The sequence below is a fragment of the Bos mutus genome, chromosome 4, assembly GCF_027580195.1.
Source record: "Bos mutus isolate GX-2022 chromosome 4, NWIPB_WYAK_1.1, whole genome shotgun sequence".
Lineage (NCBI taxonomy): Eukaryota > Metazoa > Chordata > Mammalia > Artiodactyla > Bovidae > Bos > Bos mutus.
This window is the reverse complement of record NC_091620.1, coordinates 30,858,810-31,425,372: the sequence shown is the minus strand read 5'-3', so window position 1 is coordinate 31,425,372 and position 566,563 is coordinate 30,858,810. Positions and strand designations below refer to the sequence as shown.

Below are 566,563 nucleotides of genomic sequence, written 5' to 3'. Positions count from 1 at the left end.
GAATTTAATATAAATACGAGGCAACATATTGACCTGAAAAGATGAAATCAAGAATGTTACTGTAGAAGTAAAAAGTGAAGAAAGCGCTTTACCAAGCTTTGGAAAAATCTACAAATAATGATTTTTAAAATGAATTCTCCTTAGATTTCTCTGACCACAATGCTCAAATAATTTAAGACATCTGTTCAATATATGACATCAATCGAAATGATAAAAGATAGTTTAGAACACCAGATGCAAGAATACCACAAAAAGCAATAATATGCAACATGCAGAGATTAGATTATGAAAAAAAAAATAACCTACCATACCACTTTACTTCACTCCTCATTCTACAACCAAGAATCAAGCTCTGTATAATCAGAAAATCTCAGAAGTAACAGCAATGAAATCTTTCTGCCCTATTGTAATGCTGCAAATTGTAACCTTGAAGAGTGTTCTCAGATGTGTACCAGTGGATCTTAATTGCAAAACAGCATAAGGAATGAGATTTGTAAATACAGTCTAAGGACCTAAAATAAGATTTTAAATCAGGCTACATTAATTTGGAATTCATCCATGTGTTGATGTTTGCCTTCATGTTATTTGAAAGAAAAATCAGAATGTATCCAGGATTTTTCTTTTATTAAAAAAAAAAAATAGCACCCTTTGATAGCTCAGCTGGTAGGGCAGAGGGCTGCAGAGGTGATTTAAAAAATAAAAACAACAGATGCCTTTTCAAGCTTTAAACAACAAACTTCACTGAGCCTACATGCCCTACATGCACAGTCAGGGTAGGGATGGAAGGAAGGTGAGAAACAGTCAAACAGTGGGACAGACATGGCGACTTGAAAATTAATGGTAGATAGAGAAGAAATCCAGCTCCTTGAGGCCCAGGTAATTACTCTCTGATCCCATTTTACAGATCAGAAACTGAAGCTGAGCAGTTACTTCTGCAAAATCCCACAGCTGAGAATCAGTTCTGAGGGATTTTTCTTTCACCCCTAATGCCCCCATTTTTCCTGTTAGACTGTCTTCAGAAAGACAATGCAAGAGCATAATTTCAAACAGCAGCTGATTAACAAAACCCTTCTATAATTATCCTTCCTCCAACTAGAAAGTAGAATGCTGACCAGGCTGGCTCGAGTGTCCACACCTCCTACTCTTTTCAATGCTCCAAAACAGAGACTGGGGCTTTGGGCTCAGACAGTAAAGAATCTGCCTGCAATGCTGGAGACACGAGTTCTATCCCTGGGTCAGGAATATCCCCTGGAGAAGGAAATGGAAACCCCCTCAAGTATTTTTGCCTGGAGAATTCCATGGACAGAGGAGCCTGGTGGCCTATCATCCATGGGGTTGCAAAGAGTCAGACACGACTGAGTGACTAACACTACTGAGACTGGACTGTTTCCTTGATGCCCCTGGGATATACCAATATGAATAGAGTTCTCAACAGCTAGAAACCAAGATGCCCCCTCCCTCACAGGTCAAAGTCAGCTGTAAGCATCACTGTTAGGCATTGTGTACGGGTTCAGAGACCCACTCAAATATTCTTGTCTGGAGAATCCCAGGGATGGGGGAGCCTGGTGGGCTGCCGTCTATGGGGTCGCACAGAGTCGGACACGACTGAAGCGACTTAGCAGCAGCAGCAGCAGCAGGGGTTCAGAGAAATAGAATACTATTGTTGTTGATAAGATGTTTCCAGGCTGATTAGAAGACATCCCTCAATTAGGATCATCCCCCAAACATAAATATAATGAGAATCCCAAGCAACTATGGAGGAAAGTTGAAAGAGCTATTTTTGCTTCAGGACTTTGAGAGAGCCTACATATTAAACTGGGCTTCCCAGATGTCTCAGCAGTGAAGACCCTGCCTTCAGTGCTGGAGACATGGGTTTGATCCCTGGGTTGGGAAGATCCCCTGAAGAAGGGCATGACAACTCACTCCAGTAATCGCATGGACAGAGGAGCCTGGTGGGCTACAGTCTATAGGGTCGTAAAGAGTCAGACACTACTGAAGTGACTGAGCATACACACACATGTTAAACCACATGAGTGATGGTCTAACTCCCCAAATGCATAAGGACATGTGGATCCATCTAGGTGTGAAATAGATGGATGTTTTTACTCCATTCCTTTTCTTCACCCCCTTTCCTGTTTTCAGTGCTTTTAGACCCCTTGTCCTATTGCTCACCCAGGGTCTCCAGATGCCTAAACCCTGCCTCGACTGTGCAGGATAGTTTTATGCTCAACATCTTTTCCGTTCATTCCTTTCCTTTCCAAACATACTAGTTCTATTTTTCCATTCTCAGTACTCAGCTATCTTCTCAGAAAATTCAAACTTAACTGTCGGATATCCCAAATAAATATTGTGCCTTTACAGTTACTGGGAATTACTTTTGCTGGCAATCAATTTAGGCTGTGTAGATATTTCAAAGAAGATCACAAAAATAAATTCCAAACAAGTGCTTATAATATATTCTTGCTCAGATTCAGACTATATCTAAGGACAATGGTTACCATACAAACAATCTTAGGAAGTTTCTTGATTAATTTTACTTAAAAATAGAAAGCAATTAATATTCTTAATGCAGCATCTAATTTGACCTCTGTTCAGTTCTTTTTTTTAAGTTCAACAAAAAATAAAAGACCCAAGTTACCTTGCTTAAATTAGTTAAAAATAATTCATTTTAGACACTTCAAATGTTTTAAAATTTTGTGTATGACTAAGTAAAAAGAAACTTATTTTGGCTGTATCTTCAAATTTTCCTTGTAATTTACAATTACTGATCCTTAGTAAGTATTGAAAACAGAAATTTCAATGTATTTGAGGTCCCAGAATACTTACATACATATAAAACAAACAAATAGAGGCTTGAAGAAAAATCCTATCTTGGAGAAACTGTGAAAAAAATGGAAGACTAACAAATAATAAATGCTGGAGAGGGTGTGGAGAAAAGGGAACCCTCTTACACTGTTGGGGGGAATGCAAACTAGTACAGCCACTATAGAGAACAGTGTGGAGATTCCTAAAAACTGGAAATAGAACTGCCTTATGATCCAGCAATCCCACTGCTGGGCATACACACTGAGGAAACCAGAAGGGAAAGAGACACGTGTACCCCAATGTTCATCGCAGCACTGTTTATAATAGCCAGGACATGGAAACAACCTAGATGTCCATCAGCAGATGAATGGATAAGAAAGCTGTGGTACATATACACAATGGAGTATTACTCAGCCATTAAAAAAAGAAAACATTTGAATCAGTTCTAATGAGGTGGATGAAACTGGAGCCTATTATACAAGTGAAGTAAGCCAGAAGGAAAAACACCAATACAGTATACTAACATATATATGGAATTTAGAAAGATGGTAACAATAACCCGGTGTACGAGACAGCAAAAGAGACAATGATGTATAGAACAGTCTTATAGACTCTGTGGGAGAGGGAGAGGGTGGGAAGATTTGGGAGAATGACATTGAAACATGTAAAATATCATGTAGGAAACGAGTTGCCAGTCCAGGTTCGATGCACGATACGGGATGCTTGGGGCTAGGGCACTGGGACGACCCAGAGGGAGGGTATGGGGAGGGAGGAGGGAGGAGGGTTCAGGATGGGGAACACATGTATACCTGTGGCAGATTCATTTTGATATTTGGCAAAACTAATACAATTATGTAAAGTTTAAAAATAAAATAAAATTATAAAAAAAATGGAAGACCTAAGTTGTCATTTAAATTGCATACATCAGAATATAACCAATTTCATGTCACTTTTATAAACGTACATAACAGTTTCATATCCAGTGTGTATGTGCTCAGTCTTTTAATCAAGTATGATTCTTGGCTGCCCCATGGACTATAGCCTGCCAGGCTCCTCTATCCATGGGATTTTCCATGCAAATTTACTGGAATGAATTGCAATTTCCTCCTCCAGGGGATCAGATACAAATATGAACATTCAGTTCAGTTCAGTCACTCAGTCATATCCAACTCTTTGCGAACCAATGGACTGCAGCTCGCCAGGCCTCCCTGTCCATCACCAACTCTCACAGTTTACTCAAACTCGTGTCCATTGAGTGGGTAATGCCAACCAACCATCTCATCCTCTGTCGTCCCCTTCTCCTCCTGCCCTCAATCTTTCCCAGCATCAGGGTCTTTTCAGATGAGTCAACTTTTCGCATCAGGTGGCCAAAGTATTGGACTTTCAGCTTCAACATCATTCCTTCCAAAGAACACCCAGGACTGATCTCCTTTAGAATGGACTGGTTGGATCTCCTTGCAGTCCAAGGGACTCTCAAAAGTCTTCTCCAACGCCACAGTTCAAAAGCATCAATTCTTTGGCACTCAGCTTTCTTCACAGTCCAACTCTCACATCCATACATGACCACTGGAAAAACCACAGCCTTGACTAGATGGACCTTTGTTGGCAAAGTAATGTCTCTGCTTTTGAATATGCTATCTAGGTGGTCATAACTTTCCTTCCAAGGAGTAAGCGTCTTTTAATTTCATGGCTGCAAGCACCATCTTCAGTGATTTTAGAGCCCCAAAAAATAAAGTCTGACACTGTTTCCACTATTTCCCCATCTATTTGCCATGAAGTGATGGGACCGGATGCCATGATCTTCGTTTTCTGAATGCTGAGCTTTAAGCCAACTTTTTCACTCTCCTCTTTCACTTTCATCAAGAGGCTCTTTAGTTCCTCTTCACTTTCTGCCATAAGGGTGGTGTCATCTGCATATCTGAGGTTATTGATATTTCTCCCAGCAATCTTGATTCCAGTTTGTGCTTCTTCCAGTCCAGCATTTCTCATAAGTACTCTGCATATAAGTTAAATAAGTAGGGTGACAATATACAGCCTTGACGTACTCCTTTTCCTATTTGGAACCAGTCTGTTGTTCCATGTACAATTCTACCTGTTGCCTCCTGACCTGCATATAGGTTTCTCAAGAGGCAGGTCAGGTGGTCTGGTATTCCCAGCTCTTCAAGAATTTTCCACTGTTGTTGTGATCCACACAGTCAAAGGCTTTGGCATAGTCAATAAAGCAGAAATAGATGTTTTTCTGGAACTCTCTTGCTTTTTCCATGATACAGCAGATGTTGGTAATTTGATCTCTGGTTCCTCTGCCTTTTCTAAAACCAGCTTGAACATCTGGAAGTATTCTCCAAGTTAAAGATGTGTAAATAGGCTACTCAGAGAACTATATTTCCCAAATCTTAACCAGCAATATCTGATACCTCATGAAAGTAAAGCATTTTGAAATATAATTAACTTAAGAGACTATGAATTTGGAAAATATTACAACTTTTTAAAGAAAGTACCTTACTATAAGGGCTAAAAATGTCAGTGACCTAGTCATTCTAAATATAAAAATTAAATAGCAAAAATTTATTAGTGTTTCCATCACTCTCTAAGGGACTGGATAATTTTCCTCTAAAAATACAGTCCTATAATGGAGAAGTTATGGTTCTTCCCTATTTTTTTTTTTGCATAATTTATATTTTTGGGGTTTTTTTTGGCTACTCCTCACTGCACATGGGATCTTAATTCCCTGACCAAGGATCAAATTCATGCCACCTAAATTGCAAGCATGGAGCCTTAATCATGGACTGCCAGAGAGTCCCTAGTACTTCTCAATTTTAATGATTCTTTTCATTGTCCCAAGAGTTTGTGTGACTCCCAATTCTGGAATAGTATAGTTACCAAGAGGCCTTCTAGTATTGATCTTTCTTTGTAACAGAACTTTCTTATAGGAAACACAACTTACTGTCCAGTTCTGTGAGATTCTAGTCAACTTCTCATTGTTTTCATCATAAATTAATAAACTGAAATTTTCATATATAAATAAAATCTTTCAGCATCTTTCAGATCTTACTTAGCCTTAACTAAAATGTGAAAATTGAGTTCCAGTACCTGAAAATTGCTGGATATGTGATCAACTTATCAATAAGTAGACACGCTTTGAGTCTCAAACTCAGGACAGCTTCTCTGTCTTTCACTTGGCATTTGCCTCATGAACATGGTCCAATTCATTCAGTTCCGTTGCTCAGTCATATATGACTCTTTATGACCCCATGAACTGCAGCACACCAGGCCTCCCTGTGCATCACCAACTTCTGGAGTTTACTCAAACTCATCTCCATTGAGTCAGTGATGCCATCCAACCATCTCATCCTCTGTTGTCCCCTCTAGCCTTCAATCTTTCCCAGCATCGGGGTCTTTTCGAACGAGTGAGTTCTTCACATCAGGTGGCCAAAGGATTGGAGTTTCAGCTTCAACATCAGTCCTTCCAATGAATATTCAGTACTAATTTTCTTTAGGATTGACTGGTTGGATCTCCTTGCAGTCCAAGGAATTCTCAAGAATCTTTTCCAACACCTCAGTTCAAAAGCATCGATTCTTTGCTGCTCAGCTTTATTTATAGTCCAACTCTCACATCCATACATGACTACTGGAAAAACCATGGCCTTAACTAGGTGGGCCTTTGTTTACAAAGTAATGTGTCTGCTTTTTAATATGTTATCTAGGTTGGTCATAACTTTCCTTCCAAGGAGTAAGCGTCTTTTTATTTCATGGCTGCAGTCACCATCTGCAGTGATTTTGGAACCCAAAAATATACAGTCTGCCACTGTTTCCACTGTTTCCCCATCTATTTGCCATGAACATGGTAAATGTTAATTTTTAAGATTAAGTATCATTCAGTTCAGTTCAGTTGCTCAGTCATGTCCGACTCTTTGTGACCCCATGAATCACAGCACGCCAGGCCTCCCTGTCCATCACCAACTCCCGGAGTTCACTCAGACTCACGTCCATCGAGTCAGTGATGCCATCCAGCCATCTCATCCTCTGTCGTCCCCTTCTCCTCCTGCCCCCAATCCCTCACAGCATCAGAGTCTTTTCCAATGAGTCAGCTCTTCGCATGAGGTGGCCAAAGTACTGGAGTTTCAGCTTTAGCATCATTCCTTCCAAAGAAATCCCAAGGCGATCTCCTTCAGGATGGACTGGTTGGATCTCCTTGCAGTCCAAGGGACCCTCAAGAGTCTTCTCCAACACCACAGTTCAAAAGCATCAATTCTTCAGCACTCAGCCTTCTTCACAGTCCAACTCTCACATCCATACATGACCACAGGAAAAACCATAGCCTTGACTAGATGGACCTTTGTTGGCAAAGTAATGTCTCTGCTTTTGAATATGCTATCTAGGTTGGTCATAACTTTCCTTCCAAGGAGTAAGCGTCTTTTAATTTCATGGCTGCAGTCACCATCTGCAGTGATTTTGGAGCCCAGAAAAATAAAGTCTGACACTGTTTCCACTGTTTACTAATCTATTTGCCATGAAGTGATGGGATCAGATGCCATGATCTTCGTTTTCTGAATGTTGAATTTTAAGCCAACTTTTTCACTCTCCTCTTTCACTTTCATCAAGAGACTTTTGAGTTCCTCTTCACTTTCTGCCATAAGGGTGGTGTCATCTGCATATCTGAGGTTATTGACATTTCTCCCAGCAATCTTGATTCCAGCTTGTGCTTCTTCCAGCCCAGCGTTTCTCATGATGTACTCTGCATATAAGTTAAATAAGTAGGGTGACAATATACAGCCTTGACGTACTCCTTTTCCTATTTGGAACCAGTCTGTTGTTCTATGTCCAGTTCTAACTGTTTCTTTCTGACCTGCATATAGGTTTCTCAAGAGGCAGATCAGATGGTCTAGTATTCCCATCTCTTTCAGAATTTTCCACGGTTTATTGTGATCCACACAGTCAAAGGCTTTGGCATAGTCAATAAAGTGGAAATAGATGCTTTTCTAGAACTCTCTTGCTTTTTCCATGTTCCAGCGGATGTTGGCAATTTGATCTCTGGTTCCTCTACCTTTTCTGAAACCAGCTTGAACATCAGAAAGTTCAGGGTTCACATATTGCTGAAGCCTGGCTTGGAGAATTTTGAGCATTACTTTACTAGTGTGTGAGATGAGCGCAATTGTGCAGTAGTTTGAGCAGTCTTTGGCATTGCCTTTCTTTGGGATTGGAATGAAAATGGACCTTTTCCAGTCCTGTGGCCACTGCTGAGTCTTCCAAATTTGCTGGCATATTGAATGTAGCACTTTTACAGCATCATCTTTCAGGATTTGAAATAGCTCAACTGGACTTTTTACATACATGTTTAGGACTAATTTCAGTTGTTTTATTCTCACTTTTGGAAAAATAAATCATTCACAGTATTTACACTGATGTCTTAAGAAAAAAACTGTAATCCAGTAAATTTTAATAGTGTGTGTCAGACATCATTTAAGAAGGGAATTGGGCTCTGAAATCAGTCAGTAAATGAAAGAAAGTAACTCCCAAAACATTATGGGGCTCCCTTTCTGGACCTATAAGTTCTGTATATAGGATAAACCTATATATAGGATAAAGCTGTTGATAAGAGCTGTTTGCTCTTGCACAAACAGAACATGCTTAATTTATAACCCACTTACTCACGGCTACCAAAACCTGTGACCTGTTGCCTTTTAAAAAACTGTAGAGGGATTTGCCTGGCAGTCCACTGGTTAGGACTCCACGCTTCCAATGCAAGGGTCTTGGGTTCTGTTCCAAGTTGGGATCTAAGATCTGGCAAGCTGCATGGCAAGGCCTCACGCACCTCAAGACAAAACAAAAAACAAAATAAACAAACAAAAAATGGTAAAAATTTGGAGCCAGGTGATAATTTAGTGATAATTAAGCTGGATTTTCCTTGGTGGCTCAGACAGTAAAGCATCTGCCTACAATGCAGGAGACCTGGGTTCAATCCCTGGGTCAGGAAGATCTCTTGGAAAAGAAAATGGCAACCCACTCCAGTATTCTTGCCTGGAAAATCCCATAGACAGAGGAACCTGGGTAGGCTACAGTCCATGGGGTCTCAAAGAGTCAGACACGACTGAGCTTCACTCACTTTAAGCTTCAGGAGACCTGGGTTGGGAAGATCCCCTGGAGAAGGAAATGGCAACCCATTCCAGTATTCTATTCCTGCTTAGAGAATTCCATGGACAGAGGAGCCTGGTGGGCTACAGTAGAATTGCAGAGTTGGACACAGCTGAGTGACTAACACTAAGCCCTATGCTAAATCTTTCTGAAAAAGGGGGTTGTGAGAAGTTCCAGGGCTTGCCTGCAATCACACTATCTCCCAGGAATAAACCGGACCCTTCACTGTAGAATTAGAGCTACCTACAGCCCTAGCCTTCTTTCCATTTTAACTTGCACTGATGTACACAACTCATGTACTTTAATCCTCTGTGACTTCATCACTTAGAAGCATTATATTGAGCAGTGGTAAATAATTATTTTATGTGGATCTAATTAAGTTCAAACTAACTTGCATTTGCCCCAGACCTTCTTTGTTCCTTGGAGTTAGCCTAATAGGAGCAATTGAATCTCTTCAGTTCTACGTGTATTTGGGAGGCATAGGCGTCTGTCTACCTGGGGTAGGAGAGAAAGGACCACCACTTGGCTGAGCAGAAAGTTTCAGTTGCTAGAAAAAAGTGGACCAGAACTAAGACATTCCAGCTCACACGATAAAGGAATCACCCATAGCAAAGCTAGTTGGAAACCAGGTTTACATTCACTGTCTTTACTTTTAGGTTAAAAAGAAAAAACAAAACTCTCTGAAGAATTGCCATCCTGTGGTAAGTAGAATATGTATTGCTTCATTTTAAATAGTCCTAAATTGTAGCTAAAGAATCTTTTTTCACAAGGATCAACATTACATGAAGAATGACTCCTATCTAGAATGTATCCTACCATATATGAAAATAACTTATGAAGTATAGTAGTTTTCCAGTTTTTTGATTTTTGTTTTTAATTTTTTGGCGCAGCATGGGGCATCTTAGTTTCCTGGCCAGGGGTGGAAGCTGGCACTTCTCACACTGGAAGTATAGTCGTAATCGTTGTACCTCCAGGGAAGTCCTCCAAACATTTCTTTTAATATCTTTTAAATAATTAACTATAGGTTAGACTTTAAGTGGAGTCACAGATATTTATCTTTATTTGGTAAATAGGTTTGCCTACTATTTCTTCTTCACAAATTCAATGTAACTCACCTGTTCTGTTCCTCAAAAATACAGCAGGGCTATGAGAGAGAGCAGATGGCTCTGGGCAATTTGCCTGTGGGGACAGTTCAGTCCGAGAAGTGTGTCATTAGGATCTTATAGTGTGAAGGACAACTCCTTCACCTCAAGCTAAACTAATGTCTGATGCTAGGCAGACAATCTTGAAGTCACTGCTGAACTTTCAGGACTCTCTTTGGAATTAATGCATAACTCTTCTTAATATCCATTTACTCATAGAAACATTTATCTGTCAACTATAAGCCAAATATTGTGCTAGGTGTTAAGAATACCAAATCAAATACAACAGGACTCTTTCCTAAAGAGATCATAGTCTGGTTCCAGGTTCTTATTTAGTCCAACACACCAGTGTCACTTAAAGCTGGTTTCCATTCTGATTGATTGACACCCATGTCCTACTGATGCTTACATGTTTTAAATATCTTCTAGCACCTTGCAGTCTATAATTGCAAATTGTAGGAGCATGGAAGAACTTAAAAACATGCCACTGAGATTCAATAGACACGCATACAAGGTCCAGTGGAACACTTGAATAAGGAGTGGTGAAATTCACATGATGACAAGCGAGGAGGCTTCACAGAGAAGATGATATTAGAACCTTAAAAAATGAAGTTTTGGAGTGATGGTGGGAATGGAGGAAGGAACTTGGAGGAGTAGGAGAAGTCTGGGCATCACCAGAATTACCAGGACAGACTCCTTCTTGGTTTCCCTGGTGGCTCAGTGCTAAAGAATCTGTCTGCAATGCAGGAGACATGACCTAGACATTTCCTGGATTGGGAATATCCCCTAGAGAAGGAAATGGCAACTAAATCCAGTATTCTTGCCTGGAAAATTCCATGGACAGAGGAGCCTAGTGGGCTGCAGTCCAAGGGATCACAGGGAGTCAGATATGACTGAGTGACTGAAAAACAACAACTCCTTCTTACTGAATAATATTTGGAAGCACTCCAGTACTATTAGCACAAGGTATATAATATAGTTTTAATAATTAAATACAGCAATTTCATTTTGGAAAGATAAGACTACTTTTCACGATTTTCCAAAACATTCAAGGATATTTGAGAGCATTGGTTTAAAATAAATAAATAGGGTAAGAAAGCAGTAAATAACTTGAGAATAGGAAAGACTGTCGTTCAAAAATTTTTAAAGAGCTTCTTAGAAGGACCGTCCTCTAACTGCCCCGTTCCTGGTTGCTGGTCTCCACTAGTCATTTAATTCTGACTAAGGATGCTCAGGAGAAATTGTGGGGAACATGTCTTTTGGCTGCCTACCAGCCTCCGAACTGAAGATGATAAAAACACTAAAGTACAATAATAATGGTAAATTATTCTGTCTTGTTCCAAATGATTTTAATTTTTTTTGGAGAGCTTTCAAATGCTTTTGGATTAAGAAAATGATTGCAATCCTAAATTTTAGGAACATGACAAAACTTAAAATGATCCTATTAATTTGAAGTTGCCATATCTTCATTCTTAACACATGTTATTTTACAAGTGCTTGCATATTTCAAGGCCTAAATAGATTTTTTTCCAAATGTTCTTAGGGCCCTAACTTCTTTATTGTAACAGAAATAATAGAGACTCTTACTTAAATGTAGAAATTGAATATATATGCAAATACCCAATAGCAGAAAATGTTGTATATTAGCTTGTTAGTTCAATTACATTTTGTGAGTAAACAAATTTAGAGCTTATGAATGATACCAGATGGGGAACTCAAAGTATCAGTGTTTGCTGTATTTTGTCTGCAAAGATAGTTACTGAGGAAGCTTACCTAACACCATGCCTCAACTCTGACCTCCAGAGGCCTTTCTAAGAATGACAGAGGGTTTCTAACATTTAACCATTGACTGAATCTAGACAGTTAGCGAGGGGGAAGATGCTGTATAGCTTGGTGCTCTGTGTTGACTTAGCTGAGTGGGCGGGGGAGGGTGGAATGGAGGCTTAAGAAGGAGGGGATATATATATTCACACAACATATCTAATTCACACAGCTGTATAGCAAAAACTAACACAACATTGAAAAGAAATTATACTTGAATAATAAAACTTTTAAGATTATTTAAAAGCTATCGAATTTGTCCAGGCTTCCCAGGTGGTTCAGTGGTAAAGAATCCACCTGCCATTGCAGGAGACGCAAGAGGTGCCGGTTTGATTCCTGAGTCCGGGAGATCACCTGGAGAAGGAAATGGCAATCCATTCCAGTATTCTTGCCTGTAAAATTCCATGGACAAAAGAGCCTGGTGGGCCACAGCCCATGGGGTCACAAAAGAGTCAGACATACCTTAGCACTAAACAACAACAAACATTCCCAAGATATATAGAATATGAGTCCCACAAATATGAATATGATCAGATTTGAGGACTTGTTATTATGGCCAAATACCTTGCTGAGTATGACATTGTGATTTACAAGAAATATATGTAGAAACAAAACTAAAGCAGAGACACTTATGTTGGAGGAAAAAAGGAGCGGGCGACACAGGTGCATTAAAGAAAAGCAAAACTTAACCTTATCTGACATAAACCACAGGAAACTGACAGCTGTTCTCAGAAATCAGCAGAGGACAGCCAGACAATCTACAAACGCCAAATCTGCTCACACCACCTCTGAGCTTCCTTGTTCCCCTTCTTTGTTCCCCTTAGTAGGCTGGACTGATTCAAAAAGAAAGAAGACCATCAGGTGAACAGTCAGGTGAAAAAGACAAATAATTCCCTCATTTAACCCATAAAAACCCTTCAGTCTGTAAACAGCCAGGAACTCAATGCTCCCATAGCTTTGAGTTTCCCTGTTTGTAGGTCGAAACCCTTGCCATAAACTCATCTTTCAGCTTTGTTTCACTTAGTATGCAGAGTTTGGTTTTTCACATTCAGATGACCAAAATATATTTCTCATATATACTTGAGCTTCACCCATGGTCTCTAGTTCACAGCTCCCCAAACCTTTGGAATTTCCTGAATGAGGGGCAAGAGCAAAGGAAGCATCTTTTGTTATAACATTTGGTCTCTTGTTCTCAGTTTCTGGAAACACTTTAGAGCCACAGAGGTAAAGTAGGTGTCTTGTTATTTGTAACAAGCCCTCTGTCATCACTGTATTTATGTTAAGGATGTGACTTTGGGATAGCACATAAGGATAGGGGCTGGTTGCCAGAGGAATAATTGAAAACCAACTAATTTTTCCAAAGTTAGTTCCACTTTCTTACATCTTCCCTACCAATTCCTCTAGTAGTGAAATAAAATCAAACAAATTTACTTAAATATAGTCAAACCAAAGATGGCAAAGAATATTTTCTAAGCAGGGCAAGAAACTGGAAGGAATGATTGGCCAAATCATCAAAAATTTACTTTTTTCAAAGATGTTGCTAAAATCAAGCAGTCCCTATAGTGTGTGAAGTCGTTGTTCAGTTGCTAGGTCACGTCCGACTCTTTGCAACACAATGGACTGTAGCATGACAGGCTCCTTTGTCCTCCACTATCTCCTGGAATTTGCTCAGTTCATGTCCATTGAGTCAGTGATGCTATCTAACCATCTCATCCTCTGCCGGCCCCTTCTCCTTTGGCCTTCCATCTTTCCCAGCATCAGGATCTTCTCCAATAAGTAAGCTCTTCATATCAGGTGGCCAAAGTATTCGAGCTTCAGTATTGGTGCTGGGGGCACCTCTAAAGTGATGGGACTGCTCAGAATTCATTAAGAAGTCACTTCTGAATGGGGATGAATAAGAACAGAATGAGACAATCTTGCTCAAGAAGTCAAATGTACACTCAAACTCTATGTGTTTCCTGGTCAGTGTGTTTTCTTGCAATTCATTGTGTTCACACCAGAATGAGAGGATGGTACCGAGAACCCCACGAATCAGCTTCCACAGCCCCCAGCAACAAGCGCAGATAAGAAGTTGGAGAAGAGTTGTTCTTGGAATATCAAGCCCTCTCTTTCTTTGGGAGAAAATAGTATACACTGGCCATAATAGGAAAGATTAACAAATCTATTTTAAAGGATGTTTAGTGAGGTGTATCTCTGGTGTTAAAGCTATGCCTGTTAGTATAATTAAAAGAGTAAAATTTTAATCTCTTTATAAACACTTTCTCACAAATAACTAAAGAGACAAGAGGATGTGTTACCCTCTTCTGCTCCAGTAGAGAAGACTCCCTTCCCACGAGAGACATGAGGGTAGTGAGGGTATGATTCGCCATGAGATTAATTTCCCATCTCTTTCATTACAATTTGCTTCTCTCAGTTGGGAGGATCATTTCGATTTTTGGTAAACATTTTTAAAAAATCAGCTAATGTTTTGCCAAGTCTGTAGGGATTAGTCAATTAACACACAATATGATCATTAGCTGGAAGCAGCTTTTGGAATAATCTTGAATTAAATAAATTAGTTATTTTATTTTAATGGAGAGAGAAAAATATTTTCCCATGGAATAAATTTTTTTAATTGATTTCTTCTCAAAGCTGTAAGATGTTACCATTCACATCTCGCCTCTGCTTTACAGCTAAACATCACTTTTTTCATTAGGAGAAGGAAATTATGACTAGTACTCAACAGTAGGAATATTGCCTGGAAAAATGATTGTTTATCTCATTAAGGCTTTCAAAATGACTTCTGAGATGATGATATGTTATTTTACATTCCAGGAAAAGAAGAGACAACTGTAACTATAGTTACCAAGGGTATCAGGGCCCTCTGATTTCCAGAATAGCCTCCAGACTAAGTATTTCTTCAAGGGAGTTATCATGTAAACACACTGAGGGGCACGAGGTTAGAGAAGACTTTAAATGCACCTGTCACATTTTAATATGCAACAGTTCTTCATTTTTTTCATAAAACACTATGTACTTTGAAACCCCCCTTAAGAGATATGCTCCCTCGAGATGTCTAGACAAAAACTGTTAGATGGTCTTAGTTCTAGTACAACGGGTATTTATTTTCTAGAGTTTGCATGTCCAGGATGGAATGCTCATAGATGGCCTTAATTTTTAACTGGAAAGAGGGAGTTTCCTATTGTTTCAGAAGACAGAAAGGATAATGTCCGACTCCCCTTGCCTCTAGAAAACACTCCCACTACTTACTTTATGGATATAAAATTCCAGTGTGCTAGGTAACTTCTGGAATTAGCGTGACTTTCCCTGGGGCTGTGCTATAGGCTGTGTTTTATTTATTCTACATATTGATGAACTCAACCTATTTGACTTATTCAGAGTGTATAAGAACACAGGATTTAAAATCAGGTACCTGGACTTGAACACTGGATACTTCATTTACTAGATATGTGAATATGTCCAAGTTACTTGTCAAACTCTATTTTCCCATCTGTAAAAAGGAGAAAATAGTAGTGTCTTCCTCAAAGGTCAGTTTTGAGGATTAAATGAGATAACTCTCCAAGGCTTAGTATCTTCCAAGATTTCTCTACCAGTGTTTAGAAAGGAGAAGATAATCTTTCTCATTTTCCAAGATAATCAATAAGAAATAATTCTTTAAACATACACACATACATCTCCAAAGGAGAGAGGTGAAATCTAGAGTCAGTATAATATTGAAGAAACTATTTTCCTTAAAAAAGCAAAGTACAAAGTTCATAACCCATAGAGGTAATAGCCTGATATTATTAGGCACAGCAGCATGAGTTTCCTTTTGTTCATATATTTGATACATATATTACAGCCCTAACCTTGGGCTCTCCATCCTGGTAGGGTTTTGATTCTCTTTGAAAATGAAGGTGAAAGTCTTTGGAGAACTTCAGTTATTGCAAATGCCTTACCCAAAGCTGAGGGGAACCAAGGACTGTACCCAGGGCCACTGTTGCTTCTTTGTCAGGAGCCAGTAGAAGTCTTAGAAGTTTTAGTGCACAGACCGATTCTTGTTTTTCAGGCCAAATTATTGAGTTAATATTATTAGATGTAATAAGTTTCAGTTCATTCCTTTTAAATTTTCTAGGCATAAATGTAACACTAAATTATGATAATGCCAATGCTTCTTATCTAATATGTATTCATGAACACATTCTTTGATGGAGCAATTTTATATATACATTTTCATTATTGACATCATTTTTAAAAAATGCACATTCAAATATTGGCCAAAAATATTTGTTTTTTTAAAATGACCATTAGTTTAAATAGAAAGAAATTTCAAATCACACAAAAAAGAATAATAAAATAATTTTATTCACTCAAGTAAAAGTCAAAAAATATAAAAAGAAGAATATAAAGAAGACAGCAGAGTAAAAATTAAATAGGGTTTCTGCTTCTGGACTTGACAGAACAAACTGGTTCAAGTATTGCCTCTGATGCTATAAACAACTATTATACTGTAGAAAATATGTAAAATAACCATTATCAGGAATTAAACAACAGACAGCACAACATTGGGATTCTCCAAAAAGAAAAACATACAAGCTGAGCGTCATGATAGCCCTAGCTCTCTGTTTAGAGGTTACTTTTCTATTTGGGACTCAAGGAGGAGTAACAGGCATTAAGGAAGCAGAGATTGAAGTTCCAAGTTGCTGAAGGGACTGGCTTTTAAATGGAAGTTACCAGCCGGCAGTTGGCAGAGAAATTGAAGGTGGGTTATTGGCTTGAATATGCTCAAGATGAGACTTTCGGAACCTTAGCGGAGATTGTCTGCTATAGGGCTGCCTTTTGGTTCAACGAATTCTGTAAAGGCATTTTCCAAGTAATTTACATTCATTTGAAGCTGAACACGGGGAAGATATTATTAAAAATTATCTTCACCCAACCTAATCAGAAAATTTAAATAAACATAGAAGCTTATTAGATGGAGAAACTAAATGAGAAAATCATTCATTTTGCAAAATAACTCAGAATGCACAACAATCAGGCCCATTTGTAATATTACACATAAAGACACTTGATGAAATGTCTTTAAGCTTGTTTCAAGAACCATCTCCTAGTAAGTCATATTCAAATTATATCTCAAGTTTAGAGATTCTTAGCTAATAAATATGGCATGTGACTCATTTCTCATTTGTGTGCATCAGTTCTGTTCTTATTTTGCTGGACTATCAAAGCAAGAAAAACCAGAGACTAGTACTTATGACTCTTGGTTTCTTTACATGTAAACTAGAGGCAAATAACGGTGGCACTCAAATACAAAAGCTACTGAATAAATATGTTTTGATTATTTGAGCTTATACTGCCAAAAAGGGCTATAAACTGCATACAAATTATAGTTTTATTATATTTTCCTGATTAACTCATTCAACAAACTATTTTTTAATGTTAACATATGGCAATATTGTTTTGGGAAGACGAATTAAGCAGTGAACAAAACTAACAAAAATCTTAGCCCTTATGGTGTTTGAAGATAATCGTAGTAAGAAAAGTTAACAGTACTTACAGGGTTGAGTTTGCTTATTTTATTTTTTCCTGGCTAATATTTTTAGGAATAAGTTACCCTTGTGATTTTTTTTCATTCTTTGGTTTTATTCCTTATCTTAACAATTTAGGCTGCTTGTTATAGCATTTGATTCATTCATGATAGTCATGTATCTGCACTTCCCTGATAGCTCAGTTGGTAAATAATCCACCTGCAGTGCAGGAGACCTGGGTTCAATCCTTGTGATTCAGCTGGTAAAGAATCTGCCTGCAATGCAGGAGACCTGGGTTCAATCCCTGGGTAGGGAAGATCCGCTGGAGAAGGGAAAGGCCACCCACTTCAGTATTCTAGCTTGAAGAATTCTGCCTGGGTTGCAAAGAGTCAGACATGACTGGGCAACTTTCACTTTTAGTCAAGTATCAATAAATAGTTTTAAACATGTATAATATACTTGAGACTTTATACATACCAAGAATTTACTCTGAAAAATAATTCAAAATGGATAAAAGTATTTCACCAAAAGGACATTCATCACAGGTTTATTAAAGCAGATTTTATTTTCTTTATTTTGTTTATACATATATTTAAATTTTTCTACAATGGTGACTTTTGTTAGAAAAAGAATATTATTTTTAATTCATTAAATGTAATTCCTTATACCATCAATAGAAAATTAGGTCATGAATAAATAAACATAAAACTTTTAAAGCTTTTAAAGTAACATTTTTTTGAACTTAGAAGTCTATAGGTATGCCTATACCCTAAGCAAATTATGAAATTTGTGGAGGCATCTTTGGCTGAAAAATCAGGACATTTCATAAAGCAATGGACTGGAGAAAAACCTTTTTTGTGAAATATTCCTTGGGTAATCAAGTTTTAACTTAATACTTTTTGATGTGCACTGCTATATGTTTTTACATGAATGAGAGAGTTAATTCTTAGGCAGGTTGATAAGAAGTCTGGGGTCCCCACGGAGGAGAAAGGGGTCTGAGGCACTTGAGAAGGAGAAAAGAACAAACTTTTTTTCTACATTCCTTCATCTTAGTCACATAAAACTTTTTTTTTTTTCTTTAAGCCCAGAGCTAATGATTACACAACAAAACAACTCATCTTGCTCAAGGATATGTTTTTCCTTAAACTCTGTACCAGTGATTATGTAACAACAGTATATCCTGCTCAGTTCAGTTCAGTTCACTCAGTTATGTCCAACTCTTTGCGACCCCATGGACCACAGCACAACAGGCCTCCCTGTCCATCACCAACTCCCGGAGTTTACTCAAATGAACACATTGAGTCGGTGATGCCATCCAACCATCTCATCCTGTCATCCCCTTCTCCTCCTCAATACCCTGCTCAAAGGCATGTTTCTCCTTTTTAAGAACCTTCTGACTAATTCTATCATCTTAAAATGTATATTGTGGGAGTGGTCTGGTAAGATCTTTCTATTGTTAGTTCTAATCCCATTATCTTAAAATGCATATCATGGGAGTGGATCTGGTAAGACTTTTACAGCCTTGAGACATTTTTTGATTTACTGTAATAACAATTGAAAAAGTATATAGTTCCCTTGCTAGACTAGCGAGGGAGGCACTCTCTGTCCCCCTTCTGATGTCTATATCAGAATCTTTCTCTGTCCCTCTTTATTCTTTAATAAAACTCTGCTACACTAAAGCTCTTGAGTGTCTGTTAAGATTTTCTATTTCTCCCTGGTCGAGTTTTGAAAAGTTGTACTTTTCTAAGAATTTGTCCATTTCTTCCACGTTGTCCATTTTATTGGCATATAATTGTTGATAGTAGTCTCTTATGATCCTTTGTATTTCTGTGTTGTCTGTTGTGATCTCTCCATTTTCATTTCTAATTTTATTGATTTGATTTTTCTCCCTTTGTTTCTTGATGAGTCTGGCTAATGGTTTGTCAATTTTATTTATCCTTTCAAAGAACCAGCTTTTGGTTTTGTTGATTTTTGCTATGGTCTCTTTTGTTTCTTTTGCATTTATTTCTGCTCTAATTTTTAAGATTTCTTTCCTTCTACTAACCCTGGGGTTCTTCATTTCTTTCTTTTCTAGTTGCTTTAGGTGTAAAGTTAGGTTATTTATTTGACTTTTTTCTTGTTTCTTGAGGTGTGCCTGTATTGCTATGAACTTTCCCCTTAGGACTGCTTTTACTGTGTCCCACGGGTTTTGGGTTGTTGTGTTTTCATTTTCATTCATTTCTATGCAAATTTTGATTTCTTTTTTGATTTCTTCTGTGATTTGTTGGTTATTCAGCAGTGTGTTGTTCAGCCTCCATATGTTGGAATTTTTAATCGTTTTTCTCCTGTAATTGAGATCTAATCTTACTGCATTGTGGTCAGAAAAGATGCTTGGAATGATTTCTATTTTTTTGAATTTACCAAGGCTAGCTTTATGGCCCAGGATGTGATCTATCCTGGAGAAGGTTCCATGTGGGCTTGAGAAAAAGGTGAAATTCATTGTTTTGGGATGAAATGTCCTATATATATCAATTAGGTCTAACTGGTCTATTATATCATTTAAAGTTTGTGTTTCCTTGTTAATTTTCTGTTTAGTTGATCTATCCATAGGTGTGAGTGGGGTATTAAAGTCTCCCACTATTATTATGTTATTGTTAATTTCTCCTTTCATACTTGTTAGCATTTGTCTTACATACTGCGGTGCTCCCGTGTTGGGTGCATATATGTTTATAATTGTTATATCTTCTTCTTGGATTGATCCTTTGATCATTATGTAGTGACCTTCTTTGTCTCTTTTCACAGCCTTTGTTTTAAAGTTTATTTTATCTGATATGAGTATTACTACTCCTGCTTTCTTTTGGTCCCTATTTGCATGGAAAATCTTTTTCCAGCCCTTCACTTTCAGTCTGTATGTGTCCCCTGTTTTGAGGTGGGTCTCTTGTAGACAACATATGTAGGGGTCTTGTTTTTGTATCCACTCAGCCAGTCTTCGTCTTTTGGTTGGGGCATTCAACCCATTTACATTTAAGGTAATTACTGATAAGTATGATCCCGTTGCCATTTACTTTATTGTTTTGGGTTTGAACTTATACACCGTTTTTGTGTTTCCTGTCTAGAGAATATCCTAAAGAATACCCTAGAGAATACCCTAAAGCTCTTGAGTGATCAAGCCTGGTCCCTGGTCCCGAAGTTAAAGCTTCTTCTTTGGAGATCATGAATCCGACATAGTTCACCGTAAGCTGTCAATGAAGGAATACTAATTGATAGGAAACAAGCTTTCTATTGCTTAAATACAAATGCCATTACATCAGTGACAATTGTCCTGAGTTTAAGAATTACCCTGGATGAATAGTGAAATCCTTCACTGTTAACACTCTGCTAAAAGTGATGGCTAAGGACTTTTTTTTTAATGAAGTAAGGTGACTTCCCTGGTGGCTCAGAGAGTAAAGCGTCTGCCTGCAATGCTGGAGACCTCAGTTCGATTCCTGGGTCGGGAAGATCCCCTGGAGAAGGAAATGGCAATCCACTCCACCACTCTTGCCTGGAAAATCCCATGGACGGAGGAGCCTGATAGTCTACAGTCCATGGGGTCGCAAAGAGTCGGACAAGACTGAGCGACTTCACTTCACTTCAAGGTGAGTACAAAGATATAGATTCACATATCCTGACTATCTCTGTGAGGAAATTTTAAAGTAAACTGGAACTACTATTGAAAGTTGAGTTAATATTTGTAGGTATAGGTCTCTCTTTACAAAAAAAGAAAAATAAAGGCTTAGCCATTGAAAGCTGTCACTGAACTGGGCTAAAGTCAATCCATGGTGAGCCCCTTTATATGAGTACAATGCTCTGTGAGTTGGCATGCATTAGGTTTGAAATGATTGGTACATAAAGGAGTAATCTTCGTGCCCAGAAATATCACTGGTAACAAGAAATATTTGTTTTTACCATATTAGTTAGATTAAATCAAAGAAAAATTTCCCTAATATTCATTTCAGATTAGAGTTTACTTTACTGGTTGCTAACACCTGGATTTTTTTTTTATGGAATTTTAAGAAACCACATTTCTTTTGCAGCAATAATTTAAGCTCTAATTATGGATACATTTACTTATTTCATCAGCACAGTTGCTAACATAGCAGAAAAAACTACTATCTGGAAATGTCTTTTAGGATCATAAATCTGTAAATCGAGTGCTTTTATGTTCTTACTTCATGTTAGAGTGTGTTCTCCATTCATATATCCCAACTCATTTTCTCTATGGCTACAAACTAGACCACCAAAAATACCAATTTTTAAATTATATCACTGCAAATATCAATAAGACAAGCCATCATATGATGCATGAGATTTTCATACACTGATCTGCAGCTGAATCTTTTCAAGTCAATATTCCAGAGAAATAAAATATTCTGACCAGTCATTTAAGATTTGCAAAAATGGAAGTAATACACAAATGGTATTTCATCGACTGTCCACTCAAGCCTGGACTTTGCCCTAGTGCAACACTTCCAATGTGTCATAGTGGTGCCAGTGTAGGGTGAGCTGTGCAATTGTGCCCCCCTCAAAATGGTATGTTATGTCCCAATCCCAGTATCTGTGAATGTGACTTTATTTGAAGATGGCATCTTTGCAGATACGATCATGTTAAAAGGAGGAAATATGGAATTAGAATGAGTTTTAATTGGATTTCCTCCTTATAAGAGGAAAATTTGGACAAAAATACAGACAGAGAAGAAAGTTATATGAAAATGGAGGCAGAGATGGGAACTATGTGTCTACAACGCATGAAACACCAAGGATAGTGGCTCAGATGGTAAAGAATCTTCCTGCAAGCAGGAGATCTGGGTTAATCCCTGTGTTGGGAAGATCCCCTGGAGAAGGGCATGGCAACCCACTCCAGTATTCTTGCCTGGAGAATCCCATGGACAGAGAAGCCTGGCAAGCTACAGTCCATTGGGTCACACATGGTCAGACATGACTGAAGGAACTTAGTACCCATTCACGCACCAGAAGCAAAGAGAGGAGTTTGAAAGAGACACTTTCTCAGAGCCTCTAGAAAAAACCAGCCAGATGGACACTGACTGTGGAATTCTAGATTCCTCAACTGTGACAGAGTACATTTTTGTTGTTTGAAGCCACTCTGCAGGTAAATACTTTATTATGGCAGGACCAGGAAACCAAAGCAGGTGCCAATGGCTTTATGCAAGGGGACAACCACACAGAAAATGTTCTCAAATGTAATATGCAGATTATCATTTTTAAAAGACAGAATGAAAAAATCTAAAAGGGGAGATTGATTTATATTGGGAAGACAAAAAATAGCTAGTAGACCCTTCAATTCTTAAAATTCTCTGGCTCTTAAACAAGAAAAATTGTGTAATCAAGCAGTTATCCACACTTTGTTAGTCCTCATGAGATTAACTTACTAATGAAGGAATCCTCTGAAATGGGGCCTGCTAGTCTGGCAGTCTGAGCTGAGACGCCTTCACTTGTGCTCCTTGGTCATATGTTATGTCAATGTTTCTTTATTCCAAAGAAGAACTTTGGCCTAAATGATCCATCTCACCTATCAAAATCAGGCTTCCCATGTGACTCAAAGGTAAAGAATCCGCCTGCCAATGCAGGTAACTCAGAAGATGCCGATTCGATGCCTGAGACGGGAAGATCCCCTGGAGGAGGAAATGGCAACCCACTCCAGTATTCTTGCCTGGAAAATCTCATGGACAGAGGAGACTGGTGAGTTACAGTCAGTGGAGTCACAAAGAGTCAGACACAACTGAACAACGGAGCAGGCACCTCGTGCACCTCTCAAAATCAACAAAGTCACATGTGTTGCATAAACATGATTTTAGTGTTCATATAATTGTTTTTCAGAATCTAAATACTTAACATTCTTTAAACCAGGGAAACTTTTTTTTTTTTTTCTGGGATACATATATTTCCAGTGTAAATTTTTTAAACAAAGAAAAATAGCATAAATCTTTTCAACAACTATAATTTAAACTTGAACCAAATAAAAGCAATGTAGTATTTTCTTGGAGAGACATGCTCCTGCAAAGCAAAAAAAGAAAAATAGAAATAGTTTTAAACAAAAGAGCTTGATTTAAGACCAACATAAACAAAGAAAAACAGAAAAGGTCTTGCTCCCAACCAAACACTGCAGAAAATGTCAGCATAACAGAAAATGTCAAAAGAGAAAAAATTTAACCTTTTTTTCAAATCCCATTCATTTCCTACACACTGTAAGAATCTTTCCTTTTTAAATAAAAATTTGCTTCCTTTTTCATATTGCAGGAAAGAATATAAATCCATCTGGCACTGCCCTATAAAACTCAGACTTGCACTAAACAGAATCAACAAAAGTGTGAAATGATCTTCCCTTCCCCAGTGCTGCCTTTCCTTCAATGGCCTTACAGCATCAATAACAGAGACCGTTTACAGTCCAAGGTCATGTAGCAGAGAACAAAATGAACCTTAAGTTTAAGCTTACCCTTTCCTTTGCCCAGGGCAATAGAGCAGAGTGGAAGGGCTGCCATTTACACAGCACCAGGAGTGCCCGTCCCATCACATGATCTATGTTTCCAGCATCTCAGCAGAACAGTTCAGAGTTAACCTCTCCAGTGAGTGGGTGAGAGCCAGTGTGGTTTCATCACTTATTAGCCGTGTCACCATCGCAAGTTACTTAAACCTCCTAAGCCTCAAATTCGTTATCTACTAACAAGATAATAACATTCTGTGATCATAGGATAAATACAATAGGAGCATAAAATAATGCAAGTACCAGGCATTACTTGAAGGAACTCAACATATCACGTAAGTATTGTTAATATATATAAGCTTACTACTACTACTAAGTCACTTCAGTCGTGTCTGAGTCTGTGCGACCCTGTAGACGGCAGCCCACCAGGCTCCTCTGTCCCTGGGATTCTCCAGGCAAGAGCACTGGAGTGGGTTGCCATTTCCTTCTCCAATGCATGAAAGTGAAAAGTGAAAGTGAAGTCGCTCAGTCATGTCCGACCCTCAGCGACCCCATGGACTGCAGCCTTCCAGGCTTCTCCATCCATGGGATTTTCCAGGCAAGAGTACTGGAATGGGGTGCCATTGCCTTCTCCAATATATAAGCTTAGGGGAATGGAAAGTTAGAAAAGTTTAAATCTCCCTTCTGGGTCTCTCCTCTACAAGTGCCTTCATATATATGTTCCCCACCCTACTTCCTGACACTCATTTATTTTGTTCTCACAACACTTTTATTAAACAGCTAAAGCTCCAGTTATGAGGTGATAGATGCCCTTGATAGAAAAGAGCCGTTACCTCAGCTAGGTATAGTAATAGAGATTCAGCTGCCAATTTCCTACAAACTGTGAAAGGCATTTAGGCCTTGGCTCTGTTGCTCTGTCAGTGGCCTAGAGAAGTGACCAGCATGAGTGAGGAGAGACTGAGTTAAATACACACGTAAGCTGGAACTTTTGTGGATGCTCACCCATAGACAAGCATTTGGGGAGTTAGTAATGAGATGAGTGTCCTCTCTGCCAAAACACTGGTGACTTTTGACCCAAGAGCCAAAAGTCTCAGGTGGGCTGCTGGTCCCTCAACTAGTAAGCCTAAACATGTACACTGAATTTCAGCTACATCAAAATGAAGGATTTTACCCAAGAACCAAGACAGAAGAAGCAAGCTGACTCTAGGTATCTCCCTTAAATGCCAACTGGTGTGTCAAAAATCTTGAAATTAAGCTGTTGGACCAAGTAGACATTTTTCTCAGTGCAAATAGTCCTTCAAATATGTGACACATTAGATCTATGTGAAGGCATCAACTATAAAAGAGTTTCTTATATTAAGTCACAGTAAAAATTTCAACTTTCAGAATTAATCTTTTTGCCATCATTCACCCAGAAGTAAGACTGGTGTTATTTTGGCAAACCTTAAAATTAAGTCCTAGATTTGATAGAAATAAAACAAGTAAAAATTTTAGTGAACTTATGTTTGGAATTGGGGGCCTTAGAGTGGGTCGTATTTATAGTTTGTTATGTATCCTAAGAAAAATGCTAGAAGATGGGTTTGAATAAAAATTGCAAAGAAAAATTATTTCAAAATGAAATTCAAATCTTTTTATTCTCCATCAATCAAAGTGTGTACTGAGATTTCCTTTGACAGTCGACTATAGTTTTTAAAATTCAACCAAAAATTATTATTTTTAAAACTCACTGGAATATAAGCATACTAAAGAGAATTAACATGTTAAATATCTTATGAAATTTCTTGCCTTTGCTGCATGAGCTGTTAATATCTTTTTAAAAAGACAAAACCATTATCCATATATGTTGTTTATATACTATATTTGTTTTTCTCTTTCTGACTTACTTCACTCTATATAACAGGTTCTAAGTTCATCTCAACATATATACACCACCATGTGTAAAATAGATAGCTGGTGAGAAGTTGCTGTATAAAACAGGGATCCCAGCCGGTGCTCTGTGATGATGTAAAGGAGGGGTTGGGGGTGGAAAGGGAGGCTCAAGAGGGAGGTAACAGATGTGTAATTATGCCTGATTTGCACTGTTGTATGGCAGAGACCAAAACAACATTGTAAAGTAATCTTCCTTCAATTAAAAAAAGTCTAGGAGAATATGTAATAAAATGATAACTTCAGGAAAAAAAAAAAAAACTGTCATCCAGTTTAGAAGGACAGCTCTGATTGTTAAAGAGATTGGTCTGCCCAACCTATAAAACTGTAAAAACAAAACAAACAAAACTAACCTACTGTGCATTAACAAAATAAGAATATATTGCTGGAAGCCTGTGTGAAAGTCGGTTATAGAGACAAGTCCCACTCACGTTTTGCAGTGTGTCCTTTGTGAAATGAAGGCTCGTGTTTCCTTAACGAACTGCAATAAACTAGCAATTAATGCTTGTTTAGTCATTCTCAAAGATGAAGATTTACTGTGAAGATAATAAAACACATATAGTTAACTCCAGTACTATTGCCTGGAAAATCCCATGGACACAGGAGCCTGGTAGGCTACAGTCCATGGGGTCGCAAAGAGTCGGACACAACTGAGCGAAGGCAATCAAGGCAATGGTTCTCAGAAAAGAATTTATCTATAGAGACATAATAGTCAAACCACTTTTTTGAAAATGTCTAGTTTAAAAAAATGACTAATTGAAGTGTTCGTTATATAACAATATATTTCAACTTACGTCTAATGTGTCCTTTTTCTACAATACCCTATGAACTTTTAGAGAGAAATTTTATACAAAACATTTCCTTTAATATTTTTGTAGAAATGTACTCATGGACAGAATGATTTTTAAATGTCATTAAATGAACTGAAATTCACACTGTATTGGCCATTATTCTTTAAATGATAGAAACCAGATTCAAAACTTACTTAACTCCATGAACATTCTATTTAAGAAGGGGAAAGAATTAAATGTTTATTCTGAATGTTATGTTTCCCTATAGTAGGAATAACATTAAGAATTACATTTAATGCTTACAAAGAACCAGATATAATGCCTAGTTTCATGCAGCATTCTATATCTTCATTTTGAAGTTGCAAAAAATTCCATGCATAAACTGAATAGCTTTCCCTGGCACCCAGGTAGATAAGTAACAAAACTGGGATTTGAAAGCAGAGTTCTGACTAGGAACCAGTGACCATAGCCACTGCACTACAGACTCTAAACCTGAGCACTTTGATATGCAGGTTCTACACGTAGATGTGAAAACAGTAGAGGTCAAGAACAAAATTTCTATTTTTTGTAGCATGGTATGAAAAATTCATATTTTTCCAGTTTCTAATGAAAATGCAAAAGCTGTTATCAGGAAGACAGGAATACTTGATATTTGTGCCCTTATTCAAAAAGAGATCAAAACAGAGATGATTTCCTCTTTATTCCCAATTCTATCCTGCCTTCAAGCCTCCACTACATTTCTCAGGAATCTGTCCTTAGCTCTCTTTCTTACTTGCAGTCCCTGTTTCCTTATTTCCATGTATTTCTGATGATTCCTAAATTATAACTCAGGCTGCACCCACCAGTCTCCTGAGTTCCACTCCCCAATCCCCAATGCTTCCTGTATATCTCCTTTGCATGTTTCATAGGTATCATATCTTAAGCATATCTTTATCCCAACAAAGTTTACCATCTCTCTTCAAGCCTGCTTCCCTATTCCATCATCAATCCTTCTTGATAGGTGCCATCTTTACCCTTCAGCTCTCTCAAATTTAAAACATCAGGGTCATCTTCTTCCACCCAACTATATTCAATTCCCTGGTGGCTAAGATGGTAAAGAATCCACCTTCAGTGCAGGAGACCCAGTTTGATTCCTGGGTTGGGAAGATCCCCTGGAGAAGGAAACGGTAACCCACTGCAGTATTTTTGCAGAAGAACCTGGTCGGCTACAGTCCATGGAGTTACACAGGGTCAGACATGACTGAGCAACTAACAGTTTCACTTTCACTTTCATTTTCAATTCAGTAATTGATCACTTAAATCTAACATTCTGCTTCTAAGGTGTTTCTTGTATTCACTATGTCTTCATATCTATTCTGCTTCAAGCCCTTAACATTTCTTTTCAGGACTCTTGCAACAGAATCTTTAATGGTTTCTAATCTCTACCTCTCCAATTAATTCCCTAAATATAATAGTAGGCTGTGATATTGTGATTTACAGTGTAGAACTAAACTAAAATGGAGTCACTTATGTTGAGGACAAAACGGAGTTGGCCAATGCAAGTGCATTAAAGAAGAAGAAACTTAACATTACCCAACATCAGTTGAGGGAATTGAAAGCTCACTTTAGAAACCAGAAGAGGACATCACCAATTCTCAAACATCAAGTCTGTTCCCAGCAGGTTTGGACTTCCTTGTTTCTCTAACTCAGTTACCTGATCCAAATAAGGAAGAAGACCACAGGCAATCAACCAGTTGAAAAGATAAACAACTTCCAGTTTACCACATAAAAAATGCTTGGTCTGTGAGCAACTCAAAACTCAGCCTTGAGTTTCTAGATTGAAACCCTTGTAATAAACTCATCTTTCAGCTTTGTTTTTTTGGTGTGCAGAGTTTGGTTTCTGACAATATGAAAACACGTATATCTGACTTTCATCCCTGTTTCTGGCATGGAGCTCCTAGGATGGAATTTCTAAGTGATGAGAACATAAAAGTGTATTTTTCTCATGTTAAGGAAGTGACTCTTGGAAAATGTTTAGGATGGGGGTTGGTTGCCAGTAGAACCAAGCATCTGATTAAAGGGTTAAAACTTTCAGCCCCTACCTGAGCCATTTCCCACTGCACCTCCAGACAGAGGAGAGGAGATTGTCAGCAGCATAGCAAACAAAAGGCAGAATTAGTGTTGATGACAACTGAACTAGAATTATAAAAAGGTAGTGAAGACTGTCTGGAGAAGGAAATGGCAACCCACTCCAGTATTCTTGCCTGGAGAATCCCAGGGACAGAGGAGCCTAGTGGCTGCCTTCTATGGGGTCGCACAGAGTTGGACACGACTGAAGCAATTTAGCAGCAGCAGCAGCAGTGAAGACTGTCAGGTGCGTGTGGGAGGCTTCCCAGGTGGCTTAGTGATAAAGAATCTGCCTGCCAATGCTGGAGACATAGGAGACCTGGGTTTGAACCTCAAGTAGGGAAGATCCCCTGGAGTAGGAAATGGCAATCCTCTTCAGTATTCTTGCCTGACATATACCATGGACAGTGGAGCCTGGCAGGCTGCAGTCCATGGGGTCACAAAGAGTCGGACACAACTGAACAATTGAGCATGCGCACACACAGTGACGACTAGTTTAGACTGACACAAGAAAGTGGCTCAAAGTCTTTAAGGTTTACAGATACATTTGGAATGGCAACCACAAAGTGGTCTGATGGGAGACGTTTTGAATATAGAAATTGCAATTCTTCTCAACAATCTCCCTATAGAACCATTAAGGTTTCACAGCTCTTTGGTATTCTTTCCACCATGCCTCAATGCCTGAAAGTCAAAGGTGAGTGAATACTTGGCTTCAGACTTTTTAGGCTCTGAGGTACACCACAGTTATGATCTTAGACTTGGTTAACACGTCCTCAGGGTTAAAATCATTCTTGACTGTGTGCTTTCCTCTCTAACCTCAGGTTTAGCAGATTCATTTTTAGTGAATAGTAAAACTTAAGCTAGAGCTCTATCTGAGAAGTCCCAAGTCATTTAAAATGCTAATGTATTTATCCTGTCACATCAGTTTGTGAAAAGGGTAAGATAAAGACTAAAATGTCTAACAGAATTATAGAAAAGAGATAGACCCATTAAACTTTTTAATACTACTTTCTCAATCCCCAAATGGATGCAGTACACTTTTAGCAAGAGGAAGGATTCATGTTTCATTTATTAATAAATTCATCTATTCAGGTCAGTTCAGTCACTCAGTCATGTCTGACTCTTTGTGACCCCATGAACTGTAACATGCCAGTTTTCCCTGTCCATCACCAACTCCCAGAGCTTGCTCAAACTCATGTCCATTGAGTCAGTGATGCCATCCAACCATCTCATCCTCTATCGTCCCCTTCTCCTCCTGCCTTCAATCTTTCCCAGCATCAGGGTCTTTTCCAAGTAGTCAATTTTTCGTATGAGGTGGCCAAAGTATTGGAGTTTCAGCTTCATCATCAGTCCTTCCAATGAATACTCAGGACTGATTTCCTTTAGGATGGGCTGGTTGGATCTCCTTGCAGTCCAAGGGACTCTCAAGAGTCTTCTCCAACACCACAGTTCAAAAGCATCAATTCTTCTGCACTCAGCTTTCTTTATAGTCCAACTCTCACATCCATACATGACTACTGGAAAAACCATAGCCTTGACTAGACAGACCTTTGTTGGCAAAGTAATGTCTCTGCTTCTTAATATGCTGTCTAGGTTGGTCACAGCTCTTCTTCCAAGGAGCAAGTGTCTTTTAATTTCATGGCTGCAGTCACCATCTGCAGTGATTTTGGAGCCCCCCCAAAATTAAGTCTGTCACTTTTTCCATTGTTTCCCAATCTATTTGCCATGAAGCAATTGGACCAGATGCCATGATCTTAGTTTTCTGAATGTTGAGCTTTAGGCCAACTTTTTCACTCTCCTCTTTCACTTTCAACAAGAGGCGCTTTAGTTCTTCACTTTCTGCCATAAGGTTGGTGTCATCTGCCTATCTGAGGTTATTGATATTTCTCTTAGCAATCTTGATTGATTCCAACTTGTGCTTCATCCAGTCCAGCATTTCGCATGATGTACTCTGCATATGAGTTAAATAAGCAGGATGACAATATACAGCCTTGATGTACTCCTTTCCTGATTTGGAGCCAGTCTGTTGTTCTATGTCCAGTTCTAACTGTTGCTTCTTGACCTGCATACAGATTTCTCAGGAGGCAGGTAAAGTGGTCTGGTATTCCCATCTCTAAGAATTTTCCAGTTTGTTGTGATCCACACAGTCAAAGGCTTCATGTTTTCATTTATTAATAAATTCATCTATTCAAAGGACATTAATTAAACATACTCTAGACACCAAGCATTTTATTTTGACACATAAGACATTAAATTTTTTTTTTAAATAAGCTGCAGTCTCAGTCATTAAAAAGGTTGAGGAGACGATCAGTTAAGGAGCAATTACAATATAATGCAATATAGTAAGGAAATCACTGATAGAAGTAACATGGATGCTATGAGAATCCTCCTATGAAGTCAAGTTATCAAAGGGAGTGAGCTAGGAGGAGAGCAGGTGGTGGCCTCAGAAGCAAAGCTTGAATGTGAGATTAGAGATGGTTGCCCTGTAGCTCTTAAGTCAGCTCCCTTATTGTAAGAAAGTTTTTTCTCTCCTCAGGAGAAGAGGAAACTCAATTAGAGTAACAATTGTCTCTCTTTGTGCCTTAACTCACTGTACCCTTATGCAGATTCAATGGTTGGTATGAATGTAAATTTGGAGGAACAACCCATGCTGGACTCGACTCCACCCTTTTTCCTTTGGGAAGCCCTAGCACCATTCTCCTCATGCCCTCAGGCAGGGCTCCCTCTGTCGTGGGAAGAAGGGGAGGGAGAAAGGCAAGCTCCTACCCAGTATTGCTAGAAACTACGTGCTTCCTGATTCTTGGGTTCAAAATTATAAGTTTACGTGGCATATGAACCTAATATTCCCATAGAAGATGGAACTGCTCCTGAGGATTTGAAACCCCAAGTTGATTCTATTCCAGAATATATGCCTCTTTGAGATGGCTGAATCATCAGCTTTACTTTTTTTTTTTTTATTAAAGAGAACAAGTTTAAGAGTCAAGTGTGAGTGAACTTAGCTTAAGAGTCAAGTGTGAGTGAACTTAGCACCCACATAAGAACGAATCTTCTTCTCATAGTGCTTATTCTAAGGGACAAGAAGGATGGTTTGAAAGCCAAGAGTGGAAAAGGGTGTGCTATCAAGACAGTCATCAACTCTTCATTTAGGATGTAGCATGCTTGCAGGGAATACTGGAAACAACATGGTTTTGGAGTAAAACAAGGATCCCAGTTCTACAGTTGCCATTTGCTTGTAAGCTTCTTTAAGCCTCATTTTCTCATCTATAATATAGGACCTGCTCATGCTTGATTGCTTCAGTCGTGCCCGACTCTTTTCAACTCCATGGACAGTATAGCCTGCCAGGTTCCTTTGTCGATGAGATTTTTCCAGCAAGAATACTGAAGTGGGTCACCATTTCCTCCACCAGAGCATCTTCCGAACCCAGGGATTGAACCCACATCTCTTACATTGGTAGGCAGATTCTTTATCACTGAGCCACCTGGGAATCCCACCAAAAAAGCACACTAATACCAATCTTGCCAGGATATTATGAAGATTAGAAATGTGTTTGTAAATGTATAGCAGCATCATGTGTTTACAATGTAATCATATACTAGATGCAAGCTGAAGGAAGATGTCTCCTTGTAAAATGAGAAAAATGATAGACAAGGATTGAAAATAATTGTACCATGATTTAAACCTACGCCAAGAAAAGGAAGTACAAGAAACTTGCCTCAATTTGATACAGTTTGCCTTCGCCAGTTATTCACAACATAGGGAGGTTTAGTTCTATCACAGAGACAGGAGCCAGCCTGGTATGTGCAACATGGAGAAGGAGAGCCTCCTGCAAGAGGTGGAAGCCAGTGTCTGTGGATCTTGACAGACGTGCCAGGGAGTTAACCTGAGTCCTCAGGTTACAGCAAATCTGAGAACACATCTAGCATCAGTTTAAAAATCTAAATATGACAAAATGCCAGCTCTCTCTAAACATTTCATTTTTGTTTTCTGAATTCTTATTAACAGATACCCCTAACTTAGATGTCACTGAAAAACTATTCATGAGCCTATAAACATCTTTTCAAATGTGCTCAGCTAAATCAAAGTATGTTTAAGCAAATCTCTTCCAATCTTTAGTAACCCCCATATGCTAAAAGTTCTCTATTTTAAATAATTTAAAGTAGAAATTTCAATAACACAGTGAGATAAACTGTTAATACAGTAAACGTGTATAAAAATAAATATTGTCATAAAAGTAAAAATATATATTCATTCAACAAATATTGCTTGCATGCTAAATACACGTACTGATCTTGGTCAACAAATAAACAGCATGAAGGTCCTTCTTTTAGTTTCTCCTTGAGGCTAAAAAGATTCAATTCCAAGCCAATTTGTTCAACAGTAATTTAAAACTGGTAAATCGATCAAAGACTGATTGGAGAACGTAGCAAATTTTGTAGTTCCATCAAGGAGACATTCAGGTGCAACAAAGGATGGACTCTCCTTTAGAGCCTTCTTGTTCAGCCACTCATTCGTGCCCGATTCTCTTGCTTCCTGACCCAGGAGTCAAACTCATGTCTCGTGTACTGCAGGTGGATTCTTTACCACTAAGCCACCAGGGAAACCTTGGGACCTAATTACCAGTTGCACTTTTCAGATTTTTTTGGTAAGTTACCTACTGACTCTGTACCTCAGTCTTGGGCTGAATGAAAGGTGGCTAGATTAAGCATCAGAGGACATATGTACAAAGAATAATTTTAACTAGATTGCAAAAACAACCAATTAATGAAAAAATGAACTAGTGAAAGTATTCATGTCTTAAAGAAGACTTACCCTATGAAGAGAATTGATATAATTCATATCATCCTTGTCTGCCTCTTAACAGTTCAGAAGCCTTCTTCCCATGTTTGATGTTTTCTTGCCAAAGCATTGTTTTGTTTGTTTGTTTGTTTTCAACCCTACTGCTATTAGCTGGATGGCAGACATTTTTTTCCTACCAAACTGGAGAGGAAAATTCACTAGATTTATTTTTCTCTCAGTATCTCTAAAGTTTACTTAAGTAAACTTCATCTCCACATTTACTCTAATGAATCCCTATTCAAGGATTTTCTCTGAGAACACAACCATATCTTTTCCCAATGACACCATCATTGATTGACTGTCTATCAGTTACAAAGCAAACTCGAAAGAGTTTGCTCAGGTTGTACATTTACATAACCATTTCATTCCAAGAATTGCTGAGACCTTTGCTGGCAAACATACCACTAAGCAAACGCGACATATGGAGATTCAGTTTCACCTAAAAGATAAATTGAGAATATTTTTCTTTACAAAAAGAATTGTTGTAGGCTTTGTTCTGCCAACTCTGATGCATACCATCAAACACATTTTTAAAACATTATTAAAACTGGGATTTCCCTAGTGGTCCAGTGGTTAAGATTCTGTGCTTCCTTCATGGGGCACGGGTTCGATCCCAGGTGGGGAACTAAGATCCCACATACCACATGGTTTAGCCAAAAAACTTTTTATTTTAAATTATTAAATACTGTCTAGAAGTTCACCCTGTGAGGTACACTGGAGAATGACTGCCCCCAAGGGATTTACAATTCAGGTGGAATAGAGCTACATAAACAACTAACTATAGCTCAAAACCTTTAAATCAACTAGAAGTAGGGGTTTAAACAACATGTTGGAAACATAGAAAGCAGAGAATAATACACTCTGATTAAAATATTAGTGAAGATTTTCCAATTACCATATCATACTACTACTACTACTAAGTCACTTCAGTCGTGTCCGACTCTGTGCGACCCCATAGATGGCAGCCCGACAGGCTCCCCCATCCCTGGGATTCTCCAGGTAAGAATAAGCATTAACATATCAGAAACATTTTGATAAATGCTGCAACAGACTGTCTTGGTGTCCTGCTCAGAACTCCTGCCATCCTTGATGTACCCAAACCCTAGTTGCTGTAGAGTGCTTCAGCTAACAATTCACACCTCCAATCTCCTCTGGAGGCATGCCTGGGATGACTGAAGCTTATCTTGACACCATTTGTCCCACTGCAATGGCCAATGATTGACTGGACAGGAATCTAACAGCCCCACTCCCCGTCTCAAGATGGGACAGTGTTTGTGGTACAATTTACATTTCAGAATTCCCAACCATATCATGATGACACTAGACTCTTCCTGAAACTACCAGGGATCAGATTCTTCCACAGCTCCTTCTTGTTCTCTATATTGTTTCCATTCCTCAGATTTTACTCTGAAGGAGTTACAGGCCCCAGATTCTACTAGCTGGAACCAGGAAAATATGCCTGGGAGGGTTGCAAAGGGTGCTGGACCAAGGGGTGGCATAATATAAGGCTGGATAAAGCAGAGTTTATCAATATGAGGGCACACTTCCTGTAAGACAGACTCTAATATCCTGTCAAGAGCCTCAGTCCTGAAGCACGGCTGGGGAGGTTTTTAGATGCTTGGGAAAGTGTTAGCTCCCATGAGATGGGTAGCGATACTGGAATTGTCTGGCAGTGTGTGAAAAGAGAGCAAAAGCTCGGGAGATGGCCTTGCTAGAGTAGACCAAAACTCCCAGTGGACTGTGTTTTTGGAATTCCCAAAGGACTCTCCTTACTTGGTAGATTAGCTCCTTGGCGGTCTTGACCTCAAAGAGCAGACCCTAAGGTAACAAGCCATGTCCCTCAAGGCAGATCTTTCCAGTTGTTGTTGTTCAATTGATCAATTGTCTCTGACTCTTTGACCCCATGGACTGCAGCATGCCAGGCTCCCCTTCCCGCACTATCTCCTGGAGTTTGCTCAAACTCATATCCATCAAGTGAGTGATATCATTCAACCATCTCATCCTCTGTGGTCCCTTTCTCCTCCTGCCTTCTGTCTTTCCTAGCATCAGGGTCTTTTCTAATGAGTCAGTTCTTTGCATGAGGTGGCCAAAGTGTTGAAGCTTCAGCTTCAGCATCAGTCCTTCCAGTAAATATTCAAGTCTGATTCCCTTTAGGATTGACTGGTTTGAACTCCTTGCTGTTCAAGGGAGTCTCAACTCTTCTTCAGCACCAGAGTTCCAGAGCATCAGTTCTTCGGAGCTGAGCCTTCGTTTTGGTCCAACTCTCACATCCGTGCATGACTACTGGAAAAACCATAACTTTGACTATCAGACCTTTGTTGGCAAAGTGATATCTTTGCTTTTTAATACAGTGTCTAGGCTTGTCATTCCTCCAAGGAGCAAGCGTCTTTTAATTTCATGGCTGCAGTCACCATCTACAGTGATTTTGGAGCCCAAGAAAATAAAGTCTGTCACTGTTTCCATTGTTTCCCCATCTAGTTGATCTCTCCAGCGTACATGATAAAGGAACCCCTGGTCAGTATGGCCAAATGGAAGGAGTCTGAATTGCAGTATATATAGATCAGCTGTCCTTTAAAAAATAAAAATACATGGGGCATAAGCAAAAAAAAAAAAAAATAGAAGGGAATTAAAATATTTTCAAGAAAGTCAGTGAGACTAGAAAAATGATTCTGAATTAATCAGAAATGCCCCTCCATCTTAGAGAAAAGCAGCAGCAATGGATGTGAATTCAATTCAGAGGGTTTATGTCAGGGCCAGATCAGACCCACATCACCCAGTCCCTTCTCTGTTCAACCCTATATCTCAGAGTGGATCAGGGACCTGATACATGAACATGAGACTCTGCAGGCAGCACAGAGCAGAACCTCTCCGTGCCTGCAAAAGCTCTTTCCCACCAGTAGGAAAAACCCTGTTGATGGGACTGAGTGCGCCATAACAAGAGCAATGACAGCATGAGCAATTACAGCCTCAAAGATTGGCACTTCTGTTATTCCATCACAGAAGGTGCATTTGGAGGCATTGACACATGGTTTGTTGGGAGGAACATAATGTTGGCCCCAAGAAAAGTGCTCCGTAGCCATGAAAAGTATGGCCCTCTTCCTAGCAACATCTGTCACCTTTGCCGTACCCAAAGTGTTGTCACTGTGGCTTTTATCAGAATGCATTTTAGGCTTTCCTTTTAGGCAAGCTATCACACTCACATCACCATCGACCCTATTACAGCATTTGCAGAGACATATGGAAAGAAGAGCGAGGAACAGGATAGCTTTCGGAAAAGTGAGAAAAGGGCAGAGCCAAAACTGGTTCTCATCGTTAACCCAGAGTTTACCCAGCATGGAATTCTAGAAGCAAGTATGTTTGCAAAACAGAAGAAATGTTCATTCCTTTTATATCATAAATGTCTTGAAATAATCTCTGTTCAACAGCTGTCATACCTGTGCTTAAAGATCATGTAAATCAGTACAATATATACAAAATAAGGTGCTCCGAGTTTGCACACACTGGCAGCTCCACTCTAAACACCACACATGATCTGTATGTCTTTGGTTATTATCAAATCTTTCCTGTTACATATGGAGCTCAGGCCAGTGCTCTGTAACCACTTAGAGGAGTGGGATGGGGGGTGGGGGGGCGGTGGGATGCGGGGGGTGGGAGGGAGGCTCACAAGGGAGAGGATATATGTATATTTATGGCTGACTCACATTGTTGTAAGGCAGAAGCCAACATTTTAATTGGAGCAATCATTTTCCAATTAAAAATAAATTTTAAAACAATAAAAATCTTTCATGTTAATAATTTTTTATATTTGAAATCAGTGGAGCCTATTGTCTCTTTAAAAATGCATTGAAAACAGCAAATCTGGTTTGATTTAACTTGACTTGTTCCTAGATTTGCTTATCACAGCAAAGCAGCCACAAGATAGTACCACAATCCTTCGTGACTTTATGCCAACCATCTAGTCCCTCTGAGCTGTAAACGTGTCATCTGTAAGTCTCCTCTTGGAATTTATAACTATAAAATTGCTGACTTGTGGACCTGATATTCACGTGTAAGTTATTTGCAAGGTCATGAAAAACCCATGTCAATAAAATTGAATTAAAGTGGTCTATTGGACAGCGCAGGAGCAGCCGAGAGGAGCTACCCAATGTCCGAGGTCACGGGCAGCGGCCAGGAGGGGCTACCCCTGCCCAAGGCCAGGGGCAGTGGCCGGATGGAGCAACCCCACGTCCAAGGAGCAGTGGCCGCACGGGCGCAGGAGGCCCTAGAGGAGCTATTCCACGTTCAAGGTCAGGAGGGGCGGCAGTGAGGAGATACCCCTTGTCCAAGGTAAGGAGCAGCAGCTGCGCTTTGCTGGAGCAGCCGTGAAGAGATACCCCACATCCAAGATAAGAGAAACCCAAGTAAGATGGTAGGTGTTGCAAGAGGGCATCAGAGGGCAGACACACTGAAACCATAATCACAGAAAACTAGTCAAAAAACTAGTCAATCTAATCACACTAGGACCACAGCCTTGTCTAACTCAATGAAACTAAGCCATGCCCATGGGGTCACCCAAGATGGGCGGGTCATGGTGGGGAGGTCCGACAGAATGTGGTCCACTGGAGAAGGGAATGGCAAACCACTTCAGTATTCTTGCCTTGAGAACCCCATGAACAGTATGAAAAGGCAGAATGATAGGATACTGAAAGAGAAACTCCCCAGGTCAGTAGGTGCCCAATATGCTACTAGAGATCAGTGGAGAAATAACTCCAGAAAGAATGAAGGGATGGAACCAAAGCAAAAACAATACCTACTTGTGGATATGGCTGCTGATAGAAGCAAGGTCCGATGCTGTAAAGAGCAATATTGCATAGGAACCTGGAATGTCAGGTCCATGAATCAAGGCAAATTGGAAGTGATCAAACAGGAGATAGCATTAGTGAATGTCGACATTCTAGGAATCAGCAAACTAAAATGGACTGGAATGGGTGAATTTAATTCAGATGACCATTATATCTACTACTGTGGGCAGGAATCCCTTAGAAGAAATGGAGTAGCCATCATGGTCAACAAAAGAGTCCAAAATGCAGTACTTGGATCCAATCTCAAAAACGACAGAATGATCTCTGTTCGTTTCCAAGGCAAACCATTCAATATCACGGTAATCCAAGTCTATGCCCCAACCGGTAATGCTGAAGAAGCTGAAGTTGAACGGTTCTATGAAGACCTACAAGACCTTTTAGAACTAACACCCCAAAAAAATGTCCTTTTCATTATAGGGGACTGGAATGCAAAAGTAGGAAGTCAAGAAACACCTGGAGTAACAGGCAAATTTGGCCTTGGAATACGGAATGAAGCAGGGCAAAGACGAATAGAGTTTTGCCAAGGAAATGCACTGGTCATAGCAAACACTCTCTTCCAACAACACAAGAGAAGACTCACCAGATGGTCAACACCAAAATCAGATTGATTATATTGTTTGCAGCCAAAGATGGAGAAGCTCTATACAGTCAACAAAAACAAGACCAGGAGCTGACTATGGCTCAGATCAAGAACTTCTTATTGCCAAATTCAGGCTGAAATTGAAGAAAGTAGGGAAAACCACTAGACCATTCAGATATGACCTAAATCAAATCCCTTATGATTATACAGTGGAAGTGAGAAATAGATTTAAGGGACTAGATCTGATAGACAGAGTGCCTGATGAACTATGGACGGAGGTTCGTGACATTGTACAGCAGACAGGGATCAAGACCATCCCCATGGAAAAGAAATGCAAAAAGGCAAAATGGCTGTCTGAGGAGGCCTTACAAATAGCTGTGAAAATAAGAGAAGTGAAAAGCAAAGGAGAAAAGGAAAGATATAAGCATCTGAATGCAGAGTTTCAGAGAACAGCAAGAAGAGATAAGAAAGCCTTCCCCAGTGATCAATGCAAAGAAATAGAGGAAAACAGCAGAATGGGAAAGACTAGAGATCTCTTCAAGAAAATTAGAGATACCAAGAGAACATTTCATGCAAAGATGGGCTCGATAAAGGACAGAAATGGTATAGACCTAACAGAAGCAGAAGATATTAAGAAGAGGTGGCAGGAATACTCAGAAGAACTGTACAAAAAAGATCTTCACGACCCAGATAATCACAATGGTGTGATCACTGACCTAGAGCCAGACATCCTGGAATGTGAAGTCAAGTGGGCCTTAGAAAGCATCACTACGAACAAAGCTAGTGGAGGTGATGGAATTCCAGTTGAGTTATTTCAAATCCTGAAAGACGATGCTGTGAAAGTGCTGCACTCAATATGCCAGCACATTTGGAAAACTCAGCAGTGGCCACAGGACTGGAAAAGGTCCGTTTTCATTCCAATCCCAAAGAAAGGCAATGCCAAAGAATGCTCAAACTACTGCACAATTGCACTCATCTCACATGCTAGTAAAGTAATGCTCAAAATTCTCCAAGCCAGGCTTCAGCAATACATGAACCGTGAACTTCCAGATGTTCAAGCTGGTTTTAGAAAAGGCAGAGGAACCAGAGATCAAATTGCCAACATCTGCTGGATCATCCAGAAAGCAAGACAGTTCCAGAAAAACATCTATTTCTGCTCTATTGACTATGCTAACACCTTTGACTGTGTGGATCACAATAAACTGTGGAAAACACTGAAAGAGATGGGAATACCAGACCACCTGACCTGCCCCTTGAGAAACCTATATGCAGGTCAGGAAGCAACAGTTTGAACTGGACATGGAACAACAGACTGGTTTCAAATAGGAAAAGGAGTGTGTCAAGGCTGTATATTGTCACCCTACTTATTTAACTTCTATGCAGAGTACATCATGAGAAACGCTGGGCTGGAAGAAGCACAAGCTGGAATCAAGATTGCCAGGAGAAATATCAATAAGCTCAGATATGCAAATGACACCACTCTTATGGCAGAAAGTGACGAGGAACTCAGAAGTCTCTTGATGAAAGTGAAAGTGGAGAGTGAAAAAGTTGGCTTAAAGCTCAACATTCAGAAAACGAAGATCATGGCATCTGATCCCATCACTTCATGGCAAATAGATGGGGAAACAGTGGAAACAATGTCAGACTTTATTGTTTGGGGCTCCAAAATCACTTCAGATGGTGACTGCAGCCATGAAATTAAAAGACGCTTACTCCTTGGAAGGAAAGTTATGACCAACCTAGATAGCATATTCAAAAGCAGAGACATTACTTTGCCAACAAAGGTTCGTCTAGTCAAGGCTATGGTTTTTCCTGTGGTCATGTATGGATGTGAGAGTTGGACTGTGAAGAAGGCTGAGCGCTGAAGAATTGATGCTTTTGAACTGTGGTGTTGGAGAAGACTCTTGAGAGTCCCCTAGGACTGCAAGGAGATCCAACCAGTCCATCCTGAAGGAGATCAGCCCTGGGATTTCTTTGGAAGGAATGATGCTAAAGCTGAAACTCCAGTACTTTGGCCACCTCATGCGAAGAGTTGACTCATTGGAAAAGACTCTGATGCTGGGAGGAATTGGGGGGCAGGAGGAGAAGGGGACGACAGAGGATGAGATGGCTGGATGGCATCATGGACTCGATGGACATGAGTCTGAGTGAACTCCAGGAGTTGGTGATGGACAGGGAGGCCTGGCGTGCTGCGATTCATGGGGTCACAAAGAGTTGGACTCGACTGAGCGACTGAACTGAACTGATTCCAGGTTTGGTTCTTCAGAAGCAGAGCTGAGGTAAGAGACTGAGGGAGTTGTTTATTAGGGATGAATACCTGGGAAGGGAATAAAGAAGGAGTAGGATGGGGTGGAGGAAGAAAAGGAACAGCGATGCAGGACAAAGCCTTGGCCAACCCAGTGGGGTGATCTGGAGTGAGTATTCCAAATGGGGTAGGTATAGCCAGGCCATTACACTTGCTTCATGATCTGTTGAAGATCATATAAATCAGTATAATATATACAAAATAAGGCGCTCAGCATTTGCACATACTAGAAGCTCCACTCGAAGCCCCACAAGTGATCTGTATGCCTTTGATTATTGTTAAATCTTTCATGTTACACAGGGAGCTCAGCCCGATGCTCTGTGATGACCTAGGGGTGGGATGGGGGTTGGTGGTGGAAAGGAGGCTCAGGAGGGAGGAGATCCATGGATACCAGTGGCTTCCTACAGCTGAAAGAAGCTGAATGCAGTGGCTTCCTACAACTGAGAAGAACCCAGGTGGATAAAAACTGGAGGTTGTCTATTTAGCACACTCTCTGCAGTGGAGCAGCAAGTTCTCTCTTGAAACTGGCTCTAGATGCTATATCTCTGTGTCAACCACACAGTTTCAGAGTAATGTTACCCTCTGGGTCCCAGCAGCAGAAAATATTTTCTGGGGGTAGTTCTTTCTGATTCATGCCTCTTAGATTAAGTTCAGCCAAGTATGAGTTCAAAATAATAAAAGTAGCAAACACGTAAGCAAATAAGCCAGTGTGAGAGAGAATTGGAAAAAAATAATAAAATATATTGACACCACACAAGACTTGAATACTGACTAGAAAATTTTAGCTTAAATTGAATTTTAAAAGTAAAGATATATTGAAAGTATAATTGAGAAATAAAAAGCTGTCATATTGACTGGGTAACTTCATACAATTCTCTGGAACTAGATTTGAAATTCTAGTACAAATTGTTAGTCTATTAGGAAAATTAATTTAGCAGAATTGGCTCAATTGAGATAAAAAAAGTCCAAAGAGACCTTAACCATAAAAAGATTAAGAAAATTGTAAAAATAACTTTCATGTTAAAATGTATGAAGCTCAACTAGTTTCACAAGGGAATTTTATTGGATTTTTCAAGATCAAGTAATCCTAAAGCTATTTAAATTATTTAAACCCTAGGAATAAAACTGAAAAATTATTTTTATGAGGCAGATTCACATTTAATGTCAAAATATGTTAAAAATTGCACAAAAAGTATAGAAAGATATCTTTTGAAAGACATCTCCTTTCAGAAAATTAGTACAAAAATTTCAAGTGATTAGCAAGGACACTTGAAAAATAAATTAAAAAACAATGTATCATGACTAACTAGCATTTACTTCAGGACTCTAAGGTTATTCATTGTTGGAGATCCAGTAATATATTCATCACATTTAAAAAGTAAGGAGAAAAATCATGGATTTTTAATGAAAATTTGACAAAATTCAAACTCCATTTAAAAACCCCACTTAAAAACGGTAACCTACTGAATATACAAAATATTTGCAAGTCATACATCTGATAAGACGTTAATATTCAAAATACATAAACAACTCATACAGCTCAACAGCAAAAAGAAACCCCAAACAATTTGATTAAAAAATAGAGAATCTGAACAGACATTTTTCCAAAGACATACAGATGGCCAACAGTTACATGAACAGATGCTTGACATCACTCATCAGGGAAATGCAAATTAAAACCACAAGATATCACCTCACACATGTTAGAATGGTTATTATCAAAAAGACAAGAAATAACTAGTGTTAGGAGAGGGTAATGGCACCCCACTCCAGTATTCTTGCCTGGAAAATCCCATGGACGGAGGAGCCTGGTAGGCTGCAGTCCATGGGGTCGCTAAGAGTCGGACATGACTGAGTGACTTCACTTTGACTTTTCACTTTCATGCATTGGAGAAGGAAATGGCAACCCACTCCAGTGTTCTTGCCTGGAGAATCCCAGGGATAGGGGAGCATGGTGGGCTGCGGTCAATGGGGTCACACAGAGTCGGACACGGCTAAAGCAACTTAGCAGCAACAGCAGCAGCAGTGAGAATGTGGAGAAAAAGGAATATTTGTGCACTGTCAGTGAGACTGTAAATCGGTACAATCACTACAGGAAACATTACAGAGGTTCCTCAAAAAATTAAAAATAGAACTATCATATGACCCAGCAATTCCACTTCCCGGTATTTATCTGAAAGGAACAAAGACACTATTTCAAAAAGATATATACACGCCCATGTTCACTGTAGTGTAATTTTATAATAGCCAAGACATAAAAACAACCTCAGTGTCCCTTGATAGATGATTGGACGAAGACCAAAATCAGATTGATTATATTCTTTGCTGCCAAAGATGGAGAAGTTCTATACAGTCAGCAAAAACAAGACTGGGAGCTGACTGTGGCTCAGATCATGAACTCCTTATTACCAAATTCAGACTGAAATTGAAGAAAGTAGGGAAAACCACTAGACCATTCAGGTAGGCCCTAAATCAAATCTCTTATGATTATACAGTGGAAGTGAGAAATAGATTTAAGGGACTACATCTGACAGATAGAGTGCCTGATGAACTATGGACTGAGGTTCGTGACATTGTACAGGAGACAGGGATCAAGACTATCCCCATGAAAAAGAAATGCAAAAAAGCAAAATGGCTGTCTGGGGAGGCCTTACAAATAGCTGTGAAAAGAAGAGAAGTAAAAAGCAAAGGAGAAAAGGAAAGATATAAGCTTCTGAATGCAGAGTTCCAAAGAATAGCAAGGAGAGATAAGAAAGCCTTCCTTGGCAATCAGTGCAAAGAAATAGAGGAAAACAACAGAATGCGAAAGACTAGAGATCTTGTCAAGAAAATTAGAGATATCAAGGGAACATTTTATGCAAAGCTGGGCTTGATAAAGGACAGAAATAGTATATATCTATACAATGGATCATTGCTCATTTGAGAAAAAGAAGAAAATCTTGTCATTTGTGACAACATGATAGACCTTAGGGCACTATGCTAAGTGAAGAGAAAAATCAGAGAAAATAAGTCAGAGAAAAATCAAATGCCATATGATTTCACTTATATGTTGAATCTTAAAAAACAAACAAACCCTAAGCTCATAGAGAGAACAGATTGCTGGCTACGAGAGGCACAAGGTAAAAGGTGGGAGAGATGGGTGATGGTGGTCAAAAGGTACAAACTTCCAGTTATAAGAAAAAAATGAATCTCATAATGTAATGTTCAGCATATCACAATAGTTAACACTGTTGGATAACACACAGAAAAAGTTGATGTTAGTAAATCTGAGTCCTCATCACAAGGAGAATATTTTTCCTTTATTTTTTTCTCCTTTCTCTTCTACGTATTGTGTCTGTAAGAGAAGATGGATGTTAGTTGAACCTATTGTGGTAATCATTTTACAATATATGTAAATCAAGCCATTATGCTGAACTCCTTGAACGTACTTACACATTTTCCAACCTAGTACAAATCTGTTCTTGTCTTCCTGCTTAGAACTGAAATTTGATAACATTAAAATTGCTTAACCGTGACTTAAGGGGGTATAAATGATTCAGACTCTAGGAGGAAATCTCTCAGCATTTCAGCAGACTTTTCTACTCTTTTTAAGTAAATCTTCCTCATTGCCTCTTTCTGATGTAAAATCTATTGCCTTTGCTTTGAGCATTGGCAGGTGAGAAATCCCCCTGAAACTGTGTGCAGTTGACTCCTGACAGGAAGTGAACGGAGCCTGAATAAAGCATGGAAAATCATGACTAACCAATTCAATGGCAGATTGCTCTATGACTAGAGAGAGAATTGTAACTTGGAAAATAGCAAGGCATTTAAGGCACTTACAGCCAGTCCTCCTTTCTGCATCCTTAGAACTCCATAAATTCCACTCCATGAACAAAACCAGATTCTTAGGTTTGAACCTTTAAGCTCTTCTTGGACTCCTCCCTTTGCTCTCGCCACAACAGGTAGATCAGCTGGTCTCAGTGAGTCTTTTCTCATGTGGTCTCCCAAATCCATCCCTCCATTTCTGTTTACAACTGTTCTAATTCCATTTTGAGTCACTACTTTCCTTTGCTTCTCCCAAACATCCCATAAATTGTAGCTGGTTGAAGATAAGAAGAATGATGATCACTTTTTCCATCAAATCAAATGTTGACTCATCTGTAAAGTTCACAATACCTACTCTCCAGAGAATGACGTAAAGGAAACTGGTCAGGCCAACTTTTTCTTTCAGTCTGAAAATCTTAGTTGACTTTGGCAATCCTGGCTCCTCACCTTTTTTTTGATAGTGTCCCTGTTTAGGGCACTAAATTCAACTTTTTCATTTTTACATCAAATTCAAATTACTCACTGGCTATGTCCTCCAAGTGGACATATATCATCTATTCGGATTATTTATTTAAAAAAAAAAATAAGAGAGAGAGAGAGAAGATGAAACAAATGAAAAGGAAAAAAACGCTAGTGAGTAGAACCCAGAGTCAGTGGGTCACATTTAAAACCCACTCAATTCAGCCATACATCAAATACTCTTTTCACTATATTCAAGTCCAAACTCTCATTATACTCAGGCTTTTGCCACTTCTCTCTCTCTTAACCCTGTATCCCATTATATATACAATCACTTGGCCTGAAAGTAGGCTTGCTTCACTAAGTCCTGCTTTACTATTTCCACAACTACAAGGCAATTAGCTTTTGCACACTACCAAGCAACTGAGTTTTTCCCAAAGAACTCAAATAATCCTTGAGTTCTATGCTGACCTATTCACTCCCAGACAGTGGTTTTATCTGCAGAATTTCACTCATTAAAGAGATGGTGGGTTACTTCAGAGTCCATGAACATGGAGTTGGCTGAGGTGCCACTCACCTACTGAAATGGAACATTTATATGAATAAGCTAGGGAAAGTCTGCACAACATTTTGCATCCTTCCATAGACAACAGACAACACTAAAGCAAGAAAAGTCAAACTTACCATTACTCTGTCTTGGGCCCTGACTTTCTGTATTGGCCATGAAAATGCACTTCAGAGAATTCATCCATATTTTACTAGTTTTGCAGTTCCTTTGTACTTTAATTTAGCTGTAATCCAAAAAGCATATTTTTGGACATGTGATGCTTAGAACCATGCTAGGCTTTGTGGGAAACATTATTTCCTTTATAAGTTTAAAAAAAAAAAAAAAAACCTGAAGAAAGCAGGAATGTTATTTAGCTTGAAAATGCATCATTTTTAATAATACCAGTTAGAAGTACGTACTTAGAAACTAGGAGAAGAATGTGACTTCCAGGATGTTTTGGTCACTATCTGAGAATGTAAAAATGTGTTCTACTCCTTATCGGTCAGTTTCCAGTGAAGAAAACAGAAATTGTTCTAGGTACTTCCAACAAAGAAGGATTTTGTTCAGGGAATCGGTAATGAACGTGTTAGCAGGTCTGGCTGAGCAACACAGAGACAGGGTGTCACTCAAAGACCAGGAAGCTGCTGCCACTGAGGCTCCAGAGCCAGGAGGTTAGACTCACCACTGACCCTACTGGAGACTCAACCACTGCAACGGGGAAGGACTGGTCCCAGCTGCTTGTCCTGGGTTTCCTGTGCTAACTCTAGAGAGCAGCTGTCGCCAAGGCTGCTGGATCCACCGCCACCACTGAAGAATCCTGCCACCACCAGGGCCAGGAACAGAGGAACACTACCTTCCTCCTGCCTTTTGTTTCACTTCCATTACTCCGACTGGAATGGCTATCTGAAATCCAGCCCTCAAAAGATTCTAAGAAAATGGTTCCAATCTTCCTGAAAACAGAAGAATGCATGGAAGAGAGGGGTTGTGGTTGAGTATTAGCAAACAGGGGACTTCCCGGGTGGTGCTAGTGGTAAAGAAACCACCTGTCAAGGCAGGAGACATAAGAGATACAGGTTCCATTCCTGGGTTGGGAAGATCCCCTGGAGGAGGGTATGGCAACCCACTCCAGTATCCTTGCCTGGAGAACCCCACGGACAGAGGAGCTTGGCGGGCCACAGTCCATGGAGTCACACTGAGTAGCACAGAACTGAAGCGACTTAGCACGCACACACTAGCAGACAGTCCCTGGCACACTTAGACATTTTAAAAAGAATATAAAGAAGGAATTATACCATTAAACTGGCTTGTATCTTAACAGTTCCAGGTTAATTCACGTCTTTAAAAATGCCCGTTAAAAGAACTGTACATAGTTTCAAGAGAAACTTCCTTCTTAGAGAATCAGTTCAGTTCAACTGAGTCGCTCAGTCATATCTGACTCTTTGCAACCCCATGGACTGCAGCACACCAGGCCTTCCTGTCCATCACTAACTCCCAGAGTTCACTCAAACTCATGTCCCTTGAGTCAGTGCTACCATCCAACCATCTCCTCCTCTGTTGTCCCCTTCTCCTCCTGCCTTCAATCGTTCCCAGCATCAGGGTCTTTTCAAATGAGTCAGCTCTTCGCATCAGGTAGCCAAAGTATTGGAGTTTCAGCTTCAGCATCAGTCCTTCCAATGAATATTCAGGACTGATTTCCTTTAGGATGGACTGGTTGGATCTCCTTTCAGTCCAAGGGACTCTCAAGAGTCTTCTCCAATACCACAGTTCGAAAGCATCAGTTCTTCAGTGCTCAGCTTTCTTTATAGTCCAACTCTCACATCCATACATGACTACTGGAAAAACCATAGCCTTGACTAGATGGACCTTTGTTGGCAAAGTAACGTCTCTGCTTTTTAATATGCTGTCTAGGTTGGTCATAACTTAGAGAATACTACATAGTAAAACAGGCTATTGACTTTAGTTGGCTTTTAAACTCTACTTACAAGAAAAAATAAGTAAAAGCCACGTTTATGTGGTATATCATTAAGCCAATTTTCAGTTAAAGAGATTTCTAATGTGAAACTTTACTTTGCAGTGAAACAAGAAGCTAAAACACAACATCATTCATTAATCCACTCAACAGTTTGATAAGGGATGGCTCTATTATTCTGTGGATAGATCATGAGAATACCCATGGCTTTATCTGGACCCACACAATTGAGATAATCTCCCAATGAATAATCACAGCATACTGTAATGTGGTATAACAGACATTTGCACAAAATACAATAGAGGCATAGAGATGGAGTGAGAGAGAGCATTAGAAGGCAGGAGTAATAGTATATGTAAAGCTACAGATGCATGAAAAAAAAATGTGGTGGGTTTGGGAAGTGCTATTGAACTGTCTCCCAATATCAATTTCATCTTGTTACTTTTCTGTTTCTCCAGCCTTCCATCAGCCTCCCTTAACAGTAAAAGTCTTTACAAGGCCCTGTGCACTCTGCCCCCTGCCTGCTACTTGGACTTCATCTCCTCTCCCATTGGCTTTCTTGCTGCTCAAGCCTCAAGGTCTTGGATCTTTCTGTTCCTCTGCACAGATCTCTCCACCTCAAGGTATTTTCCTGGTTTACTCCTTTGCTTCAATTAGGTTGTTGTTCAAATACACCCCATCAAAGAGCCTTTCCTGACCACTGTTACTAGTAGAACTTCTCTCTTCTAACCTTAACTATTCTTAATGGCATTTATCTCCAGCTGACACTATATATTTATACTTATATGTTTCAATATAGTCAGCCCTCCGTATCCATGAGTTCCACATCCACAGGCATGGAGGGCCGACTATACTAGCTATTTTATATTCAATATAAGAGATTTAAGCATTCCCTGGTGGCTCAGGCAGTAAAGAATCCACATGCAATGCTGGAGACCTGGGTTTAATCTCTGGGTTGGGAAGATCCCCTGGAGGAGGGTATGGCAACCCACTCCAGTATTCTTCCCTGGAGAAACCCATAGACAGAGGAGCCTGGAGGGCTATGGTCTATGGGGTTGCAAAGAGTTGGACATGACTGAGCAACTAAGCACATCACAGCACAAGCATCTGCAGATTTTGGTATCTGCAGGGGTTTGGAATCATTCCCTGATGTTATACTAAAGGACAACTGTACTTATACATACTTAGGTATTTGTACATTACATACATATTCACTCGCATTATGTGTTACTTATCCATTATTTGTCTCCTCCCCTAGACACACATATGGGTTCAAGGACATTGCTTCCTTCATATACTGTTGTGCTGTACCTCTGTACCTAGAACAGCCAAGTACTCAGCAGATACTTAACAATCACTTGCAAAATGAATTAATACATAACCAAATAAGCAAAAGAACTGACAAGTAGCAGAAAGAGTGAGGACCTGTATAGAGTACTCTGGTAGGAAAACAGAATGTAATATGAGGGAATCAGAACCTTATATTTGAGGTCAAAGAAGTGCCACCGGAATGAGTGACTACATGGGAGGGTAAGAGGGAGCCCCCATCCATTATCCAGGTTCCAAATTTTGCTTAGCATTGGCCCTTGGGCAAATCATTGTGGCTTTTCGATTCAAGAGGAAATGCTTTTGCTATACTTAGGAGACTTGCAAGGGAGAAACTCTACCTAGTGTTACTTCAAACTTCAGCCTAAAAAAAAAAGGAGATATTTGCTTCTAAACATTGTAGCCAGAATAAATTATGTGAAGGATAAAAATATCACAGAACTCTGGTTGTAAATCCCCTGCCCATCCTCCCTCCCCAATCATTGTCTCCCACAATAATTGCAGGGAAATCTCTTGGAGATACATGTAGTGAAAGCAATCAGTTCTAAAGAAAAAAGAGAAAGGAGCGGTGGGATTAAAATTAGAATGATGACACGGTAAGTGAAATTAACACCAGAAAGGGAAAAGGGCTTGAAATCCAAGTCAGCCTGACAAGCAACAAGCAACAGTACCACTCACACATCTATTCTCCAGCTGTACTGGTAAGATTGGAGAAAGTTATGCCTTTCCCTTTCCCAAAGAACCTCTCCCCATTAACCACCCTGGGTATTCCCGCTCCCAAACCCTCACCAGACACTCTCATTCCTTGCCTCTGTCTCCCTGACTTTGAATCCAGGCTTGTTTTCCTTGGTGCCTTGCCAAGAAAAAGATGTAAATTCCACATAAATGTGAAATAGGACCGTGAAGCCCCTTCTTGGTCTAATAAATTGGCTTTCCTGGCTGAATATTCATTGGAAAGACTGATGCTGAAGCTGAAGCTCCAATACTTTGGCCACCTGATGTGAAGACATGACTCATGAGAAAAGACCTTGATGTTGGGAAAGACTGAAGGCATGAGAAGGGGACCACAGAGGATGAGATGGTTGGATGGCATCACTGACTCAATGGACATAAGTTTGAGCAAATTCTGGAATGTGGTGAAGGACAGGGAAGCCTGGCATGCTGCAATCCATGGGGTTGCAAAGAATCAGACGTGACTGAGTGACTGAACAACAACCTGGCTGCTTACTTAACTGGAGCACTAGCACATAGATTTTTCTCAATTTGTTCAAAATGTAAGACACTTAACAGAGGACATCAGGGAATCTAGATTGGGAATCAGGATACCTTCTGAGCCCCAGTAGGGCTTGGTAAGATGGTTAAAACACAATACAAGCAGCTTACCTTGTTATAATCAGTATAATGATGTAAATTACTTATATAGATAGGCACAGGTAAAAGTGAAATTAAAATGCCATTAATGAATATCACCATGCTCTGTTCTGTTCTGTCCTGTTGCACTTTAAAGCTTTTGAGAATGAAAAGGCATGTTGATGAAGATGAAGAAAGTGTACTAGAATAGATGCCTAATTAATCACTTTTCTGGTTTAATGAAAGTTCTCTTCAATTCTCTGCCTTTTTTCAAATGAATTGGGATACATAAATGCAGAGAATTACCACTACAGTAGACTTTCTAGATTTAACAAACAAAAATACAGCAAATAGACATTCAGATTTAACTGGATGTTTTGTGTGTTATCTGGCAACTCCGCCCCATGAGGAGCTTGTCTTATTCAGTGTCATGATCAAAAGCATGGCTTAGAGACATACAGCTCTGTTACCTTAGTAGATAGTTTAACCTCATCAAATTTTTGCTCCTTCATATTCAGAATAATTACTTAAAATATACCTCATAGAATTATTTTGAGAATTAAATAATTCAGAATGGTGTTTCACACAGAGAAAATATTCAATTAATTTTTTATCATCAGCACCATCATTATTATCAAGGGATGATAAATTTTTAACCAGTTAATGAAATTAATTTACAGAGGATTATACACAAGTAAAAATTCAAGCAAGTTTCCATATTTTGATTTTGTTTTGTTGTGTTTTTACTTTAGGAATTGCTCTTGAAACTAAGAACAAAGGGTATATAAAATTATATAAATATTAAAAATATTGACTTTTAATTTCTATATTGGCTACCTGGGAGGAATGGGGAAGGAAACAGAACAGGAGGTGATGAAACAAAGAAAGTCAAAAACAAGCAGATGTGCTTGGTTTGGACTGCATGGTATCTTAAAAGTTATTTTACAACCCAAAAGTTTCAAGTTGTTTTCCAACACTTAGAGACTGTGTATACACAGTTCTGGTTCCTCTGGACAAGTCAGATCCCCAGTCCTTGAGCTGCCTTTATTAAGTGAAGCATGTGCATTCCAGTTCGCTCCTATAATCCACCAGACTCTGAGGCTTCGTGTCTTAGTTGCCATCATTCATTGTACTTGGTACTGTTTTCATTCTTAGACCCCGTCAGTTTTACTCATTTATGTTTCCTGCTTGGCACAACAGGGGGGTCCAGGTGTGGTTTCTGATTGCATTAAACCTCCAAAATAATCTCTAACCCAACTCCAAGCCACCCAAATAAATGAAACATGCAAGCAAAGAACTGGTGGGCTTGATGAGATAAATTAACTTCAGACAAATCACCAAGACCAACAGACTTTGAATATCTTTGCTCAATTACCTCCTAGAGGAATTTTGAAACCTTTGTACCTCTTGTACATTTTTATGTTGAAATTTTTAAAATGCTGTCATATGGCTTAACAGTTGAAATGATATAATTTCTGGCATAATGTAAGTACTGTTTTAAATAGAATTCATATCATTCCTTTAAAAGCATCTGAGGGACTCTAAATAGGATTGCATATTTTCAGCATTTTATATTGAAATTTTAGATTTTAAGACTCAAAGATAGTACAGAATGCTCTCTGAACCCTTCCCCCAACTTTTCCTAATGTTCATATCTTACATAATTTTAGTATAATTATCAAAATTAAAAAATTAACATTGCTTAAAAAAAGTATTAACCAACACTAATGATGAAAGACTAGATTAGACTGCCCTAGCTTTCCCACCAATATCCCTTTTCCAGTCTAGGGTTCAATCCAAGGTGTGTATGTATGCTCAGTCGTTCAGTCATGTCTGACTCTGCAACTCCATGGACTACAGCCCACCAGGCTCCTCTGTCCATGGAATTTTCCAGGCCAGACTATTGGAGCAGTTTTCCATTTCCTATTCCAGGGTATCTTCCTGACCCAGGGATCAAACCTGTGTCTCTTGTATCTCCTGCATTGGCAGGTGGATTCTTTACCACTTGAGCCACCTGGGAAGCCCATCCAGGCTACCACATTGGGTTTAATTGTCATGTACCCTTAGCTCCTCCAATCTGTGACAGGTCTTTGGTCTTTCTTTATTAGCTTTCAGAATCTTGACACTTTTGGGGAGTACTCATCAGTTCAGTTCAGGTCAGTCGCTCAGTTGTGTCCGACTCTTTGCGACCCCCTGAATCGCAGCATGCCAGGCCTCCCTGTCCATCACTAACTCCCGGAGTTCACTCAGATTCAAGTCCATCGAGTCAGTGATGCCATCAAGCCATCTCATCCTCTGTCGTCCCCTTCTCCTCCTGCCCTCAATCCCTCCAAGCATCAGAATCTTTTCCAATGAGTCAACTCTTCACATGAGGTGGCCAAAGTACTGGAGTTTCAGCTTCAGCATCATTCCCTCCAAAGAAATCCCAGGGCTGATCTCCTTCAGGATGGACTGGTTGGATCTCCTTGCAGTCCAAGGGACTCTCAAGAGTCTTCTCCAACACCACAGTTCAAAAGCATCAATTCTTCGGCGCTCAGCCTTCTTCACAGTCCAACTCTCACATCCATACATGACCACAGGAAAAACCATAGCCTTGACTAGATGGACCTTTGTTGGCAAAGTAATGTCTCTGCTTTTGAATATGCTATCTAGGTTGGTCATAAGTATTCTATAAAATGTCCCTCAATTTAGGTTGGTCTCATATTTTCTCATGGTAAGACAAGGTCATGGATTTGTTGGAGAATTCCACAGAGATGATATTCTCTTCTCATTGCATCACATCAGAAACTACATGATATATCAATATGCCTTATTACTGGTGATGTTTTCCTTCATCACTTGGTTAAAGTGGTATCTGTTGGCTGTCAGCTTAAAGTTACTACACTTTCATTGTAATTAATATATACTTTGAGGTAGACACTTTGAGACTACTTAAATATCCTATTTCATCCATTGGGTATCCATGGATGGGTCTTGCCCATGAAAATCACTCTGGTGTTCTATAGTGATTTTCTGTTTCCCTTTTCCCTTCTTCATGTATTAAGTGGAATTCTTCTGTAATGAACAGTTTCCCCAGTTATTTATTTACTTATTTATATTAGCATGGACTCATGGATAGTTATCTTATTCTTTGGGTTATCAAGGGTTCTCCAGAGAGACAGAATGAACAGAATATGTGTGTGTATATAAATATACACATATATACACATATCTGGGGTATGGGTGTGTGTGTGTGCATGAAGAGAAACTGAGAAAAGAGTTTCAAGGAATTAACTCACACTAATGCGGAGGAACAGGTCTAAAACCTACAGTTCAGTTCAGTCACTCAGTCGTGTCCGACTCTTTGCAACCCCGTGGACTGCAGCACGCCAGGCTTCCCTGTCCATCACCAACTCCTGGAGCTTGCTCAAACTCATGTCCTTCAAGACGGTGATACCATCCAGCTGTCTCATCCTCTGTCATCCCCTTCTCCTCCTGCCTTCAATCTTTCCTGATCTTTTCCAATGAGTTAGTTCTTCATATCAGTTGGCCAAAGTATTGGAGTTTCAGCTTCAGCATCAGTCCTTCCAATGAATATTCAGGACTTATTTCCTTTAGGATTGACCGGTTGGATCTCCTTGCAGTACAAGGGACTCTCAAGAGTCTTCTCCAACACCAAAGTCAAAAGTATCAATTCTTCGGTGCTCAGCCTTCTTTATAGTCCAACTCTCACATCCATACATGGAAAAACATACCAGAAAAACCATAGCTTTGACTAGGTGGACCTTTGTTGACAAAGTAATGTCTCTGCTTTTTAATATGCTGTCTGGGTTGGTCATAATTTTCCTTCCAAGGAGTAAGTGCCTTTTAATTTCATGGCTGCAATCACCATCTGAAGTGATTTTGGAGCCCCCCAAAATGAAATCTCTCACTGTTTCCATTGTTTCCCATCTATTTGCCATGAAGTGATGGGACTGGATGCCATGATCCTAATTTTCTGAATGTTGAGTTTTAAGCCAATTTTTTCACTCTCCTCTTTCATTGTCATCAAGAGACACTGGTTCTTCTTCACTATCTGCCATAAGGGTGGTGTCCTCTACATATCTGAGCTTATTGATATTTCTCCCGGCAATCTTGATTCAAGCTTGTGCTTCCTCCAGCCCAGCTTTTTTCATGATGTACTCTGCATATAAGTTAAATAAGCAGGGTGACAACATACTGCCTTGATGTACTCCTTTCCCGATTTGGAACCAGTCTGTTGTTCCATGTCCAGTTCTAATTGTTGCTTCTTGACCTGCGTACAGATTTCTCAGGAGGCAGGTCAAGTGGTCTGGTATTTCTATCTCTTTCAGAATTTTCCACAGTTTGTTGTGATCCACACAGTCAAAGACTTTGGCTTAGTCAATAAAGTAGTAGTAGATATTTTTCTGGAACTCTCTTGCTTTTTTGATGATCCATCTGATGTTGGCAATTTGATTTCTGGTTCCTCTGCCTTTTCAAAATTCAGCTTGAAGATCTGGAAGTTCATGATTCACATACTGTTGAAACCTAGCTTGGAGAATTTTGAGTATTATTTTGCTAGTGTGAGAGATGAGTGCAGTTATGCAGTAGTTTGAGCATTCTTTGGCATTGCCTTTCTTTGGGATTGGAATGAAAACTGACCTTTTCCAGTCCTGTGGCCACTGCTGAGTTTTCCAAATTTTGCTGGCATATAGAGTGTAGCACTTTCACAGCATCATCTTTTAGGATTTGAAATAGCTCAGCTGGAATTGCATCACCTCCACTAGCTTTGTTCATAGTGATGCTTCCTAAGGCCTACTTGACTTCACATTCCAGGATGTCTACAGAGGAGGTCAATAGGCTGGAGTTCCAGGAAAGAGTTGTAGTATGAATTCCAAAGCAGTCAGCTTGCATAATTTCTTTTTGCTCAAGGGAAATCAGTTTTTGTTCTATATTCAGGACAACTGATTGGATGAAGTCCATCCAATTTATGGAAAAGATTTATGGAAAGTAATCTGCTTAATCTCATCTTTAAAAAAAATACCTTCACATAAACATATAGAATAATGTTTGACCAAATATCTGGGCACCATGGTGGAGCCAAGTTGACACATAAAATTAATCATCACAGGTTATAATCTTGTGACTATTATTTATTTGGTTTCTCAAAAATTTCCCTTTATCTATTAGGAGTTCCTTCAGATTGGCTCTTATGGTCTCTTGACAAGCTTCTTTCCTTGTGTACTTTTCTAGTTCCTGAATTTATGAAATATCCCAGGCTCATTTTGTATTAATATTGTACTTGATCCAGCCCTAGAACCAACCACTTCTCCAAGGAAACGTGTTCTTTGTATGGAGAAAGCTATTTAGAAATAAAGACTGAGACACTAGGTGCGCTTACTGCTACTGGGGTATCAAAGCTTGTAGGACCTCTTTGTGGGCAGAGTTAAGAAATATGTTTATGTACACTTAGCTACGTATATGCTCAAATACATGATTATTTCTGTATCTATCTCTTGGAATATTTCAAAACATGAGTTTACATTGATATCTCTGACTCCAGTTTAGTGCCACAGTTCTAGCCTTCCCTCTTTCCTTATTTGTCTTTCTTCAATAGTTAAAAACCTTTGCTAACATTATGCACAACATTTTTTTTTTTACTCTTAGCTTACATATAAAGTAGTTTCAGTATTGCTAATCCATACCCCTGTAGGAAACAAATTTACCAACCAGTGTTCAATGATCATGTTTAGTAATTTGGTCTTATATTATCCAGTCAAAACTCTGCTTTTCAAAGCTACTTAAGTCATTTCCATTCATTCCCACTTCCTTCCGTGTGGTTATGACATTCCTTTGAACTAGTGAAAATCATTTGTCACAGTCTATTGGATGAAGTACAAGCTGGAATCAAGATTGCTGGGAGAAATATCAATAACTTAGATATGCAGATGACATCACCCTTATGGCAGAAAGGGAAGAAGAACTAAAGAGCTTCTTGATGAAAGTGAAAGAGGAGAGTGAGAAAGTTGGCTTAAAGCTCAACATTCAGAAAACTAAGATCATGGCATCTGGTCCCACCACTTCATGGGAAATAGATGGAGAAACAGTGGAAACAGTGGCAGACTTTACTTCTGGGGTCTCCAAAATCACTGCAGATGGTGATTGCATCCATGAAATAAAAAGACACTTACTCCTTGGAAGAAAAGTTATGACCAACAGTTATGACCAACCAGCATATTAAAAAGCAAAGATACTACTTTGCCAACAAAGGTCCATCTAGTCAAAGCTATGGTTTTTCCAGTGGTCATGTATGGATGTGAGAGTTGGACTATAAAGAAAGCTGAGCACCGAAGAATTGATGCTTTTGAACTGTGGTGTTGGAGAAGATTCTTGAGAGTCCCTTGGACTGCAAGGAGATGCAACCACTCCATCCTAAAGGAAATCAGTCCTGAATATTCATTGGAAGGACTGATGCTGAAGCTGAAACTCCAATACTTCGGCCACCTGATACGAAGAACTGACTCACTGGAAAAGACCTTGATGCTGGGAAAGATTGAAGGCAGGAGGAGAAGGGGACGACAGAGGATGAGACAGCTGGATGGCATTACCGACTCAATGGACATGAGTTTGAATAAGCTCCAGGAGTTGGTGATGGACAGGGAAGCCTGGCGTGCTACAGTCCATGGGATCGCAAAGAGTCAGACACAAGTGAGAGACTGAACTGAACTGAAATGATCTTCCACCTTTAGTTCCTTCCACATCATAGTCAATTTTTTCTTTTTATTTACATGCAACAGAATTCTCTCTTGGCTGTGGACTGTTCTGTGAGATTTTACACAGTCCTATATCTAATACCATGATCTTAACATTTTGCTGTTTATTAATTTTTTTCTATTTGAGTCAAAATTAACTTTATAGCATTACTTCCATCTTATCTGGGCTGGAGTATACCACTAGAATAAAAAACCTAGTTTTACAGATCATGGTCACTATTTAGACTTCATCTACTTCACATTGTTTTTCTGAAGGCCAAATGAGATCATCATGTAACATTGTGTGGTAGGAGATAACTGGCTTCAGGCTTTTGGACTATCATATATTTCTTTCTCCTACAGAAATATAGTTTTGGCTCTTGTGGATATTAAAATGCATAAATTCATCTTTAAAAATAAAATGAAATAAAAATAAGTGATCTTTCATTATCCAAGCTTATTATAGGATCTCAGGGATCCATATGTTGATTCTAAAGATACTTTTCAAAAGCCAAATCCATACATAAATTTACACTGGCAAGAGTCCTTTCTTCCTGCTGTAGTGCTTTAAAATTCAAATGCAAAGAGACCATCCTGAAATTATCTTGCCTTGTGAGTGACATCCTCCATTAAGGCCTAAATTTACCTCCAGCCCACATAGATCCAGTGTTCACAGAGTTTGCTGCCATGAATTTTAATAGCTGGAGTGAAGAATAGTGAAATAAAGGTTTGAGAGATTACTTGTGCTGAAAAACCTTAGCCTCACATCAGTTTAGATATCCTTTCTGAACATTTAGTTTCAAAGAGGGAGATTTACAGAGAAACCAACTACAGACTTGGACTCCAGAAAAAATAGGAGGCATGAGTCAATACACCTACAGAGGGTAGTCTGTCTTTTGTCACCTGAAATCAAGAATGGCCTTGAGGAAAAATGCCTTATGGCACCTCTCAGACAGTAAAGCTGGAGTTTAAGAGAACGAGGTGAAATAAGATTTCTATAGTGTATCCCTATATAAAGAATGTCAAAATTTATGACAATATCTATGAAAATAAAGGGTTTCCCAGGTGGCTCAGTGGTAAAGAATCTGCCTGCTAAGCAGGAGACCCGGGTTCAGTCCCTGGCTAGGGAAGATGCTGTGGAGAAGGAAATGGCAACCCACTCCAGTATTCTGGCCTGGAAAATTCCATGGACAGAGGAGCCTGGCAAGCAGCAGTCCATGGGGTTGAAAAGAGTCAGACATGACTGAGTGACTGAGCACACATTCATGGAAATAAAGAATAAATATTGGGTACAAAGTTAACTGTAATATTTCAGGTATCAAATGAGAGACTGTCATTTTAAAAATGCTTCTCAATCTTCACTTGCAATGGAACAGAAAGCATAGGCGTAGTCTGTGACATGAAAATGATGAGTTAAGTAATAGGAATTTCCCAGCTGGGAGGACTTGTAGACTGTGGAATGGTTAACAAGTGAAGGTGTTTTCATTAGTGAAAGCATTTTTTGAATCCATATTCACTTTATATTTATTGCTTCCTTTTTGGGGAGGGGAGGGTGGTGGGAAAATGCACTTGATCACTAGAAGAGTTCACCTCCCACTGATTATGAAAAGAACAAGACTCACGTCTGCCTGCAATGTGGGAGACCAGGGTTCCATCCCTGGGTCAGGAAGATCCTCCTGAGAAGGAAATGGCAGCCCACTCCAGTACCTTTGCCTGGAAAATCCCATGGACAAAAGAGCCTGGTATGCTACTGTCCATGGGGTCGCAAAGAGTCGGACACGGCTGAGCAACTTCACTCACTCACTCACCATAGAAATAGAAAGCTAAGAAGACATCAGATCAGATCAGATCAGTCGCTCAGTCATGTCCGACTCTTTGCGACCCCATGAATCGCAGCACGCCAGGCCTCCCTGTCCATCACCAACTCCTGGAGTTCACCCAGACTCAAGTCCATTGAGTCAGTGATGGCATCCAGCCATCTCATCCTCTGGCGTCCCCTTCTCCTCTTGCCCCCAATCCCTCCCAGCATCAGAGTCTTTTCCAATGAGTCAACTCTTTGCATGAGGTGGCCAAAGTACTGGAGTTTCAGCTTTAGCATCATTCCTTCCAAAGAAATCCCAGCGCTGATCTCCTTCAGAATGGACTAGTTGGATCTCCTTGCAGTCCAAGGGACTACCAAGAGTCTTCTCCAACACCACAGTTCAAAAGCATCGATTCTTCGGCGCTCAGCCTTCTTCACAGTCCAACTCTCACATCCATACATGACCACAGGAAAAACCATAGCCTTGACTAGACGAACCTTTGTTGGCAAAGTAATGTCTCTGCTTTTGAATATGCTATCTAGGTTGGTCATAACTTTAAGAAGACATAGGTGGTGAGTATTATTGGAAAAAACTCTGAGGTGAAAATGGACTTGTTTATAAAGTAGACAAAGTCTGATGCTAGCACAGTTCGCCTCCCAGTTTCCTCTCATTCTTATGTTGCCAGACCTTGCACCCTGCCTCCTGGTCAGCCAGTTCCTCTAGCATCCTAACACATGGGGTTAATCCTTTCTCTTCTCTAGCCTTGAGCCTCCAAAACTCAGAAATCGAGGGAGGTTTGCATGCATGTGGACCTCTTCTTGTTCTCTTCCTTATATATGCCCACAAATGCAAGCTGCATCATTGTTTTCTTATTTTGTAACTCCTGAGGATTTTTTTCTTCCCTTCTCTGTCATCCTTCCTAAATATCCACATATTGTGTTTTATGTTTCCAAGATCTTGACTGTGTCTTGTGAAGATGCAATAATACATGTAAACGATAGGTTGTGCATGTGTCTCCAGATACTCCAGGATTCTACCCCAGAAATTCTGACTCACTAAGTTCAGCTTTTTTTAAAGATCCCTTGGTGACTTCAGTGGACTCTCTACTTGGGAACAAGTGATCAATAGATATTTCAAAGGGAAGTTATAACTCACCCTGACATTTACACCAAAATGAGAAACAGTTATCTTGATCAAGTACTTTTAAAAATACTAAGTACTATATCTGTTTTCAAGTTGAAGCAGGCTCTTCATCCCTATATCTGTAGGTGTTTGTGTGTATGTGCATGTGTATAATCTCATTCTCTCTATAGATAGATTGATATTTGCTTCTTTCCTTTTTCTACTTTCCCTCTACTTTAATCCCTTTCCCTACTTTCTTTCCCCTCTATCCTCCTTTGACCATACTATAGATTTATATGCTCAAATGTCTACAGAAGTTAGGCCAGTGATGGCCCCAGACATTCTGCACCAGGGAAGCTGAAAGCCAGCAATAATGTGAGAAAGGAAGGCAAATTCAGCAATTTTCAACCTATAATACATGGCCCCAGGACAAGGAGGGCACATGAACAACTTCTGAGGGCACGTGGACAACTTTTAAAACTTCCTATAGTTGTGAAGGAATTAACTTCACATACCTCCATCATTCATTCGCATTCTTTACTAAAATCAAGAAGACTCTATTTTCCATCTCCCTTTTCACAATATCTCATCTCTTACCCATGTGAAAGAAAATATAAAGGCTGAAAATGGATTTTTTTTTAACTTAAGTGTGAGCATTTCCATTTTTCTCAGTATTCACCCACAGAATGAGTGATTAGGTGGAATAAAAAGTTACTGTAAATAACTGAAGAAGTACCACCTCATTCTAATTACAATAAGACCTGCAGATGCAAATTTAAAGTTATATCATCTAAACTCAGAAAAAATAAAGCATATAATGAAGTAATAAAATTAAAAACCTAGTACAGTAAAATGTATATAGATATACACACATGTTTCATAATATATATATACACATTATATATAGTATATATAATAAAGTCTTCACTCCAACCTTCTAATTCACTTCTTAAAATGTTTAATATTTACCATAGTCTATAGTACATAAAAATACACAGTAACTACTGGGTCAATTAGTTTTTAGTAGTGTATACTTCTTTCTTTTTTTAGTATCAATACATCAGAAAAGTTTAATCTTAAAATCTAAAGAAATTAATGGACCTACTTCTGACATTTCATACAGAATTCTTTTTAAATTATTCCCTAAAGCTGAACATTACAGTCTAATTTATGAATGTACACCCATTTGTTCAAGCAATACTATGCCTTTTAGTATCTTCTTTGCTTCATAAATAATATTAGCTAGTCACCCAATGCATTAGTAAAATTAAATAGTGAATAATAGCTTATGATTTATTATTGTCTTTAAAACTCTCCAAGAACTTAATTACAGTAGTTATATTAGCTACAGTAGTATTCATTACATTAGTTCTTATATAATTTTAATCTTGAATTGACTGCTTTTCATAATCTTTAATGAGATTTATTCCATAATTTATCTCAGTTTTATAATATCCTGTAAGTTCATATATAGGTAATCGTTTATGTAAACTGAAAAAGAGAGGCAGAATTTCTGACAGAAGTGAAATCTAATTTGACTGACTGTGCTGTCTTTGAAGATATATATGTAAGTTCACTTGCTCAGTCATGTTTAACTCTGTGACCCTAGTCCACCAGACTCCTCTGTCCATGGGATTCTCCAGGCAAGAATACTGGAGTGGGTTGCTATTTCTTCTTCCAGGGGATCTTCCTGACCCAAGGATTGAACCTGTGTCTCTTATATCTCCTGCACTGGCAGGCAGGTTGTTTACCACTAGAACCACCTGGAAAGACGTGCATTCCAGCACACGATTCATGAATTTAAGTGATTTAATGACATCGCCAAAAAATTGGAATTCCAGTTTATATGACTTTTTGTTGCAGAGAAGTAGGACTGTGATCAATAAAAGACTTTCAAGCACTAATATATACTGATTTCATCAAGATAAAGTTCTGTAAGGGAAGTAGAATTGTGAAAATATAATGTACATATCATCCTTGAAAAGGTGGTTACATGGACTATGAGGAATATCCAATTGCTATAGTATTAGTTTCACCTTGGAAAACAGAAAAAGCATTATTCCCACTTTTGCAACAAAGAAAAACCTGAAAAAATGTCAAATTAACAAATTTCCTTTAACCAATTAGATCACTAGGGCTACAAGACAAACAAATGACAGAAATCTGATGACACATGCCTACAGGAAGAAGTAGTTGCTTAACTGCAGTGGATGCTGTCAGATACCACAGACACCAGTAGAGAGCCAGCTGAAAAAATTTAATAAGTTACAAAGGGACGAGCGTAGGCTAGTGTGACAAGGTGAAGCTCTTGAAGGCCAGGTACCCACAGATAAAAGGTCTTGAAATCTCTTGCATGCTTTCCTCCATAAATCCCACAAGGCACACACTGAACTGACAGGGAAGAATCTAGGGAAAGTTCCCTTGTGGTTCAGTTTGGGAGAGGATCAGCAACTGCCACAGAACTCTGAAGAACCATTTCAGATGTTACCCTTCTCCTGAGTCTATCCAAATTCGGATCTGGTTTGTGTTTCTTATAGACTTAAAATTCTGGAAATGTAAGCACCACAGACATTGTCTGGGTCAAATGGTTCATTGCAAAGACAGAGAAATTAAGTTACATATCCAAAGTTAAACACATACCACAATGCAGCATCAGAACTAAAGCCCAAGTCTCTTCAAGTGTCCCATGGATACTTTCAATAACACCTCATTCTCTAGCTTCTTTATGAATATACATTCCAGCCTAAACAACATATATGGGGACACTATAAAATTGTAAGTGAGATATGCTATTCAACCTTCAGAATCAGTCACATTATTTTAGCTAATGTGTGTGTTTTAGAGCCACACATAATGCTAACTGGCATTTCTACTTTGGACAGGTGATTTCTCTAGGCATTTTTCTCAGGCATTTCTCTACCTGAGCATTGCTGACAAACAAAAATACAGACCGTTGCACAACATTCATTATTTGGTTTCCTGAATGGCACCCCTTCCCAGAGATATGGTCAATCTCTTTCAATAAATATGAACTTTTCAGAGGCATATTTACTTTCACTCATAATATCTCATCAGAACAATTCAGAGAACAGGAAAAGAAAGTGAGAGAGAAAAGAAAGAAAACTTGGAATGATTTGACATTAACAGTTGAAAACATTCAACATGTAGATTTCATAGATGAATAAACTACTAAAATAAATTTTGTTTGAGTGAACACTTCTTCCTTAGATTACTCAAACTACTCAGCTTTAAAATTCTAATATACTCATGCATTATTTCAGAGGATGTAATTTTTATGCCCAAAGTCAAATCATGCATTGCATATATAATTGCATATGAATAAGAACCTGCCTCAAACTTTTCTTCTTATAAATGTGCCTTTAGGTTATATGAATCTGAGTAATATTATATGCACAGCATCAAACATATAAAAGATATAAGACTGAACCTTCATCTTGGAAAATATAGATTTTATTCAAAGAGCAGCACTTGACTGTTTTGCATTTTTATAAAATAAAATTATATTGCAGTTACAACATAATACATTTGTTGAATACAGCTAAAGCACTGCCTAGAGGGAAATTTATAAGATGAAACTAATCTATGAGAAAAGGAGATTTTACATCAATTTACTAAATTTCACATGAAGATTAGGAAAAAATAAGTAAATTAACCCCTCAAAAGTAGAAACAATGAATTAATAAAAGAGCAGGTGCTAATGAAATATACAGCAAACAATAGAGAAATTCAATTAAGGTACCAATAAAAGAAGGGAGAAACATCTTTTCAATAAATGGTATAAGAACAACTAGATATCTTCCATAATAATAAAAACCAGAAAACTTTAGAACTAGAGTAATTTCCAGTTACTAGTTACATTTGAGTTATATCATTCAAACTTTGATATTATTCACAGGATCACTGATTTTTATATATGATTTACAAGCATTTTAAATAGAGTTTAAAAAGAAGATATGCATAAAACACAACAATTCATTAAGAGTTTTACCATGTGTTATGCAAGAGTGTTAACATTCTAGGGAAGGGGTGCAGGATGACGGGCAGAGAAAGTGAAGGAAGAGATAAAAGTATTGTATGTATAGACTTAGTATCCAATAGAAATTATTATAAATATTTAAACTGTATTATTATTTGAATATTTTTCATCACATGCATGAGTTAACTTTATATAAAATAAATTTCCTTTGTAATTTCAAAAGAAGAAATCGAAAAGCAAAAACATAAAAAATTTAAAAAAGAAATTTTGATCAACCCCTATCTCACATAATGTACAGAAATTAGTTCAAGATGGATCAAGGACCTAACTATAAAGCTTAAACTAGAATGTAGAAGGAAATAATATCTGCTCAACTTTGGGGAAGGAAAACTTTTCTTAGAGGGGAAACAAAAAGTATAAACTGCCAGAGAAACAGTTGATCAGTTGGATTTTAACAAGTTGCAAACTGTTACTTGTAAAAAGACACCATTAATAAAATTAAACAGAGAGCCATGAACTAGAAGAAAATATCCAAAATACATGTATCTAACAAAGGACCTGTATCCAGAATTTATAAAAAACATTTACACCTAACTAATAAGAAAAACAATTCAATTAAAGAGTGGGCAAAACACTTGAAAATACATATTCCAATAGAATGCATAAGAATGATCAATATGAACCTGAGAGCTGTTCAACATCATTAGCCATCAGGGAAATGCAAATTAAAATTACCAGATGTCACCTACCTCCAGCAACATGACAAAAAGGCCAACAACCACCAACTGCTGGTGAAGATGCCAAGCAAAGAAAATTCTTGTATATTGTTAGTGGGGGTATAAAATAATACAACCAATTTAGAAAATCAATTAGCATTTTCTGCTAAAGTCAAAAGGAGAAGGCAATGGCAACCCACTCCAGTACTCTTGCCTGGAAAACCCCATGGACATGGATGGAAGAGCCTGGTAGGCTGCAGTCCATGGGGTCCCGAAAAGTCAGACACACTGACGTGACTTCACTTTCACTTTTCACTTTCATGCATTGGAGAAGGAAATGACAACCCACTCCAGTGTTCTTGCCTAGAGACTCCCAGGGACGGGGGAGCCTGGTGGGCTGCTGTCTATGGGGTCGCACAGAGTCTGACACGACTGACGCAACTTAGCAGCAGCAGCAGCAGCTAAAGTCAGATACACGTAGCCGACAACCTAACAATTTCAATTATTTATATTTAGTCAATAGAAATGAGAGCATATGTCTCTTAAAAGGTTTGTTAAAAGAAAGGAGATCAGTCCTGGGTGTTCATTGGTAGGACTGATGTTGAAGCTGAAACTCCAATACCTTGGCCACCTGATGCGGAGAGCTGACTCATCTGAAAAGACCCTGATGCTTGGAAGGATTGAGGTCAGGAGGAGAAGGGGATGACAGAAGATGAGACGGTTGAATGGCATCACCAACTGGATGGACATGGGTTTGGGTGGACTCCGGGAGTTGGTGATGGACAGGGAGGCCTGGCGTGCTGCAGTTCATGGGGTCTCAAAGAGTAGGACACGATTGAGCGACTGAACTGAACTGAAAAGAAAGTTCACAGAAGCTTATTTATAACAGCCAAAAAAAAAAAAAAAAACACTGGAAATAATCCAAATAAAATATCACTCAACAATAAATATGAACAGGCTGCTGAGACATCCATTAGTGAATCTTGGAAATGTTACATTGAGCAACAATAAACTAAGCACAAGAGTCTTTCATAAAACCTAAGAACTGGCAGTGCTATTATTGGATGATTGAAATCAGACAAGTGATAGTCTATGGTGGGTAGGAACTGACTATAAAGTCACAAAAATACTTTCTGAGGTAACATAAATGTTTTATAACTTGATGGTCTTATTGTATACACAGGTGTACATATTTTTGGAATCTATTGAATAATACATTTGGGATCCACACATTTCACTGCTTACAAATTTTACCTCAACAATAAAATGAAGCAGTAAAATTAATTTCTTACGTACACTTAAGTCATTGAAAATAAAATTTGTTACTATAGGTATTGTTGGGGGATTTGGGATCCTTTTCATGAGTCAGAGGTTGCCAGATTTATGTCTTTTAAAATACAGTTTTTACTTTTAAATAAACAGTTTTTTGCTAGCTTTTATCATAGCATTTTTATTAGCATGTTGATGTTTTTAAAACAAAGTACTTCTATGATGTGTCAAATACCCCAGGTCACTTTCCTTTTCTGCACTTCTGTAACTCATGGAGGAAGACCGAAGAGTATGTGGCATTTTGGCCTACATAAGAAAGTTTATCCTTAAGAGTTATTCACAAGGAAAAGATTGTTTAAATGGCAGATCAAAATGAATTAAGTCAAATAATAATGTCATTAAAAAGCTGGAAAAAATAGCAGACATTAAACTGTGCTAAAAGTAGTATCTTTGGAATTTTGCCCAAAGAAAACAATTACAAAAATATATTGTTAACATAAAAAGGGTGAGGATTTTGTAACCAAATCAGCATTTTTTTTATTCTTTATTAGAAAGCAACTTAAATTTTTTTTCAACTCAAAGGTCTTTTTCTGGCTACTTGCTGTGCATCAGTTCAGTTCAGTTCAGTCACTCAGTCATGTCCAGCTCTTTGTGACCCCATGAACCACAGCATGCCAGGCCTTCCTGTCCATCACCAACTCCCAGAGTCCACTCAAACCCATGTCCATCCAGTTGGTGATGCCATCCAACCATCTCATCCTCTGTTGTCCCCTTCTCCTTTTGCCCTCAATCTTTTCCTGCATCAGGGTCTTTTCAAAAGAGTCAGCTCTCCGCATCAGGTGGCCAAGGTATTGGAGTTTCAGCTTCAACATCAGTTCTTCCAATGAACACCCAGGACTGATCTCCTTTAGGATGGACTTGGTGGATCTCCTTGCGGTCCAAGGGACTCTCAAGAGTCTTCTCCAACACCACAGTTCAAAAGCATAAATTCTTCTACACAGCCTTATAGTCCAACTCTCACATCCACACATGACTACGGGAAAAACCATAGCCTTGAGTAGACGGACCTTTGTTGACAGAAATTAAATGGTTTCTTACACTGGGAAACCAACTCCAGTCGGTTTTATTCATATCAATTTAAAACCAAGTAAGAAGAACAGAGCTATCACCATATATAACATTTTATTCTAATAATCAATATTTTTAAAACTTTTACATTGTCAGAGAATATTTGTAAACTAATAAAGCCTAAAAAGTTTAAGACCACATGCAGTGCTTTGTTTCAGAGCCTCCTGAAGTTTGAGAGAATTACTGGCTTTACAAATTAGAAAAGAGAGAATTAGCGAGTTGTTGTCTTCCTAAAATTGCCCAGCTGCCTCTAATTTGGGAAAGATAAATGCAGGTTAGGAAGACCATTGGGAGCTGCCAAACAGAAGCATTAGCAGGAAGCCAAGCTGAGTGGGAGGAGAGACAGAGCAATCCATCTGCAGATAAAGCCCCTGTGAAGTTGGGGAAGTTTTTTCTGAGTAAGTGCCACTGAGAGTTCATAATAACTTCTTGAACACTTGTACAGTTCATAGCTGCAAGATCTCAGCAGTAGCTATTCACATTTTCTACAGCTGAAAACTTCACCTCCAGAAGGTAGAGTTCAATTCTCTTTTGAATCACTTTCATATACATTAAAAGGAAACAGTGAGGACAAGGGATGACACTCGGACAGAACTAGGATACAATGGCTTTGGACAAATGCCCACTGCACCATGTCATTATTGTACATTAATAACCAGGTAGGGTGCTAAGAAAATGACCGGTCATTGAAGGGCAAACCTAATATCGTGTGTCTCCTATCAGCATATTGTTTTACTTGACATATGGCCCCAAGGCATAATAACTAGCCCATATTAAACTCAAGAAATGTATGTTGAATAAATGAGTAAATAAATGAATGAAGTACAGTTGGGCTAACCTTGAAAGATAACATAGGATTGGAATAAGCAGAAACAAGGAAGTGAAGGTAGAAAAGAAAACTGGGGAATATCTAGCACGTGAAAAGGCATTCTATCAAAGAGAGACAGTCTTATAAGTAGAGACAAGAACAATTTGAAGAGCTCTTAGGAAAAAATAACCCAATTTCCTTCTTTCAATTACTTGTTCTTATACCTAATTCAATTCACAAATCCAATGCTGGTTTGAAATGCCAAACTCCAGTATATCATTTTGTTGGAGAGTCAGAAAAAACACAGACTTCTGAGCTGTACAAAACTTATATTCTGTTCAGATTGATTTGTGTCTGCATCCCCTATATTCATCTTCACATCAAGTCACTTGAATCAGCAGTGATTAAACATTGCTGAATTCAGTTTTGATACACTCTCACTTCAGCTTTGACATGATGTAAAAACGTCAACTCCCTAGAATCTGAGAATAATCACTCTTTGCATGTATTTGTTAAGATTATAATTTAATTCTGAATTGTATGTGGGAGAGAAGAAATTCAAATTCAGTTTACATTTTACAAACATCTTGCAACAGCTGTCTACAAGATCCTATCAAAAGCAGATTTTGAGGCTTTGTAATTATCACAAACTATTCATGTTTAAGAGGTTCATAATTCATATATTTTCCTTTCCTGATTATATAAATACATATTTATGAATGAAAATATTTAAAAATATGAAAATATTTCCTTTGAACCATTAAGATTGAAAGTTGAGTACAAGTATATATTTTTTAAGTTAACATTCATTGATAATATTTTAATCTATTTTTATGTGCATCAGATGTTGTATAAGAAATGTTTTGAAATATTGACTGCATTAAATTTAAGTTGGTAAAAGGATTATCAGAATTCTCTCCAAGTCAAGAGCATCCAGGGGACTTCTAATATCCAGTGCAGCATGTAAAAGCCTAGAAGTCAGCATTCTGCCCTAACAAGTAATAAGCTAAACAAACTGAAAAATCAAGAGATCCTCTTAGATCTGTAAGAAAAGTAAAGTCACAGGATGAACCCCTACCCCTAATATTGGACAGAATGACAGACAAATACAGAGAATTACAACCTATTGGAGCAGAAGCCTCTATGGGAACCAGTGCCTGGAGAGGCAACCTGAATTATAACTGATGAATTGCTAGAGGCTCAGTGTGGACCCCGTCTGAGAGACAGAAAATCCAGGGGGTGGTCCTAAGATGGTGGAGGAATAGGACGGGGAGACCACTTTCTCCCACAAATTCATCAAAAGAACATTTGAACGCTGAGTAAATTCCACAAAACAACTTCTGAATGCCGGCAGAGGACATCAGGCACCCAGAAAAGCAGCCCATTGTCTTCTAAAGGAGGTAGGAAAAAATATAAAAGATAAAAAGAGAGACAAAAGAGGTAGGGACGGAGATCCGTCCCAGGGAAGGGAGTCTTAAAAAAAAGAGAATTTTCCAAACACCAGGAAACACTCTCACTGGCAAGTCTGTGGCAAGCCTTGGAACCTCAGAGGGCAACATGACTGGGAGGAAAAATAAAGAAATAATTAAAACCCACAGATTACGTGCCCAAGGGTAACTCCCAGTGGAGAAGCAGCGCAGATGCCCACATCTGCCACTAGCAAGCAGGGGCTGGGCAGGGAGGCGCAGGCTGCATTGCTAAGAGTAAGGACTGGGCCTGAATGCCCCAAGGGCAATCTGAGGGAACTAACTTGAGATAGCAAACCAGACTGTGGGATAGCTACCCTGCAAAAAACCCTAACCTAAGACACTGCCAGGCCCGCTCACAGAACAAAGGACTGACTAGAGCTATGCGAAAAGCCCTAACCTAAGACACTGTCAGGACCACTCATAGAACAGAGGACTGAGCAGAGCTAGCCGGCTGAGGACTGGCCCATCCCCCGCTGGAGACAGGCAGGCGAGGGCAGCCAGAGATGCCAGAGAGGCATCATTTACCAAACTGCAAGCAGGCTTCGTTGTTAACCAAGACTTCCTGGGATTCTGGACGGTCGACATCCACCTGAGAAGGTGCACCAGTTGTACACCCAGAAAATCGAATGGCAGGGACAGGGGAGGTGATAGGTCCCAGCGACCATGCTCACCAAACACCTGGCCACCTAAGCTGCTCGAACCTGGGAAGGGCACAAAACGCAGGCCCAACCGAGTTTGCACCTTTGAGGACTACCCGAGTACCTGAACCTGAGCCGCTTAGACCTGGGAAGTGCATACAACCCAGGGCCAGCCTCAGACAGTTCCCGACAGAGCAACCTAGAGCCTGACCAGTGTAGACAGGGAAAGCACAAACACCGTGAGCGGGGACAAACCCAGTGTGGCCAAGACACTGCGAGCACTCCCCACACATGCCAGTGTTATTTGTTTGCAGTGTTTCTCCCTCCCCACTGCACAATTGAACAAGTGAGCCTAAAAAACTGTCCACCACCGCCTCCTTGTGTTAGGGTGGAAATTAGACACTGAAGAGACCAGCAAACAGAAGAAGCTAAAACAGAGGGAACCGCCTTGGAAGTGACAGATGGAGAAGTCTTGAGGCTACTGTAAGAATAAGACTAAAAACTAGAGGCAGGAGGCTTAAGTCCAAATCCTGAGAACACCAGAGAACTCCTGACTCCAGGGAACATTAATTGATAGGAGCGCATCCAATGCCTCCATACATACACTGAAACCAAGCACCACCCAAGGGCCAACAAGTTCCAGAGCAAGACACACCATGCAAATGTTCAGGCAACACATGAACATAGCCCTGAGCTTCAATATACAGGCTGCCCAAAGTCACTCCAAACCCATTGACATCTCATAACTCAGTATTGGACACTTCATTGCACTCCAGAGAGAAGAAATCCAGCTCCACCCACCAGAACACCAACACAAGCTTCCCTAACCAGGAAACCTTGACAAGCCACTCGTCCAACCCCACCCACAGCAAGGAAACTCCACAATAAAGAGAACTCCACAAACTGCCAGAATACGGAAAGGCCACCCCAAACACAGCAATATAAACAAGATGAAGAGGCAGAGAAATACCAAGCAGGTAAAGGAACAGGATAAATGCCCATCAAGCCAAACAAAAGAGGAAGAGATAGGAAGTCTACCTGATAAAGAATTCTGAATAATGATAGTGAAAATGATCCAAAATATTGAAAACAAAATGGAGTTACAGATAAATAGCCTGGAGACAAGGATTGAAAAGATGCAAGAAAGGTTTAACAAGGACCTAGAAGGAATAAAAAAGAGTCAATATATAATGAATAGTGCAATAAATGAGATCTACTCTGCAGGGAACCAACAGTAGATTAACGGAGGCAAAAGACAGGATGAGTGAGGTAGAAGATAGAATGGTAGAAATAAATGAAACAGAGAGGAAAAAAAGAAAAATGAATTAAAAGAAATGAGGACAATCTCAGAGACCTCTGAGACAATGTTAAACCCCCCAACATTCGAATCATAGGAGTCCCAGAAGAAGAAGACAAAAAGAAAGACCATGAAAAAATACTTGAGGAGATAATAGTTGAAAACTTCCCTAAAATGGGGAAGGAAATATTCACCCAAGTCCAGGAAACCAGAGAGTCCCAACAGGATCAACCCAAGGCGAAATACCCCAAGACATATATTAATCAAATTAACAAAGATCAAACACAAAGAACAAATATTAAAAGCAGCAAGGGAAAAACAACAAATAACACACAAGGGGATTCCCATAAGGAGAACAGCTGATCTTTCAATAGAAACTCTTCAGGCCAGGAGGGAATGGCTGCTGCTGCTGCTGCTAAGTCGCTTCAGTCGTGTCTGACTCTGTGCAACCCCATAGACGGCAGCCCACCAGGTTCCCCCGTCCCTGGGATTCTCCAGGCAAGAACACTGGAGTGGGTTGCCATTTCCTTCTCCAATGCATGAAAGTGAAGAGTGAAAGGGAAGTCACTCAGTCGTGTCCAACTCTTAGCGACCGCATGGACTGCAGCCCACCAGGCTCCTCCATCCATGGGATTTTCCAGGCAAGAGTGCTGGAGTGGGCTGCCATTGCCATCTCCAGGAGGGAATGGCAGGACATACTTAAAGTTATGAAAGAAAATAACCTACAGCCCAAATTACTGTACCCAGCAAGGATCTCATTCAAATATGAAGGCGAAATCAAAAGCTTTACAGATAAGCAAAAGCTGAGAGAATTCAGCACCACCAAACCAGCTCTCCAACAAATACTAAAGGATCTTCTCTAGAAGGGAAACACAGAAAGGGTGTATAAACTTGAACCCAAAATAATAAAGTAAAGTAAATGACAACAGGATCATACTTATCAATAATTACCTTAAATGTAAATGGGTTGAATGCCCCAACCAAAAGACAAAGACTGGCTGAATGGATACAAAAACAAGACCCCTATATATGTTGTCTACAAGAGACCCACCTCAAAACAGGGGACACATACAGTCTGAAAGTGAAGGGCTGGAAAAAGATATTCCATGCAAATAGAGAGCAAAAGAAAGCAGGAGTAGCAATACTCATATCAGATAAAATAGACTTTAAAACAAAGGCTGTGAAAAGAGACAAAGAAGGACACTACATAATGATCAAAGGATCAATCCAAGAAGAAGATATAACAATTATAAATATATATGCACCCAACATAGGAGCACCACAATATATAAGACAAATGCTAACAAGTATGAAAGGGGAAATTAACAGTAACACAATAATAATGGGAGAAACTCACACCTATGGATAGATCAACTAAACAGAAAATTAACAAGGAAACACAAACTTTAAATGATACAATAGACCAGTTAGACCTGATTGATATCTATAGGACATTTCACCCCCCAAATAATGAATTTCACCTTTTTCTCAAGCACGCATGGAACCTTCTCCAGTATAGGTCACATCCGGGGCCATAAATCTAGCCTTGATAAATTCAAAAAAATTGAAATCATCCCAAGCATCTTTTGTGACCACAATGCAGTAAGATTAGTGCTCAGGAGAAAAATAGGAGAAAAACTATTAAAAATTCCAACATAGGAGGCTGAACAACATGCTGCTGAATAACCAACAAAGCACAGAAGAAATCAAAAAAGAAATCAAAATATGCATAGAAATGAATGAAAATGAAAACACAACAACCCAAAACCTGTGGGATACTGTAAAAGCAGTGCTAAGGTAAAGGTTCATAGCAATATAAGCATACCTCAAGAAACAAGAAAAAAGTCAAATAAATAACCTAACTCTACACCTAAAGCAACTAGAAAAGGAAGAAATGAAGAACCCCAGGGTTAGTAGAAGGAAAGAAATCTTAAAATTCGGGCAGAAACAAATGCAAAAGAAACAAAAAAGACCATAGCAAAAATCAACAAAGCCAAAAGCTGGTTCTTTGAGAGGATAAATAAAATTGAGAAACCATTAGCCAGACTCATCAAGAAACAAAGGGAGAAAAATCAAATCAATAAAATTAGAAATGAAAATGGAAAGATCACAACAGACAACACAGAAGTACAAAGGATCATAAGAGACTACTCAGCAATTATATGCCAATAAAATGGACAACTTGGAAGAAATGGACAAATTCTTAGAAAAGTACAACTGTCCAAAACTGAACCAGGAAGAAATAGAAAATCTTAACATCCATCACAAGCACATAAATTGAAACTGTAATCAGAAATCTTCCAGCAAACAAAAACCCAGGTCCAGACGCTTCACAGCTGAATTCTACCAAAAATTTAGAGAAGAGCTAACACCTATTCTACTCAAACTCTTCCAGAAAATTGCAGAAGAAGGTAAACTTCCAAATTCATTCTATGAGGCCACCATCACCCTGATACCCAAACTTGACAAAGATGCCACAAAAAAAAAACTACAGGCCGATATCACTGATGAACATAGATGCAAAAATCCTTAACAAAATTCTAGCAAACAGAATCCAACAAGACATTAAAAAGATCATATATCATGACCAAATGGGCTTTATCCCAGGGATGCAAGGATTCTCCAATATCCGCAAATCAATCAATGTAATACACCACATTAACAAACTGAAAATTAAAAACCATATGATTATCTTAATAGATGCAGAGAAAGCCTTTGACAATATTCAACATCCATTTATGATTTAAAAAAAAAAAAACACAACCCTCCAGAAAACAGGAATAGAAGGAACATACCTCAACATAATAAAAGCTATATATGACAAACCCACAGCAAACATTATCCTCAATGGTGAAAAACTGAAAGCATTTCCCCTAAAGTCAGGAACAAGGCAAGGGTGCCCACTCTCACCACTACTATTCAACATAGTTTGGAAGTTTTGGCCACAGCAATCAGAGCAGAAAAAGAAATAAAAGGAATCCAAATTGGAAAAGAAGAAGTAAAACTCTCACTGTTTGCAGATGACATGATCCTCTACATAGAAAACCCTAAAGACTCCACCAGAAAATTACTAGAGCTAATCAATGAATATAGTAAAGTTGCAGGATATAAAATCAACACACAGAAATCCCTTGCATTCCTATACACTGATAATGAGAAAATAGAAAGAGAAATTAAGGAAACAATTCCATTCACCATTGCAATGAAAAAGAATAAACTACTGAGGAATATATCTACCTAAAGAAACTAAAGACCTATATATAGAAAACTATAAAACACTGGTGAAAGAAATAAAAGAAGACACTAATAGATGGAGAAATATACCATGTTCATGGATCGGAAGAATCAATATAGTGAAAATGAGTATACTACCCAAAGTAATCTATAGATTCAATGCAATCCCTATCAAGCTACCAATGGTATTTTTTACAGAGCTAGAACACATAATTTCACAATTTGTATGGAAATACAAAAAACCTCAAATAGCCAAAGCAATCTTGAGAAAGAAGAATGGAACTGGAGGAATCAACCTGCCAGACTTCAGGCTCTACTACAAAGCCACAGTCATCAAGACAGTATGGTACTGGCACAAAGACAGAAATATAGATCAATGGAACAAAATAGAAAGCCCAGAGATAAATCCACGCACCTATGGACACCTTATCTTCGACAAAGGAGGCAAGAATATACAATGGAGAAAAGACAATCTTTTTAACAAGTGGTGCTGGGAAAACTGGTCAACCACTTGTAAAAGAATGAAACTAGAACACTTTCTAACATCATTCACAAAAGTAAACTCAAAATGTATTAAAGATCTAAACATAAGACCAGAAACTATAAAACTCCTAGAGGAGAACATAGGCAAAACACTCTCTGACATAAATCACAGCAGGATCCTCTATGATCCACCTCCCAGAATATTGGAAATAAAATCAAAAATAAACAAATGGGACCTAATTAAAATTAAAAGCTTCTGCACAACAAAGGGAACTATAAGCAAGGTAAAAAGACAGCCTTCAGAATGGGAGAAAATAATAGCAAATGAAGCAACTGACAAAGAATTAATCTCAAAACTATACAAGCAACTCCTGCAGATCAATTCCAGAAAAATAAATGACCCAATCAAAAAGTGGGCCAAAGAACTAAACAGACATTTCTCCAAAGAAGACATACAGATAGCTAACAAACACATGAAAAGATGCTCAACATCACTCATTATCAGAGAAATGCAAATCAAAACCACAATAAGGTATCATTTCATGCCAGTCAGAATGGCTGCTATCCAAAAGTCTACAAGCAATAAATGCTGGAGAGGGTGTAGAGAAAAGGGAACCCTCTGACACTGTTGGTGGGAATGCAAACTAGTACAGCCACTATGGAGAACAGTGTGGAGATTCCTTAAAAAAACTGGAAATAGAACTGCCATACGACCCAGCAATCCCACTTCTGGGCATACACACCAAGGAAACCAGAATTGAAAGAGACACGTGTACCCCAATGTTCATCGCAGCACTGTTTATAATAGCCAGGATATGGAAGCAACCTAGATGTCCATCAGCAGATGAATGGATAAGAAGGCTGTGGTACATATACACAATGGAGTATTACTCAGCCATTAAAAAGAATACATTTGAATCAGTTCTAATGAGGTGGATGAAACTGGAGCCTATTAAACAGAGTGAAGTAAGCCAGAAAGAAAAACACCAATACAGTATACTAATGCATATATATGGAATTTAGAAAGATGGTAATGATAACCCTGTATGCAAGACAGCAAAAGAGACACAGATGTATAGAACAGTCTTTTGGACTCTGGGAGAGGGCAAGGGTGGGATGATTTGGGAGAATGGTATTGAAACATGTATATTATCATATGTGAAATGAATTGCCAGCCCAGGTTTGATGCATGATACAGGATGCTCGGGGCTGGTGCACTGGAATGACCCAGAAGGATGGTATGGGGATGGGGGTGGGAAGAGGGTTCAGGATGGGGAACACATGTACACCTGTGGCGGATTCATGTCAATGTATGGTAAAATCAATACAATATTTTAAAGTAAAGAAAAAATATATATAAAATTCATGGGACCAAATCATCAGAGATATCCGCATTTTTGTTAAGTTTTATTTCCTGGAGCTTTACAAGATTCTCACAATGAACACCAGAGAAAACTCCCCTCATGCTTCTAGAAAGCTGCATGGGGAAATGAATCATTTCACAATATGCCAGATTATTCTGTTCTTCTGAACATAGTCTGCCCTGTGGAGAAACTAACTGAGACAGACCTACTAGGACTTTATCAGAGCCTAACTGACCAGGGAGAAGGGAAATGCCCAATTTCGTCTCACTCTAGTCCATCCTGTCCCACTAAGTGAAAAAGAAAAACAGAAACCAATGAGTACCTGTGAAGTCACAAACCAGACTCACTAAAAGATTGACACTCAATCGTGGAACTAGAGAACACTTCCCCTCCCCCCACACCTTATCACCACATTACTGAAGTCTTACATTACAGCAGTTCTTTTTACCCAATTAGTGCCCCATTACTTAAAAAAAAAAAAAAAATTACAACACACACTAAAAGACAAAAAAACACAGTTTGAAGAGATACAGCAAGCATCAAGACCAGACCCAGATATGGCAGGGATATTGAAATTATGAGACCAGGAACCTAACACAGCTCTAAATAATATGCTAAGGGCTCTAGTGGATAAAGTAGACAATACGCACAATAGATGGGCAATGTAAGGAGAGAGATGGAAATCCTAAGAGAACCAAAACAAAATGCTAGAGGTCAGAACACTATAATAAGTGCAGATAAAATCAAAACTTTTGTTTTTCTTGTTCTTAATCTAACAGATAAATTTGTTAGATTAGTTAAGATTAATTAATTACGGAGAAGGCAATGGCACCCCACTCCAGTACTCTTGCCTGGAAAATCCCATGGACGGAGGAGCCTGGTGGGCTGCAGTCCATGGGGTCGTGAAGAGTCAGACACGACTGAGTGACTTAGCAGCAGCAGAGCCATGGCCTCAGGTGCAGGAAGGACTTTGAGCCGGCCCTTCTCGACCCCCGCGCCCCCACCACTAGCCGCCTGGGGGCCAGCTTCCTTCTGCTCTAGGTCTTCGCCCCTCAGATACTGTTGACTCTTGATTCCAGGAGAAAAAAAAATCCTGATGATGTGCTTCTGTTGTAAATTTTTGACAGTTTTACACAGAAAAAAAAAAAAAAGATTAATTAATTAGCAAAATGTATTAACTATACACACATATATATGCTTATGTGTACTTATATACATAATACCTACTACTTATATACATAATACCTAGATACATTATATCTACTACTGTGGGCAGGAATCCCTTGAAGAAATGGAGTAGCCATCATGGTCAACAAAAGAGTCTGAAATGCAGTACTTGGATGCAGTCTCAAAAACAACAGAATAATCTTTGCTCATTTCCAAGGCAAACCATTCAATATCACAGTAATCCAAGCCTATGCCCCAACCAGTAATGCTGAAGAAGCAGAAGTTGAACGGTTCTATGAAGACCTATAAGACCTTTTAGAACTAACACCCAAAAAAGGATGTCCTTTTCATTATAGGGGACTGGAATGCAAAAGCAGGAAGTCAAGAAACACCTGGAGTAACAGGCAAATTTGGCCTTGGAGTACGGAATGAAGCAGGGCAAAGACTAACAGAGTTTTGCCAAGGAAATGCACTGGTCATAGCAAATACCCTCTTCCAACAACACAAGAGAAGACTCTACACATGGATATCACCAGACGGTCAACAATGAAATCAGATTGATTATATTCTTTGCAGCCAAACATGGAGAATCTCTATACAGTCAGCAAAACAAGACCGGGAGCTGGCTGTGGCTCAGATCATGAACTCCTTATTACAAAATTTAGACTTAAATTGAAGAAAGTAGGGGAAACCACTAGACCATTCAGGTATGACCTAAATCAAATCCCTTATGATTATACAGTGGAAGTGAGAAATAGATTTAAGGGACTAGATATGATAGACAGTGCCTGATGAACTATGGACGGAAGTTTGTGACATTGTACAGGAGACAGGGATCAAGAGCATCCCAATGGAAAAGAAATGCAAAAAAGCAAAATGGCTGTCTGGGAAGGCCTTACAAATAGCTGTGAAAAGAAGAGAAGTTAAAAGCGAAAGAGATAAGGAAAGATACAAGCATCTGAATGCAGAGTTCCAAAGAACTGCAAGGAGAGATAAGAAAGCCTTCCTCAGCAATCAATGCAAAGAAATAGAGGAAAACAACAGAATGGGAAAGACTAGAGATCTCTTCAAGAAAATTAGAGATACCAAGGGAACATTTCATGCAAAGATGGGCTCAATAAAGGACAGAAATGGTATGGACCTAACAGAAACAGAAGATATTAAGAAGATGTGGCAAGAATACACAGAAGAACTGTACAAAAAAGAGCTTCACGACCCAGATAATCATGATGGTGTGATCACTCACCTAGAGCCAGACATCTTGGAATGTGAAGTCAAGTGGGCCTTAGAAAGCATCACTACGAACAAAGCTAGTGCAGGTGATGGAATTCCAGTTGAGCTATTTCAAAACCTGAAAGATGATGCTGTGAAAGTGCTGCACTCAATATGCCAGCACATTTGGAAAACTCAGCAGTGGCCACAGGACTGGAAAAGGTCAGTTTTCATTCCAATCCCAAAGGAAGGCAATGCCAAAGAATGCTCAAACTACTGCACAATTGGACTCATCACACATGATAGTAAAGTCATGCTCAAAATTCTCTAAGCCAGGCTTCAGCAATGCATGAACCGTGGACTTCCAGATGTTGAAGCTGGTTTTAGAAAAGGGAGAGGAACTAGAGATCAAATTGCCAACATCCACTGGATCATCAAAAAAGCAAGAGAGTTCCAGAAAAACATCTATTTCTGCTTTATTGACTATTGCAAAGCCTTTGACTGTCTGGAAAATTCTGAAAGAGATGGGAATACCAGACCACCCGACCTGCCTCTTGAGAAACCTATATGCAGGTCAGAAAGCAACAGTTAGAACTGGACATGGAACAACAGACTGGTTCCAAATAGGAAAAGAGTGCATCAAGGCTGTATATTGTCACTCTGCTTATTTAACTTATATGCAGAGTACTTCATGAGAAACGCTGGGCTGGAAGAAGCACAAGCTGGAATCAAGATTGCCGGGAGAAATATCAATAATCTCAGATATGCAGATGACACCACCCTTATGGCAGAAAGTGAAGAGGAACTAGAGAGCCTCTTGATGAAAGTGAAAGAGGAGAGTGAAAAAGTTGGCTTAAAGCTCAACATTCAGAAAACGAAGATCATGGCATCCAGTCCCATCACTTCATGGGAAATAGATGGGGAAACAATGGACACAGTGGCTGACTTAATTTTTTGGGCTCCAAAATCACTGCAGATGGTGATTTCAGCCATGAAATTGAAAGACGTGTACTTCTTGGTAGGAAAGTTATGACCAACCTAGATAGCATATTCAAAAGTAGAGACATTACTTTGCCCACAAAGGTCCATCTAATCAAGGCTATGGTATTTGCAGTGGTCATGTATGGTTGTGAGAGTTGGACTGTGAAGAAAGCTGAGTGCCGAAGAATTGATGCTTTTGAACTGTGGTGTTGGAGAAGACTCTTGAGAGTCCCTTGGACTGCAAGGAGATCCAACCGGTCCATTCTAAAGGAGATCAGTCCTGGGTGTTGATTGGAAGGACTGATGCTAAGACTGAAACTCCAATACTTTAGCCACCTCATGCGAAGAGTTGACTCATTGGAAAAGACCCTGACTCTGGGAGGGATTCGGGGCAGGAGGAGAAGGGGACGACAGAGGATGAGATGGCTGGATGGTATCACCAGCTTGATGGACATGGGTTTCGGTAGACTCCGGGAGTTGGTGATGGACAGGGAGGCCTGGCATGCTGGGATTCATGGGGTTGCAAAGAGTCGGACACAACTGAGTGACTGAACTGAACTGAACTGATACTTATATAAGGGAAACAAATGACAGCTGCAATACACGGGATGGAAGGGAGGAAATAGGATTATTTTGTTGTTATAAGTCACTACGACTACCTGTGAAGTGGTACAGTGGTATTTGAAAGTGGCCTCAAATTAGTTGTAAAGGTATATTGCCAACTCTAGGGTAATCACTAAAGTGTGAAAAGGTTAGTTACTCAGTCATGTCTGACTCTTTGCAGTCCCATGGAATGTAGCCCATCCAGCTCCTCTTGTACATGAAATTTTCCAGGCAGGAATACTGGAGTGGGTAGCCTTTCCCTTCTCCAGGGGATCTTCCCAACCCAGGGATCAAACCTGGGTTCCCTGCATGAAGGCAGAATCTTTGCTGCTAAATAGGGAAGTCAACAACTAAATAATATGGGAACTATGAGAAAATTTAAAAAACAAGTATATCTGATGAGACCATAAGAATATTAGAGTAAATATAACTAAGAAAGGAGAGACAATAGATTCATATAAAATACTAAATTAAAACCAAAAATAGCAGAAAAAGAACAGAAAACAGAGTAAGAACAAAGAACTTATGTAACAGAAAGAAGGTAGTAACAAACATGAAAGATATTAAAATTATTCCAGCTATATTAACCATCACTTTGAAAGTCACTGTTTTAAATGCACCAATTAAAAAACAGAGATTGTCAATGTGTATCGTCAAACAATACCTACCTATATGTTGCCTCCATAAAGTGAAAGTGAAAGCCGCTCAGTTATGTCCAACTCTTTGCGACCCCATGGTCTGGCTCCTCTGTCCCTGGAATTCTCTAGTCCAGAATACTGGAGTTGGTAGCCATTCCCTTCTCCAGAGGATCTTCCCAACACAGGGATTGCAGGTCTCCTGCATTGCAGGTAGATTCATAAAACTCACCTCCATAAAACTCACTTTAAATACAAAGACAATTTTAATACAGATGAAAAGTAAATGAGTGGAAAGAGATACTCTATGCTAATACTAATCAAAAGAAAGCATGAGTAGCTACATTAATTTCAGATCAAGCAGACATCAGAACAAGGAAAGCTCAGGGATAAAGAGCGGAATTGTGTGTGTGTGCATGCATAATATATGCTCAGTTGTGTCTGACTCTTTGCGACCGTATGGACTGCAGCCTTCCAGGCTCTTCTGTCCATGGGTTTCAGGCAAGAATACTGGAGTGGGTTGCCGTTCCCTACTTCAAGGGATCTTCCTGGCCCAAGGATAGGACCCTTGTCTGCCTGCGTCTCCTGCGTTGCAGGCAGATTCTTTAGCACTGCACCACCTGGGAAGCCCCATAACGAGTGGCGTTACATAATGATAAAGGGGTCAATTATCCAGGAGGACATAACAGTCCTTAATGTGTATGCACCTAACAACAGAGCCTCAAATTGCATGAGTCAAAAACTGATAGAACTGCAAGAAATAGATGAATCCACTTTCACAGTTGGAGACTTCAATACCCCTCTATTATAAATAGATCCAGTAGGCAGCAATTCAGTAAAGGACGTAATTGAATTCAACAACACCCTCAATCACCTGAATATAATGGGTATCTACAGACTATATTCTCCAACAGGATATACATTTTTCTCAAGCCAAGAGCATCCACTACATTATTTTCTTTTCTTTTCTTTTTTTTTTTGCTAAACTCTTAAAAATTTTAATATGCTACTTTAACTGTGAAATAGTTTAAGTCTGAGAACTCTGTAAGAGTCCATGATGCCTCAGTACTGTACCTTAAATAAATTTTTTTCTGCCCTTCAGAACTAGAATTTTTCTGCTTGTATATGTCAAATGGAACCATAGTAGGCTGCTATAGTGGATTGAATGGTGGTTCCTAAAACCAAGTAAATGTGACTTTGTTTGAGCAAAGAATATTTCCAGATGTGATCATGTGCTGATGTGAAGGATCTTGAGATGAGATCATCCCAGATTAGCCAGGTAGGATCTTAATCCAATGACAGGTGTCCTGATAAGAGACAGAAGAGAAGACACAGACACACAAAGAGAAGACAAGGTGACAACAGAGGTATAAATTGGAGTAATGTGGTCAAAACAGCCGAAGAATGCCTGGAGCCAGCAGAAGCCAGAGGAATTCTCCCATAGGACATAGAGAGAGAAAGACGCTCAGCTTACACCTTGATTTCAGGCCTCTGGCCTCCAGAACTATGAAAGAAGAAATCCCTGTTGCTTTAAACCACCTAATTCATGATAATTTGTTACAGACTCCCTAAGAAACTATTCAATAATACAGCTGTCCATTTCATGCCTGTAGATCTGACTGATTACCAATTAACCATTGTTATAAATCCTTGCAGGGACTCTGCCCCTAGGGTTCTTATTATAACTCTGCCCACTGTTTTCCTGATGGTTAAGTTTCAACCTGGCTTCTAGCACTGGGGATTGCATTATTCCCTTTAAATCAGGCTGTCAGATATCACTGCAGCCACCACTGTCATCTCCAGTTTTCATGGAACAGCCACCACAAATTTTTCAAGGATGCTAGTAATCCACTTATGCTCGTATTTGTTAAAGCCTTGGTGAAGATCCTTTTTTTGTGCAGTGTAGACACCATTAAGACATGTCTGAGAAAGCTGCACATAACACTGCAACAAATCTTCCTGAGTAATGTTTTCCAGTGAAGTTCAGGCATTTCAAACTCACTGATACAGGCTGAGTTTTGAGTTTGCTGCTACTGCTGCTAAGTCGCTTCAGTCGTGTCCAACTCTGTGCGACCGCATAGACGACAGCCCACCAGGCTCTGCCATCCCTGGGATTCTGCAGGCAAGAATGCTGGAGTGGGTTGCCATTGAGTTTAGGCTCCAGGTAACATATCCAGCAATTCTCACAGCTTCAAGCCGACACATTAAATCCTGAATTCTAGGCAAGAACTTCAATTTGGCTTGATACAATCTTGTGTTTTACCCCTTTTAGTCTCATACCCTTACAAAAATTCTTGCATGGACACCCCTGGCTCTAAGTAAGAATAAACACAATCCTGCAACTCTTTCAGTATACAGTACAGGCTAACTCATACCAGACTGTACCTTTTTCTTCCTCACCAGTATACTTACCTTAGCAGGAAATCTAACCTAGGTGCACATCTAAGTGACAACTCTACACACCTTACAGTTAGGTTCCAGGCTTAATCCTTACCATCTCTTCTCTCTATAAACAGGAGATAATTTCTTTAAAGTTTTCTTAAGGGCTTTCCAAATTTCTCTCTGGATCTGTGTTGGGCATTCAAGATTTTCAATATATCCTTTTCTTTATGGATTCTCTCTAGTGTAAGAAAGACCATCTTATGACACAATCTTTGTTATCAAACTAATTGCCTCAGCCCTTTGACCTCCCTAAGCTTATCTTCCATCTTCACCCCATTCCATGCCTCCACTGGTGATGCACTGAGAAATCATGATGTTATTGCACTCTCCATATTCAGTTCAGTTCAGTCGCTCAGCTGTGTTCAACTATTTGCGACCCCATGGACTGCAGCATGCCAGGCCTCCCTGTCCATCACCAACTCTTGGAGTTTACTCAAACTCCATGTCCATTGAGTCGGTGATGCCATCCAACCATCTCATCTTCTGTCATCCCCTTATTCTCCCACCTTCAATCTTTCCCAGCATCAGGGTCTTTTCAAATGAGTTAGTTCTTCGCATCAGGTGGCCAAAATAATGGAGTTTCAGCTTCAGCCTCAGTCCTTCCAATGAATATTCAGGACTGATTTCCTTTAGGATTGACTGGTTGGATCTCCTTGCAGTCCAAGGAACTCTCAAGAGTCTTCTCCAACACCACAGTTCAAAAGCATCAATTCTTTGGTGCTCAGCTTTATAGTCTGCATATTCTATATGTTCTATATACTCTGCATATATTCTATATATTCCGCATATTACTAGTGTACCATTTCCTGGATGAAGGGTACCTTCATGCTCCTTAAACCTGTGAGCAGCTCAAGCCTAGGATTACATTTTAAAATCCATTTGCTGGGACTACAACTGGTACCAATTACTGTTTTGTTCAGGGTTCAGAAGGAACCTGTTAGCAGACTCAAACTGGCTAATTTGAGAAGTACTTAGTAAAAGGACTATTTACAAAGATGACATGGTTTAAGGAAATAAAAAGGTGAAGCACCTTAACCTAACTACAAAAGAACATCATTATGACCCGTAAGCTGAAGAAGTAAAAAGAAGGAATGATCCTCAGAACTCAAAGAGAGTTGTAGAACGGGAGGGTTGGCCATCCAACTAGAGCTGGCATCTGGGGGCGATAAAAGAAGTCACTTGCCAACAACTGACCAAAAGCCAGGGGAATAAATATCCCTACCTCTTTCTCTCAGACCTCAAACTTCCTTCTGATGCTTCCTATTGATCAAATCCTACTAAGTGATATTATTTACTCATTGGGGCAGTGCTTAAAGATAAGCCTCCGAGGGCACAAAGCTGAGAAGGGAAGGAAAAAGGGAAGAGATGAAAAGGCACATGAAGACTATCCAGGGAAACCAAATACTATTACATTTTTTTGGATTTGGTTTGTTAATGTTTTATTTAGGATTTTTGCATCTATATTCAGAGAGAAATTGGCCTATCGTTTTCTTTCTCGTGTTATCCTTGTCCAATTTTGATATCAGGGATACGCTGGTCTCATGAGGTGGGGAGTATTCATTCTTTTTATATATATTAGAAGAATATCTCTTAGAATCAGAATCTTTCATTCCTTCGTTGCTCAAAAGTGACACGAGATGATCTACCTAAATTACATAGAGCAAAAGCATTGTTACATAATCCTGCCTCACTTCAAATGGTTGGAGAATTGCCATCACCCACCCAGTGTTCCTGGAAGGACAAGAGAAACAGTATTTTCTACTTCTTGACTCATTTCCCTCTTTTTTCATTTTGAAGGTTTTCTGAGTCAAGAACTGTGAAGTATCTGAAATGTTACCCTAACCACAAGCTAACAAGTTTGGTGCCGCATGTTCATAAACGACAGGAGAAGACATGAAACTCCTGGGTCAGAGATAAAGCACAATTTATTGTTCACAGAAACAACAGCAGCCAGAATATCAGCATTTTGCCCTAATTCCCTCAGGGTGAGACAGGCACACAGTGAGCTGCTTTACAGGTTGAGAATGCGGGCTGAGAGATGCTGAGTCTTTTATAGGGAACAGTAAACAGTATCTCTGTCTTCTAAGACTGCTTGTTTTACAAGTATCCTTGGAAAAAAAGAACTAAGTACTTCTACTCAAAAGACATGCAGAAACGTTAAAAACCTGTGGAGAACTGTTTCCCAATTGACTTTTTGTTTTAAACCTACTTTCATACCTAATGTAGAGATTATTAATTTATATTGTGAAAAGCAATTTACCAAAATAACTTCTTTTGCTCTGTTATTTTTCTTCTCAATTTTATCCTTGATATGAATATTGCCAATTATTTTGGAGTTATCAGTTCAGTTCAGTCACTCAGTCATGTCCGACTCTTTGCGACCACATGAATCGTAGCACGCCAAGCCTCCCTGTCCATCACCAACTCCTGGAGTTCACTCAAACTCATGTCCATCGAGTCGGTGATGCCATCCAGCCATCTCATCCTCTGTTGTCCCCTTCTCCTGCAGCCAATCCCTCCCAGCATCAGAGTCTTTTCCAATGAGTCAACTCTTCGCATGAGGGGGCCAGAGTATTGGAGTTGCAGCTTTAGCATCAGTCCTTCCAGTGAACACCTAGGACTGGAGTTATAGGAGGTGTCTATTTGCATATGACTGATATAGTGTTGCTAAATATCCTTAAATGTCATTTTATTGGGGATACATATCTGGCACACAGCTTGTAATTCACTCCTTTGATACCACATGAGAATAACTGTCCTTTACTAGAATTTTAACCCATTCAAATTTATGCACTGTGATATTTTTAATCTTGTTTTTCTCTCATGTACACCTCCTTCCTCTTAACCTAAAAGACAAACATACACACAAAACCTCTTTATTTCACAATAGTTCTCCTCTTTGCTGCTATTCCCTTGTCTCTCTAGAAATGTGGGGTTTATAATTCCATTTTCATTCTGCTAGGAGTTGCCTTTAAATATTTTAACTACATATTTGAGTATCTTCTTTCCTACCTACTTATCCATTTGCTCATCTCCCCTTGAAAAGATCTGGAACACTTTATCCCCCTGGATCTTCCTACAACAGAATTTAGTTAGAACACTCAGGGTATTTCTGTTGTTTTTGATTCAGATTTTTGTTTTTTGCAGTAGAGACATTTTTTGAAAAATTATTTGTGTCCATTACATTGTTCCATAACCATTTAAGTGATGATCCTTTAGAAAGAATCTTGAAATTTTAATGCTCACCGCCATTTCTCAAACAGACTATCATGCCCAGGTCATTCCTCCACAGTGTCGAGGTCAGCTGGAGTACAGAATGAGTCCATACAGACGGATGACATGCCTCTTGCCTAACAATGTCTTTCTGTTGTTTTCATCCCCCGCCCCCAAAAAAAAATTGCCTGAAAGTAAAACTCTCAATTCATTTTTTCACACTCAAAATTCAAAATTCTTCAATAGAAATGTTCCTCCTTTACCTTCTGGTATTTAGCACTGGGGAAGATAAATCTAATGCTATTGTTACTGACTTTGTGTGTGTGTCTGTGGTTTTTCCTCTCCAACTTGAATGTTTATAGAATTTGTCCAAAATTTTTGAAATCCAGAAATGTCATGAAGTTGTGTCTATGTATGTCTCTATATTAATTTTCCCAGTTCTTGGTAGACACTTTATACAGTTAAGGATATATGTCTTTTTAGTTATGGAAATCAGTTTTAAATCTTCATTAATTGTTTCTCCTTCTATACTCCATTTTAGGCTTATGCTATTTCTGGGGTGGACAAAAAAAATCTGTTAAACTTACTGTTTTGCTCATTTACGTCATTTCTCGAAAATTTCCTCTGAATTCCAGGGGACTCTCTTATGCTAAATCACCCAATCTCCATGTTAGTTTTAGCTTTCAAGTACCAGATCTGTTCTTCATTGCCATCAGTGTGTTTTTGTGATTCAGCAACTATTTATTTATTATTTAAATAAACAATAAATATTTATCTATTTATTTATTGTAATTATTTAAGTAATAGTAATTTTTCCTAGTATTTTTCCCAAAGGATGAAAAATGCTATTAAATGTCCTTAACATAGTTAAGAGATTTGTTAAATAAATATGTATTTTCACTCCTCAAAAGGATCTCTTTGATTTTTGAATCTTTGCGTATATGGTGACTCTCCTTTCTTTATCAGCTTGTTTTTGTGATACTGGGATATATCTTTGCTCTGTTCTGTTGTTTAGGCCTTTATCCATATAATACAGTCCTCATAAAGGAGAAGGAAGGAAACCCCTTCTGTGGTTTTTCATTTGTTAGTGGGCTAGGGGAGGCATGCTCATCAGGTAATAAACTAGAAGAATGCAGATACTTTACTTCAAAGGCAGGGGAATTAACTTCTTAGCTAGTTGCTTTCAGGTATCCTGAGACCAGGGTTCTGTAATAGCAGGCCACAAGTGAACTTCTTCCCTGCTGATTGCCCTCCAGCCTGACACCATCTCCCACCCCTTCTGCTGTGGATATTTGGAGATTTGTATAAAAAGACAGCTGTAGTTTTAGCGAGATGAAAAAGAATTTACCAGAAGACCTGACTTTATCAAGGAAAGTCTCTCTGCTGTTGAGCCTATCTTTTTCACTCTTTGTGGTTATTTTCCTAGCCCTAAATTGAGGTGCTGCCCTTTTTCATGTATGATCCAACAGCTCTGGTTGCTCCCCCACCTCAGTTGTACTCCACCATTCTCCCATCACTGTGAGCAAGAGCTATATAGTCAGATGCCTTACTCCAGGGCAACAGAGGAATGCTCACAGTCTTCTACTTGCCCTTCTCTGATTGTTTGTACATTGATTTTACCTTTAATATGATGTACATGAAATTTTAAATAAATTAATGTAGAAAAAGTAAAAATAAAATGTTCTCTTTGAAATAATTTCAGTAACAAAATTATATTTAAATTTCACACTAACAATAAAGCAATGGGGATGTTTTCTCCATAAAACTTATGACAGTATAACAATTAAAATCAATAAAAGGATAAAATTCTACTTCTGTATTGTGTGACCTCTGTATTACTCTATTAGCAGTGGACAAAAATTCTGATCATCAAACAAAGAGTCCTGGATCTTCTAAGGACCAGGCCTGTGGACTTCTAAAATCTTAGTTGTTGGTTCTGACTGATGCTTCTTTCTGATTTCCTCTACTTCACCATCATCAAGTAAAAATGAAGCCAGTAGCGGAATTTGAGAAAAATAGTTCTTAGCCAGGAAGTGTTTGTGTTTGATCTTGTGAATAAACAAGGGTTCATATCCCTGAAAAGAAAAAAAGTCAGATTGTATTAAATGTCATTGATAAATCTTGCCAAACAAAAACACGTTTATGCCTCAGTGCCTTTGCTTGTCAGTTCTTTCAGCTCAGGAAACTTTTTTTTCCCTCACTTTGTCCATCATTTTACAGGGCTCAGCTTTTGATACTTAAACCTGGAAGTCTTTCTAGATTTTCTCTCTGACCTGAGTCCAAACTAACGCCTCCTTCTTCCATACCTGCAAGCACTTTCATATATTTTTAAATGTGTATTTAATTCATTCTGCCTTGGACTTCACTATCTACTTGCAAGTCTCTTCCATGATAATAAAGAAGACTCCTTAAAGATTCAAACTGGGTCTTATTCATACATGTGTCTCTGGTCACCTTAGGTAAACAATCAATATTTTTGTGTGAATGTTCTTGTCACCTTGGTTCTCTTTAAATCTATTTCAATACTGATACAATTACCAACTTGAATTTTTTTCTAAAATTAGTCCTTCCCCTTATATCTCCAGAGTTCAAAATAAAGATCACAATGTACAGCAGAAACTAATACAACATTGTAAAGCAATTATTCTCCAATAATAAAATAAAAATTAAATAAATAAACAATGGTGCTGTGACCATGTAAACTTCTTTTCTGTCACCCTTTTTACTACCACAGATGTGAGTGTCTGCACTATTTCTCTTCTGTCTTCTAAACAGAAAATAATCTTCCTGCCTTTTAGCAAATTTTTGTGCGTTTCCATTTTTCTTTGTTACTAACATTTAACACTCCCTGTCTCTCCACAGCTGTAACAGCACTTTGAACGTTCTCTGTTAGGTAGCTTTGCCACATTACAGACAAAGAAAACATCTGTTTTCTAATAAAAGGGGCACACTGCAAGTTGCCAATCCGATATTCATTCTCTCTTCCATTCATATTTAGAGGCCTGATTTTACAGAGGGGCCCGATTGTGTATTCTGTGACATGCTCAGCTTTCTTAGCCTTTATTATAGCTAGGGTTGATCATATGACAAGTTTCTGGCATTCCTTGAGAGCTCAGTTGGTAAAGAATCTGCCTGCAATGCAGGAGACCCAGGTTGGATTCCTGGGTTGGGAAGATCCCCTGGACAAGGGAAAGGCTACCCATTCCAGTATTCTAGCCTAGAGAATGGTGCAAAGAGTCGGACATGGCTGAGCGACTTTCACTTTCATGTATGTGTGTATGTGTGTATATATATATATACACATATATATGCATATATACACACACACATATATGCACACACATATATATACATGGCAGAAATATATATATGTGAATATATATACACACACATATGTATATGTGTATATTTTTTAAAAAGAAGTCACTGGATAAAGCTTACAGGGAAGCTCTTCGGGAGTGGGAAGCCTCACCTGTTAAGTACCTTTAGGCTTTTGCTGTATCTAGGAGGTGGGTATAATGCAGGAGGTAAAGTAGCTATCTAACTCTAAGAGTGCACAATCATTAGGATTAAAGCCAAAGTTTAAATATGGCTGTGGAAGAAGTCAGAGGGCCTGGATTTTTGAGAACATTGTAGAGCTACCATACAACCACCCTGTCGTTGCCAAACTCTGGATTCCTGTTATATAAGAAAAGCAGCCCCATATTTGGTTAATTTGTTAAGTTAACTTGCTTGCAAATTGCTTAATTTGTTATTTACAGCTAAGCTCAAATGCAACTGAGATGATTAAGAATTGTATCCATTAGATTTCTCTGTTTTTCCTCAAGCACTCATCATAGTAACCCTCAGATTCAAAAGCAAATTATGGTTGAATTAACAAACACCACTTATTTTCTTTATTAATTTTACCTGACTCTTCTTTTCAACCAAATCACAAAGACTACCTGTACCTCCTCCTAAAATTTGTTTTCTGAAAGGTCAGATTATCTCCTTCCTAAAGATGCTTCCACAGTGTTAGGGTAAAGAAAGCCCTGGAGAAAAGGAGCCAGAGGACATGGCATTCTTACAGAAAACATTACATAGAAGTATCCTGGGCTTATTTTAAGGTTTCCTCTCTGGGATATATATACATATACACAATGGAATAATACTCAATTAAAAAAGAAAGAAAAGCTGCCATTAGCAACACAGATGGACGTAGAAAGTATCATGCTTAGAGAAATAAGTCAAAAAGAGAAAGACAAATGCTTTATATTATCACTTACATGTGCAATCCAAAAAATAAAGCAAATATATATAACAAAACAAAACAGAAACAAGTCATAGATACAGAGAACAAACTAGTAACTACTAGTGGGAAAAAGGAAGGTGTGGGGGCAAGATAGGATTAAGCAACACAAACTACTTTGTATAAATAGATAAGCAACAAGAATATATCGTACAGCATAGGTAAATATAGCCATTGTTTTATAATGACTTTAAATAGAATATAATCTATAAAACTATTGAAACATGTTTTACACTTGAAACTAACTATAATGTTATAAATCAACTATACTTTAATAAAAAAAAAAATTCTTCTCTACAGACAAATTCACCTAGGGAGTTCACTGGCATTCCAAGGAGGCACAGGTTCAATTCCTGGTCAGGAAACTAAGATCTCACATGATGCACAGTGCGACCAAAAAAAGAAAACAACAAAACCCTGATCTAACCTCCTCCCAACACTTCTTAGTCCATATTTCATTCAAGGAATACTGACACATTTATGTTATATTAATATTAATACAACATTAAACAATACACATAGATAACCTTATAGATTTTCAAAGTGCATAAACAAAGCCAAATCAATCATTAAAGATGAGAATATCACATTATGTTACATACAATAAAAGGAACAATAAGTAACTCTTAAAGAATAATATAATATGGAAAAATATCCAATATTCATTATCCCCATGTTATATATGAGAAAACTGGGGTATTGAGACAGTAACAAACTTGCCCAACTTCTTGCAACTCATAAGTGATAGAGTCAGAATTCAAGCTAAGGCTACTCTTACCCTCTGTGACTTGCCTGGTGGCTTAGACAGTAAAGAGTCCACCTGCAATGAGGGAGACCTGGGTTCGATCCCTGGGTTAGGTAAATCCCCTGGAGGAGGAAATGGCAATCCACTCCAGCATTCTTGCCTGGAGAATCCCATGGATAGAGGAACCTGACAGGCTACAGTCCATGGGGTCACAAAGAGTCAGACCCGACTGAGCGATTAAGCATAGCACTCTAATCCTCTATACCAGATTCATGTTTTTAGCTAATGTTTATAAAATTTTACAAAGCAAAGAAGGCAGGTCCTAATGTCCTGTGGATCCTCAGTGACAGATGGGGAAATACTGGGTCAGGTCTCCTGACTTTAAATCCACCATTTTCCTACTTTGGCCAGTGTACACACTGTGAGAAACTGATCTGCCTCATATACAGTTCAGAGAACAGAAGCCTTTCTCCATGCTTTCCCTACAATTTGTGTCATGACTGACTGTAGGAGTCAAGATTATTTTAATGGTTAAGTATTTTTTTTCTCAATGAGATAGCAAATGCGTGTTAAGCCACTTCAGTAGTGTCCAACTCTTTGCGACCCTATGGACTGTAGCTCACCAGGCTCTGTCCGTGGGATCCTCCAGGCAGGAATACTGGAGTGGGTTGCCATTTTCTCCTGCAGAGGACTTTCCCAACCCAGGGATCAAACCTGCCTTTCCTATGTCTCCTGGACTGGCAGGCGGGTTCTTTACCACTAGTGCCACCTGGGAAGCCCTTTGATAGCAAATAGCTCTGTGTATCTAGGAAATTCTGGAAATGCTTTACTTTGCCACAAGACATAATCTGTTCTTTAACTAGGATGAATATTAATACTTAAAAATTACACCAGTCCCAAACCATAAAACATCAATTTATTTTAGTTTGTCTGAAATAACAATTATGTTTGAAGTCACTTCTTTATTTACAATAGGCTTACTTAGTGTAAATGGAGCTCTATTTACAGAAATTCAATAAGATCCTGAAATTAGAAACGCATGTGAATAAAACATTTAATTTGATACTGCAGTAACTTGATTAAATACACAAAGGGAGCTTGCGCATTAATTGTAGAAGCAGTGGAATATCACCTTTGGGAATGAACTTCAATTCCACTATGGTTCCTATATGAAATGATTCTGCTAGCATTGGCTAGGCTTCCAGTAATTGAATATTTATGGGGCAGCTTAGTTCACTAAATATAATATTTAACACGGCTTCAGTTTGTTACCCTTTCCTCCAGTCCCTAGAGTGAAATTTTTCTTATCCTGGCATCTACTGGAAAATTATTCAAAAAAGTGAACAATTTAATTACTTCCTCCTCTTTATACCTTCCCCCTCCCCAGTAAAAACACCTACAGGGAAGAGCACGATTCAAAATGACTATTATGTTTGAAGTCATTTCTTTATTTTCCCTTAGCTGACATCTTGCATCAAATAAGTACAGCAATTTAATCAGTGGGAAGCAGAGATTCAGTATCAGCTGTTGGGATCGAAGGTTTACTTAGTGCAAATGGAGCTTTCTGAGAACTCATCAGGGACCCCTCAATTCTGTTCATCAAAATGTTTTACAGATTGCATCTTGTAAGTTACTGAAATTAAATGGTGTTTAATTTTTATAGCACTTTCCCCACTCCTAGCTAGTTGGAAGCAAATGAAAAATTAAGCCTCAGAACTACACCCCATCGGTAGGATTGCCATTTAGGACACAAAATTATGAACAGAATTTATCTGAGAAGTTAGTGTGCTTTTAGGCAGACCTGTAAAGAATAATCAAAGGACAGATTCTAGGTTCCATAATACCTATCTGGTGATAGTATTCATCTATTCACTCAACAAATACATATTAATTATCTACTCTGTGACACTGTTGTAAGTATTAGAGATATAGACACAAAAAAACTAAATAATATCCCTGGCTCTTGTGAAATTTACTGTGGTACTAATGTGCTTGAACTTGCTATTATTAGGAGGGAGTGGTTTCATGTTAGGTACTTGTAAGACTTCCAAATGTCTTATCTTTATCTCTTATGTGCCTTGCTGCCAAGCTGCTGCCAAGTCACTTCAGTCATGTCCGACTCTGTGTGACCCCATAGACGGCAGCCCACCAGGCTCCCCCGTCCCTGGGATTCTCCAGGCAAGAATACTGGAGTGGGTTGCCATTTCCTTCTCCAATGAATGAAAGTGAAAAGTGAAAGTGAAGTCGCTCAGTCATGTCTGACTCCCAGCAACCCCATGGACTGCAGCCCACCAGGTTCCCCCATCCATGGGATTCTCCAGGCAAGAGCACTGGAGTGGGGTGCCATTGCCTTCTCCCTTTTGTGCCTTAACCTCCTTTAAATTTCAATCTCTGCCATACATACCATCCAGGTATTTGTTACTGTTATCCATGGGTTCTCTGTTGCTTAATCCAATGAAACTATTCAAATTATGCATGGAATGTAGTAAAAGGCAGTCAAGTGAAAGTGAAAGTTGCTCAGTCATGTCCAACCCTTTGCGACCCCGTGGACTATACAGTCTATGAAATTCTCCAGGCCAGAATAGTGGAGTGGGTAACCTTTCCCTTCTCCAGGGGATCTTCCCAACCGAGGGATCAAACCCAGATCTCCTGCATTGTGGGTAGATTCTTTACCAGCTAAGCTATCAGGGAAACCCTAAAAGGCAGTCAAGTTACTTCTAATAATTCCAGTGATCAAACTAAGGTCACAGATTGATTTTCTTACCTCTTCAATACTCTTTAGCTTGAGATGAGTAGCGCCTTCATCTTTGGTAAGAAGAATGCAGTTCCAGGGAGACCATTCCACAGACTTATCCCATCTAACCATGACCAGATCATTGAGATCCTTCCAAGCACTGAGCACAGACTGGGATGCCCAGATATTCTCTGTCAGGTACTGTATATCTTGTAGCTGCATGTCAAAACATATTTTTAAGATAAAAATATTCTAAACATAAAATTTTATTCTAACCATAAAATTTCTTTAAGATTATTATATTCCTTGAAAAAACAAATTGAGTGTATTTTTTAAAGGGAAACAGTATTCATGAGGTTTTCAGCACACATGGTGGTGGTTGTGGTTTAGTCACTAAGTTGTGTCTAACTCTTGGGACTCCATGGACTTAGCCCACCAGGCTCCTCTGTCCATGGAAATTTTCAGGCAACAGTACTGGAGTGGGTCACCATTTTCTTCTCCAGGGGATCTTCCTGATCCAGGGATCAAACCTGGGTCTGCTACATTGCAGGAGATCTTCTGCATTGTAGGCAGATTCTGTACCAACTGAGCCACCAGGGAAGCCTTTCAGTCCCCATGTGTGTGTGCTGTGCTTAGTTGCTCGGTTGTGTCTGGCTCTTTGTGACCTCATGGACTGTAGCCCACCAGGATCCTCTGTCCATGGGGATTCTCTAGGCAAGAATACTGGAGTAGGTTGCCATGCCCTCCTCCAGGGGATCTTCCCAACCCAGGGATCGAACCCAGGCCTCCCGCATTGCAGGCGGATTCCTTACCAGCTGAGCCACCAAGGAAGCCCAAGAATACTAGAGTGGGTAGCCTATCCTTTCTCCAGGGGATCTTCCCAACCAGAGAATTGAACCGGGGTATCCAACAATGCAGATGGATTCTTTACCAACTGAGCTACCTGGGAAGCCCAATCTCTGCTCACTCTGCAGATTGGAAACTATGTTACCAATCTCACAGTCATGACTGCATCCAGAGAAAGCAGTGTGTATTTCTTCCAACATGCTAGTTGTACCTTACATTTATATGGTATTAAGTACTTTCTAAAATTCATTAGTAACTTTCAGCTTATCCTCAGGGTTATTTGCAGATCATTTTATTCCCATTTTAGAAATTAGGAAATTAAGATGTGAAAAAGAATAAGCAATTCAGTTAGTGTTATTAAAAACATCATTGTTTTAGTGAAAAAAAAAAAAGAGGGAAAGGGGGGAAATGAAATAACTGCTTATAAACTTTTTAAAAATTTAAAGCATATTAGCTACAGCTCTTGAAATGACTTTTTATCAAGAGGACTGCATATATAAACTTAGGACTGCCAGACGGGCAAGCTTCAGAAAGCATAAACACAGGAAGAAGAACCATTGTTTTAAAGGCTTGGATGGGAAAGAAGAAATCTTTTCTGTAAAATCAATGAACAGGTTTCATCCATGACTGGCAACATTTACTCATCATACCTGTATCAGGAAAGCAATTTCAGAACCATCTTCATAATCAGCTTCTGAACAGTAGAGCCGTTGAAGTAAACATTTGTACTTCAAATATGATTCTCGTTTTCGACTCTCATTGTCAAGGTTAATGCACTGACGACAGTGGTAAATGCGGTGTGAGGTGGATGATACAGGAAACTCTGTAGAAGGCAAATAGAGCTGGCAACTGTGGCAAAAGTAAATTTTCTTATAGAACTTCAATGGGTCCTGAGGGACCTAAACAATAAAAAAAGAGAAAGAAAGAGAAGTTTAATAGCCAGGCAAAATGTTAAGAGCTAACTTATCTTCAGTTCAGTTCAGTTGCTAAGTCGTGTCCGACTCTTTGTAACCCCAAGAATCGCAGCACGCCAGGGCTCCCTGTCCATCACCAACTCCCGGAGTTCACTCAGACTCATGACCATCAAGTCAGTGATGCCATCCAGCCATCTCATCCTCTGTCGTCCCCTTCTCCTCCTGCCCCCAATCCCTCCCAGCATCAGAGTCTTTTCCAATGAGTCAACTCTTCAAATGAGGTGGCCAAAGAACTGGACTTTCAGCTTTAGCATCATTCCTTCCAAAGAAATCCCAGGGCTGATCTCCTTCAGAATGGACTGGTTGGATCTCCTTGCAGTCCAAGGGACTCTCAAGAGTCTTCTCCAACACCACAGTTCAAAAGCATCAATTCTTCAGCGCTCAGCCTTCTTCACAGTACAACTCTCACATCCATACATGACCACAGGAAAAACCATAGCCTTGACTAGACGAACCTTTGTTGGCAAAGTAATGTCTCTGCTTTTGAATATGCTATCTAGGTTGGTCATAACTTTCCTTCCAAGGAGTAAGCGTCTTTTAATTTCATGGCTGCAGTCACCATCTGCAGTGATTTTGGAGCCCCCAAAAATAAAGTCTGACACTGTTTCCACTGTTTCCCCATCTGTTTCCCATGAAGTGATGGCACCGGACGCCATGATCTTCATTTTCTGAATGTTGAGCTTTAAGCCAACTTTTTCACTCTCCTCTTTCACTTTCATCAAGAGGCTTTTTAGTTCCTCTTCACTTTCTGCCATAAGGGTGGTGTCATCTGCATATCTGAGGTTATTGATATTTTCCCAGCAATCTTGATTCCAGCTTGTGCTTCTTCCAGCCCAGAGTTTCTCATGATGTACTCTGCATATAAATTAAATTAAAAAGGGTGACAATATACAGCCTTGATGTACTCCTTTTCCTATTTGGAACCAGTCTGTTGTTCCATGTCCAGTTCTAACTGTTGCTTCCTGATCTGCATACAAATTTCTCAAGAGGCAGGTCAGGTGGTGTGGTATTCCCATCTCTTTCAGAATTTTCCACAGTTGATTGTGATCCACACAGTCAAAGGCTTTGGCATAGTCAATAAAGCAGAAATAGATGTTTTTCTGGAACTCTCTTGCTTTTTCCATGATCCAGCAGATGTTGGCAATTTGATCTCTGGTTCCTCTGCCTTTTCTAAAACCAGCTTGAACATCAGGAAGTTCACAGTTCACATATTACTGAAGCCTGGCTTGGAGAATTTTGAGCATTACTTTACTAGCGTGTGAGATGAGTGCCTCATGTGTGAGACCACCCAACCTGCCTCTTGAGAAATCTGTATGCAGGTCGGGAAGCAACAGTTAGAACTGGACATGGAACAACAGACTGGTTACAAATAGGAAAAGGAGTACATCAAGGCTGTATATTTTCACCCTGCTTTTTTAACTTATATGCGGAGTACATCATGAGAAACGCTGGACTGGAAGAAACACAAGCTGGAATCAAGATTGCTGGGAGAAATATCAATAACCTCAGATATGCAGATGACACCACCCTTATGGCAGAAAGTGAAGAGGAACTAAAAAGCCTCTTGATGAAAGTGAAAGAGGAGAGTGAAAAAGTTGGCTTAAAGCTCAACATTCAGAAAATGAAGATCATGGCGTCCGGTGCCATCACTTCATGGGAAACAGATGGGGAAACAGTGGAAACAGTGTCAGACTTTATTTTTGGGGGCTCCAAAATCACTGCAGATGGTGACTGCAGCCATGAAATTAAAAGACGCTTACTCCTTGGAAGGAAAGTTATGACCAACCTAGATAGCATATTCAAAAGCAGAGACATTACTTTGCCAACAAAGGTTCGTCTAGTCAAGGCTATGGTTTTTCCTGTGGTCATGTATGGATGTGAGAGTTGTACTGTGAAGAAGGCTGAGCGCTGAAGAATTGATGCTTTTGAACTGTGGTGTTGGAGAAGACTCTTGAGAGTCCCTTGGACTGCAAGGAGATTCAACCAGTCCATTCTGAAGGAGATCAGCCCTGGGATTTCTTTGGAAGGAATGATGCTAAAGCTGAAACTCCAGTACTTTGGCCACCTCATTTGAAGAGTTGACTCATTGGAAAAGACTCTGATGCTGGGAGGGATTGGGGGCAGGAGGAGAAGGGGACGACAGAGGATGAGATGGCTGGATGGCATCACTGACTTGATGGTCGTGACTCTGAGTGAACTCCGGGAGTTGGTGATGGACAGGGAGCCCTGGCGTGCTGCGATTCTTGGGGTCGCAAAGAGTCGGACATGACTGAGCGACTGAGCTGATCTGAGATGAGTGCAATTGTGCGGTAGTTTGAGCATTCTTTGGCATTGCCTTTCTTTGGGATTGGATTGAAAACTGACCTTTTCCAGCCCTGTGGCCACTGCTGAGTTTTCCAAATTTGCTGGCATATTGAGTGCAGCACTTTCACAGCATCATCTTTCAGGATTTGAAATAGCTCAACTGGAATTCCATCACCTCCACTAGCTTTGTTCGTAGTGATGCTTTCTAAGGCCCACTTGACCTGACCGGCACACTAAGCGCAGGCAAAGCGCGGCCGAGTGGAGGTACCCCACATCCGAGGTCAGGGGCAGAAGCCGGGAGGACCCCATGCCCGAAAGGCGGTGGCCAAGAGGAGTTACCCCATGTCCAAGGTCAGGGGCAGTGGCTGAGAGTGCCAGGCTGCGACAGTGCAGAAATGGTGGAGGTGAGCTACCCCATGTCTGAGGTTGGGGGGTGGCTGAGAGGAGCTACCCCACGTCCGAGGTCAGGGGCAGCGGCCGAGAGGAGCTTCCCCACGCCGGAGGCCAGGGGTGGCGGCCGGGAGGACCAGCCCCACTTCTAAGGAGCCGTGGCTGCACGGGCGCAGGAGGGCCTAGAGGAGCTATCCCACGTTGAAGATCAGGAAGGGCGGCGGTGAAGAGATACCCCTTGTCCAAGGTAAGGTGCAGCGGCTGTGCTTTGCTGGAGCAGCCGTGAAGAGATAGCCCACGCCCAAGGTAAGAGAAACCCAAGTAAGACTGTAGGTGTTGCAAGAGGGCATCAGAGGGCAGACACACTGAAACCATACTCACAGAAAACTAGTCAATCTAATCACACTAGGACCACAGCCTTGTCTAACTTATCTTAGAATGAGATAAATAGTTGGTTAATCTTAAAGTTATATTTTTCCCTAACTTTCTATTCTATGAAAAATTTAAATTTCAAGTCATATTCATTCGCTCTGTCAAAATGTTAAAACTCTATTGTTCATCAACTTTTAGATACATGTGGTAAAATCACCTAGAAAATTAACTGGCTGAAAAAAATGAGTAGGTAGAGGCTTTGAGTTGCAATAGCAAGAAAACTTTCCAAAAAGAAGGGGGAAAAAAGTCCTTTGACACTTATTTTTAAGAAGAATTTAGATTTTTGGTGCTATTCTGTATTAATTTTTCTTACAGGCAATAGATAAATTCATATATAAATAAAAGCCCACTAAAACAAGTGTTCTCATTTCATTCCAACTTCACACTAAATTTGGGTTGGCTCATTCATCAGTGTTCAAACTCTGAAATTCTGCATTTTTATATAGTAGTTCTATTTCTAATTTTTTGAGGAACCTCCATAATGGCAGTATGAATTTCCATTTCCACTAACAGTACACAAGGATTCCCTTTTTTTCACATCCTTGCCAATACTTGTTATCTTCTGTTATTTTAATAACAGACATTTTAACATTGAGGGGGTGATATTTCATTGTGGTTTTGATTTGCATTTCTCTGATGATTAGTGATAATGAGTGACAATTTTTCATATACATGTTAACTATTTGTATGCCTTCTTCAGGAAAGTGTTTGTTCAGGTCCTTTGCCCATTTTTAAATTGGATTAAAATTATTTTGCTATTGAGTTGTATAAGTTGTTTTGGATATTACCTCATCTGATACATTAATTAAAAGTACTCTTACTCAAAGATGCTATCATCTGAGTCTTCTTTTTTCTGGTGGGAGGACTTGTATTTATTATATTTTTTAAGTATTGAAATATATTACTTGATGTACAATATTATGTTAGTTTCAGATGTTCTACACAATGATTTGACAAAATGATTTGGTGAGAACTGCCAATACCATGTTGAATAAAAGTGGCAAGAGTGGGCATCCTTTTTTTGTTCCTGATCATAGAGAAAATGCTTTCAGCTGTATACTATTGAGTATTATGTTGGCTGTAGGTTTGTCATATATGGCCTTTATTATGTTGAAGTGTGTTCCCTCTATATCCACTTTGTTGAGAAATTTTAACCACAAATAAACATTGAAGACTGTCAAAACTTTACCTGCATCTATTGAAATGATCATATAATTTTCATTCTTCAATTTGTTAATGTGGTATATGATACTGAATTGCAGTGTTGAAACATTCTTGCATCCCAGAGATGTCTCTCTTGATCATGGTGCATGATCCTTTTAGTGTGTTGTTGAATTCAGTTTGCTAACCTTTTGTTGAGTACTTAAGCATGTATGTTCATCAGTGATATTTGTATGTAATTTTCTGTGTTGTCTTTGGTTTCAGTATCATGGTGATGCTGTCCTCAAAGAGTGAGTTTGAAAATATTCTTTCCCCTTCAGCTTTTTGGAGTAGTTTGGGAAGGATAAATGCTAATTCTTCTTTAAATGTTTAATACCATTTCCTGTGAAGCAGTCTGGTCATGAGCTTTTGTTTGTTGGGAATTTTTGATTACTGATTCAATTTCATTACTGGTAATTGGTCTGTTCACTATTTCTATTTCTTCCAGATTCATTCTGGGAGACTGTATATTTGTAAGATTTTATCTATCTCTTGTAGTTTGTCTACTTTATTGGTATATAAACTGTTCATAGTAAAATCTCTTATAATCCTCTGTATTTCTGTAGTGTTGGTTGTAACTTTATTTCCTTTTTTATTTCTGATTTTATTGACTTGGTACCTCTATTTTTCTTGATGAGTCTGTCTAATTTTGTTTATCTTTTCAAAGAACCAGCTCTTAGATTTATTATTAATCTCTATTTTATTTATTTCTGCTCTGATTTGTATTATTTCTTTCCTTCTACTAATTTTGTGTTTTGTTTGTTCTTCTTTTTCTAATTTGCATAGGTGTAATGTTAGGTGGCTTATTCTTTTCTTATTTCCTGAAGTAGGTTTGTATCACTATCAACTGTCCTCTTAGAACTGCTTTTACTGCATCTCATTAGTTTTGGATCATTGTCTTTTCATTTTTATTTGTCACCAGGTATTTTTTTAATTTTCTGTTTGATTTATTCAGTGAACCATTGGTCATTTAGTGCACATTGCTTAACCTCCCAATGTTTGTGTTTTTTGCAGTTTTTTTTTTTTCTTGTAGCTGATTTCTATTCTTATACGGTTTGAAAAGATGATTGATAGATTTCAGTCTTCTTAAATTTATTGAGACTTGTTTTGTGGCCTAGCATGAGATCTATACTGGAGAATGTTCCATGAGCACTTGAAAGGATTGTGTATTTCACTGCTTTTGGAGGGGATGTTTCATATACAATATCTATTAAGTCATTTGGTCTACAATGTCATTTAAGGCCACTGTTTCCTTATTGATTTTCTGTTTCAATGATCTGTCCATTGATGAAAGTGGGGTGTTAAAATTCCCTACTATTATTGTGTTACTGTCAATTTTTTCCTTTATGTTTGTTGCATTTCCTTTATATATTTAGCTAATCCTGGTTTGATACATATATATTCACAGTTGCTATCTTCTTGTTGGATTGATCACTTTATAATTATGTAATGTCCTTCTTTGTCTTAGCACAGTCTTTGTTTTAAAGTCTATCTTTTCCCTGGTGGTTCAGACATTAAAGAATCCACCTGCAATGGAGGAGACCTGGGTTTGATCCCTGGGTTGGGAAGGTCCCTTGGAGGAGGGCATGGCAACACACTCCAGTATTCTTGCCTGGAGAATCCCCATGGTCAGAGGAGCCTGGCGGGCTACAGTCCATGGAGTCACAAAGAGTCAGACATGACTGAGCAAATAAGCACAACTAAGCATGCACTCCAGTTTTCTTTTTGCTTTCATTTGCATGGAATACCCTTTTCCATCCCTTCACTCTCAGTCTGTCTGTTTCTTTAGATCTGAAGAAAGTCTCCTGTAGGCAACATATACATGGCTCTTGTATATTTTTCATCCATTCAGCCATTCTATATCTTTTATTTGGAGCATTTAGTCCATTTACATTTAAAGAAATTATTGATAGGGATGTACTTATAACCATTTTGTTTATTGTTTTCTGGTTGGTTTATGGTTTTTTATTATTGTTTTTGTTGCTCCTTTCTTCTTTTGTTCTCTTCCTCTTATGATTTGATGACTTTCTTTAGTGTCATGTTTGGATTTTCTCTTTTGTGTGTTTATCTATTACAGGTTTTGGCTTGTGGTTACCATGAGGTTAATATACAACAACATATATTATTTTTAAGTTGATGTTCCCTTAAGTTCAAATGTGTTCTAATATCCCTGTATCTTTATTCCACCAGCCACCAATGCCATTTTTAATATTTCTGACATTATATTTTACATCTTTTGTTTTTTGTATCCTTTAATTACTTATTGTGGATAGATGATTTTACTACTTTTGTCTTTTAACCTTCCTACTAGTTGTCTAAGTGGTTGATCTACTATCTTTACTGTATGTTTGCCTTTACTAATAAGATCTTTGCTTTCATAACTTTCTTATTTCTAGCTGTAGTCTTTTCTGCTTAGAGTAGTCCTTTAAAATTTCTTGTACAGGTGGTTTAGTGATGCTGAATTATTTAAGCTTTGGTTGTTAGTAAAACTCTATCTCCCTTTCAAATCTGAATGATAGCCTTGCCAGGTAGAATATTCTTGATGGTAGTTTTTTTTTTCCCCCCTTTTCTCACTTTGAATATATTATGCCAATCCTTTTCAGCCTGCAAAGTTTCTGTTGAAAAGTCAGCTGATAGTCTTAAGAGTTTCCTTGTATGCTACTAGTTGCTTTTCTCTTTTTGTTTTGAATGGAATCTTTTTTTTTTTTTTTGAGCAGTAAGTCTCAACAGTGTGCTTAAAATATTAACATTAACTAAACCATGGTTGGAAAAAGATGTGCTGTTATATAAACTTTTGTTTTTCCATTTACAGAGCACAAGCAGAACAGCTTGGTAATAAATCTTAAGGGACCCTAGTATTTTCAGAATAGTAAATGAGCACTGGCTTAAACTTAAAGTCACCAGCTGCATTAGCTGAGAGAGTCAGTCTGTCCTTTAAGGCTTTGAAGTTAGGAATTTGACTTCTTTCTAGCTATGAAAGTCCTAGATATCATCTTCTTCCAGTATAAGGCCATTTCATCTATACTAAAAATCTGTTGTGTAGTGTAGCCATCTTCATTAATTATCTTGGCAAGATCTTCTGGATAACTTGTTGCTTCTACGTTTATGTTATGGAGGGCTCTTTTCCCTAAATCTCATGAACCAACTGCTGTGAGCTTCAAACTTTTCTACTGCAGCTTTCTTACCTCTCTCAGCCTTCAAGAAAATGAAGAGCATTAGGGCCTTGCTCTGGACCAGGCTTTGGCTTATGGAAATGTTATGGTAGGTCTGATCTTCTATCCAGACGACTCAAACTCTCTCCACACCAGCAACAGGGCTGTTTCAATTTCTTATCACTCATGTGTTCACTGGAGTAGCACTTTTAATTTCCTTCAAGAACTTGTCGTTTGCATTCACAAGTTGGCTAACTGGTGCAAGAGGCTTAGCTTTTGGCCTATTCTCATTAAGTTTAACCATTTCCAGCTTTTGATTTAAAGGTAGAGGTGTGCAACTCTTCTTTTCACTTAAACCATTAGAGGCTTTTCTAAGGTTATTAACTTGCCTAATTTCAATAATGTGTCTCAAGGAATAGGGGTTGTCTGAGGAGGAGGCCTGGTGTGCTGCAATTCATGGGGTCGCAAAGAATTGGACACGACTGAGCAACTGAACTGAACTGAGAAGAGGAAGAGAGAAGGAAGCACCACCAGTTGGTAGAGCAATCAGAATACACACATCAGTTAAATTTGCTGTCTTATATGGGCAAAGTTTATGATGTCCCAAAACAGTTATAATAGCAACATCAAAGATCAACAACCACAAATCACTGTAACAAACTTAACATGAGAAAGTGTGAAACATTCTAAGAATTACCAAAATGTGACACAGAGACACAAAGTGAGCAAAAGCTGTTGGAAAAATTGTGCCAATAGATTTGCTCAATGAAGGGTTGCCACAATCTTCAACTTATTTAAAAAAAGGAAGAAAGAAAAACAGCAACTGCAAAGTTCAATAAAGTGAAGTGCAATAAAACATGGTATGCTTGTACATATCATATGATTCCATTTATAGGACAGGGTTAGGTATAACTACAGAAATAAAATGCTGAACAGTGTTTACCAAGGGTTAGGCATCCTGGGGGACTGATTATAAAGTAGCATAATGAGGGAATTTCAGGGAGGTGAAAAGACTATTTTATCTTGATTGTGCTATTGGCTGTTGATTACACAACACTGTATTTGTCAAAACTTATCAAAAACATTGGATTTTACCAAAGATAAATTTAAAAAGTGAATAAAATGGTATAATGTTATGTGAATGTATAGAACACTGAATTCTATTATACTGCCACAAGCATATGAAAATTGTGTAAGTCCATAGAAGACTAAAAAGTAGTTTGGAAAAATAGAACAATGATAAATAATTTGATGGTCAACTTTTCTCTTGGGCTTTTGTTATATTTTAAAGTTCTCCTGCAATATAATTAAGTTTCAAAAATTCATTAAAAGAAACAACATAAAAATCAAACAATTTTACTTTTTCTAAAAGATTCTACTGAGATTTTTGCTTATGTTAAGAAAAATAGATGTTTGGTCAGCTTCTCAAATTATTAGAGATTATTACTCTAAAAATAATCATTGGAACAACATTATTAATATTTCAAACTCTTTAACAAGCCCCTCAAAAAATTTACTAAAGGTGTTTTAAATAGTCTTGCAAAGTAAGATGGCAAAGCTTTTAGAAAGAAAAATCTCCAAAGATGGCTAAGCATATTGGAGTTGGAAAAAGTAATTTAATTCAAATATTACATTTGAAGTTCTTGCAGGATATCTATGTGAATCACTTCAGTAATAATTATAACTATGTGGTAAGTATTATAAAGGAACACAAAGGTGCATGTAGAATCTCAGAAATGAAGAGTTTAACTTTCTCTGAGGCCTAATGAAGAAGAGTGCATGTGAACTGAGTCCTAAAAAATAAAGAGGAGCTGGCTGGGTAAAGTCAGGGACAACATTCCAGGTGGAAGCAACAGAATGTGCAAAAGCTGGAAGGTGTGAGAGATTGTGAGGTATTCAATACAGTACAGTATTCAACTGGACACTTGATCCAGAGAGTAGGAGAGAATTCAAGGTTGGAAATACAAACAGAAAACGTTAAATGGTTCATTTATCAACATAAAAAATATCATTCAAAGAAAATTTCATCAATAAGATGATCTTCCACATGGACCCCTAGTAAAGTACTAAAGAAAATTTGAATATACCTCATTTTACTATAGCATGAAAAGTGAAGTCGCTCAGTCATATCCGACTCTTTGCTACCCCATGGACAGTAGCCTGCACCAGGCTCCTCCAAGCATAGAATTCTAATAAAGGAATACAGGGGGGAAAAAAGGTAGAGTACCTTAAGGTGTCTCGCAACTTCTGGATTAAACAGAGGTGTTTTGATGTAATGAAAAAAGAGTGTTGCGATCCTTTTTCTGAGTCCTTCAAGATTCTGATGTTTAACTCCTCTCATCATAAGGTCAACCTCCCTGTCAATCAATTCCAGGATTTCCTGAGTCAGTTTACATTCATGTTCCTGTGTAAAATACACACACATATTTTGTATAGAACATTAAATATCATCAAGTTAGCTTTTAAAGTTATCACCCAAACAAGCTAAATCTAGATTCCAAAAGTAATGAACCATTGCTAATGTGAGTATAGATGAAAGTGAAAGTGAAAGTCACTCAATCATGTCCAACTCTTTGCAACCCCATGGATACTCCATGGAATTCTCCAGGCCAGAATACTGGAATGGGTAGCTGTTCCCTTCTCCACGGGGTCTTTCCAACCCAGGGATTGAACCCAGGTCTCTCACATTGCAGGTGGATTCTTTATCAGCTGAACCACCAGGAAATCCCATAAGTATAGATGGATACCACTAATTTGGAAAAGAAATTGACATTATCTACTGGAATTTAAGATATCCATAATCTACAACCCAGCAATTCTACTAAAGTGCTTTAAAGAAATGTGCACGGAGTCATTGTTCAAACCAGTTCAAAATCAGAAATAACCAAATATCCATAAATAAATTGATCACATAAATAAGTGAAAAAGTAGGTGGCTCAGATGGTAAAGAATCCACTACAACACAGGAGACGGAGGTTCAATCCCTAGGTCAGGAAGATCGCACGGAGAAGGGAATGGCTACCCATTCCAGTTTTTCTGCATGGAGAATTCCATGAACAGAGAAGCCTGATGGACTACAGTCCATGGGTTCACAAAGAGTCAGACACAACTGAGTGACTGTGAGTGATTAACACTTTTGTTCATACAATAAAGTATTATCTAATATATAGAAATGAATTAACTAGAGTTATATACAATAATAAATTTAAATCTTACCAATTAATGTTTATCAAATGAAGCAAGGCACAAAATAATACTTATTGTCTCATTGCATTTAAATAAAATTCAAAAATAAGCAACACTACAGTATATTACTTAGAGATGTATCAGTTCAGTTTAGTTGCTAGTCGTGTCTGACTCTTTGCAATCCCACGAATCACAGCACACCAGGCCTCCCTGTCCATTACGAACTCCCGGACTTTACTCAAACTCATGTCCATTGAGTTGGTGATGGCATCCAACCATCTCATCCTCTGTCATCCCCTTCTCCTCCTGCCCTCAATCTTTCCCAGCATCAGGGTCTTTTCAAATGAGTCAGCTCTTCGCATTAGGTGGCCAAAGTATTGGAGTTTCAGTTTCAACATCAGTTCTTCCAATGAACACCCAGGATTGATCTCCTTTAGGATGGACTGGTTGGATCTCCTTGCAGTCCAAGGGACTCTCAAGAGTCTTCTCCAACACCACAGCTCAAAAGCATCAATTATTTGGCGCTCAGCTTTCTTTATAGTCCAACTCGCACATCCATACATGACTACTGGAAAAACCACAGCTTTGACTAGATGGACCTTTATTGACAAAGTAATGTCTCTGCTTCTTAATATGCTGTCTAAGTTGGTCATAGCTTTTCTTCCAAGGAGCAAGCATCTTTTAATTTCATGGCTGCAATCACCATCTGCAGTGATTTTGGAGCCCCAAAAAATAAAGTCTGACACTGTTTCCCCTTCTATTTGCCGTGCAGTGATGGGACTGGATGCCATGGTCTTAGTTTTCTGAATGTTGAGCTTTAAGCCAACTTTTTCACTCTCCTCTTTCACTTTCATCAAGAGGCTCTTTAATTCTTCTTCACTTTCTGCCATAAGGGTGGTGTCATCTGCATATCTGAGGTTATTGATGTTTCTCCTGGCAATCTTGATTCCAGCTTGTGCTTCTTCCAGCCCAGCGTTTCTCTTGATGTACTCTGCATATCAGTTAAATAAGCAGGGTGACAATATACAGCCTTGATGTACTCCTTTTCCTATTTGGAACCAGTCTGTTGTTCCATGTCCAGTTCTAACTGTTGCTTCCTGACCTGCATACAGGTTTCTCAAGAGGCAGGTCAGGTGGTGTGGTATTCCCATCTCTTTCAGAATTTTCCACAGTTGATTGTGATCCACACAGTCAAAGGCTTTGGCATAGTCAATAAAGCAGAAATAGATGTTTTTCTAGAACTCTCTTGCTTTTTCAATGATCCAGCAGATGTTGGCAATTTGATCTCTGGTTCTGCCTTTTCTAAAACCAGCTTGAATATCTGGAAGTTCACAGTTCATGTATTGCTGAAGCCTGGCTTGGAGAATTTTGAGCATTACTTTACTAGTGTGTGAGATGAGTGCAATTGTGTGGTAGTTTGAACATTCTTTGCATTGCCTTTCTTTGGGATTGGAATGACAACGGACCTTTTCCAGTCCTGTGGCCACTGCTGAGTTTTCCAAATTTGCTGGCATATTGTGTGCAGCACTTTCACAGAATCATCTTTCAGGATTTGAAATAGCTCAACTGGAATTCCATCACCTCCACTAGCTTTGTTCGTAGTGATGCTTTCTAAGGCCCACTTGACTTCACATTCCAGGATGTCTGGCTCTAGGTGAGTGATCACACCATTGTGATTATCTGGGTCATAAAGACCTTTTTTGTACAGTTCTTCTGTGTATTCTTGCCACCTCTTCTTAATATCTTCTGCTTCTGTTAAGTCCATACTATTTCTGTCTTTTACTGTATCCATCTTTGCATGAAATATTCCCTTGGTATCTCTAATTTTCTTGAAAAGATCTCTAGTCTTTCCCATTCTACTGTTTGGTAACTATGAAGAAAAATCAAGGAAATGACTACCATGAAAAGTAAGTATGGGATTTCTCTGGTTGTCCAGTAGTTGAGAATCTGCCTGCCAATGCAGGGGACACTGGCTTGATCCTTGGTCCAGACGGATTCCACAAATTGCAGGGCAAGTACGCCCACACACTTAGAGCCTATGTTCCTCAACAAAAGAAGTCACCGTAATGAGAAGCCTGCATACCTCAACTAGAGAGTATCCCCCGCTTGCCGCAACTAAAGAAAGCCTACATGTAGCAACAAAGATCCAGAACAACTATAAATAAATAAATAAACAACATTTTTTAAAAAAATGAAAAAGAAAGCATGGTAATTATTTTTAGAGGATGAGAAGGTAAATTGAAAATATGAAGAGAAAGGAAGATGATGACAAAGTCCTGTTTTGGGCCCAGGGGGATGGCAACAGGGTTGGTAGTTTTACATTTGCAGATATATACTTGACATGTTTATTTCTGTATATTTATATAATTCACAATCATTTTAAATAAAATACTTGAAATGATTGAATAAGAAAGGCCAAATAAGAGTTAAGTGATTAAAGTAGAAGTATTTAGAAGTAATCAAATAGAATTAAGTTGCTCCAACTTCCCAAGAGGGACTACAAGAAACATAGTTTGAAGACAAGAATCAGAAGGTAAAGTCAGTAATTATAAAATAATGTTCTTCTTTTTTAATGCATACTTGGTATGGCTAATAAAAGAATCTGCATTGGTGGTCTTTGAGAGCACATTATAATGACCTGGAATGATTTTAAAAAATCTTAACATTGCTATCACACTTGAGGATCTGATTGACCTTTTCTGAAATGGGGTCTAGATATCATTCCTATTAATTTATTCTCATATTCTCTCTCCCCATTTCTCTATATAACTCTTTATCTCTTTCAAGCTGTCCAGATGATTCTAATGTATATTCAAGTTCAAGATTCACTGGTCTGTATGAGCCATTGTCATCAAAATAATACCTCTTATTTATTGAGGGCTCCCTATTTGTAAATATTGAGACATACAAATTATATATTTTATATTGTATATACAGATGTATGTAGAAGTATATACACAGGTATATATTTATATCCTCAAAGCAACTAATTTTACAGATAACAATAGTTTCAGAAATATTCAATAACTTATCTAAGGTTGTACAGCCACAATAAACAGAATCAGAATTCAAGTTATGCTTAAAGGCCTTGATCCCTCATCAAATATCATTCAGTAAATGTGTGTGTGGTTATGTTAGGTTAAATGTATTAAGATATGCACAACTTATCTTTTATGAGTCTATCCTTTGACTCTTTTAATTAACCAGCTAATGGTCCTAATTACATCAGGTAAGAGGATTTCTACTGTACTCCCTACCAGAACTCTCTTTTTTCCAGTCTGGTCATTTTATTGCCCTCTAGAGATATCATGTTTATTTCCTACCTCTGAACCTACTGCTTCTCCCTCTCTTCCTAACCATCTCTAACTTCAAAGATATAGTTACGAGACACACATCTCTGAAAAGGCAGCCAATACCTACTTGAGTTCATGCCTTTGCTTTCAAGATGGGCAGTAATGTGAAAGAACTATGGAGACTGACCTTCCAATCAGAACCATTTACTCAACTACTTAATGTGCCTTAAGTCAATAACTGATAAGGAAAAAGAAATAAAAATACTTATACAAATGCTGCTTTAAAATGGATAAAAATAAAATTTTCATCACGTGTCAAAATATATAGACAATAATTTCTGTTTTATTGAGTATTAATCTCATGTTATATATATCTGCATTCATTAGAGAGACATTTATATTTAGACTATTCACTGTGTGATATTTACATTAGTATGTACCATAATACATAGTTTGAGAACTTTTAGATAAATACTAATGCATAAACTATATCCTCCCCAAATTGTACCCAAATGATATATTGTTGACAAAATAAAATTAATAATTTATTATCTTTATAATTACTTAATAAAAAACATCTTATTTATTTTAGTATTCAATATTTTTACTGATGATGTGACACCCAAAACCTAAGAGAAAGTTAATGTACCTTTACTGTATGTTTAAGCGTTAAGAGTACATCCAGCCTTTCATCTTGAGAGACATTCTTCAGCATGATGCAGTTATAGATGTTTTGCAGCTCTCTGGCTCTGATGGTAAATTGTGTATCCATGTCAATTATTTTGCCATCAAATCTTCTCCATGTCTTTGGAGCTGAACACTTAAAAAATAATATTATGTTTATAACTATCAGTTAATTAAAGTTTCAAAAATAATTTTATTATGTCTACTGTAAGTTAACCTTATTATTGGGTGATTTATGATTAAAAATATCACTAAAACTTTGTTGTTCAGTCACTAAGTCGGCTCTAATTAGAAAATTAATTAAAGAATTTGTAGACCACGGGAAAGTAAAACAATTTAGGGGAAAAAATATGAGAGAGCTTCAGTCTACAGAAGTGCAAATATTTTCTCAAGATTCAGAATTTGCTACTAATTTGTACTAACTAGTATGATCGCTGGGTTTCCTTGGTAGCTCAGTGCTAAAGAATCCGCCTGCTAACGTAGGAGACACAGGAGGCTCAGGTTTGATCCCTGGGTCTGGAAGATGCCCTGGAGGAGGCAATGGCAACCCACACTAGTACTCATGCCTAGGAAATGCCATAGATGGAGCAGCCTGGTGGGCTACAGTCCATAGAGTTGCAAAAGGGTTGGACGCAACTGAGTGACTAAACAACAACAAAGTATGATGGTTAGTTTGATGGATTTGTGAAATAACTCATTAGCCCCTTGGGAAAAACATGCTATTTAGAATGCTAAAAAGATAATCTACTTGGTTCAATTATATTGAATTGGATGAATGTGCCTCGACAATTGAGAAAAACCTTTGTGGAACAATTGTTACAATCCTCAATGTGTCAGACCTACAACTATAGTGAAATGGAACTCAGTTATAGTTCTGTTTCCCATAAAAATAAATCCATAACAAGTTCACAGCTCTTTACAAAGCAGATGTCCACAGTAAAACATCTGTATTTAGCTATCTTAGCAGTGCTTTGGCCCCTGCCTTCCTGATGATCAGTAAGAGTCTCACTTTCTATTTCCAGATCTGGCTTGGTGCATCTCAACCTAGCCCACCTCCTGAACTGAGGGTCAAAGATGGAGTTAATTTGTCCTGAAGCCAGTATAGGGAGTCCCACTCTAAGAATTCAGAGACAGGAAATAGTGAGTCCTAGCTGACTCAGGACACCAACAGAATATTTAAAGACTATGTTTGCCAGTGCTATTGTTCCCTCCTGCCAAGACTACCAGAACTTTAAGAGAAGATTTGTTGACCTAGAAAGAGCACAGTGAAAACTCAGTGACTCTTCTACTTTAAGGTATAAAGCTGCTGAGTTTCTTTCCCTGATTATAATTTATCAAAAAAGGTGACTACGTTGATCAGGTCTTCTAACCATTCAATGCTGTATTTTTTGTAGACTGATAATTTGAGGCTTGGGAGACCTGTAGTTCAATTTATGCCATACTTGCAAGCATTTCAATCTCAAATTTGATACAGTTTAAAGCTTAAAGAGAAGCCCACATATTGGAACAAATCATCAGGAATGTAGAATAGCCAGATAGAGAAACTATACAACCCTATATTTATTTAGTATGACAACAGTACGAGGAATTCTTAGTTACAGCCTCAATTTACCTTTTTTTTTACATTTCATATTATCTCAGTTATACTGAAAACTACCAAACTACTATTTAACAACAAATGTATTTCATATGTTTTCAAAGTAATGGCATCATTTTCTTTTTTTTTTTAATTTTTTATTTATTTTTTAATTTTATTTTATTTTTAAACTTTACATAATTGTATTAGTCTTGCCAAATATCAAAATGAATCCATCACAGGTATACATGTGCTCCCCATCCTGAACCCTCCTCCCTCCCCATACCATCCCTCTGGGTCGTCCCAGTGCACTAGCCCCAAGCATCCAGTATCGTGCATTGAACCTGGACTGGCATCTCGTTTCATACATGATATTTTACATGTTTCAATGAATGGCATCATTTTCTGATCAAAGATAAAGTGGATGTTGCACAGAGCTAGGAATCTTCATTAGAAACTTTAGATCCTCAGTTCTAGTTTTAATCTAGCAAATGAAAAGCTGCAGCTCTCTGATTAATTTCTATTTTTACAGCATAAATATAATATTAAATAGTGTAAAGTTAATTATCAGACTGATAGAATTAATAAGATTTATTAAGATTATAAGAGGGAAATAGCTCAATAAAAATATTTTATGATTTAATTATTATCACTTGGAAATTTTAAAATATATTGTTTTCATGGATATACTCTTGTTTGGGGTAGATCTCAGAGTGTTATTGAAATGTAATATTTATTGCAAAGCTCTTTTTGAAACTTCTAAGGAATAAGCAATCTTAGGCTACATTTCATATAGCAATCTTCTAAAGTCTAAAGCCTTAATCTGCAGTTTTCCTCAGGGAAATGCTATTAAATGTAATTTCTTTTCTTTTCTTCCAGAAATGTGAACAATACCTTCAGCTCTGCAGGCTGATAAGTTATTTCATTTGTAATAATCCAAGTACAATAACCTTTTAATGAAATGCTTAGTTCATCTACTCTATTGTGGTTCTTCTCAGCTGTGGTGTTGATTTAATTCTACCTTTCCTCCAAGTTTTTGGTCCCATTTAAGATACTACAATATAGTAATACCTTGTATTTTTTCCAAATATATTCAACATCAAATCCTTTCTACCCTTCAATTTTTAAACCACTGAAATCACTACTACCCAAAGTTCTATTGTATTTGTTAAAAACAAACACACAAACACACACACAGAATATGCAGTATCTATATTTCAATAACTCTGGGAAATGCAATTTGGGTCCAAATAGTTCTATAATTATTTTGCTTGCTAATTCTATTTCTCCTTACAGAGTATAAGAAATCAATTTCTTATGTAGTTGTATGTATTTCACAGGGCCTACAATATTCATTCATTCAAGAAATATTTACTGTGTTTACTGTATATTGTTCCATGTACTAGGTAGCAAGTAGATAAATCCCAATTTCATGAACTCCAGTCTAAGGGCATAGAAAAATTTAAAAATAATTGAAATAAAAGTTGATTATACTTCTGATGCAGGTAAACAGGTAACTTCAAGTTGACATGAAGCACTTAACTGGTGAAAAGAAAAGAATATCTAAGATAAAACTGAAGAATAACTAAGAATTAGCCAGATTAAAAGTAAACTGAGTGATACAATCAAAGAGTCCTAGATTCAAAGTTTGAGTTCCCTAGTGTCAACACTGAAAAGATATTTAAAAAAAAAAAAATCTGTTTGGCAAAGTTGTTTTGCTACTTGGATATATTACTGTCAACACGGATAATATGGTCTTCAAGTCTAAGCTTTTTTGATTTCAGTCTTTAAGGTATTTTTTTTATTACTCTGATGCAGGAAAATGTCAACTTTGCTTACTTCTCTTTTCTATTTTTTTCTTCCTTTGAATGCTGTGGCTGTAATAACAGATGTACAATAGTCATGTTCTTAAATTGCTTCAGAAAACAAGAACATAATAAATTCCATTTAGGTGCCAACAGATGAGACAGCATAGATTCTGGAGGAGAGAAACGGAAGAACAGCAGGAAGACACACTTTGAGGATGGGCAGGCGGTGAGATAACAAAAACCCTGAGAGCAGCAAGCTTCCACCAAAGAGAAGAAATGGCTACGCTATGAGAGGAGGCCTTTACTTTTCCCTAAATTAATACTCTAGTCCCTCAGGGCACACATTAAGAATAACACTAACCCCCAGAGCTACTGGGTAGTGATCAACTTTGCTTTTACACAGCCAAGGGATTTTGTTCATCCACAGAGGACACCCCTGTGTACTGTGGTGCTGAGAGAGAGGCAAGAGTGGGTTGCATTTTTCCATCCCATTAGCTGCTGGCCACCTGAGTAAGGAGAAAAACAAAACTAAATGACACAGCTAACACAGACCTCAGCTTTTTAGCTTGTGATTGTGAGACACGGTATGTGAATCAAAGAGATTCAAAGAAATAAATGGCCTTGACCCCAGGGAAAACCTCTTGCAGAAATTCAAATTCAAATTGTCTCTTTACACAGTTTGGATAAGCAGCACCCAAGATATATCAGAAACTGGTTGATGATTTTTCTTTAAAATTTCTGACCTGAATTTCTTCACCTCTGTCAATTTGTGAGTTTTTAACATTTGACAACCTGTGGCTGTCAATGTTTGATAGGATAAAAGTAGACTGTTCAAATAATGTTTCAAAAATCTTAAAGGGCTAAATAGATTAACCCTTTTATGGAGAATATAGGCTTAGTATAGAACCCCTAATAACTGATTAGTTCAGTGCTTTTATTGGACTAATTCCAAACAACAGTCATTCATTACTCAAGAGAAATTCTGTGTCCTTGACAAAATATAACTATTAATTCAATATACTATATAACACTTAGACACATTGAAATTAAACTACAACCAAACCATGAAATTTTATTTTCCAAAGTTATTTCCAAATTATAGGAAAGTAAATATTCTCTTTATATATCCATATGTCATGGCACTAAGTGTGGATCTTAAAATCCACATCATGGCCCTGGTTGTGAGTATTCACATTTCAAAATGGTCTAGCCTTAAGGATGAATTCAAACTACTTTTTTCTTAGCAATCAAAAAAACCTATAGAATAAGTTACTTCAAATTTTATGAAATCAGTGCTGACACCTCCTGAATACTTATTAGAGACATTGCCAGGCATGGGTAGGGTTGGGTGGGAAGAGACAGACAGGCATGAAAAGGAAGAGAACTGGTATTAGAATTTATAACAAAGGACTAACTATAAAATCTACCTTAACTGTTTTCTACGATGTTCATTACGGCACCATATACAAAAAGGTAATTTAAATTAATTTTGTGTTAAATTTAACATTTAACACAAAAACATTCCAGAAATAACAAAGATTTCACAGTTTACTATAGGAGGTTAAAAGCGGGCCAAAAGCTACCATTAGTCAGTATTTTTAGAGAATGGATGAATTATGTTATCTCATCGAATGAGGACTGACTTCAAGTGTAGTTGCTCCAGTCCATGGTTGTGTTCCTCTTGCCCTGTGTAACATTTTGGTCAAAACGAGGCAAAATTCTCTTGTATCAGCTAAAACGTCCATTTCTTCTGAGTCTTAGCCTGGAGATTGGTGAGATTAAGTGGTTTATCAGCTGGGGTAACCATAGGTTCAGGACCCCAATTCTAAAACCTCCAACCCACAAAAAACCTTTTTTGTGATTTCTACAAGTTCTTGTGGCCAACTTTTTAATCCTTTTTGCAATCTTCTGATCTTGCACCTTTGTGTGTTGCCCTGAATCAGTCTGGATGTTAAGGCCTAGTCATTTCTCTTGTTCCTTTTCCTCTTACATTAAAAAAAAAAAGAATCCTCTTGCACTAAATACTTCTGTTAGTGATATAATTAATGAAATTACAGTAGGCACACTGTGCCCCACTGACTTCTAACTGTGTTCTCCCCTTCCTATCTCTCCAGCAACACTCAAAGACCTGCATGTTTCTGGCACAATTATCTGGCAATTCTTCCTATACTCAGGATCATTGAGGGTCTCAGATGTTACGCCTAAACTAATCAACATATTTACCAAACCAAAACAAAACAAAACAAACGACAACAAAATAACTTCTTCTTCACAGGAATTCTCATGAACAAAATGTCCCCATCTCATTTTTTTTGGAGAAATTTAAAGAATTTCTTAGCTATACTTGACAACAGGAGTAACCATCATCAACTGGCTCCAGAAGCTCAGATCATGAACTCCTTGTTGCCAAATTCAGACTTAAATTGAAGAAAGTAGGGAAAACCACTAGACCATTCAGGTATGACCTAAATCAAATCCCTCATGATAATACAGTGGAAGTGAGAAATAGATTTAAGGGACTAGATCTGATAGACAGACTGCCTGATGAACTATGGATGGAAGTTTGTGACATTGTACAGGAGACAGAGATCAAGACCATCCCCATGGAAAAGAAATGCAAAAAAGAAAAATGGCTGCCTGGGGAGGCCTTACAAATAGCTGTGAAAAGAAGAGAAGCGAAAAGCAAAGGAGAAAAGGAAAGATATTCCCATTTGAATGCAGAGTTCCAAAGAATAGCAAGGAGAGATAAGAAAGCCTTCCTCAGCAATCAATGCAAAGAAATAGAGGAAAACAACAAAATGGGAAAGACTACAGATCTCTTCAAGAAAATTAGAGATGCCAAGGGAACATTTCATGCAAAGATGGGCTCGATAAAGGACAGAAATGCTATGGACCTAACAGAAGCAGACGATACTAAGAAGAGGTGGCAAGAATACACAGAAGAATTGTACAAATAAGATCTTCATGACCCAGATAATCATGATGGTGTGATCACTCACCAAGAGCCAGACATCCTGGAATGTGAAGTCAAGTGGGCCTTAGAAAGCATCACTACGAACAAAGCTAGTGGAGGTGATGGAATTCCACTTGAGCTATTCCAAATCCTGAAAGATGATGCTGTGAAAGTGCTGCACTCAATATACCAGCACATTTGGAAAACTCAGCAGTGGCCACAGGACTGGAAAAGGTCAGTTTTCATTACAGTCACAAAGAAAGGCAATGCCAAAGAATGCTCAAACTACCGTACAATTGCACTCATCTCATATGCCAGTAAAGTAATGCTCAAAATTCTCCAAGCCAGGCTTCAGCAATATGTGAACCGTGAACTTCCAGATGTTGAAGCTGGCTTTAGAAAAGGCAGAGGAACCAGAGATCAAAGTGCCAACATCTGCTGGATCATTGAAAAAGCAAGAGAGTTCCAGAAAAACATCTATTTCCGCTTTATTGACTATGCCAAAGCCTTTGACTGTGTGGATCACAATCAACTGTGGAAAATTCTGAAAGAGATGGGAATACCACACCACCTGACCTGCCTCTTGAGAAACCTATATGCAGGTCAGGAAGCAACAGGTAGAACTGGACATGGAACAACAGACTGGTTCCAAATAGGAAAAGGAGTATGTCAAGGCTGTATATTGTCACTCTGCTTATTTAACTTCTATGCAGAGTACTTCATGAGAAATGCTGGGTTGGAGGAAGCACAAGCTGGAATCAAGATTGCCGGGAGAAACATCAATAACCTCAGATATGCAGATGACACCACCCTTATGGCAGAAAGTGAAGAGAAACTCAAAAGCCTCTTGATGAAAGTGAAAAAGGAGAGTGAAAAAGTTGGCTTAAAGCTCAACATTCAGAAAACGAAGATCATGGCATCTGGTCCCATCACTTCATGGGAAATAGATGGGGAAACAGTGGAAACAGTGTCAGACTTTATTTTGGGGGGCTCCAAAATCACTGCAGATGGTGAGTGCAGCCATGAAATTAAAAGACGCTTACTGCTTGGAAGGAAAGTTATGACCAACCTAGATAGCATATTCAAAAGCAGAGACATTACTTTGCCAACAAAGTTTCGTCTAGTCAAGGTTATGGTTTTTCCAGTGGTCATGTATGGATGTGAGAGTTGAACTGTGAAGAAGGCTGAGCGCCGAAGAATTGATGCTTTTGAACTGTGGTGTTGGAGAAGACTCTTGAGAGTCCCTTGGACTGCAAGGAGATCCAACCAGTCCATCCTAAAGGAGATAAGTCCTGGGTGTTCATTGGAAGGACTGATGCTAAAGCTGAAACTCCAATACTCTGGCCACCTCATGTGAAGAGTTGACTCATTGGAAGACCCTGATGCTGGGAAGGATTAGGGGCAGGAGGAGAAGGGGACGACAGAGGATGAGATGGCTGGATGGCATCACCGACTCGATGGACATGAGTTTGAGTAAACTCCAGGAGTTGGTGATGGACAGGGAGGCCTGGTGTGCTGTGATTCATGGGGTCGCAAAGAGTCAGACACGACTGAGTGACTGAACTGAACTGAACTGAAAGGAAACAAAGCAGCAGATAAAGCACAAGCAGGAAATCCTGCACAAGGGTCAGTCTTAAACAAGGCAGGTAAGTGTCACCCTCTTCCCAGTCCACTGGCACTTCAGAGGCCTCCAGCTCCTTCTTGAGCCCTGGTTTCATGCTGTCTTCTTACAGTTAACAATCAGATACATAAGGAACACAGTGCCCAGTGATGAAGTTGGTTTCAACAAAAGCAACGTGCCAAAAGGAATTATGTTTAGTTCAAAATATGACTCAGCAGAAGTGTGAATATTATGGCTTCCATACAGTAGGATTCATCGTTTCTAGAATGAAGATATTTAAGCATTTGAAACGATAGCATCTACATTGTGTATTTTCTTATAGTACCTGAAATATAAAATTACAAAAGGATTATTTCTGTTCCTTATTTTTCCTCCCTACCTTCCTCCACAAGCACTTATTGATACTCTGTGATGAGCACTGAGCAAGGATATGAGGATATGGAGATAAAGATAGCTCTTGCCTTAAGAAGCTCAGATCCAGGAGGATTCAGACATAATCCTGACGATAAAACTGACCACTATGCACTAAGACAGAAGTGAAACCAAGTCTTATGAAGGTATATGCATGCAAGTGTGCTAAGTCGCTTCAGTCATACCTGACTCTTTGCAACTCTATGGTTGTAGCCTGCCGGGCTCCTCTGTCCATGGGATTCTCCAGGCAAGAATACTGGAGTGGGTTGTCATTTCCTTCTCCAGGGCATCTTCCCAACCCCCAGGACAGAACATGTGTCTCTTATGTCTGCTGCATTGGCAGATGGATTTGTCACCACTAGCGCCACTGGGGAAGCCCATGAAGGTATACAGTACAGGCTAAAGGAGGAGGGTCAGTAGTCCTTTTTGGAAGAAGGGGTATCTGAGCTTGTTTTGAAGGGTGAGTAGCTGGTTACTGAGGAAGGAAGGAAAGGATGCTACATGCAGAGCCCATAGAAGAAGCAAAAGCACTGAGAGCACGCAGTTTTTTCGTGAATGTGCAACTGAGTGTAACTGGAACAGTCTGGCTGTGGTGCGTGAGCAGGGATGATGGGATGGGTCAAGTGTGCCAAGAATGGATTATAAAAGTCCTTGTTCCCGGAGGGCAGGGGAGAGCTGTGTGGGATGAGGTCCCTATGGCGGCAATATGGAGGATCGGGGAGGGAATTAAGAAGTGAACCTGGATGTTGAAAGCCTCATTTGGGGACATAAAGGAATCCAGATGGGAAGGAAACCCAGATCCAATTAAATCAGTGTCCAGCTCTCACAGCCAAGGTGAGACCTTCTCATGACAGCCTCCTAGGGAGACAGAGGGAAGCAGGAAAGCCGAGGTGCTCCATAACATCTCAGAAGCTTCCCACCCTCTAGAGTTCCAGAGGAGCACAAGGCATTCCACTAAGACTCACGTTAGCTGCGGTTCAAGTCTCTGCCTATATGGCCTATTTGAAGACATGCAAGGTCCTCAATGTGTCATGGCAGAGCCACCTCCCTGTAGGCAGTGGTATGCAGTTTGTAAGGAAGAAGTAAAGAATTGAGGCAGCGATTAAACTAATAGAACAGAGAGGATGGTGGCTAAGTAGGACATCAAGAATAATGCCCAGGTTTCTGCCTGAAGCAACTTAAGTGCATGGTGAAACATTCATGGAGATAAACTATGTGAGTGCTACAGAATAGGAGCCTCAGTTTGGAGGTGAGGGGACAAGGAACGGTAAGACGAGATGAAGTAGGGGTTGACATGTCAGCTTGAGTTGTACTGTGGGACATCCAAGGAGCAAGAGAGTAGGCAATTTAGTACATGATTTGCAAGCTCCTAAAAAGGACGCTTACTCCTTGGAAGGAAAGTTATGACCAACTTAGATACATATTCAAAAGCAGAGACATTACTTTGCCAACAAAGGTCCATCTAGTCAAGGCTATGGTTTTTCCAGTGGTCATGTATGGATGTTAGAGTTGGACTATGAAGAAAGCTGAGCGCCAAAGAATTGATGCTTTGGAACTGTGGTGTTGGAGAAGACTCTTGAGAGTTCAATGGACTGCAAGGAGATCCAACCAGTCCATCCTAAAAGAGATCAGTCCTGGGTGTTCACTGGAAGAACTGATGCTAAAGCTGAAACTCCAATACTTTGGCTACCTCATGTGAAGAGTTGACTCATTGGAAAAGACCCTGATGCTGGGAGGGATTGGGGGCAGGAGGAGAAGGGGACGACAGAGGATGAGATGGCTGGATGGCATCACTGACTCGATGGACTTGAGTCTGAGTGAACTCCGGGAGTTGGTGATGGACAGGGAGGCCTGGTGTGCTGTGATTCATAGGGTCACAAAGAGTCAGACAAAACTGAGCAACTGAACTGAACTTAACTGAAGAGAGTTCTGGCCTGAAACTGTAGGGAGCTCCGGGATGCAGGTAGGAGTTAAAGCCACAAGAAAAACTGAGATCAAACAGGAGAGCATACAAGATGAGTAGGAGGCATTTATAATATCAAAAATTATGGTTTTAAAAAATAAATGTTCTCAAATAACAAGAATCGCATAACTATTAGAATCATTACCAGCAAATATTTTAAAGAACTCCATCCCTTTTCTTCTTGTGGCTGGATAGGCTTTTAATTGTTTGGAGAGATCAAGTTTATAAAAGGAAATTGGTCACTATGGTAAAACTGTGGCAGTTTTACCACAAAAGGGTAATTACTTTAGTTTTTCCTTTAATTGTATGTTTTCATGGTTTTCAATAATCACATATCCTTTTGGTTAGAAAATTTCAGTCAGTTAATGACCTGATAAGCAAAAGCAGAAACACTAATCCATAGCTCTTTGCCCAGGTTGCTTACTATGGGCACTGCGGATCCATACAGTCCTAGATGACTGCTATGGTCTAGATTTCAGTGGGGTGTGCAATTCACCTAATTTCTGTAGGCAGCCTAAGTCTAAATGAACAGAGTCACACAGATGGTGTTTCCATGTTCTCCTTCACGGCCAAAGCTCTTTTGTTAAGAACATGTTAATTTCATGTTACTTATCAATCATTATTCTAGGCTGCAGTGAAAATCTAAAGCTGTATAAGAAAAGAAGAAAAATTATACAAAATTTCAATAATTTCAAAACTATACAAAATTTCAAAAATTATGTCACCAAAAATACTAAACAAAACTCATGAGAATTCTTACAATGTAATTGTCTTCTTTAGTTCATTTGTCTATATTTTTAAACTCAGGACACATTCATATTTAAATAATGTTACTTCACTAACCTTATCCAAAAAACTTTGTATCTCTGCTTCCTGGTTCTCTGTGTAAGTGATATATCTATGTCTCCCAATGGAAGCAATTATCTGCGTCTCTTTTTCCAGAAGTTCACACAAAGCAGCTTTCCTTTCAGCTCCAGTGAAAAACTGGTTAATGCGTGTGAGTTCTTCTTGCCGCCAGACTAGAGGAATAACATGAAAGACTCTGAGTTTTTAAACACCCACATCTTTACAGAGCATTTTTTACTATCACATCCTCACAAGCAGTATTTTATTTTTATATCAATTTAAATAAAATTATACATGAATAGCATCACTCATACTGTACACTTGATACATAAAAAAATAGGATGAAATGGAAGCTGAGACACAGAAATAAAAACAGAGTCAAGCAAACACAAGTCATAAGACATCAGTACAGATGATGTCAAATTATGCCTCCAGGTAAGCATACACACACCCCCAGTACTGGGAAAAATACGGCCTGGATTTAAAGCAGCCATGAATGTGTCCTGCTCAGCTTCCCTCTAAGAGAGTGACTGTAGCTAAGAGGCCAGGTGGCTGACAGTACCAGCTACAGCATTTCAGATCTGCAACCATGTTGGAGCAGAGACCACACTCTTCTCACTAAGCTGTCAGTCAAAAAAGGAAGAAGCACGGGAGAAGGGCCTGGCCATGGCTGCCCAAGAGTGGCATCTTCCGCGGCCAGTTATTACATCAGAGCTGACCACCTGGCTGGCTCAGATTGCCTCAGAGTTCTGTCTGTCTGAGGATCTCCATCCTGCATCCTTTTTCGTCCCCTCTCTCAACTTTCACAGGTGTCAACTCCTATCTCAATCTGAAGACTCTCTGTCTTTCCCTGCTCTCTCTTCCCTTTATCTTTACTTCAAATTCCATCCTGGTGTCTGCTTCTGCCAGTACCCAAATTGACAGTTTCATGTAGAATTGTTGACTTCAATTGTTTTCTTCATTACTAGCACTTTTAGTACCATTTTCCATCTCTTTACAAAATCCTAATTGTATCAGCAAATGTTATAAAATAATTACATTTACACTTAAACCAATGAATTAAGTTAAAATAATATTTACAACATTTTAAAGTGCGGGTTTGAGGACTTCTCTGGTGGCTCACTCAGTAAAAAGCAAACCTGCAAAGCAGGGTTTGATTCCTGGGTTAGAAAGATCCCTGGAGAAGGAAATGGCAACACACCGCAGTGTTCTTGCCTGGGAAATCCCATGGACAGATGCCTTGGTGGGCCACAGTTCATGGGGACACAAGAGTTGGACACGACTTAGTGTTGGACACCACCAAGTGTTGTTGTTGTTATCCAGTCCCTCATTTGTGTACAATTTTTTGCAACCACATGGATTGCAGCATGCCAGGATTCCCTGTCCTTCACCATCTCCCAGAGTTTGCTCAAACTCATGTTCATGGAGTTGGTGGTAATACCATCCAATCATCTCATCCTCTGTCGTCCCCTTCTCCTTCCACCTGCAATCTTTCCCAGCATCAGGATCTTTTCAAATGAGTCAGCTCTTCACATCAGGTGACTGAAGTATTGGAGCTTCAGCTTCAGCATGTCCTTCCAATGAATATTCAGAGTTGATTTCCCTTAGGATTGACTGGTTTGATCTCCTTGCAGTCCAAGGGACTCCAAGAGTATTCTCCAATACCACAGTTCAAAGGCATCAATTCTTCAGCATTCTGCTTCTTTATGGTCCACCTCTCATATCCATACATGACTAATGGAAAAACTATAGCTTTGACTATACTTGGTTGGCAAAATGATGTCTCTACATTTTAATACACTGTCTAGGTTTGTCATAGCTTTTCTTCCAAGGAGCAAGTGTCTTTTAATTTCATGGCTGCAGTCACCATCTGCAGTGATTTTGGAGCCCCCCAAAATAAAGTCTCTCACTGTTTCCATCGTTTCCCCATCTATTTGCCATGAAGTGATGGGACCAAATGCCATGATCTTAGTTTTCTGAATGTTGAGTTTTAAGCGAACTTCTTCACTCTCCTCTTTCATCTTCATCAAGAGGCTCTTTAGTTCCTTTTTGCTTTCTGCCAAAGGATGGTGTCATCTGCATATCTGAGGTTATTAATATTTCTCCCCACAATCTTAATTCCAGCTTGTGCTTCATCCAGCCCAGCATTTCACGTGATGTACTCTTCACAGAAGTTAAATTAGTAGGGTGACAATATACAGCCTTGACATACTCCGTTCCCAGTTTGGAACCAGTCTGTTGTTCCACGTCTGGTTCTAACTGTTGTTTCTTGACCTGCATACAGGTTTCTCAGGAGGCAGGTAAGGTGGTCTGGTATTCCCATCTCTTTAAGTATTTTCCACAGCTTGTTATGATCCACACATTTAAAGTCTTTAGCTTAGGCAGTGAAGCAGAAGTAGATGTTTTTCTGGAATTCTCTTGCTTTCTTTATGATCCAGTGGACGTTGGCAATTTGATCTCTGGTTCCTCTGCCTTGTCTAAATCCAGCTTATACATCGGGAAGTTCTTGGTGCACATGCTGTTGAAGCCTAGCTTGAAGGATTTTGAGCATTACCTTGCTAGCATGTGAAAAGAGTGCAATTGTAAAGTAGTTTGAACATTGCTTGGCATTGCCCTTCTTTGGGATTGGAATGAAAACTGACCTTTTCTAGTCCTGTGGCCACTGCTCAGTTTTCCAAATTTGCTGGCATATTGAGTGCAGCACTTTAACAGCATCATCTTTTCAAATTTAAAATGACTCAACTAGAATTCCATAACCTCCACCAGCTTTGTGCATAATGATGGTTACTATCAATAAAAAATATGTCGCACACTACAAAGTGTTGATTATTATCAACAAAGAATGTGTTGCACACTACAATATATAAAATAGATAATCAACAAGGACCTACTGCATAGCAGAGGTAATTGAACTCAGTACTCTATAATAACCTATAGGGGAAAAGAATCTGTAAAAAGAATATATATATATATATATATGTGTGTGTGTGTGTGTGTATAAATCACTTTGCTGTATATCTGAAACTCACACAGCATTGCTTCCCTGATAGCTCAGTGGGTAAAGAATCCGCCTGCAATGCAGGAGACCCTGGTTCAATTCCTGGGTTGGGAAGGTCCCCTGGAGAAGGGAGAGGCTACCCACGCCAGTATTCTTGGGCCTCCCTTATGGCTCAGCTGGTAAAGAATCTGCCTGCAATGTGAGAGACCTGGGTTTGATCCCTGAGTTGGGAAGATCCCCTGGAGAAGGGAAAGGCTACCCACTCAGACACGACTGAGTGATGTTTACACAACATTGTGAATCAATTATACTCCAATATAAAAAAAATTTTTTTAAAAGAATGTGTTACATGAAATACACTCTAAAAGCAAATCATAAAATGCCAAAGAATAGCATTTTTATAAACTTAATTTACCTAAAGATTATGCTATATTCTTAAAATTAACCTGAGAAAATGCAGAGTACTAGAGCCTACCCCAAACTTAAACAAATCAAAATTTCTGGGCTCAGATATACTTATTTTAACAAGCACTACATTCATTTCTTATATATGCTAAATTTGGGGAAGAAAACTGTTTTATATCCAACATTGCAAAAAATGTCAAACTTACATTAAAGGAAAAGCAGTGTTGGAAAGAACCTTAGAAGTTACACAGTTCAACACTCGTCCCCATTTAAGATGGATTCTCCTCCTAGCAGTGCGGAGGAGACCTAGCTCACCCTGGTCCTAGTCCTAGCCTGTGATGCAAAACATAGTCAGTCTACTCTGCACGACATGGCACCAAAGATAACTGTCACAGTCCACTTAGATTTTCTCTTGTCCAGACAAAAACACTTCCCTTTATTAAACTGTATATAATTTGACATAATTTCATGTCCCATCCAGGTCTAGTTACTTTTTAATATATGACATGCCAAGTTTCTGACAAGATGAAGGTTTGTATACAGGCTGCTAGCTGCCCTCTCCTACATTCTTCTAGAAATGATACAAGAAATATGAAATAGGGGGAGGAGAAGCAGAGACTGGAAGCAATACTACAAATCAGAGAGAGGTGTGATCCATGTGGTAGAAACTTTCAGGCAAGTTCTTTAAGACATAGTTGCAGCTACCACTGGAAGACACTCAAGGAGGCACAAGTGTCGTCCCTCAACCAGCTGCTGTCTCATCTCAGAAAGCGAACGCTCTAGCAGAAGGTAGTAAACCTTAATTCAAGGACTCAGAACTAGAGAAAAGGGTGGGCTATAAATCCATCTGATAGTTTACCTCTTTTAAGAACATCTTTGACAAACTTTAATAAGGAATAAAAAAAGAATGCTTACTTTCAAATCATTGCAGAAAATATTAACAATCATAAATGTTTGTGCAGAAAAAGACCAAAAAATTAGAAACAAAATGCATAAAGCAAGATAAGAGAAGCAAAATCAGGCATAATGATTACATTTAAAAATATGAAATGGCTCAATTTTTGCTGACAATAAAATGTTATATTTTTTTAAAAATCCAATGACATAATATTTTCCAAAGGTACACTTAAAGTGATGCCAAAGACTAAGCTTAAGCACAAAAGGATGATAAATATGAACAACAACAAAAAAAATAGATGCAGCTATATTAATATTTTGAAAATAGGAGGGAAAAGACTAAATATTCAAACCTTGGAGTAGAAGATAATTGTATGATGAAAGGTATGACTTTCATCAATTTTATGATGACTGTCATGAATATTTATACTGAAAATCACAGCCCATCAAGCCATATAAAGCAAAACTTCTAACAGTTATAAACACTACTGTGGTGAGTATATTTTATTTTATATAAACAGAATACAAATGAGTTACTCTATGAGAGTCAAACAAAGAGTTAAAAATCAAATTGCCACAGTATGATTAACAAGTTGAAATTAATATACATCAAGCTCTAAATATCAAAGATGAAAGTATATCTTATTTTCAAAGCTCTATGAAGCATTTATACAAATTTAAATAAATTCTATAAATTTAACTAAATTTAAAGAAAATCAACCTTGAATATTCATTGGAAGGACTGATGGCTGAAGCTCCAATACTTTGGCCACCTGATGTGAAGAGCCAACTCACTGGAAAAGACCCTGATGCTGGAAAAGACTGATGTCAGGAGAAGAAGGGGCAACAGAGGATGAGATGGTTGGATGACATCATCAACACAATGGATATGAGTCTGAGCAAACTCCAGGAGATAGTGAAGTACAGGTAAGCTTGGTGTGCTGCAGTCCAAAGAGTCACAAAGAGTCAGACATGACTCTGAACAAGAAGAAATAAATTCTAGGAGTAGGAGTGGAAGAAAACATAAACCCCCCCAAATCAGAAATGAAAAAGACTGCATTTTTTTGGACACAGTGCAATTCAACTACAATTAATAACAAAGTTTCAAAAAGAAATATATTCCTATCTGCTTAGAAATGTAATAAATTCTATCAAAAATAATACTTAATCAAAAAAGGTATGATTATCAACCATTTTGGAAATAAAGGGGCTTCTCTGGTGGCTTAGATGGTAAAGAATCTGCCTACAAAACAGGAGACCCAGGTTGGATCCTTGGGTCAGGAATATTCCCTGGAGAAGGGATGGCTACCCATTTCAGTATTCTTGCCTGGAGAATTCTAAGGTGATAATTAAAAAAAAAAAAAAAACACTACATATCACAATGCATGGGATGAAACAAAAATTGCAGTAAGGCCAGTTTGGGGGGATTTTATATAATTAAGCCTCAAATTTAAATCGGGCTTCCCCAGTGGTTCAGATGATAAAGAATCCACCTGCAATGTGGAAGATCCCCTGGAGGAGGGCATGGCAACCCACTCCAGCATACTTGCCTGGAGAATCCCATGGACAGAAGTACCTGGTGGGCTATAGTCCATGGGGTTTCAAAGAGTTGGACATGACTGAGCAACTAAGCACAGCACAGAACAAATTTAAATCAGGCACCTGAACATTGTGTATTAGGATAGGGAGGATGGTGAGAGACTCAATTCCTAGCCAGGCTGATAAGAAGTCTGGGGGTCCCCAAGGAGAGAGGGGTCTGGGGTTCTCAAGGAGAAGATAGGGGTCTGGAATTCACAAGCAGGAGGAAAGGACAAACTTTTTTTTTAATCTCTACATTCCTTAGTCTTAGTCACATAAAACTTTTTTCTTTAAACTCTGAACTGATGATTACACAACAAACAACTCAGTTTAAACTCTGTACTAAGGATTATATGTTAGGTCCATGTTAGGCCCATGAATATTAGGTCCATGAATCAAGGCAAATTGGAAGTGGTCAAACAGGAGATGGCAAGAGTGAACGCTGACATTCTATGAATCCGCAAACTAAAATGGACTGGAATGGTTGAATTTAACTCAGATGACCATTATATCTACTACTGTGACCAGGAATCCCTTAGAAGAAATGGAGTAGCCATCATGGTCAACAAAAGAGTCCAAAATGCAGTACTTGGATGCGATCTCAAAAACAACAGAATGATCTCTGTTCGTTTCCAAGGTACACTATTCAATATCACGGTAATCCAAGCCTATGGGCCTCCCTGGTGGCTGAGCTGGTAAAGATTCCGCCTGCAATGTGGGAGACCTGGGTTCGATCCCTGGGTTGGGAAGATCCCATGGAGAAGGGAAAGGCTACCCACCCCAGTGGCTCAGAGGTTAAAGCGTCTGGCTGTGATGCGGGAGACGTGGGTTTGATCCCTGGGTCGGGAAGATCCCCTGGAGAAGGAAATGGCAACCCACTCCAGTATTCTTGCCTGGAGAATCCCATGGACGGACAAGCCTGGTAGGCTACAGTCCACGGGTTGCAGAGTCAGACAAAGCTACTTCACTTTTACTTTCCAAGTCTATGCCCCAACAAGTAACACTGAAGAAGCTGAAGTTGAATGGTTCTATGAAGACCTATAAGACCTTTTAGAACTAATGCCCAAAAAGATGTCCTTTTTATTATAGGGGACTGGAATGCAAAAGTAGGAAGTCAAGAAACACCTGGAGTAACAGGCAGATTTGGCCTTGGAGTACAGAATGAAGCAGGGCAAAGGCTAACAGAGTTTTGCCAAGAGAATGCACTGGTCATAGCAAACACTCTCTTCCAACAACACAAGAGAAGACTCTACACATGGACATCACCAGATGGTTAACACAGATATCAGATTGATTATATTCTTTGCAGCCAAAGATGGAGAAGCACTATACAGTCAGCAAAAACAAGACCAGGAGCTGACTGTGACTCAGATCATGAACTTCTTATTGCCAAATTCAGACTTAAAATGAACAAAGTAGGTTCAGATATGACTAAATCAAATCCCTTATGATTATACAGTGGAAGTGAGAAATAGATTTAAGGGACTAGATCTGATAGATAGAGTGCCTGATGAACTACAGACGGAGGTTCGTGACATTGTACAGGAGACAGGGATCAAGACCATCCCCATGGAAAAGAAATGCAAAAAAGAAAAATGGCTGTCTGAGGAGGGCTTACAAATAGCTGTGAAAAGAAGAGAAGCGAAAAGCAAAGGAGAAAAGGAAAGATATAAGCATCTGAATGCAGAGTTCCAAAGAACTGCAAGGAGAGATAAGAAAGCCTTCCTCAGCAATCAATGCAAAGAAATAGAGGAAAACAACAGAATGGGAAAGACTAGCGATCTCTTCAAGAAAATTAGAGATTCCAAGGGAACATTTCATGCAAAGATAGGCTCAATAAAGGACAGAAATGATATGGACCTAACAGAAGCAGAATATATTAAGAAGAGGTGGCAAGAATACACAAAATTGTACAAAAAAATCTTCATGACCAAGATAATTATGATGCTGTGATCACTCACCTAGAGCCAGACATCCTGGAATGTGAAGTCAAGTGGGCCTTAGAAAGCATCAATATGAACAAAGCTGGTGGAGGTGATGGAATTCCAGTTGAGCTATTTCAAAACCTGAAAGATGATGCTGTGAAAGTGCTGCAGTCAATATGCTAGCAAATTTGGAAAACTCAGCAGTGGCCACAGCACTGGAAAAGGTCAGTTTTCATTCCAATCCCAAAGAAAGGCAATGTCATAGAATGCTCAAACTACCGCACAATTGCACTCATCTCACACGCTAGTAAAGTAATGCTCAAAATTCTTAAGCAGGCTTCAGGAATACATGAACCGTGAACTTCCAGATGTTCAAGCCGGTTTTAGAAAAGGCAGAGGAACCAGAGATCAAATTGCCACCATCCACCGGATCATCAAAAAAGCAAGAGAGTTCCAGAAAAATATCTATTTCTGCTTTATTGACTATGCTAAAGCCTTTGACCATGTGTATAACAACAAACTGTGGAAAATTCTTCAAGAGATGGGAATACCACACCACCTGACCTGCCTTTGAGAAACCTATATGCAGGTCAGGAAGCAACACTTAGAACTGGACATGGAACAACAGACTTGTTCCAAATAGGAAAAGGAGTATGTCAAGGCTGTATATTGTCACCCTGCTAATTTAACCGATATGCAGAGTACATCATGAGAAACGCTGGGCTGGAAGAAGCACAAGCTGGAATCAAGATTGCTGGGAGACATATCAATAAGCTCAGATATGCAGATGACACCACCCTTATGGCAGAAAGTGAAGAAGAACTAAAAAGCCTCTTGATGAAAGTGAAAGAGGAGAGTGAAAAAGTTGGCATAAAGCTCAACATTAGGAAAACTAAGATCATGGCATCTGGTTCCATCACTTCATGGGAAATAGATGGGGAAACAGTGTCAGATTTTATTTTTGGGGCTCCAAAATCACTGCATATGGTGATTGCAGCCATGAAATTAAAAGACACTTACTCCTTGGAAGGAAAGTTATGACCAACCTAGATAGCATATTAAAAAGCAGAGACACTACTTTGCCAACAAAGGTCCATCTAGTCAAGGCTATGGTTTTTCCAGTAGTCATGTATGGATGTGAGAGTTGGACTGTGAAGAAAGCTGAGTGCTGAAGAATTGATGATTTTGAACTGTGGTGTTGGAGAAGACTCTTGAGAGACCCTTGGACTGCAAGGATATCCAACCAGTCCATTCTAAAGGAGATCAGTCCTGGGTGTTCTTTGGAAGGACTGATGCTGAAGCTGAAACTCCAATACTTTGGCCACCTGAAGCGAAGAGTTGACTCATTGGAAAAGACTCTGATGCTGGGAGGGATTGGGGGCAGGAGGAGAAGGGGACAACAGCGGATGAGATGGCTGGATGGTATTACCGACTCAATGGATATGAGTTTTGGTAAACTCCGGGAGTTGGTGATGGACAGGGAGGCCCGGCACGCTGCGATTCATGGGGTCGCAAAGAGTCGGACCTGACTAAGAGACTGTACTGAACTGAAGGATTATATACCAACAATGTATCCTGCTTGAGGACAGTTTCTTCTTCCTGAAAACCTTCTGGCTAATCCTGTTATCTTAAAATGTAAATTATGGGAGTGGTTCTAGTAAGATCTTTAGGACCTCCAGACATTCTTTTGATTTATTGTAATAACTAATTTTAAAAGTATATAATCTCCCTGCTAACATGCAATTCTTTTCATTTACATAGAGATGATTTATTACTTTATTGTCAGAATGATGAAGCTTCAGAATCTCATGAACTGCACTCTGGCCATAGAGTCAAACTTATTTTTCCTCTGAACTTCAAAAACCTAGTTCCCTGATCTGGTATTATACTTGCCAAAATGCTATCATTTCCTTGCCAATTCAAAATACTCAACAGTAATTTTTGAACAATTATTATCTGAAAGGAACCATATAAGGTTTGATGGTACATACAAAAGTGAGAAAGGCATAATGCCTTCTCAAAAGAAGTGAACATTTCTCTTTGCCTGTCCCTCGTTGGACAGACCATAAAATCCTTCCACTGGAACAGAATTTTTGCTTTTCATTTCAGTTACCTTTACCCAAAAGCCTATCATTTTTCATCCTTAGGTTTAAAGACTTCCTTTGGGTAAATATCCTTTGACATAAGGTTACTTCCTCTTACATTCTATTACATATAATTCAATCAAGTAAAATGTACTCTCAGTTGTTATATTACAAGCATGATTATTACTCACTTGTTACATTGCAGGGTTATTTCAGAATACATTACATTTATATATAACTTACATAATTAGAATTTACACTTTCCTTTCATTAAAATTTTAGGTTTACTTTTAACACTAGTCTCTGCATCGAAAGGTTAAGTATCTGAAGCCATAAGTGTTGTTTGTGGCCTTCTTCTGTTATAACCACTAACTTTCATGATATCCAATTTACAGTTTTGTCAGATTATTTCTTCCTCCTCTCAAATTTCGATTTGAAATCATCCTGCTAAGGTCAAAGATTTGTCAGTCATGCTCTTTATAAGAATCCATTCTGTCCTTTACCAGGAATACATTATTCAGATACTGTACAGCTTGGTCTATTTGTGAATTTAAAAGCTAAATTGTATTCAGCAAAAGGGTTGTAAATTTAAGAACTAAATTATGTTATGAAAGTCCAGAAAATCCATGATTGATGAGTATACCATTTAAGAGTAGTTTTACTAACCAAAAAATTTTTTAAATTTGACAATATCTATATACTAAAAGGCAGTATATGAATAAAGATGAAAATTGCTTGCTTGTGGAAATAATAACTGAGAATATTTACCTCATGGGATTATATGGATGTTCCCGGAAAGCAAATAAAAACTGAATGATATTAGTAAGCATATTTTACTTCCTAGTTTTACATTAGAAATTTTTGGTACTGGTAATAAATTTAAGCCACTAGAATATTAAACTATTTTGCAAACCTCAAAAAGCAATATACTGGTCAGTTAGATTAACTAGGTGAATCTATACCTATATATAGTGTTTTCAAATACTTTTATATCCATATATATTCAGGTTTTACGTTTTGTTTAAATTATTAGTATGACTTTAAAAAAAAGAAACAACCCAATGAGGCTAATTAGAACCATGAAAATAATGGACCTTATTTCCAATAAAATTCTCTATTAGATGAAGAACCTCCATGTAAAGGTTACAACATGGCATAAGGAAAATACTATCACTCAACTACCAATAAGGAACAGAAAAACACAGGAACCAGGAACAGCTATAAAAAGCTGATTTTATAACTGATTTGACAGTTTCTAGAACTATACACAGAAGACAATGAAAAGATGAGAGAGTCTTCCTACTCTCATAAAATATATCCTTCCTGGGAATGAAAAGAAAAGCAAACAACAACAAAAAAGCCTGGAATCCTGCATTAGTTTGCTAGGGCTGTCATAACAAAGCACCACAGTCTGGGTGGCTTAAACAACAGAAATTTATTTTCTCACAGTTCTGAGGGATAGGAGTTCAGGATCAAGGTGACAGCAGAATCAGTCTCTCCTGAGGGCCTCGCTCCCGGGCTCGTAAAGGGGCACCTCCCTCCAGTGGCTCCACACGGTCATCCCTCTGTGCAAGAGTGTCCTTATGGCCTCTTCTTAAAGTCATACTGGGTCCAGGTCCCATATGACCCCACATTTTCTTCATTAGTTCTTTAAAGAACCTATTTCCAAATATTGTCACATTCTGAGAACTGAACATTTGAATTTGAGGGGAACACAATGCAGCCCATAACAGATGTCAGTAACCTCCAGTATTCTTAAAGAAAAAGATATTAAAGCAACTGGTTCACTTGAAAGAATACAATTATTTTCCTGGGCCTCAAGTTCAACTATAAAATGAAAGGGCAATAATAAAATATAAAGTCAATACACATTCTAAAATTTCTAATATAGAATAAACTTGCTATTTCCAAGCAAGAAACAGCAGAACATACAATATTGTCCCCATCACCAGCAATTTCTATGCATTTGCTTTTAAAATTCTCATGACAGACTGGAACCCTGAATGGAAAGAACCAAGAGAGAGTCATACTGAATCCCAGGGTCAGATCTGTCAATAGATGGAGCCCATGGAGTCGCCAGAGGCTAGAAGTCAAGGGACCTTTAGATCAAGAGGTAATAATTAAAAAAGAGAACACCATTAGCACAAGTTCAAGCAAAACAAAGGGTCACTTCAGTTCAGTTCAGGCGCTCAGTTGTGTCCAAGTCTTTGCAACCCCATGGACTGCAACACACCAGAGGCCTCCCTGTCCATCACCAGCTCCCGGAGTTTACCCAAATTCATGTCCACTGAGTCGGTGATACCATCCAACCATATCATTCCTGTTGTCCCCTTTTCCTCCTGCCCTCAATCTTTCCCAGCATCACAGTCTTTTAAAATGAGTCAACATTTTGCAGCAGGTGACCAAGGTACTGGAGTTCCAGTTTCAACATCAGTCCTTCCAATGAACAATCAGGACTGATCTCCTTTAGGATGGACTGGTTGGATCCCTTGCAGTTCAAGGCACTCTCAAGAGTCTTCTCCAACACCACAGTTCAAAAGCATCAATTCTTTTGCACTCAGCTTTCTTTATAGGCCAACTCTCACATCCATACATGACTACTGGAAAAACCATAGCCTTGACTAGATGGACCTTTGTTGGCAAAGTAATGTCTCTGCTTCTTAATATGCCATCTAGGTTAGTCATAGCTTTCCTTCCAAGGAGTAAGTGTCTTTTAATTTCATGGCTGCAGTCACCATCTGCAGTGATTTTGGTGTCCAAAAATATAAAGTCATCCACTATTTCCACTGTGTCCCCATCTATTTGCCATGAAGTGATGGGGCCAGATGCCATGATCTTAGTTTTCTGAATGTTGAGCTTTATGCCAACTTTTTCACTCTCCTCTTTCACTTTAATCAAGAGGCTCTTTAGTTCTTCTTCACTTTCTGCCATAAGGTTGGTGTCATCTGTATATCTGAGATAACTGATATTTCTCCCAGCAATCTTGATTCCAACTTGTACTACATCCAGCCTGAAGTTTCTCGTGATATACTCTGTATAGAAGTTAAATAAGCAAGGTGACAACATACAGCTGCTCTCCCTATTTGGAACCAGTCTGTTTTTCCATGTCCAGTTCTAACTGTTGTTTCCTGACCTGTATACAGATTTCTCAAGAGGCAGGTCAGGTGGTCTGGTAGTCCCATCTCTTGAAGAATTTTCCACAGTTTGTTGTTATCCACATGGTCAAAGGCTTTAGCATAGTCAATAAAGCAGAAATAGATGTTTTTCTGGAACTCTCTTGCTATTTCCATGATCCGGTGGATGGTGGCAATTTGATCTCTGGTTCCTCTGCCTTTTCTAAAACCAGCTTGAACATCTGGAAGTTCACGGTTCACATATCGCTGAAGCCTGGCTTGGAGAATTTTGAGCATTACTTTACTAGCGTGTGAGATGAGTGCAGTTGTGCAGTAGTTTGAGCATTCTTTGGCATTGCCTTTCTCTGGGATTGGAATGAAAACTGACCTTTTCCAGTGCTGTGGCCACTGCTGAGTTTTCCAACTTTGCTGGCATATTGACTGCAGCACTTTCACAGCATCATCTTTCAGGTTTTGAAATGGCTCAACTGGAATTCCATCACCTCCACTAGCTTTGTTCATATTGATGCTTTCTAAGGCCCACTTGACTTCACATTCCAGGATGTCTGGCTCTAGGTGAGTGATTACACCATCGTGACTATCTTGGTCATGAAGATCTTTTTTGCACAGTTCTTCTGTGTATTCTTGCTACCTCTTCTTAATATCTTCTGCTTCTGTCGGTCCATACCATTTCTGTCCTTTATCGAGCCCATCTTTGCATGAAATGTTCCCTTGGTATCTCTAATTTCCTTGAAGAGATCTCTAGTCTTTCCCATTCTGTTGTTTTCCTCTATTTCTTTGCATTGATCGCTGAGGAAGGCTTTCTTATCTCTCCTTGCAATTCTTTGGAACTCTGCATTCAGATGCTTATATCTTTCCTTTTCTCCTTTGCTTTTCATTTCTCTTCTTTTCACAGCTATTTGTAAGGCCTCCTCAGACAGCTGTTTTGCTTTTTTGCATTTCTTTTCATGGGGATGGTCTTGATCCCTGTCTCCTGTACAATGTCACGAACCTCCATCCGTAGTTCATCAGGCACTCTATCTATCAGATCTAGTCCCTTAAATCTATTTCTCCCTTCCACTGTATAACCATAAGGGATTTGTTTAGGTCATACCTGAATGGTCTAGTGGTTTTCCCCACTTTCTTCAATTTCAGTCTGAATTTTGCAATAAGGAGTTCATGATCTGAGCCACAGTCAGCTCCTGGTCTTGTTTTTGCTGACTGTATAGAGCTTCTCCATCTTTGGTTGCAAAGAATATCATCAATCTGATTTTGGTGTTGGCCATCTAGGGATGTCCATGTGTAGAGTTTTTTCTTGTGTCATTGGAAGAGCATGTTTGCTACGACCAGTGCATTCTCTTGGCAAAACTCTATTAGCCTTTTCCCTGCTTTGTTCCGTACTCCAAGGCCAAATCTGCCTGTTACTTCAGGTGTTTCTTGACTTCCTACTTTTGCATTCCAGTCCCCTATAATGAAAAGGACATCTTTTTTTGGGTGTTAGTTCTAAAAGGTCTTGTAGGTCTTCATAGAACCATTCAATTTCAGCTAATTGTTGGGGCATAGACTTCGATTACCCTGATACTGAATGGTTTGCCTTGGAAATGAACAGAGATCATCTGTCGTTTTTGAGATTGCATCCAAGTACTGCATTTTGGACTCTTTTGTTGACTATGATGGCTACCCCATTTCTTCTAAGGGATTCCTGCCCATAGTAGTAAATATAATGGTCATCTGAGTTGATTCAGCCATTCCAGTCCATTTTAGCTCGCGGGTTCTTAGAATGTCAACGTTCACTCTTGCCATCTTCTATTTGACCACTTCCAATTTGCCTTGATTCATGGACCTAACATTCCAGGTTTCTATGCAATATTGCTCTTTAAAGCTTCGGACCTTTCTTCTATCACCAAAGGGTAGAAAAGTCAATTCAACAAACATTGCCCAGACCTAATGAGCAAGGTCCTATCTGGTGCCCTAAAGTATGGACATGGACAGTTAAAAGAACAGTATGTACAGAGAATCACGGGGCAAGGAAAAGATCTCTGAGCACAAGCCATGCTGTTAATTTCCTCAGGATGATGTCTACAAGTCTGAGATGACAGTGTCAGTTCAGATAACAAAAGAAGTCACCCTCAACATACCGCTATATATATTTTTAAAAAAGACATAAAAATCAAATGTTGCCTGAAGATAGTCTTGTCTTTGATATAGCATATTATCTTACATAGTTAAAATCATTCTCCTAAATTGACTTATTTTGCTTTTATTACTGAGGAGCAGGTTATCTGGAGAAAAAGTTAAACTTTGTTATCAGTTTTACAAAACTATGCAATTGTTACTATGAACAAGAGGGCAACAGTTTCAAAGACCAGAGTAAAGAATATAGAATGAAAATTATTATTATAAATTACTTAGCTTGTGAACCAGAATTTTAATTCCCCCCAAAAAGCAGAACTTTAACAATATTATTCTTGAGGTTATTATTCAGAATTTTAGGCCTAGAAGAAAACTAAAAGATGTCTCTTTTTGTGTAAGAAATTCCATTTTCATTTTCTTCCATATAAATCATCTAAGTCATGTCCAACCCTTGTAACCCCATTGACTATAGCCCGCCAGGCTCCTCTATCCATGGAATTCTCCAGGCAAGAATACTGGAGTGGGTTGCCATTTTAGCCATATAAAATATCTCTGTTCTTCTTTAATTTAGAAAATTTATATAAAATTATTTACTGTATAACAGTAACTTACACATGCATATATCTTTGTATTTTTAAGTACCATCATAAATGTAATATTTTGTATTTTTTACTTATAAAGCCCTCTGAAGTAGATATGCCAGAAATTATTAAGTCCTTTTATAGATAAAGAAACTGAGGCTTAGGAGAAAGGAGTAACTTGTCCAAGTAAATACCATTAATAAGTAGAAAAGGTAGAATCTCATTAAGCATATTTTCCACTAGTTTACACAGCTGCCTGTTAGCCAAACAAGATAACAATGATACCTTTGGTCTATCCATATAAATTTAGAATATTATTTAAATAGAGCTCTGCTATAATCCAACTTTACTTCTCTACTTGTCAATAAGACCTTTACAGACAACCTGCAAGCAGTGCTCACTATTTAACTATTAACACTAAGAAACAAGCTTTGCTTTCATCTGAGAGAAGATGGAAATAGAAGTGACATTTAAAATGAAACAGTATTTGCAGAGGTCAGTGATTAGGAGAAAGGGAAAGCAGACACAGAAACCTCAGGAGCAAGTTTAACTGTTACCTCCAAATACTGTCACATTCCCAAAGCCATTCAATTCTGCACGTTATAAAAGAGACAGGTGTATTAATACTATTGCTTTGTTAAACTTGGTGTTTAATTGTTTCATCTTCAGGAAATAGCACAGTACCAGAGAGCTACTTAAATAGACTCAACATCTGACACCTAAAATTATATTCGATTAGAAAGGAAAGGATGACATGAGTAACAAAACACATAATAACATCCACAAACACACAGTATATAAAGAAACAAAGTGACAGTATGAAAATTTTCTTGAAGTTGGTATTATGAGCAATTACAGAGATGTCAGACTATTATTTCTTTAGATAAAAAGGTTGTGTTCAAATAAAAAAAAGAAAAAAACTTGCGGCTATTTTTAATTTTTTTAATTCTTATCTATTATCCCAAGAGCACAACTTTACTTTCCAGTATCTAAGGTAATAAATAACTCTTCTGGTTACTTCCACTTTAGAGGTACTCCTGGGAAAGCAGAAGCTAGAGACAGCTGAATTGCTACATCCATGGGTTCCCCCTCATTCATTCATTTAATCATTCTACCAATATTTGTTGAGGTAAGTACAAAAAAAGAGATCATCCAAAAAAAATAAATGAGTCATTTGCTTATGGAGCTGACAATCCAGTGGTAAAAATTAACATTAAAAAATGTATTGTTACTAATTGTGGTATTATAAAGTAAAATTGGGGGTGCAATGAGAACCATGATATGATAATTTGGATATCCAAGATGTATTGTCTGTCACAGAAGGCTTTATGTAGGTGACATTTAAGATGAGATTAGAAGCTGGGCACTGAGAAAAGGCCTCAAGAAAAATAGTGTATCCTGCTCAAAGTAGTGAGTGATTGGCTTGTACAAATAACTGAGGCTTTTTAACTGTGTCAAGACTAGCACACATCCTGTGGAAGAAATAAGCCATAAAAATCCAACGTGCAGACAATACATATGTGTGTGTGTATGTGTGTGCTGAGTCGCTTCAGTTGTGTCCAACTCTCTGTGACCCTATGGACTGTTTGTTACCCACCAGGCTCCTCGGTACATGGGATTCTCCAGGCAAGGATACTGGAGTGGGTTGTCATGCCCTCCCCCAGGACTTCTTCACACACAGGAATCAAACCCGTGTCTCTTACATCTGCTTCATTGCAGGTGGTTTCTTTACTGTTAGTGCCACCTAGGAAGCCCTATGTATGTGTATACACACATATATATTAATATTTATAATCATTGTAGAGGGGAATAAAAAAGGTTTCTCCTCTGAAGAGGAGAATCAGAGGCAGGGTGCTGGACTGAGGGCTTCAAGACAGTCCAATTCTGAGTTCACAGATTTCTAAGACCATTAAGAGAATCAAACTGGACAATACTTTCTCTTTTTATCTCACAGGGATAAGGATCAAATGAGATAATACACTAAAACTGAATAGTTTATCTTTTGTTAATATAAAAGCATTTTCAATTTTACTCTGGCCTTAATTCCTGTCCCAAATCTAAGACACTATTCATATTTTAAAATTTTCTAGTCCAGATTCCCCAGACAACTTCTTAAAATAACAAGGTCTTCCTTTTGTCTTTAGTAAACTCGTTTTTCCTACTAATGAAAAATTAATATTTTATGCAAAGCCTATTTCAAACTTACGTTCTAGTGCATTATAAAGAAGTTCAAAATCTTCTTTTCTTTGAGGATTATGCCTCCGGTAATAATCCAGTTTCATCCACTCTTCTTTTTCTCTTATCTTCCTGTGTTCTTCCTCTGCTTCCCACTGCAACCTGAACATTTTCCGTCTTCTTAAACCCTCTACCACAACTTTAGCATGCCATCGTCTGTAGTAAGTCTGTATCACAATTATCTATAGTTAAATTAAAGAAAATAAAATATGGTCAACCTTACTAGACAAGGAAAAGAAACAATGATTATTTCTATTGCAATTCAACAACTACTAAAAAATACTGAGTGTCCAGCTTTAGCTGTATGCCATAAATTCTCACATACATTCTAACAGAAATACAATAGCTATCTGACTTTGAAATCTAGTAGCAGGTATACCTTCATAGGAGACAGTTATATGATGTTAAGAGCACAGACTCTGGAACAAAAATTAGTTTAAATCTTCCCTGTTCCTACTACTCACTAGTTAGTTAATTTTTAGTAAGTTACCTGCCATCTCTGTGATTTAGTACCCTCATGGCAAAAGAGTGATAATGACAGTATTATGCATATAAGTGCTTAGCTCAAGCCTGGTACACCACAGGTCCTCAATAAATACTACTCTTGTTATGAATATCAATTTATCTCTAGTTTTTCTTGTCATTAGCTTAGGCTCATATCTTTAAAAAATGGTGCAATCCTGAAGGAAATCAATCCTGAATCTTCACTGGAAGGACTGATGCTGAAGCTGACGTTCCAATACTTTGGTCACCTGATGCAAAGAACTGACTCATTGGAAAAGACCCTGATGCTGGGAAAGACTGAAGGCAGGAGGAGAAGGGGATGACAGAAGACAAGATCATTGGATGGCATCACCAACTCAATGGACATGAGTTTGAGCAAGCTCTGGAAGGTGGTGAGGGACAGGAAGACCTGGTGTGCTACAGTCCATGGGTCACAAGGAGTCAGACATGACTGAGCAACTGAACAACCACCACATAGCAGGGCTTCCTAGGTGGCGCTAGTGGTAAAGAAACCACCTGTCAGTACAGGAGACCTGAGAGACATGTGTTCAATTCCTGGGTCAGGAAGATCCCCTGGGGAGGGCAGGGCAACCCACTCCAGTATTCTTGCCTGGAGAATCCCATGGACAGAGGAGCCTGGAGAGCTTCAGCCCATGCAGTTGCAAAGAGTCAGACACGACCGAAGTGACTTAGTACACAACCACACAGCACATAAGTTACACGTGGAAACCACCAAAGCAAACATGTATTTATTAAATTGTGAGAAAAATACATATGTCTGGAGATACAGTATAGTACTAGAGCCTAAAAAAGCTTGTGACATAAGTGAGAGTTTTTGTTTTTTATTTACTAAACTCATTTTAAAAAAAGTAAAATATAGAGAGGCTAGATCAAGATTGAGGGTAGAGAATAGGCTGACACATCCTTTCCCCTCATCCTAATCCCTAATAATTACATAAAAATTATAGAAGCAGAAATCAGTAAAGACACTGGATCATACTGAAGGAGTCCTCCAACAGAACAGAAACTGTGAAAAAATCCCTTTAAGAAAGGAGACAAGTGGAATAAATTGAAGAAGGAATTAGTGTTACGGCTCTTTTAGAAGTTTTCTAGCAGGATTTCCAATCTGTACCGGAAAATCCCCCATGGAGAGAAAACACTGAAGGAATCTACAGCCTAATTATGTACCGGAGAGGATAGCTAGAAAAAGTGTCTCTAAAATGTTTCAGTCCCAGAATTGGTGGATCCTGTGAGGAGAAGGGCAACTAAAAAGATGACTGCTTGATAAATGCAGAAGAGACAGGCTCCTCTAAAGCAATTCAGACAAAGATCACCAGAGGTATTTGCCTCTAAGTTAGGAAACAGTGGGCTTCCCTGGTGGCTTGGATGGTAAAGACTCTACCTGCAATGAAGGAGATGTGAGTTCGATCCCTGAGTCTGGAAGATTGCCTGGAGAAGGGAATGGCTACCCACTCCAGTATTCTTGAGAATTCCATGGACAGAGGAGCCTGGTGGGCTACAGTCCATGTGGTTGTGAAGAGTTGAACACGACCAAGTGACCAGCATACACAAGAGTGGTTAGGGTCCCAGAAGGCTGATGACACCCAGGATGAATACAAGCCTCCTCTCCAGAAAACTAGATGCCTTCCAGAATTAAGCCTTGCCAATCCCCTAAACCCACTGGGGTTAGTTAGGCTACAGTAAAGAAATATGTTATAACACACTGGACATCAGGAATTTCAAATACTCTGTAGTACACCTCCAAGAATAGACAAAGATTTGAAAGGAAACAACAAAATAAAAGGTTCTTCATTTAATGTAGAAGAAATTACATTTGTGTGCAAGAAAATCACTAAAACGAAGGTTCTCAAAGTATGGTGACCAGAGTACCAGCAGCAGCAGAAACTGGAAAATTGTTAGAAAAAAAAATTCTCGGGCCCCACCCCAGAGTTACTGAATTGGAAACTCTGGGGTAGGCATGGATTCTGTATATTCACACATTTTCCAGATGTTCTGATGCCTGCTAAAGGTTAAGAACCATTCTTAAAGAGTAAAATGAAACAAAAAACAAGACCAGACTAGACAGAGTTAACATTTTCAGAGGGAAAGGAAAGGCCATTGAATCAACAAAAAGGAGCAACAAAAAACTGTGACCAAAGTTTATTTTTTGAAATTAAAAAAAAAAAATCAGTATAGTGAGTTCAGGTTGGGGGCTGTTAAACTTATTGAACTTATTAAAAATACTAAGACCCAGTTGTTTAAACAGCTTTTCCCTTCTCATGTGATAATCTAGGGATTGGGCCTGGATTGGCAAACGGTTTAGGGCCAGTAGGAAGCTCTGTGTTAATATTACAGGTGGCTTCCTCCTTGAATATCTTAGGGGTTGGTCAACTTATCATCATCTTCTAGCCTGTCGAAAGGGGGAAAAGACAAAAGAACTGCAACCCAATCACTTCAACAGCAGTATCCAGAAGGGGCACACATCATTTCCACTCCCATTTCTTTCCCCAGGCCTCATCAACATAGAAAAGAGGTTGTAAAATGTAGTTTTCAATGTTATGGCCTCTTTTGTGCTGTGCTGTGCTGTGCTGTGCTCAGTCGTGTCCAATTCTTTGTGACCCCATGGACTACAGCCTGCCAGGCTCCTCTGTCCATGGGATTCTCCAGGAAAGAATACTGGAGTGGGTTGCCATTTCCTCCTCCAGGGGATCTTCCCAACCCAGCAACTGAATCCGCGTATCTTGTGTCTCCTACACTGGCAGGTGGATTCTTTATCATTAGCTTCAAATGGGAAGGCTGTTCTAGTCTCATGCCCAGCTAAAGATTTACTACAATGAGAAGAATGAGTATCAGCCAATAACTATTAATAGAAGTTTATTCTGCTAATCTGCAGAATATGTGGAGTCTAAGAGGGAATCAGTAAGCAAGAAACTTAGGCAAGAAAATCTTTTAGAACACAGGGTGAAAGACTGCAAAAATTAGAAAGAATGGAGGAAAATTGAGAAACATGGAAGATAAATGCAGACGTTCCAAAATATGTCTGATACAAGTTTCAGACAGAACAAGGAAAGTTGGATTAGAGAAATAGTTCAAAATATAATAGAAGAACATTTCACCAAACTAAAGAAAGACCCAGACAGAAAGGAACCATCACCAGATCAAAAGCACATCGCAATAAGATTACTTCGTGCTCATTCAGTTATATTCAAATCTTTGCAACCCCATAGACTGTAGCCCACCAAGTTCCTCTGTCCGTGGGATTCTTCAGGCAAGAATACTGGAATGGATTGCCATTTCCTTTTCCGGGGGTTCTTCCTAACCCAGGAATCAAACCTGTGTCTCCTGCATCACAGGCAAATACTTTATCCACTGAGCCATTGGGGAGGCCTACAGATTAAAATCCTAAAAGCTTCCACAAAGAGGAAACAAAGAACTGAGAATCCCATTTCCATCAGATACATTATCTTTGTACCTGTTTTAATCAAAAACTGCTACAAAGGTATAAAAGAAAATAATTCTGAAAATAAGTTTGAATCTAACCTACTATACCCACTCAAACTAAAACCCAAAATGAGGTTAATTCAATAGGACTTACATGGTTCACCTCAAATGCATAATAATCTCTGAAATAATTACTAGAGATTATGCACTAAGAAGAACAATAAGTTGAAGATGAAAAATTAAAGAAGTGAACAAAAACTTTCAAAAAAGTTTTAAGCTATAACCTTTATTATTTGAAAAAATTATATATAATAACAATGTAAATATATAAGAATAATCTGAAGTCATAATTATATAGTAAATTATAATGATATATATAATTGTAATTCCAATATCAACCCTCACTGAATGGGAAGAGTGAAGGAGGAGGATAAAGAAATGAAAAAAAGCCAGCTAGGGTCCTTGACTTATTCATGGAAAAAAATATACAGCCCAATTAAGTATGCATTTGGTATAAAAAATCAGGGCTTCCCTGGTGGCTCAGATAGTAAAGAATCTGCCTGTAATGCAGGAGACCTGGGTTTGATCCTGTGTTGGAAAGATCCACTGGAGAAGGGAATGGCTATCCACTCCAGTATTCTTGCCTGGAGAATTCCATGGACAGAGGACCCAGGCAGGCTACGGTCCATGGGGTTGCAAAGAGTTAGACACGACTGAGCGACCAACACTTTCACTTTTCATAAAAATTTTAAGTGCATTAAAAAATTTTATGAATAGCCACTAAAAAAATAGAAACAAAGTACCTACTTCTAAACTATTAAAGAACAAAAACATGAAAAGTTTAGTCAAATCAAAAAAGTTAGTAAACTAAGTCACTAAGTCAAATCAAAAAAGGTAATAAACAAGAATAAATAAATAAAAAGCAAAATGATATAAATGGAAGGAATGACTAGAGAAATATCAGTAGTCACACATAATATAATATTATTCACAACAAGAAAGATTTAAAATAAATACTAAGCATTTAGCTTAGTATTAGAAGTTCAAGAATAAAATAAACATGACAAAAAATAGAAAGGAATCAATCAAGATGGTAGAATTTATTAAATGGAAATTTACTCCTTACACTGGCTTTTAACCAATCCCTCTGTCTACAGCTCACATCTCAATTCTTTCTTGCACAGAACCTCCAATTCACTTTCAAGATTCTATGGGACAAATTAATTTGGTTTTTGATGCCATCCCCTTGGCAGGCATTTAGATTTTCACTTTCTCTGCTCAAGTAAGTCAAGTTAACACTTCTCCATCTGCTTTATATAACTTTAAAAAATCGACTGACATTTACTGTTCTCTCTTCTCATATATTCTTTGTTCCTGTATGTTTATAATTTTCTTATTCCTTTAATATCACTTTATCGGAGTCTGAAAAGTGTTGGAGTGAAAACCCGTAGAGAAAACCTAACAGCTTTTCTCTCCTATTTCCATATAAACCTCAATCTTACTCGGGAGCAACAACATACATCTTTAAAAATGTAATTATCACATACTCCCAACATGGACAGTCACATGACCCAGTTCAGGCCAATGAGCTATAACTTGAATCACTGGCTTTCCGGGGAAATTGCTGAATGGCCTCCATGAGACATGCTCCATGACTTTTCCCTTCTTCTTGCAGATGCAGACATTATGCTGAAGGTTGATAAATCATTTTATCATCACAATAGTGACAAGCTCATGATAATAAGGTGTGTGTGTGTGTGTGTGTGCACGTGCACACATGCGCATGCATTCCATTGTGTCTGACTCTTTGTGACCCCATGGACTGGGGCCTCCAAGCTCCTCTGTCCATGGAATCTTCCAGGCAAGAATACTTGAACAGGTTGCCATTTCCTACTCCAGAGGACCTTCCCAACCCAGGGATCAAACCCACGTCTCTTGCATCTCCTACATTGGCAGGCGGATTTTTTACCACTGTGCTGTCTGGGAAGCAATAATAGGATTAATGGATTGGAAAGGTAACAGGAGTTCAGGTTCCTAATGACATCACAGAGCCACCAGCCAGGCCTCGTACAGCCAAAAATTAATAATTAGTTCAGACTGAGAAAATAAGAATATATCGAGCTCAAATACCAAACACGAGTAAAGTCAGCTACAAAGTTAATAGGAAATAATATTTCTCCCAAGGACACTCTGCAGCTATAAAATGTCATAACAAACCCCTTCTTTGAGTGACTATGATTTTCTTATTCTGAGAAACTTTGTTTCCTAAAATCATAATCTATCACAAACTTTGTCTGAAATTAGATCACTAAGGATGAAACGTCCCACTCTTGCCTGGGGGATCTACATTATTTTGACAGAAAGAAGCAGCCTTGATTCACAACCAACGTGCTGAACTTCAGAGAAGAAACAACATTCCATATCTCCCTCCTAACTTTGTTACGAAAGCAATAGGACTCTGGTCCATGTCTCAGTCCAGACCTGACGTTGATCCATCTACACACAACTTTGTTTTATACCAAAACAGTATATCAAAATACTGTATCACTTAAATTTCACCAAAACGTCACTCCTCCCCAAAACTCTATAATAGCTCCATCTTCTCCTTTTGTGAGAATTAGTTTCGACTGAAAAAATAAAAATTATTCAGGCTGAAATAACTTCAGGCACTAATAAAGTCAGCTACAAAGTTAGCCCCGTGGTCCCCCTGGTGAGCAGTCTCCCTCAGTGCAGTGAGTCAACAGACACCAGTAAAGGCTCATCTCTCAAGGTCCTGGGCTAATTGGGCTAGAACAGCAGTCTAGATCCAGGTTTCTTGTCACACAAAAAACAAAATCACTGCTTTCAATTCTTTCTACTGAAGCAAAATGATGCTAGGAGGTAACACAGATAAAATGTATCTGCTTCATATGTCACGTTTAACTGAAATTCCAAATGTTTAATAGGGTAAAGATGTCAGTTTTTAAAAACACAGATACACAAATTTGTGTGTACACAAATACACACAAACTTTAAAACAAAGTTATATTTATGACTATTGGGTGATACAGCCTTCTGTAACAATATATAAAATGCAAAACCATAAAAGGGAATATTATTAATAATAAATTTTACAATAAAGACATCATAAAGTAAGTATGATTGATAGGTTGAGATAAAATATAAAAACATATGTAATATTATAATATCTATAAGGAGACAAAAAATTTTTAATGTTATGTGCTACTATGAAGGGTACTCCAGCACCCTTGCCTGGAAAATCCCATGGATGGAGGAGTGTTATAGACTCCTCCATGGGGTCGCAAAGAGTTGGACACAACTGAGCAACTTCACTTCACTTCACTATGAAGTCAGCACGGAATGGTTTCTGGTCATATAATTTGGTACAATATTTCTGAAAAACACTGGAAATATCTTAAGACTTTTAAAAAGTCATCATTTTTCTCCTACTAATTCAACTTCTAACATCTCTAAGTATTTTTAAATGCACACTACAATTTATAGAGCATTAAAACATGTCTACATGTCCTACAAAACAAAGTAATTACACTGTTTATATTGTGGCATAATATAATGCCATTAAATCATTTATAATAAAAAAGAAAAGGTAGAGAAATGTTTATGATATAATGCTATGTGTACAAGAAACTTCTTTAAAATTCTATGCATAATTATCTCCCAATGGAAAGTAAGAAAAAGAAAAATCTGAGTGAGAAATTTTCTGCTTTTTTTTAAAATAATTAATGCCATTTGCAGGGCTTCCCGGGTGGCACAAGTGGTAAAGAACATGCCTACCATCGCAGGAGACATGAGATGCAGGTTTGACCCCTGGGTCAGGAATATTCTTGCCTGGAGAATTCCATGGATAAAGGAGCCTGGCAGGCTACAGTTCATAGGGCTGCAAAGAGTCGGACACAACTTATCATGCAATGCCATTTGGAAAAACAGAAGGAAAATACCGTATTGACTACGTTCAGGGTTAGAGTCAGATATGAATAAATTTTTGTTTAAAATATATTGTCAGGGAATATCAATAAAGACACAGGGAAAAAAAAACAAGTAGAAATTTGGGGTTTGACAGTAAAACAACTGAAATGAAAACACAAAAAAACATGCTCAACAGCAGAGTTTAACTGGCAAAAGAAAGAATGAATTTAATAATAAATCATTAGAAATTATCCACTCTGAAGAAAAGGGGGAAAAGATAAAGTAAAAGAGACTCAGAGACCTTTAGGATACCATCAACTAAACCAGGGTACTTAAATACAGAGGAAAGTCTTCAAACTGAAAGAAAATTATATGAAATATTAATTTTAACTCAAGCGAGATGTAGGTGATTGCTATTTGCTTTTCTTATTTTTAATAAGCATGTTTAAACAAATATATACATTTAAAACTTAAAAAATAAAAGTCAGCTGCATAAAAACAATAATTATAAAAGGAATTATAAGACTTAGAACATACAAAGAACATACATGTTTGTATGATGATAGCACAGATAGCCAAAAGAAGGGATAAACAGAGTTCTATTGAAGCAAAGTTTCAATTTGTATTGAATTTCAGTTAGTATTAATATGAAGTATGTTGCTATAAAACGAGATATATATTCTAATGCCTAAATTACACTTGGAGCAACCACTTAGCAAATGATTTTTTTAAATTCTTAAACAATAAAGCAGTAATGAAAAAAACTTCATTAAAATTGGGCAAAGTATCTGAATATACATTTCTCCTAAAAGTATATATGCAAGTTGTTTATAAGTACATGAAATATATTCTGTATCATTAGCCACAGCATATGCAAATCAAAACCACAATGAGATACCACTTCAAACTCACTAGGATGGCAATAATCCAAAAGTGTTGATAAGGATATGGAGAAATTGGAATCCTTACACACTGATGGTGGGACATAAATACGGTGAAACTGCTTTGGAAAACAGCCTGGAAGTTCCTCAAAAAGTTACAGGGAATTACCATTTGATCTAGCAGTTACATTCCTAGCCATATACCCAAGAGAAATGAAAATACATATCCGTATAAAAATTTTTATGTGAATGATTATAGCAGTTTTATTCCTAATAGCCAACAGGTGGAAAAAAATCAAATGTCCATCAACTGAAAAATGGATAAACAAAATGTGGTGTATATATATTGACCTACCTACAGTAGGTATATACAATTGGGTATATATCATGTGCGTGTGTTAGTCGCTAGTCATGTCTGAATCTTTGCGACCCCATGGACTGTAGCCCACCAGGCTCCTCTATCCATGGCAAGAATACGGGAGTGGATTGCCATTTCCTTCTCCAGGGCATTTTCCTGACCCAGGATCGAACCCGAGTCTCCTGTATTGCAGGCAGATTCTTTACCATCTGAGCTATACGTGTTGCAACACGGAGACTATACACTGTATGATTACATGCATATGAAATATCCAGAATGGGCAAATCAACAGAGGCAGAGAGTATATGAGTGGTTGTCTAAAGCAGAAAGGACTAGGGAAACAGGGTCTGGCTACTGTTAGACGCGGTCTTTCTTTCTGGGATGATGAGTTGTTTAGTCACTAAGTTGTGTCTGACTCTTTTGCAACCCCATGGACTATAGCCCACCAGTCTCCTCTGTTCATGGGATTCTCCAGGCAAGAATACTGGAGTGGGTTGCCATTTCCTTCTCCTGGGGATGTTCCCAACCCATGGATCAAAGTCGCGTCTCCTGCATTGGCAGGTGGATTCTTAACCACTGAGTCACCAGGGAAGTTCTCCAGGATGATGAGAATATTCTAAAATTGATGTGGTAATGGTTGCATAACTCTATTTCCATAGTAAAAAAAAATTTTTTAATCACTGAATTGTACACTTTTTTAAAAAGTACACATTGTATGGAAAATGAAAATTTTAATTTAAAAAAAAGGATTAAGATGGTACTATAAAACACTTATTTAACATAAAAGAAGGCACTAAATGAACAGGGGAACCAGACAGCCACACAGCATATAGAAAACAAATAGCTGATATACTCTAGTCTTATCAATAGTCACATTATAAATATAAATTTATTAAACAGTCCAATCAAAAGGCAGAGATTATCAGATTGGATAAAGAAACATGATCCAATTATATGCTCTCTAAAAGAAATATACTCTATATTCAAAGCCTCAAATAGATTGAATGCAAAAGGATAAAAAAAGAAAAACAGATCATATAAACAATAATATAAAAGTGATGGAGTGACTTTATTAATATCAGATAAAATTTATTTTAATATCCAATTGATCTATTAGTTTGGAAAGTTCCATATAAGTGATTCAAATGTCAGAGGGTTCAGGCCAAAGGACAGAAGATTGAAGCCAAGGGACAGAGAGGACAAAGCTAATAAAAAGAAAAGGGATTTACCAAAGGAAAGGGAAGGATTAGGAACATTTAGGATTCTGGTTCCTTATCTCGGGGTGTGACTGGAGACAGTGACTGCTTTTTAGTAGCAATAAAACTTAACTCACACTGGACTTTCCAGGTGGCGCTAGTGGTAAGAAAAAAAAAAAAACACTCTCCAACACAGGTGTTTTTAAGACGGGAGTTCAATCCCTAGGTTGGGAAGACAGGAGGAGCCAGTATTGTGGATCAACCCACTCCAGTATTCTTGCCTGGAGAATCCTATGGACAGAGAAGCCTGGCAGGCTATAGTCCATAGGGTCATAAAGAGTAGGACAAGACTGAAGCAAGTTAGCGTGCACGCACACACACACACACACACACACACACACACACTGACAAACTTTCTCTTCTTGATCTAATTCTAATTAAGTTCCTTTGAGCTTTTTTTCCAGCTAGGCCTTGACTTTTGGGCTTCTCTATTCATCAATGAATTGTCCAGTTTTAGAAAGAGCCCAGCTAAATTGGGCTTCCCAGGTGGCGCTAGTGGTAAAGAACCCGCCTGCCAATGCAGGACACATAAGATATGTGAGTTGGATCCCTAGGTCAGGAAGATTCCCCTGGAGGAGGGCATGACAACCCACTCCAGTATTCTTGCCTGAAGAATCCCTTGGACAGAAGAGCCTGGCAAGCTACAGTCCACAGGGTCTCAGAAGAGTCAGACACAATGAAGCAACTTAGTATGCACACAGGTACCAACTAAATCAGTTTAACCAGAAATCCCACCTTTGACATCTGATTACCCTTAATTGACTAATCACTCTGGCCTGCCTTTACCACAAACGCTGTTAGACTGGTTTAGCCAGGATTCCCCCATACCCCAGATGTTTTCTCTTTGTAATTTTCCATTCACTGACCCCCTCCTACCCTGTTCCTTGATTATATTTTCCCCCTTTTCCTTATTGCATTCAAAGTTGAGCTTAATCTCTCTTCCCTATTTCAAAACTCCATTGTAGTATTCCCTTTTGAATCGTCTGCTTACCATCGTTCACAAAGTGTTTAGAATAATTTTTTCTTGAACAACAACAACACTCATGTGAGTTCCGTAAGCAAGTGTGCTTAGGGAAATACACACAGAGACACACAAAGAACAATTGGCTTATAAATTTACTTTTTAGTATTTCCCTTTTAACAAGTTACCTTACCGCCTGTAATCTCTTAGCATGGTATTCTGCTGCTGAGACATATTTTCCTGGTTTTACCAGCTTATCAGTAATATTTGAAACATACACACCAATTTTAGTCATCTGTGTGGACGTTGTATTTGTAGTTTGCTGGAGCCTTCCTTTCTGAAAAACTGTCTAAAATAAAAACAAAAAAATTAAGTATACACTACACATAAATTGAGTAAAGAGCATATTTTGTACATATTTAATGTACTATTTTTCATTATTTTAATCACCATATAATTCCTTAGAAGATTTTAATTTTAGAGAGCTACACAATATAACCTGTGCTGATTCTGCAGCTTCAAAAATCTATATGGAAAAATAAAACAATTACCTGCGTATCCCTACAAAATGCATTCGGTTTTTCAGGAATCTTTTTAGGTACAGTTTGTGTTCCAGCATTGTGATATTCTATTCCTGTTATTTTATGTCTGAATCCACCAAGAAATGGTTTGTGAAAATCAGATTTTATCATCTCAACAGCTACTTCCTGGTACTGATCAATGCCTGAGGAGATAAAACCAAGTTTAAATGGAAGTTCAACTACAAACAGACTCTAAAATTATTTATCTAAAAGATATCAAATGACAAACCAGTTTGTACTCTGACTGTTATGATCTGAGAGGCTTCAGCTGGTCTAGCTATTCTTCTGACTGGGTATAGATCTGGATGTAAAGAAAACATTTCCACTTGCACAACATCCTGGGGCTTAATTCCATGTTGTAGTAGCGTCTCATGATTTTTAAGAACTGTTCCTAAAAATGAGATAAAATTATAAGAAATATTATGATAAAGAAACAATTATATGTACTCATTTTAAGGAATGTTAAACATCAAAGGTGCCTATATGAATGTATATTGTTTAATTACCAAATAAAAATATTGATGATGTCCATCTCATGCTGTATTGTTAGCATGGAAAACTCCGCAATGGAAAAAATTAAGGTGGTATTCCTGACCAAGAATTCAGCATTAAAAGGAAAGTAAAATTACAACTCTCAAATCATCAGAAATACAAATATACAATAACCATGCAACTATAAACATTTAAAAATTAAAAACGCATTCTATAATATGAGAAAAATCATATTCTAAGCAATGATTCTCTAAAAAGAATCACAATGTGTTATACATTAAGCATGGATCATATCCATATCAGGGAAAGCCTGATTAGTTTAACATACACCCTTCTCTTGAATGCAGAAAAGTATACACTCAGAGTCTAAAGAATCCCTTCTTTTCTGTTTCTATTATCAGAAATTCATATAAATTAATTCATGCCAAGGTGGAGCTAAGCCTGTTTCTTGCTGAAAAAAGGGGGTATGTGATCACTTTATTTTTATGTTTATTGCTTGAACTTATACCTTCAATCCACTGGTTTAGTTCATAAATTCACTGTAAATTTATTTCTATATTTTAAGGTATACAGAAATACATACAATGTTACTGGCTGCTGCTTTGTATAATGACAGAATCTATATCTATCTTTCCAATGTATGTTCATCCTAAATTACAATTAGGAATTTAACATAGCAAAGGGCTGTTTTACTCATTCTTAGAAATATGTCAGATACCACTAGTCTATTTTAGCTATGTTCAAGAAAGCACATTCAAAAATTTTTGAGTTTCAATTTCACCTTAAATTCTTAATTTAATAAAATTAACATTATAGGGATTTTGTGATAGGTTGAATAATGGCCCTAAAATATATCCATGTACTAATTCCCAGAATCTATGAAGGGTAGATTATCCTGAGATGATGATATGACCAGTAGAGAGAGATTTAAATATGCTATGATGCCGGGTTTGAAAATGAGGAAACTCAAGAATGCAAGAAGTACAACTCTAGAAGATGGAAAAGGCAAGGAAACAGATTCTCCCCAGAACCTCCAGAGAGAGAAAATCACTGCTGACACCTTGACTTTATCCAAGCGAAATTGATTTAGGATATTTGGACCCCAGAACTGTAACCAAAATTAATGTGTTGCTTTAAGCCAATAATTTTGTCAATTGTTACAACAGCCATAGAAAATTAATAGAGAATCCTCTTCAAACTAATACAGAGCTCTCTTCATTCTTCTCATTGTTTCTAGAATAGGCATAGCCCCACCAAACCTGAACTTCAGTTCTAGTAGGAGAAAAAAGTACCTATCTTAGAGTATGGTTGGCACAGAATCAAACTCTTTTTTTATTGCTGCTGGCATAAGTCTGTTATCCAGTGGTGATGTGCAGTGCTATGCTGAGCTTTATTGCTCAGTCATGTCTTACTCTTTGCGACCCAATGGACGCCCACCAGACTGCTCTGTCTATGAGGACTCTTCAGGCAAGAATACTGGAGTGGGTTGTCATGACCTCCTCCAAGGGATTTTCCTAACCCGGGGATCGAAGCCTGGTATCCTGCATCGTAGGCAGATTCTTTACCATCTAAGCCACCAGGAAAGCCCAGTGATGCATGGTACTTACACATAAAGACGAAAGGTCATGAAATGCAAAGAAAGAGATCCTTAGGTACCACTGGCCAGCTACTCCAGTCTCAAAACACTCTTCTCCAGTTTTGAATTTCACCTTATAGTTAATGCCAAGCAGTTCCAAATTCCCTTTTTGGAATCATGCCTACAAATTAAGTTCAGACTCTGACATTCATAAGCTGTGGGAATTTGTACAAGTTCCTTAAGCTTTAGCTTCCATCTCCCTTCAAAAAGTTAACAGTAACATCTACCTCAAGGGATTGTTGTGTAGATTGAATGATAGTGTGATAATGTAGATAGAACATTTTGTAAAAGGACTAGCACATGCTGCTGCTGCTGCTAAGTCACTTTAGTCGTGTCTGACTCTGTGCGACCCCATAGATGGCAGCCCACCAGGCTCCCCCGTCCCTGGGATTCTCTAGGCAAGAACACTGGAGTAGGTTGCCATTTCCTTCTCCAATGCATGAAAGTGAAAAGTGAAAGTGAAGTCGCTAAGTCGTGTCCAACTCTTCCCAACCCCATGAACCACAACACGCCAGGCTTTCCTGTCCATCAACAACTCCCAGAGTCCATCCAAACCCATGTCCATTGAGTTGATGATGCCATCCAACCATCTCATCCTCTGTCATCCCCTTCTCCTCCTGCCCCCAATCTTTTCCAGCATCACGGTCTTTTCAAATGAGGCAGCTCTTTGCATCAGGTGGCCCAAGTATTGGAGTTTCAGCTTCAGCATCAGTCCTTCCAATGAATATTCAGGACTGATTTTCTTTAGGATGGAATGGTTGGATCTCCTCGCAGTCCAAGGGACTCTCAAGAGTCTTCTCCTACACCATAGTTCAAAAGCATCAATTCTTCGGCGCTCAGCTTTCTTTATAGTCCAACTCTCACATCCATACATGACCACTGGAAAAACCATAGCCTTGACCAGATGGACCTTTGTTGACAAAGTAATGTCTCTGCTTTTTAATATGCTGTGTAGGTTGGTCATAACTTTCTTTCCAAGGAGTAAGCATCTTTTAATTTCATGACTGCAATCACCATCTGCAGTAATTTTGGAGCCCAGAAAAATAAAGTCAGCCACTGTGTCCACTGTTTCCCCGTCTATTTGCCACGAAGTGATGGGACTGGATGCCATGATCTTCGTTTTCTGAATGTTGAGTTTTAAGCCAACTTTTTCACTCTCCTCTTTCACTTTCATCAAGAGGCTCTTTAGTTCTTCTTCACTTTCTGCCATAAGGGTGGTGTCATCTGCATATCTGAGGTTATTGATATTTCTCCCAGAAATCTTGATTCCAGCTTGTGCTTCCTCCAGCCCAGAGTTTCTCATGATGTACTCTGCATATAAGTTAAATAAGCAGGGTGACAATATACAGCCTTGACGTACTCCTTTTCCTATTTGGAACCAGTCTGTGTTCCATGTCCAGTTTTAACAGCTGCTTCCTGACCTGCATACAGGTTTCTCAAGAGGCAGGTCAGGTGGTCTGGTATTCCCATCTCTTTCAGAATTTTCCACAGTTTATTGTGATGCAAAGCTCATTAAATTAGCTATCATCATCAATATCATCTTCATCAGTATCATCGTTACAGTAACCATTTAAATTTTAGCTTTGTTTCCTCTGTCAAACTTTAATAACCAGTTGTTTGAATACACTGACATCTTACTATTGGAGCACATTCATTATAATAGTTTTCTAAAAATAACCTTGAAATTTCTCTGATTTGGCAAGGAGGAAGAACTTAATAGGTATGGCTTATTACTATTTAGCACTTAGAATTTCCCCCAAAAAAATGTTCTTATTTTTGCCCTAGAAACTTTGTGGCATCTTTTAAGTTAATATGAAAATTTTTAAAAAAACAAAATGTCATGATCTGTATAGGCATAATCTACAGAAACATTTACTGAGCTTTGCCAGTCTGTTTAATTCTATCACAGTTATTAAGACTACAGCCTGTCATGATACAAGGGTAATATAAGGCGTGGTACTCCATATTGCCCACAAAATATAAATAAATTTGAACATCATCAGAACCTAAATTGACCTTAATGTACAGAAGACTGATAGATAAACCATTTTCAGTCCTCTTCTCTTTCTATACATGCTCATTCATCATTTATTTTTCTAACCTCATTTCCTCCTACTCTCCAAAAATAATTTACTTCTAGTACCTCTAAACTTCTTACCATTTCCTCAAAGACCCAGGTTTTCTCACCTCTTTTGGACTTAACACAAGTATTATCACTGTAATTAGATGAAGCTTTCTAGAATCTCCCAGTTTTTTTCTTCCTTGTTCTCACAGATTTTTTTGAGCACATCTTCATTAAAACATTTGCACATTAAAACAAATGCAAAACTACATTTGTGTAGTAACCACTGCATACGTCTTCTTCCTTCCTAGTCTACGAGCAACTTGAAAATAGGGATTTTATTTCATGTTTCTTTCTATCTTTGGTTCTTAGCAAAGTATTTAGAACTTTGTCCTCAGTAATAATTCATTGACTGAAAGAATGTATATAACAGCAGTATAATGTTCAAACAGTAAACATCGAGATATTTAGTTTTACAAATCAAAGATCTTGCTTATTTACATGTTAAGACTAAAGAAGTCTTTGTAAGTTTTATTAGCCTCCAAGCTTACCTGCACATCTTATCTGCAGGACAAAAGCTGGGACACCTAGCAGGGGTGAAAAATGATCCTTCAGGCATCTTAGAACAGTGTCAACTTTAAAGGGAATTACAATTTCCTGGCCCACAGGAAGAAGTATGACTTTTACTGTAGATAAAAAGAGAAAAGAAAGAGTAGTAGTTAAATGCAAGGGTCAGCATCATATAGTATACACACAGATAGAGAATTATGGGACAATTTGTTATCAAAGGAATGCAAGTTGCTTCCGCATGTCTCCCATCATGCCTCCACGATAAGAGTTAGTTTTCATTTTCTAGGAGGAGAAGTGACAAACATTCATTTGCAACGTTTTTGCTTTGAAAATCAATCCATTATCTCAAGAAATAGCATCACTGGTCAATGCCTGCTCCCGCAGCTCCAGCTCAAAGTTCAGCTCTCTCTTCCACTGCCTACTATGAGGATCTGTGCATGTTTGAGATTACCTCCTCACCCAGAATACCATGAGAAATAGGAAATGAGACTAAAATGCTTTTAAAGATTCTTTTAAAATCATTTAAGATTTTTAAAGATTCCCAATATCTGGTACATATTATTCAGATATCAACATAGAGAATATCTCAGAAAAATCAAGCGTTTTTGTGTGGTATTACAAAGGGAGAACCTGAGACCTGAACTTAGAAATGTACATGCTTTGATTACATATTGATAACAGGCATCAGGAAATCAATGCGTATTCATGAAGTTAAGAAAAACCAATAGGGAAATTTTCAGAGAAAATGTTCTTTGACCTTGCAATGACAAAAGATCATCTAAGTCCATTCTTCTTTCCATAATTGATCTATGTCTGTAGCTGGCAGAATGCAAAACAGAAAATCACTGTTTATTATAAATATCTGGAATAACTATGCACAAATCTACTTGTCACAAAAAAATAGACATTATGTGGTTTACTTCTGACTCTAAAATAAAAATCAAGCTACTTACGTGTCAAAAATTGAGAAAAATTGTTACTATAAAATGATTATCTGTTCACAAAATGTAGGAAGGAAATAAAGTACAGAAATTATTATGATGTAAACTGTTTATTTTTACATCTACAAACTTTATATGTTAATAGGGAAGATGTAATAAGTAAGATGGAATGAAGAGTACACATTTCAAACCAAAACAGTTTTGTATATTTCTAGATGCCTGACATGACAGTTCTCATAAAGGTCTGTGAGACATTTATCTGTAATACTAGCATGAAATGTATCAAGGTATTGTTGATGCTAAGGTTCTTTAAGCTTATTTTCACAGCTCTTTCTCAAGAACACTCTTACAGATGTTAAATTATCAGAAGGCTATTTTAATTGTTTCCTGGGTTCAAAGTTCTACAATTAATATATGTTAAACTTTTATTTCCAGATGTTCAAGCTGGTTTTAGAAAAGGCAAAGGAACCAGAGATCAAATTGCCAACATCTGCCGGATCATCGAAAAAGCAAGAGAGTTCCAGAAAAACATCTATTTCCGCTTTATTGACTATGCCAAAGCCTTTGACTGTGTGGATCACAATAAACTGTGGAAAATTCTGAAAGAGATAGGAATACCACATCACCTGACTTGCCTCTTGAGAAACCTATAGGCAGGTCAGGAAGCAACAGTTAGAACTGGACATGGAACAACAGACTGGTTCCAAATAGGAAAAGGAGTATGTCAAGGCTGTACATTGTCACCCTGCTTATTTAACTTATATGCAGAGTACATCATGAGAAACGCTGGGCTGGAAGAAGCACAAGCTGGAATCAAGATTGCCAGGAGAAATAACAATAACCTCAGATATGCAGATGACACCACCCTTAGGGCAGAAAGTCAAGAGGAACTAAAGAGCCTCTTGATGAAAGTGAAAGAGGAGAGTGAAAAAGTTGGCTTAAAGCTCAACATTCAGAAAACAAAGATCATGGCATCTGGTCCCATCACTTCATGGGAAATAGATGGGGATACAGTGGAAACAGTGTCAGACTTTATTTTGGGGGGCTCCAAAATCACTGCAGATGGTGACTGCAGCCATAAAATTAAAAGATGTTTACTCGTTGGAAGAAAAGTTATGACCAACCTAGATAGCATATTTAAAAGCAGAGACATTACTTTGCCAATTAAGGTACGTCTAGTCAAGGCTATGGTTTTTCCAGTGGTCATGTATGGATGTGAGAGTTGGACTGTGAAGAAAGCTGAGTGCCGAAGAATTGATGCTTTTGAACTGTGGTGTTGGAGAAAACTCTTGAGAGTCCCATGGACTGCGAGGAGATCCAACCAGTCCATTTTAAAGGAGATCAGCCCTGGGTGTTCTTTGGAAGGAATGATGCTAAAGCTGAAACTCCAGTACTTTGGCCACCTGAAGCGAAGAGTTGACCCATTGGAAAAGACTCTGATGCTGGGAGGGATTGGGGGCAGGAGGAAGAGGGGATGACAGAGGATGAGATGGCTGGATGGCATCACCAACTCGATGGAAGTGTTTGAGTGAACTCCGGGAGATGGTGATGGACAGGGAAGCCTGGCATGCTGTGACTCATGGGGTCGCAAAGAGTCAGACACGACTGGGGGACTGAACTGAACTGAACTGAACCGAAACTTTTCATGGCAGTGATTTCCTAAGCTTTGGGAAGGGAAACTGTTCAGGAATCTATGAGCCTCAGAAAGTACAGGACCAAGACCACTTCTTTAAAGCACCATGTGTTTGTTATAAACTATAATCATAATTGAAGAAATATCAAAAAATGATGCCCAAATTTATACCAAATAATGAAATTGGGGGATAACAGCATCAATTAGGTATAAATGAGCTTGATTACTTTGTCCTCCTCCTCCTTTATATTCTTTACTTGAGGGATACACCACCCAAGAGCTAATACTTCCCTGGAAGCCACATTTTACCAGCCAGACTAAGCTGCTGTTATTGTTAAGTGATGGCCCATATTCTCCACTCTATGGATGGAAACTTTCTCAAAACTTATGAACAATGAGGAGAAGGAGATGTCAGTTTTACCACCCAAGTAGAATTCTCTGTGTAACCCACCTTCTTGCTGCTCCCCTTCTGCTTTGCTACCAGCAATGTAGTAATAACTTCTAAATGCCATGCCATCAACATTATGTCTTTAATATTAATCCATAATGAAATAAAACAATGACTTTTCTGAAGCTGAATATAAAGTTAACACTAAGAAATATGGAAATACATAAGAGCAACAAGATATATGGAATGAGCACTATAGAAGAAACTAGAAAAATATGGTGTCAAGTTCCCATCCCACCTGTTGCTAGCTATGTAGAATGAATTCCAAAATGGCACACAAAAGAATTACAATTATACTCAAAAATTTCTCCCTAAACATTTAAAGAATCTATTTTATTTGGGAAAAACAGATTAATGATTACTTTAGAATTTATTGATTTTCCTTTATTTAAGGAAAGTAAATACTGCAGCACAGAGGAGAAGCTTCACACAAAATTAAAAGATTCGTGTGGCTCAGCCACAGAATAGGATATGGGAGTGGGAAAGTAATATCAAGTATAAAATAAGTCAACAAGCAAAAAACAAAAACAAAAATCAAGGCAAAAAAAAAAATAGTCTGTCTTCCCTAGGTAATACCTGTTGCTAAAGAATCTTTCGTTGATATTCTCAGAGATTCCTTCACAGCCTTTACTTTTTCCATAAATGTCAGAGACGCTTCTGAATATGGTCTGGCTGACTGCACTACACTCCCAGATTTCGCTAGAGAGCCTCCACCATCTTCAGCTTGTTTAGCTGTCATAACGTCGTCCATGAGTTGCCCGACATCGTTCAGTTCCAGGCTTGAAACGCTCTGGTCACTCAGGTCAACACGTTTTCCACGGCCTCCACTAGATGGATCTAGTTCAGATCCATAGTCTTCAGTTCGATCTGACTCCAGAACCTCTTCCAAGGGAACTGGAATACTGATAGACCCCAGAGCATCCTCTCTTTCTTCTGATGAGTCAACAGCATTCTGAGAATCAGCTTCTTCCTCCTGGTCAGACATTGTCCTGAATTGAAAAAATAAATAAATAAATATATTCACTACACACAAAACTTCTACACCAAATATAAAATTAATTGCTGGTATACAGTATATATATATGTATATATATATACAGTATAATATATATATATATTATATACTTATAATATACTACAATGTGGCTCATTATATATTTAAATATTCTCTTAGTAATGGCATTAGGTAAAAAACATTGGTGAATTTTTAATTAAAACACCACAGAAAGTAAAAATGTATACCAAAAAGAGAACCTCAAAACACAATAAATTTGAGAGAAATCTTCTGTGAAGAAAATAATTTTAAAACATTCTAAAATATACTGTCATCTCTTATTCAATGACCAATCAATTCTTGTGAAAATTTTTTTCAGTAACTTTTTCTAAAATATTCATTTATTTATTTGGCAGCACTGGGTCTTAGTTGTGGCATGTGGGATCTTTTAGCTGTGGCATTCGAACTCTTAGTTGTAGCATGCAGGATCTAGGTCCCCGACCAGGCATCAGACCCAGGCCCTGTGCACTGGGGGCATAGAGTCTCCGCCACTGGATCACCAGTGAGGTCTCTATAACATTTTGTTGTTGTTGTTGTTAACACAAAACTAACATAGGATTTATGCTTCTGCCTTACAATTGAATAGAAGCATCAAGAAACCTGTTATCTCCATATCAACTATATGCTGGAAAGTATACACTGGGCTTCCCCGGTAGCTCATATGGTAAGGAATCTGCCTGCAATGCGGGAGACCTGGGTTCGATCCCTGGGTTGGGAAGACCCTTGGAGAAGGGAATGGTAACCCACTCCAGTATTCCTGCCTAGAGAATTCCATGGACAGACCATGGGGTCGCAAAGAATTGGACACAACTGAGCGACTAACACACACACACACACACTCTATACAGCTTTGCTCTCACAAACTCTAGCAGACGTGTCCAGTGACCTCTGCCCACAAAACACACATCAACAAACAAATGTGGGTTGATCTTGGAGCTCACTAAGGCCTTAGCCACAGCCACCAAGGGCTTTGGCTTGAGAGTCAGTGTGACAGTATACAGAAGGTTGGGCAAGGGTGGGCCAGAGCCTCCCAGAGCCAGGCTTCAGAGGCAGGAGCTGAGCACTGAGGCCCCAGGGTGGCCAGGAGCCTGCCTACAGATGCTGCCAGGAAGAGGGGATGGGAAGGTGGACTTGAGGCTGATTGCTGTGGCAGCAGCACAGGGAAGATTACAACTTGAAACAGTAGTGAGATTGGAAAGCTGTGTTTGGAACTCCTACTTTAAACATAGATCCTTATGCAGAGAAAAATTTTTTTTAAAGAAAAATTAAAAAAACAAAAGAATACCTAGAATAAAAATGTATACTTGTTGAATTTAATGAATACAGCATTAAAGCTGAAGAGACAATCAGTAAACTGAAAGATAAATGAAAAGATTTTATGTAGAATATTGCAAAGAGATATGATATGAAAAATATGAGAGATTAAGGGCCATGAAAAAAAGAAAGAAACAAAGTCTAGCATATATTTCTAAGCATTTATTAATATCTTGCTTTGAGCTAAGAATAGCTTTGTACTATTAAAATAAAAAACAAAAAAGAGTGTAAAACAGAGACTGCCTGTGGCCTGTGAAGCCCTTTTCAGAAAAAGTCTTCCAGCCCCTGATCTGGCATATGGCAAATTGGAGTCCTAGAAGAAAACAAAGAAAGAAAATATTTTAAAAGCTAATGGCCGAAAAAATTTTTAAACTAATTAAAAATATGAATCTACAGGTCCAGGAAGCACAATATAAAAATATACCTAACAAGATAAATAGAAATAATTCATAGCAATGTTATATAACATTGCCATAATTATGTATATAGTTATGTGTTATAACTAAATTACAGAATAACAAAGACAAGATCTGAAAAACAAACAGTGATAGAGGACATATCATCTTCTTTTTGAGTCATATTAATCTGGCAGCATTAATGAAAAGGATAGAAAAATGAAATCATTACAAATTTCTCATCAGAAAAATAGAAGTCAAGGCAATAATGGACTAATTAAAAGAAGGAAAATACCAACCCAGAACTGTACACCCAGCAAAACTACCTTTAAAGGAGAAAAACAGAAACATTACAAGCAAGTTATCACCAAGATATCTGCTGCAAAGGAACTTTTACAGGATATGCTTGAGGAGGAGTAAAACGGGCCAAGTGTAAGTCTGAAGTGCAAGAAGGAAACGCAAACAAATAAATCATAAACCCATGGGTAAACCTGGGCTTCCCTGGTGGCTCAGAAGTTAAAGCGTCTGCCCCCAATGAGGGAGATCCCGGTTCGATCCCTGGGTCGGGAAGATCGTCTGGATGAAGGAAATGGTAATCCACTCCAGCATTCTTGCCTGGAAATTCCCATGGACGGAGGAGCCTGGTAGGCTACAGTGCACGGGTCACAAAGAGTCAGACACGACGGGGCGACTTCACCACTACTATGGGTGAAAGAGAAGTCGCTCAGTCGTGTCCGACTCTTTGCGACCCGTGGACTGTAGCCTACCAGGCTCCTCCGTCCATGGGATTTTCCAGGCAAGAGTGCTGGAGTGGATTGCCATTTCCTTCTCCAGGGGATCTTCCAGACCCAGGCATCGAACCCGTGTCTCCCACATTGCGGGCAGACGCTTTACCGTCTGAGCCACCAGGAAAGCCTAAGTAAATACTGTCAACACAAAATAAAAATAGCCGAAAATTAAAATATGAGACAATAATAACAGGTAACTGGGAAGGGAAAGATGAGAATAAACTATTATCAATTCCTTATACTGTTTACAAAATTGAGATATGATAGTCTTAATCCTAGATACTGTTAAATTAAATATGCATAGTTAAATTTCAAGAACCAATAAACGAACTGAAATAAAGTTTTAAAATTCCAGAAAATTAAGGAGGAAAAAAATGAAATGAGACAAAGTTGAACAAGTTTTTAAGAAGTTTAAGAAAACTCTTTAGGCTGTCACCCATACACACACAAAATCTTCCTTTGGATTTTTTTTTTTTTCCTCCTATAACAAAGTTTAGTTCCCTGATTAGAAAGAAAGCAGCATAAAGAAGGCTTAACTCCTAGCAACATAATTATTTGCCCTTTTTGGAGAATCTGAGGTAATGCTTTCTATCTGGTGGGTCATTCTCCCTACAAAAAATGGCCAATATGGCATCTTCTAAATGGCAATAGTAACAAATCAATAACTTCTGCTATTCAAAAAAGACAACTAGAAGAATCAAGTCAAACCATATACTCAGATGTAATTTTTTGCAAAACTCATATTTCATAAAAGACTCATATCCAGAATATATGGGGGCATCCCTCGTGGCTCAGATGGTAAAGAATCCACCTGCAGTGCAGGAGACACGCACTAGGTCAGGAAGATCCCCTGGAGAAGGGAATGGCTACCCACTCTAGCATTCTTGCCTGGGAAATTCCATGGACAGAGGAGACACAGTCCATGGAGTCACAAAGAGTTGGACATGACTAAGCGACTAACCACGAGCATGATCCAGAATAAATACAGAATTCTCAAAACTCAATAGTAAGGAAAAAAAAAAACCAGTGGAAAAAAATGAATAAAAGATTTAAACAGATCAGTCACCAAAGAATATACACAAAAACACAAAGAAGCAGGGCCAGGACAAGACTGAGACAAATGAGGCATCTGCTCTGCCCTATATGTATTTTTGTGCCTGAGAATAAATGCCACCTAAAATTTTCAATCTAATTGCCTCAGTTTCCTCACTGTAATCCTGACCCCAAGGACAACCACATGAAAAGATGCTCCATATCATTAGTCAGTGGAGAAATGAAACTTCAAAACACAATGAGATTCCAAATTATTCCAAAAATAATTTCAGCCCAACAATAACCAGTGAGTATAAATATGAGTGGAAAACTCTTGTATCTTGATAGTGAAAATGAAAATGGATATAGCATTTGAGGTAACCGTCAGCTTTCTTGTAAAATTAAACACATATTAATCATATGACCCAGCAATTCTGTATCCTTTACTCACGTGGAATGAAAAACTACAATCACTCAAAATGTCCATATGCGTGCGTGCTCAGTCGTGTCCGATTCTTTGCGACCCCATGGACTGTAGCCTGCCAGGCTCCTCTGTCCATGGGATTCTCCAGGCAAAAATACTGGAGTGGGTTGCCATGCCCTCCTCCAGAGGATCTTCTCCACCCCAGGATCAGCTGAACTCTGATCTCCAGCAGCTCCTGCATTGAGGCCGATTCTTTACCCCTGAGGCACCAAGGAAGCCCCAACACAAAAGTTATTAAAGGTTTTATTTTTAATCACCAAAGACAGGAAACAATACAAACATTCCTTAGCTGAGGAATGAATAAACGTACTATGATGCATTCATAAAATGGAATATACCCCATCAATAAAAAGGAATAAACCACTGATACAACAACATGGGTGACTCTCCAGTGAATTATGCTAAATTAAGAAGCCAGTTCTAACGGCTACTTACTGTATGGTTCCCTTAGGTGGAAAAAACAAAGCTCTTGGTTCGAAAGCTCTAGAATTCTCTGGGTAAAGTAGAAAGTGAGCCCGGTACACAGCAGGTAAGGATAACTGAAGAAAGAGGAAGACCACTTCAGACTGTTAAGTAGCAAGGAAACTTACAAAGAGGATTGACTTGGACAGCCTAAAGAGAGTAAATCTCAACATCCACCGCCAAAATTCTAAGAGTTTATGAGACCTTAACTGGGTTCAGCCATAGTATACACTTTCGTTGGTCTCAGTAACACATCCCTTATTGAGGAGCAATGGGGGAAGGTACATTCCAAAGACTGGAGGGGGAAAGAGTCTCCAACTGCCCACTTGGGTAGTGAGTAAACCCCCGGTCATGTCCTTTCAATGACTTCCAACAAAAGCACATGCCACTATATACAATGTTACAGACACAACTACATATTTGTATATGCTCAGAACACTCTGGAAGGTGAACTGGAGGGCAGGGAGTTGGGGAACATGGGTGGAAGGCAGATTTTCACTGTTCATTCTCTTTACTGTTTAAACTTTTAATCATTCTCTTTACTGTTTGAACTTTTTCTTTACTGTATTATTATGTATTCAAGCGTAAATGTTATCATCTTTTAAAAACTGTTTAAAAAGAAAAAATACTCTGACTGCATACAAAAACGTTCCCCTTTCACCTACAATGTATATTTCGTTGCTATATCTAAGCTTAAGTAGTAAGACAAGGATCCAGCTTTCAGTTCAGTTCAATTCAGTCGCTCAGTCATTTCCGACTCTTTGCGACTCCATGAATTGCAGCACGCCAGGCCTCCCTGTTCATCACCAACTCCCAGAGTTCACCCAAATCCACGTCCATCTAGTTGGTGATGCCATCCAGCCATCTCATCCTCCGTCGTCCCCTTTTCCTCCTGCCCCCAATCCCTCCCAGCATCACAGACTTTTCCAAAGAGTCAACTCTTCGCATGAGGTGGCCAAAGTACTGGAGTTTCAGCCATAACATCACTCCTTCCAAAGAACACCCAGGACTGATCTCCTTTAGAATGGACAGGTTGGATCTCCTTGCAGTCCAAGGGACTCTCAAGACTTTTCTCCAACACCACAGTTCAAAAGCATCAATTCTTCGGCGCTCAGCTTTCTTCACAGTCCAACTCTCACATCCATACATGACTACTGGAAAAACCATAGCCTTGACTAGATGGACCTTTGTTGGCAAAGTAACGTCTCTGCTTTTCAATATGCTATCTAGGTTGGTCATAACCTTCTACCACATAGCCTTGTTGCGTTTTTAAATTTTTTAAGAGGTGCAGCAAAGACCTTAGATGGAGAGAAGTGAAAGAGGAGAGTCTGGAAGCGCTGCTGCTGCTGCTGCTGCTAAGTCGCTTCAGTCGTGTCCGACTCTGTGCGACCCCATAGACGGCAGCCCACCAGGCTCCCCCGTCCCTGGGATTCTCCAGGCAAGAGTACTGGAGTGGGTTGCCATTTCCTTCTCCAATGCATGAAAGTCAAAAGTGAAAGTGAAGTCCCTCAGTCGTATCCGACTCTTAGCTACCCCAGTGACTGCAGCCTACCAGGCTCCTCCGTCCATGGGATTTTCCAGGCAAGAGTACTGGAGTTGGGTGCCATTGCCTTCTCCGTCTGGAAGCACGCTACTTACTAAAAACTGTAAATGGCCACAAAGATGGCTAAACGGTTTCTAATACGAAACCTGGGTTGCACACACGTCTTGCTTCTCTATTATTAACCATGATAAGCACTTGGGGTTGGAGGTGAGGTAACCTCCTAGACTAATGCTGCTACTTCCATTCCCAAATTATAGATCCGGAGCCAGAAAAGGAACCAAGTGATGGGATGCTTTGCACAGTTTTTTAGGCAAAGGTGGAACATTCCGGACTGGCCAGTCCCCATGGCCCAGTCTGCTTCACCCCTCACAGAGCCCTCAGAGTCCGGCGCCTTAGCCACCCGCTCAGAGTTGGTCTAGGGATCGGGCCAGTAGAGGGCAGCCAGAACCTATCCTCCTACCTGACCAACAAACGCAGTTACTCGAGTGGAAGCGGTTCCCCCGGCTCCTAGAAAGCAGAGTCCACATCTGCCGAATTCTGTTACCGGCCGTTTCCTAGCAACGGTCCTGGTACCACCCCCTCCCACTAGGACACAGTTCCCGCGAGAAGAGGCGGTGCCCGCGCTGGAAGGGTGGGGGTTTGGGGGAAGACAGGGAGGAGGGGCGGAGACAGGGAGGAGGGGTGGAGCCAGGGAGAGAAGGGGCGGAGAGAGGGACTGAGGCCGAGGGAGGGGCGGGGTGAGGGAGCGAAGGGGTTTGTTACTTACTCATACTTTAATGTGTTGGAGAAGGAAATGGCAACCCACTCCAGTGCTCTTGCCTGGAGAATCCCAGGGACGGAGGAGCCTGATGGGCTGCCATCTATGGGGTCGCACAGAGTCGGACACGACTGAAGTGACAACAGCAGCAGCATTACCTAGATACTAAACTGGTTCTGACAGTAACCACTCTCTTAGATGTCTTTTCATACTTGTGATATGGCACGATTCTCCAAAACAAATACTGACATCAATCTGCCCTTTATGAAAAATCAAGGTTAGAGGAAATATAACTATGAAATGAAGTGAAGACCTAGGCAGGTACAATAGCAGGTGCCTACTTGCTTTTGTTAAACTTGGAACTTGGCTCTTGCTTCCCTGGCAGCCAAAGACAAAAGGGAGATAGGCGCTATTAAATAATTCCTCTTTTAAGTCTGAAGAAGCAAAGCTATTGTTAATCACTGGATTATAAAAGAATTATTTTCTATCACTATAAATTCCTTCAATTGAACTTATAGGTTTTTAAAGAAGCACATATCATCGAGGGAAAGGATCAATTTTATTTCTAATGTAAATTTAGCAAAAAATACCTCATGTGCTTCATAATAGCTAGCATTTATTGTGTTATTTGTTGCTAAATACTTTACCTATACTTCTAATTTAATTTTTACAAAGATTTTATTAAGGAAGAACTGCAATCAGCTTCCTTTTTCTAAGAAGGAAACTAAGGCCCAGAGATGTTTGCTAGAGGAGCCAGAAATAAACCCAAGCAGTCTGACAGCACAACCTCCATTTTAAACCACTATTCTATGCTGCCTTTGACATAACACTGTTTATATTTTAAAAGGATGTAAGATTACATATGACCCAGATAATCATAATGGTGTGATCACTCACCTAGAGCCAGACATCCTGGTTTGTGAAGTCAAGTGGGCCTTAGGAAGCATCACTATGAACAAAGCTAGTGGAGGTGATGGAATTCCAGTTGAGCTATTTCAAATCCTAAATGATGATGCTGTGAAAGTGCTGCACTCAATATGCCAGCAAATTTGGAAAACTCAGCAGTGGCCACAGGACTGGAAAAGGTCAGTTTTCATTCCAATCCCAAAGAAAGGCAATGCCAAAGAATGCTAAAACTACTGCACAATTGCGCTCATCTCACACGCTAGTAAAGTAATGCTTAAAATTCTCCAAGCCAGGCTTCAGCAATAGGTGAACCGTGAACTTTCAGACATTCAAGCTGGTTTTAGAAAAGGCAGAGGAACCAGAGATCAAATTGCCAACATCCACTGGAAAAGCAACAGAGTTCCAGAAAAACATCTATTTCTGCTTTATTGACTATGCTAAAGCTTTTGACTGTGTGGATCACAATAAATTGTGGAAAATTCTTCAAGAGATGGGAATACCAGACCACCTAACCTGCCTCTTGAGAAACCTGTATAACTGGACATGGAACAACAGACTGGTTCCAAATAGGAAAAGGAGTACGTCAAGGCTGAATATTGTCACCCTGCTTATTTAACTTCTATGCAGAGTACATCATGAGAAACGCTGGGCTGGATGAAACACAAGCTGGAATCAAGATTGCCGGGAGAAATATCAATAAGCTCAGATATACAGATGACACCACCCTTATGGCAGAAAGTGAAGAACTAAAGAGCCTCTTGATGAAAGTGAAAGAGGAGAGTGAAAAAGTTGGCTTAAAATTCAACATTCATAAAACTAAGATCATGGCATCCGGTCCCATCACTTCATGGCAAATAGATGGGGAAACAGTAGCTGACTTTATTTTTGAGGGCTCCAAAATCACTGCAGATGGTGATCGCAGCCATGAAATTAAAAGATGCTTACTCCTTGGAAGGAAAGTTATGACCAATCTAGACAGCATATTAAAAAGCAGAGACATTACTTTGTCAACAAAGGTCCGTCTAATCAAGGCTATGGTTTTTCCAGTGATCATGTATGGATGTGAGAGCTGGACTCTAAAGCTGAGCGCCGAAGAATTGATGCTTTTGAACTGTGGTGTTAGAGAAGACTCTTGAGAGTCCCTTGGACTACAAGCAGATCCAACTAGTCCATCCTAAAGGAGATCAGTCCTGGGTGTTCATTGGTAGGACTGATGTTGAAGTTGAAACTCCAATACTTTGGCCACCTGATGTGAAGACCTGACTCATTTGAAAAGACCCTAATGCTGGGAAAGATTGGGGGCAGGAGGAGAAGGGGATGACAGAGGATGAGATGGTTGGATGGCATCACCGACTCAATGGACATGGCTTTGGATGGACTCCGAGAGTTAGTGATGGACAGGGGGGCCTGGCGAGCTTCGGTTCATGGGGTCGCAAAGAGTCGGACACAACTGAGCAACTGAACTGATGGAGGCAATCTTATACAACTCAGTTTTACAATATAAGCCTAACTTAATTGGTAGGCTTCCCAGGTAGTCTACATAGGTTGCAAAGCACATCAAAATCACACACATACACATACATATATTTGTGTGTGTGTGTGTGTGTGTGTGTGTATATATATATATATGAGCTTCCCTGGTGGCTCAGATGATAAAGCGTCTGCCTGCCGTGCAGGAGACCCAGGTTCGATCCTTGGGTTGGGATGATCCCCTGGAGAAGGAAATAGCAACCCACTCCAGTACTCTTGCCTAGAAAATTCCATGGACTGAGGAGCCTGGTAAGCTACAGTCCATGGGACCGCAGAGTTGGACAGGACTGAGCGACTTCACTTTCACTTTCATGTATATATACACACACATAGATACACAAGTATATGATTGTTTGGTTATACAAAATAAATGTAAATGCAAGCTGAAAATAACCAATCAGAAAAAAGACCCTCAGTTCTGGAGATGGAAAGGTAATTCAAAATACCATTTTCCATTTTACTTTTCACAATAAATCTATGCAGTTTTCTCAGGATTTATTGCCCAAAATAACTTACCACTGTTTCTTGTGAAATAGGAATCCGCTTTTATCTCAGCCTTTATTTATTCAATAAACATTTCTTTTAGTTTTACAAAGATGCCATCTAGTGGCTTTATGAAATCAAGCATTTCCAAATATTCCCATTGTTATGTCAGGCTAAAATACAGTTTGATGTAAATGATTGAATTAGAGAAAAAAAGCATTACAAGAATTTAGGCCAAGGACCTGAAAATTATTCTTTGGAAATTACCATTATGAACTGAATTTGGATCATAATACCTTCATGAGCTTAAGAGGCTAGAAATACATAGTCCCTTTTCTGAAACCTTAAGGGACAGATGTGTTTGAAATCTGGTTCTTTCAGATTTTTGGTGTGCTCAGTTGTGTCTGATTCTTGGGGCCCTATGGACTGCAGCCCGCCAGGCTCCTCTGCCAATGGAGTTTTCCAGGCAAGAATACTGGAGTGGGGTTCCATTTCCTACTCTATTTTGAATGGTAATATGAATATATACTGGGCTTCCCTGGTGGCTCAGATGGAAAAGAATCTGCCTGCCATGCAGGATACCCAGATTCGATCCCTGGGTCGGGAAGATCCTCTGGAGAAGGGAATGGCAACACACTCCAGTATTCCTGACTGAAATATTCCATGGACAGAGGAGCCTGGTGGCGGGCTACAGTCCACAGGGTAGCAAAGAATCAGACACAACTGAGTGACTAAAACACACACAGATATATACTGTATATTCTCTAAAACGTTCAACGGGTCTGGGGAAATACTCCCGAATCAAATATATTAATACTTCTGTGGCAAAATATATTCATAATCACATTAAAGTGGCATAAAGACCATAAACAGCCTCCTATCAATGCAATCAGGTTTTACTTGCAAATGAGTTATGAAAAAACTTTCCATTTTTAAAAATTTTTGTAGTTTATAATTTAGACAGGGAATTTACCCTAAGAAAATGAATTAAGCCTCCTTTTCTTATTGAAGAAGTTAAATGAAATGTTCTATCATAATAGTAATGTTTATCTTTAAAAATGGCTAAAATGTTCACTTGAAAAAGAAACCAACATATTTGAAGATTATGAGAAATCCCTAAGATACTTTTCAGCTAGTTGTGTATAGAAGGAAGCTAATCCACTATACATTTCATGTAAGCACACAACAAAAATTGAGCAGCTAATGTAAGCTGAAAGACCATTTGGAAAATTCATTAGTATACATAGCAAGCTAAACTTGAGCTTTATAGTATGTTCCAAATTTTTTTAATTTTTTCTATCTCATGTTTCTATATGTGCTTTGCATGTTCCCGTTCCTCTGTCTCTGTGTTTATAAAAAGCATGTGTTGAAATGTCCTTATTTTCAGCCTGGTCCCTTGTGTGACTCTCGAGCACTGCCATTCCATGTCATGTCATTTTAAGTCTTAGACCAGTCAGAAGAACCTAGAAGACCAGAGGAAAATGTCTTCCTCCTTGACAAAGTCAAAGTGGGAATGTAATACAGGAATTCAATTATTGATGGGGACTGGAGAAATTTATTTGTATGTTTTTATTTAGAAGTTATTAGCCACTTCTTATCGGAGAAGGAAATGGCAACCCACTCCAGTGTTCTTACCTGGAGAATCCCAGGGACAGGGGAGCCTGGTGGGCAGCCGTCTATGGGGTCACACAGAGTCGGACACGACTGAAGCGACTTAGCAGCAGCAGCCACTTCTTAGTGAAGGAAATCATGAGAAAAATAGTGAATTGGAATAGGTTTTCCTTAAATCCTAATTGTCTTAATACAATAAGTTTGTTTTCTTATGGGGTGGCAGTGCTCAAGAGACACACAAGGGATTCAAGCTGAAAATAATGACATTTCAACATATGAACATATGCTTTTATAAACACAGAGGCAGGGGAACGGGAACATGGCTGGCTTAAAACATTCAAAAAACAAAGATCATGGAATCTAGTCCTATCACTTCACGGCAAATAGATGGGGAAGCAATGGAAGCAGTGTCAGACTTTATTTTCTTGGGCTCCAAAGTAACTGCAGATGGTGACTGCAGCCATGAAATTAAAAGATGCTTGCTACTTGGAAGAAAAGCTATGACAAACCTAGACAGCATATTAAAAAGCAGAGACATTACTTTGCCAACAAAGGTCTGTCTAGTCAAAGCTATGGTTTTTCCAGTAGTCATGTATGGATGTGAGAGTTGGACTATGAAGAAAGCTGAGTGCCAAAGAATTGATGTTTTTGAACTGTGGCATTGGAGAATACTCTTGAGACTCCCTTGGACAGCAAGATCAAACCAGTCAATCCTAAAAGAAATCAGTCCTGAATATTCATTGGAAGGACTGATGCTGAAACTGAAGCTCCAATACTTTGGCCACCTGATGTAAAGAACTGACTCACTGGAAAAGACCTTGATGCTGGGAAAGATTGAAGGCAGGAGGAGAAAGGGACAACAGAGGATGAGATGGTTGGATGGCATCACTGACTCGATGGACATGAGTCTGAGCAGGCTCCAGGAGCTGGTGATGGACAGAGAAGCCTGGCCTGCTGCAGTCCATGGGCTTGCAAAGAGTCAGACACAACTGGGCTACTAAACTGACTGAAGACACAAGAGAAAAACCAGACACATTTTAATAATATGTATTCATGGAAATGACCCAGAAACACCCAATTAACTCAACCAAAATGGCTAAAAACCTGACATTGCATACCATCTTCACCTAAAGACAAAAGAGAATACTACAGGTGTGGGTTGGGAATTCATGGGGAAGACAGCATTTCACAAGTATATAGAAAAACAAATGTTTGGTAAATGTTTGTTAGGCCATAGAGAGTAGGACACTGGAATTTTAAGACTTTGCTAGGTTCCTCCCTGTCTGCACACCTAGTTTGTATTATAGTTATGCATGGTGATAGCTTCCTTCAGAATTTCTTCCAGAGTCTTTAGGCCTTGTTTTCAGCTCAAAATAATCAGCATACCAAAGAGACTTAGTGGGGTAGCGTGTTTTACTCCTCTACAATTTGTGACTTCTGTTTTAAATAAACCTCTTCATCCTCCTCTAAACCAACTCTTACCTTCTCATTTACTTTTCTCATAAAATTACTGTAATTGTATTTTAGGCTGTAATCCCACTGAGTACTGAGCTTCAAAGGAAATTCTGCCCTCAAATGCAAAATACTCATGGTATGTTCAATGATTTGCTGTTCTACCCTAGACCCCAGAACATGCTTGCACCGGTGGTTTCTTTAACTTCTATTTATTGATATAACCATAGAAGCTGGAAGAAAAAGAAAAGGCTGATATTAGCCTACATGTGGGAATTTTCTTCTACGGAGCACTGTTGATTTTCTCCCTTAGAAGAATAAAAAAAAAAAAGTGAGATTAGCAACTACCTTCCAGTGATTGAGGTCTGATATATTAATAGATAACTGGGGAATTGGCAAGGGTTCAAGATCTAATGTCCTCTTTCTGCAGTTAAAGAACATTAAGTCCTGCAAGACCTAAAGATTTTGGCCTCTTGAGAATAATGAAAATGATCTTCAATTTATGGAAGAGTAGCTTGTGAAACAGGACACAGACTCTCCGGAATACCATCTTGCTTGTCAGAAGGCATTAGAAGAGCTGGTCCTGTGGGAAGGCTCATTTGAAAAGCCTGCTGAAGCACCAGGTAAAGGACCTTAACATCTGAAGGCAACCCAACAAGTCTTGCCCTTGTAGTATAGGTCCCCAAATCTGCTACGGGAAGAATCTGGTGACAAGACCAAGGTGGACCTGAAGGAGCAGCCCGTAGCAAGTGAGAGGCAGGCCCACAGCTGGGTTGACCACAGAGAAGACGGTCAACTTCTTGTTGACCCACTTGTGCCCCACTTTGCAAATGTGGACCAGGCAGCCCTCAGGGAAGCCAGCTCAGACATGGAGGCCAACAGGCTGCTCACTCCTGGCCCCACCAGCAGCACTGAATAATGTTAGCTGCCTTCGATGGTGAAAAAAAATAAAAATAAAAATACTACCTTTGAAGGTAAGAACTACCAAATTTAAGTATTTAGACATGAGAGGCAGCTATTAACAAAAACAAAAGGTGAGGACAAATGAAAAGTAATTTTATTTTTGTTTAACCTTAAACTTACCAAACTGCTTCTTTCTTTGAACAGCAGTTATCTTCTGTTTGATATCCAACTGCACTTACACTGAAAAGTAGTGAAAACTACTTAACGATTCCACTTTGAAGTTATAAGCATACAACTAAGATGTTTTGAATATAAGCCTATCTGTATGTCATTTCCTTGGAGAAGGAAATGGCAACCCACTCCAGTGTTTTTGCCTGAAGAATCCCAGGGACGGGGGAGCCTGGTGGGCTGCCGTCTATGGGTCGCACAGAGTCGGACATGACTGAAGCAACTTAGCAGTAGCAGTAGCAGTATGTCAGATAAACTTTAGGAACTCTTAGTGTCTCTTCTTTTACAGAAATTCTCCCTCTATCCTGATATATTTTGGTTATCAAGAAAACTAAAGACTAAGGGCCAGAAAACTAATTTCCTTAAATGAGACAAAAGTTTTTCCAACTACTACTATAAATAAAAATCTTTCTTTCAAATACAAAATCAATTTTCCCAAGTGTACACTGAATTCTAATTTGATGGTTTCTTCCTTACTACTTCACTTTAAACAGTGACCTATTAATTTGTTTAAACAACAATAATAATTATCTGTTTTTCCAGAATAAAAATTAAATCATCTGTTAAAGATACTACTAAAAATACTTCACCTTTCGAATACAGCCCCTACACTATGATCTATTGGAATTTTTCCAATTAAGTTTCAATCTTCCCACAACCTTTTTTTTTTTTTAATTACCTTTGAAATAACTTGAATGCTCTACAAATCAAAAACTGAATTCACAAATTACCATCATCAACTTTAACAAGTCGCTTAAATGTGTTTTGTATCAGTTATCTTGATGATAAGATAATAGGGAAACATTTTTTAACATATAACAGAATATTTAATTACATCAGTCTCCTATCAACAGATAAGTTAGTTAATGCTGTTTATATTGGCCATTTCCATTGGCTGGCTGGAGGCTCTTCCACTAAAGGCTCCCATGGTTTCCACTGGATCATTTTTCTTGCCAGACTTAGTTCGTTTTCAGCCTGTTAATAAAAGATTTTTAAAAGATCATTTGATTATATTGTTTAGTAGGTATTTACCATAGCTAATAACTGAAATATAACTATTTAGAAGTACTTCGTACATGTTAATACCTAATAAGCTGTTTCATCATCAAATGTGGAACATACTTAAATAAATTACCTTCATCATGAGTGAGAAAGGATGGCATTTGATTTTTCTGTTTAATTAAAATTTGCTTTTAGAGTGTTCAAAATTTAGTTGGTGAGTAAAGGATCCATGACATACACATATAACTAAAACAAAACTAAAAATATCATTACCTTTACTAGCTGTCATACTCAATTTTCTGATGAATGTAAAAAAAAAAAAAAAAAAACTAGTCACAGTCTACCTAACTGATTTCATGATCCATAATAATGTTAGACCAACAATATGTAAAGCAGAGATCTACAGAATATAATAATAGAACAGTTATATTTTTATTCATCAATTGAATCAGTTTCCTTAATCAGATTATGCTACATTTATTTTCCTTTTAAACACAATTATAACATATTTAACAAATATATTTTAGTTATCTTTTTGCTTCACATTATTTTCTACAGCAAAAGATCTATGACAACTCTGGCCACTAGAAGAACACTGGAGAAGGCAATGGCACCCCACTCTAGTACTCTTGCCAGGAAAATCCCATGGATGGAGGAGCCTGGAAGGCTGCAGTCCATGGGGTTGCTGAGGGTCGGACACGACTGAGCGACTTCACTTTCACTTTTCACACATTGGAGAAGGAAATGGCAACCCACTCCAGTGTTCTTGGCTGGAGAATCCCAGGGACGGGGGAGCCTGGTGGGCTGCCGTCTATGGGGTCACACAGAGTTGGACACGTCTGAAGTGACTTAGCAGCAGCAGAACACTGCTGAACACTTGTCAGAATATGAGAGAAGGAATTCAAACACAGAACGAGTGCTTAGTTTCTATGCCAGTGATGTAGAACAGGCACATACATTTAGTGGTAACAGTCTAAAATGTATACAAACAATGAGCTAAAGAATCAATTCAGCTCACTCAGTTGTGTCCAAATCTTTGCAACCCCATGGAGTGCAGCACACCAGGCCTCCCTGTCCTTCACCAACTCCCGGAGTTCACTCAAACTCATGTCCATCAAGTCGGTGATGCCATCCAATCATCTCATCCTCTGTCGTCCCCTTCTCCTCCTGCCCTCAATCTTTCCCTTCATCTTTTCCAGTGAGTCAGTTCTTCGCATCAGGTGGCCAAAGTATTGGAGTTTCAGCTTCAGTATCAGTCCTTCCAATGAATATTCAGGTATTGATTTCCTTTAGGATGGATGGTTCAATCTCCTTGGAGTCCAAGGAGTCTTCCCCAACACCAAAGTTCAAAAGCATCAATTCTTCAGTGCTCAGCTTTCTTTATATTCCAACTCTCACATCCATACAGGACTGGTGGAAAAATCATAGCTTTGACTAGACGGACCTTTGACGGCAAGGTCATGTCTCTGCTAATATACTGTCTAGGTTTGTCATAGCTTTTCTTCCAAGAAGCAAGCGTCTTTTAATTTCATGACTGCAGTCACCATCTGTGTGATTTTGGAGCTGCTGCTGCTGCTGCTGCTGCTAAGTTGCTTCAGTCGTGTCCGACTGTGCGACCCCACAGACGGCAGCTCACCAGGCTCTGCCGTCCCTGGGATTCTCCAGGAAAGAACACTGGAGTGGGTTGCCATTTCCTTTTCCAATGCATGAAAGTGAAAAGTGAAAGTGAAGTCGCTCAGTAAGTGTCTGACTCTTCGTGACCCCATGGACTGCAGCCTATTAGGCTCCTCTGTCCATGGGATTTTCCAGGCAAGAGTACTGGAGTGGGTTGCCATTGCCTTCTCTGATTTTGGAGCACCCCACCCCACAAAAAAATAAATTTTCTCATTGTTTCCATTGTTTCCCCTCTATTTTCCATGAAGTAATGAGACTGGATGCAATTATCTTTTTTTGAATGTTGAGTTTTAAGCCAGCTTTTTCACTCCCCTCTTTCACTTTCAAGAGGCTCTTTAGTTCCTCTTCACTTTCTGCCATAAGAATGGTATCATCTGCATATCTGAGGTTATTGATATTTCTCCTGGCAATCTTGATTCCAGTTTGCACTTCATCCAGCCCGATATTATGCATGATGTACTCTGCATAAGAGTTAAACAAACAGGGTGACAACATACAGCCTTGGCGTACTCCTTTCCCGATTTGGAACCAGTCTGTTGTTCCATGTCCGGCTCTAACTGTTGCTTCCTGACCTGCATACAGATTTCTCAGGAGGCAGGTCAGGTGGTCTGGTATTCCCTTCTCTTTAAGAATTTTCCACAGTTTGTTGTGATTCACACAAAGGCTTTGGCGTAGTCCATAAAGCAGAAGTAGATGTTTTTCTGGAATTCTGTTTTTTCGATCATCCAACAGATGTTGGCAATTTGATATCTGGTTCCTCTGCTTTTTCTAAATCCAGCTTGAACATCTGGAAGTTGATGGTTGAAGCCTGGCTTGGAGAATTTTAAGCATTACTTAACTAGTGAGTGAAATGATTGCAACTGTGCAGTGGTTGAACATTCTCTGATATTGCCCTTCTTTGGGACTGGAATGAAAACTGACCTTTTCCAGTCCTATGGCCACTGCTGAGTTTTCCAAATTTGCTGGCATACTGAGTGTAGCACTTTCACAGCATCATCTTTCAGGATCTGAAATAGCTCAACTGGAATTCTATCACCTCCACTAACTTTGTTCGTAGTGATGTTCCCTAAGGCCTATTTGACTTGACATTCCAGGATGTCTGGCTCTAGGTGAGTGATCACATCATCATGAAGATCTTTTCTGTATAGTTCTTCTGTGTATTCTTGCCACCTCTTCTTAATACCTTCTGCTTCTATTAGGTCCATACCATTTCTGTCCTTTATTGAGCCCATCTTTGCATGAAATATTCCCTTGTATCTCTAATTTTCTTGAAGAGATCTCTAGTCTTTCCCAGTCTATTGTTTTCCTCTATTTCTTTGCATTGATTGCTGAGGAAGGCTTTCTTATCTCTCCTTGCTATTCTCTGGAACTCTGCATTCAAATGGGTATATCTTTCCTTTTCTCCTTTGCCTTTCACTTCTCTTCTTTTCTCAGCTATTTGTAAGGCCTTCTCAAACAACCATTTTGCCCTTTTGCATTTCTTTTTCTTGGGGATGATTTTGATCACTGCTTCCAATACAATGTCAGAAACCTCCATCCATAGTTCTTCAGGTACTCTGTCTATCAGATCTGATCTCTTAAATCTATTTGTCATTTCCACTGTATAATCATAAGGGGTTTGATTTAGGTCATACTTGAATGGTCTAGTGGTTTTCCTGACTTTCTTCAATTTAAGTCTGAATTTGGCAATAAGAAGTTCATGATCTGAGCCACAGTCAACTCGCAGTGTTGTTTCTGCTGACTGTACAGAGCTTCTCCATCTTTGGCCACAAAGAATATAATCAATCTGATTTCAGTATTAACCATCTGGTGATGTTCATGTGTAGTTTTCTCTTGTGTTGTTGGAAAAGGGTGTTTGCTATGAGCAGTGCGTTCTCTTGGCAAAATCTGTTAGCCTTTGCCCTGCTTCATTTTGTACTCCAAGGCCAAATTTGTCTTGTTATTCCAGGCATCTTTTGAGTTCCTCCTTCTGCAATCCAGTCCCCTATGATGAAAAGAACATCTTTCTTGGGTGTTAGTTCTAGAACGTCTTATAGGTCTTCACAGAACTCCAGAGTTATCTGGGATCAGAGGTATTTATTGCTGAAATTGGGAAAATACTGATTAAAAATGTCCCTTATTAAAAATATCCTTTATTAAAAATAAAAGAGTGCTCTTTTTCTGACTGCCCTGTAGCCTGTTTCTCTTGAACACTCATCTTTCTCTATTTCCCCAAGTGACAGCAGGCTGGGCAGGGTTGTTGTTGATTAGTAGAGAAGTTGTCTCCAATTCTGTTGCAAACCCATGAGCTGTGGCCCACCACGCTCCTCCGTCCATGGGATTTTCCAGGCAAGAATATGGAGTGGGTTGCCATTTCCTTCTTCAGAGGATCTTCCCAAGCCAGGGATTGAACCTGTGTTTCCTACATTGGCAGGTGGTTTATTTGCCACCGAGCCACTTGGGAAGCCCAGGCTGGGGAAGGTCCATGTCCTTAAATATAACTGAGGTCAGCCCTATCTCATGGAGCTCAACTCAGCTACATGTAGCTCCACTCCCTCCCTCTTCTCCGGCCTTCTTATTTTTCTCATACTGGCCCTCTAGAAATGGGCTGTCCAATAACGTAGCCACTTCCTACCTATGACTATTGAGAGAGTACTAAAAATATAGCTAGTTCAAATTCAGATGTGCTGAGAGTATAAAATACATCCCAGATTTTAAACACTCAGTATTCAAAAAACTTTTTCAGTGTCTTACTTTCTATATTGATGATATGTTTCAATGATATTTTAGATCTCTTAGGTTAAATAAAACATTATTAAAATGAATTTGACCCTAATATTGCCCATGAAGATGTAAGACTTATACAGCTAACTTAAAAATACTTAGTGTACCCTAAGACTTTAATTGCATGATAAATTAATGTATCAACTAAACTAAAGTCAAGATCCAAGTGAAATCAGATATAAAAGAGGAACAGGAGGAAAACAGTAAGTGTGCAGCAAGTTCCCACAATACTATATCTAGTACCATATTCCACCCAGCAAAGGAATAGAAAGGCCAAGAAGACAGACCTTTGAGTGACTGAAACAGTCTCCATTCATAGAAAGCTATCTGAATGCTCCATTCCTCTTTTAGGAGAGACCTCCAACAATTCTTTTGAATTTGTGTATCATTGGTATATCATTGTATATCACGTATATCACTGTACAATTGTATATATGTCATTGGTAATATACTTTGATAAAAAGGAAGAAAAAATAATAAATGGTTACAGTTTTTAAAAATATTAAATGAAACACAGTTGAATGTTTATTAGATTCTTATAAGGGGAAGACATTCTAAAGCTATAATATTGGCAAAGAGAGCAGATTGTAGGGGAAGTGAGAAAGGGGAAGGTGATTTTACCAAATAAAAAATTTTAAAATCTCTAAATATGGGAGAAAATATTCAACTAAAGTCAAAAGGCAAAGATAGACTTAAAAAAAAAAAAAACAGATAATATAGCAAAAATTAAAGGCTAATATTTTATTACAAAAAAAAAGCTTGGGACTTCCCTGGCCTTCCAGTGATTGGGATTTCATGATTCTACTGGACGGGGTGCAGGTTTGATCCCTGGTTGGGGAATTAAGATACCTTCATGCCATGCAACACAGTCAAAAAAAAAAAAACTCAAAAAGAAAATATAAAGAGAAACACAGTAAAAACATTAAAGATATAATTTACAAAATATGAAATACAAAACAAAGACATGCAGTATAAAAATTTAACCTTCAATAGTCAAAATGATAATAAATATTTAACTGACAAGCATGTCAGAAGTATGTATTTGCTTATGTGACTAGTCTTATATTTGATGAGTTGATATAAATTAAAAATTTTAGTTTTCCTTTCTTTCTGGAAAGTCAGTTTTATACCTCTATACATTGTGCCTTTGAACACTTAAAGCCAAATATCTGAATGCTCAATTTTTTCTTTACCTGAAGAATCACCTCTTCTATTTGGCCACCCTGCAGTCGCTCTTCTAGTTTTTTAACATCAGGTTCCTATAATTTAAGGAGAAAAGAGAAAAACATATTTAAACAAAGCAGCACAAAAAGCAATTAATGTGACAGACATAATTAACTTTTCTTTCACTGTACCGTTGCTACTTTTTACCAAATATCTGGTGAAAAGCCATTTTGTCTCTCTACTATTTTATTGCTTTTCTGTCTTAATATTAAAAGGGTTAAACATTTAATGATATGCTTATCAAGGGTAAGAATATGATGTTTAATTCAGTTTTTCTGAAATAGAGATTTTAAATAATGCTTTATTCTCTGAGTATTTCCTATCCCTTAAACATTAGCATTAAAAATAAATGCTACCCTATGACCCAGAACTCTACTCCTAGATAGATATCAAACAGAAATGCGTAGTACATTAATCAAATGACAGGTTCAAGAATGTTCAAAGTAGCACAAATTACAGCTCCAAACTAAAAACAATCCAAATGACCATAAATAATAGAATAAATTATTATATTTGAATATAATACCATAGAGCAAGAGGATGAACAAACTAAAACTGTTCACAACACAGATAATTCTCTCAAACATAATATTAAGCAAAAGAAACCAAATACATAATGATGATTCCACTCATAAAAAGTTCAAAACCAGGCAAAATGAATTTCTGGTATTAGAGGTAAGAAGAGTAGCTATCTTTAGGAGGGTAATAACCTTGAGGGTAAAGAGAGGGTTTGGGCATTCTGGAATTGTTCTCTTTTTTGATTTGGTGTTGACACGTGGATTGCTTTGTGAAAATACATCAAGTTCTATACTTATGACTTCTGCACATTGATTTCTGTATATTATTCAATAAAAGGTTTTGTAAAGAGAGATGTTAATATAGTAACTAGAACATTCAATAACATATATTTATTTTCTAGTAAACTACACTTTTTGAGAGTCAGAAACCATGTCCTATATATACATGTGCAAATGTAAACAGGGTATTTTCTTGGCTTAATAAATAGAATGAAAAGAGGGAGGGGAAAAAGAAGTTATTTTCTATAGGAACTGGCATCTGTCTCAGGGCGTCTGCTGGCTGACCCAAGGCATCTGTATGCCATGTTCCTCCACTTTCATCAAAGTCCTCACTCATACATCTTAATGGGGAGTACTCTGATAATGTATACAGTGGTAGGCTGGAACAATGCCACACAAAATGCACGTGAACTAGTCCCTGGAATCAGTGAATGTTACCTTATATGGCAAATACTTTGCAGATATGAGTACAGATCTTGGAATGGGGAGATTATCCTAGATTATCTGAATGGGCCCTAAATATGAATACAATCATATGTATCCTTGTAAGATAGAGGCAGAGAAGAAAGTAATGTGGCCACAAAGGCAAAGACTGGAATGACTTAGTCATAAGCCAAGGAATACCAAAAGTCCACCACTCCTTAAAGAGGCAAGGAATGAATTCTGTCCTAGAACCTCCAAAGGGAGTGCAGGCCTGCTGACACCTTGACTTGGGCCCTAATACTACTCATTTTAGACTTCTGGCTTCCAGAAATGCAAGACAATAAATTTCTGTTGTTTTAACTCACCAAGGTTGTTGTAATTTGTTATAGCAGTCATAGGAAACTAATACATACTGTAACACCCCTCATCACCCTAGTACCTCCTATACATCATTCTTCCTTCCTTAATTTCCTTCACTTTATACTACATTCTAACATACTATGTATGCAATGTACTTCTTTATTCACTTATTTATTTACTTGCCTCCCATCATTAGTGTATAATCTCCAAGGCAGGAATTTTTATGTTTTGTTCATTGCCATGTAGGCACTAGCTTCCATGCCCAGAACCATATGTGGTATGTGACAGACATGCAGTAAGTGTCTCCTGAATACATACAAAATAGAAAAGGAAAAAGAAAGCAGATGAATGGTTTGATTAAGACTGTTTTAACTCAAAATGACTGAGCTATGAAGCCTAAAAAGGGAAGCTGGTCATTACTGTAAAGACCTAAGAGGAAGAATATAAAGAAGAAAAGGAATATTCAACATTATTTTCAACTCAGGAAAAACTTGTTTTGGGAAAAACAATTGAAAATTTGTCTTACTTGAGTCAATAATGTGATTTTTATTTACTAACAGTGTAATGCCACCAAGCTTAATAAGGTACCATGGACTGAATGCTCCCTATATGCTTGCAACTGTGTTAAGAAACTGTACATATATCACCCATTCAGTGCTAACAAGTGATGAATGAAGGTATTATTATACCTGTTATAGATGAAATTGAGACAGAAAATGGGCCATATGCCAACTCACCAAGTAAGTATTAGACCTGAGATGAAAATTTTGCAAAGGCCACAAACCAATGCTTTTCACCACTATGCTATTACTATCTCCCTAGTATAATCTGGGGGAAAAAATTTATTTTTATTTTAAATTTAGTAAATATAAACTTTATAATCATTATAACAGTCAGTGAAGATTCTATGGCTCTATTAGGGGGTGTAAAATCTGTGCTGATTTTATCAAACAGGTTTCAGCAATACAGATATTATTAATACACAGTGCTTGATGTTCTTAAAAAATATTTGTAATACGCACTTTGGATAAACAAACATTTCTAAGAAACTTATTAAATGTCAGGCATTAAGCTAGATTTTTGAGATAAAAAGAAAAATGCAATCTACAAGTAGCTTATAGACTACTGCTGCTGCTGCCAAGTCACTTCAGTCGTGTCCGACTCTGTGTGATCCCGTAGACAGCAGCCCACCAGGCTCCCCCGTCCCTGGGATTCTCCAGGCAAGAACACTGGAGTGGGTTGTCATTTCCTTCTCCAATGCATGAAAAGTGAAAAGTGAAAGGGAAGTCACTCAGTCGTGTCCAACTCTTAGCGACCCCATGGACGGCAGCCTACCAGGCTCCTCCGTCCATGGGATTTTCCAGGCAAGAGGACCGGAGTGGGTTGCCATCGCTACAGACGTTATAAAAGGCTTCACAGAGGAAGCAACAGATCTTGAGAGCTGAGCAAGAACTGCCTGGCAGAGAAAGTAAGGTTATTATAGGAAGGAGGAACAGAAAATACAAAGAAACCAAAAATAAAATCACATGGAATTCATATAACTGTCAACAGGCTTGCGTTAGTGAAGCATAGTGTACAAAACAGGAAACGACAAGGTAAGATTGAGAAGATAACTGACAGCCAGATCTTAGGGGGCTTCCAAACAATGATAAGGGCTTTATTCCCTATGCCACTGGTTCCCAAACCTGGCTGTACAGCAACATCATGCAGATAAAGGTAGCTAGATGGTTAAACAGGCCAAGCATAAATTCTTAAACTCAGCCTTTGAGAAAACACCAAACAGGAAACCAAAATAAAATATGATGGAACTACACACAGCCAATTTAGTTATAAGACAACTGAAATAAGACAACAGTCAGAGAAAAGAATTTTAGAACTAAATGAAAGCAGTAACAGTGAACTATTCTTTGCCTGACACTGGCAAAAGTAAAGGGAACAAAAGGATAAGTTTTCTTTTAAGGTAAGAAAAAGCTAAATACATTTTGAGGTTAATTGAAAGATGATGATAAAATGGAGACTAAAAGAAAAACAAAGAAATAATTAAAGGGGGAAAAGGTTACAGGGAAAAACAAAAGATAAGACTCTACACATGGACATCACCAGACGGTCAATACCAAAATCAGATCAATTATATTCTTTGCGGCCAAAGATGAAGAAGCTCTATACAGTCAACAAAAACAAGACTGTGAGCTGACTGTGGCTCATCAGATCATGAACTCCTTATTGCCAAATTCAGACTTAAATTGAAGAAAGTCAGGAAAACCACTAGACCATTCAGGTATGACCTAAATCAAACCCCTTATGATTATACAGTGGAAATGACAAGTAGATTCAAGGGATCAGATCTGATAGACAGAGTGCCTGAAGAACTATAGATGGAGGTTTTGACACTGCACAGGAGGCAGTGATCAAAACCATCCCCAAGAAAAAGAAATGCAAAAAGGCAAAATGGTTGTTTGAGAAGGCCTTACAAATAGCTGAGAAAAGAAGAGAAGTGAAAGGCAAAGGAGAAAAGGAAAGATATACCCATTTGAATGCAGAGTTTCAGAGAACAGCAAGGAGAGATAAGAAAGCCTTCCTCAGCAATCAATGAAAAGAAATAGAGGAAAACAATAGAATGGGAAAGACCAGAGATCTCTTCAGGAAAATTAGAGATACAAGGGAATATTTCATGCAAAGATGGGCTCAATAAAGGACAGAAATGGTATGGACCTAATAGAAGCAAAAGGTATTAAGAAGAGGTGGCAAGAATACACAGAAGAACTATACAAAAAAATCTTCACGACCCAGATAATCACGATGGGGTGATACTCACCTAGAGCCAGACATCCTGGAATGCCAAGTCAAGTGGGCCTTAGGAAGTATCACTACGAACAAAGCTAGTAGACGTGATGAAATTCCAGGTGAGCTATTTCAGATCCTGAAAGATGATGCTGTGAAAGTGCTGCACTCAATATGCCAGAAAATTTGGACAACTCAGCAGTGGCCACAGGACTGGAAAAGGTCAGTTTTCATTCCAGTCCCAAACAAAGGCAATGCCAAAGAATGCTCAAACTACTGCACAATTGCACTCATCTCACATGCTACCAAAGTAATGCTTAAAATTCTCCAAGCCAAGCTTCAACAGTACATGAACCATGAACTTCCAGATGCTCAAGCTATATTTAGAAAAGACAGAGGAACCAGAGATCAAATTGCCAACATCCGTTGGATCATCGAAAAAGCAAGAGAGTTTCAGAAAAACATCTACTTCTGCTTTATGGACTACGCCAAAGCCTTTGACTGTGTAGATGACAACAAACTGTGGAAAATTCTTAAAGAGAAGGGAATACCAGACCACCTGACCTGCCTCCTGAGAAATCTGTATGCAGGTCAAGAAGCAATAGTTAGAACTGGACATGGAACAATAGACTGGTTCCAAATAGGAAAAGGAGTACGTCAAGGCTGTATATTGTCACATTGCTTATTTAACTTACATGCAGAGTATATCATGAGAAACGCTGGGCTGGATGAAGCACAAGCTAGAATCAAGACTGCTGGGAGAAATAACAATAACCTCAGATATGACACCACCCTTATAGCAGAAAGCGAAGAAGAACTAAAGAGCCTCTTGATGAAAGTGAAAGTGGAGAATGACAAAGTTGTCTTAAAACTCAACATTCAAAAAACTAAGATCATGGCATCAGGCCCCATCACTTCATGGCAAACATATGGGGAAAAAATGGAAAAAGTGACTGACTTTATTTTTTTTGGCTCCAAATCACTGCAGATGATGACTGCAGCCATGAAATTAAAAGATGTTTGCTCCTTGGAAGAAAAGTTATGACCAATCTAGACAGCATATTAAAAAGCAGAGACATTACTTTGCCAACAAAGCTCTGTCTAGTCAAAACTATGGTTTTTCCAGTAGTCATGTACAGATGTGAGAGTTGGACCATAAAGAAAGCTGAGGGCCAAGAATTTATGCTTGTGAACTGTGGTGTTGAAGAAGACTCTTGAGAATTCCTTGGACTTCGAGGAGGAGATCCAATCAGTCCATTCTAAAGGAAATCAGTCCTGAATACTCATTGGAAGGACTGATGCTGAAGCTGAAACTCCAACACTTTAGCCACCTGATGCAAAGAACTGACTCATTGGAAAAGGCCCTGATGATGGGAAAGATTGAAAGTGGGAAGAGAAGGGGTGACAGAGGATGAGATGGTTGGATGGCATCACCAACTCAATGAACATGAGTCTGAGTAAATTCCGGGAGTTGGTGATTGACAGGGAGGCCTAACGTGCTGCAGGCCATGGGGTCGCAAAGAGTCAGACACAATTGAGCAACTGAACTGAACTGAAGGTTATGGAGAAGGAAAAGCAGAGAAAGAGTAGAATACACAGATGAAGAGGTTCACCTCATGAAGAAAAAAAAAAAAAGTGAAATTTCTTATTTAGAGATGGGAGAAAATGCATCAGCCCGTTTTCCTTAGAGAGGAATTGAAAAGAAATGTTAATATCTCCCTTAGATACATAAAATCTGCAAATTACTTCCAGATCTGCCAAGATAAGAACAGAAGTTCCAAATCAAATTGCACTGTTTTGCCATATACCTGCAGAAAATATAAGAATTTCCTCTGGACTACAGAGGTTGGTGATCTAATAATAAGAAAACTTTATTAGGGCCACTTACTACATACATGTAAATTACTTTGGGGATTTATGGACACTACTTTGGATAATAACAAAAGTCCATGAAATAACTGCTAGTGTGGAAATTTACCAAGAGTGCAATATAGTTTGTTCTAAAAGAAGTGGCAGCAGTCTATTGTGTGCCTGTCTAGGGTCTACGATCCAGAAGCTGTAAAATGCTTCTATTAGTCTACCTGGGCTGCCATAACAAAATACCATACATACCATACACAGACTGGATGGCTCAAATGAGAAAAATTTATTTTCTCACAATTCTGGAGACTGGAGTCCAAGGCCAAGGTACAACAGAGTCAGTTTCTGGTGGGAGCTTTCTTCATGGCTTATACACATTGACCTTCTTGCTGTGTCCTTACATGGCAAAGAATGCCAACTCTCTGGTGTCTCTTCTTCAAACAAGAACTCTCTGGTGTCTCTTCTTATAAGGACACTAATCCTATTGGATCAGGTACCACTCTTATGCTCTCATTAATCTTAATTACTCCGCACTGGAGGTTGGGGCTTCAAAATATGAATCTGGGAGGACACATTCAGTCCATAACAATGCTCAATATAATTTCTGGCAGTTAAGAAACTAACTTGGTCCTTTTTTTTTTGGTAACAAAGCACTTTTTAAAATAGCTAGTCCTGACAGGTGTTAAACACAACATATATATATTTTTTCCATTTTGCTTTCACTCTTCTCTACTCTTAAAACTAGAAAAGTGAAATAAAGATTGATGTATCGATATATAAGAGGTAAAGATCAATAAAGGACTTGACAGGTAACAGAGATAAAAGAAAGTTATAATGTTAATGTAAGGAAGGGACTTGATCTTATTCTTTCAATCCTGTGTTTAGTAGTGCTTGTGATATAAAAAGTATTCAGGTAGACAGGAGTCTGATGAATGAAAGGGAGAAACAATGGAAGAAACACATGAAAGGAAGGAGATTAGAAATGAGAGAGGAAAGTGTGCAGAAAATGCAAAAAGTAATCAAGTGAATTTGCTTTGTTAAATGCTGCACTGCATACCAAAAATCCTAGAAAAACAAACCAAGTTAGCTACTTACCACTTTAACCATACTCAGCTTCTCATTTGTAATCTGTTCTGTATACTTTCTATATGCTGCATTTTTAGGGATGTGTCCAAGAACATCAAGAATTTTTGTATACAATATTTTTAGCCTCTGAAAAGACAACATACATATTTCCAGTTTAAAATATCACCAAAGATTTAAAAGTTTCACAGATGATATTAAAAAAAAAAAAAATTCACACCTGTTTTTAAAGAAAGCATTATTCCTTGCTGCAATTTCTTATTTATGCTTATCTACCCCCTTTCGCTGCTGCCACTTAGTCACTCAGGTGTGTCCAACTCCTTGCGACCCTTTGGACTGTAGCCCACAGTCTGCTGTATCCATGGGATTTCCCAGGTAAGAATACTAGGGTGGGTTGCCATTTACTCCTCCAGGGGATCTTCCCCATCCAGGGATTAAACCCTGGTCTCCTGCATTGGCAGATGGATTCTTTATCACTGAGCCACAGGAAAGTTAATTTAGCAGATCTGAATTCACAACAGTACATTAATAGTAAGTATAATCATAAACATACCAACTAATGAAGAATTTTTCCTTATTATTTCTTTGTATTTGAAATTTGTTTTAAAGTGTATAACACCATAGGTGCAATATCTAATTTCATTCATATATATTCACCATATATATGAATAAACAAAACCAATCTTGAGGGCCTCTAAGAACCATTTTTATTAAAAAGTACTCTGCATATTTAGACTTTATACTTGACGATGATGTTCCATAATAGAGAGTATTTTACTATACTAATGTAGAGCTTGTCAGATAACATATAATCTGAATTGTGTGTGAGGGGGGTGGTTTAACCTCATTTTTAAATTTAAGGGTATGAAAATACAAGGTCTTGTAAGAGACTTAGGTTCTAAAATGGGGGTGTTAATAACATCAATTTCAAAGGATCCTGTATAACTTAGAACAGTACCTGGCACACGTAAGTTTCAATAAATAATAGCATTATTATTCTATTGGGGAAAGAGAGTCCATCAGCAGATATCAGAGAAGGTTTCCTAGAAAAGGCAGCATCTGAGACAGACTGGAGGGATGGCAGGACTGAGACACTTGAAGATGTTAGAAAAGGCAATCTTACACACTGACTTCCCTCGTGGCTCAGACAGTAAAGCCTCTGTCTACAATGTGGGAGACCTGGGTTCGATCCCTGGGTTGGGAAGATCCCCTGGAGAAGGAAGTGGCTACTCACTCCCTTCTGGCCTGGAGAATTCCATGGACAGAGGAGCCTGACAGGTCCCGGGCGGCGCAAAGAGTTGGACATGACTGAGCAAATAACACACACACACACACACACACATTGAAATGGTAATATTTTGATGTGTTGGTTAAAATATATATATTATCCTTTCTTTATTAAAAAAGTAATTCCTAGAAAATTTTGAACTATTAATACAAACATAGTTTACATTTATGACTTGCATTATATTTTCATTGCACAGCATGAGGCTAGAGTTTAGTACACACAGGAAATGCTTAGGAGATAAGTTTAGAGGAAAAGCGAATCAGGTTGTATGTGGGTTCTGCATGTCAAAGAAAGCATTTGGGCTTTATTCTGTGGGCAATTAAAAGATTTATGGAAATTCTGATTAGATGTGTGCCTCAGAAAAATTAATCTGGCAGTAGCCAGTTAAAAAAATGATAAAGGAGCAAGACCAGTAACAAAGTTGTTGCAATTCTCTAAACAAGAACAAGGGACTAAACTGTGGTAATGACAGTAGGAAAAGGAAAAAAAGAGAGAGATGGCGTGATTATGCAGGGAGGGAAAAGATCAAGGGAGGGTTTTTGTTTTTTTATGGAAGCATGACAATATTAGCGGTAAAGTCCCACTAGAAGGGAAAACTGATGACAAAAGGGGGCAACTCCTGGAGAACTATCTTAGTAATCCAAAGTGTATAGAATCCAAGGCACTTAAGAAAAGTGAGGCAGGGGAGACGGGTGGAAAAATGGGGAGAACACTCACAAAAGTACAAGTGACAACACGAGAATGCCTCGGGAAAAAATCAACAAGAAAAGTGATTTGAGAAAGAGATCATGGCAACAAAAACATAAAAAGTGGCACCAAATCAACTTAGTACTAAATAGCGCTATTGTCTTAAGAGCTCACGCCGACTTGAAATCCGGAGCCGGAAACATCCGTATTCCGTTAACCACTCAAAAAACAAGGTCGCGGGGCTCTAGGCTTCCTTGGAAACTCAGGAAGGAAAGAGGTACATACCTCATGTGGAGTTTCACAAACAGCCAATCCCACCAGGCCAGTGGTCTGTTCAAAAACCAAGCAAGATTCAGGCTGTTAACTACAATTCCGACGGTTCCCACGTTAAGAAAAGCAAAACCATCACTGTCTTGGCTAAAACTGGCCTAAAACCAGCTACCGGTGTCTCAAAACCTCTGGTTCGGAGTTTTTCCTGCCTCTCCAATCGAGGCCGCTAAACTGGTCACCCCTAGGGGCACAGCAAAATGAGTCTCCAAGAATTACCGTTACCCGCACCAGTTCAGGCCACCACCCGCGGACTGACTCCATTCCCGCAGTCTAAACTACAGCAGTGACCTCCACCCGTCTCACCTTCTTCAGCAAGCCCGCCATGACAGCGCCGAGAAGCCGGGACGCGCGGCCCTCTGGGAGCCTCTCTCAGACCCGCTCAATCCACCGCCGAGGCCGCCTCTCCGTCACCTTGGAAACAGCTTGGCCCCGCCCGCTGAGGCTCTGCCGGGGAGCAAAAGGCGTTGCACCGCCCACTCCTATGCGAAAAATTGATGTCTGAGCAAGGAGTGCACAAGTCTCTCAATCAAGCACAATCAGGGAAAGAGTTCTCTTAAATGTCTCTCGTCTCAGTTCCTGTACCTTTACAAAGATCTATTGAACATCCATTGTGTGTTAGTTTCTGGGACAGAATTTGTACGACAGGATCTCACATCCCGGAATTCACAGAACAATGACCGAAACTCGCGTTAATAAGTAATGGGGTAAGAGTTCCAAAAGAGGTTTGTGCCAAGTGCAGTGGTAGCAGGTAGACTAAAAATCGTGGGGCTACTGTTGTTAAAAAGGGGCATTTGCTTAAAAAGTCAATGAGAGAAGAGCACAAAAAATTGAGACTACGTGTAGCTTAAGCATCAATAATAAAACAGCCCACAGAATGGGAGAAGATATTTGCAACCATATATAATCACCAAACGGAGAAGGCAATGGCACCCCACTCCAGTACTCTTGCCTGGAAAATCCCATGGATGGAGCAGTCCATGGGGTTGCTAGGAGTCGGACACGACTGAGCTTTTGACTTCACTTTCACTTTTCACTTTAATGCATTGGAGAAGGAAATGGCAACCCACTCCAGCGTTCTTGCCTGGAGAATCCCAGGGACGGGGGAGCCTGGTGGGCTGCCGTCTATGGGGTCGCACAGAGTTGGACACGACTGGAGCGACTTAGCAGCAGCAGCAGCATAATCACCAAAAGATAAGTGGTGCCTAGAATATATAAGGAATTTTCTTCAATCAGTAAGAAAAGAATTAAATAACCAGAACAAGTCTTCCTGCTTCAGTTCTTGCCTCTCTTTCTGAGATATATCAAATGAGTTTGTAAATATGTAAAGGGCCTGGCTCAATGCATGGAACATAGCAATACACAGGTGACTGTGTTATTTTTTGTTTTGCTGTTATTATTCTCAACCCAGTAGCTAGACTAATCCTTTTGCTCTTCTGTGATTTTTCACTCAAAGTGTAGAAAGCAAAGTCCTTACATCTGCCTGCATTGTCCGGTACTGTTGCCTCCTCTGCCTCTCTCCCCTCAGACCTAACCTCCTATTCCCCTCTTGCTTCCCAGATAGCTGCTCTTCTAACCCCTTTCTTGGGAAACTCTTCCACTAGATGGGTGCCTGGTTCATTCATTCAAATATTTCAAATATTTGCACAGTTACCTTCCCAATGTGTCCTGCCGTGGCTTTGAGATTTAAAATTGCAAATCATCACAAAGACACTCTTTACCCTCTTCTCTGTTGCAGTCTTCTTCGTAGCCCTTGTCACCCTCTAATATGCTGTCTAGTTATCTTATATTGTGTTTATGTATCATCATTTTCTAAAATATAAGCCATGTATGGGTGGAAATTTTTTTTCCTACCATATCTCAAGGGCCTGAAATAGTACCTAATGGACACCCAGTTAATACAGGTTTAGTGAATACAATAGAAATACAGGCAAGAGAAATAAATAAGCCATTGGCAGAAATGGAAACAGAAACAGTCAATAAACATGAAAAGGAATCAACCTCCCTATTAAGAAAAGAAATGCAAAGTAATAATTTTACTGCTGTCTTATGGGCAAAAGTTAAGGATTGACAATACCAATTGTTAACTAGGATGTGGAGCAACAGGAATACTCATACACTGCCGATGGGAGTGAATTAGTATAATCACTTTGGGGAATAATTTTGCAGGAGTTAGTTGAAGATATTCGAAACCTATGATTGAGAGCTATTGGTGAATCTGAATTGTGTCCCCTCAAAATTCTGTTGGAAGTCCTAACCCCCACAACATCAGAATGTGACCTTAGGTGGAAACAGCGTCAATGAAGATGTAAATTAGTTAAGCTGAGGTCGTGGGAGTGGGCCCTGGTCCCATATGACTGGTGTCTTTATTAAAAGGGGAAATTTGGACACAAATGATACACACAGGGAGAACATCATGCAAAGATGAAAGCAAAGACTGAGATGATGTTTCTACAAGCCAAGAAACACCAAAGATTTCCAGAAAACCACTAGAAGTTAGGGGAGAGGCCAGGAATGAATTCTGTCTCTTAGCCCTTGGAGGAAACTAACCCTGCTGACTCCTTGATCTTGGACTTCAGCCTCCAGTTCAGTTCAGTTCAGTCACTCAGTCATGTCCGACTCTGCGACCTCACGGACTGCAGCACACCAGGCCTCCCTGTCCATTACCAACTCCCGCAGTTTACTCAAACTTATGTCCATTGAGTCAGTGATGCCATCCAATCATCTAATCCTCTGTCTCCCCTTCTCCTCCCACCTTCAATCTTTCCCAGCATCAAGGTCTTTTCCAATGAGTCATTTCTTCACATCAGGTGGCCAAAGTATTGGAGTTTCAGCTTCAACATCAGTCCTTCCAATGAACACTCAGGACTAATTTCCTTTAGGATAGACTGGTTGGATCTCCTTGCAGTGCAAGGGACTCTCAAGAATCTTCTCCAACACCATAGTTCAAAAGCATCAATTCTTCAATGCTCAGCTTTCTTTATAGTCCAACTCTCACATTCATACATGACTACTGGAGAAACCATAGCTTTGACTAGGTGGACCTTTGTTGGCAAAGTTATGTCTCTGCTTTTTAATATGTTGTCTAGGTTGGTCATAACTTTCCTTCCAAGGAGCCTCCAGATGGCTGAGCAAATAATTTTTATTCTGTTTAAGCCATTCAGTTTGTGGTATTTTGTTACAGAAACCCTACAAACTGAGTAATAGATTAGTTTAATCATATGTTCCTCTCTTCTCTTAAAGGATAGCTACTCCTAGATATATGAGCTATGGGGATATAATCTTTCTAGTTCAGATTACCCAATAATTTGTTATTTTGTTGTTTAATTGCTAAATTGTATCCAACTCTTTTGCATCCCCATGGACTGTAGCTCACCAGGCTCCTCTGTCCATGAGATTTCCCAGGCAAGAATACTGGAGTGGGTTGCTATTTCCTTCTCCAGGGGATCTTCCAGACCCAGGGATCAAACTCGAATCTCCTGCATTGTGGGTGGTTTCTTTACCACTGAGCCACCAGGGAAGCACCCAAGAATTAGGCTTTACCATAACTTCCATCATAATTTCCAACTTTGGGGAGGCCCACTCCCATGACCTCAGCTTAACTAATTACATCTTCAGTGACCCTATTTCCACATAAGGTCCCATTATGATGTTGTGGGGGTTAGGACTTCCAACAGAATTTTGAGGGGACACAATTCAGATTCACCAATAGCTCTCAATCATAGGTTCTGCATATCTTTGAGTATTTAAATCATCCATAGTTACTGTTCAGGACAGAGGAAATATGTAGTAACAAATATGCATGAATAATGGCATTTTAAAGATACACAGACACGTGTGCATGGATATACACACATACGTAAATATAAAGAAACTGTTGATTTGGAACAAACCTGATGTACACATTTGCTCCTAAAAAGGTGACATATATATCTGGACATACTAGATTAGATTCAGGAAACAGCATTAGGACTAAGAGGAAATGTCCTTTTTCAAACCAGATAATGCTGAAAGAGTGACTGGAACTTAGATGAATAGAAGTTTATGAGGTCACAGTCTTTGTTCCCTGTCCCTCCAGATTCTAAGAATTTTCACCATTGTAGGGTGTGTTCTAGAATGTAGAATCATGTGATTATAAAAGATGCATGTGTTTTCATTGGTTGTAACTTTGACTTTGGGCTTCTGCTGTATCACCTTTGCTAAAGACACCACAGCTAAACAGACCTAGCTGATCCTGGCTAAGGTACTGCACAGCTAATCAGTTCTATGTGGTGGGAAAATGTGTAGGTTTTCAGAACTAACCCCTTTGCAGAGGTGCCAGGCTATGTCTGGAGGGGTTTGATAGTGGTGTCCCATGGCTGGTGGCAGTAGATTTAGCTACAGAGGGAAATCAACCTTGGCATCTATTATATCAGAAGGGGATTTGGGAATATCTTATTGTGAGTAGCAAGAGCATCAAATGCACTATATTCTCAGGTAAGAGTTCCCAGAGGGGTAAATATTGGAGATAGATGTTGGGGAGTTATTTGGCAAATAAAGTTAGCAGGCCAGGTGACTTAAAGCTAAAATCTGTAACACAATTTGCTCTGCAGGACCTGTAGCCTAGCCAATAAAGTGAAAGTGAAGTCGCTCAGTCATATCCGAAGGTCTTATTTCTCTAAAATTAATTAACTGGAAGAGTTAGAAACTCCTACACTGCTTCTTGGACTTCTCAGGTGGCGGTAGTGGTAAAGAACCTGCCTGCTAATGTAGGAGATATAAGAGATACAGTTCGATCCCTGGGTAGGGAAGATCCCCTGGAGGAGGGCATGGCAACCCACTCCAGTATTCTTGCCTGGAGAATCCCATGGACAGAGGAACCTGACGGGTTACAGCCCATGGGGTCACAAAGAGTCAGACACGACTGAAGCAACTTAGCACGCATGCATGCACACTGCTTCTTAATGACTCAGAACTCTTGTGTGAAGGGCTGGATCTTACCAGAGTTGCACAGTTAGAGTATTTCCTTAGAAGGTATGGCTCAGGGACCTCTTACCTGAGAGAGACATGAGACCAAATGACTGAAAAAGAAGAAAACACCTCAATTTTCAGAGCAGGAAGAGTTCATTCTACAAAATCTAGAGATGATGAATCCTATCTTGGTCACACCTTAGTTTTCATGTCAGGAGCAGGGGTGAAAATAATTGCCATTTAGGGAGTGTTCTTTCCTCTTCTAACTTTGTAACCAAAAAAAAAGTTCATTTTTCTCAAGTTAGTTCTTAGAACAGACTGACATATTAAAATTCTAATAGTTTGGATACTATCCACCTCTAATGCTTCCATCCATAACAAGTTGGATTTCTTCTTGTCTTCTTCTCTATCTGTGCTATGGATACTTCTAAAAAGTGTTTGTAACCAGATAATTAGGTGTTTCTGGTATGATGGGTTTTAGAACCTCATTCTAAATTGGACTGTAAGTCAAATAAAAGCCATTACCCAGTTTTATCTGACTGGCTATTGGCTTCCAGATGTTTGGGTTATCTAACATGTCAGAATGGGACTATCCAACACTCCCACCTGGGCTTCCCTGGTGGCTCAGGCAGTGAAGAATCTGCCTGCAGTGCAGGAGACTCAAGTTCAGTGCCTGCATTGGGAAGATCCCCTGGAGAAGGGAATAGCTACCCACTCCAGTATTCTTGCCTAGAGAATTCCGAGGACAGAGGGGCCTGGCAGGCTACAGTCCATGGGGTTGCAAAGAATCAGACATGACTGAATGACTAACACAGCACTCCCACCCAGATTTGAATTAAGCTTAACAACAGAGGTTAAACACAGTCATCTCCATCCTACAGGAGGAAGGAATAATAAAGATGTCTGAGGGGGCATATCTGTGTACTTAAGTCTGTCACTTCTTATTTAAAACCAGGAAAGAAAGTAAAGAAGTGATGAAAAACAGGAATTTTTTTAAGGAGATAAAAAATATTTTATGAGACTAAAATAAGCATTTATTAATATAAAAGATAATAATATACTAAAAATGGTAATAAAACTATTTTAAAAATAAATTTCTTAACAGAATTTAGAAATAGGAAGATAAAATGAGGTATAAGAAAAAAGTTGAAAATGGTGAAAAGATAATCAACACTGTATTTTTTAACTAGTTCTTCCAAAGTAAAAGGACAAATCAAGTGAAATAAAATAACCAAGATAAAATGGGGGGAGGGCGGCACTAGCTAAAGCAGAGAAAGAACTTCAGAAATGTGAGAGGAAGCATATGACTGCTTTTAAAAAATGGACAAGCAACAGAAAAATAAAATAATCATTCATTCAGTTCAGTTCAGTTCAGTCCCTCAGTCGTGTCCGACTCTTTGTGACCCCAAGAATCACAGCACGCCAGGCCTCCCTGTCCATCACCAACTCCTGGAGTTCACTGAGACTCACGTCCATCGAGTCAGTGATGCCATCCAGCCATTTCATCCTGTGTCGTCCCCTTCTCCTCCTGCCCCCAATCCCTCCCAGCATCAGAGTCTTTTCCAATGAGTCAACTCTTCACATGAGGTGGCCAAAGTACTGGAGTTTAAGCTTTAGCATCATTCCTTCCAAAGAAATCCCAGGGCTGATCTCCTTCAGAATGGACTGGTTGGATCTCCTTGCAGTCCAAGGGACTCTCAAGAGTCTTCCCCAACACCACAGTTCAAAAGCATCAATTCTTTGACGCTTAGCTTTCTTCACAGTCCAACTCTCACATCCATATATGACCACAGGAAAAAGCATAGCCTTGACTAGACGGACCTTTGTGGGCAAAAGTAATGTCTCTTCTTTTCAATATGCTAGCTAGGTTGGTCATAACTTTTCTTCCAAGGAGTAAATGTCTTTTAATTTCATGGCTGCAGTCACCATCTTCAGTGATTTTGGAGCCCCAAAAAATAAAGTCTGACACTGTTTCCACTGTTTCCCCATCTATTTCCCATGAAGTGATGGGACCAGATGCCATGATCTTCGTTTTCTGAATGTTGAGCTTTAAGCCAACTTTTTCACTCTCTGTTTTCACTTTCATCAAGAGGCTTTTTAGTTCCTCTTCACTTTCTTCCATAAGAGTGGTGTCATCTGCATAGCTGAGGTTATTGATATTTCTCCCAGAAATCTTGATTCCAGCTTGTGCTTCTTCCAGACCAATGTTTCTCATGATGTACTCTGCATATAAGTTAAATAAGCAGGGTGACAATATACAGCCTTGACGTACTCCTTTTCCTATTTGGAACAAACAAATGTATATTGATTGCTTACTTTGTATCAGAAGCTACCATGGGTCCTAGGGTCTGTCAGTGTACCAGATGGTCAGGTCTCAGTCATCAAGGAGATTCGTTCTAGTGGCTAGACATATGGTAAACACATAAATTGATTCATAAATAGAATTACCAAATGTGGTTATTTTCGAAAGGGAATGAAAATAATTATTTGCATGATCTCCATCCTCAACCTCCAGACTGTTCCCCTTCCACAGAGACCTGTCAGGACTGCTGCTGGCACAGAACACATGTCTAGAGTCACGTGATGCCTTCTTGACTGACCTTTATTTGGAGGATATTCTAGGCATGGGAAAGGAAAGCTGAATATATTAAGAAACTGGGTTTCCATGTACTCATTTACTGCAGTAGGCATGCCTGCTCATCTTTACCTGTAGGCTTGAACTAATACACCTTGACAAATTATGGTCTTAGCAGATTGACCCGAGAGTCCTTCAGTTAACCAGCTATTAATTCTGCAAGGGACATAATACAATAGAGTTACCAAGCAATTTCTCTCTCCCTATCTTAATTTGGAAGAATCAAGAAAGCTATATATCTTACTTCTTCAGCCCTGTCTATTCCCCATTCCCACTGAAATTTATATATTCCTTCTGAATCATATACCCTACCCATTTACTCAAAATAATTATGAACTGAAAGGAACTCTAAGCAGGAATATTGGCTGCACTGTTTACCAGCTCTATGACTTGTGTGCGTTGCATGCTCAGTCACTTCATTTGTGTCTGACTCTGCGACCCCATGGACTGCAGCCCACCAGACTCCTCCGTCCATGGGATTCTCCAGGCAAGAATACCGGAGTGGGTTCCCATGCCCTTCTCCAGGGGATCTTCCTGACCCAGAGATCAAACCCAAGTCTCCCACGTTGCAGGCAGATTATTTACCACCAGGCCACCAGGGAAGCCCAGCTCTATGACTTAGGGAGGTCCTTTCACTTCTCTGGATCCAGACAAGTATCTCCATCTATAAAGCTCATGATGGTTGGTCTCGGGCTTCATTTCCTAGGAAGTAGTTGTAGAATCCCTAGCTGTTCCAGACTGTGTTCCAGGGCATTCCAGTCAATATATGTTATGATGATATTTGTTTCAATTTATATTTTCAAGTAATAAAAACTCTTTTAAATTTCTCATTAAAATGGAAATATTTGAGCTCCTCCAATAGCACAGCAGGTGACTATGTGCTGTGGTTTGTGAAAGTCAGATTATTACGGATCAGTTCATTGCTCCTATACAGAGAAACTGAATAATTTTGAATGTTATTCAGTATTGTTTTTTTTTTTAATTGTGGAAGGGATGTTAACATTTATACAAGCTGTTGATATCTATACAGTTAAGATATGGAGCTTCCATTATTGTAAGGATCTCTCAGGTTGTCTTTTTAGTAACTACTCCTAATTCTCTCTCATTCACCAACACCCATCTCCCCACGCCCCACCCCGCCTCCGCCTCGCCCTTTAGCTCCTGGCAACCATTAATCCTTCTTTCATTTGGAGAAAGTTCTGTAAATGAAATCATACAATATGTAACCATTTGGAATTCACTTTTTTCACTCAGAATATTCCTCTAAAGTTTCATCCAGAGTGTTACTGTATCAACAATCCTTTCCTTTTTATTGCTGAGTAGTATGCACCCCACTCCAGTACTCTTGCCTGGAAAATCCCATGGACAGAGGAGTCTGGTGGGCTGCAGTCCATGGGGTCGCTAAGAGTCAGACATGACTGAGCAACTTCACTTTCACTTTTCACTTTCATTGTTGGAGAAGGAAATGGCAACCTACTCCAGGGTTCTTGCCTGGAGAATCCCAGGGATGGGGGAGCCTGGTGGGCTGCCATCTATGGGGTCGCACAGAGTCGGACACGACTGAAGCGACTTAGCAGCAGCAGCAGCAGTATTCCACACTATGGATATACAGTGTTTGTTTAACCATTTGCCTATCAAAGGATATCCAGCTTGTTTCCAGTTTTGGGCCATTACAAACAAAGCTGCTATGGACATTTGTGTTCAGATATTTGAGTCAGCATAAGTTTTCATGGTTCTGTATAAATGTTCAGAAGTGCATATGCTGGGTTGAATGATAGCTCTATATTTAAGTTTTTAAGAAGCTATCAAACTATTTTCCAGAGTGGCTATATTATTCTACATTTCTCCCAACCATGCATGAATGATCCAGTTTTCTACATTTTTGCCAGTATTTGGTGTTGTTACTGTTTTTTGGTTTTGTAGTTTTTTTTTTGTCATTCTGATAGATGTGTAATTATATCTCATTGTGGCTATAATTTGCATTTCCCTAATGGTTTATTGATGTTGAACATCTTTTCATGCATTTTATCATTTCTATAGGCTCTTCTCACGCAAAAAATAAAAAGGTAGTTGTATGAGTGATCAGTAATGGGTATGTTAACTAGCTTATGGCAGTCATTTTACAGTATATACGTTCATCAAATCATCACACTGTACATTTTAAATATATACAGTTTTGTCAATTATACATCAATAAAACAAACAAAAATTACCAGCACACCACTAACTTTATTTAACTTGCTAATTTCTCACTTCCTTGATTTCCTTGTACTCTTACGTTAGTACCACGCAGCTTAAAAATAGCTTGATTTCTGTTTTCTCTTTCCTAATTTTGAGAGCAGAAAGCATGATTTTTACTACCTGCAGTTTCCCATTACATTTTTCTAGAGAGCTAGTCAGAGAGTAGGTGTGCCTAGCAAATATACCTAAATCAATGAATAGATTGCTGAAGCTTTGAGGGAGTCCTCAGCAATTATAAGTGATGGAAGAAACTTGGATTTGAGAACCATTGTTTTACCATCCATATTTTGTTTTTACTTTTAGTATTTCAGACTTAAAGATCGCTGAAGGAAAATATGCATCCAGGCTCTGAAGAAGTGTTCCGGAGCGTGGGCATAAGCTGTTCTCTATTCTTCACAAACACATCTTTGGCCTGAGGCTGCACTATTTAATTTTTATTTATTTTTTAGTAATCTCTATTTACTCAAGCAGTTCATTCAAACAGCTAGACAGCTGATTCCTTCACCTAATGTGTTTTGATCAGAAGACCTTGTACCTTGTACCTCTTCAATATTTTTTCTTGAAGAGTGAATTCATTTCTTATCCAGGAACAGGCTAAATATAACATGTTTAAATTCTTACAGTCTCCTTTTCCTCCATAGGACTCTTTTAGTTTACTTTGAAAGTATTAGTCACTCAGTCGTGTCTGACTCTTTGCAACCCCATAGACTGTAGCCTACCCTGGCTCCCCTGACCATGGAATTCTCCAGGCAAGAATACTGGAGTGGGTGGCCGTTCCCTTCTCCTGGGGATCCTTCTGACCCAGGAATTGAACCTGGATTTCCTGCATTGTAGGCAGATTCTTAATCGTTTGAGCCACCAGGGAAGCCCCTATTTTCGTTTACTTTTACTTTATTTTTCTGTTTCAGTCTTGAAGACTTGGTTGGATTTAGATCCGACTCTATTTGCTTCCTGCTCCCTTGCACTCTATTTAAGACACGTTAAAAAAAATATGGAGAGAAAGGTAAGAACCCACCATAAATATGTCAAACTGATTCTTTTCCTTAATCAATGGTAAGCTCATTTTCATTTAATGAATAACAGATATGTTTGTTCTGGTTTTTGTAGTTTTTAAAATTATCTTTTCCTATGAATCTGTTTCTATTTTTTATGTTGTTCTTCAGATATTTAGGAAGACTTTAGTTTTTGTTTCATGGTTGTATTTATAATATTATTATGTATCTCTCTTGGTTTCCAATTTTCCTAGACAATTTCCTAGACAATTTTACTGTCAGTTTTCTACTAGGAAAAATTGATAAAATTATGAGGTTTCCTTTTTGTCTCCTCTGCTCTGCATTTCCTCTCCTATTCAATTTTAGGGGAAAAAAAATTACTTTTCTCAGTGTTCACCTTCACATGTTAAATATTTTTATACTTTGACATTTGGTATGTCAGATTTACTTTTTATTATTTTACTCCCAGCTACACCAGAGGAAGCAATTTCTGCTACTTACCTTCTCTTCCTTTCTGTCCCAAATTTATGTCCCAAATAATTGTCTCATATCTGTGTTGTCAGAGCATATAATATCAACACTCCATTCTGTCATCCTAATTCCTAAATTTCTTTTTCTACAGTAAATATATTTTGTCAATATTCTCTGCCATCAAGGATGGGAAATTTTTCCTTACTCCTCTTGGTTATTTTGGCTGGTCTAATAATTAAATGGACAGGAGGCAGATTAACAGGGGAAAGAAATAATTTTGTATGTACAGGAGTTCATACAAATATAGACTCAAATAAGTGACCAAAGCAGGCAGCTTTTATACCTTTTGGACAAAGAAACAATAAATTTGTGAAGAATTGAAAAGAGGAAGAAGTTTGGATTTGAGGTAGTAAATTGGTAAAGAAGTAACTCATTTTGTGTATACAGCCTTCTTGGCCCTGAACTTCCTTTGTATCTCTGGAGATCAGGATGTCTCTTTGCCTTCTGGTTCAGAGAAGTTTCCTTTCACAGGGGAGATTTATTTCCTACTTTCAAGGGAGCAAAAGAGAGTCAGAAGGTCCTCCTCACACCAGCTGTTTCTTGAGTGACTTTAATTCAAAATAATCAGCATGTCCAAGTGGCATATTTGGGGGCATCCTGCCCTGACCTCCATTGCTGCTAATCCGTATGTAATGTTTACCCCTGTCATTTATTGTTTGGCAGATTTAATCCTTTAGCCACTTCTTTTTTTCCCCTATAGGTTATTATCAAATCTCATCTGAATTTATGCTGGTTCATTATATGTGTCAGGAATTTCTGATGTTCAGCAGTGATTCAGTTATACATATGCCAAGCACATATAATTTGCACATAGAAACTGCTATTAAAATATTGAATGAAGAAATGGATATATGAATAGTAAAATAAAGTTCAAATGATAAAAGTTATTCACAATCCATCCTGGATAATCTAGACCTAACTGCTCACAAACTATCTGCTTATATTTTTGCATCAGTTTAAAAAAATCATGGCACTTTCCCTTCCAAAGCTTCCTAATGCCTTTTTCATTCTCTTGTCTTGTTCAGACTTTACTAAAAGTAGTTCTTTGATCAGAACTAACTGTTCTTCAGTCTACAGGAAATAACTTGCCTCAGCCTGGATACCTGTCATTTTAATATTTGCCATTTACCTAATTTGTGAACATAGGTTCAGTGGTAAAGAATCCGCCTGTCAATGCAGGAGATGTGGGTTCGAGTGCTGGGTTGTGAAGATCCCCTGGAGAAGGAAATGGCAACCCACTCCAGTATTGCCTGGGAAATCCCATGGACAGAGGAGCCTGCCAGGCTACAGTCCATGGGGTTGCAAAGAGTCGGACACCACTTAGCAACTAAACAACAACAAAACTGTGAACATACTATTCTTTCCTGCTTCTACTTCTTTCTCTTTAATAAACTGTTAAACTGTTAAAAAAAATTCTGTAGTTTTAGTACTTGTTCAATCATTCCTTCATTCATGCCATCTCAGTTAATTTGAGGCTTTAGCTTTTAACATTATTAGCACCAGTCTTTATATTTATCCATATTATAGGGGCCTTTGTCATCTTCTATACAGGCCCTTTTAATATCTGAGCTCGTTAAAGAGATCACTGTGAAGCCCAGGAATTTCTTGCAGTGCCTCACCCTTTCCTTTCTCAGTCAAATTTGTTTGCCTGGTTAGAATTTTCTATCCTATGATCTTCCCTCCTTCTTGTGGACAACTGAATCACTGTCATCTGGAAACTTTATAAATTCTAATTCCTCTTATTTCCTTTCTGAAAAATACAATTTTTATTTTCCTTAGTGTAAATCTATGGTAACACAATTTATATATGATGTATTTTATATATAAAAATTAAGAAGTAACAGTGTTAATAATAGATGTTATACAATATATAAAAATGTAGGTCATGTTTATTTTACCAATTATATTTGAGTACATTGATTCCATAGTAACAGCATGTTTTCTTTGATAATTTCAAAGCTTAATTAGGAAAAATCTTAGATGAAAAATATCTTCTTAGCTAGGATTGAAGAATAAGGATCTTAAGTTTATTTTTTAAATGAATATCTACTGTTAAATTTCTACATTGCTATGTACTCACTGAAGAGGTTATAATAGTTATGTTCTCTGAATTCTTTTTTATTACCAATTCATTTTTATGCAAAATAAATCCTCCATAAATATGTTCAAAAATACTCTGAATGGCTTTTCTATTTGTTTTCTTCTATTTAACCCTACCTGGCTTTAGCCTGAGGGCCAAAAAGGTAATTGTAGTCAAAATAGAAGTTTAAAATCAATTCAGAACTGGTTTGTAACTTCCCTGATACCAAGGGCTTTGCAAATCTATAACTCATTCAGCTCTTGGAAGCTGAGTTAATTATGGCAAATCACACTAATTAAATTATTTACAAGGTCTTTATTAAAAACAAATCTATTATGTTTAGCAATGCATTGTGGATTTGCCTTGAGACTCCCAGCTGTCTTTCCCGACAAATTTCGTAGTTAGACATTTAGTTTAAGTGAGAACCTTAAGCATATGGTGAAGCTGCAGGTTTCCCTGGCTGTTGTTTAGGTCCCCAGGCCTTCAATTCAATTCAGATTTATTGAACACCCGTTTTGTTCAAATCCCATGTGTTATATTCTCTGTCCTCAGAGTTTCCAAATAACAGCTGATGTAAGAAATGTACATAAATGATTACAATTCAAGGCAAACAAAAAATATATCATCAGAAGATAAAAGAGAAAAACAGATGGGCTCTGACAGAACTTCATAGAAATGAAGAGCGAAGATTTAGGCTGGGTCTTAAAAGAGCAGAACCTCTGCTCTGCAGGCAGAAATCGGGAGTGGCACTGAGGGCCTTTGAGACAGGTCACAGAGTGAGTAGGACCCAGAGGGAAGAATGTACAGAGCCTGATCAGAGAGCAAGCAAGTTGAGCTAGGGGAGCCGGGGAAGACTTGAGGGGCATGGCAACCCTCGGGTCTCCACTGCAGTGCTTGGTAAGAATTTGGTTTGGCTATTTTGTTGAGTTGCTTGAATTATTGAACAAAGCAATTACAGTACAATTGAACTTGCTGGGATCGAACTTGCTGGGAACAGGGATAACTCTGAGCTTGCCTCTGCTTTGGGCCACTTGAGCAGGGGCTACTCTAGTGCAGTCACTGAATGACATCTCTTGCTCCAGTATGGGAATGGAGAGGGCAGTGATTCTACATGAGAGCTTGGGTGCACACACTCACACACACCCTCAGTCACACTCCTGGGAGCCCTCCAGCACGTGGGCCAGCCTGACTGTGTTAAAACTGTAGCTCTGCCCCCAGTAGCCATGCAAACCTGGGCAATTTACTTAGCCCCCTAAGTCTTGTTTCCTCCTTAAAAGTCTTCCTTCCTCCTACATTGCAGGAATGTTGTGAGGATTTGTTGTTATTTAGTCACTAAGATGTGACCGGCTTTTTATGACCCCATAGACTGTAGCCCGTCAGGCTCCTCTGTCCATGGGATTTCCCAGGCAAGAATACTGGAGTGGGTTGCCATTTCCTTCTCCAGGGGATCTTCACAACCCAGCACTCGAACCCACATCTCCTGCATTGCAGGCAGATTCTTTACCATCTGAGCCAGAATACAGAATTTGAAAGCAAATCCCTGAGTAGCCTTCTTGTGTGACTCTCCTCCCACTAGGTGGCGCTGTCTTCCGCGCAGTTTCCGCTTCCGCTTGCTTTGTTGAAACTGACCTCCGTTTAGAAAATGGCCTTTATTCAGTCAATAGCGACTTGGTATCTGTGACCCACAGGCTTCCTTCAACTCCTTAGGTGTTATGTCTCAAAGTGTATACTTAAACAGCGCTTCAAGGAAAGAGTCTCACTAGATAGTGGAAAGCTGAAGGAAGGCTATCAGTTGTTGTGAAAAAAGGCTCCATTAATTTCCTAACTCTTTGGATTCAAAACCAGAATGTTGTGAATAAGTTCGTTAACAAGTAACAGCACCACTTTACTATTTGACACCTATGGCATTGCTAGAGTGTGAGTGTGGAGGCAGGACATGATAATTCAACTGTGTGGTTTTAAAAAAGTCAATCTCCAACACCTAGTCTCAACACCAGAAGAAGATTCTGCTCAACTTAAGTCCTAAAACTGTGTTTTCGTTATTAACATCTTTATAATTTTTAAATGTTTTTGGTTCTAAAGAACTTGTGAGCTTCACTACACATAAGTTTTAGGGAACTCTTTCGGTTAAAGTTCTATACATCAAATTATGAATATAACTTGTTACTTAAATTATTTAATAAATTACTTTATAAACTGAAAATTTTCTTTTATTGCTGTTTAAATCTAGTTGTGAAAACAACATATATGTTTCATCAGATCAGATCAGATCAGTTGCTCAGTTGTATCCAACTCTTTTCGACCCCATGAATCGCAGCACGCCAGGCCTCCCTGTCCATCACCAACTCCCAGAGTTCACTGAGACTCATGTCCATTGAGTCAGTGATGCCATCCAGCTATCTCATCCTCTGTTGTCCCCTTCTCCTCTTGCCCCCAATCCCTCCCAGCATCAGAGTCTTTTCCAATGAGTCAACTCTTCGCATGAGGTGGCCAAAGTACTGGAGTTTCAGCTTTAGCATCATTCCTTCCAAAGAAATCCCAGGGCTGATCTCCTTCAGAATGGACTGGGTGGATCTCCTTGCAGTCCAAGGGGGTCTCAAGAATCTTCTCCAACACCACAGTTCAAAAGCATCAATTCTTCGGCGCTCAGCCTTCTTCACAGTCCAACTCTCACATTTCATACATGACCACAGGAAAAACCATAGCCTTGACTAGACAAACCTTTGTTGGCAAAGTAATGTCTCTGCTTTTGAATATGCTATCTAGGTTGGTCATAACTTTCCTTCCAAGGAGTAAGCGTCTTTTAATTTCATGGCTGCAGTTTCATAGTTTCTGTCTTTTTCTCAATCCCATGTCTGACAGATTTGGAGGGAAAAATATGAGACTTTGTGGGTATTTTTCAAAAAATTACTGCAGACCACTTAAGATGAATGACATTTTTAAGTAAAGCAAATGGATTAACAAACTGTAAAGAGCCTTTTGACTGCTCCTGCCAGTCAGTCTGGGCAATGCTGAGGTGTATGTTGTGCTGCTGGTGCTCCAGGTCCATTTGCAAACAGAGCACCTCCTATTCATTTGGAACAAAATCTACATCTCCATTTTAGTGGTGAAATATCTGCAAAATGAGAAAAGGGAGGAGAAATTGTGAAATCAGATCAGGGCATTGTCCTGCCTGGAATGCTCCTGTAGCTTCCTCTTGCCGAGGCAGTTCTCAGACCCAGATGCTTGCAGGATAGACTCATTCCCCAGCATTTGAAGCTTACATTTTTGTGGAAGGAAGGATGAGAGACTAGGCTATATTAGACTATTCAAAGGGAGTGTATGTTCAAAATGTTCAGACCCTACACACAGCCTTTGAGATTCTGGTGAATAATACCACATACACTAGTTCACCCCAGAGAGAAACCCCTTTCTCATCTCCACTGCCCTAGAAGAAGAAATAAAATCCTGAATTCCCCTAGTTCAGTATATAACATCCTACATATTATGACTTCTGCCTAAGTCTCCTGCTCGTCTACTGCAAGCTTCCTTCCCACTGCATTCTGTGACCAGCAATTACCCATCAGTTCAGTTCAGTCACTCAGTCGTGTCCGATTCTTTGCGATCCCATGAATTGCAGCACGCCAGGCCTCCCTGTCCATCGAAGTGATTCACAATTACCCCCATGTATGCATTTTCCTTTAGACAAATGTGCATTTTTTTTTCTGCCTTGAATACTTGTCCCTTCTTTAGATTATTAAAAAAAAAATCCTCATCCTTCAAGTCTTGAGCCTTTATCTTCTCTGTGACACACTCTTGTCCTCTCCTGGAAGCTAATTATCAACTTATTTTGGTCATCTCTTTATCTACTCCATTAACTGATACTAAAAATGGCCTTGTTTAATATTATCAGTGTACCAGGCACATAATAGCAAATAAACCCATGCCTAGTGAATAAATGAGTGTAGCGCTGTTCAAAGGGGATACATGTCATCTAGGTTACTCAGAAATAATAACTTAGGACTGTGAAAGAAATCAATGTAAATCTTATTTAAGAATTAATTAGCCTTTTAAAATCTGATTTAGATAGAAGGCAAAAAGATGGTACACATCACAAACAAAAATACTTTAGCAGAATCTGAAACTTTAAAAGTAAAATATTCAGGCTATAGAAGATGAAATGATAGCATTGCAGATTCTTAAAAGAGAAATTCAAGCTCGTGTAGTTCCAGGCCTAATTTCAATATTTCAGCTGAGAAAGAGAGGATCCCAAGAAGTAAGAGACTGACCCATTTCAAAGAATCTCAGAACTTTCCTTTCTGATGATCTGATAGCACAGGAAGCGATATGGAAAGTGAGTTCTCAGGACAAGCTGGAAGGGCGGGCCGTGAAGCACAGCAAAATTCTAAGAAGCCTAGGAAATCCTCTCGCATGGCAGTCACCATGGCACAGTCCTGATGTTCACCTCGACCACTTGCTTCTCCTGTGTTTGATGATTTTTCTACCAAAGTATAATACAACAGTTTTCATTTCTACTTCAGTTTCTGCTTTTTGACATCCTTTTAATCCTCAAGTAGCTGCTGATATAAACTTTAAAAGAACTGATTTTAATAGATCAATGGCCCTTTTTCACAAAGTGAGACAAACAAAATGAGCTGAGAGATTTTTCTCAGAGAGAAACAGCCTAAGTAAAGAAAGTAATGTCCCTAAATTTAAGGAAATTGTATGTGGGTCGTAAAAGCCCTTAGACATAAGAACCTTGTGTCTTTATTCTTTATACTGAGAAGAAGGACAGAGGGGGGAAAAGATGGAAAACCTCTGAAATGCAGTCAGTTAGGGAGATGATTCTGGAATAGAAGACAAACTGACAGTTTGCTGAGTCCCATGGTCAGTTCTTAGTCCTCATCTTACTTGGCCTGGCAACAGAATTTGATACAGTTAATTGCTCTCTCCTGCTGCAAATATTTTTCTTCCCCTAGCTTGCATTCTGTTCTATCCTGAGACTTTGGTTAGCACAAGGCTAATCCCTTGAATGCCTGTATTTTTATGCCTTTGTGTATTCATTTGGTGAATTTATCCAACCTCGGCTTTATGTATCACCAATTTGTTTTTCCAGCTCAGACTCCCTTGCCTAAATGTGGACTCACATTCACCTGCCCCCTTAACCTTTCCTCTTGCTTGGATTTTAACAGGTATTTCATGCTTTACATGATCCACGATGAACTCCTGTTCTTCCTCTTTAAACCTGCTCTTTTGGGGACTTTTTCCATCTCAGTTGATGGCAACCCTATCCTTCCGGTAGTTTAGGCTCCATCTTTCTCCACCTCGTACATCTGACATCAAATCTAAGACAAAAATCTGTAAATTTTACCTTCAAACACAGCAAAATACCTTTATATTAGCTGGTGAAATGTTATGCTCTTTCCTGTATCCTGTGCTCAATCGCTCAGCTGCATTCAACTCTTTGCAACTCCATGGACTGGCAGGCTCTTCTGTCCATGGGATTTCCCAGGCAGGAATACTGGAGTGGGTTGCCATGTCCTTCTCCAGGAGATCTTCCTGACTCCAGGGATCAAACCCATGTCTCCTGCATCTCCTGCATTGCAGCCAGATTCTTTACCACTGAGCCATCTGGGAAGCCCTCCTGTATCCTGAGTACCCAGAAAAGAAAGCCCCTAGAAAGTATTCACTTACCTGACACTGGATGGTCCAGATCTTCAGGATTGGCGGATTACCCAGACATTCCAAACTGCATCCAAATATTTTCACCAAACCTCAAAACTCAACTTGATTTTAACATTTTTGAATTATAGCCCCAGTGAAGGAAATGTGAAAATGTGCCTTATTTGTATTGTAATTGCATATTAAATCCTGAAATCAAGTTACAACTAAGCTGCATATAATGTATGGTAGTAGACATTCCATTTTGGAAAAATTGGAGTGTTTTATTCTTGGATTGACACTATTTACTAGAGGTAAATCTAAGTCTAGCAGAAATAATCACATTTTTCTAGTTTCCTGAAAGAATCACTAAGCTTAACTTCTTTATTGAAATTGTTTGAACAAAATGGTAAGTCAATTTTGATATGTAAAACATAAAAGATCTGAATGCAAATGGGGTATTAATGTATCTCTTAATGGTAATGAATTTATGTCGAAATTTTAAAATTTTAACATGGTAAATTTTATTCATCAAATTCTTATAATTTTTCCATAACAGGTAATGTCAAAATGCTCTTTTTCATAATTAGCTATTAATTAGGGAAACATCATACACTAGCAACTTCAAAAAAAATCAAAACATAACAACAAGTGTGATTCTTTTGAGAAAGAACAGGATACTGAATTTTCAACAATTCAAACTTTACTTTGGTTGTCAATATGAAGCTCTATTATACAGTCTTGATTATGATTATGTTCAATTGATATAAAAAGATACTAAGAATAGTGAGAGTCTCCTTGCCTTAAGTCACTATCAATTTAGGATATGTAAGAGGTTAGAATGGCACCCCACTCCAGTACTCTTGCCTGGAAAATCCCATGGATGGAGGAGCCTGGTGGACTGCAGTCCATGGGGTCGCTAAGAGTCGGACACGACTGAGCGACTTCACTTTCACTTTTCACTTTCATGCATTGGAGAAGGAAATGGCAACCCACTCCAGTGTTCTTGCCTGGAGAATCCCAGGGACAGGGGAGCCTGGTGGCTGCCATCTATGGGGTCACACAGAGTTGGACACGACTGAAGTTACAGCATAGCATAGCAAGAGGTTAGAATCAGAAAAGATTAGAAGAAAAGGACTCCACATACTTTGATTTTCCATTAATGTAAAACTGATCTCTCTTTGTAAAACTCAAATGTGTATCTGTATGAGTCTTTTGTTCTCTGACCCTCTCTTCCGTAGCCTACTTATGTCTTATCTCTCTTACCAAGTTTGGGCCTCTTTTCCACTTATTTTCCTCTGCAAGATGGTAAACTTGTTCAGGACTAGAGCTGTGTGTCCCACCCATCTTGCTGTGCATGCTTTGAGCGGTCCAGCACTGCCTTCTGCATATACTAAAATGTCTGCATTTATAGCACAGACGACCGAATGGGACAGTTGCCTTATGTTCATTTTATATCCCAGAAGTATGATACTGTCAGTACATACTGTGTCTGTACAGTGATTACTATTTTTCAAGGAATTTCCATAATTATGCTCTTGTTTTATTCTCATAGTGGTGGGGAGTAGTGAGAGCAGTGTTTATACAGGTGGGAACTAAAGCACAAGCATTTCAGTGATCTGCCTTAATTCACAAAGATACGGACAGATCTGAGGCTAAAATAGAGATTCCCTGCCTTATTTTAATTTAGAGTTCTTTCTCTTCGATGCACTTGAAATGTCTTTCGTGATGTTGAAAATTAAGAGCTTTGTTCTAAAAAAAAAAGAAAGATCAAATCGCTTTCTTAAAATTCAGCTGAAGTTTTAACTGAATCAGCCTTTAGTTAAGTGAGACAGGAAGTAACTGCTAACCCGGTGTTAGAGAGTAATAAGTCACCAGTGTTTAGCAGAACATTTAGCACATGTTTGATGTGTGCTTTCTACGTGGCAAACTCTTTACCAGACACTGTTGATGAAGTGGTAAGTCTAACTGAGAGCCAGTACAGAATACTCCCGCTTTTTGCCCATCATTAGTTCAGTGTGCTGTCTACAGCACTATCTTACTAAAAACTACCTTCTCGTCACTTGCCTTTGTCCCTCCGCGTGGAAACAAAATGACAGTGATGTCAACAACGCAGGTTCTCCCAGGGGCCTGTGACATCAGTGCTACTGATGAAAGGCAATGCTAATACATTTGACTCAGTTTTAGTTGTTTCTCAGTCTGGGGGAAAAAAACAACAACAATAGAAAGCACAACAAATGCAAACAACCAATTATCAAAGTACTAGGAAGCACACTAAAATAAAAAGCATACTTTTCTCACATTTTTCTCCTCTGTTTTATACCCAACTGAAATAAAATGTGCATTTTTTTTTAATAACAGCTCCCAAGACCAAACTAATGAACACGTGTAGAAAGGGAGGAAGGAGGAGAAGAAAATCTGAACTATCCTAAAGTAAAAATTAAACCAAGTGAGGTACACAGTACCACTCACTAAATTACAAAATAAAAGAGCAGAACAAAGGAGGGTTCTCCAAGATGTGTGGACAACCCCATTTTGCTCAGGAGGCAAAGATAAAGCTGTGCTCTGATAGGCTTTTATGAATAAGAGGATGTATTGAAAGGGAATATGGTAATGGCCTCATAGCAAGAGTGGTATGTTAAAAGTCGCAGTCGAAGGCCCACAAGCCCCGCACCTGTTTTCAGGAACAGAGTACCTGTGGGCAAGTAAGAAGTGTGGCAGCAGTTCGTGTGTTAAACAAGAAGGCCAGGAAGCCACCTAACTCCCTGGGAGTTCACCGTGCAGTGCTGCCCAAACTTCCCGGCCCCCGAGTTCCAGGGACAGTCCCTTTAATAATGTGTTACAACCATTTCCACCTAAGCCTCCTGGTGTCAGTTGCTAGAATTAGCATCTTGACACAGGACATGCATTTCTTGCTATATATAGATAGAAAGGACACGTATTTGGATGTTGGTATCATTGTATGTACCTTCTCAGAACAATGATAATATTCAGTAGCCCTTCACTGCCTGATCATACCCCTCACTGAAACTCACCCTAATCTACAAAACAGGGGTGCAAGGTTCTTTGTTTCCATTTGAGAAAACCAGCAGGAAAAGTCAATTTCCAAAACAAGCAAATGTGGAAGTGATTATTACCATTATGAAAAGCTCATTTTCTTAAATACTTGAATTACTCAAAGCCTGCTTTACTGTGTGGGTATAGATGATTAGCTACTTGAGGAATAAATCTCATAAAAATGGTGAGTGCCAAGGTCATTGTGTTATTATTTGTTATTATTATGGTTTTGATTATTATTACCCCCATATTACAGATGAATAAACTGAATTTCAGAGCCTTTAAATAGCAAATGTAAGGTGACAGAGTAAGTGATAAGGCAAGACTTGTTCATAGATCTGTGTCATCAGTAGCATATTTTCATTGATTTGATACACTCTGTTTTTTTCTATTATATTAAGCATTATTTTTAATATTGTGCAACATAACTAGATCCACAGTAATCATTATATAAATGCATAAAATGGGCATAAATTTATTCATATAAGAGCAGAAAAGTCCCTGAAATGTACCAAATCACATTTTTAAATGTTGAGTATAGATTTTTCTTACCCTTGATATAAATTTTAAATATCGTAAGTTAAGAAAAAGTCAATAAAAAGAGTTTCACAATGCTGCTTGCTTTTTATAAGAATGCTTCATTGAAAAATTCCAAATCAGATTAATAACTATAAAACATGCATAGTATTCTAGCCTTCAACCTTGATTATTTCAAGACATGGTAATAATGGCATAAATACAAAATATTTCATGGGGTTTGTTCCAAGGCTGACAGAAATATAGCCTTTTTTTTTTAATCACAAAGAGAAGGTAGAACCTCTGATTTCACATTTATGGTTTCCCACATTTTGAAATAAACCTGATAAATCCACTACAGTCCGTGTGTTTATTCCTTAACACTAAGTACAGAGTGACACATAGAAAAATCAGATACAAAGAAAAACCAATGCATATAGTACTCCCCGGAGCCTAGGGAGTAGAGAGTTCCAGGAAAAAAGGGAGGGAGTAAGAGCAGTAAGTCCAATAGAGGGCCTGAAAAATAAGAACCAAAAAGTGTCCATCAACCTTAGACACTAGCAGGTCAATGAGACCCTTGAGACGAGTTGTTTTAGTCGAGTGGTGGGGACAGAAGCCAGATGGCTTTGTGAGTGCTGACAGTGACTGAGTTAATCCAAGGATACCCATGTCAAAACAAACTTAAGGCAGATTATTTTCATTAGAAAATCAGTGAAACCCTAAGCTTTATTTTTTTAATAGAAAACAAACAACTCTTCCTCATTAAAATAATTTTCTGCTTGCTTTACCTCTGCTGCTCACTTTATATGTTTTATAACTTGACATTAAAATTTTTGGTCAGATTAGATGTCATTGCATATCATATCCCCATCTGTGTATCAGACTGGCAGCTTTGAAATGCAAATCAAATCAAAACCAGTAGATTCCTACAACAAGAAGATTGTATTTAATGAGATTTGACATGAGTCTGAAAGATGAAGAATGAGAAATAATGTGTGTTAAAACTGACTAAAAGTGGACTGGAGTCTGCAGACACAGAGAGTCACAGGTTTGTTTCCTGAACCACTGATTTTAAAATATTTTTAGGGTTTTCTATGTAGAGGATCATGTCATCTGCAAATAGTGAGAGTTTTACTTCTTCTTTTCCAATTTGGATTCCTTTTATTTCTTTTTCTGCTCTGATTGCTGTGGCCAAAACTTCCAAAACTATGTTGAATAGTAATGGTGAAAGTGGGCACCCTTGTCTTGTTCCTGATTTTAGAGGAAATGCTTTCAATTTTTCACCATTGAGGATAATGTTTGCTGTGGGTTTGTCATATATAGCTTTTATTATGTTGAGGTATGTTCCTTCTATTCCTGCTTTCTGGAGAGTTTTTATCATAAATGGATGTTGAATTTTGTCAAAGGCTTTCTCTGCATCTATTGAGATAATCATATGGTTTTTATTTTTCAATTTGTTAATGTGGTGTATTACATTGATTGATTTGCGGATATTGAAGAATCCTTGCATCCCTGGGATAAAGCCCACTTGATCATGGTGTATGATCTACATAGAAAACCCTAAAGAATCCACCGGAAAATTACTAGAAATAATCAATGACTACAGTAAAGTTGCAGGATATAAAATCAACACACAGAAATCCCTTGCATTCCTATACACTAATAATGAGAAAACAGAAAGAGAAATTAAGGAAACAATTCCATTCACCATTGCAACGGAAAGAATAAAATACTTAGGAATATATCTACCTAAAGAAACTAAAGACCTATATATAGAAAACTATAAAACACTGGTGAAAGAAATCAAAGAGGACACTAATAGATGGAGAAATATACCATGTTCATGGATTGGAAAAGAATCAATATAGTGAAAATGAGTATACTACCCAAAGCAATTTATAGATTCAATGCAATCCCTATCAAGCTACCAACAGTATTCTTCACAGAGCTAGAACAAATAATTTCACAATTTGTATGGAAATACAAAAAACCTCGAATAGCCAAAGCGATCTTGAGAAAGAAGAATGGAACTGGAGGAATCAACCTACCTGACTTCAGGCTCTACTACAAAGCCACAGTTATCAAGACAGTATGGTACTGGCACAAAGACAGAAATATTGATCAATGGAATAAAATAGAAAGCCCAGAGATAAATCCACGTACATATGGACACCTTATCTTCGACAAAGGAGGCAAGAATATACAATGGATTAAAGACAATCTCTTTAACAAGTGGTGCTGGGAAATCTGGTCAACCACTTGTAAAAAGAATGAAACTGGACCACTTTCTAACACCATACACAAAAATAAACTCAAAATGGATTAAAGATCTAAACGTAAGACCAGAAACTATAAAACTCCTAGAGGAGAACATAGGCAAAACACTCTCCGACATACATCACAGCAGGATCCTCTATGACCCACCTCCCAGAATATTGGAAATAAAAGCAAAAATAAACAAATGGGACCTAATTAACCTTAAAAGCTTCTGCACATCAAAGGAAACTATTAGCAAGGTGAAAAGACAGCCTTCAGAATGGGAGAAAATAATAGCAAATGAAGCAACCGACAAACAACTAATCTCAAAAATATACAAGCAACTCCTACAGCTCAACTCCAGAAAAATAAACGACCCAATCAAAAAATGGGCCAAAGAACTAAATAGACATTTCTCCAAAAAAGACATACAGATGGCTAACAAACACATGAAAAGATGCTCAACATCACTCATTATCAGAGAAATGCAAATCAAAACCACTATGAGGTACCATTTCACACCAGTCAGAATGGCTGCGATCCAAAAGTCTACAAATAATAAATGCTGGAGAGGGTGTGGAGAAAAGGGAACCCTCTTACACTGTTGGTGGGAATGCAAACTAGTACAGCCACTATGGAGAACAGTGTGGAGATTCCTTAAAAAACTGGAAATAGAACTGCCTTATGATCCAGCAATCCCACTGCTGGGCATACACACTGATGAAACCAGAAGGGAAAGAGACACGTGTACCCCAATGTTCATCGCAGCACTGTTTATAATAGCCAAGACATGGAAGCAACCTAGATGTCCATCAGCAGATGAATGGATAAGAAAGCTGTGGTACATATACACAATGGAGTATTACTCAGCCATTAAAAAGAATACATTTGAATCAGTTCTGATGAGGTGGATAAAACTGGAGCCTATTATACAGAGTGAAGTAAGCCAGAAGGAAAAACATAAATACAGTATACTAACGCATATATATGGAATTTAGAAAGATGGTAACAATAACCCGGTGTACGAGACAGCAAAAGAGACACTGATGTATAGAACAGTCTTATAGACTCTGTGGGAGAGGGAGAGGGTGGGAAGATTTGGGAGAATGGCAATGAAACATGTAAAATATCATGTAGGAAACGAGTTGCCAGTCCAGGTTCGATGCATGACGCTGGATGCTTGGGGCTGGTGCACTGGGACGGCCCAGAGGGATGGTATGGGGAGGGAGGAGGGAGGAGGGTTCGGGATGGGGAACACATGTATACCTGTGGCGGATTCATTTTGATATTTGGCAAAACTAATACAATTATGTAAAGTTTAAAAATAAAATAAAATTAGAGAAAAAAAAATAAATAAAATATTTTTAAATTTTACTTAGCTGGTTTTGCTTTGTTCCTTCATCAAGGACCCTGGGTTGGCAGGTCGTTTGTTTTCATGAGAGCTCTTTGAACCAATGAGGATCTGGATAATCTTATTATACCTCTGTGGCCGTGTGCTTCTTGTGATGAGGGTCCAGAGAAGTGGCGGGTAACGCTTCACTGTGTGCCAGGAATCGCTCATGTTTCAGTTGTACAAGGTCAGAGCTTAATTTAGCCACCAACTGGGTACTTAATTTTAGATACACAGAGGAACACATTGGCTCCAGGGCACTTCCTCTGATTTAGGAAGGCAAGGCCCTGGATAAGAATGACAAGACGATCATTCCAAAAGGTGAGATTATGAAATATTTGGTCTGTACCTGATCAACTAGCTTCAGTAGTTTAGTATTAGGAATATTTTGAAGAGATGGAAACATTGTGATCACTTCTCCTTACCTTCTTTCTGATTGATCACTTGTGGGTTTGCTTGTCAATGGCATTTTTAATTATAGAATAAAGCCAGGGTTGTTTTGTTTGTTTACAGAATACTAACTCAATTGCGTAATTATTAAACTTGATAAAAAATAGTATCATGAGTAAAGCAGATCAAGAATGAATATGCTTATAAGTATCAATGTATACACTGTGGAATGTCTTTGCTAGCTTTGGTTTCTGAGAAAAAATTAAATGATTTTTGTGAATAATTAAACTTCTCTCAAGGCTTTTTAAAATCACTTATAACAAAAAAATGAATTAAATTTAAAAAATTTATATTCAGATTAAAAATTCCTTTAAATTCTTTTAGTCAGATGGAAAACAAAGGAACTCAGTAGAATTGTAAATTCACTTCTGGAAGTTCAATCATAGCGTCTGGAGGCTGGAAAGTCCTTAGAACTTGTCTGAGACCATCACTCATCTGGTTCTTCAGTGAACAGATAATTTCTAAGGAACATTCTACATCTAAAATAAAATGGTTCCTAGGAAACAGCAGCAGTGTGCACAGAGAACACTTTGTTTAACACATTTTTTGCTGAGAACATTGTATAATTGTCATAAAATATCGTAATTCTACACTTTGTTGTTTTTAATGGGAATACCTTGTTTTGAAATGAAAATATACCTAAAATATTTATAGTTTTACTAGAGTTGTTTGGTAGTTTGCTAGTTGCTTGCTTAAACTCATTAGAAAATTTTTTCTGAGGCTTATGAATATTTGGGTTATAGGAATATGATCCTTTGGTATTAATTCCCAGTAGCTGAGTTATCAGTTACAGTACAAGGGTCAAGCTGTGTGACCTCTAATGTCAGACACCTCAGTTCACATCTACATCATCTCCATCACTCAGCAGATATTCAGGCTTGGACAAATTACCTAACCATTGTGTGCCTCAGTTTCCTCATCTGTAAAATGGGAGTTATAATCTATTTAGCATACTTAGCGTAATGCATGTCACAGATAGGCACTTAATAGATGTTACCTATAATAATTATTAAATTTGATAAAACAAATATTTATTGAGGACTTCCTGTGTGCTTAACTCTCTGCTAAACCATTGAAGGAAGGGCAGATATTGGTGTTGTTTCTGGGGAGAATGCATTATTTAAAGGCAGCAAACTTCTTAGGGCATGGATCCTATTGTCTGATGTCTAGCAGTGTGCCTGAAATATAGCAGATATTGAATATATTTGAATAAGCAAATAGGATGGTCTGAAATTCCTAAGAAAAATTAATAATAATTATTGAGAACTAGTGAGTCAGTGTTCCTCATTTGCTTTTTTTGTCTCAGTGGAGAAAGAGAACGTAGTAGATACAACGTATCTGTATTTCAATAAGATATTTGACAGCATCTCTTGATGACGGTCTTGTTATCAAAAAGGAGACATTAATACTAGATGTGGTGTCTTTGGGAGGATTTGTAAATGGATAAACAGCCTTTCTTGAAGAGTGCTAAATAATAGATCAACGTCAACCTGAAGGTCTCTGTCCCACGCCAGTTTCTGTTCAACATTTATCATTACTAATGAAGCGGGTAGACACAGAAGACTTGCAAATAGAACACTGATACTTGGAGGATAGAAAATGCATTTTCTTTTAGCTGACTGAAATAAAGGTCAAATCCAAAAGAAAGAAGTAAATGTAATAGGACTAAATAAAGAGTCTTGCACAGAATTGTGCAGCAATAATGTGGATGGAAAAAGTGACATGTAGAATTTAGGGCAACAGGAATCCAAATCAAGTCTGTAACATGAGAGCCCCAAATTCATCTGAACATGGGTTAAATTAACACCTCTTCAGTGTCCAGCAAAAAGGAAGTGGTCACAGTCACTTAATGTTGTGTTGGTGTGACTGTAGCTGTTGTGTTGCCTTCAGAGTCCATGGTCCGCAGCTGCTTTTTGAAAGAGATGGATAAATGAGTGTGTTTACAGGAAAGCCATCAACACGGTGGAGGGAGGTAAACTGTTCACGGGAGGAACAGTTGTCCAGGCCTGGGCGGAGAAGGCTCAGTGCAGACTGACAGCCTTCCTGAGGCCTCTCATGTGGCAGAGAACAAATATTTTCTCAGCGTGGCTCTGAAAAATAGAACTAGGAGTATAGAATACTGATTTGAGGAGATGGATTCTAGTTCAATATATTTTCTAATTGTTAAAGCTGGCCAAAGATGAAGGGTTGTGTGGGGTATAGTAATCTGCCTGCTACTTTGCTTTTCAAGCTGAGGCTGGACAATTGCTAGACAGCATCTGTAAATGGAATTTACAAGTGGGGCTTACCTAATGGTCTTCAGCTCTGAAGTCTGGTGATTCTAGAGAAAAGAAAGACAGAAGAAAGTGAAGTCGCTTAATCGTGTCTGATTTTTGTGACTCCATGGACTGTAACCTATCAGGCTCCTCATGAGAGCCTGATGGGATTTTCCAGGCAAGAATACTGGAGTGGGTTGCCATTTCCTTCTCTAGGGGATTTTCCTGACCCAGGGATCAAACCCAGGTCTTCTGCATTGCAGGCAGACACTTTACCATCTAAGCCACCAGGGAAGCCCCGGAAACAAAATAATGAGTGTGCCAGAGAACCTGTTTAAGATAAGGATTAGAGCTCAAACCACCAGACAATCTTTAGAATTCGACTTCCTTGTTCCAGAGGGGTTCAGTCACAGAATAATAACAGGTAACAGGTAATGTTTCATGACTACTTGCTACATGTCAGACACAGCTAATAAGGCAGCTAAGCCAGGAAGGCAAATTCAACTACTGTCTCCAGCAGAAAGAAGCCAAAAGCCTGTATATGATTTCAAAATAACATATGAAGAAATACAATGACTCGTTTGAGTTTTGAATAGAAAAGGATTTGATGAGCACCAAACAGACCACAGTCCCTGAGGTCACAAAAATCGGACATGACTGGGCATCCGAGCATGCATGGGCGCAAACAAGAACTTCTGCCCTGATCAGTGAAACCTTTCAGGAACAAATATTTTCAGAGAGAGAATATATACGTATGTATATATGTATTTGGGCTTCCCTGGTGGCTCAATGGTAAAAGAATCTGCCTACAATGAAGAAGATGCAGGTTCCATCCCTGGATCAGGAAGATCCCCCGAAGGAAGAAATGACAACTCACTCCATTATTCTTGCCTGGGAAATCCCATGGACAGAGGAACCTGTCAGGCTATAGTCCATGGGGTTGCAAAGAGTCAGACACAATTTATTGACTAAACAACAATAACAATATATGTTTTTGTATATGTACAAGTACAAAAATGCGTATATATGTACATTTTTTTTATTAAGGTCTAAAGATATTATTTTTATTGTTATTGTGGCTAATAATGTAATCAGAAGATTTTACTCACCCTACACCTCAACTGTGTAATAAAATTATATAAATAGAGTGCAGCTATTTTATAATCTGTAACTGGCTTCACTGTCCCCAGGAGCTGCCACTCACTGATTAGTGCAAAATAAATTTGGTCTCGTGCAGATGGCACAATAACTTAGGTGATGAAACCTTTGCTTGGATGACTCATGTACATGGATCAGTTTTTCAGACTTCTGCTCCTTCTTCTCTACTAAGTATTAAGTGAAGTGAAAGTGGCTCAGTCATGTCCAACTCTTTGCGACCCCATGGACTATACAGTCCATGGAATTCTCCAGGCCAGAATAAGGGTGGTTAGCCTTTCCCTTCTCCAGGGGATCTTTCCAACCCAGGGATCAAACCCAGATCTCCCTCATCGTGTGGATCCTCCTTCTCTGCTTTACTATAAATGAGGGCAATTTTCTCTCTTCTCGACCTCACAAAGTCTGGCCTACCAGGAAGTGACCTATCTTACCACCTGTAAGGTTCACCCTGTGAACCAGATACCAGCCTGTTTTCTGGAAGACTTTGTAAGATTTGGCTCGATAAAGTCAGTCTTAGTTCCCTCAAAGCATCTGGTCATATCTGATTACATGAACCTGATTCTCTTATATGATACCTTATCTATAGTATTAAATATTCTTCAAGGATATGAATGTTAATAGCTGTATAGTTTTCCATAGCTTGACTGCACAATAATATCTTCTACAAATTCCCTCTTGTTGGACATTTTATGTTATTTCTAATGATTTGGCTGTTCAACTACGCCTGCGATGAACATTTTCACATACAAATCTTTTTCCACATCTCTGAATCTCTGTAAGATTCTTAGAATTACAGATAAAAGGGTGAGTCTTTAAAAGGATCAAGGTATCATGCCAGCTTGTGATAAGGACACATCTATGAATAATTTGCCTCTTCACAGGCCATACCTGCTCTATTCTTATCCATTCTCTGTTTATATTTCTCTGGAAATCCACATAATTGTAAACCTATAGCTCCCTCCTACTCTGCATCACTTTCAAAAGGTAGTATGCCATCTTCTTCCATCTGTCACAATTGAAATTGCCTTGGAAATCAATATTACAGAGTAAAAATGTCTAATGTTGTAATATGGAACTAGAGATAAAACTAGTATGACAGGCTTTATCATAGTGTATTCACCTATAAATTAAGCCTAAGTTAGTGCAGTCCTGAAATTGGAAGTGAACTTGGCAAAAACATATGTGTGACATGGAGAAAAAACACAAGCTTAATCTATCCTTTGGCTAATTTTAAGAGTGTGTATTTGATCATTCCATTTTTTACTCATTCAGCAAATACATAGTGAATTCTTACTACATACCAGATATCATATTTAGTGTCTAGAGAAAAATATATCTATTTTGGCTTTTTATGTCATTTCTAAAATGTTGAAGGCATTTTGTTGCTGTTCAGTCATTGAGTTGTGTCTGACTCTTTGGCAACCCCATGGACTGTAGCCTACCCAGCACGGCCAGCGTATTCTTTACCACTAGGGAAACCCTGAAGACATTTTAAGGCAACATAAAAGTAGCTTTCATCTGGACTAAGGGGTGTGTGTGTGTGTGTGTGTGTGTTTTATCAGAACTAGCTGTGCTGTTAAGAAAAATGCTGTTTGGACTGGTCTATGTCTCCTTGTCATCCATAGGATTTCTCTCTAAAAGACAAATATCTTGAAGAGGGAATGGCTGTGACTTATTATTTGTAGATAGAAGCTACTTGTGTCTGTGTGTTAGAAACTAATTCTGACAGTTTTACCTCCTCCTGAAATCTCTTGGGGACTCATTGACTCTGTTGCTGAAATGAGCCTAATAAAGCTGATTTGCCATTTTGTACTACAGGATTCTGAAGAAGCAAACATGTGTAGCTACCAAATAAAAAACAAAACTGTTGCAACATTTTATTTATTTTTATTTCTGTATGTCTTCAGAGTTACACAAGTGAATGGTCAAAGTGCAGAAAAATGAAAATGAGTATTGTTTTGCATACACTAACTGTGAAATCTTCACAAAACCAAAATGTGAAAATGCCTTTTAACTAAAGCTACTCTTCTCATAGGACGAATCCTGATGATTCTCTCTGGAATCTCCAGTAGATGATTTTCTCTGGGACCATAGCAGTTTCAAGGTAAAAGAAAACGTCCTCAGAGTATCAGCACTGCCCCTACCCACTGCCCCCACGCCCCTGTTTCAAACAGCAGAACCTCAGAGCATTTGGAACTGGGCTAGCCCTGTATAAAAAAAGAAACAAATTTTACTGTATTGCCCTTTTCTTATCCCCTCCTGTTACCTCCCACTAGATTCAGTCTTAATGAAAGTGAAAGTGTTAGTTGCTCAGTTGTGTCCAACTCTTTGCAACCCCATGGTCAGCAGCCTGCCAGGCTTCTCTGTCCATGGAATACTCCAGGCAAGAATACTGGATAACTTGCCATTCCCTTCTTTAGGAGATCTTCCAAATCCAAGAATCAAACTCAGGTCTCCTGCTTTGCAGGCAGATTTTCTTTACTGTCTGAGCCATCAGGGAAGCCACCAAGATTCAGTCTTAGATCGTTTACCATCTTCCCCATCCCATTCAACCCTCAGCAACTATTCCAAGATATCCTGGTTCTACACTGGGGGCCAGTATGGTGCTCCTGGCGCTTTAAAAGGGGAAACTGGAAGATGGAACAATAAGCCACAAAGGACAGAATTGCTCAGTGATGTAACAGAATTGCACTGATGTGACAGGTGCTGGGGCAGGGTGATATTTATGAACACAGAGTCCTTCCTTGCATCATGGAAGCACCTGTCTACTCTGGGAACTCTTAAGGCCAGCCCTGTTTAGGACCCACAGAGATGGTTTCAGTTTTTTATGCCCCAGACAGAGCATGTGAGTGAGGGGTGAAGACTTAATGTAATTGGAAACAAGCCAACCAAACAGTTCACAGGGGACAAAGTTATGTTGGCTCTGGTCCCAGTAAAAGGAAAATACCTTGAGCCCATGTTCTGGGAGCTCCCATGGTTCAGGGGAAGGCCTGAGAGGCCTCACAAACTTATCAACAGTAGAGGAGAAGCCTGTTTTGAGGATTGAGGGTGGTTTAGAGAATTCAGTGCCGAGAGGCATCATATACCCATGTTCACCTGTGCCTCATATCCTGTACCATTGTCCCAACCCCCGGCCACTTCAGGCAGGCACCAAATGGAATGTTGATCCAATTTTTTAGACAGTAATGTTTAGACTCCAAGAAAAGAACACAGAGTGAAAGCAAGTTTAGGACACCACATCCCCCCTAAGCAACACAGAGCCTTATTGCACAGAGTCGACGATAAAGATTCATGTGTCCCTAGAAGCTATGTTTTATTTTTGGAAGTTATTGTCATCAAGAGCTGGCTGACAAGATCAGAGTGCTTTCTTTTAAGGACAACAGACTGTGGGTTTTTTCCCTGCAGCTCTGGAAAGACATTAAAATGAAGGTACCATTCTCTGTCCAGACTCTACTTATCAGCTCTGTGACAATGGGTGGGCCTCTTAACCTCAGGAAGTCTAAGTTTTCACTTTTGCATGATGAATCTCTAATACCTAGAAAGTAGAACTGGAGGATTTAAAGCAAGGCAGCATAGGCAAAGTGCTTTACATGGAGCTGGAAATAAAGCAAGCCCTCACTATTATTATAACCACTATTTTTATGATTACCAAAGTTATTCTTTCCCACTATCTAAATCTAGGATTTCACTCAGTCCATTCTGAAAGTAAACTAATAATTCCTGGTCTCTGAATAATGCATTTGGAAATCCTTAATTTAGTAGTTCTTTAACTGAGACACAAGAATGGGCTTCAGAGAACCCCATAAATGCCCTACAATTTTATGCAAACTTTTGAGTGACATACATCCCTCTGGAGAGAGAATCCATTGCTTTCATCAAACATGTTCCTGACTCTAAGCAAGATTTGTTTTGTTCAGTCACTCAGTCACGTCGGACTCTTTGTGACCCCATGGACTATAGCCTACCAGGCTTCTCTGTTCTTCACCATCTCCTGGAGCTTGCTCAAACTCATGTCTGTTGAGTTGGTGATGCCATCCAACCATCCTATCCTTTGTTGTCTCCTTTTCCTCCTGCCTTCAATCTTTCCCAGCATCAGGGTCTTTTCTAATGAGTTGGCTCTTCTTATCAGGTGGCCAAAGCAGGATTAACCAGTGCCTGAAGTGAAAAGGCTAACTTTCCAATAGGATTGTCCCAATTATTTCATATATCAGCTACTTTGAGAATAATTAAATTTCACTAGTGGGCATTTCCAGAACAAGGTTGACAAACTGTTATCTAGAAAGAGTCAATTATCTAGATGGAGAAGTGGGGCTCTCATGAATAGGTCTTCAGTTCAGTTCAGTTCAGTTGCTCAGTCATGTCTGACTCTTTGAGACCCCATGAATCAAGCATGACAGGCCTCCCTGTCCATCACCAACTCCCAGAGTTCACTCAGACTCATGTCCATCGAGTCAGTGATGCCATCCAGCCATCTAATCCTCTGTCATCCCCTTCTCCTCCTGCCCCCAATCCCTCCCAGCATCAGGGTCTTTTCCAGTGAGTCAACTCTTCACATGAGGTGGCCAAAGTATTGGAGTTTCAGCTTTAGCATCAGTGCTTCCAATGAACACCCAGGACTGATCTCCTTTAGGATGGACTGGTTGGATCTCCTTGCAGTCTAAGGGACTCTCAAGAGTCTTCTCCAACAGCACAGTTCAAAAGCATCAATTCTTCGGTGCTCAGCTTTCTTCACAGTCCAACTCTCACATCCATACATGACCCCTGGAAAAACCATAGCCTTGATGAGACAGACCTTTGTTGGCAACGTAATGTCTCTGCTTTTGAATATGCTATCAAGGTTGATCATAACTTTTCTTCCAAGGAGTAAGCCTCTTTTAATTTCATGGCTGCAGTCACCATCTGCAGTGATTTTGGAGCCCCCAAAAATAAAATCAGCCACTGTTTCCACTGTTTCCCCATCTATTTCCCATGAAGTGATGGGACCAGATGCCATGATCTTCGTTTTCTGAATGTTGAGCTTTAAGCCAACTTTTTCACTCTCTGTTTTCACTTTCATCAAGAGGCTTTTTAGTTCCTCTTCACTTTCTGCCATAAGGGTGGCGTCATCTGCATATCTGAAGTTATTGATATTTCTCCCGGCAATCTTGAAAGATGTCAAATATTATATGGCCCTTTATCAGACTGCTGGCTGGTGCTTTATTTGAATAGTTTTAAACAAAGCCTAACAGTAAACAGGCTCTCCTCCTGCCCTCCTCTGCATCTTGACATCTCTGGTTCTGTTCCACTGATGCTTCTTTGATTGTCTGCCTGACACCTTCATCCAAAGCTTTCAGGAAAGGTTAGAGACAGCTTGTTTTAGATGGGGGTTGCTCCATGTAGCAGTAAGAATTTTCTCTCCATTGAGATCCCGCTGTTGTTAGAGATACCAAACAGTTTTTGTTGTGTGTTAGTTGCTCAGTTGTAACTCTTTGCGACCCCATGGACTGTAGCACGCCAGGCTCCTCTGTCCATGGAATTCCCTAGGCAAGAATATTGGAGTGGGTTGCCATTCCCTTCTCTAGGGGATCTTCCTAACTCAGGGATCTAACCTGAGTCTTCTGCACTGCAGGTGGATTTTTTATCATCTGAGCCACCAGTAAAGCCCACAAAAGAGTTAAGAGTTTTAGATAATTTCCTTTTTGGTGGTAGTTAAAAGACATTTAAAAGAACTTTTCACAGAGCAACTCAGTTCTCTAAAGCAGGGGTCCCCAACCTCCTGGATCTTATGCCTGATGATCTGAGGTGGAGCTGATGTAATAATAATAGAAATAAAGTGCACAGTAAATGTAAGGCACTTGAATCATCCCAAAACCATCTCCCCAGCCCTGGTCTGTGAAAAAAAAAATTGTCTTCCATGAAACCAGTCCCTGGTGCCAAAAAGTTTGGGAACTGTTGCCGTAAGGAGTCTGTGATATCTCACGTACTGGAAGGCTACATTTCAAGCAGGTTTAGCATTAAGCTGGTGATTTAAATAGGCAAAAGGCCCTGTATCCTATTACTAATCCCAGAGCCGTGCGATGCCCTCCATCACCACGTGACATTAGTGAGAAAGGTGACAGGCGATGCCACACATCTAACTTCATCATCCAGTCCTGCTATCTGAAGACACTCAGGACTTGTCTGCCAGTAATGAGTCAACAACTGTTTTCCAGTGACCATGAGAACAGCCATTTCCTATAGTTGACTAGGAGTGGGAGCAAAGAGAAAAGATATACAAGACAAAAAAGTTAAGGCTTTATTCCCCTCAGAAAATGAATAGTCCTGGTGAGAATACAAAATACAAAAATGTAAAGAACTTGCAAAACTAATACAAAATGATTGTAAATTCAGTTGGAAAACACCGGGTGAGCAGAGATACTCAAGGATTAAGAGGGTCAGAGAGGAACTGAAGAATTCACCAAAGGCTTCCACAGGAGGAGTGGCTGGAGCCAGGCTTGGGGCTGTGGAGACCATGAGTGAAACAGCTGGGAGGGCCTTGTGAATGAAGTGAGATAAGACATAAGACATAAAAGCACAGAAGGGAGAAAAATGAAGCCTAACACAGAATGGGTAATCTAATTCATCTAATTAGAATAAAGACACCAGGGACTTCCCTGATGGTACTACGGTTGAGACTTCGCCTTCCAATGCAGAGTGTACAGGTTCGATCCCTGGTCAGCAAGCTAAGACCCCACATGCCTCGTAGTCAAAAAACTAAACCATAAAGCAGAATCAATATTATAACAAATTCAATAGAGACTTTAAAACTGTTCCCATCAGAATAAAGACTCTCCATAAAGAAAATGGTTAGTTCTAAGAATAAAGCAGAGCCTAAATTATCTTAAGTTCATTTATTAGCTCATTCATTCATTTTTTCATTCTTTCAACACATGTTTAGAGTCCATGTACCTTGAGATACTGCTTTCCTAGTCTCTGAAGTTAGACTAGTTCTCTATTCTTATTACATTACATTCTAGGAGGAAGAGATAGACAATGAACCAATAAGCAATAAATTTTTTAAAATGCCATCTGAGTCTATTTGGTGAATAGGATCCCAAGCCCATATGTCGAGCTTTTAAGGTTGCTAAGATACCCTGGTATGAGAGACATACTTAGCGAAGTGCTATTACTATCTCATGGACATCCTCCAAACATCATCACTGTTCTCCCCTTTCTGTATCAAGGTTATAGTAGGGCCACTGGTGCAGAACAATAAGCAATAAAGTCATGATGCCATTGAGTTCATGTGCCGTCTGTCCGAAGGTCAGGGACCTTGACTGTCAGCATGTATAGAGCTGTCCTTAAGGCTTGAACAATAAGAAGAGGCAAAGCAAGAATCAACTGTGTTTTGGAAATTGCTCACAGAATACTATTTGTGACTTTCCCCCCTTGATAACACACTGGACAATGTAAAATTTTGCATAGATGATACATTTTGGCTTGAAAAGTTCTATGGCTCAAAATACTTCCTGTGATTATCAGCCAGCTGTAGAACTGGCTTCCCAGGTGGCGCTAGTGGTCAAGAATCTGCTTGCCAATGCAGAGACGAAATGTTCCAATGCCAGTAAGAAACATGGGTTCAACCCCTGGGTCAGGAAGATCCCCTGGGGAAGGAAACCCACTCCAGTACTCTTGCCTGGAGAATGCCATGGAAAGAGGAGCCTGGTGGGCTACAGTCCATGGGGTCGCAGAGTCAGACATGATGGAGCAACTTAGCACGCAGCAGCTGTTAGAACTGTTTTGATGTGCATACTTACTAAACTTTCTCTTTATAAGGTAAAGCAATTGATCCAACTGTAATGGGAGACACATACTCCTCTAATTTGATATCTGAAAGAAATAAGACAATGAGAAATAAGCTACATTTTTGTGTTTGTCTTCAGAGGAGCTGGGCCAGTCAATGGCAGTGGTTTGTAATAGAACAGTGCTAGGGAAGAAATGGGGAATCTATAGGAGGGCTGATCTCTGGTCTGGCCATGGAGTTAAAATGACCCAAATTTTAACTGTTCAAATGATGCTGAGACCCAGTCAGACCTTAGAACTTTCCCTGTAAAACAAGGCAAAAGAAAATGTGAACCAAATAGTAGCTGCATAAAATTTCATGAATATCATGGGTATGGTATCCCTATTCTTTCTGAAGGAGAGTAACCAAATTCTGAGGTCCTTCCACTTTGGGAGAGGATTGAAGACTAGATGGTAAAAGATGTCATATCTGTTTCTCCTCATTTTTTATCTAAAATACTAAATAACTTGGCCACTTTTTGTTTAACTTTCTGGTGTTAAAAAATGCTCGACCAAGTTCGGGAATCCCACAGGCTATAAGCCCTTTGGTGCAAATGAAGAAAAATGCTGCTTCCTTGGGGTGTGCATAGCGGCCTGCCAGCGGGCACAGCTCATGTGGGGGAGGTTTGGCTGGATTTTATCAGCCAGGAGCACTTGTGCAGTATGCAACCTGCACTCCCATTCATGGTGGCTCTGAGTTGAAACATGGATTAGGGAGAACTGAAACAGCCATCAATAAATTAAATAAGTCAGTCCAGAAGTTCTTCTGTTTTGACTGTTTTCTTCAAAAGCAAGAAGTCAGTTTTAATTCGGCTTTGTGTTTGCCAGTTCCCACATTTAAACCTCACTGGATAAAGCAGGTCCTTACCACTCCCTTACATTAGCACTTCAGCATCCTTAACTGCATTAGGAATGCCTTTCTGCCAAGGTGTGAGAAAGGATCTTTCTACAGCCAGGAACACAGGTAGCTCAAGTCCATAAATGTGGATTTCTGGGAGCATCCAGAGAGCCACATGATCTATCAAACCCATCTGGTCAGTAAGGAAGTTCTTCAAGCGCTTAAGGCCATTTTTATCGGATTAATCCTCTCCTCTATTAAAGTTCTGGACTTCTGAAAGCTGTTCACTTCATTGTGAGACTGCTGCTGCTGCTACTAAGTCGCTTCAGTCATGTCCGACTGTGTGACCCCATAGACGGCAGCCCACCAGGCTCCCCCATCCCTGGGATTCTCCAGGCAAGAGCACTGGAGTGGGTTGCCATTTCCTTCTCCAATGCATGAAAGTGAAAAGTGAAAGTGAAGTCACTCAGTCGTATCCGACTCTTCACAACCCCATGGACTGCAGCCTACCAGGCTCCTCCGTCCATGGGATTTTCCAGGCAAGAGTACTGGAGTGGGGTGCCATTGCCCTCTCTGTCATTGTGAGACTAGACAGTGTTTTCTCAGGGACAACAGGGCTGAAAGTTGTCAGTGCCTTCTATTTAAAGTTACCTTTGTGTCTTCTCCATGTACACCATCAAACTTCCTGAGGTCAGAGCTAGGTCATTATGTTTGTGACGTTCCATTCTCTCAACTTTAATTCAACAGATGTTCGCTGGGATGCTTCCTTATGCCAAGCACCTTCTAGAGTTGTAGGTGATGCAGAGATGAGTCACATCGAACCCCTCACCTCAAAGAGTATATGTTTTCGTAGAAGGAGTTGAACGCAAATACAGAAATAACTGCAATTCAAGGCAGTCAACTCAAACCACTTTGGGAGTAGAAAGAACTAAATCAGTGAAAAAGCACACACAGAGGACAGAGAATATAGAAAAAGTAAAGGATGTGAAGGACTTCCCAAGTGGCTCAGTGGTAAAGAATCCACCTACCAATGCAGGAGACACAGTTTCCATCCTTGGGTTGGGAAGATCCCCTGGAGAAGGAAATGGAAACCCACTCCAGTATTCCTCCAGGGAAGTCCCAGGGACAGAGAAGCCTGGTGGCCTACAGTCCATAGGATCCAAAAAGAATTGGACACAATTTAGCAACAAAACAGCAAAGAGGAAGGCTAGTTGTTCTTTACTCCTTCCTTTGTCTGTCTTCTCGGAGTTTTAAACTTCTAATGTGTTATGTAGAGTAATGTCTTGAGGAAATGATGGGCCAAATTAGTGTAAATCAGAAATGTAGAAAAATTCATTCTAAGCCACACTGTAGTCATTACTCAAAAGAAAGTCAAAAGCCAGAAAACACTGACACTTAAAGGGCAGGTAATCAAAGGTTTCAAAAGTTAGAATGGGCATTTTATACATATATAATATAAATTAAATGTTAACTACCTCTGTATCTTTTTAAATGAGGAAAGATGAATGTATTTTTCATTTTGCCTCTTCCATGTTGACTCTATATGCTGTTCTGTGGCTTTTGCTGATAATAAGAAATTTCCTGCTTCAAAATTAAATCCCGTCATGGATGCTAATGATGACCCTGATGAAGACCATCTTACAAGTTATGATGTTCAGCTCAGTATTCAAGAATCTATTGAAGCCGGCAAGACTGTATTTTATCCTGAAAGGTAACATTCAAATTGATGATCCTCAACTAAACTTCATGGCATTAATTTTTTGTAAGATAAAATGAATAATGTTTCCAGACCCCTCTACCTTTTTTTTGTGGCAGGAAATTCAACACCTTTACAAGAACTGCTGTGCACAGGTTTAGCATTCTGATTCTACAAATTCCCATTTCCTGTGAAGTATGAGACTACCTAGATAGGAAATTCCCAGTTCAATTTGGTTGTATAGGATTGCCTATTTCCTCAATTCATATAGAATCAAAAAGGACAGTAAATAATGTGAATGAAATTGTAAACACTGTTTATATGACTAACATATAGATACATATACAGAACCGGTTGTGCTACTTTCTCAGGCAACCTTTATAAGTAATATATTCCATTTTGCATCTTTAAAATATGAAGAATAATGCTAACTCACCTGCCTATAAGCTTAATGAGTGGGAAAAGAGTTGAAGGCTTTTCTAATATATAGCAAAGTGATATATAAACCAGAATTTTTAATTATCTACTGTTAAAGTGACAGCAGTTAAGAAATTATACATGAAATTGGTGTTTTGTGTTGGCAAGAGTTATAGCATCTAAAACCGCCAAAGTACATTTTTGTTTTTGAGCAGCACACATTATACTTCTGACAAAACTAAACTTTAATTTACCTTTAAATTTGATTATAGTATTTAGAATCCTGTATTCTGAAATTAGTAGTGCTTTTGAAAAGATTTAGTGCTAGAAAATGATTGCTTTTGAGCTTTTAAAAAACAGACATGTTAACATTTATATTTCTGGTCTCTTTCATTCTTCCCTTATCTCCCAGGAAGGCATTCACAACCCTGGAATACCAGTGGATGTTTCTGCTTTAATAGAGTTAAATCAATTTGTTATTCAATACCTAGTCACCTTTGTATAAACACACATCAGAGAATTTCCATGAGGGTTGACAATGACCTCCTGGGTCAGTGATTGGAATTTGTTCAGTAAATGCTTTGCCTATTTTTCACTAGTTTTCACAGTTGATTAAAGACTAACATGCAATGTACAGCATATGCTCCCAAACAAGCAACCATTAATTAGCCATTATTAAATTCAGAGCAAGAAACCTTTATTGAGCATAGAATTTTTAAAGTTGGGAGAAACCTTAGAGATCTTCCTATATAATCTTCTCATTTTACTGATGCAGGAACCACCGTCCAGAGAGGCTGCTGGCCTCCTCAGGTTCACAAAATCACAACATCTGAAAGCAGCTCTTCCGTCTCTGACTCCAGTTATTTACCCCTTTTTCATTGCCTACAATTAATTTCAAAGACAATGTTTTAACCTTCTACTTTTCCATCTTCCCTAATGTTCATAGGTCCAGTGTATCATAAACATACTCTGTATCTGACTTTTAGACATTTACATTTTTAAAGTAGATAACATCAGTTGTGTGCATTTCTTGAAGATCCTGATTATTAAACGCATGTGCAAAAACTGAATAAATGTTTCGGTTCCTTTATATCATGAATACAAATATGGCTTGTATTTCTTTCCCTGGTAGATTTGTACCACTAAGCGATCAGAACAGAAAGCTTGTGGAGGCCATACAGCAAGGTAAATGGATTTATCACCTACAGTAGAATGGACTGGAGATTCCATCTGGCTGAGAGATTTGTTATCAGCCCATGTGTTTATTTTAGGTCACATTCTTGAGCTCCAGGAGTATGTGAAATATAAATATGCTTTGGATGAAGCTGATGAAAAAGGATGGTTTCCATTGCATGAAGCTGTTGTTCAACCCATTCAGCAGATACTTGAAGTTGTCTTGGATGGTAAGAAAATGTAGAATGCCTTTAACCAAACTGAAGCCCAAAGGCAGATGTTCTGGAGTATTCCCAATGAACATAATAAGCAAAAAGAAAAAGTAGAATAAAAGGTGATTTGCAATTTGGAAAAGATAGTACTCATGCTTTAAACTGAGTACAAAATTAGCCTATTTTGTGGAGTTCAGGGTTTACCCTTTACATCTTTCTAAAAATATGACCCAGTTTGGTGGGAAGATGTGATTATCACCTAAAAGTTTATATACACCATTAACTAATTGATTTAAGTATAAAATATTTTGCTTTTCAAAGTCAGTTGTAAACTGTCATCTTGAACTGAGTTAATAGTTTCCAAAAGAGTATTATTTTGTACAAGTAATACTTACATTATCTGTCCTTATATTACATTACTTTTTTCATCATGCAAATATGAATAACTGTTGTGGTATATCTACCCAGGGTTAAATATTATTAATAATTTCTACGTTCCAACAGTGTTTTTCACATCCCAGCATCTTGTAAAACACTTTGAGAATGCCCTTCTTGTCAACCTTCAATGTTGCTTCCTAGTGCTGTTGTAAGAGATAATGATAGCTACTGGATAATTAACTATCCAGCTGGTCAGCCAGCTACAAAAAGTTAAAAATAGACAGATAGGATAGATAGTCAGATATAGAAGATGATGTTAAGCATGGTATTTCTTTTGTAACATATTCTGATAGGATACATCATTGATCAAATACTTGTCATTCCCACAGGCACAGACTTCATTTGACAAAAAACAATTTCAGGTTCAATTTAAATAATAATACAGAGGATTAGGGAAGTTGTTTATAATTTATTAAGAAGTGAGAAGTCACAACCCATTATCTTTTTTTGTAAAAAACACCTTGAAACACAGATGTTGGTTTGCTAGCTGTCAACTTGATTAGCAAGCCCATGCTCATCTATTTCTACTCACCATCATTTGCTAGACTTTAATCATTTCTCTTTTTAGTCTTCTTTTTTTCGTCAATTGACTTTGTCCCATCTAGTGTAGATGGTATTGCATCATTCTGTTCTATATGACATCCTTTAAGTAAAGACTTTTAATTTTCCACATGCTTTCATATCTCAGCATCTTATAAGACGCTCTGGGAGTTCAAGACCTCTGATGGAGAAACACCTTTGACTTTGGCAGTCAAAGCTGGTCTGGTGGAAAATGTAAGAACTTTACTAGAGAAAGGAGTGTGGCCAAACACCAAAAATGACAAAGGAGAGACGCCCCTTCTGCTTGGTAAATGACCTATTTTTCCTAGAACTTTTATAATTTGAGACAAATAATATTTATTCAGTATTTAATGTATTGGCTAAAATTATGTGACCTCATCTGTTTCCACTCTCTGACGTCCTTTCCTAACCCCCATCTCACCTGCCATATGATTTTGTTTTCTTGTCCCACCAGGAGGTGAAATGTGAAAGCTCTTTCAGCACCAGTTAATCAGTACCAGTTAATCAGAAACTCCTCTAATGAGGAGTTTTATGAGCCCAGGAGTGTCAGTTTTGAAGGAATAGTTTCTAAGTGGGGTCCGGCCTGTAAGGGATATTGCATTTGTGATCTGTAGCTTAATCAAAGAGGCAGAAAGGGGACTCCAGAGAGAGACATGAGGTACAGAGCAGAATGATGAAACCAAATTTGAAGGCAGGAGATCCAGCAGATTCTGAGCACACAAGTGTGTCCCTGGGGTCACCACTGCAACACATCAAGGGAATGATTGTAAGCATGAAGATGTTGTTTATCTATACACAGCTTCTTCTCAGGCTTGTATATCCTGCTGTTTGTTGACCAATAAGTATTGGCACATCTATTTGCAGTAGCAGAGTGAGATGAGATTAACTATAGATGACCACAGATAACCTTTCTTTCTCTCAGGGACATAGGTCCAATTCTCACATCCATACATGACTACTGGAAAAGCCATAGCTTTGACTAGACAGACTTTTGTTGGCAAAGTAATGTCTCTGCTTTTTAACATGCTGTCTAGGTTTGTCATAACTTTTCTTCCAAGGAGCAAGCGTGTTTTAATTTCATGGCTGCAGTCACCATCTGCAGTGATTTTGGACCTCTAAAAATAAAGTCTCTCACCATTTCCATTGTTTTCCCATCTATTTGTCATGAAGTGATGGGACCAGATGCCATGATCTTAGTTTTCTGAATGTTGAGCTTTAAGCCGACTTTCTCACTCTCCTCTTTCACTTTCATCAAGAGGCTTTTTAGTTCTTCTTCACTTTCAACCGTAAGGGTGGTGTCATCTGCATATCTGAGGTTATTTCTATTTCTCCCAGCAATCTTGATTCCAGATGGTACTTCATCCAGCCTGGCATTTTTCATGATGTACTCTGCATATAAGTTAAATAAGTAGGGTGACAATATACAGCCTTGACATACTCCTTTCCCAATTTGGAACCAGTCTATTATTCCATGTCCAATTCTAACTGTTGTTTCTGACTTGCATACAGATTTCTCAGGAGGCAGATCAGGTGGTCTGGTATTCCCATCTCTTTAAGAATTTTCCACAGTTTGTTGTGATCTACACAGTCAAAGGCTTTTGCATAGTCAATAAAGTCAATAGAGAAAAATATTAATATGTAAACTTCTGCCACATGGTAGATGCTCAGGAAAGGAGAGATGTTATGAAATAATGCATGTGTGGCAGGAGGAGGGGAAGCAGCCCTGAGATTTTTCACCAGCCATTCCAGCCATTCAGTTCAGTTAAGTTGCCCAGTCATGCCCAACTCTTTGCAACCCCATGGACTGCAGCACACCAGGCCTCCCTGTCCATCACCAACTCCCAGAGGTTACTCAAACTCATGTCCATTGAGTTGGTGATGCCATCCAACCATCTCATCCTCTGTCATCCCCTTCTCCTCCTGCCTTAAATCTTTCCCAGCATCAGGGTCTTTTCAAACGAGTCAGTTCTTTGCATCAGGTAGCCAAAGTATTAGAGTTCCAGCTTCAGCATCAGTCCTTATGAATATTCAGAGATCCCAGAAGAAGCCAATAAAGCATCGTGAGCTGTGGTCACAGTGAGTCAACACTACCCCAGTGCCTGTCCACAGGGAAATCTCTAGAATTTTAAGAACAGCCTGAATATTGTTAACAGAAAACTTAGATAATTCAAACATCAGTAAAATATTTACAGTTGACAACATTAATTCAGCAACATCAATGCACCCAACATTTATCTAGTTCAGTTCAGTTCAGTCGCTCAGTTGTGTCCGACTGTTTGCTACCCCATGGACTGCAGCACACCAGGCCTCCCTGTCCATCACCAACTCCCAGAGGTTACTCAAACTCATGTCCATTGAGTTGGTGATGCCATCCAACCATCTCATCCTCTGTCATCCCCTTCTCCTCCTGCCTTAAATCTTTCCCAGCATCAGGGTCTTTTCAAACGAGTCAGTTCTTTGCATCAGGTAGCCAAAGTATTAGAGTTCCAGCTTCAGCATCAGTCCTTATGAATATTCAGAGATCCCAGAAGAAGCCAATAAAGCATCGTGAGCTGTGGTCACAGTGAGTCAACACTACCCCAGTGCCTGTCCACAGGGAAATCTCTAGAATTTTAAGAACAGCCTGAATATTGTTAACAGAAAACTTAGATAATTCAAACATCAGTAAAATATTTACAGTTGACAACATTAATTCAGCAACATCAATGCACCCAACATTTATCTAGTTCAGTTCAGTTCAGTCGCTCAGTTGTGTCCGACTGTTTGCTACCCCATGGACTGCAGAACACCAGGCCTTCCTGTCCATCACCGACTCCCAGAGTTGACCCAAACTCGTGTCCATTGAGTTGGTGATGCCATCCAGCCATCTCATCCTCTGTCATCCCCTTCTCCTGCCCTCAATCTTTCCCAGCATCATGGTCTTTTCAAGTGAGTCAGCTCTTCACAGCAGGTGGCCAAAGTATTGGAGTTTCAGCTTCAGCCTCAGTCCTTCCAGTGAACACCCAGAACTGATCTCCTTTAGGATGGACTGGTTGGATCTCCTTGCAGTCTCATGATGTTCTCTTTATATAAGTTAAATAAGTCTCTTTATATAAGTTATATAAGTCTCATGATGTTCTCTTTATATAAGTTAAATAAGCAGGGTGACAATATACAGCCTTGACGTACTCCTTTCCTGATTTGGAACCAGTCTAGAAGTCACAGTAAACCAGATTCTATGCTGAATAGCACAGTACAAATGGAATGATCATCTTTCAAAGAATCTAGTGAGAGCCTAGATATAATCGAAATAGAAAACAAGTATTAATAAATGCTATAACAAAGGTGTATATCCAAAGTAAATTGGGGAAATAAGAGAGCAGTGGAATCTGTGAAACTTCCAAAGAAATAGTTGTGACTCATGGGACATAGAGGGGATCAACAACAGGCCTTTGCCCCTGCACATAAATGTTAAATGAATAGTGTTATCACATCTCGGGAGCGTTCTGCTCTGATTTCTTCTTTACTCTTGCCCTATGTGGCAGCTTTTAGCCTTCTCCAATTCAGATTAAATTGGAAAAACTAATTATTATAGTCAGGGTACAGGTAAAGCTTCCATAACAAAACCAGCAAACAAACACAGATAGATAAAACAAACAAACCGCAATGACTTCGAAAAGAAAGTTCATTCCTCTCTCGCACAACAATTCAGAAGTGAGTGTAGATATCTGATTTGTGATGATCTTATAGTTACTAAGTGTTTTTTGCACACAGACTCCTTCTCAGCTCATCCCTCTAAAGTTGGTGTCACCTTCCTCCAGTAGGACAGTCACATGATTGTCCTGACCAGAGGGTCCCAGCGTGCAGAGGAAGCCAAGGGAACGGTCTGGTACAACAGCTCAGCTCCTCTGCTTTCCACTTTCCCAGAACATGGTGCCATTCACAGCTCAGTTAATTTTACTTTATTTTCTTTCTCACAAATCGGTATATATCCTCTTTACTCCATCTCCTCTCTCAGTCTTCCAATCCTTCTCTAGGTACTGCAGAAGAAAATCTCTATTGGTATGTCATATGAGTCAGATTATCACTGAAGATATTAAGTAAATTATATGGGCAAAACTCATGAAGAGTAGGACATGACTGAGCGACTGAACTGGAACTGGATGGGCAAAACACATATATCCAGAAAGAAAATTACAAAATTTTTTTTAAAGAAAGAAAGTGCCAGCAAACTATAAGGTGTTCAAAAGTGCCTATAACTTATGCAAAATACCCTCTTAAATTCCTTAACTCTTCACCTGAGGCTTGCTGTCCTCTAAGCATATAATGATACATATATTATGTGAAATGTATTCTTTACTTCATAAATTATTTAATTTGTATTTTACTCAGTTACATTTCACACATACTGTACCTTGTTAGTTTTCAGTATTTAGCCAATTATTGGTTAAGGATGTCTTCATGGTTTAGCTTGGAAGAGGGGTTCCCCACGATTTTCATTATTATTTCTATGAGAAATAAAATATATTTTTAGTTCCAAAAGCTGAACTACAAGTAAAGTTTTATTTTTTTTAGTTATTTCAAGTTGAATATGGCTTATATATGCTGTTATTTTCTTGAAGAAAGGGTAGTATCTCTAATCAACATGTTCCCTGAGTCAGACAAAAGGAAAACAGATCATAAAAGAAGAGATTCATTATTTTATTACATTTTTTTTCTAATTAGAAAAAATGGAATAGGAGCAAGAAGATAAATGAGGGCACATTATCTCTTATTTCATTTAAGTTATCGATGTTTGCTTCACAAGAGCACCAGCTAGGATGAGGTAATTCACTGTAATTAGAGCTGCCAGTGGCAGGTGGGTGACTCAGAGAAAGGCATTTGTCAACAGATTGTGCTTCAGACAGTGAGCAGGAGAAAAACTGAAATTGCTGCAGTGATGGCTTGCTTGCCTCCTAGTGAAATAGACAATTTGTCCTCATCCTCCTTTTCTGCCTTTTGGAGCCATCTCTCTTGCCTTGGCCTCAGAGCCTTTCCACCTTCAGCTTCTTACCTGCCCAAGATGTTCCGTGTGCCCCCATATCCCCTTCTGTCTTTCCCAGCAAAGGCCCAGTCTTTGAATCTTTATTCAAACAGAAAGCAGTATCGCCTTCACTCCCCAGGCTTCAAATTCCCCAAGTGAGAACCATGTCTGTCTTTTTCCTGCTGCCCGCTGTACCTAACAAGTGACTCAAACAGTAAAGAATCTGCCTGCAATGCAGGAGACCTGGGTTCAATCCCTGGGATAGGAAGATTCCCTGGAGGAAGGCATGGCTACCCACTCCAGTATTCTTGCCTGGAGAATCCCCATGGACAGAGGAGCCTAGTGGGCTACAGTCTATGGGGTCACAAAGAGTCAGACACGACTGAATGACTAACATTTACATATAGCCAGCACATATTAAATGAATGAAAGAATGAACAAATGAATAAGTGTTAAAGAGTAACCTTCATCCTGCTGTTTTTCTTATTAAGATTTTACATACTGATAAGAGGGAAATGCATGACACCTTAGAGAAGTATTTATATCTAACCTGGGAGAATCCATTAACAATCAGAAAGAGAAAAAGACTTAACAGTGTAATTTCAGCTACTAGAAAAAGAAGAGAGGGAGAGAGACATCTGATTTATTGAACCTCAGAAAACATGGTACATCAGCTGTCATGTACTTCACCTGTAAGAAGAACAACTGACCTACCTGGATTCTAAACATTCCTATTGCTAACATCTCATAAGAGTATGGGAAAGAAATGTTCATTTAATATTTCCTACTTTGGTGGGAAAAAACTCTCTCTACAGGGAGAAAAACTTGATAAACACTATCTGCACAGGTGACTCCATGATCCTATAAGTGAGGAAATCATAATAATAATAATGGTTATCATTTATCAAGCTCCTACTGTATACTAAGCATTTTACATACATTATTTAATTTATTTAACTGATACAAAAGTTGATATTATTTTCATCTCAGCAATGAAGTGGAAGTTTAGAAAGAGGACACAAAGTATCCTAACTCAGTGACATGCATCCTGTTTTCCACGAAACTCTTACCCCTGCTCAGGTCAGGGTCTTAAGAAAAGGCAGTATCATCTTATATGCTTACATTCCTTGAGAGAAACCAGTTATGAGAAACAGAGGGGTATGGAAAATACAAGAAAAGGTGTCACTAATATCTCTCTTGATATTAAATCTGGTAATTAGTGTAGTGCCATGTAAGGGATTTATGTTATATGCCTCCTGTTGACTGTTCTTTTTAAAACTCACCTTCAAGCTATTAAAAGAGGCTCCTATGACATGGTGTCTGCTCTGCTTAAACACAACACCAGTCTTGACCAGCCCTGTGTGAAGCGATGGTCAGCAATGCATGAAGCAGCCAAACAAGGCCACAAAGACATCATAGCTCTGCTACTAAACAATGGAGGCAATGTCCACCTAAAAGACGGATTTGGAGTGACCCCGTTAGGTGTTGCGGCCGAGTATGGTCACTGTGATGTGTTGGAACATCTGATCCACAAAGGTATGTGGAAAGGAATTACATGTTGCTGATGTTTCTCCTGCGCTTCCCAGGTGGCTCAGTGGTAAAGAATCTGCTTGCCAATGCAGGAAACACAGGTTCGATCCCTGGGTCAGAAGATCTCCTGGAGGAGGAAATGGCAACCCTCTCCAGCATTCTTGCCTGGGAAATCCCATGGACAGAGGAGCCTGGCGGGCTACCATCCATGGGGTTGCAGAGTCGGACATGACTGAGCGACTGAGCACAAGCAGTGTTTCTCCTGCCTCTCAGATCTCCTTTTCTCCATCTGTCTCATTTCAGAGACAGACCTCACTGCCTCCTCTTCCTCTCCTGAATGTATCTGGGCATCAGATTTTTACTCCATCCCTCAATAAGCCCCGCAATAGGCCCCTATTGCACAACTCACTTGAATCCTATGCATGGGGACCTACAAATCTGAGTGCCCGGCCCTGATGGCTATCTCTGCTGTTGCTGCTAAGTTGCTTCAGTCGTGTCTGACTCTGTGCGACCTCATAGATGGCAGCCCACCAGGCTCCCCTGTCCCTGGGATTCTCCAGGCAAGAACACTGGAGTGGGTTGCCATTTCCTTCTCCAATGCATGAAAGTGAAAAGTGAAAGTGAAGTCGCTCAGTCGTGTCCAACTCTTCCCGACCCCGTGGACTGCAGCCCACCAGGCTCCTCTGCCCATGGGACTTTCCAGGCAAGAGTATTGGAGTGGGTTGCCTAGGACCACATTATTCTCAAGGATCCTCTGTAGGGAAAAGATAACATTTTTGAAATTCCCCCACAATGCAATTCATTTAATTATCAAATAAGCCATATGAAATAAGCTGTATTACTGTAGTTTACAGATAAGGAGTTGGAAGTTCATGGAAGTAAGTAGCTTGCCCCAAACTCTCACAGTCAGCAACAAAGCCATAATTCAAACAGACCACTTTCCCCTACATCATGCCTTCTGGTCCTCATGACATTTGAATATTACACAATTTGTGTTCTTTGATGATATTTTGTGTCATTCTCCCTCTGAGCCATTTAAGATAGTCAGGCTTATTCATCTTAGGATCTTCTGCTGGATCATGCATGGTGTTTGCACATAGAAGACAGTTGATAAAGATTTGTTGAAATGAGACAGAGCATTAACTTTGTCTTTAAAAGTCTAACTAGACCTTTTTTAGGGAGCATTTTCCTATCATGAAAATTGACTTGATTTCTCAGATGTCAGTGAGGGAAAGATTTTCTAATTGAATGAAACATGCTTCATGATTGCTTATTGAAAAGGCTAAGAACACAGATGTTCTTAATTCTGTATTTTTAAGTCCTAACCAGAAAGGAAAACCACAGGTTATTTTTAAGGAGATGATCTTGACGTCTGCCCAGTGATCACTCTGCTGCATGTCTTATACTGCCAGGAGGTGACGTGCTTGCTTTGGCGGATGACGGTGCATCGGTGTTGTTTGAGGCAGCAGGAGGGGGCAATCCTGACTGCATCTCCCTCCTGCTGGAATATGGAGGAAGTGGAAACATACCTAACAGAGCAGGGCACCTTCCTATACACCGAGCTGCCTATGAGGGACATTACCTGTGAGTAATAAACCATAGCGTTATCACTTTAAGTTGAAAACACAAACTTGTATATATGGTATTATCTTAAATATGTCTCCCAACATCCAAAAAGAAAAAGGCAAAATGTTCACAAGTTTTGTATATCTATGTGTTTGATTTTCCCCTTCTTTTTATATTCTTATACCTTAAAAAATTTCCACATTGAATTTATACTGCTTGTCAAATGAAAAGATATTTTCCTTTAGAAGAAAGTTATAAGTGAGACTTCTGCACACGCCACCCAAATGTGCCTTTTTTAAAAAAAAATCTGTTTAACAGAAGGCTACAGGGCTTCTAAAAATTTTGCCCTTGGCAAAGGATTGAAATTTGTAATACTCCAATTTTTATCAACATAAACAGATATTATAATATAAAATATATCCTTGAATAGAAAAGTATCATTATAAATTTAGGTTTCTTTAATAAAATGGTCAGATATATTTTAAAATCACAAAATGTGCCACAACCAACACACCAATAGAAATCTATAATCATAATAAACTACCCACCTTGAAAGGATGGTTTTTGGCAATTAAATGTATTTCATAAATTCAAAACCTTTGAAATCATTAGGCTTCATCACTTTCAGTGGTGACATTGGCTAAGTTAAGTGGCTAATGACAAGTAATTGATGCGAAGTGACATGTTGTTAAAGTTTACCTGGATTTACTCCCAGTGTTCATAAATTCACACCTGGTAGCTCTGAATTAGGCACAAGAGATCAAGTTCTCCTTGCCTGTGGCTCTCATACATGTCCAATTCATCAGTCAAGTGTGAAATTCACAGCTATTTGTCACAGGTTCTTAGTAATACAAGCTGTGGTTAGTTATCTCAATTGAATTCATGTAAGACTGATGGAACAATAAAGACCCTTCTTGTTGCTAATAATTCAGGTTCAAGTAAGTAGAGAGGATATACATGGACAATACTAAAGCATAGATTGTTCATGGAGCAGTGAAGCGGAATAACAAGAATTCAAGAGGCCTAAATTCTAGTCATTAGTCTTCTGCATCTGTGTGACCTTGGACAAGTCATTTCGCTTCTCAAGTCTTCGTATGGCTCTGCTGGTAATAAAAGGGCTGGACTCAGTGATGCCCAAGGTGACTTCCAGCTCTAATTTCCTGTGACTCCATGGTTCTGATTAAGTCAACAGTATGAAGCATTCATCTGTGAGATTGAATGGACCTACTTTTCTGTTATATTTTCTTCATTAAGTAGCCTTGGTTGATTATAGATAATATGTTGTTCAGAGAATAATTGAAAAATGGGGAGGGTTCCTGAAGAATCACAATTCTAGAACCAAATATATAAGATCTAGTAGGTTCCCCAGGAATATTTAGACTGGGAAGCTAAATCAAAACTAAACTGGATAGTACTAAGTCAATGGACAAAGACTGAATATTTTTGTGTAAGGTTATCTAGAGAAAATAAAGGAAACTAATCAAATTGTGTTCACTTGTCCAGCATGGAAGCTGGTTTATTTCATTTCTTGATTTTCTTCCTGCCATGTGGATATTCGATTCTTTTTTTTTTTTTTTTTAGTGCACTGAAATATCTTATTCCAGTAACATCCAAACATGCAATCCAGAAAAGTGGGCTAACACCAATTCACTCAGCAGCAGATGGACAAAATGCACAGTGCCTAGAACTGCTTATTGAAAATGGCTTTGATGTCAACAGCCTGCTTGCTGACCACATTTCTGAGAGCTATGATGACGAACGGAAGACTGCGCTCTATTTTGCTGTTTGCAATAATGATATCCTTTGCACAGAAATCCTCCTGGCTGCAGGTGCAGACCCAAACCTAGATCCCCTCAACTGTCTACTGGTGGCAGTGAGGGCCAATAATCATGAAATTGTCCGGCTGCTTCTTGCCCATGGAGCTAATGTCAATTGTTACTTCATGCATGTGAATGACACTCGTTTCCCCAGTGCCATACAGTATGCCCTAAATGACGAGGTAATGCTCAGGCTGTTGCTGAATAATGGCTATCAGGTGGAGATGTGCTTTGAATGCATGCATGGGGACATCTTTGGAAACTCGTTTGTGTGGTCGGAGATAGAGGAAGAGGTACTGCCGGGATGGACATCTTGTGTCATAAAAGATAACCCGGTGAGTTACACCCTTCTCTTCTTCGTATTGGGTCAGCATCATAATTTTGCTCATTTAGGGATGTTCCAAGAAAAGAAAAACAAACTCCAACTTTTATATTTTTCTTCTTCTTGTGTTTTTGTTTGCAATGAGATGGGGAAATAAGCATAAAACTAGGCCCCCAAAAGTATAGTTTTCTTGAATTGGAAACCAAATGTTGAATAATTTGGAAAATGTATGCAATTAATAACTCATGCTTATTTGGTGGAATTTGGGGGCTAGAAACACAGTAAGAAGAATCATGGAAAATAGCATGGTTCTTCCACATTATGCTGAGTACTGTCACATCAGAGCCACACATGCTCCAGGGCTCATTGTTTCACAGAAACAAACAAATCATTTACTTTGCTTTTTTGGTTCATAACAAGAAGGGTACTTTTATTTCATGTAAAAAGGCAAAGGTAGTAATTTGTCAGAACAAAATTTTTTATGAATATAGTATATTAAAATTGCTACTAACTTCAATTTTATTACTTCTCTCAGTTCTGTGAGTTTATTACAGTCCCCTGGATGAAGCACTTGGTAGGCAGTGTTATTCGTGTATTAATAGATTACATGGATTATATCCCTCTGTGTGCTAAACTGAAATCTGCACTAGAAGTACAGAGAGAATGGCCAGAAATCCGTCAAATACTAGGTAAAAGCAAAAGTTTTTCCTACAAAATTTTTTATGGAGAATGTATATAGGAAAAATTTCTTAATGTCAGTTTTGATACTTTTTCAGTGCTACCTTATATTCAGATTTATCTGTTTTCTCAAATCATCCTTAATAGTTCCTCTGATAGAAGATACTTTTTGCTTTTTCTTGACACTTTCCAACTGTTTAATTGTATAATGAACAATACCATAACTATATCAACATTCTGAATAGAACTCACTTTTTAAAAGTTAACTTCTATAATATCATAAAGTATAGGATTCTGCATGTGGGCAGGGATCCGTTTTGTTTATTTTTGTACTCTCAGGGCTTAGCATAATGCCTCATAAGCAGTAGATACTCAATACTAAATAAATGAATGAATGGAATGAATTAAAATATCCTTTTTGATCTAGTCTCTCTGGGTCTTTACTGACAAATTCCTACTATTAAAAGTATGTTTTACAGGCAGGCCATTTTGTATTTTCTAGGTTAAAGCTTAGTTATAATCATAAAAGTGAGTCATATTATGAAAGTTTCAATAAAATACATCTAAAATTACTCCAAATACATATAACAACCAGAAAAAAAATTATAAATTGGGAATGTTTTCTCTTTCAAAATATGAGTTTGGAAAAATGTACTTTCAAAATCTACTTGGACAATTTCATGGAGGCTAAAGAAGCATCCTAGAACCTGACAATATATTTAAATATTCTGGCACTCTTAATACACCTAAATCAATCTTCAATGGTATAACAAAACCACAACATCCCATTCTTTAAGATCAAGCAAATTTTATGCAAATTAGTAGATGATATTTTATAGTCAGAAAGATGAAATTGAAATGTTTACCTGATTTACATACCATATTTGTTAGATATAAAGTTCTATGAAAAGAAATGTTCATCTAAGCACTTAGTTTCAATCAGAGAGTCTCAGACATTAAAGTATATAATCTGAATTTGGACTGTTCTGACCATGGTAGCAAGAGACGGAAGTTGGCAAAAACAGTGGAGATTTGATTGGCTAGAAAGAGTGTTAGTTCAGCGGAACACACATTAGGTGGTAAGCCTGGGTTTTCCTCACGTGGCTCTTCCATTGGAATGAGTTCTATGCTAGAATAGACTTTGTGGCAACTAAAACAGGAATCTCAGAGAATCTAGTGAATGATGGAGCTTAGAAATTGACCTCTGGGGTCAGATAGGTCTGAAATAGGATGCAGCATTGTTCTTGCCCTGGTATAGCATTGCTGATCCACATAGTGCACAGGTCATTCAGGGCTGATATTTTCATGGAAACAAGCAACAATTTATTCTATCATTTTTGTTTCATTCAGGGAAGGGGATTTTTTTTAACGCTTAATTTCCTATAAGAAAACCAAGATAGTCATACTGGTTGTGTGACTTTGAGGATGGTTACTTATTCTTTTTATATCAAGGTTTTCCCACTGCAGAATGGGCTTGCATAGTATTTACCTCTTAAGGTTGTTGTGGGAATTTAAAGAGATGTCACATGTAAGGTGTTTAGCATAATGCCTACAGCATTAAAAACACTTAGTAAATTTACCTATTTTAAAGACTAAATTATTAGTATTTTTATGTTATTTTTATTACATGGTAAGGTTATATGAAGTATCTGAAGTGTGTATGTAAGCATGTCATGAACCCCCACAGCTTGAAGAGTTAGGTATTATCATTGCTAATTTTTAAAAATTAAAAACTAAGGCTAAAGGGGGTTTACATAATAGCCTGGACTCTATAAATTCTTGAAGCTAGTTACCCTTCTGAACAAAAGCCCAACTTAGGAGTGAAGTCCAAATGAAGCAGGACAGATGAAGACAGCATTTTGGATCTTAAAGATTAACTGAAAGAAAGAGAAGGGGATGGAGAGAAGGACCAACAGATTAAAAGAATTAAAAAGAACACATCAAACTAAAAAAAAAAAAATACTGTCAATACTAGTTTAGGGATAGCACACGAAGATAATGAAGCTGTAAAGAAAGTGATTACTATAAACGTCTGAAGAGTAGTTTCTTACAGGGAATGAAGTTTGGACGGATTGTGGAGGGAATTCTGGGATGACTGGGGAAGTCCTATTCATGACCTAGGAGAGGTTTGCAGATGTTCACCTGATAATCACTTAAGAAACCATATGTACAGTTGCTTTATCTATATTTTACAATGAAAGAGTTAAAATATTTTGGAGATTGTAAAGGAAAAAACCATGAGGCTTATATAAATTATTTCCCAAAGTTACAGACAGAAAAATAACAAAACAAGGATTTGAACTCTAGTCCATCTCATTTAAACATAGGCTCTTTCTCCAATACTACTGTACTTCCTGTCATAGAACAGATTTTCCTTCTAATTAGTAATACATTGTCCATGTGTTTGTATTGGAAAAGAATTACAAATTCCTGTGACTTTAGAAAAGAAATCCAAGTAAGAATAAGACCAGAAAGTTTTCTAGTTGTTTCAGACACATCATTGCGACTAGAGTGTAGTCAGTTGACTGCTATGAATATAGTTAACCACTGGATGTCAGGATTTCTCCAGGTATATGTAGGGCAGAGTTTTTGTTAGAGGAAAAAATAAATTTTTTTAAAGATGGGTTTATTCTATCTATTTTAGTAATGATAACTTTGCCTCAATAGTTTTTGAAAAACAGTCTTAATTTTTTCAAAATAACTTGAGTATTTATAATTGCAAATATAACAAAAAATGTGATCTCTTTGATTATTAAATTGAGTGATCGTTCACAAAAGATTACAATGTACCAAACACTTTTGTAATGCTTTACGTGAATTAATTTGTTCCATATTTAAACAGCCCTATGAGGTAAGTCCCATTGTGATCCACATTTCCCAGGTGAGAATGCTGAGATCATAGGGGTTAAGTAACTTGTCCAGGATAACACAAATACTATTTAAGTGGCAGAGACATGATTTTAATCCAAGCCGACTAAGTCCAGAGCTTACCTCTATGCCTGTGGGCAATGCTGCCTTTTCACTCACTCCTTTGCTGGATTAATATTTCGGTACTGTAATTATACTAAAGATAAAGTTACTAGAGATAAAGTAAGAGTTGAAAAGAAAGACTAACATCAGTTATTTGAACATTAGCAGATTTTTTGAAAAATATAAAATTTTTAGGTGTCATACACTGAACCAAACCTAAGATTGAATCATGGACATATGGAATCAGTTGTATCAGATGTTTCACAGATAACTATTCATCAGAAAGATGGTAGGAGAGAACAGAAGCGAAGGAATATATCTCTAAAATACTCAGTTCTAAAAAATAAATAGTAGGAGATATGAGCATTTGCTTTCTTTAATCAAGTCCATTCATTCATTTAACATATTCTGTACTTCCCTGATGGTCCAGTGATTAAGATTCCACTCCATGCTCCCACTGCAGGGAGTCTGATCCCCAAGGGAGGAAGATCCCCCATGTCACATGGTGAGGTTAAAAACAAAAACAAAAAGCATATTCTAGTTGAACACTCTCTAGAAGTCAAGCTCTCTTTTTGACACAGAGGCACACTAAATGCCTACCTCCATGGAGCTTGCATTCTAGAGGAATGGTGTGGAATGCTTAATTGCAATTTGAATTTTACTTAGTCACCAGTTACTAATATGTGCATGCTTGTTTTTTAGAATGACACTTAGTATTGTTCTAAAACAGTCTGTATCTTATAGTTTCATTCATATTGTTTTTATTTTTTGCTTGTTTTTCCCATTCACTTTAGAGAATCCATGCTCATTAAAGCATTTATGTCGGTTAAAAATTCGAAGACTGATGGGGCTGCAGCGGCTCTGCCAGCCAACCTTGATGGAGAAGCTCTCTCTACCACCAACTATTCAAAGATACATATTATTTAAAGAGTATGACCTCTATGGACAAGAGCTAAATTTGCCATAATTTGAAATAATATTTTTAAATGTGACTTTAAAAATATGTTTAAATGAGATTCCCTCAGAGAATTTCTTGGAATCATGTTACATCCTGACATATACTTAAATCCATTGACAATTTTATAACTGGATCCTGGGTTCTTTGGGGAACACCATATTTCACATCTTTAAAGAACTTTACATTGTGATTTTTTTAAAGCAAGTTAATATTTTGCATTTGAATTTCTATTATCATCGCTTGCAACAAGTCTTCAAACTCTCCTATCAAGTGGCTCCTACAGTATCCATGAGCAAGTCTCTCCATTGTTCGTAAAACAAAGAATCACTTTCTCAAACCCCAGTTGCTGGCAAATTCTGTCCTTTCTCTTATTGCCACACTGTATAAAAGAGCTCCTCCCTGTCTCTTCAGACGCCCTCATTGTCATCTGACTTCTACTCCCTCCACTGCCCTTCCCAAGGTCCTTATCAACTTGTTTGTTGCTACTTTCCGTGAGCATCCTCCAGTCTTTGCAACTGATTGCTGCAGCATCTGACACTATTACCTAGTCTGCCTCCAGAAAATGATCTTCCCTTGGTTTTCCAGGTATCTTGCTCTCTTGGCCATCTTCCAACCCCTCTAACCAGTCTGTCTCTGGCTTCTTTCTATGCTGTGCATCTCCTACCAACTCTTTAGTAACATATCTTAAGTTCTCTTTTTTTATGCTACGTTCAACAGGAAATTTCATCCATACCCATGGTTTTATTTACAACCTACATGTTTTTTGACTGTAAAATTTATATCTGAAGTTTAACTTTTTCTCTCATACACATGAGACCTGTGTAGACAATTGGCCTAAAGGACTTTTGAATACGAAGAATCCTCAAATTCAACATATCCTAAAGCAAACGTGCTGCCTTCCTCCAAAAAAAAAAAAAAAGCCTCCTTCTCTTACTATCTCTAGCTCAATTATTCAGTCACTCAGTCATACCTGAATCTTTGTGACCCCATGGACTGCAGCACACCAGGCTTCCCTGTCCTGCACCAACTCCCAGAGCTTGCTCAAACTCATGTCCATTGAGTCGGTGATGCCATCCAACCATCTCGTCTTCTGTCATCCCCTTCTCCTCCTGCCTTCAATCTTGCCCAGCACCAGGGTCTTTTCAAGTGAGTCAGTTCTTTGCATCAGGTGGCCAAAGTATTGGAGCTTCAGCTTCTGCATCAGTCCTTCCAATGTATATTCAGGACTGATTTCCTTTAGAATTGACTGGTTTGATCTCCTTGCAGTCCAAGGGACTCTCATTAACCCAATTATTGATTCAGTTTCCCAAGTCAAAAGCTTGGACATAAAACTTGACCATCCCATTTTCCTTCTCCAAGTTTATTTCATGAAGTCATCTTCTTCTACTCAGTCTCACTGATTCAGCCTGAATACCAGCTCTTATCTCCTTTCTTCCTGGGATATTGCAGTGCTGCCAAACTGATCTTTCTCTCTGCTGTCTTGCCTCATCTAACCCATGTTCTACACATAATATCCCAGAGTGATCTTTTACAAATGTAAGCAAGTTTCACTCCCCTGCTTAAAATCATTCCCACTGCTCTTGGGATAAAGTCCAAAGTTCTCCATCCGCTCCAACTCCCTGCCTTCCTCTTAGCCTTATCTCTTGGTATTTCCCTTGTGCCATCTCTTTAAACATGTTAAATGCCCCTGATAAGTTAATGCTTTGAACAGTGATTTTATACATCACTGTGGTGGTGATTTAGTCGCTAAATCATGTCCGACTCTGGCAATCCCATGGACTTTGGCCCACCAGGCTCCTCTGTCCATGAGGTTTTTCAGGCAAGAATACTGGAGTAGGTTACCATTTCCTTCTCCAGGAGATCTTCCCAAACCAGGGATAGAACCTGGGTCTCGTACACTGCAGGCAGATTCTTTACCAACTAGGCTACCTATACATCACTAGTTTCCGTTTTAAAAATAGGGCCATCTGTTTTATATATACATATATAAAATCTATTATCATGGATATTTCATAAAAGAAGGGCCATTTTAGTGCCAGAAAATGGGGCTGCCTTAAACTTGATTATTAAAATTGAATTACTTTATCTTTGTAAAAGCTTAACAGTTTGGTCTTCATTTCCACATTGATGAGTGAAAATTTCATTCTAGCCCAACAAGTCTCTGAGGTCTTTGGTTTGGGAACCACTGTTTTAAAAGAGACTCTATTTTCTTAGCTCTCAGGGTCTTTGTACGTTCTTCTCCTTCTGCCTGGAATCCTCTTTCCACCTCCTCCTTCCTCCCTCCACCCCTTATCCTACAGGTCTCGGTTTAGGTGTTCCTTCCTCTAGGATGGGAGGCCCTAGAACAGCACTTCTCGTGCCGTATTACAGAAACCTATGTTCCCATCTGTCTCTCCACTAGACTGTAAGCTCTGTGAGGGCAGGGTCTATGTCTGATTTGTTTTACAGTGTTTTCTTAGGGCCAAACACATTCCCTAGAGCATAGAGAGAATGCAAAAATTACTTGTTGAATACATTGAATGAGTGAATGTTATGTTATGTAAGATCCAGACAAAATTAATCAGTGACCTCATGGTAAAATGATAGTTCTGAATCTCTGAATTGGTTATATAGCTTTAATTATGTAATTACTTGGATTCATTCTTAGATTTTCTTATAATCATTTTTATCTTGAGTTATTGTATTCTTTCAATAGTATTATCTCACTAGTTTATGAGCTATACAAATTGTATTTAGCTCTAGCTATAAGTATGAAAAAACTATAATTAGACATATAGTTTTAATCACTTTTATTCCCTAAAGAATATATTTTCATATAGATTAAACTCTAATGTATTTAATTAGAACTATAATGTTTTGGGTATGGGATTTTGTGATTCTTCTGTTGCTCTCCTACTTGTGGCTAAAATGCATTGTTATCTATAATATTACTCTAAGTAGATTTTTTTTTTTTTAAGATTTAAGTGTACCATATGACACTTCAGATATTAAATAAACTAAAACTTGGATATTTACTGTATTTTTGTATAAATACATTCAAGATACTTCAGATATTAAATAAACTCTAGTACACAAAAGTTTGACATTTTCTTTAGTGTGTTTTATGTAAACATATTCAAGAAACACTTGAATGAAAGGATATGAATTAATTGCACCTACTATGGGTTGAAAGTGGTTCTTTGGTACTTGTGAAGCAGGAGAAAAATATATTCTATGAAACTGAAACAATCACTATATTCAAAATGGACTCAACCTCTTTTTTATTACATGTTGAAATTTTCTAGCAGTGTTTTTGTTTTGGGATGAGCTGGATGGTAAGAGGATTATATTATATCTAATTAGAACTCTGTTTCTCCAAGAATATGTCACTTTATCTGGGAGGGCAACAGCTGCTTCTCCCCAGTGAGCTTCAGGAGAAGCCAAACATTCTACATGGTGCCTGTTTAACCACTATCATGTTTAATCAACATGATAGGGTTTTGATGACATCTTCCATGCTGCCAAGATGATCATAGCTGTTTTGGTAACTGTGGATTCTGTTTTGTACCATACAGAGACTCTGGTTGGGAAGAAGCAGATATGGCCTCTCATTTGAGTGAGGTTTGTTTAGTTTTTCAGTAGGTCATCTTTAAATACTATTTGCATTTCTGACTTACAATAATTTCATAAGCTCATTGAAACCGTGTACCTCCTGAAGAATATGGGTTAATCATTGTAAATAGTCTCAGAACATGTTTCCAGGCATAAGTCAATGGTGCATAAGATATGACAATTGTGTAAATGTTGTACAGCAAATATTCTTAGGTAACACTTGCTTTGATGCAGGTTTTTGAAAAATCAGTGCATAAGGGTGAGACAGTATGGAAATTTCCAAAAAAAAGATGGAGTCTTTTATGACACAGCACATGAAACCCCACATCTGCTATTGCTTGATATAGTCCCGATCATCAAAAAGGAAGAAGGGCTTCTTAGGGGAGAGGATGTGTAGAAGGAAATAGACTTATTTGACCTCAGTGGCCTGTGTTGTGTAATCTCACGGAGTGCTAGAGATGTCTGGGGATTTGCTGTTTTCGGAAGGAGACAGTCTAGTAATTTGAATCTGGGCACTGGGAGTGCCTGAGTTCTAATGATGGATTGACCAGGGATTCCACCAGAGGCACTGGACGGGTGCTCATATTCTGTGTTTCAGATTCTAGTAGATGAGAGACAGTCATTTCTCTTTCTTTGGAAGTCTTTCATCCCAGGAGATTCCAATGAGATTTTAGATAAAACTCCTTGGAAGCAGACTGTAGTGTTGGATAAGGTAGAAAGTGTGGAGGGTGATAAATATGATACTTACTTGAGGATTGAGTGGGTGTGAGACAGCAGTATCTGGTTCTTTCTGTTTGAAGCAAAGCCTGTACTGGCTTCTCAAAAAAACTTTTTCATGCTTTGTGGAAGTCAAATAACCAGACATGACATTCAGTAGTCAGCAATCTATGTTCCTGATTGTTCTAGTAGCCCCTCATGATCTAGTTATCCAAATTAGTTTAATATTGTTTCAGTGAAGCACCAGTTTTAATAATTTTTATCTGGAGGATAGAAATATTTGCTCAGGCTTTAACTCATTAGAAGCCTTTCAACTTGGACTCAACTGTGGCCCTAAGCCCCTTACTGGGGGACTGACCTTCAGAGTTGTCTGAGGTACCGAAGAGGCAAAAACTGAACCTGTGGGTTGGATGCCCTGATTAAATTTGAACTGCAACTATACTGAGTCCAACTTCATGATTGATTCTAGGATATCTGAAGACACTCTCTTCAATGGGAAACAAAGCCTTTTATTTGACAATCAAAAATACAGTTTAAAATACAAATAAATTTAAGAGAGAATCATTCAAAAATCTTTCTAAATAGCAGGGTTTGGTAAGGGAAAATGATGAGAACCCAATGACCATGGAAGGAAAAAGATAGTTACTTCCTACCTTCCTGCCATAGATCATTTGTTCTATGAATGTGGAAAGATTCTTGAGAGAAATATGGTTCATTTTAATATGTTCTAGCAGGACTACTTCAGTAACAATGCCCTTCCTTTGTCCTGTGTTTTACAGTTCACGAAGCATTTCTCATATGTCATCCCCCTTTGCTGTAGGAGCAGGACAGTGAAGGGGTTAATGAACTCTACTCTATAGATAAGGAAATCAGTTCTACAGTTAACTAAGATAGTAAATGCTGGGGCTAGGATGCAGTATAGGGCTTCTGATTGCAAATCCCATGTTGTTTTCACCACATCATTTTTAGTACGGATTAGGAGAGCATTCGGAGAGCAACCCAAAAGTGGAAGCAATCCAAATGTCCATCAACTGGTGAATGGATAAAGACAGTGTGGCCAGTCTATACAATGGATTACTATTTGGCAACATACTACAACATGGATGAATCTCAAAAGCATTATGTTGAGTGAAAGAAGCCAGATGTGAAAGAACACTATTGCATGATTCTGTTTGTATAAAATGTCCAGCTAAAGCAAATATACAGAGACAGAAAACAGAGGAGTGGTTGCCTGGAGCTCAACGGGGTGGGCACAAAGGTTGAATGCAAGCAGGCACAGGGATTTTGGGAAGTCACGGGAAATGTTCTAAAATTGAATCATGGTGATGGTTGCACAACTTGGTAAATTTACTGAAAATAATGATCGAACTTTACACAAAGTTGAGTGAATGTTATGGCCCATCAACTACACTTAAAAAAAAAAAACAAACAAGAAGAGCATGTCTCTTGCTGACAGGTGGTGCCGTGTTTACAACCTTGCTGAGGTCGCCCAGCTGAACAATGGAGTCATCTGGCTCAGAGGAAAGTGCTCAGTTCTTGCACTGGCAGCCCATGATTTATTAGTTTTGCTCTGCTGATAAGACCATGAAAAGCAGATGAGGACACAGCATTCAAGGGCAGTGCCTATTGCCTTCACCAGTTGAACTGGCTCTCAAACCCAAACAAACACAGCCTGCTCTGCCAGCCTCTGACATTTCCATGAAGCTTATAATATGACTTTCCCACCTATTATTATTATCTACAAAACACACAAAAACATGTAGTTTAGAGAGCTAAAAATGAAGCTTTCCTGTCCAAGTGAGGGCATAAACTGACAAGGTGTCATGGTATCCTGGGATGGATGGGTGTTTTGTAACACTCATGAGAACTAGTTCGGATTCCCTGGAGGTGCAGTGGAAAAGAAAGCCAGGAGAAATGGGGGTGGGATGGCATTCCAGGGGAAATCAGAGAAGGCAAGCTTTCAAAAGGCTGTGGATCTCAGGAATCCAGGACAACCGAGGACGGAAATGTCAGTGAGGAACTGTGAGTGTGTGAAAAGACAGTGCCCTTGATTTTCCAGAGAAATTTGCCAATGAAAAAGCTCAGTAACCAGACACCAGCTCTCAAGCACTGACTGTGCCATCTCAGAGCACACCGTGTCCCCACAATTCCCAGACTTTGACACTGAATTTACCTTTCTAGCCCCTCTTCACAGTGGAATCTCAGCTGTTCTGCCTTTTCAGTTACCACTTCCCTGCAGGACTGGAGTTTTCTTAAGTGACAGTTGTCATAAACTTGAGGAGAGAGCTCTCCCAGGGAACAAATCTGTGTCTTGGGTGGTCTTGAGTGCCGATCATTCTTCTTAATACACAGTGAACAAACCGGCCCCAAACTATCATATCAACACATGAGGTTACAACTAAGTGGTTACTGAAATGAATGAAAGTCTCAGACCTTCCAGGATACCCCACGTAAAACTTCCTTTATCAGGATTTCATATGATATATGTCAAATCTGTTCCCACTTCCGTAAGTGGAATTTCATGTTTATGAGCTGCCTTAGGAGGAAAACCTGATTGAAGAAATTCAGCTATTCTTTCCTCACTTTTGAATTTTTTCTGACAACCACTTTTTTTTGGTCTTTATAATTTTAACATTATCAGCTTGTCTATTAACTTGCACTGGGGCTCATTCTTACATGTTTGAATTAGTTCAGCAAAGGATACTTGAACCTACTACACACAAGACAAAGCATTAGCTGTGCTATTAAAAATTTCTGTCTTTCATCCCATCTGTCTTCTATTTTGGTACATTTTGAAATGACAAACTGGAAAATCTCAACATGAGAAGCACTCGGACTCACAGAACATAACACTAATTATCACATCGTAGCTGGGTATACTTAAAGAGAATTTTTAACCTCTCAGAACCCCAGAACCCATTTTCACCCTTTATAAAATGGGTGGCATAGTATCTATTTCACCAAGCGTTGCCTCACACGCAGTAAGTGGCAGCTACACACAATTATTCAGTGGAGATCCGATTACTATGTCGGACTGCCTGGCACACTGTATGTAAAAGCATTTTGTAAACTATAAACGTTATACAATGGCAAGATATTAGCTTTATAAATAGCTCTAATAATTTTAAATTTGACTCATGCTCACAACCACAAGCTGGCACAGCTGGGAGATTTGCTTGGCTGCCAAGCCTGAGAGAGAAGACTTGATAAGGGTATTGCCAGTTCTCATCTGATCCATGGGGCCTGTTTGGTTGTCATCTGTGCTGGGCCTGACCTTTGCCTGACATTCCCCCCGGGAGCCTGTCTCCTGCTATCTGAGAAGCTCCCAGCAGACAGACTGAGTGAAGTCGGAAGCTTCACTTCCTTAGGGGTCATTGCGTTAGTTCTGCAGCCTTTGGATCAACCAGCCATAGGAATTGTTGAAAACCCAAATTCTTCTGCATAAGTGAGAAACAGGTTAAATCTAGTTCAGGAAGCAATCTGGCAATTGTACAATGAGAGAGAGGAGCTAAGCCCTTTTAAAAAAAAAACAACAAAAATAGAAGGTGAAAGTTAGGAATAACTTGTTAACAGTAGATAGTTGATACTTGTGAAAATAAGAGAATTTCCAGTTCCCCAATTTTGCAAATGACACTGTAGCATATGATTTTCATGTTTCCTCATCAGCAAACTGAGAACAATTTAAATAAGAAAGGCATCCATGAAATGAACAAAAAAGTCATTGTGAGATATGAACACAGTAACCAGTCAGGCTAATTTGTTAGATTGGAAGCCACATTCAGAGGCAGACTGATCATGAAGCAGGAGCTTCTGGGCCCTTGTGAGTGTTGGGAGTCCCAGGAGTAATGGAATGTTGAGGGGGTTTTTGTGTGAGAGCCAAGAAGCCAGGTTATAATTAGGTGCCATTTTGCTATATGCATTTCTGGTAAGCCACTTCAAGAGAAAAAAGCTCTGCTTGCTCAGTTGCTTCAGTCATGTCTGACTCTTTGCAACCCCATGGACTGTAACCCTCCAGTCTTCTCTGTCCATGAGATTCTTCAGGCAAGAATACTGAAGTGGGTTGCCATTTCTTCCTCCAGGGGATCTTTTGGACCCAGGGATTGGACTTGAGTCTCCTGCATCTCCTGCATTGCAGGTGGATTCTTTACTGCTGAGCCACCAGGGTAGCTGTGTTTTATACACTCTTATAACTAATTTTGTTTTATATTATTATTCTTAAAGAGGTCCCCATCACTGTAAAATCACTAGACTCCATAAGACCTGGATCTACCCCTGTCTACACTGGAAACCATCTGAGTTGTTTTTTCAACTTTTTCTTTCTTTTATATTTTTACTTTATTTAATCTTATTTATTTATTTATAGACTGTGCCAGATGGCATGTGAGATCTAGCCCTGGCTGGGAAACCTGCACCCACTCCCACCCCCACCCCCACCCCGGCATTGGGAGACCTGAGTCTTAACTACTGGACTGCCAGGAAAGTCTCTGGGCTTTGTGTTTTTGTTTTTTTTTTTAATTCTTCTTAAACACCTGAGAACTTTAGTAAGCCTTGGGGATGATGAATGAGCAGACATAGCTCCTTCCTTTGGGAAAAAATTCCTTTCCTGTGAAGACAAATTCAAATCAAGTGATCCCAAGTGGGATGCTGCATAGAATAAAGTTTTGTGGGAACTTAGAGAACTAAGCTGACCTCAGGCATCAGGAAAGACCTCCCTTTGGGAGTGTTACTTAAGAGTAAGGAATCTAATGAGGTGCATGAACCTAGAGCCTATTATAAGAGTGAAGTCAGAAAGAGAAAGAGAAATATCGCATACTAATGCACTTACACTTCATGGCAAATAGATGGGGAAATAGTGGAAACAATGGCTGACTTTATTTTTCTGGGCTCCAAAATCACTGCAGATGGTGACTGCAGTCATGAAATTAAAAGATGCTTACTCCTTGGAAAGAAAGTTATGACCAACCTAGACAGCATATTAAAAAGCAGAGACATTACTTTGCCAACAAAGGTCCATCTAGTCAAGGCTATGGTTTTTCCACTGGTATGTATGGATGTGAGAGTTGGACTATAAAGAAACCTGAGTGCCAAAGAATTGATGCTTTTGAACTGTGTTGTTGGAGAAGACTCTTGAGAGTCCCTTGGACTGCAAGGAGATCCAAGCAGTCCATCCTAAAGGAAATCAGTCCTGAATATTCATTGGAAGAACTGATACTGAAGCTGAAACTCCAATACTTTGGCCACCTGATGCGGAGAGCAGACTCATTTGCAAAGACCCTGATGCTGGGAAAGATTGAGGGCAGGAGGAGAACGGGACGACAGAGGATGAGATGGTTGGATGGCATCGTGGATACAATGGACATAGGTTTGGCTGGATTCTGGGAGTTGGTGATGGACAGGGAGGCCTGGCATGCTGCGGTTCATGGGGTCGCAAAGAGTCAGACACGACTGAGCGACTGAACTGAACTGAACTGAATGCATATACATGGAATCCAGAAAGATGGCACTGATGAATTTATTTGCAGGGCAGCAATGGAGAAACAAACAGAGAACAGACTTACAGACACAGGGAGAGGGGAGGGGAGGGTGAAATGTATGGAGAAAGTAACACAGAAACTTACATTACCATATGTAAAATAGAAAAATAGATAGCCAATGGGAATTTGCTGTATGTCTCAGGGAACTCAAACAGGGGCTCTGTATCAACCTAGAGGGCTGGGATGGGGAGGGAGATGGGAGGGAGGTTCAAGAGGGAGGGGACATATGTACACCTATGGCTGATTCATGTTGATGTTTGACAGAAAACAACAAAATTCTGTAAAGCAATTATCCTTCAATTAAAAAAATAAAAATTTTAAAAAAGAATGTATAAAATAGTAACTGCCACAGAGGAGAAAAAAAAAAAAAGAGCAAGGAGAAGGAAGCAGAGGCCTCCCAGGCAAGTGGAGGGAGCATGCAAATGGCTTGGGATGGAGGCCAGCCTAGGGTTCAGAAGCCCCGAGTGGCTGAGGGTGAGGGTTGGAGGAAGTGACCCAAGTTGAGACTGGAGAGGTAAGCGGGGACTTTTCCTGGAGTGGCCAGAGGGCAGGATGAAAGTTTCTTTCTGAAGGACAATGGGAGCCCTATATGAGGGTCTTAGGTAGAGAATGACCAGATGAGATCTGTGGTTTCATAAAATGAGCTATACTGTGGCAAAGGAAACAATGTTGGGCATCAGGGAAAATGAGGACAGGAGCTTAGACTGGGACTGGGCGGAGCATACACAGATAAAGTAGGATTCAAGAGCCTGTGACTGAATATGATAATATTGGTGAGAGAAGATGACACACAGGCTCCACAACTAGGTGGATGAGGAGACCATTTTCAGAAATGTGAAAGCTTTGGGGTGGGGGAAGTGGAAAGAAGAAAATCAGGTTACTGATTCAGAGCAAGTTGAGGTTTTCGTGCCATGAGACAACACTCTTTCCTACCCCACTTCCTCCCCACCTCCAATGAAGTTTTTATTGATGGTTTCATAAAAAATTCCTGAAGACACAAATATTAGCTCAGTCAAATTACATGTTATTGTAAATCTTGGCCCTTTGGGGTCCTTTCAAATCGCTGAAACTACGTATGTTAAATTTGTGAGCGACAAGTGCTACAGTAGAATAAAGCCAAGAACGAGGGGAAATGAAAGGTTTATTAAATATATTCTTATGATACATTCATTTAACTTTTCTTTGTGGTTATAAATTTTAAAAATGCCTATACAAACTTTTTTTTCTTTTCTGTTATGACTTATTACACTGGACATTGAACATAGCTCCCTGGACTATACACCAGGATCTTGTTATTCATCCGTTCTATATATAATGGTTTGCATATAAATATTTTGAAATATGAACAGTTCCTAAAATTACCAAATTCTTCCTGAAACGTAGGGGTTATTAAAGAAAATAAAGACTCAACTAATAGAACCTGAGGTGATGGAATTCCACTTGAGGTATTTCAAATCCTAAAAGATGATGCTGTGAAAGTGCTGCACTCAATATGCCAGAAAATTTGGAAAACTCAGCAGTGGCCACAGGACTGGAATAGGTCAATTTTGTTTCCAGTCCTGAAGAAAGGCAATGCCAAAGAATGCTCAAACTACCACACAATTGCACTTATTTCACACGCTAGTAAAGTAATGCTCAAAATTCTCCAAGCCAGGCTTCAGCAATATGTGAACCGTGAACTTCCAGATGTTCAAGCTGGTTGTAGAAAAGGCAGAGGAACCAGAGATCAAATTGCCAACATCCGCTGGATCATGGGAAAAGCAAGAGAGTTCCAGAAAAACATCTATTTCTGCTTTATTGACTATGCCAAACCTTTGACTGTGTGGATCACAATAAACTGTGGAAAATTCTGAAGGAAATGGGAATACCAGACCACCTGACCTGTCTCTTGAGAAATCTGCATGCAGGTCAGGAAGAAACAGTGAGAACTGGACAGGGAACAACAGACTGGTTCCAAATAGGAAAAGGAGTACATCAAGGCTGTATATTGTCACCCTGCTTATTTAACTTATATGCAGAGTACATCATGAAAAATGCTGGGCTGGAAGAAGCACAAGCTGGAATTAAGATTGCCTGGAGAAATATCAATAACCTCAGATATGCAGATGACACCATCCTTATGACAGAAAGTGAAGACGAACTAAAAAGCCTCTTGATGAAAGTGAAAGAGAAGAGTGAAAAAGTTGGCTTAAAGTTCAATATTCAGAAAACTAAGATCATGGCATCCAGTCCCATCACTTCATGAGAAATAGATGGGGAAACAGTGGCTGGCTTTATTTTGGGGGGCTCCAAAATCACTGTGGATGGTGATTGCAGCCATCAAATTAAAAGACTCTTACTCCTTGGGAGGAAAGTTATGACCAACCTAGACAGCATATTAAAAAATAGGGACATAATTTTGTCAACAAAAGTCCATCTAGTCAAGGCTATGGTTTTTCCAGTAGTCATGTATGGATGTATTGGACTATAAAGAAAGTTGAGTGCTGAAGAATTGGTGCTTTTGAACTGTGGTGTTGGGGAAGACTCCTGAGAGTCCCTTGGACTGCAAGGAGATCCAACCAGTCTATCCTAAAGGAGTTCAGTCCTGGTTGTTCATTGGAAGAACCTATGTTGAAGCTGAAACTTCAGTACTTTGGCCACCTGCTGGGAAGAGCTGACTCATTTGCAAAGACCCTGATGCTGGGAAAGATTGAGGGCAGGAGGAGAAGTGGACGACAGAGGATGAGATGGTTGGACGGCATCACCGACTCTATGAACATGAGTTTGAGTAAACTCTGGGAGTTGGTGATGGACAGGGAGGCCAGGCATGCTGCCATTCATGGGGTCACAAAGTCAGACAAGACTGAGAGGCTGAACTTAATTGAACCGACCTCTCAACATTTCTGAACATTAAGAGCCAAAAGTGCATAAGCCACAAGCCAAGAAACTCACCTTAAAGAGAGGGTCTCCCTCAATTATCGAGGTTTAGGCTGAAGCATTTATTACATACCACTGGAGTTAGGAGGTGTCTGATCACTGCCTAAAAATATTACTTACTGAAATCCCAGCTCTGCTGGCAGGGCCCATAGTGCTGATTTTTGGAGGTGCTGATGAGTTTTGCTCTTCTTGAGTCTCCATTAGTACCAGGACACTTGCTGGGATTAACGGTAGCTTGTATTTAAGAAGGCAAGTTGTGGCTATGGGATAATGTTAGAGATGTCCACTTAACTTTAGATGTAATAAAGTCCAAAACTCCTTGACATGACCCTGCAAATATAAAATATTCAGCATCTATATGTGTCTACCAGGTGTCAGCCATGATGGTGGTGGCTAGGAGGGAAAAAAAGGAGTTGCAGGGGAAATAAGAACCAGGGCCAGTTTCTGCCTAGCCCCACCTACTCCCCACCTTTACTGAACAATGCCTGGTTTTGTTTTTGTTTGTGTTTTTGTTTTCATACTCTTGTGTGTTTGCTCAGAGGCTTCTCTCTCTTCCAGGAAATCTCTTTGTGGTTCCTGTGACTTCTCCAACTGCAGCCACGTGGGCTGCCTTGCTTCTTCATCTGTATTTATTCCACAGCTCTACTCTTGTTGGCACCTCGGCGGAGCTGTCACTGCACTTTGTTACTGTCAGCTGTCTGCCTCTCTCTGAGAAGCATGAGCTCCTGAGGCAGCAGCGTCTAGATCAATTTTTATTTTTCAGTTTATAACCCTAGCTTCCAGCACAGCACCTATCCACACAGCAGACATCTGGTAAATGGACGTTGAATAAAGAAACAAATAATACTATTTTCAAGAGGAAATCAAAGGGAAAAAACGGTTGAAAGAAAAAAAAAAACTATTTTCACTAAAAAGGAAATTGCTGATGTCCTGGGAAATAATGTATATCTGATTGACAATCAAGAAGCATGAAAATAATTCCCTCTGAGAGAGATTGTTTTAAAGAGAAAATGCAAATCTTCAGAAGGCTTGTAGTACTGATGGCTCTAAAAGCAATCCTACTTGAAAACACAATGTGATCAGGTTAAATATCCCAAAATAGAAAATGGTGACGCTCAGAGAACTTTTGACTGGGATTTTTCCCCTCAGTGCAGACAAGTTTGCAAGGAAATCTAAATTTTTCATCATACTTACTTCTGGCCAGAGTCAGGCATTGATGTTTAATTAGTCAACAGAATTTTATCCAATGGATTTAAAGTCTGTGGAGAAAACATAAAGAGGGATCCAGTGAACTAAGATCATCCATGAGCTGTGATTGTTAACATAATTAGAGTGATTTGTAATATATATACTACGATGTCTGAATGACCATTGTTCTTAATGGAGTGTCTTGAGAGGCTATAATATTTTTTTTTCCCCCAATGATGCTGCCACAGAGCAAAACACTTTAATGTCGCCTCTTCCAGAGTAATTTTCAGAGTCATTCATGGGCTACCTAAGATTTGGAAGAAGAAACTCACAAAAGAACATATTTATTCTGCATTGTTCCAATGAGAAAACTTAAATATATTTATGGTGATTTTTCAAGAGATTAGTTTTAACACAGTAGAAAGAAAGATGTTGTAGTGATTTGAGCCCTCCAACAACAGAAGGAGTTTTTGGTAATGTACAGTTTTCACCAAAAGTACTCAAGCAAACACTAACTAAACGACCACTTATAGAAGTCACAGAGGATTGAGGTTTTTCCAAGTCCCTTTGAAAGCTGAGAATCTGTGATTCCAAAAATATTTCAGTCAGTATTTTATAGTCATATTAACTGTGTATTATTGCATCAAGACCTTACTTCAGATCTGTGCTCAAAAGTCACCTTATTAAAACAGAGATCTTCCCTACTTGAAATATTACCTGCACAATCTTCTTTCTTCCCTTTTATCCCACTTTATTTCTCTCCACTGAACTTCTGTCTGTATGTTCTGTATTTACTCATTTATTTACATATTGTCTGTTTCCCCCAGTGAGACTGTAAACTCCATGAAGGAAGGAATTTTTATTTTTGGTTTTCTTCAATGCTCTAATGCCAGCACTTAATTTAGAACCTGACAGGCAGTGTATGTTCAATAAGTTGTCAGATAAAAATAATATTAAAATAGAAAAACTACAAACAAGAGAGAAAAAGTAAAACACAATTTTATTTTTTTTACAATTACGCATCTCAAATTTATATAGTGGTCAGCATATCATATGTGCCTAATACATAATTGTTGAAAAAACAAAAGAATACTATCATTTTAATGCATTTTTCATCTTTTAAAAAAAAACAGGTTTTTATACAGTTGTAATCATAATTCATCTTTTAACCTAAAATTTATTATTCAGCTGAATAACTCATCTTATTCATCAGATTTGGATATAATATTTGATGTAATTTCCAAAAATCAAAATTATTTTCACATAAAAAATGTATTATCACTAAGGCTACAACAAAGGTATATGCTAAAGGCCATAAAAAGACAATGAACTCATCATTTCTAATATCATAATTATCCCAGTAGTATCACTGAAAAGAGTCATAGTTATTTTGGGAGACAGAATTTCATAATGAGTTAAGACCATAATACTTAGCCAAAACATTCTTGCAAAAGAAAAAAAGTGAAGAACTTATACTTCCTGGTTTCAGTACATACTACAAAGCTATAATAATTAAGACTAGGTGGTACTGTCTTAAGAAAATAGACTCACAGATCTACAGAACATGACCTACTTTCCAGAAATAAACCCTTACATTTATGACCAATTAATTTTCCACAAAGGCACCAATGCAATTCAATAAAAAAAAAATCCTAAGACAATTGGACATCTGTATACAAAAAGATGAATTTAGACCATTACCCTACACAGATGCAAATATTAAATCAAAATGTGTAATACACCTATGAAAACTCAAAACTATAAAACTCTTAGAAGAATGCATAAAAGTAAGTCTCAGATCTTGTGTTAGGAAAAGATATCTTAGTTATAATACCAAAAGCTCAAGCAATAGAAGAAATAGATAAACTGAACTTCATCAAAATTAAATAGGTTTACTTTTCAAAAGACAATCCACAGAATGACAGATAATATCTGCAAATCTGATAAAGTCCAGATTATAAAAATAATCTTTATAACTTAGTAATAAGACAACCTGATTTAAAAATGAGCATAAGATTTAAATGAATATTTTACTAAAGTTGATATAAGATTGCCAGTAAACATATGACATGATGCTCAGTATCACTAGTTATGGGCTTCCCTGGTGGACCAGATGGTAAAGAATCTGTCTGCAATGTGGGAGACCTGGGTTCGATCCCTGAGTTGGGAAGATCCCCTGGAGGAGGGCATGTAACCCACTCCAGTATTCTTGCCTGGAGAATCTCCATGGACAGAGGAGCCTGGCGGGCTACAGTCCATGAAGTTGCAAAGAGCTAGACACAACTGAGCAACTAAACACAGCACACATCATTAGTGTGTGTGCTGTTATTAGTTATTAGAGGAATGAAATTTAAAACAATAATGAGATACCATTTCATAGGCACTGAAATAGCTATAATCCAACACTTCAGCAAAAACATGTTAGGATGTGGAAAAACTGGGATGCTCCTCATTGCTGGTAGGAAAGTAGATTGGTATAGCCATTCTGGAAAATAATTAGGCAGTTTCATGAAAAGTAAATTTACCATATAACTCAGCAATTCCACTACTGCAAACTAGCTACCCAAGGGAAATAAAAACATGTGGCTACATAGACTTGCAGTAAGTGTTCAACATTGGTCATAACTCCCCAAACCTGGAAACAACCCAAACATTCACAACTACTGAATGTATAAACAAAATATCATGTATTTGTGTTGACACATGTATAGTTCTATATATATATACATTTTAACAGATGTTCATATATCTGTATGCTAGGATGATATATTTATGAAACCCGGTAAACTGTGTGTTTATTTCATCATATTCATAAAAATGTGGGCAAGTATATAATTTCAAATTAGCATCTCTTCAGTTTTCAGCCCAGACACAAATCCAGTTGCAAATTCTAGCTCCACCATTTCTTAGCACTATGGTCCTGGACTAGTTACTTAACCTCTCTGAATCTGTACTAGTAAAACATGGGTAATAGTATACACTTCATGGGACTGTGGGATTAAGTGAGATCAATGTTTAAAATGCTTAGCACTAGACTGGCATAGTGTCAGTTCATAATAAATCTTGTCCAATATTGTTATTTGTCTTTTGGGGAGTTTCATTTGTGAATCAAGTTGTTTACTAATACTTAGGGGGTGAGGAGAAGGAAGCCATTTTGTGCAGAGGAGAGAGAGTGCAAAGGCTTCCGCCCTTCTAGCTGTCTGACTTCACTTAATTTCTCAGAGCTTCACTTGCCAAAATCTGTAAAGGGAGATTTTAATGTAAATCATCTCTCAGGACTTATGGTTAGGAAAATTACATTCAGGCGCTTTGTAAACTGCAAATGCAATGACAATAGAAAAGTGCTATATCAGTATAACCTTCTGTTCTCATCATGCCACCCACGATATGTTTTTTAGGAGAACCAGAATAACTACTCTAAAGGCATGTGTAGTCATTTCCCATCCTGGAAGATTATAGGAAGAGAATCTTTTCATGACCATGGTGGTGGTAGTGAGCCATTTTAGAAATACGTTTTTACCCTCTTGTTGTTTGAAAACAAAATAAGAAGCCGGTTACTTCCTATCTGAAGCCCTGTCTGCCTGTCCTCATGAGCCATTAGGCTCAGCTAAATATGTCCCTGGCCAGTATGTGAATAATCCCCACTGGTTCTGAGACCTCCATCCACCACTGATGTGACATTCTTTGTGTTCAAATGTCTAGCTGACGTCTGATGCTTAAAACAGCCTATGCCTTCACCCCTCTCTGCATTGTCACAGCCTGTATCACCACTCTTAAAAGGCTATCGCAGGCACTCCCAACACCAGTTGCTAACCAGCCTGCCCACTCTCCTCCCTGCCTGCTGCTGGCTGCCTTGAATGCCTGGTTCCCCAAGCTCCTTGTGGGTCTGACAAAGCAGGGACCATGTCTACCTTTGGCTACAGGAGAGGACTTAGCAAATATGAATCCATCGATGAGGACGAACTCCTGGCTTCCCTGTCAGCCGAGGAGCTGAAGGAGCTAGAGAGGGAGCTGGACGACATTGAACCTGATCACAGCCTCCCGGTGGGGATGAGGCAAAAGAGTCTGACCGAGAAAACCCCCACAGGGACATTCAGCAGAGAGGCGCTGATGGCCTATTGGGAAAAGGAGTCCCAGAAACTCTTGGAGAAGGAGAGGCTGGGGGAGTGTGGAAAGGTAGGCTCTTGGATTATTTTCCTTAGCTATTCCCAATCTCCCAACCCCGAACCCAGGAATCTTTTTTATTTTTTTCTAATTTTTCATTCCTCATCACTTTTCTTACAATCCACTTGCACCTGCTATTGAAAATTTTCTCAGGCTGAAATAGTCATCTAACTTTTATCACAACCTAATGGATTATATGAAAGATTCTTAGTTGGGGGGTCCCATCATCAACAAGGATGGGATCTTCAAGAGGAAAATAATTCGCAAGCAAAGCACGGGTTTAGATATTTTGCCAAACAAAAGTCTAATTTGAGTTATAAGTTAAGGATGTGGCATAATACTTGTTTTATACACATATATATGGCAGTTATGTAAATGTATACGGCAGCTAAGTAAATTTATTTTCTTCTATAAAGACAATAGTGGGTAATCTGTTGCTTGGACTGTGATGGTGGCTACAATAAAACTAATTCCTTTTTCCAACACCAGGAAACATAGGGTGGTGAGTAATATATGGGGTGGAGAGTCAGGGGACCTTATTTCTTATTCCTGCTCTGCACCCAAGTTGTAAGACCTTGAACAGAGAGTCAGTTCTGCAGAGTTCTCTTTCATATCAATGTAGGGTGTTCTTCAAACACCATTTTGAGATTTTTATGTTAAAGATTTTCCTAAGAAAATGCATGTGTGCTTGTGTAAACATACAAAATTTTACATGGAATTTCAAAATGATGGCACACATCCTGAAACCCTCCTAAGGCTCCAGGTTAAGCATCCCTGCTAGGATGATCTCTAAGATTCCTTCCTATTTTATAATGGTGATTCTGAGGCCAGAAAATGCATTTATATTAGAGGTCAGGTCTATTAAGCTCTTGTTCTCTGCCCAGTAAATAGTTAATTTGAATTTGTCAAATAAATCATTCATAGAAGGAAGTTCAAAAGACTAAGCTCTGGAAATATAGTTATGGCAATAAGAATATAAAAATAACAAATTCTTGAATTTGTGGAAGAACATTGCTCAAGAGCAATAGTTTAAAACCTGTGTGCTCTACTGGAATCATCTAAGATCAAAATGGCCTGAAGCCAATGGCAAGACTTTCATAGTACTAATCCAGGAAGTGTTAGATGATCTTGATGATAGAGTGTGGGGGCCACATTTGTAGCAAGATACGTGTGAGTTTTGTCCATGTCAATCATTGCAGAATGGGCCACCAGAATCAGGCCAGGGTTTGCCAAGGCCACAGTGGCAACCTGCATTGAGGGTCTGAAGGTGAGTGGTGAGAAGGAAGGATACACAAAATGGGCCAGGATTTGGGTCGGTCAATTCTTCCACAAACATAAGGTCTTTTTTTTTTTTATGTGGAAATGTGTGTCTGAAATCTGGTCAAATATACGAAGTATCACATTTTCCTAACAGTTCTTAAAGATTTTCCCTAATAAAAAAGATTAAAATTGCCTCATAATATCTAGGACAGACAGCCACTGGAGTAATCACCCAACAAAGGCATTTTAATATCATAACATATTGAGATGAGTGGAAAACAAAGGACAAAGCCTGTTGTCAGCTGTTGATGAAACCCACCTGCTCCTGCCAAAGGTTTTGCTGATCCCTGAGCCCTGCCAATGGCTTATCAGCTCAATTAGAGAGGCTGTGTGTTGATGAACTTTGATTCCTTTCTCAGCTAGTTAACTTTTCTCCCGCTCCCCTTTCCCCGCTGGCAAGTTGTCTCTAGAGTCACAAGGAGTGCTGAGCAGAAGTTTGCCAGTGGAGGGTGTCAATCCATCTCAACTCCAGGAAAAAGCTCAGAGCAGCTGACTGGTGGGTGGGTGGGGGAAAGGGTGACAGTGTAAGTGAAGAGCAGCCCAGTGTAGACCATGAGAAGGAGATGAGGGGTCATGCTTCTCAGGCTACTGTTGGCTCTGTAAATATTTATGAAAATCATGTTCAACACCTATTGAATGACAGCTTCTGTCCACCTGGACTCCCACAAACTTATCCTACATTAAACATCTCCAAGAAGCCCTGGAGACCCAAAGGTCCAACTCCTTGAGCTTGAGTATCTGCTGGGTGTCAGGCATAGGTGCCAGTAAGTACATTCACATTACTTCATTGAACTCTCACCTTCTGGATATGAGAAGTGAGCCTGGGAGAGGTTAAGAAACTCACTTGAGATTAACAGCTTCTAGCTGAAATTCAAACCAAGTCCTGTTGGCACAAAGACTGCAATTCTCAGAATGTGGGTACATCAGCAACACCTGGGACCTTCCAACTCATTCTAGGGCTCCCCCAGACCAGATGAATGAAGAACTCTGGGAGTAGGGCCCAGCACTGTGTGGCTTCACAAGCCCTCCTGGTGCTTTTGACATACCCTGTGGTTGGAGAATCACTCAACTCTATTGCAGTTTCCTTGAGACCATCTATCCCAGGGATTTACTGATTTGTCTAAAATCAACCAGCTCTTTTTGAGGCTTCCCTGGTGGCTCAGCAGTAAAGAATCTGCCTGCCAATGCAGGAGACACGGATTCTAACCCTGAGTGGGGAAGATACTCTGGAGAAGGAAACGGCAACCCACTCCAGTGTTCTTGCCTGGAGAATTCCATGGACAGAGAAGGCTGGTGGGCTACAGTCCATTGGGTCACATCTTTGTGACCACATGTAGGACATGACTTAGTGACTAACACAATGAACAAAACCAGCTTTTTATGGGTAGAACCAGAACCAGAATGGGAAACCATGCTTACTGCCTCCTTCTTCATGTAATGGTGCCATGGAAGTAATGAGGAGAAATGGTTGGCCACCCTCTTCTTGTTGCCTTATTTATTCCCTAAGTGTACCCATATTTGCTTCTCCCTATCGCCCCCTTCAGTGCTTCAAGCTTCCCTGCCTCACCCCACCCCAACCTTTCCACCCCCATTCTTGCAAGTGTTAGTCAATCGTGTCTGACTCTTTGTGACCCCATGGACTGTAGCCCACCAGGCTCCTCTGTCCATGGGGATTCTCCCAGCAAGAATACTAGAGTGGTTGCCATTCCCTTCTTCAAGGGATCTTCCCAACCCAGGGATAAAACCCAGGTTTCATGCATTGCAGTCAGATTCTTTACCATCTGAGCCACCAGGGAAGCCCTTGCAAGGATCTGGGTTAATTCCAGAGCAGTTGCAGATAGGTGATCTGGAACACTGCAGTCAGTCCAAATGAGAGAATTATTTTGAAAGTGGGCAACAATTGCTTTAACATCATTCTTCCTTCTTCTCTGGATATCTTTCTCCCTTCTGCTGTTCTTCTCTGAGATGTCCCCCAACTAGAGTGGCTAACCATCTTGGCTTGGACTGTGTAGATTTTAGAATGCAGAACTCTTTTCTGGAATACCTTTCAGCCCCGGGCAAACCAGGACAATCAATCACCTTCTTCCCATCCACCCGATCTGTACTCTTATCCGAGACCTCCCCTGACTTAGAGGCTGTTATGCTGTGCTGTACTTAGTTGCTCAGTCATGTCCGACTTTTTGTGACCTCATGGATTATAGCCTGCCAGGCTTCTCTGTCCATGGAATTCTCTAGGCAAGAATACTGGAGTGGGTTGCCATGCCCTCCACCAAGGGGATCTTCCCAACCCAGGGATCGAACCCAGGTCTCCTGAATTGCAGATGGATTCTTTACCAACTGAGTCACCAGGGAAGCCTGAGGCTGTTAACACCAAAGGCTGTTAACCAATGTCAATTTAGAGCCATTCAGTTAACAAATTTTACCGAGCCCCTAATACCTGCTGAGCACTGTGTGAGGTGAGAACAGACATGATCCTTTTTGTCACCCTGCAAACAGTCTTTTGGGAGAAAAAAACAAATAATTAAAGAGGTACTTTATTGGAGGAGTTACAGCATCGTGGGATCACATAACAAAGATAATTTGAGGAGATGTCAAAGAAGGCTTTCTGGAGGAAATGTCATTGAGATGTCACAGGACAACTCATTGCTGAATAAGAGTTTCAGATATGATCTCTGCAAATATATTTAAGGGAAAAATATCTCTTGAAGATAAAGCCTAAAGGTCTTTGAAAAACTAGAGGGGTTCCATTTAACAGTGGTATGACAGGCAGTATACCTTGAATTTTGAGACAGGCCCCTTTCCTCCAAATACTGAAACAGCTACACACACACACACACACACACACACACAGTGTCACTCTCCCTCCTGCTCCTGAACAAGTGAGTAAATTAAGACTGGACAAGCCATCCCAGGAGTGGCTGACCCCTTCCCCAGGCCATCACTTGGTGCCTGCCACTCCAAACAAGTGGATAACTGGAGGCTATTTTGTGACAGCAACTGGGCAAACAAACCTGGAGACCAGCGCAGTGTTTTCCAAAGCTCATTCCACGTGCCTCAGGCAGCAGGAGGCTGGGGTCAAAAACATTCCCATGTAGAAGGAAGAATTCTGGCTTTGGGGACAGGAAAGGGTCTTCAGGCTTTAGAGAAACTAAAGGATTAAAAAGATAGCATTAGGGAAAATCAGACTCTGTCAGCAATTGCCAGATTTTTATTTTATCAGAAAAGGTAGTGAGGAAAAGAAAAAAGTGGGGGTCAGCTGAACTTCTCAGTACAAAGTCTTGTAAACAGGAAGGACCAAGATGAAGTGAAATTGTGTTTGCCTGAAAGTCTTTCATAATTGATACCTGGTAAATAATTTAAGGCCATCAGGCTGAGGCAGTGGCTTGCTTCAAGATTTTTCTACTGTTCTCTGCTGTTTCACATAATGGTTGAAATGTAGTTAATGCCAAAGGCAATTATCTTTCCCACCTCCTGTCTTCTGAAGTCCCGTCTCATTTAACCCTATGATAACATGAAATTTCAAGCCGATTTGCTGCAAAGGATGACCCGAATGAGTTTCTGCATAGAGATGGGTTTTGATCTGCTCCCTCGGTTTTTTCCCCAGAAAAAAGACAGAGACAGCCTCAGCTTCCAGGTGGTGTCGTCTCTGAGACCTCGTGCCAGGCTCTACTTACAGGGAGGTGCCCAGCCTCTGTATGCACTGACATAGGACATGGCAGAGGGCTCTGGGCTCCTGTCACAGAGACTATAGGAGGCAGACTGGGGGAAGAATTTCTGCACATTAAGAAAGAGAACCCAAGGATTTCCCTGATGGTTCAGTGGTTAAAACTTTGCCTTTCAATACAGAAGGTGTAAGTTCGATCCCTGGTCAGGGAGCTAATATCCCGCATGCCTCAGGGCCAAAAAGCCAAAACACAAAGCAGAAGGAATAACGGAACAAAATCCAATATGAAGACTTTTAAAAAATGGTCCCCTCAAAAAAAATCTTAAAGAAAAGGGAACTCATAAATGTGTTATGTATTTTTGTTGTCATTTGTATGTTTGGGATGGAGAAATAAGGAAGGACAGAAGGGTGATTCCCCAAGGGACGGCTGACTCTGCTAAATTGTAAGTAGACTAGAATTTAAGTCATTCAGGAGAGGGAGTTAAGAGAATAAGAATGCTATCAAGGGTTTTCAAGAGCAGAAGCTCCCACTTATTTGTTAAAAACTGGCAAAATGATGGCGAACTCTTATTCCATCAACTGAATTCTGGATATTTATTTTGCAGAATACAAAAAAATTTCTGCAGAATACAGAAAAAGCTGGTGAAAGTTATGCAAGGAAATGTTAACCCTGTTCACCTGAACTAGGGAGATTAGTAGCTGGAGACAACTTTTTATCCTTAGAAAGTTTTGTCTTACTTGCTTGTGTTACTTTTTTAAAGAATGTATTCAGATATAATTGACATATCACATTGTGTGAGTTTTAGAGGGACCACCGTGATGATCTGGTTACAGGTATATATTGCAAAGCCACGTGTTACTTTTGTAAAATGTAACAATGTGCTTAAAACGGCAAACCTCATGAGGATACTCTGCTCTTCAGGTTGCAGAAGAGGACAAAGAAGAGAGTGAGGAAGAGCTTGTCTTTACAGAATGTAACAGTGAGGTTTCTGAGGATGTGTACACGGAAGAGGAGGAGGAGGACGAGGACGAGGAGGAGGAGGACAGCGAAGGAGAGGAAAGAACAGGTGCGAACGCGGAAGGGATGAACGGAGCTGTGCATTCCGATAGTGTCCATTCTGACAACGCGAGGCCAAAGACGTTTAAAAGTCAAATCGAAAACATACATCTGACTAACGGCCACAGTGGAAGGAACACGGAGTCCCCCCCGGCTGCCATTCACCCCTGCGGGAACCCCACAGTGATCGAGGATGCTCTGGAAAAGATTAAAAACAACGACCCCGACACCACGGAAGTCAATCTGAACAACATCGAGAACATCACCTCGCAGACGCTCGCCCGCTTCGCCGAGGCCCTCAAGGCCAACACGGTGGTGAAGACCTTCAGCCTGGCCAACACGCGCGCCGACGACAGCGCGGCCACGGCCATCGCGGACATGCTCCGGGTCAACCGGCACATCACCAGCATCAACATCGAGTCCAACTTCATCACGGGCAAGGGCATCCTGGCCATCATGAGGGCGCTGCAGCACAACACCGTGCTCACCGAGCTGCGCTTCCACAACCAGAGGCACATCATGGGCAGCCAGGTGGAGATGGAGATCGTCAAGCTGCTGAGGGAGAACACCACGCTCCTGAGGCTGGGCTACCATTTCGAGCTGCCAGGACCAAGAATGAGCATGACCAGCCTCCTAACCAGAAACATGGATAAGCAGCGGCAGAAGCGGATGCAGGAGCAGAAACAGCAGGAGGGATACGACGGAGGAGCCAACCTTAGGACCAAAGTCTGGCAGAGAGGCACGCCAGGTTCTTCACCGTACGCGTCTCCCAAGCACTCCCCCTGGTCGTCCCCCAAACTCCCCAAGAAAGTCCAAACTGTGAGGAGCCGCCCTCCGTCTCCGGCGCCCCGCCCCGCCTCCGCCTCCGCCTCCGCCCCCTCCCCCTCCCCCACCCCCACCGCCACCTCCTCTTGCTCCCCAAAGGCTGCCACCCCCGCCTCCGCCTCCCCCGCCTCCGGCCCCAGAGAAGAAGCTCATCACCCGCAACATTGCGGAAGTCATCAAACAGCAGGAGAGTGCCCAGCGGGCATTACAAAACGGACAGAAAAAGAAAAAAGGGAAAAAGGCTAAGAAACAGCCAAACAATATCCTAAAAGAAATTAAAAATTCCCTGAGGTCGGTGCAGGAGAAGAAAATGGAAGACAGTTCCCGACCTTCTACCCCACAGAGATCAGCTCACGAGAATCTCATGGAAGCTATTCGGGGAAGCAGCATAAAACAGCTAAGGCGGGTAAGTAACCCAAAGGCAGATGGGGCGAGCACCTAGCGTAGGAGTCAGCCTCCACCGCACTCGGGTACCAAACCACCTCTCTAACACTTATCAGTATACGCCAGAGCAGGCTGCCAAATCTGGAGCATCAAGAGCAGCTCACTAGAGAGAGGACGTTTCTGTTTGAGAGATGCGCTTGGTCCACCTTCTTGGCATCTCATTCTTTTAAGGCCAGGCTCATCTTAAGACATTTCAACCTAAAAAAAAAAAAAAATCCCAATTTCCTTAATAAGAAATCAGGGTATATGTCTCCAAAACAGATTCATCACTTGACAAAAAGTTTACCACCAAGTTGCAAGTGATTGGACTTCCCTGATGGCTCAGAAGGTAAAGCGTCTGCCTGCTATGCAGGAGATACGGGTTCGATCCCTGGGTCAGGAAGATCCTCTGGAGAAGGAAATGGCAACCCACTCCAGTTTTCTTGCCTGGAGAATCCCATGGATGGAGGAGTCTGGTAGGCTACAGTCCACGGGGTCACAAAGAATCAGACACAACTGAGCAACATTTTCCTTTTCTTTCTTTCTTGCAAGTGACTTAACACTTAATTTATAATAAAAAATTTGAACATCACCCAGCAAAAATCTGGGTTTCCCAGGTGGCACTAGGGGTAAAGAACCCACCTGCCAATGCAGGAGAGGTAAGAGACCTCTTGGGTTCAATCCCTAGGGAAGATCCCCTGGCAAAGGGCATGGCAACCCACTCCAGTATTTTTGCCTGGAGAATCCAGTGGACAGAGGAGCCTGGCGGACCACAGTCCATAGAGTCGCAAAGAGTTGGACACGACTGAAGCAATTTAGCACACACACACACAGCAATCTGAGTTCTTTCTGGAAAATACTGCTAAAGTCATACTCTACAGATATTTTTTTTTCCACTTTATCATTTGCATTGTTTTTATTGAAAGAGAATCCCCTATTTTTGTAGGTGGAAGTTCCAGAAGCTCTGCGATAAAAGCCTGATTTTTAGAAGAGGATGCAGCATTATTCAGTTGGTATTAGATAAAATGTATTGTGAGATGTTTCTAAAATACCTTCTTCAATTTGAGATGTTCTCCGACTTTAAAAATAGCCTCACCCATTAATTCCAAAGAGAATGTTAAGAAACTACCGGCATGTTTCTTCTGTAAATATGAAAATAAACTTCTTTTTTATGTCATGAGATTTGTATTGACAAGAAGCAGTTTATTTAAACATGCTCTGGACGTGTTGGTAACTCTGAGCTGTAATGAGTTCATGAAATGTGCTGTTATTTTTGTAATCCTAATAAATTTGGATTGAAGTTTTTTTTTTTTTAAGCAAACTAATATTTTTTGTAAGTGGATAATCACATCTGTCAGGTGTGTATGTAACTTTGCTAAATATTAAACATATTACATTCTTACCCCCAAAAAGGTTTGGGTACTTAGCATTTGCCTTTGTTTTCTCATGTCTAAGAAAATCTGATTAGAGCTCTCTCTAAAGGTCTGGAATCAAGAACCCTTTTAAAGGTCTTTTTGGTAGTGAGATACTAATAAAAGCTTGGGAAAAGACCCAACTTAACCATTGTCATCCTAGAGGCATGAATAATGGACCCAGGATGTCAACTGATACTCCCCCATTCCCATAAGGCTGATAGACACCCAGAAGTCATTCAATCATTTATAATTAAAGTTAACTGTTTCTGGAAAAAAATGGCAAATTAGAAAGTTTCTTGGTAGAGATGAAACAAGTGCTAAGGGAACACCTGGAAGATAGGCGCCCTGCATACCTGTCTTGAGGGTAATGCTAAAGAGTCTTGAGGGTAATGTTAAAGAGTCACCACTCAAGTCTCCTTTGAGCTCACCCTGTGATAAGCTTTAGTTTAGTGCAGCGGTCCCCAACCTTTCTGGCACCAGGGACTGATTTCATGTAAGACAATTTTTCCATGGAAGGGGGTGGGGGAGGGGAAGATATTCTCCAGATGATTCAAGAACATTACATGTATTATGTACTTTATTTCTATTGTTATTACATCAGCTCCACCTCAGATCATCAGGCATTCTATCCTGGAGGTTGGGGACCCTGAGTTTAGTGCATCTGTGTGCTCTGCCTTCGTAGTGGTGATGTCAGCGTCCACTACACACATGCATGGACAAGGGTGCATGCATTTGCAATCATCCTACACCATCTCTCTTTCATTCAAGAAAGATCTGGATTTTCAGATAAGAGGAAGATCTGTCAGAGATTACCTTCATTCCACCTGGTGCTGCACTCCAGCTTATGAAAACTACAAATCTCCTCTAAAGTCCTTCGTATTATCTTTGATTAGCAATGTTTCCTTTGTGTCCTATAGAGAATGACAGAGGTCCTGGTGAGCTCTTGGGTCACCAGGGTCTTTAATAATTATTTCCTGACTTTGTGTGGGGAGTGACTGACATTTTCTGAACTAAGTTGTATACTTTTCACAACAACATTAAAAGGTGCTCTTTCCATTTAATCCACGAGGAAAACCAGGTTCAGAGGGGCTGGGGATGCATGGGAGACTGTTTCAGAAGTCCATGCATGCTCCTTCTGCATCCCTGCATGTCTCTGCTTCCATCTGGACTCAGAGTCCTAAGGCTCCCTGTGCTTAGAAGGACAATGGGAATGTCAGTTTCCTTTAGCAGTGACTTCAGTATTTTACCCCTTTTCATGAATGTTCACAATCATGCTTATTTACTATTGTGCAAAAGAAAAAAAGCTAAAATATAGATTTTTAAAAGGCAAGCATGGGTGTGTGTGTGTGTGTAGTCAATTAGCACAAAAAGCCAAGACTGACCTTCCTTTCCCCTGACCTCTGTGTGTGCATGAGAACAGGGCTCTTCTGAATGTGAAGAGCTTTCAGCTCCACCATGATGAAGCAAAGGAGTAAATGGTTGCTGATAAATAGATCCTTTGATAAAACCATGTATAAATCCCAGAAAAAAGGGGGTGTGCAGAGGTATGAGGAAGAGGCTAGCTCCTGGGCTGCCAAGAGATGCTAGGCTGTGGGGACTGGCTAGGCCTTCTCACCAGACAAGAGTGTTTGGGAGACAAATATCTCCTCCTTCAGATTTTGGCCTTGCTGGAAATTTTTGGGCTTCGAGAGAGAGGAGCATCCACTGATAAGGCACTTAACAAAATGGAAATAAGCATCCAGATCCCCATACTCAACCTTCAAAACATTGTAAAGCCCCTAATAAGACAAGTATGATATAGTTGGACACTAAGTTGGCATATTTTTCATTCAAGGAAAGCATTTTTAGAATGTGATTTCAGAAGACAGCACTAGAGCCAGGCAAAGTGTCATGACTCTTCAGCCCAGAACAGGAATCCCAAGTTCATCATTCCTGCAAACTCACAGACCTGGTATGAAAGCTAGCTAGTTCATTCCCTATAAAGAGCGTTCAGCTCACTGGGAGAGGGGCTGTCCAAGACCAGATGAAGTGTTTAGACCATGATTTATATCTGCACATTAATCTCTTAAAGTACACCTCATCCTGGTTGAAACAGGGCCAAAATGCTGAGTCTCACTCTGCGTCTGGAGCCCTGCTGCCACAGGTATTCAATAACTCAGTGTCAGCAGGATCGTGATTTAATACCTGCCCTGATGCAGTTGCTCCAAGTGAGGGAGTTCAGTTCAGTTGCTCAGTCGTGTCCGACTCTTTGCGACCCCATGAATCACAGCATGCCAGGCCTCCCTGTCCATCACCAACTCCCGGAGTTCACTCAGACTCACGTCCATCGAGTCAGTGATGCCATCCAGCCATCTCATCCTCTGTCGTCCCCTTCTCCTCCTGCCCCCAATCCCTCCCAACATCAGAGTCTTTTCCAACGAGTCAACTCTTCGCATGCAAAGTGAGGGAGAGGAAGAGGTAAAAAGAGACTGCAGTGCGTGTATTGAGAGGCACCATAGACAGGGGTAAATCGATATGTTCTTGAAAAGACCTCTTAACTACTTCTTTTTGTGAGAAGTTCACACTGTCTTTTCTTTGTTTCTCTGAGGTTTGGAAGGTGGGGTTTTGTTTTCATCAGTCATCAAATAGTAGATGTAAAAGTCAAAGACCTGACCTAAGAATTACAAAACTCAGAAATATTGCATTGATACTGAGGCACTGAACTTTCACAATTGTTCTCTGAGTGCCTGCCACATTCCAAATACTTCTGGACACTGAGGATGTGCAGTGAACAAAGGAGATAAAACTGCCTGTCTTCATGTCACTTACAAGTCTGGGGGAGGAAACTGACACCATTCCTTCAGGCACTGTGTCTATCAGGTGCCTCCTGTGGATGAGGCTCTCTGCTTGATGCTGGGGAGACCAAGTTGAATTAGAAAGTGTCTTTCACTTCCAATCAGGATCCTTGTTCCTTCCAGAATTTGCAGGAGGTATAGAGTCCTTTGTGAGCACTGAGGAAGCCTAATCTTCTAAAACTGGTGTTAGTAAATCTCTATAAAGGGCCAGAGATATTTAAAATATTGTATAACATATTTAAATATTTTAGACTCTGTGGGCCACTTGGTCTCTGTCACAACTACTCAACCCTGCCATTATGGGGTGAAAACAGCTACAGATAATATGCAAGTGAATGAGTATGTCTCTGTTCTAATACAACTTATTTGCTGACACAAGAATTCAAATTTCATGTAATTTTCATGTGCTGTTCATATTCTTCTTTTGATCATTTTTTCAACCATTAAAAAATGTTAAAACTCTCTTTAGTCTGCAGACTGGACAGTAGAAGAATTGGATGGGTTTGACTTGTGAGCCAGCCACTGTTTACCACAGACCCTTGACCATAAGCAGATAAGGGGTCAAGAAAAGCTTCTCAAGGAAGGTGACACTTGTTTTAGAATTTTAAAGAATGGAGAAGACACCAGGCTGAAAAAGGAATCAAATGGTAGGGGTGATGAATGAGGAAAGACATTTAAGCTTGAGAGAACAGGGTCTTACAGAAAATAGAAAATCATAGGGTTAATGTCATTCTATAAAAAGCAAGAATTTGGTGAAGAGTTAATATTTCAGTCTTTCTTCTAGTATTGATAGGTTTTGTGGATTAAGAATAGTACTAGTAAATAGTTTCTGTATGGTCTTTGACAAAAGTAGTATGTGATCATTAAGACAAATTAGAATATACAGATAAGGCAAAAAACATACAAATCTCCACAATCTCACCCATGCAGAATTGCTGACAACCCTTTAGTATATCCTTTTAGACCCTTCTTAATGCATATTTAAACACACATATAACTTACATACCGTCACATAACCTACTGTATTTTATTTAAGCAATTTTAATAACTTGGATATTTAGGTTATTTTGATTAGACTGCTTATTTGGAATTTGGTTTGTTCCAACTTATCTTTTTGAGTCATTCTAACATTTAACTTTTCTGAAAAGCCCCTAGAAGAAACGACTGACTGAAAAAAATCACAGCTGAGAAGCCATCCCCCAGTTAAACAGGGTTTGTGAATACACCATCATTATGGTGCACCAAAACTGGAAATTAGGTTTCGACCAAACTGTCATGTTTACCAGCTTTCTCTCAGTCAAATCATATGCCTACTGAACCACAGAGGCATGGCTTGGTAAGACAAATTCCCAAAAGTCCATAAAATTATCTATGTCTGAATAAAAAGGCTGGAAGGGTCCAAGAGCCACAACAGTCTGCCCTGAACAACTCAGTGTAAGCTAAAGAATGGGGATTCATTCTGAAGGTCATGGCAAGCATCAAAGAATTTCAAAAAGCATGACATGATGTTTATACAGCTTTGCAAAAATATGGCTTTGGCCTGATACAAAGAGCTAACTCATTGGAAAAGACCCTGATGCTAGGAAAGATTGGGGGCAGGAGATGGGGGAAATAGAGGATAAGATGGTTGGATGGCATCATTGACTCAATGGACATGAGTTTGAACAAGGAGACAGTGAAGACAGGGAAGCCTAGCATGGCAGTCCATGGGGTTGCAAAGAGTCGAATGTAACTGAGCGACTGAACAACAGCGACTGAGAGAAGAACGGACTCAGTGAGGCCCAGGCTGGTGGCAAGAAGACCAGTAAGGAGACCACTGCAATGACCTAGAAATGAAGACATGCAGACAGACTGTGAACACTGTGTAGGTGTGAAGACGTCAGAACAGATAAAGCAGAGACTGAGAAAGCACGTGCTCCACAGATAAAGCAGAGACTGAGAAAGCGCATGCTCCACAGAATTTAGTGACTGATTAGATGAAGGAAGGCAGGGGGCAACAGAAGAGAGGTGTCCAGGTTGACATGTCCAGGCTGGGCCGTTTGGGTGGATAGTCGTGCGACAAAATGGGAGAACAGGATACAGCAAGTATTGGAGGAAGAAGATACGTTCAGTTTTAAATAGTGTTGTGTCTGAGGTACTTGTCCATTTGAAAGTAGTGATCATGGGGAAGGTAGGTTTGTGCTGGAAATAAGGATTTGTGGGGTTGAGTATGAGTAGCACTTAAAGATGGGGGTTTGGACGAGGTCACTCCAAGAAAAGGGCAGAGGCTGACTGAGTATGTCTAAAGAAAAACCAGAGGAGAGTCAGGTGGCAAAGCAGAGAGTTGCACTAAGGAAGGGCCAGTTGGCAGCGCAAAATGCCTCAGTGTGTTCCTGAGCTCAAAGGCGTTCACTCAAACTGGTGCTCTTGGCGGGAGCAAGTCCATGGGAGCCGTGAAGATGGACATCAGGTTGGAGGGGTAGAGTGCGATAACTCAAATGCTTCAGAAAATGGATATGCTCCTCTTGAAGAGGGTCGGAGCGTCCACAAACCTCAGAATTAAAAGTTACATATTCCTGGTATGTCATTGTATTGTATTATATTATATATATTGGGTTGGTCAAAAAGTTCATCTGGGTTTTTCTGTACCTTCTTATGGAAAAACTCAAATGAACATTTTTGGCCAACCAGATGTATCTACATACGCAAGTATCTACTATAATTTTTACTTGATGTGATAAAATCTTATTTATATATAATATTTACATATTTAAATACAAATACATGCATATATTATGTACATATTTTTCCTCATGTCAAATAAAAGTGACATATGTATAAAGAGATTTGCAAAAACTTAAAAAAAAAGTGACATATGTATGTGCATATGATGTGATGTGACATTAGTCACCCAGTCGTGTCCAACTCTTTGTGACCCCATGGACTGTAGCCCGCCAGGCTCCTCTGTCCTTGGGATTTTCCAGGCAAGAATACTGGAGTGGCTAGCGATTGCTTTCTCCAGGGGATGTCCCCAACCCAGGAACTGAAGCCGGGTCTCCCACTGTGCAGGCACATTCTTTACCATCTGAGCCAGCAGGGAAGACTGTATGTGCCATACACATGTATTTAATAGTCAAGATAAAGTTAACTGGAAACCTCAGTGCACCTCCGTGACAGTCCAAAGAGTTCTGAGAATTCCTGGGATGAAGAGGATAGGGGATAGAGGCTTTATCTGCTCATGGTTGTCTCTGGTTCCATGCACCAAACATGCCTCTTGCAAACCTATGGTTGCCTGGCCCTATTTCAGTCGACAGTGACCTAATGTGACAATAGACCTGTGACAATCAGCCCTCTTTCCTGGTTTCCACAGCCTCGACATTACATGAAAATTCGGGAAATGAAGGAAAGATTGTTATTACAGTAACACAGTGATTTCAAGCATATGTTACAACAGTAATAGAGGGACTAACTCCCTATTTGAGATTTTTTACCCCTACTTACATTTTATACAACATGATAGTCTGTATTTTATTGTTAGTTTATCACTCCTTCTTCTTCTCTCATGATTTGTCTTCGTTACTATCCTCCTACATCACTCCTGGGAGTTCCAAGTTCTTTTCATTCTGTTCTGCACAGCAAATTCAACGCTCTTCAACTCCTGCCAAAGAGCAGCTCCAGTTTACTTTTGCATATGCAAACTGGTCAGAGTGGGGCAGATCAGAAGCTTTAATTTAACAGGAGTTTCCCTCAGGTTATGGCCATGAATAGAATTTCTCCTCTTAAAAATGTCATTTCCTCTCCTTAACCACCATAAAAACCTTTGAGGAGTCACTCACAATCTGTTATCTGGACTGTTGCTTCTGAACTGGCTTTTTCCTAACCAATTGCTTTCTAACTGGTTTCTCTGTCTCCATTCTCCCTCGCCCATTTTTTCTCTACTTGCTTAAGTGATATTTTTCCCAAATGCAATTTGTGATAACCCACATTCTACAGAATAAAGCTCAGCTCCCTTGGCCTGGAAAATGTGGCCCTGCCGATCTTTCATCCTCATCTTGAGGCAGGCAGTAGATGGGGCCCCCAAGGATAAACTGATTGGCAACTCATTCCCTATGGACCAAAACTCCAAGACAGGAATAGCAGGACAATTAAAATTGGGGCCTACCCAGACAACGTATTTCTCATTCTCCAAGTCAGGAGACCTCCCCAACTATACATACTCAGGAAAGCTCCTTGGAGATCAAAATGAGAGTGATGTCAAGGGATGCTCTACCCATAGGCCTTTGTGGTATAATTCATCTTGGCTAAGAGTTGTGTGTGAACTCATGGGAGGATCCTGAGATACACCAAATATGGACTGTGACTCAGGCAAACCAAAAGGATTGGCCAAAGGAAACCCAGAAGAAATGCCCCATAAAAGTAATTCAAACTGTCAAAAGGGTGCAACTCAGCAACTCTCTCTCTCTCTGAGATAGCTCTATTTACACATACTATACTTCTTTTTTCTACTAATAAATACTTTTACTTGTTTCACTGTGTGTGTTAGCTGCTCAGTCATGTCCAACTCTTTGCAATCCTATGGACTGTAGCCCTCCAGGCCCCTCTGTCCGAGGATTTTTTCCAGGCAAGAACACTGGGGAGGGTTGCCATTCCCTTCTCTAGGGGATCTTACTGAACCAGGGATCAAACCCGGGTCTCCCGCATTGCAGGAAGATTCTTTACCATCTGAGCCATCAGGGACTACTTTCTGTCTTTGTGGGAATTCTTTTCTGAAAAGCTGAAGGGCCAGGTCCCCTGTCACAGACCACTAGCCTAGTGGCTAGGATCTGGTACTCTCACCACCATGACTCAGCCTCAATCTCTGCCTGGGAACCCAAGCCCAGCCTCAAGTCATTGTAGACTGAGACTACCCGAGATCAATCTGTCCTCATGCTCCCCATGCTTAAGCCATTCTGAGCAACGTGCAGTTCACTGAATCAGTGATGCCACCTCTTGACACACGCCTTTCACAGACCATCAATCTGCCCGGAATTCCCTTCCCACTCTCTACATCTAGGGACCACCTACTCATTCTTCAGAAGACCTTGAAAGATGAGTCACTTATTGCACCAAGGAGATGGGGAAAGGGGCATCTTTCAAAGGAGATCTATTCTTTTCCACACTCTCCTGGTGACCTCATCCAAAGTCTCATCTTTAAATTCCACTCTTACCACATGATGCCCAAATTCTTACCTCCAGCACAAATACCACCCTTATGATTCTAAATCCACTCTTTTAAAAGAACAAGCACCCCAGACACAGTGTATTTAAGGCTGAACTCATCTTCTTCCTCCATCATCCTCCCCTCTTGTATTCTACATTCCACAGTCTCATAATACTTATATATATAGCATATATAATACAAGGCAATGTATATCTTGCCTTGCATTATATATGCTATCTGTGTAGATGTCTTAATCTTCCTGCTCACCTACTGGATTCTATATCCTAGAGATCAGGGACTTTATCTTACCTTCATTGCTAATAAACAGCAAGCACTCAATACATACAAATTGGTGGAGATGATTAGCTGCTCAGCAATAAAGAGACGATGTGATCATATATCCTCTCCATTCCTCCCCAGGTGGCTAAAGGGTGATGAGGAACCAAAAATGATAGTGGTTGAGAAAGGAAGTGTAGAGGCAAGATTTATCCCAGGGTCTATGACAGGGTGGGGCTTCTCTGGTGGCTCAGTGGTAAAGAATCTGCCTGCCAATGCAGGAGACTCAGGTTCAATACCTGGGTAGGGAACATCCCCTGGAGAAAGAAATGGCAACCCACTCCAGTATTCTTGCCTAGAAAATCCCATAGATAGAGAAATGTGGCTTGCTACAGCCTATGGGATTGCAAAGAGTTGGACTGAGTGACCAAACTACTATGACCACTCATGACAGGGCAGGAGACTGCCTTAGACTCCACTACATGTGGAGACTAAGGAGCTCGAAGGAGGGCTTCTCTAGGGAGCAGCCAGTGGTAGGCTGCCCATCTGTGTGCACGGCAGGCCAGAGCTCTAAGAATATCTGCATCCACTCTTGCTGGCTCTCTCCCCTCGAAGCCTCACTCCACCCCTTCTCCCATGGGATCTTAGATCTGTCCTCAGGATACAGTCATGAGTGTTTGGATGAGCCGAGGACTGACAACTGGAAAACAAAAGTCTTGTTCTCTAAATAAACAATCCTGAGGTCAAATTTGTATAATCTTTAACCCCCTAACATTGAATTCATTAGACAAATTCGCACTCCAAAGCTGAAGTCTTTACTTTGATCTATTATCTACTTGTTGATTGGCTATTCTGCACTAATTTTCAGATGACTAATCACTTGTCTCAGATTGAAACCTTGTGTAATTAGCCATGTAGGCTTTATGACAAATTCAGCAACTTCTTAGCAACATGACTGTTGTGGTTATATGTTTAGAAGTTTTAAAAATTAGGTATGTATTTGGAAAGTCTGGTCATCTCTGATCAAAATCCTGTTATCCGTAGCACCAACTGTTAAATTTTCTCTCTTCCTGAATGAAATCTCAGTTGATCCATCTGTGTAGTCATTGCTGTATTGTTAAGTCGTGTCTGACTCTTTTGCAACCCCATGGACTGTAGCCCATCAGGCTCCTCTGTCCATTGAATTTTCCAAGCAGGAATACTGGAGTGGGTAGCCATTTACTTCTCCAGAGGATCTTCCCAACCCAGGGATCTGAACCTGCATCTCCTGCATTGCAGGTGGATTCTTTACCTCTGAGCCACCAGTGAAGTACATAAATACAAAAATAATCTAAAGTCAGTCTCAGATTACAGTTTGGAAGTTGCCCTTCCTGCATTTCTCAAGCATTAATTCTCCTCCAAGTTGGGGCTGGGTGGCAGCCACACTTAACATACACGTGAACCAATAATCCAACAAATGGCAGTTGGAGAAACTCTTTACATTGGAGAAAAATTGGGAAACTTAAGCTTTTTTTTTTTTTTTTTGACATTTAAAGAAGTGTCAGAGGGAAAATACACTCACTTATATGTATTTGTGAACATCTTTCTGGCAGTTATACTTTAATCTGTGGCTCTTGCTTTATCATCATTTTCAGCTGGGGGGTACAGAATATGCAGGAGACCAGCAGAAAACTGAAAATAACACAGTTAGGAGGAGCACAAGCATACTCTCCAATGCATATATTTATTTTTCTCTGAATGCTGCCAAGACTTTTCGGTGACTCTTCTCTGAGACACTTGTAGGAAGTATAACAAGTGTAACAAGAAACTTGACCATCAAAACTTATGGGGATGGTATCTATGCTTCTACCCCTAGAAGCTTTCATTAATATCAATAAAATTTGTTTTTAAAAATGTGAATTATTTTTAAGAGAAGCTAAAGAATAAAAGGCAAAACAAATCCAGCTTCTTCTCCATGTATGATCATCATAAGTTAAAAGTCACCATGGGGTGAAAAAATATGAAATCAATGAAAAATGCTTAAAGAAAGAGACACATTGACAGAGGTTACTTGAAATTCAGAGACAGGATTCTGAGGTAATTCCAAATAAATTCTTGTGTAATCATTTATTAAGCATTTGGGATGACTCAAATCACTTGTAATCATTTATTAAGCATCTGGGATTATTAAGCATGCAAGTTACCTAAGCTAACATTTAAATGGAAAAAAAAATGTTTTGATGGTGATGGGAGGAGGAATGGGAATTGGGGATGAGCAAACAAAAAATGACAAAAGATTCTATTCATGAATACTCCAAAAAACTGAGGCTGTAGTAATCTCAAAACTTGCCTTGGTTTGCTTTAGTGGCTGCTGGTTTAGCTGCATGATTTTAACATATTTTTTTCTCTCTCTCTTTTAAATAGCATATCACTAAGAACAAAGCTAGTGGAGGTGATGAAATTCCAGCTGAGCTATCTCAAATCCTAAAAGATGATGCTGTGAAAGTATTGCACTCAGTATGCCAGCAAATTTGGAAAACTCAGTAGTGGCCACAGGACTGGAAAAGGTCTGTTTTCATTCCAATCTCAACAAAGGCAATGCCAAAGAATGTTCAAACTATTGCACTGTTGCACTCATCTCATATGCTAGAAAAGTAATGCTCAAAATTCTCCAAGCTGGGCTTCAACAGTATGTGAACCAAGAACTTCCAGATGTTCAAGCTGGATTTAGAAAAGGCAGAGGAAACCACAGATCAAATTGCCAACATTGACTGGATCACAGAAAAAGCAAGAGAGTTCCAGAAAAATATCTACTTCTGCTTTATTGACTATACCAAAGCCTTTTACTGTGTGAATCAAAACAAACTGTGGAAAATTCTTAAAGAGATGGGAACACCAGACCACCTTACCTGCCTCCTGAGAAATCTGTATGCAGGTCAAGAAGCAACTGTTAGAACTGGACATGGAACAACAGACTGGTTCCAAATAGGAAAAGGAGTACATCAAGGCTGTATATTGTCACCTGCTTATTTAACTTATATGCAGAGAACATCATGCAAAATGCAGGGCTGGATGAAGCACAAGCTGGAATCAAGATTGCTGGGAGAAGTATCAGTAACCTCAGATATGCAGATGATACCACCCTTGTGGCAGAAAGCGAAGAAGAACTAAAGAGCCTCTTGATGAAAATTAAAGAGGAGAGTGAAAAAGTTGGCTTAAAACTCAACATTTAAAAAACGAAAATCATGGCATCTGGTCCCATCACTTCATGGCAAGTAGATGGGGAAACAATGAGAGACTTTATTTTGGGAGGCTTCAAAATCACTGCAGGTGGTGACTTCAGCCATGAAATTAAAAGACGCTTGCTCCTTGGAAGAAAAGTTATGACCAACCTAGACAGTATATTAAAAAGCAGAGACATTACTTTGCCAACAAAGGTCCGTCTAGTCAAGGCTATGGTTTTTCTAGTAGTCATGTATGGATGTTAGAGTTGGACTATAAAGAAAGTTGAGAGCCAAAGAATTGATGCTTTTTAATGTGGTGTTGGAGAAGACTATTGAGAGTCCCTTGGACTCCAAGGAGATCAAACCAGTCAATCTTAAAGGAAATCGGTCCTGAATAATCACTGGAATGACTGATGTTGAAGCTGAAACTCCAATACTCTGGCCACCTGATGGGAAGTACCGACTCATTGGAAAAGACTCTGATGCTGGGAAAGATTGAAGGCAGGAGAAGGGGATGACAACAGAGGATGAGATGGTTGGATGGTATCACTGATTCAATGGACATGAGATTGAGCCAGCTCTGGGAGTTGGTGATGGACAGGAAAGCTTGGTGTGCTGCAGTCCATGGGGTCCCAAAGAATCGGACATGACTGAGTGACTGAACTGAAGAGTGTGACAGCATTTCCCTCTGGGTCTTCGCATTGCAAAAGCAGAACAATCCCAAGCCTTCTACAGTTGTAAAGATAATGGAGTAATATTTTAATTGTTTATTCAGATCATTACTGGTGTCAATGCACTTAGGAGGCAGAGAACTATAGTGGTTTAGGGTACGTTTTTTATATTGTCAGACCTAAGTCTGATGCTCAGCTCTGCCATTTACTATTTGTATGTGTTAGCCACTCATTGTGTCCAACTCTTTGCAACCCCATGGACTGTAGCACACCAGGCTTCTCTTGTCTGTGGGATTCTCCAGGCAAGAATACTAATGGGCTGCCATTCCCTTTTCTAGGGGATCTTCCCAACCCAGGGATCGAACCCAGGTCTCCTGCATTGCAGACAGATTCTTACCATCTGAGCCACTAGGGAAGCCCCTATTTACTATTTAACTTTGTGCCAATTGTTTAACTCAACTTTGCATTTGCTTGACTAAAAAATGGGAATAATAACTCTCCCATGTAAAACATTTCATGTCATGCCCAACTTACTAAGTATTCCAATGTGGGGCTTCCCAGGTGGCGTTATTGGTAAAGAATCTGCCTGGCAATGCAGGAGATGCAAGAGATGCAGGTTTGATCCCTGGGTCAGGAAGATCCTTTAGAGTTGGAAATGGCCACTCCAGTATTCTTGCCTGGAAATGGTGGGTCCCTTTAAACCTGATTTTTCTCAGCATCTCAGTGATGAAAGGTCTGGGAGTGGCGAAAGCACAGCCAAGGGGCTTCTGGAAGCCCCTTTACTGGCTTCACCATTATTATCAAAAAGTGGCTTGGTCTGAACTAGCTGGGTGCTCACAGTTCAGTACCCTCTGCAGACAGGAGACAGGACCAGGGGATGCCTCGCTGAGGAAGTCAGAAATCCGTCTACACTGAGAATTGCAAGCTAAGTGGGCAAGTGTTAGCTGTGCCCTCTGGGGACAGTGTTTACTAGAAAAACATTTGTGTGGGCAGGTAATGTACTCCCCATACAAAGCAGAACCAATACTTGAAGGTGTTCTCCCCCAACCCCATCTCTTTTTGGCCACAAGATCTTATTAATAGTTCCCCAATCAGGGATCAAACCCACACCTCCTGCAGTGGAAGCATAGTCTTAACCACTGGACCACCAGGATAGTCCTTACTTGAAGGTGTTCTTGATATCATTAATACTTAGAAGAAGCCAACTTTCATTGTGTCTCCCAAGTCCCAATAATACGTCACAAGTTTCAAGAACTCACACATGCAAAACCAAGTCCTCTTCTGTGTATTTTATACTCCCTAGCTAGCCCTCCTGGTTACCAATTATTATTTTCTGTCATGGGGGAGGAGTGACTGGAACCATACAACAATAGCCAAAAATTGTGTTGGATAATTTCTAGGAGAGGTGAGCAGAATAGAGGTTGTTGCTTTGAGTCAGAGAAAAAAGTAAAGCTAGAGGATGGCTTAAGGGGACAATGCTTTCAAGAGAAGTAGTAACTGAAGACTGGGAAGCAGCCTTATAATTTTCTGAAACCTGTTGCTTCTTCCGGTTTCCTATTTGACATTGCATAGTAGTTTCTATCTTTGGGGAAGATGCTTTAAAAAAAAATGCCATTGGGAATTAACGCATGGAAACCAAAACTTGGGGAAAAGGTTTCTATATTTTGATCTTGACATAGCATCAAGTTTGCTTCTCCAGACTTGTCAGAACAATTCTCATGAGCTGATATCATTGTTAAAGTGTGAAGAATTCCACAGACAGAGGATCCTGGCAGGCTACAGTCCCATGGGGTGGCAAAGAGTCTGACACAACTGGAACAACTTAGCATGCACACACACTTTCTATTCCTAGTTACGTCAAGGTAATAAACTACAAAAACCTACTAGGGATCTGGCAGACGGTTGAGACGGAAGCCTGATCTCTCAATGGGTCTTAAAATTATGTGGTCACATGAATTTACTCTATTACCCTAAGGTAGAAATATATTAATACATGCAATGAGAGATTTATATTGTGGCCTACTTCCAAATTACAGTAACAACAATCATTTAAAATAGTTTGGTTTATAAACACCAAAGTCCTAATGTATAGCATAGGGAACTATATTAATATCTTGTAATAAATCATAACGGAAAAGAATATTACAAGACTGTATATATGTGTATAACTGAGTCACTTTGCTGTAAAGCAGACTGGTACAACATTGTGAATCAACTATATTTCAATAAAAATGAAAAATATAATAGATAATAAGAACTTACTGTATAGCATAGGGAACACTACTTAAAACTCTGTAATGAACAATATGGGAACAGAATCTTAAAAAAAATGGATGTATGTATGTATTACTCTCACACTAGCAAAGTAATGCTCAAAATTCTCCAAGCTAGGCTTCAATAGTATGTGAATCAAGAACTTCCAGATGTTCAAACTGGATTTAGAAAACGCAGAGGAACCAGAGATCAAATTTCCAATATCCGTTGGTTCATCAAACAAAGCAAGAGTTCCAAAAAAATATCTACTTCTGCTTTATTGACTATGCCAAAGCCTTTGACTGTGTGGATCAAAACAAACTGAAAAATTCTTCAAGAGATGAGAACACTAGACCACACGACCTGCCTCCTGAGAAATCTGAGTGCAGGTTAAGAAGCAACTGTTAAAACCGGACATGGAACAACAGACTGGTTCCCAATAGGGAAAGGAGTATGTCAAGGCTGTATATTGTCACCCTGCTTATTTAACTCATATGCAGAGAACATCATGCGAAATGCAGGGCTGGATGAAGCACAAGTTGGAATCAAGATTACTGGGAGAAATATCAATAACCTCAGATATGCAGATGACACCACCCTTATGGCAGAAAGTCAAGAACTAATGAGCCTCTTGATGAAAGTAAAAGAGGTGAGTGAAAAAGTTGGCTTAAAACTCAACATTCAAAAAATGAAGATCGTGGCATCTGGTCCCATCACTTCATGGCAAATAGATGGGGAAAGAGTGGAAACAGGGGCAGACTTTATTTTTGAGGGGCTTCAAAATCACTGGAGATGGTGACTGCAGCCATGAAATTAAAAGATGCTTGCTCCTTGGAAGAAAAGTTATGACCAACCTAGACAGCATATTAAAAAGCAGAGACACTACTTTGCCAACAAAGGTCCATCTTTTCTAGTATGGTTTTCTAGTAGGATGGATGTGAGAGTTGGACTATAAAGAAGGCTGAGCGCCGAAGAATTGATGCTTCTGAACTGTGGTGTTGAACACTCTTGAGAGTTCTTTGGATGCAAGTAGATCCAACCAGTCCATCCTAAAGGAAATCAGTCCTGAATATTCATTGGAAGGACTGATGCTAAAGCTGAAACTCCAATACTTTGGCCACCTCAGGTGAAGTTTGAAAAGACCCTGATGGTGGGAAAGATTGAGGCTGGGAGAAAGGGACGACAGAGGATGAGATGGTTGGATGGCATCACTGACTCAATGGACATGAGTTTGAGTAAACTCTGGGAGTGATGGACAGGGCATGGCGTGCTGCAGTCCATGGGGTCACAAAGAGTTGGACATGACTGAGCAACTGAACTGAACTGTACATAATGACTAGAATAAGTTTTATAGAATCAAAACAGGACTCAAATGCATAATTTTGAGCAACTGAACTGAACTGTACATAATGACTAGAATAAGTTTTATAGAATCAAAACAGGACTCAAATGCATAATTTTATCTCCCTACCATCTTTTCCCAAGCAGGCTATTGGAATAACCAACGGAATAATGATTGGTTTAATATTCAGTTAGCTGGGAAGTGAGGAAACACATATGAAAAATACAGTCATCCCTCAGTATCCACAGAGGATTTGGAATTCCATGGATACCAAAGTTCAAGTCTGCTGAAGTCCCGTATATAAAATGGTGGTTCAGTTGTTCAGACTCTACATTCTCATTCCCATTATCCCTGGCTGAGGAACTAAAATCACACAAGTTGCATGGTGTGGCATAAAAAATTAAATTAAAAAAATACAATTTTTAAAAATTTAAATAAAAAAATTAAAAAATTAAAAATAATATGGTTCAGTACAGGGAATACAATTAGCCCTTCATCTTTTGATGCAAACCCCACAGAAACAGAGGGCTGACTGCAGTGACTCCTGTCAACAAGTTTTTGTTCTTCTGGGTTCTAGAAATCAAAGCAATGAAAATGTCAAGTAAAAAGGATGCTGACAGGGCTCAGGTTGTATATAGAATTTCTCTTTGTTTGTCGTTTAACTGGCATGAACCATGTCAGGCTGTCCCAGGCATGTTAAACTGTGAGGCCCTAGTAGAGATTTTAAAGCATTCAACTGGCTCACAATCCACCTGAACTTTCTAAACATCTTGAGGCAGCAGGACCTTATAATCATGCTCTATGGGAACTGGAGGCATCATGCATGAAAACAAGACTATAACAATAGATCATTTAGAGGTGGCTTGGAAAGTAGTTAGTTTTAGGATGAGGTTTATTAGACTCTCATAATTACTGAACTATTAATGTTATCTACATCACAACCTTCAGCAAATACCCACAGCAAAGTTTGGCAGTGTTTTTAAGGAAGTTAAAAATTTTCTATCTGAATGGACTATATTGAGCCTTAGTTGAATACACAACTAAGAAGTTGGCCCTTCTACACTTACATCCTCGCTCAATAAACAAACAGAACCCAAATATTCTATTGCATCAGTTTTTCCCTAACTAGTCATTATCCTTCAAAATGGAGATTCGAACCCACTTAGTTTTACTTGCTGAGTTTTCTCCCAATCCCAGTTTTAAAAACAATGGCTGGAGACACAAATTCTGTGTAGACAAACACACACAAAATTCTTTTCTATGCTCAGCCTCCTTAGACTCCCACTCATTTAAAAAAAGGTTTCTTTTTAGGCCTGGAAGCTGATTTAAGGACCCAAGTTGTCAAATAGACAACTACAGAATTGAGACGTTATGAATGGCTTTGTTGATTTCCCTAACGTTAACTGGACGTAATAATGTCTTTTCCTTTCACTTAATTTCTTTCAACACCACAAATACTAAATATATTTTATTTTCCTGTCCCTTTTACAGCAAAGGTGAAGTACATGCAACCTAGTTAGAATTCTCCTGTCTCAACAGTAAGAGAAGCAAAAAGTTGGATTTCAAGTGTCCAGTTTGTCCTTGTGCTCCTTGGAAGAACTCCTGGTCTATAAATTGACAGTACAGCTGTTGGCTGATAATTAGGCAGAAAGATTAATACATCCTCAAAGTAATTTTCTGTCAGGCCATTGACCATAAGGGTTTACAAAATACTTATGTTTAAATAAAGGCAATGCCCATTTACAAGGAACTAATGAAAAGAATTTGGATGTAGAATAAAAACCTCAATTTGTTTTCCACTCAGTACTGACAGAAGTGTCCTGTGCTGACTGAATGGTTGGACAATGTAGGGTGACTGCCATCACTGAGCCAAGATACCATCACACGCTTCAGAATCAGGCTGTCTCGTCAAAGCCAGCCTGCTTTACTAGGCAAAGATGGGAACAGGATGCTAGAGGCTTTTATCAACACCCAGTTGACATGTGAGAAAGGGTGAAATTTGTAGCCGTAAATCTTGCAGAAACAAAGTAAATCTGCAATTTATCCACAACTTAAGAAAAACAGTGAAAACAAGAATAAAACAGTATTATGGTATATGGGAAAGAGCAGCTGATTTAGTAGTCACATCTGGCTTCTACTATTAATATTTGGCTCTAATGGGCCTCAAGCAAGTCCCTCAACTACCCCAGACACGCTCTCATCCAGGATATGAGTATATGCTTGATATAACTTCGATGGTCTCCCAACTGTTTTTCAGTTGTGACATAAGTATTTTAGATTTAAGGAAGGACAGGATCAGAGACTATTGTTATATTTTAATGCCCATCATATATTTAATTTTAATAATCAGTTTAAATAAGGAGATATTGATGCTGGCCTTGATGAAAATCCTCAAACATCTAGCAAGAACTATGATAAGACTGAATTTAGGTCAAGACATGGCAACCAAATTCAAGATTAAAAAATGCCAATATGACACATGGAACTTCAATTTCCATAATGCAATTTGATACTGCTATAACTGTAGTTCTTAACAAATTTTTAAAAGATCCTTACTAAGGATAAGAAAATTTTGCAGTTGTTAAAAAATTAAGAGTACTTCAAATTTATCAGAAATGCCCCAATATACAAACACCTAAGCTAGAAACCACCTATAAGCTACTGTTATATTTTACTCAAAGTAATTGTTATTCATATCTTGACTGATCTTGACAGTGGTACACATGGCTGGTTTAGATTTACACTGGACTTGTGTAAAATGTAATACTATATATGTATCAGTAGATTGATCACTGGTGCAAATTAACATTTCTTTTTTAGTGAGTTGAGTGAGTGCTAGTCACTCAGTTGTGTCCAACTCTTTGCAACTCCATGGACTGTAGCCTGCCAAGCTCCTCTGTCCATGAAATTCTTCAGGCAAGAATATTGGAGTGGGTTGCCATTTCCCTCTCTGGCAATCTTCCCAATCCAGGGATTGAACACGGGTCTCCTGTATTGCAGGGAGATTCTTTACCATCTGAGCCATCAGGCAAGCCTGATCACTGGTATAAATTAAAAAAAAAAAAAAAAGTTTAAGCTGTTGTTGATTTATCCAGATTTGTTTTATAAAGCCAAAATTTTCAATGGGTTCCCTCATGGCAAAGGAAGATGCCATGCAGCACATACAAAAGATACAGTCTTAACATTAACTGCAAAGGAAGTTCCCCATCATATTAGTAAGAGCCAGGTTATTATGCCTTTTTCTAGTGGCTTCACTAAAAAGCACACTTAAAGGAAAAAAATCTAAGAATAAAAGAACAAGAGATTACAAAAAGTATGCTGTTTTGGAGGTATGATGTGACAGTGTCAATAAGGTAAGTGTGCTAAGTAAAATGTTCATAAAGAATTTTCCATTGTACTGTAATAGGCCTTTTCCCTATAGTTCTCCTTTAAGAACTCCATTTCTAAAGCAGAGTAAGTAATTTCAGGAATTTCTTCATTGAATAGATAAATATAATATGACAAAAGCAATTCTAAGGCACTTCTCTCTTTAAAAAACTTTTTAAAAGTGTGGTTAACACATTCTTAAGGGTTCACATTTGTACAATAGAAACAAATTTGTAAAAGGACATATCATTATGGAAAATGTTTAAATGTGACCAATGCTTTTAGAAGGCATTTTGCAGCATCCTACACAACAGATTCCACAACTCAGCTTAATCTTCAGACACCCACTTGTGCCAGGGTCAGTAGAACGGAAAATTCTACTTATCAAAAACTGAATTTCCTGTTTAAAAGTAAGCACCACCTTTGATAGCAAAGCTCTTTAAGTTCCTTCCACATGAACTACTGTATTTGGCTTTTACTGGAACTACCAGTAAACTCCACTATCACTCTGATTTAGGAAAGCACAACATTTTCGGCGTGCACAAGTTCCAATGTGACCTTGCAATGTGAACACTCTGTATACCACAGCAGTGGCTCCTGGAGGAACAGCTGAGCAGCTGTCACGTTTCCCGGCAGAACAGGGTGTAACATTCTTTTGCTCACCAAGTTTATTTAATGGCACACTCCAACTTTCAGGGCATGCAGTTGGCTGAAAACTTCAACCATTTCCATTCACTGCTGTGAATCCATTATTAAACAATTTGAAATTTTTTTTTTACCCATTTTAATCTCTTAACAATAAACAAATGAAAACAAACTATTTTATACTATTTGGGTCAAATTAATTTTATTATGCTCCATGATGAATTGCCACCAGTGCAACATCCTATTCACTATACATTTCAAAAAAAAAAAAAAAAATTCACATACTAAACAAAATTTCAGTTGATAAATGGAAATGAATGATTGAAAGTCTTTATGAATCTCATACATACAATATGTGGCTAGCTGAAATTGTCTATCACGTAGTATTTAGATATAAAAAGCCTCATGCTAGTTTGTTAAACGCGAAGGCTACCAGACAATCATTTAGCTGGAGTGCATGTGGGAAGCTCTCAGACGACGCACAGGTATAGTGCTGTCCACGGTGCGAGGCGGTGGAGGACTGAAAACATGCAACCTTTACATCTACAGTGGATTTAGTCTTCATGCCTGGACTGAATCCCACAGCTGCTGTGTTTCAACCAATATTAATTTAGACTTTGTGCAACAACAAAAGTCTTTTTTTTTTGTCCTTTAAGAAGAAAGAATAAACTCAATTACCATTGGCAAATTTTATACCCATCTCACATGTTTAGAATTGTGTTTCCAATTCGAAGATTTGATATCCTCTGCTCAGAGCAGCTCCTGATAAATCTTTATAACGAAGTTAGCTAGAAAACCCTGCATTCCTTGCCCTAAAGTGAACAGATATCTTAAATTGGCATTAAAGACATTTCCAAGATATTGCAAAAAATTTATATAATGTCTAAAAGAAACAAAAAGGAAAATGATCAATATTATTTAAAATAATTAAAACGTTCTATTTACCATTTGCACAAATTCCTAATTTTATTGGTTGTTGTTGTCCAGCCTCATCCACACCAGACCCACAGAAATTAAGCCACAATAATAAAAAAAAAAAGTAAGCAGAAAAAGGTTTTTAGCAGCAGAGGGCACTGTTTTTTTTGCAAGAAACAAAAAGTCTAGAATCTTTCCCATGAGCTTAAATTATTCCTGCAAGGTAGGTAACAGTCTCTGAATAACTTAACTATTGTACTGCACCACTTACTGCTTTCAGCAACAAAACCTTTTAAATTATTTCTCATGATAACTAGATGCATGATCACTAGAGATTATGTGATAACTGGTTAAAATTCAAGCCACATCTTGCAGGTCCAGCCTGTCAAGATCATGCCAATAACTAGATTTTGGTCGGTACAATTATAGAGAGCTTAATTTTTAGTCAGATATTGTGACTATAGTAATGAAATACATTTGGAACTACATTCTGTATATGACTCAATGTGAGAAAAATAGGTGTCTGTATTTATTTAAATCAGATCATTTTTCTACCTAAAATTTAAAGTAGGCAGGTATGATAATTAATGCTATATATATGAAACAATCACCCTTAGGCAGACTAGTGTACTGTAGAGAGGCAAGGAAACCCTAATTTTAACACATCATGTAGCATATATAACAGATATGCAGGTTGTAAAGTTTTATTTTTGCTTTTTAAAAATCTATCATTGGGTTTTGTGTTCCAAGAAATTTGACATTGGGACCATCAATCTTTTAAGAAAAAGGTAACCCTTCACCTGACATTTGACAAAAACCTTGAGAAATTATCAAAATTTAAAAAAAAACACCCAGCATATTATAGTTTCACTATTACAGGGTATACCTTAGCCAACTAGGTAAGATTTCTATGGTTGGTATTTCTGAATTATCTCAATCCATACAGACTGCAAAATAAAAATACTTAATCCTACCTCATTTTTATGTTCTGAATTTTTTATAGTAAATTAATCAAATACCACAATGTATAGCCTCCTTCAGTTCATGTAGTATGGAATTATATCTAAGATCCCCTAAACTTTAACATCTTTTCTTTCAGAATAATACCAAAAATACTTTTTAAAAATTTTTGCCAAAAAGAGCCTGCCACATTTGCTATAACACAAAAATAACCTCAGTCAAGTATTAGGGATGCAAGGGCTCCTTATGATTCCAGCCTCCAAATACCAGATCTGTACAACAACAGGCAATACTGCTGTAAGAGGTGTGTTACTCATTTTCCCAACTAGCATCTCTGTAGTGATTTTACGTAGAGTATATTGCTAAAATTTGAGAACTTGCATCAGTGTAGTGAAGTCTAGAGAACTGTGCAATGTATCAGTTTCAACATTCATGTGGCATGTGTTCAAAAAGAAGGGGCTAAATAAACTAAGGTTTGCATCACTTAAAAAAGAATGTAGTGCTATACTAGATTTTAATAAGAAAATTTAGGTACAGAAAAAGTAGGGTATGAAAATAGTGTTTTCCTTCTGGCATTATAACTAAATTACATTAAGGTTTTTGTCAGTCTCACATATAATATTTAAACTCCCTTATTGATGGAATGAAAAACACTCACAAATCAAGTGAGCATCCTGGTGTAAACGTGCACACAGTCACAGGGAGTAGCTTTGCAGAGGATTATGACAAACCCTTACAGATTAAATGAGGTATTGCACAGATTAATAAAAAAAAAGCAAAAAGGCAACAAAAATATACAGCAAATTGGTAGAACATTTACATGATAATTTTACAGAATCCATAGACAGAAAGTAGTGTTTAGTATTTCACCTTAAAAATATATATATATAATATATAGATCAGTCTTCCCATTCATCATCATCCTCAAAATCTTCATCATCATCTTCATCCTCATCTTCGTCTAGAAGAGAATCAGTAAGACAATTAAAACATACACATAAATAAAATGACACAACATAATTCTTGCTATTCAACTTCTAAAATACAACCTGGAGGAATCCAGTTACTAAAATGGTTTAAAATGAATCAATAAAATACATTTAAAGAGTATTTGATTGTGAGCTGAAGATTAGGAGTAAGAAGACTTGGATTCTAGTTCCTTAATCTCTATGGAACCAGTTTCAACCTGTGCTTCCTTATGTGTAAAATCACGAGTTGATCTCTCTGAATCAACAGGGCTTCTCTGGTGGCTCAGATGGTAAAGAATCTGCCCACAATGCAGGAGACCCGGTTCAATCCCTGGGTTGGGAAGCTCCCCTGGAGAAGAAAATGGTTACCCATTCCACTATTCTTTCCTGGAGAATTCCATGCAGGGAGGAGCCTGGTGGGTTACAGTCCATGGGGTTGCAAAGAATCAGACTGGGCAACTAAAACTTCATTTTCTATGAATCAACACACATATCACAAGAAAAGCTGCAAAAAAAAAATATACTTGCACGTTGTTTAGCTGACTTCAGTTATAATTCCAGTGACAGGTAGGAACCGCATCAGCACTAAGCCATAGAGGAAACAGAGTAGGCACCCCAATACCCAATCTCCTTTTCTACCCTGATTCTCTCTTGAACCCACTGGCACTGCTCTTTCCCAGTCACCAAGGACCTACTATCACTAAAAGTGAACTTGAACATGAAAGTCCTTCAGTCGTGTCTGACTCTTTGTGATCCCATGGACTATACAGTCCATGGAATTCTCCAGGTCAGAACTGCAGTGGGTAGCCTTTCCCTTCTCCTAAAGCTAAAGCTCAATTCTCTGTTTTCAGTTTTGTGACCCATCACACCCATCTAACCCAGATGATCACCCTGCCCTCCTTCAAACTTCTTCCCTGACTTCTAAGATACCACATTCGCCAGTCCTCCAAACTCTACTAGACTTTCTCTTCTCTGTTTATACCCACTTCTTTGATGATCTCATCCAGTTCTGTACCTTTAAATACCGTGTACTTAATTACATGCAGAATTATATTAACAGTTCACATCTCTCCCCTGAATTTGACTCATAACCAAATGCCTACTCAACATATACTTTTAAATTTTTAGTAAGTATCTCAAATTTAATATGTACAGAATCAAATTCCTATCTTTCCTTTCAAACTTGGTCCTCCTAAATCTTTCTCCATTCTATTAATGAAAACTTCACTCTTTGAGTTGCTCAGGTCAAAAACCTCAGACTCATCCATCACTCCTTTTTTCCCAAATTTTGTTTTCAATCCATCAACAAACCCAATGTTATCCACATTCAAAGTATAACTAGTATCCAACCACTTCTCAGGAGCTACCAATCTGGTTCAAAGCTGCATCATATCCTGCTCGGATCACTGCCAATCATTACTCTGCTAAGAACCTTCCAGTGGCCGCCCACCACAGTCATGGCCTCCAAAGCCTTACTCTCGGCTTCCTGCCACCTCGCATACTACTTTCTTATTTTTTTCTTCCTTATTCTTCTTTCTCTTTCTTCCTTATTCTTCTTCTTGTTCCACCCCTACTGACCTTGGCACTGTTCCTCAACCTCAGGGAGTTTGTATTGGCTGTGCATATTTTCCTGTTTTCTACATGGTTTACTCCCTGAACTCCTTTGAGTCTTTTCTCAAATGATATCTTAGGTAAGCCTCATTATCCTATGATAAATGAAATTCTCTCTCACAGTCTGTTAGTCTTTTTCTGCTTACTTTCTTTCCTTAGTACATATCACTATTTAAAGTACATATTTTCGAATTTGTTTTATTTATTATCTCTCTCTTTCTCACTGGAATAATGCATGCTCCATAAAGGCAGGGATTTTTCTTTTTTTCTTATTATCTCACAATGAATACTTGTGGACTGAATTAGCCTATTCTATCTTTTTAGCACAGTATAGAAATAAAAATGCCTATTTAAGGAAAACAAATGTTGCTAAAGGATCATAGACATCCACATCCTTAAGGGGAAATAAACAAAGAAAACAACATTTACTGAGCACCTACTATGTGCTCAGCAACCTTCTGGTTATTTGCATAATAATTTGCTATTCATATCAATCATCTGATTTATGAATTCTCTCCATGTAACAATCTGGAGAAATGAGGTCCACCACAGAGAATAAATAATAGATTTAATAAGAACAACGATCTGCATCTAATACATCATGTTCTTCAGTAAATCTCCACCATTACCGTAGCAAAACCCATATTCTTTCTCTCTTTCAAAAATGATACTCATTTAATGGTGGTGTGCATATGTTTAATAACCACAAGTACAAACTATTTTATTCAAATAATGTTTTGGGAAAAAACAAAAAAGAGAAAACAAAAAACTAGGGTTCTTTAGCAAACCCCAGAAACAATACAATTTATCTCATTTCTCAGTCCCAATTCTTACAAATCAGGGAAACCTAAATTTACCTTAAGTTACAAGAATGTCTCAGGAATGAGATACAGGAATGTCAAGTCTTTTTTAAGAAGTTGTTTGCTAGGCATTCTATTAATACTTCTAGTTTGGGAAACAAAACTGCCATTTTTGCCAAAATTGTTCTTCCAATTTATGGTTATGACATGGCCTCCATTAAGCTTCAAACAGACTAGTCACAGTGACAACATCTTAAAATAAGTCTGAGAACCTATATCAATAAGTTATTCAGTAGCAGGAAGAAAATCTAGAAAAGACTGTCATAGAACAAAAAGAGAAACAGAACTTCAAATATTCAAATTTATTAACTATACGTATACACATGCAAATATACCTGAAGAATGAATGGCTTTGCTCCTCTTCTGCATCACTTCCATTAATGCACCTACAATTCCTGAAGTGGGTGCAGGTGCTGGTGGTGTAGACTCTGGGGCATCAGTTACCTTGGAAAGGAAAGTCAGCAAAACTGAGTAATACATCCTTATCAAAAAGTCTCTCTCTCCAGAAAATCTTTCTCTCTTACAATCACTTCATTATTTTAAAACAAAATAAAACCAAAAAAGCAAACAATCAAGCCCAGGATAGGATTAAATGAATTAAGAAAAAGCAAAAAAAAACAAAAAACAAAATTGCTGCTTTAGAAGACTTATGCAAGATATATTTTCCATTTTTAATGTATAGGCCATCAACAGATTTCCAAATTTAGATTAAAAATCAAACTTTTTGCTACTTGCCCTTGAAGTTGAGTTACTTCTGTTTATTCTAATATACAAAATCTGGGCTGATAAGAAACTTTAAAACAGTTATCAAAGGGTATTTTATAAAACTGAGGACATATTTAGATTCCGAGAGCTACAGGTGAGAAGCACATTTCAAGATATCTAAGAGCATTTAAAGAGACTTATATTTTCCTGAAAAATTCAACTTTGCTAATAAGCTTTATAATTTTAAATATTATATTTAATATAAAGTATAACTTAGAAGACAATGGCACCCCACTCCAGTCCTCTTGCTTCGAAAATCCCATGGACGGAGGAGCCTATTAGGCTGCACTCCATGGGGTGGCTAAGAGTCGGACACGACTGAGTGACTTCACTTTCACTTTTCACTTTCATGCACTGGAGAAGGAAATGGCAACCCACTCCAGTGTTCTTGCATGGAGAATCCCAGGGATGGGGGAGCCTGGTGGGCTGCTGTCTATGGGGTCGCAGAGTCGGACACGACTGAAGTGACTTAGCATAGCATAGATATAATGTATAAATATGTACACATATGTATACATACATATTCTAAATATGTATAATAGACAATATATATACTGTAATTCAAAATTAACCTTCCTTCTCATGTATGTGAAACTTCTCTTTAAGGAGATCAGATGGGTAGCCTTCAAAATGTACCTCACAAGGCAACTAACTTTCCCCAACTAAAGTACTATTTACTTTATCTAATACAAACTACATTTGGGGGAAAAAAATCAATATTAAAGGGTCTCATTAAAGAGACTCACAGACTTAGAAAATGAACTTATGGATGCCAGGGAACGTGACGGTTAGGGACTTTGGGAAGGTCATGTACACACTGCTATATTTAAAATGCATAACCAACAAAGACCTACTGTACAGCACATGTAACTGCTCAATGTTATGTGTCAGCTTGGATGGGAGTGGGGCTTGGGGGAGAATGGATACATGTATAAGCATGGCTGAGTCCCTTTGTTGTTCATCTGAAACTACTGTAACATTGTGTTAATCGACTATACCCCAGTACAAAATAAAAAGTTTTTTTTTTTTTTTTTTAAACCCTATCAGTAAAGGGTCTCATTAAAACAGAAAAAAAAGGATTTTATTAAAATCGAATTTCTATATAAAATAATCCCTGATTATTTTATATTATCCTGACTCTTTCCAACCCCATGGACTGTACAGTCATGGAATTCTCCAGGCCAGAATACTGGAGTGGGTAGCCTTCTCCTTCTCCAGGGATCTTCCCAACCCAGAGATCAAACCCAGGTCTTCTGCATTGCAAGTGGAATTCTTTACCAGCTAAGCCACAAGGGAAGCCCCATTAAAAAAGAGACTACAGGAAATCTGTAGAAACTAAGGGGAAAAAAATACAATTTAGAAAGTACTGCTCTCTGTGCACTTTGATTAAAATAAGTAGTCATTTATACAAAATACTCATTTTGTTAATTTTGTCCCTGATGGTATCCACAGAAAAGTATGTTATTGGTATAATTAAAAATGAAATAGCACAGCTATACTAAATAATTACACACATACACATAGCTACCCTTGAATAACATGAGTTTGAATTGCATGGGTCCACTAATATGCAGATTTTTTTCAATAAATGTATTGGGACATTTTTTAAAGATCTTCTACATCTGAAAAAACTTAATAGATGAACCCCATTGCCCAAATTCATGCAAAGAAAAAGTTAGACATGTCATGAATGCATAAAACATATGTAGATACAGGTCTACTTTACCATTTACTACCATAAAGTATATACAAATCTATTGTAAGAAGTTAGAATTTATTAAAGCTTATGCACACACAGAGACTTTGGGAAATCCTACATACATGGCATCATTCCCTGTTAACAGAAATGTAAATAAATGTAAAGATGCAGTTTTAAATTATAACTGCATAAGATTAATTGCAGTGCACACTGTACTATTGCCCTAATTTTGCAGATACCTTCTGTCGCTAATTCAGTGAGCCAAGCATGAGTATCTACTTGAAACTCCTTGTGATTCTACTAGTGTGAGCACTTTGTCTCCCCAGTAAATTGTGTATTGCAGTAAAAAGTGATCTCTTGCAGTTCTCGTGTATTTTTCATTGGATTGAGTGCAATACTGCAATCCTTGAATAAAACCATGGGACAAGTGCCACTGGTGATGCTGGAAGTACTCCAAAGAAGGGGAGAAAAGTCATGACATTACAAGAAAAAGCTGAATTGTGTGATATGTTCTATAGAATGAGGTTTGCAGCTGCCCACCAATTAAGGATAAATGAATCCAGCATTAAGGTCATAATGAAAAAAGAACAAGAAATTCATGAAGCTATCACTGCAGTTAGGTGTAGGAGACCAACCCCTTCTTTTCCTACTCCTCCTCCTCAGCCTACTCAGTGTGAAGACAACAATGATGAAGACCTTTGTGATGATCCACTTTCACTTAAGCAGTAGAAGTAATCATCATGCCATCATCATGCAGAGTTCCAAAGAATAGCAAGGAGAGATAAGAAAGCCTTCCTCAGTGATCAATGCAAAGAAATAGAGAAAACAACAGAATGGGAAAGACTAGAGATCTCTTCAAGAAAACCAGAGATACCAAGGGAGCTTTTCATGCAAAGATGGGCACAATCAAGGACAGAAATGGTATGGACCTAACAGAAGCAGAAGATATTACGAAGAGGTGGCAAGAATACACAGAACTATACAAAAAAGATCTTAATGACCCAGATAACCACAATGGTGTGATCACTCACCTAGAGCCAGACATTCTGGAATGCAAAGTCAAGTGGGCCTTAGGAAGCATCACTACGAAAGAAGCTAGTGGGGGTGATGGAATTCCAGTTGACTTATTTCAAATCCTAAAAGATGATGCTGTGAAAGTACTGCACTCAATATGCCAACAAATTTGGAAAATTCAGCAGTGGCCACAGGACTGGAAAAGATCAGTTTTCATTCCAGTCCTAAACAGAGGCAATGCCAAAGAATGCTCAAACTACCGCACAATTGCACTCATCTCACACAGTAGCAAAGTAATGCTCAAAATTCTCAAAGCTAGACTTCAACAGTACGTGAACCATGAACTTCCAGATGTTCAAGTTGGATTTAGAAAATGCAGAGGAACCAGATATCAAATTGCCAACATCCACTGGATCATCGAAAAAGCAAGAGAGTTCCAGAAAAACATCTACTTCTGCTTTATTGACTACGCCAAAGCCACTGACTGTGTGGATCACAACAAACTGTGAAAATTCTTAAAGAGATGAAAGTACCAGATCACCTGACCTGCCTCCTCAGAAATCTGTATGCAGGTCAAGAAGCAACTGTTAAAACCAGACATGGAACAACAGACTGGCTGCAAACTGGGAAAGGAGTATGTCAAAGCTGTACATTGTCACCTTACTTATTTAACTTATATGTAGTGTACATCATCCAAAATGCAGAGCTGGATGAAGCACAAGCTGGAATCAAGACTGCCAGGAGAAATATCAATAACCTCAGATATGCAAATGACACCACCCTTATAGCAGAAAGTCAAGAGGAACTAAAAAGCCTCTTGATGTAAGTCAAAGAGCAGAGTGAAAAGTTGGCTTAAAACTCAACATTCAAAAAATAAAGATCATGGCATCTGGTTCCATCACTTCATGGCAAATTGATGTGGAAACAATGGAAACAGTGACAGATTTTATTTTGGGGGGGGCTCCAAAATCACTGCAGCTACGAAATTAATGTCTGCTCCTTGGAAGAAAAGCTATGACCAACTTAGACAGCACATTAAAAAGCAGAGACATTACTTTGTCAACAAAGGTCCGTCTAGTCAAAGCTATGGTTTTTCCAGTAGTCATGTATGGATGTGAGAGTTGGACTATAAAGAAAGCTGAGCGCAGAAGAACTGATGCTTCTGAACCATGGTGTTGGGGAAGACTACTAAGAGTCCCTTGGACAGCAAGGAGATCAAACCAATCAATCCTAAAGGAAATCAGTCCTGAATATTCATTGGAAAGACTGATGTTGAAGCTGAAACTTCAATATTTTGACCACCTGATACTCATTGGAAAAGATCCTGATGCTGGGAAAGACTGAAGACAGGAGGAGAAGGGGATGACAGAGGATGAGATGGTTGGATGGCATCACCAACTCGATGGACATGAGTTGAGCAAGCTCCGGGAGTTGGTGATGGACAGGAAGCCTGGCGTGCTGCACTCCATGGGGCCGCAAAGAGTTGGACTGAGTGACTGAACTGAACTGATCATGCCATACAGTTAATAAAATAAACTTATCTGTTGTGTAAGTGTGCCTTTTTGTGAAAATCTAATAACTACATGGTGAGAACTGTATGAAATATTTTCATATCAACATTGCCTAAGTATTCATCATGTAGGACACAGTGTACAAGATTACACCATATTATATCACCATACAGTATGCCTCTCTCGTAACTGGAGAAACCGTGTAGCTGTCCATCATCACAGGTAAGTGGTTTTGAAAAAAAAAACAACAACAAAAAAAACAATGTTTCCAATACAGTATTAAGAATATGACTGTAATAATATATGCCATAAAAATTTTATAATGATTCATTCATTAGTATGTAGGTCAGCTACTGTGAAGCAATAATACTGAATATACTAGGCTACCATAAAGCAATCATTATCAACATATAAATTGTTATACCTGTAAATAACTATAAATTTATCATATTTTCATTTTCAATGTCTAGTGTATTACATATAACATCTAGCATTATATAAGAATATATATATATATAAAAAAAGAATATTGACCAATACTGACGTAGGTACTAACAGACTATTCATCTTGTGAGCAGATGATGTAAAGTTATAGTATCAATAAATCCAATTCAGTACTGTAAATGTTTTTTCTTCCTTATGATTTTCTTAACATTTCTCTTCTCTAGCTTACTTTAAGAATATAGCATATAGTATAATATATATATAAAACATATAAAACATGTTCATTTTTATGTTATTGTAAGGCTTCCAGATAACAACAGGCCATTAGTAATTAAGTTTTGGGGGAGTCAAAAGTTATACACACATCTGACTGCTCCAGGGGCTTGTACACATAACTCCCGTGTCCAAGGGTCAACTTATGTACCTGAAATTCTAAAGGATACGGACGGCCCCATTAAAATCTGCTCTTCATCTGGGCTGTGGTCATTTTGACAATAATTCTGCCCGCTAACAACTATTCAGTTCCTGAGAAACCTTTAGTCAGAAATAAATGGGAAGAGGGAAGTTGATTGTTCAGAGGCTGATCTAAGTATCATTCTGGATACATGTTAAGAAAAGATCTAAACACACTTTAAAGACCAGAAGTTTCTTAAATCTGTGCTATGCTAATGTTTAAATGCCTTCATTCAATTAGTTGTGTTCCCTATCTGTCATTTCCCTCCTAGACAGTTTCTAGGATTTAGGAAATTATAATTCTCTACCTACTGCAAAATAATTTTCCATTAAAAATCTCCTCCTTTTAGTTCCATTTACTTCATAGAAAAAGCTATCATTTCTGTCTGAAGTCCTACAGAAAAGTGTTCCTCCAAGAACTGAGAGACCACATCTAAAGGCCTGGAGGAAGTGTAGGAATGTTAGGTAGCTTAGGCTTTAGGTCAGGGGTCAGCAAACTACTGCACGGGCCAAATCTAGTCTGTCTCATCTTTTTGTATAACTTTCTTAAAGCTAAGAATGATTTTTACACTTTCAAATGGTTGAAAGAAAACAAAAATGAAAGAAGAATATTTGTGATATGTACAAATTATATGAAATTCAAATTTCAGTGTCCATAAATACAGCTTTATAGAACACAACCATGTGCATTCATTTATGTGCTGTCTATGGCTGCTTTCACAGTATATGTACGGCTGTTGCATCTGTGCTGTAACAGCAGAGCTGAGCAGTTGTAACATACTATATGGGTTTGCAAGCCTAAAATGTTTACTGTCTAGTCCTTTAAAGAAAAAAGTTTGGTAACCTCTGCTCTAAGTGAAAGTGAAGTCGCTCAGTTGTGTCTGACTCTTTGCGACCCCATGGACTGTAGCATACCAGGCTTCTCTGTCCATGGGATTTTCCAGGCAAGGGTCCTGGAGTGGGTTGCCATTTCCTTCTCCAGAGGATCTTCCCGACCCAGGGGTCGAACCTGAGTCTCTCACACTGCCAACAGGGAAGCCCTGCTCTAGAAGAAGGCTAAATGATGACCTCATCCAACTCAGAGAATCCAAAATTATCTGCCATCACCACAGAAATTCTTTCAATTCTCTGTGGAGTCTGATTCTCTACTAATCTAAATTTTAGACACAGAAACTTTAAAATATAGTTTAGTTTTCATACAGTTAATAGTCTGACTTTACCAAAATGATTACGATTCATTTCAATATGGCTACTTTTACTTCTGTGTAGTTTAATAAAGATTTTTCTCTCAATTAAATTTTATTTAAAAGTCTAGAACAATGAATTTTGAACACAGTGCAATATTCTCTTTATTGAAATTCTATAACAGGTAAACTAAAACTATGGTGACAGAAATCAGATCAGTGATTCTTTTTGAGAAGGGAGAGAGGCATGAGGGAACTTTCTAAGGTGGTATTTTGATATAGAAATATAGGTTACACAGGTAAAGGTATAAATGTGTGCGTTTTATGGTATTAAAAATATCAGAAGTTCATTGGGTTAAAAAAAATACGAGAAAAAGTAAAAAAAATATTTCTTTCCAAAGACATCTTATAATACTTTAAAATTCCATGAAGATAGGTAGTCTAGATTGAAAAGAATGGATTACTTACAGATTTCAGTTGAATACCCTGTCGTATCTGGTCTAAAAGTGCATCCCTTCCAGAGCAGGACACCGGCCGACTGTTCTGTTCCACTTTTTTTAGCTGAGCACCCTCTCTAATTTGATCTAAAAGAGCTGCTTTGCTTCCTGCAGGAGTTGGAACTTGGTGGTCACCATCAGAAGGGAGGCCAGGGGGAGGTGGTGGCCCTGGTGGAGGCGGAGGTGGCGGCGGAGGTGGTGGTGCCACTGACCCGCTCACTGACAGAGGTGGAGGTGGTGGTGGAGGCCCTGAAGGTGCTGAGGAGGGAAGAGCTGGAAGTGGAGGAGGGTACATCCTGTTTGGCGGTGGTGGAGGGGCTCCTACACCTGGCCTGGATGGAGGCGGTGGTGGCGGTGCAGCTGTGGGAGCTCTTGAAGGTGGTGGAGGAGGAGCCCCTCTTCCCCTGGCAGGAGGGGGAGGAGGGCCCGAGCTATGTGGAGGCGGGGGAGGAGGGGGCGGCCCTCCCCTTGATGGTGGTGGAGGTGGTGGTGCTGAAATACAAACAGGAAAAAAGAAAGCATGCTTTTTTCCCCCCACAAACATTATACTGAAAAAGCAACATATTTCAACATGTATTAAAACAGTATGAGGAAAAAAAGGCCTCATCTTTGTATTTTAATTACAAAGCTATCTGAGCAAAGATGATATCTTATAATTCTTATGATATCTTATAATTCCCAATAATTTGGGAATCTTCAGCCTAAAGATCACTTTCCTGGTCTTGAAAAAATATTCGCTAAAGTAGTAGAATTTAGTTGTTAGAAAATAAAAATCAATGGTTATTTTTCCTCTTTAAAGAATCAAGTATAGTTAGCTGTTCTATACAGTTGATTTATATTCAGAATTAAATAGCTAATGTAGTATAATCTATTAGAATTTACTCAAGTTAATCTGCTGCTACTGCTAAGTCACTTCAGTCGTGTCCGACTCTGTGCAACCCCATAGATGGCAGGCCACCAGGCTCCCCCGTCCTGGGATTCTCCAGGCAAGAACACTGGAGTGGATTGCCATTTCCTTCTCCAATGCATGAAAGTGAAAAGTGAAAGTGAAGTCGCTCAGTTGTGTCTGACCCTCAGCGACTCCATGGACTGCAGCCTAACAGGCTCCTCTGTCCATGGGATTTTCTTTTAAAATGTGAACCTTTGTCATCTAACTTACATTTGTAATTTATAATGTCCTCTATTTTTGTGTTTATAGGATATATAAGAATACATAATACATATATAATAAATATATAATATAGTGATAGATATAGTGTAATTCTAGTAATGGCAGTAAGGGAGGTGGGTTGCTCAGCTGAAATGTTCAATTACTTATTCAGGAGACATTAACAAATTTACTGAAAACTTCTAAATGCTGTAAAATTCAAGTTAGTAGTAAAATATTAACATTACTCTGACAGTAATAATATATACATTCTTATTTTACTAAAGGTAAAGTGTAAGTTAAAACAGAGAAGTTCAAAGTATAAACATATTACATTTCCAGAGGCATGATTTTACCAAGAGCATACACAAATTTACAGAATAATAAACTTCATTATTTTTTCATTAATTTAAAGAATGAGTAGGAAAAGAAATAACTTTTTCTTTTAAAGGAATAAAGCTATTTATATTTACTGGTACAAACTAATATATTCCTGATGGATAGTTCTAAAGTCTATACAAATACCCACCTTAATTTCAAATTATAGGATTAGATGCTCAAAAATGCAATGATCAGATCAGATCAGATCAGATCAGTCTAACTCTTTGCGACCCCATGAATCGCAGCACGCCAGGCCTCCCTGTCCATCACCAACTCCCGGAGTTCACTGAGACTCCAAGAGGAAAAAAAAAACCCTCACTTCAAAGGAAAGCCAAACATTATTTTCTAATTTCATTTGAGATAATCATGGGAAATATGCTATAAAATATGCTATCAAATTTAGTCATAAACATGAGATGAAAAAGACAGTAAGGCAAGGCTCACAAGGGTATTGTCTCCTGATACAGAGACTTTTAAAACTGGAAACATGGAGCAGCAAACAGGAGAGTCATCCTACTTGGATACAAGCCACCCCTAAGGGAAGTGCCCATGATTTACACTCAAGGCATGCTGCTGCTGCAGCTAAGGTTCACCCAATTTTCTCACCAGATCCAAAGCAAGAAGACAAACTTGCTAAGACCAGTCTTTTTCGAGCATATTTTGTGGTAACAGTAAAACCAAGAGGACATGGTCTATGTACATTATGTACAGCCCCTGAATAGGAGAGTACGTCAAATCCTCCAAGCAGATATAATCATTTTAATCAATTTAAGGCTTGCATTTCAAAAAGCAATGATATTTATCTGAACTAGTATTTTTTATGACTTAATTGTTTGCTAATCAAGAGGAAAAGGACTCACTCTATACTACAAAAACTGTATTGTTAGTCAATCATTTCCTGTGGTTTTGCTAAGGACTCTGGAACCATAATGTTCTATGTACAATGAAGAATCTCTTCAGTAGAGAGAATAAAGTTCTTTTGAACTGGGAGTAAGCACACTGATTGGAATAATTTGTGATTCAGCTAATAATCACTCAAAGAGACACTAAATTACTGCTCAGGCAAGGGGAGAGCATTAATTTATAGTCAATAAATTATCAGCTGTACCAAATTTGGGTACAGCACAAGTTTAGCATTTCTATTCTCTGAAAAGTGACTGGAAATCTCTCTGTATTTTCATGAGGAAAACATCTATTACCACCTTTCTATTTTTATAATCTGTACTATGACTACATAAAAAGGAAAGTATGCTAAAGATATACCATATCTCAGGGTAAAAATATGAAGGAATTAAGAGGAGAAGAGAGGAGAGATGGCACAACATCAGCTAGGTTCACATGCACAAAAACGTCTACTGGGCAGACACCACACACCACTATGAGAAAGTCTGAAGGCCTATAGGTTTTCAAAACTCTGAGTCACCACAAACACCAGATTCAGAATGACAATGATAGTTCTTAGATATTTAATTAGTAAATAAAAAGCATGACACAAAAGTTACAACAAATCAAACTGTTCTTACTATCAAAGGTTAGTGAGAAAGGAAGACTGAAACTTTCAGAAAAACTTCCTCTTGATGGTACACTGTAATGACAAGCTGATATATTTAAAAATAATTATTTCAGGTCAAATTAAGCATAACCAGTAGATAACTCTAGATATTTGATATTTAAGGGAATTAAAAGCAGAAATTATAAAACAATATAAATACATTAATATTTAAAAGAAATGTGTTACAGAATTCAGGAAACACTTTGAAGAACTGCTCTCATGCACTCTCATCAGGATTAAGCAAAGCAGGCATATATTATTCAACACAGATTGAAATCTATGGGAATACTGACAGCTCCCTGAGTTGTCCTTCACCCAACTGCATGTTTATGTTTAGTCCTCCCCGCTTAAAGCTCAGCATTCAGAAAACTAAGATCATGGCAGCCGGTCCCATCACTTCATGGCAAATAAATAGGGAAACAGTGGACACAGTGGCTGACTTTATTTTTCTAGGCTCCAAAATCCCTGCAGATGGTAACTGCAGCCATGAAATTAAAAGACGCTTACTCCTTGGAAGGAAAGTTATAACCAGCCTAGACAGCATACTAAAAAGCAGAGACATTACTTTGCCAACAAAGGTCTGTCTAGTCAAGGCTATGGTTTTTCCAGTAGTCATGTATGGATGTGAGAGTTGGACTGTGAAGAAAGCTGAGCCCCGAATTGATGCTTTTGAACTGTGGTGTTGGAGAAGACTCTTGAGAGTCCCTTGGACTGCAAGGAGATCCAACCAGTCCATCCTAAAGGAGATCAGTCCTGGGTGTTCATTGGAAGGACTGATGCTAAAGCTGAAACTCCCAATACTTTGGCCACCTGATGTGAAGAGCTGACTCATTTGAAAAGACCCTGATGCTGGGAAAGACTGAGGGCAGGAGGAGAAGGGGACAACAGAGGATGAGATGGTTGGATGGCATCACCAACTCGATGGACATGGGTTTAGGTAGACTCCAGGAGCTGGTGATGGACAGGGAGGCCTGGAGTGTTGCAGTTCATGGGGTCGCAAAGAGTTGGACACGACTGTGTGACTGATCTGAACTGCCCCAAATTAATGTTAAAAATACAAGTATATTTTATGTAGGTTATTGAAATAATGCCAAGTGTAAAAACCAATCACTAAAAATAAGTATAATAAGTAAAACTAAAAACAATAGCAGTGTTGTAAGAGGTAACCCACAAAATTTCAAAAAAATTAAATTACAGACAAAAATGATCTGACTCATAGAAATAAATTTCCTTTCTTACTTTAGCATCTATATACCCCAAACATTAGTTTGAATAAAGGGAAGAAAACCTTACTGGATATTAGTTTTGGAGGCAGGATATATGAGTTAATAGCTTCTTTGAAAATAAACACATGCATAATTTAGGACACTGGGTCAAATAACATCCCCATACATACCACTCCATTGTGGTGGACCTAAAGAGCAGATTATTTATTATAAATTAATGGACTTCAAACAACTGCACAGATACACAAAAAGATATACTGGAAATGATAAGGTTTACCACTTTTTACAAGCCTGATTACATGATTTTACAAAATAATTCCACTTTTTACAAGCCTGATTACATGATATTACAAAATAATTTCAAGAAATTTGAGTCAGGTCTTACAAAACCTATTTTTATGGCAACTTCATAAACTTCTCCCTATTTTTATCATACTTCTGAACACGCTATATGCTTTGCCTAGGAAACATCTCCATAATAAATCATTATCTGTCTTTTTATTCTTCCTCTTAAAAAATGTATCTTCTATAAAATCATTCTTGGGTGTCTAAAAAGTTCCACACTGGGAGTTAAGATTCTTGAGTATTAAGTTTCTCAAGTATTTTTTTTTGTAATGCCTATGAATTTTTTCCTTTGCTTTTAGGTAATTCAATTAAGCACTTTGCCTAATTTGATATTTTAAAAGCAACTAGAATAAAAAGCAGTAATAAGAAAGTTTAAAAAAACAAACTCAATCAAGTTAATACAGACCACTCTCAGTTACAGATATTCAGGCGAGAGGCCAGCAATATGGACTGTCTAATAAATGCCAAGAGTATTTATAAACAGTTCAGAGAGACCCTGAGCATCATCTGGTGTAAGATGAAGGTGAGTGTTAACAGTGGAGAAAAAGACAGTCAAAGAACAAACTAGGTCTTCAAGACCTCCATCATTTGCACACTAATTATAACCATGACTTATTTTGGCAGCATTTAAAAACAATGTTGCCCAGATGTTTTTATTAAAAATCCATACAATTTGGAAATGTGATTTTTTTTCACAAAATAAGATAAATCATCATCATACTATTTTCAGTGGAATTAGCATTGCGTTTCCACAACAGCAATTATGACTGCATGATTGTTTACATTATCTGTTGTCACAATAGATAGTAAGATTTCTGAGGGCAGAAACCATATCTTTGTATCTAAATATCCTGAGTAGAGACTAGTGCTAACACAATAATGTTTACTGAATATATGAATGAATGAATGAACATCAGCAGTGAAAAAGATACAGGTAGGTCAAATACCTAATTTAAAATGTTAGTTAAATTCTTCAAAAGAATGCTTTGATTATCTGGAGCTTTTGTTTTGCTATACTGTCTTATCACGAGTATGCAAAAAGGAGGAAGAAAAGTAGCCCCCAGTGAATTAACTGGTAAAGAGGTAACAGTCATATTGGAAAACTCAGAGTTAAGTGTATTTATATTTAATTGTGACAATTATTAAAACATGACCAAAAAACATGGTGATTTAAATAAAATATCAAATCTTAAAAAGGTGCAAGTTGTTTGTGTTCGCAGGTACCAAATGGCAAGTTTTATATTTTAGCTAAGAAAAAATTTATTTCAAAATAAAGATTTTGCATTATTTATATTCTAAAAATGCTTATTATACATTATAGAATTCATAATTATATTTAAATTACTATTTCTAATTGTCATAAATGCAACTTTGATAGTGGTCTCTAACATTTACTAAGTGAAATATGCAACTACACTTTTTTATTCTAAAACCAAACAGCCAGAAGACTTTGTATGAATTTTCATGAATTTAATATAAGACTTTTAAATAGTTAGAAAAGTCTTGACAAGTTTTTTAGTTATACTGAAATAATGTAAAATCCAGTACACTGGGCTAAACAAGTTATCCCATAAATTACAACATTCTGCTTAAGGAAGGTTCACATGAACATATGTAGCTGTCATCCACGCAACTGACTTCAAAAGATTCAAAGGAAAAATAGTCAGAATGCCTAAACAGAAATAAAAGTTACCTTGCCTTCGCAGTTCATTTTTAACAGCTTCAACACCTCCTGTTTTTTCAATGAAGTCATATATAACTTTTGATGTTTCTCTGTCTTTAAGTTGTGCCTCTGAGATTCCACACATATCAAAAAGATTCTTCAATTCTGGATCCAAATTATTCAGCTACAACAGATAAAATAATTGCTAACTATAAAATCTATCCCCAATTTTTCACAACAGCAAGTTGAAATTTTATTCTCATATCTGTGCCTTTTATGAAATTATTTTCTTTTGTGTTTATAAATTTTTAATATAGTTAGAATATTTATATGCTAAGTAAATATCTTATAAAAAACAGAAAAAGATAAGAACAAAGAATAGGCTTTATATTTTATGTTTTCTTTTTGTTTCCTACCTTTGTAAAAAAAAGCATCTTATTTTGATTTTTACCAATCCCTTCATGAATGATACATCTCTAAAGTTCATCTATTCTACCTTGTCCTAAATAAGATTTAGATATAATCACAAATAACCACAAAAAGTATTATTAAATCTATTAAAAAATTTGAGGTCAAGTACCTCTTCATAACCCAAGTACCCTGTAAAATGCCCAAGACAAAGAGGCATTCAAAAACACTGTGGTGCTGTTTATGACAAGACATGGAAGCAACCTCAAAGTCAACTGACAGGAATGGATGAAGAAGAGGTGGTACATATATACAATGGAATATTACTCAGCCATTAAAAATGAAATAATGCCATCTGCAGCAACACAGATGGACCTAGAGAGTGTCATACTGACTGACTGAAGTAGATCAAATACAGGAGAAATATCATATGGCATCCCTTATATGTGGAATCTAAAAAGAAATGATGCAACTGAACTTACTTACAAAAAAACAGAAGACTTACAGACTTAGAGAAGGAACTTATGGTTGCCAGATGGAAATGTATACACTGCTATATTTAAAATGCTTAACTAACAAGGACCTACTCTATAGCCTATGGGACTCTGTTTGATGTTATGTGGCAGCTTGGATGGGAGGGGAGTTTGGGAGAGAATGTGCATGCTAAGTCACTTCTGTCGTGTATGTCTCTTTGTGAACTTATGGACTGTCCTGCTAAGCTCCTCTGTCCATGTGATTCTCCAAGCAAGAATACTGGAGTGGGTTGCCATGACCTTCTCCAGGGATCTTCTCAACCCAGGTATCGAACTCACATTTCCTATGTCTCCTGCATTGGTAGGCAGGTTCTTTACCACTAGAACCACCCAGGAAGCCCTTGGGGGAGAGTGGGTATATGTATATGTATGGCTGAGTCCCGTCACTGTTCACCTCAGACTATCAAAACATTGTTTGTTAATTGGCTATACCCTAATAGAAAAAAAATAAAGTTTTTTTTTTTTTTTTTAATATTGTGGTGTTAACACTGTAGTTCTAGTAATAAAAAAGTAACCAAAATAATTTTTGATTCTAATCACAAATAATATTTCTTTTCAACATAATTTTTCCAAACCCTGATTATCAGTCAAATGTTAAATATGTATACTTAGGTAACCAATTTTCAACTATTTTGCTCAAATGCTATAAATGAATGAATGACAAAATCACCAAGAAGAAGCAATAGAATACAAAGATCTAGACAATCTTTGGATATTCAGAATGTGACTATAGTACTTTCAAGTAATTTGGCTTATATTCCCCTCAAATGATCACTTTGCAGAAACAATTTTCTCCTCTTGGCTTTCAAAACATAGAGATTTCATATTATAGTAGATAAAGCCTAAAAAAAAAAAATTCTCTTTAGAGACTTAGCCATCAATGATAGAACAATATATGATTTTAAACCTCAGTGGAATATGAACATGAATATAAGCACATTCAACCAAACACTAGAACTCACAAAAATGTATAAGCATAAAAGTCTAAAGGTAGGACATGACATTCCTACATATTTAGAGTTATAACATTTATGGCTTGAAAATAACTTACATCAAAGCCAGTATTCGGATCCCAACCCACATGTCCAATGTGTCTAAAGTAGCAGAAAGAAAAAAAACAGAAAAAAAAAATGCGTAAGTGACAATAAAAACATAATACACATGAAATCCAACCCAACCAGTGAATTTTTAGCCTGAACTAATGGTTCTCATAGACAAAATCATTTTCAGGGAAAAAAAGTGTAAGTAGTCAAGAGACCAGGATTCTAGCCCCAACTCCACTACTAACTGAGCCTTAATATTTTTGCACAACCTTTCTGAGCATCCATTTCCAAGAATACAAGCATTACATGTGTAAGACGACAGGAATTCTGTTATGAAGAAATGAAGAATGCACAGGAGAATGCTTGAAATACGTCGAATGAATATCAAAGGTTTGATGCCTACAATAGACCGAATTTTCCAAAAATTCCTATCTTGAGATCGAATTCCAATGTGATAATTCCTGGAGATGAGGATCTGGGGAGGTAATCAGGTCATGAAGGTAGATTCCCCAAGAATAGGATTGGTGCCATTAAGAAAGAGGCCTGGAGAGCTCTCTCGCCCTCTTCCAACATGTGAGGACACAATGAGGAGACGGCAATGAACTAAGAAGTGGGATTTTACAAGACACTAAATAAATCTTGCCTGCCTCTTTACATCCTCCAGAACTGTGAGAAATAAATTTCTGTTCTTTATCAGCTACCCAGTCTATAGTATTCTATTAGCAGCCCAAACAGAATAGGACAATGCCTTTAGGTAATTTCCAAATATCATTTATAGAGAAAAGTGAGATTTCATTTTCATGTCCAACAATTAGTTGAAAAAACAACTCTAATTTTTCTTTTCTGATAGGTGGAAAAGTAAAGTAACTAAGATTCATAAAAAGTCTATTGATCAATAGCCTTTAAAAACTCCAACAACAAAATTATAGCAGAAGGTATGCAAGCGATAAAGGTAAGGGGTCTCCCAAAAAGAAAATAGAACTTTCTAACAATTTAAAAAAAGAGCAGAAATGAATAAATCAAAAGTAAAGATAAGAATAATAAAAGAACTGCCTTACTGGAAATTGCTTGGTGTTCCAATATCTGCCTTAGTTAACCTCTTCTTTTTAGCTTTTCCTTTTTTCTTTTCTTTGGTATGGGAGATGTTGTTGATTTGTGGACCATAAAATCTATTTGTTGTAATTTCTGGATTTTTTATGTCAACTGTTGCCATGGGTAGATTAGGACCTGCAAATAAAGTCAAAATAATATGAAAGAGATTTAAGAATTATCACAATCATAATTTATAATTTAAATACCTTTTTCTGAAGCAGGACCACTTCAATACTATAAATTATTTGTTTTAAAATCACATGTTAATTTTTATAAATAATAAATTTCAAAAATTCTTAAACTGCAGAAGTCTGTAACAAATTCTTAAATTAGCATAGATACATTATTTCAAAGAAAACTATTTTTATAATACTAAATCTCATAAAGTACAATGAATTTTCAACAAGAATTTAAATTTATCTGACCCATTAAATTTTGACTATTACAAGCTTCACATCCAACACATTATTCATTAATAAAGTGGCATACATTACATAAGAATAATAAAAGAAAAGAAGCATCTTTGTTTTAAATCTAGTAAAGAAATCTAGTTTTACTTCTTTATTTCAACTTTATTAGTCTATGAGGAAAAAAATGCTTATATAATTATTATTATCATTTTTTCCAAAACAGTAATATTTAAGTCTAGTAGCATCTTTCTCATTACTATACATATACTTTGGCTATCAGAAGTATATAGCTCAAAAATTTAAGACACAAAAATTCTTAAAACATTCCATCTTCCACAAGGATCAACAGCAAAAAGACCTTAGGCATTTTCAGGTATTATTAACAGCATCTCCAGAAGTGACACTAAATGTAGCACAAAAAATTTTGTTTTATAATTCATAAAAGTACTCTTGCTCTTAAAGGTATGAAAGTCTGAATGAAACAAATTCATCTTAAAAATTCCTTTAAAAATTAAACTGAAGGGCAACACATGTTCCTCAGAGATTCCATTTAAATGTATGATTCTCTTAATGTATGACAAAACTTCCTATTAGACCAAACTCCTCTGAGATGATCATAGTAATGACAATTTTAAAAACGTTGTATAAAATATAATCACTATTATGCAGAGAAAGAGTTAACAGAGTAGGCCTAAGACTGCTATCTTTAGAAAGGCCTGCTTGCAAGGCTGGCCCTTAGCTGGCATCTAAGGATCTAGGATTTTAAGAGGGTTCTTATTCCCTGATAAGATGGGCTCATTGTGTCTCAACTATTAGTACTATCAGTATGTTTTATGCTGATACCTGCTTTCCTTCTGTGAGTCTAGAATCTTGGTATGTACTAGACAGAAGATGCCCACATGACTAGCCCCCAGTAAACCCCAGGCACTGAGTTTCTCCTTAACACATCTCATGTGTGTTGCAACAACTCATTGCTAGAGAAATTAAGCACATTCCCTGTGACCAATGACAGAATACTCTTGGAAGATTGTGTGTGGTTCCCCTCAGACTTAATCCCACGTGTTTTCCCTTTTTTTTTGTTTGTTTTTGCTTTGTATTTTTTCACTGTAAGAGATCTTTACTATATGCTCAGTCTTGTGAGTCCTTCTAGTGAATCACCAACTGGAGGGGTGGTGTATGGAATCTCCAACACAACCATAGAATGGCAGATAGAAACTCTAAGAAATTATAGGCTAATGTATCCTGAGTGATCACTAAATGCCAACTTGACAATAGTTCTTCAATTATCCTGAAAACCTCAAAGGCAACCTATTCATAAACATTGTCTGAAAAAAAACACTTATCTCCATGGGAAACTATATATAACTAATTTTTTCTCCCTCAACTCTACTATTGAAGATGAAATACAGTAAAAATAAAATTATAAACGCCATCTGCCAATTTATCAGACAAATAATTTGTGCACAACTAAAAGATATACACAATTCAGCTATTTTCCCTTAATATTCAAAGTCATTAAGTACAGTATGTAAATGTCTAAAAGTTCTATTTATAGTTTCATACAAAATTCTGTAGGAAATTGCTCATATTGGCAAGAAGTAAAAATTCTTCTTGGAAAAAAATGGAAGCTAGTGAAAAATATGGATAAAACCATTAAAAGCTGATTTAGCATCAAGGAATAATCTGACAATAATTGGACCAAAAATTAAAGGTTAGTTAAGCAATATAGGAAGTTTATTAAATAGGAGATAAAGAACTAGATTTTCAAATTTGTTCAGATTCAAGATTTGAGTTCACTGTAGTTTCCAAAAAAGGGACTTATTAAAAATAATGAGAATTCAAATGTTAAAGGGTTGAACTGGAGTCATACTAGTATCTTCATAGACTTATCTAGTGCTCACTTTTTACTTCTCATTCTTCTCTTTCTGTTTTCTCTCCTCTTACAATTTATCATTACTCATCATTATTAGCAACACCATTCAAAGATGCTGCTGCAAATTATTACTCTCCTATCTTTATACTTAATAACATTTAAGAACCCCCTTAATCATTTCATGGAGAAGGCAATGGCACCCCACTCCAGTACTCTTGCCTGGAAAATCTCATGGACGGAGGAGGCTGGTGGGCTGCAGTCCATGGGGTTGCTAAGAGTTGGACACGACTGAACGACTTTACTTTCACTTTTCACTTTCATGCATTGGATAAGGAAATGGCAACCCACTCCAGTGTTCTTGCCTAGAAATCTCAGGGATGGAGGAGCCTGGTGGGCTGCCGTCTATGGGGTCGCACAGAGTCAGTCGGACACGACTGAAGTGACTTAGCAGCAGCAGCAATCATTTCATTACAAGGGACTGGAATGCAAAAGTAGGAAGTCAAGAAACACCTGGAGTAACAGGCAAATTTTGCCTTGGAGTACAGAATGAAGCAGGGCAAAGGCTCATAGAGTTTTGCCAAGAGAACGCACTGGTCATGGCAAACACCCTCTTCCAACAACACAAGAGAAGACTCTACACGCAGACATCACCAATGGCCAACACCAAAATCAGACTGAGTATATTCTTTGCAGTCAAAGATGGAGAAGCTCTATACAGTCAGCAAAAACAAGACCGGGAGCTGACTGTGGCTCAGATCATGAACTCCTTATTGCCAAATTCAGACAAATTGAAGAAAAGTGGGGAAAACAACTAGACCATTCAGGTATGACCTAAATCAAATCCCTTATAATTATACAGTGGAAGTCAGAAATAGATTTAAGGAACTAGATCTGATAGATAGAGTGCCTGATGAACTATGCACGGAGGTTCGTGACATTATAGGAGACAGGGATCAAGACCATCTTCAAGAAAAAGAAATGCAAAAAAGCAAAATGGCTGTTTGAGGAGGCCTTAAAAGAGCTGTGAATAGAAGAGACACTAAAAGCAAAAGAGAAAAGATAAGATATACCCATTTGAATGTGGAGTTCCAGAGAATAGCAAGGAGAGATAAGAAAGCCTTCCTCAATGATCAGTGGAAAGAAACAGAGGGAAAATAGAATGGGAAAGACTAGAGATCTCTTCAAGAAAATTAGAGATACCAGGGGAACATTTCATGCAAAGATAGGCTCAATAAAGGACAGAAATGGTAGGGACCTAACAGAAGATATTAAGAAGAGGTGGCAAGAATACACAGAAGAAGTATACAAAAAAGGTCTTCATAACCCAGATAATCACAGTGTCATCACTCACCTAGAGCCAGACATCCTGGAAGGTGAAGTCAAGTGGGCCTTAGGAAGTATCACTATGAACAAAGCTAGTGGAGGTGATGGAATTCCAGTTGAGCTATTTCAAATTCTAAATCATGACGCTGTGAAAGTGCTGCACTCAATATGTTAGCAAATTTGAAAAACTCAGCAGTGGCCACAGCACTGGAAAAGGTCAGTTTTCATTCCAATCCCAAAGAATGGCAATGCCAAAGAATGCTCAAACTACTGCACAATTGCACTTATCTCATATGCTAGTAAAGAAATGCTCAAAATTCTGCAAGCCAGGCTTCAGCAATACATGAACCATGCACTTCCAGACGTTCAAGCTGGTTTTAGAAAAGGCAGAGGAACCAGAGACCAAATTGCTAACATCCGCTGGATCATCAAAAAAGCAAGAGAGTTCCAGAAAAACAGCGATTTCTGTTTTATTGACTATGCCAAAGCCTTTGACTATGTGAATCACAATAAACTGTGGAAAATTCTGAAAGAGATGGGAATACCAGACCACCTGACCTGCCTCCTGAGAAATCTATATGCAGGTCAGGAAGCAACAGTTAGAACTGGACATGGAACAACAGACTGGTTTCAAGTAGGAAAAGGAGTATGTCAAGGCTGTATATTGTCACCCTGCTTATTTAACTCATATGCAGAGTACATCATGAGAAATGCTGGGCTGGAAGAAGCACAAGTTGGAATCATGATTGCTGGGAGAAATATCAATAACCTCAGATATGCAGATGACACCACCCTATAGCAGAAAGGGAAGAAGAACTAAAGAGTCTCTTGATGAAAGCGAAAGAGGAGAGTGAAAAAGTTGGCTTAAAGCTCAACATTCAGAAAACTAAGATCATGGCATCCAGTCCCATCACTTCATGGCAAATAGACGGGGAAACAGTGGACACAGTGGCTGACTTTATTTTTTGGGCTCCAAAATCACTGCAGATAGTGATTGCAGCCATGAAATTAAAAGACGCTTACTCCTTGGAAAGAAAGTTATGACCTACCCAGACAGCATATTAAAAAGCAGAGACATTACTTTGCCAACAAAGGTCCGTCTAGTCAAGGCTATGGTTTTTCCAGTGGTCATGTATGGATGTGAGAGTTGGACTATAAAGAAAGCTGAGTGCCGAAGAATTGATGCTTTTGATCTGTGATGTTGGAGAAGACTCTTGAGAGTCCCTTGGACTGCAAGGAGATCCAAGCAGTCCATCCTAAAGGAGATCAGTCCTGGGTGTTCATTGGAAGGACTGATGTTGAAGCTGAAACTCCAGTACTTTGGCCACGTGATGCGAAGAGCTGACTCATTTGTAAACACCGTGATGCTAGGAAAGATAGAGGGCAGGAGAAGAAGGGGACGACAGAGGATGAGATGGTTGCATGGCATCACTGACTCAAGGGACATGAGTTTGGGTAAACTCCAGGAGTTGGTTTTGGACAGGGAGGCCTGGCTTGCTGTGGTCCATGGGGTCGCAAAGAGTCGGACACGACTGAGTGACTGAACTGAACTGAAGTCAGTTTGAGGTATATCAGAGTTAGATACTCTCTTTATGCTGTCATCCTTCCTGAAATAGGTGTGTCTAAAAAGCAATAATAAAGGAATAACCAGATTCTCCATTATAAAACAACAGAAATTTGGGAATTCCCTGGTGTTTCAGTGGTAAGGACTCTGCACTTCACTGCATGAGCACTGGGTTCAATCCTGGTTGGGGAACTAAGATCCCACAAGTTGTGTGGTGCAGCCGGAAAAACAAAACAAAAATTTAACAATTATAATTAATTTTAGGAAAAATAAAAATATTTTGATGTTACTTTAGTTTATATAAAAGTAACCTATTATCCTAAGAATATCCTAAATGGTATAAAGTTGGTAAAGTTAACAGTTTAAATTATTCAAGCTAGTAAATTCTTTTCTGGGAAATAATAAAGTTAAGATTCTTGTAAGCCTGATTTACAACTCACTGGAGAAAATGACTCAGCCATCTCTGAAGAAAGTCAAGGATGAAAAGGACAGGAATGAAATATAATTGATATTCAGAATAAATACCAAAGTTTCCCCTCCTCACCCTCCTCCAAAATCAGGTGTGGATATATTGTTATGCATCTACCAAGCAGTTCATAAAGCTGTGCCATTAGCTACTTACTTATTTCACAGAAACTTCATCAGTATTGGTTAAAACACTACTTAATTAAGTCTATATAGAAAAATTCAGATTTTAGAGACCTATTAAAAAAACTGGTATAAGCTGGGAAATTAGCTAGTTTTTCAAAATCTTTCATTTTATAGACAAAAACTAAGGACAGTGTCATCACCAACAGAATGATACTCAGATGTGTTCTTTCTATAATAAAGAACAAAACAAACAAAAAACAACAATTAAGGACAGGAAGAGGCAGGTGACCTGTCTAAAGTCACACAGTCAGTGACAAAGGGAAAGGTAAACTCTGCTGTCTTGGTGTCTAGTCCACTACTCTATTAACTAGAGTACCTTTTACACAACAGTTAAATGCCAAGACTGATCAACAGCACTAACTTTACAGTAAGTATATTTTATGTCTTTACCAATTTATCAGTTCTCTTAGTTTGTGGTCCAACTGTTACAAGAAATGGTTATGAGTTTCAAAATTTAGAAAAAAGGGCTTTTTACACATTCAAGAGACTAAGTGTTTGGCAATTTTTGTTGGCAGCATTTACTTTACAGTTTGAAGATGTTAGGAAATAAATTTAAAATAATGTTCTAAAGCCTAATTAAATAGTTAAAAGTGACAGACTAAAAAATTAATAACTTGTATATAGTACAGAATCATTTTTAAAATAAAGTTTATGAAAGATATGGTAACAGAAATAAATCATTTCTAGTAAACTTTACTTATTCCATTTCTGAAATTACATTCATCCTAAGAACATGTATTACGTAAATACATAATGAAGGGGGGCTGTTTCCCTTCTTTTTCAAAAAGCAGTTATGACAAATTACCTTCTTCTGATGAACGACAACTGTCAGAGAAAAGGTTTTTTAATATTCTCACTCAACAGCATTTCTAGTTAAATTTAAAACTAAAAGAACAAACTAAACTCTTCCGCTTAATTACATAAAAAGCAGAGAGCTCTCACCAAGGTAAAATAGTTGAGAAACAGGTGGCCTAGTGACCTCTGATGTCAAGCAGTCATAAAGCTGAGAACAAATCATTGGAAAGTGTCTAAGTTAAAAGGTGAGGTTGACCAATAAAAAAAAAAAAAAAGTGTATGGATTAGGAGTTAATGAGGAAAACACATGTCCTAATTGTACTTTAGGGCAGGAATACATGTTACTTCTACATAAAGTGTCTTTTTTACAGTTACAATTTGAAAAGGTCGGCTAGACTGATCGAAATGAGGATTGGGACAAAGCCCCTGCATGGACTCTGCAAGGCAGTTAAAAGTATCCATCGCCACCTAGTGGCAGCGCAGCAAATGCAGAAAAGCAATAGGCCACCTTCCTGAGTCCTCTCTCCACCATGGGGAGAACAAGGCAAGCAACTGCACTGCAGGGAAAAATATGAAAATTTCTATTAATAATTGTATGTGTATCTTATAAATAAATAAGTATGCAAATATTGGCAACACATGCTGTATAATTTTTTAACAATACCATTTTTAAATTTTCTGTTTATTTAATGAAAAAAGTTTGGGACCACTGTGCCAAAAGGTTAAAACTTTATATTTTAAGATTTTAAAACAAGAACCATTTCAGAGAAAGAAACTAAATTTAATTATGAGTATTTCTTACTAGGGATAATAAAGTTATAAGACATCATTGTCACATAAAGAATATCCAAATTCAAACCATTGTGGATTAGGTGCCTCTTCAAAAACATATTTTATATGTATTAATTAAATTACAAAAATCAAAAAGTACTTACATCCTTAACTTTAATTATGTTATTTGTACAACATCTACACTTTATAATCTCAGATTACTTTCCCTAAAGATGCTAACACTAGGAAGCCTTCCACACTGCTACTTAATATATGCTCACAGAAGGCCAAATAGTTTAACAAATTAAAAGAGGAGATTAAAATATTGAGCACACAAGTGGAAAAACTTCTAATGCTACATTAAAGGTTCACAGATGCAAGATTTCTGGCTCAGCTGCTCTGCTTCCCTTGTTTCTGTGACATACTAGCTGCACACCTCAAGGCATGTTACGTACCCTCTCTAGGTCTCAGTTTTTCCTTCAAAACTATCCTGATGTAGCACAGTGGTTACAGCAAAGTGGTTACGGGGCCAGGCTCTGGAGCTGGAACACTTGAGACTGAATCTTGCTCCACTTTCCTAGTTCTGTGACCCTGAGCAAGTCACCTATCGTGCCAGTCTTCTCACCTACATCAGGGATAATAGCAGCTACTTCAATTGGTTTCTGGACAGTGCCTGGCAGGTAGCAAATGACCATTAAAGGGTAGCTGTGAGTATGATCACTGTCACTGTCTTCATCATGGTAACTAGTATCAAGCACCATGCTAAACACTTTGATTACTTTATTTATCCCCAAGCAGTCCTGTTACAGGACTAAGTATTAAAAATTTCCATTCAAAGAGAAAGTCAAAGTATACAATGCTTGGCACATATTAAGTACTATTGAAGGTAGTCAAGTTTTTTAAAAAATTCTAATAAGGTAAATAATCCAAAATTTAATACAGCAATGTCTGGTTCATGTTATTATATCACAAAAACAAATTTAAGGACAAAATCAGAAAGTAATATGTTGGTTTAAAAGAAACAAAAACCAACCACCACCAACAGTTGTCATATATTAAGAACTCTGTACTATATTAAATGTTTCCCTGAATAATCATCCTATATTCTGATGAGATAATTGAGATGCCTTTGAAAAAGCAGCAGCTATATTCCCCACTATAACAAAGGCTCCTGGAACAATAGTTCTTTACTATCATAGGATCAGGGATCCCATTTCAATGTGATGAAAGCCATGGATCCCCTCTCCCCAGAGAAAAGAACATACATACAACATTTAGCACAAAACTTCAGCCAGAGTTTATGGGACCCAGGATGAAACTCTGCACAAAAGATCTAGGACCTTGTCCTTTATATCTTAGTATCCTGTTTTTATTCTTTAGTATAAATACATAGATTTTAAATAAATGAATCTGTATTATTTCAGTTACTAATACTTCAATCCACATTACTTCATTATCAAATTAAAGAGGATTATGTGCAGCTACTATGTGTTCTAAACACATCAGCACAGTAAGCACAGCTACTATTTATTTAAACATACCAGAATAGTTAAGTGTTCATTCTGAAAGGGGCTAGTTTCATATTCCTATTGCAAAATAATCTTTTGAAATAAGAAAAAAAAGAAACATGAGAGCAGGAAATGAAGAGATATGATAGATAACATTTACTGTTTTTTTTAAGGAAAACATTAAGACCAGTTTGTATAATTTTTGAACTTAAATCAACTGTACATAAGGAATTAAGATGTAATAATGAACGGCAGCCTTTGTTGTCTTCCCTCATCCTAGAAAAAAGCCAAAGAATAGTACATTTCTAAGTCCCCACCTATTATTTATTTTAAAATAAGAACACAATATACTACAGTATTTAATCATACATATTAAATAGTAGGTATTAATGTGTATGATGGGGCTTTCCAGGTGGCGCTAGTGATAAAGAACCTGGCTGCCAATGCCCGAGATGTAAGAGACTTGGGTTCAGTCCCTCGGTCGGAAGATCCCCTGGAGAAGGAAATGGCAACCCACTCCAGTTTTCTTGCCTGGAAAATCCCATGGACAGAGGAGCCTGGCGGCCTACAGTCCATAGGGTTGCACAGAGTCGGGCATGACTGAAGCAACTGAGCACAATGTCTATGATACTTGTTTCTACAAGGATTAAATTACAACCTAAAATTTTTTTGATCAATAATTATTGAAGAGCTTACCATTTGGGGGGTCTCGTCTTTTCTCTGTTAGGAAATAAATTGAAAGAATATTATTAGACATATGTAATACAAAAACCAACATAAAAAATTAACTCATCTAAACTGTCTTACTCTTATAAGTGGTTAATAAGAGTTTCTCTGAGGAACTGACATTTGGGCACCATTTGAAAAAAGCAAGAGAAGGAACATATTTAAAGGCCCTCAGGAGAGAACAGCATAAAGGCAAAACCATAATACTGGACTGCAGTGAACCAAAGAAGAGTGGAAGGAGAGAAGTCAGAAGGGAAACCAGGGAACTGGAGCATGTAGGATCCCACAAGACATGGGTTAAGGAATATAGACTGTATTTCATATATGATAGGAAGCTCTTACAAGGTTTTGAATACAAATGGCATGATCTAATCTGTTTTTAAAAGTTCTGCCTGGTTATTATGTGGAAAAGAGAGAGTAAGGGGCATACAGTGACAGCAGAGGGACAAGTGAGAGCGTTAGGTAGTCCAGATGACAAACGACGGTGGCTTGGATTAGGGTGGTAGCAACAGAAGTGAGAAACAGACTCAAGACACGTTTTTGAAGGTAGAGACAATAGGACTCACTGATAGGGTTTATGAAGAACCTCTGTGAGCCAGAGTGACAAGGTAGAGCCAATGCCTTTTACTGGGACAGGGAAGACCAGGAGAGTAGGAGCAGGTCTAAATCAGGTTGGGGAGCCTGGATTAAGTGTTCTGTTCATACATATAAGTTTGAAGGCTATTCTGACACACAACTGGAGCACACAAGTCTGAAGGTCAGGAATGAGGTCAAAGGGGGTAGATAAAATTTTGGGAGTCAGCAGCAAATAGTATTTAAAGCTATGGGACTGAATGAAAGCATAAAGCTAATGAAAACACCTATAGATGCCTAAGCATGGGGGCAGACAGAAATAACACTGAAAAACTATAGCCAACTAAGGAGGAGTAATACCAAGAGAACTGCTATTAACCTGTTGCATTCATACTCATAGTCTTGCATTCATACTAGGTTTGACACAATTTTCCTTTCATGAAAGTTCAAAAGTGGTTGAAGAATTTCCAACAAACACAATTTCCACAGACTTTTGTAATACAAAATTTTCCAAAATCATATTTCCAAAATATTCCAAATTTTCCAAATACCATAAATAAAAATATAATAAAATATTTAGTTTCTAAACAGTCACAATCCTAAAATTAATAGGATTTAATTGAGGGGCAATTTGAAAATCCTGGCAATGGGAAATACAAATGGATTACTCCATCCGGTGGTCTGATGAAGTAATTTTCTGAAACATTTGATATAAGCACATCCTGTGTCCATGAATGTCAAATCTCTAGTTTCTAAGGTGATGTTACATCTGCATCCAGAGAGGAAATACTTCTTAAACTGGTGGTGACACAAACATGGAAATATGCTGAGATAATGTAAAGTTCAGAGTATAAGTTCTAAAATGCAATTACTTAGAATATAACACTATCCTGGCTTGAGTACCATGTTAAGAAAAAAAGAGATCTTTGGTTGAACTAAAAATGAAAGCGAATGGTGTAAAGTGTTTACTAGAAACATTAGCAGAATAGTGTTTAATCATATCAGGGGAAGTTTTTAGTATCACAGTACTAGTCATACCATGGTTGGAGTACTACATTCAAACCTGAACATCATATTTGAAGCAGGACCATTTTCTAAATGTGGATCATTTGAAGAAGATATAAAAATCTATAGTGCATTCAGAGCACAATATACAGACAGTGAGTCTATAAATTATATTATGTGAGGAATAACAAAATGGAAGTGGTTAAGCTAAAGAAGTGAAGGCCTAAGGAGGGCACGGTAGGTAGATGGCTTCCAAATTAAAACTGGCTGATTATTTGTTGCTCCAAAAGTTGGTCCCCATGCATCTAAGTTAAAGAGAGGCGAGGCTGAAGGCTGACTTAGCATGACAGGATGCCCAGTGATAAATCAGCTGTCTCCCATGTGGGTTTCCATCTTTCTGCTTCTGAAACACTATGACTAAAAGCTTAAGAACTGCATAAACAGAATTCCTGCACCAGGTGAAAGACACCTTTAGGTGCCCTATCTATTTCAAAGTCAATTATTTCACATGGTAAGAAGTGTTTTAAACTTGTTTTTATATTGAAAATGTCACACAGTTTGACTAAAAGGAGTTCCAGGGAGCCTCTGGCCTAGCACCACAACATGTCACTGAAATAGGAACTGAACCTCAAATTCTTCCACAGAATTAAATTCTTCCACAGCATGGAATCAAGCGGTAAACAACCCTGGCTCCAAAAAGGAGTAAAAAACAATAGGTGCCTAATAATTCTATTCACTCATTACAAAGAGGATATAATAAGATGACAGTGAGGCAACAACTCAGTTCATTTTATTTTCATTTTGCACATTACCTCCTCCTTGGAAACCCATTAAAATAAGTTAACATGTATAAAATGTAACACACGCCTTTATATTCCTGTCCTTTTTCATGATTTATTCCCTCTTACTGGTAAAGCAGATCCTTGAATACAGTGATTTTCAAACTGGGGTAACGTATACTTGGACGTACAAAAAGACTTTTTCAAGGAATATATGAGCATAGCTAGTTTCAAGGGGATCTATTTGCTGGTTGCATCTCCCATAAGCTATTTGTCCTACAAGTGATCTGCTTAAGAAGATGATTCTGGAGAGATTTACCTTTCTCAATCACCCTTTTCCCACTTTACAACAGGAATGCCTGGTAGTTGACTACTGTTGAGTAGTTAGTTCTACATCAATGAATTTAAAGCTCTATATTATCCTGCATCATTTGCTAATGTCTTATATATATTAGAGTCTCATGCATTAAACTAAGTTCCTTATGATTTTATAACATACAACATTAGGTACAAAACAGAAAAAGCAATGTTTACAGATCTTGTTTGCAACTTTGCATATCTGCTTCTAGGCTTGCCTAAAGTCTTTGTTCACAAAATATAGAATACTTTTTAAAATGTGAGTTACAAATAATGAAATAAAAATGCAAACATTAAGAGTCAGTGTATGTTAAATATTATCAACGAAAAAGATTACTGGAGTTCTCTAAAAAAAAAAGAAAATCAACCCAATAAAAATAGTCAGTTTTTTAAAGGGAAAATTAGTGACCTGTTTTGTGTAAAGGGCCAGATAGGAATTACTTTAGGCTTTGTGCTTCATAGTGTTTGTCAACTATCCAACTGTGTTGTGGGAGAAAATATAGTCAAGAACAATATGTAAATCAACAAGTATAGTTGTTTTTAATAAAACTTTGTTTACAAAAATAGATGGTAGAACAGATCTGTCCCGTAAGCCACAGCCAGCTCCTGTTTAAAGAAATTTTTAAAAAATGCTTACCAGATTTCCTTTGTCGTCGTCCCAACAAGTCTGTAACTGCTTTTCGGAATTTTTTTGCTTCTTCTTCATTGGCAAAATTAAGAGCAACTTGACAGGTCTGAAATATTTTCAACAGAAAAGGTAAACAACAAAACCTATAAATTAAGCTTTATTTAACAAAAAAGTTAATAACCAACAAAAGTACATTTCTGAAGAAAGCAACCTTACTTTATTAGCACACAAGAACTTAATCACTTGAATAATTTAAGAAGGCAAAAAGCATGGAGAAGGTAGAGTAAAAGACTACTATTATGTTACAGTAGACACTCAAATGTTAAACTGATGCTTCATCTTCAATAAAAAAAAAAAAGAGTGAACAGAATTTGATCCTTCAATAGAGCTCTGTAAACATTTGGATTTGAAAAGGCAAACACTAGAAACACTGATCAAATGCAGATCAACTCTTTCTTTTTTATGATTTTATTTTGCAGCTTAATTACAGGTATTCACGTACATTATTAAAAGTGTGAGAACACACTTGACATTATAATGGCATTTAGTCCACACTTTTATGTATGTACATATATTTACATACAATGACGAAAAATGTGAAAAATAACAAAGAAAGAAGAAAATACATTTTGAAAAGACAGATATATCATCTAATCCAACCTTTTATTGTAGAAAATCTAGGAAATACAAATATGCAAACAAAGAGTATTAAAGTCACTCAATCTAGTCCTCCCTCAGACAACTCCTGTGAGTATGTAGTACAAAAATCATTTTAACATTGTCCCCCAGTATGTTGCTGTTGTTGTCATTGTTTAGTTGCTAAGTTGTGTCCATCTCTTTTGTGACCCCCATGGGCTGCAGCCCTCCAGGCTCCTCTGTCCATGGAATTTCCCAAACAAGAATACTGGAGTGGGTTGCTATTTCCTTCTCCAGGGGATCTGCCCAACCCAGGGGTCGAACCCGCATCTCCTGCAGTGCAGGTGGATTCTTTACCCCTCACCCACCAAAGAAGCCCTGTTCCCAGGTACAGGCAATAAATTTTTAAAATTCTGTTTCCCCTGTCTCACTTTCCCTGGTGACTCAGACAATAAAGAATCTGACTGCAATGCGGGAGAACTGGATTCAGTTCCTGAGTCAGGAAGATCCCCTGGAGAAGGAAATGGCTACCCACTCCAGTATTCTTTCCTGGAGAATCCATGGAAAGAGAAGCCTGGTGGGCTACTGTCTATGGGGTTGCAAAGAGTTGGAGAGAAGTGAACAGCTAACACTTCATTTTAGTACTCTTCTAGGCCATGAATTATTCTTTCACAAAATAATTTGTATGGCAATATAATCTTCAATATTTAAAAGTTACCATGGATTAGGGGTTTCATTTTTATAGACAGGAAAACTAAAATTCAGAGAGTTAAACTATTTGTCCAAAATCACACAGACAGGTTAAAACTATATAAGACAGAGAAGATGAAAAAGAAACCTCTTCTACATGCCAAATTACATTTACATTCCTCTCGGAAACCTTTTTTTTCCCTTAAAATCTTAGCCATTGCTTCCTATTAAGCCGTAATATCTGTGACTAGGCTTTTAAAAGTAAAATAACTCCTTATATTTTATACAATGGATTTACACAAAAAGCACATACTTTCCACAGACAAATGTAAACGCAATTACACTAAACAGGGAAATAAAGGAAATATGACTTACATCTCCAGCAAAGGTATGAAAATATCCTCTAGGACTATTATATACAAAGTTATTGTATAGCTCTTGTTCCCACAATAGTTTCCCATCCTAGAAAAAAATAAAAGTTGAAATAAGAGTCACCAATAAGAAAACCTCTAGGAATCAAAAAAGAAAAGGAACAAAAATAAAGGAGATGACTCATATTAGGGCACTGTTTATATTAATAGCCTTTACACACAGAGCACATATATGTACAATACATAAACAACATATCACACAATTTAATAAGTAGCAACAAAACAGTAAATATTGGTTGTTTCTTTCATAAAAATTACATACCAAGTGAGTTGAACTCAGTATGCTAAGATATAATCTTGTTAGCCAAGCATTTCCAAATATATACTTGGTCAAATACATATCTAGAACAATTACTAGATCATCAATGTTAGAAGTGGTAAGATTCTTTTGTACATGCACTGATTATCAAAGCATAGTTCTATCAGCAGTATTTAGAGTGTACATATCAAGTATTACTGGATTTCATTCTTTTTTCCTCAATTCTGTAGACACTGAGAGGGTCAAATATGCCTTCTCTGTACTGTTCATTAACAATCTTTGAATTTCTAACTTTTGCAGAGTGGTCTCCTAATTAATTGATTTATTATTAATAAATTATCATTAATTCTCCAAAATTAATTCTGATTAATTAATTCTCCAAAAGAATTGATGCTTTTGAACTGTGGTGTTAGAGAAGACTCTTGAGAGTCCCATGGGCAGCAAGGAGAACAAACCAGTCCATCCTAAAGGAAATCAGTCCTGAATATTCACTGGAAGGACTGATGCTGAAGCTCCAATACTCTGGCCACCTAATGAGAAGAACTGACTCACTGGAAAAGACCTCGATGCTGGGAAAGATTGAAGGCAGGAGGAGAAGGGGACGACAAAGGATGAGATGGTTGGATGGCAACACTGACTTAATGGACATGAGTTTGAGCAAGCTCTGGGAGTTGGTGATGGATAGGAAAGCCTGGCGTGCTGCAGTCCATGGGGTCACATGACTGAGCAACTGAACTGAACTCCTAATTAAACATTGGTATAAGTACTATCAATCATGAGCAGAAAGAGAATGATGATTGAAGTGTACAAGGTTAAACTATGGTTAAGGGATCCATGAGTGACTGTCATATCGATAGCCTTAGTATAAGAAATATAATTAACCTTAATACCAAATGTGGCTAATTGTAAGTATTTAGCAATGGTTATCTATAATTGGAGATGACTGGTTAAGGAAATATAATCACAGCCCTATTCTGAAATGCAAGGTTCCACCTAGACCACCAATTCAAAAATATTTTAAAATGCTGTACACATGTAATGGGGCCTCCCTCATAGCTCAGTTGGTAAAGAATCTGCCTTCAATGCTGGAGACCTGGGTTCAATTCTTGGGTTGGGAAGATCTCCTGGAGAAAGAAATGGCAACCCACTCCAGTATTCTTGCCTGAGAATTCCATGGACAGAGGGGCCTAATGGTCTGCAGTCCACGGGGTCGCACAGGGTTGGACATGATTTAGCAACTAAACCACCACCACACACATTATGACCTTTATAATGGAATCCCCTTCTTCTCAGTGGAGTTCTATGTATATCTGCTTTCTAAATAGTGCTTCTCCTTGCTGATGAGAAATATATCAAAGGACTTAGGAGTGTCTTTTAAACTATGCATGTGTTCCCTACCCCCTAGAATTTGCTGCTATGGTTAAACTCCTGTTAGTAACAGGAGTACACCACATCTCTCAGCTGTCTTGAAGTATGTGAAATGGGTGTTACAAATTACTAATTTACAAAGGGCAGTGACTTAAACTTACTCTCAGGGAAATACTCTGCAACAGACCCAGATGGTCAGTGCACTTTACAAATAAATAAGCCGAAGCCCAGAAAAGTAAAGCAGTTTGATTACACCCTATTTAATCATAAGTACTGTCCAGGAGTTTAAAGTTAGTTTTTTTTTTTTTTTTGTAACTACAACCCTATTATACTTATTGCCACACATAAATATTAAGTAAGGAGGCTTACCCACAGAAAAGATTTTAAAAGATAAACAGAGACTTCATCTCAGCAAAAAGATGATTTTTACAGTGACTATCAGAGATGAATTCCTGACAAAGGGCATCCAATCTAAGACAAGGTGGATTTACACTTGAGACAGAGGGATACAAAGCTGGGAAAATCTGAATATACCTATGTTGAGAAACAACATAAAATAGGCAGCAAATACATTACTATAGATATTGTATAATACTTTAAATCCAGGCTGCAGTAAATAAGAACATACCAAGCTAAGATACACTTCTGTAGTTCCCTGCAAGAACTATATATGCTAGTCTGTGATGGACAGGATGGAATAAAAAGAGTATCATTAGAAAATAAGAGAATGTGGGCAAAGTCCAAATCCAAAAGAATAAAAACAGACAAACCAGCAAAACCTTTAATATGTGGACAGATAAAATGGGCAACTATTCACATTTGGCTTAGGGTTTACTGCCAATTTGATCACAATGCCCATGCTTCAATATCTCAAACCAAGCTTTACTCATCTAACATTAAGTATAATTTAAATATTACATAAAGGATAAACAAATCTATACTAAATTACAATTGAGGTAGAAAACCTAATCATCTACACTTTAAGTTAAGGCAAAACAAAACTCACCTTGATATCAAATATTCTTAAAAAATAAGATCTCTGTGGATTGTCCTTAACAAGACAAGCAACACCACTGCACTTCTTTGACCACATACAGTTCCGATCTGCTGCATATAACTGTACCACTGCCGAAGACATGGTCTGCAAAACATCAAATTTATAGCCATTAGATTAAAAATTACACTATGATAACTGAGCCCCTACTAACACCTTGAATGCAAGGAGACTGAACCAGAACCCCCTGCCAACCTGCTCCTAAATTCTGGACCCGAAGAAACAAAAACGTAATAAACATTTATCATTATTTTAAGCTATGTTTTGAACTAATTTCTTATGTAGTAATACATAACTAATACAATAACTATACTAAAAATAATTATTGAAAGTTAATATGCATTGAGGTTTAACATGTATAAGGAATGCGCTCATAAGCACTTTTAAATATAACGCAATTTTTATTACTATTAAAGCTTCATTTTATGCTTAAGAAACCCAAGGTTACAGAGGATACTTTGCCCAATATCACACAGTTGAGTAGCAGAATTGAAATTAGAATCCAGGCAATTTATAACTTCAGATCCTGTATTCTTACTCCCAGTACTATATACTATTTCCCAATAAAATGAAGTGAAAGTTGCTCAGTTGTGGTCAACTCTTTGCAACCCCACGGACTATACAATCCATGGAATTCTCCAGGCCAGAATACTGGAGTGGGTAATCTTTCCCTTCTTCAGGGGACCTGCCCAACCCAGGGATCAAACCCAGATCTCCCACAACTGCAGACAGATCTTTACCAGCCAAGCCACCAGGGAAGCCCATAAAATGAACATCTGAGCAACAAAGTAATAGCTATTAGTAAAGTCTGACTTCTATAAAATAGTTAACCCCTTAAATATAGGTACTAAGATTTATAGGTAATAAGCAAGATTTATGCTTATTAATTACAGTGCTGCTAACTTTGAACATATACTGAAAGATGAATTCTAACATCTCCTTTTTTAAAGATGGTAAAACTGAGGGAAAAAAAGATTTTAAGTGAAGTGCACCTGGCCACACTGCTTGAAAGCTATAATGAAGATATGGAAACGATCTGAGTGACTATTGTTCCAATTCTTCCATTACCCTTTTAGATGCACAGGAAAGGAGTTAATTCATTGTGTACAATGGATACCTTAGAACATGCATTAGGGTTTTGTAGCTACTACCTCCCTCATGACGATATCATGATACAATCGAAACTTTCATTTAATTCTAAATTAAGTTTCCTATATACTACAATTCATGGGGTCGCAAAGAGTTGGACACGACTGAGCGACTGAACTGAACTGATATACTACAATCTAACATGGAACTATTATTCAATTCCAATTTTTGTAAGAGTAATACACCCATTTACAGGTCAGCACTTATAAATCCTCTGAAAACAATAATTTTTTCTGACCCAGAAATCTTACTCCTAAACTAGAAATTAAGGAAATAATATAAAATAAAACTAAAATTGTATTTTTAATATAAATAAAAACAAAATATTTATATAAATATAAATTATGTTTTAAAAACAGAAGATATTTAAACAACCACAAATAGGAGACAATTATGACTTGGTACATCAGTTCAATGAACACTGGGCATTGTGAAAAAAAGACAGACTACATTAAGATTTAGAGATGAAACTGTTTTGGGTTACATAACTATGCCTGGGGAATGCCTTCTCTTGATAAGAGAATTTCAAAGACCAATTAATAAACTCAGAAATCAGTGTTCTGCTAGAGATCAAAATTTCAGAAAGACTTTCCCAGGTAACAGTGATTGATGATGTTTTTAACTTTTGCAGACCAAACTCATCTTTATATTTCATAGACAGCCATGAACAGGACACAAAGCAGCAGGAAAAATTCCACAAGAGCCAGTTGAAAAATTACGAAGACAGCTCAGAAACTAGGACACTGGGTTTTAAAAAAGTAGATTGAAGAATGTGGGTGTGCCCTTGGCCTGCTTAGAACATACCAGTGAGCTGTAAGTGTACAGTTTTAACATGACACCTCCACAGGCACTGTGACCCTAAACCCCTAGCATTGAAAATATCAGAAAAAAAGATTTTGTATCTATTAACCAAAGATGTTAAAAATCAAGTTGAAAACTTAAAAAATCAGATGAGAAAACTTGTTTTCCAAGGAAAATTCATATAAATTCCAGCTCTTTTAATATGGTGCTATAAAAATGTGGTTATTTCTAAAAAGAAAAACAATTAGGAATTTAAATACCAAGAAAAAGTCCTAAGAAGCTTCTGACTTTATTATTTAACTAGAAAACAAGAAGTTACAGCTTGCAAAAGAAAAAAAATGTATTATTAAAGAGTTTGAAATTCCGTTATGGAAATTCCCTTGTCAAAGGAACAAACATTAACAGTGCAAAACACTGTCTGGGTGTATATATGGACTTAATAACAATCACAAATACCCCCAAATCTCATTTAAATATTTACATAAATGTAAACCAAAATCTAAGATCTGGCAAACAATTTTATATTCTCTACACAAGTATGGTTGGTGTTATAAACCTTAGTCTAAAACAATTTACAAAATTGTAATAGTAAAGAACACAACTAATATGCAATTTTCAGTAATACAATTTTTAAAATTTGGTACAATGTTACTGTCAGTCTAAGTGTGCCTATTTCATTCCTTCTTAAACTGTCAAAGTCTGAAAACTATATATTACAGCACCTTATAAAAGCCTTTTCTGATTAATTCAGAATAATTATAAAGACTAGCATAACATTTAATATACAAATGCCAGAAATAATAAAAACAGTGACTATCCCTAAAACTCTAGATTGACAGTGGCTTAATTAAGTTTTTAAAAACATTCCTTCCATTCCTTTAATTACAGCTAATCAACTCAACTACTTCTTGTCTTTCATAATCAAGAAGGTATTCTTGAAAAACAACCTATGGACAAGTGCTTAGGAAAGGAAATCAGTCTGTTTCTTAAGCTCAATAATGTTAGGGTGAAAATTTGTTAATAATTAAAAGAAAAAAAAGTACTATATCAACTTTCGTAGAAACAGAATCTGACCTATCTCACGCATTGCTGACATTTTAGTGCTGAGTTATTCCAACAGTTCGTCAGTCCTCAGAACTTTTACTGTCAAGGACAGAAATAAAATGGAGGATGAATTCTGGGATGTGAATCCCTACCACTGTCCTTCGGCAGGGCACTTCCACTTCTCTGGGGTTGACTGCAACAGTCAAGAAGCATTTCCCTGATTCTCTAGGTTGAAATGACTGCTTTTCCTTCACGTTTCTAGAAACACAATATCCTGTTTAAAATCTTGTCACATCACACATCTTATTCTAAAATGGAATAATTTTCTAAATTGATTATTGCTGCTGTTGTTGCTGCGTCGCTTCAGTCGTGTCCGACTCCGTGCAACCCCATGGACTGCAGCCTACCAGGCTTCTCTGTCCATGGGATTCTCCAGGCAAGAACACTGGAGTGGGTTGCCATTTCCTTCTCCAAAATTGATTATTAGTAGACTGTAATTCCCTTAAGTACCTAAAAGTTTTATAATCTATATTCTACTTCACCTGTACTTTGCCCAAGTAAGCAAACACATGTTAAATTAAAAATTACATAGTATGATTTTGATAATGATACTATGATAATGCAAAGAGATTGACCTTTTTTTAGGATACAGATCCTCAAATATTTGGGGCATCATATCAGCAACTTATTCTCCAGTGATTCAGAAAATAATAATATGCATATACATACACATAGAGAAAACCATGGTAAAATGCTATAAACACTTGACAAACATGTTGGAAGGGTAAATAGGAATACTTTGTACTGCATTTACAACTTTTCTGTAAGTATGAAATTATCTTGAAATAGACAAAGTTTAAAGCATAAATGATTCATAACAAGGGGGGGATTGTTTATCCCCTTCCACAGTCAGGACAGTCCTAGGAAGCAGGCTCTCTTCTCAGAGTCAATGCTACCTCCCCACACACACTAGCAACTGCAGAGACCCAAAACTAAGGAAAATGCCACTTCTTCAGAGTACCTCTATATTAACACTTTGTTAAAAGGGGTTTCATCTTGAATAAGACTCAAATCACACTATCATAACAACCACATTATATAACAGGTCAGAATAAGAATTTTAAGAAAACAGACGTTTATTTATTATAGAATCAGATGACAGGGAAAAGACTAAAAAATATCAGGACTTACATATCCTTGCTTGACAATCAACTGTCTACAACAAGTACTATGATGTAATACTTAATAATTGTCTACAATGATTATTGTTTTATTAATGAAAAAAATACAATGGTGTTAAAAAAAGTTCAGACATTTTCAATGAATATTAAAAATAAACTGTGAAAAAAGAAATCATTTGACTGAATAAATTGAAGTCTTCTCTGCAATCCCAATGGTCTAGATTACTAGTCAAAACATTTCAGCTTTTTTTATGTGCATTTGTAGCCCCAAGTTCCTAAATCTAACTCGCAAAAATTAATGCTAAGTTTTCTTATTACATAAAAGCTAAGCTTTAAATATATTCTTACTGTGATGACATATTTATATGAAATGCCCCATTATTGTCCTGAACATGAAATTTTAATATGAAACATAAATGGAATATTAAAAGTTAAGAAAGATAAGGAGTTTGGTTGTTTCTCCATGAAAAAAATTAACTATAAAAATTTGAATTCTGATAATTAATTATACAGTGATCTCAAAGAGCAATTTCCTAAATAATTAACTTATAATAACACTTTTGTTCCATGGTAACCTAACAACCCAATACAGAAACCACCCATTTGAAAAATAGAAACAAGATTAGTAAGTGGTAAATAAGAGTAAAAATCATAGAAAAAGAAAGCACAAATAATTCATTCCGGAAAGAAGAGATTTTTTTTTTTTTTTAAGAAGAGATTTTTTTTATCACCTGGTAATTTGCACAATGAGAAATAACCAGAAAAAGAAAAAAAAAAAGAGAAAACGGTAGAAATTAAAAAAGCATGTATCAAAGACAGAAGGCTCCACAAAGAACAGTATTTAAAAATAAAAAAAACAAACAACGCTGAGGACTGGAAAAGGAGGAATATAAAAGTAGTAACAAACAATCTCAACAGTGAAGGAAAATGGAGCCAGATTAAAAACAGCTATTGCCTTAGGATGAGGCACAAGCACTAAGGTCTTACTAGCTATTTAAAAAACTGGTGCTGGATGTATTTATTCATCAAATGTTTATTGAGCACCTATTCATTTCAGTTCAGTTCACTTCAGTCGTTCAGTCCTGTCCTACTCTTTGCGACCCCATGAACCACAGCATGCCAGGCCTCCCTGTCCATCACCAACTCCCAGAGTCCACCCAAACCCTTGTCCATTGAGTCAGTGATGCCATTTAATTATCTCATCCTCTGTCGTCCCCTTCTCCTCCTGCCCTCAATCTTTCCCAGCATCACGGTCTTTTCCAATGAGTCAGCTATTCACATCAGATGGCCAAAGTATTGGAGTTTCAGCCTAAAAATCAGTCCTTTCAATGAACACCCAGATCTGACCTCCTTTAGGATGGACTGGTTGGATCTCCTTGCAGTCCAAGGGACTCCCAAGAGTCTTCTCTAACACCACAGTTCAAAAGCATCAATTCTTCGGCGCTCAGCTTTCTTTACAGTCCAACTCTCACATCCACACGCGACTAATGGAAAAACCATGGCCTTGACTAGATGGACCTTTGTTGGCAAAGTAATGCCTCTGCTTTCCAATATGCTGTCTAGGTTGGTCATAACTTTCCTTCCAAGGAGTAAGCGTCTTTTAATTTCATTGCTGCAGTCACCATCTGCAGTAATTTTCAGTTCACTTCAGTTGCTCAGTCGTGTCCAACTCTGCAACCCAATCAATCACAGTATGCCAGGCCTCCCTGTCCATCACCAACTCAAAGAGTTCACTCAAACTCATGTCCATCAGTGATGCCATCCAGCAATAATTTTGGAGGCCCCCAAAATAAAGTCAGCCACTGTTTCCCCATCTATTTGCCATGAAGTGGTGGGAATGGATGACATGATCTTTGTTTTCTGAATGTTGAGCTTTAAGCCAACTTTTTCACTCTCCACTTTCACTTTTACCAAGAGGCTCTTTAGTTCTTCTTCACCTTCTGCCATACAGGTGATGTCATCTGCATATCTGAGGTTATTGATATTTCTCCAGGTAATCTTGATTCCAGCTTGTGCTTCCTTCAGCCCAGCGTTTCTCATGATGTACTTTGCATGTAAGTTAAATAAGCAGGGTGACGATATACAGCCTTGGCGTACTCTTCTTCCTATTTGGAACCAGTCTGTTGTTCCATGTCCAGTTCTAACTGTTGCTTCCTGACCTGCATACAGGTTTCTCAAGAGGCACGTCAGGTGGTCTGGTATTCCCATCTCTTTCAGAATTTTCCACAGTTTATTGTGATCCACACAAAGGCTTTGGCATAGTCAACAAAGCAGAAATAGATGTTTTTCTGGAACTCTCTTGCTTTTTCCATGATCCAGTGGATGTTGGAAATTTGATCTCTGGTTCCTCTGCCTTTTCTAAAACCAGCTTGAACATCAGGAAGTTCACAGTTCACGTATTGCTGAAGCCTGGCTTCGAAAATTTTGAGCATTACTTTACTAGCGTGTGAGATGAGTGCAATTGTGCGGTAGTCTGAGCATTCTGTGGCATTGCCTTTCTTTAAGACTGGAATGAAAACTGACCTTTTCCAGTCCCGTGGCCACTGCTGAGTTTTCCATATTTGCTGGTATATTGAGTGCAGCACTTTCACAGCATCATCTTTCAGGATTTGAAATAGCTCAACTGGATTTCCATCACCTCCACTAGCTTTGTTCGTAGTGATGCTTCCTAAGGCCCACTTGACTTCACATTCCAAGACATCTGGCTCTAGGTGAGTGATCACACCATCATGATTATCTGGGTAGTGAAGATCTTTTTTGTATAGTTCTTCTGTGTATTCTTGCCACCTCTTCTTAATATCTTCTTCTGTTAGGTCCATACCATTTCTGTCCTTTATTGAGCCCATCTTTGCATGAAATGGTCCCTTGGTATCTCTAATTTTCTTGACAAGATCTCTAGGCTTTCCCATTCTATTGTTTTCCTCTATTTCTTTGCATTGATCGCTAAGGAAGGCTTTCTTATATCTCTTTGCTATTCTTTGGAACTCTGCATTCAAATGGGTATATCTTTCCTTTTCTCCTTGCTTTTTGCTTTCCGTCTTTTCAAAGCTATTTGTAAGGCCTCCTCAGACAGCTATTTTGCCTTTTTGCCTTTTTTTTCTTGGGGATGGTCTTGATCCCTGTCTGCTGTACAATGTCACGAACCTCCGTCCATAGTTCATCAGGCACTCTGTCTATCATATCTAGTGCCTTAAATCTATTTCTCACTTGCACTGTATAGTCATAAGGGATTTGATTTAGGTCATACCTGAATGGTCTAGTGGTTTTCTCCACTTTCTTTCAGTCTGAATTTGGCAATAAAGAGTTCATGATTCAAGGCACAGTCAGCTTCTGGTCTTTTCTGCCGACTGTATAGAGCTTCTCCATCTTTGGCTGCAAAGAATATAATCAATCTGAGCATCTATTAGGTTGGTGCAAAGATAACAGCCGTTTTGGACCATGAATTTTAAACCATTATTCAGTTCAGTTCAGTCGCTCAAGTCGTGTCTGATTCTTTGCAACCCCATGAACCGCAGCACACCAGGCCTCCCTGTCTATCACCAACTCCTGGAGTTCACCAAACCATGTCCATTGAGTCAGTGATGCCATCCAACCATCTCATCCTCTGTTGTTCCCTTCTCCTCCTGCCCTCAATCTTTCCCAGCATCAGGGTCTTTTCCAATGAGTCAGCTCTTCACATCAAGTGGCCAAAGTATTGGAGTTTCAGCTTCAACATCAGTCCTTCCAATAAACACCCAGGACTGATCTCCTTTAGGATGGACTGGTTGGATATCCTTGCAGTCCAAGGGACTCTCAAGAGTCTTCTCCAATACCACAGTTCAAAAGCATCAATTCTTTGGCACTCAGCTTTCTTTATAGTCTAACTCACATCCATACATGATCACTGAAAAACCATAGCCTTGACTACATGGACCTTTGTTAACAAAGTACTGTCTCTGCTTTTGAATATTCTGTCTCAGTTCAGTTCAGTCGTGTCCGACTCTTTGTGACCCCATGAATTGCAGCACACCAGGCCTCCCTGTCCATCACCAACTCCCGGAGTTCACTCAGACTCATGTCCATCGAGTCAGTGATGCCATCCAGCCATCTCATCCTCTGTCGTCCCCTTCTCCTCCTGCCCCCAATCCCTCCCAGCATCAGAGTCTTTTCCAATGAGTCAACTCTTCACATGAGGTGGCCAAAGTATTGGAGTTTCAGCTTTAGCATCATTCCTTCCAAAGAAATCCCAGGGCTGATCTTCAGAATGCACTGGTTGGATCTCCTTGAAGTCCAAGAGACTCTCAAGAGTCTACTCCAACACCACAGTTCAAAAGCATCAATTCTTCGGTGCTCAGCCTTCTTCACAGTCCAACTCTCACATCCATACACGACCACAGGAAAAGTCACAGCCTTGACTAGCCGGACCTTTGTTGGCAAAGTAATGTCTCTGCTTTTGAATATGCTATCTAGGTTGGTCATAACTTTCCTTCCAAGGAGTAAGCGTCTTTTAATTTCATGGCTGCAGTCACCATCTGTAGTGATTTTGGAGCCCAGAAAAATAAAGTCTGACACTGTTTCCACTGTTTCCCCATCTATTTCCCATGAAGTGGTGGGACCGGATGCCATGATCTTCGTCTTCTGAATGTTGAGCTTTAAGCCAACTTTTTCACTCTCCATTTTCACTTTCATCAAGAGGCTTTTGAGTTCCTCTTCACTTTCTGCCATAAGGGTGGTGTCATCTGCATATCTGAGGTTATTGATATTTCTCCGGCAATCTTGATTCCAGCTTGTGTTTCTCCCAGTCCAGCATTTCTCATGATGTACTCTTTATATAAGTTAAATAAGCAGGGTGACAATATACAGCCTTGATGAACTCCTTTTCCTATTTGGAACCAGTCTGTTGTTCCATGTCCAGTTCGAACTGTTGCTTCCTGACCTGCATACAGATTTCTCAAGAGGCAGGTCCGGTGGTCTGGTATTCCCATCTCTTTCAGAATTTCCCACAGTTTATTGTGATCCACACAGTCAAAAGCTTTGGCATAGTCAATAAAACAGAAAAGATGTTTTTCTGGAACTCTCTTGCTTTTTCCATGATCCAGTGGATGTTGGCAATTTGATCTCTGGTTCCTCTGCCTTTTCTAAAACCAGCTTGAACATCACGAAATTCATGGTTCACATATTGCTGAAGACTGGCTTGGAGAATATGCTGTCTAGGTTGGTCATAACTTTCCTTCCAAGGAGTATAACTAGGCTCAAACACATCTTTATTAATTAAAATGGAAATCGTTACAATCAACACATTTCCACCAATGGGAAATAGTTTATTCATTCCTGTGCATAAAAATCCGTGCTTTAGGATTCACCAAACTCTTGCAAAGCATTTTCTGCATCCTGCTGGTTGTGGAAGCATTTTCCCTGCAAAAAGTTGTTGAGATGCTGGATCTGTTAAGCGAGAGCTTAGATGAATATGGGACTTCCCTGTGGCTCAGCTGGTAAAGAATCCACCTACAATGCAGGAGACCCAGTTCAATTCCTGGGTTGGGAAGATTCACTGAAGAAGGGATAGGCTACCCACTCCAGTATTCAGGCCTGAAGCATTGCAAGGACTGTATAGTCCATGGGGTCCTAAAGAGGTGGACACAACTGAGTGACTTTCACTCACTCACTCAGATGAACATGGTGGATGAGGAGGAACTTCGTGGCCCAATCTGTTCAACTTTTGAAGCACTGGTTGTGTGACACATGGTCAAGCACTGTCCTGGAGAAGAACTTGGCTCTTTCTGTTAACCAATGCCAGCTGCAGGCCCTGCAGATTTCTGTGCATTTCATCGATTTGCTGAGCACACTTGTCAGATGTAATGGTTTCGAGAGCATTCAGAAAGCTGTAGTGGATCAGACCGGCAGCAGGCCACCAGTGACCATGACCTTCTTCTGGTGTAAGTTTGGCTTTGAGAAGTGCTTTGCAGCTTCTTCTCAGTCCAGTCACTGAGCTGGTCTTTGTCCGTTGTTGTATAAATCCATTTTCAACGCATGTCACAATCCCATCAAGAGATGGTTTAGTGTTGATGCATATAAAAAGATGACACTTCAAAATGACAACGTTTTTGATTTGTGGTCAGCTTTGCAGAAGGCAGTGGCACCCCACTCCAGTACTCTTGCCTGGAAAATCCCATGGATGGAGGAGCCTGGTAGGCTGTGGTCCATGGGGTCGCTGAGAGTCGGACATGACTTAGTGACTTCACTTTCACTTTTCATTTTCATGCATTGGAGAAGGAAATGGCAACCCACTCCAGTGTTCTTGCTTGGAGAATCCCAGGGATGGGGGAGCCTGGTGGGCTGCCGTCTATGGGGTAGCAGAGAGTCGGACATGAATGAAGCGACTTAGCAGCAGCAGTTGCAGCCATGACATTAAAAGATGCTTACTCCTTGGAAGGAAAATTATGACCAACCTAGATAGTATATTGAAAAGCAGAGACATTACTTTGTCAACAAAGGTCCGTCTAGTCAAGGCTATGGTTTTTCCAGTGGTCATGTATGGATGTGATAGTAGGACTATAAAGAAATCTGAATGCTGAAGAATTGATGCTTTTGAACTGTGGTGTTGGAGAGGACTCTTGAGAGTCCCTTGGACTGCAAGGAGATCCAACCAGTCCACCCTAAAGTACATCAGTCCTGAATATTCACTGGAAGGACTGATGTTGAAGCTGAAACTCCAATACTTTGGGCACCTGATGCGAAGAGCTGACTCATGTGTAAAGACCCTGTTGCTGGGAAAGATTGAGGGCAGGAGGAGAAGGGGACGACAGAGGATGAGATGGTTGGATGGCATCACCGATTCAATGGACATGGGTTTGGGTGGACTCCAGGAGTTGGTGATAGACAGGGAGGCCTGGCATGCTGCGGTTCATGGGGTTGCAAACAGTCGGACATGACTGAGTGACTGAACTGAACTCAACATAAGGTACCCACTTACTGAGCTTTTTTTTTAACCTTTCCAATTTGCTTCAAATGTCAAATAACCATAGAACAGTCGACACTGAGTTCATCAACTCCTCATAGGAGTTTCAAGAGGAACAGCTTCGATGATTGTTTTCAAGTGGTCACTGTCAACTTCTGATGGCCAGTCACTATGCTCATCTTCAAGGCTCTCATTTCCTTTGCAAAATGTCTTGAACTACCACCACACTATATGTTTGTCAGCAGTTTCTGGGACAAATGTATTGCTGATACTGTGAGTTGTCTCCATTGCTTTATGACCCATTTTGAACTTGAATAAGAAAACTGCTTGAATTTGCTTTTTATCTAACATCATTTCCATAGTCTAAAATAAATATAAACTGCGAATAGTAAGTCATTAGCAAAAAAAATAAAGTGATAAATGTACATTAAAATGATGTATAATATAACCACATTTAAGAATGTATTCCAGTATCAAAGGCAAATTTCAACAATGAAAAAAATAATCGCATCAATGTAATAGAAACACAGGGTTGTGATAAATGGGGGTGGGGTGGGAATAAAAGGGGTGTTGAACACAAAAATGAATTACACACGTACTCCTGAAACATAAGTTCTAATGGGAAGCAGATATTAGTAACTATTACAAATGGTATGAAGGAAAAATCCAGTATGCAAGTAAAGTGTAAAAGCTACTCAGCATGAAAAGGTTTCCCTGAAGTGACACTGTACTTCAAGGGTGAAAAGGGATGAGTTGGGTGAGCAGAGTTTGCGGTTAAGTGGAAAGGAAGCAGCACCCTAGGTACACAAAGCAACAAAGACCCTACCGTGGAAGTGCTAGCAGAGTTTTAGAAGCTGCGTGGGGTGGGAGATAAGAGAGTGGTGTGGCATGAAGTTACAGACAATATTGAAACAACATCAAACATCCCTCTCTCTTAACGAAGGTGGGATGCTCACCTCAGTTAACCAAAGTTTAATGCTACCAGCTGAAACCTAAGCACTTTAATGACAAACAAACTAATAGGTGTATGTGTGTGTACAGTTTCTACTTTCACTTTCCTTTGCAAGTAACAGTTCTGAATGAGAGGGTAGAAAGGTAGGTATTTTGGTCACTGATAGGATTTGGGTATTCCTGAATCTTAAAGCCAAATTATCATCTGATACCCTTTCACCATGAATTTATCAAGCATATAATCCAACATGAGGTCACCTTGTTTGCCAAAAGTCATATATTGGTCAGCTCTGGATACATTTATTGTCTGTTCATGATACATGATACCCATGGATTCATCCCAGTTCCTATATTGTCCTATTTTTACCTTATCCATCTAAATGATTCTATAAGGAACATATACCCTTAATATAATTTTATTCCTCTACACATCCATTTGGTTTAAAATTTTTACCTTATTCTTGGGGAGGGAAGGGAGAGGATGGAGGCGGTGAAGATAGCGGAAAACAGAAGATTACCAGTGCAGGAGAGAAAAGGATTTTTATGAAAAGAGAAAATTCAACCAGATACATGTTCTATGCTCTAAGGAGTCAGGCGGATTTACTAGGAAGTCAGTTAAGTTTCGGAGAGGGCAATGGCACCCCACTCCAGTACTTTTGCCTTGAAGACCCCATGGACGGAGGAGCCTGGTGGGCTGCAGTCCATGGGGTCGTGAAGAGTCGGACACAACTGAGCGACTTCACTTTCACTTTTCACTTTCATGCATTGGAGAAGGAAATGGCAACCCACTCCAGTGTTCTTGCCTGGAGAATCCCAGGGACGGGGAAGCCTGGTGGGCTGCCGTCTATGGGGTCGCATAGAGTCGGACACGACTGAAGCGACTTAGCAGCAGCAGCAGTTAAGTTTTCGGGTCCTTTACTTCGAGAAGCCCCTTACAAGGCGTGGCTTATTTCTTTCTGAAGACACAGGAAGTAGCAGCAACACCACTCTCATTCCTAGGGGATCTTCTCCAGCTACTCCTTGAAGGTGATCTTGGTATATTTAACCCAAGGATGCCTTATCTCAATGTCTGTCCAGCCCCAGAAATGACCAGTCCCTTCCGGACCACATGATCCACCCAGACCCAATCTTAAACTCTGAGCAAAAGGATCTGAATAAATGCTGTCTAGCTCCCTGCTAGGGGTGGAATACTATGACCAAACTTCATGGACATTTCTTGGGGAGGGGTCAGTGGTCCAGCCACCTGAGATCAGAGAGATGTTTTTACAAGGCAAGAAGCACCCTCTAAGCAAAGTGTAGAAAAGTAGAGATGTGCTATTACCAGTAACTGTTTTCAAAAAATTCCTTTCAGCTTTACACCTATCAATAATAGGAAACAATAAATTCTGATCAAACATATTATGTAATAAGCAGGAGTCTTTTCCTGTAAAGTTACCAGGCAGTTAATATTCTAGGCTTTGTGGGCCATTCAGTCTCTTTCAACACTGTAGCGTGCAAACCCAGCTACAGGTAATTTGGAGGTGCTTGTATTCCAGCAGAACTTTATTTACAAATTCAAGTAGGCTGGATTTTTTTATAAAGCCCATAGCTTGCCAAGCCTTGGACAGAGGAACGTTTCTCTCCACAGAAAACATAAAATTGTTGTCATGTACACAGGTAACTGACAATATGTGGTCAAAAACTGTAGATAAAAAGTATTAAGGAGGTGTATCACTCAGTAATAGCAGAAATTACAATAGTAAGAATCTATTTTTCTGGATTTTGTAATCTTTATGGTATTTCTCATTTGTTGTAATTCTTTTCTACTTCTGTATTTAGATTTTAGACGCTTTTTTTTAAAGACAGCGTCTCCAAACTGTACAAGCTTCAGGCCCCAAGACCTGGATCAGCCTTACTTGGGGTGAGAAAATGATGCACCGATTAGGGCAACAAAATTCTGAATCCAAAAAAATGAACTATCTAAGCTAATATATTCCTTTTGCCAAACCAAACTTAAGTTATTTTTTACATACAATGATCTTACCCACAAAGAAAACTGCGACTGAGCAACTTCCAAAATACTACTGAATGAAACAGATCGAAAAGGCCAATGGTTATGTGTTTGGTGAGGGGAGCAAGGTCAGGAGGGAGGGCGCTCCTTTATAACCAGTTTTTCATATAACATTCTTTTTTGTTGTTGAGTCACTAAGTCATGTCCAACTCTTTGTGACCTCATGGACTGCAGCACACCAGGCTCCTCTGTCCTCCAAAATCTCTCAAGTTTGCTCAAATTCATGTCCACTGGGTCAGTGATGCTATCTCATCCTCTGCTACCCCTTTCTCCTTCGACCTTCAATCTTTCCCAGCATCAGGGTCTTTTTCAGAGTCAGCTTTTCGCATCAGGTGGCTCAAGTATTTGACTTGGGATCAAATCCAGGCCCCCTGCATTGGGAACCTGGGAGTCTTAGCCACTGGACCACGAGGGAAGTTCCATAACATTCTTAATAGATGATTAAATAGCATTTGCTTGAATTGAATGCCAGCTGTAATAGGGAAGCTCACAATTTAAGGTAAAAACTATCTCATCACTAAGCAACTCAGTTAGAAAATTCTTAATACTTAACTTAAACCTGGTTTTCTAGCAATTGCCACTTGTAGGTATTTTAACCTTCATGCATTTAAATACCCGTTGTGTGTTTGCTATGCAGTTGGTATGGTGCTAGCTGCATAGCTACAATATAAAACTGGAGATGTGTACTGTCCCCACTAATTACAGCATACTTAGTTCTGTACAACGCCAAGAACTCTTTCACTTCCAATAGAGATGTGCCCTCACAACCCTATTTCTCAGGTCATCTCCTTTTCAACTAAAATTTATTTTAATCATCATCATCTGATCTCACTTATGGATTCCTTATCAGTCTGGCTGCCCTTATTAGTCTGGTAAAATGAAGCAGATGATATTTAGATGTGGTCTCATCAATGTAGCATATTAGCAAAATGATGGGGGAAATAATTTATTCCCAATCACAGAAAGGAAAGCATGTATAGCCCCATTCTCATCTATCACACACTGTATGTTGAAGACACACGAGTTTGTTTTCGTCTAACTCATCACCCTTTCTCATATCCTCATCTTCCATTTCAATTCCATGCTCCCAAATGCAAACACCCTGTATCTCACCTCCTTTTACCTGGCTAACTCTGCTCATCTTTCAAATCTCAGTTCAGAGGTCACCTATGGACTCCCTTAAGTGTTAACACTTAACCTACTATTATAGCTTACTGTTTATAAGGATAAGCAACATGATCTTGTCAGATTCAGTCATCAAAAATAAGAGGGAGGAAGCAGTTCCTCTTTTCACTAGGTTTTACAAATAAGATTCTCTTCCAAAAAGTCAATCAACTGTTTAGGTAATTAAGGTCCTTAGGGCTTCCCTAGTGCCTCAGTGGTAAACAATCTGCCTGCAATGCAGGAGACCTGGGTTTGATCCTTGGGTCAGGAAGGGAATGGCAATCCACTCCAGTATTCTGGCCTGGAGAATACCATGGACAGTGGAACCTGGCAGGCTGTAGTCCATGGGGTCACAAGAGCAGGACAGGTCTGAGTGGCTAACACTTCCACTTTCAAACTACACAAATGAACAAATGATTGGGTTAAACATTTTTTGGATAGGAAATACTATCCAAAACAGTATTTGGATAGGAAATACTAAAGAATAAAATGGAATATAGAATTAAAAAGCCAACAAGAAGCAAACATGCTGAGAAATTTAAAGTTCATTTGAAAAAAACAAAAAGCCCTGAACAGGAAAAATTATGAGCACTGAGGTAGCTAGTACAGGGGTTTCCCCTTCAGTACTCATAGATAATAAGAACAGTTCTCCTGGAAGGAAGCCTAATGGAGTGCTTCCTTAACAAAAGAGTTGCCATAAATCCCCTACGGTACAGCCCATGCACTCAAAAAATAGAGGCAGGCATTACTCAAACTTGCTTATGTGGAACAGTAATAAATTTATATAGCACTGTAGTAAATTTATAAAGCACAGAGGAAAGTTTTTAGTAATCAGGAGGGATGAGAAATATATAATCAGATATACAGTGTAAAAGAAGAGCTATAACTGACTGGCAATAACTATAAAAAGTCTTACCATGGTCAAGATGAATAAATTCATAAGGTAAGATAGTTTGCATCCAACACAAGGAAATACAACACAGTAAAATATATGGTACCCAAAATGTTCACAGATAATCTAGCTTATTATATAGAAATTAAAATAAGTTCAGTTTGATGTATTTAAATTAGGGTAATGGAGTAACTCATTTTAGAAAGACTTCCATCAAAACTATTAAAATAATTCAAATCTTACATTTATTAAAACAAACCTTCAGAACTTTAAAACTACCCAAAATTACTCAGGCAACTAGAATTTTCTAGATCAGTTAAAAATACCTACTCAATTCATTAAATAAGCCACAGTTCAGCTATCAATGGGATACTAAACAGCTGCCTAAAAAAGAAATGAAGAGGCTCTTTAAGTCTAGATAACACTGTTATGTGAGAAAAAAGCAAAATATAAAATGAGTACAGTATAGTATTTGTGTGCAATAGTGGAAGCAAGAATAAATAATTTTTGTTGCTTAAATATGGGTGGTTGGTGGTTTAGTTGCTAAGTCATGCCCAACTCTGCCACCCCATGGACTGTAGCCTGCCAGGCTCCTCTGTTCACGGGATTCACCAGGCAAGAATACTGGAGTGGGTTGCCATTTCCTTCTCCAAAAGAAAAAGACACAGAAAACTAGTAACAGTTGCCAGTTGTTTATGGGTTTTGTGTGTGTGCATGGGTTTTATCAGGCAAATGCAGGATAGGATAGGACAAAAATATTTCTTCTCATACATTTAATTTTAAACTATGTAAATATTTTAGCTTTTCAAGTAATTAAATATTGATTTGAAAAATATACTCACACCAAAAAACACAAAAGACCTATTCAAGTCATATCATGGTACAAGTCTGAGAAAAATAAAAAAGATCATCTTTCCCGTTTAGAAACTATAACCAAGGAAGAATTTCTAGTAGTTTTCAAAAGTCTTTCCCCTTAAAAAAAAAAAAAAATTAAAAGAGAACATTGCTGAATAGAACATATTAGAGTGTCTAAAGCTATAAAGAGAAAAGCAAACTTTGGCTAGTACGGGGAGATAGCCTGTGTCTGTAATGAAGGTAAAGTCTATGATTTCTTTCACAGACTCTCTTTGAGTCTTCTGAACTCTTAAACGTGATTAATCAAGATAAGCAAGTTTAAAATTCAATCGACTATCCCCCACATTTGTTATAATATATGCAGCAATTCATAATTACCCAAGCTTTTAAAGGCAATCATAGGAATGTGCATACATATTTTATATATAAGCACATTTAATTTGCTTGACTTTCATATGTACAATCAAGCTGGGAGAAGGACATGCAAAGAGAAGCTTTAAGAGTAAGGAACAGTTTAAATTCAACATACAAGCTGACTTAAGGCCTTAATGTACAACATTTGAGACTCTCTTATACATTATACGTAAGAATCAGATAAGCAAAAAAAAAAAGGGGGGGAGGGATAGGCAAGACCTTTCCAAAGTTGTTTTTAAGATTTATACTTCATTACAGCTTCACCGGTGGCTCAGATGGTGAAGAAACTGTGTGCAATGTGGGAGAGCTAGATTCGATCCCTGGGTTGGGAAGATCCCCTGGAGGAGGGCATGGCAACCCACTCCAGAATTCTTGCCTGGAGAATTCCATGGACGGAGGAGCCTGGTGGGCTACAGTCCATGGGGTTGCAGAGTCAAAACATACTTTATTACAATTTCTTAAAAGACTTAAAAATGTAATGTAAAACATTAATAATGATCTAGTCAGTAATCAGAAAAATAAATTTACTCAATAAACCAGGTTTTATCCTCAGAAAACTCAATGTTGCTAGTTTCAAAGGGCAATTTTTATTCAAAATATGTGAGCCAGTATGTCTAACTCTGGTTATTATTACTGAAATTGAATGACCATGCATAACTAGATATTAGACTGCGATCCCTACAAAGGAGTCAGGTATTAAAAGGTATTTCATATTAGTTTTCCTTTTAAAAGAACTTAACCATTTAATAGATCAAGAACTTGTGGGTAGCAGGGGCAGGAGACAGAGGAGAATATGAGGATTTTACATAGTAAAAGAAGTTTCAGTATTCCTTGGTTTTCAGCAAGTGGCTCAATGAAAATAAAGAGAATCAGAAGGAAAAAAAACAAAACAAAACTTCCAAACACACACAAGACACTCTTCACACCTTTACCATCTTCAAATCTAGAATCAAAGTTGTAACTAAAAAACTGAAATTCCAATACTTTGGCCACCTGATGTGAAGAACGGACTCACGAGAAAAGACCCTGAAGCTGGGAAAGACTGAAGGCAGGAGAAAGGGATGACAGAGGATGAGACAGTTGGATGGCATCACTGACTCGATGGACATGAGTCTGAGCAAGCTCTGGGAGTTGGTGATGATTTGGGATGCCTGACATGCGGCAGTCCATGGGGTCGCAAAGAGTCGGACACAACTGAGCGACTGAACTGAACTGTAGTAAAGAGTAAACAATTTTTAAGAATGATGCCTAAAGGTTTAGGTCAGTGAGAGATCAAACCATCCTGGACTGTATCTTGGTTGGATAGTCACTAGCTTTTATCAATATATAATAAACCTACACTGCTGCAGGTGCTACTTGTTCCCAACCCCCAATACTTCTAATTGTTAGTGACCTGTTGCCTCTCTCCAGGGACAAGCACAGAGGCTACAGCTCTGTCAGTTTAGATTCTCTCCTGGAAATTTGGTTTTCCAAATGGAGTCACAAGACTAAGGAGTTCAGGGAGATTACTGGAGTTGAGAGAAGGTCCACTGACTCCTGTCACTATTCTCAGAGCCTCCCAGCCTCCTACTGTTTCTGAAATTTTATTGTTCAATTCTGTTTTGGAGTCCATGGGATCCTCTTGTAGCCAACACATTCCTTTTCCCTCAACATTAGCTGTAACATTTCCTTGACACAGCCAATGAAGCATTTATCACTGAATGATTTGTTATAGGTTGTTATGTGAGGTCTGCTTCACCAATAAACAGTTTATCTTCTAAAGACAAAGGCCATGTATGTACCCTCAGCCCTAGCAAAGTATTTCATATGCAGTGTGCACTCATTCACTGAATGAAATAAAAAGGATGGAAAGTCAAAGGATTCTTAGAATCATATTAATTATTGCTACATTATCGAAATTATTTTAAATATTTTTCAAAAAAGTAGTAACTGCTCATCTGTGGTATTTAAATTATTTTTAGAAGAATGACAGCAATTCTCTTCTTGGCACCTCAATTAACCATAAACATCTATATGACATGGTGAAAACCTTCAGTCTATGCAATGCCATTCCTAATATTTTAACTGCCACAAAACACAGGAATTTGCTTCCACCGCAATCTCTACCCACAGAAAAGGGGATCATACTTCCACCCACAGAAAAGCATACCAAAGTCAAAATATACTTTGAAAAAGAAGAATGCACTTTCCCCACTAATTTTCAAAGCACGTCAAGGCCAGTAAGATGAGCACAGAAGCAGGAAACAATTTCCAGTATGCTGAGTTAAATAAACAAACTATTTAGTGGTTTTTAAGTGAACCTAAAAAATAGACAGTGCTAATCTTTTAGCGTATACTCAATCCCATCCGTCTGGATCCAGTTCACATTTATAGACTACATCAACAGTAGAATATATGTTCTTTTCAAACTTACATGCAATAATCACCAAGACAGACCATATCCTGGGCCATAAAACACAACAATAAGGAAATCATACAAAGTATGTTCTCAGACAACAATGTAGAAATCAATATAACAAAGACAGTTGGAGATTTTCAAAACATTTGGAGATGAAACATACTTCTAAATAGCAGACGGATCAATGAAATCTCAAGAGAAATCTTAAAATATTTTGAACTAAGTGAAAATGAAAACATGAACTTACCAAATTTTGTGGAATGCAGCAAAAGCAGTGCCTAGTGGAAAATTTATAGCACTGAATGCATGTATGAGAAAAGAAAAAAAAAAATCTATAATCGATAACCTAAGTATGTACTTTGAGAAACTAAAAAGGAAGAGCAAATTAAATCCAAAGCAAAAGAAAAGAAGAAAAATACAATTTGCATCAGAAATCAATGCAACTGAAAACAGGAATAAAGAAAGTAAAAGATCAATAAAATTAATAATTTTTATCAAGATTAAATAAGAAAAAAAAAGGTAAGACACAAATTAATAACATGAGAGCCCAGAAGTAGATCCACATAAACACATGCAACTGATCTTTGATTAAGCAGCAAAGACAATCCAATGGAAAAAGGATAATCTTCCTGAAATATGGACAACCACTTACAAAAACAACAAAATCAATCTAGATACTGCTCTTACACACTTCACAAAATTTAACTCTAAATTGATCATAGATTTAATTGCCAAATGTGAAGCTGTAAAACCTTCTAAAAGATAACATAGGAAAAAATGTACATGACCCTGGGTTTCATGATAACTTTTTAGAAACAAGAGCAAAAGAACTACCTACAAAAGAGAACAATGATATACTGGACTTCATTAAAAAAAACTTCTGCTCTGCAAAAGAAACTGATAAAGGAATGAAAAGCCACAGATTGAGTGAAAATATGCATATAAACATATGATAAAGGAGACATACCAAAAAAGACAGAGAACTCTTAAAACTCAAAAATCAGAAACAAACTATCCAACTAAAACTTGGGCAAAAAGACTAAACAGACACCTCAGCAAAGATACACAGCAAATAAACATACAACAAGATACTCAGTATCATACAGCATTAGAAATGGCTAATTAGAACAATGAAACATGACTATAACTCTATTGCTGCTAAGTCACTTAAGTCGGTCGGACTCTGTGCAACCCCACAGACGGCTGCCCACAAGGCTCCCCCGTCCCTGGGATTCTCCAGGCAAGAACACTGGAGTGGGTTGCCATTTCCTTCTCCAATGCATGAAAGTGAAAAGTGAAAGTGAAGTCGCTCAGTCATGAATAACTCTTCACGACCCCATGGACTGCAGCCTACCAGGCTCCTCCATCCATGGGATTTTCCAGGCAAGAGTACTGGAGTGGGTTGCCATTGCCTTCTCCGATAAACCTATTAGTATTAACTAAAATCCAAAACACTGCTCACACCAAATACTAGGGAGAACGTGTAACAACAGAAACTGTCATTTATCCCCAGTAGGAATACAAAATGCAACAGTTTTGGAAGACAGTTTGGCAGTTTCTAACAAAGCTAAGCACAGGTTTCCCACATGACGCAGCCATCGTGTTTCTAGATATTTACCCAAGTCAATTGTAAATGTACATCCATGCACGAACCAGCACGAATGTTTACAGCACCTTTACTCACAACTACCAAAAACTGAAGCAATTGAGATTTCCTTTAACAGGTGAAATGAATAATCTGTGATACATACACACTAAAATGAAATATTTTTAATCATTAAAAAGCAACAAGCTATTGAATTATAAAAAGGCATGGAGGAATCTTAAATGCTAAATGAAAGAAACCAATCTGTAGATACTACCTATTGCATGGTTCCAATTACATGACATTCTGGAAAAGGCAAAACTACAAAGTTTAAAAAAAAAAAAAACCCAATGATTCCTAGAGTTTCAAAAGGAGGGATACACAGTGGAGCTTTCGGTATTTTTAGGGCATACCACTCTGTGTGGTATCACAATGGTGGGGATATGACAAGCATTTGTGAAAACCAAAATCTATAGATCTGTACAGATTTAAATCTCCTTGAACTACAGATGTGAACTAGTAATAATGCATCAATACTGGCTCATCAATTTTAACAAATGTATCATACTAATGCAAGCCATTCATTACAGGACAAAGTGGGGTGGGGAAAGGGAGACAGGGTATATGTAAATCCTTCAGACTTTCCAAACAATTTTTCTGTAAATCTAAAACTGCTGGAAAAAAAATTAAGTCTACTAATTAAAAAAAAAACAAGCTAATTATCTATTAGAAAGCAGTCTTTCAAACATAAATTTGGACTACAACCAAGAATAATCATAGTTGAGGAAACAGGAACAAAGAAGAGAGGAACTACATGAATATTAATTCAAAATTGTTTTCAATGATGAGAATTTAAAAAAATTTGTATCTTCAGATATATTTAATTAGTCATTATTGCAAAAGGGGGAATGCTCTTAAATTACAGCAACTAACAAATGCAGAGTATTTTGATGGAAAATTAAAAATTAACACCTTACCATTAAAATTCAAAGACAAATGTCACAATATCTGGTTTATAAAAAAAAAAAAAAAAAAACACTACCAAGCATGTGAAAAAGCAGAAAAATGTGATTCACAGTGAAGATAAGGATAAATCATGAAAACCTGATACAGATGTTAGAAATTATAGACAAGGACATTAAAAGTTGCCATAACTGTATTCCATACATTAGCCAGAGCAAAGATAGAACATGTTAAATACTTAGAAACATAGAATATACTTTTAAAAATCCAAATTAAAACTCTGGAAATGAAAACTACAATATCTGAGAAGAAGTCAACATCTAAATGGTATTAATGGCAGATCAGACACTGTAGACAAGAGACTACTGATTTCACATAGCACTAGCTACTAACTCAAAGTGACAGTGAGAATGAGATGGAAAGAAACAAAAATGAGCTCTACAATACTGAATTCTACAGCAACTTCAAGCACTTTACATGTGTCTAGTTTTTTTGAAGTTTAGCTTCTCTTTGGAGAGGGGAGTGGATATTGGAGGGAAAAGCCTGAAAATTTTCTAAGCTTGGTATCGATTTATTATAAATTCACATATCCAAGAAGTTTAAGAAATCCCAACATTATAAGAAAACTATAGCAAAAGCACATTATAATCAGAGTCCTTAAAACCAGTAATAAAGAGAAAAATCTTAAAAGTAATCAGAGAAAAAAAAGATATACTGTGTACAGAAGATTAAAGAAAATGACAACAGTAGAACTCCTGTCGCAGTAACTGCAAATCAGAAGATAATGGAGCAACATTTTATAGAAATTAAAAAAACCTATCAATGTAGAATTATGTATCCAGAGAAAACATCTTTCAAGTTCAGGGCAAAATATAGACTAAATGTTTTTCACTTCCCTGGTGGTATGAAGGATAGGAACCCAGCTGCCAATGCAAGCGTTTGATCCCTGGTCTAGGAAGATTCCACATGCATGGAGCAACTAAACCCACGCACCAGAACTATTGAAGCCCACACACTCTAGAGCCAGTGAGCTGCGACTACTGAAGCCGATTAACCTAGAGCCTGTGCTCTGCAACGAGAGAAGCCACTGCAATGAGAATCCCGACCACCACAACTACAGAGTAGCCCCCGCTCTCTGCAACTACAGAAAGCCTGGGCACAGAAACAAAGAGCACAACCAAAAGTTAAATAAATAAATAAAGATAGATGAAGAAAAATAGTAGTAAATAAAATTAAATTTAAAAATACAGATTTTTTCCAGAAACACAAAGCTGTAAGAATTTATCAGCTGTACAATAAGAGATGTTCAAGGGGGGGAAAAAAAGTAGGGGAGACAGGGAGGGAGGGACGGAGAGCAAGAGGGAAAAAATATTTGGACTTAAGAAAACTGACAGCAGAAAGAAATCTGAATCTACACAAAGGAATTAAAGACAACAGAAATGATAATAAGTGGATAAATACAAGACTCCCACCCCCCCTTACTTTCAAATCACCTTCAAAAATATTTAAATCATTAGAGCAAAATAACAATGTATCATGGAATTGAAAGGTAAAATGTATGGCAACAATATAGCACAACATCCTGAAGGGAAGAAATGGAACTGTGCAATTATATAAAGTTCTTTCAAAAGTGATAAAACATCCTTTGAACACAGACCACAGTAAGTTAAAGACATACACCGTAAGCCCTAAACACTGTAAGCCCTAAAGCAACTACAAAAACTAAAGTTACAATAAACCAAAAAGCGAGATTAAAAGAAAACTACTAACTCAATCTAAAAAAAGGCAGAAAAAAAGAGAAAATGAACAAAGAGGATGTGAGACAAACAGAAAGCAAGCAGTAAGATGGTAGAGTTTAAATCCAATCATATCAATAATGATTTAAATGTAAATGGTCTAAACATCCAAAGTAAATATTACCAGATTGGCCTTCAAAAGGAAAACCTAACTATGTGCCGCATATATGAAGCCTATTTTAAGTACACAGACACGAGAATATTAAAAATAATGCCAAAAAAGATTATAACACCAACTAAAAGAAAGCTCCAATAACAGTTGATTTCAGAAGAAATGGAGGTCATTTCATGATGATGGTCAATTCTTCAACAGGACATAACTGTTGTAATGTTTATGCTCATGATAAACAGGTTCAAAACAAATGAAGAGAAACTGATATAACTGCAAGGAGAAATTCATAACAATAATGGAAGAACTTAACAGCTTTCTCTCAAAATTGATAGAGCAAGTAGACAGAAAGTCAGTAAGGATAAAGACGTAAACTATGCTACTGATCAACTTGATATAATTAACATCTGCTGAACACTCCACCATGGCGCTAGTGGTAAAGAACCCGCCTGCCAATGCTGGAGAAGCTAAGACACACAGGTTCAATCCCTGGGCAGGGAAGATCCCCTGGGGGAGGGCATGGCAACCCACTCCAGTATTCTTGCTTAGAGAATTCCATGGAGAGAGGAGCCTTGTGGGCTACAGTCCATAGGGTTGCAGAGTAAGACACAACTAAAGCAACTTAGCATGCATGCACAGCACCTAACAACAGTGAAATACATGTTATTTTCAAGTGCACGTGGAACATCAATTTAAACCATATTCTTATTCATAAAAAGGATCCATATATTTTCTAACATAATGGAATTAAGTTAGAAATGAGTAGCAGAAGAATCTGGAAAATCCCTAAAACTTGAACACTAAATTGCATGCTTCTAGAAAACAGCAACAGAAAATGTGTGGGTCAAAGAAATGAAAAGAAAAATTAGAAAGTAATTTAAATTAAATGAAAATACAACATATCCAATACATGCTACTGCTAAGTCACTTCAGTCATGTCCGACTCTGTGCGACCCCAGAGATGGCAGCCCACCAGGCTCCCCCGTCCCTGGGATTCTCCAGGCAAGAACACTGGAGTGGGTTGCCATTTCCTTCTCCAATGCATGAAAGTGAAAAATGAAAGTGAAGTCGCTCAGTCGTGTCCAACCCTCAGCGACCCCATGGACTGCAGCCCACTAGGCTCCTCCATCCATGGAATTTTCCAGGCAAGAGTACTGGAGTGGGGTGCCACTGCCTTCTCCGATCCAATATATGAGATGCCAGTAAAGCAGTGTTTACAAGATAATGTACAGTACTAAATATCCACGTTAGAAAAAGGTCTCAAATCAATAACCTGAGTAGTTATCACCTTACAAAGGAAAAGCAATTTAAATTCAATGAAAGCAAAAAAAAAAAAAAAAAAAAATCAGAACAGAAATCAATAAAAAACAAGAAAAACAGTAGAAATCAGTTAAACTAAAACCTGTTTTAAGAAAAATCAATAAAATTAACATACCTCTAGCCAGACTTAATTAAGAAAAAGAAAATCATATAATGTCTATTTATTTTCAAATAACACAGGAAAGAGAAAAGTGACTGGAGATATAAAGCAAACAAGACTAGCCATGAGTTGATACCCATTATCCTATTTTATAATTTACATATGTTTACAAGTTTCTATAATAAAGATGGTTAAAAAAAAAAGGGGGCCATGAAGTAAATTTATATGTACCTCATTATAATAACAGACTCTTTGCAGGTAAAGTGCAAACATATGCATTCATACACATACCTACAAATAAAACGGAAAGGAAAGAGACATGTCAAATCCTTAAGAGCTTTCTATGGAGACTAATTATATTAGGAGATGAGAGGTATAAAAGGCTATTTTACCTTTTAATTCCATATAGTAACTGTGTGCGTGTGTGTTTTTTAACAATGAGTATAATTGGGATCATTTTTGTACCTAAAATTAAAAAAAAATTTTGATGGCTAGTACACTTGATGTGGGGGCTTCCCAGGTGGCTCAGTGGTAAAGAGTCTGCCTGCCAACTTAGGGGCCCGCAGGGAACACAGGTTTGACCTGGGTCAGGCAGATCCCCTGGAGGGGAAATAGTGACCCACTCCAGTATTTTTGCCTGGAAAATCCCCATGGGCAGAGAAGCCTCGTGGGCTTACAGTCCATGCGGTCAAAAAAAGTCGGACACAACTGAGCGTGCCCACACACACAATATGAAAATTATATAACTATGGAAGGAAATAAGGACATTTTTTTAAAAAGACTTGCCTTCCATGGAAATCCTAAGTCAATTTTTCCTATATTAATTGATAAATCCAAAGCTATTTTAAAGCAAATATTTTTTGATGGGAGATGGGGTGGGAGGTAAAGTCGTGAAAAAAGTACCAAGTACACGCACATTATCACTTTGAATGCTAGTAAGGGTATGGGAAAAACCTTCAAGCTAGGCTTCAGGAGTATATGAACCAAGAACTTCCAGATGGACAAGCTGGGTTTAGAAAACGCAGAGGAACCAGACAGAGATCAAATTGCCAACATTCACTGCTTCACAGAAAAGTCAAGGGAATTCCAGAAAAACATCTACTTCTGCTTCATTGACTACGCTAAAGCCTTTAACTGTGTGGATCACAAAACTGAAAAATTCTTAAACAGATGGGAATACCAGACTGCCTGCCTCCTAAGAAACCTGTACGCAGGTCAAGAAGCAATAGTTTGAATCAGATATGGAACAACTGACTAGTTCAAAATTAGGAAAGGCCGTATATGTCAAAAGAAATGCAAAAAAGCAAAATGGCTGTCTGAGGAGGCCTTACAAATAACTACGAAAAGAAGAGAAGCAAAAAGCAAAGGAGAAAAGGAAAGATATACCCATTTGAATGCAGAGTTCCAAAGAATATCAAGGAGAGATAAGAAAGCCTTCCTTAGCGAGCAATGCAAAGAAATAGAGGAAAACAACAGAATGGGAAAGACTAGAGTTATCTTCAAGAAAATTATAGATACTAAGTGAACATTTCATGCAAATATGGACTCAATAAAGGATAGAAATGGTATGGATCTAACAGAAGGAGAATATATTAAGAAGAGGTGACAAACACATGAAAAGATGCTCAACATCACTTACTATCAGAGAAATGCAAATCAAAACCACTGAGGTACCATTTCACACCAGTCAGAATGGCTGCGATCCAAAAGTCTGCAAATAATAAATGCTAGAGAGGGTGTGGAGAAAAGCGAACCCTCTTACACTGTTGGTGGGAATGCAAACTAGTACAGCCACTATGGAGAACAGTGTGGAGATTCCTTAAAAAACTGGAAATAGAACTGCCTTATGATCCAGCAATCCCACTGCTGGGCATACACACTGAGGAAACCAGAAGGGAAAGAGACACGTGTACCCCAATGTTCATCGCAGCACTGTTTATAATAGCCAGGACGTGGAAGCAACCTAGATGTCCATCAGCAGATGAATGGATAAGAAAGCGGTGGTACATATACACAATGGAGTATTACTCAGCCATTAAAAAGAATACATTTGAATCAGTTCGAATGAGGTGGATGAAACTGGAGCCTATTATACAGAGTGAAGTAAGCCAGAAGGAAAAATACCAATACAGTATACTAACGCATATATATGGAATTTAGAAAGATGCTAACAATAACCCTGTGTACGAGACAGCAAAAGAGACACTGATGTATAGAACAGTCTTATGGACTCTGTGGGAGAGGGTGAGGGTGGGAAGATTTGGGAGAATGGCATTGAAACATGTAAAATATCATGTACGAAACGAGATGCCAGTCCAGGTTCGATGCACGATACTGGATGCTTGGGGCTAGAGCACTGGGACGACCCAGAGAGATGGTATGGAGAGGGAGGAGGGAGGAGGGTTCAGGATGGGGAACACATGTATACATGTGGTGGATTCATTTTGATATTTGGCAAAACTAATACAATTATGTAAAGTTTAAAAATAAAATAAAATTAAAAAAAGAAGAGGTGGCAAGAATACACAGAAGAACTATACAAAAAAGATCTTCATGATCCAGATAATCACGATGGTGTGATCACTCACCTAGAGCCAGGCATCCTGGAATGTGAAATCAAGCGGGCCTTAGGGAAGCATCACTAAGAACAAAGCTAGTAGAGGTGATGGAATTCCAGTTGAGCTATTTCAAATCCTGAAAGATGATGCTGTCAAAATGCTGCACTCAATATGTCAGCACATTTGGAAAACTCAGCAGTGGCCACAGGACTGGAAAAGGTCAGTTTTCATTCCAATCCCAAAGAAAAGCGATGCCAAAGAATGTTCAAACTACTGCACAGTTGCACTTATCGCACACACTAGTAAAGTAACGCTCAAAATTCTCCAAGCCAGGCTTCAGCAATACGTGAACTGTGAACTTCCAGACGTTCAAGCTGGTTTTAGAAGAGGCAGAGGAAACAGAGATCAAATTGCCAACATCCACTGGATGATAGAAAAAGCAAGAGAGTTCCAGAAAAACATCTATTTCTGCTTTATTGACTATGCCAAAGCCTTTGACTGTGTGGATCATAATAAACTGTGGAAAATTCTGAAAGAGATGGGAATACCAGACCACCTGACCTGCCTCTTGAGAAACCTGTATGTAGGTCAGGAAGCAACAGTTAGAACTGGACATGGAACAACAGACTGGTTCCAAATAGGAAAAGGAGTACGTCAAGGCTGTTTATTGTCACCCTGCTTATTTAACTTATATGCAGAGTACATCATGAGAAATGCTGGGCTGGAGGAAGCACAAGCTGGAATCAAGATTGCCTGGAGAAATATCAATAACCTCAGATATGCAGATGACACCACCCTTATTGCAGAAAGTGAAGAATTAAAGAGCCTCTTGATGACAGTGAAAGAGGAGACTGAAAAAGTTGGCTTAAAGTTCAACATTCAGAAAACAAAGATCATGGCATCCGGCCCCATCACTTCATGGCAAATAGATGGGGAAACAGTGGCTGACTTTATTTTTTGGGGCCCCAAAATCACTGCAGATGGTGATTGCAGCCATGAAATTAAAAGATGCTTACTCCTGGAAGAAAGTTATGACCAACCTAGTTCAGTTCAGTTGCTCAGTCATGTCCGACTCTTTGCAACCCCATGAACTGCAGCACGCCAGGCCTCCCTGTCGATCACCAACTCCCAGAGTTCACCCAAACCCATGTCCATTGAGTCAGTGATGCCATCCAATCATCTCATCCTCTGTCGTCCCCTTCTCCTCCTGCCCTCAATCTTTCCCAGCATCAGGGTCTTTTCAAATGACCAACCTATACAGCATATGAAAAAGCAGAGACATTACTTTGTCAATAAAGGTCGTCTGGTCAAGGCTATGGTTTTTCCAATAGTCATGTATGGATGTGACAGTTGGACTATAAAGAAAGCTGAGTGCCGAAGAACTGATGCTTTTGAACTGTGGTGTTGGAGAAGACTCTTGAGAGTCCCTTGGACGGCAAGGAGATCCAACCAGTCCATTCCAAAGGAGATCAGTTCTGGGTGTTCATTGGTAGGACTGATGTTGAAGCTGAAACTCCAATACTTTGGCCACCTGATGCGAAGAGCTGACTCATCTGAAAAGACTCTGATGCTGGGAAAGATTGAGGGCAGGAGGAGAAGGGGATGGCAGAGGATGAGATGGTTGGATGGCATCACCGACTCAATGGACATGGGTTTGGGTGGACTCCTCGAGTTGGTGATGGACAGGGAGGCCTGGTGTACTGCGGTTCATGGGATTGCAAACAGTTGGACAGGACTGAGCGACTGAACTGAACTGATGCGAAGAGCTGACTCATTTGAAAAGACCCTGATGTTTGGAAAAATTGAAGGCAGGAGGAGAAGGGGACGACAGAGTATGAGATGGTTAGATAGCATCACCGACTCAATGGACGTAAGTTTGGGTAAACTCCAGAAGCTGGTGATGGAGAGGGAGGCCTAGCATGCTGTGGTTCATGGAGTCGCAAAGAGTCGGACACAACTGAGCAACTGAACTGTATATGTCAAGGCTGTATATGTCACCCTGCTTATTTAACTTCTATGCAGAGTACATCATAGGAAATGCTGGATGAATAACAAGCTGGAATCCAGATTGCCAGGAGAAATATCAACCTCAGACAGCAGATGATTCTACTCTAATGGCAGAAAGTAAAGAGGAACTAAAGAGCTTCTTGATGAGGGTAAAAGAAAGTGAAAAGGCTGGCCGGAAACTCAACATTCAAACATCTAAGATCATGGCATCCAGTCCCATCACTTCATGGCAAATAGAAAAGTGGAAGCAGTGACAGATTTTATTTTCTTGGGCTCCAAAAAAACTGTAGACGGTAACTGTAACTATGAAATTAAGACGCTTGCTTCTCAGAAGGAAAGCTATCACAAACCTAAACACCATAATAAAAAGCAGAGACATTACTTTACCAACAAAGGTCCATCTAGTCAAAGCTATGGTTTTTCCAGTAGTCACATACAGATGTGAGAGTTGGACAATAAAGAAGGCTGAATGCCAAAGCATAGATGCTTTCAAACTGTGGTGCTGGAGAAGACTCTTGAGAGTTCTTTGGACTGCAAGGAGATCAAACCAGTCAATCCTAAAGGAAATCAGTCCTGAATATTCATTGGAAGGACTGATGCTAAAGCTGAAGCTCCAATACATTGGCCACCTGATGCAAAGACCTGACTCACTGGAAAAGACCCTGATGCCTGGGAAGATAGAGTGCAGGAAGAGTAGAGGATGGCAGAGAATGAGATTGTTAAGATAGCATCACTGACTCAAGGGATATGAATCTGAGCAAACTCAGGGAGATAGTAAAGGACAGGGAAGCTTGTTGTGTTGCAGTTCATGGGGCTGCAAAGAATCAGAAATGACTTAGTGACTGAACAACAACATAGGCACATAAAAACAGCTAGAAAATATTGACAAGGAGAGTAATGAGGGACTTGTATGCTGTGCTTAGTCGCTCAGTCTTGTCTAACTCTTTGAGTGATCCATGGACTGTAGCCCGCCAGGCTCCTCTGTCCATAGAGATTCTTCAGGCAAGAATACTGGAGTGGGTTGCCATGCCCTTCTCCAGGGGATCTTCCAATCCAGGGATCGAACCCTGGTTTCCCACAATACAGGCGGATTCTTTACCGTCTGAGTCACCAGTGAAGCCCAATGAGGGACTTAAAACTAATCAAACTGTATCATCGTTATAAAGCTATACTAACTAAAAATTCTATACACTGACAAAAAAATTAAAAAAAAAAAAAGAATGTAGAAATGGAGCTAAGTACATCTGATAATGTGGTAAATTACTGGGGTAGCATTTCAAATAGGTATGGAAAAATGAACTGCTCAATAAGTAGTGTCATGGCCATTTGTATTATAAAAATGTAATACTATGACTCTTGTTTTCCAAAGTCACTTCCAGAAAGATCAAAGATAATAGGTATAAAATAAAACAACAGATGTACTAGGACAATGTGAGTAAACACTCTCGCAATTCTGAACTAAGACAGTATTAAATAAAAACTTGATACACTTGAAAGACTATCGCATTTAACTACACAATATTAAAAACCTATGCAATGACCAAAAATATTTCTGTCAAAAAATAAAATGATGACTGCTGAAAAATATTTTAGTATAAAATTACTATTCCTAAATAGTTTTCAGGTCACTAAAAAAAAGCAAATAATTCAATAGAAAAACGGTCTATAGACAATGACAGGTAATTACAGAAGAAATATAAATGACCAACAGACTCAAAAAGATAACTTCTTCAGAAACTACAATGAGATTTTTTTTCACCAGTGAAATGGTCAAATGCAAAAAAGATTTTAAACTCTAATGTTCATGCAACTAGACAGTTTCACAATAACTGTTTTGGAAGACAATTAAGCAGTATCCATTACTATTTTTTAATGCTCATGCTCTCTGACTTCATTTCTTAGAGTTTACTCTATAGAGATACCTAGAAAGGATACACAGAAATAATATTTGAATGTTCATTACAACACTGTTTCAAAGGCAAAAACATAGAAAGTAAAAATACCCATGGTTTTGAGTTGAACTGTGTGTCTCCCTAAAAAAATACACTGATGTACTATCCCTGCTGCTGCTACTGCTGCTAAGTCGCTTCAGTCGTGTCCAACTCTGTGCGACCCCACAGACGGCAGCCCACCAGGCTCCCCCGTCCCTGGGATTCTCCAGGCAAGAACACTGGAGTGGGTTGCCATTTCCTTCTCCAATGCATGAAAGTGAAAAGTGAAAGTGAAGTCGCTCAGTCGTGTCCGACCCTCAGTGACCCCATGGACTGCAGCCCACCAGGCTCCTCCGTCCATGAGATTTTCCAGGCAAGAGTACTGGAGTGAGGTGCCATTGCCTTCTCGGGTACTATCCCTAACCCCTGTTTATCTGTGAACATGACCATATATCAAGAGATTCTTTGCAGATGTAATTGAATTAAGATGAGGTCTTCAGGGCTGACACTAGTCCAATAACTGGTTTCCTTACACAAAAAGACAGAGAAACAGACAAGTAGAGAACAAAAAGAGAATCCTGTCATGATTACACAGGTAGAGACTGGAGTCATGAAAGTATAAGCCAAAGAATATAAAGAATGGTCAGCAGATGCCAGAAGCTAGGAGATGTATGGGACAGATCCTCTCTCAGGGCTGCCAAAAGGAACCAATCCTGCCAACACCTTGATTTTGGACTTCTAGCCTCTAAATATGTAAGAGATTAAATTTGTTTTTTAAGCCACACAGTTTGTGGTATCCTGTTACACTAGCCCTAGAACACTGTTACAGAGGTTAGTAAGTTATAAGGAATACATAAAATATAGGATGCAGTAATAAAAAGGATGCAACCAATATAAATGAACATGGCAATATCTGAAAGATACAAAATATAAGTGAAAAAGTTAACCTGCAGAATACCATTTTCTGGTAATTTATAAAGAAAGCATCTTTCTTCCCTTTAAACTCCTTACTGAAATTTATCCTTGTCAAATGCTGGTCAAGTCAAATATGGGCTAGACTGCCTACCTCTTTATCTTCACAGGCATTGATACCTTCACAGATCTACTTCCACTCCTAAGGCCTCGATAATAAGCATTACACAAAGGATTCCAACAGCTCTAATCTTTTCTAATTTCTACTATGGAGCCATTTCCACAAGGAGGTTCTGCTGTCATCTTGAATTCAGAGTCAACCAAATATTGCCATTATTTTCTTCACTATACTTCAAGAATATAGCTTTGGAATGGAACTAGATTTTTTTGTTGTTGTTTGTTTGGAATGGAACTAGATTTTATAGACAGTGATCCTGGACTGACTGACAGTGGCTGCATGTAGGAATACACTGAGTGAATCAGAAACCCCATCGTGACAAAGTAGGAAAAATCACTGTGAGTGATAGGTGGTATCTGCCATGAGAACTAAGGCCAAGTATTTACTCATTCTTTTTCTGTTCTAGACGTCACTACAATTCAGGTTCCTTAGCCAGGCCAGGTCTGGTCTGCTAAGATAATGAATAAGAAAATATTTAGTAAACGTTAAAGCTCAAGAATTTCCCTGGTGGCTAAGCCGTAAAGAATACACCTGCAATGTAAGAGACATGGGTTTGATGCCTGGGTTGGGAAGATCCCCTGGAGAAGGAAATGGCAACTCACTCCACTATTCTTTCCTGTGAGATCCATGGATACAGGAGCCTGGCAGGCTACGGTCCACGGGATCGCAAGAGTCAGACAAGACTTAGCGACTAAACCACAACCACAAAGTGTTACTCAATTATTCTTATGAATAAGAATTTCCAGTTTTCCCCATTTCTAGATACTTCCTATCTTGACGTTGAGTCAAAATCTTTGTGACTTCTCCCTTTATATGTCCAGTTATGTGTTTGGTCGCTCAGTCGTGTCCGACTCTTTGTGGCCCCATGGACTGTAGTCCTCCAGACTCCTCTGTCCATGGAACTTCCCAGGTAAGAATACTGGAGCAGGTTGCCATTTCCTACTCCAGGGGACCTTCCTGACCCAAGGATCAACCCCGCATCTCTTCTGTCTCCTACAATGGCAGGCAGATTCGTTAGGACTGTGCCACCTAGGGAGCATGACTTCTCCCTACTTAGGGACTAAAGCTCAATCCCTAGGTCTGACATTCAAGGTCTTCTCTAAAATCTGGCTGCAATTTATCCTTCAAACTTATCATTCAGTATCTCCTCAAGCAAATACCATTCTTAATTCTAGCCAAGCCAGTCTATTCAGTATTTTCAAATACTTCCTGCAAATTTTCTACTCCACAGATGCTCACACATTTCCCTACACTTGAACTGAATGGCTTCTTGTTCTGACATAAATTCTACAGGCCATTCAAGACATCATGCTCAAGCCCCATAAAGATGTATTAAAACTCACAGTGATATACCTACTTCTTCTAATATTCAAAACTTTACACTGGCTTGCAAAACTATCTTGATGTGCATAATTTTTGTCTTCCCTGCCTACTTAGTAAAGAACTAAGAGGTAAAGACTACATCTTCCTTGCCCTTTTCATGTATTCCAAGATACTGAGGCAAGTCCTTGATTCTTGATCATGATGATATTTTATTAATAAAAATAGAGGAAATCATTTGATTAGCTTCATGAACTGCATACAAATCAATCAGCTCCTTTACTACTATGAAATTTCTTAGGTATTTCAGTTTGGAGAGAGAATTTCACTTAAATTTATTTTGGAACCAAACAAATGACAAACAACTTCACTTCTATTTTAACACTTAAAAATACTAGATACTTTTAGCTTCTCCAAGTTTAACACAAAAGTTTTAACTTTAAAACACTTCATTGTCCTAAAGTTACTGTGTATTTGTTTGATGACAATTTTTTTAAGGCATTTTACTTTCCCAGATGTCTTCTGTATTTCTCTTTGTTTCAATTTACCTGGTCTTTAATGAGTACTCCTTTTACAGAGATAGACTTCTATAGCAATCTTCAGGTCAAGTAAAAAATAAGTTAAAAAGCAAAATCACCATGGCAGACAAACTGAGGAGCCAAGGACACTGAAAACAATTAAACTATTATAACAGACAGTCATACCAACTGAAATATGAAGTTACTCCAAACCTTTCATTGGATTCTATTTTCTAAAGAGAACTTTCTTAGATCCACCTCCTCCACATTACACCAGTTATTTGGTCTCTTAAAAAAAAAAATTCATAAATTCCTTTATAACACATCGTAAAGTGAAACTGGTGTTTTCTAATAATTTTACTCTCTTATATTAACACTATAATGATGTAATCCTCTTTACTTCCAAGAATACTGATGTAGATACAATAAATAAAAACAATACATTTTTGTTACACTACGTTTATGAATACAGTCAAATATTCCAAACATTTTCTAATTAGTAAACAACATTTAACACTTAAAAAATAGCAGATCATTCAGTCACATGGCAGTAAGAATTTTATTTATGTTAGCAATATATATTAGTCTGGACAAGACTGTATGAACTTGTTTTGTTTCCAGAATCTTTACAGTGATATTAATAATGCTGAGTTCTAAACTGTTAGATCAAAGCTATGACTCTCAGAATATTTACAACGAAACTGAACTCTTACCTGCTCTTATAAACCTCAATTCTTAGTCTCCCTAAAATAACCAAGTCGGTTCACTATAACTATTGAGTTTAACACTTAAAAACTAAAAACTGAAAGAAAAAGCAAATTATTTTTAACCTTAGATAATAAGCAATAAAGGGTAATATCAAACTATCATATCACTAATACAGTGTCACGTAAGAAATAAGGTTCTAGATGGAATTGGTTAACGAAATATTGGACTTGGTAACTCCATCTTAATTAAAAGGCATACTTATAGTAATATAAAAATGCCTTGTAATAAAAATAAATAATAATAATAATAATTCAAAGTTAAGAGCTGATTATTCCATTACTAATGCTGTTTAATTCTGTTAACCCTGGTCTTTCTGAGGTAAGATGCCTATTAAATTGTGATGCTAAAGAAAAAGTGAGTTAGAAATGGGAATCTGCAATGAAATGGTTTTAGATGATCTACCTTGCACTTAGATAATCTATCTTGCACTTAGATATATATTATCTTTGTCTCCACTGTGCAAAACAGAAATATGCCAAGGTTAACAGAAGAGCTGATCTTTCTCTGCTAGAGTCCCTGGCAACTAGAATATTTAGAGTGGTAGAACATTAAAGGTGGAAAGACTGTGGTGTGTTCTGTCCAACCACTCAGTTTCAGATCAGGAAAGTGGTCAGGAAAGTTAGGAAGGTGGAGATTTTTGTTCACATTCATAATTAATCAGTGGCAGAGCATGGACAAAAACCCAGGAACTCCTCTTATACAAGTATCCCCTCTTCCCTTTCCGGTCAGCAACCAGAAGGGCTAAGGTTACCCAGAAATTCCTCAAATAGATTTGTTCCAGCTGCTGCTTAACTCTTATTTACATACTCTATAATGTATTGACTTTCAGCCAAAATGTTAGAATTAACTTACCTAAATCAAAACAAATGTAATATACAGTTAAAGATTTTACTTTAAAACCTCCCTGCCAGTAACAAGAAATCTAAACCAAGTAGTCAACAGTATTAATGACAACATTCTTTCACATGCTTCTCTAAACTCCCAAAACACTTTGTAAGTGGCAGGCATTCTAACTGCTTTACACACATCACTGTACTATTCTCTGAAATTGTTGGCTAAGTTCATTTTACAAATATAGACACTAAGGCTTATACTTGTGAAGAAGTCTGCCTATACTACAGACCTAAGAACAATAAGAAACAGGATAGACAAACCCTGATCTGCTGGATTCTTCTAAATTTCCTGTGCTTACAGCCTATCCTGTATGAAATTCACTTTTGTATGTACCTTTTTTCCTCTTCACTAGCTTAGGTTGTCTTCCTGTCTTTGTCTCTTCCAAATCCAAATCCCATGAATTTTAACCTTTTCCCTCCTAACATAAAACTCAAGGTGAAACATATTCCCAAAACTAACTTCCCTCCGGGACTGCCTCAATTTAGGCCTTCATCAAGACAATGATCTCTCTAGGCACCTCTCCCTCTAAACCTATGTAAGAATTTAGAACAGAAACAAAGTTAACTGTTGGACAGCTACTGCTACCAACCATATTAGTTAAGCAGAAGAATTAAACCGCTTTATTCTCCTAATAAATGAAGATCAAAGTCCAGATACCATGCGCATTAGAAACTGAAGGTTTTAACAACCTGATCAAGCAATGAGAAAAGCTGAATGAACTAAGGAGTATACAAGCTAACTATTTTAATTTTGCAATCAAGAAGTATGCAGTGATCTATATGCTGGTTATTATCAAAATTATATAAGACTGTAGACGTAAAGTCTAATCTCACAGAATTACACACAGGGTGAGAAAAAAAATACACAAAAATTAAAAGACAATAATAAGCAAGTTAAAACAAGTGCTAAGGAACTAAAAATAAATAAATAAACATTAAAATTAGTTAATTAAAATGTCTTCTTAAATATCACTAAAAAACAAACCAAGTGAATATGCAGGGAATGGTAGCAGTCAATAATATTTCTAACCCCAATCCAAATGGGAGATGATTGCTGAGAGATAGTATAGATTTTGTTTTTTCCCCAATTCTTAATATTATCCTTGAATAAGGAACATATATACATGTTTACCTCTTCTTGGCAAGAGGGCTATACTCTTCATAGAAAATAATTAATCACATGACATAAAAGGCAAAAGAACAAAACAAGATTTAATGATCTTGTGTTTAACCCTTCTTAATTGTTCTAAGAAAATACTAACAGCTATGAACTGCACTAGAACTATTAACTTTATGTAAAAGTATATTAACATATATTTATATATTTACATATGGCTTTAAATGAAACCTCAGCTTTCTCAAAATCTATTTGTAAAAACTGTGGTAAAACTATAGATTTACTGAAGATTCACATCCTCCATGAAAACAATCACCAACTTAGAGTTTCACTAACATCTAGGCATATTTACACATAGTGACACATGCATGTTTCTACATACTTTTTCTGCCAATTGTTTTATACGTGCCTCTTCCCCAGTTTCCTTCTCTCATGCCCTCTAAGGGGGATGAAATTCTATTGGAGTCTTTTTGTCCTTGATCCCACCAGCACTGGTTTAATTCATACCCTCATCATATTTCATGGAGCTTATTGTAAACATGTATCTGACCTCCTTTGCCTCCAATCCTTCTATAGTGACTCCACCTTCCTCCTCAAACTTTAAAAGTCAATCTGATCTTGTGGTATACCACTAATCAGTGCAATACTTCCTCAACTACATCTCTCTTACATCCACATCTATGAAATATGCATTGTTATTTTAAGGGGATAGAGAAATGGCATCCTGAAAGAGCTCAACTTTAATAAATCACAGAATATGGGCCAAAAATTGAGGGAAAACCTATTAACATTTCCAACATGCTTCAGGATCACCCTATTAGAAAACTGTGAATTTCAGCAATGATTCTCAAACTGTGATGTAACTTAGTCTCTATTAAGCTTGCTAAAAACAGAAATGCCAAAGTTCCACCTCAGACCAACGAATCTGAATATTATCTAGGAATCTGACCTAGCCATACACATTTGTAATAATCTCCCAATGATTCCAACACACATGTAAACCTGAGAACCCCTCTTGCTCCATAACATATTATCTGTAGGTCCCCTGACTTTCCCAAGCTGTTTCATACTTCTCACAACTTGGGGGGAACAGCTGACCCTCTGAATTTCTAGATATGAAGGACTGACTGACAGGGACTTGAGCATTCAATGACGACTATACTTTCTAGACTTAAATATTCAAGTACTAACCATTCTAAAATGCTTTTACTCATCCTCTCTTGTGATCACCTAAACCTTTATAAAAATAACAACATCCACACATTTATGGACAGTCCTTCTGATACACACAACCACCCAATGAGATGTATCCCTATTCTAGAAATGAGAAAACCAATTCTAGGACAGGGGGCTTAAGAAACTTATCCAAATTGACACTATGAATTTAAACCCCGGACTGCTGATTACAAACCCAGGATATTTTCCATTGTAACATGCAGTGTCTTACCAGTCACTGTGAAGTACTGATGTACTTAGCAGTTTACACATTAGTTTCTTTATCTAGATTCAGTAAGCTCCTGAGGGGACACATCAACTCTGATTTTGACCTCAACAATTAGCTACTCAATACTAATTTGCTGAGTGAAAGAAGGAATGAAACTCGTGAGAGCTAGGACTGTAACTACTCCAGCTTCATTTTCTTGAAAATTCTTAGAGCTCTGATTGCACTTCTTGCTTAACAAATTTGGTCTGACCTGTATATCTCACTGCGTGATTTTTTTTTTTTTAATGAGACAAAATATTTCAGTAATGTACAAAATACTGCAAGGTCAGCAAAGCAGGGGGGGGTGGGGGGGGACTATTTCAGAAATTAAGATCTCATTCTTTACTGTCTAATAATGGGAGACTTCAAATATTAATCTTTGCAGCCATTTCATTCAACAAGAGCAGGTAACTCCAACAGTGTGGTTCTAAATGACAGAAATCCATTCTTTATCTATCACTGTATTCTTACACGTCTGTCATTTCTTTGACACCAGTGAACATTATAGGAAATGCAGAGCAATTAGTCAGTATGCTTGTGTATAAATGTAATGTCCCTCCCTGCCTAATGTGTCTGGTATGTAACACATAGTACAACTACTTCCTTTCTGAGACAGATTATATAACATAAGTAGTATACCAGAAAATTTTTTTAAAAAACTTTTCATTTGCAGATAATGTCACCTTCAAATTGCTGGAGATTTTCCTAAGTTGAAAATATGCACAAATTAGGGCTGCTTTAAGAATCTTACACTTTAATTGTATCAGCTTCCAGTGGAAAAAAAAAGTGATTATTCCTTTAACACCACTTTTAAATAGATAACAAGAAAAAAACTTCTAAAACAACATGATGTAGTGGAAAGTACAACACAACAGGCATCAGGAGTCCTGCTTTTCTAGTTTTGGCTACATTACTAAATTGCTGTGAGACAGAGGGCTCACCGGCTCAGTTATTTTGTTTGTTTAAAAAGTGTGTGGGGAGAGTGAAGAGGGGGCTTGACTGTCTTCACAGCTGTTTTCCCAAATCCTGATTTTAAGCCACCTCCCTCACTTTATTCTAATCAGGTCTAACTTCTGAAGTATGAAACACATCTGCAAAAAAGTAATGATTCAATCTCCTACCAGGTGGAACAGGATACAAAGGGTAAACTCCTAGAAAGTTAACAATTAATCTAGTAACTTCCCAGAACTTGTCTAATCCTAACTTCTTAAACAAGCAGGTGCAGTCTGGGTGACACATTTAACATTAGGAAGGAAAACTGTAAAAGGTACAGCTCTGTTGACATTTCCCTCGGTGGTTCCGGGGTGCCAGTGGCACAGACTCTGAGGTGTTAACCAGTAAAGTGGGGAGAAAGGGACCCGAAAAGCGTTTCAACAGTCTCAACCACAGCTCAACTCAGCCACCCCAATAAGATGCAGGCTGACAAGGCCTACCCCACAGAGCACAACCTCCCCACCCCCAGAAGCGCCAGCAGCCAATGTAATGAATGCTTCCGTCAACAACACATTCCCCTTCCCACAGCAGAGCTGCTGGCTCCAACCGGCCATCTGGAGTTGGAACAGGCCGCACAGCACCGACCTAAGACCCATTCTCAGATCCCAAAAGGCCAAGAACTACTGGAGATCGCGGTTCCCCTGAGCTTGGTTCTGGGAGAGCAGCATCTCCCATCAATGCAAACAAACAACAACAAAAACAGTGGAGAGGAGAGAGAAACCAGGCCTGAGCGAGACTGCTGGAGAAATAAACCTCGTTTCTCTGCAGTGGGGAGCAGTAGCACTACCTGCCCTCGGTTCTAAACCGATGCACTCGACTTCATTCTTTCCTGAGATCCTCAAGGGAGAATAAAAGACCTTACGGCCCGATTCATTCATATCTAAGTTTCGGTCCCCGACCCACCCACTCCTGAAACCGTTGGCATTGTGAAGGAAAGTACCCCCACATCGGGGTCGGAGGAGAAGCGAGACAGTCCAGGAGCCCAGTTACTACGACCAAGCAGCTCCTGTAAAAAGATCCCCGCGAGGCCTGACAGCAAAGTCTGAACAAGCAGCAGAGGCACGGAACCGGGACCAAGCGAGCAGGGCTCCAGGACAGGCTGAGGACCTGACACTTCCCTGCTCCCCGGGCAGGTCCTAGAGGCGGCCTCCGGCCCGCACTGCCCGCACCCAGGGAGCCGGGTCAGAGAGAGGCCTGGCCGGCAGTCCGACCCTCCCCGCGCCGCTCCCGCCTCCTTCCCCGCTCCCACTTCCCGGCGCTCCCTCCCGAGCCCCGGAGGCTAAGGTCAGGGGCGGCGATGCGGGTCTCAGCCACTGACCACACATTTCTTGCCGAGGAAGGTGAAGAGGGACTCGTTCTCCTGCGGGGTGAGCAGCAGGGACCCCACGTTGGTGACCCTCCGCGGCGGCGGCGGCTGCTGCTGGCCGGAGCTCATGGTTTCGCCGGCGGGGTAGGGAGGCCAGGGCCGTCTCCTCCGGCGAGTGGGCGAGCGCTCGTTCCCCTTCTGGGTGACAGGGGCGGGAGGAGGGGAATCAGAGGCGTAGCATCTCGCAGCTCCTCCGGCGCAGGGAGGAGGCCACGGAAGGAGGAGCCGACGGCGGGCCGCTGTGAGAAAGGGAAGCTCCCCGTTCCCGCCGGGGTAGGCTCTGGCCGGATGGTCGTTGTCCTCGCACTCCGGCGACTGCGCTAAACTCCCAACTCCTCCCCCAACCTTCCTTCGGCGGCAGTGGCGGCGGCGGCGGCAACGGCCTCACAATCCAACATGGCAGCGGGGTACGGGCGAGACCACAGGACGCGAGACGCGGGGGAGCGCGCCGGAAACGCGCGGCTGCGGGCCGGCCCCGGGAGGAACCCCACCTCCCCACGCCGCGCCTGGCTTCGCCTACCCGGCCCGAGGCCACGCCCACTTCCGGCTGAGGCGCGGGCTACGAGCGCCCTGCGGTCTGACGCGGGGCCGTGGGTCCGTCGCAGCCTTTGGCGTCCGAGCTCGTTCCTCGGATAGTCTTCTTCTACAGAGGTTTGAAGAGAGGAGGTGGCTCGTCTCCGCCACCGAGGTGTCATCCCTTCTTCTGAGACGCACACCTTTGCGGAGCATCAGTGCAGACCCAGGTCTCCGTCCCCGAAATAGCTTTTTTCTGAGGCGCGACTGCCAGATTTTCGAGCTCCTGTCAGAAAGTTCTGGAAGTTGCAGACGGAAAATGGGAGAAGGGACGCCCTTCCCTGTGTTCCTCGCCAGGTCGCTCAGAGCCGCAGGTGCCTGCGGTTTCTCAGACTTTGTCCCAACTTCAACAGTGGAAATGGATGAATAGGCCTCTGCCAGGATTGTGGAAGAGACCTTGCTGATGGACGTTCCTAAAAAGCAAAGGCACTTAGAAAAGGTTTCTACTGCCCGCTATTTCTCAAAAGGATAAATGTATTTGTAACGTTGCAGTTCAGGTTCGTTTCTCTATGGGTCCTCCACACACTTCCCCTGATGTTTTACGAATTGAAAAATACTTCTTTTTTCCCTCCTCATGTTTTTCTTTCTCTCAAACACCAAAGGCCTTGTTTTCTCTTTATCCAAAGTGAATGTACCCATTTAGAGATGTCACTCAGAAAAATACATCTAAATCCTTAGAAGTAAATCCCAGGAATCTTTTAAAAATTTATATTCAATATTGGAAACTACCTAGGGTAACTCCCTTTGGTCAGTAGGTTAAACACTAGACAGCTGTCTTAAAACGAAGTTTGGTAATATGGAGATGATAAATAAACACTGTTCTGAATTATAGAATAAGCATCTCCACTTTAAACAAATTAGCATTTATTGCATAATCGTTACTTACCATCATGTTTGCTTATTATTAAACAAAAAGCGTATGTTAAACTCAAGACATCTGTCCTTTGACAAATGAAAGTTGATAAAACTATTTGATTTTAATATTTCTGAAAGCTCCCAATACAAATCTTGGGTGTACTAAACAGATTGTTAAGCCATTATAAATACTCTTTAAAAATATTATTAGAAAATTAAAATGAAGGCTGCCTTAATGAAATTAACTGAATGGAAATAAATCTAAAAGGAAAATGTAATCATAGTTCTATGAGTCCTCACATAAAATATGGATATGTCAAAGTTACCTTGGTTTACAGTGTTAGGGAAAAAAGTGATTTCGAGAAAGCAGGCAGACTTTTCGTAAAATAATTAGGTTTGGAAATTCAGAAATATAAACAAGGAGTTGCCGTTGAACTTAACTAACAAACTTAGAAGCTGAATCAGTTTGTCTAGTATCAAAAGTGAGATTCCTATAATTTAAAGCCGCAGTGACAGTGGAAAGCATTATAAATTACTGAGAAGTAAAGATTAGAGCCCTAATATTTTCAAACCTATGAACCAGGATAGTAACAAAAGTATAGGCTTCAGATAGTCCTAAATTGGAGTTCTTGTGCAGCCATTATAGCTTTATGGACTTTGGCCAAGTTGCTGTTCTGAGTTTGTTTCCTCATCCATAAAGTGAAAATAATTTTTATTTAATAAAGGTGTAGGATAAACATAATTAAACCTACTTCTGAGTTATGAAATTTACCAACATAGCATGTGTAAAGAACCTGATAGAGAGTGGTTAGTCGAATACTATTTGTCCTCTCATTGATCATCGTTGCCTGTGGTCTGCTCTGCCTTCCCTTAGCTAAGGGAACTAGCATTGAGTTGAAGTGTGTATTTTTACCTTTGTTGTATCTAGGCCTAATGCTTGGAAAACCGCCCTTCATATTTGGGACTCTGTATAATTCTTCAAATACATAGTAGTGAATTTGGGACGTAATTTCTTTGTGAGCATAATTTCTAGTTAGGCTATATATTGTGCCACATAGGTTATGTATGTCCCAATAAGCTGAAATTATAAAACTGTAAAAATCGATAAATCTAGAGACAGGATCATATTAGTTTCTAAATAATAAAAACTGAAGGATAAAAATTTTTATGCCTGCCTACCAGCTTCTAAAACTTGTAGATTATCAACCTTTTGAATATGGGAGAAAGAGATGTAGAAAAGGACTGTGAAAAGAGAAGATACAGGAGAGAATAGATGATTCCACAGTAGCTATAAGCTGTGGAATCTATCCCATGGTGGGAACTGTGGGCTCCGATCTTTTCACAATCTCCTTAGCCTAGACTATGTTTTAATTTTTTTTTTTCCCTTTCAGAACATTTTCAACGTCTTATTTCTAAATGTAATTTTCTGACTACTTGCCCTTTTTTTCTTTAGAAATGAGAATGGTAAATTATAATGACCATAGGCTTTTGTCTGAAGCCCAAAACATTTCTTTAGCTTTTCCTCCAAATTATAAGTATGTTTTGTCCACAAAATTGCAATTTAAGTATTTTCTACCCTTGCATTGTAATTTTTGCTTGCCTCTAGGCGTTTTCCAACTCTTTGTTCTTAAAATGTGAAATACATAAGGATGAACACTGCATTCCAGATAGGACTTCCTTACTCTTATGAACACATGAACGAGCAGTATTTGAATTTTCCTCCTTTAGCATGCATACAAGGATTCTGTTTTTGTATGTTCACCCTGAGACCAAGCAGTACCAGCTATATTTGTTTCAACAGTTTCAGCAAGTCCCCTTCTTTCTTTCATTCTTGATAGCATATCCTCTTTTTGGCAGAACACAAGACATCTTTCTCTCTGTTTTCTTTGGCAAGTTATTTTCTTATCTCAAATTCTTTTTACCCAGTTTGACAGACTGGATTTGATCCAGGAAATAAGAAGTATTCTATTTCCCTTGAACTAACTGTCTTGGAAGTTTGTAAGCTAGGTTAAGAAGACTGGGGATTTTATCTTCCTGTATGTATAAAATGCATAAGCTCTCTTAAAATGTCTATGAATATCACTAAGAATAGGCAGTTTTGTTTAATATTTCCTATTTGGCTGTCCTTGACTCAATTAGAATCTATTTTAAATTTTATTTTCATCTTGCCTTGCTAAGATCCTTTAAGATTAACTCCTCATTTTAACAGAAAACATTAGGGTAGTTTACTTATGAAAACGAGGGCATTTTTTCCACGTGTATTCCCTGTCATTATCTTTATACTTTGCCACTTTCTCCTGTCCTGCTGCTCTGTTAACCCACTTCTTTATAAATGTCATTGTTAATGTACTGTTGCAAGTCTTCTGAAACACCCTGGTCCCCTTGCTAATGTTAATTATTTAAAGATGTAGTGACACCCTTCCTTGTAAAGGACTGTTCAGGTAGCTGCACACAGGGATCTGTGGCATTCAGCAGCCATTGTGGTCTTAATTACCAGTCGAGGGTTCTGCTTTCCCATGGCAGAGTCCCAGTTATAGTGACAGAATAGCAGTAAACTTGGATACTGCAGGGGTGATGAATATCATTTCCCCCATGCAACCTCCAAGTGCCATGGCTTTAGGATTTATGTGAATGTTATGTATAGCAGTGTTTAAGAGAATTTGTTCTTGTTCTCCCAAGTTAAATATTTCATTTTTCCTGGACTAAAATCTTGATAAGTAAACTAGCAAATGATTTTCCCCTTCTTTCCTTTTTAAATTCATTTTGAGTACAAGCCTTTCTGGGGCTTACTTTTTTAGAAATAGCTTATGTACAACTCATTCAGATTTTTTATTGATCTTTGTGGAAAACTGAATTCTGAATTGTGCTAGTAAATTATCGGTGATAGTTACTACTGCTGGTCTCCAGATACCTAAAACATAACCTTTATTCAAGAAATGATTTCAAGACCTATGTATGGTATAGTCTCCAATATGCTACTTACTGTTCTTTTTTCCCCCACTGCTCTTTTACTTTAATGAATATTCAGTGTCTCAGTTGAATTATTCCAAATAAAGGGGGAAAACATTGACCTCTTTATTATAATATACTCACAGTCAATCTACATATGGATGAGTAAGCAGTTTGGATAATGTTGATGATTTGAAGATACCATGCATCCCTATGAATACCTCACTGAAACTATCAAAATAGAAGATATGGACTCTTCTATCATATAACTTTTTTGGTGTTACATTGATGAAGTTTGTAATTTCTATTTCAGTAATTTTGGGGTTCATTTTTATTACTCTTTTCATACTTCGGGTTTATTAGTAGCTCATTTTCCATTTCAGAGTTGAAATCTTAAGTTTATTGTCTTTATTTTAATTGAGATATAATTAACATAAAACATTAGTTTCAGTTATACAACACAATTCAGTGTATGTACATACTGAAAATACATATAGCTTTTAGAAAATCAATTTTTAGCTTTATTAAAAGTGATACATTCATATGAATTAAAAAATAAAATGATACTACAAAGGTTATAACAACAGGGAAGCCCAGAAATTCTGTGCTTCATTTGCTATCCCCTGAGTAAAAAAGTTGGCTTAAAGCTCAACATTCAGAAAACTAAGGTCATGGCATCTGGTCCCATCACTTCATGGGAAATAGATGGGGAAACAGTGGAAACAGTGTCAGACTTTATTTTTTGGGGCTCCAAAATCACTGCAGATGGTGACTGCAGCCACGAAATTAAAAGACACTTACTCCTTGGAAGAAAAGTTATGACTAACCTAGATAGCATATTGAAAAGCAGAGACATTACTTTGCCAACAAAGGTCCGTCTAATCAAGGCTATGGTTTTTCCAGTGGTCATGTATGGATGTGAGAGTTGGACTGTGAAGAAAGCTGAGCACCAAAGAATTGATGTTTTTGAACTGTGGTGTTGGAGAAGACTCTTGAGAGTCCCTTGGACTGCAAGGAGATCCAACCAGTCCATTCTAAAGGAGATCCGTCCTGGGTGTTCATTGGAAGGAATGATGCTAAAGCTGAAACTCTAGTACTTTGACACCTTATTTGAAGAGTTGACTCATTGGAAAAGACTCTGATGTTGGGAGGGATTGGGGGCAGGAGGAAAAGGGGACGACAGAGGATGAGATGGCTGGATGGCATCACTGACTCAATGGACGTGAGCTTAAGTGAACTCCAGGAGATGGTGATGGACAGGGAGGCCTGGTGTGCTGCTATTCATGGGGTTGCAAAGAGTCAGACACAACTCAGTGACTGAACTGAACTGAACTGAACTTGCTCCCCCAAGAGTCATCCAGTCTGAACTGTTTCTTTTGGCATTTATATATGTATTTCTAAATAATATGCTGAGCTACTATATATTAATTGATCAACTTAAAGAATTATATATCAACTTCATATTATATTTGCTGAGGATTTATCTCTCTTAGATTCAAGGGATTAGATCTGATAGAGTGCCTGAAGTATGGACAGAGGTTCGAGACAGGGATCAAGACTATCCCCAAGAAAAAGAAATGCAAAAAAGTAAAATGGCTATCTGAGGAGGCCTTAAAAATAACTGTGAAAAGAAGAGAAGCAAAAAGCAAAGAAGAAAAGGAAAAATATACCCATTTGAATACAGAGTTCTAAAGAATAGCAAGCAAAGATAAGAAAGCATTCCTCAGTGATCAGTGCAAAGAAATAGGGGAAAACAATAGAATGGGAAAGACTGGGGATCTCTTTGAGAAAATTAGAGCTACCAAGGGAAAGTTTCATGCAAAGATGGGCACAAAAAAGGACAGAAATGGTATGGCCCTAATAGAAGGAGAAGATATTAAAAAGAGGTGGCAAGAATACACAGAAGAACTACAAAAAAGGTCTTCATGACCCAGATAATCACAGTGGAATGATCACTCACCTAGAGCCAGACATCCTGGAATGTGAAGTCAAGTTGGCCTTTGGGAGCATCACTACAAACAAAGCTAGTGGGGGTGATGGAGTTCCAGTTGAGCTATTTCAAATCCTAAAAGATGATGCTGTGAAAGTACTGCAATCAATATGTCGCAAATTAGGAAAACTCAAGCAGTGGCCACAGGACTGGAAAAGGTCAGTTTTCATTCCAATCCCAAAGAAAAGCAATGTCAAAGAATGTTCAAACGGCTGCACAATTGCACTCATCTCACACACAAGTAATGCTCAAAATTCTCCAAGCCAGGCTTCAATAGTACATGAACCATGAACTTCCGATATTCATGCTGGATTTAGATAAGGCAGAGAAACCAGAGATCAAATTGCCAACATCCACTGGATCATGGAAAAAGTAAGAGAGTTCAGAGAAACATCCGTTTCTGCTTTATTGACTATGCCAAAGCCTTTGACTGTGGATCACAACAAACTGAAAAATTCTGAAAGAAATGGGAATACCAGACCACCTGACCTGCCTCCTGAGAAATCTGTATGCAGGTCAAGAAGCACCAATTAGAACCAGACATGGAAAAACAGACTGGTTCCAAATTGGGACAGGAGTACGTAAAGGCTGTATATTGTTATCGTGCTTATTTAACTTATATGCATAATACATTGTGCTAAATGCCATGCTGGATGAAGCACAAGCTGGAATCAAGATTGCCGGGAGAAATATCAATAACCTCAGATATGCAGATGACACCAACCTTATGGAAGAAAGTGAAGAAGAACTAAAGAGCCTCTTGTTGAATGTGAAAGAAGAGAGAGAAAAGGTTGGCTTAAAACTCAACTTGAGAAAACTAAGATTATGGCATTTGGTCCCATTACTTCATGGCAAATAGATGGTGAAACAAAACAGTGACAGACTTTATTTTGGGGGGCTCCAAAATCACTGCAGATGGTGTCTGCAGCCATGAAATTAAAAGATGCTTGCTCCTTGGAAGAAAAGTTATGACCAACCTTATCAACATATTAAAAAGCAGAGACATTACTTTACCAACAAAGGTCCATCTAGTCAAAAATATGATTTTTCCAGTAGTAATGTATGGATGTGAGAGTTGGGGTATAAAGAAAGCTGAGCACTGACAAATTGATGCTTTTGAACTGTGGTTTTGGAGAAGACTCCTAAGACTGCAAGGAGATCCAACCAGTCCATCCTAAAGGAGATCAGTCCTGAATATTCATTGGAAGGACTGATGCTGAAGCTGAAACTCCAATACTCTGGTCACCTGATGCGAAGAACTGACTCATTTGAAAAGACCCTGAAGCTTGGAATTATTGAAGGTAGGAGGAGAAGGGGATGACAGAGGATGAGATGGTTGGATGGCATCACTGACTTGATGGACATGAGTTTGAGTAAGCTCTGGGAGTTGGTGATGGACAGGGATGCCTGGCATGCTGCAGTGCATGAGGTCACAAAGAGTTAGACACAACTGAGCAACTGAACTGAACTGCCCTTGGAAAGTTAGTAATGGTTGAATGGATTGGAACCATAAGATAGTATATCTTGATGTTATTTATCTATGAATAGCTATTTAGCGAATCCATTAAACAACATATTTTTTTAGTATACTACGTTGTCAAAGCCAGTGATATATAGATTTTCTATTTGGAAATTATCATTACTTTTTTTTTTTTAAATAGGGGTATAGTTGCTCTACAGTGTTGTTAGTTTCTGCAATACAATGAAGTGAATCACCTATATGTATACATATAGCCCCTCAGTCCTAGACCTCCATATCATCCCGCACCCCAGTCTCACCCATCTATGTCACCACAGAGCACTGAGCTGAGCCCCCTGCACTATACAGCAGGCTCCCACTAGCTATCTGTTTTACACATGATAGTGAATATATGTCAGTCCCAATCTCAATTTATCACATCCCATTCCCCCCGCCCTGTGTCCATTTGTCCATTCTCTACATCTATGTATCTATTCCTGCCCTGCAAATAGATTTATCTGTACCATTTTTCTAGATTCTATACATATGCATTAATATATTTGTTTTTCTCTTTCTGACTTACTTCACTCTATATGATAGACTTTGGGTCCATCCAGTTCTCTACAAATGACTCGATTTTGTTCCTTTTTATGGCTGAGTAACTTTCCATTGTATATCATTACTTTTTAAATGTCTGTCTCTAAATTTAAGTCTCTCTGAGAGCTCGGATCATGTCTTACTTATCTTGATACGATATCTTTTTAATTCTTTATATTGAACCTGCATGCATTGTCGTTTCAGTCACTTCAGTTTTGTCCAACTTTTTGTGACCCTATGGCCTACGGTTACTGTGGCCTATGAGGCTCCTCTGTCCATGGGATTTTCCCAGCAAGAATACTGGAGTGGGTTGCCATTTCCTCTTCAGGGCGTCTTCCTGACCCAGAGATCAAACTCAGTGTTTCCTGCATCCCCTGCATTGCAGGGAGAGTCTTTACTGCTGAACCACCTGGGAAGCTCTAATCGATTTACAAGTATACATTTAATATTGTATATTGTATTATATAATGTTGAACCTATATAATATTAAATATATACTTGTAAATCAAATGATCATTTTTGATCCACGGCACAACATTTGAGTATTTTTCATAAGTTACAAAATAGCTATACAGGCTCTATCAAGTCAAGAAAACTTCACATCTCCAGACTCTGCCATACGCTACTAAGCATGTGATATTCCAAGAGCCCTTGGAGAGAAAATACAATCTGCAGAAATCAACACACAACCTAATGGGACCAGGGAGGGGGGTTGTGGCTAACAACAATGAATAGGAATGGCCTCAACCTTAGTTGACCAGCAAACTAATGCACATCCAGAGTATGAACTGTTTTTGTTTTTGTTTTTTTTTCCGGAGCAGTCTTAGGTATCCAGGGGCCCAGTCTGAGACGAGAAATACAGAGCATATTGTTAGGGGCTTCTGGGAATAATCATTTTTAGCTCAATTCAGTTGCCAAAACAGTAAACCAAGGTTGACTTGGTCTGGAAAGCAACTTTGGAATGAAGTACTGTAGTGAGAACAAGAACCAGAACAACATACAATAGACTGGCCATCTCTAGGGACTTAAGGAGATAGACCAATAGTTCTCAAAATGTGTTTTCCCCTCCTGGTGACCTCACTTGGGAACTTGTTAGAACTGTAAAACTTCAAGCACCACATTGAATCAGAAACCGAATCAAATGCTGAGGTAGGCCTCATCAGTCTGTTTAAAAAGAACCATCCTGGTGATTATGATGTATGGACCTTCATGAGGACATCCAGAGGATTAAACTTACCTCTACCAACAACCACCTCCTCCTCCCCCAACATAGATTACAGGAGTTGGTTGTTATTTCCTTCTTCAGGGGATCTTCCTGACCCAGGGATCAAACTCATCTCCTAGTTGCAGGCAGATTCTTTACCACTGTGCCAGGAGGGCACAGTCCATTTCTTTTAAAAAAGCTGAATGTCTTTCGCCTTGGAACTTATACAATTTTAAGATGAAAAGGACTTTGCCAAGTCGCTTCAGTTGTGTCTGACTCTGTGTGACTCCATAGATAGCAGCCTACCAGGCTCCGCCATCCCTGGGATTCTCCAGGCAAGAACACTGAAGTGGATTTCCATTTCCTTCTCCAATGCATGAAAGCGAAAAGTGAAAGTGAAGTCACTCAGTCATGTCCAACTCTTCACAACCCCATGGACTGCAGCCTACCAGGCACCTCCGTCCATGGGATTCTCCAGGCAAGCATACTGGAGTGGGTTGCCATTGCCTTCTCCTCTTTAGCAATCATTAATTCCTTTCATTTCACAAAGAAGTAAATGGAAGCACAGAGAAGTTGAGTATCTTTACTGAAAGTAGAAGAAATGGAGTAGTCCTCATAGTTAAAAAAAGAGTCTGAAATGCATTACTTGGGGGCAGCTTCAAAAATGACAAAATGATCTCTATTTGTTTCCAAGGCAAACCATTCAACATCACAGTAATCCAAGTCTATGCGCCAATCACTAATGCTAAGGAAGCTGAACAGTTATATGAAGACCTACAAGACCTTCTAGGACTTACACCAAAAAAAGATGTCCTTTTTATCATAGGGGATTGGAATACAAAAGTAGGAAGTCAAGAGATACCTGGAGTAACAGGCAGGTTTGGCCTTTGTGTACAAAATGAAGCAGGGAAAAACCTAAAGAATTTTGTCAAGAGAACACACTGGTCATAGCAAACACCCTCTTCCAGCAACACAAGAGAAAATTCTACACATGGACATCAACAGATGGTCAATACTGAAATCAGATTGATTATATACTTTGCAGCCAGAGATGGAAAGCTCTATGCAGTCAGTAAAAAGAAGAGCTGGCGCTGACTGTGGCTCAGATCATCAGCTCCTTATTGCAAAATTCAGGTTTAAGAAAGTAGGGAAAACCACTAGGCCATTAAGGTATGACCTACATCAAACCCCTTATGATTATACAGTGAAATTGATGAATAGATTCAAGGGATTAGATCTGATAGAGTCCCTGAAACTATGGACAGAGGTCCATAACATTATACATGAGGCAGTGACCAAAACCATTCCCAAGAAGAAATGCAAAAAGGCAAAATTGAGGAGTCTTTACAAATAGTTAAGAAAAGAAGAGAAGTGAAAGGCAAAGGAGAAAAGGGAAAGATATACCCAACTGAACGCAGAGTTCCAGAGAATAGCAAGGAAAGATTAGAAAGCCTTCTTAAGTGAACAATGCAAAGAAATAAAAGAAAACAATAGAATAGGAAAGATTACAGATCTCTTAAAATTGGAGAAGCCAGGGGAGCATTTCATGCAAAGATGAGGATGATAAAGGATAGAAACAGCAAGCATCTAACAGAAGCAGAAGAGATTAAGAAGAGGTGACAAGAATGCACAAAAGCACTAAATAAAGAAAGGTCTTACTGACCCAGATAACCATGATGGTGTGGTCACTTACTTAGAGCCAGAAATCCTGGAGTGTGACATCAAATGGGCCTTAGGAAGCATTACTAGGAACAAAGGCAGTGAAGGTGATGGAATTCCAGCTGAGATATTTAAAATCCTAAAAGATGCTGTTAATATGCTGCACTCAATATGTTAACAAATTTGGAAAACTCAGCAGTGGCCACAGGACTGGAAAATGTCAGTTTTCATTTCAATCTTGAAGAAGGGAAATACCAAAGAATGTTCAAACTACTGTACCATTGTGCTGTTTTCTCATGCTAGCAAAGTAATTCTCAAAATCCTTCAAGCTAGGCTTTAGCAGTAAATGAACTGAGATTTATAAGCTGGAGGATTTAGAAAAGGTAGAGGAACCAGAGATCAAATTACCAACATCTGTTGTATTATAGAAAAAGCAAGGGAGTTCCAGAAAAACATGGATTATGCAAAACGTGGATTACGCAAAAACATGGATTACACTTCATGGATTACGCAAAAGCTTTTGATTGTGTGGATCACAACAAACTGTGGAACATTCTTAAAGAGATGGATATACCAGACCACCTTACCTGTCTTCTGAGAAACTTGTATGTAGGTCAAGAAGCAACAGTTAGAACCAAATATGGAACAACACACTGGTTCAAAATTGAGCAAGGAGTACATCAAGGCTGTATATTGTTGTTCTGCTTATTTAACTTCTATACAGAGTACATAATGAGAAATGCCAGGCTGGATGAATCACAAGCTGGAATCAAGATTTCTGGGAGTAATATCAACAACGTCAGATATACAGATGATACCACTCTAATGGCAGAAAGTAAAGAGGAAATAAAGAGTCTCTTGATGAGGGTGACAGAGGAAAGTGAAAAAGCCACTGTAAAACTCAACATTCAGAAAACTAAAATCAGGGCATCTGGTCTCATCACTTCTTGGCAAATCATTTCAGTTCAGTTGCTCAGTCATGTCCAACTCTTTGAGACCCCATGCACTTAAGCATGCCAGGCTTCCCTATCCATCACCAACTCCCTCAGCTCTCTCAAACTCATGTCTATTGAGTTGGTGATGCCATCCAAGTATCTCATCCTCTGTTGTCCCCTTCTCCTCCCACCTTTAATCTTTCCCAGCATCAGGGTCTTTTCTAATGAGTCAGTTCTTCACATCAGGTGGCCAAAGTATCGGAGTTTCAGCTTCAGCATCAATCCTTCCAATGAATATTCAGGACTGATTTCCTTTAGGATGGACTGGTTTGATCTCTTTGCAGTCCAAGGGACTCTCAAGAGTCTTCTCCAACACCACAGTTCAAAAGCATCAATTCTTTGGTGCTCAGCTTTCTTTACAGTCCAACTCTCACATCCATATGTGACTACTAGAAAAACCATAGCTTTGACTAGATGGGCCTTTGTTGGCAAAGTAATGTCTCTGCTTTTTAATATGCTGTCTGGGTTCAGTTCAGTTCAGTTCAGTCACTCAGTCATGTCCAGCTCTTTACGACCCCATGGACTGCAGCACGCCAGGCCTCCCTGTCCATCACCAACTACCGGAGTTTATGCAAACTCATGTCCATTGAGTCGGTCATGCCATCCAAAAATCTCATCCTCCATTGTCCCCTTCTCCTCATAGATTTTCTTCCAAGCAGCAAGTGTCTTTTAATTTCATGGTTGCAGTCACCATCTGCAGTGATATGGAGCACACCATCCCCCGACCCCAATAAAGTCTGTCACTCTTTTCAATGCTTCCCTATCTATTTGCCATGAAGTGATAGGACCAGATGCCACGATCTTAGTTTTCTGAATGTTGAGTTTTAAACCAGCTTTTTCACTCTCCTCCTTCACTTTCATCAAGAGGTTCTTTAGTTCTTCTTCACTTTCTGCCATAAGGGTAGTGTCATCTGCATAACTGAGGTTATTGATATTTCTCCCGGCAATCTTGATTCCAACTTGTGCTTCATCCAGCCCAACATTTTGCATGATGTACTCTGCATATAAGTTAAATAAGCAAGGTGACAATATACATCCTTGATGTACTCCTTTCCTGATTTGGAACCAGTCTGTTGTTCCATGTCCTGTTCTAACTTGCTTCTTGACCTGCATACAGATTTCTTAGGAGGTAGGTCAGGTGGTCTGGTATTCCCATCTTTTTCAGAATTTTCCGCAGTTTGTTGTGATCCACACAGTCTAAGGCTTTGGTGTAGTCAATAAAACAGATTTAGATGTTTTTCTGGAACTCTTGCTTTTTTGATGATCCAATGGATGTTGGCAATTTGATCTCTGGTTCCTCTGCCTTATCTAAATCCAGCTTGAACATCTGGAAGTTCTCAGTTCATGTATTGTTGAAGCCTGGCTTGGAGAATTTTGAACATTACTTTGCAAGCATGTGAGATGAGTACAGTTGTGTGGTAGTTTGAACGTTCTTTGGCATTGCCTTTCTTTGGGACTGGAATGAAAACTGACCTTTTCCAGTCCTGTGGCCACTGCTGAGTTTTCCAAATGTGCTGGCATATTGAGTGCAGTACTTTCACAGCATCATCTTTTAGGATTTGAATTAGCTCAACTGGAATTCCAACACCTCCACTAGCTTTGTTCGTAGCGATGCTTCCTAAGGCCCACTTGACTTTTCATTCCAGGATGTCTGGCTGGAATGGGAATAGATGGGGAAATAGACTTGGCAAAAGTGGAAACAGTGACAAATTTTATTGTCTTGGACTCCAAAATCACTGCAGATGGTGACTGAAGCCATGAAATTAAAAAACAGAAAAGCTATGATCAACCTAGACAGCATATTAAAAAACAAAGACATTACTTTGCCAACAAAGGTCCATATATTCAAAGCTATGGTTTTTCCAGTAGTCATGTACTGATATGAGATTTTGACTATGAAGAAAGCTGAGTACCAAATAATTGGTGCTTTCAAACTGTGGTGCTGGAAAAGACTTTTGTGAGTCCCTTGGACAGCAAGATCAAACCAGCCAATCCTAAAGATAATCAACACTGCATATTCAATGAAAGGACCATTGCTCCAATACTTTGGCTACTTGATGCCAAGAGCCAACTCACTGGAAAAGACCCTGATGCTTGAAATGATTGTTAGGAGAGGGCAACAGAGGAAGAGATGGTTGGATGGCACCATCAACTTAATGGATATGAGTTTGATCAAACTCCGGGATATAGTGAAGAACAGGGAAGCCTGGCGTGCTAAGTTCATGGGGTCACTGTTAATCACGACTTACAACTGAATAACAACAGAAAGATAGTGCAAAAAAGAAGATAAACATATATTATTCTTTTCATTATTACGAATAATCTGTTCTGGCTTAAAAATGAATATTTAAGCCTATTTATAAGTCTGCATTGTGCCCCTGCATCTTAGAGGGGCACGATAAGAATTATAATCCTATGAGCATAAAATTCCTACTTTTAATTACCTCAGTAGAATATAATAGGTAATTGGTGACTATGATTCATGGAATTATTGCTCTAATATGTATAATTCATATTCAAAACTAGATTGTAGAGACTTCTCTAGTTGTTTAGTTTTTGAGACTCCACCCTTCAGTGAGATGGGCATGGGTTCAATCCCTGGTTCAGGAACTAAGATTGCACATGCTTCTTGGCATGGCCAAACCGCCCCCCCCCCCATATATTCTATACTACTTGATAATTTTAAATCAGTTATGCCTCTCAAATCCCCATTGCTGGAAGTTACTGTATTTTTTTTTTTTAAGTACTTAAGTATTTGAACACTCAAATAACTTAGCCAACATCAGTGGTCATGTTTGAATAAGTTCCTTATTCTTTGTTTGGTAGTCAAGGGACCTTAGCAATTATTAGTTCAAACTCCTCATTCACTAATGTCTAAAATGGAAAAAGCAAAAAAGTATGAGTATACGTTGGATATATTTGGTTTATTATTTAGCCACAGCTGTCAATTAAATGTGTCTAAAAGTTTTATTGAGAGGCAGTATAATATAATGAAAATACTGCAGACATTATAGTCAAAGAGACTTAGGTTGGTGACGAGTTCTACAGATCCTTGACTAAGATAATATTTTAAACTAATTTGAAAAAGTTGTTTAAAACTGAGGTTACATATTTTCTTTCTCACATTTCCATCTTTCCTCCTTTAAGAGAGTTAGGAAGATAAACACAGTGGAATACTGGTACTTCTTTTATCACCTGGACACTTTTGGCACTGAATCTTGTATGTTTACTTTATGTTCAGTTAGACTAAGAGTCTGAATTGATGAAAGAGGAAAGCTATAATAAGCAGGAAAACTGACTTGATGTGATGACTCAACTCCTATGTAATAATGGTGTCTATGTTGTTGTTATTTGGTCACTTAAGTCATGTCTGCCTCATGGGCTGTAGCCTGCGAGGCTCCTCTGTCCTTGGAATTCCCCAGGCAAAAACACTGGAGTGAATTGCCATTTCCTTCTCCAGGGGATCTTCCTGACCCAGGGAGTGAACCCACATCTCCTACTTGGCAGGCAGATTCTTCACGACTAAGCCACCTGGGAACCCAGTATCTATGTGCACCCACATTATAAGGTCTGACACACATGAGGGGAATGTGTCATCCTATCACAGTTTCCTGTTTTGACGCAAGTTCATACACATCCCAGTGTTATGTTCCTCAGGCTCTCCATCTCCAAACACCATTGGATTTACTCTAGATCTATAGCTCCAGCTGATAAGCTCCATAAAGCCATCATGCACAAGTTCAAACTCATGATCTTTGTTACAAATCTTTCTTCTTCAGGCGCTTAATCTTGTCTTAGTGAATAACACTGATATGTACTCTTTTCCAGTCCTCTATGACCCACCTCCCAGAATATTGGAAATAAAAGCAAAAATAAACAAATGGGACCTAATTAAACTTAAAAGCTTCTGCACAACAAAGGAAACTATTAGCAAGGTGAAAAGGCAGCCTTCAGAATGGGAGAAAATAATAGCAAATGAAGCAACTGACAAACAACTAATCTCAAAAATATACAAGCAACTCCTACACCTCAATTCCAGAAAAATAAATGACCCAATCAAAAAATGGGCCAAAGAACTAAATAGACATTTCTCCAAAGAAGACATACAGATGGCTAACAAACACATGAAAAGATGCTCAACATCACTCATTATCAGAGAAATGCAAATCAAAACCACTATGAGATACCATTTCACGCCAGTCAGAATGGCTGCGACCCAAAAGACTACAAGCAATAAATGCTGGAGAGGGTGTGGAGAAAAGGGAACCCTCTTACACTGTTGGTTGGAATGCAAACTAGTACAGCCACTATGGAGAACAGTGTGGAGATTCCTTAAAAAACTGGAAATAGAACTGCCTTATGATCCAGCAATCCCACTGCTGGGCATACACACTGAGGAAACCAGAAGGGAAAGAGACATGCGTACCCCAATGTTCATCGCAGCACTGTTTATAATAGCCAGGACATGGAAGCAACCTAGATGCCCATCAGCAGATGAATGGATAAGAAAGCGGTGGTACATATACACAATGGAGTATTACTCAGCCATTAAAAAGAATACATTTGAATCAGTTCTAATGAGGTGGATGAAACTGGAGCCTATTATACAGAGTGAAGTAAGCCAGAAAGAAAAACACCAATACAGTATACTAATGCATATATATGGAATTTAGAAAGATGGTAACAATAACCCTGTGTACGAGACAGCAAAAGAGACACTGATGTATAGATCAGTCTTGTGGACTCTGTGGGAGAGGGAGAGGGTGGGGAGATTTGGGAGAATGGCATTGAAACATGTGTAATGTCATGTATGAGACGAGTTGCCAGTCCAGGTTCTATGCACGATGCTGGATGCTTGGGGCTGGTGCACTGGGATGGCCCAGAGGGAGGGTATGGGGAGGGGGGAGGGAGGAGGGTTCAGGATGGGGAGCATGGGAATACCTGTGGCGGATTCATTTCGATGTTGGGCAAAACTAATACAATATTGTAATGTTTAAACAAACAAAAAAAAAAAAACAGCAAAAAAAAGAAACCTCAAAACCATCCTGTCCTCCTATCTCTTACACTGCCTCTGTCCTCTCATCTCCAGCTACTATAGCTTATCAATTTTATCTCCTATTCACTATCTATTGTCACCTGTTTTTCATCTCTTCTGCCCATGCCCCCAAACAGCCTTTCGATATCTACCATCTTTGTCCCTACCAACTTATTCAACCTCTTTCTCTGGTAACTCCTCCCCCTGCACCCAACCCCTCAGTCTTTACACTCCATCAGTCGTGGAGTTGCCTCAACAGGCCACATTTTTCACACCTTATTCCCTCTAACTGGAATGTCTTCTCTTCTGTTTCCTTGAGGTTGTCTCTGTGGCAAGTTTGTACTTCAACAATCAGTTTAAGTATTTACCACTTTTGTGAAGCCTTTTCTGAATTTCCCAGGTAAAATGCTCCTTTCTCCTCTGTGCCCACATGGAATCTTGCATGTAATTCCACTGCAGCTTAAAACAAATCAAACTTATTTATATTTATGTTTTCTCACTTGACTCTAAGGTGATGGACCTTGTTATTTTTATATGCATTCAATCCCATATATTTGTATTTTTCAGTTACCTGATCCCCTGCTGCCTAGTACAGATTCTCGATAAATATCTGTTGACTAAGAATTGAAGAAACAAAAAGGAAGGGAGGAAGGAAAGGAAGAGAGGGAAAAAACTAAAGGAGGACTGTTCAGAGTTCTAAGAAACTACTTCAGATCTTTGTAGGTCTCAATCTCCTTTTCTTCTAAATAATCTTGGCTCTCCCAATGCAAAATTTTTGAATCATGGCTGAAACTTCTGTTCTCACTCATCAGAATGTAAATGCTGTAACTACCCTCTGCAGCCAGCTAAGTTCCTTCAAAATTCTCCTATTTTCATTGGAAAATTTTCTGCCATGTACCAACTTCCTCTCTAATCTTATTTACTTTTCTCTGACACTCTTGATACATATAACATCTCATAAACGAAGAAACCAAAAATTCATTTTGAATGTAGTAATGACTCTGAATGATAAAATACATTCAAGAGTAGTGCTGGATTGCCCAGGAATTATGTATTATATTTAAGTAATCTGTCTGAATATATTTCTGCTGTAAAAATGCAATAGTAAGGGTTTAGAAGCTTATTATTTTGAGCATTTTATTCACTATTCAAAGTATATATTAATCAAAAAGCTTGTCAATTTCTCATAGAAAAATGAACATCTTTCTGGAAGTTCTTTTCTTTTATTTCTTTTGAATTAACAAAACTACAAGTAGTAAGTAGAGATAATGAATTATCACATTGAGAGTGAAGAAAAGTGATAATCACGTGGTGATATTGCCTGTATGGAATAACCTTGTTTTCTAAGCAAGTTAGGCAGGAGTAGAAAAGAGGGATGTCATGTCAGTATAAGTGAAGAGAGAGATTGACAGTATACAATTGTTTGGGTTACAATATGTTATGGATTTTTGCAAGTTAAGTGTTTAAAGTGTAATCATTAGTGGAAAAATGACTGCTCTAAAGACAATATTGGTTATCTGTTAATTCTATGGGAAATATGGTAAGAAGGAGACTTAAGATCTTTTACTCTAATATTTAATATTTTACCTTTAATTCCCTTCTTAATTTCCATAAATTTCTAAGAAGCAATATGTGCTAATAAGGTAGTTTTTCTTGCAAATATGTATGCAAGTAAAAGAAAAGTAACAAATCTTTAAATTATCAGAAATGAAGGTTTAATGGAATAAGTGCTTTTGTAGTGCATCTTTCTAGAGTCTGCATTTCTTCAACTAATTCACTACAAAAACAGTTCAGGTCTTTGTCTTATCTTCTGGTGTCTCAGACAGTAAAGAATCTGTCTTCAGTGCTAGAGATCTGGGTTTGATCCCTAGGTTAGGAAGATTCCCTGGAGAGGGAATGGCTACCCACTCCAGTATTCTTGCCTGGAGAATTCCATCAATAGAGGAACCTAGCAGGCTACAGTCCTTGGTGTTGCAAAGAGTCGGACATGACTGAGCAACTAATGCTTTTCATGTTTGTTTAAACCAAGGCTATGATTAAAATTGTTTCATACGTAAAATAGAAAACAGTGTACTCTTCCTGCTTTCTAAGTATAGCAAAGCATTGTCCCAAGTTCAAAGCAATGTCTCAAAGAGCTTTATTCTTTGGATATGTTCTATCACTCTTCTGTTAGATCAGGTTTTATTTTTTAACACTTAGCTCTTCCTGTTTTCATTTGTTTCCCAAAGTATGCTTTCCAAGACCAATTCCTGATGTTTCTCTCATTTGCCTATTGCTGTTGTTCCATTGGGCTTCCCTGGTGCCGCAGATGTTAAAGAATCTGCCTGCAATGCTGGAGATCCAGGTTTAATCCTTACATCAGGAAGATCCCCTGGAGAAGGGAATGACTACCCATTCCATTATAATTGTTCCTTATTTTTCTTTCTTCAATAAATTGTTAGGTTTCCCACTCTCCAGTTTGTATTCCTATAGTTCCTAACTGAAAAGACCTGCTAAAAATGAATTTCTATTATGTTGATATCTTACCTATTATAAGAAGGTTCCTAATTGTAGTTGATACAAAAGTCTTTAAATTACAAAAAAGCCTTTTCTTTTTTGTCATCAATAATAGTTGTCTTTTGTTCTCTTGATTTTGAAAGCCTCAGAGTCTGTCCTCAGTTAGAAATGTAGAACAACACCAGTCCTTCAAAACCACTTAAGAAAGCATTAAACCATTATTTTTTGCTATTCAGTTACTCTCAATACCCAGTGAGAAATGTGGTATTTTGAAAAGTTTTCAAAGGAAATGCTCTCAATTGAAACCCTTAAGTAACCTATTTTTTATTTTTCCATTAAATTAGATTCCTGGGAGGCTGCATGGTTATACTGCATTAACTTAAGCCTCCTATAGAACCAAATGCACTAAGTTATAGTGTAAAAACTCTTGATTTTAATGGAAGATTGTTATAAGAAAAAGTATTATGGATTTACTTTTATGTTGATGATAAGACTATTGTCCAGAATATTTTACTTAAGTTATATAAGTTAATAGCCTCTCTGTAAGATTGCTAAGTGAGAAATTTCTTTTGGATTTTACAGAGAATCAGCTCTCCAGAAGCATTGGTACATTTTCTCTTATGTGTTTCTTTCCACATCCCACCCCCGCAAACCCCACTTGCCCTACCTCAGTCTGCTCAGATACTCAGAGCAAAATTTAATGCTGTCATGTCAACTCTGTCAATGCTTTCAAAATTTCAGATATTCGCATAACACCTTTATGATGTTTGCCATATTCTCATATCTCCAGAAGAATATTCTAATTTTAATCAAGCCAGGTTTTTACTTTTAGAAACGTATTTTAATAGGATACTTGGATTTGGCATGCTCACTATATTTTTAATCTACTTCAAAATATTGTTAAGGTGTCAGAATAAATGACTTGTATAATGTTTAAAGTCTTCTCACATATTATCAGTAGTACATATATCAGACATTGGAAAATACTGGCTTGTATTAACTTCGGATTGGCTTATTTTGCCCTCCTATATCCGGTTCTGATTTTCTTTTAAATAATTCTATTGTGTATGCCTTTTGTTGCCTCAAAATGTCTTTACTAAAAGGGACTCTTTCCTGCAGGTGTCAGAAGCTAAGTGCAACTAGCTTATGTAAAGAAAAGAAGAGGGAGAGGGAGAACTGGGTCTATTAACTGACAAATTTGAGATAGATCTCTAAAGGCTTAGCTGGATCTATCATTCATTGATGTCAGTAGGTCTCAGTCCTTTATTCTCTACCTTTCAGCTTTGTTCGATGTAGCTATGATCCTTGGCAGTCTCCCTCAATGTGCTAACTCCTTGCAGCTCCTGGGCTTATCATCTACCAGTTTAGCAATAATTCCAGGGGAAAACACACAAGCAAACTCCTCTTTTCCTGCAACTAAAGCAAAAGTCTTACATCTAGTTCTCATCACCCTGAAAAGCATCATGTTACTTAACTAATCAATGTGGCATGGAGTTTTACAGTGTTCTGACTAGTAAATTTGCATCACGTGCCTGGGGCAGATGGGTCAGTTCTGTCCACACCATATATAAGAATCCTAGGGTAGATAGTTTCTAAAGAGAAAGAGGGGTATGGTTACCAGCTGTAATAAACTAAATGTTTTTATCTCCTTTCCTCTTATGTATTGTAATCTTAAATTTAAGAGAAATTTCTTTTGGAATTTAGTTACAGAGAATAAGCTCTCCAGAAGTATTGGTACATTTTCTCATTGGAATTTTTGAGAGATAATGAGAAAGGAGATAAAAATTCCAAAAGAAATTCTCTTAAAGAATCTCTCTATATATTGGAATCTTAACCCCTGCAATGTGATTCTATCAGGAGGTGGTGCCTGGAGGTAATTTGGTCATCAGGGTGATTTCAACAACTGTATATTAGGGCTACTGTGCCTCAACACTATGGATATTTTGAACTAGAAAATTCTTTGCTTTGGAGGGTATTTTAAACTAACAGATTGATCATAATATCAGAATCAAGGACAGATCCTTCATTTTTTGTTTTGTTTTTTAAATATCTTTAGTTTTATTAAAAAATTTTTTTTGTTGGCATATACTTGATTTACAGTTTTGTTTAGTTTCTGCTATATAGCAATCAGCTATACATATATTATATAAATATATATATTTACACACACATTCCTTTTTAGATTCTTTTCCCATATAGGCCATTACAGAGTATTGAACAGAGTTCCCTGTGCTATACAGTAGGTCCCTATTATCTATTTTATATATAGTAGTGTGTATGCGCTAGTCCCAGTCTCCCAGTTTGTCACTTTCCCACCTCCAAGGACAGCTGTTTAAATAAATGCAGGCATGTTTAACAATGTCTGTACAGTATAGGATATTTAGTAACATCTCTGGGCTCTACCAACATCAATAACCTCAGATGTGCAGACGACACCGTGCTTATGGCAGAAAGTGAAGAGGAACTAAAAAGCCTCTTGATGAAAGTGAAAGAGGAAAGTGAAAAAGTTGGCTTAAAGCTCAACATTCAGAAAACTAAGATCATGGCATCTGGTCCCATCACTTCATGGAAAATAGATGGGGAAACAGTGGAAACAGTGTCAGACGTTATTTTTGGGCACTCCAAAATCACTGTGAATGGTGATTGAAGCCATGAAATTAAAAGACGCTTACTCCTTGGAGGAAAGTTTTGACAAACCTAGATAGCATATTGAAAAGCAGAGACATTACTTTGCCAACAAAGGTCCGTCTAGTCAAGGCTATGGTTTTTCCAGTAGTCATGTATGGATGTGAGAGTTGGACTATAAAGAAAGCTGAGCACCGAAGAATTGATGCTTTTGAACTGTGGTGTTGGAGAGGGCTCTTGAAAGTCCCTTGAACTGCAAGAAGATCCAACCAGTCCATCCTAAAGGAGATCAGTCTTGTGTGTTCATTGGAAGGACTAATGTTGAAGTTGAAGCTCCAATACTTTGGCCACCTGATGCGAACAGTTGATACATTGGAAAAGACCCTAATGCTGGGAAGGGTTAGGGGCAGGAGGAGAAGGGGATGACAGAGGATGAGATGGCTGGATGGCATCACCGGCTCAATGGACATGGGTTTGGGTAGACTCCGGGAGTTGGTGATGGACAGGGAGGCCTGGTGTGCTGCAATTCATGGGGTTGCAAAGAGTGAGACATGACTAAGTGACTGAACTGAACTGGGCTCTACCCACTAGATGCCAGTAGCATCCTTCATTTTAATGGACCCAAAATGTTCCCAGATATTGCCAAATTCTCCCTCTCCTCAACTGGGGAGGAAAAGTTGCCCCAGTTGAGAACCACTGCACTATATGTAGATATTGATATACAAATATAATGACACTTATAGTTAGAAATGAGCCTCATGATTAATGGTTTGTGATTAATGGTAAAATGCTATTGATGGTATTATAACCACTCCATGACCAACATTTCCTTCCTTATTACATCTACATTAAGACTACCCTTTGTTGTATGAAAGTGAAAGTAGCTCAGCTGTGTCTGACTCTTTGCAACCCCATGGACTATACATTCCATGGAATTCTCCAGGCCAGAATACTGGAGTGGGTAGCCGTTCCCTTCTCCACAGGATCTTCCCAACCTAGGGATTGAACCCAGATCTCCCACATTGCAGGCAGATTCTTTACCAGCTGATCCACCAGAGAACTCCAAGAATATTGGAGTGGGTAGCCTATCCCTTCTCCAGCAGATCTTTCCAACCCAGGAATCAAACCAGGGTCTCCTGAATTGCAGGCAGATTCTTTACCAGCTGAGCTACTAGGGAAGTCACTGACAAAATTTATTGAATTTATTACTTGTGCTTCTGTATATTTACCTTATGGATTCATAATTATTTGTACTCCAAATTACAGAAACCAACTCTACTGCATGTCAGAGGAATCTGTCAGTTGCTGCTGTCACACATAGTTCTATGGCCATTACTTACATGTGAAATTGTTTTTTATTTCAGTCCATCCAAATTTTTCTTGTTTTCAGCCCATCATCCACATACATTTGTAATTCTGTATTTTTCCTCCGTATGTGTTCTTATAGTTGAGCTATACTATAGCATTATACCTTCCTGCTAGTATATTGGTTGAAACTTAGAACCTTTTAGGTATAATATTTTTGGCATTTTTGTTATGGGTAGTTTGTACATGATTCAATTACTTGGATTTGAAGAGAAGTCACCAAGACTGGAAGTGAGTGGTTAGTGGATAGAATCCATGGGTAACTGCATGTCCAGTCACAGTTCAAATGAAGTGGGCACCAAATTTTATAGTGGGTGGAAAGAGCATCATTGGACACTTAATACTCTGGCATCTAGATGCAATTGTTGTCTGAGGGGCTGCTGCATAAATAACAGTGTTTCTAACCATTAAAATGATGTTTCTGGTACAAAAATTCAAACCCAAAGGCTGCAATTTAAAAAAATAGGTGGCCCCTCATCTGAGTGGTGGGAATGATCAAATAGGCAAGAAATTAGAATTGAAACTGAGAATTCTGGATAGCACAGAGGTCCCATTAATTCAACTAAGTGGTATAGAAATTGTGACTTATGGAATAGTTAAGTAAACCAGTGGTAAGTGGGGTATCTTTGAAACAGAATAATAGAAAATTGTCATAGAAAGAGAAAACTCAGGTAATAACTAAACTTTACTTGATGAAAGTGCCTACTTAGGCACTTTCTGCCTCAAGTCAAAAGTGAAAGAGCCCAGAGAGCTATCTTTGCACTGATGGGCAGTGGAAGCTAATAACCAATGTTCCAGTTAGAATACTAGATTTGGTAGCAGGCTGTACCACACCCATGAAAAAAGATTCATAGCATCAGCTATTGATGACACAATATGATGTCTCTTAAGATTTATTGGTTGTCTTGATTTGATTTTCTTTTTCCTGTGTCACTGGAACGTCTATTCCCTTAGTAGAATATTTTTATAATGGTTTAAATCTATTCTTATCTAGGGAGGCTACTGTCAATCTTTAATCTTTTTCTTGATTCTTGCTCAGATTTATTGTTTCCTTGTTCAGATTTGGCAGTCAATTCAGTAGTTTTGGTACATGCTCTTCTTGTATGAGTTTCTGTTTGTGCCCTTGTATGGGACAGAATTGCACAAGCTGTAGTTCATCAGGTTTGAGCCTAGTTTTACATTTTTTTAAAAAATTAGACATTTGCTATTTTAGTTATTTAATAATTATAATTAGGAATAGTATATAAAGAAATAACATAAAGTTTATTTTGTTGTACTTTTTAGTTTCTTTCCCTCTTTTCTATGTAAAGTTAAGATACATATAAATTGATCACTACCTTATTGGTTTTTAAATTTTATGTTAAATTGTACTAGTTCAGTTTTACACTGGTTTAGAAAAGGATAACTACAGTGTATTTATATGTTCATCACATAGAATGTTTTCACCTAGCCTGCATTTCTCACATAGGATTAGCTTTCTTTCCCAGTTTTACTTTAGTATGTGTGTGTGTGTTTTCTTTACATCAACCAGTGCATTGTTTGAGTCAAATCTTTACTATTTGCTTTGCTTAAATCCCTTAAGCTTATGATTCAGATCTCATAAGATATCACAGAAGTCTCAACCTAAATGGGAAATTTTGAGTTGTTCAAATTGAGCTGTCTTTTTCTTTATCAATGTTCATTCTTTGTTTTAATCTTTCCCCTCAAGTTCTCTGCTTTTTTTAACTAATAAATGTATATAGTCAATCAGTGAATCCATGTTTATCCATCCATTCATCATATATTTGCTTCACACTATGTTCTGCATGACAGCTGGCTAGGCAGTGGAGAATCAAGGATGAATGAACTTTGCCTCACAAGCTGGAGTCTTGCTTCTATGCTTTGCTTACCTGTGAGGTATGCTTCTCTGCCCTGCCCTTCAATTAGTGAGCAAATCCTGTCAATTCTGCCTCTTTCTTACTAACTCTGTCCTTGGCTATGCCTATCTGTCTCTATTACTGCAGTCATAAATCTGTGTTTTGTCTATGTCCACATGGCAACCCATTCCAGTACTCTTGCCTGGAAAATCCCATGGACGGAGAAGTGTGGTGGGCTACAGTCCATGGGGTCGCAAAGAGTCGGACATGACCGAGCGACTTCACTTTCACTTTCACATAAGTCTATGTTTTGTCATCAGAATAAACTACAACTGATGAATCTCTCTTTCTTTGCTTCCGATTCAACTCTGTAGTCATAGGATCTTCCTGAAAAGCAAATCAGCTACTCATAAGCCCTTCTATATCTCCTGGTCCCTACAATGAAGTTGATATCATGAACGTTCTTCAAGGGTTTTACTGATCCAATTCAAGTATGTCTCACCTGCCTTATCTCTTGATACTTCCTCCCTGAAACGCTTCAGGAACTAGAACATGTACTGTCTCACCTCTGGGTCATCTAAAGAGCTTTCCATTCTGACTCTTCACCTCCATAGTCTTGATCTTGTCACCTCCTTCACCACCATTTCCCCAGATAATTCCAATTCATACTTAATGTCTCAACTTTGATATCACTACTTCCAGTGTGAAAGGAGAATAAAAATGGAGTTGATATTGCTAAAAGAGCTCTCTACAATGGAGCCAAGACCACTTTAAGGAAGTGTGGCTTAAATGCACATCTCAGCTTGGATGGAATCTGACTTTTGACCTGATGAAATCATCCAGAACACCAGCCAGAAATTCAAGACACTTATCAAACCCTTACCCTAAAATAACTCAAGACGGGTTATCTACTCATCAGAACCCTACCTTAAAATAACTTGTAATTCCATAAGGAGAAATATTTTCTGACTCAAGTTAGAGTCAATCAGAATTCTCACCAGACAGCTTTTAACAACCTATGGCTTTTTTGTCTTTTATAAGCCCCTGATTCTTTGCCTTCCTTGAAAATACTCTTTTAGGGTTACCTGAATCTGTGTCTCTGAATTGCCTTAAGACCCCAAATAAACACTTCTTCTTTACAGCATCCTGCAGGTTTTTGGGTAGGGGAAGGAGGTGGAACTGACACCAGTGCAGCTTTCTGTGGGTTAGATATCTCTTCTATGGGTATATTTACCATAGACCATATTGAAATTTCTTCTCTTCTTGTCCTGTTCTTTATACCCTTATCTTGTTTTTATGTCTCTTCTTGTCTTTATAAGAAACAAGGGAAATGTCTTTTCCACTCTTTTTACCTGGAACCTAGCTTAGTAGTTGTTACATTACAGGTGTTAAAAAAATACTTGTTGAATGAATGAAAGATTGAACAACAGAACAATTCATAAACTATCTCAAATATTAAAAAAAAAAAACCCTCCAAGTCTTAAAATATGCCAGTAGAGTCCCTGTCCCATACTCCATACTAGGATTGTACATAGAAAATAACCAATGACTTTGTTAGCTTTTGACCGTATCTGGAATAAGAAAAAAAAAAAATAAATGTAGGAAAAGAGCTACTTTGCTTTGTGTCATGTATACAATGCTAGGTGCAGCCAGATTCAACAGGGACTTAGATTTAGATTTCTTCATTTCAATCTCTGGATTTCTTCCCCACTCCCATTAACTAATACACAGAAAGAGTGCCCCCACAAACACACACACTTTTTTGTTATCATTTTCCATATGAATCCTTAAAATAGCAAACTTTCTAGGCAACTGTTATAATGAAATGCTCACTGAGCCAGAAGTAGAAGACTGACAGCAATTAGGAAAAATGGGGCAGACTACGTTTATTTCAAATGGAGGCTTAAACTGGTTGGGCCACTTTTTCCATCTAGAAAGTTAGAAGAATTGGATTACAAGAGGCTTTCCCAGAGAAACCAAATATTGAGATGGCCAAAAAATTCATTTGCATTTATCAGTAAGATGTTATAGAAAAACCAGAATGAATTTTTTGGTCAATCCAATACTTACTATTCTATATTCAATTTTAAATAGGAATTAATTTACAAATTTTGAATTGATATAAAAGTTTCAGGAAAACATCTACTATATAAAATAAAGGTATATTTCTATAGACCTCTGCATTTAAATTACCTTAACTCGCATGTAAATTCTTATGTGATGGGAATCTCAACTTCAAAGTGGACTGAGTCCACTGCCAGGATTTAGGCATGACTAAGCATTTCTTGTATGAGAGTTGGACTGTGAAGAAAGCTGAGCACCAAAGAATTGATGCTTTTGAACTGTGGTGTTGGAGAAGACTCTTCAGAGTCCCTTGGAATGCAAAGAGATCCATCCAGTCCATTCTGAAGGAGATCAGCCCTGGGATTTCTTTGGAAGGAATGATGCTGAAGCTGAAACTCCAGTACTTTGGCCACCCCATTGGAAGAGTTGACTGATTGGAAAAGACTCTGATGCTAGGAGGGATCGGGGGCAGAAGGAGAAGGGGACGACAGAGAATGAGATGGCATCACTGACTCGATGGATGTGAGTCTGAGTGAACTCCAGGAGTTGGTGATGGACAGGGAGGCCTGGCGTGCTGCGATTCCTGGGGTCGCAAAGAGTCAGACATGACTGAGCGACTGAACTGAACTGAACTGAAGCATTTCTTGAAAACTGGTAGGACAGGCCTAAAAGGAGTCTGCTTTTCATGAGTTGATTGTCATGAGGGCATTGTTTGGGGCTTGGAAAGTCTGAGGAAGTTAGTGCATGGAAACTTGCTCACTAGAAACAAATGCTGTGGAGGGCACCATGTTCCTTCCTGTAGTTGTTATTGTTTAGTCAGATAAGTTGTATCTGAATCTTTGCAATGTCATGGACTGTAGCACGCCTGGCTCCTATGTCCTTCACTATCTCCTGGAGTTTGTTCAAATTCATGTCCATTGAGTCAGTGTTGCTGTCTAACCATCTCATCCTCTGCTGCCCCCTTCTATTTTTGCCTTCAAACTTTCCCAGCATCAGGGTCTTTTCCAATGAGTTTATTCTTCACTTGCTCTTCATCAAGTGGCCAAAATACTGGAGCTTCAGCTTCAGCATCAGTCCTTCAATGATTATTCAGGACCGATTTCCTTTAGAATTGAATGGTTTGATCTCCTTGCAGTCCAAGGGACTCTCAAGTCTCCTCCAGCACCGCAGTTCAGAAGCATCAATTCTTTGGTGCTCAGCTTTCTTTATGGTCTAAATCTCACATCCAAACAAGACTACTGGAAAAACCATAGCTTTGAATACATGAACATTTGTAAAGTGATGTCTCTGCTTTTTAATATTCTGTCTAGGTTTCTCTTGGCTTTTCTACCAAGGAACAAGTGTCTTTTAATTCCATGGCTGCAGTCACCATCTGCACTGATTTTGGAGCCCTGGAAAATAAAATCTGACACTGTTTCCACTTTTTCCCCTTCAATTTGCCATGAATTGATGGGACCAGATGCAATGATCTTAGTTTTTTGAATGTTGAGTTTCAGGCCAGGTTTTTCACTCTCCTCCTTCACCTTCATCAAGAGGCTCTTTAGTTCCTCTTTCCATTAGGCTGGTATCATCTTTGCATATCTGAGTTTGTTGATATTTCTCCTGCCAATCTTTATTCTAGCTTATGATTCATTCAGCCTGGCATTTCCTATGCTATGCTCTGTGTAGAAGTTAAATAAACAGGGTGACAATATACAGGCTTGTCGTACTCCTTTCTGAATTTTGAACCAGTAAGTTGTTCCATATCTGGTTCTAACTGTTGCTTCTTAACCCTCATACAGATTTCTCAGGAGACACACAAAGTGTTCTGGTACTCCCATCTCTTTGAGAATATTCCATAGTTTGTTGGGATCTACCCAGTCAAAGACTTTGATGTAGTCAATGAAGCAGAATTTTTTTTTTTTTTCTGGAACTTCCTTGCTTTCTTTATGATACAACAAATTTTAGCAATTTGAACTGTGGTTCCTCCGCCTCTTTGAAACCCAGCTTGTACAACTGGAATTTCTCTGTTCACATATTGCTGAAGCCTAACTTGAAGGATTTTAAGCATTACCTGCTAGATTTCCCTGGTAGCTCAGCTGGTAAAGAATCCACCTGCAATGCAGGAAACCCTGGTTCGATTCCTAGGTTGGGAAGATCCACTGGAGAAAGGATAGGCTACCCACTCCAGTATTCTTGGACTTCCCTGGTCCTCAGTTGGTAAAGAATCCACCTGCAATTCAGGGGACCTGGGTTTGATCCCTGGGTTGGGAAGATCCCCTGGAGAAAGAAAAGGCTACCCACTCCAGTATTCTGGCCTGGAGAATTCCATGGACTGTATAGTCCATGGGGTCACAAAGAGTCAGACGTGACAGACTTTCACTTTCACTTTGCTAGCATGTGACATGAACAAAATTGTACAGTAGTTTGAACATTCTTTGGCATTGCTCTTCTTTGGGATTGGAATGAAAATTAACCTTTTCCAAGTGCCGTGGCCACTGCTGAATTTTCCAAATCTGCTGACATATTGAGTGCAGCACTTTAACAGTAATCATCTTTTAGGATTTTAAATAGCTCAGCAGGAATTCCATCACCTCTGCTAGCTTTGCTTGTAGTAATGCTTCCTAAGGCCCACTTGACTTCACACTCCAGGATGTCTGACTCTAGGTGAGTGACCACATTATTGTGGTTATCCAAGTGTTTAAGACCTTTTTTGTATAGTTCTTCTGTGTTTTCTTGCCACCTCTTCTTCATTTCTTCTGCTTCTGCTAGGTCCTTACCATTTCAGTAATTTATCCTGCCCATCCTTGCATGAAATGTTCCCTTGATATTTCCCGTTTCCCTGAAGAGATTTCTAATCTTTCCCATTCTATTGTTTTCTTCTATTTTCCTTGCATTATTCATTTAAGGAGGCCTTCTTATCTCTACTTGCTGTTCTCTGAAACTTTGCATTTAGTTGGATATATCTTTCCCTTTCTCACTTGTCTTTCACTTTTCTTCTTTTCTTAGCTATTTATAAAACCTCCTCAGACAACCAATTCACCTTCTTGCATTTTTTTTTCCTTTGGGATGGTTTTGGTCACTGCCTCCTGTACAGTGTTATAAATATCCATCCCTAGTTCTTCAGGCACTCTGTCTACCAGATCTAATCCCTTGAATCTCTTCATCACCTCTGCTGTATAATCATAAGGGGCTTTATTTAGGTCATACCTGATGGCCTAGAAATTTTTCCTATTTTCTTCAATTTAAGCCTGAATTATGCAATAAGAGTTCATGATCTGGGTGACCTTCAGCTTTAGGTCTTGTTTTTACTGACTGTATAGAGTTTCTCCATCTTTGGCTACAAAGAACATAATCAATCTGATATTAGTATTAACCATCTGGTGATGTCTATATGTAGAGTCATCTCTTGTGTTGTTGGAAGAGGGTGTTTGCTATGACCAGTATGTTCTCTTGACACAACTCTTTAGCTTTTGCCATGCTTAATTTTGTACTCCAAGGCCAAACCTGCCTGTTATTCCAGGTATCTCTTGACTTCATACTTTTCTATTCCAGTCCCCAAAAGATGAAAAGGACATTCTTTTTTGGTGTTAGTTCTAGAAGGTGTTGTAAATCTTCATAGAGCTGGTCAACTGCAACATCTTTGGCATTAGTGGTTGGGGCATAAACTTAGATTATTGTGATGTTGAATAATTTGTGTTGGAAACTAACCAAGATAATTCTGTCATTTTGGGGATTGCACCTGAGTGCTGTATTTCAGACTCTTTTGTTGACTATGAAGGCTACTCCATTTCTTCTAAAGGATTCTTGCCCACAATAATAAATATGATGGTCATTTGAATTAAATTTACCCATTCCTATCTATTTTAATTCACTGATTACTAAGACGTCTATATTCAGTCCTGCCATCTCATGCTTGACCATATCATTTACCTTGATTCAAGGACCTAACATCCCAGGTTCCTATGCAATATTGTTCTTTATAGCATATTACTTTATTTTCACCAACAGACATATCCACAACCTAGTGTCATTTCCCCTTTGGCCCATCCACTTCATTCTTTCTGGAGCTTTTAGTAATTGCCCTCAACTCTTCTCCAGTACCATATTGGACACCTTTTGACCTGGGGGTCTCATCTTCTGGTATCATATCTTTTTGACTTTTCATACTGTCTTTGGGGTTCTCTAGGTAACAATACTGAAGTTGGTTGCTGTTTTCTCTTCCAGTGGACCACGTTTTATAAGAGCTTTTCACTATGTCTCATCTAATTTGTATGGCCCTGAATGACCAGGCTTATAGGTTCATTGAGTTATGCCTGGGCACTAGAAACAAATTCTGTGGAGGGCACTATGTCTCTTTCCTCATCTATTAAATGAGAGCCTCTTGGGAATAAATGCTTTGGTGGGGGCAGCTGAAGGAACTTTTTATAACAGAAGACGAGATTTGGGAGAGGGACATTTTCTACATTTTGGAGCACAACATTGCTGCTCTGACACAATAAATTATGGCTAGAATGTGGTTCCATTTCTTATCCTTCAACTGCTGATTTAGAATGCACTGGGAGACACAGCCTTTGACAGTGATGATGCATTCCTTCAAGTGGTTTCTCAACTGAAGTAGGCATGGTGATTGTCTGTGAACATAGGCAATATATCCCTGGAAACTAAAAAAAAATACCATGATGAAGGGGAATATTGCAACAGACTATTGTTCTGCAAGGACTTCTGGGTGATTCAGTGGTAAAAAAAATCCACCTGCCAATGTAAGAGATGTGGGTTTGATCACAGGGTCAGGAAGATCCCCTGGAGAAGGAAATGGCAACCCACACTAGTATTCTTGCCTGGGAAATCCCATGGATAGAGGAACCTGGTGGGCTACAGTCCATGGGGTAGGAAAGAGTTAGCGACTAAACAAATTCTTCTGTGGAAGGCAGAGAACAATAAGCTCACCAAATTTGAGTAATTGCTATCAATAAAAATTCTTTTATATCCCTTAGGATGATGACACCAGGGGAAACTTGGATTAAATTTACAAAAGGGTCATATGAATGCAGTTTCTAATCCATACACTGCCATTGGGCTATTTTTAAATTTTTGTTTATTTTACTTTTTTATTCTAGTACAGGTCTTCTGTGTATTATATGTTACAGATGTATAATGTTGTGATTCACAATTTGTATGTTATTCCATTCATAGTTATTATATACTATTGGTCACCTTCCCTGCATTGTAGCTTATTTTATATATAATAGTTTGTACTTCTTATTCCCCTACTCCTGTATTGTCCCTTAATTTTTCCCTCTCCCCACTGGTAAGCACTAGCTTGTTCTCTATAGGCTTGAGTCTGCTTCTTTTTGTTATATTCACTAGACTGTTGTAAACTATATCATGATATATATGATATCATACAGTATTTTCTTTCTCTCTTTGACTTAATTTACTTAGCATCAGTTCAGTTCAGTCGCTCAGTCGTGTCCGACTCTTTGCAACCCCATGAATCTCAGCACGCCAGGCCTCCCTGTTCATCACCAACTCCCGGAGTTCACCCAGACTCAGGTCCATCGAGTCAGTGATGCCATCCAGTCATCTCATCCTCTGTCGTCCCCTTCTCCTCCTGCCCCCAATCCCTCCTAGCATCAGAGTCTTTTCCAATGAGTCAGCTCTTCGCATGTGTGGCCAAAGTACTGGAGTTTCAGCTTTAGCATCATTCCTTCCAAAGAAATCCCAGGGCTGATCTCCTTCAGAATGGACTGGTTGGATCTCCTTGCAGTCCAAGGGACTCTCAAGAGTCTTCTCCAACACCACAGTTCAAAGGCATCAATTCTTCGGCGCTCAGCCTTCTTCACAGGCCAACTCTCACTCCATACATGACCACAGGAAAAACTATAGCCTTGATTAGATGAACCTTTGTTGGCAAAGTAATGTCTCTGCTTTTGAATATGCTATCTAGGTTGGTCATAACTTTCCTTCCAAGGAGTAAGCATCTTTTAATTTCATGGCTGCAGTCACCATCTGCAGTGATTTTGGAGCCCAGAAAAATAAAGTCTGACACTGTTTCCACTGTTTCCCCATCTATTTCCCATGAAGTGATGGGACCGGATGCCATGATCTTCGTTTTCTGAATGTTGAGCTTTAGGCCAAGTTTTTCACTCTCCACTTTCACTTTCATCAAGAGGCTTTTGTGTTCCTCTTCACTTTCTGCCATAAGGGTGGTGTCATCTACATATCTGAGGTTATTGATATTTCTCCCGGAAATCTTGATTCCAGCTTGTGTTTCTTCCAGTCCAGCGTTTCTCATGATGTACTCTTTATATAAGTTAAATAAGCAGGGTGACAATATACAGCCTTGATGAACTCCTTTTCCTATTTGGAACCAGTCTGTTGTTCCATGTCCAGTTCTAACTGTTGCATCCTGACCTGCATACAGATTTCTCAAGAGGCAGGTCAGGTGCTCTGGTATTCCCATCTCTTTCAGAATTTTCCACAGTTTATTGTGATCCACACAGTCAAAAGCTTTGGCATAGTCAATAAAGCAGAAATAGATATTTTTCTGGAACTCTCTTGCTTTTTCCATGATCCAGTGGATATTGGCAATTTGATCTCTGGTTCCTCTGCCTTTCCTAAAACCAGCTTGAACATCAGGAAGTTCACGGTTCACATATTGCTGAAGCCTGGCTTGGAGAATTTTGAGCATGACTTTACTAGCGTGTGAGATGAGTGCAATTGTGCGGTAGTTTGAGAATGTCCTCCAAATCCATGCATGTTGCTGTAAATGGCAAAATTTCATTCCTTTTTACAGCTGAGTAGTAGATGGAATTCAAGCTGAGCTATTTCAAATCCTAAAAGATGATGCTGTTAAAGTGCTGCATGCAATATGTCAGCAATTTTGGAAAACTCAGCCGTGGCCACAGGACTGGAAAAGGTTAGTTTTCATTCCAGTTCTAAAGAATGCTAAAGCTACTGTACAGCTGCTCTTATTTCAGATGTTAGCAAGGTTATATTCAAAATCCTTCAAGCTAGGCTTCAATAGTATATGAGCTGAGAACTTCCAATTGTACAAGCTGGGTTTCAAAGAAGCAGAGGAACCAGAGATCAAACTGCTAAGCTTTGTTGCATCATGGAGAAAGCAAGGAAGTTCCAGAAAAAACATCTACTTCTGCTTCAATGACTAGGCTAAAATCCTTTGACTGTGTGTATCACAACAAACTGTGGAAGATTCTTAAAGAGATGGGAGTACCAGAACACTTCATGGGTCTCCTGAGAAATCTGTATGTGGGTTAAGAAGCAGGAGTTAGAACCAGATACGGAACAACTTACTGGTTCAAAATTCGGAAAGAAATACAACAAGGCTGCATATCGTCACCCTGCTTATTTAACTTCTATTCAGAGTACATCATGTGAAATGGTGGCTGGGTGAATCGCAAGCTGAAATCAAGATCGCTGGGAGAAATATCAACAACTTCAGATATGCAGATGATACCACCCTAATGGCAGAAAGTAAAAAGAAACTAAAGAGCCTCTTGATGAGGGTGAAAAAGGAGAGTGAAAATGCTGGCTTAAAACTCCACATTAAAAAAACTAAGATCATGGCATCTGGTCCCATCACTTCATGGTGAATAGAAGAGGAAAAACTGGAAACAGTGACAGATTTTATTTTCTTGAGCTCCAAAATCACTACGAATGGTGATTGAAGCCCTGAAATTAAAAGACGCTTGCTCTTTGGAAGGAAATCTATGACGAACCTAGATTCGTCATGTGTGTGTGTAGTCACTCATTTGTGTCTGACTCTGCAATCCCATGGACTGTAGCTCTCCACGCTCCTCTGCCCATGGAATTCTCAAAGCAAGAATACTGGAGTGGGTTGCCATTCCCTTCTCCAGGAGAGCTTCCCAACCTAGGGATTGAACCCAAGTCTTTCACATTGCAGGCAGATTCTTTACTGTCTAAGCCACCAGGGAAGCCCTATGACAAACCTAGACAGTGTATTAAAGAACAGAGACATCATTTTGCCAACAAAGATCCATATAGTCAGAGCTATGGTTTTTCCAGTAGTCATGTATGGATATGAAATTTGGACCATAAAGAAGCCCGAGTACTGAAGAATTGATGCTTTCAAATTGTGGTGGTGGAGAAGACTCTTGAGAATCTCTCGGACTGCAGGGAGATTAAACCAGTCAATTGTAAAGGAAATCAACCCTGAATATTCATTGGAAGGACTAATGCTGAAGCTGAAGCTCCAGTACTTTGGCAACCTGATGTGAAAACCTGACTCACTGGAAAAGACTGTGATGCTGGGAAAGACTGAAGGCAAAAGGAGATAAGGAGGCAGAGTATGAGACAGATAGCATCACTGACTCAATGGACATGAATTTGAGCAAACTCTGGCAGATAATGAATGACAGGAAAGCCTGGTGTGCTGCAGTCCATGGGGTTGCAAAGAGTAGTGCACAACAACTTGAAGACTGAACAACAACAAATGGTAGTTCTAGTTTTAGTTTTTGAGAAACCTCCAAAATGTTTTCCACAGTGGCTATCCCAAGTTACATTCCCATCAACTGTGTATGAGGGTTCCCTTTAGTCATTCTCCCAAGTGTGAGATCAAATCTCATTTTAGTTTTGATTTGCATTTCCCTGATAACTCGTGCTGTTGAGCATCTTTTCATGTAGCCGTTTCCATCTGCATTTCCTCTTTGGAAAAATATCTATTCAGTTCTTCTATCTATTTTTTAGTTGGGTTGTTTGTTTCTTTGATGTTGAGTTGTATGAGCTATTTATGTATGTTGGATATTAATTCCTTATTGATCATACCATTTGTAAATATTTCTTCCCATTCAGTAGATTGTCCTTTTTGCCCATAGTTTCTTTTGTTATGCAAAACTTTTCAGTTTAATTAGATCTCATTTGTTTATTTTTGCTTTTATATCCTTTACTTTAGGAAGGAAGGAAGTAAGTAAGTGAAGTCGCTCAGTCGTGTCTGACTCTTTGCGGCCCCATGGACTGTTGCCTACCAGGCTCCTCTGTCTATGGGATTTTTCCAGGCAATAGTACTGGAGTGGATTGCCATTTCCTTCTCCAGTTAGGAAAGGGACCCCAAAAAATATTACTTCAATTTATGTCAAAAACTGTTCTGCCTATTTTCCTCTAGGAGTTTCATACTATCTGGTCTTACATTTAGGTCTTCACTCCATCTTGAATTTATTTTTGTGTGCGATGTTAGAAAATGTTCTAATTTCATTCTTTTACATGTAGCTGTCCATTTTTCCCAGTACTATTTATTAACGAGACTGTGTTTTCTCCATTGTATATTCTTGCTTCCTTTGTCATAGATTAATTAACCATAAGTGGGTGAGTTTATTTCTGGGCTGTCTATCCTGTTCCATTGATCTTTGTGTCTTTTGTTTGTTTATTTTTTAACAGAAGAAATTCTCCCATCAGTCTTGATGTGTGCAGAACTGTAGCTACTGGTCATGACGGTCTGTTGAGTACTTGAATTGTGGCTGATATGAATATAAATGTGCTGTAAATATATAAAATACTGATTTCTGAGACTTGATATTAAAAAAGAATGTAAAATACCTTAATATTTTAATAATTTTAATATTGATTGTATGTAGAAGTAATATTTTGGATATGTTGGGTTAAACGAAACATATTCTCAAAATTAACTTCATTTTTTTTTTACTTTTTAAAATATGGCTCTAAAAGGGGCTTTCCTGGTATCTCAGGGGTTAAAATATGGCTCTAGAAAATTAAAAACTATCGACACATAAGTGACCTGTGTTTTATTTCCAGTGGACAAGGCTGACTGATAATTAACATTTGGGCCCTAAAACATATGGCATTTATTTGACTTTTTAAATTATGGATGCAAAAATTTTTTGGTTAATAAAATTAAAGACTCCTTAAGGATAAGTTCTGTGTTTCTGTTTTTCGTTTTTCCAGGTACTTGTACCACTGATAACATGTAATAGATTTTACTGTATGCTTGTTAATTTGAATTGATATAATAAGACTATTTGCTTATTTCCATAAAACTGTGGCCTAGATAAGTGTATAAACAGACCTTTGTATTGTAAACAGTATTCAGCTCAGAATATGTGTTAATAAGTAACAATTATTTTAATTCCATTGTGAGCTTTTTCCACTTTCCATTTTCTTGCTTTATATTTTTAAAATGCAAGTTAAGAAAGGTTTTAGAGCAGTTTTATTCATCAATGTGTTTGTTTATTTTCTATAAACCTTTTGATAACTTAGTATAATTGGGAGAAATTTTAGCTGAATTTCTAAAATTCCGAATTAGTGTCTTTCCTTTTAGCTACTTATTTTGAAATAATTTTCCTATAGAAGATACATGAATAGCATAAGAAACTTCTGTGTACCCTTCAATCAGATTTATCAATTATTTATATTTGCCATGTTTGCTTTATTACTCTATATTTTACCATCTATCAATATTATTAATGTTTTCATGAACCATTTGAGAGAGAGACACAGACATACTTCTTTACTCCAAATTACTTCAGTTAATATTTACTAAGAATAAGGACGCCTCTTATAAAGTCGTAATACAATGATCAAGCTTATGAAATTTAACACTAATTTTCTATTACCTGATACATATTTAAATTTTGACGATTGTCTTTATGTTATATCTCCACCGTCCACCCCCTATCATTGCCCAATCCAGGGTCTAATTCAAGAGTATGCTTTGCATGTAATTGCCATGTCTTTTTCAGGTGCTTTAAATTAGAACATGTTCCCTACCCTTTTCTTCCCAGATGGGTTTTCATGACGGTGATTTTTTAAGAGTCTGGGACAATTGTTTTATACTGTGTTTTTCGATGTGAGTTTCCTAGTGATTAGAAGCAGATTATGAATATTTTGAAACATGTATAATAAAAGTGATCCTGTGATAGCCTCAGGCCACACATCAAGAGAACATGATGTCGATTTCCCATTTTGGTGATGTCAGCTCCATAAAGGTGGTGTCTACTAGGTTTCTCCACAGTAAAATTACAATTGCGCTTGAAAAACTGTATGTTTTTAATGAAGTGTACTTCATAAACCCAGGGATCGGGGTTCAATCCCTGGGTCAGGAAGGTCCCCTGGAAAAGGAAATGGCAACCCACTCCAGTATTCTTGCCTGGAAAATTCAATGGATAGAGGAGGGTGGTGGGCTACAATCTATGGGGTTGCAAAGAGCTGGACATACCTGAAGTGACAGAGCACAGCACATTTTTAGAGTACTTATTGAATTTGTTACAATACTGCTTCTTTTTTATGTTTTGGTTTTTTGGCCTTAAGGCTTTGGGTCGTAGCTCCCATCCAGGGATTGAACTCGTACCCCCTGCGCTGGAAGGTGAAGTCTTATCCACTGGACTGCCAGGGAAGTCCCTGTAAAGGGGCTTTGAGGGCAAAATGTTTGAGAACCATTGTCCAAGACCAAATGAAATGCTGACATTACTGCTATAACCTGGAAATTTCTTAGGAAAGTGGCAGTGAGGGGGGAATTAAAGCTGAGATTCTTAAATCCATCTTTTGAACAATGGCTGTTGTTCACTCACTTTGTGACCCCATGGACTGCAGCATGCCAGGCTTCCCTGTCCTTCACCATCTCCTGGAGCTTGCTCAAATTCATGTCCATTGAGTCGGTGATGCCATCCAACCATCTTGTCCTCTGTCAACCCCTTCCCCTCCTGCCTTTAGTCTTTCCCAGCATCAGGGTCTTTTCCAGGGACTCAGCTCTTCACATCAGGTGGCCAAAGTATTGGAGGTTCAGCTTCACCATCAGTCTTCCAATGAGTATTCAGGGTTGATTTCCTTTAAGATTGCTTGGTTTGATCTCCTTGCAGTCCAAGGGGCTCTTAAGAGTCTTCTCCAACAGCACAGAACAATGGTATACTCAATATAAGCCTGAGATTTTCCACAGGAAATTCTTACCTTTTGGAAGTATATAATGTAATGAGAGGTGAAATAATGTAATGTGATGTCTGAAATTTCTTTAAAATAATACAGTGGTGGTGGTGATGGTAAGTGTACAGATGAAATGAAATTGTGCTTTCAGCTGTTGAAACTGTGTGATTGGTACTTATGGATTCATTATAAAATTCTATTTTGAGTATGTTTAAAAATTTTCAAATTTATTTTAAATGTTTCATCTCTACATAAACATTTTAATGTTATAGTCTTAGATAAGAATAAAGCCTAATTGCCTGAAATGTCATAATAATTTAAAGCATGTAAGTTACAGTTTTTTGGATATATGTAAATACCTTTCTTCTAAAAAGTTCAAACTGATTTACCTTGACTGGTTTTACAACATGAATACTCATTATCTGTTTCTTTGCCCTTTGGAACATTTTAGGGAAATTTGCAAAATAAAAACAGATAATTGAGTACACATCAAAAGCTCATACAATGGAAAGCAATACTATGGAATTTTTGGAATTAGCTGTAATACAATATATTATCATAAAATCAGATAAATCTGAGTTCGATTCCTGGCTCTGCTACTTCATAGTATTTATAATAACATAACACTAACAGAAATAATGTACTAATGAGGCCAACGTTAACTGAGCTTAATATGTGACAGGTTTTGTGCTACATCTTTACATTAGTGTATTCACTGAATCTTTTCAACAAAATCAGAAATAACTTTTGTTTTTTAAAATAACTTGCCAGATGATCACATTTGGTAAGAGATTGAGTAGAAATCTGAAGCTGGGGCATGGATCAGCTGGATTAGCATCCTGGTTTTATCCTGCACTGCATGGCCCTGTCTTATTGGTGACTGCCATGAGCAAGTTATTTACTCTCTCAGCCTTAGTTTTCTCTCTCATAAAATAGGAATTCAAATAGTAACTACCTCACAGGCACAGGGATTACATAAGATAATGCATGTAAACACTTGATACAAGTGGCTAGCATGTAGGAAAATAAGAAATGCCAACTACTATTATTCTCATTACCTAGTTTGCTTCAATAAGTATTTGTGTTGACAATAACAGTGACAGGAAAATCAGAAGACTATTAAACACAATGATGTATTTTATTTTTACCCAGAAATCATCTGGACAGCCAAACACAAAATTATGTCAGAGGTTCTAGAAGCTGCTCTCCAATATGGTAACCACTAGCCACGTGTGGCTACTGAGCACTTGAAGTGTGGTTGATAATTGAGTTGGGCTGTAAGTGTAAAATACACACCAGACTTTAAAGATTTAGAGTGAAAAATAAAATATCTCATTCACATTCTTGAATTACTATAGATATGTTGAGTTAAAAATATTAAACTTAGCTCCACTTGTTATTTTTAAGTAATTTTCTAAGGTGACTATTGGAGTGTTTAAAATTACGTAGTGGCTCTTGTGTTTCTAGGACAGTGCTAGTCTGGAACTTGGGTTACTTCTAAGTGGCGTCGCGCTTATGGAGCTTTTTGTATCCTTGCTCAAAAGTATGAAATACTGCTATCTTCCTGAAAGTTGAAATCATTGACAATATGGCCAATCCTAGCTGTTCAGTGAGGAATTACATTGTGTTCTGTTCTTCCCCAATTCTATCATCACTTCCATCATTCATATTATAGACTTTCAAAGGAAAAGTTGTAAAAATGGTGAGGATGCTTGTGCTGGAAAAATTGCAATATATCATTTATTTAATAGTTTTGTAATCTTCATGTGCTGTTACCATCCACTCAAATACTAATATTGGATGTGTATTAACATACAAATAGTTTCCAGCTTTGACTTGCTAGTTCAGCTTTTCTCAAAGTGTATTCCAAAAGAAACTAATCCTATAGAATTAGGGTGATCATACATCCTGGTTTTCCTGGCATAATCCCAATTTATACCTATTGTTCTGATACAAATATTAACACTCATGCATTCAAAAGTGTCCCAGTTTGAGCAATAAATTGTATGGTCACCCAATCCTCTCTGATGAAAAGATTGTTTTGTCAAATAAGTTTGGGAAATGAATCACACTCCACCCTCTTTTTAGAAATTTACAACACATACCAGCATTTGATAAGTCATACAATAAAGAAACTTGTTTAATTTCATTTAACTCATTGTTACTTGATTGTGGAATTCCTTCTTTCCTGGAATACATATTCCCTAACATGTGTGCATGCTCAGTTGTGCCAATTCTTTGCAAAAATTCTGTTGACTGTAGCCCACCAGTTTCCTCAGTCCATGTCCAGGCAAGAATACCGGAGTGGGTTGCCATTTCTTCCCCCAGGGAATCTTCCTGCCCCAGGGATCAAACCCACGTCTCCTGAGTCTCCTATATTGATAGATGGATTATGTACCACTGAGCCATCTGGGAAGCATTAATATCCCAAGAACACAGTTAAAACTGATTTAACCATACTTAGAATTTTTCTAGGCCAGATTTTTGACTTATAGTTGTAATTATTTTTATCACTCTGTAAATAAAGTATTTATATAATAAACCTCTACCTTTTTTCTAAAGTGTAGCAAAGACATGAACAGATACCTGTTTAAGGAAATGTCTTTTATTCATGACCAGGAAATCCAACACTGAAATCCTGATTCACTTAAGTAAATATTCACTGTGTGCCTTTTATACATCAAACCCCGGCCTAATGCTGATAATTTAAAGATGAATTGGGCCATGATCATTATCTTCAGTTTGCATATAATTATACAGATTGATTTGCCTCCTCTGCAGGGACTTTCCCCCAACTTTTGGTTGGTTAGTTCTGTTTTCTAATTGTATTTCTAGTTCTTGTCTAAAACTCTGGAAATGTTATGAAGTTTAGTGGTAGAACACATATTATCATGTTAGGTGCTTTAAGACAGGTATAAACAGTGTTAGCAAAACAGAGAGGGTAACTGCTCAACCTTCCCCAGGGTCACTGAAAAGTACTTCACTGAGGAGTTGCTATGTGAGTTGTTGTTTAGTCGCTAAGTCATGTCTGACTCTTCTGTGATCCATGGAGCCCAGCAGGCTGCTCTGTGTGAGTAGAGAGCATTAAAATGTTGACAGACAGAAGGAGTAGAAGTATTTACAGTCAAGAGAATTATTTGTACAAAGAAGCAATGCCAGAAAAGTTTGTTTCATGCTGATGGGAGTAGATTAGGTGTGTTGGGGACAAATATAAGTTTGAGAAGACAATTGTGAACCACCTATATAGGCTCTTTAAACAGTATTTAAGGCTCTTGAAGAAATCTTGAGAAGTACCTATGCTTCTCATTACTATGACTTTATGACCTGGCTGAGTACTCATCTGTATTCAGCCATCTGTTTTAAGATCCTGAAGAGCAACTTGCATAGGCATGTTAAAACTCTACCCAAAATATACCATATACTGAATCACCACTGTGTGTAATAGCATTTAGCCACTCCCCTTCAATAACATAATAATCATACTGTGTTTCTATCTCATCTCATTATTTTGGCAAGAACTTCCTCCAGAAGGTACATGGTTGCTGCCATTGCTGGTGCTGTGTGCCTGTGTGTGTGTGTTATTTAGATAATAAATAATTATCCTAGTATATAAAGTGTTTCTAGTTTTTATCTTTTTCAAATTCTTTAACTGCAGTCTATTTACTAAAATAAGATGGCAAGGACAAACTGAAAACACACATACACAATAAAAAAAATAAGATGAGTGGTTTCAACATGGTCTAAGTTAAGCACAGACTTTTTGTATACTCCATAATAGCAATGTGACCGTAGGTTTTAGAAACTATTGGGATGTTTGGAATCAAGAATCTTTGTTTTTCAACAGTTGAGAAGTTGCTTAATTTCACTAGAAAGTGTGACACAAGCCCCACACCGACCTCACTTAATGATTAGCCAAATAGAAACAGAAGTTTAGAGATTTCACAGCTGCTAACAAAGAGTCCTTGGAAAGAATTATGTTGGAATATTCTAACTGTTGCTAAAGAAAGGAATTAAAAAGGTCAGAAATAAGAAACCAGGAAGAAAACAAGCCTGTCAGCATTCAAAACTGATTACCAGGGAATTACTTTGTGGCTAAAAATCCACAGTGTTTCAGCAACTTATTTAGGAATGCTTATCCCAAAGGACGGTCACTGCATGTATTTTGCTACAAATAAATTTGCTTACCTTAACTCTATCAGAACTTTACAAACCACAACTGCTTGGGTTTGAATTTGCCAGTTTTCACAACAGCTACCAACTCCATTGGAGAACAGGAGACTTCCAGGATGTGGGAGGGGCCCTGGTGGTCCCAGGGCCCAATTATGTGGCTGTCCCTTTTGTTATGGTTCACATTTTAGAAGAAGTCAGATAATGAGCTGCAGCTTCTACCATTAACCACTGGGAGCCTGATAATTGTGTAGGGACCCCTTACACTGAGGGCTTCCCAGGTGGTTCAGTGCCTGAAGAATCCTCCTGCAATGCCAAAGACACAGGAGATGTGGGTTTGAGATATGGGTTCCACCCCTTCCACCCAATCCTTGATTGGGAAGATTCTCTGCAGGAGGGCATGGCTACCCACTCCAGTATTCTTGCCTGTAGAATCCTCATAGACAGAGGAGCCTGGTGGGCTACAGTCCATGAGGTCTCAAAGAGTCTAACATGACTAAGTGACTGAGCACACAGGCACCTTTACACTGAGTGTCAAAAAGGGAAACAGTGTTTTTCCAATCTAAACCAGTTTGATAATTTACTTTCATTCTCTGTTGTTGTTCAGGTGCCAAGTCGTGTCTGACTCTTCGCAGCCTCATGGACTGCAGCATGCCCCTGTCTCTCGCCGCCTCCTGGAGTTTGCCCAAGTGCATGTCCATTGAATGGGTGATGCCATCCAACCATCTCATCCTCTGTCATCCTCTTCTCCTCCTGCCCTCAGTCTTTCCCAGCATCAGGGTCTTTTCCAATGAGTTGGCTCTTCACATCAGGTGGCCAAAATATTGGAGCTTCAGTTTCAGTCCTTCCAATGAGTATTCAGGATTGATATCCTTTAAGATTGACTGCGTTGATCTCCTTGCTGTTCAAGGGACTCTAAAGAGTCTTCTCTAATTTGCTGTGATTCTTTAATTTCATTCTCTAATTTGCTTTGATACCTGTGGCATAAAAAATTATTGAAAAATTAAATACATTGATTTATTTGAACAAATAAAAGAATCTTTCACTGGGATTAGAGAATCACAGTGCCTATTAAGGAGGGTACTGGGCTGGACATGAATTGAGCTTCAGAGAACCTGTACTCTGTTTTCTACTTATTGTTTGCTTAGGAGACCTCTAAGGTAGTTTAACTTTCTCAGTTTCCGTTTTATCATCTTTCAAATGGAAGTGATGATACCTGTAGCACAATGATGTAGGGATCAAGAGAGATAGTGTATTGCCAAAGTATTTCATTAAAACATTAATTTACTATTCTGCCTCATTTTCCATCCCTGCCATAAACACACTTTTGCTGCTCTGAGTTCCTTGAACTCAGAGCTAGATTAAGGCGTGGGCCACAGGGACAGCCCCAGCCCAGGGCCAACTTCTAATAGTACTGCACAGCCCTGAACTACATTGAAAATATGTTGCCAGATGATGGAGGCTTTGACCTGTTATCCTCAGCAAAATGTAAAGTTTTTATCCCACTTCTGCCAAAAGAGGCAAGTCCTTGAGCAGATATAAAAATACAAAACAAAGCTCTTCTTGCTAGAATTAGCTCTCTATACTGAACTTTCTTGCAAATAAGCAGTAACAAATAACCAAAATGCCAAGGTCCAGGGCGTAGGTCACAATGCTGCTTAATGGGAACATGATTCATCTTTTTATTTAAATTTTTAATCTATGAATAAGCATGCGACTAAGTGATCACATTTTTTTTTTCGGAGTGTTGACTATGCTTTGACCAGTGGAAGTCAATCAGTAAAGGAATTTGCTTCTATGCAAAATTTTCTGTTGCTATAATTTTCCATACTCTTTGAATACATCCTCAACAAGTATTTTTGTATATTGGTTAAAACAGGTGCCAAACCATTTTCCTGCCAACAATGCTCAGATTTTCTTGCATTTGTGATGCTTTTCCCATATATTTCCATCTACAAATATGTTATCTTTACTCCACTTTGTTCACTACTCATCTTTTGAGTACTTTAAAACTAATCAGTTCCTCTATTATACTTTCCTGTCCCCCTTAGTTCTCTACAGGGAATTATAATATTTTCTTGATTCTAAAACAGCAACTTTGTTTTGAAAAGCAAAGCAAATAGAATGTTAAAGATATGCATCAGTTTTAAGACATGTTCCAATAGCAAAACACTAAAGCGATCAAACAAGTTTTAAAATCTGGGAGTGGGGTAATTACTATCTCTTAGGAGCATTTCAGGAGAAGGCAATGGCACCCCACTCCAGTACTCTTGCCTGGACAATCTCATGGACAGAGGAGGCTGGTAGGCTGCAGTCCATGGGGTCGTGAAGAGTCGGATACGACTGAGCGACTTCACTTTCACTTTTCACTTTCATGCATTGAAGAAGGAAATGGCAACCCACTCCAGTGTTCTTGCCTGGAGAATCCGAGGGACGGGGGAGCCTGGTGGGCTGCCGTCCATTGGGTCGCACAGAGTTGGACACGACTGAAGTGACTTAGCAGCAGGAGCATTTCAGGCACACAGTATATTCTCTATTTACTACTTCTCTATCTATCTGACTGTAAGGAATATGAATTTGTCCCATGAGACTCACATGAAGCAAAAATCATATTGCCTTATGATGAAAAATCAAAATAAACCTTGCTCCAAACCCTCTTGCTAGCATGTTTCATACTGATTGATACTAGAGAGCTCTTCCTTGAGATGATTCATGATTCCCAGGGGACATTGTATAGTATCCTGTATCATCAAGGAGGAAAAGATTCTTGAGTTGAGTTCATTCTAGTTGCCTAGTTGTCCTGCCCATTGGTCAAGCCCATGTGACCTAGTTTAAGTTAGGCTACTTTCTTGCTATGTAGTACCCTACCTCCATGATTGTCTCAGCCCCAGAAGCAATCTCCAAGATGCAGAGGACCACAGAGATAGAAGTTGAGCCAGTAGTCTCCTACATCCATTCCCTGTCAGGGGTCCTTCTGCCTACTGAGATTCTAAGTGGGCATAAAATCCAAGTCCCCATGCACCTCAGGAAATCACCTCTAGGTCTCAATCACTCCCCTTCTTCAATTCCAAATAATAGACCTCTATCCATGCCCTTTCTGTGATAATCCAGTATTATCCTCCTCAGTGGGACTGAATCCAGAAAAATTTAACTTTATTTCTAAAGAATTATGTTTGTGTTTTTTGAGCAAGGAAGGGGCAATTGCAATATAAAGGGAGAAAGATCTTACCTTTTCAGCTACAAGACAGTAAAGGGGATCATTTATTTTACCACAGTGAATAGGTAGAAGGGAAAACTAAAAGTAACGTTAAGCAACAATCAAGATTTAGCAGCTGATTTAGTGTGTATGTCCACCCCCACCCAATAATCAGTGGTCTTCCTGAGGGTGGGAGCTATGTTTTCCTCATGGATAGGTCCTCAACTCTCAATATAGTTTTATTATATGTTATCAATCAATAAATATTGGATCCATGATTGAGTTTAGATTGTTATATATTACTTTCAGAGTAATGTTGGCTTTAAGAACTTTTAGGTACATTAAAGTGAAAGCTAGTTGAATAGAACTCAGAAAAATATTTTTGCTCTCCAACCATACCATTTCAATGAATTTTCATTCTGAGATACAAGGAATACTGCTTGTCAAACATGTAAATTGGAATTTAAGCATTCTGGGACCTAAAATAGATTTCAGCTCTGTTTTTTACCCCAGAAAAGTCATTTTATCTTTTTGTGCCACTGTGTCTATTCACAAAATGCAAACTTAGTAAAGTGTTCTGAATTTAGATGAAAAGTACACACTGTTCATTGAAGGCATAAAAATATCTTTGAAAGTGAAATATTTGATGCTGTACACAGATACTTGTACTTTGCTTTTGTTACATGTTTAGCAGTGAATTTATGTCACTGATAAATATCAAGAACATTTCAGGAGAGAACAAGGAAGTACCTTGGTTACTATGACGTCACCAGAGTTCACTTCAAAGCCTGTGTGATTTCACTACCTCTGTTCATACAATTCCCTCATTTAAAATGTCATTTTAAGCCAACTTTCAACCTTGTAGCTAAAGCCCCATGATGTTGCTTTTCATTCTTTCACTACCTAATAAATATTCACCACCGGAGCTCTGCCGCATGTGAGTGATCACAGTCACTCTGATAGAAACTCCTTATGGGACTTGTTATAGACAAATTAGAGAAAAGAGCTTAAACTCAAAAGACCAAAATGACCCACAAAGGTTTATTTATGCAGTATGTATTTATCAAGATATCTTAGGCAAGGAGCTACTGCAGGCCCTGATGAAAACTCTGATTTATCAGTGTTATTTCCAGATGTAAGATTGCTATTTCCAGATGTGGGAACAACACAAATGTAAATAACTACTTCAGGACGTAAAGTGATGAATACTGTAAGAGGAACAGAGTCAAAAGGGGTAGTGACAACTTTCAGCTAGAGGAATTGGGCATTTCCCCTCAGAAGAGCCATTGAGCTGTGCCTTAGAAAACGGGTTGCATACCATTTACACAAAGGATGACGAGGAGAGAAAGTATTCCAAATGCAAGGAGTGCCTTGAGCAAAAGCACACACTCAGGCCTCAACAAGAAGATCTGCTCTCCCAAACAATAGCAAACGTTCATATTTCATCACTCTTCCTACTTGGGTATATTCAGTGTGTGCTTTTCACTAGAATAGTAGAAGACATTATTGTGAAACATACTCTATAATAACTATTTCATATATATTCAAAATTGAGCTATAGAAAATATATCAAGAATAAATACTATTTTCTGAGTTTTCTTTGATTGCTTTTCACATTTTTCTTGTCAAAGTAAGTTCTTCTTTCAGAACAGCTATTTATTAGAGAGAATTCTCAAGAAGTGGAACCAATAGAATGTGTGTGTATGTGTATGTGTGTAAATATGTGTGTACATGTGTACATATACATATATCTGTATATACACAGATGGTCTGATCTCCATATCCACAGATAAGGCGGGCCAACTGTATTCATTGTACTAAATCATTTTATTTAAAGGATTTGAGTATCCATGAATTTTGGAATCCATGAGGACTTTGGCAATCAAACCTCCATAGATACTAAGGACTGACTTTTTATGTATGTCTAAGCATATATACCTATATATACCTTTCATATTTATTCTAGAGAGATCATTATTTTAAAGAGTTGTCTCATACGATTGTAGGAGCTGGCAAATCTGATATTTAGAGGGCTGGTCAATAAGCTGGATGCTTTAGCAGGAGTTGCTATGGTAGTCTTGAGTCTGAAGTCAGCCTAGGGACAGAATTCCTTCTTTCTTCAGGGAACTTTGATTTCTTCTCTCAAGGTCTTCAACTATTTGGATGAAGCCCATCTGCATTATGAAGTATAATATGCTTTACACAAACTCTACTGATTTAAAGAATAATGTCAAAAATGTAAAAATATATTTTCACAGCAACATCTAGACTAATGTTAGATGAAACAACTGGGTACTATAGCTTAATCAAGTTGCCACAGGAAAGTGATCATCATAGTTACCATGAATCATGAAAACATGGCAGTAATGAAAAGGGATAAACAGTCTTTGTGGTTCATCACAGTTTTGCAAACATTTTTGTACATATAAGGTTAAAAACCCTCTGAGGAAAGAAGGGAACATATTGCTATCAACAGTTTCTAAATGACAAATCTGAGGCCCAGAGAAATTCAGAATCTTAAAGGAGCTAGAAGTGGCACAGTTGGTATCAGAATGGAGCTGATGTCTTATGACTCATCTAATCCTTCCATTGCACTGTCTACTAGTGATCCAATCCAATTTCCTATAACATTTATTTTCTGTAACACTCTCTTGACGATTCTATCTCTCCAGCTAAATTCGAAGATGTACCTTTTTTTACAGACAACTCTGTTATGTCCTATATATAATTGAATATCAATAAATGTTTTATAAGAGTGAATTCTGCTACAAATCCTATTTATGCTGAGTAACAATTTGTTTATATAGTTTATGGTGACAGACTCCTTGGATTAGTTTTCAAGGCATGTGGAAGAAACTTGTTGCAGTGACTTTTATAAGGCTAGCAAGTCTGAAAAGCCTAAGTTCTCCATATTCTTAGTACTGTGATGTGCTAAGTTGCTTTAGCCATGTCCAGCTCTTTGCGACCTCATGGACTATATAGCCCACCAGGCTCCTCGGTCCATGGATTCTCCAGGCAAGAATACTGGAGTGGGTTGCCATGCCATTCTCCAGGGGATCTTCCTGATCCAGGGAATGAATGCACATCTCCTGCATTGCAGACAGATTCTTTACTACTAAGCCCCCAGGGAAGTTCAAATTCTCCACTCTGTGACAACCTGGAGGGGTGGAATGGGGTGAGAGATGGGAGAGAGGTTCATGAGACAGGGGACATACGTATACCTATGGCTGATTCACGTTGATATGTGGCAGAAACTAACACAATATTGTAAAGCAATTTATCTTCCAGTTAAAAAAAGTTTTTTTTTAAAGTAAGGCTTATGAGTTCTGTGAACAGGGGCAAGTTGCTTAGCTTTTCCAAGGATTGATTTCTTTATCTGTAAAAATGAAGGTGATACAAGAACCTCAGAAATGTATTGCATGAACTGAAAGTGTGTTACTACATGTATAATAGGTATGAATAGCTCCATAGCACTCAAGGTACAAGAGTTGTCATGGTTCTTTATTTTCTAAATATAGCCATATCCAAATCACAACTTATCAAAGTCAATATATGAAGTCCAGTATAAGTGATTAATTGAGGTTACCCTCACAGGAGCTTACAAAATCCCTGAGGCTTACATATTCCTAGAAAAATCTAGAAGGGCCTGGCTCTTGGCCAACAGGGATGGCTAATATCCCCCTCTGGTTCTCAGCAATAGTTGGGGACTGCTTCTATGCCACATACTGGAGATGGCCTCCTTGGGTGGCCTGCCCAATATATAATTGCAGTGTTTCTCTATACCAACTCCTTGGCCAAAAACGATTTACTCCAGGTGCTTAAGATACAGCATTTGAAGATAATTATCACAGGTGTTCAAACATCCATTCTCATATGTTTTGTGCTGTGCTTAGTCTCTCAGTCCAGTCCGACTCTTTGCAACCCCATGAACTGTAGCCCACCAGGCTCCTCTGTCCATGGGGATTCTCCAGGCAAGAATACTGGAGTGGGTTGCAATGTCCTCCTCCAAGGGATCTTCCCAACCCAGGGAGAGAACCCAGGTCTCCCTCATTGCAGGCAGTTCTTCATCATTTAAGCCACCAGGGCTTGTTATCTCCAGAATGCTGAGTCAAGCACTCAAAGATTCTACAATCTTCCTCATGTTTCAATTGGGGAACAACCTCCAGGGTTGGGTCACTCTTCTAAAGCCTCCATTTTCATCTCTTTTGGGGCTGTCAAGCTTAATCCCTGTATTGGCAGTGGGCTGTGAAATGAGTCCTGAAACTCATTCTGAGGCTAAAAGGAATCTAAAATTCAAAGGTGTTCAGTTCAGTTCAGTCGCTCAGTCATGTCCGACTCTTTGCAACTCCATGAACTACAGCACACCAGGCCTCCCTGTCCATCACCAACTCCCAGAGTCTACCCAAACCCATGTCCGTTGAGTTGGTGATGCCATCCAACCATCTCATCCTCTGTCGTCCCCTTCTCCTCCTGCCCTCAATCTTTCCCAGCATCAGGGTCTTTTCAAATGAGTCAGCTCTTTGCATCAGGTGGCCAAAGTATTGAAATTTCCCCTTCAACATCAGTCCTCTAATGAACAACCTCTAATGAACAACATCTCCTTTAGGATGGACTGGTTGGATCTCCTTGAAGTCCAAGGGACTCTTAAAAGTCTTCTCCAACACCACAGTTCAAAAGCATCAATTCTTCAGCGCTCAGCTTTCTTTATAGTCCAACTCTCACATCCATACATGACCACTGGGAAAACCATAGCCTTGACTAGATGGACCTTTATTGGCAAAGTAATGTCTCTGCTTTTCAATATGCTGTCTAGGCTGGTCATAACTTTCCTTCTAAGGAGTAAATGTCTTTTAATTTCATGGCTGCAATCACCATCTAAAGTAATCTTGGAGCCTAGAAAAATAAAGTCAGCCACTGTTTCCCCATCTATTTCCCATGAAACGATGGGACCGGATGCCATGATCTTAGTTTTCTGAATATTGAGCTTCAAGTCAACTTTTTCACTCTCCTCTTTCACTTTCATTAAGAGGCTCTTTAGTTCTTCTTCACTTTCTGCCATAGGGGTGGTGTTATGTGCATATCTAAGGTTATTGATATTTCTCCCTGCAATCTTGATTCCAGCTTGTGCTTCCTCCAGCCCAGCATTTCTCATGATGTACTCTGCATATAACTTAAATAAGCAGGGTGACAATATAAAGGTGTAGGGCCCTGGTATTATTCCTTGGTGAAAACACAATAGAAAAAATAAAAATATTGATTAATTTATCAATAAATTACATTAATGCACAGGCAAATCACTCAGCATAGAATAATTGCTCAACATATGTTCCTTTTTATCCTGTTATTTGGAAAACTGTAAGTGCATATTGATTATGATCCATTGAATCTTCTGTATCTCAGGAAGCAAAGGGTAGGGGACAGTGATCCTGGCTTTTGCAGTTACACAGATCAGGTGTTGACTCCTGGGTCTGCTGTTAATTATCTCTGTGCAGTTAGATGACTTATATCACTCAGCCTCAGTTTTTCTTCTGTAAAATTAATTATGTTGGTTAAATGCACATAACCTACAGCCTTAGGCTTCAGCTGACAAGACACATAAGTATTTCACATTTAGGGCTTCTCTAGTGGCTCAGTGATAAAGAATCCACCTGCTGATGCAGGAGACACAGGTTCAATCCCTGGCCCTGGAAAATCCCACATGCTATGGAGCAGGTAAACTAGTGTACCACAACTATTGAGTCTGTGCTTAGGAACCATAACCCCTGAGCTCTTGCACTTCACTACTGAAGCCCGCAGGCCCTAAAGCCTGTGCTTCCCAAAGCATCTCAATGAGAAGCTTCCCACCACAACTAGAGAGCAGCCCTTGCTTTCTGCAACTAAAGAAAAGTCTGTGCAGCAATGGAAACCCAGCACAGCCAAAAAATAACTGAATAATAAATAAATGTATTATATTTCACATTTATAATAATGTCTCTAACTCTCAAGGCTTTGAGACCATCTCCTCAACAATAAAAAAATCAGGTTTTTGATGACAGCCCTTCCTGGTGACTCAGATGGTAGAGAATCTGCCTGCAATGTGGGAGACCTGGGTTTGATCCCTGGGTTGGGAACCCACAGAGGAGGGCATGGCAACCCACTCTAGTATTCTTGCCTGGAGAATCCCCATGGACGGAGGAGCCTGGTGGGCTACAGTTCATGGGGTCGCAAAGAGTTGCACAAGATTGAGTGACTAAATGCAGCACACCACTTCCCACTAATTTAATTGTGTCTGGGAGGGCCTGTGGGTGAGGTTTGCCTTCGGCCACTTTTTTCTCATGTCCCTACTCTTAGCCTCAGGCTGCTGTTCTCATGTTTCTCTCCCTTTCTGAGCAGTAGGAAAATTCCTGTCAGGTCTCATGATGGGAGATATTTCAAGTTAGTTCCCTAGAACCAGATTTGCAGGTAGGTCCCAGCTGTAGCACACTCATACCCGGTGAGGAGCAATGTCAGGGAAGGTCATATGCAGCCTCCTGCTGCCACATCCATGCCTCTCTTTGACATTTAGACAAGCTACCAGCCTAGAGCTGTTCTTCTATATCTTCTCAGAACTTCTAAGATCCCTTTCTCCAGGACAGCCTCTTTCAAAGAATCCCAGGCCCCTCAAATTGTTTGTGGATGTCTGAATACAATATGTGGATCAGGTTTAACTTCTCACCTACAGATATCCTGAACTCATGCCAAACAAGATGTGTGTCAAGATGTCTATGTCAGTCCTTAGGAGCACTCTGTGATGGTCACAAAGTCCCTGGGACATTTTGCAACAAGAAGCTGTGCTATCAGGCACAAATAGAGGACCTCATATCATGCTTCAAACTTGACCTGGTCCAAAATATTCCTTAAAGCAACTGGCATCTTCCGCATAGTAAGATCTCAGTAAATAGAAGTCCCTTTCTATCTCCTTTGCTTAAGAACAATTTGATGTATTTGCCAGACAGTTGACTATAAATCATATTTTATCTTTATGCCAAGCAAACTGCTTCTATAGTAATAAAATCTGAGACCCAAAGTCCTCTGGGTCATATTGTTAAAATAGAGCTTCCCAGGACTTGGGATCTTACTATCAATGTAGTCTACGTGGTTGTCAGCTTAACTGGCTTAGTCAGAAATACAACTAGTGGAATGTACAGTAAATTACCAGGGAAAGTCATGGTATTGCACCATGGTAAGAGCCATTTCACCTTGTATCCCAACAAGCAAGAAATTCATACCAAAAAATGGAGCAGAATAAAACTGGCTCCTTGAGTGCCATGTGACAGAGACATATAGGGTAAGACACTAGGGTTAAGAGTGTAGGGCCAAGAAAATAATTAAAACTCTTCCCCAGAACTTAAAAGTAAAGTAGGAAGTGAAGTGTTTGGAAGCTACACTGCAGGGAAATGAAGCCTCTATAAAGTTTATTATTTAGGTGAACTTTGATCTTTTACCAATGTAAATAATAAGCACTATTTATTAATACCTATTGGAGAAGGAATCAGCAACCCACTTCAATATTCTTGCCTGAAAAAATTGCATGGCACTAAAGAAAAGTCTCAATTTAAACACAGAAAAATATGGCTTTAGACATTCTTGGAAAACAAACAATGATTATTACTGGAAAAGGTGTCCAGGTCTGATGAAATCTGAGACTGTTCCTTTTGTTACAAAATGCTTAGGATTCTCACAAAATCTTTGGAGAAGAACTTAAAATTGATTTAAATAACACTTGTATGATGTTTATAGTTATAAGCCTTTTACATAGTTAATTGCTTTAAAACAAGCATGTGAAGAACTGTTGGCTCCATTCTAAACAAAAAATAACTGAGGAATAGTTTGATTAAAAACACAGGATAAGAAAAGAGACAGAATTAAAAATCAAGTCATCATTATTAAATATAGGTATCATATAACCTAAAATTCCATTTCTAGGATATGGTAATTTCATTTGAATACAAATGAAAGCATATGTTCACATAAATATATATATATATATATATATATATATATATATATATACACACACACACTAAAGTTCAAGGCAGTATTATTCAGCCAAAATGTGGAAATAAACCAAATATCCATTGGAGGACAAATGGATAAACAAAATGTGATTTCTACATACAAGGAAAGAAATATTATTCAGCTGCAAAAAGGAAAGAAGGACTGATATATACTACAATATGGACAAAGGCAATGCCAAAGAATGCTCAAACTATCACACAATTGCACACATCTCACACGCTAGTAAAGTAATGCTCAAAATTCTCCAAGCCAGGATTCAACAATACATGAACTGTGAACTTCCAGATGTTCAAGCTGGTTTTAGAAAAGGCAGAAGAACCAGAGATCAAATTGCCAACATCCACTGGATCATGGAAAAAGCAAGAGAGTTCCAGAAAAACATCTATTTCTGCTTTATTGACTATGCTAAAGCCTTTGACTGTGTGGATCACAATAAACTGTGGAAAATTCTGAAAGAAATGGGACTACCAGACCACCTGACCTGTCTCTTGAGAAATCTGTATGCAGGTCAGGAAGCAACAGTTAGAACTGGACATGGAACAACAGGCTGGTTCCAAATAGGCAAAGGAGTATGTCAAGGCTATATATTGTCACACTGCTTATTTAACTTATATACAGAGTACATCATGAGAAACTCTGGGCTGGAAGAAGCACAAGCTGGGATCAAGACTGCCTGGAGAAATATCAATAACCTCAGATATATCTCTGGGCTTTCTATTTTGTTCCATTGATCTATATTTCTGTCTTTGTGCCAGTACCATACTGTCTTGATGACTGTGGCTTTGTAGTAGAGCCTGAAGTCCGGCAGGTTGTTTCCTCCAGTTCCATTCTTCTTTCTCAAGATTGCTTTGGCTATTCGAGGTTTTTTGTATTTCCATGCAAATTGTGAAATTATTTGTTCTAGCTCTGGGACGAATACCGTTGGTAGCTTGATAGGGATTGCATTGAATCTATAGATTGCTTTGGGTAGTATACTCATTTTCACTATATTGATTCTTCCAATCCATGAACATGGTATATTTCTCCATCTATTAGTGTCCTCTTTGATTTCTTTCACCAGTGTTTTATAGTTTTCTATATATAGGTCTTTAGTTTCTTTAGGTAGGTATATTCCTAAGTATTTTATTCTTTTCATTGCAATGGTGAATGGAATTGTTTCCTTAATTTCTCTTTCTATTTTCTCATTATCAATGTATAGGAATGCAAGGGATTTCTGTGTGTTGATTTTATATCCTGCAACTTTACTATATTCATTGATTAGCTCTAGTAATTTTCTGGTGGAGTCTTTAGGGTTTTCAATGTAGAGGATCATGTCATCTGCAAACAGTGAGAGTTTTACTTCTTCTTTTCCAATTTGGATTCCTTTTATTTCTTTTTCTGCTCTGATTGCTGTGGCCCAAACTTCCAAAATTATGTTGAATAGTAGTGGTGAAAGTGGGCACCCTTGTCTTGTTCCTGACTTTAGGGGAAATGTTTTCAATTTTTCACCATTTCAAATTTTCACCATGCATCTATGGACACCTTATCTCTGACAAAGGATGCAAGAATATACAATGGATTAAAGACAATTGCTTTAACAAGTGGTGCTGGGAAAACTGGTCAACCACTTGTAAAAGAATGAAACTAGAACACTTTCTAACACCATACACAAAAATAAACTCAAAATGGATTAAAGATCTAAACGTAAGACCAGAAACTATAAAACTCCTAGAGGAGAACATAGGCAAAACACTCTCCGACATACATCACAGCAGGATCCTCTATGACCCACCTCCCAGAATACTGGAAATAAAAACAAAAATAAACAAATGGGACCTAATTAAACTTAAAAGCTTCTGTACTACAAAGGAAACTACAAGCAAGGTGAAAAGATAGCCTTCAAAATGGGAGAAAATAATAGCAAATGAAGCAACTGACAAACAACTAATCTCAAAAATATACAAGCAACTCCTACACCTCAATTCCAGAAAAATAAATGACCCAATCAAAAAATGGGCCAAAGAACTAAATAGACATTTCTCCAAAGAAGACATACAGATGGCTAGCAAACACATGAAAAGATGCTCAACATCACTCACTATCAGAGAAATGCAAATCAAAACCACTATGAGGTACCATTTCATGCCAGTCAGAATGGCTGCTATCCAAAAGTCTACAAGCAATAAATGCTGGAGAGGGTGTGGAGAAAAGGGAACCCTCTTACACTGTTGGTGGGAATGCAGACTAGTACAGCCACTATGGAGAACAGTGTGGAAATTCCTTAAAAAACTGGAAATAGAACTGCCTTATGACCCAGCAATCCCACTGCTGGGCATACACACTGAGGAAACCAGAAGGGAAAGAGACACGTGTACCCCAATGTTCATCGCAGCACTGTTTATAATAGCCAGGACATGAAAGCAACCTAGATGTCCATCAGCAGATGAATGGATAAGAAAGCAGTGGTACATATACACAATGGAGTATTACTCAGCCATTAAAAAGAATACATTTGAGTCGGTTCTAATGAGGTGGATGAAACTGGAGCCTATTATACAGAGTGAAGTAAGCCAGAAAGAAAAACACCAATACAGTATACTAATGCATATATATGGAATTTAGAAAGATGGTAACAATAACCCTGTATACGAGACAGCAAAAGAGACACTGATGTATGGAACAGTCTTTTGGACTCTGTGGGAGAGCGAGAGGGTGGGATGATTTGGGAGAATGGCAGTGAAACATGTATAATATCATATATGAAATGAGTCGCCAGCCCAGGTTCGATGCATGATACTGGATGCTTGGGGCTGGTGCACTGGGACGACCCAGAGGGATGGTACAGGGAGGGAGGAGGGAGGAGGGTTCAGGATGGGGAACATGTGTATACCTGTGGTGGATTCATGTTGATATATGGCAAAACCAATACAATATTGTAAAGTTAAATAATAAAATAAAATTTAAAAAAAAGTAAATAGTATAATTTTCTTTTCGACTTTTCTGAATTCATGATTTTACCTTGGTGTTAAGAGAGTTTCCATCTGTGAAGGCTGAATCTAAAGTTTGTTATATGAGGAATACAAATAGAGTAAATTAAAATTCTGCTTCTGACATATACATTTGATCATGCAAAAAGATGACAACCTTATAAACTTGTAGGACTCAGCTTAGCAGTTCATCAGTGATTGAGAGATCTTACCCCTTCTACCTGTGTGACGGCAGCCAGGCCCTCTCTAGGTAAAATTCACCACTTTCAAATGAAGGATAATTATGGGAAGAAGAGAAGAGTAAGAGAGTGAAAAGAGAGAATTCTCTACATTTTTTCCTCTCTGGGTTGTGGCTCTGGCCTGGATCTGGCCATTCTTTAAGTGAGAGGAACACCAAGAGTGGGGAGGTTCACTTTCACCCTCTACTCTCCTTCTGAGGCTCTGGGAGGAAGCACACACCTGAGCGGTCATATTCCAACCTGAGAATGAACCAAGGTCAGGAGGAGGAAGGCCTGGAGCCTTAGGTTTCCTGTGTTGCCTTTGAGCTTATATAGGATAAACTGACCCCAAGAAATTGAACATCAGGCTGGAGAGCTATCAGCAGCATCCTGATGGAGTAAGAAATTCCACTGAAACCAGAAGAGGCAAAGGACATGACACTCAAGACCCCTGATCTTGCCCTGCTGAGATGAGGTTGTATAAGCTGCTCCTACATTGTTGTTGTTCAATTTCTCAGTCATGTCTGGCTCTTTGACATCCCATGGACTGCAGCACACCAGGGTTCCCTGTCCTTCACTGTCTCCTGGAGTTTGCTGAAGCTCATGTCCATTGAGTCAATTACGTTATCCAACTATCTCATACTCTGTCATCCCCTTATCCTTCTGCCTCAATCTTTCCCAGCATCAGGGTCTTTTCCAGTGAGTTGACTCTTTGCATCAGATAGCCAAAGTATTGGAGTTTCAGCTTCAGCATCAGTCCTTCCAGTGAATATTCAGGGTTGATTTCCTTTGGGATTGACTGGTTTGATTTCCTTGCTGTCCAAGGGACTCTCAAGAGTCTTCTCCAGTACCACAGTTTGAAAGCACCAATTCTCCAGCACTCAGCTTTCTTTATGGTTCAACTCTCACATCCCTACATGACTACTGGAAAAATGATATCTTTGACTATATGGATCTTTGTGAACAAAGTCTTGCCTCTGCTTTTTAATATGCTGTCTAGATTTGTCATACCTTTCCTTCCAAGGAGAAAGCGTCTTTTAATTTCCTGGCTAAAGTCACTGTCCACAGAGATTTTGGAACCCAAAAAAATAAGGTCTGTCACTGTTTCCATTGTTTCCCCAACTATTTGCCATGTAGTGATGGGACTGGATGCTATGATCTCAGTTTTTTGAATGTTGAGTTTTAAACCAGCTTTTTCACTCTCCTATTTCACCTTCATCAAGAGGCTCTTTAGTTCATCTTCACTTTCTGCCATAAGGGTGGTGTCATCTACATATCTGAGGTTATTGATATTTCTCCCAGCAATCTTGATTCCAGCTTGTGCTTCATCTAGCTTGGCATTTTGCATGAGGTACTCTGCATAAAAGTTAAATAAGCAGGGTGGCAATATACAGCCTTGACCTACTCCTTTCCTCATATTGAATCAGTCATGGATGTTCCATATCCAGTTCTAACTGTTGCTTCTTGACCTGCATACAGATTTATCAGGAGGCAGGTTAGGTGGTCTGGTATTCCCACATCTTTAGGAATTTTCCACAGTTTGTCATGATCTGCACAGTCAAAGGCTTTAGCGTAGTCAATGAAGCAGAGGTAGATGTTTTTCTAGAAATCCTTTGTTTTTTTTCTGTGATCCAACGGATGTTGGCAATTTTATCTCTGATTCCTCTGTTTTTTCTAAATCCAACTTGTGCACTTGGAAGCTCTTGGTTCATGTACTGTTGAAGCCTAGCTTAAAAGATATTGAGCATTACCTTGCTAGCATGAGACGAGTGCAACTGTGTGGTAGTTTGAACATTCTCTGGCATTGCCTTTCTTTGAGATTGGAATGAAAACTGACATTTTTAAGTCCTGTGGCCACTGCTGAGTTTTCCAAATTTGCTGACATATTGAGTGCAGCACTGTAGCAGCACGTTCTTTTAGGATTTGAAATAGCTCAACTGGAATTCCATCACCTCCACTAGCTTTGTTCATTGTAATGCTTCCTAAGGCCCACTTGACTTTACACTCCAGGATGTACCCCTGCATGAAAGGACATCATCCTTAGGGAAGAGACAGAAGAAAGAAGGAGACCAGATAAGACTTTTACTCTATAGAAAAAACCATTATACTTTAAAAGATGTTGGATCAGATTAATTTTAATGGAACTTGATAGTTAAAGTTTTTCCTATTCAGAGGTAGGGGATTCAAATTGAAAACCAAAGTATTTATAGACAAAGCAATTACATTCTATGTAATTTACTTAAGATAATAAGTACATTCATAAATAAACATATATATGCATATATGTAAAATGTATATATTGTATATGTGAAATGTATATAATATATATGACATAGTATGACTCAAAATTATGAGCTTCCTCTTTACATAAAATAATGAACACAGTACTCAAAATAAGTGCTTAATAAGTTTTCCCTTTTCTTTTATCTCCACATCTAATCCAGCAGGAAATCTTGTTGGTTTTCTTGTTAAATATGTGTTGAATGTTTCTTTCTCCCTTTCTTCATTATATAAACTTAATGAAAACCAATTGGATTTCTGCATTTAACTTCCTAATAGTCCCCCATCCATTCTGTATTTCCCCCAGAAGTCAATGTAATCTTTTAAAAACATAAAAGTAACCTTGTCAATTCCTTGCTTAAAACCCTTTGATGACTTTCCCTTGATCTTGGAATAAAATCAAAACCCATCACTTCATCAGCAAAGCCCTGCATGGGTTGTTCTCTGCCTGACTATCTAACTTCATCTTTCACCACTCTCCTCCCCCCTCCCACAGCTCAGACCATACAGGACTCTGCTATTTCTCAGTCATGTTCCTTGTGTCTGGAATTCTCTTTCTCTGGACCTTTGCAAGACTTGCTTCCTCACAGTCCACAGATCTTATCTCTAATACCTCTTCAGACTTTCCTGACTATCCTTCTCATTCTTTATCAAATGTTTATCTCCATTATAACATTTATCACTATCCATAACTATTTTCATTTTTAAATTCTGCTTGCCTGTTTGTTGTCAGCAGACTATAAGCTCTGTGGGGGCTTATAGAAATCCTGTATATTCGCTGTTATATCTTCATAATCCAGTACCATTAGCTGTACATAGAAGAGTTCAAGAAATATTTCCTGAAAGGAAGAAGAGCGAAGGAAAAAAAAAACAGAAGGAAGAAAGAAAGTAAGGCAGGGAGCCAGGAAGGAAGGAAGAAAGATATGGGTAACAAATGAATGCTCCCAAGGCCAAATCATTAATAAAGTTCATTATGATGAATATAATATATATTAACCTATTTTCTACTATATAATTCAATAACCACGTATTATTTATAACAAAATTAGCATAGATGTTTTCTATAATCATTGTGTATTCTGAACTAATTTCACAGGAAATTTTATTAATCTTGGTTATTAAATTGTTTTACCAAATTTGAAATGCAATTCACCATGTACTACAGTTCTAGTCATGAAATATTTCCAGCTTCTTTCCTTCAGGTAGATGGTAGAAGTCTACTTTCTGGTCCCTGGTTTGGTTGGGTGGGGCCATGTGATTAGTTCTAGCTAATGGGTAATGAGTTGTAATGGAAGTGGTGTGTGTCATTCCCAAACTGGAGCATATAATTACATATACAAATTCTTTCAAAGATTTCCTTCCCCTCTAGGTGTTACCATGTCCTGGTGGGAGGGGTCAGGGGGTGGGAGGGATGTTCAAGTGGGATGGGAAATGGGTAAACTTATGGCTGATTCATGTTGATGGTTGGTAGAAACTAACCCAATATTGTAAAGCAATTATCCTTCTATTAAAAAGAAATGAATTAAAAAAAAATAACAGAGGAAATGAGAAAACCTAAGGGAGACTCAGAAGTCTAGGATTTAGAGGAGGTGGTCAGGGTAGGGCTCACTGGGAGAGGGAGGAACAGGCAAAGTCTTGAGGGACGTGTGGGACTGATCCCAGCAGATTTGTGAGGGAAGTGCCCTTCAAGCTGGAAAGGGATTCTCAATAATTTGGTCTTGGCTCTCTTTTACACTCTTCAAGTTGAGTTTTTGTTCTGTAGTTGACATTTTACATTCCATGAAAGGGTCCTTGAAACTTAGAGATTCCTGGGGCATCCCTTGAGAATTGCTGTTGGAGTGAAGGCTCTGAGGAAGATACTTGACGAGTCTGTTGTAATGATCCAAGAGTGTCCTTGTGACTAGAGAGTGATCCTGGGGAGAGTCAGGAGAAGAAGTCAGAGAGGTAGGTAACTGTGTCCCAATCATGTAGAACTTTCCAGGATCATAAAAAACCTTAAGTTTTACACTGAGGCACATGGGGCATCACTGAAGAGCTTTGAGCACAGTAGGGGTATGTTCTGACTTAAGGTTGTAAGAAGACACTGTGGTTGCCATGTTGCAACTGAATGGAGAATGCAGGAGTGGAAGTTGGCAGACTTGTAAGAGACTTACAGTCATTCAGAAATGAGGTATCCACATTTATCAGTTAACTCTTAATATATAAGTAGGCTCATTCCAAACTCCCTTCATATTGTTAAAGTGCTGCCACTTCTCTTTGACTGATTCACATTCAATGTATTCTCTTCTCTTCCTTTTCCTCACAGCCTTACATAAAGATGCTATTTCTTAACTGCACATTTCCTGTAATCTTTTTTTTAATTTAAATTTATTTATTTTAATTAGAGGCTAGTTACTTTACAATATTGTATTGGTTTTGCCATACATCAACATGAATCCGCCACGGGTGTACACAATCACTTATTTTCTTAGCTCCATTTTAGCTAATATTTTCTAATTCCGTACTCTTTTATCAGCAAATTCTTTTCTTTAGATATTTGGAAACATACAATACTTTGAAAGGGAATTATGAATCCTTTCGTTAACATTTTTCTTACCATTTTTTAATTTATTCATTTCAGCTCCATGTTTTCATTTTTTTTTACGACACATTTATCTATAATGAATGTCTTGCATTTTAAACTTGGTTTTCCTTGACTTCAATTTCAATATGAATTTTTTCCTGAACACATTTTTTTGGGTACACAAATTCCTCATAAAGTAAAAATAGAAGTTTCTTTTCTTTTAGTACTTAAAAAGTCAAAAAAGTCTATCATCTGTATGATTTAATTAGTTTGAAGTCACTCTGTTTCTCTACATTTAAAAAATTCCTTCCAGTGTAATACTCATCCATTTGAAATCTCAATGTTATTTTGAAACATAATTTATTAGCCAGCATTGTTTTCTACGTGTATTTAATCCTCTTGAAGAATAAGTTTCACATTTTCCTTTACCCACCACTCATAACCTGCCCCTTGTTGGCTCATGAGGATGTGGTGAGTTTAGGCATTTACTTATATTATTTCTCACTCAGTTTTTATTTTCATATTGAGGTATTAGAAAAAAAAATCTTATTAAACCTTAAAAAATTTTTAAACTTAAAAAAATTGAGAAATAATTTACATACAACATTATATTAGTTTCAGGTGTACAGCATAATGATTTGACATTGACTATATTGCCAGACAGTGTCCATCTTAAGTCTAATTAACTATTTGTCACCACACATTGTTTTCAAAATTTTTCTTGTGATAACTTCTATGGTTTAATCTCTTAGCAACTTTCAGTTATGCAATACAGTGTTGTTAAGTATGGTCACTGTGTACATTACACCCCCATGGATTATTTATTTCATGACTGGCAGTTTGTGCCTTCTGACTCCCTTTACCCATTTCTCCCACTTCCTCCCTCCCACTACCTGGTCTGGCAACCACCTATCTGTTCTCTGTGTCTGTTACCTTGGTTTTTCTTAGATTCCTCATTCAAGTGAGCTTCTATTGTATTTGACTTTCTCTGTTTGATTTATTTTACTTGTAATCCCCTCATGATCCACCCGCATTATTGCAAATGGAAAGATTTCACTTTGTATAGCTAAATATTTCATTAGATATACATCTGTTTGAAACCTTACAAATAGATGTGAAAAGAAGAGAAGTGAAAAGCAAAGGAGAAAAGGAAAGATATAAACATCTGAATGCAGAGTTCCAAAGAATAGCAAGAAGAGATAAGAAAGCCTTCTTCAGCGATCAATGCAAAGAAATACAGGAAAACAACAGAATGGGAAAGACTAGGGATCTCTTCAAGAAAATTAGAGATACCAAAGGAACATGTCATGCAAAGATTGGCTCAATAAAGGACAGAAATGGTATGGACCTAACAGAAGCAGAAGATATTAAGAAGAGATGGCAAGAATACACAGAAGAACTATACAAAAAAGATCTTCATGACCCAGATAATCACGATGGTGTGATCACTGACCTAGAGCCAGACATCCTGGAATGTGAAGTCAAGTGGACCTTAGAAAGCATCACTATGAACAAAGCTAGTGGAGGTGATGGAATTCCAGTTGAGCTATTCCAAATCCTGAAAGATGATGCTGTGAAAGTGCTGCACTCAATATGCCAGCAAATTTGGACAACTCAGCAGTGGCCACAGGACTGGAAAAGGTCAGTTTTCATTCTAATCCCAAAGAAAGGCAATGCCAAAGAATGCTCAAACTACCGCACAATTGCACGCATCTCACATGCTAGTAAAGTCATGTTCAAAATTCTCCAAGCCAGGCTTCAGCAATATGTGAACCGTGAACTTCCTGATGTTCAAGCTGGTTTTAGAAAAGGCAGAGGAACCAGAGATCAAATTGCCAACATCCGCTGGATCATAGAAAAAGCAAGAGAGTTCCAGAAAAACATCTATTTCTGCTTTATTGACTATGCCAAAGCCTTTGACTGTGTGGCTCACAATAAACTGTGGAAAATTCTGAAAGAGATGGGAATACCAGAACACCTGACCTGCCTCTTGAGAAATTTGTATGCAGGTCAGGAAGCAACAGTTAGAACTGGACATGAAACAACAGACTGGTTCCAAATAGGAAAAGGAGTTCGTCAAGGCTGTATATTGTCACCCTGTTTATTTAACTTATATGCAGAGTACATCATGAGAAACGCTGGACTGGGAGAAACACAAGCTGGAATCAAGATTGCTGGGAGAAATATCAATAACCTCAGATACGCAGATGACACCACCCTTATGGCAGAAAGTGAAGAGGAATTCAAAAGCCTCTTGATGAAAGTGAAAGTGGAGAGTGAAAAAGTTGGCTTAAAACTCAACATTCAGAAAACTAAGATCATGGCATCCGGTCCCATCATTTCATGGGAAATAGATGAGGAAACAGTGGAAACAGTGTCAGACTTTATTTTTCTGGGCTCCAAAATCACGGCAGATGGTGACTGCAGCCATGAAATTAAAAGATGCTTACTCCTTGTAAGGAAAGTTATGACCAACCTAGATAGCATTTTCAAAAGCAGACACATTACTTTGCCAACAAAGGTTCGTCTAGTCAAGGCTATGGTTTTTCCTGTGGTCATGTATGGATGTGAGAGTTGGACTGTGAAGAAGGCTGAGCGCCGAAGAATTGATGCTTTTGAACTGTGGTGTTGGAGAAGACTCTTGAGAGTCCCTTGGACTGCAAGGAGATCCAACCAGTCCATTCTGAAGGAGATCAGCCCTGGGATTTCTTTGGAAGGAATGATGCTAAAGCTGAAACTCCAGTACTTTGGCCACCTCATGTGAAGAGTTGACTCATTGGAAGAGACTCTGATGCTGGGAGGGATTGGGGGCAGGAGGAGAAGGGGATGACAGAGGATGAGATGGCTGGATGGCATCACTGACTCGATGGACATGAGTCTGAGTGAACTCCGGGAGTTGGTGATGGACAGGGAGGCCTGGGTTGCTGTGATTCATGAGGTCGCAAAGAGTCAGACACGACTGAGCAACTGATCTGATCTGTGTGTATCACATTACTTCAGCCATTTATCCATTAATGGGCATTTATGTTGTTTCCATATCTTGGCTATTGCAAATAACACTTCCATGAACATGGGAGTGCGTATATCTTTTCAAGTTAGGTGTTTTTGTTTTCTTTACATAAATACCCAGAAATGGAATTACTATATCAAGTGATTGTCCTATTTTTAATTTTTGAGTAAACTCTACTGCTTTCCATAGTGGCTACACCAATTTACACTTCCATATTTAGTATCCAACCTCCCTTTTCAACATCTCCTCCCTTGCCAACACTTGTTATTTCTTATCTTTTAAATAAGTCATTCTAACAGGTGTAAGGTTTCATTGTTAATTTGATTTTCATTTCCTAATGATTTGCGATATTGAGCATCTTTTCATGTACCTAATGGTCTTAATGTCTCCTTTGTAAAATGTTTATTTAGCTCCTCTGCCTATTTTAAAATCAGATTGTTTGTTTTTTGTCACAGAGTTGTGTAAGTTCTTTATATATTTTGAATATTAACCATTGATCCAGAATATGATTTGCCAATATTTTCTCCCATTCAGTAGGTTACCTTTTAATTTTGTTGATAGTTTCCTTTTCTGTGCAGAAGCTTTAGTTTGATGTAGTTCCTTGTTTATTTTTGCATTTGTTTCCTTTATTTTTAGTATCAAATCCCCAAAAATCATTGCCAAGATAGATGTCAAGAAGCTTACTACTTATGTTTTCTTCTAGAAGCTTTATGGTTTCAAGTCCTTAGTCCATTCTGAGATAATTTTTGTGTGTAGTAGAAGATAGTGGTCCAATTTCATTCCTTTGCATGCGGCTGTTTAGTTTTCCCAACACCATTTATTGAAGAGATTATCCTTCTCCATTGTATATTCTTGACTCCTTTCTCATAAAGTAATTGACTATATGTGTATGGGCTTATTTCTGGGTTCTCTATTCTGTTCCAAGAGTTTATGTCTCCAAAACAATTATTTCTTAAATTTAATTGGAATTGAGTGGGGTTGGGATAGTTTGGTAGTTAATCTAGAAAAGGAATTTTGGTGTATTCTATATAAATGGACCTTAGCATTGTCTTTAAAATAAATGAAATATTTCAGTGTGCTCATTAACTTGAACCAAAGATTATATGAAGCCTTTCCTCTCATGAGGAGAAAGAGTAAAAAAGTACAAATTGGTTTATTGAAGATGACTAACAATTCTCTAGTTAAATTTTAAAATATGAAAAACCTTACTCTTATTTCTAAGCTGTTAAATTCTCATAAATAAAGAATAAAGTTAATAAATAAAATTATATCAACTGATGTCACCAATTTTATTGTTTTGATTTTACATTTTTTTGTAATTTCATATTCTTCCAGTTTGTCGGCTAATTACAAAGTACTTTGAAACTTCTTTTCTTGTTCTTTGTTTTACTCAGGCAGTGTCCTCTCCCTCTTGCTCCCCAAAGGAAGAGAAGAATGATCATCAGTGGTAAATGGCAGTTGCAGAACCAACACCAAAATGAAGCTTCACACTCAGGAGGGAACACTAAGCTTGCTAGGGTTTTGGGTGCTCTTCATATCAGAGAAACTTCTTTCATAATGAGCTACAGAAATGACCCTTGAAAACATAGTCTGAAACTTCTATTTTCAGTGCAGAAATTTCCTGACTTACAGAGGTTCGACGATTTTTCAACTTTATATGAGGCAAAAGCAGTATTCATCCAATGGAAGCCATACTTCAGATTCTGAATTCTGGTATTTTCCCGGGGCTAGTGTTTTGTCCTACTTTCTCTCTTGTGATGCTGGACAGCTGCAGTGCCACAGCTTCCAGTGGACCACACAATCACAGGGGTAAACAACTCATACACTTACCACCATTCTGCCCCCATACAAACATGCTGTATTTTCTTTTCCTTCCTTCTGAGACAAAATTTATTTATCTCAATAAATTTCATGAGATATTTAGCATTTTATTATAAAATAGTTTGTGTTAGTTGATTTTGCCAAATGTACATATTCTGAGTATATTTAAGATAGGCTGCACTAAGCTATGATATTCAGTACATTTCACTTTCAGTTCAGTCGCTCAGTCTTGTCCGACTCTTTGTGACCCCATGGGCTGCAGCACACCAGGCTTCCCTGTGCATCACCAACTCCTGGAACTTGCTCAACTCAAGTCCATTGAGTCAGTGATACCATCCAACAATCTCATCCTCTGTTGTCCCCTTTTCCTCCTGCCTTCAATCTTTCAAGCATCAGGGTCTCTTCCAATAAGTCAGCTCTTTGCATCACGTGGCCAAAGTATTGGAACTTCAGCTTTAACATCAGTCCTTTCAATGAATATTCTCCAACACCACAGTTCAAAAACATCAATTCCTCAGTGCTCAGCTTTCTTTATGGCCCAACTCTCACATCCATACATGACTACTGGAAAAACCATAGCTTTGACTAGATGAACCTTTGTCAGCAAAGTAATGTCTCTGCTTTTTAATATGCTGTCTAGATTGGTCATAGCTTTTCTTCCAAGGAGCAAGTGTATTTTAATTTCATGGCTGCAGTCACGATCTGCAGTGATTTTGGAGCCCCCAAAAGATAAAATCTGTCACTGTTTCCATTGTTTTCTCACCTACTTGCCATGAAATGATGGGACCGGATGCCATGATCTTCATTTTTTGAATAATGAGTTTGAAGCCAAATTTTTCATTTTCTTCTTGCACTTTAATCAAGAGGTTCCTCTTCACTTTCTGCCATAAGGGTGGTGTCATCTGCGTATCTGAAGTTATTGATATTTCTCCTGGCGATCTTGATTCCAGTTTGTGTTTCATCCAGCCCAGTATTTCGCATGATATAGTCTGCATATAAGTTAAATAAGCAGGGTGACAATATACAGCCTTGACTTACTCCTTTCCTAATTTGGAACCAGTCCGATGTTCCGTGTCCAGTTCTAACTATTGTTTCTTGGCCTGCATACAGATTTCTCAGGAAGCAAGCAAAGTGGTCTGGTATTCCCACCTCTTGAAGAATTTTCCACAGTTTGTTGTGATCCACAGATCCACATAGTCAAAAGCTCGGGTATAATCAATAAAGCAGAAGTAGATGCTTTTCTGGAACTCTCTTGCTTTTTCTATGATCCAATGGATGTTACCAATTTTATCTCTGGTTCCTCTGCCTTTTCTAAAACCAACTTGAACATCTGGAAGTTCATGGTTCACATACTGTTGAAGCCTGGCTTGGAGAATTTTGAGCATTACTTTGCTAGTGTGTGAGATGAGTGTAATTGTGCAATATCTTGAACATTCTCTGGCTTCACCTTTCTTTGTGATTGGGATGAAAACTGACCTTTTCCAGTCCTGTGGCCACTGCTGAGTTTTCCAAATTTGCTGGCATATTGAGTGTGGCACTTTAACAGCAGTTTAGTAGGTTACATCTATTAAATTTGGTTTCAACTCAACGATATTTTCAACTTATAATGGGATTATTGAGACTTAATTCCATTTTAAGTTAAGAAAGATCTGTGGTGTACTTCTCCTGAATCTATATGGAGGAACTGCTACATATGTAAGGTGTACATAAAACTTGTTCTCTAAATTGAAATAAAATTGAGAATTAAAAGTGCACTGCTGCTGCTGCTGCTAAGTCACTTCAGTTGTGTCTGACTCTGTGCGACCCCATAGACAGCAGCCCACCAGGCTCCGCTGACCCTGGGATTCTCCAGGCAAGAACCCTGGAGTGAGTTGCCATTTCCTTCTCCAATGCATGAAGGTGAAAAGTGAAAGTGAAGTCGCTCAGTCCTGTCCGACTCTGAGTGACCCCATGGACTGCAGCCTACCAGGCTCCTCTGTCCATGGGATTTTCCAGGCAAGAGTACTAGAGTGGGGTGCCATAGCCTTCTCTGCTACAAGGTGTCAATTATGACTGTCTCCAGCACACCAAAATGTCTATTCACCCTATATACCTGTATTAGAGAAGCACACTTCTTCCCATGGCTTTTGTGTCCTGAAGGAAAAAAAAATTCCAGAATAGTACGGTAGAAACATTTTTACTTTTCTCTGCCTCTTCTTTTATCCTTCCCTAGAAGAGGAGGAGATTGACAAGTTTGGGAGAAAACTGAGCATGAAATCTCCAAGTATAACCACTGCCAAAGCAACCAATGTAATACTTGATACTTCCCAGAATAAAGATATCCTCAGATGCCTGTTGCAGAAGTTTCTGATATTATATAAAATGATAATTTGTGCTTGATAATTCTAATTTTAAATGTCCATATGGAGTTTTGAAAAATTAAATTTGAAATATCTCTCTCTTTCCTACAGCTCCCTCTACTGTAAATCTTTTCAAAATAGGTAGAAAATTCTTTTTAAAGGAACACTTTTTTTTCAGTTTTACATATCATCAAAAGGTGGCTTCTCTGTTTCTGAGAATTCTCTGTTTAATAAAATTTAAATTTAGCTTTTGTCTTTTTGTACTCATTAAGGGTGCAACCTACTTTATTTTTTGTGTTCTTGAGCTCCATTTATTATTAACCTAAAATTTAAAATCTAACCTAAATTGTGCAGTCCAGGTTAGGAAGTTTTTGGTTTTCGTCTTTTAAAAGCTTCTCTGCAAAAGAGTGCCACTCGAGTGTCTGTCACTTCTGAGCAGCCTACAAATCTTTCCATGGTACTGAATCTTTAAAGACAGAAACAAAAGAAACTAACAATAAACATTCACAAAAGCCTATTTTCAACTACTTGGAAAAAAAAAACAGGATGGTTTAATAAATAAAGATGCAGTACTGTTCTAAATGTAATCTATCTTTTAGATTATGAAATACCTACATTTGTATACTACTATCTCAGCTTACATTACCCCTATCTCGTGAATCCATCAAAACTGACCATATTAGTATTTCAGAACTAAAAGGCATTGAGCTCCACACACCTGATTATTTACTGCAACTCTAAATCTAGCATCAGTGTGTTCTTTTAGCTCAACAGGAGCAAATCAGTTGAGTATATCAAAGTTGAGAGTGCTGAACCATCCAGGCATCTTTTCTTGAAAAGGAATCCTCCCTTCACCCTGGCTGAAGAGTCTCTAGGGAGAGACATCAAGAGGACACAGAGACTGCACTCAGTCTGAGGAAGAATGCTCCCTTCACTAAACCGATTTACTCATAAAACCCTTCCCTCTCTTGAAACTGCTATGCTGAAGGTTAGTCAGCATCTAGTTGCCTCAGCAAGTTGTCTTTTCTTGGTTCTCATCTTACGCAGTTCATCACCTGTGAACCCTTGTCCTTGGATACACTGTCCTGTGCTCCCTATTCCCTCATGGCTTTAGTTTTTTCCCCATCTGTTATTGATTATTTTCTCTCCTTCTTCAACTTTGAGGTGATCTTTAAAACCTTCTGGTATCATCTTTTCTCTGTAGATATTTTCCTTCTTTTTGTCCATCACCTCCTCAACACAGAAGATTCCTAGTTCTACACTTCTATAAAAATTTCTAACCACCTGCTGGACTTCTCCATCTCAAAATATCTTCACCTCACAAAGCAATGTCTGTTACCTTTTGTGCAGGCCTTTTGTCTCTCTTCCTCTGTGCTTTCCTTCTTGCTCTTCCCTCCATCTGGAGTCCCTCTGCAGCTTCAGCGTGTTCAAATTCTGTGAAGTTCAAGCCTCAAATACCACTTCTAGCTCAAGCTTATCCAGATTTTTTAACCACATTTGATATTTTCATGTGTTGAACTCAGGCAGTCCTCTGGGCTGTCTTATAAAAGAGATTCCACTCCATATATTTTGTAGGTTATTTATATATCCTTATACTGTAGTTCACAACTGACTCCTACTATAATATATATTTGTTAAGAAAATGTAGCTTTTCTTAACAAATCCCTCTATAACCAGGATGATTATCCTCATAAGCCACCACACACCTAATGTGACTAAAGCACAGTAGTAAATGGCACATAGGACACGACACTTTTTTCCTAAAGAAACATGGGATGACTGGGGTTATTCACATATTTTTTCTGACTTTACCCACCACTGAGGATGAATGGTTCACATGTGTGACAATACGCAGACTCCAGTGCTCGGAGACCCCTCATATGGATATATAGTATTCTACTCTGCCCCCTCCAATTTTTGACTTGAGGAGTCCTGGAGGCTGGGAGAAGAAAAGTTCTGATTTGATGCACACTTTGAATTCCTTCTGCTCAAACGTCCTATGCTTTGACTTTGTGACCATTATTACAGTTTACTTAAGGGATTTGTCCTAGCCCATTTCTGTATGACTACCAGTCTACTCCTCTCCTCTCAATACTGATCCTCTTCAGTTCAGTTCAGTCGCTCAGTCATGTCTGACTCTTTGCGACCCCATGAATCACAGCACACAGGCCTCCCTGTCCATCACCAACTCCCAGAGTTTACTCAAACTCATGTCCATCGAGTCAGTGATGCCATCCAGCCATCTCATCCTCTGTCATCCCCTTCTCCTGCCCTCTATCTTTCCCAGCATCACTGTCTTTACAAATGAGTCAGCTCTTCGCATCAGGTGGCCAAAGTATTGGAGTTTCAGCTTCAATATCAGTCCTTCCAAAGAACACCCAGGACTGATCTCCTTTAGGATGGACTGCTTGGATCTCCTTGCAGTCCAAGGGACTCTCAAGAGTCTTCTCCAACACCACAGTTCAAAAGCACCAATTCTTTGGCACTCAGCTTTCTTCACAGTCTAACTCTCACATCCATACATGACCACTGGAAAAACCATAGCCTTGACTAGACGGACCTTTGTTGGCAAAGTAATGACTCTGCTTTTCAATATGCTATCTAGCTTGGTCATAACTTTACTTCCAAGGAGTAAGCATCTTTTAATTTCATGGCTGCTATCACCATCTGCAGTGATTTTGGAGCCCAAAAAAACAAAGTCTGACACTGTTTCCACTGTTCCCCCATCTATTTCCCATGAAGTAATGGGACCAGATGCCATGATCTTCGTTTTCTGAATGTTGAGTTTTAAGCCAACTTTTTCACTCTCCTCTTTCACTTTCATCAAGAGGCTCTTTAGTTCCTTTTGACTTTCTGCCATAAGGGTGGTGTCATCTGCATATCTGAGGTTATTGATATTTCTCCCGGCAAACTTGATTCCAGCTTGTGCTTCTTCCAGTCCAGCGTTTCTCACGATGTACTCTGCATAGAAGTTAAAAAAGCAGGGTGAAAATATACAGCCTTGAGGTACTCCATTTCCTATTTGGAACCAGTCTGTTGTTCCATGTCCAGTTCTAACTGTTGCTTCCGGACCTGCATATAGGTTTCCCAAGAGGCAGGTCAGGTGTTCTGGTGTTCCCATCTCTTTCAGAATTTTCCACAGTTTATTGTGAGCCACACAGTCAAAGGCTTTGGCATAGTCAATAAAGCAGAAATAGATGTTTTTCTGGAACTCTCTTGCTTTTTCTATGATCCAGCAGATGTTGACAATTTGATCTCTGGTTCCTCTGCCTTTTCTGAAACCAGCTTGAACATCTGGAAGTTCACGGTTCAAGTATTGTTGAAGCCTGGCTTGGAGAATTTTGAGCATTACTTTACTAGCATGTGAGATGAGTGCAACTGTGCGGTAGTTTGAGCACGCTTTGGCATTGCTTTTCTCTGGGATTGGAATGAAAACTGACCTTTTCCAGTCCTGTGGCCACTGTTGAGTTTTCCAAATTTGCTGGCATATTGAGTGCAGCACTTTCACAGCATCATCTTTCAGGATTTGAAATAGCTCAACTGGAATTCCATCACCTCCACTAGCTTTGTTCATAGTGATGCTTCCTAAGGCCCACTTGACTTCACATTCCAGGATGTCTGGCTCTAGGTGGATGATCACACCTTCGTGATTATCTGGGTCGTGAAGCTCTTTTTTGTACAGTTCTTCTGTGTATTCTTGCCACCTCTTCTTAATATCTTCTCCTTCTGTTAGGTCCATACCATTTCTGTCCTTTATCGAGCCCATCTTTGCATGAAATATTTCCTTGATAGCTCTAATTTTCTTGAAGAGATCTTGAGTCTTTCCCATTCTGTTGTTTTCCTCTATTTCTTTGCATTGATGGCTGAGGAAGGCTTTCTTATCTCTCCTTGCTATTCTTTGAAACTCTGCATTCAGATGTTTATATCTTTCCTTTTCTCCTTTGCTTTTCCCTTCTCTTCTTTTCACAGCTATTTGTAAGGCCTCCCCAGACAGCCATTTTGCTTTTTTGCATTTCTTTTCCTCTTATCTCTCCCCAAATGTCTGAGAAGCTTGCTATTTCAATTCCATGGATAAATTATAATAGGGCCCAGTAGCAGTAGGAACCAAGGCTGCTGCTGCTGCTGCTAAGTCACTTCAGTCGTGTCCGACTCTGTGCGACCCCATAGACGGCAGCCCACCAGGCTCCCCTGTCCCTGGGATTCTCCAGGCAAGAACACTGGAGTGGGTTGCCATTTCCTTCTCCAATGCATGAAAGTGGAAAGTGAAAGTGAAGTCGCTCAGTTGTTTCCGACTCTTAATGACCCCATGGACTGCAGCCTACCAGGCTCCTCCATCCATGGGATTTGCCAGGCAAGCGTACTGGGGTGGGGTGCCAGTGCCTTCTCCAGTGAACCACAGCACTTTCATCCGTATCATTGCTCTCTTTATCCAGAGCAGGCAAGCTATTTAAGGAAGGAGTTTAGGGAGGAGCCAAAGAAGGGTCAGAAGATGGTCAGCCCAGTCTCACACTGTGCATGGACCTTTTCCCTCCAGTTTTTGGATGCTGGACCTCAATCTCCCTACCCTTCAAGAACACCACACTCTTCCTGTAGTCCCTCCCAATCAAATCTCTTTCAGGGAGCCTAGATTCATTTGACAAATCTTACAAATTGGAAAGCTATCTGCAGGAAAGTTTTATGCTCTCTCCCACAGTCCTACACTTCACAAAGACTATAAAATATGTCTGGACTCCTGTTCTAGGGAACCCAAGGCCATTAGACTGAGGTGGTTCTAATGCTGCGCAGTCTATGTAAGTGAGCAAACCAGTGTAAGTCTGTACTTTCATCACCTTTATAAAGAATATTTTACTTTATTATTATTTTTTGTAGGAGGATTTAAATAATTTGAATTTGACCTGTCCTGCATTTTATTAGAAATTGGAAATATGGGTGAATTTGAACAAGTGCCCTAATGAAGTCAAATCTGCTTTAATCCTTATTTCTCTTCTTTGCCTTTTTAGGAGAAGGTAAATGGCAATCCACTCTAGTATTCTTGTCTGGAAAATCCCATGGACAGAGGAACCTGGAGGGCCAGAGTCCATGGGGTCGCAAGCAGTAAGACAAGATTGGGCGACTAAGCACGAAGCATGAATTACTCTCTCTGAGAAAATCAAGGCCATAAATAACCTGCAGGTAAATAAAAAGCTTATTGATGCCATGTGCCTTCTGTCCCTTTTACAAAGCTCTAATTTTCATGCAAACAAGGCCTGCCTTGAGAGAAAACTTCAGCTATGTGTGGAATGCCCCGCAGCACATTGTAAGAGGCTCTGTGATGTAATTATAAACCTTTGCTGGTTTAAAGTTGTTGTAACCCCTCCGTATGATTTAGTACTGGATCCTGAGGTAATTGGGGTTCCCTGGTAGTTCAGTTGGTAAAGAATCTGCTTGCAATGCAGGAGACCCTGGTTTGATTCCTGGGTTGGGAAGATCCGCTGGAGAAGGAATAGGCTACCCACTCCAGTATTCTTAGGCTTCCCTGGTGCCTCAGCTGGTAAAGAGTCCGCCTGCAACCCGGGAGACCTGGGTTTGATCCCTGAGTTGGGAAGATCCTCTGGAGAAGGGAATGGCTACCCACTCCAGTAATCTCACCTGAAGAATCCCCACGGACAGAGGAGCCTGGTGGGATACAGTCCATAAGGTTGTACAGAGCTGGACACAACTGAAGCGACTTAGCACACACCCACAGTTGCTTTACAATGTTGTGTTAGTTCCTGCTGTACAGCAAAGTGAGTCAGCAATACATACACACATATCCCCTCTTTTTTGGATTTCCATCCCATTTAGGTCACCACAGAGCACGGAGTAGAATTCCCTGTACTATACTGTAGGTTGTCATTAGTTATCTATTTTGTACATAGCAGTATATAAATGTAAATTCTAATCTCTCAATTCATCCCACTCTTTCTTTCCCCCTTGGTGTCCATACGTTTGTTCTCTACATTTGTGTCTTTATTTTTGCTTTGCAAATAGATTCTTCTGTACCATTTTTCTAGATTCCACATATATGTGTTAATATATGATATTTGTTTTTCTGACTACATCACTCTGTATGACATCCTTGTAAGACTCCATCAGAATGCATCCATCATGCCTTTAACACATAAAACCCAAACTCCCAGGTTATTTTTATCACTTGTATTTTCCTCTCTCCATCCTTTCAGGGATCTAGATTCACATATCTCCCTGACTGACAAACCTGTCCATTTTATCCTTGTAATTTAAAATCTGCAGTCAAGTTAATCCCTTAGATCATACATCTCTTTTCTGAATGTTCACTGTGCTTTCTTGCTTTCTCTGCAGCATTTTATTTAGTTTATTTTTTAACTATGGTAAAGCAAACATACCATAAACTTACCATTTTAATGATTTTTCAAATGTACAGTTCAGTGACTTTGTTTTTTGTTTTTAGTTCAGTGACTTTGTTGTGCAATCAACCCGCTATCCACCTCATGGACATGTCCCCTGCAGCCCCTTGACTGATGGCTATTTCTGTCTCACCTGTCAGCTCTCAGTGGACAGAGAAGGAGCAGGTGTTTCCTCACTGCTGTTTGGGAACATTGCTCTCCCATTAGTTACTTATTGGACAACCCCAATCTATTGAAGCACGTGGAATCAGATTCAACTGAACATCAGGCTAACCCTCTCCGAGTTGAATCATCCACAGACCCCTAGTTACAATGACTAGCTTTTAGCACCATGGTCACTCATTACAGAGTTCAATTAAAGTTTAATATAAATTAACATTTTCCTTTTTTTTTGTTGGCTTAAATTGTTTGGGAACACATTTGCCATGGGAGAAGGGAAGTGGGACTGGCTTCTTCTCCACTGTCTTTCTCCTAAATACCAGGCAGCTGCTGACTCCTTCAGGGTGAAAGAAGAGTGGAGTGGCTTCAGGGAGAAGCAGGAAGTGTTTATTTGACAAGTATCAATCTGTAATTGAGTCCTTAAAACTGACTTTTGTCTTAGGATGGCAACTTCAAAAAAAGTAATGTTTGACTCTTAAAAAGACATTGAGTTTAATTGCAACAGAGCCAAGTTTGTGATTCTTTTATTTAAAAGAAAACTGAATGATATAATAATTTTTGATATATAATTTCAACCACATTGCTTCAGGATGAGATCTCATTGGCCAGAATGCATAACAGTTAGACTGTCCTTGCCAGGGGAGATTCTTTGGCAGGTTTTGGCTCAACTGTTTGTTTAGAAGGGATTTAGCCAAATTTCATTTGGGAATTGATCAGTGAAAATACAGTCCAGTTTCTTCAGGGGAAAACCCTGGAGTTAAATAATTAATTGGTTCCTAGTTTTATTTATGTACCCAGGAGAAGATAGCAGTGATATCTATAAATAACAGCAGATAAATGCCATTTCTACCTATTTGCTAATTCTAAAGGTAAATGTTGTATTTAAAAAAATCAAACCAACAAATGAACAAATACACGTTTGGGGCCAATCCATTTCAAATAGCAAGCCAGGTATTACTTACTGTTAGTACCATTTGATACATCTTTTTGTCTGTTTTAATGGTTGATTGTAGTTGGAATTACAGGAAATTAAAATCAGAACATCTAGAAAATAGAGTTTTCATAGCTAAGAATTTGTGTGAAAGTTTTTACTTTGGTTTTTATTCACTGGATTTTTTTTTTCACTTTTCTAGTTAAAAAAAAGACCCTCATTTTTCTTCCCTTTTAGGATAAAAGTATAAATTCAGTTTAAACACTACCATGAGTTTACTTGGTTTGCTATTCATTTTGTAACATAAAATTAAAGAGACATTTGGCTTCATCATGTCTAATTCTTTTTCCTCTTCTCATTTTTAAGGAGAATGCTGTGACGGTGAAAACTATGAGCCAGTGTGACCCCTGGGTGGCATGGTTAAAAGAAATGCTGCTCTTGATAGTGTTCACTCATTCAGCCCTCAAGCCAGCAATGTCTCCAGTGATCAAACAATGACCTTTTAACATTTTCTGGGCTGCCCCAACAACGCAGTGTCAGCATTTCTTCAATGTGGATCTGAATATTCAGTTATTTAATATTATACCAAATCCTTTGGAGACTCAGAGTAGATCAACAATTGCCATAATTTATCCAAATGGATTAGGGTATTATCCTTATTTCTCTCCAGAGGGAAAATCCTTTAATGGAGGGATACCACAGAATATATGCTGGACTGGATGAAGCACATGCTGGAATCAAGATTGGCAGGAGAAACATCAATAACCTCAGATATGCAGATGACATCACACTTATGTCAGAAAGCGAAGAAGAACTAAAGAGCCTCTTGTTGAACATGAAAGAGAGTGCAAAAGTTGGCTTAAAACTCAACATTCAGAAAACTAAGATCATGGCATCTGGTCCCATCACTTCATGGGAAATAAATGGGGAAACAGTGACAGACTTTATTTTTGGGGGCTCCAAAATCACTGTAGATGGTGACTGCGGTCATGAAATTAAAAGACTCTTATTCCTTGGAAGAAAAGTTATGACCAACTTAGACAGCATATTAAAATGCAGAGACATTACTTGGCCAACAAAGGTCCATCTAGTCTAAGCTATGGTTTTTCCAGTAGTCCTGTATGGATGTGAGAGTTGGGCCATAAAGAAAGCTGAGCACTGAAGAATTGATGCTTTTGAACTGTGGTGTTCAAAAGAAGACTCTTGAGAGTCCCTTGGACAGCAAGGAGATCAAACCAGTCCGTCCTAAAAGAAATCAGTCCTGAATATTCATTGGAAGGACTGTTGCTAAAGCTGAAACTCTAATACTTTGGCCACCTGATGTGAAGAACTGATTCATTGGAAAAGACTCTGATGCTGGGAAAGATTGAAGGCAGGAGGAGAAGGGGAGGACAGAAGATTAGATGGTTGGATAGTATCACCGACTAAATGGACATGAGTTTGAACAAGCTCCAGGAGCTGGTGATGGACAGGGAGGCCCAGCATGCTGAAGTCCATGGGGTCACAAAGAGTCAGATATGACTGAGTGACTGAACTGAACTGACCACAGAATATGAGCCTTCCTACACACCTGAGGAAGACTGCTGATGACACTGCAAAAGTTGTTCCTTGGTGGAGGTCAGAAGGTCTTGTTATCATTGTCTGGGAAAGCTAGAAGCCACAGTGGGACAGAAATTGGGGCAATGTAGTAAAAACCACTCTTTAGACTTTACTAGAAACCACCATCCTGATTGGTCAGAAATGAAAGTGAGAACAGTTGCCCAAAAGGAATTTGAAACTGCTAGAAAGAGAATTATGAATGCTACTCTCACACTGGCTTTAGAAACGAGACCAAAATGTCTATGGGGCTTTTATCTCTATCCAGACTGCTACAATTATGATTATAGGATAAATCCACAGACCTACACAGGTAAATGCCCGAGTGATCAAATTTTCCGCAATGACCAACTTCAGTGGCTATGGGAAAAAAGCAGAGTCTTTATATTTCAGTATGTCAAGTTCACATGCTTTGAAATTTGTTCATTGTTGAGTTAGAGAAGCTATGAGAATTGCTGAAATGGCTAGATATGGCTATATTTCACCAGTTGTTATTTTTTTCAGACCATTTTATTTGCATAGTATTGAAACTTTGTCACATGTAAGAAAAAATGCATTCACATGTTTTAGAAAATAAAATTTAGTAGAGTATAAATTTAGGAAAAACTGTTTTAGAATGCTTATTAAAGCTACCCCTTCAAATGTCAAGCCAATTCTGGAACAGTGTCAATGACAAATAGTTCTTTACCTAGTGTTTTTAGATGATGATTCCTACCAGCTTAACATTTAGAAGGATTTCCTGCAGAACAATTGTTGAGCATAAGCTAAATTATGTAACAGATAGATTAGCTTGAACCAGGGAAAAATTTCATTTAAAAAAAGCTCTTAATACCAAAGAGTAGCAGCAATTTTTCAAATAAAAAACACAAAAAATAGAGCTTAGGTAAATTATTAACCAACTATATAATCATATATTACATTTTAATTTTTTAATGCATTAGGTTACTTGAAAAATAACATATCCTGCTGATTTTATTGTTGAGAATCTACAGTGTGATCTAGTAGTGAGTATCAATGCCCTAAAAATGGTTTATATAAATGTAAGCCTTTGACTGTGTGGATCACAGCAAATTGTGGAAAATTCTTAGAGAGATGGAATACCAGACCACCTGACTTGACTCTTGAGAAACCTGTATGCAGGTCAAGAAGCAACAGTTAGAACTGGACATGGAACAACAGACTGGTTCCAAATAGGAAAAGCAGAACATCAAGGCTGTATATTGTCACCTTGCTTATTTAATTTATATGCAGAGTACATCATGAGAAACACCTGGGCTGGAGGAAGCACAAGCTGGAATCAAGATCGCCAGGAGAAATATCAATAACCTCAGATATGCAGATGACACCACCCTTATGGCAGAAAGTCAAAAGGAACTAAAGAGCCTCATGATGAAAGTGAAAGAGGAGAGTGAAAAAGTTGGCTTAAAGCTCAACATTCAGAAAACTAAGATCATGGCATCTGGTCCCATCACTTCATGGAAAATAGATGGGGAAACAGTGGAAAACAGTTTATTTTTTGGGGCTCCAAAATCACTGCAGATGGTGATTGCAGCCATGAAATTAAAAGATGCTTACTCCTTGGAAAGAAAGTTATGACCAACCTAGCCAGCATATTAAAAAGCAAAGACATTATTTTGCCAACAAAGGTCCATCTTGTCAAAACTATGGTTTTTCCAGTGGTCATGTATGGATGTGAGAGTTGGTCTATAAAGAAAGCTGAGAGCCGAAGAATTGATGCTTTTGAACTGTGGTGTTGGAGAAGATTCTTGAGACCCCCTTGGACTGCAAGGAGATACAACCAGTCCATCCTAAAGGAGATCAGTCCTGGGTGTTCTTTGGAAGGACTGATGTTGAAGTTGAAACTGCAATACTTTGGCCACCTGATGCGAAGAGCTGACTCATTTGAAAAGACCCTGATGCTGGGAAAGATTGAGGGCAGGAGGAGAAGGGGACAACGGAGGATGAGATGGTTGGATGGCTGCACCAATTCAACGGGCATGGGTTTGGGTGGACTCCGGGAGTTGGTGATGGACAAGGAGGCCTGGTGTGTTGCAGTCCATGGGGTTGCAAAGAGTCAGACACAACTGAGCAACTGAACTGAACTGGTGTGAAGGGTTGACTCGTTAGAAAAGCCCTTGATGCCGGGAAAGATTGAAGGCAGGAGGAGAAGGGAACAATAGAGGATGAGAAGGTTGGATGGCATCACCAACTTGATGGACATGAGTTTGAGCAAGCTCCAGGGGTTGGTGATGGACAGGTAGGACTGGTGTGCTGCAGTCCATGGGGTCACAAAGAGTCGGACACAACTGAGCAACTCAACTGAAGTGAACTGAATATTATTTTTTGACTTAACACAATGTGGGAAGCACAAAGATGTGGAAATGAGCTGTTTTGGAAGATAATGAATTTGCAGACACTTGAAAGTGTTCAAATTTTAGCTAGATTGTCATTTAAATAGGACATTGTGGTAGGAATTCAATCATTTGATGGGGTGGGTAGGTGAGAAACTCCTTAAATTTCCATTCATACCTGTGAGCTCATTATTTTGCTGTTCTAGTACCTAACACAGAAGTGCTGCAGTCCACTGGGTTGCAAAGAGTCGGAAATGACTAAGCGACTGAACTAACACAAAAGTGGGGCCATTGAATAGACAATAGATAGGTCACCTTCGTGAACCACTTATATTTGAGATAACATTTAAATGCAGTATCAATTCTTCCTCAAATATTTTAGAATTAAATCTATTGATCCAAACACTGTTGATTAGATCTGACATTTCCATCCTTGAAGGATTACTCAGTATTACTCAAAATTTAGGATTACTCAGATTTAGGAGGAAAAGAAACAGTACCATGACAAAAAGTTGAGGGTGTCAGAGGTACCTAATCTGCCTCTCACTCAAACATGCATCTTTTCTTACCTTTTTGTAGCACTTTTTGATAAGGCTTTCTGTATTTCAGAAGGAAAACTGCCATATGGGAACAACACTAATTCCTGGAAATTGTTGGGTATGTTGAGTCTATTCTGCCTCTAGCTAACTTCATACCACTACTAATTCTAATCCTAATTTCTGGTGCAACAGTGAATAAATCAAATCTTTATTTCAAAAATCAGTTCTCCAGGTATTTGATGATGTCAGTCATGCCTACCAAAGTTGTCTCAATGAGCTATTTCTCAACTAACAAATCTCTCAACTGATGTCATATTCTTAAATCCTTTTTGGAAAAAGACTAGATTATATTTATTCATTCAAAAAATATATTGAGTGCTTACAATGTGTTAGATACAATATATTATTAGTAACAATGAGTAGAAAATAATAATCCATGCAGTCAGATAGTTTGTTTTAAGATAATGGGATGAGCTACATCTTAATGAAAGTCTTATTTATAACTTTCCCATTTTTTGGGTACTTTTTGATTTTTAAAGTAAATTAGGGGCTAAATATCACCTCTGAGCTCTACTTCAGAAAACCAAAATATAGAATTATCTGAGTAGTAGTATATTGAAATGCCTTAATGCTATCTTATTGCCTTCCGTGTATCACATATCAACAAACAGCATGGATCTTTCTTATTTACTGTCTAAATAACATTTATTATGTCATAATATCATTTCTATGTTCTCCATAATATAATTATGAAATCACTTTAAACTAACTCTGCTGGATATTTTCTTTCCAGTGTCTCAATTTGAATGAGAGACTTGATTTCATTTAATGAACAAAATGCTAGTTACTATAACAGAAGAATGATTTTCTTTCTCATTTCATTACATAGACAAATTGTGAAACACAGTGCTAGGTTACTGGAGACTTCATATAATGCAGAGGAGCTTTGCTGTAACATGGCCATTTTCTCATTCTGCCTTTTGAACACTTTTCCTTTGTACTGGATCTCTGATTCTCCATACCTTGCAGGGAAGGAAAGAATGCAGACTGTCCATCAATCATTCCTTCTCTCTTTCATCTCTCCCTATTTCCTGCTTCTTTGCCCTTGGTCTATAATCATGAACATGACCTCCTCTGTTTCTCATCCTGGTGAATTATAATCTACTTAGTCATCCCACTTGAGAGTCACTTGGATGCCTCCCTTCTCTCTCCATTATCCAGTGGGTAACTAAATCTTATCCATTAGATATCCATTAGATTTCCAAAGAACTGTTCAATCTGTCCTCTCTGCTTTACACAGACTGACCTTGTCTTTGTTGAGACCCTTATCATTTCTCATCCAATGGTTTACGTAGTCTCTTAATTTGGGGTCCCTGCCTGCCATCTTGACTTCTCCTCCAATATATCTTTATGGGACAGTCAAATATCTATCAAGATTGCAAATGTGTGGTCTTGCAGTACCAAAATTTTCTTATAGTTAAGCCCTCATACTTTAAAATGGCTTAATAAAGAATAGCATAAAAGACATTGTATTTGGATTCTATTTACATACAACGATCCAGATGCCTTTACTTCTCCCCAACTCCTCTGTACTTTTTATCATAAGAGTTACTGGCACCTCACTGGATGGACCAGGCTTATCCCTGTGTATGAGTCTCCACTATTTTGCTTCATATTGGATATAAAACTCTTATGGGACTTTATAAGGAATTAGTCTATCATTTAAATGATTAATCCTCTTTGTATTTTGTTAAGGCTCTTTCTCCTGCTGCTGCTGCTGCTAAGTCACTTCAGTTGGGTCCGACTCTATGTGACCCCCATAGACGGCAGCCCACCAGGCTCCCCCGTCCCTGGGATTCTCTAGGCAAGAACACTGAAGTGGGTTGCCATTTTCTCCTCCAATGCATGAAAGGAAAAGTGAAAGTGAAGTTGCTCAGTCATGTCTGACTCTTAGCGACCCCATGGACTGCAGCCTACCAGGCTCCTCTGTCCATGGGGTTTTCCAGGCGAGAGTACTGGAGTGGGTTGCCATTGCCTTCTCCACCTTTCTCCTGAGTCTTACCAAAATACAAAAGTCAGGTATTAGTAATACTAGGCTTTCCAGGTGGCGCTAGTGATAAAGAACGTTCCTGCCCTTGCAGGAGACTTAAGAGATGTGGGTTCAATCCCTGGATCAGGAATATCCCCTGGAGAGGGGTATGGCAACCCACTCTAGTATTCTTGCCTGGAGAATCCCATGGACAGAAGAGTCTGGCAGGCTACAGTCTACAGGGTTGCAAAGAGTTGGACACGACTGAAGATACTTAGCATGCAAACACATGGATAATAGAATCACATTTTGAAAGTGATCCTAATGAGATCTCTGTTTCCCCTATGGGGGAACTGCTTGTCTGTGCAAAATATTATTCAAGGACCATTGGGCTTATGCTGTTTATGTTAATATGCAGTCAAAGTCTATGTAACAATAATAGGGGATGTTTTTGAAAAACAGCTGAATCTTCCTCCTGTCTCCATATGCCTGAAAGTAGCGGTAAGAAATATATCCTAAATAAGAGCTTGAGGGTCACCATTTCTCTAGTCAATAAACTGAAGACAATAAAGAGCATGAAGGATGGATTTGTGTGTCACTGCTGTTACTGTCATGGTTGGCGTAGAGACTCTTGCCAGAAACATTCTTCAGATGTCTTGAGAGAGAAGAACAAGGCTCCGATGGCTAACTTTAAATTATCAGTTTTTCTCAGCATGACCTTATCTGTGATTCTGTTCATTATTTTTCACCCCCTATGGCATGTCAATTTTTCCTTGAAATACTGAAGAGTAGAAAGTGCTGATTTTTTTTAACTTCAATTTACTTCTAAAATATTTGTTACCTTTGAAGTTTAAAAAACAGGTAATCATTGGTTTCATGCATTGATAGAGCAAGTATTTATTGGACGCTTACCTCATGTAAGGCACTAAGGATAAGGATGTGAAGTACCAAAGTCTCTGTCCTTGGGGAGCTTAGCTTCTTTTAGGAAAATGAATGATACTAAATAAGCAAATACATTTATATCAAATGGTGCTAAGTGCTGTGGAGAATAACAAAGCAGGGTAAAAGGACTGGGGAGAGCACTGTATCCAGGGTCGTCAGACAGAGCTCCCTAACGAGAGGACCTGAAGTTAGGAGGACCGGATCACAAGATGTCTGAGAAGAGCATTCTCAGATTAAGGAAGAACAAATGCATGAGGCGTTATGTGAGAGCAGGTGTGGAGGGTTTCAAGTCCTCAAGAAGGCCAGTGTGACTGGTGCAAGAGGAAGAGCGAGTCAGGTCACTAATTAACTCTATTTGAACTAGAGTCTGAGTGAAGGTAACTTTAAAAAAATAATTTAAGAGAAATTTCTGGAGGAAAATGAGTCAAGATATATCTATATATTATTATTTTTTTTTAAATAAGTATCAGCTCAGTTCAGTAGCTCAGTCGTGTCAAAGTCTTTGCGACCCCATGAATCACAGCACGCCAGGTCTCCCTGTCCATCACCAACTCCCGGAGTCCACCCAAACCCATGTCCATCAAGTCGGTGATGCCATCCAACCATCTCATCCTCTGTCGTCCCCTTCTCTCCTCCTGCCTTCAATCTTTCCCAGCATCACCGTCTTTTCAAATGAGTCAGCTCTTCGCATCAGGTGGCCAAAGTATTGCAGTTTCAGCTTCAGCATCAGTCCTTCCAAAGAACACCCAGGACCGATCTCCTTTAGGATGGACTGGTTGGATCTCCTTGCAGTCCAAGGGTCTCTTAAGAATCTTCTCCAACACCACAGTTCAAAAGCATCAATTCTTCGGCACTCAGCTTTCTTCACAGGCTAACTCTCACATCCACACGTGACCACTGGAAAAACCATAGCCTTGACTAGATGGAACTTTGTTGGCAAAGTAGTATCTCTGCTTTTTAATATGTTGTCAAGGTTGGTCATAACTTTCCTTCCAAGGAGCAAGCGTCTTTTAATTTCATGGCTGCAGTCACCATCTGCAGTGATTTTGGAGCCCCGAAAAATTAAGTCAGCCACTGTTTCCCCATCTATTTTCCATGAAAGGATGGGACCGGATGCCACGATCTTAGTTTTCTGAATGTTGAGCTTTAAGACAACCTTTTCACTCTCCTCTTTCGCTTTCATCAAGAGGCTTTTTAGTTCCTCTTGACTTTCTGCCATAAGTGTGGTGTCATCTGCATATCTGAGGTTATTGATATTTCTCCTGGCGATCTTGATTCCAGCTTGTGCTTCCTCCAGCCCAGCGTTTCTCATGATGTACTCTGCATAGATGTTAAATAAGCAGGGTGACAATATACAGCCTTGATGTACTCCTTTTCCTATTTGGAACCAGCCTGTTGTTCCATGTCCAGTTCTAACTGTTGCTTCTTGACCTGCATACAGGTTTCTCAAGAGGCAGGTCAGGTGGTCTGGTATTCCCACCTTTTTCAGAATTTTCCACAGTTGATTGTGATCCACACAGTCAAAGGCTTTGGCATAGTCAATAAAGCAGAAATAGATGTTTTTCTGGAACTCTCTTGCTTTTTCTATGATCCAGCGGATGTTGGCAATTTGATCTCTGGTTCCTCTGCCTTTTCTAAAACCAGCTTGAACATCAGGAAGTTCACGGTTCACATGTTGCTGAAGCCTGGCTTGGAGAATTTTGAACATGACTTTACTAGCATGTGAGATGCGTGCAATTGTGCGGTAGTTTGAGCATTCTTTGGCATTGCCTTTCTTTGGGATTAGAATGAAAACTGACTTTTTCCAGTCCTGTGGCCACTGCTGAGTTGTCCAAATGTGCTGGCATATTGAGTGCAGCACTTTCACAGCATCATCTTTTAAGATTTGAAATAGCTCAACTGGAATTTCATCACCTCCACTAGCTTTGTTCATAGTGATGCTTCATAAGGCCCAATTGACTTCACATTCCAGGATGTCTGGCTCTAGGTGAGTGATCACACCATCGTGATTATCTGGGTCATGAAGATCTTTTTTGTACAGTTCTTCTGTGTATTCTTGCCACCTCTTCTTAATAGCTTCTGCTTCCATTAGGTCCCTACCATTTCTGTCCTTTATTGAGCCCATCTTTGCATGAAATATTCCCTTGGTATCTCTAATTTTCTTGAAGAGATCTCTAGTCTTTCCCATTCTATTGTTTTCCTCTATTTCTATGCATTGATCGCTGAGGAAGGCTTTCTTATCTCTCTTTGCTCTTCTTTGGAACTCTGCATTCAAATGGGATTGTCTTTCCTTTTCTCTTTTGCTTTTCACTTCCCTCCATTTCAGAGCTATTTGTAAGGCCTCCTCAGACAGCCATTTTGCTTTTTTGCATTTCTTTTTTTGGGGATGGTCTTGATTCCTGTCTCCTGTACATTGGATAGAACATATAATATGATTAGATGTTGCGACAATGGTCTTGAGATTTCAGTTGTTAACCACAAATTGGGAAATTTGTAATAAGGCCATATGAGATATGGAAAGCACAATAACATGAGAGCTAAGGAAGGCACCTGTTGTGTTGTAGCTGTTTCTACTCCAGCGATTGGGAATTCTACATGACAGAAGAGACCCCAGGTTATCAAATCATGGGTCAAGAAGGAATCTATACTGAATACTACAGGGCTCCATTTTGTTCCAAATAATTCATTTGGCAATCATCAGTGTCAGAAGGTAAGTCCTGTTAGACTCTCATAAGATGGAATTTAGGACTTCCCTGGTGGCTCAGACAGTAAAGTGTCTGTCTACAGTGTGAGAGACCTGGGTTTTATATAGGAAATTCCTTGATGTGATACTTGTTGGTTTATTAAAGTATACTATATCTAGGCAATTGATTTTGTCTTAGTTTGAAATTCATGGCAAGCCATTTGAAAATTTCTCAATGCCCTTTGATCTGACCTAGCTGTAATTCAGATCATTTTCTTTCATAAAGACCCCAAAGAAATTATAATCTCAAATATTGTTTTCCTCCTTAATTTAGGGAATGTGTTAACTTGCCTGATTCTTTCCAAATATTAGACTTTTGTATGTATTTTATCCAGGCATATAGAACATAGATAGGTAGATCCCTTTCAGATTCAAACTTCATTTGTTTGTGTATTCATTAATTTTCAAGAGAAGTAAAAAGTTAAAGGGGCAGTGAGTCATATTGGGGGCTATTTTTAAGTTCACCTATTTTGTTGGTATCCTGCTGTCACAAAGCTGCAATTGAAGTAATTAGGTTCTTGTGCCCAAGCAAGAAATTTTTTTTTACCACTGTTAATAAGTTGGTGCTAAGTCATGATAAGTGAAAAAGAATATCTCCTTCTATCCTTACAGTGAAAACTTTTTCAACAATTATATGAGTCTTGATATGCAGTGAATTCTAATATAAGGCAGGCAAATGTATATATTAATATATATAATCACCATTTTGAAGATAAAGAAAATAAGAAATACGATATAGCGCTATTAGAGGTATAGCAAATTTTACCCACAAATCAGTGAATATGTAAAAGATGTCATACACATGACTGCTCTCCATTGTTTAGCGGTGCCTCCAAAATAGTCAAGGCGTAAGAAGAAGAATTAAGGTAGATAAAAGAAAAAGGGAAAGCATATGGAAAATACATAGAAAATATGACCTTCAATTCTATTACCCACAAATCATCATTTAAGTTTTTCTAAATTAAAAATGTTTTACTTCACTTTAATAGCAACCCAAAGAAACTGAAACCAAAGGATGGCATATTTCTAACAATCGATACTTCAAATTTTTTGTTTGTTAAAAATAATCTGCTCAAGTTGAAAATAGATTGTGGAAAACACTGAATTATTGTTATTTATTTTGACTTGCGTAACTTTGGGTTTACAGACAACTGTCTCACAAAAAGTTTTATCTAAATTATATTATCAGTTATATCTAATCCAAAAACAAACATTTCTATTTTTCTTAAAGATTAGAATTTAAATATCATTCCTATGGCATAATTCTCCAAGAGACATTAATAAAGGTTACAAATGTAAGCAAAATATCTTATAAATGCTACAAACCATTTTAGTAAATGAAACATACCTTCTAAGATGATAGATAATATCTGTTAGAAACCCTGAGAGCTCCCATCTCCTTCCTGAATTAAAGATACTTTGTCTGTTCTCTAATTCAGTGTTATTTCTTACCTTCAATTAACTGTTAAAATCACAGCACGCTTGATTGGAGACACACGAGATATTTGTTCTCGTCCAGTGTTGTAGCTGTTCTATGCCATGCATTTTTAAATCAGAAGGAGTATATGTCTTCATCTCAGAAGCACTATGTCATAATTGTACTTCCTGGTCTTTAGCATATTCGTGTCATTGTGTTTATTTGTATATGGGAGCTATTTTTCACAAAGCCTTCTAGTTTTCTCTTCTAATTTAGACTCTTGTATTCAGCACAGGATAATTTTCTTTCATAATTTTTCAAATGGTTCCCTTTCTTTCATTCTCTCTGTTCATTTAAGAAATTGCTATCCGATAGGTCTTTGTCCTTCTAGACCTATGCTTGGTGTTGCTTTTCTTTCATGTATTCTAAGCCTTTGTCTTTTTTCGCTTTGTATCATAGATTTGCCCACTTGTTCTTCTAGAATACTACTTTAGTCTTCGCTATGTTCTGACACTCATGTTTTTAATCCCAAAGAATTCTTTTCTTGTGTGTGTAATGTGATCCTTGGCTATCCATTTATAGCTATGAAGAAACAGAGTGATTCTCTGTCATTAAGGATCTCCCCAGTCCCCGGTAACCTGCATTTGTTTGGACATATAGTTACGCAACAGGACTCTTATGTTGAAAGGGAGAATGGGCTGTAGACTGTGAAAGGGGCTTGGGTATGCTGACAAGTAAGATTCCATCTGGAGCAAGTGAGCAGAAAACAGGCAGGTTGCTAGGAACCCTCACAATTATCAAAGTAAGGAGAAAATTATCTTGGAAGAGCAGTATAATTCCCTCAAGGACTGAGCAGCCGTTCCTCTTGCTCCCCTCCATGCCTGCGGGGAGATCAGCTGTACTCAGTTTAGCACTGCTCTTGTATTTGGCCTCACAGCCCCTCTGAACCCTCCCTGGGAAGATCTTTCTCTATGTTTAAATGTCCTGGGGTCACATGTCTTTTTCACTTATCCTTCTAGTACGCTGGGAAGCTGAGTGGTCTGACTGGTTTTGCTCTCCTGGAAGCAGTATTGTAGTTCGTTGCTCAGACAATTGGTCTTCCACGCACTTGTTTGTGGATCTGTTGTCTCTGCGCCTAAGGAGTGTCTCCCCAGTGGAAGTGGCATTCACACCTCTAAAGTAAATTTCTACTGTTAAAAATTTTCTGATTCAATTCCTTCTGTTTTCAATCTTTGACTTATGTCACCCTTCTTATTTTCAGCTTTAACTGTACTTTTTCTAAGGACATCTACTCCAGATAACACAGTTAACCCATGTTCCCAGTTCATCTTGAACCACTGGTTCTGGTAAATTAGTGTTTTTACTCAGGATGATAACTAAGACCCCCCTAAGAGGTTGTCATTCCATTATCATCAAGGACGTTTGGAAATCTTTCCAGCTTACAGCTATTTTTACCTCTTCATTTTCCAACTAAAGTGTCAATCAGTTTTCTTTCACCCTCTTCAGTCAGTGAATTTAAACTGGGTACTTTCAGAAAGCAGTGGTCACTTATACCTATGTGCTTTTAAGAGAGTCTGACTTTGGTTATAAAGAGATATAATGCCAGCCTCCAGTTTACCTCGGAGGACTGAGTCACCTCTGTAATGACATGTTTCTCTGAATAGCCACAGGGCATCCTTTTGCCACTGAATCTCTGCTCTGCATCAGGTGACTAAAGGACTGGCAGCAAACAAAAGCAAAGGTAAAAATATAGTTTTTGTTTAGTTTGAAAAATTTTAGACTGTTTTTAGAAACATGCTCTCTCAGAGGAGTTTAGAAGAAAATGACTTTTGTTTCATTTCTTGGCATACCGCAATTTCTTTTACAGCCTAACTTACTTTTGTTTACTTTCCAAATTCAGTATCTTTCAGAACATGAACTTGCTATTCTGAACCTAACATTGTAAAAAATACATTTGTCACTGATACATAGAACTTAAACTCCAATTCATTTTTTATTTACTATAAATTTGTATTTGAGGATTATTTTCACATTAATAACTATTCAAAATTGTTTCATTTTTATTCTACATGCACAATTTCTCTGAAAAGCATCTTTTTGCACTATGTTGGGTTATCATAACCTAGTACTTCACTTACAATAGCATCAGAATGTATTCTCTGAAGCAGGTTAGTAAACTAACTTATATTAAACATAGAACATATGGCTTTATGAGACAGCCACAGTGTTAATACTTTTTATAACAAGTAGCTGTGAAGAATTCCTCAAGCTAACTTTATACACTTAAATGTTTTTCTTTAGAGTATAAGTGTATTTCTTTATTTGATGAAGATTTCATTTTTGCATGATTGTTAATAAAAGTGTACTTTAAAAGATATATTACATAGTTATACTTACTATATTGGATAGTATTAGAGAACTGTTATTTGGAACATGTATTGCAGTTTTTAGGAAACATATGACATTTAAAATGGTTCAGAAGATGGTTATTTTGGAAGAATAAAAATAGGTTTTAAATTTTCTTTCCAAATACTAATAAAGGGACTGAATATTTAGAGATAAAAATCAACAGGCACTTCATATAAGAAAATCAGTAATTGAGAAGAGGATGTAAATGTACACATACATAAAGATAGATAGATTTAGATTTTCCAGGATGGAAAGAACAAGTTCCAAAACAATATGAGAAAGACAAATGGAGTTAAATATGACCTCTTTAACTCCTTCATTGCCAGCTCCTGAACAATGAACTTCTGTCTAGAACCATTAGTAAGATATTTATGTTACTAATAAATACTTATATTGTAAAAATACTTGAGAGTTTAATCATACAATTTATTTCAGCCTCATCTATAAGTTAGAATTCAGTCTGATGACAGAAAGTAGGTTCCTTGTTAAAAAAGAAAGTGAAGTCTCTCAGCCATGTCTGACTCTTTACGACCCCATGGACTGTAGCCTGCCAGACTCCTCCGTTCGTGGGATTCTCCAGACAAGAGTACTGGAGTGGGCTGCCATTTCCTTCTCCAGGGGATCTTCCCAACCCAGGGATTGAACCTGGATCTCCTGCATTTCAGGCAGGCGTTTTACCCATATATTTTTAATGTTTAAATAGAATCAGGAGCAAAGAGTTGGAAAGATGTTAAGTGGAGAGTGTAAAAAATATTTAAAAAACAACAAGCTATAAAAAAACTTCATGTTCAGAGATTCAGGGTTAATGTCCTTTATAATGTTTTTGAGAATCATAATATATACCATATTTTCTTAGCAATAAACTTCCATGGGAACCTGATTCTTTTTTGTGAAAACCTTTAGCAAATTCAGTAATTAGATTTATAGTTATTATACTTACATAATCATCTATAATTACTAGTTTGTTGAACCTAGTCTCCTGAAGCACATTCCTTGAATTTTTCTTACCTATAATAGAATTGCAGATGCTATGAATTTCTAACAGGAACAATTTTCAGTAGTCTTTCTCACAGACTGAAGTTTTTCACCTAAGCATTGGTCCAATGTTCATAATAGATCCAAATCAATAAATTCTTGATCGAGTTCCCTCTCTTCAAGTTATTTTAAAAAAACCCACATTTCAATTTTCAAGGACCACCATTTCCTAGATGCATTATATTGGGTGGTTTAAGAATTGGCTGTTATCCTAGGCTGATATTACTCTGCCTTTGTCATAGGCATTCCAGAATAAACTTGTTGCAGCCTTAGTGCAACCCAGATCTTAAGACTGGAATATTTCCAAATTTCCTTATAGTATTAGGAAATTCTCTCAAGGTTACATTTGGAAACTAAAATGTATTTCAAAATATTTTCAAGTTATATGGTTTATGGTAAGCAGGTGTGTGCATGCTGTCACTACAGGCGTGTCCGACTCTTTGTGACCCAAAGGACTGTAGCCCACCAGGCTCCTCTGTCCATGGGATTCTGCAGGCAAGAATACTGGAGTGGATTGCCAATGCCTGCCTCAAGGGGATCTACCCCAACCAGGGATCAAACCCTCATCTCTCCTACATTGCAGGCAGATTCTTTACCTCTGAGCCACTGGGGAAGCCTCTATGGTTTATGTAATTGCATACAATTGATGGTTTTGAACAAATACACTTTTTAAGGAACTAAAAATTCATTGTATAAAAAAGCATTTACTTCACATTTATGGTTAGTATATACTACTATAATTAATGTATAAACTCAACTTTCTTTACTAATATTAAAGTGCAACACATTTCTATCATGTGAATGGGCAACTACAGTGGAGAATTAGTTCTATAATGATCTTTTACAAATTCATACAAATTAATGACTAATTAGTTACTACATTTGGTGTTTCAACAGTTTATTATAATTTTTTTAAAAAAGCATAATTTCTGCAATTTCACAATTACAGATACTATTTCTTATTAAAATTTGATGGAGCTCAGGCTGACTGGCACATTCAGTTGCAACGTTAAGAACCTTATCTTTCATCCAGCAGGTGTACCTGAAGTGGAAGCCTGGAGCCTTAAAAGCAGATATACCTAGGTGGCTAAGCATGTATGATCCAAACCTGAAAAGTGAAGAATATGTGCCAACATAATTTCTCCAATGTTTACTTTTTTATGTGCCACAGTCCTTTCAGAAAGCTTAACTGTAATGGGTTTGACATTTTATAGGCAAGTTTACTGAATGTTGACTAGGATGTTAGCTGCAATGCCAAAGGGCACTGCAAATTCAGGTATGTGTTGACTGAGTATCAGGAAGTCAGGCCGTAGTGGAGATGTCCAGAGAGCAATTCAATTCAGAGGGATTGCCATCTTGGTTAGAAAATCTGTCCCGTGTGAAAATGTCAACCAGAAGGCTACCAAGTTGCAGAGAGGCATGGAGGAAGGGGTGATGGGCTAGATTCCATTCCATATTCACATATTTAAAAATTAGAGTTTATGTTCACAAGAATAAATTTCAAAAGCTGAGAAACAGAGGATAGATATCAGTACTATATTTAGATATATCAAGTGCTATCATTGTTTATCATCATACCCTTGTCCCTACCCTCCTGGAAATACAGTGATACACTGTGAAGACAAATTAAAACGATATAAATAAAAATCAAATAGGTGAGACCGTGAAACTTTTCCTAGTGGACTGATGGTAACTGGTCCTGGAATCTAAGATTTTAACCTCTGTTCCATCCTGACTTCTGTTATATTGCACAGAGATTTCCTTATTTTGTGTTGTAAACACACCAGGGTAGTTAGACAGAACTCAAGGAAAGAAATGTGGTTTGGGAAAGGATTTATGGAAGAGAGGCATGCGGAAGAATAAAAAATAAAAATAATGCCATAAAAACTGAAGAGTTTTTTGAAAAAAGGAAGTCAATTTCTCTCAAAAAGGTACAATTGGACAAAACACAACAGAATTGAAGTGCTTAAAAAAAACACACAAAAAAATGATCTGAAGTTGAATAGGTAAAATCCAATTTCCTGTGTTATTTAAAATTGGTTGGGTAAATCACCAAAGTTAAAGTATAGGCAAGGAAATAAAAAGAACGCCCCAAGCATCATTTTCATCTCCAGTCTCTCTCTGAATATGTCTATCATTCTGACTACAGCTTTGCATTGTTTACAGTCAGGGAAGGCCTATTACTCTACAACACATTTTCTCACTTGTAATAAACGGTATAGTGGTACTGTGCATTGCCTTTTGTAGAAAGTAATAACACTCATCAATTTTTTCAGGTCTGTCTACTGTTAGTTTTCCTTTACCACAAATATTTAACCCAAAATTAGCTTTTAATATTCATGTGTCAGAATAGACTGGTAAGTTAAGTTACATGGCTGATACTATTTACTACAATTACAAAAAAAGCCCCTCTTATTTACTGAAAAGGGCTTTTTCTTGCCATATTGCAGAAAAACCTACCATTTTTTCAAATAACTTCATAAAAAATGATCTCTGTAGTAAAATCAACTCAAATGTTACCTTTTTTATCGTTATGCCTGATTCCTTATAGTCAGTATTAATGTACCACTTCTTTCTTTTCCAAAGATCTTTTTTTTTTTTTTAATTTGAGTAATGGTTTTGAATAGCTGCTAAATCAACATAGTACAAAATCCAAACAGAAGTTTCCTTCCCACCAAAATCTCATCCCACCTCTGCCCATTTCTCTCCTTCAGCCACAAGGTCTTTTTCCTGGTGGCAACCAATATAACTGAGTATTCTTCCAGAGATACTCCATAGTACACATATCACATATCTACATATACACATTACATATATTAAGTGTTAGTCATTCAGTAATTTGCGACCCCATGGATTGTAGCCCATCAGACTCCTCTGTCCATGGGATTCTCCAGGCAAGGATACTGAAGTAGGTAGCCATTCCCTTCTCCAGGGGATCAATTGCAGGCAGATTCTTTACCTTCAGACACCATGGCCTACACATACTTATATATACATGTATATATCATTTTCTCAGAAAAATAATGGCAGCATTATATGCATAGCTAGCTTTTAAAAAATGTTAAGTATATTGTAAGACATATACATAAAACAAATATATACCTTAAAGAATAATTATGAAACCTGGTGAATATCCTTATTTATAAACAGAAGAAACCTCATTCTTTGTTTCGGCTGGATAGTATTTCATTGTGTGGAAAGCCATGGTTTATTTAACCAGTCCCTTGATGATGGACATTTTTCTCCAAATTGCAAATGATGGGCAAGGCTGCAGTGAATAACGAAGAAGTGTGATTTCTAGGGGAAAGTTTTTGTGCATTTGTAATTCAGATAGAAATTTCCAGTCTCCTGTTTCTTCATTACAAACAGTTTGGAGCCAGTGCTTGCACATTTCACCTTGCTCAAATTTCCTACCTTGCTAAAATATGTGTGCTTGTACAGAGAAATGGGTGCTGCAAGCAAAACCAGGCCAACCCTAGATTCCAAGCCATTCCAAGACAAAGGCAGAAATCGAAATTAAGTCATGCATGTCTAAAACAAAACAATATGACCTGGCCACAACCTTTGTCCTTCCACATGCCTGTCCTGCCTCTCCAGTGTGTAGCCTGACATTCAGATCTGGTATCTGACATTCAGAACGTAGATCAAACTCCTATTTAAATATCATCGCAGTCCCTGGACCTGAGGTTTGGCCTCAGGCTCTTGTTCCTTGTTTCTGTTGCTTATTCTGCCTATATCCCAGCTTTTCTGGTCAATGACTTGCAAAATATTTTGGGGTAATTGGGTGTTTTAAGTTATAATCTTGACCATGGACATTGAAAACAATCTTAGTAACATTTCATAGGCCACTAAATTGCTTTATAGTTCAAAAACTTTGAGTAGAAAACTGAGGATTTAAATCAACCTAATGTTATTTTAAGGAGCTTAGTTAAAAATGGCTTGACAGAGGGAACATTTTATTCAAAATGTGGTCCTAAGATTTTGTGTGCTTTTCCAAGAAAGCTGTTGATCTTGACTGCAAGAAATTTCAAGTTCTGAAGCAGAAGTAACACTTTTTGACAATGACTAAGTGTATATGCTTATGTAAAGACAATTACTCTTTCAGGTTGTAAAATGTTCCTGCTTCATAAAAACCATGGCCTTTCACACTGAAGAGTGAATTTCCTGTTAGCACAAATAACATTGAAACAGGCATTTTTCATATACTTACAAAACTTAAGTTCATTTTTAGGAAGGGCAGCAGTTTTGTACAATCAGGAAAGTCCAGTAGTTCTAAAATTTGTGCAGATGGAAGAATACTTGTGTTCTTCAATCATGATATAAAGTTATAATAAAAGTCAGTAACTAGTGATGAATTGTGAAACTTATAGCGATCTTATCATATAGTAGATTATATTATAAACTTATATGCATCAAGTTGTTAAGAAAAATGTATGGGAAAATCTCTACCATTACAATATAAATTTTCTTCTGCTGGAACAATTAGGTCTAGCTTTTACAATACTGATATTTCATGAGAGAATAACTTAAGAACCATCAGGATAAGACAGTGATTAACAGACTAGGGCAATAATATCCTTCAGAGGAAAAAGGCTTTTTCTCTAATTAGCAGGTTAACAATTATTTCTACAGAGTTGATTTGAACTCAGCATCTCTGCTCTGTTTTCCATTCTGACAAACATTTAGCATATATATATTTATTATTGGCAACAAAATACCACTCAGAAAATACTTCCCTTAAAGGTTTGGAAGTAAAACACTGTATTTTAAAATTTCCAACAAAAATGGGAACCATGACCTTCAGGATATCTGTTTAAACCCTGTGGGTTTAGGGGCAGGCACTTGGAGTCTTAAAGATTTTGAAAACAAATACCAGTAGCATGAAAAGAAAAAAAAAAAAGAAATAGAAGAGTTGTAGATTAGGGAAATTAATTCCTTTCACTAATACATTAATATTGAGATGCATGTGTATGTTTTAGGGGAATACTTCCCAGAGTATTTCCTCTAATCTTACGGATTAGTATGAATCACCATGTTCTATGGAAGAAAAAACTACCCGGAGTGTATAACAGAAATTTAGAGTGGCAATCAAAATTAAAACTAGCAGGATTAATTTCTGGATGTATAATATTATTATTTTTCTGTGTTGGTGAGTGTTAAAAATACTGTGAAGTTCTTCCAAATAACTGGATCGTGCCACTCTCATCTCTGTCCTGGATTGACAAGAGCTTCCTCCCAGGCTTCCTGCTTCTTTCCTGTGCCCTTTCCCTTTTGGGCTGGCCTTAGCACAGCTGCCTGAGGAATCCAGTTAAACCCAAGTCATTCTTCTCTCCAAACTCTGTAATTCCTTCCCATCTCATTTAGACTGATGGCCAGCGCCTCAACAAGGTCCTGCAAGACCCTTCTCTCTTTTTTTTTTAAATTTTATTTTATTTTTAAACTTTACAATATTGTATTAGTTTTGCCAAATATCGAAATGAATCCACCACAGGTATACCTGTGTTCCCCATCCTGAACCCTCCTCCCTCCTCCCTCCCCATACCATCCCTCTGGGTCGTCCCAGTACACCAGCCCCAAGCATCAAGTATCGTGCATCGAACCTGGACTGGTGACTCGTTTCATACATGATATTATATATGTTTCAATGCCATTCTCCCAAATCTCCCCTCCCTCTCCCTCTCCCACAGAGTCCATAAGACTGATCTATACATCAGTGTCTCTTTTGCTGTCTCTTACACAGGGTTATTATTACCATCTTTCTAAATTCCATATATATGCATTAGTATACTGTCTTGGTGTTTTTCTTTCTGGCTTACTTCAGTCTGTATAATAGGCTCCAGCTTCATCCACCTCATAAGAACTGATTCAAATGTATTCTTTTTAATGGCTGAGTAATACTCCATCGTGTATATGTACCACAGCTTTCTTATCCATTCATCTGCTGATGGGCATCTAGGCTGCTTCCATGACCTGGCTATTATAAACAGTGCTGCGATGAACATTGGGGTACACATGTCTCTTTCCCTTCTGGTTTCCTCAGTGTGTATGCCCAGCAGTGGGATTGCTGGATCATAAGGCAGTTCTATTTCCAGTTTTTTAAGGAATCTCCACACTGTTCTCCATAGCGGTTGTACTAGTTTGCATTCCCACCAACAGTGTAAGAGAGTTCCCTTTTCTCCACACCCTCTCCAGCATTTATTGCTTGTAGACTTTTGGATCGCAGCCATTCTGACTGGCGTGAAATGGTACCTCATAGTGGTTTTGATTTGCATTTCTCTGATAATGAGTGATGTCCGACATACATCACAGCAGGATCCTCTATGACCCACCTCCCAGAATATTGGAAATAAAAGCAAAAATAAACAAATGGGACCTAATTAAACTTAAAAGCTTCTGCACAACAAAGGAAACTATTAGCAAGGTGAAAAGGCAGCCTTCAGAATGGGAGAAAATAATAGCAAATGAAGCAACTGACAAACAACTAATCTCAAAAATATATAAGCAACTCCTACAGCTCAACTCCAGAAAAATAAATGACCCAATCAAAAAATGGGCCAAAGAACTAAATAGACATTTCTCCAAAGAAGACATACAGATGGCTAACAAACACATGAAAAGACCCTTCTCTTATCTCTCTGTCCCTTGTCTTTAGTCACTGGGATCTTTGAAGTCTCTGAAACACAGCAGGCATGTGCCTGCCTCAGGGCCTTTAATCTGCTTTGCTCCCATACTTCCCCAGACATCCTCCAAGCTTACAGTCTATCTTCTTTTCATATCACTTCTTTTCAGATTGCCGAGGCATTCCCATCTAAAAAGAATCCTTCCTTAATTCTTTTCTTTGCTATTAACGCTTTCCAATGGACTGTATATTTATTTGCTCACCTTGTTTATTGTCTGTCTCCCTTGCAAGGATTTAAGCTTTGTGAAGGCAGAGGGCTTTTGTCTGTTTTGCTCACTACTGTATTCCTAGTACTTAGAACGGGAACCTGGTATACAGAAGGTGCTTGATACAAGTTTCCTGAACACTAAATACTCTGCTTTCATGCAGGTGCCGGGGCCCCAGAGACCACCAGGAACACAGCTGTCGTTCCGTGAGTTGGGTGATGACACATGTAGCAAAGGAAGATGCACCTGTGGGAGCTGGAGTGTCTCAGTGAGAGGGGGTCAGACTGAGTTTAGGTTGAGTTGGGTGATTTAGTAGAGGGTCTGAGAAAACAGGGATTTGCTCTGGATTGGATGTGGTCAGGACACAGGGACACTTCTATGTTGAATAAAGAACAGAAGTCATTCATTTAGCAAGAGAGGGATGTTTGATGTTCTGAGGGTAGCCCCGGGTTCCTGGTTTTATCTCTGCTTAGACACGATGAAAAAGTGGCCTTGCTTAGTCTCATTTTATTACGGTGTGAGAGTAGACACGTTTGAAGTTTGCATTCTGTGAGATTGTTTATAACTAGAAGGAGAATAACAAGGCCTAGTTGTGAGTGTTGACAACTTCTGAAATCAGCGGTGGTTAGGGGAATGCTTTTTAAAAAATGTATCACAAGCAAGTAAACTTTGGGGGAGGAAGGCGTGAGAAAGGACATAGGGATACACAGAGCAGAGAGACTTCTCTTCAGACTCTTGCATCTGTACATGACAGGCCTTGGAAAAGCCCCTGATGCTAGGAAAGATGGAAGGCAGGAGGGGAAGGGGACGACAGAGGATGAGATGGTTGGATGGCATCACCAACTCGATGGACATGAGCTTAAGCAAGCTCCAGGAGCTGGTGATGGACAGGGAAGCCTGGAGTGCTGAAGTCCATGGGTTTGCAAAGAGCTGGACATGACTGAGTGACTGAACTGAACTGAACTGATAACGGGCCTTCTTCCCCAGGGGCGGCCCTCTCCCTCCTCACCATCCTTCACAGTCAGGACAGGGTAGGCTTACTGAGATGAAGGCTGAAGCCTGCTTGATAGTAAACATTCCCCACCTTCTTGTTGCTGGTGTCACACTCTCCTCTCAGTGGATGAAGAAGGTCAGAACTGTGAAGCGAAGGTCAAAGCAGTGGCAGCTAAGCCTTCATCACTGTGACTTCCTTCTACCAGAGGAGGTTCTGAGGAGAAAACTACTTCTCTTTACTCTGTGGCTTTCCTGTACATGTCACTTTGGGATCATTTATCCAGGGCCCTTCAAAGTGCCTTCATTGAAGCTTCCCAGTTGGAGGAAAGGAGTTTGTCCTTAATACATGCTCCAGAACAAACCTAAAAAGAGAAAACTGGTTGATAAAATTTAGGGAAGAATCCAGGTTGAACTACTCTTGCATTCCCACTCCTAATGTCCTGCCAGTTCTTCCTAAAATGTCACCACTTAGAGATTTCTTTAAAGGAGTAAAACTTCCTGGACAGATTGTGAGAGGGAGGAAGGGAAAAAAACAAGGAAGGTGTTTCTGGTGACTCATGGTTAAGTGTGGATAATTCACAGATTGCTATGCTCTGACGACTAGTCAAGATACAGGTAGAACTGGGCAGTTAGGATTCTGATGGCCTGAGTGGGGTGAGGGGAAGTGGTCTAGGGAGATTCTGAAGCAAAGGGCGGGCCTGGAAAGGTTCCCCTGTGAAGGAAGGAGGGTGGGAGAAGCACACAGATAATGATTGCACAGTGCAGGGAGGGAATAGGAAAAAGTGTCTGGAGGTGCCCAGTGAGGGAGTCTCCTCTCAGCAAGCCATGGTTATTAGGAGAGTGACTGAAGGACACCAGTGCCATGACCTGCCTGTGTGGGAAGACAAACAGCAAACAGAAGACACAGGCAGTGAATTTTCCTTATTTTTTTTTGCCTGTATTCCCTTCCACCTGCACATTTTATCAGGAGGTCTGCCAGCTGACTGCCATGGAATGTGCACCTCCCATTAACTGGAATAAAAAGATGAACAATGTTCATGAACAATGAACAAAGGATAGGAGACAAGAACCACTTGGTAACTTTGTAGTAAATGAATGAAGACCATAGTGTGACAGTGATGAGGCAGCTGAGCAAAGGGGAACAATAATCAGTGGAAGGTGATGTTTTGAATAAATGCAAAAGCCAGAAGCATTCTGGGAGAACAGATTTTTTTTTCTGTATACATATGTAAACTTCGCTAACATAACCTGAGAGAAAAAGTTTTTTTCTATTAATGTACTACCTTATGTGCATTCATTTTTTGTTATCCTGAGGCAAAATATAATAAAAAAATTCAAAGATAAGGGGCAGTTTTGAAGACTACAATTCTTATTGTACTCATAAAATTACACTCCCTTGAAAATATTATTCTCTTCCAACCATAATTTATGCCTTCAGTATATTTCATGTTACTAAGTAATCTCACTCATTTGTGCAGTGAAGAGGAATACAGATATTTATTCAATGAATGGGTGAGCTCTTAAAAACTGATATTTTGTGCATGTTCATTAACTTGTGCTGTGCTGTGCTTAGCTGCTCAGTCGTGTCTGATTCTTGTGACCCTATGGACCGTATCCCGCCAGTCTCCTCTGTCCATGGGGATTCTCCAGGCAAGAATGCTGGGGTGGGTTGCCATGCCCTCCTCCAGGGGATCTTCCCAACTCAGGGATCAAACCCAGGTCTCTTGCATTGCAGGCGGATTCTTTACTGTCTGAACCACCAGGGAAGCTCATTCCTTAAGACTTCTTAAGTATCTTTGAATAAAGTCTTACTTACAATTTTTGTTTACCTCAGTGTCCTAGGTCTGAGAAATCTTATGAGGTTTGGCTGGTGACACCTGGTGGTTAAAAATTATAATTACATACAACATGCAGCCCGTGGTGATCAGCTTTGCTGTGAGAAATACAAGCCACAGTTTCCTTAGAAAGCATTTCTGAGTTCCTGCTTGGAAGTAACCAAAACAAAGTCTCTCTGACCTGAGCAGAAAGGCACTGTTCCATGAGCACAGTGCTGCCACCTAATATTCACACCGTGGATATCAGATTCTGAATGTTCCAAGTGTCCACTCCTGGACACAGGAATTTCTGTTATCACTGGCACCATCTTTTCGCCCCTTTGATAATCCCAAGATCTCAATTCAAAGTCTAAAGTGGGATAAATATAAGTGACCTGGCCACAGTCACATATCAGCACCCTAGCTGCAAGGAAGGCCAGCAAAGCAACCAGACATTTGGCTTATTGAATGAAATGATGAGAGATATTATAAGATTAAATAAATATTTATTCAAGACCTAAGAACAGAACCTGAGATTTGATAGATTTTCCAAAATGGTAGTGAATACTATTTTACATCTTTATTTGATCATAAGATTTTTTAAAGATTTTTAAAGATTTTTTTTTAAGGCAAGGACCACATCTTAGTCATTTTGTATTCTGGACACAGCATCTGATGCTCCATGAATGTTTGTTGAATTGCATTGCTTGCCCTTGAATAGAAACTGGGTCACTGCAATCACTTTTGTGTCTCAATTTATTTATAGGGATCTTTAAGACCTTTAAATAAAATGCACTTGGATATCAATATAAAAACTATAATAACCAGCTAATGTGATTAAGTCTTTTTCCTCAAAATTATCACTAACAGAAAATTAAATCTCTCCACAGGTCTTCCAGAGTGATATTAAAGTGGAAGATAAGATTTTTATCTCATCATGAAACCATTATCTGAAGGACAGCTGAGGTTTTATGTTGTTCAAGCAATACATCTCATATCATGGCTATTCATACTTTTCATTCTGAAGTCTATCTCTTCCCTGAAACCTGCCCGACTTCCAGTTTATCAGAGAAAGCCCTTTATAGCTGCCTGGAATGCTCCAACAGATCAGTGTTTGATAAAATATAATATAAGGCTGAATTTGAAAATGTTTCAGGTGATTGGAAGTCCACTGGCCAGGGCCAGGGGGCAAAACGTTACTATATTTTATGTCAACAGGTTGGGATACTATCCATGGTATACACCCCAGGGAGTTCCCATTAACGGAGGTCTCCCCCAGAACATAAGTTTGCAGGTACATCTGGAAAAAGCCGACCAAGATATCAGGTATTACATCCCTTCTGAAGATTTCAGTGGACTTGCTGTTATAGACTGGGAATACTGGCGACCCCAGTGGGCCAGGAACTGGAACACAAAAGACATCTACAGACAGAAGTCAAGAAAGCTTATTTCTGAGACGCAAGAGAATGCATCAGCTGCTGATATTGAATATTTAGCCAAAGCAACCTTTGAAGAAAGTGCAAAAGCTTTCATGAAGGAAACCATTGAACTGGGGATTAAGAGCAGACCCAAAGGCCTTTGGGGGTACTATTTATATCCCGATTGTCACAATTATAATGTTTATGGCCCAAACTATACTGGGTCCTGCCCGGAAGAAGAAGTTTTGAGGAACAATGAGCTCTCTTGGCTCTGGAACAGCAGTGCTGCTTTATATCCTTCTATTGGTGTCAGGAGATCTCTCGGAGACAGCGAGAATGTCCTGCGTTTCTCGCAATTTCGGGTGCATGAATCTATGAGGATCTCTATCATGACATCCCGTGATCATGCCCTACCTGTGTTTGTCTACACAAGGCTGGGCTACAGAGACCAGCCTTTACTTTTTCTTTCTAAGGTAAGACACCTCTTGCCAAAGGTAAGATATCTTCTTATTTCTGAAAGAGACAGTGCTTTGTTAATTATGTTCTTTTAAGGGTTCTAGTAGTTCATTAGGAGCATAATTCCTCCTTTGAGTAGTCATCCACTCAGATCCTCCATTTATACATACTGAATTTGGATTATCTTATTTATTATTAGTCTTTCAAGGAACAAAGTATGTAGGGAAGGGGGTTAAAGTACAATGTCAATAACTACTTCTGCTCCCTGACTTTGATTGCTCTCTTGCAAAGATTATTGAAATGGTTGGGGGTGAACAGGTTGGAAAATCAGAGAGGATAGTGTCAAATGGAATAGTTTGTTCATATGTATGGAAGCAGAATTGTAGGCATTTCTGCTGCTGGCATCACCATTAAAAATCTTAAGAGAATAAAAGTATTTTCTTTTTAATGTACAATAGCAGGTTTGATAAAAGGCATAAGGGAGCCACAACAATATGAATACACTTAGAAATAGCTAAGATAGTAAATTTATGTTTTTCTTCATAAATAAAATTAAAAATAATTTTTAAGGGTATAAGGGAATTATGAATCTGCTAAAAGTAGGTAGCTGTATAGATTTATTCTTGAGTCTATGACCACAAGTCATGGAAAGTTGGTAAGAGTGGTATGAATTTCTGAATTCAATAATAAAGTCACTACTAGTAGATGGCTTTGTAACTCTAGGTTAAAACTTACAAATAGAAGTTTTGCTCTATTTACTCTACTCAAGTCATATATGTAGCCAAAGACCTCACACAAACTGTGTCACTTTTAAGATAGATGAAGCTAGCTAAACTTAAGTCGCTTCAGTCCTGTCCGACTCTTTTCAACCCTATGAACTGTAGCCTGCCAGGCTTCTCTGTCCATGGGATTCTCTAGGCAAAAGAATAAATTTCTCCAGGCATAAACTTTTTATGATGAGGCGGTTTGAGCCTAGTTCACCTTCACGTTTGCAGAATAGAGGTGTCTTTAGATATTGCTGTAAACTAGGGGTGGATCATTTTTCTTTTTTCTCCACCATTACGAGTTTCAATTCACCAGCACGTATTAAACTGTAAAGATGTTCTGGTATTAAGGATCCAAAGGAAGAGATTCAGAAAACACCCTAGTGAGGGCTCTATCATGACCAGTAGGTATCTGTGGAGCAGAGAGAGAGTAGAGCTTACTTCTCAGAAAGCAAAATGACACAAATCATCAGGATTTGGTAAACACTATGCCTCTGACACTGTTGATGAGATGAGTAAGGAAAAAAATTCTCTCTTGTAAACTGATCGTCATACTACCTAGAATAATCAGCAACAAGTGATTGAGAATGATAGGAAAAGTTCTAGAATTGAAAGTTGAACAACACCTTCTTATCTATGAAACTTCTTTTGCTTTTCAATGTTTGCCTCAAGCAAGTTCCTTTCTTTAGTGATAACACATTAAGTTTTGGAAGAAATAATAAACTTTAAAGGACAAAGTGTTCATTTTAAAAGATTAGATTAAACAACTGCTACATTCTGTGCATTCTGCAAGCGGATGGTAAGCTCCTTCTTGAATAACTACAGCCTCAGAGACATACTGTTCTAAGGGAATAAGGAACAACAGTTAGAGTCTCACCCCAAAACAATTTTCTTTTTGAGTCCCATGGTATCACTCTGTAAACTTTCTGGATGGCAAGCCATTTCCTCATGTTTGAAACCATCAAACCACCACTTTATTTCATCTTCCATAAAAATCTGCCCATAAATTATTACAAATCTGATATTCACTTATACCAAATTGTAAATACTAGTAATGACTTCCATTTCTGACTTTCTGAAGATATCTGAATTTTAGAATGTGTGTGTGCATGTGTACACAAATATAATTAGGATTAGAAAAACAACTTATCAATAAGTGGCAAATCTTTTATCTCTCCAGACCTCAGCACCTCACTGCTTAATCTACAAAATGGCATGATATTACCTGCCTTACCTACCTAGGAGAAACATAATGAAAAGTGAGAAAATAAAAATGAAAATATAAAGCATTAGAAAAATATATATGGTGTAGCCGCTCACTTTCTAATAAGTATCAGAGCCTTGAACTTGAAAGAGGAATATGTAAAAATGAAATTTCAGTCAGTAGCCATTATATGGGGGTTGTAAAATCCCATTTCACAGAACAGATTGCCTAAACCACATATATAAATGCAATGTTGATATCACTTGAGCTGTGCTTTAAAAAAAAATAACAAAAGGGATTTTCTTGGTTATTGATTTAAAGGTGTTTTTCCCGGGAATTAATTCCCTCTGGTAACACACAAAGGAAGCTCATTAGTGATGCTCCAGCTCCCCACAGTGGGCTCCTTACTTACATGCACTGCGGTAAAACTCGAGGGACTAAAACCCAAGTGTAAAGAATAAATCCGGGAAGGCGCCAAGATGGCGGAGGAGTAGGACGGGGAAAACACTTTCTCCCCCACAAATTCATCAAAAGAGCATTTAAACGTCGAGTAAATTCCACAAAACAACTTCTGAATGCCGGCAGAGGACATCAGGCATCCAGAAAAGCAACCCAACTCCTTGAAAGGAGGTAGGAAAAAATATTAAAGACAATAAAAGAGACAAAAGAGGGAGGGACGGAGTTCCGTCCCGGGAAGGGAGTCTTAAAAAGAGAGAAGTTTCCAAACACCAGGAAACCTTCTCACTGCCGAATCCATGCCGAGCTTTGGAAGCACAGAGGGCAACCTAACAGGGAGAAAAAATAAATAAACAATTAAAACTCGCAGATTGCGAGCCCTACGGTAACTCCCCCAGCGGAGAAGCAGCGCAGACGCCTGCATCCGCCATTAGCAAGCGGGGGCTGGGCAGGGAGGCGTGGCGCGGGCTGCATCGCTGAGAGTAAGAATCTGGCCTGAATACCCTGAGCACTATCTGAGCGAAATAATTTGGGCTAGCAAACCAGACTGTGGGATATCTACCATGCGAAAAGCCAGCCCTAACCTAAGACACCGCCAGCCCACGCACGGAACAAAGGACTAAACAGAGATAGCCGGCTGCAGACCTTCCCCCTCCGGTGACAGGCAGCCAGAGCCGGAAGGGGGCAATCGCAGCCCCAGAGAGACATTATCTATAAAACTGGCTTCTTTGCTAACTAAAACTTATTGGGGGTCTGGACGGTCAACATCTGCCTGAGAAGGTGCGCCGGTTTTACACCCAGATAACCGAGTGGCGGGGAGGCGATAAGTCGCAGCATTGGCGCTCGCCAAACACCTCATCACCTGAGCTGCTCGGACCTGGGAAGAGCACAAAACGCAGGCCCAACTGAGTCTCCGCCTCTGAGGACTACCTGAGTGCCTGAACCTGAGCGGCTTGGACCTGGGAGGTGCATGCAACCCAGGGCCAGCCTCGGATTGTTCCCGGCGGAACAACCTACAGCCTGAGCAGTGTGGGCAGGGAGGCTACACGCGCCGTGAGCGGGGGCAGACCCAGTGTGGCTGAGGCACTGCGAGCGCACGCCAGTGTCATTTGTTTGCAGCATCCCTCCCTCCCTCCCCACAGCGCGACTGAACAAAGAGAAGAAATACAGCTCGACCCACCAGAACACCGACACAAGCTTCCCTAACCAGGAAACCTTGACAAGCCACCTCTACATACCCACACACAGCGAGGAAACGCATACAATAAAGAGAACTCCACAAACTGCCAGAATACAGAAAGGACTCCCAAACTCAGCAATTTAAACAAGATGAAGAGACAGAGGAATACCCAGCAGATAAAGGAACAGGATAAATGCCCACCAAACCAAACAAAAGAGGAAGAGATAGGGAATCTACCTGATAAAGAATTCCAAATAATGATAGTGAAATTGATCCAAAATCTTGAAATTAAAATGGAATCACAGATAAATAGCCTGGAGACAAGGATTGAGAAGATGCAAGAAAGGTTTAACAAGGACCTAGAAGAAATAAAAAAAGAGTCAATATATAATGAATAATGCAATAAATGAAATTAAAAACACTCTGGAGGCAACAAATAGTAGAATAACAGAGGCAGAAGATAGGATTAGTGAATTAGAAGACAGAATGGTAGAAATAAATGAATCAGAGAGGATAAAGAAAAACGAATTAAAAGAAATGAGGACAATCTCAGAGACCTCCAGGACAATATTAAATGCTACAACATTCGAATCATAGGGTTCCAGAAGAAGAAGACAAAAAGAAAGACCATGAGAAAATATTTGAGGAGATAATAGTGGAAAACTTCCTAAAATGGGGAAGGAAATAATCACCAAAGTCCAAGAAACCCAGAGAGTCCCAAACAGGATAAACCCAAGGAGAAACACCCCAAGACACATATTAATCAAATTAACAAAGATCAAACACAAAGAACAAATATTAAAAGCAGCAAGGGAAAAACAACAAATAACACACAAGGGAATTCCCATAAGGATAACAGCTGATCTTTCAATAGAAACTCTTCAAGCCAGGAGGGAATGGCAAGACATACTTAAAATGATGAAAGAAAATAACCTACAGCCCAGATTATTGTACCCAGCAAGGATCTCATTCAAGTATGAAGGAGAAATCAAAAGCTTTTCAGACAAGCAAAAGCTGAGAGAATTCTGCACCACCAAACCAGCTCTCCAACAAATACTAAAGGATATTCTCTAGACAGGAAACACAAAAATGGTGTATAAACTCGAACCCAAAACAATAAAGTAAATGGCAACGGGATCATACTTATCAGTAATTACCTTAAACATAAATGGGTTGAATGCCCCAACCAAAAGACAAAGACTGGGTGAATGGATACAAAAACAAGACCCCTACATATGTTGTCTACAAGAGACCCACCTCAAAACAGGGGACACATACAGACTGAAAGTGAAGGGCTAGAAAAAGATTTTTCATGCAAATAGGGACCAAAAGAAAGCAGGAGTCACAATACTCGTATCAGATAAATTAGACTTTAAAACAAAGGCTGTGAAAAGAGACAAAGAAGGTCACTACATAATGATCAAAGGATCAATCCAAGAAGAAGATATAACAATTATAAATATATATCCACCCAACATGGGAGCACCGCAGTATGTAAGATAAATGCTAACAAGTATGAAAGGAGAAATTAAAAACAAAAAAAAAAGAATAAATCCTCTGTGTGCCCCTGCTTTCTATTTCCAAAACCTTGATTTGAGCAGAGAATCGTGGGTGGGGCATGGCAGCCCTACAACATGCTGGGACCTGAAAGATGTGTTGCTATTACGATGCTGTTCAGTTACTTCTCCTTTCGTGTGACATCACTCATGTGGCCCGGCTCTCAGGTGGTCCCAATTTACTCCTAGAGGCATCTTACTTGTGACTTCAACCACTGAGTTGTCCTTGGTTTTCTGGTCCCCTAAACATGGCTGTTATGTGATTATTCAGCACCCTGCTCTCCACTAGGTGACAGTGAGCTAATTTGGTCACTGAGAGGGTATGGCCTAAATATCTACCAATGACTCCTTACCTCCAGTTAACATGCTAGAAGACTTTCCATTTTGAATCCTTCCCAATAAACTCTCTTTGATAATGACTCAATGACACATCGGAAAGAAACCAACATTTCCTCCTAATATCAGCCTCAAAATGGGTAGCTTTTACCACGAACATCTGTAGTTCCCTAGTTACTGCATATGGGTCAACAACATATAAAGAAGAATAGTAAATTCTGTGTCTCCCCCCTCCCTCTGATGACAAAGCCTTAAACTAAAGGAATTCGTGGACAATTTCTTGTTTCCAGTTCAGCATGCAAGAAGCTTGAAAGTTGCCACTTGGCCCTAATAAATAAAAGGCTAAACAAACTGAAAAAAAAAATCAGCTCTTCTTAGAATAATAAGAGAAGTATGGACACACAGGGAAAATTGCTGCCTTCAAATTTGGAGAGACAGACAGGTAAATACAGAGAAACCCAGCTTACCAGATCAGAAACCCTTAAGCAGAAACCTCTGTGGGAACCACTGACAGAGTATGGAAAGCTGAACTGTAATTAGGAAACTGCTGGTGGCTCAGCAGCAACAAGACTGAGAGATTAAAAACTCCAGGGGCACCCAGCCATGGGGACTGGGGGAGCACACTTTCACCTGCAGGAGCTCACTAGGTCCTCCAGTGAATATTGGAGAAACCCTCCCCTCATGTATCTAATAGGTGAAGGAGAAAAGGAAGCATTTGAGTATTCCAGAGCATTCTGTTCTTCTGCACAAGGTCCACCCCCAGGAGAAACTGTTTAACCACAGCCAAATTGCTGAGGTTTTACCAGAACCTAACTGATCTGCAGAAAAGGAAATACTCAACTCCATCTGATTTTAGATTTCCACTTGGAAGAAGGAACATACCCATCTCTAGCCCCATCTAGCCAGCCTGTCCCATCTAACAGGGAGTGGGGGCAAAAACTGAGAAGCAGTTGTGAAGTCCAGAGGCAAAACCTCACTAAGACTGAGATCTAATCATAGGACTGTAAAGTCTTTCGTTATGCCCACACCTTACTGGCATATTACTAAAGGTCTACTTATAGCAGCTACTTTTGACTCAGAGGGTAAAGAATCCACCTGCAGTCAGGAGACCTGGATTTGATTCCTGGATTGAGAAGATCCCCTGGAGAAGGAAATGGCAACCCACTTGAGTATTCTTGCCTGGAGAACCCACATGGACAGAGGAGCCTGGCGGGCTACAGTCCATGGTGTCCCAAAGAATCAGACAAAACTGAATGATTAACACTTTCACTTTTACCTAGTATGAGCTATCTACTTATGGAGAAAAATCAAATCATATCTAGCTATCAAGGAAACAATTACAAGACACAGGAAAGGGCAAAAACACAACTTGCAGAGACAGAGCAAACACCAGAGCTTGACTCAGATACAGCGGGGATGTTGGAATTATCAGACCAGGAATTTAAAACAATTATGATTAATATGCTAAGGGCTCTAATGGATGAAGCAGAACGAATGCAAAAACAGACAACATAAGCTACATAAGAGAGATGGAAGTTCCAAGAAAGAAGCAAAAAGAAATGCTAGCAATCAAAAACACTGTAACAGAAAGGAAGGATATCTTTGATGGCTTTATTATTAGACTAGACACAGCTGAAGAAAGAATCTCTGGCCTTGGAGATATCTCAGTAGAAGCCTCCAAAACTGAAAAAGCAGAGAGAGCAAAGACAGAAAAAAAAAAAAACAAAAAAACACAACAGAACAGAATATCTAAGAACTGTGAGAGAGCTAAGGTGTAACATACACATTACAGGAAATCATGGGAGACTGTTAGGGGATTTTGCCCCTCTAATCATGATATGTGACTATGACATCTCTATATTCAAGAAAGTTTCAAAGTGAGTGGAGGGAGAAGCTCTGCTCCTTTAGGTCTTTGTTAAAAGAAGAAATGGACCTGGACCCAGCAGAGTCCTCATTCTGGGCTCTGCATCACTTACTCCTCCTCTTTCCAATATTTCTCAAATCATAGATAATTCTCAAAACCATTTCACTTACACTATCTCATTTGAACCTCACAAAAACTCCTCCCCTTCCTGTCATGTCATCTCTGATCTGTTCAGCAGACATTGTGGTCCTGGGAAATGGAAAGAGATGTGCACCTGAAAACAAATTAAACCAAAATTACCAGAAAATTGCCCAGGAAAAAAATTTTTTTTGAAAACTGAGATTGTAAAATCTTTCATTTGGTGGACTATAAAAGTGCAGGTAAGGAGACATCTCTCTCAGCTATTGATATTAATATAAAATGCCTAAGATAAAACACCATTTAAAAGTTCTGCTTTTAATTTCTACAGATTGCCCAATTATATTTCCAGCACATAACTGATGGAAATTAATCCTTGAAGTAGAAGGTTAATGCTTAGCATTCAGAAGAATGAGAGAATATATTATAACATAGCAAACTTATTTAGAAAATCAACTGCAGAAACTTAATTTAGGAAGCCAACTGTACACACTCAAGTTTTAATTTCCCTCTGAAATTACCTAGATTCATATTAATCTTTAAACACTAAAACAGTAATCCTTTAGGATTACAAAACCAAAACTCTCTCTGCTGAAATTTTGTTTTAATCTATCTTAACCATATTGAGAAAAATCCCAGTGGCCTTACCTTGACTGGATGAATCATAAATAAATCCATTAATCAGGTACAAATAATTAAATACAAATAATTTCAGGGACCAAATATAAGCGCCAGATCAAATCAGATCCTGCGGATCTATAACACTGTGTTCCTTTGCCTAGACAGGGAATCTAAATGACACAAAACCCCTCCAATAGAAAAAAAAAAAAAAAAAAAAAACAAAACCAACTCTCCCCACCCTCCACCCCAGGCCACTGCAGAAGCAAAGTTTTCAGGAGAGTTGCAAACTGAAAAGGGAACTTGGCTGAGATGACTGCAAGGCATTCCTCACATTTAGAGAAGGAAAACTTTGGATTCTGTTGCCAGGTCATAGACTTATTGTTGATTTGTGTGTGTATGGCCCTGGTCAACTTTGATGGAAAGTACTAGTTGCTCAGTTGTATTCAAGTCTTTGAGACCCCATGTGCTGTAGCTCTCCAGGTTCCTCTGTTCATGTAACTTGATTAAACAACTTTTAATGGCTATTTACATTTACATGTAATGGATTGTTTGTTTTGGATTTACATGTCTTAAAAATAATATCCTGTTTGGCAAAATATATTTTAAAAACATGTTTAATATGTTTTCTGTATGATTATAGAGTATAATTTCTGAGCCCTGGTTCATTTATTTATAACATTTGCATTACTCTAAGAAGTTGGAGAATAGGGTCATCCTATTTTATTGAATTTAGCTTCCAATCCTAATTCCTGGCATGTTGTTTTATATTTAAATGAATAATGAACTCTACTGTCTTCAATCTAGCAAGATCTAATCAGTACTATTGGAGAAAGTGCTGCCTTGGGAGCTGCGGGCATTGTTATCTGGGGAGACATGAATTTGACTTCATCTAAGGTAAGATAGTACCTTAGGGGTGTAGTTACTATTATTTAAATTCTTGCTCTGTCCTCCAATAAAACTTTAATCAGATCTCTCAGGTCTCCCATAGTAAACCTGTTTTATGATTAAAGTCCAATTTAGCACCTGATATATAGAAGGTGCAATAAAGGGGAAATTTTGCTAAGATATTAATCATAATACTGACCATTGTTGAATACTTACTATATGGAAAGTTATGACCAACCTCGATTGCGTATTCAAAGCAGAGATATTACTTTCCCAACAAAGGTCCATCTAGTCAAGGCTATGGTTTTTCCAGTAGTCATGTATGGATGTGAGAGTTGGACTGTGAAGAAAGCTGAGTGCCAAAGAATTGATTCTTTTGAACTGTGGTGTTGGAGAAGACTCTTGAGAGTCCCTTGGACTGCAAGAAGATCCAACCAGTCCATTCTAAAGGAGACCCGTCCCAGGTGTTCATTGGAAGGACTGATGCTGAGGCTGAAAGTCCAATACTTTGGCCACCTCATGCGAAGAGTTGACTCATTGGAAAAGACCCTGATGTTGGGAGGGATTGGCGGCAGGAGGAGAAGGGGACAACAGAGGATGAGATGGCTGGATGGCATCACCGACTCGATGCACATGAGTTTGGGTGAACTCCAGGAGTTGGTGATGGACAGGGAGGCCTGGCATGATGCAATTCATGGGGTTGCAAAGAGTGGGACACGACTGAGCAACTGAACTGAACTGAACTGAGGATTGTACTAAGTGCTTTTTTGTTTTGGATTTGCTCACTAATCATAAAACCCTAATGAGGTAGGGACTAGCATCCTCATTTATAGATGAGGAAATGGAAGGAAATCTAACTATAAGAGCTACTTAGGCTTGCTAACGGTGAAGCTGCCACTAACCACAAATGGTACAACTCTGGAGCCCTTACGTTTAGCCATTATATAAAATGTGTGATAGCGTATTTTGAAAAATGGACTCAGATAGTAATTTTTAACATCTACACTGAACCTATTTTTCTTCTTTGGAGAAATTAGCTGAAAATTAATAGTATTTAAAGTAAGGTGTATGTTTTTTTTCAAATTTCTTCCAGCTCAAATACTATCTACTCTGTCTCTCTAGTTTTCTCCAGTCCACAGTAATTGCAATCTCTTCTGTATTTCCAAATGCTGTCTGTTCATATCTCTATAGTGTAATACATTTTGCTTTGAATTATACTATTTGTTTCCTCAATGATTTTATTAAATTGAATTTTTGCAAGTTCATGGTGATTTGATATTTTTTTAATTTCACATGCTCAAGTTGTTGCTCCTAAGATGCTGCTCATGAAACTATTTGTGACGATATAAAGTTTAAGTCTCCTCTGTCCACCTATGAGAATTAGGTAGACACTGAGAGGATCAGTATCTGACTCTCCAGCTGTGATATTTCCCCTCCAGTCCATGCAGTTCCTGAAAAGATGGTCATCAGGAAGCTGGGTACACAACCAGGTGGCCTCCATTTGGAACACACAATAGGAAGAATGCACAAATGACCCAGTCAGCCTTCTAGGCATCCCTGTCTTTGAATTATGCAGAGGTGGCTTGATCCCAGGGCGTTAGATATTACAGCATAACTAACAGGAAAATCCGGAAGGCTCAGGTTGACAGTCAACAATAATTTGGTAGAACAGGAGGATTCAGGTTCTAACACAACGCTGAAGGGTACACACACCTGAAAGGTGGCTAGAAGACAGAACTCTGGCATGATTTCTAAATTTCGGCTTGTTCCTCTTTTTTTCACACTGCTTAACTTGGGATCTAGGAGGAAGAAGAAACAAGGATGTAAATTGTAAGAAGGCATGGTCACGTATGCTGATGCTGGGGCCCATTTCCAAGCTCAGTTAGTCTACCGTAACCTGATGTCCATCTCCTGTCGTGACCATCTCACGTTTTCAGGTCTGGGTGCCCTGTGTTACAGCACCTGAGCCTAAGACTTCACAGGCAGGAACCAAGCCATTAAGTTTCAATCCAGTTCAAAGAGCTGCCTTGTGGGTCTACATGCACCCACCCTACCAGTACTAGAAAAAACACTAAATCCCATTTGTTTCTACATTTCTAGGGCAACTGTACAAAGGTGAAGCAGTTTGTGAGTTCTGATTTAGGGAGCTACATAGTCAATGTGACCAGAGCCGCTGAGGTGTGCAGCCTTCATGTCTGCAGGAATAACGGGAGATGCATAAGGAAGGTATGGAAAATGCCTGATTATCTTCACCTGAACCCTGCGAGTTACCACATAGAGGCCTCTGAGGATGGAGAATTTACTGTGAAAGGCAGAGCATCTGATACAGACCTGGCAGTGCTGGCGGAGAGATTCTCCTGTCATTGTTATCAGGGATACCAAGGGGCTGACTGCAGGGAAATGAAGACGGCTGATGGCTGCTCTGGGCCTTCCTCTTTTTCGGGCTCACTACTCACACTGTGTCTGCTGGTTTCCACAGGTTATCAGAGCCGTCAGTGGTGAGATAATTGAGCTTAAAGGGAATTGTTTGGCCTCTAGAGTCATCACTTAGGGAAGAGATGAAACTTGTGACAGTTTTTTCTCACATGAAATCCATTGAGAGGCACTATAAGTAGACATGTGTGTCACTTGATATAAACAGGAAACATTGCATTCTTTGGCTCCAATTTGGCTAAGAAGCCAGACCCAGGAGTAAAACCAATGCACTCTTCTTCCTTACTGGAATGTTTAAGCTATATTTAACCTAGAACTAATATATTTTAGTCTTCACATGAATATAGATACATAAAAGTGTACACATAAATACTAAATTATTGAGTTCAAAGACTGGTTTTCCAGCTAGCAATTTACTTAAGTATATATTACTAAGCAATTATCTGCTTTAACAAATGGGGTCACCTCAGGGTGTGACCTGGTCATCTGGTCCATTGAAGAGGATCAAATGCAGAATTCCCATTCAAGCCTATGTTTAAACTTCTTCTGGCTTCTTCTCCTTGCCCGGGCCCAGTGAATGCAGAACCAGTGACTGATGTAACTTCTTAGAAGGGCACGGGAACTGAGGCGAGGGGAGCTGTAGTCAACTCCCTGTGAAGACATCTATTCCATCGTGGTGCCTCTCTCACCCACCATGACCCTCCCTCATAGACGCTGGTCATGTAAATACAGTGGAAGACTTCAGGATAGTATTCATGCTTGCCTAGGCTGACATTGCTCTAGATGTAGAAACTGGAGCCATGCTAGTAACCCAAAATCATTAATAAAAAATATTTTAGTAAACAACATTTAAGGGACCCAGAAGTGCAGTTGTGAAGGGATCCTACTAAGAAATAGTCAATATTTTGGCCCCCATATGTAAGTTTAGAGTAGTGATTTTCGAATCAGTTTAATTTTGATTTGAATCACTGTTTCACTATCCTTCTGGCCTTGTAACTCTGGGCAGGTTACTCATAGTCCTTTTTCATCTGAAATTTGTTAATATAATTCCTAACTCAGTGAATTGTTCTGAAGAATAAGTGGGATAACACATCCCATGCATACTTCAGCTATTAATACATGTTGCTGATCTTCAGTTATCTTTCTTGATCACCAAAGTAATGGAAACACATCAGAAAAAGCAGAGTCTTGGGCAATTTTGTCTTTCTGATGTTATGTTCTATATATAATCACTTATGCATGTGTTCTCTTGAAAGGCCTGTTTCAGTTGATAGGATTTCCTTTTTGGAGATGATCTACTTGGAAGGTAAACTCAAGAAGGTATGATGCTATTATGGAAGGCGTGAGAGTTGATTCACCGTTCGCCTCTGCCTCTGTTGTCTTTCTGTGAAAGATGATACAGGTGTGCCCTTTTCAACTCTGTGTCCCTGCTTGTCAGGGGTTACTGACATTGTGACACTGTGAAGGTCTAATTTCTAAATGTAAAATACAATCAAATCAAAATAAAAAATTTTATAATACCACTAAAGACAGGTAGCATCATGTAGGTTAACTTTAAAAAATTTTTCATTTTGTAATTTTCATATCAAAGACATGAAACCTTATAGAAAATTTGTAACTAAAAGAAATGATGGAAATCACCAATAATCACTATAATATATACTGGTAACTTTTGGTATATTTCCTTCTAACCTTTCTTCTAAAAATGCTTTTTTAAACATGATTGTAAATAAAAATACATGCATACCTTTGCATCTTGTGTTTTTCATTTATCTATACATTACAGTTTTCATGCTAATTCATAGTCTTAATAAATATTATTTAAATTATTTTAAGGTCATATCTGGATATAGCAATTTTCCTTAAATTTTGACTTTTAAATATCAAACATTTACTATTTATTCCTTTCATCACTTCATGGCAAATAGATGGGGAAACAATGGAAACAGTGACAGACTTTATTTTCTTGGGCTCCAAAATCACTGCAGATGGTGACTGCAGCCATAACATTAAAAGATGCTTGCTCCTTGGAAGAAAAGTTATGACAAACCTAGACAGCATATTAAAAAGCAGAGACATTACTTTGTCAACAAAGGTCCGTCTAGTCAAAGCTGTGATTTTTTCAGTAGTCATGCATGGATGTGAGAGTTGGATTATAAAGAAAGCTGAGCACTGAAGAATTGATGTTTTTGAACTGTGGTTTTTGGAAAAGACTCCTGAGAGTCCCTTGGACTGTCAATCCTAAAGGAAATCAATCCTGAATATTCAATGGAAAGACTGAAGCTGAAGCTCCAATACTTTGGCCACCTGATGCAAAGAACAGACTCATTAGAAAAGACCCTGATGCTGGGAAAGATTGAAGGCAGGAGGAGAAGGGGATGACAGAGGATGAGATGGTTGGATGGCATTACTGACTCAGTGGACATGAGTCTGAGCAATCTCTGGGAATTGGTGAAGGACAGGGAGCCCTGGTGTGCTGCAGTCCATGGGGTTGCAGAGTCGGACAGGACTGAGCAACTATACAATAACATCAACCCCTCATTAGAGAAGACAATTTCTGTATCATCTTTCTAATTCATTCACTCACCTATTAATTAATTTGGACATTAATCAACATATTAAACATTACTTCTCATCAGGCTTTGAAATATATCCTGAACAAAACAAAAGGCCTTGCCTTCATAGAGCTCATAGTCTTTCTGGGAAGACAGACTTTCAATGCACAAAAAAGCAGTTTGCATCAGATGTTAGATCTATGGGAAAAATAGAACAGAGTTGGGGAGGGTGGATATTCATATGTTGGGTGGCTTTGAGCAGATAATGTTTGAATGATAGAGAGTTGGCTGTGGGGATATTTGGGGGAGGGTATTGCAGGCAAATGTATCAGAAGTGCACTTTTGGGAGTGGGCCTGGTATGTTCAGGCAGAGCCTAGAGTGCACTGTGGTGGGATACTTCCCTTTACCATCAGTTTCCCCTATCATTTTCTGGTCTTTAGCATTCATTACCATCTGACATAGTACAGGTTATACATATTTGCTTATTTTCTATCTTCTCTTACTAGAATGTAAACTAGGAAAATGAGGATTTCATTTTGTTCACTGCCAGAACACTACTTGGTACAGTACCTGGCACACAGTAGGTGCCCAATAAGTACTTGAGTGAATGAATAAATGAGTGTTTCAGAAACCTGAATCAGTGGAAGTTATGTTACAGATTTTTTAAAAAAATTCTGCACATTGATAGTTACCGCAAATCATTCTCCAGCGTCGTTCTCTTCTTATCCTAGTGCATGAGCCTCTGAAATCACATAGTTCAACTCCCCTGTGAAGAGCTGAGGCCTGAAGAGAATAAATCACTCAGCAAAGTCAAAGAGCCAGTTTGCAAAAGAGAGCAATATGAAATCTGAGTTGCCACATTTTCTCTTCACCATAATTCTTATTGCAACACAATCCAAATATATCCATTCAGCTTTTGACCATCAATTTAATATGTGTTTATTAATTTGGGCTGTGACTACTGGTTATGTTGTCAGTCTCCAGATCTCCCAGCTGCAGATGGTCTGTTTAATTTGGCTCAATGCTCCTGGACAGGAAGTCCACCTTTAAAAGCTGCTTAATGATGGCCACAGCTTCTTGGGACTGTCCTAACTTCCCTTTATGGAAACAGCAGGTGTTCAGACTCTCTGATCTTCAGTGTTCTCCTTGACAGAAGGAAGATGATAATGGTATCCTTTCCCCTTTTATACAGTTTTGATCATATCAAGTAGATAAAATACTTAGCATAATACCTGGCACATAGAAATCCCCTACCAAATGTATTGCCAAGCACTTTCAACAGTACAGTGGGATAGCATTCAGCTTAAAAAGGAATGAGGAAGCTCTCTATCTGCTAATGTCAAAGAAGTCTAAAATACAAGTGTTTTGTTTAGGTTTTATTTTGACTTCTCTCTGATCATATTGAGGGAGACTCAATCTTACCCATGTCCAATTACATTTTAGAAAGAATTCCCAGAGATAGTTAAACTAATCTGAAGTTTCTTAAGCATCTTTTGGGGATGCAACTCTAAAATACACAAATATAAAAGCCATAAGTGACTGGCCAACTAAGTTCAAGGACATAATAATCTCATTAAGAAAAGAGAACCAGAAGAAAACATTACCAAGCCATGTACATCAAATATAAAGTGATATATAGAGCTATCAATTTTTAAGCTATTTGCTTATTCTAAATGTTGAGCAGCAGCTCTATTGTTATTATAACTTAAAATTACAGAATAAAATCTAATACTGGGAAAATAGTTTGTCCAAGTGATGCTCATATTAATATTATCCCTTTTGTTTCTATCAGAGGACTAAATATATAAAAAGTTACTTCTTCCTTTTCTTTATTACTAATCTTAAGAACTTGGAAAATGTTTAATGTTACTGAATGTTCGTTTATGAACTTGACACTTTGTTCCTCTCTGCGAGCCCAAGAACCATCAATTTTTCATTTCAAATACCACTTTTATTGTGCAAACTTAGAACAGGGTACTCTGTTCCGTGTCTGGAAAGTAGAAGTCTTAGGTCATTATTGAGACTAGTTACTGCATTTTAAAATATACTTATTTATTTATTCCCCTGGGTCAGGTCTTAGCTGTGACACATCGGATCTTCGCTGCAGAATGCTGGATCTTTCATTGCACTGAAACTTCTCTCTACTTGTGTTGGCATGGGCTCCATGTGGGCTCAGTAGTCGCAATGCACAGGCCTAGTTGCCCTGCAGCGTGTGGGATCCCAGTTCCCCAACCAGAGATCAAACTCATGTCCCCTGCACTGGAACGCGAATTCTTAACCACTGGACCACCAGGGAAGACCTCCTCCACTGATTACATTTTGTTCTATTCAGATACTGAAAGAAAATAACTTAAAATTGTTTTGTCAAGACAAAATATATATATAGCAGATGTATTTCTGGTCTTCTAATGATTGCACTGTGTTTGTACAACTAACCATAATTGGGTGCTACAATTTTTCACCTAGAAGCATTTGTCAATTTTAATTTGCCTATATTCTAGCAATCCATATTTCCCCCTCGATTTAAGAAATCTGCTCTCATTCCCTTTTTAAGTGAAGTAAGCCAGAAAGAAAAACACTAATACAGTATACTAACGCATATATATGGAATTTAGAAAGATGCTAACAATAACCCTGTGTACGAGACAGCAAAAGAGACACTGATGTATACAACAGTCTTATGGACTCTGTTGCAGAGGGAGAGGGTGGGGAGATTTGGGAGAATGGCATTGAAACACGTATAATATCATGTATGAAACGAGTCACCAGCCCAGGTTCGATGCACGATACTGGATGCTTGGGGCTAGTGCACTGGGACGACCCAGAGGGAGGGTATGGGGAGGGAGGAGGGAGGAGTGTTCAGGATGGGGAACACATGGATACCTGTGGCAGATTCATTTTGATATTTGGCAAAACTAATACAATTATGTAAAGTTTAAAAATAAAATAAAATTTAAAAAAATATTAGTTTATTTTTCCCTCTGGAGGCAGATAGTTCAAGGCTCTGCTTTACAAAGAAGAGAGGGACAAGAGTTGTCAGACTCACTGCTTCTCAAGATGCTGAATGACTTCGTAGCTATCACATCTTAAATTCTTGCTGAGCTCAGTCATGGTAGTTTATTTATTTGTGTGTTCGGCTACTTTTGTATGTTCAGTTGCTTCAGTTGTGTCCGAATCTGTGCAACCATATGGACTGTAGCCTGCCAGGCTCTTCCGTCCATGGGATTCTCCAAGACGAGAATACTGGAGTGGGTTGCCATGCCGTCTTCCAGGGGATCTTCCTAACCCAGGGATCAAACCCATGGCAACTCCTGGCATTTTCTGCATTGCAGACGGATTCTTTATTGCTGAGTCATCCAGGAAGCCCAACCTTTGATTATGAGTTTGTATTTTGTTAAACTTAGTGTGTGGGAATTCTAAGTGTCAAAATTTGGGTTGCTTTCCTTCAGAAAGAGTTTTTAAAGTTATAATGTTTTAATGGAGATATAACTCACGTATTACATCAATTTAAAGTGCATGATTTAATGGTTTTTAGTTTATTCACAGAGTTATGCTTTCATCACCCCATCATATTTTGGAACATTGGACTGATGCTGAAGCTGAAGCTTCAATACTTTGGCCACCTGATGTGAAGAACTGACTCACTGGAAAAGACCCTGATTGGGAAAGATTGAAGGCAGGAGAACGGGACGACAGAAGGTGAGATGGTTTGATGGCATCACCAACTCGATGGACATGAGTTTGAGCAAGCGCCAGGAGTTGGTAATGGGACAGGGAAGCCTGGTGTGCTGCAGTCCATAGGATCACAAAGAGTCGGACACGACTGAGTGACTGAACTGATCCTGATATCACTCCCAGCAAAAAATTCCAAGCCCATTAGCAGTCACTATCTATTGTACCCAATCCCCAGCCTCCTTAGGGAATAACTTATCTGCATAAACACACGTGGGCATATGTGGGAGTGACATTTGAGAGAGGCCACCAGGCCTAATTGGGTAATATGTTCTGCTATACAGCTGTGTTCTGCTATACAGCTGTTTGTCACTAAAAGAGCTGTAAGTCTTTCAATGCTCTCTACTTAATACCTTACAGATCAAAATTTTCTCCACAAGGAAACGAAGACATTTACTTAGTGGACCCTACACATCCTTCAGAAAGAAAATAATCTGTGATACTAATTAAAGTCAGTATCAGGGACTATTTTCTAGTTACTCCAAAAATATAGCAAGATGTCCTTTATGAGTGATAGTTCAGGACCAAATTCCATGTACCTTAACCGAGACCAAGCATCTTCTTTTCTATCCAGTACCTCTTCTCGTAAACTCTCAAGATCAACATCTACAGTGACTTATTTGGCCTTCAACTTATTGAGAACTGATTTTCCCAATAACTTTGTCACCATCAGGCCTGACTGTGGAAATCCAAAAAGAGGTGAAGAAGAGGAGAAAATTCATTAGACATGATTAATCATTAGTGGCTAAAGCGGAATGGACTAAACTGTCCCGACTGGGTAGATTCCTTCTGTCATCTCATTTAATAATTAATCACAAGTAAATACTAAGATATAACCACACTGAAATTAAACGTGGGCTTGAACTTCTCTAATTCTATCCTTTCATTGACTCTTGACCCACCCAATGTTAACAGACACTTGGCAGATTCCCCCAAGGTCCCTACTATTGCCTGTTGTGTATCCCCTCCCCCAGATTCACTGTGCTTCCCTCCTCCCTCTCTCCCATTCAGTGTGGTTTTGCTTCCTGCAGCCCTTACATGTATCCCTGATATAGTCAGGCTAATGCTGCCTCCTGCAGGACTTTATATGAAGCTGCACCCTTTCTTAGCTTCATGCCCTTCCTTCTGTGGCTTTTATTCTCCAAGAGGTTTTTTCCCTGAAAAACCTTCCCTCACAAATCACTTGCACGTGAAACCTCATCCTTGGGTCTGCTACGGGGAATACCAGCTGAATCTCGTTTACTCTCCAAATATTTAGGAAAACAAACAAACATAAAAAAAGAAGCTAGCCTTTTGCATGGAAACAATACCATAGACAAGCCAAAACAAATTGGAAAAACACATTTGGGACATGTGACAAAACACTCATTTCCCTGATATATAAGAGCTCTTGAAAGTGAAAGTTACTCAGTCCTGTACGACTCTTTGTGACCCCATGGACTGTGTAGTCCATGGAATTCTCCAGGCCAGAACACTGGAGTGACTGAGTAGCCTTTCCCTTCTCCAGGGGATCTTCCCAACCCAGGGATTGAACCCAGGATTCCCACATTGCAGGTGGATTCTTTACCAGCTGAGCCACAAGGGAAGCCCAGGAGTACTGGCGTGGGTAGCCTATTCCTTCTCCAGGGAATCTTTCTGACCCAGGAATTGAACCTGAATTGCAGGCGATAAGAGCTCTTAAGCAAATCAATTCAAAACATCTCAAACCTAACATGGGAAAAGGAGATGGACCAGAAATTAAAGCAAAGAAAAGATGCATAGCCCAATTTCTCAAAATAAAATACATTATTATTAAATGAGATACCATTTTTACATTACTCAGATTGGCAGAGGCTCTGCAAGGCATCATAATACAGTGTAGTTTGGGTATGGGGAATAAGCACTAATTTTTGGAGGAACTGTTAACTGGTACAATGTCTTTAGGAGTCAGCTTTATATAGATAAGAATTGTCTTTTCAACTCTGACTGCCCTTTCTCATTTTTCTCTTTGAATTCTGTAACAGCATTGGCTGCATTCTGAATGTTTGTGCCCATTAATCTTCATATGCTGACCTCCTAATGCCTTTTTGATGATATTAGGATGTGGGCCTTTTGGAGGTGTTTAGATCATGAAGGATGGGTGCCTTTATAAAGAAGGCTCAAAGAGTTTGCAAGACTCCTTCCTCCAAGTGAGGACTGCAACCCATAAGAGGGCCCTCATCTGATCATGCTGGAACCTTGATCGGGGGCCTCCCAACCTGCAGAACTGTGAGAAATAAACTTGTGTTGTTCATGAGCTACCCAGTCTGTGGTACTTTGTTACAGCAGATCAGATGGATTAAGTAAGCATTTCTCAGTCTGAAAATACTTGTTTACTGTTTTTCTTATTGTTTGTTTCTTCCTATTAGAATGCAAACTCCAGAAAAATAGATCCTGGTCTATGTGGTATCCTCCATGTCTGTGCTTGGATGTGATGAATGCCCCACTTTAAATAGTTGAACCGTTAAGTAGTTGGCACTTGTTGTGTGGTTTGAAATGCCCCAGTGATTCTAGAACACTTCCTCTATAGCCCCCTGCAATGTCTGAAATTCTCATTTAGGCAGTCAATGAACACACAGAGAGAGCCTATTAAACTATTCCTTCACGAAAATATAAACAGAAGTAAATTAGCTAAGGAACTGGAGCAAGAAAAGAGTAAACTTTAACTGAGGCTGTGGACAAGTTGAGATCAGAATCATGCAGTAGATTTTAATTGATTGCAAACAAGTAGATGACAGATCTTGGAGGGAGGGTGGGGAGCCTCACTTGGGTTGTGGAGATTATCCAACCCAAGTAGGACAAAAGATGTCTTAAGATAGTACAGAAGAGAAACCAGATTCCAAACCAAAGCAGATGGAAGACTACAGTGTCCATCAGGATGCTCTGAACAGGGAAGTGAAGGCGAGGGCACAGAGGAAAACTGAATGCATTGGGACAATTCAAGCAGAGAAGCAGCAGATTAGAGCAAGAGCCTAGAGAGAACAGCAAGGCTGAGAGTAGAATCCATTTTCTGGGTGAAGGGGAAGCATTTGAAGTGCCAGTGATTTTAGACTGAAATAAAGGAGACTCCCCAGTTTTACCACTAGTAGGAATATGGAAGGGGCAGGGTTGAGGTATGGAGCAGTCTCTGTCCTTCCTTGTAGGACCCTCTGTCATGGTCCAGATGCTGCCAGGGCTACACTTGACTGCAGACCAATGCTACAGGAGACAGAGGGCTCCGGACACAGCCTAGGTTCAGCCAAACCGCTGGTTTGGCATTTTGGTTCCAGTCACAGCTCTCCAGGCACTTTCTGAGTTGTCTTCCTCAGATTAAAAAAAATTTATTCTAAGGGAGCGTTCCTTGGTGGTCCAGTGATTGGGATTTGGTGCTTTCACTGCCATGGCCCCAGGTTCAATCCCTGGTCAGGGAACTGAGATCCCACAAGCTGAGTGGTGTGGCCAACATTTTAAAAATGATAAAAATTTTATTCTATGTCTTTGAAGATAGCCAGAAATTCTCAGACAGCACCCCAACCAGTCTTTTGATGAAATGAATCTCTTGAGTTGAAGAACCCACAGGGCCTCATGCAACTGGTTTCTTTTCTTCACCTGACCTTCTGTACTACGGCTCTCCAGGACTTTCCCAATGGACTAAGAATGGTTCTGAAATCTGAATCCAAGGGATTCAACTGAAATTTGCTCAGCCTGAGGAAAAAGAAATCGAGTGACATCTGTTGAGTGACAACCAACTTCATAAGGTTGTTATTAGTATTAAAGGTATTAATATGTGTAGAGTGTCTGAAAGAGAAGGAAGGAAGAAAGAGGGAGGGAATAAAAAAGAAGAAAAGTTAAAATATTAATGACGCTTCAACTCCTCTCAGGTTTGGGGCTAAGACCAGACTTGAGCTAGTATACTTTTCCCTTTCCCTTGTGGTGCTTTATACCCCCAAGGTATGTAGGCTCGGTAGTGATGACCCAAACTTGCCCATTCTCCATGGCATTTTTTTCTGAGAAAGTTATAGAACAAGGCTTCTGGGATTTGGTGCTTTCACTGCCATGGTCCCAGGTTCAATCCCTGGTCAGGGAACTGAGATCCCACAAAGTGAGTGGTGTGGCCAAAATTTTTTAAATGATAAAAATTTTATTCTATGTCTTTGAAAATAGAACAAGGCTTCAATATATAACTTTAATTAGTCACTATTGGCAGAGTTAGAAGGTTACAACATTAACCAGGAGATGAAAGACCTCCACAAAGATTAATAATTCAACTCACTTCTACTTTAGGTAAAGTTTTGGTCTTTTAGTTTAAAGGACTTCGCGTTCTAACTTCCTGGGTCCCAGGATGTGGAAAGTTAGTAAATATGAATATAGCATTTCCATTTTCTGGATCAAGACTGAGTAAACTAACTTAAAACATAAGACATAATTGCCACACTAACACTCCTGATCATTTGGAGTAAATGCATACACACACACACACACAAACACACAGACAGACACAAATAGCTGAGTGAAAAAAATTAATAAAAGGACTAACAATTCTGTAAAAATTATCTAAACCAAAAACAGGCAGATAATAGTTTAGGGGCAAGAGAACTGCACTAGGGTCTAACTAAATGCATACCTTTGAAGATATTTAGACAGTTTTAATTCCTTTTTCAAGTGAGGTTAATTCTAATAGCCATATGATGGCTAAATATACAAACAGAAAGATGTCCATCATCTACATACTTAGATAATTAAAGTATTCAAGCACCCATTCAGGAAAATGTCCTGTGTTTGTCTCATATTTTCATCTCTATAGTAGTAGCTCATATAATAGAGAGCACTGGGCAGAGCTTGAACATTAGAATTAGCTAGAACTGGGTTTTCTAGTTTTAGGATGGGTGGGCCAGTTATTTAATCTTTTTCTAATGCTTATTTCTTCATTTGGGAAATGAGGATAATTCCTATACCAGGGCATTACTAAAATATTTAAATACCGTAATTAACTGTTTACTGGGAGTCCTTAGATAATTTCATGACTGATTGTTGATTGTCTGAGTTTTAGAGATTTGGTTGAAATCACTTCCCTGTGAAAACACTCTTTAATTTTGATGAAACTCTTGCTATTCTCATGTTAACACTTAAAATTTAATATTTCACACTTGATTGATGGCAGTTTAGGCCATCAATAAATACTACTTATATCTTGGGTTTTTTTAAACTATTATAAGTTAAGCATTAAAATCAAGTAAGCCATAAAAATGAATAGAAACAGTTTTGTCCAAACTATAAACATTCATTAAGGAGCTAAAGTATTAAATAGATGCAACCTTGGGAGACCTACTGCCTTATGATTAAGTTGACAAGTAAGCACATGCCTTTGAAATTTCTTTTTAAGTCTTTGAAGTTATCTTATTATCCATCTATTCTGGCTTTTTGTTGTTGTTGCAAGAACCATAGGTCTTATGAAGCTCTTATCCCCATCCCTCAAACTCAGTTGATCCATCCCCCAATCTCAAACTAGGTTCAAACTCTTCAAAAATTCTAATCCTGCTTTAGAATGGTAGGCGGAACAGCCTACCATCCTAATGAATATTTCTGGATATGTCTATGGCTGATTTCCCCGTCTTCTCAGAGTTCTGTCTTCCCAGTGCCTTTTCCCAGTTGGTGAACCTCAAGGACCCTCCTATCCTGTCATAAAGTGGCCAGATTCTCAGTCGCCTGTCACAATAGCTCTGTGTTCCTAATTCTCTGGTCTCAGGTGGGAATCATAGGGGGCTCCTGTTTATCTCTGTTCTTGGTGAGGAGACAGACAGAATTGATTGCTGTGCTCATCCGCAAGGGTAAATGTGCTCAGCTCTTTATGGAGTAGTGGAGAGGGGCAGAGATGACAAGGTCTATTCACGCACCTTTGTAATGCCACTAGAAGGCTGACATCGTAGTTGTTTTTTCAATAGCACCTGTTACATGTTTTGATACATATGTGATGTGCTAGGTGTACTATTTATTTTTATAACATCAATAATAATGGTTATTAATGATGACTCTTATTGTGTAGATGTAATAAACCTGCTAACAGCCAAAGTAGGTTTGATGTTGAGAAATACTCCTGTTAATTATTGCTGCTTTGGTTTTTGGTAACTACTTCCTTCTTTTCTGTGAAATAGAAGACTGTTTGGCCATACTAATATTTAAAAACCTAACATTGTAAAAAGATCTGGAATCTATACTAATTGTTTGTTCTGCTACTATTTGTTTTAAAATGTTACTTACTTATATGCCACTTGCTTGTCCCATAATCCAATTTAAAAGACTGAAGTCATATTTGACAGGTCAGAAAAACATTCCAGTCAGACTTAGTAGACTTGTCCACCAGTTGCAAAGAGGCAAACAAATGAAAAAGAGAGGAAGACATATTAATGCCACATACAGCACACACTAAGGCTTGAGTTAGTCTGATGTGCTGATAAAGCACACGGAGACCTCAGAATCCATGGAGACCTCATGTAGGCTCCGTCTCAGGGCACATAGTGCAGTGATAAACTGAGGCACAGTGCCACCATTAGATCTGGCTTCTCTGTACTATGACTGTGCTTGGTATTTCATTTCCACCAGGACAACTGCCTGTGGGTCACACATTTACATTAAAAACTTGGGGGGAGGGGGCAGTGATTTCCTAGGGAAGTTTTAATGTCAGCAGGTCTGAGAATCAGTAAATGGTCTTTGGGTTTCCATTTCTTTCATGTTCTTCTTTCCTTTCATATACAAGAGGGTGTAGACAAGGGATGATTTCATTAATAATGACAACAGGAACAGCTTCCATTTATTTGGTATGTACTATGTGTCTGGTGAATAGTGGAAAAGGAACTTTATCCTCTTAGGTTCTGTAACTGGGGCCTGAAAATTCAACTGGTAAAAAAACCAGATGAAGAGAAAAAAAGCATATAAACTTTATTGAATATTTTTACATGTACATGGAAGCGTCCATAGGAAAAAGGGAGACCCAAAGGAGAAGTTACGATCAAGAGTTTACAGATCTTTTCAATAGAGAATGATAAATTATGAAGGAGTGACACAACAAAGAGAAAGAGCTTTGATGAGCAGTAACTGTGACTAGGAAATATCTGAGGGAAACTACTGGAAGATAAGGGTCATTTTCATAGGTTTGTGCAGATCCATTTTGGCATCAACTACCTTCCTCTGGTGGTAAGATGTTCCTCGCATCCTGGTACAGAGTACACATTTTACATGGGAAATCTTCAGGAAGAAAGGGGGAAGTTAGAGAGACTGTCTGTATTTTCTGTTGCTGCATCACCTTCAGCTCAAAATAATCACAATAATTTGGGAAAGTGGCACATTTAGGGGTAGCATTGTCTGAACCCTTCACGGGCTTTGTGTTAAGTGGTCAGTGCACTTTACCTAATGAAAATTTCCCAACAGACCCAGAAAAGTGCTGCTATTAATACCCACATTTTTGTAGTTGGAAAAAAAATTAAAGACAAGAAAAACTAAAGTGTAGTGAAGTTAAGTAGTTTGGGCAAAGTCACATTGCTCCCAAGTTGAGAAGTCAGATTCCAGGCCTGCTGGTCCTCACATAGAAAACCAAGTTGCTTAGTCCAGTAGTTTATTCATTTACAGACATGAAGGAGCCCTGAGACAGCTCAGAATTCTGTTGTGGTTGCTGAAGAGGTTAAAGAGCATTAATAACGTACCCAAGACCACATAATTAGAAAACAGCTGACTGAGGATGCAGTATCCAGGTGTGTCAGACTGAAAGCTTTCGAGTATCAAAGTGGTTTGATCCATTCCACAGTAAAAAATACAGCTTACACTGTGACCCAGTGCACACATGTATAATATATATAGAAAAGGCTTGTAAATTCATACTCATGCTTACTGTGTGGGAGTGTATTACTTTCTGAGTTTCCTATTCTGTCCCATTGTATTCTATCTTATTGTATTCCACTCTATTATTGTCTATTTCACTTATTTTCTTTAAATGCTCATTCCAATCAATTAAATGAATTCCGAGGTCCACTGTTAGTTTGCGACCTACAATTTGGAAGGGAAATTTTAGGGATAAGCCTACTCAACATCACTTTCTTAGATAATCATGCTCACAGTTACCCTGCATTTGTGCCTAAAATGCACAGACTACTTAGGTGATTTCGTTTCTGCTCTGAAATGCTCTCTGTGAGGAGATTTTGACCAGCGACGATCTCAGTGCAGAGATTAGCTGTGCTCTTATGCAAGCACCGAGTGAGCTCTCCTATTCCCTTACTTCACTTGGAATACGCTCTAGGTTCATTCACCTCATTAGAACTGACTCAAATTCATTCTTGGTAAGGCTGAGTAATATTTCACTGTATATACATATCTTCTTTATCCATTCATCTGTCGACGGACACCTAGAGTGCTTCCATGCCCTAGCTATTGTAAACAGTACTGCTGTGAACATCGGGATACACGTGTCTTTTTCAATTATGGTTTTCTCAGGCTTATATGCCAAGTAGCGGGATTTCTGTGTCATCAGTTCAGTTCAGTCATGTCCGACTCTGCGACCCCATGAACTGCAGCACGCCAGGCTTCCCTGTCCATCACCAACTCCTGGAACTTGCTTAACTCATGTCCATCTATCAGTGATGCCATCCAACCATCTCATCCACTGCCTTCCCCTTCTCCTCCTGCCTTCAATCCAGCATCAGGGTCTTTTCCAATGAGTCAGTTCTTCACATCAGGTGGCCAAAGTATTGGAGCTTCAGCTTCAACATCAGTCCTTCCAATGAACACCCAGGACTGATTTCATTTAGGACTGACTGGTTTGATCTTCTTGCAGTCCAAGAGACTCTCAAGAGTCTTTTCCAACACCACAATTCAAAAATATCAATTCTTTAGCACTCAACTTTCTTATGGCCCAACTCTCACATCCATACATGACTACTGGGAAAAGCATAGGTTTGACTAGACAGACTTTTGTTTGCAAAATAATATCTTTGCTTTTTAATATGCTGTCTAGGTTTCTCATAGTTTTTCTTCCAAGGGGCAAGTGTCTTTTAATTTCATGGCTGCAATCACCATCTTCAGTGATTTTGGAGCCAAGAAAATAAAATCTGTCACTATTTCCATTGTTTCCCCATCGATTTGCCATGAAGTGATAGTACTGGATGCTATGATCTTAGTTTTCTGAAAGTTGAGCTTTAAGCCAGCTTTTTCACTCTCCTCTTTCACTTTCATCAAGTTAGTTCCTCTCTCTGCTTTCTGCCATAAGGGTGGTGTCATCTGCATATCTGAGGTTATTGATATTTCTCCCAGCAATCTTGATTCCAGCTTGTGCTTCATCCAGCCTGGCATTTTGCATGATGTACTCTGCATAAAAGTTAAATAAGCAAGATGACAATATACAGTCTTGACCTACTCCTTTCCCAAGTAGATTTTTAAGGAATCTCCATACTGTTTTCCATAGTGGCTATAGATAAACTGAATATTATCCAATAGATAACTTGCCTTTGGGAGAATGTACTGTGTTGTGCTTGGTTGCTCAGTCGTGTCTGACTCTAGGTGACTCCCCTGGCCTATAGCCCACCAGGCTCCTCTGTCCACAGGGATTCTCCAGGTTTGGAGATTACTGGAGTGGATTGCCATGCCTTCCTCCAGGGGATCTTCCCAACCCAAGGATCGAACCCAGGTCTCCTGCATTGCAGGCTAATTCTTTACTGACTGAGCCACCAGGGAAGCCAGGGAGAATGGTAGGACAATAAAACTGATGCAGTGAAACTTAGGCAAAGGAAAAAAATAATTTGATAAAATGATTAACAGATAGATAGATTCATTTATTCATCCACTCAATTAAGTACTTAGGGACCTCCTACTACATGACAGGCACACTACTGGAAACTGGAACATAACAGTGAATTTACAGTCTGTCAGGGAGGGAGATATTTCAAATTTGAACAGGAATTGTGGCTGGTGTACTAAGAAATAAGTACATTTTTTCTGACCACTTTGGTACGCTTAAAATAGCCTTGTCAGATCTGTTGATATTTGGAAAGGCTGCATAGTGGGAACAGTCTTATAGAGTTATATCCCTAGGCTTGTAATAGAGATTTTTAAAATCTAAGAAAGATTAACATGAGAGGTACATAGCAGGATCTCACTGGAATAAGACATATAGAATTTCCATATAGAATTAATTCTGTCTGTGAGAACCTGTAACTCCCCAAACTTCTCCTTCAAAGGAACAGGAACTTTCAGGTATACTGAAAAATTTGAGTTTTATTTTTGTTTGCATCTTGGCTGAAAAGCTGGCCTAGACTGGATGGTCACACGTGCCTGCTGAGAAATCATCTAGTTGCTTGAGACTTCAGCCAATGGTTTTGCTTTCACAAAAGCAAAGCACGGTTATGCATTCTTATGGTAGACTGAAGAGCGTGGCTTTTTAGGGTGATAATGTTAAATCACTTCAAATTCTGACATTTTTGAACCAGTCCTCTATTCTAAGAAAAAAATTCAGTCTGCATCCTGGGTCTTCCATGTAGAAGCCTGATATCTCTGTAGGCTTCAGATATCTTAAACAGATATGATGAAAACATCTGTTTGTTGTATTGTCTTCTGAAGCTGAGCTCATCTTTAACAGTATTTATCTTCACCCTGAGTAAATGTGCTCACATACATTTAATGCCATTGGGTCCCTCTTGTCTCTAGAGAAAGGAAATTTATGAATAGACAGGTGTTTTCTGTTTATGTTAGACTATAGCGACCATTTGGACCTCTGCTATAATCCCATATGTAGAAGATTTAGTAACTGGGACTTTGATGATTCAGAGAAATAAAACCCAAAAGTCATCTGACTCGTCAAGGGAGGAGAAACAATGCTTATGGCTAATAGGAGGCCAAGTGCAAACTCATGGCCCATGTTATATCTATTTTACTGTTGTGAATTTCATTGTGCAAAGCACTGGTAAGATTGGAGGTTTTCATTATTCTTCCTGAATTTGAACTTGACTGGTATTGTCCAGAAGGGGAAACTATTCCTTGCTACCCCTCTTGAGTTTTTGTGCATGGACAGGTAATAAAATTGACACAAGATAGATTAACAGGAGAAAAATTAATTTCATGTACACCAGAGATCATAAAATGATGCTTATTGATCAAAAGTGGGCAGCTTTTATATCTTTTATGTAAAGAATAAATTTGTGAGCATTGGATAGGACAAAGAAGTTTAGGTTTGGAGCCGTAATAAATAAGAAAATTAAAGAAAGTTTGCTGCTGCTGCTGCTAAGTCGCTTCAGTCATGTCCGACTCTGTGCAACCCCATAGACGGCAGCCCACCAGGCTCCCCCATCCCTGGGATTCTCCAGGCAAGAACACTGGAGTGGGTTGCCATTTCCTTCTCCAATGCATAAAAAGTGAAAAGTGAAAGTGAGGTTGCTCAGTCATGTCCGACTCTTAGCGACCCCATGGACTGCCACCCACCAGGCTCCTCCGCCCATGGGATTCTCCAGGCAAGAGTATTGCAGTGGGGTGCCATTGCCTTCTCCGAAAGAAAGTTTAGACATGTGTAATAAATTATTAGAGAAGGAACAGGGTTTGTGTATATGAGCTTCTCAACCCTGAAATGAATTATCTCTGGTGATAAAGATATCTCTACTAGCAGCCTTCAGAGGGGAGATTTATCTCCTGTATTCAAGGAGACAAAGAAGGATCAAAGGGTTCACATATGCGCTGCTTTTCAAGTAACATTAATTAGAAATAATCAATATGCAGCTTTGGCATCTTTGGGGGCAGGCTGTGTGCCCTGAACTCCAACCTGCTAAGCCCCCTTTGTCCATCAGTAGCAGGCAGCTGAGGCACTGGAACCACAGAAGAACCAGCCCTGGTCCCAGCTTTACGTGATGGAATGTTGGTGGGATGACTGCAAGTCAGGCGTCATGGCGCTCAGCCTGCAGTCTGACAGGAGCACCCCTGGGGAAGCTACTGTACTTCTAATTAGCCTCTAGGATTTAGAGACTCTTCATGGCTTTATTCCACTGTTCAATTACTCCATTTCAGTCATATCTGAGTGTATCAGGAAGTCATGCTTGGCTATAGAAGACATACTTGTTTTCTGAGTAATGTTTGAATTCTGGCTATGGATGCTACAGTTCTTTTTTAGTCTATTTGAACATCTTCATTTTAAAGTGTCACCACAAGCCATGATTTTGAGTTTACTGGAATTTCAGATACACTAAAGTCATTTATTTCATTAACTGGTTAACTCACTCTGCATCTACAAACAGGGGGCTGACAAAGATTCTCCACTGGACCCTACGTGTCAGGCTCGATAAGGTCTCTTTTCGTCATTGCCTCAAACGCTGGGCTTCTTCTGTAGCCTTCCTTGTAGAGTCCAATTCTAGCAGGAACCTTCTGAAGGTAGTTTACCACGAATGCCCCATCCTCCTTCTCTGTCCCCTGGACCTGTAGCAGCTTCCTCATCTGCCACCATCCCCCACATGACCTCTGACCACCTGGCTTGCATTCAGCAAGAATCCTGTCAGGTGTCTTTAGCCAGACTCTCCCCTCACCCCTGATGTTTCCTTTAGTAATTTTGTAGCCACTGACCACCCTCAGCCCTCTGTTCCTTGGTTATAAATTCTCAGAGTCCTTGCTGTATTCAAAAATGGAGCCCAGTTGTATGCTGAGGTCTCTTTTCCCCTATTGCAGTAGTTTGTCTTCACAAAATTTGTTTTTACTGCTTTAATTACTGTCTTGTTCTGGTTTTTATTTAATAGTTCTGTGGCTTCTGGATGATACATTTTGGTTCTTGTTTAAACATCTTCACTTTAAAGTGTCACCATAAGCCATGATTTTCAGCTTATTGAAATTCAAAGTATGTCATTCATTCCTTTAATAACTAATCCCTGTGTGTATCTATTGTGTATCAACTAGTGGCTTAGAAAGTTGACAATAACCTAATCCTACAGTTAAAGGTATATTATGTACTTCTTTTACAAGGCCTCTGGATTTTGCAAAGGTATTCTGGACACAGAAAGTCCTTATAAGCACATTCATATTCTTTCCAAAGGGATTTTTGTTTAAGAATAAGATGAAACTGCTTTCTTATTTTCAATTAAACATTGTCCTAGGTATTGACCTACCAAGCATTTTCCAAAGCTGAAATATTTATATCTTTTACAAAGTAACAATATAACTTTGCTTACAGTTTTAATATTTAGAATTTTCATGTTTAACGATACTGTGGTTTTCTAGCTTCTTAGCTATATTACTCCCTGATTTTATCATGGCACAATAGGACAAACTTTTATTGCATAAAGTGAGCATGTATAGATTACATCTCTGTGTTCCACTACAGCCATTAAATAGAGTTTCAGAACTCCTCTTGAGGAACTTTGTTATTTACTTGGCTCTTTTTTTTCTCCTCTCCCTTCCCATTTTAAGGAGCAGAATTCAGAAAATTAATATTTTCCTTTAGCTAACAGATATCAAGTATAGCTTTACATTTTGAAAATGTGAAATCTAATTATTTTTACCAATTTTGTAAGGAGAGATTACCTTTGCAGTGAATGCTGTACTTCCTTGAAATGGGTGCCTTGAGTCCATTCTTCATCTATATTACACTACAGAAATTTGTCACTATTTAACAAAACACATCAAAATTACTGCAAATGAGAATTTGTTCTATCATTGAATTCTTAAACTCATTTCAAATGCTAATAGAAAAATTCATAGCATTCTTATGTTAATTTACCATCATTGCTAACCCTCTTGGTTAGGAGGCACTTGAGTTTCCAGGATTCACACACACATATTCAAACATACACACACATGTACAGGCACACACAGAAAAGCCCCTTTCCCCCCATCATACAATAACATCTCAAAAGATTTAAGTCTTTAACTGACTGGGCAAAGATCTGCCTTTTCTCACCCAGTAGGTTAAACACTGCAGAGCTAATAGATTGAAACAGTTTCTAACCTACTGACTTCTTAGAGGAAAACTTTTAAAGGTGCTTCAAAAATAAGTTGTCTTTTAAAATTGTACTGTATAAGTTTATAGGGAAAATGAGGTATGACTTTTGGTGAAAAAAATTAGAAGTTCCGTAATGTGCTGTTTTTAAGACCAACACTCTGGGTTTGGAAGTTGTTTGGCACTTAACTGTGCTTGCTAGGAGCTTCCCAGGTGGCGCTAGAGGTGAAGAACCTGCCTGCCAATGCAGGAGACATAAGAGATGTTTGATCACTGGGTTGGGAAGATCCCCTGGAGAACGAAATGGTAACCCACTCCAGTATTCTTGTCTGGAGAATCCCATGGACAGAGGAGCCTGGTGGACTACAGTCCATAGCATTACAAAGAGTTGGACATGACTGAAGCAACTTATCTTACAGGGGATACACAGATTAAAAATTAGCAATTTCTTTAGCCTTGAGGGTCTCCAGTCTGTGTAAATTTAATCTGTGGGAGATACTGACAAACCCGAGACAAAGTAGGAGAAGGAATGAATAATAAAGAATACTGGTGATGATAATGATAAAGGGAAAAGGGAAAGGAGTCGATGGAACGCAGCCACAAATGTCATTAACTTCTCTTATTGAATCAAGTTTATTACTTATTTCCGGCCACATTACTTATAAAACATCATGACTTATTCTTATTAACAAGAATTGCTTATGACAATGAAGATCCCAGCTAGTCCAAATATGCTCTTTGCTACTCATAAAGCTCTGGACTTAGGCTAGTTCCTTTAACCGGGTCTCAGAAGTGAATGTTGAGAACCTCGAAGTTTCTGCTGTAAATGTAATCCATTTAATTCTCTGACTATAGTCAGAAACCTCTGATCTGTGATTTCTCAATCTTGCCTTTGTATTTTAGACCTAAAAATGCTCCTGTTTATTTTCTCTCACCTATGAATTAACACAGCAGTCTCCCAACTATCTGTTTGGAAAATTAAATTCCTGTAGATCTCTTCCTAGGGCTTCCCTGGTGGGTCAACAGTAAAGAATCTACCTGCAATTCAGGAGATGTGCGTTCGATCCCTGGGTCGGGAAGATTGCCTGGAGAAGGGAATGGCTACCCACTCCAGTATTCTTGCCTGGAGAATTCCATGGACGGAGGAGTCTAGCGGGCTACAGTCTGAGGGGTAGCAAAGAGTGATGCAACTGAGCACACACACACAGAGTGATTCCCACTGAAACTCAAACCTGCAATCAGTTTCAAGCTCAAGTGAGTCTTCCTGGCCTCATGGGCTTTTGCCTCTGGTCATTGCCTTGGCTCACACAGACACCAAACATCTTGCTATGTATGAAACAGTGACATTTGAGGTTAGGTTGATGATCATCAGGTGGGCCAAAGGATGGAGTTGTACTTAAACTCTGAAGACTTCAAGAAGGTTTTATTCCACAGAAATGCAGTTTCTGGTTCTGGCTCTGTCACTGGTTTGTTATAATTAGGTCAGTTTGAGTAAAAGAGTTACATTATGATGCATATAAACATGCTAATTTTTAATCTTGAAGATGAAACTGGCTTGAGAAAAGAAACTTGTAGAAACTACAATCCTTTTTACCTTTGGTGATTAGAACGAGTTTTCCAGGGTTGCTGAAACAAACTGCAATTAACTTAGTGGCTTAAAACTACAGACATTTATGATTTAGTTCTGAAGGCCAGAAGTTCTAAATCAGGGTGTCAGCAGGGTTGTGTTCCCTTTCAAGACACCAGAAAAGAGTCTTTTTTGTCTTTACCTAGCTCCTGTTGGCTCAGGGCACCTTGGCATGCCTTGGTTTGAAGCTGTGTTACTTCAGTCTCCATCTTCATAGTCACATGGCCTTCTTCCCTACATCTTTGTGTCCTTTACTCTTCTTCTATGGGTACCAGTCACTGAATTTAGGGCCTCCCCTAATCCAAGATGATATCATCTTATATCTTTAACTATTTATATTTGCAAAGACTCTATTTCCAAATAAGGTCATATTCTTATGAGGTTTGAGGTAGAATTGCATTTGCGGGGGGCACACTGTTCAACCCATTAGAGTAACTATCCTCCTTTAAATGTCATAGCTTTGTTACTTTTTAAAATTTAAATTCACAATTAAGGATAGAAGTGTCCATTCTTTTTTTGACAATTTCTGTAAGTAGAGATCTTCCCATTAGGCTCATTCTTCCCCAAGCTTTTTTTATATAAAATGATCATGTGGAAATTAGGTATGAACCTTATTTCAACAAGTTTAACCTAATCCTTTCTTTATTCCATGTAGTTGTCTCACCAGCTGCCATTCAGGTGTTTGTATTGGTAGTTTAGAGGAGTGTTTCCTCCAATGCTACTTAAGGTGAAGATTTTCTAACTCCTAAGTAAGAAAGTTTATAAGGGCTTAAACTATGAAAAATTTTAGTTCTTTTATATGTTTTAAACATTAGCAGGGAAAATCCATTTTCTTCAAAGCATGAGACTGTAATGGTTCTTAAGATTTTATTTTATTCTGTCTGTGGTGGTCTCTTTAGAGCAACTGCTTTTCAGCAATGGGAATAAATGGATATTTATGGTAAGACCACATGTTCCTGGGAAAAACGTTAAATTCTCTTTATACAGTTACATAGCAGTATGCTAGTAATCCAATTCAACATTCTAGTTTCCTCCTAGAATCACAGAACATTTAAATACGTCTTCTTGCAGGTAATTTTTACAAATACCAAATGTTAAATAATACATAGTTTAATTTCTTATCCTTGACTCAGAATGTTTTATTGTACCACAAAATGTGCCCTAACACTTCACATTGTGACAATCAAAATGATATAATACAATGTCAACTATAGAAGACTATAAAAGGCCAAAGTTCATGTATTCCTTTCCATGAGGTAGGCCAGAACCAATCCTTTTACTGGAAGATACAAAGTCATAAAATATTTTATTAACTTTAAACACAAATGTACATTACTTTGATATAGTATGGAGCACAAAAAATAGCACTTCAACGTACCCCTCAAAAGGCGATTTTATTTGATTCAATAGTTTCGAGCAAACTTTTGACTTATTTCCTCTGGCAGAAGTGACTTTTACCTCTTCTACCTGCCTTCCTTAAGAAAGGGAAAAAAAAATAATGGTGAAATCTCACCATTCCATGAGAGGTTTTTTCCCACTTTTTGGCAGAACACTGAAAAATGTTCTTTCAAGAAATAACAAACTGAGAGGTTCAACTTGGAATTTATTTTTATTTAACAGTTTGTTGCTAAGGCATTGTTTGGTACAGCATTCTGCACAGCTAGGAAGGCACAAGGTAAAAGAGCCACCTTCATTTCTCTGTAGCTTCAACAGTGATTTGGAAACATGAGACAAGCATTAGTCACTATACAATCTGTATCACACATAAGAGAAAATAATTTCATTAATTCAAACACAGGAGTCCTTCATCTTCAAACATTGAATTAAACTCCCTGCACTTAAAGTCAAGAACTTGACTGTGAAGCTTACAATCTCTGACATGGAAATGTAGTGTAATGACACATTCTACATTTACTATTTTTTTTTTTTTCAGTTACAGATGAAGCAACTTGCAAAACATTCCTAAATACGAAGGAAGAATATTTAAATGTAAATCATCATCATTCATTTTTATCCATCAAAGTGGCTTCATTCTGTGTTCATATCTTGCATCAAATATTAGGTACACCAAAGCGTGTAGGAGAAAAAAGTGCCTTTCAGTCATCGCTCTTTGTGATGAGAATGCTGAGGCGCCACCATATCTCCTCTAGGAGCTTTGCTGGGTCTAGCGGAACACCCCAGGCAGTGTTCACCTTCCTTCTGCTTCCGTGTTGTTTGGCTCTGGACTTCAGAGCACCCCCTCTTATTTCAAACACTTCTTTCCTCTGGGCCTGGAATGCCCCAGTTGAACGTTGTGTTAACAGAAGATTTCAACTACCTCCAGATCTGAGACTCTTCTCTGTAAAAGGAAGCCCCCAGAAAAGTGCTACAGGACAATTTATTACATTATTTTATGCTGATAGACTTGGCTACTATCCTCATATAGATGAAAAAACAGGCAAAACCGTATTCGGAGGAATTCCCCAGTTGGGAAACTTAAAAAGTCATTTGGAGAAAGCAAAAAATGACATTGCCTATTACATACCAAATGACAGCGTGGGCTTGGCGGTCATTGACTGGGAAAACTGGAGGCCTACCTGGGCAAGAAACTGGAAACCTAAAGATGTTTACAGGGATGAGTCAGTTGAGTTGGTTCTGCAAAAAAATCCGCAACTCAGTTTCCCAGAGGCTTCCAAGATTGCAAAAGTGGATTTTGAGACAGCTGGAAAGAGTTTCATGCAAGAGACTTTAAAACTGGGAAAATTACTTCGGCCAAATCACTTATGGGGTTATTATCTTTTTCCTGATTGTTACAATCATAATTATAACCAACCTACTTACAATGGAAATTGCCCTGATGTAGAAAAAAGGAGAAATGATGATCTCGACTGGTTGTGGAAGGAAAGCACTGCCCTTTTCCCTTCTGTTTATTTGAATATCAGGTTAAAATCTACTCAAAATGCTGCCTTGTATGTTCGTAATCGTGTCCAGGAAGCCATTCGGTTGTCTAAAATAGCGAGTGTCGAAAGTCCACTTCCGGTTTTTGTATATGCCCGTCCAGTTTTTACTGATGGGTCTTCAACATATCTTTCTCAGGTAAGTAAATAAAGCAAGGTAAGAAAGCTATGGAATATTGTCCACAAATGGTGTTTAGTGGAATGGAACACCATTTTTGAAGGGAGTAAAACTTAGCTTTTAATAATCTTTAGGAATATGCACTCAGGTAGTTCTGCATCCTTATATGAATGTAAAATAAGAATATATTTCATTTTTAATGTAATCATACAATATTTTAGCAACCACAGACAATTGGGTAGTATAAACAATGTATTAATTTAGCTCCTTTTATGGGCCTACTCTCTTGTCAATAAAAGTAATTAAAATAGTAGCAGAAAATTCATGTTTTTGTTATAGTAGGACAGTGGTGGCATAAAAGATAGAAATGAATAGTGGAGAAATACTTACATAATTATTGTTGGGTTAGCATTCTTGGCTTTGGCGTTACTGTCCTGTGTATAACACTTCATTGTATTCCTCCCTGTTAACTCTCCCTATCACCTTTGCCAGGGTGACCTTGTGAATTCGGTTGGTGAGATCGTTTCTCTAGGTGCCTCTGGGATTATAATGTGGGGCAGTCTCAATCTAAGCTTATCTATGGTAAGTTGAAATGATGAAAATAGATGTGGAAACAGATGAAAACATTTCTACTTTGAATGTTTATGAGAATTGTTGTGGGATTGAGTAATAAACATGATCTTTGGCACAAAGTAGTTGGTGCTCAATTAATAGTGGTTAAATCAAACTATCAATTGTATGGTTGTGTTATAAGGCAGCTTTCCAGTGAGGAAACAGAAATTTGTTGAGATTAATTGAAATTCTCTATGCTACCTGGCTAAGAAGTAGCAAAAACAGGACTATATTCTTGTGTTTTTTTTTACTTACTCTATTGTGCCGTGTTGCTTCTCAAAAGAAGAGCTCAACTAGTCAACATTCATTCACTCATTCTTTCATTCACCCAATTACTGTTTTATTAAGCACTTACTTATTTACTAAGTTGATGACAGTTTACTGTGGGGGGTCAGCAACTGGGATGGTGTGGGCAGTTGGCAGTTAGTCTTTGAAAATGTATTAGATTGTTCAAAGCTTCCCTAAGGGAGAGGAAAAGGAACACTTTATTTTCCACAGGTTGTATTTAATAGTGTCTATTTTAAGCAAAACTTGTTTTATCAGGAAGGAAGGCTTATTTAGCTCTACATAGTATGAACTGTATTCATTTTTTCCTAATGCATTTTCTTTACTTCAAAAAGCCTTAAACCATTCTATCATGACCTACTCCTTTTCTTTCTTTCTCTTTTCTCTCTTTCCTTCTCCATATCAGGTCTTTATCCTTTACCTCTTCAGTTTTCTTGACTCAAAACATGAATAGAGCTGTCACATGGACACTGCTGAGTTGGAGCTGAACTTTCCTTCTCTGATCGATGTGGAAATACTAGTAACCTAGGTGCCATGGAGTGTGTCTTATGAAGCTCTTGGTCCAGAGGTTTCATCTTAGGACTTACAAAGAACAGAATTTACACTCTAAGACCAAAAGAGATCTTTTGTATCTTGTCCTTCAGATACACTAGCTGTATTTCTCCTTCATTTGTAAAGGTATTTAGCTTTTTGAAATTCGTTTCAAGATTATCTGAGCCCTCCTACCTATTTGGTAGATTCTATTATCTCTGGTTTGATCACCAGTAAAGGGAAATAATATAGACTATAAGTTCAGATAATGGGATATGTCCCTTTTGTAATATCTTTTATATGTCAGAAAATTATTTAAGAATTATAATTCTCGTAGGAATATTCCTGATTTTTATCAGTTGTTTTCTCAAATGTATAAACTCTCTTCTCAAGGATCCCATTAGTTCTTTGATGGAACCATTTATAAATTCCCCATTTATAATTTTTTTTTTAATTGAGAACTTCACACTTACTCTGATAAGGAATGAATCATGCCTTCTCCAATTAGTAGGGTGACATTAGCAGTATGACATGGCATAGAATTCAACTGCTACACTTTTTTTTTATTGCACTTCAATCTTAGATTCGCATTCTTCTACCATGACTCTCAAATCACCTTCAGTATTCACATAGAGACAGTCCTTCAACTTTAATATGAAGACTTCCTAGTTAATGACACTGATTTGAACTTGTTCCCTGTAGACCTTTCCCAATTTACAATCATTTTGAATGTTAATTCTATCATTACTTTGCCTTTTTCCTATGTCATCAATACTGTCATGGATTGCTTGTGTTTTCTCTGATCCACTGACAACTTAAAAAACTGGTAATTCCAAGTTTACTTGCAATGATTGGAATTGACTTAAAACAATGGTTATCAAATGTAGGCAAATCATTCCTTCCATTTCATCTTACTAGACCCAACTGTGAAACAGAGTCAGCTTCTACTGGCTTTAGTTCATGAGACCTCATTGTTAAATATTCAGAAATTTTGTGAACTGTTTGTTAAAAATTAAATTACAAAAACTTAGAATAAGTATGCAAAAACAAAAGTATGCTAAGTATGCTAAAAACAAAAGCAATAAATACTAAAAATGTATCAATTATTTACTTCATTGTCCTATTATCCATACTTTTGATTTATTTATATCAATCTTATATGTGTAAGTGGAAATGGTATTATGCAATGGTGTGTTTCTTCCTACCATAATCCTGTCCTATGTAATGGTGATGTCATGTTGGTAGCTTAAAATTGGCCATGGTAGGAGTATTTACAGCATGGATTTTGATGAATACTATAAACTAGACTTTATGTCTTAGAGAAAGACTTTAAGCCTACAAAGACTGCATCTTGTGTAGGCTACTGACTCTCAAACATTCTCATCCTTTCACTCCTCTTCCTGCCTAGTTCTTGTCTCTGTAGACAACTCTAATGTCATCTGTGCTAAGTCACTTCAGTGGTGTTCAGCTCTTTGCGACCCTATGGACTGTAGTCCATCAGGCCCCACTGTCCATGGGATTTCTAGGCAAGAATACTGGAATGGGTTGCCATCTCCTTCTCCAGGGGATCTTCCTGATCCAGGGATTGAACCCTTGTCTCTTATGTCTCTTGCTTTTGCCATAGGTTCTTTACCACTAGTGCCACCTAGGCAGCCCAGATCAATGTCTTTGATCTTGGTATAAATTCTCATATACCCTTGGCACTGGTGATACTGTGTTGAAGAATACTGACAAAGTCCCTGCCTTCATGAAGCTCATACAGTTGGAGGGATAAAAACAATTGTTCTTGTTGTTTAGTCGCTAAGTTGTGTCTGACTCTTTTGAAACCCCATGGACTGTAGGCCACAGGATCCTCTGTCCATGGGATTTCCCAGGCAAGAATACTGGAGTGGGCTGCCATATTCTACTCCAGGGGATCTTCTCTACCCAGGGATTGAACCCACGTCTCCTGCATTGGCAGGCAGATTCTTTACCACTGTGCTACCAGGTAAGCCCAATAGAGGCAACACAAAACAATAAAAATATTTTATGTGGTAAGTTCTATGCAGAAAATTTAAATAGAGAGATGTAAGAAAATGAACAGGAAAGGTGTCTAAGAAGGGTCTGGTCTAATGAAAACTGCAATCTGAATGACAAGATGGAGTCAGTAATGTTTAAAATGAGATGGAAGAGCATTCTGGGCAGAGGAAACAGTAAGTGCAGCTTGAAATGAACCTGCCATGCTTGTGAAATAACTAGTGTGTCTAAGGCCAAGTGGGTGAGGGTACAAGAGATGGGTGAGGTTACACCTCAGCAGGCTGTATACAAGATGAATTATATTCTTAACACCATGTAAAGCTATTAGAGGATTAAGAAGAGGTTTTCTATTGCTGCCATAAAAACTACAACAAACAGTGGTTTAAACAGCAGAAAATTATTATCTTACAATTCAGTAGTTCAAAAGTCCAACATGGACCTTAATGCACTAAAATCAAGATGTCAGCAGGACTGCGTTCCTGTCTAGGGAAAGACCCTCATTTGCTCATTTGGGTTGTTGACAGAATTCACTTTCTTGTGTTTATAGCATAAAGATCTCTATTTCCTGTCTGGCTATGGTTAAAGTGATTTCATTTCTCATGAGGTCACTATATTCTTTAGCTTTTGGCCTTTTCCTCTACATTCAAAGCCAGCAATGCTGGGTTGAGTCTCCCTTACCTTTGTGTTTGTCCTCTTTCTCCCAGCTCATTTTTAAAATCCAAATAGAAAACGTTTCTACATTTTTACGGACTCGTGGTTAGATTGAGTCCATCAGATGGTTCAGAATATTCTCCCCATCTCCTCCCGTCCAAGTACTAACCAAGCCCGACCCTGCTTAGCTTCCGAGATCAGATGAGATCAGGTATATTCAGGGTGGTTTGGCCTTAGACTTTCCCAATCTCAAGATCCACAGCCTTAATCAAATCTAGAGGGTCCCTTTTGCCATGTAAAGTAACACAGTCACAGGTTCCAAGGGACTGGAGTATGAACATCCTTGGAAGGATCTTATTCTGCCTACCATTGATGGCATCATTTCAAGAAGGTAACAAGAAATAGATTCAAGTGGAAGCTGCCAAGGTTCCTCAACTTGCCTGCCAACCTACCACAAACAAACACTTCCTTTGATCTTAATGAAGGATGAGCACAGCCAACTCACTCAATGGAATTGTTGATCATGAAAGAAAGCAACTACCTTCTATGTTTTGAAAAGGATGGATTCCTACTTTTAAGAAGTATCCATTTCAAGATGAATCATTTTAGTGACTCATCACTCATACTCTGCCAAATAAGTATACCTGCAAAACAGCTGTCATAGTTCAACCATACTTGAATTATATGTAACATTTAATATATAGTCGGTTGAACCTGTTTAGGTGTTTTGAGCTAGCGATTTTTTTCTTTTTTTAAATATTTAATTTTTTTTTTACAAGGTTGTGTTGGTTTCTGTCATACAACAATGCAAATCAGCCATAATTATATATAGATCCCTTTCCTCAGCCTTCCTCCTCTCCCCACATCCCATCCCTCCAGGTATCACAGAGTGTCAGATCAGGCTCCTTGACCTACACAGCAACTTCTCACCCCTTCTAGTGAGGTGGATGAACATAGAGCCTGTTATACAGACTGAAGAAAGTAAAAAAGAAAAAAAACAAATATATTAACGCATATGTATGGAATCTAAAATGGTATTGATGAACCTCTTTGCAGGGAAGGAATGGAGATGCAGATGTGGAGAATGGACTTGTGCACGCAGTGGAGGAGGGAGAGAGGGGGATGAAGGGAGAAGGCAGCACCAACATACACACTCTCAGGTGTTAAGATGGGATAGCTGGTGAGCTAGCAATTCAGAAACCACTCTTTCCAGTGCTTAAAAGTGTCTGAGCAATGTGATACTTCTTATCTTTATTTGTACTTCATATTAGCTACACATTGAGGTAAAAAATGATATGCTGGACCCTGTGCTTAGCCCTTTTATGTACACTGTATCTTTTCATCTTCACAACAACCCTATGAGGTAGGTTCTATAATTATCTTTAGATGATGAAGCTGAAGCATAGTCAGGTTAATTAATTTTCCCAAGGTCACCCAGAAAGGAAACCAAGACTTAGAAAGCTTACGGGATTCCCAAGCTCACATAGCTAGCCATTGATAGAACTGTGACTCCAATCTGGGCACATGGGCTCCAGACTCCATGCTCTAAGCCCTCCACCCCCACTCCACTCCACTGTACCATTCCGCCCCTTCCATCCCTGTTAGTGTAGGAATTATTGAGGAGACTGTGGCTAGGATGTATTAAACCTCAATGGGTCAGTGATTTAGTGACATGAAATGGCATGTGAAACTTACTTACAAATGTCACACACAAAAAAATAGCTGGAATGGTCTTGATAAAGCAAAAAAGATGAAATATTTCCTACCTCTTACTGATTTTTTGGTACTTCCTTTAAAATTGCTTTATGTAGTGAATTAATTCATATATGAACTAATTTACTTAGATCTTAATAATCTGATCTTATAATTTTACAGCAATCTTGCATGAACCTAGGCACTTACTTGAACACTACACTGAATCCTTACATAATCAACGTCACCCTAGCCGCCAAAATGTGCAGCCAAGTGCTTTGCCATGATGAAGGAGTGTGTACAAGGAAACACTGGAATTCAAGTGACTATCTTCACCTGAACCCAATGAATTTTGCTATTCAAACTGGGGAAGGTGGAAAATACACAGTACCTGGGACAGTCACACTTGAAGACCTGCAAAAGTTTTCTGATACATTTTATTGCAGTTGTTATGCCAACATCCACTGTAAGAAGAGAGTTGATATAAAAAATGTTCATAGTGTTAACGTATGTATGGCAGAAGACATTTGTATAGACAGCCCTGTGAAGTTACAACCCAGTGATCATTCCTCCAGCCAGAAGGAGGCATCTACTACCACCTTCAGCAGTATCTCACCCTCCACTACAACTGCCACAGTATCTCCATGTACTCCTGAGAAACACTCCCCTGAGTGCCTCAAAGTCAGGTGTTCGGAAGTCATCCCCAACGTCACCCAAAAGGCGTGTCAAAGTGTTAAATTGAAGAACATTTCCTATCAGTCACCTATTCAAAATATTAAAAATCAAACAACCTATTAAAATTAAATTCAGTACTTAAGTTTCCTGTCTACATGCTTTGTGCTTTTATATTTTGTACATTTTTTATATTTAATATTTAGCCAGATGATTTTTTTTTAGGCAAGTAATGATACCTATATAAACTTTTACATTTGAAATGTGAATCAAAACTCATGGCCAAGAGAGTATTTTAAGTTTTTGAGCAAAGATTGTTTTTCATGATTAAATTGAACCTGGAGTTATTATTAATTGATAAAGAATTGTGACCAGTGCCTTTAATTTTCAAACTCATAGTTGGGGCAGGTGTTAATAAATCCACTCATACCACATTTTGCTTTTGAAACTCAAAGTAGACACTTGATAAAGAAGATAGATAGAATTTGCTATGGAAGATATCCAATTTTGTATTCTCTAATTGCCATGTGAAAGTTGCTCAGTTGTGTCTGACTCTGCGACCCTTCATAACTATACAGTCCCTGGAATTCTCCAGGCCAGAATACTGGAGTGGGTAGCCCTTCCCTTCTCCAGGGGATCTTCCCAATCCAGGGATTGAACCCAGGTCTCCCGCTTTGCAGGTGGATTCTTTACCAGCTGAGCCACCAGGGAAGCCCAATTGCCATGAGTGTATTGCAAATATTTTACATACTGTGAATGTATATATACTAAGAGGTACCTGTTATATTCTTGATTCTACCAAAGACTGATTATATAAGGCCTAGAATACTTAGAGGCCTAATTTTCTTCTGAGAAAAGTAAAGATGTGAATAATACCAATTTACTGCAAATAAAATATCTTTACAAGTAGTTTGTAGTATGTAATAAAATTGTCAAGAAAATATTAATTCCAATATCTTATCTTTTAAAATGTAATATCCTAAGTGTACTAGTCTGTCTGAAACATGGAATCATGTTTTTTATTTTACCTTGATAATGTGTTCGTTCTGTTTTATAAAAAGATAATCTTTAAAAAGTGATTACCCTGTCAACTTCTGTACATGGTTTAATATGTCTTTAGAATTCTTATATAAATTATTCTAATTTTCTTTTCATCCTTGATTGTCAAATTTGACAATCTTGTATATCTTATTAAAATGTCTTATTTCATTTAAGCATCTGCATCTTTCATAGAGCATTTATTGAGTGTTTATTCTCTGCTAGGCATAAAATTAAGAGTCCCAGATTCAAGGTGAAATAGTATACTTCTTGCCATCAATGAGTTTGCTGTATATTTGAAGATAGACATTGAAAGTGGAAAATTACAACACAGATATAGTTCAGTATGCTCTGGCATACAAACAAGAATCTGAGGGTGTCAGAGAAGAAAGATTTCAGAGACATCATGAGATGGTGTGTCCTTTGCGTTGTAGGTTGAACAGCAGTTAGCTCATGTGAGTACATGAGAAAAATGGAATTTCAGTAGAACAGAATACTGAATGTGGTTATTACGATGGTATTCAGTAGATGTAGATGGTAGTCACCTGGTGAGGGCTGCTGTAAACATACTAAGATGTCTGGACTTTACAAGGAAGATGCTCCCAAACTTCTTGACCTACCTCATTTTTTCCCCATGCACATATATCATGCTGCTGCTGCTGCTGCTAAGTCGCTTCAGTCATGTCCGACTCTGTGCGACCCCATAGACGGCAGCCTGCCAGACTCAGCCATCCCTGGGATTCTCCAGGCAAGAACACTGGAGTGGGTTGCCATTTCCTTCTCCAATGCATGAAAGTGAAAAGTGAAAGTGAAGTCGCTCAGTTGTGTCCAACTCTTAGCGACCCCATGGACTTCAGCCTACCAGGCTCCTCCGTCCATGGGATTTTCCAAGCAAGAGTACTGGAGTGGGGTGCTATTGCCTTCTCTGACATATATCATAGCATGACATATTTCTCCATTTTTACTTCCCATCACCTTCCTATAAGGGATATATCTTGCTGCTGTAATTCACAGTGTAATGAATAGCATCTGAAACTTAGTCATTGTTTCATCACTAAATCATGTTGGACTCTTTTGTGACCTCATCGACTGTAGCCCACCAGGCTCCTCTGTCTGTGGGATTTCCCAGGCAAGGATATTGGAGTGGGTTGCCATTTCCTTCTCCAGGACTTAGTAGATGCCCACAAAATATTTGTTGAACAAATCAAAGCCAATGGGGAGCCACTAAAGAATTTTAAGTGTGGGAGTTGTCATAGTCACTTGAATCATCTTGAACTGATGCTGCCCTTTTCCTTAGTTCTGTCCTTCGGTTTTTCTCCAATTATGATTCTACTGTGAAAGTCATGTTTTCACAAGTAAGCCACAAAAAGAGACAATTTGATAATGCTCTGAAAAGGATGCTATATATGGACTAGGTTCCTTAGAATACATAAATGATTGTCAGGTGATAGAATGGAGATAGCAAGATGAATTGAAAAAGGTATGAATTTTGGAGACAGACAGTTACAAGGGCAAATACCAACTTTCAACACTGACTAGCTATATGAACCTGATGTTAACTTGGATCAGTTCCTATTATATTTTGTTGTTGTTCAGTTGCTCAGTCATGTCCAGCTCTGAGACGCCATGGACTGCAGCATGTCAGGCTTCTCTGTCCTTCACTCTCTCCCGAGTTTGCTCAAACTCATGTTCATTGAGTCAGTGATGCCATCCAACCATCTCATCCTCTGTTGTCCCCTTCTCCTCCTGCCTTTAATCTTTGCAAGCATCAGGGTCTTTTCCAATGACTTGGTCCTTTGCATCAAGTGGCTGAAATATTGAAGCTTCAGCTTCATCATCAGTCCTTCCAATGAATATTCAGGATTGATTTCCTTTAGGATTGACTGGTTTGATCTCCTTGCTGTCCTAAAGATTCTAAAGAGTCTTCTCCAATAACACAGTTCGAAAGCATCAATTCTTCGGTGCTTAGCCTTCTTTATGGTCCCAACTCTCACATCTATACATGACTACTGGAAAAACCATAGTTTTAACCATACAGACTTTTGTTGGCAAAGTGATGTCTCTGTTTTTTAATATGCTCTCTAGGTTTTAATGGCAATAATTATACCTTTTAGAGGTTCTTGAGATTATTGAATAGCACATGAAAAGCATTTGGCCTTAGAAATAACACAGTAAATGTCTGTGGGAGGGGTGGATATGTTTTCAATGAGTATGGAAGACGCTTATGTTACTATTGTTGGGGGAAAGTCCAAACAGTAAACTTCCATCATGGCAGACTTAGCCATGAAGCCCATGAGAAAAGAGACCATTAAACAGAGAAAGAGACTTGGCAGGAATATTCTATATAACTTTGTATATGGTTAGGTTCATAGAGGCAAAGTTGTATTTCCCTTTAGATCCAGGATTTTTGCAGGAATCATCCTTGTATCTGAGATACAAAGAGAATAGTAGAACAGTACCCCTGCTCTTCATGAACTTGCACAATGATAGAAATGCTAGGTGTGTAAACAGAACTTGTCCACAGAATGTGGCATAATTCTGAAGTATAAAAAAAGTGCTACGAGAACACAGACTCATCTAATTAACAGAGTACAAAGGAATTGTGTAATTTCATTTCAAAAGATAGGGAATTAATTTGTTAGATATAGATGGCATCTCTGAACTTTCAACTAACATACAAAACCTGTCTCCTTTCCAGCAGAGGGCTTGGTCCCAAAGTTATACAGAGAATATATGCTTTTATTTCTGCAAGTGAATTTGAAAGAAGAATAATATATAGTAGACCTCTGGATTTACTGCATAGATATAATTCAATATTGTGGGAAGTAAACAGACATTCACTAATGCAATGAATTAAGGGTATTAAGTAGTAATGAGATGTAGTGTTAAAAACCTCTAAGAGTGAACTTTGGATAAATATACTCATTTAGGAAAATTAGTTGTTGGATTATGCTAACACAAAAATGACTAACAGGAAAATGATAGCCCACAGGAGTAGATATGATAAAAGGGAGAGTAGAAGGCCACGGAACAAGAAGTATTTTCAAAATTCTGAGCTTTATTTGGTAACGTAGAGGCAATAAAAGAAATTTCTCAATTTTTAAAAATAAATTTGCAAATTTATTGGTCTTTAAAGAGAAAGGCTACCCACTCCAGTATTCTGGCCTGGAGAATTCCATGGGCTGTGAAGTCCATAGGGTGGCAAAGAGTCTGACATGACTCAGCGACTTTCACTTTCACTTTAGAAGGTGCATAACCCAGCACTGAGGAGGAGGACAGTTAGGCACATACTACTGTTGTGTGACTAGATGTTTGAGGATGGTGAGGACATTTATTTGACATGTATCTTCACACTGCACTGCTCTAGGGATTCTGACCTGTATTCTCTCCACCCCACTCTCAGATAAGCTTAGTGAAGGCACAACCACGTGCTGAGATCCTATGACACAGCACAATTCCTGGCACAGAATAGGTGCTCAATAAAAAGTTGAAAAAATGTTGCAATGATTACTGAATATAATTACTATGGATTGAGAGCCAATTTGATATGTTTCTAATTTAGTTGGTTAGCTACCATGTGATGAATGCATTTTTTTCTTTGCTAGAAAGGTATTTATTTTGAAACATTTCATTTAAAATTATTTTTACTTCATTTAAAAATAGTTTTTCGACTTTGGAAATGCTCCTTACCACTCTCCTTTTCTTTGGGCACATGCTGAAAATGATCTCACTCCTAAATTCCTGTTTAATAAAAACAGATTAATAATTTTTTTTTTTTTACTTTCTGCATACTTGGATGTTCTGACATCTTAAAACACATTTCTTGCAGGGAAGGGACTGCCTCTTCCAAAGCTAGTCAATCTTGAGAGGTAGCAAAAAACATGCTATTTGATATGAAAACTAACCAATCCAGAGTCCTACCTCCTCTCTGCAGCCTGCACAGAAAAGTGAAAGTCACTTAGTACTGTCCAACTCTTTGGGACCTCATGCACTATACAGTCCATGGAATTCTCCAGGCTAGAATACTGGAGTGGGAAGCCTTTCCCTTCTCCAGAGGATCTTTCCAACCCAGGGATCAAACCCAGGTCTCCCTCATTGCAGGCAGATTCTTTATCAGCTGAGCCACAAGGGAAGCCCAAGAGTACTTGGACTGGGTAGCCTTTCCCTTCTTCAGAGGATCTTCCTGACCAGGAATGAAGCGGGGTCTCTTGCAATGCAGGCAGATTCTTTACCTACTGAGCTATCAGGGAAGCCTCAGGAGGCAATACTCCTCTGCCTTCATTATCCCAGGGCCAGGTACCAGGCAACTAGAGAGCACCTCGATAGCCCTGATGCAGTTCAGAACATACTTCCCTAAATATGTCACTTTTACATACTGAAAATTTTCAGCTGAAGGAGTTTTGAGAAAACAGCAGGAGCAGGAAGATCACTTTAAGAACCTCCCCACCTCACCCTTCTTCCCCAAAACAGACACTAGAATCCTCATGTGAAAGTTGTCCCCTGTGGACCTGGAGGAAAGCAGCAGCTTTTTCACTGAAGACAAAGGGATGCCAAGAAGAACCTAACCAACAGCCCTTGCTGTTTCCCCTGGTTTCCTACAATTACCTTATACTCCTTAACCTATATTTCTCTCCCATTGCCCTTCTTAATGCAAGCCTAGAATAAAAACACACAGGTTTAACTTTCTTGGGGCCTTCATATTTTTAATGAAGGCTCTGATGTCCTATAAAACTTATATTAAATAAATTTGTATGCTTTTCTTCTGGTAATCTGCCTTTGTCAGTTTAATTTTCAGACCCAACCAAGGACCATAAGAGGGTCAAATAGAATGTTTTCCTCCCTGCAGCCCAAAGCCAGCTGTTGTTATTCAAATGAGCCTGTACTGAACTGTTCATCCTGGTATAAGTTCTCCCCTGATCCTGCTTCTGTGTTTTGTCCAAAATCTGATGTTTTTCATGTGGTCCTCTATGTAGCCACTCAGTCACCTTTATAAACGAAGACTCACAGAACAAATGGGAAAGCAGAAATTCTTTTCCCTTTGTTAGTATTGTGTTCCTCTGTAATAAGTTCATAAGCCTATTTGGTAGCTGAAATGAACAATATGCCCATTTTAAGGTGTGCTTTGTATACTAATTGGGTCCCAAAGGAGCATCTCTCACGGAGAACTCATTTTGGAAAGACCTTTTTGAATTACTATACCTGGTGAATGGCAGTTTCCTTTGAACCTGACAAACAGTGCAATCTCAATCCTGGGTCTAGGACTGATATTTCAGGACTCAGCAGTTTGCCCACCAGTGGCCCCAGCTTAGAGGACTGAGACTCACATGATCTGTTTCATCTGTTTCACAGGCAAAACTGCCAGGATTGTGCCAACACAGTCATCCGCACAAGATACTGACATTTTGATGACACTGAAATTTCATATGGAGTGGTTAAACTTTGGAAATTGAAAACCTATCGATAAAACCCATCAATAAAATTCAGTATTTTCTTTTCTCCTCTGCTTGCAGTCAGATGGCAAAGGAAGAAAGGAGGCTTGGGAGAAAAGAAAAGAAAAGGAGAGAAGAGACAAGCAAAAAGAAATAGAATGCTTTCTGCTTCCACTGAGGACTTAATTTGCACAGGGTTGAAAAGAACTTCAGATGTAGCCACAGTTAGCCTTCAATTCCCTGTAAAACAGAAGAGTGCTTGTACTCGAATGCCCTACCTGGGCTCATCTGCACAAATGTCACTGCCACCTCCTTCTACTTGGGCCTTGGATTTCTTTTAAGAAGCAAACACGAAGGCACACAGCGGTGGCACTGTGAGGTATGTGCCAAATCCAAGGGGGCTACAGACTTGCAGGTTGTGGTACAAAGTCACTAATATCTTAAAAGTAAACTGTCTGAGGCATTCTATTTCCTGTGAGGAAAAAGAACATGCTCTATTTGTTACAGACTTTTTCTCTTTATGTCTAAACTCTGATGGAGTTGCAAAAGCAATCAAGATGATTCAGAGTGTTACTGTACATTTTTAAGCTCCAATAATTTTTTATACATGTGTCAACATGTACAGTCTTTTATATTGTTTTGGTTTAAAATCTTTTTTTATTCTTTTAAAGTTATTACTGCTCACAGTAGAATAATATAACATTCAGTTCAGTTCAGTCCCTCAGTTGTGTCCGACTCTTTGGGACCCCATGAATTGCAGCACGCCAGGCCTCCTTGTCCATCACCAACTCCCGGAGTTCACTCAGACTCACGACCATCGAGTCAGTGATGCCATCCAGCCATCTCATCCTCTGTCGTCCCCTTCTCCTCCTGCCCCAATCCTCCCAGCTCCCAGCACTCACCTCTGTCGTCCCCTTCTCCTCCTGCCCCCAATCCCTCCCAGCATCAGAGTCTTTTCCAATGAAGCAACTCTTCGCACGAGGTGGCCAAAGTACTGGAGTTTCAGCTTTAGCATCATTCCTTCCAAAGAACACCCAAGGCTGATCTCCTTTAGAATGGACTGGTTGGATCTCCTTGCAGTCCAAGGAACTCCCAAGAGTCTTCTCCAACACCACAGTTCAAAAGCATCAATTCTTTGGCACTCAGCTTTCTTCACAGTCCAACTCTCACATCCATACATGACGACTGGAGAAACCATAGCCTTGACTAGATGGACCTTTGTTGGCAAAGTAATGTCTCTGCTTTTCAATATGCTATCTAGGTTGGTCATAACTTTCCTTCCAAGGAGTAAGCATCTTTTAATTTCATGGCTGCAGTCACTATTTGCAGTGATTTTGGAGCCCAAAAAAATAAAGTCTGACACTGTTTCCCCATCTATTTCCCATTACACAGTGGAAAATCAAAAGTCCTCTTTCCTCTTCCCTCTACCAGTGATAACTTCTGGTTATGGTTTCTTGTATGTAATTCCAGAAATTCCCTAGGAATAAGGAAGTGAATTTGTGTGTTTGTTTCTAAAATGAGGCAAATGAACAATTTAAAAAGTTTATCTGAGCAAAAATCAAAGAGAATTCAGTAGCACCAAAACAGAAGTGGTTAGGGGCACTCTGAGGTCAGGTGCCAGGGGTGAGACTTATACAGAGAAAGTGCAGAAACAAAGACAGGAAATTATGGTGGCTCAGCTGGTAAAGAATCTGCCTGTAATGTGGGACACCTGGGTTCAGTTCCTGGGTTGGGAAGATCCCCTGAAGAAGGGAATGGTTATCCACTCCAGAATTCTGGCCTGGTAAATCCATGGGGTTGCAAAGAGTTTAACACCTAGTGGACTATTTGTGAATAGTTGTCCTTGGCGTCTTGATTTCACAACATTGAGGCACTTAAATGACAAAAATTCATTCTAACTCTCTTGTATTCTTCTATACCTGTCATTTTTTTCTAAACCAGTAAACATTACAGGTAAACACAAAGCAATTAAACAGTATACTTGTGCATAAATGTAATATACTTTCTGCCTAAACTTATTGTGTCTGGTATGTAACACATGGACTTCCCACATTGCACTACTGGTAAAGAACCTGCTTGTTAATGCGTGAGATTTAAGAGACACAGATTTGATCCCTGGTTCAGGAAGACCCATTGGCGGAGAGCATGGCAACCCACTCCAGTATTCTTGCCCAGAGAATCCCATGGACAGAGGAACCTGGTAGGCTACAGTCCATAGGGTAGCACACGACTGAAGCAACTTAGCATGTTCACCCACTGTTGACATTTCCTTGATGATTCCCTGGGGCCAGTGGCACAGACTCTGCAGGTGTTAACCAGTTAAGTGGGGAGAAACGGACCTGAACAGCGTTTCAACAATCTCAACCACAGCTCAACTCGGCCACCCCAGTAAGATGCAGGCTGACATCTTACTGGTTGTGCCCACAGAGCACAACCTCCCCAACCCCAGAAGCACCAGCAGCCAATGTAATGAATGCTTCCATCAACAACACATTCCCCTTCCCACAGAAGAGCTGCTGGCTCCAACCGGCCATCTGGAGTTGGAATAGGCCGCACAGCACCGACCTAAGACCCATTCTCAGATCCCAAAAGGCCAAGAACTGCTGGAGATCGCGGTTCCCCTGAGCTTGGTTCTGGGAGAGCAGCATCTCCCACCAATGCAAACAAACAACAACAAAAACAGTGGAGAGGAGAGAAACCAGGCCTGAGCGAGACTGCTGGAGAAATAAACCTCGTTTCTCTGCAGTGGTGAGCAATAGCATTTCCTGCCCCCTGTTCTGAACCGAGGCACTGGGCTCCATTCTCTCCTGAGATCTTAAAGGAGATTAAAAAAACCACCTTATGGTCCGATTCATTCATATTTGGGTTTCAGTCCCCGATCTACCCACTCCTGAAATCTCTGGCATTGTGAAGTTCACAACACTACACGTGCTCAGTCCATTCCAGCAACTCCATGGACTGCAGACCGCCAGGCACCCCTGCCCATGAGACTGAGACTTTTCCTGGAAGAAGACTGGAGTGGGTTCTTTCCCACCCAGGGATCCAACCCCTTCCCTACCACCTGAGTCTTCTGCATTGGCAGGCTGATTCTTTACCAAGGCGCCGCCTGAGAAGCCCAGGTGAAGAAAGGTGTCCCCTACATCGGGGTCGTAGGAGGAGAAGCGAGGGCCAGTCCAGGAGCCCAGTTACTACGATCAAGCAGCTCCTGTAAAAAGATCCCCGCGAGGCCTGATAGTAAAGTCTGAACCTGCAGCAGAGGCACGGACCCGAGTCCGAGCGAGCAGGGTTCCAGGACAGGCCTGCGGACCTGACACTTCCCTGCTCCCCCGGCAGGTCTTAGAGGCGGCCTCCGGCCCGCACTGCCCGGAACCACGGAGCCGGGTAAGAGAGAGGCCTGGCCGGCAGTCCGACCCTCCCCGCGTCGCTCCCGCCTCCTTCCCCACTCCCACCTCCCGGCGCTCCCTTCCGGGCTCCGGAGGCTAAGGGTGGGGCGGCGATGCGGGTCTCGGCCACTGACCACACATTTCTTGCCGAGGAAGGTGAAGAGGGACTCGTTCTCCTGCAGGGTGAGTAGCAGGAACCCCACGTTGGTGATCCTCCGCGGCGGCGGCGGCGGCTGCTGCTGGCCGGAGCTCATGTTTCGCCGGCGGAGTAGGAAGGCCAGCGTCGTCTCTCCTGTGAATGGGATAAACTCCCAACTCCTCCAACCCTCCTTTGACAGCAGCTTCGCTGGCAGCCGGACAATCCAACCAGGCGGGGACCGGTGAAACCACATGACGCAAGAGGTGGGGAAGACCCGCCCCCACTAACGTCGAGGCTGGCGGCGCCCGAGGCCACGCCCCTTCCGGCAGAGACCAGGGCAGCTCTGTCCAAGGCCGGGCTACCGGTCGGTTGTCGGCTCCGGGGTCTTAGGCTCTTCCCTCCAGTGTTCTCGGTTAGCAGAGCCCGGGAGAGAGGAGGTCTCCGCGGCCAAGCTGCCCGGCTCTCTTCTGCGACGCACACCTTTGCGGTGCGTCAGTGAAGACTGTTCTCCCTTCCTGAAATAGCTCTTCTTTCTGAGGAGTGACCCCGGGACATTTGCACCTCCTATCAGAAAGGAAGCTGGAGACGAAGATGGGAGAACGGACGCGCTCCTCCGTGCTCTTTGCCGATTTCCTTAGCAGTTGCCCGCGGTTTCTCAAACTTTGTCCAGACTTTTGGGAATGGACGAACAGGCCTCTCCCAGGATTGTGAGAGTTCTTGCTGATGGATGTTTCAAAAAAGCAACGTACATAGAAAGGTTTCTACCGCCTGCTGGTGTGTCTAATAGGATAAACGTAACATTGCAATTCAGGCTTATGTCTCTAAGAGTCCTCCACACATCTCGCACCCCCAAGTTCTGTGAATTGAAAAATATTTCCCCCGCCCTCGCCATTTTCTCTCAGACCCCAAAGGACTTGTTTTCTTTTTATCGAAAATGAATGTACCCATTCAGGGATGTCACTCAGGAAAAATACGTCCATCCGATCTAATCCTTACACTAAATTTCAGGAGTTTTTTTGTTTGTTTGTTTGTTTAAGTTTGTATGCCTCAGAATATTGAAAACTGCCTAGGATAACCGCCTCTGTTCAGTAAATTAAATACTAGACAACTGCCTTAAAATGAAGTTTTGGAGTATGGAAATAATATATGATAACCACGGCTGTGAATTATAGAGTAAGCATCTCCACTTTAAACAAATTAGCGTTTGTTGCATAAACTTTTTTATGCTTGACGATTATTTCATTTCAATAAACAAAAAAGTTCCCTATATTAAACTTAAGACATCTATGCCAAATTAAATTTGGTAGAACGATTTGATTTTAACCTTTCTGAAAGGTCGCAGTATAAATTATGAATGTACTAAACAGATTGTTAAACCACTTTAAAAATATGAGGTTTCCTTCATAGCTCAGTTGGTAAAGAATCTGCCTGCAATGCAGGAGACCCTGGTTCGATTCCTGGGTCCGGAAGATCCCCTGGAGAAGAGATAGGCTACCCACTCCAGTGTTCTTGGGCTTCCTTTGTGGCCCAACTAGTAGAGAATCCACCTGCGATGTCGGAGATCCACCTGCGATATGGGAGACCTGGGTTCGATCCCTGGATTGGGAAGATCTCCTGGAGAAAGGAAAGGCTATCCACTCCAGTATTCTGGCCTGGAGAATTCCATGGACTGTATAGTCCATGGGGTCACAAAGAGTGGGACACAACTGAGGACTTTCACTTTCACTTTCTTTAAAAATATAGTTAAAATTCCGGAGTTCCCTGGTGGCCTACTGATTAGGATTCTGACTTTCACTATGTAGGCCTGGGTTCAGTTTCTGGTGGGGGAACTGAGATCCCACACAGCCTGAAGGCCTGGCCACAAGCAAAAAGAAATGTTACAAAAAATTAAAGCTGCTCATAATGAAATTAGCTAAGTAGTAATAAATCTACAAAAGAAAATGTGATCATATAGTCCTAGGAATTTTCACATGAAATTTGGGTTAAACTTCATTAATAATGTTAGGTTAAAAAGTGATTTTTTTTTTTAAAGCAAGCAAACTTTTTATAAAATAATCAGGTTTAGAAGGGAAATATTAGAAATATAAACCAGGAGTTGACCCTGAATTTCAGAACTAACAAGAGAACCTTAGAAGCTGAATCAGTTTGCCTCTAGTATCAAAAGTGAGGTTCCTATGAATTAAAGCCACATTGAGAGTGGAAAGCATTATAAATTCCTGAGAAGTAGAGATTAGAGCTCTAATAGTTTCAAACCTGTGAACCAGGATAGTGACAAAAATGTAGGTTTCAGGTAGTCCTAAATTGGAGTTCTGGTTCTTCCACTTTAACCTTATGGGTTTGGCCAAGTTGCTTTTCTAAGTTTGCTTCCTTATCCATAAAATGAAAATAATTTTTATTTAATAAAGAAATAGAAATCATTAATCCTACTTGAAAGTTATAAAATTCACCAAGGTTGCATGTGTAAATTACCAGTGCAGAGTTGTTACTCAAATACTATTTGTTTTGTCATTGACCATCATTTCCTGTGATCTGCTCTGCCTTCACTTAGCTAAGGGAACAAGTTGTTGAGTTGAAGTGTTATTTTTACCTTGTTGCATCTAAGCCTGCTACTTTGAAACTGTCCTTCATTTTTGGCATCCTATGTAATTCTTCAAGTACTTCCCTCATAGCTCAGTCGGTAAAGAATCTGCATTGTAATTCTTCAAATATATAGTGGTGGATTTGGGGCATAATTTCTTTGTTAGCAGAATTTCTAATTAGGCTATTAAGTTATGCCATGTAGGCTGTATGTATCCCAGAAGTGTTTTTGGAGAAATTCCAAAATTTTTTAAAATTACGAGTCTAGAGAAAGAATCTAATGTTTCTAATTATTAAAATATGAAAGATAGTAATTTTTATGCCAGAATGCCAGTTTTTAAACTTGTAGACTACCAAACTGTTTTGAAGATGGGGGAGAGAGATGTGGAAAAACATTGTGAAAAAAAGAAGCTATATAGGAGGACAGATGAATGAACAATAGCTACGAGTTGAAGAATCTATCCCATACTGAGAACTGCTGGGTTCCAGTCCTTTTACAATCTCTTGTTAGCCTTGACTATATATGTCTTAATTGATTTTTTTCTGTCAGAAAATTTTCAACATCTTATCTGTATCTGTTGACTTGGTTTATGGGCATGTCTAGGATGGAGTTTAGACATCGGTTTACATCCTTTTTGGCTAGGCCTCGTTACTCATGCCTAACTTCCTACCTAACATTTCTAAATGCAATTTGTTAACTACTTGCCCTTCTTTTTTCTCTATAAAAGAAGGTGAAAAATTATAATAACCATAAGTTTTGGCTCAAGCCCCAAATATTTATTTAACCTTTCCTTCAAATTGTAAGTATGGTTTTGTCCACAATATTGCAAATTAAGTTCTTATTTTATGCCCTTTCATTGTTATTTTTGCTTTTCTCTAGGGTTCTCCCAACTCTCTTTTCTAAAATATGGAAAATGTAAGTGGGAAATTACACTGCAAATAGAATTCCTTACTCTCATGAACATGTGGGCAAGTGATATTTGGATGTGCATACAATCCCATATATCTGAATTTTTCAGTTACACGATTCCCCATTGCTTAGCATAGATTCTCAATAAATATTTGTTGTCTAAAATTTGGAAAAAACATAGAAGGGAAGGGAAGGGAGGGAAAATCTGAAATAAGACTGTTCAGAGTTCTAAGAAACTACTTTATATTGTGTAGTTCTCTATCTCCTTTTCTTCTAAATAATCTTGGCTTTCCCAATGCAAAATTTTTAAATCCCGGCTGAGATTTCTGTTTTGATTCATCAAGATATCAATGGTAAAGCTCCCCTCTAGAGTCCCTTGGACTGGAAGGAGATCCAACCAGTCCATCCTAAAGGAGATCAGTCCTGGGTGTTCTTTGAAAGGATTGATGCTAAAGCTGAAACTCCAGTACTTTGGCCACCTCATGCGAAGAGTTGACTCATTGGAAAAGACTCTGATGCTGGGAGGGATTGGTGGCAGGAGGAGCAGGGGATGACAGAGAATGAGATGGCTGGATGGCATCACTGACTCGATGGACGTGAGTTTGAGTGAACTCTGGGAGTTGGTGATGGACAGGGAGGCCTGCCGTGCTGTGATTCATGGGGTTGCAAAGAGTCGGACACGACTAAGCGACTGAAAAACAAACAAACAAACAAAAAAAACCAGCCAGGTAAGTTCCTTCAAAATTCTCCCATTTTCACTGGGGGAGCTTTTGCCAGGTACCAGCTCCCTGTCCCATCTTACTTGACTTTATTGACACTCCTGATACATGATAGTTTCATAAGCAAAGAAAATAAGTTTATTTTGAAGGTGGCAATGACTGTTAGTGATAGAAATGCATGCAATAATAGTAGAATAGAATACACTTCCTCTGCAAAAATGCAACATTAAAGACAGAAGCTGATCATTTTGAACATTTTATTTACCATTCAAAGTATATATTAACCAGAAAACTTGTAAATTTCTCATGGAAAAAGGAACATACCTTTGTCTGGAAGCTCTTGTCTTTTATTTCTTTTGAATTAACAAAGCTACAAGTGATTAAAAAAATGAATTGTTACACTGAGAATGAAGAAAGCAGATAATCAAGTGGTGGTATTGCCTGTATTGAACAATTTTGTTTTCTAAGCCAGTTGGGCAGGAATAGGAAAGAGAGACCAAGCCTGTAAGTAAAGAGAGAAATTAACAATATACAATTGTTGCGGCTATAATATGTTATGGATTTATGCCAGTCAAGGTTTTAAAATGTAATCATTCATTGGAGAAAGAACTTCAGTTAAGACAGTTTAAGCCAAGGCTGTGACTAAAACTATTTCATACCAAAGAATAGGAAGCAAAGCATGGTCACAAGGAACTTTATTCTCTGGATATGTTCTATCACTCTCTTTTGTTAGGTCAGGTTTCATTTTTTATCACTTTACCTAAAGCCATCTTTCAGATCAGATCAGATCAGATCAGTCCCTCAGTCGTGTCCTACTCTTTGCGACCCCATGAATCGCAGCACGCCAGGCCTCCCTGTCCATCACAAACTCCCGGAGTTCACTCAGACTCACGCCCATCGAGTCAGTGATGCCATCCAGCCATCTCATCCTCTGTCGTCCCCTTCTCCTCTTGCCCCAATCCCTCCCAGCATCAGAGTCTTTTCCAATGAGTCAACTCTTCACATGAGGTGGCCAAAGTACTGGAGTTTCAGCTTTAGCATCATTCCTTCCAAAGAAAGCCCAGGGCTGATCTCCTTCAGTATGGACTGGTTGGATCTCCTTGCAGTCCAAGGGACTCTCAAGAGTCTTCTCCAACACCACAGTTCAAAAGCATCAATTCCTCGGCACTCAGCCTTCTTCACAGTCCAACTCTCACATCCATACATGACCACAGGAAAAACCATAGCCTTGACTAGATGGACCTTTGTTGGCAAAGTAATATCTCTGCTTTTGAATATGCTATCTAGGTTGCTCATAACTTTCCTTCCAAGGAGTAAGCGTCTTTTAATTTCATGGCTGCAGTCACCATCTGCAGTGATTTTGGAGCCCAGAAAAATAAAGTCTGACACTGTTTCCACTGTTTCCCCATCTATTTCCCATGAAGTGATGGGACCAGATGCCATGATCTTTGTTTTCTGAATGTTGAGCTTCAAGCCAACTTTTTCACTCTCCACTTTCACTTTCATCAAGAGGCTTTTTAGTTCCTCTTCACTTTCTGCCATAAGGGTGGTGTCATCTGCATATCTGAGGTTATTGATATTTCTTCCAGCAATCTTGATTCCAGCTTGTGTTTCTTCCAGTCCAGCGTTTCTCATGATGTACTCTGCATTTAAGTTAAATAAGTAGGGTGGCAATATACAGCCTTGACGTACTCCTTTTCCTATTTGGAACCAGTCTGTTGTTCCATGTCCAGTTCTAACTGTTGCTTCCTGACCTGCATACAAATTTCTCAAGAGGCAGATCAGGTGGTCTGGTATTCCCATCTCTTTCAGAATTTTCCACAGTTTATTGTGAGCCACACAGTCAAAGGCTTTGGCATAGTCAATAAAGCAGAAATAGATGTTTTTCTGGAACTCTCTTGCTTTTTCGATGATCCAGCAGATGTTGGCAATTTGATCTCTGGTTCCTCTGCCTTTTCTAAAACCAGCTTGAACATCAGGAAGTTCACGGTTCACATATTGCTGAAGCCTGGCTTGGAGAATCTTGAGCATTACTTTACTAGCATGTGAGATGAATGCAATTGTGCGGTAGTTTGAGCATTCTTTGGCATTGCCTTTCTTTGGGTTAGGGTTACTTCCTTCCAAAGATATGCTTTCCAAGGCCAATTCCTGATGTTTCTCTCATTTGCCTGTTGCTATTATTTTATTATAATGCATATCCTCTCTTTAGGGCTTCCCTGGTGGCTCAGTGGTAAAGAATTTGCATGCAATGCAGGAGATCTGGGTTCGATCCCTGGGTTGGGAAGATCCCCTGGAGGAGGAGGGCATGGCAATCCATTCCAGTAATCTTGCCTGGAGAATTCCATGGACAGAGGAACCTGGCTAGCTACAGTCCATAGGGTTGCACAGAGTTGGACATGACTGAAGCAACCAAGCAGCAGCAGCATTCTTTCTTCAACAAATACATTGTTGGGTTTCCCACTCGCCAACTTCTAATCCTATAGCTCTTAACTGAAAAGTTCTACTAAATTTGGGTTTCTAATGGCTTATATTCTGTTCTGAAAGCAAGGGAATTCCAGAAAAACATCTACTACTGATTCACTGACTATGCTAAAGCCTTTGACTGTGTGGATCACAACAAACTGTGCAAAATTCTTAAAGAGATGGGAATACCAGATCACCTTACCGGTCTCCTGAGAAACTTGTATGCAGGTCAAGAAGCAACATGTCAACAACAGACTGGTTCAAAATTAGGAAAGGAGTATGTCAAAGCTGTATATTGTCACCTTGCCCATTTAACTTATATGCAGAGTACATCATGCCAAATACCGGGCTGGATGAATCACAAGTGATTGGAATCAAGATTGTGGGGAGAAATATCAGTAACATCAGATATGCGGATAACACCAGCATTATGGCAGAAAGCAAAGAGGAACTAAAGATCTTCTTGGTGAGGGTGAAAGAGGAGAGTGAAAAATCTGGCTTGAAATTCAACATTCAAAAAACTAAGATCATGGCCATTTGGTCCCATCACTTTATGGCAAATAATTAGAGGAAAATATGGAAACAGTGACAAACTTTATTTTCTTGGGCTTCAAAACCACTGCAAAGAGTGACTGTAGCCATGAAATTAAAAGATGCTTGTTCTTTGGAAGAAAAGCTATGACCAACCTAGACAATGTATTAAAAAGCAGAGACATCATTTTGCCAACAAAGGTCCATATAGTCTAAGCTATGGTTTTTCCAGTAGTCCTGTATGGATGTGATAGTTGGACTATAAAGAAGTCTGAGTGCCAGAGAATTGATGCTTTTGACCTGTGATGCAGGGGAAGACTCTTGAGAGTCCCTTGGACTGCAAGGAGATCAGACAAGTCAATCCTAAAAGAAATTAACCCTGAATATTCATTGGAAGAACTGATGCTGAAACTGAAGCTGCAATACTTTGGCCACCTGGTGCAAAAAACTGACTCATTGGAAAAGACCCTGATTCTGGGAAAGATTGAGGGCAGGAGGAGAAGGGGACGACAGAGGATGAGATAGTTGGACAGCATCATCTACTCAATGGGCATGAGTTTGAGCCAACTCTGGGAGATAGTGAAGGACAGAGAAGCCTGGCATGCTGCAATCCATGGGGTCACAAAGAGTCAGAGATGACTGAGCAACTGAACAACAACAAATTCGTTGGAGGGACTGATGCTGAAGCTCATGTACTTTGACCACCTGATGCAAAGAGCTGACTCATTGGAAAAGCTGCTGGGAAAGATCGAAAGCAAAATGAGAACAGAACAGCAGAAGATGAGATGGTTTAGATAGCATCACTGATTCAGTGGACATGAATCTGAGCAAACTCCAGGAAATAGTGAAGTTCAGGGAAATCTGCAGTGATGAAGTTCATGGGGTCACGAAGAGTCAAACACAACTTAGCCACTGAACAACAACAAATTCATTGGGAGGGCTGATGCTGAGCTATAATACTTTGGCCACCTGATGCAAAGAATCAACTCATTAGAAAAGACCCGACTCATTGGAAAAGACCCTGATGCTGGGAAAGACTAAGGGCAGGAGGAGAAGGAGGCAGCAGAGAATGAGATGGTTGGATGGCTCAATGGACATAAGATGGTTGGATGGACATTGAGTTGGCTCCATTGACTCAATGGACATGAATTTGAGCAAACTCCAGGGGATAGTGAAGGACAGGGAAGCCTGGTGTGCTGCAGTCCATGGGGTCTAAAGAGTGACTGAGCGACAACAATGAGAAAAGTTAATAAAGTGCTCTAAATTCAGATAGAAAGTACACAGTGTTCATTGAGGACACAGAAATATCTTTGAAAGTGAAATATTTGATGTGTACATGGATACTTGTGGTTTGCTTTTGTTACATATTTAGCAGTGAGTTTATTTCACTGATAAATATCAAAAACATGGGACAACAAGGAAGTACCTTGGTTATTGTGAAGTCACCAGAGTGCACTTCAAAGCCTATGTGCTTTCAGCTACCTCTGTTCATAAAATTCCCTCATTTAAAATATCATTTTAAGTTAACTTTCAACCTTGCAGCTAAAGCCCCATGATGCTGCTTTTCATTCTTTCACTACCTAATAAATAAATACTCACCACTGGAGCTCTGCCACATGTGAGTGATCACAGTCACTCTGATAGAAACTCCTTATGCACTTGTTATAGACAAATTAGAGAAAAGAGCTTATTGAGAGACCAAAATGACCCATGAAGGTTTATTTATGCAGTATGTATTTATCAAGATATCTTAGGCAAGCTGCTGCAGACCCTGATGAAAACTATGATTTATCAGTGACTACTGTCCTCAAGAAAATTGCTATTTACAGAGATGGAAAAACACAAACACAAATAACTGTACTTCAGAACATAAAGTGATGAATACTGTAAGAGGAACAGAGTAAAAGAGGTAACGACAACTTTCAGCTAGAGCAATTGGGCATTTCCCCTTAGAGGAGTCATTCAACTATGCCTTAGAAAAATGGGTTGCTTACTATTTACACAAAGGGTGTCTAGGAGGGAAGGTATTTCAAATGCAAGGGGTGCCTTGAGCAAAGGCACACACTCAGGCCGCAACAGGCCAATCAGCTCCCCCAGTAGCAAACATTTGTATTTCATCATACTTCCTACTTGGATATATTAAATGTGTGTAAATATTTCATTAACTAATGAAAGGTATTATCATGAAATATACTCTTTAATTACTATTTCATATATAATTAAAAAATCTACCAACAGAAAATATGTTAAGAATAAAATAGTATTTTCTGAATTTTCTTGGATTGCTTTACACGTTTTTCTTGTCAAAGTAAGCTCCTCATTCAGAACAGTTAACATATTAGTCAATATTCTCCAGAGAAGCAGAACCAATAGGATGCGTGTGTGTGTGCACATGTACATATTCACTGATGTATATATACTCATATGGTGAGGTCTCCATATCTGCAGATAAGGAGCACCAATGGTATTCATTGTATTAATACTATGTCATTTTATATAAGGGACTTGAGTATCCATGGATTTGGTATCGATGGTGGCTTCTGGAACCAATCCCCTGTGGACACCAAGGGAAGACTGTTTATTTATGTATACTCACACACATATATACATATACATTTATATATGTATGTATATATGTATATATATATATATATATACATTTTATATTGATTTGGGAGAGAGCTTTTTTAAGAGTTGTCTCATACAATTTCAGGGGGTGGCAAGTCTGATATTTAGAGAGCTGGCCAATAAGCTGGATATTTCAGCAGGAGTTGCTGTTGTAGCCTTGAGTCTGAAGTCAGCCTGGAAGCAAACTTCCTTCTTTTTTCAGGGAACTTCAGTTTTTCTCTTGAGTTCTTCTACTGATTGGATGAAGCCTGGCAACATTATGCAGGGTAATCTGCTTTACTTAAAGTCTGCTTATTTAAATAATAATGTAAAAATAAAAAAAAAGAATTCATAGCAACATCTAGACTGATATTTGATGAAACAACTGGGCATTATAGCCAAGTTGACACACGAAAGTATCTTCATATGAATAGTTACCATGAATCATGAAAACCTGTCAGTAATAAAAAGAGAGAAATAGTATCTTTGTATAGTTCATCATAGTTTTGTAAACATTTTTTCGCACATAATGTTAACCCTGTGAGGAAATCATGGAACACATTGCTATCAACAATTTCTAAATGACAAATCTGAGGCGCTGAGAAATTCAGAATCTTGAAGGTTAAGGAGCTAAAAGTGGCACAGTTGGTGTCAGAAGAGAACTGATATGACTCATCTAATCTTTTCATTGTACCATCTATTACTTTTCCAATCCAAATTCCTATAGTACTTATTATCTGTAACACTCTTCTGACACTTAGTTAACTGTACTTTTATTGATATATATTCTGTCTCCAACTAAATTCTAAGACTTGCCTTATTACAGATAACCCTGTTATGCCCTATATATAATTGACTATCAATAAACATTTTTAAAGAATTAATTCTGCTACAAATCCTATTAATGCTGATAACCATTTGTTTATATAGCTTGTGGTGACAGACTTCTTGAATAAAATTTTCAAGGCATGTGGAAGAAGCTATATTGCAGTGCCTTTTATAAGGCTGGCAAGTCAAAAAAAAAAAAAAAGCCTAAATTATCTATATTAAGAAAGGCTCAAGAGTTGTGTGAACAAAGGCAAGTTGCTCAACTTCTTTAAGGTCTAATTTATCTTTAAAAAGGAGGAAGATACTAGAACCTTAAGAATGTGTTGTGTGAATAGAAAGTGAGTTACTATATGTATCAGTTCAGTTCAGTCGCTCACTCATGTCCGACCCTTTGTGACCCCATGGACTATAGGACGCCAAGCTTCCCTGTCTATCACCAAGTCCCAGAGCTTGCTAAAACTCATGTCCATTGAGTCGGTGATGCCATCCAACCATCTCATCCTCTGTTGTCCCTTTCCCCTCCTGCCTTCAACCTTTCCCGGCGTCAGGGTCTTTTCCAATGAGTCAGTTCTTCGCATCAAGTGGCCAAAGTATTGGAGCTTCAGCTTCAGCATCAGTCCTTCCAATGATCTTCCAGGACCAGGGATCAAACCCACATCTCCTACATCTCCTCCATTGGCAGGAAGGTTCTTTACCACTAGTGCTACCTGGGAAGCCTACCATATGTATAGTGGATATGACTAGTTCCATAACAATCAAGGTGCAAGAGATGTCATGATTCTCTTTTTGTAAATAAAGCCTTCTCCAAATCACAATTTATTAAGATCAACTTACTGAATCCAATTTAAGTGATTAGATGAGGTTATTTTCACTGATGCTTACAAAATCCCTGGGGCTTACATATTCCTAGGAAAATGGGGAAGGGCCTGGCTCTGGGTCAATAGGGACGACTATTTTCCCCATTGGCTCCATCTGCTTGTTATACACTGGGGTACAACCTTCAAAGAAATGGATGGCAGCTCAGTCTTTTAAATGCTCCACAATAGTTGGGCACTGCTTCTATACCATAAACTGAAAGGGGCCTCCTTGGGTGAGCTAACCAATATATACTAATACTTGAAAGTGTTCCTTTCTGCTGACTTCATAGCCAAAAATGTCTTATTGGAGGTACTCAAGATGCAACATTTAAAGATAATTCTCACAGGTATTCAAACATCCATTCTCATACAAGGGCTTGTTGTCTCCAGAATGCTGAGTCTAGGCACTTGAAGAAATCTACAATTCTCCCCATGTTTCAGGGACCACCTCCAGGGTTGAGCCACTCTCCCAAAGCCTCCATTTTCATCTCCTTTGGGACAATCCAGTTTAATCCCTATTTTGGCTGAGGACTTTGGAATGAGTTCTATACTCTCACTCTGAGGCTAAAAGAAATCTGAATTTCAGAGGCATAGAGCCTTGGCATTGTTCTTTGGTGAAAACCCAATAAAATCAATATATTAATTATTCAGTAACCACATTGATGCACAGGCATTGAGTAGTTGCTCAACATACGTTGCTTTTTGTCAGTGTTATTTGGAAGACTATAATGCATGTTGATTATGCTCCACCAAACCTTATGTATCTCATGAAGCAAAGGATATAAGGAATGATCCTGGTTTTTGCAGTCACACAGCTCAGGTGTTGATCCTGGCTCTGCTGCTTATTATCTCTGTGCACTTAGATGACTTATTTCATCCAGCCTCAATTTTTTTTATGTAAAATTAATTGTGTTGGTTAAATGAACATAATCTATAGCCTTAGACTTCAGCTGACAGGACATATAAGTATTTCACATTTCTGATAATATCCTGAATCTCAAGGCTTTGAGTCTATAGCTGCTAAATTAATAAAAAAGTCAGGTTTTTGGTGACAGCTCTTCCCATTATCTTAATTTTGTATGGGGGCCCTGTGGGTAAGGTTTGCCTGCAGTCACTTTGTCCTCACATCCTCTGTGTTTAGTCCCAGGCCACTGCTCTCATGTTTCCCTCTCTGAATAGTAGAAAAATTCCTGTCGGGTCTCGTGATGAAAGATATTTCAAGTAAGTTCCCTCGAGCCAGGTCTTCAGGTAGGTCTCAGCCATAGCACACTCACACTTGATGAGGAGCAATATCAGGGAAGGTCATGTGCAGCCTCCTGCTGCCACATCCTGCCTCCCTTTGACATCCAGACAAGTTACCAGCTTAGAGTTGCTCTTCCATATCTTCTTATAGCTTCTGAGGTCCCTTTCTCCAGGCCAGCCTTCTTCAAGGAATCCCAGGCTCCTAGACTGGTTTGGATGCCCGAATACAATATGTGGACCAAGTTTAAGTTCTCACCTACAGATATCCTGGACCTGTGCAAAACAAAATGTGTGTCAGGGCATCTGTATCAGTCCTTAAGAGCATTCTGCGATGGTCACAACCCCTCTGAACTTTCTGTGAGAAGAAGTTTTGCTATCAGGCACACATAGAGGACCTTATGACATGCTGAACCTTGACCTGGTCCAAAATATTCCTTATAGCAACTAGCATGTGCAACATAGTAAGCTCTCAGCAAATAGAAGTCCCCTTCTGTATTCTTCGCTTAAGAACAGTTTGATGTATTTGCTAGACAGATGACTATAAAGCATATTTTATCTTTATGCCAAGAAAACTGATTTTACAGTGGGAAAATCTGAGATCCAAATATCTCTTGGTCCCTATTGTTAAATAGAGCTCCTCAGGACTTGAGAGCTTACTATTAATGTAGTCTACATGATTATCAGCTTGACTGGCTTAATCAGGAATAGAATTAGTGGAATGTACAATAATTACCAGGGAGAGTCATGGTATTGCGCTATGGTGGGAGCCATTTCAGCTTGTACCCTAACAAGAGAAGACTCCTCTTCTTTCCTGGCAAGGACTCAGCCAATGAAAAGTCATGGACTCTGTCTACTAGAGCCCTCCCAACTTCCTTTGCCCCTCTCGTGGCTTGACCTGGTTGCAGACCCTGAACTGGGATTCTTTACTGATCCCAAACAAATCTAGCTTTGCTGGAGAAATACCTGGCAGAAATATTTGTTTCAGGTTAACAACGCAATCTTCACACTGTGAGAAAATGTCAGCTAAATAAATGAGGCACAGATACTTGAAAACGGAAAATTTTTGTTGTTCTTGCTTTTGTCAAAAAAATCTCACCATTAATTTCCGATACTGACCAATAAACAGATGTGAAGATGGACCTCCTGCTGACTCAGATACTAAGTGAGTTGGAGCCCGTGGTCAGTGCCTTGGTCTACCATGTGTAAACTTTCTAAGCTTTCCAAGACACTCAGCTCTTTGGTGATAATAGTGTCGGATTAGTTGTAAACCACCCTTTCATCATTACCATAGGCCACTTTCATTGACCTGGGTTTCCCCAGGTCCCACTGAGTAGCTGTCAATCAGAAACGAAAACGTGAGTTGTTTTTTTTTTTAAAGTCATACACCCTCTATTTGTCCCTGTTTCCTAGGAAGAGAATTTCATTCCTCAAGTCTCAATTCCAAAGCTCTCTAAAGGCTTTTATTTGGGAACATGATTATATTTATAGCCATTATCATTTCTTCTAACAAATCTCCGGATTCTCCTGTCATTCTTACCCACCAGGTGGTGCTACTTCCTTACATTTCCTAAAGACCTCAACTTCTGAAGTAACTTTTTTTCAGGAGGTTTAATTCCACGTGTTAATATTCAAATTCTCAAACTTCTGTTATTCGAGACTCATAATGTAGTAAGGAATTTTGTAAATGGAACCCAGTCGGTTGTAGGTGAAAAGCCGGTTGCAACACATTCAGATGTTTAACTCTGAAGTCACTCTTGTGTGTTTAAACTAGAAGTAAGACCAAAGTTAAAGGCAAGCTATGGGGATAGAAACCATGCAATCAGCAGATTCCACTCTTCTACTTGTGTGGTGCCTTACCACTGACAGGTATAAGAATAGGTGTCTTCTCATTCCATAAACACTGCTTCATTATAAAACACATGGTATTACCTACAATGATTGTAGAACGTAGCCTTTAATAAAGATTTGTAAAGATTTTGTAGTATTCTTCCTTGACCATGATATGTAAAGCAGTCTCTAAAACAAGGATAATAATATTTATCCTGAATGTAAAAGCAACCTTGGAAATGAAAGAGCTGAAGTCAGGAGTGGGCAGGAGGCTGGATACGCGGATTATGTTCAGGGCGCCGTGGCAGAGCAGCTCAAACATTCCATTTGCTCTCCTGCATTTTTTCCTCACCTCGCAATTAGAAGGGTCCGAGGGATTAGTTCTGACCAGCGAAATCCTAATGGGTGTAACTGTATTATTTGAAACACCTTTGCAAGTGGCTCATTTCCCCTTACCCCTAACAGAACACCTGAGGAAGCTGCATGCTCAGGCTGGTGCAGCTCCAATATGGCGGCAGCTCCACTGGCCTGGGTCTCTGAGTGACTGTGAGGTGCAGAAAGTTGGCTACCTCATAGTGGGAGATGTAATGTGGACAAAAAATAAACTTCTTATGTTAAGCTACTCAGATTTTTGGGTTGATCGTAACCCTTGAGCACATGCCCAAAATAACGCCAGCTTTCTCTCAGCAAATATGTTCTACTTTCTTACATCATTCCTAACCAATACATAACTTGAATCCATTTCAGATTATTTAGCTTTGGGGCTCTTGTTAATGTATAGATTTTAAATCGATCTATATTCATCTGTATTACATATTGTGTTGGAATCCTTGACTTTCATTTTCTTCTCTTTGTAAGGATTAACCACAAAAATTTTGAGAAAAGGCGTTTTAGCAGGAACTTGGTAGATAGAATTGGTTGAAATCCCAACAGTCATTTTATAACTTGTGTTACAGAAACTTCATATCATTCATCTCCTTTCTAAAATAGGATTAATAAAAACACTGATCTTAGAAGTTTGATGTGAGAGTTGGTTGAATTAGATAATAAATATATTTTGAGTAATTTTTAAAATAAATAATTTTCTTTTTGACTTCTCTGAACTCATGACTTTTATCTTGGTCTTAAGAAAGTTTCTTTCTGTGCAGGATAAATCTAAAATTTGTTATATGAGGAATACAAATAGAATATATTAATAAATTCTGATTCTGACTTATACATTTGGATTGTATAGTAGGATGACAGCCTTATAAGCTTGGAGGATTTGGCTTAGCATTTCACCAGTGATGGAGAGATCTTACCCCTTCTACCTGTGACAGCAGCCAGGCCCTCTCTGGGTAAAACTCACCACTTTCAAAGGTAGGGTAATTATGGGAAGAAGAGAACAGTAAGAGAGTGAAGAAAGCACATGTCTCTCCACATTTTCCCCTCTCTGGGTTGTGGATCCCATCTAGATCTGGGCATTCTTTAAGTGAGAGGAACACCAAGAGTGGGGAGGTTCACTTTCACCCTCTACTCTCCATCTGAGGCTCTGGGAGGAAGCACACATGTGGGCGGTCATATTCCAACCTGAGAATGAACCAAGTTCAGGAGGAGGAAGGCCTGGAGCTGCGTTGCCTTTGAGCCTGTATAGGATAAGCTGACCTCAAGAAATTGAACACTGGGCTGGAGAGCTTTCAGCAAAATCCTGATGGATAAAGAAATTCCACTGAAACCAGAAGAGGCAGAGGCCATGATACTCGAGACCCCTGATGGCTCCCTGCTGCTGTGAGATTGTAGGAGTTGCCCCCATGTACCCCTGCGTGAAAGCACGCCATCTCTAGAGGAGAGGCAAAATTGAGGAGACCAGCTGAGACTTTTCTACTATAGAAAGAAACAAGATACTTTTAAAGATGTTGGATTGGATTAAATTTAAATGGAATTGGACAGTTAAATTTTTTCTTATTCAGATGTAGAGGATTGAAACAGAAAACCAAAGTAGTTGTAGAGAAAGCAGTTGCATTTTATGTAATTTTTTAAGACAATAAGTACATTCATAAATAAACATATATATGTGAAATGTATATATGACACAATATGACTTAAAGTTATGACCATGTTATATACATTAAATAATGCATCAAATGCTCATAATAAGTGTGTGTGTGTGTGCATGCTAAATTGCTTCAATTATGTCTGACTGTTTGCGACCCCATGGACTGTAGTCCGCCAGGCTCCTCTGTCCATGGGATTCCCCAGGCAAGAATACAGCAGTGGATTGCTGTGCCCTCCTCCAGGGGATCGTCCCAACCACGGATTAAACCTGTGTCTCTTGTGTCTCCTGCATTGGGAAGCAGGTTCTTCACCACTAGCGCTACCTGGGACGCTTTAATAAATGTTAAATCAAGGTTAAAACGTCTAGCATGCGTGGCATCTCCTCTTGGATATTTGAGAAGCCTTTATAATTTAGTGTGTTAAATAAAGGATTCTTGACTATCCTCAATTCCGATTTATTTCTTCTCTGTCTCTTCCATTTCAGTAAATGGCCTCACTCTTCAGTCAATTTCCTCAGTCTTTGAGTTTTCCCTTTTATCTCTACAGCTAATCCAACTGGAAATCTTGTTGACTTCCTTATTAAATATGTTTGATTCCTTTCCTTTCCTAAAATTAATGAAAACCTACTCTGTTTCTGCATCTGACTTCCTAATAGTCTCCCATCCATTCTATATTTCCCCTAGAAGTCAATGTAATCTTTTAAAAGCACAAAAGAAATCATATGAATCCTGCTTAAAACCCTTTGATTACTTTCCATTGATCTTGGAATAAAATCAAAACCCATCACCTTCATCAACAAGGCTCTGCATGGGTAAGGCTCTGCATAGGTTGGTCTCTGCTTGCTTCTCTAACTTCATTCCTCATCACTTTCCTTCTCTCTCTTATGGTTTAGACCATACAAGACTCTCTTATTTCTCAATCATGTGCCTTATGTCTGGAATTCTCTTCAGAATTTAGCTGGATCTTTGCAATCCCCAGATGAGTCCCCAGATCTCATCTCCAATATCTCTTCAGATTTTCCTGACTATCCTGCTCATTCTTTATCAAGTATTTATCTCCATTATAACATTTACCACAATCCATGACTATTTACATTTAAAAATTTTGCTCATCTGTTTATTGTTGGTAGACTATAAGCTCTGTGGGGGCAGGAATCTTGCTATGAAGTGTTGTGTCTTCATAGTCCAGTACCATTAGCTGCACATAGAAGGGTTCACTAAATATTTGCTGAAGGGAGGAAGAGGGACGGGAAAAAGGAAGAAAGTGAAGAAGGAAGGAAGGAAAGATGTGGGTAACAGATTAATGCCCTCAAGTCCAAATCATTAATGAAATTTGTTAGGATGACTGTAACATATCTTAGGGCTTCCCTGGTAGCTCAGACGGTAAAGAATCCACCTGCAATGCAGGAAACTTGGATTCAATACTTAATCATGAACACTTAATTCATCAAGTGTTTCTAGCTTCCTGCCTTCAGATAAATTGTAGAAATGTACTTTCTGGTCCCTGTTTTTGTTGGGTGAGGCCACGTGGCTATTTCTAGTTAATGGGTAATGGGTTGTGATGGAAGTGTTATATGTAATTCCCAGACAAGATCATATAATTACTGATGCAAGGTCTTTCAAAGATTTTTTTCCTCTGCCATAGTTTCACCAAAGAAACCTGTACCCTTTATGTTGCTTTTTATTATTGTTTGTTGTTTATGTGTTTAGGGGCTTCCCTGGTTGGTCAGATGGTAAAGAATCTACCTGCAATGCAGAAGACTCGATTTGATCCCTGGGTGGAGGAGGTCCCCTGGAGAAGGGACTGGCAACCTACTCTAGTATTCTTGCCTGGAGAATCCCCATGGACAGAGGAGCCTGGTGGGCTACAGTCTGTGGGGCTGAAAAGAGTCAGCTATGACTGAGCACAGTGCAAACATTTCCCCCAATTATTAAATTTTGATGAATTTGTGTAGCATTTGCTTTATTTTATAAACCTATTACTTCAACATATCTTGGAAATCTATTTTTATTAACTCTTCATCATTCACGTATTCACTCGGCAAGAATCTACTATGTATCAGATACTCTACCATGTTCTTGGGATGGATCAGTGAACGAAAGAGACCATGGTGTTCACCCTTTCAAAGTTTGCATTCTAGAGTTGTAGAGATAGACAATAGATATAATATTTATTGTGCAAAGGCTCTGAGGAAGACACCTCACTGGTCTGTTGTCATGACTCCAAGGGTGCCCATGTGACTACAGAGAGTGATCCTGGGGAGAGTAAGGAGAGGAAGTCAGAGAGGTAGGTAACTGTGTCCTAATCATTCAGGGCCTTCCAGAATCATATAAAACCTTGTTTTATGCTGAGGCACATGGGGCATCATTGAAGAGCTTTGAGCACAGGAGGGGTATTGTCTGACTTAAGATTTTAAGAGGACTCTGTGGTTGTCATGTTGCAACTAGATTGGAGGATGCAGGAGTATAAGTTGGGAGACGTGTGTGTGTGTGTGTGTGTGTGTGTGCATGCCCTCTGTTGCATTTGACTCTTTGTGACCCTATGGACTGTAGTCCACTGTAGGCTCCTCTGTCCATGGAATTTTCCAGGCAAGAATACTGGAGTACTTGCCATTTCCTGTTCCAGGGGATCTGCCAGACCCAGGGATCAAACCTACATCTCTTGGGCCTCCTGCATTGGCAGGCATATTCTTTACCACTGCACCACCTGAGAAGCTCATGGAAGACTTGTAAGAGGGTATTACAATCATTCAGGTGAGGCACCCATATTTATCAGTTAACTCTAAATACATCAGTAGACTTATTCCAAACTCCTTTCATATTGTTAAATAGTAGAGCCAGTTCTCTATGACTGATTCACATTCAAAGTATTCTCTTCTCTTCCTTCCCCTCACGGCCTTACATAAAGATGTGTTATCTTTTAATTATACATTGCCTGTAATTTTCTTGTTATGAGGCAAGAAAAAAATGACTTATTTTCATAACTCCTTTTTAGGTAATATTTTCAATTCATTATTCTTTCATGAGCAGTTCATTTTCCTAGATCTTTTCAAATATATACTACTTTGAAAGGCAATTATGAATTCTTTTGTTAACATTTTTGTTAATCACTTTATTTATCCATTTTGGCTTCATATTTTTTGTTCTTTTTGTTCTTTTTAGCAGACATTTTTCTACAATGAATGTCTTGCATTTTAAACTAGGTCTTTCTTTGACTTCAATCCCAATATGAATTTTTTTCTGAATACATTTTTTAGTACATGAATTCATTATAAAGTAAAAATAGATGTTTCTTTTGGTACTTAAAAAGTCAAAAAAGTCTATCATCTGTTATGATTTAATTAGAATGCAGTCACTATTTCTCTACATTTAAAAATTCTTTCTAGTATAATACTCATCCATTTCAAATCTCAATGTTATTTTGAAACATAATTTATTATTTTGTATTTCTATTTCATTCTCTTGAAGCCTCATTAATTTTCCTTTATCAACTGCTCATTTCTTGTCCCTTGTTGACTCATGTGGATGGTATCAATTTTGATGTTTACTTATTTTTTTCTCATTAATTTTTGGTTCATACTGAAACACTTGAAAAAAATCTTATTAAACTAAAACATTTAAAAACTAAAACAAAAAAGAAATTGAGATATAACTTATGAAATGAAGTGTTAGTCGCTAAGTCATGTCTGACTCTTTTGCGACCCCATGGACTGAGGAGCAGGCAAGAACACTCCAGGCAAGAATACTGAGTGGGCAGTCATCTCCTTCTCCAGGGGGTCTTCCCGACCCAGGGATTGAACCCAGGTCTTCTGCTTTGCAGGGGGATCCTTTACAGTCTGAGCCACCAGGGAAGCCCCATAACTGACATACAATATTATATTAACGTCAGGTGTAGAACATAATGATTTGATATCTGAATATACTGCTAGATGGTATCCATCATAAGTCTAGTTAACTATCTGTCACCATATATAGTTACAAATTTTTTAATATTAATAATTTTAATTTATTATAATTTTAATTTTAATCATAAAAATTTTAATATTTATTCTCTTAGAAACTTCCAAATATGAAATATAGTATTATTAATGATGATCACTCTGCTGTACATTACATCCCCTTGGATTATTTCTTTTATAACTGGAAGTTTTTGCCTTCTGACTCACTTTACCCATTTCTCCCATCTCCTCCTTCCCACTCCCCAATCTGGGACCCAGCTGTCTGTTCTCTGTATCTATGAGCTTGGTTTTAGATTCCTCATATAAATGGGCTCCTATTGTGTTTGTCTTTCTCTGTCTGGTTTGTTTTACCTAATGTAATCCCCACAAATCCATCCATGTTGTTGAAAATGACAATCACTTTTTATGTCTAAATAACATTTCATTATATATACATATGTGTGTATCACATTTTTTAATCCATTGATCCATGAACACAGATTGTTTCCATATCTTGATTGTAAATAATGCTTCATTGAACATGGGAATGCATATATCTTTTCTAGTTGGGTATTTTTGTTTTCTTTAGATAAATACCCAGAAGTGGAATTTCTGTATCATGTGATAGCAGCACATTTAATTTTTGAGGAACCTCTATACTGTTTTCCACAGTGACTACACCAATTTACTTTACTGCCATTAGTGTGGAGAAGGCAATGGCACCCCACTCCAGTACTCTTGCCTGGAAAATTCCATGGACGGAGGGGCCTGGTGGGCTGCAGTCCATGGGTTCGCTAGTAGTCAGACACGACTGAGCGATTCACTTTCACTTTTCACTTTCTTGCATTGGAGAAGGCAATGGCAACCCACTCCAGTGTTCTTGCCTGGAGAATCCCAGGGACAGGGGAGCCTGGTGGGCTGCTGTCTATGGGGTCGCACAGAGTCGGACACGACTGAAGCTGCTTTAGCAGCAGCAGCAGCCATTAGTGTACAAGGGTTGTCTTTCTCCACATCCTTCCTCACCAGCATTTCCTATTTCCAGCTTTTTTAGTAATATTCACTCTAATAGCTGTCAGGTGGTATTTCACTGTGATTTTGATTTGGATTTCCTAATGATTTGTGATGTTGAGCACCTTTTCATGTACCTGTTGGCCTTCTCTATGTCTTCTTTGGAAAAATTAATATTCAGGTCTTCTGCCCATTTAAAATCATTGTTTTTTTTAACTGAGTTGTTCTGATTCTTTGTATATTTTGAATATTAACCCTTGATCCTTTATGTTTTGCAAAGATTTTCTCCCATTCAGTAGGTTGCCTTTTAATTTTGCTGATGGTTTCCTTTGCTGTGTAGAAATTTTACTTTGATGTAATCCAACTTGTTTATTTTCAACTTCATTGCCTTTATTTCTAGTATAAAATTTAAAAAAAATCATTATAAAAAATAATTCAAGGAATTTGTGACTTGTGCTTTCTTCTAGGAGTTTTATGGTTTCAGGTCCTACATTCAAGACTTTAATCCACTTTGAGTTAATTTTTGCATATGGTATAAGTTAGTGGTCCCATTTCATTCTTTTGCATGTGGCTTTTTGGTTTTCCCAACACCATTTATTGAAGAAGCTTCCTTTCCCCATTGTATATTCTTGGCTCCCTTCTCATAATTTAATTGACTATATATATAAGTGGGTTTATTTCTGAACTCTCTATTCTGTTCTATCAATTTATGTGTCCAAAACTATTATTTCTTAAATTTAAGTGGTATTGGGTGTAGTTATGAATCCAGAAAAGAAATTTTTGTTTACTCTGTATGAATGAATGTTAACATTCTCTTGCAAATATATAAAATATTTCAATGTGCTCATTAACTTAAACCAAAGATTATATGAAGACTTTCCTCTCATGAGAAGAAAGAGGGGAAAAAGTATAAATTGGCTTAACGAAGATTACTAATAATTCTGTAGTTAAATTTTAAAATAAAAAAACCTACTCATTTCTAAGCTGTTAAATTCCCATAAATAAAGAATAAAGTTAATAAAATTCTCATATGAACTGATGTCACCAATTTATTGTTTCAATTTTACATTTTTTGCAATTTCACATATTCCTCCAGTTTGTAGGCAAATTAGAAAGTACTTTAAAGCTTATTTTTTGTTCTTTGTTTTACTCAGGCAGTGTCCTCTCCCTCTTGCTCCCCAAAGGAAAAGAAGAATGATCATCTGTGGCAAATGGCAGTTGCAGAACCAACACCAAAAAGCAGCTTCACACTCACAAGGGAACACTGAGCTTCTTACTTAGGGTTTCAGGTGCTCTACACATTCAGAGAAACTTCTTTCATAATGAACTAGGGATTGAACCCAGGTCTCCAGCATTGAAAGCGGACAATTTTACTGTCTGAGCAATGAGGGAAGCTCATAGAAATGATCCTTGAAATTTGAAATTTCTATTTTTGGTGCAGATGGTTCCAACTTAGGGTGGTTCCATGATTTTTCTGCTTTACAATGATGCAAAAAGCAATATTCATCCAGTGAAAACCATACTTCCAGTCTTGAATTCTGATCTTTTCCAGGGTCTAGTGATTTGTCTTACTTACTCTCTTATGATGCTGGGCAGCTGCAGTGCCACAGCTTCCAGCTGGCCACATGATCATGGGGGTAAATAGCTCATACACTTATAACTATTCTGCTCCCATTCAACCATTCTTTTTTTTTTTTTCTTTTCCTTAGCGTAGTCAATAAATTTCATGAGATATTAAACATTGTATTATAAAATAGACTTTTGCTAGTTGATTTTGCCCAACAGGAGGTTAATGTATGTGTTCTGAGTATGTTTAAGGTAGGCTGCACACAGCTATGATGTTCTATAGATTAGGTTTACTAAATGGAGTTTCAACTTATAATGGCCTTATTGAGACTTGTGAAAGTGAAAGTTGCTCAGTCGTATCCAACTCTGTGACTCCATGGACTATACAGTCCATGGAATTCTCCAGGCCAGAATACTGGAGAGGATAGCCTTTGCCTTCTCCGGAGGATCTTCCCAACCCAGGGATCAAACCCAGGTCTCCTGCATTGCAGGTGGATTCTTTACCAGCTGAGCCACAAAGACTTAATCCCATGGTAAACTGAGAAAGATCTGTGTTATTCTTCTCCTCAGTCTATATAGGGCACTTACTACATATGCTAGATGTACATATTTATTGTTTGAATTGTAGCTAAATTAAGAATTAAAAGGTGCACTACTAATAATCATCTGGGATAATGGGTGTAATTGTGACATTCCCTAGCACACAAAGCATTTGTCTGAAATGTGGGAGACCCAAGTTTGATCCCTTGGTTGGGAAGATCCCCTGGAGAAGGAAATAGCAACCCACTCCAGTTTTCTTGCCTGGAGAATTCCATGGACAGAGGAGCCTGCCAGGCTATAGTCCATGGGGTAACAAAGAGTCAGATACAGCTGAGCCACTAAGCCAGCACATCAGAACATCTGCTCACCCTATAGACGTGTATTAGAAATTTGTTCCCACCATTTTCACGTACTGAAGAGAAACAAGTTTCCAGAATAGTATGGTAGGAACACTTCTATCTTTTCTCTGCCTCATCTCTTATCCATCCCTTGAAGAAGAAGAGATTGATGAGTTTGGGAGAAAGCTGAGCATGAAATCTCCAAGTATAACGACTGCTAAAGCAACCAATATAATACTTGATACCTCCCAAAATAAAGATTTCCCCAGAAAGTTTTTTCTTTATTTCCCCAGAAGTTTCTGATATTTTATAAAATAAATTTGCTTGATAATTCTAAATTTAAATATCCATATGGAGTTCTGAAAAATTAAATTTAAAAATATCTCTCTCTTCCCTACAGCTCTCTCTATTATAAACCTTTTCATAATCTTCAGGTAGAGAGTCTTTAAATGAACACTTTCTTCTCATTTTTCCATATTATCAAAAAATGGCTTCTCTGTTTCTGAGAATCCTGTTTAATAAAATTTAAATTTATACTTTGAATTTTTGTACCCATTAAGGGTGAAAATCAAGCTCAAACCACTTTATTTTGTGTATTCTAGAGCTACATTTATTATTAATCCAAAGTTTAAACCCTAACCCAGTGTTGGGGAGCCCAAGTTGGGAAGTTTTTGTTTTTTTCGTCTTTTAAAGACTTCCCTACAAAAGTTTGCAGCTTGAATATATGTCACTGTTGAGCAGCTTATAGCTCTTGCCCTTTATTGACTCTTTAATTTTAAAATCAGAAACAAAAGGTTCTAAAGGCAAAGCTAAACATTAACAAATGCCTATTTTAAACTGTTTGAAAAAAATAAGATGGCTTAATAAATTAAAAAGAAAGATACAATGCTATTCAAATGTAATATACTTTTTAGATTATGAAATATCTACAGTAGAATACTATTGTAAAAGCTACCATTACCATTATCTCTTAAATATGTCAAAACTGACCTTGCTAGTATTTCAAAACTAAAAGACATCAAGCTCCACACACCTGATTATTTTGCTATGACTCTCAACCTAGTATCAGTTTGATCTTTTAGTTCATCAGGAGTAAATAAGTTGAGTATAGTGAATTCGTCTAGTCAAGGCTATGGTATTTCCAGTGGTCATGTATGGATGTGAGAGTTGGACTGTAAAGAAAGCTGAGCACCGAAGAATTGATGCTTTTTAACTGTGGTGTTGGAGAAGACTCTTGAGAGTCCCTTGGACTGCAAGGAGGTCCAACCAGTCCATCCTAAAGGAGATCAGTCCTGAGTGTTCATTGGTAGGACTGATGTTGAAGCTGAAACTTCAATACTTCGGCTACCTGATGCAAAGAGCTGACTCATTTGAAAAGACCCTGATGTTGGGAAAGATTGAGGGCAGGAGGAGAAGGGGGCCACAGAGGATGAGATGGTTGGATAGCATCACCAACTCAATGGACATAGTTTCGGTGGACTCCGGGAGTTGGTGATGGACAGGGAGGGCTGGCGTGCTCATGGGGTCACAAAGAATCGGACATGACTGAGCAACTGAACTGAACTGAACTGATAGTGAATTCAAGAGTCCTGAACTATCCAGGAAAAAACCCAAGATGGCAGAGTAGAAGGATGTATGCTCATCTTCTCCTGTGAGAACTCCAAAATTACAACTCGCTGCTGAACAACCATCGACAGGAGAATGTTGGATCCCACCAAAAAAATACTCCACGTCCAAGGGCAAAGCAGAAGCCCCAGCAAGATGGTAAGAGGGGCGAAATTGTGTTTAGAATCAAACCCCATACCCACCAGAGACACTCAGAAGGCTCAAACAAAACCTAGAGTGCACCAGGAGACCCCACAGAGACTGAGCCAGACTACCTGCCTTTGAGTGTTTGAGTGTCTCCTGCAGAGGTCCAGGTCAGCAGTGGCCTGCCACAAGGGCAGGGGCTCTGGGTGCAGCAGACCTAGGTGTGGCATAAACCCTCTTGGAGGAGGTCAGCATTAACCCCAGCATAGAGCCACCAGTAAAGGAATACTCAAAATTCTCCAAACTAGGCTTCCACAGTATATGAACTATGAATTTCCAGATATTCAAGTTGAGTTTAGAAAAGGCAGAGGAGCCAGAGATCAAATTGCCAATATCCATTCGATCATTGAAAAAGCAAGAGTTCCAGAAAAACGTCTACTTCTGCTGTATTGACTATGCCAAAGCCTTTGACTGTGTGGGCTACAACAAACTGTGTAAAATTCTGAAAGAGATGGGAATACCAGACCACCTGACCTGCCTCTTGAGAAATCTGTATGCAGGTCAAGAAGCAACAGTTAGAACTGGGGATGGAACAACAGACTGTTTCCAAATCGGGAAAGGAGTACATCAGGATTGTATATTGTTGCCCAGCTTATTTAACTTATATGCAGAGTACATCATGAGAAATGCTGGGCTGGATGAAGCACAAGCTGGAATTAAGTTTGCCAGGAGAAATATCAATAACCTTACACATATGCAGATGACACCACCATTATGGCAGAAAGCAAAGAAGAACTAAAGAGCCTCTTGATGAGAGTGAAAGAGAGTGAAAAACCTGGCTTAAAACTCAACATTCAGAAAACTAAGATCATAGCATATGGTCCCATCACTTCAAATAGATGGGGAAACAGTGGAAACAGTGGCTGACTTTATTTTTTGGGGCTCCAAAATCACTGCAGATGGTGATTGCAGTCATGAAATTAAAAGACTCTTGGTCCTTGGAAGGAAAGTTATGACCAACCTAGACAGCATATTAAAAAGCAGAGACATTACTTTGCCAACAAAGATCCATCTAGTCAAAGCTATGGTTTTTCCAGTGGTCATGTATAGATGTGAGAGTTGGACTGTGAAGAAAGCTGAGCGCCAAAGAATTGATGCTTTTGAACTGTGGTGTTGGAGAAGACTCTCGAGAGTCCCTTGGACTACAAAGGAGATCCAAACAGTCCATCCTAAAAGAAATCAGTCCTGAATATTCATTGGAAGGACTGATGCTGTAGCTGAAACTCCAATCCTTTGGCCACCTGATTCAAAGAACTGACTCATTAGAAAAGACAAATTAGGGTTAGGGTTAGAGTTAGGGCTGGGCAAGATTGAAGGCAGAAGGAGAAGGGGATTATAGAGGCTGAGATGGTTGGATGGCATCACTGACTTAATGGATAAACACCAAAAGTTGGTGATGGACAGGGAGGCCTGGTGTGCTGCAGTCCATGGGGTTGCAAAGAGTCAGACATGACTGAGCAACTGAACTGAACTGAGGTCACCAGAACTTACACAGGACTGGGGAAACATACTCTGAGGGCAAAAACAAAACCTTGTGCATTCCAGGACCCAGCAGAAAGGAGCAGTGGCCCCACAAGAGACTGACCCAGACTTGCCTGTGGGTGTCCAGGAGTCTCTAGCAGAGGCGTGGGTCGGCAGTGGCCTGCTACAGTGTTGGGGGCACTGCGTGCAGCAGTGCCTGCATGGGAGCTTTTGAAGGAGGTCGCCATTATTTACATTACCTCCACCATAGTTTGGTCTCAGGTCAACAACAGGGAGGGAAGACAGCTCCACCTATCAACAGAAAATTGGATTAAAGATTTACTGAGCAGGGCCTCACCCATCAGAACAAGACCCAGTTACCCCCACAGTTAGTCTCTCCCATCAGGAAGCTTCCATAAGCCTCTTATCCTTCTTCCTCAATGGAATGAAAGCCACAATCATAGAAAACTAATCAAACTGATCACACAGACTACAGCCTTGTCTAACTCAATGGGACTGTCAGCTATGGCACGTAGGGCCACCCAAGACAGATGGGTCATGGTGGAGAGTGCTGACAAAACATGGTCCACTAGAGAAGGGATTAGCAAACCACTTCGGTATTCTTGCCTTGAGAAACCCATGAAAAATATGAAAAGGCAAAAAGATATGACATTGAAAGATGAACTCCCCAGGTCGGTAGATGCCAATATGCTACTGGAGAAGAGTGGAAAACTTCAGAAAGAATGAAGAGATGCAGCCAAAGCAAAAACAGTGCCTACTTATGGATGTAACTGGTGATGGAAGTAAAATCCGATGCTGTAAAGAACGATATTGCATAGGAACCAGGTATGTTAGGTACATGAATCAAGGTAAATAAACAGTGGTCAAACAGGAGATGGCATGAGTGAACATTGACATTTTAGGAGTCAGTGAACTAAAATGGACTGGAATGGGCAAATTTAACTCAGATGACCATTATATCTACTACTGTGGGCAAGAATCCCTTAGAAGAAATGGAGTAGCCCTCATAGTAAAAAAAAAGAGTCCAAAATGTAATACTTGGATGCAGTCTCAAAAATGACAGAATGATCTCTGTTTGACTCCAAGGCAAACCATTCAATATCACAGTAATCCAAGTCTATGTCCCACCAGTGATGCTGAAGAAGCTGAAGTTGAATGGTTCTATGAAGACCTACAAGAGCTTCTAGAACTAACACCCAAAAAAGATGTCCTTTTTATCATAGGGGACTGGAATGCAAAAGTAGGAAGTCAAGAAACACCTGGAGTAACAGGCAAATTTGGCCTTGGAGTACAAAATGAAGCAATTCAAAGGTTAACAGAGTTTTGCCAAGAGAACGCAAAGAGGGTCATAGCAAACACCCTCTTCCAACAAGACAAGAGAAGACTCTACACATGGACATCATCAAATGGTCAATACCAAAATCAGATTGATTAAATTCTTTGCAGCCAAAGATGAAGAAGCTCTATACAGTCAGCAAAAACAAGACCAGGAGCTGACTATGGCTCAGTTCATGAACTACTTATGGCCAAATTCAGACTTAAATTGAAGAAAGTAGGGAAAACCACTAGACCATTCAGGTATGACCTAAATCAAATCCCTTACGATTATACAGTGGAAGTGACAAACAGGTTCAAGGAATTAGATCTGATAAAGTGCCTGAAGAACTGTGGACCAAGGTTCATGACATTGTACAGGAAGCAGTAGTCAAGACCGTCACCAAGAAAAAGAAATGCAAAAAATGCAAAATGGTTGTCTGAGGAGGCCTTACAAATAGAAGAGAAGAGAAAGGCAAAGGAGAAAAGGAAAGATATAAGTATCTGAATGCAGAGTTCCAAAGAACAGAAAGGAGAGATAAGAAAGCCTTTCTCAATGATCAACGCAAAGAAATAGAGGAAAACAATAGAATGGGAAAGACTAGAGATCTCTTCAGGAAAACTGGAGATACCAAGGAAACATTTCATGCAAAGATAGGCACAACAAAGGACAGAAATGGTATGGACCTAACAGAAACAGAAGATATTAAGAAGACGTGGCAAAAATATACAGAAAAACTATACATAGTTCTGGAAAAGGCAATGGCAACCCACTCCAGTACTCTTGACTGGAAAATCCCATGGACAAAGGAGCCTGGTAGGCTGCAGTCCATGGGAGTGCTAAGAGTCAGACATGACTGAGCAACTTCACTTTCACTTTTCCTTTCATGCATTAGAGAAGGAAATGGCAACCCACTACAGTGTTCTTGCCTGGAGAATCCCAGGGATGCGGGAGCCTGGGGGGCTGCCGTTTATGGGGTCACACAGAGTCTGACACGACTGAAGCAACTTAGCACACATAGTTCAGCCGGTAAAGAATCTGCCTGCAATGCTGAGACCCGAGTTCAATTCTTGGGTTGAGAAGATCCCCTGGAGGAGGAAATGGCAACCCACTCCAGTATTCTTGCCTGGAGAATCCCATGGGCAGAGGAGCCTGGCAGGCTACAATCCACTGGGTCCACAAGAGTTGGACAAGACTTAGCGACTAAACCAACCAACACAATACAAAACAGATCTTCAGGTCAGTTCAGTCACTCAGTCGTGTCCAACTCTTTGCGATCCCATGAACCACAGCACACCAGGCCTCCCTGTCCATCACCAACTAATAGAGTTTACTCAAACTCATGTCCATTGAGTTGGTGATGCCATCCAAAAAGATCTTAATGACCAAGATAACCACAATAGTGTGATCACTGGACTAGAGCTAGACAACCTGGAATGTTAAGTCAAGTGGGCCTTAGGAAGCATCACTATGAACAAAGTTGGTGGAAGTGATGGAATTCAGGTTGAGCTATTTCAAATCCTAAAAGATGATGCTGTGAAAGTGCTGCAGTCAATATGCCAGCAAATATGGAAAACTCAGCAGTGGCCACAGGACTGGAAAAGGTCAGTTTTGATTCCAATCCCAAAGAAAGGCAATGCCAAAGAATACACAAACTACTGCACAATTGCACTCATCTCACACGCTAGTAAGTAAGTAAGGTCGCTCAGTCATGCCCAGCTCTTTGCGACCCCGTGGGCTATAGACTATAGCCCACCAGGCTCCTCTGTCCATGGGATTCTATAGGCAAGAATACTGGAGTGGGTTTCCATTTCCTTCTCCAGGGGAACTTCCTGACCCAGGGATCGAACCCAGGTCTGCTGCATTGCAGGCAGGCCACCAGGGAAGACCCACACGCTAGTAAAGTAACGCTCAAATTCTCCAAGCCAGACTTCAGCAATACATGAACCATGAATTTCCAGATGTTCAGGCTGGATATAGAAAAGCCAAAGAAACCAGAGACCAAATTGCCAACATTTGCTGGATCATTGAAAAAGCAAGAGAGTTCCAGAAAAACACCTATTTCTGCTTATTGACTATGCCAAAGTCTTTGACCGTATTGCATCACAATAAACTGGAAAATTCTGAAAGAGATGGGAATACTAGACCACCTGACCTGCCTCTTCAGAAACCTGTATGCAGGTCAGGAAGCAACAGTTAGAACTGGACATGGAACAATAGACTGGCTCCAAATAGGAAACGCAGTACGTCAAGGCTGTATATTGTTCCCCTGCTTATTTAACTTATATGCAGAGTTCACTTCAGTTCAGTTCAGTCGCTCAGTCGTGTCCAACTCCTTGTGACCCCATGAACTGCAGCATGCCAGGTCTCTCTGTCCATCACCAACTCCCAGAGTTCACTCAAACTCGCGTCCATCGAGTTGGTGATGCCATCCAACCATCTCATCCTCTGTCGTCCCCTTCTCCTCCTGCCCCCAATCCCTCCCAGCATCAGAGTCTTTTCCAATGAGTCAACTCTTTGCATGAGGTGGCCAAAGTATTGGAGTTTCAGTTTTAGCATCAGTCCTTCCAATGAACACCCAGGAATGAGCTCCTCTAGGATGGACTGGTTTGATCTCCTTGCAGTCCAAGGGACTCTCAAGAGTCTTCTCCAACACCACAGTTCAAAAGCATCAATTCTTTGGCACTCAGCTTTCTTCACAGTCCAACTCTCACATCCATACATGACCACTGGAAAAACCATAGCCTTGACTAGATGGACCCTTTTTGGCAAAGTAATGTGTCTGCTTTTGAATATGCTATCTAGGTTGGACATAACTTTCCTTCCAAGGAGTAAGGATCTTTTAATTTCATGGCTGCAATCACCATCTGCAGTGATTTTGGAGCCCCCAAAAATAAAGTCTGACACTGTTTCCACTGTTTCCCCATCTATTTCCCATGAAGTAATGGGACCGGATGCCATGATCTAAAAGTTTTATGAATGTTGAGCTTTAAGCCAATTTTTTCACTCTTCTCTTTCACTTTCATCAAGAGGCTTTTTAGTTCCTCTTCACTTTCTGCCATAAGGGTGGTATATCTGCATATCTGAGGTTATTGATATTTCTCCCGGCAATCTTGATTCCAGCTTGTGCCTCTTCCAGCCAAGTGTTTTTCATGATGTACTCTGCATAGAAGTTAAATAAGCAGGGTGACAATATACAGCCTTGACATACTCCTTTTCCTATTTGGAACCAGTTTGTTGTTCCATGTCCAGCTCTAACTGTTGCTTCCTGACCTGCATATAGGTTTCTCAAGAGGCAGGGCAGGTACATCCTGAGAAATGCTGGGCTGGAAGAAGCACAAGCTGGAATCAAGTTTTCCAAGAGAAATATCAATAACCTCAGATATATAGATGACATCACCCTTATGGCAGAAAGTGAAGAAGAACAAAGAGCCT

The 566,563-nt window shown here is 38.8% G+C and overlaps 8 protein-coding genes, 2 non-coding genes and 1 pseudogene across 20 annotated transcripts; 5 read left to right on the top strand and 6 right to left on the bottom strand.

Annotated features, from left to right (window-relative positions):
- Positions 1–85,759: 85,759 nt before the first annotated feature.
- Positions 85,760–167,774, bottom strand: IQUB (IQ motif and ubiquitin domain containing). Of its 3 annotated transcripts, XM_005893444.2 has the most exons (14): positions 167,595–167,774; positions 165,565–165,668; positions 160,639–161,051; positions 157,022–157,156; positions 152,510–152,671; positions 152,251–152,423; positions 151,893–152,048; positions 140,343–140,553; positions 122,420–122,595; positions 111,210–111,380; positions 106,309–106,485; positions 96,280–96,528; positions 94,814–94,999; positions 85,760–89,091 (listed from the first exon to the last, which is right to left on the bottom strand). In XM_005893444.2, the coding sequence occupies exons 3-14, from the start codon at positions 161,045–161,047 to the stop codon at positions 88,909–88,911; spliced, it is 2,388 nt and encodes a 795-aa protein (XP_005893506.1). In that variant the 5' UTR covers positions 161,048–161,051; positions 165,565–165,668; positions 167,595–167,774; the 3' UTR covers positions 85,760–88,908. The 3 variants fall into 3 exon arrangements, with proteins under 3 accessions (XP_005893506.1, XP_070225404.1, XP_070225405.1); XM_070369303.1 differs by lacking the exon at positions 165,565–165,668 and having other exon boundaries at positions 167,595–167,772; XM_070369304.1 differs by lacking the exons at positions 106,309–106,485; positions 165,565–165,668.
- Positions 141,958–142,020, top strand: LOC138987660 (U7 small nuclear RNA). Its single transcript, XR_011464044.1, has one exon. It is a non-coding gene; the product is annotated as a U7 small nuclear RNA (small nuclear RNA).
- Positions 167,775–173,452: 5,678 nt separating the features above from the next.
- Positions 173,453–191,685, bottom strand: NDUFA5 (NADH:ubiquinone oxidoreductase subunit A5). 2 transcript variants are annotated; one of them, XR_011463968.1, is made up of 7 exons: positions 191,580–191,685; positions 191,232–191,276; positions 188,984–189,100; positions 181,637–181,702; positions 175,840–175,979; positions 174,957–175,016; positions 173,453–174,181 (listed from the first exon to the last, which is right to left on the bottom strand). XR_011463968.1 is itself a non-coding variant. In XM_070369302.1 (6 exons), the coding sequence occupies exons 1-5, from the start codon at positions 191,598–191,600 to the stop codon at positions 175,878–175,880; spliced, it is 351 nt and encodes a 116-aa protein (XP_070225403.1). In that variant the 5' UTR covers positions 191,601–191,685; the 3' UTR covers positions 174,909–175,016; positions 175,840–175,877. The 2 variants fall into 2 exon arrangements, 1 of the variants encoding a protein (XP_070225403.1); XM_070369302.1 differs by lacking the exon at positions 173,453–174,181 and having other exon boundaries at positions 174,909–175,016.
- Positions 191,686–192,347: 662 nt separating this feature from the next.
- Positions 192,348–252,479, top strand: ASB15 (ankyrin repeat and SOCS box containing 15). Of its 3 annotated transcripts, XM_070369299.1 has the most exons (12): positions 192,348–192,639; positions 202,008–202,102; positions 223,457–223,525; positions 231,634–231,770; positions 233,305–233,357; positions 233,444–233,575; positions 234,684–234,842; positions 240,849–241,094; positions 242,501–242,672; positions 244,236–244,806; positions 245,329–245,482; positions 249,236–252,479. In XM_070369299.1, exons 4-12 carry the CDS (start codon positions 231,664–231,666, stop codon positions 249,406–249,408), a joined length of 1,767 nt encoding a protein of 588 aa, XP_070225400.1. In that variant the 5' UTR covers positions 192,348–192,639; positions 202,008–202,102; positions 223,457–223,525; positions 231,634–231,663; the 3' UTR covers positions 249,409–252,479. The 3 variants fall into 3 exon arrangements, with proteins under 3 accessions (XP_070225400.1, XP_070225401.1, XP_005893510.1); XM_005893448.2 differs by lacking the exons at positions 192,348–192,639; positions 202,008–202,102 and adding an exon at positions 217,798–217,882; XM_070369300.1 differs by lacking the exons at positions 192,348–192,639; positions 202,008–202,102; positions 245,329–245,482 and adding an exon at positions 217,797–217,882 and having other exon boundaries at positions 249,236–249,393.
- A 14,663-nt stretch (positions 252,480–267,142) lies between these two features.
- On the top strand, positions 267,143–276,098 carry LMOD2 (leiomodin 2). The gene is given in 4 exon segments (XM_070369298.1): positions 267,143–267,521; positions 273,416–274,399; positions 274,401–274,781; positions 275,745–276,098. Coding segments are annotated over 4 exon segments (1,665 nt in total). The 5' UTR covers positions 267,143–267,248; the 3' UTR covers positions 275,772–276,098.
- Positions 276,099–298,418: 22,320 nt separating this feature from the next.
- LOC102284135 (WASP like actin nucleation promoting factor) lies at positions 298,419–377,802 on the bottom strand. 2 transcript variants are annotated; one of them, XM_070369297.1, is made up of 12 exons: positions 377,360–377,802; positions 335,607–335,741; positions 332,918–333,004; positions 331,226–331,322; positions 327,845–327,868; positions 318,220–318,388; positions 317,170–317,212; positions 315,208–315,361; positions 313,340–313,357; positions 308,835–309,355; positions 301,632–301,740; positions 298,419–298,818 (listed from the first exon to the last, which is right to left on the bottom strand). In XM_070369297.1, exons 1-12 carry the CDS (start codon positions 377,474–377,476, stop codon positions 298,757–298,759), a joined length of 1,536 nt encoding a protein of 511 aa, XP_070225398.1. In that variant the 5' UTR covers positions 377,477–377,802; the 3' UTR covers positions 298,419–298,756. The 2 variants fall into 2 exon arrangements, with proteins under 2 accessions (XP_070225398.1, XP_005893512.1); XM_005893450.3 differs by lacking the exon at positions 313,340–313,357 and having other exon boundaries at positions 377,360–377,799.
- A 67,044-nt stretch (positions 377,803–444,846) lies between these two features.
- Positions 444,847–445,051, bottom strand: LOC138987684 (small nucleolar RNA U3). Its single transcript, XR_011464067.1, has one exon. It is a non-coding gene; the product is annotated as a small nucleolar RNA U3 (small nucleolar RNA).
- A 30,806-nt stretch (positions 445,052–475,857) lies between these two features.
- LOC138987604 (uncharacterized) lies at positions 475,858–535,692 on the bottom strand. 5 transcript variants are annotated; one of them, XM_070369294.1, is made up of 4 exons: positions 534,534–535,692; positions 496,425–496,515; positions 492,457–492,542; positions 475,858–478,413 (listed from the first exon to the last, which is right to left on the bottom strand). In XM_070369294.1, exons 1-4 carry the CDS (start codon positions 534,789–534,791, stop codon positions 478,342–478,344), a joined length of 507 nt encoding a protein of 168 aa, XP_070225395.1. In that variant the 5' UTR covers positions 534,792–535,692; the 3' UTR covers positions 475,858–478,341. The 5 variants fall into 5 exon arrangements, 3 of the variants coding, with proteins under 3 accessions (XP_070225395.1, XP_070225397.1, XP_070225394.1); XM_070369296.1 differs by lacking the exon at positions 475,858–478,413 and adding an exon at positions 489,047–489,373; XM_070369293.1 differs by lacking the exon at positions 475,858–478,413 and having other exon boundaries at positions 491,978–492,542.
- Positions 480,788–493,728, top strand: LOC102284407 (hyaluronidase 4). The gene is made up of 3 exons (XM_005893451.2): positions 480,788–481,756; positions 490,663–490,752; positions 492,844–493,728. The coding sequence occupies exons 1-3, from the start codon at positions 480,803–480,805 to the stop codon at positions 493,243–493,245; spliced, it is 1,446 nt and encodes a 481-aa protein (XP_005893513.2). The 5' UTR covers positions 480,788–480,802; the 3' UTR covers positions 493,246–493,728.
- On the top strand, positions 515,311–525,210 carry SPAM1 (sperm adhesion molecule 1). The gene is made up of 3 exons (XM_005893453.3): positions 515,311–518,111; positions 518,583–518,672; positions 524,061–525,210. The coding sequence occupies exons 1-3, from the start codon at positions 517,152–517,154 to the stop codon at positions 524,673–524,675; spliced, it is 1,665 nt and encodes a 554-aa protein (XP_005893515.2). The 5' UTR covers positions 515,311–517,151; the 3' UTR covers positions 524,676–525,210.
- Positions 535,693–557,226: 21,534 nt separating the features above from the next.
- Positions 557,227–557,405, bottom strand: LOC138987685 (small nucleolar RNA U3; annotated as a pseudogene).
- Positions 557,406–566,563: the final 9,158 nt, after the last annotated feature.

What these genes read in the sequence shown, in the direction of transcription:
- IQUB (XM_005893444.2), bottom strand. Translation starts at nt 161,047, where the DNA reads ATGTCTGACCAGGAGGAAGAAGCTGATTCTCAGAATGCTGTTGACTCA. An exon ending in CATTTTGTAGGGATACGCAG is followed by an intron (nt 152,049 to 152,250) that starts GTAATTGTTTTA and finishes TTTTTATTTTAG; the next exon opens with ACAGTTTTTCAGAAAGGAAG. An exon ending in AAATTGCTTTCCTGATACAG is followed by an intron (nt 95,000 to 96,279) that starts GTATGATGAGTA and finishes TTTGACATGCAG; the next exon opens with CTACAAGATATACAGTACCT.
- NDUFA5 (XM_070369302.1), bottom strand. Translation starts at nt 191,600, where the DNA reads ATGGCGGGCTTGCTGAAGAAG. An exon ending in TGGCGGGCTTGCTGAAGAAG is followed by an intron (nt 191,277 to 191,579) that starts GTGAGACGGGTG and finishes GTTTTTGAACAG; the next exon opens with ACCACTGGCCTGGTGGGATT. An exon ending in TTTGTGAAACTCCACATGAG is followed by an intron (nt 189,101 to 191,231) that starts GTATGTACCTCT and finishes TTGTCTTTTCAG; the next exon opens with AGGCTAAAAATATTGTATAC.
- ASB15 (XM_070369299.1), top strand. Translation starts at nt 231,664, where the DNA reads ATGGATGCTAATGATGACCCTGATGAAGACCATCTTACAAGTTATGAT. An exon ending in TGTGGAGGCCATACAGCAAG is followed by an intron (nt 233,358 to 233,443) that starts GTAAATGGATTT and finishes TGTTTATTTTAG; the next exon opens with GTCACATTCTTGAGCTCCAG. An exon ending in AGAGACGCCCCTTCTGCTTG is followed by an intron (nt 234,843 to 240,848) that starts GTAAATGACCTA and finishes CTCACCTTCAAG; the next exon opens with CTATTAAAAGAGGCTCCTAT.
- LOC102284135 (XM_070369297.1), bottom strand. Translation starts at nt 377,476, where the DNA reads ATGAGCTCCGGCCAGCAGCAGCCGCCGCCGCCGCGGAGGGTCACCAAC. An exon ending in AGGGTATTCAACTGAAATCT is followed by an intron (nt 301,741 to 308,834) that starts GTAAGTAATCCA and finishes TTCCTTTCCAAG; the next exon opens with GTAACTGATGCCCCAGAGTC. An exon ending in CAAAGCCATTCATTCTTCAG is followed by an intron (nt 298,819 to 301,631) that starts GTATATTTGCAT and finishes ATTCTCTTCTAG; the next exon opens with ACGAAGATGAGGATGAAGAT.
- LOC102284407 (XM_005893451.2), top strand. Translation starts at nt 480,803, where the DNA reads ATGAAACCATTATCTGAAGGACAGCTGAGGTTTTATGTTGTTCAAGCA. An exon ending in CTTTACTTTTTCTTTCTAAG is followed by an intron (nt 481,757 to 490,662) that starts GTAAGACACCTC and finishes TCTTCAATCTAG; the next exon opens with CAAGATCTAATCAGTACTAT. An exon ending in TGAATTTGACTTCATCTAAG is followed by an intron (nt 490,753 to 492,843) that starts GTAAGATAGTAC and finishes CTACATTTCTAG; the next exon opens with GGCAACTGTACAAAGGTGAA.
- SPAM1 (XM_005893453.3), top strand. Translation starts at nt 517,152, where the DNA reads ATGAGAATGCTGAGGCGCCACCATATCTCCTCTAGGAGCTTTGCTGGG. An exon ending in CTTCAACATATCTTTCTCAG is followed by an intron (nt 518,112 to 518,582) that starts GTAAGTAAATAA and finishes CACCTTTGCCAG; the next exon opens with GGTGACCTTGTGAATTCGGT. An exon ending in TCAATCTAAGCTTATCTATG is followed by an intron (nt 518,673 to 524,060) that starts GTAAGTTGAAAT and finishes ATAATTTTACAG; the next exon opens with CAATCTTGCATGAACCTAGG.
- LOC138987604 (XM_070369293.1), bottom strand. Translation starts at nt 534,791, where the DNA reads ATGTGGTTTCACCGGTCCCCGCCTGGTTGGATTGTCCGGCTGCCAGCG. An exon ending in TCCTCGGCAAGAAATGTGTG is followed by an intron (nt 496,516 to 534,533) that starts GTCAGTGGCCGA and finishes TATTCTCTTCAG; the next exon opens with GCCTCAGCTCTTCACAGGGG. An exon ending in ACGCTGGAGAATGATTTGCG is followed by an intron (nt 492,543 to 496,424) that starts GTAACTATCAAT and finishes TCTTCCTCCTAG; the next exon opens with ATCCCAAGTTAAGCAGTGTG.